Genomic DNA, 576,716 nt, shown 5'->3' with positions numbered 1-576,716 from the left:
TATTTTACATTGTATAGATTAAAAAATATGTGGACAGGATCCCTCGCTGAAGAAACCTAACAAAAAATCTCGTCTGCTATTTTACCCATCTGTCACCTTCTTCTTCACTGCAATTTAAAAATTTCATTCATATGATAAATCGCCACCACAAAGGGTCATGGAGCAGTGACTCTGGCAGGGAACTTTTTAAAGGGTTTTCATGTTTTTCTATTTTAAAAGCGTAAAGGATTTTGCAGCCATGATACAGTATATTTCTGTGTTTTGTCCTACACTGATACAGGAGTGTACTTTTGGCCTGAAGGTGCTTATCATGGTCTGGGCTCTGCTCCTTAGATCTATAAAAGGAAATCTTAATCTGTTAATCTGAGTTTGTTGTTGAAGCATTTCTCTGACCGTCTGGCAATTTCAGTATGAGTTGTAGCACCAACTGCGAGTCAGGTCTTATCTCCCGACATCCATGCCTGACCTCACTGATACTTCAGTACCTGGCTGTGAGAAAATCCCCTGCTGCGGTCAGGTTATAAAATCCTGTGGCAGGCCTTCCTAGAAGAATGGCTGCAATTTCAGCATTATGGGAGATTTCACCTAAATTTTAATAACCACTTGAATTTACTGGTCATGCTCAGTGCTACAAGCTTGTGAAAGCAGATGTTTAATGGCCTCTGTAGCTTTAGAGAAGCAAATGATGCTTAAATAATCATAGTCATCAGGGCTAAGCTGACTTTAGTCAGGGAATTACCCAAGTAGATGCTATAATATTGCTACAGTGGTTTGGGTTTATTGGAGGCAAACGGGGACTACAAATCGGGATTTCTCCCCAAAGATGTCACGGATCGATCATCAAATAAAGCAGCTTTAGAAACCATCTGATCTTGACTGATTGTATGTTGGACATGGACAAATGTTCAAAAAAGTCTTTCTGTTAATTAACTTCAATATTACCAGGCTAAGGGGTCTTATCCCACCTTCCCTTTATTTCTTGTAAGAAATAAGTCAACTCTCATTTGAAAAGTGAGGTTTTTTGAGAGTATAGGTCATGATATTGAGATCATCATACCACAAAAAGAGTTTAGTGAATGCTACTAATGATCTGGACCATGAACTTGTGTCTGTGCTTGTCTGAGTGCAGCATCCAGCATTACCAACATTTTACATCAGAGGAAAAACAGCAGTGCTGGTTGGAGTCATGATTATCTGATGATGAATTGTTTTATTCACGTAAATGACACACAAAAGATAGTCTTAGAGTTTTACAGGGTTCTATTCTTGGGCCAGTGTGTATGACATCATCCATGCCTTGCTCAAGTAACATTCATTGAAAATGTTGCATACATTTCCACTGCTCTGCAAGTAATATTTAAATCTGCATTGCAGATTAACTACTATCAAGTCCCAATTAAATTAAAGCCTAGATGACTTGAAATGTTCTAATTCTAAATTCACACTAAACTGAAGTTACTGTATTTTTAAAAACCCATTCTGGATGGCATTACCTTGGCCTCCGGTATTACTTTGAAGAACCTTGGAGACATTTTTGAAAAGGATACATCTTTATACTCACACATAAAACTGACTGTGCAAACACAATTTTTGGAGAAAAAAGGGTTTGTTGCACTCAAACGCTACCCGAACATTTACGTTCCAGAGGCCCACTCTCTCAAAAGACTCAGACATCCTTTGAAAATATTGTTATCTGCAGCTTAAGGGATCACAAGTTGTATCAGACTGTTTTGATGTTGGGTGAGAACACCTTCAGTGTGCGATACATCAGTGCGGTACGTCGAAAGTGGGTGCCTTTTACACCAGAAACCACCCAGCAACCCTAAACTCATCTGTGAACCCTGTGGAGAGAAGTCCTGCAGTGAAGTGCCACTTCTTCCCTCATCTCCCCTCTTTCCCGTGCATCTATTTCTCTCTCTCCCTTTTTGCATTTTCTTGTTTCCTCAACCTCTCTTTCTCTCTACCTGTATTTTAAACTTTCTCTCTCCACATCTATCACTCTCCTTATCTCTGTCTCCTTGCTCTTTGTGTCTGTATTGATTTTGTGGCAGTGCACGCTCCACGCTTCTCGCCCTTTTTTGATAGAGGGAGTGAGATGGAGTCTCAGGCTGCCAAATGAAATCAAAGTCTTTTCTCTCCCCCTCCCTCTCTGGTCCCTCGCTCAAGCAACAAGCGCGAACTCCATCGGCTTTGAACTTACGTCTGTGAAATGAGCTCTCTGTGCTCTGATTGTCAACCCATCTTTGTGCACTTTCTCTTGTTCTTGCTCCCCATACGTCTTTTTTCTCACCTCCCAAATTCATTTCAATTTGATGCTTTTTGTGTTGAGAACTGACAAGTAAACATTCACATTAATCCAATATTGGCTTGCCACAGGGGCATGCTAGTTTTCTTTGTGGTGTTTCTCCTGACTTAAATAAAAATAAATATTCTCTCTTTGTGATAGCTTTCATACCACTGCACTGTCAGGCAGTTATATCAGATCAACATTTGAAGATATTGAGCTTAACAAATAATTAAAATCACAGTATTAATAATTGAGACCAAGAATACTCAGACTTAAGCAAGAGAAAGCTGTTGCTATGGCTATGATCTTTTCATCTTTCCTGTTAATTTGAGCATCTCTGGATTTGCAGCACAGTGTCGGCAGAACAGCCCAGATTCCTTTTTCTTTTCCCATCAACTTTTTCCGTACACCTGGAGGATCCTGAGGTGCGCCGAGGCCAGCTCGAAGAATGACTAAATGACACAGTTGCATTCAATGCATTCAGTTGTAATCAGGTATACCATACCTGTCTCCTCATAGTAAATTACCAGATATGCACCAATTGCCATTTTCTTAGTCGAGTCCAATTCCTCTGTCGATTTTTTACAGAACTACGATTTTCTTTCTGGGAACAATGACTTGCAGTATATGCAACCAAAAAATAAACAAATAAATACAAAATATAATTTTCATAATAAAAGAAATAATTAAAATTCACAATTTTCCCCAAACTGGAGAAGGTTACAGAAACGTCACTTAATCAACTGAAAATAAATCGCTCTGCTACTGGAACGAGGCACAGATAATTAACTGAAAACGAATTACTGGACACCCACCTTTACCTGACATATTTTTCACCTTACCAAACAAAAGCAGGTGCAACATATTTATATAACAAAACAACTGTCAGGTACTTAACAACACTTTCCAATATATGCGTAACTTCACCAGGATGTTGACCCTTTTTTCGCTCATCTCTATAATTTTCCTAGTATCTGCTTTGATTCTTTGTTCACACTGAGGCTGCAGGCTTGTGGCTGGCTCCTGAGCTCTGGATGGCTTTGTCCAGTTTTCCTTTGTAACCTCTTTCAAAAAACCAATGTTGATTTAAGTGCTGGAATAAGTTTGTGTTCATGAACCTTTTCGTGGTGGTCCCGCATAATTTACTTTCACATACTTTGTTTTTATCTTCACAGTGAAAAGCCTCCATGGTAATGGCACACCAGCATGTGGCTCTAAATATGCATGTATTTAAATATATATATTTCGGGTTTCTAAGACTTTAATTATGACAGACATTTGAGAGTAAACAGGAAAGGTGGGAGAGCGGGGCAAAGTAAATAGCAAATGGCACACGGTGGAACCGAACTAAGGCCTCTGTAATAGCCTTGAAGCATATGGATCACCTGCTTAACCCCGTGAGCTTGTGGATAAATATTTGACTGCGACAGTGTATGTGGTGCGCATACAAGAAAGGGAGCTGCTCCTAATCTATAATTTACAACAATGCAACCATTAACTGTATTTGGTAGTTATAATGATATCACTCATTAGCCTAACATTATTATTCTTTGGAGCCATATTTGGAGGAGAAAGCTTCCAGCTAATGTTAGCAAGTTGGTTAGCTAGGTTCAGTAACAAACAATGCATACAAATAAAAGGCCACAATATGACTCACCTAAACTTCTTGGGCAAGTTCTTGATACAATTAGCTGCAAAGAAAGCTAAATAATTTGTCATTAAAAATGCTTCACAAGGGCCCAAGTACACAAAAACGGTCAAGGAGTTGAATTAGCCAAATGGATGTCTAACAGCCGGCTAATGTCACTCGAAATGCCCATGCCCCTAATAATGCATAACTTTAAATGGGTAAGTTATGAAAAATTCACCCACCCTGTATGGTTGCATACAGGGTAAAAAATAGCTATAGAGACCAAAATCATTTTTCGGAACTAGCTGTAAACATGTTTACTTCCTCTCTAAAGTAATTTGGTCTGTGGGAGTGGATTTGCTTTTTTTGAGCCAGCCTTGAGTGACCATTTGTAAAAGCAAAAATATCACCCAAATTCATTTTTATGAAGATCATAGATAAACATAGTGCATTAATATTTTGTACAAATCTGCTAACCATCCACTGTCCACTTCTGCTGCTCTCTTATGTCTTGCAGGGAGATGGCCTGCAGCTGGAGTATGAGATGAAACTGACCAATGGCCAGTCTTTCTGGACGCAGCATTTCTCTGCTGACGAGTTTGGTAAGTGTGATTAGACTGAAAGTGAGAGATTATGGAATGAATCGCTGATGGCACAAGCCTACGCCACTTAGCACGGCCAATAAAGCACCTTCAACTGAACAAATTACACAAATGACAATAATGAAGGGATGGCTGAATGAATTAATGATGCTAGATAAACTGAGAGGAAGGGATGAAAAGAATAAAAGAGGGCCAACGTAGCATCTAAATTAATTATTCCTACATCACTAATGTTTCCTCCGATCTCTCACACTCTTGCTCTACTGTAACTGCCTCTCACTTTTTCTCATTTAATCCAATATATGGCTATAGGATCAAATGAGAATCCAAAGAGCAGGGTGCTTGATCCATATCAAGCACCCTGCTCTTTGGATTTATTGTCCCTTGTAAATTATCTGTCTTTCCCTCATACGTTCTACTTTCTTTTATTGATCTGAACACTTTGTACACCTTATTTACTCCTTCTTCCTTTGTATCTAAACCCACTGTGTATCTTGTACATTTGCCTTCTTTCATATTTCTATTTCGTTCTTTCTCCTCAAATGTTCTCCTTTTATCACAAGTTTTCTTGAATTTTTCTTCCTCCTTTCACAGGCATCTTGGAAACAGACATCACGTTCCTGATCATCTTCTCCATGGTGTTCCTTCTCTCCTGCTACTTTGCTTGTAAGTACTGCCTTTTATTTCACTCTTTTAATGTAATAGGAATTCAAAGCCCCCCAGAAATGCAATTTTTGTGTCAGATCTATTATAAAATCTACATGGTTTCTTGATGGGATGGGAGTAAGTTCTCGTGTTTGTTCAGATAAGTAAAGGTGGAGCCTGTGCCGTTTTCATTTTGGGCTGAGACTGAACACGAGCATCAGGGAAGCAGGAAAGAGGAGACGGTGATAGCGAGCCTTGGTTTTCAAGTAAAGGTGAACGGTTGAGTGGAGAAGGTAGCTGCAGCCTTAAGGTTACTGAAGCGAGTTTGTCACGCAAAGGTCAAAGCTGAAATAACCCTGAAGCAACTGAGAACAACAGCTCCTGGCAAAATCCCCTGCTTTCTTCACGTCGGGCGTTTCTGTGCTATCATATGCATATCTTCCTTTTTATAAACTGGCAAGGGGGCAGAATCACTTGTATTGCACCTAATCTGTAGTTTGCTTCTCTAGACGATCACAATTAAGCATCCATTTAATGATCTTTGGACCCAATGAGGCACGCTTCAGATTAAGAATGGAAGGTTGAATCGCACAATCTTTCACAGCACTGAGAGTCAGATTTATATTTTTAAGTCTGCCTACTAAATTAAGTTCTGGTGAGATTTTTCTGTTAGCGCTGTTAACTCTCACTTTTTGTCCAGCTGTGAACAAACTGATGCATGTGTTTTGTTTGGTTTTTCCCATGTGAATGCTTTTTCTGACATCTTTATTGGGGTCCTTACTGACGCTGGGTCTTGAGATTGACTTCATTCTGAAAATCTTCAGAGGATTTTAAATTAAACAGTCAAGATGTGGCTGAATTGACTTTTAGCTTTAATACAAGGATTTTAACAAAAGTAATGCATTAACTGTTTAGCAATTGCAGTCAATTCTATATGTAATTTTTAGTATAGAGACACAAAATTGTGTCATTGTCCTTATGAACATAGAAGAAAAGCCATATAACCAAACAGAACGCAAGGATTTCACCCTTTATTTGACTAAAAATGACAACAAAAAAGAACAAGAAAAAGAAAAGATCTCAAATTTTGAAATGGGTAAATATGTGTGTTTTTAAGTATGTAGTCCTATCTGAAATTTGTTGACAGAAATAAACTTCAAAAAATTGAAACAGGGTAAAAAATACTTCGAAAAGTTGTGTAATGTCTTAAAAAAAAAACCTTAGTCGAATCTACACATACACACACTGTTGTAACAGATTGGCTGTTTTACCTTTGGTCGCTGAAACTATTTTTCCTGCAGTTTTTTTTCTTCCTCTTTTGATGTTGCCTTTACTAAAGCCAAAAATGTGTCCAAACAACAGATGTAGATTTTTTTATTTGGCACAAGCTGCTCGAGTTGCACAGTGGGCTCGGTGTTTGAGTTTTTCCTCCATGATGTTACCATGGCGCAGGCTGGACGGGGCGGGCTCACGTGACGACGCTCTGAGTACTGTTTTAAAGGGGACTGTAAATACCGGCTGGAGTATTAACAGAGTTCGAAAAAAGCAACAAGAAAAACGAAACAAACTCAGAAATAACCAACGTGGGCAAGATTACGTCGATTAGAGGTTCTGACTGTCGGTTTCAGTTCTCTTTGGATTAATCCCCCTGCTCCACTTGAGTCTCTAGTGGAAATCACTGCATGCTCTCAGAAACACTTCTGAGCACTGTTTGTTGCTGCATCCATAAAATGCAAGTTGCAATACTACTACGCAGGAAAAAAGCACTTGTAAACAAGATCCAGAAATGCCTTAGCTTCTCTGGGCTCAGCTCATTAAAGGCTGACTGAGGAGAAATGGAAACTGTTTTCAAGTCTGAATAATCAAAAATGTAATATCTTTTTAGAATTCATGGACGCTTTGTCCGTTAGAGTACAGAGGAGAGGGCACTTGTTAACGGCACACAGTCCAAAAGACGATGAGGGTAAAAAGGAAACGTGGGATGGGTAACTTGCACATCTGTATGCAGCATTAATACTGAACCACACATGGAGATTTTGGAGCAGCATGTCCTGTCATTGAGATTAAGGCTTTGTTCTTTAGGGGAGGCCTTGCTTTATTATCACCACATTCTATACATACTACAGCAACGTGTCTCTGTTTTAAAAAACAGGAACAGAAAACTCGAGAGACGCGCACTCGCAGAGAGGGGGGGAAAGCGCAACAACAGTGTTTGCAAAAGCTTCAAAGGGCTGTAAATGAATATGAAATTTTTTGGAAGTTTTTGTCTCTTTAAAAAATATCATTAGAGCACCCGCAAAATTCCCAGGAGGATTCAGCAACACTTGGCTGGCTAAGCCTGCTGTAATACAGGAGAGCTAAAAGAGTGTGATCGTTTATGACCCTTCTTCTCTCTATAAATTTTCCCCCTAGGCCACTGCTGTTTGCCGGAGTGTTTTGGTAGTAAAATAGGCTGCTTAAATACGCATTAAGAATATTTCCTCTCGGATTATGTGCCGTGAACAGAGAAGATGTATAAGGCGTCATCTGGAGATGTGCATCATGAGATGGATGCATACTAATGATCGCTCCCGCCCATTTATCTGGCCCGTTCCCTTGTTCTTGCTCTTTTCTTCTGCCTCCCAGTCTCTGTACCTCTCCTGCTCTCCTTCGCCATCTGTCAGTGTATCCTCATCCTTTTTATCTTTCCCCCAGCACACACACCTCTGTCACCTTTATCTCTTGTTATTTTATTTATTTATTTATTTTTTTACCTGTAGACAATCTGAAGGGAAGACAGCTTCTTCACACAACCTACAAAATGTTTATGACGGCAGCAGGTGTGGAAGGTGAGAGCTTCTGTCCTGAACAGACACGCACACTGACAGAACACACACACTCGAGATGACTGAGCCTCTTGCACGGTTGCAGCATCTCACACCTTAATCCCCACTTCAAGAGCACAGATATTATCGCACTTATTAGCCTCTGAATAGGACCTACTGCAAACAGTCGCCCTGTGTTACAGTGTTTAGTGGAGCATGCTGTTACTGATGAACCCCCTCCCCGCTCTCCTCATCCTGTCCTCTTCTTTTTCTTCACCCCCTTATCTCACTTTCTTCTTTCTTGCCTGCTTGTCCTCTGTCTAAATCCCTTCTCGATTCTCGTGCCACCCCTGAATTCGCTTTCACCCTCTCCTCCCACTTCTCTCAAGGATTTTGCTCCTTTTATAAATTCCTTCTTTTTTTTCTGTCTTGCTTCCCTTCTCTCCTCCCTCATTATCATCTGCCTGTCACCTTTGTTCTGTGTATTTTCTTAACTCCCACATCTCTTCCTCTTAATGCCTTTTCTCCTCTTCTGTAACGCCTGCTCACCCATCTCTTTTCCCTCTTTTCTTCCTTCTGGTGTTTTTTTTTTTTTTTTTTTTTTTTTTTTTTTATTTCTCTCCTCCCTGCATCCTTTCCACTTGGCAGTGCTCAGCCTGCTGTTCCATTGTGTCTACTGGGGCCTGTATGCTAGAGAAGGAGTTGGCAATGGCAGCCTCAAAATACTTGGTGAGTTCCTCTCCTGCATCGATCACTGACTCAATGACTGACACTAACTCTGCACTGGATTGGGTGTGATTGTACGTGACTGTGTGCGCGAGCAAAAATGTGTGCGGTGACCTGATTTTATCGTTCCCCTCTGATATCTCAGATTCGGAAACCACAACCTAATTACCCCTTCTGTCTCCTCTCTCTCATTTTCTGTCTCTCCCTCCACCTCTGTGACCATCTCCAGGGAAATTACTGTTCTCCGTCAGTTTCTTGGTGTTCCTTCTGATGCTCATATTGTTGGGCAAAGGTTTCACTGTCACCAGGTGGGCGCTTTGTCTGTGTGTACATGTATTATCTCACTACACTGCAGTGTTGTGCGCGTGTGTGTCTGTTTATACAAGCCTGTCACATTTTGTAGGTATTTTTATGCTGAGAATGTCACTCACTGTCAGCACTTACCGTCACCATGATGATGGTGGTGGGTGACAGGAGTCAAAAAGTCAGTTAGGATGCTGCGTCTAATAATGTGGGCGAGCGCCTGATGTGTGTGAAGGGATGTCATGGATAAATGATGTTATGGTGTGAACTTTCTGATGCTGAAGCATTACCTTTGGCTCGCAGAGCCGGCTGACAGGTTTTTTGTTTGCTCACTAGTTTCTGGCAAGAGTTAGCAGACATTTGCTTGGGACAGGCAGTTAGACAGCACAATGGATTATTTAAGAGTGCTTTTCTTCACTGGAATGTCAGCATTTATCCATCTTCCACATGACTGGACAAATGCCCTGCTCATCCAACTGTCATTGGTCTTGCCTGTTTTCGAATGCTGGATTCAAACTCCAGTTATCAAACGGGAGAAACGTGTCAGTTTTTATTTGACATCAGTTTCCGAGTTAGCTTTATGTGCGAAGAAAAAGTCATGCAGCTATACGATCTTGCTTTTTTACAAATCACCTCTGTTTATAAGGTATTTTTTAGAATCTTGATTTTATTTTTCTGGCAAGTCATCATCTAAACATGTGTCAAAGTTTGAAGATTGGTTTTGCTTTGGCTTGGCACAAACTAAATCTCTTTTTTCATACAGAACTCACAGCAAAAACTTAGCTTGCAAAATTTTTAAGCTGGCTTTTTTGACTCTAGGATTAGATCCTCCTCTGGGTTCAGAAGATTTCTAGACGTATTAAACTCTCTTAAAACCCCAGTGAATAAAACGAACTGCTTCACGGCTAAGCATGAGGCAGAGCTATTTATCTGCAGCGTTTAACTAGTTGACAATTTGCAGATAACTACTCAACAACTTTGATTTCTTTTTTCTTTTCTTTTTTGGTTGAGCGTAATGATGAATTAGCTGTGCAAAAAGATCTTTGAAATGCTGATGAAGGCTTAACGCTGAAATGCTTATTTGTTGACAGCTACAAATAGAGAAGCATTAATTTCTGTTTTTGCTCCATCCATAAGCCTGCAGCTGTTTTAAATATATAAATAGCAGAGAGTTTAATGCTCACATATCTTTGTGCTGTGTAGTTCTGAATAGCTGTTTTTTGATTAAGCTGTCTGCTTGAGTGTAAAGAAGCAAATGCAGGATTTTGTGTCTTTCTGTGTGTGTGTGTGTGTGTGCGTGTGTGTGTGTGCGCGTCTGTGTGTGTGTGTGTGTGTTTTGTATCTTAGCTTTCCTTTGTGTCTCTTAAAGTGTGTCATTGTATTTTCTTCTTATCTTCCTCCAACTTGTGTGCAACCTCTGACCCTGTGTTTATCCTTGCATATCACAGGGCGAGGATCAGTCACAGTGGGTCTGTGAAACTGAGCATCTACATGACGGTTTACACAATCACCTACGTCATCCTCTTCATCTATGAGGCGGAGGTACTGTTTACACAATCACCAACACTGCTGGAAGGGACTGGAAGTTTATTTTTAATATCGATTTTATCTATACATATATTTCTAGCCAGCAGTATAGCATCATACTTTTAGAGCCAGTTACTGTGCCCAGAAATAATCATGCTGACTTTTTCCACTATGTAAGATTGACAGGCTTGTGATAATGTGAGTAGGTGTGCAGGGAAGTAGCTTGGCAGCTATAGTGTGGATTGTTGGCAAAATTTGAACGCCATGCAGTCGACTGGCATAACTCTGAAGTTCTTATTGTTTTAATTTGTCCAATAATTCTTTGGTAACAAAATGCCTGCGAAACTGTACTGGAGCATCAGCTGTGTTCTTGTTTTAATCGCCAATTAGTTTGAGCAGACTAGGACATTTAACTAAGATAGTAAGCGAAATCTTAATCCTGCTAAACATTAGCACATCTTCACCCCTGTGAAGCTGTAAAATGCTCAGTAATGAAAAAAATAATCTTAATTGTTAATGATGCTGATACAGTATGACCATAAACATGTGTGATTCATTTTTAGTTTTCAAAAGATTGCTATACAAATACATATTTGAGGGCTACGTGTGAGAATATTGTTGATGTTATTTACTTAAGCCTGAGCCTGTTCGGTCACGATTTGTTTATATAGGTGGGGATCTTATATTCATTTTTTTGCACAGTCTGTTTACTATGTGGTGACTGAATAGATAAATATTAATTATCAAACTTGTGGTCAGGCCCTGTGATAGACTGGGCACCTGTTGAGGCTGTACTTTGCCTCTCACTCTGACATCTGGGATAAACTTCAGGCCCCGGGAGACCCCGAATTGGAGAAAGTTGAAGGAAAATGTATGGATGGATAGAAAATTGTTCTAAATTAATTGAATATTGATTAATTTGCTAATTCAACTATAGCTCCAGAGTCAAAATGAATTAATAATTATGCTAATAATGATTTAATACCAAGCATTTTCTGGTTTCACCTTGTCAAATGTGTGGATTTCATGCTTTTTATAATGCTTTGGTTTTGAAGTCTTCAGTGGATAGAATGAAATAGTTGTCTTTTGTACGGATCAATTAATTAAAGCAAGATTGATTGCTTCAATGGGGGAATAACTGAAAGAATAATCAAGACTGAAAATATCCTTTAGTGCCAGTCCTGTGAACGGTGGCGATCAAAGCTTTCAGTTCAAATACGAAAACTTTCCGATCCCTTTGCCCTTCAGGTGTGACATGAAAACAGCGTCTGAATTATATCCGGGATGATTGGGTACAAGATTTCTCACACACCTAAACTCGACACAGCATCTGCACTTGTGTTATTGCTGTCTTTGGCTTTTTTAATAATCTCATAAATATTCATAGAAGAGTTGGGCCCATAGATCAGCGTGGGCCGTAATGGCTTTTCCTGTCAAGTTATTCATTACATTGATACATTACTAATTATGAAAATGCATCAAGTTGATTGTAAAAACAAAATGCTGAAATTCATTGATGAGTTACAAATTTTCTATCTCGACAGAAACAACCAGACAGTTCCCAAGTGCAACCACAACATTTATGGTTCCTTATGCCAGTGCATATAATGTACTCGAGCTCAGATCAAGAACCTTTAGAGTTTTCCTTGACAGGGACGTTAGACTTTGTAATCAGCCTCCACTCATTAATTCTTATGCCTCTCTAGGTTCCAGCTTCGATGAGCTTATGAATTAATAACAGACTCGTTGCATACATCTCTGCATACTGTAAAGCCTGCAGCAACGTGACATGTAAACATGGTAAATGCAGGGACGGTGGATTACAGTGTTTGAGGACAGCACGGTGGTGATACATTTGGCACAGTGTAGTGGAAGCTCACTGATAACTCTCACAATACAATATGTGGATCTGAGGCAGTATAATTTCTCTGGTGCCTGCCCTCTTATATGGTCGCTGCTATTAAAGAGCTCAAAACTCCAGGGAGCTCCTGCTAAAAATAAGCTTAACTAGGTTACAATTGGAACTGAAAGGAAAACTTGTACACTGTTTCTTGGGTTGCAGTCAGGAATCTGCCAGGCCCTCTGGAATGAAAGCAGTGCTGTGTTCTAAGTGTTATAGCTGTCTGTTACCATATCTGAATGTGTGAAAGCATTTAGTGTGACTCTTTCCAAGTGTCTGGATGAGTGAAAACAATGTTGAATTATTTCTAATCATTCCTACTGGCGATTCAGGAGGAAGTATCAAAAGTGTTTGTACTTCAAATTTTATTTGTGCTTTAAGAGCAAACTCGTGGCCGTAAAAGTGGGATTTTGTCATAGTTAAGTTCTGCCTGAATTTCCTTTTCACCCTTAAATCATAGACAGACAACTTCAAGCTGTTGTGGAAAACCTGTTCACAAAATTCATCCACAGCACAACCACACGTGTCCCTGCAGGTTCAAATCTACATCTTTGCATCTTCTTTTCTCATTCTTAAATTTATACAAAAATTGTGTACCCTTTTAGATATTGCAATACAGAATTAAAATACTTTGTGACTCTCTGGTGTGCTGGGGAGGTTTCAAGCAGGTCCACACAAACTACTCAGATCTATGCATTATGCAGTATGAGTAACCCTGGATGGCCCATGCTATCCTGTCACTGGACTGTGAAATGCAATCTAGTATCAGCAGATTCAAGCACATGCCCCAAATACACACATACAAAGCCGTGCACACAAATACCAGTGACCTAGTTGTGAAGTATCGGTGTCAAAGACTCACACTGAATGCTACAAGCAGAGCTTTGCCTCTGTCATCACAGTGGATCTGCTGAACCATGAGCTATCCATCTTAGTAATTAAAGCACCAGCTTCAGTATAAAGCTTCTTCCCTCCTTTTGTGTAAAATATTTTGTACTTGTTTTAATGTGTGCGTGGTAATTTTGGCATCATTTCCTCCTGCCAGTTCTTTGACCCAGGTGAAGTGCTGTACGCCTACGACAGCCCTGCAGGATACGGACTCATGGGCCTGCAGCTGGTTGCGTATGTGTGGTTCTGCTATGCCGTGCTGGTCTCCCTGAAGCACTACCCCGAGAAGCAGCCCTTCTACGTCCCTTTCTTCACCACATACACACTATGGTGAGACCTGCACTGCTCTCTGCGCTTAATAGCACCAGAGATGGTACTGGGGTTTTGATTGCACAAGTATAAAAAAAATACACATTTCTCTGCTTGAGGACTCTCGATTTGAATAATTTATGCTGTTCTGTGGGAAAAAAGTGCATGAGAAAGCTCATGTTTGAGCTATCTGGGAATAAAAAGGTGTTTACACATCTTCTCTGCAGTAGTGTGCGGCCAAACACTTTTACCTCACACGGTTGCAGTGTATCATTGTTTCTGACTGCATGATTGCTAAACAATACTGTGTGTTTTTCTGAGTTGGTGAGATATCTTCTATTAGAATAATTTATGCTTCTTTATATGTGTGCCAGATATTCAGTGCTTTGTACTGGATCAGCTACATACTTCTACAAAATCCTGAGAAAAAAAAATCTTGAAATTACACTGCTTAGTATCTCTAGCCGTCACCCACTTATATATAACAGCAGAGGCTTGAAATGAAGAGTAGATTACAAAGACTAATATTATCTATGTATTTCTCCCTCATTGCAACCACAATCCCCCGCCTCATTATCCACATCTCTGCTCTTTCCATCTTTATCTCTCTATATGCTTTAAATCTTTTAATCTCTCCCACCATCAGACCACATTCTTGTAGTTTTTTGGGGGTCTTTATGTCTAAATGTGTTCACTTTTCCTCCTCAGGTTTTTTGCTGTCCCTGTTATGGCTCTGATTGCCAACTTTGGGATTCCTCGTTGGGCTCGGGAGAAGATCGTCAACGGCATTCAGCTCGGGATCCATCTCTACGCTCACATCGTCTTTCTTGTTCGTATCGATCGCCCACTCGCATGCAGACGAGTTCATATTATTTAAGTCACTTTTTCCGTTGTCAGTCATACATTATTTCTTACTTAACTTCCTCATGCTGGTTGTCTTTTACACACATCATTATCTTCCTTTTTCTCACCTTCGACACGTTATTATTTAGTAATGAGCCCGGCTCAGGCAAATTTCCGTTCGCATGCCTGCTCACTACATTCCTCGCACTTTCCTCTTCTCTCTTGGATCTGGATGCGTGAAGGCTACTATATACCCTGATTTTAAACTGCGTCTATATGTATATGTGTGTTTATTTTATATGCACATCTGTGTCATTTTCTAATCTGTTTGCCTCTTAGGTTATCACACGGCCTTCAGCTGCCAATAAGAACTTCCCATATCATGTACGGACATCCCAAATCGGGATTCTGCTGTCCAGTCCGAAAGGCGGTGAGGGGGCGGAGAGTTTTCCTCATCATGCCTATGGAAATAGCTCCTTCCTGGGAGACTCGCAACCTAACTTCACCGAACTTTTCTCCATCCAATCAGTAAGTGTAAACTGCAAGTGTTTATGTATATTTGAATTTATAATTGATATTCTGGACTGGAATTAGATATAATACAAGGAAATTGAAGACCCAGAAAACAAGGTGCTTTTATCAGAGTTACTGCACATGTACTTACATACTATATAGAATATAACTGGATCAGTTGTTTCCTAATCCTTTTCAAATGTGCACATTTCTGTGAAAAGCTGAAATTACCTCATTGCCTCACCCTAAAGAATTCCATTAGCTTAATAATAAAGTAACTAAGGGAAAATGTTTACAGGGATTACTTCTTCCCAGAAACTTTCATAGCTTCCTAAATGTGACAGGCGAGTGCAGTGAACACAGACTGATATTAAAACACTTTAGCACAGTGAAATAATAATTAAATAGGAACTATAGCCCCTGACATTTAGGTGGTGCAACATATCTACAAACTTGTTTTTCTGCCCCTACGAGGTTGTGGTGTTCAGGTTTCAAGTTGAGTAGCAATTTTCTTGAAGCCCTTGACTGTGAAAGTTGAGACCTGATAGATGAGTGCCATGAACAAACTCTAGGTTGGTATATCCACACCTTGGACTTCTCTGGCAGGCCTGATTTGTTAGTGGAAACCAGCCAAGTTTCCAGTCTTTGGCTGATATTTGATGGATGCCGCGTCACTCAGGCTGTTGTAAGCGACTCTTCTCAAGCCCTTCACTGGTTTCTTGTGATGGATGGTATCTGAAAGTTTCAGCTTCAATTAGAGCATGGAGACTTTTCTTTCCTTCAGCACCAGCAATCTAAACCAACTAGATAATCTGGCATTGCAGTCAAGACACATTTTGAGTGTGGTCCCACTTGCATTTCATCCACTGGACCACTATTTCTCCTGTGCTTTCCAGTTTTATCTCCATACCTGTGTACTACAGACACCTCTATTAGGATTCATGCTTTCTGGAGTAACTGAGGAGGTATTCTGCCCCCTCAGGCACCTGTCAGGCCCACTAAGCAGGAAGATGGTTGGGTAGATCTGGGGCATTCATCACCGTGGGCTGCACTGGCCTGTGAGCCAGAGCCCAATAGCTGTAGTTACTGTGAACAATTACACTTCCATCAGAGGCCTAGAGACCTGGTAGATATTCAGAGAGCACAAGGTGTTACACATGCTTTCCAAAACACATTTTATACCTTTTTGTTTTCCACTGGTGTTCTTTCTTCTTCAAGAAGAAATACTAGGTCAGACTAAAGACTAAAGATATTTCTGTGTCTTCTGGTGTTATCATTCTGTTATTGGTAGTCATTAAAGGCCACTGTTCCAGTCAGGTAAACCTGTATATGTTTAATTTCCCTCAAAGTATCTCGGGCATTTGCTGCCATAGTTGGTTTACTGATTGGTGTCTGCAAAGTCCTAATTTATGGTCAAGACAGCCTATGTAGAGGATCAGACCATGACAAATGTGAAACTCTCTTCTTCTTTTTTCCAGGAACCGGTAAAGACGGTGGAGGAGACAGTGGCCCGTAAAGGGCCAGATGTGCAGAGAAATAGCGAACAGAAGATCGTCACCACTGCTGCAGACTTAACGTCGATATTGCCCTCACCTCCGCCTCCAATACCCCCGCGCCCGGCCACACGATCACCCCCACTCCCACCCCGGCTTCCGTCCTTTACAGAGTATTTCACCATGCAGAGTGGAGGAGGAGCAGGATTTGGAACAAAGGCATGAGATGGAGAGAAAGGCAGGACAGAGGAAGTTGGGCAGTAGGGCGGGGGGGAGCATGAAAGCAAGGACAGAATGACAATAAAAATAGAAATAGTGACAATAACTTAAGAAATATAGTGGAATTCAAAGTATTACACTTATGACAGAAAAGGTCAGCCGAAAAAAAAAAGAAATGAAAATGTTTGGAAGGACGAAGAAGAGATCATCAGAAAAGTGAATCCCTAAACGGTCGCTTTTCACCTTTGAATGGAAACGATCAGAATGGAGGAGTGAGGAGAAATGGCTGAGGCACAAGTGCAGAGCTTGTTAAAGAATAAAGAAGCAATAAATATTTGATGTTGACCAGTAAAAGGCACACAGGGAGAAAGATGACAAAGTGGATGTAGCCAGAGCAAAAAATGATAGCTGTGCACAAAGCGGAAATGAACAAAATTCTTGAAATAGTTTTCATTCAAAAATTCATGAGGCATTGATGGTGTGCCTGAAAGAGTTTGTAAATAGCTAAACCCGGTGAGTGCTACCAATCTACATAGTTTTTTGTTTTTTTTTAAAGAAGGAAAGATTTATTTTTGTTTTTTCCACATCATTAAATTGTAGTTGGTGCTGTGACCATAGAGAAACATCATGCCATTACATGTTCTGGGTTAATCTAAAAAAGGATTTTTTTTTTATTTTTGACACTGTTTGATAAAGCTTAGATACATTTACTCTATACGAAATCTGTTCGGTTTATTTATATTCTTATATGCCTTCATTGCAGCTGGCTATACTGGATTGATATGCTGATGTGTAACTGTAAATGTCACGTTTACTGTGGGCACTCCTAGGTACAGTGCTTGTAAAAACACGCATGTTTGTATTGTATTTCCTGTCTGATTATATGTACTCAACATGACCACACAATATTTGCATATTGTGTGTATTGAACTCTTTCATTTTGTAAATGCATACAATAAGCTTCAGTATATTTCGACTGGATAAACTCTGTTGTTACTCCAGTCAAAAGCGTCTTGCGCTGTTTGAGACACAATATAAAACAAATGTTATATTGTTTTTTTGTTTTTTTTCTTTGGTTGAATTTTCACTAGAGTACAGAATATGCCTGTTTAAAAAAAAAAAAGTCATTTCTGTGTATGTAGACGTTGGTGAATGTACTGATGCAATACAGCACAAGGACAGGGGTGATTTTCAAGTTACTGGAATTACTCTAGTATACCTTTTGTCAATTTTTCTTTTTGCCTCTCTTTGGCTTCCTTACATCTGACACATCCATGACTTAAAAGCTGGAGGCTGCCTTTTTTTATAGAATACAAGTAACTTCATTCTCACCTCTGTCTCAATCCTGAAACACGAATATTATATTTGTCGGGTTCTCGCGCCTGAATAATTTACCCAGTGTGAGAAGCTGAACAAATATTACTAGTTTTGTATCCCCTAATATTGAGCTATAACAAGAAAAAACAACAAAAAAAACTTGTAGATGAACTGTGAAACAGATACCGTGTACATTTCGTCTGTCCTGCATGGAGCACTTTAATGTTCCTGGTCTTAGTCTGTTTATTCGTGATGATGTCACCTTATAAGACTGCTTTGAAACCTGTATTCCTACAACATCGAGTACTATTCCAGATGCATACACCTGTAAATACAGTCCAAAAACGCCATCAACTGTCCAAACGTTTGAAGTTAACGTTTCATGCTTAGTCAGTGTAACACAACACTGAGTCTCACATGCTGGTAAGATTTATGTAAGGGTGTCATTGAGACTGAGTACACTTGACAAATTCAGTGTTTTTTTTGATCTCGACCTTTCATTCATTTCTGGCTTATAAAATCTGTGGCTCTGCTAATTATCCACAGATGTGTCACTGGCAATCTTTCTGTAATGGAGTTTAGGCAACGTTAGGACTGTGGTGTGTACCTTGTAATGTAATCAGAGGTGTAACTTAGTCTGTGCAGCTGAATGATACTTGAATTGGAGTATTAGCTGTTATTTCTGATTATGTTTCTGATTTGTATTTGGCATGTCTGCCATTTCGTCATCTGTTGACCATTGTTATGGTTGCCATGACTTGACAGATTAGAAACTGGGTGACTCGATATACCTACTGAATTGTGTATCCCTGCTTCAACCTTGTTTATAATGACTTTTAATTACAGAAATGACACAAAGAACTGGGGACAGAGCGCAAAGAAAAGAGATTGTGTATGCATGACAGAAAACAGCACAGCTTTTAGGCTACTCAGAGTGATCTGGTTAAGAGCACATCATTAAAGCACCGTCAAATGCATTTTAATGGTGTCAAATAATAATTCTAAAGAAGCTGTACATATACACTTTTTGCCAAAATAATAAAAAAAATCTTTGGTTTTATTAGAGGCTTTGCCTGGCTTTGTGTTATATGGCTCCTGTGTTACGATCCAGTTAGGACAAGGGCACGTGTCCAAAGGAGTAAATCTAATATTTGTAAATCAAATTTAGAATCTGTTCTCATTACAAGTCCATTAAAGTAAAACACCACAGGGACAGACTCCAGCCTGCTCACAATCTGATGTAGGCTAGCCTAATTGTTTCGCAGTCACTGCCAATATCCTGTTTGGTGACCCCTGAAGTACAGAGCCACAACAAAATGCCAGTGTTTGAGTTTCAGGTAGAGACACAAGCTTTCATTATGACTAATGTAACAGTCTTCAGAGAAAAAAATGAAAAAATATAATGCTTGGTAATGAGCAGTGTGATATAAAGCAATGTTGCTTCCCAGCAAGAAGGTGCCTGGTTTAAAGCCAGGCTGGGGCCTTTTTTCTGTGGAGTTTGCATGTTAGAGTAACCGGTGAATCTAAACCGAGAATGAGTGGTTATCTGTCTCTATGTGTTAGCTCTGCAATAGACTGGCAGCCTGTCCAGCCCAGCTGTGATCCTGAATTGGATAAGAGGATGGATGAATTTGTTTTTTTCTTTAGTTTAAAAATACACAGCTATTGCTGGAGCCATGGCTAATGTTATTAGTTACACGTGTGCTTCCACACTGAGTCATTCACTGCTCCCTAGATGATAAACACTGTATACCAAAAGGTGCACTTTTATAGTCTAGTAAGCAATAAACTGACAATTTGAGCACATGAATCACCGCTGTTATTGTTCCCAGAAAAAGTGACATGTGACACATTGTATTAGGGATTTGTCAGTATGAAGTAGTGTATATGCAAAGGCACTAATAACAGGATGGTGGAGGGAAGATGTAGGCCATTATTTTGTAAATTTAGGTCTTAGATGTGAGATTGGCTGCCACTTTATTAGGTACATTTTACTAGTTATCATTTTGGACCCTGTTTTGTCTTCAGAACTCCATTAATTTATTGTGACATGGATCTAACAAGGTGCTTGACACAATCCTGAGAGATTTGGTCCTTATTGACATAATATCACAGAGTTCCTGAAGAACCCAAAGATGCTCTGTTGGATTGAGGTCTGGTGACTGTTCAGGCAATTTGAGTGCAGTGAACTAATTTCTATTTTCAAGAAACCAGTTTGAGGAAATGCACTGTGATGCTAAACTGCTGGAAGCTTCCACCAGCAGACGGGTACATCGTGCTCATAAAGGGTGAGCAACAATACTCAGATTGTGACGTAAATTACACTGTTTGTGCCAAATTCTGACGTTCCCATCAAAATGTTGCAACAGAAATCAAGACCAGGAAATCTTTTGTTACTCATTTTTTTGTGAGTCTGTGCAAATTGTAGCCTTGGCTTCCTGTTTCTGACAGCAGTGCACCTAGTGTGAACTTCTGCTGCTATAGTCCATCTGCTTCAAGGTTCAACATGTTGTGCATTCAGAGTTGTTCTGATCATGGTGGTCCAGGAAAATCAGAGTAGATCAGCAGTTTCTGAAATACTGACCAGCCCATCTGCCATGAATGAATTGAGCTTCTGCCACAGATTATCTGATTAGATATTTGCAGCAGTGAGTCGCTGAACAGGTGTACCTAACAAGATGGGTAGTGATTGTACAGTTGTGCTTTATATAAATGAAATTTGAACATGTCCATAATTCCTTGTGTTAGTTCCGCTGTCGACTAATTTTATATATGACGTGTCTACCATTGTCTGTGCTGTTGCATGTCAATAGACGTGACTCAGGTGGCTGAATCACTACTTCAACCTTGTCTATACTGACATTAACTACAAGACTGGAAAACGATTAGTGAAGAGAACTTAGAGACAACGTACTGTCCAGAAGTCCTCCTTTAAACTGGAATTACACCAATTTGCACATGAAAGCAACCCTGTATAACCCTGCCACGTGTATTATATTTGAAGTTTAGAGACTTTTACATCATCACTGCAATCCTTATCCTGAAAAACATAAACTGCGCAAAAATAACAGATGTAGCAAAAAGTATATATATTAAAACTCATATATGTAAATTGCTAGTTTTAATTTGTTTTTTGTTAACACTCAACAGTCAACACTCTGAATTTTCTGGCAATTATTTAATTGTTCAGGCTTTACAGGGTTAAAACCAGTCATATGTAAATTACATTACTCACCTGGTTACAGTGCACTGTACTACTGGTAAACTGATTGCTGCTGTTCATGGGGTTACTTTAACATGCATCGCACACCTAAACAGTACTGCAGGACAAGCATACCCTAACGCTGCAGTGCCCATACCAAGCAGGACAATGAGCTCTGGCACACCGCAAAAAGTGCAACAGCTCAGGGGACTTGACAAAGAGTTCAAGGGGTTGACCCAGCCTCCAAACTCCCCAGATCCCAGTCCAATCGAACATCCGTGGAATGTGCCATTACAAATCCCATTCCACGGAGGCTCCACTGTGCAACCCACAGGACTCACAATCATCTACTGCCATTCACCACAGAACTCTCCCAGAGGTCCCATGCCCCAGCAGGTCAGAGCTATTTCGCCAGCTTGAGGAGAGCTGTGTAATGTAATTCAGGAGGTTTTAATGTTGTGGTTGATTGGTGTATATGTCACAAGGAGCGCTATGCATCCTGTAACGCCTTCAGAAAATTGATGACATGTCCAAAAATAATAGTAACATTGCTTGTGCTTGAAAAACAACAAATTTATAAGAGTCATGCTCTGTTATAAACAGGAGATATGGAATATGCAGTTGTAGAGTAGCACAATTTTGATCATTACTTTGACTCTTTTAAAATTATAACCACAATCACCACACAGGAAAAGCAGTTTATTTGTGAACCTATTTATGAATGCTCAACAGCATGAATCTGGATTCATTAACAATCAAAGGAAAACCAAACATTTCTTGCTTATCTTAAGAAAGAATATTTATTAATACACAATCAGAAATACTTTACAGAGCTGCGGCTTCTTTTGGTAAAGAACTGCATCAGTGTCTTTAAGCCACAGTCTGCAGAATATGCAAGTGGCTCTTCAGGAGCATTTCAGTACAGCACCATCACCCTTCAGCAATCTTTGATCCATCTCCATGGTGGCAACTACGGCTTTGTGTCTAACTGTTGTGCCCTGTCCTCTCTGTAGCCTTTGAGGAGCTGGTTGATAAGAGTCAGTTCATTTTCCTTTTTTGCAGGATAAAGGGGTGGGAAAGGGTTGCCTTTGTACTCCAGAACAGCCATCTTAGCTCTGTCCAGGTTCTGTCTGTTGGGGATGCGTGCCAGCCGTGTGTAGCTGTTTGAGTGGTTCTCAAACCGTGGAGCCAGGACCTTGAAGAGCTTTGGGACCAGATCCTTCTCCTGAAGAGAAGAAGCATACTTAAAATAAGCTTCACATCAACTGTTTTATATTCAGAGCTACACGGTTATTATCTTTACAAAGTGAAGAAGAGCTGCAGACACATACCGTCAGCCAAAAACTGGCCATTTTCATCGCCTTCTCATCAGTGTCTCCCTTTTTGGCATAGTCTACCAGCTAGAGGGAAAAAAGAAAAGATAAAAGAAAACATCGAAAGTCAGACGCATGTTAAAGAAAATGAATTAAAGACCTCTTTCAAAAAATATAAGGCTTTCAAACCTTGTTAAGAAGTTTGAACCATGTTTTTTTAATATGCTAGAAGACAAGTCATGAACAAATAAAACAAATTTAAAAAAACAAAACAAAAACAGCTACTATTGCAGCATGCTAATTAAAATGAAAATCACAAATTCAGGCAGTCAGGATTTCACACATATACCGAATATTAGGGCAGGGCTCATGTTATCTGCATGTCCTCGTTTTGTTTCAGTTAAGTGTGAGAATCTGCTGCTTTTTCTGTCATTTACAGTTGCGTGAGTTTCGTCATCTCATCCGTGTCTTACACTGATCCACGTGAAAACAGAGCAAAGAAGTGATGATTAATTTGACTTGACAACTTGTGATGTTGCCCTGAGAGAGGGGAAAAAACAAACCTTTCTTACAAGTGTTAATCTATTTAATTGTTATATTTGTATTAACATGTTTTGTTGATTCACTTTAATAGCTGAAACTTGCTAATTCTCAGTGTGGTACAGGCTCTGTATATTTTGTCAGGATCCTCTAAAACACTCAGTTTTACGTAGCGAGCAATTTTGTGAGTGCGGAGCCAAGGCGTGTGGCGAAGACCAATTTACATATTCACAGATGTCTGCATACTGAATAAGGCAAAGTTTTAGAGTTAGAACAATTTTAATGCAATAAAGGGTTATTTTTATATAAAAAACAACTTCTAAACAGGGATGAGCAAAACTATTTCAACTTCCTTCTAATAACACTCAGTAGGAGTCTACACAGTGCAGACATGCACACATATTAATATGCATAACCAGTTCCTATCAACTGAATAATGAAAAACTTTTAAGCAGCAAACTGCTCAGTGACATACTATATGCACAAATTTCCCACACAGGGGTTCTCCACCGCAATATGATGAAACTTGAGTGTGCTTCACACACACCTAAACCCAATTTAAACTACACACCAGGACTCAATATTCCAGTCAATATTCCACAGCACCAGTGATCCGCTACCTGCTCTTGCTGTGGAAGTATTTTTTATACTCTTTTTGTTATTCTGGGGGGTGGGTGGGGTATTCTCACAAATCACATCAAGACATTTGGAGCCAGAAAGAAGTGGAAAGGTAAAAGCTACAATCAGTTTTGGCAAAATGGCCAAGAAAGCTGCAGAAATTGCAGTCAAAACATAACATAGCAGTAAATATTTTAAGTAGCCAAGAAGTACTGTTTTGATAGTAGGTACAATAGTACAGAAATTACTTTTTTGCTTACAAAAAAGGTAACTTATTTAATATATAAATTACTTATAAAACTCCTTTAATATTGTCTATATACAGCCTATACGGCTCAGATCTCAGTCAGACGGTGCAGGCTTATGAATGAATGAATGTGTATTTTCACAATCTGCAGTGGAAACAATGAGCTGTGAAAACCAGCAAGCGTTCAATTCATTGATTGGTTGGAAGAACGTGTCTGTTTCAGCTGACCGGAGGGTGACCCGAGTGTTGCACTGGCCAATATGAACTGATTGATTAAAACGTTGTTTATATTAATTGCTATGTTAGTAACATTAGTGAGCTGCTGTGGGTGTAACAATCCTCTTAAGATGCGAGTCCACGTGTTTCTACCTAATAACTGTACTGGCCTTATTAGAAAGGCATCCCCGCAGATTAAACAATAATGTTATTAATAATTACTCATATTGAATTTGGCTAGTTAGAACTACTCAGATACTGTTAGATTTCACCGTTTCTAAGCATACTGGTTCCTCACATGGTCACCTTTTCGGCGTAGAAGCGGACTTCATCTGCTCGGGCCAGCGTGGTTTCTATCCTCTCGTGTCGGACCAGTCCTGTCAAAATGTTGCGCAGCATGTCGATCCTGGACCGCGGGCCCAAACCCATCCTCCGGGCCATCCGGCCGTGGGAGATCAACATTTGCAACGTGAGGCGCATTTTGTCGGATAGCTTCGCCTACGAGAGCCCGCGTCAGACAAAATAAAACTCAAAAAGCAAAGAAACGTTTAGAATATAATCTACCTAAACCACTGTTTATACACAAAATAGAGCAGGTTACCTAAATGTTAGAAATATTCCGGAGGTCACATATATCAACGATATATGTGCAAGAGTTGACATTGGTGGTACGTCGGCTAATACGTCCGACTGGGTTGCGAAATTGCGAGAAGATAGTTCCGCTTAACACCGCCGCTACCTCACCTACAACTGGGGTCCTTTTTAAAAAACACCTTCTCTATATGTTTTTGTTTGCTTGGTTAAAAAGCATTGTTATACTGTTGTTCCGTGTGTGCATGTAAACTGTGTAAACTGATGAATGTTACGAAACTATTCATATCTAGATAACTTTTAGGCATTGTTGTGCCTCCCACGACTCAAAAGGTTATGACCCAGTCTCAAAATTTCGACTTATTCCTGTTTCAAAATTGCTGAACTTTTTTCAGATGCCACCCCAAAAAGGTTGTTTCAGCGGTAAAAAGTTTTTTTTAAATGATAAACTATCAGAGCATTATTAACCCAAGAGTTTGCAGGCTGATTTTAAAAGGGTTAGCTGGACTGAACTAGACCCATTCACCACTGAGTCAAGACAGAAGTACAGATACACCTGAAAGGGCTGTATCTGAGTGTTGTGTGGTATAGATGTATAATAGAAGGTTTTGACAATGACAACTACTTAATAATAGTAGTTTGCTTTAAAGAGGAACAAATATTGTTCTTTGTATAGAAGAATTATTTTGAAATGTACAGGTTTTTGTATCACATATTTTCCTGTTTGAAAGGCATAAGAACCAATAAATGATGTGACTGATTGACACGAGAAGGAGTTACTGACCAGTCTATGCTTTCAACAGATGCTAATATGAAAGCTTTGACATAGTAATGAATAAACCTCCCAAAACATGACTCGTGGATTTAATAGGACCGATGGGAATTTGGAGAATTTCTGTCACAAAAATACAGATTGAATCCATGCATCCATTTTCTTTTGCTTATCCTTTTAAGGGTCAGGGAGCAAAGTTTGCTGGTATGCATAACCAGCAGCATACATTAAATAGGTGATAGTGGTTTATGTTAAAGAAATGGTCCTGGTCTCTGTGCATTACTTTGATATAAATGACAGGGGTTTTTTTGTCAGTACATCCATAACCCCCAAAGGCACAACACTCTGAGAGCAAGGTAAGCAACCGATATTTGAATGAGTTTCAAATCTATCTAGCTATGAAACTATATGTATGAAACTTTTACAGCCATACCTTCTATATAGGATGCAAGCACAGCAAAATGTACTTTGTAATCACTAACCTTGACTTGGCTGTAGCCTGTTGCACTCCAGATGGCCATGTTCACAACAGCAGTTGCAGAATGTTTCCTAACATATATATATATATATATATATATATATATATATATATATACACAGATAATTGGAACTATGGCACGAAACCGCTTCCAAGACATCATGCAACACCTACGCTTTGATGACAAGTCCACCCGCAGTGATCGAGCAAAGACTGATAAGTTCGCTGCAATTTCCAGTGTGTGGGGATCATTTGTCACCAACTGCATCACGTGCTACAACCCTGGTCTACATATCACCGTTGATGAACAGCTTTTCCCATCAAAGACTCGGTGCTGTTTCCTGCAGTATATTGCAAGTAAACCGGACAAGTTTGGGATCAAGTTTTGGGTGGCTTGCAACCTAAAATCCAAGTACATTTGCAATGTCTTCCCATATCTTGGCAAGGACCCCAATCGTCCCACTGGGGAGAGACTTTCTGAAAATGTAGTAATGAGGCTGATGGAACCATTCCTAGACAAGGGCAGAAATGTTACCACGGACAATTTCTTCACATCGCTTTCACTTGCGCAAAAACTTCTTGGACGGAAAACCACCATCCTCGGCACAGTCAACAAGATTCGCAGGGAAATTCCTCAATCCACTAGACAGACAGATCGCAATGAATTCACCACTCAGGTATGTTGCAGGTCTTTTGTGGTTCTATGTTTATGTGTTTCATTGTGTGTAAAAGGGCTATGGAAATAACAATTTATCTTATTTCTTAGGTGTTTTCAACCTCTGCTGCCACGCTGACGGCGTATGCGGCCAAACGGAAGAAGACAGTCTATATTCTTAGCAGCATGCACAGCGTGGTTCAGACTGATAACACCACCAAAAGGAAGCCAAACACTGTCTCCCTTTACAACAAAACAAAGTGTGGCGTGGATGTGATGGACCAGATGGTTCGGGAGTACACTGTCCGCAAAGGAACACGGCGCTGGCCAGTCGCCGTGTTTTATAACGTGATTGACATGGCAGCACTGAATGCACATGTGCTGTATCAAGCATGCACCGGGACGAAGGAAAGACGGGTGGACTTCCTGGTGGAGCTTGCAAGGGAGTTGGCTCGCTCTCATGTAGCTGCGAAGAAGGCAAGAAAAGATCAGTTGCTTTGGACACAACCCTCCACACCGAGCCCTGGAAAAAGGGCCACGTGTCAGGTCAAACACAGATGCAAAAAAAAATCAGGCCACTGTGCGATGTGTTCACTGCTACAGGTACACATGTGGTAAATGCAGACGACAGATACCGTGGCAGTGCCAGGATTGTGAGTGATTGCTGAAAATGTTGAAATGTACTCACTCACTTTTTATCATTATTTGTAAATATGTGTACAAATGGTTGGTTTTTTGTACTGTTTTCATCAATAAATGTCAGCAACAAAGGACATACAAAGGACATGTGTTGATTTCTCCCTAAGATGGCAAACTGAAACACTCCACTCCCCCACCCCCTCAATCACTCACCCCCACTCCCCTCCCTCCAGAATTCCTAGGTAACGACCTAATATACATATGAATGACTAGCCAATTTAGCTTCCACTTCCAGCATTTGACTGCTCTCCGGCTTTTAAAGGTAGAACGGTAGAAGCCTGGAAATCCCAGTGTTATGTAATTGCAAGGCAGAGCAATATTCAGTTAATTAACTTTCTTCTTGACTAAAGATGATTATCAAAATTATTGCTTAGAATTAAATATTATAAATGAGCTATTTATTTGACAGCATAAATGTAAATATTAAAATGAAAAAAGATATTAATAAGATGTGAAAATAAAGAACTGCATCCTGCTTTATGTGGAATTCCCAAAGTTACTCTGGTATAGGTTAAAATACATTAAAGTATCCCTACTTTTAAAAAAATGTAACAGCTGGAATTAGTCATGATAAATATTAATGACTTTTTTTTAGTAGCTTTTACATTGACACAGAAAAAAATGTAAGAATTCTAATAAACAGTCTGAGGATTAGACATACATTTAGCATTTAGTATGCGGGACTCTTTAAAATCTAACAATAATTGAAATGTAGATAATTGCAGGACTGCAGGATTGTTAATTGTCACACAGCAGTTGGAAATCAGCAGCAAACCTCTGTATTACTGATACATTGATTATTCAAATCTAAATTTCTGAATTTCTGAATGGGTCTGATTAATTTGAGTCATCCATTATGCTGCAATCATTTTTACTATAAGAATAGTTACATGTTGTCCTATTTGATTTCTCACTGCTGCATATTTCTTTTATGGTTGAGTTCTGAACTCGGCCTTGGTGTTATGTGAACAATCCATATGTTGCAGCCATACGGGGTTAGATTTAGAAGCCTTACAAGTCTGGAATGGACCACCTGCGTCTGGTTTTCACCTCACTATCAATTTGTGTGTTTTAGTTGACTGGCTATCACAGGATAAAGACTGAAGTGAAGTAAAAGGATACAATTTCAGCCATGAAATCTCTGGTTTTCATTTTGCTAATTGAAGTTGCTTGCAAGTGCAGACAGTGTCTTGTGCACTGTGCATGTTTCTATAGTGCAACAAATGAATTATTATTTCTGTGTCAACAGATGATGATGATGGGTATGAGTGTGAGCCCTACTCCCAGCCCCAATCAAGCGTCTTCTGTGGTTGCTCCTTGGTCAATGAGAACTGATGCAACTGATGGGAAAAATGAACAGAAAATCAAAATCTCTTTTTATCAGCTTCTTTGTCTGTCTTTTGCATGGAGTTGTGTATGGGAGATCATCATACTGGAGCCACTGAGGGTAATGAGGAGTTTGTTAGTGTTTTCCATATAATCCAACAAGCCTTCTGTGACAGTTTGGCACTTGTGAATGACATCAGGCTGCTCAAGCTCAGCTGCCATAGTCAACCAGTATGTGAAGCCTGTGGCTCTGCCCGCTGGCTGTGCCTCTTCTGGGACCACTTGCAAAGTCTCTATTATCCCCAATGTTCTTTTGTATTTGCTGCAGCTGCTGACAGGCTGCGGTGTGCAGAAATTCCCTTCCTGTCTGAAGATTACTGTCACATTACATACCCCAATGTAGTTGACTACACCGTATTCTGTAAAGGATACCTGGATGAAGGCAGGCTCCTGCCAGATATGTTTCTACTTTTCTGACAACATACGTTCAAACTGGACCAACCACTTTTTTAAAATTACTTTAAAGTGCTGAGGGCTGAGCATTGCATTGCAAAAGTTCAGAGTTCAAGTATCAATATTCACTGCATGTAAGTCCAAGTTTTTCTCTCAAGGTCACTCTGGAGGTGCTGATTTCTGCAAAGTTGTGCTGCAAGATGTATATTGGGGATATAGAAAAGCTGAGAAAAGCTATCCTACACCAAGGCATCATGTTAGTGCTTCCAAACACCCCATCCCCTGTGCCAAACATGACCCTGTTCACTGTAATGATCCTACAACATCCTGACTGATGCTGTTCAGTTTCTATGTCTGTGTTATGATTGAGTGGCTGCACAACACAAAGGCCATGCATTAACTGTGTATAAATTGGACTGGTTCTTATATAGCACTTTTCTACTCTATTTGAGCACAACTTGCCTCATTCACCTATTCACACAAGCATGCATCAGAGAGATATTTAGTGGGGATTGAACCCCAACCTTCCGGTTAGTAGGTGACCTGCTCTGCTGCCTATATTTTTCAGCAATTATATCTCACATATAATTCTCCCTTTTCAAATAAAATAAAATCACAGCACTTGCTCTATCACAACTTTATATGCATGTCCTATGTTTTATGAATAAAACAAAGCACATCATTTCTTTCTTGGGGCAGAGGCAAACCTTTCATATCTGAATTTAGTTTCCAGATTACAAGGCTGACGTGTAACTGGAGACGTGGTATGTACCTTTACAGTGTGACCAGAAAAACAAACCAAACTCCCATTTCCGTCAGCTAACAGTTAAATTAATCAAATTTATACCAAAATAAAATTTGCGTAATTTAATTTGGTCTTAAGAGTTGCTTTATAGAATATTGCACAGGATTAATGTCAGAACATTACACATAAATGAAATGATTTGTTTTGCTGTGACTGTTTTAACGATGCATTAGGGAAAGAGTTTCTAACAAGTTGTTTGGTTTATATTAACAATTTGTATACATATATTACAGATATGAAACATAAGTCAGTACAGATAATAGAGAAGCAAAAACTGTCTACATCACACATTGCATTATGACTTTCCTTGTTTGCTAAAAATTAAGCCATCTCTATGCAAATAGCGAGGCCAGTTTCAAAGACAGAGATTGGTTCCTCAATGACCAATAGGAACTCCCCAGCTCCCTCCCTGTGTATATAAATCAGAGCTCCAGGTGAAGTTCTCTCATCTGTAGGATCACTCAGCAACCATGAGGTCTCTGGTCTTTGTTCTGCTCATTGGAGCTGCTTGTGAGTGTTTGTGAGAAGTTTTAAGGCTTCTTCTCTGCTAACAGTTGGTTGGCTTTCTTCCCAGATCGCACCATTAATCATCATAGCTTTATTATCTCAAAGTGGAAAATTAATTATGTTTCTGTATGCACTCAAATAGGTTTGATTTATGCATTTGACTGGAAATCAAACAGCATAGATGTTTCACTCCTGATGTAAAAGTGTAGGAGTAAACAGTTTGTTTACACTTGTGTTTTCAGTTGCCCTGGATGACGACAAGATCGTCGGAGGGTTTGAGTGCACACCTTACTCTGAGCCCCATCAGGTGTCTCTGAACTCTGGCTACCACTTCTGTGGTGGCTCCCTGATCAATCAGAACTGGATTGTGTCTGCTGCTCACTGCTACGAGTCGTAAGTATATTTCTATAAGATCTATAAGATTACAGGTCTGATTTTCAGACCAAAGTTGTGCAAAATAAATTTTTATTGGAAGTTTTATACTAATTTCCTGTTTTTCAAATGTTTTCAGTCGTATCCAGGTGCGTCTGGGAGAGCACGACATTTCGGTCAATGAGGGAACTGAGCAGTTCATCGACTCCTCCCGTGTCATCCGCCATCCACAGTATGATTCCTGGAATATTGACAATGACATCATGCTGATCCAGCTGAGCCAGCCTGCCTCCCTCAACAGTTATGTGCAGCCTGTGGCTCTGCCCAGGAGCTGTGCTCCTGCTGGCACCATGTGCAGGGTCTCTGGATGGGGCAACACCATGAGCTCTAGTGAGTAACTTCTGCACGTTAGCAGTTTAAAGTTAAAAATGTTTCATGACATTTGGTTCCATCAGCATGAATCGTTGTTCATCCATACGCTGTTTCAAACATTGCAGCTGCTGATCGGGACAGGCTGCAGTGCCTGAACATCCCCATCCTGTCCTACAGTGACTGTAATAACTCCTACCCTGGCATGATCACTGACTCCATGTTCTGCGCTGGATACCTGGAGGGAGGCAAGGACTCTTGCCAGGTATGTAATAAGTCAAACCTGCAACTGTCCCCTTCTCGAATAGTAAAGCTTTCTTAAAATGCCACAAGAGTGGACGTATCCCACAATGACAACAACACATTTAATTTATATTTAATTAGATTAAAATAATTATTTCTTGACATCCATCTTTGTTTTCTTTACTTTTATTTTCAGGGTGACTCTGGTGGTCCTGTTGTGTGCAACGGTGAGCTGCAGGGTATTGTGTCCTGGGGCTATGGATGTGCTGAGAGGGACCACCCCGGTGTTTATACCAAGGTAAAACTATATGCTTTCTTTAATTTAAACAGATATGTCATATTCAATTCACATTGTGTGGCTTCAGTTAAACTTCATCATCCTGTCTACATTAACAAATCTCAATCTGTCTCCATTCACAGGTCTGCATCTTCAACGACTGGATTCAGCAAACCATGGCCAGCTATTAAGTCTGATCCTTCGATCACCACTCTGCTTGGCTGCATTTTTTTTAACCAGTTTAACTCTGCTCTTCTGTAGAGTTCTGAATAACATGCAGTCAACTAAATCAATAAAATCACACAAACTGAGTACTGTTTTTTCATTTGTTTTACAATATATACATTTGATCAATAAAGAACTAACATAGACATGATAGCCAACAGCTATTTAAGATGTAGCAGACAGTCATTCACAGTATTGTACATATAAATGTAAGGCACACACAGAACGTTATACACCTTGACCTTCATTAGTTTTACCTGATTATCTGCAAATTGTTTGACAAAAAAAGAAAGAAGATAAATCAGTGCCAGAGATGCCAGCAGGATCAACAAACTAATCCGCAAGGCTGGAAGCATCATTGGTCAGAATTTGGAGGTCTTTGAGTCAGTGAGGGACAGGCGGACACTGAACAAACTGGCCTCCATCATGGAAAACCCATTCCACTCACTCCATTTCACACTTCTGAGGTGGCAGATCTCCTTCTCCATCAGACTGATTCAACCTCACTGCCATAAAGAACACTTTGGGAAATTATTCCTACCGTTCTCTGTAAAGCTGTATAACAACTCTTTACTCTGTGACAGGTGAACACACCTGCCAGGCATAAGATCCCAAACATATTTTGTATGTTTTGTTGTATTTTAATCTGATTACTTCTAAGTAATCAGAATAAAATTAATCTGATTACTTAGAAGCTTTTTAATTTATTAGTCTCGATGAATCGCATTTAATTGCTCAAGAAAATTTGCCCCAGAGTCTGAAGACAATGAAGAGAGGTGGAGGCTCTTTGCCTTTGCTGGCTCCTTTGTGCTGGCATCTTTACACTGTTCCTGCAGCAGGACCTCAAGGCTGGTCCAAACCTCTTCTCGCTCTCCCCTTGCAAGACACTTTAAATCCTTAAAGCCTGGGTCAAGCACAGTAGCTATCTTGAGCCACTGATGGTTGAGTGTAGTTACACGTTGGGATAGGTCCTTTGTGAAGGCAGTCTTAAATTTCACCAAGTAGTTTGAGTCATCATCAGAGGCCTCCATGGTGTGATGCAGATGGCAGAAAGCAGTTAAAACTACTAAACCTAAGACATATGTCTCACCTCCAAGAAGCTCAGTCACAAACCTGTAGTAGACAGTTCAAGAAAGTAATTATTCATCTACACAGTAACTGTCAACTATAGAGCTTTTTGAAGAAACACTAACAAAGTTAAAAAATAGCTTTATTTGGCTGCAAGGACAGTCACCAGCTTTTGGAGTTTTACCAGCTCTGATGGAGTTAAAATGACTAACTTGTGCTTTTTTTTGTCTAAAGCAGCGAGACAGCCTCTTGATTCTTTAGTAGACAAGAAACCATATCCAGCGTTGAATTCCATCATGTGGAAACATCCTGTATGAGTGGCTCTTTGTGTTGCCCCAGTCTTGTTTGCTGCTGGTGCAGTTCCTCCATATTAGCAGGGCTGTCTGTAATGCATCTAATTTTGCTTGCTTTTCAAGCTGTTGAATTTTACTTGAAATAGTCGTTCAGCACAGCAGTTGAAAAGTTGGATCACCTGACACTAACTGTAGCACATTGTCTAACCCCCTATCTTCTACCACCAATAGTGGTCTACAGTCCAGAGCAATCCATTTTGCAAGAGTAAGTTTGTCTGATGTTGACTTACTAATTTTGCCCTGAAGTCAGTCTTGATGCATTCTCAATCATCCAGGAAAGTAAATTGCCATCTTACAATGCTGTGATTGCAGCCATTCCCCAACTCTCTGTGAATGGTACTCATGGCCATTGATCAGTGGGTTTTGGTCAGTGGTTGTTGACCAATGGTCATGAGAATTTGCATAATTATGATGAAGGAACTGACCTCCCAGCTCATTGTTCCCTCAGTGGGCTGGTTTCAGTCATTATGCAAATGTAGTGTTTATAAGATTGGGGAAACCTGCAGTCAGCTGAGACGGAAGAAGTCACTCGGATGAGTGACGAAACGTTTCTCCCACAAAACGCTACGTCCAGATGAAAAGAATCAACTTTTGGAGATCAGAAGTCAGTCATTTCATCAAGTTTGGGCTGCCGACACCTTTTTTGGTACTCGGACTGAGACTCATAGTGCTAACAGCTCCAACAGTTTCGGTCCTTGCTGTTTTGTATTTAGATGGTACCCTAAGGTTGAAGTGCTTCGGTGGTATGCAAACTCCTTTTTACACAGTTTGCACAAACCCACGCTTTTATCAAGGCTTCTGTCAGGTAGTCCTTTCAAAATGAACTTTGCCTTTGATCAGTCCTAGCAACAGGCTTTCTTCTGATTGTTGCTCTGATGTGAGCATCAGTTTAATCTATACCAGGAAATTGTGCATTAACAAAAGTTCCCCTTTGCTTGGAATGCAAAAGCTGTGTCCAAATTCAGAGGCTGCATCCTCCTGAGGCCGATTACGTCACACAGCGACATGACAAAGGCTGCCCAAATTCGAAGACTCCTCCAAATGCGGCTGACAAATGCGTCCTTTATTTCCCCAGATTTGAAGGATGGATTGGGTGTATCCTTCGTGGCTCAGCCTATCCCAGAATTCATAGCACGGCACAGCTAATTCCAATTTTCAACAATGGCAGCAGCAACTTAGATTTAATACTACTCTTATTACTCTTATAAACTTTTAAGATATTATCAGGCGAGGATGTAGCTGTGTAAACTTCAAATATCTGTGGGATTTATCAAGATATCACACATTTGCAAAAGTGCTCCAACGTTTTCAGAGACGTCTGTTACCCACCAACTTGAGGCAATCAGGGAAAGAGACACAGGTGGGTAAAACAAGCAGCAGGGTCAACAGAATCAATTTAGGCGCACGAGGGACGCAAAACTGAACACAACACACACAGGACAAGAAACTATCAAAATAAAACAGGAACCTAAGACTGAGACTGACACTGAGACACATCGACGTAACAGGCAAAAGACAAAACTGACAAAACACAAGAGATATCACATAAATGTAAACACAGGAGGGCCAGAAAAACTCTAGAACAACAAAAAAATATGATGAATACAAAATCAGAATGAAAACCGCCACAGGACAACCACTTCCTCCACTCCTAAATGGCCTGTATTTGTATAGCGCTTTACTTAGTCCCTATAGACCCCAAAGCACTTTACACTACATTCAGTCATCCACACACACAGGTGATGGCAAGCTACATTGTAGCCACAGCTGCCCTGGGACGCACTGACAGAGGGGAGGCTGCTGGACACTGGCGCCACCGGGGCCTCTGACCACCACCAGGCAACGGGTGAAGTGTCTTGCCCAGCGACCGAGACTGTCGGAGCCGGGGCTCGAACCAGCAACCTTCTGATAACAAGACGAACTGCCAACTCTTGAGCCACGATCGCCCCCTTCACAGATTTACTGTAAGAAATCCTACTTTAGGTAAGAAGGTTTTTAATTTGCTGCTCACAGCACTTCAATGTCCAGTGTAAATTTAGTTTTCAAGTGCTGTGAAACACACAGATGTGAGATAGTGCGTTCCAGATATCTAAATATAGAGATTATATTTACCTTTGTCGAAGTCTGACCAGAGACACACTAATTTCAAACAATAGGGGCTGACTTATTAGTCTATTGTTTTATGAAAATATACATTTAAATTTGTATTTTATGAGAGCTTATGCATGAAAATGGTTGCATATACTGTCAGGTTTCAGTTAACGGACTCAGGCGCAGACCGGGACTCCTTACAGGATTTACAGATTTATTTCACACAACGACACCAGGTGATGCTATTTACAAAGTGCTGGAGGGAGGGGAGGGGGGTCCAGGGTTCCGGGGTATGTGAGGGAAAAGACGGGGATCTGACGTCCTCCAAAGGCTCTCTCTCTTCACTCCCTACACTGGGGAAACACCAACCACACACTCGTCCACGGGATGACAGGCAGGCAGGGAAAGGTCCGGGATAGATCTGTACACAGAGATAATAGTTAGAGGCGAACAGACGGAACGAACTCATAGATCCTTATTTGCAATCTACTGAGCGACTGACGCTGATAACTCAACGATCCAGCGACGAGTGACACAGTGCTGCTGTCTTAAATCGGCCTTGTGATTATCCCGATCGGCAGCAGGTGCGTGGGCCAGGGGCGGGAGCCCGTAATGAGCATCGCCCCGGCAGGAGAGAGAGCAAGAGAGAGAGAGAGAGAGAGAGAGAGAGAGAGAGAGAAACATGTTGCCTAATACAGAATCAGCTGGTGAGGCACAGGGACCATGACAGTACCCCCCCCTCAACGGGAGCCCCCCCGGCGACCCACCAGGCTTATCCGGATGCAGACGATGGAACGCCCGCAGCATGCGCCGGTCCAGGATGGCCGCCCGAGGGACCCAGGACCGCTCCTCCAAGCCATAGCCCTCCCAATCCACCAGGTACTGGAAGCCACGCCCCCGCCGCCGAGAATCCATGATACGGGTGATCGAGTAAGCCGGCAGACCGTCCACGAGCCGGGGGGGAGGAGGGGGCCTGGAAGGCGGGCACAGAGGACTGGACCGGAGAGGTTTAACCTGAGACACATGGAAAACATCGTGTATCTTCATGTTGCGAGGCAGCTTGAGCTTAACGGACACAGGGTTAACCAAAGCCGAGATCTCGAACGGGCCGATATAGGCAGGAGAGAGCTTCCTGGATTCCGCCCGGATGGGAACGAAGCGTGTGGAAAGCCATACCTTCTGCCCAACAGTATAGGCGGGAGCGGAGGACCGGCGGCGGTCAGCGAAGCGTTTGTTGCGGTCCTTGGTGCGTAACAACGCAGCCCGGGTGGCCTTCCACACCCGACGACACCTACGCAGATGCGCCCGGACGGATGGCACAGAGTGTTCGCCTTCGATGGAGGGAAAAAGAGGTGGCTGGAACCCCAGAGAAGCCTCGAAAGGGGACCGGCCCGTGGCGGAGGAGGTCATGCTGTTGTGGGCGTACTCGATCCAGGGCAGTTCCTCGCTCCAGACGGCCTGGTTGGAAGAGACGACGCAGCGCAGGGCCGCCTCCAACTCCTGGTTCGCCCGTTCGGACTGGCCATTGCTCTGCGGATGATAACCAGAGGAGAGACTGACCTTAGATCCCAATGAGGTGCAGAACTCCCTCCACACACGGGACGTGAATTGAGGACCCCGGTCAGACACGATGTCATCTGGAATGCCGTGCAGGCGAAAGACATGGGTGGTGAGCAGGCGAGCAGTCTCCAATGCTGTAGGCAGCTTGGGCAGAGCAACAAAGTGAGCCGCCTTAGAAAAGCGGTCAACGATCGTGAGTATGGCCGTATTACCTGCAGATGGCGGGAGGCCGGTCACAAAATCCAGAGAAATATGGGACCATGGTCTGGTAGGCGTGGGTAAGGGATGAAGCGGACCCGAGGGTGGCTGGTTTGGGGTCTTGTTTCGAGCGCAGGTTGCACACGCGGAGACGTATTCCTTGGCGTCCCGGCTCAGGGTGGGCCACCAAAAGTAGCGCTGCAGGAAAGCAATTGTGCGGTGTATTCCTGGGTGACAGGAGAAACGGGCTGTGTGTGCCCACTGTAACACCTGAGACCTGACAGGTTGGGGAACGAACAGGCGCCCCGCAGGACCGCCTCCTGGATCCGGTTCGGCTCTCTGAGCCTCGCGAATGGCCGACTCGATCTCCCAGGAGACAGCCCCCACCACACAGGTGGCCGGGAGGATGGGAGCAGGGTCCGCCGGGTCTTCGGAGGTGGAGAACTGTCGAGACAGGGCGTCCGGCTTGACGTTGCGGGATCCTGGCCTGTAAGTGATTGAAAAGTGGAACCGCGTAAAAAACAGAGCCCACCTTGCTTGTCTGGCGTTAAGCCTCTTTGCGGTTTGCAGATATGCCAGATTCCTATGGTCTGTCCAAACGATGAACGGTTGGGCAGTGCCCTCCAGCCAGTGCCTCCATTCCTCCAAGGCGAGCTTGATGGCAAGAAGTTCCCGATCGCCAATGTCGTAGTTGCGTTCTGCGGGGGTGAGACGACGGGAGAAAAAGGCACACGGGTGGAGCTTACCATCCCTCTGTTGTGAGAGGACCGCTCCTACTCCCGTGTCGGATGCGTCCACCTCCACCACAAACTGCAGGGTCAGGTCGGGCTGGACCAGAATGGGTGCTGAGGCGAATCGCTCTTTCAGCTCCAGGAAGGCTGATTGGGCAGCATCGTTCCACTGAAAAGGAACCTTGGGAGAGGTCAATTGCGTTAAAGGCAGAGCTACCTTGCTATAGTCCCGGATGAACCTCCTATAGAAGTTGGCGAAGCCGAGGAACCGCTGCAGCTGCCGTCGGTTGGGGGGTTCAGGCCACTCCACCACGGCTTCCACCTTAGCTGGGTCAGGACGTAGGTCTCCCTGCTCGATGACGTAGCCTAAGAAGGCAACTGTGGACACGTGGAAGACACATTTCTCACCTTTTACGAACAACCGATTTTCCAGCAGGCGTTGCAGGACCTGTCTGACGTGGGTCTCATGCTCTGACAGTGATTTGGAGAAGATCAGGATGTCGTCGAGGTAGACGAAGACGAACCTGTCAATGAAATCCCTCAAGACATCATTAACGAGTGCTTGAAAAACTGCAGGGGCATTAGAGAGGCCGAATGGCATAACCAAGTATTCAAAGTGTCCAAGGTGAGTATTGAAGGCGGTCTTCCACTCGTCGCCCTCTCGGATCCGAACTAAGTGATATGCGCTCCTCAAGTCCAATTTGCTGAAAACTGTCGCCCCCTGGAGCAGCTCAAAAGCAGAGGTCAGAAGTGGGAGTGGATATTTGTTTTTGATGGTTATGTTATTTAATCCACGGTAGTCGATGCACGGGCGGAGAGACTTGTCTTTCTTCTCGACGAAGAAAAACCCTGCTGCTACGGGCGATGAGGATGCGCGGATCAAGCCGGCGGCGAGGGACTCTGAGATGTACGACTCCATAACCTCTCGCTCCGGTAGAGAGATGCTGTAGAGACGGCTAGTAGGCAATGGCGCGCCAGGGAGTAAGTCGATAGCGCAATCGTACGGTCGGTGAGGAGGTAACGACTGGGCCCGGTCCTTGCGAAACACTTCGGCGAGATCATGATAAACAGGGGGTACTCCGGACAAATCGGAGGGCGCGGTCGACTTGGCGAGGGAGGCTGGTGTGTGAGGCGGTGAGGCGGATTTAAGGCAGGTCATATGGCATTCCTCTCCCCACCCCGTAATGCGTCCCGTAAGCCAATTAATGCACGGGTTGTGTTGACGAAGCCAGGGGTGCCCGAGAACGAGCGGCGTCCGAGTGGCCTTAAACACAAAAAAACATATTTCCTCAGTATGGTTGCCAGACAGAGTAAGAATAACGGGCTCAGTGACGTGAGTAATGTCAGGTAGGCGCTGGCCGGACAAAGCAGTGACACGCAAAGTGTGGGGAAGAGGTTCCTGCCCTAGCTGAAGGCGGTCTGCTAGCTCAGAGTCGATAAAATTCTGTTCCGCCCCTGAATCTATCAAAACGGAGAGAACATGACCTTTGGTGTTGACCGTGAGCTGGGCAGACAGCATTAACCGTGGAGGAGATTTGTCTTGGCTGAGACCGCCCACCAGCACTCCTACCGTCACTGGTGGGCGCGACCTTTTGCTCGAGATGGGCAAGAGGCGACCACATGTCCCTTGTGGCCGCAATAGAGGCACTCACCGGCAGAGATACGGCGCTGGCGTTCCGCGGCGGAGAGATGCGAGCCTCCAATCTGCATGGGTTGCTCTCCTCCGTCTGCGCTCTCTGCCTGCCGGGAAGAGCTGGGCTCCGAGGTGGAGCCAGCCCTCCACTGCCCCGTGGCCTCCTGGGAATTGTAGTGCCGTGGCAGACGACGAGCTCGCAGCCGGTCATCCACCTTAATACATAAAGCCATTAACTCGGTAAGAGAGTCGGGGAGATCTCGCATAATGAGTTCATCTTTCACCTCCTCACGAACATTATTGAGCAGTGCACTCCGTAAGGCCTCCGGGCCCCAGCCTGTCTCTTCAGCCAAAATCCAAAAATCAATAGAATAGTCAGACATGCTCCGCTTCCCTTGTTTGTAGTTCAGCAGACGAAGCGCGGCGACTTCAGCGCCTGAGCCCTTATTGAACACAGTCTGGAATTTAGACAGGAAATCAGCATAGGCAATCCCAGGATCCGAGCTAAGCACGACCTGAGCCCACTTTAAAGCCCGGTCCCGCAGCAACTGGACAAAAAAGGTTATTTTGGCACCGTCGTTGTTATGGAAGCGCCGCTGCTCACGGAACACAAGAGTACATTGAGCCAGAAAACCAGCACACTTGTCCGACTCACCCGTAAAAGGTTCCGGCGTGGGCAGGGGTCCGTCCGAGGGTGGCAGAGGTGCCGGAGGTGTGCTCGCAGCGGCAGGCGCAGGCTCCTGGGGGGCGGGAGCCGCCGGCCGGGGATCACTCTCCAGAGGTGTTAAGCGAGCGACCGCCTGCGTAAGCGCCGCCATTTCGTGGTGGAGCCGCTCGAGCATTTGCTCGTGTCGAGCCAGAGCAGCTCCCTGAGCGATGAGTGCCTGAGCGACAGGGTCCTGAGCGGCTGGGTCCCGACCTGCTGAGTCCATGATGGCTGGATCGTTCTGTCAGGTTTCAGTTAACGGACTCAGGCGCAGACCGGGACTCCTTACAGGATTTACAGATTTATTTCACACAACGACACCAGGTGATGCTATTTACAAAGTGCTGGAGGGAGGGGAGGGGGGTCCAGGGTTCCGGGGTATGTGAGGGAAAAGACGGGGATCTGACGTCCTCCAAAGGCTCTCTCTCTTCACTCCCTACACTGGGGAAACACCAACCACACACTCGTCCACGGGATGACAGGCAGGCAGGGAAAGGTCCGGGATAGATCTGTACACAGAGATAATAGTTAGAGGCGAACAGACGGAACGAACTCATAGATCCTTATTTGCAATCTACTGAGCGACTGACGCTGATAACTCAACGATCCAGCGACGAGTGACACAGTGCTGCTGTCTTAAATCGGCCTTGTGATTATCCCGATCGGCAGCAGGTGCGTGGGCCAGGGGCGGGAGCCCGTAATGAGCATCGCCCCGGCAGGAGAGAGAGCAAGAGAGAGAGAGAGAGAGAGAGAGAGAAAGAGAGAAACATGTTGCCTAATACAGAATCAGCTGGTGAGGCACAGGGACCATGACATATACAAAGGAATCCTTTGAAAGAGTTCTGTTGGAGATATTAAAACCAGTAGGATTTGTTATTATATCATGCTCCACTGTCAGTGCATAAAAGTCTGGGCATAGGGAAAAAGTGACCCTTAAGTGCTTATTGAAGTGAAACAGTTCAGGTCTGCGAGGCTACAGAAACAACCACAAAAAACTATTTAAGAAATAAAATAATCCTATTTTCAAACATTCCTATGAAATTTTCCTCATTTGCTAAAAAGAAAGCCATCCCTTTTCACTATTCTGCTCATTACTGTCATCAAATATTGGCAGGATTGAAATTAACTTTTCCCAGTATTACAAAAAAAATTGTAATAAGTTACTAGCAATTAAAATATAGATTAATACAATGATACAAAAGAGTAATCTATTTATGTGCATGATTTATATCAAGATATTTCTAAAAAAATAAGCCATCTCTATTCAAACAAATCACCAACCCCAACGAGCCACACAAGAGATTGGCTCTTTGCTGACCAATAGGAGTGCTCAGAGAGCTGGGCAGCTCTCCTGTGGATATAAATGAGAGCTCCAGGTGAAGTCCTCTCATCTCCAGAATCACTCAGCAACCATGAGGTCTCTGATCTTTGTTCTGCTCATTGGAGCTGCTTGTGAGTGTGAAGTTTTATCTGAGCAGATTGTCTTCCTCTCTGACTGGCAGATGTTTTTCTTATTAGACTAAAACTTCATCCAACATAACTTTAGCTGCTCATGGCTGCAGCTTCACAATGATTCTAATCAAATACAATGTACTTTGGGCTGGAAATCAAACAGCATAGATGTTTCACTCCTGATGTAAAAGTGTAGGAGTAAACAGTTTGTTTACACTTGTGTTTTCAGTTGCCCTGGATGACGACAAGATCGTCGGAGGGTTTGAGTGCACACCTTACTCTGAACCCCATCAGGTGTCTCTGAACTCTGGCTATCACTTCTGTGGTGGCTCCCTGATCAATCAGAACTGGATTGTGTCTGCTGCTCACTGCTACGAGTCGTAAGTATATTTCAGTAAGATTTTAAATCTTATTTAAGGGAGTGATCCACAATTAATATTTGTTGGTAGTTTCTGAGTGTTTGAATCTATTCTTTCTGTTTTTCAAATGTTTTCAGTCGTATTCAGGTGCGTCTGGGAGAGCACGACATTTCGGTCAATGAGGGAACTGAGCAGTTCATCGACTCCTCCCGTGTCATCCGCCATCCACAGTATGATTCCTGGAATCTTGACAATGACATCATGCTGATCCAGCTGAGCCAGCCTGCCTCCCTCAACAGTTATGTGCAGCCTGTGGCTCTGCCCAGGAGCTGTGCTCCTGCTGGCACCATGTGCACAGTCTCTGGATGGGGCAACACCATGAGCTCTAGTGAGTAACTTCTGCACGTTAGCAGTTTAAAGTTAAAAATGTTTCATGACATTTGGTTCCATCAGCATGAATCGTTGTTCATCCATACTCTGTTTCAAACATTGCAGCTGCTGATCAGGACAGGCTGCAGTGCCTGAACATCCCCATCCTGTCCTACAGTGACTGTAATAACTCCTACCCTGGCATGATCACTGACTCCATGTTCTGTGCTGGATACCTGGAGGGAGGCAAGGACTCTTGCCAGGTATGTAATAAGTCAAACCTGCAACTGTCCCCTTCTCGAATAGTAAAGCTTTCTTAAAATGCCACAAGAGTGGATGTATCCCACAATGACAACAACACATTTAATTTATATTTAATTAGATTAAAATAATTATTTCTTGACATCCATCTTTGTTTTCTTTACTTTTATTTTCAGGGTGACTCTGGTGGTCCTGTTGTGTGCAACGGTGAGCTGCAGGGTATTGTGTCCTGGGGCTATGGATGTGCTGAGAGGGACCACCCCGGTGTCTATACCAAGGTAAAGCTAGATAAGTTCTTGAATGTAAATAGTTATCTTAAACTAAGTTCTCATTGTAGAACGTTCATCATCCCATCATCCTCTTTTCAATAACAAACCTTGATCTGTTTCCATTCACAGGTCTGCATCTTCAATGACTGGATTCAGCAAACCATGGCCAGCTATTAAGTCTGATCCTTCAACTTCTTTCCGACTCTGCTGCAATTCTTCTATCATTTTAACTCCATTGTTGTTGTCGAGTTCTAAACAACTTGCAGTCAGAAGCCACCTAAATCAATAAAGTTATTCACCTTGACTTCCATTTTTTGCCTTCTGTTTTCCTACAAAACTGTTTTTTGATATTTAAAATAGTAAAACAAACATTTTACAATCATATCCTGGAATTTAGGAAGTAGGAGAAAGGCAGTTACTTTGTACATAAATCATCTGAACTGCTGAAATCTTCTCTCTACTTCAATTTGCCACTGCTGCTGCTGTTTAGAAAGGGATTGATACATGCCCAATAATCTGGGACTGGTAATAACAAATTACATATTTATATATTGTTTGCTATACAACAGTCTATGTATCCTTAAATAGAATTTTGAGCTAATTTTGATCAGTGACTGTCTCTGAGTTTTTTTATTTGGTAAGTTCATGTAATCTGCTTCAAACCTTTTCTGTGGACATAAGTACGACTGAATCTGAGGCCATCTGGATATAGGGTGGGCTCCTTTTAAGGGTCTTTTTACTCCTTTCTAACATGCAATGGCAATTGATTGGCAGAGCCTGTTACCACTGTCGCAAGACATCATCATCAGTCACTCTTATGGTGTAACTTTACACGTGGCCAGAGTTCAGAATTAAGACAGAAACCAGCTGTAGTGCATGTACATTCTAGCGAGCACTGCACAGTAATTTATAACAATAGCATCTTATTTAAAACAGTAAACCTACTATTAAACATATTCCTAATACCTAAACAGCACCTTTTCAAAGCTAGGTTAAGAAACTTTATGCAAAAGTATCCCTGCATTAATTCAATTGTTATTTTTATCATTGTGTATATTTCCAGTTTTTATCTGTTGTACAGTGTCCTTGGGTGCTTTGAAAGGCGCTATTTAAATAAAATGTATTATTATTATTATTATTATTATCTGCTGAAGTAATTATCCATGTGAGGGATAAATCAATATAATCCCTAACCCTATGGTGTCAGAATGTGTGATTTCTGGCTTTTAAAAAATGTTTCCACTGTACTTTTTTTTTGGACATCACACAGTACACGACATGATTATAAGTCAAAAAGAAATATATATAGTCATACTGCCTCTGTTTTCTAGATAACTTTGATGGATTTCTTTTCAGGATATATTTTCATCTTTAAAATGATAACGAATTATTTTAGTAAGAACCTTTTAAAAAAACGAAATTAAACTTGCAAACAGTCTGTCAGCTTCATAAAAGAACCTCAGTTCAGTTTTTTCATGGGGCAAAAAACACATTCCCAGAAAAGTCACAAAGACAAAATGTATAATGAAAGCTGTCATGGCGTTTTTATCTTTGAAAGAAAAAAACAACAAAAGCCAACAAAAAATCAAAACAAAACAAAACAAAAGTAATTAAAGTAATCTAAAACCAAACAGGCCTAATATATAAAAAAAAATAAGTCCCTAAAGTCTGTATGTTAACATAAGATGTTCTATAAATCTAACAAGAAAAAACAGCACACAATTAAAAATAATATGATGTTCTTTCTTTAAAATTTAAAAATATATATAAATATAAACCTACTGTACAGCAAGTCACTACTTCTGTATCAATTTCTTTATCAGCTCACCTGGAGTTGCCGATTGTCTGGATATTTTTCACACTGTGGTATTTCATTATTTACTTTAAAGTGAGGTATTTCACACCCACAAAGAATAATTTATACATATAATATTAACTATCAACTTATTTTTTGCTCATGGCAGCCTCAATGTCCATTTGTGACTTTAGTTTCTAGGTCATAGGTGCTGAGAAGTACACAGCTGTGAGATACCGTGTTCCATTCATCCATTTCTCCTCCTTATCCAGCCACAAATATCTAAATATAGAGGTTATATTTACCTCTATAACCTGACCAAACACATGCACACAAATTTCTGAGAACACAAGATAACTTTTTATTTCATGTTTTTTTTCTAAACCAAAATCTAAGTGTATAAGTGTGTTTTGGTACATTGGAAAGCCACACGAGTACAATATACATATTATTAGGATTTTTTCTATTTAGGTGCATGATTTATATCAAGATTTTAAAAAGAAAGCTATTCCTATGTTAATCTGGTCTCCAACCCAACGACCCACCAAAGAGATTGGCTCCTCGCTAACCAATAGGATTGCCCAGAGAGCTGGGCAGCTCTCTCTGTGGATATAAATTAGAGCTCCAGGTGAAGTCCTCTCATCTAAAGGATCACTCAGCAATCATGAGGTCTCTGGTCTTTGTTCTGCTCATTGGAGCTGCTTGTGAGTGTGAAGTTTTAAGGCTTTTCTCAGATCACACCTTTATTCACCATAGCTTTATTATCTCAAATTTCATATGTTTCTGTGTCCAATCAAATAGGTTTGATTTATGCATTTGACTGGAAATCAAACAGCATAGATGTTTCACTCCTGATGTAAAAGTGTAGGAGTAAACAGTTTGTTTACACTTGTGTTTTCAGTTGCCCTGGATGACGACAAGATCGTCGGAGGGTTTGAGTGCACACCTTACTCTGAGCCCCATCAGGTGTCTCTGAACTCTGGCTACCACTTCTGTGGTGGCTCCCTGATCAATCAGAACTGGATTGTGTCTGCTGCTCACTGCTACAAATCGTAAGTATATTTCAGTAAGATTTTAAATCTTATTTAAGTGAGTGATCCACAATTAATATTTGTTGGTAGTTTCTGAGTGTTTGAATCTATTCTTTCTGTTTTTCAAATGTTTTCAGTCGTATCCAGGTGCGTCTGGGAGAGCACGACATTTCGGTCAATGAGGGAACTGAGCAGTTCATCGACTCCTCCCGTGTCATCCGCCATCCACAGTATGATTCCTGGAATATTGACAATGACATCATGCTGATCCAGCTGAGCCAGCCTGCCTCCCTCAACAGTTATGTGCAGCCTGTGGCTCTGCCCAGGAGCTGTGCTCCCGCTGGCACCATGTGCACAGTCTCTGGATGGGGCAACACCATGAGCTCTAGTGAGTAACTTCTGCACGTTAGCAGTTTAAAGTTAAAAATGTTTCATGACATTTGGTTCCATCAGCATGAATCGTTGTTCATCCATACTCTGTTTCAAACATTGCAGCTGCTGATCGGGACAGGCTGCAGTGCCTGAACATCCCCATCCTGTCCTACAGTGACTGTAATAACTCCTACCCTGGCATGATCACTGACTCCATGTTCTGCGCTGGATACCTGGAGGGAGGCAAGGACTCTTGCCAGGTATGTAATAAGTCAAACCTGCAACTGTCCCCTTCTCGAATAGTAAAGCTTTCTTAAAATGCCACAAGAGTGGACGTATCCCACAATGACAACAACACATTTAATTTATATTTAATTAGATTTAAATAATAATTTCTTGACATCCATCTTTGTTTTCTTTACTTTTATTTTCAGGGTGACTCTGGTGGTCCTGTTGTGTGCAAGGGTGAGCTGCAGGGTATTGTGTCCTGGGGCTATGGATGTGCTGAGAGGGACCACCCCGGTGTTTATACCAAGGTAAAGCTAAATAAGTTCTTGATTGTCAACAGCTATGTGAAAAAAAGTTCTCATTGTGGAACTTTCATCATTCCACCATCCTCTTTTTATTGGAGATTATGTACTGGAATTTCAGGAGCAGGAGTCCTCCAAATATGCTCCTTCCAGCTGTCATTTATATAGCTTCCCCCAGTTCTGCAAGCTGATCATTCTCGTTTACGTGCCCCACCGTCCCTCCCTCCTTGTTTTCCATTCTTTAACTTCTTTACTTTTATTTAGTGCATGGGGATCTGCTAGGCCCGGGAGCCATTGCCAGTCCACTTCGAGGCCTTCCCCAAACCGCAGCTCAATTCATGTCAAAGCATTCACTTTTACCCACTAAAACACTCTCAAACCTAAAATGAGGACTTGGGCCCAGCTAGTGAAATAACAAACATTGATCTGTTTCCTTTCACAGGTCTGCATCTTCAATGACTGGATCGAGCAAACCATGGCGAGCTATTAAGTCTGATCCTTCAATCATCACCTTACTCCACTGAATTTAGTTTTTTACCAGTTTAACTCTACTCTGTTGTAGAGTTCTGGTGCAGTCAGTTTTCATGTAAATCAATAAAAACATACAGACTGAGTTTTGTTTGTTTTGCCATTTCTTTGCCATTTATATATTTGGCAACAAATATTTTAAAAAGGACTTTATGATCATCATCATATTTACAGTGTAGCAGGCAGTTCTTTACAGTACTGACCTTTAGAGAGTCAGTTTAGAGAGATACTAATGTTTACTATTGAGTTTCCTTTGATGCATTTTAGTTGTTTATTTAGTTAGTTTGATATTTAAAAGAAATTGGTCAAATTTGAATCCAAATTATTATTATTACATTATAATTACAACACCAAATCCACACTGGCATGTTGTGTAGTTTTGGACCCAAATTCATTTGAGGTAGACAGAAAAACAAAAAGCCGACCTTTTATTTGGTGATTTAAAAAGTCTAAAAGGACAGATACTGTTAGAGGCATAGAACAGAAATCCAATAGCTTGCAGAAAAATTTAGAGGAAGAATAAATGGAAGAAAGGACCATGTAGTACAGGGAATGAGGCACAGTAGAAAACAATGACAAGACAAGCAGACAAACAGGAAGTCATAACACCCCCCCCCCCAAGGCAATACAAACAAAAAAACAATACACAAGACACTTACAGATACAAAAAACTGAGGAAGCAAGAATAATTCATTTCATTTCTTTCACACATGGTTCAACAGTGTTTCGAATCATTAACGTTACGACAAAAACCAAAATGAAAACGGTAACAGTAACTCAACTTGAAGCAGATAGGCTACAGCAGCAGGACAAAAAATACTAGGTGTCACACCGGGCAGCTATTATCAGGAACCCGAGGCTACAGTGCACTCTGGCTCACCATAACTGAACACAAGACTGTAAAAATGTTGCCTGTTCTGATGAGTCGATTTCTGCAGCAAAATTGAGATTTTGAAGTCAAAATTTGGCACAAACTACATGAAAGCATGGATCCATGCTGTCTTGTATTAGAGGTTTAACCTGGTGGTGGTGTAATGGTGTGGCACACTTTGAGCCCTTTAGTGCATTTGTTACCATTAAAATCAATCTAGTCTTAGCAAGATGTAACTAATGAAGTGGCTCGAATTTTAAACTTAGGAGTCCAGAGTCAAAAACATAACCAGTCAAATGGACCATGACAGTTGAAAGGTTTCTCCCTCTTCTTCGTAAACACACAGACGCATCTAAATGCTGATTTCACACTTTTTTCACACTTTTTTTTCACATTTTTAAAATTTGTTCTAAAACCCTCTCAGTATTTTAGTAAATATGCCAAGAACTTCATCTGCAATATAGAGTCAGATTCTCACACATCATTAAAGGATGGATGTTTGCTTTGGTTGTTGCACATTAATGATTCCATTTCATTTTCCTGCATTTGAATTGTGAATAAGTTAATTATAAATGAATATGCAAAATGATTTTTAAAAAGGACTTTGAATTTTACATTCTGCCATTAATTTACTAATCAGTCTTCGTCTCATATTCCATTTAATCTTCTCATGTCTGTCACACCACAATCCTGGAAAGAGCACTAATTTCTGTGAAGAGCGCATTAGAAATATTCCTGTACAACTGTCCACTGGTTTTGGAGTGATGGTTTGTCTGATCTGACACAATCATCAACTCAGGACAAGTGAATGATGGCTGTCTATTCTCTGCTTCTGCTGACCTTTCATAGACAAATTCTGTGTGTGTGTGTGGATGAATTGTGTCAAACAAGCCAGTTTAAAAAGTAGAGTTAACTACAGTGCTTGTTTTTTTAACCTTCAGGTCCTTTTCTTTTGATGCTTTTAGACCATCAATAAAAACCCTTTAATAGCAGCACACGTTGCCTCAGTTCTTTAAAAATTACAAATAATTTAAAAAAAAAAGAAAACACTATATAGCTCTAAAATTTAGAGCTATATAGAGCAAATGCTCTAAAAGGAGTCGGGAACAACTCTGAACGTTCTGCTTTTGACCGAAACGATCTGTCAGGGGTCTGTGACCCAGAATTTATTGAGTTTATTTTGTATTTTTGATTTCTTATGTTATATATATATATATATATATATATATATATATATAGGAAATATGTTAAGTTGTTGTGTTATTAGTTAGGATTTATCCATCCATTCCCGCTTATCCTTTTTCAGGGTCGTGGAGGGTGCTGGAGCCTATCCCAGCTGTCATAGGGGGAGAGGCAGGGTACACCCTGGACAGGTCGCCAGTCTGTCGCAGGGCCAACACTCGCACTCACATTCACACCTATGGGCAATTTGGATTATCCAATTAACCTATCCCCACAAGACGCATGTCTTTGGACGGTGGGAGGAAGCCGGAGTACCCGGAGAGAACCCACGCAAACACGGGGAGAACATGCAAACTCCACACAGAAAGACCCTGGCCTGATGGTGGAATTGAACTCTTGAACCTTCGTGCTGTGCAGCTACAGTGCTAACCACCGTGCCACCGTGCTGTCCTTAGGATTAGTTAGGACGTAGTTGAGTTTTATTCTACTTTTTAATCTATGTTTCTTGATTTAAACGTTTTTTCCTGTCGTCTATGCAGTTTGTCTTGACGTCAGTGTTTTTCTTTCAGTTATGCCGGTGTGTTGGTGTCTCCCAGTGTTCCATGTTCTAATTGTCAAGCTTGTGTTGTCATGTCTACATCTCTCTTTGTTTCCTGTTTTTTGTTTTGTTTTTTGGTGGTGTTTCGATGTTCAAGGTGTTTCATTTTAATTTCACCTGTGGTGCCATGTTCATTTGTGTCAACTGTGCTTCCCCAGGTATTTCCACTTCCATAGCTGGACTGGCCATCGGGCATACCGGGCATTTTGTTTTTATGGACCGATCGTTTTATTTTTTTTTTATTTTTGGAAGGGTATAAATAATGAAAGGTGTTGGATTGGCCAATTGGTCATGATCGACTCTGGGCTGGACCAATTACAGCCGAGGAGGTCGGATGCACCCTCCCCCTTGTTTAGCAATCTTATAGACGAACTAAAGAAAATGGAGAACAAAAAAAGGAAAGGAGGTGCAGAAAAAATTAGGGCCAAAAAGAAACAAGCCCTTCAGGCAGACGCTGCCAAAGGTGTAAAAAATAACTGAATTGTTTGGCGGTAGCTATGGCATAGCTTCCACAGATTTAGCAACATCAGCAAGTGGTGGAGGCCAGCAGGTGGATAAGGGAAAGGGGAGGCAAGAGGAGGAGAGACCCGAGGCGGCCGCCGGTCATAGTGGCAGACGAACTGAACTTAAGGTAAGAAGTTATGACCTGCTGTCTATCTGTGTCAGATATAAACCAAGTTTAGTTGTAGTTTGTTTTCGTTGTGCTGACTTTTTACAGTCGCTTAGAATAACTGGTACTGCGTACTAGCTAGCATGACGGAGTTTATATACTGCTGGGCGGGTGCTATGAAGTTACTGATAGTAAATTTTATTTTATGCTTAAGGTTAGTTTCTCAAACTCCTCAAAATCTTAACAGATTGTGCCAATCCTTACATGTTGCACCAGGCTGATTTATCATCAAAAGTGGAGAAGTCTGTGACAGAGGAGACAGAAGAGCAGCAGAGAGAGATGGAGCGAGAGAGAGAAATAAAAGACCAGGAGAGAGAGATGGAGAGATGACTTTATGTCATCCATGAGGGATGCATTTGACATATGTTTCACATATTATAGCCCAACAAGTTACTTATAGCAATTTAAATACGAGCAATCAGTTTTTGGTAAATACCAGAAATCAGTTTTTGGCAGACAATCACTTTTTGGCACAACACCGGCTATTGCAGTTAATAATACAACAGCTTCTTGCCATTTTTTGTGTTTCTTTTTATCGCTGTGTAACTGAGTTCAATTGAAGGCCTGCATGCGCTAGTACCTCTTGCCACAAGTTCCCAGAATCCTTTGCGGTTTTACCCCTGAATGACGTCACATTTTTGGTGGGCCGGTCTCTAGTCAAAATGCCCGGGCCGATTTTTTGTCCCAGTCCAGCCCTGTCCACTTCCCTCATTTTCGCTCTGTGTTTTTAAGTCCTCTGTCTTCCTCTGTTCTTTGTCGGGTCGTTTGTTTGTCTTATTGTCAGGTCATGTCATGTCAGGTCACGTCACAGAGTTTTTGCTCGTACTCATGCTCATGTTTAAATTTTTTCACTTTTATGTTTTGCATGTTCCTGTTCAGGTTCATGTTCTTGTCTCTTGCTGTTGTTTTATAGCTGGTTTAGTTCTTTCCTAGTTTAGGTTTTAGTTTAGTTTCGCCCTTGTTTCGCTTTGCCTTGTTTCTTTTGTTTTTGGACATCAGTCTTCTGTGTCTGCTTTTCGGTCCGTAAACACACCGGCGTACCCCGCCATGACAGGATCTAGTGATGTACTGATGTACTCATGGCTTTTCTGCACCTTATATCTATGATCATTAATTGCTTTTTTTCTTTCTTCTTTTTTTTTAATATAGTATATAACAATTATGTAAATAAGTTTGTTTTTTATGCTGTTTAGGCAACAAATATTTGGGAGAAAAAAATGCATCCCCAAAATAAGCGGCCAGGAGGTAAAGCTTGTCCAAGCATCTGCACACTTTAACATTAACTATGACTTTTTTCAAAGGTCCATGTTTTGAAAAGACACTTTGGAAAAATGCCTTATATCTTCAACTACAGGTCTTCATGAAATCTCCTTGTGTGTTTCTGCCACCAGATCTTCTGTTGAAGTAAACACTTCTTATAAAACTTTCGATCTTACGTGCTGCACAATAATTTTCAATATTTAGTATTTACTGTTATATTCACATAGGGGGTGGGGGAGTACAACTTCTGACAAAACCGCATCAAAAGCATGCATAAATAAGTTGAATATAAAAACTGTTTCCATTGTTGAATGAAGCAACTTTATGTGTTGAGTTTTGCATCAGTCACTCATGATTGTAAAAGGGTAGCCACACTTTGACACAATAATTACATTTTTTTAATATGAGACATTACAGAAATGTCTTATAGTAAGACATTTGCCAAAGTGGCAGAAACATTACAAATAAATACAAACATATTGATGCAGAATAGCTGATTTTATTTATTGTGCCCTCAGATTGGTTTTTCCTTGTGACTCTGTCTTAGCCTGCTGCTTTTCTTTCTGACACTACCCACAACCACCTCCGTTCTCTGTCTCCTTCAATTTCAATCTCTCTGTTTTCCCTTCTCTCGTGAAGTTCTAGAGATGACAGTCTAGCTGTATCGAGAAATAGTGTCATTGATCCAGGAAACCAGAGAGCAGACTTTGGTGTAGACACCTGGAAGGTTGGGCTCAGCACAGCCCACGCCCCAAGAGATGATTCCCTGCAGCTCCCCATTACACACCAGAGGGCCACCAGAGTCCCCCTGAGCAGGGGAGAGGAAGCGTATGAAGAGAGCAGGGTTTGTTCATCATCTCATCTCATTAAGGTTTACTAATGAGTATACTATTCAATGGTATACTATTCAAGTAACTGGGTAAAAATACCTGACAAGCATCCTTGCCCCCTTCCAGGTATCCAGCACACATCATGCTCTCAGTAATCCTTCCAGGGTAGGAGTTCTCACAGTCGTTGTCAGACAGAATTGGGACTTCTACACAATGTAGCTCATATGAAAATTCTGCAGTTGAGAGAAAGGAGAGGGGATTGTTATCTTTACTAAAGTATTCAGAGCATCTGTGTGCATCACAACCACATCATGCTTGCATGCCAACAATAACTGGCTTCTGAAACTGGTGTAAAATAAGTGCTCTGCATTCATTTTTTATTGTTTAGAGTCATCACATTAAGCCAAAAACAAGATTTCTACAGAAAAGATTTCTTAATTATTGAAGGCTTTAGTTCAAATGTCTTCATATCTATGAAACGTTTTAACTATATTTTTTAAATTTACCAAGGTTTGTGAGAAAATTCTTAATATGTTGCCAAAAGCAAGTCAATTTTTCAAAACCTTTTTTGTCAAAATCAGGTGGGCCTTACCTTGACCAGGGAATGTCTGCCCCCATCCAGATGCTGTGCACATATCCCCAGGTGTGGGGCAGGCTTTGGGTAAAGCAATAGGCTTGACGTACTCGTCCACAGTAACAGGGTATTTCAGTTTCATCAGCATGATGTCATAGTCTAGGGTAAAGTAATCAAAACTCTCATGTGTGTAGATGTCGTCAATTGGCATATACTGCTCTGTGCCCTCAGTATACCAGATTGTATGTTCACCCACAATGGCAACATGGGTAGAGGGTCTGAAAAGCAAGCAACAATTAAATTATTACAGTTCTCTTAGACACACATAGCAAGAATTTTAAGATACAAGAAGTCGGTACAAACATTTTCCAGCAGTGGGCAGCAGAAATGACCCACTGGTTGTTAATGAGAGCACCGCCGCAAAAGTGGTAGCCCTCATTGAGGGATACTTGCCAGGGTTGAGAATGAGCTGGACACTCGTAACCCCCCACAATCTTGTCATCCAAAGGGACTGCAGCTGTAATATAAAGGAAATACAACAAAGTTCTACTCATCAAAGTTAAAAATCTGTGTTACTCTAAAATCTTTGAGCATGATGCAAATAGTCTTTACCTGCAGTGCCCAGGATCATGAAAACAATCAGACCAATCATCTTTTAGCTTGCTCAAGAGCAGACTGGATGCGACTGACCTGTTATTCACTGTATTTATACATCAGCTTCTCTGTGACCTTCCATCCACCCCTCGCCCTGGACACCTTCATTTTTCCATCCACCTACAAACCTGCCCACTAAAGTCAACAACATATCCCTTTTTAAAAAAACACAACTTTGTCTTATTTTTGACAGTCTTATTTGCATACCTTCTATTTATGTTGGTGACAGGTGCAGAAATGATTCCCCCCCCCCCTTTTTTAAGCAACTATCAACTACTGTGTTTGTACATACTGCCATAATTCAGGAAAAACAAACAAACAAAACAAACAATGTAGGACTGCTTTTATTTTCTTGCTCCTGAGAGCACAGATGGTTTCTTTCTCACTTCATTTGGCTTTTATACAAACATGACCAAAAGCAGACCCAAACATTGACACGTTTGAGCATTTTCTATATTTTTTAAACAGAACTATCATTCATAAAATGTTTTGACAGCAATCATGTCTGTAATAAAAGCCATTTCTCCAGCACAACTTTATATGTATTGTATTTTCTGCACAAAATAATGTTTAGAATTTTTTTTTCTTGAAGAAAGGACAAATCTTTCATATCTGACTTTAGTATCCAGGTAACAGATGTCGACATGTACGTACAGACTAGTTTTAGCAATTAGGGGGTTAATTCATTGAAATTTATACGATAATTAAAATGCCAGCATATAATTTTTGATTTGGGGTTCCGGAGTCTTACGATTTGCTTTATAAAATATTGCACATCATTACTGTCAGTAAGAATTTACAGGAAAGCTTCCATACGAGAGTTCAGGCTGTGAATGAAATACAGACTTTCAAGCTCAAGAAGTCTAAAGGACATTGCACACGCACGCACGCACGCACGCACGCACGCACGCACACACGCACGCATGCACACATCAAGGCCATTCACTCAATCACGCACACACACATACCCACCTGCAAACGACACACAAAGACCCCCACCCCCCTTCCCAAATGAAGCCAAGCAGATGCCCCACGGAATCAGCAGCAAAACTGGGATGCAGCCAGATGGGCCCGCGATCCACCAGTGGACCCCCATCCCAGGCTGTAGCTTGCCAACAATGAGTGACCTATGTGAGAAGCTTAAACAGGTGTTAAATGTGGGGAGATAAGCGATTTGGATGAACACTTAGCACCAAGCGGTAAGAACAGAATGCAGAGATACAGACGGGGTCAACATAACCAGGCAAGAGAGGAGGAGCAGGAATAGTTGGAGCACACAGACTATTGCAATATGAGTCAGAGTGTGCCTAGGTGTCTTCTGGGCATTTGCCAGACACCATGAGACTGCTGACTCTGCTGAAGGTTGGATTTGCTGGTAAAAATACAGAGATACACACATACATACAATGTACATATCTCTGTTGTAATGACACAGATTTGAAATGAAATTCACTTCAACTGTTGTGCAACAGTGGCAGTTACTCGTAAAGATGGCAGGAGTGTGAACATCACCATACATGGCCTCACTGAACAGACTACCACATCAGTGATGGTGTGCTCATCAGCAAGCAGCGGGTGCTCTCTGTTGCCCACTGTTGGTACAAGTAAGTACTCAGTGTTGGAAACATGAGTTTGTGCATTACTTTCTTTATTAAAAAAATAGATAAACTAAATAACTACATTAAAAAGATCATGTTGGTGCATGACAAATTTTTGGATCTTAGATAATCTGTTTTAAGGATTTTGTTTTTCTTGTTTAATCTGCCTATACAGAGAAGCTGAAGAATGACATCATCATCTGGCTCCCTCAGTGAGTGAAAGAAAGGATCGGCCCTGTCTGCGATTTACTTTTACACGACACAGTTTAATATTTCCATTCACTGATGAAATACTTCAGACAAACAGCTGAGGCTTATTTTATATTTCTGTGTGTGCAGGTACGACTATCAGACTCTAGATTACGACATCACACTGGCCAAAATCTACCAGCCCTCAGAGGTGATTGAGGCTGTTATACTGATCCCATCGCCCACGTGCTGGACAAAAAAAACTAATAAATGAAACTTCTTAGTATACACACATTTTTTGATTGGTCTGTTTGTATTTAATGGAAAAAAAACATCAAATAAAACTTGAAGACCAAAAATGCATCAGTTACAGGTTACTGTATTTATAATCAGTTACAGATGTAAATAAAGCGCCTTCACATTATTCTGACCGCCTTTTAATGTATCACTTTATGTCTGGATCAATTCAGCATTTATCATTTCCTGTACAGTTTTGATGGTAATCCTTCTACGTCAGATATAGTAACACTTACATATAATTTTTAATATAGCTCACGTCTGAACTGCCTGAAGTCACACAAACTGTGCATGTTTCTCATGCATCTTTCCAAGTTACTCTGTTCCCTAGAGAATGACCTAAACAGCAATAACCTGTACATAATAACGCTCTCTCTCATTCTTAGACTGAAATGTTCCTCTGTGATGCATCTTTGCTTTTGCCCTTCCAGAGAAAGGGTCTTTCTGTGACTCTGTCTTGGAGGTACTTGATACAGCTTGCTTAGCAATATCCTGCAGCACCTTAACACTCACACATACTCAAAGACCCTTATTTGGAGTGACGGGGAGAGAGAAATAAATGTTCAACAAGTCTGGTTAAAGTACACATGCAGCATGTCTTCTGCATGTAGGTCAAATATCATATCTGAAGAAATTGTGAAACACTTTTATGTAAAACTGAATGACTGTAATGTTATTTATCTGCTGTTTTCAAAGGGTTACAACTGCTTTATCAATATAGAGGCCCTTCTCTACTCTTATAACATTTACAAGAACAAACTTATGTTATAGATTAAAGAAAGAGGTAGGGTTTTTCTATTATTTAATAAAAATCACATTGTCAATTATTAAGCCTCTCCTTAATTTCTGTTTCAGAGTGTCAGTAAATACTTTAACTCCAAAGAAGATCTAATGTGACACTATATTTAGGAATTAGTACTGAACCTACCGTGTTGCTAATGGCAGTGCAATTATCAAACAGTAGGAGGCCACAGTGGGCAATTTTTCTGTTAGTCCCAAACACTCCACTCATTTTCAGCAGTGCAGCATGCACATGGTAGTTTGCAGCATTAAATATTATTTTTTTACATTCAACAAAGGCTGATTTCTTGGATGAAATTAAGTCTATTGACTCTACATGTTGTTTGTCACTCAGGATGACATTGTTCTCTTCATCTCTCCCTGAGCGTACTTGTCTTTTCTGAGCCCTGGTCTGCTCATCTCCTTTTCCTTATGTCTTCTCTCCATTACAGGGATGTTGGGTCCGAGCCAGGGTACTCCACCTATACACAATCAAACAGAGATTTCACGTGAAATGCACAATATTCACAAGAAGTCTAGCGGGTTAAGGTGACTTACGTTATTCATGTAAGTGTATAGAATCTCATCTCCAACTTCTGATAAAATACTAAAACAATAGTACCTAAACCTAATAAATAAGAGCACCTAAGGGGAATTCAAAACAAATCAATTTCACAGTTTTGACCTGAGAAAAATGATCTCGGTGCTACCATTATTATGCTAATGTACTGCAATGCGTCAAATATGAAACTATTTTTAACAGTATGAGTTCAATTTTCTAATTTCCTGTCATGACAAGGTGAACATGTCTGAGATGTAGAATAAAAATCATAAAGAAAAGCAAGTAAAGCTTATTAAGCAAACAAATATATCCCATTCAAGACCTGAAGAGGCCTATTTTTCTCTGCAGTGCAGCTGTGTGTCTTTAATGTGTTTTTCATTTTTTTTAGAGAAACACCCGTAAAAAACATGTGGTTCAAAGCGTTGAATGATTTCAGTATGTTTCTAACTGTTTTCCAGTCTTGTGCATCAGGTGAAATTTCTTTAGTTCGTTTTAAGATGGAAGGTCCTCTGCATGTTTGCTCACATTACTGTATGTAAATGGCCTGTATTTATATAGCGATTTTCTAGTCCCTAAGGACCCCAAAGCACTTTACACATCCAGTCACACACACATTCACACATGATGGCAAGCTACATTGTAGCCACAGCCACCCAGACGGTATCTGAAAGAAATTTAAGAAGCACGCATACAGCATAACAACATATGTAATTCACACTTCTGTATTAACTTGTTGCACATTATACTTTTTAAAACATGTTTAAGGAAGCATTATTCTTATTTCACCAATCATGCAGCAAGTATTCAGACAAGTCAAATTAGCAATACCACGCTGCACTGACAATGTTATTGAAATAGTCAGTTATAAGTATTATCAGCTCCTCACGTATGGTAAATGGCCTGTATTTATATAGCGCTTTTCTAGTCCCTAAGGACCCCAAAGCGCTTTACATATCCAGTCATCCACCTATTCACACACTGGTGATGGCAAGCTACATTGTAGCCACAGCCACCCTGGGGCGCACTGACAGAAGCGAGGCTGCCGGACACTGGCGCCACCGGGCCCTCTGACCACCACCAGTAGGCAACGGGTGAAGGGTCTTGCCCAAGGACACAACGACCGAGAATGTCCAAGCCGTGGATTGAACCGGCAACCTTCCGATTACAAGGCGAACTCCAAACTCTTGAGCCAAACTCTCATCGCCCAGCAAAAGAAGACGAAAGAAGGTTGTAACAACTATGACTTACTGTCGTCAGCTCTCTGAGAGGAGGAAGGAAAGTTTGCTTCTCTCAGGTGTTCCACGCTGTTTTACAAACACATAAACATACCAGTAAATTAACTGCTTCACATGAACCATCCTGTCATTATGACTACTAACTGCACTACATGCATAAAATTGAATAAAAACAAAAAAAACTTGTTTATTGCTGTGAAATTTAAGTGGAGACAGGAGTCAATCACCTGTGAGAGAAAGGGCGTGGTCTCAGCTCACCAGCGTATTCCTCTTCACTGCCGCGTAAACCCTCCGTTCGACAACTAAATAAAGACAGAAAAATATATTTTATCACCTGAGTTGTTTTTTTTAAATTTGATAAATCATTGTGTAAATAATGTATTTTCCATTAACCTAAGCTAGTGATCCTAGATAGAACAACCATCAAGAATAACCTAACAAGCAAAAACAGAAACATTTGGATTTTTAAAAATTACCTCTCGGCTTTAATGCGTAGTTACAAAGCATAGAAACATTTTAATTATTTTAATAGTCTCAATATCTGTATAGATTCAGTAACTTGGCTTGCAGGTCGCCTAACCATTTTTAATCATTTTATGATTCCTCTAATTAAATATTGTTTGCCAAATAACAATTAAATCTTCCTTTCCAAAACAAAATGAGAAAATAACATTAAAACCGGTGTAGTTTGTAAAATTAGTTCATCAAAGCCATCAGTTGTCACAGAAGCAGCTTTTTACTTCTCTGAAAGAAGACTACCAGGTGACTATAAATAAAGCTAGAATGTCATGGATCTTAATTGAGTAGCAGGAAAATGCTCTTTCTAGCATACAAGCAGAGAACCTTGATGTAATACTACTGCGATCTCACCTGCAAGGTTATTGAAGTAAACTAAAATCAAACTAAGAACTAAAACAAGGTGTGAAAAAACATTGTAAAACATTGTAACATTGAAAAAAAGAAAAGAAAATTAAGGTAGAAATATAAAGGTAATATCTTTAGTTTTAGTATCTCTTAGGTTGGTAAAAATGTTATTAAAACTTGCTGGTGAGGCAATTTGCAATAAAGGATTGGACATGGTTTGTAAGACTACTACTTTCCACTACTTAAAAAAAGGTTTTTATTGTAATACGTATAATGATTTTCCTAAATCTTGATTTAGGATCATGATTTAGGATCATAATTTAATAATTATGAGACTAAAGACATAAAGAGACTAAAAAAAACCTAAATTAAAACTTTTAAATTAAAACATTTTTTTGTTTTCAAACAATAAAAACTCAACTAAAACTTGACGATCCACTCTGGACAGAGATAGAAACTAACCTGAACTAAAAAAGAAGTGGAATGAAAATAAAAACTAATTACAAAATACAAAACTATAACAACTCTGCTCACCTGTTTGTCTGTTTTCTGTACCTTTGCGTTTCACTGCTACTTTGAGGCTGCAGGAGAGAACAAACACAGTGACTGTACGGGCGTCGGCTATTGCGCATATGCACACGGCAGTTGGTAAATCTTTTCATTACTTTTTAAAAAGTTTAGTCTCTTGGAGAACTGGACAAATGCAACATCTCACATTTTCAAGCTGCCATAACCAAGAAGAATATGCAACTAACCTGAATGCCAGCAAGAACTTACCGAATAAGAGTTGGAGTGTTTGGGCAGTGTCTTAATTTCAGACGTCTGAGACTGGACGGAGGGAGAGGGACAGCGTGGCATTGTATTATTTTTAGGGGGTAAAGGTGGAGCGCTAATGTGAGAGCTGGGATACTGGAAGTCCAAACTGGAAAACTGGAAAATAAATAAATAAAAATGATAATAAAAAAAATATCACTCAATAGAGAGAACTTCTTTTAAAATCGCAGAAATGCGAATGAGGATGCATGGTGCACACAAGGTGCCTGGATTTTACTGTATAACAACTATTTAAACACAGAACTACAAATGTCTATTTGTATAGTCAAAAAGATGTGCAGGTGGTTTTATGAATCTATACTTGGGCGATGTTGCTTTCAAGTGACTATATATAGCATCCTATAACTAGTATTGACATTAAGCAGAAGGTACATTGCAGTCTAATGAGTTTGCATGTGCTTATTTTATTAACCAAAGATTAATGACTAATTTAATTTTGTCCAAACAATGACGTCGAATGAAAACTACATGACAAAGTTGACCTGCTAGAGGCTATACATGCAAACAATTATTTTCTCTTAACCTGATGGCGGGCCATACTATGGCTGTTGATGGCAGACCAAAAACTCAATTTGCTAGCACAGCACAGCTAAAATTAAACAACATGGAACACGGAAATGTATTTACACACCTTCCTCAGGGCAGCTATTTCCTTTACCATTTCTTCAATATCCACATGATCCTCTTCGTCGTCGTCATCATCGCCCTCCTCCACCAGCACCTGATCGCTGACTGGCACGTACGGCTCCAGGAGGATGGACTCTGTTCCTCTGATGTCGCAGCGGCAGTATGGGCAGGTTTGGCCAGCTGACTTCTGCTAGATGAATATCAACAACCCATCATCGGAAGAGGAAAAGAGAACGTTCACGTGAATGTGAAGAAACACCCATTCTCTTCAGCAGATCAATATCTTTTAAATTGTACAGTATGTAGTGGAATATGTTGAACATGTCTTCAAAGACAAAGGCCTCTGGCTGTTTGAAAGATAAAGGTAGTGGAAAATACCACGTTCAACAGACCCTGTAGATTGTGGTTTTCCACCTCAACATAAAAGGGAATCGTTGTAACATTCTGCTTTTGCTTCCGCTACTATAGCACAGAGCCTTTGTGTTTTTCCAGGTTTTGATGTGACCTCGATTTGTTAATATGATTACACAGACTGCTCGCCATACTATGTTATCTATTTTTGTACGCTGGTACGTCTCTAGTTTTAACAGGGATTAATGTTTATAGGGAACCTCACTACAAAATAGTTCTTTTCATTACATTAGTTCAAACATACGTTAAATCTAACTGCCCGGAAGTCTTTTGTTGTGTCAGATGATCGTCATTAAAATCCCTACTTACAAATTTTTCACAAAAGAAACAAGACATAGATTTCACTATAGCTGTGTTTATGACTAACAGAAACACCTTTAACCTCTCATGAACAGTATGCCAAGATAATGGTTTATGCATCTTGCACACAGTTGTACAGAAGGAGCAATGCATACTCAGCAGGAGTTTTTTTTCTAGATGTTTATCAGCAGCTAAATTATTGGGCCGTACTCCAGATATGACAGAATGAATGAGTTAGCAACATGCAACAGGACAGAAATGAGAGGATATGTAGGACATTTCCTTGAAACAGTGATGCTGTTTGCCATCTTGGAGATGACATAATCGATATGATGAGACCAAGATAAAGAGACGTCTGACTTAAAAACTTCATGTTTACGTTTCCAAACAACAAATCAATCGAGATCCTATCAATAAAAAAATTCAGGGCCACTGTAAAAGCATCCCTACTACAGAAATATGATGCATGTAGTCTATAAATGTTCTATTTCAAACTCTTACTGAATTTAACATACACGTTCTGATATTTGGTATGCTGCTGCAATGCTGATTTTGTTTTTGGGTTATGTTCCTTACACCTTACATGTCTATGTAAAGTAAACTTACAGTTAAAAAGAAAGTTTGCTTAACCTTAATCTCATAAAACTTACAACTTTTCCGTTGTGGTGTGGCATCCATGAAGCTCTTTGAACTTTCTTTTCAAGTTAGTCTCTTTTTCTCTCTCTCCCTTTCTCCCTCTCTCTGCCTTTCTCCTTCTCACATTACATGCGCACACTTTTTCTCATAGTGAATGTCACCGATGCAGCTTAAGGAGGATGTGAGGCTAAGCTCACACAGGAAGTCCTGAGCCAAATGTCAGGACATGTTGCTCTGCACCTTCAAAAAAACAAACAAAACACCTACTGAATAGGTGGAGGGCTTCTAGCTGGGATTGTCTGAGTAAAAGAACTAGCCAGAACCATGAAGCTATACTTTGACAGCTCCAGCTTTAATTCTGATTGGACGTCTTCTTTGTCACTCTGTAACTCGAAAGAGGAAGCAGGAAGTTGGGGAAGCCCCCCTGGAAGAGAACAAACGAAGTGCACACAGGACATGCTGTACACATGATGACTGAATTTTCTTTGGCTGAGAAATTTCTGTCATCTAAAGAGGTCAAATGTAAAGTGTATTGAAACATCAATATCACATGATATTCTGTACATTGTCCTCAGATTTTCACGTTTATATTATAGTGAATAGGCTATGAGCTACTTTGTATTATCTCTATTATATACAAATAAATAATGGTGACATTATGAGAGGATGATTCTTGAGTGTCATGCCTTGGCTATCAAGCTATAAAATCTAATAGGTCATCTAAAAATAGCTCAACAGAGCACATATTACAGGTGCTTTATAAGCATTGGTGCACTCGATATTGCCTGAGCTCGACTATAATTTTTCATGTAAACAAAAAAAAAAGGAAAAAAAGAAAAGTGGAAGAGGAAAATCACAGCCATGTAGAAGTGTGATAATTCCATATTATTTTTTGAAGATAATATGTGAATACTGGGGGAAAAAATAAATCAAGGTAGTTTTTCAGAGTTAAAATAACTTCTTGCCAATCCTACATTTTAATAAAGTGTTTGCATGAGAAATCTTTTTTTGCACCAACCCCAAACCACATTCAAATAACCCGCATTGTTACAGTACAGCAGGACTGCAACCAATGACCAACCCGTGGCCTAAAAAACTATATCTAGTTCAGCCAGCCCAGACTGTTTCACCCCAATGAACACACAACAACGGTTACAGTAACTGTCTGTCTCCCTTCAACGTCTCTGTATGAGCGGGATATATTTGAACATGCGTCTGTGAATTTGAATGGATTTAAATAGGTTACAGATTTGAAAACTTTGAGTCCGTGGATGAAGATTCATACCTGCCAGCCTGTGAGGCAGGTTTGGCACAGGAGATGGCCACAGGGCTGAATCCGGGTGTCTTTATCCCTCTCTGTGCATATCTTACATAGCTGGTAGGTGCTGCCGATCTCACAGTAAAGCTCATACTGTTCCTGTTTGGTGGTTGTATTTAGTCAGAGAGACAAGACAACATCTCAGGATATTATCTGTTTTGTCTTGGCAAAGGTTCAAGATGCTGCAGTTAAATAGATAATGATGTATAAATTGCAGCCACTCACTTCTGTAACTTTAACTTTTCCTCTGCTGGCTGGTTCACACAAGCTTTTCAAGTCAGGGTTCACATCCCGGCCATCTGGGTACAAGTAGCTGCAGGCACAGAAAAGCACGGAGCTTAGAGAAAAAACACATAAACAAAAGAAGCAATTCAGAGAAATGTACATGTTTGTCCTAACCAGCCCTGATTGAAGCCTTGAATCAGAGCTTGGTAGAGAGGTATGTCCTCCGGGATAGTCTGGATGATGGCACCATCAAATGTCACGTGGCCAATAGCCCACTCTCCCATTTTTGTACAGCTCAGACGAAAGATATAGCTGCAAGGAAAAGGAAAACATGTAGCTCACACAGAAAATGGAAAAATAACCACATTAAGAGACATTGAGGTTTTCCAGAAATATCAGCAGAAGATTTTACACAATTTTCAAATGGGGCTAATCAAATTAAATTCCTCTCATTCTCAGCTATAATAACAATAAAAAATTTGCACTGCATGATACTTTTGGCCATGGCTAATGTTTGTTTGCAGAAACATTTCTTGAATAAACCCCCAGAAAACTAAAGGTATAATATTGGAGCAATAAATGAAAAGATTCTCTTATTTATATATATATTTAGAATCTTGAGACCTTTTTCATATTTTCATACTTTTTGAATATTTTCTGAGTGATGCATGAATCCTCACCTCCCAGGTCTGTGCAGGTAGTGTTCCAGACGAGCTATAACCTGGTCATAGGTGAGGAAGGCCATGTAGCCTGGATGAGTCACGGCCAGCTGGTTCCAGTTCATTAAAAGAGTCCTCCACGGCTAAAAGAGATGAGGGAAGAGGATTTGATCTTGGATACTGCATGCCTTAATCTTTTGCACGCCCTTGTTAGTGACACTGTCCGGTCATCTCCTCTAAAAGGGCAACTGATCTGTTTAGTGTTTGGATTTGTTCTCTTTGAACAAACATGAGCTTTAGCGGTGCTGTACAGTTTTCTTATTTCATCTATCGTGCGAAGCTACAGTAACTAGCTACTGGTAACAAACCATTCTCCGACAAGCAAAAATGCAAATAGACATATTTCCTATACCATCTGGTTCTTAATGTAACAAAACTTTCACCTTACCTGAAACAGTCGCGTGAAAACATCAAACTCAAACACAGAGATGTGATCGTTGCAAGTTAAGTCAATGGTTGACTTCAGAGCCATAGATTCCATCCCTTCCTCAAATGGATGTACATTTCTCAGCTGTTCTTTAAAGGTATTCCACTGCACTATACACCTGTCAGAACACATGCTTAATGTTTGGTAGATGTAAACATACACATAAGACGATGTCAAGAAATGTTTCAATACTAACTTGTCGCCAAATGACTCCCTCCAAAAGTCCTCAGCTGCAGATAACGCCACCCTGTATTTGTCACCCTGAAAACATCCTCCTGGATAAAAGGCCTTCAGCTCCCACAGCATGTGACTGAACAACAAAGTCAGCTTGGTCAAATTCCTCCTGAGAATGAAAGACGTCACAGACTTTAAGCTCTGGCTGCAGAAACTTTTATAGAAACATTATAGTTTTGCTCCACAGTGTCTGAGTAATCATGCAATACAATCTTTTTCTAGGCAGAAACCCTTGTGTTTGTGAATCTCAAGTATACACAGTGTTCCTATTTAAAATGAGTTTTCCTAAAGCTTTATGTAATTGCATTAAGTACAAATAGATATCTGAACTTTTAGCACTGGTGCACAAATATAGGCACTGTTATATACTACCTTTCTGTTTCAGTTGCAAGAAATACAGACACTTTCCATAGATGCAAACACACAAACAGAATCAAACACACTCAACAGGTAGTCCACCTTGCAAACAGGATGCTGCCTGCTGCATGCTTGTCTGTAAATACCACAAAATGTTCCATTGGCCAGTGTGTCACTTTAGGCCAGTCTCAATAGTCTTCTCAGGCACTTCAAAGGCTTTCTATAAATATAATTGATATTTTTGATAGTTTTATTTTGATGCTACACATATTTATAACTTTTAGTTTAGTTAACAAAAAACTTTCTCTTTTTGCTAGAAGCAACTTGGTGCAACTCTCAAATGGGAGTATATTAAAAAAAAATAACAACAACAACAACAACAACAACAACAGCAATAACACCTCCCCACCACATACACACACATACACATGTTACATTCAAGCATGCCATAATGTGTAGTGTTAACAAGTAAGGGTCTGTCCTCCTCCATGTGTTTTATGCAGCACAACATGTATAAAAATGTGTTAAAAAGCTAGTGCATGTACTACTACTGAACTTTGAAAACACAGAAGCTACGGACATTTAGATATGCTTTCACTTTTTACATGTGGGCATTACTTTACAATAAATACAATGAACAAGTAGAGGAGGGCTTTAATTTATGTTTCCATATTTATTGTCTATATTGACTAAAAAACACTACTGTCTGTTTCAGCTCTCTGTGCACTAATCCCAATCAATAATTCGAGTATTTAAACTTACTAAGGAAACTAAATTTCGTAACACAAAGTATTTCCTCTTTTCTAACACTTTTATGATGCAACTCTGGAGGCAATCATAACTGTTGAAATATTTAAAATTCTTTAGAAATCTGCTATTGTGGAAAGTGGTTATAGACTTTCCACCTCAATGAGAAAAAGAAAACCCTCTATGGTGTTAAATAGAGTACTCAAGAGTAATAGTAGAGGAGGAGGCGGGAGGAAATGTGTAAGCCACATCTCTCACTCTGGCTGGGCCTTTGTACTTAAAAATATCATTCAAAAGACAGAAACACTGCACTGAATAGAACCATAAACACATCAGCTAACATTAGGGGAAGTGCTTGAATTCCTTTTATTATGAGATATAATAATTTGCATTATAGTAATTTGGTGTCATTTGTAGCTGAACATTGTTGGCATGTTCCTCACCAGCTTGTGCGTGACCTCAAACAGTTTGATGTGAAGTTCCTTGTTACTGTTGCTTTCTTTCTTTTTTTTGCATCACGCAGCAAAACAGAATTACTTCAAGTAATCTCTGGGTCAGTAACCACCTTTGAACTCTGCCAGCACCAAACAAGATGTTCCATGGTGCAAGATTTCAGATTTAATTGACAGGTATGTAAGTGAAAGAGAGCCGCTTGCATCGAACACTATGGGAATATTTCTCCAATTTGAAACAATTCTGCATGTTAATATTTAGAATCATAATCATATAGCTATTATCAGTGTTTCTTGTTTTTTCAAAGAATACAGATTCGTGTTTAAAACCATTTGCAACACCCAAACTATGTGGTAACCACTACTTGTTTTATAATATAAATTCTGCCACAATTCAGAGCAAGACTATTATAAATCTACTCCACTTCAGAAATTTGATAGTTGTGTGTAGTTCTACAAAACACTATGTGAGGCCCCTTCCTCAGTCAAAATGACAGTGCACAAATATAAAAAAAAAAAATAGATAAATAACTGACAGACTTAAATGCATCATAAGTAAGTAGCTAGAGCTCTTTAGATATAACGTGGCTTGAGGGCGATCGTGGTTCAAGAGTTGGGAGTTCGCCTTGTAATCGGAAGGTTGCCGGTTTGAGTCTCGGTCCTTGGGCGAGACAGTCAATGCGCCCCAGGGTGGCTGTGGCTACAATGTAGCTTGCCATCACCAGTGTGTGAATGGATGGATGACTGGTTGTGTAAAGCACTTTGGGGAACTAGTAAAGCGTTATATAAATACAGACCATTTACCATACGTGAGGAGCTGATAATACTTATAATTGACTATTTCAATAACATTGTCGGTATTGCTAATTTGACTTGTCTGAATACTTACTGCATGATTGGTGAAATAAGAATAATGCTTCCTTAAACATGTTTAAAAAAGTATAATGTGCAACAAGTTAATACAGAAGTGTGAACTACCTATGTTGTTATGCTAATGCTGCAGCTGTATGCGTGCTTCTTAAATTTCTTTCAGATACCCTCAAAGTTGTCAGTGTTTCGCTTATGATAATCTTCCAACCGCTAAAGCTTCCACTGTTGGTTTCTGTCGTCTCAAATAATAATTAGATCTCACTTCTGTTTTTAATTTTTAACAGGCAGAACTTTCATGTAAAGAACTGCTATTTCAGCTTCCAACAGTCAAATACTTTAAAAGCAGACTGAAAATTTGCTTATTTGTATGAGCTGTAGCAGTACAATCCAAAAAAAAAACGATGAGAATATAAAAGAGATTTGTTCTGATGTCTAAACCACAATATGTATAACAATTTGTGAACTTGCCACATGACTGACCATGCAGGATTTGTGGTATGAGGGCCATCTGTTGTACATGCTTGAGATTCTTGAAGATGACGACATAAAACTGTAAATATGGGTTATGTGATTTTCATATTCTACGGGAAAATCATCTTTGAAAACAGCTGCTGGCTGTGAAATTTTAGCAGAACTGAGCGTACATTGTGCAGCATGCAGTGGACTCTATAGAGTTACAGCCAGCTCCCCAAATGAACCAGCAGAAGGGATAAGAATGATATTTAAACTGTAATTTTGATGTTGATATAATTATTTGTTTATTAACTTTGTCTTTTAACATGCTAAACAAAGATTTTTTCAATGTATAATATAACCGAGCTACTTCAGTTAGTAGATCACTGTCACCTCAAGCAGTTTTGTGGTTTGAACTGACTATGGTCAGGTGGAACCTTTCTGTGTCTATTTTTACTGTGCGCCCCAGTTACTTTTCACCGGTTAAAGGTTTACATGCAAGCTTAACTAATGGTGCTAAGTTGGTTGCAGGAGTGGGGGCTGCTCTCTATATTAACCCTGTGATGGAGTAGTGACCCGTCCAGGACAAAACTCCACTTATTTCGCAGTTGCTGCACAAATTTTGAGCGCTGCTTTTCAACAGCAAACCGGCCAGCGCCTTGGAATAAAGCTAAAACATTAAAATGTAATATCAAAGCACATGAAGGTTAATGCAACTACATCCAGTCAGAACAAAAAAAAAAATCATCATCAATCATCATCACCAGCTAGTTGATAAAAGATTGGACTATATTTTAGTTGGTGCTCACCGAGAACACTGCAAATCAGCTTTTCTTTATTCAGCATTCACGCTAGCTAATAAATTTGGCAGGGCGCTAAACTTGTGACAACAGAATAGTTATTTGCTCACTCAGTTCTGAACTAACACCGGTTGCAGGTTGGTATATTCGTAGGCAAATGCGGGCAAAAAATCGTGCTCAAGGTTAGACAGTCTCTTTCTCACACTGCTCAAATTCAAAGGATGTTGTTGTTGTTTTTTCTAGTTTCCCCATATTAGCATCACAAAAGTGCAAGGTTGGCTCTTTTCCACCTTAATTATTAGTATTCCAAACAGGTGCAGGAAAATGCAGCCAACACTCCACATATAAGTAAGTCTATTAAGCTGTTCCAGAATATCCACTTGAATGAAACAGCAGACAGAAAGTTATAGTACAAACAGAAAATATAAGTACAGAGAGTAAAGTCTTATTTTATTTTGCCTCAGCTTCTATAGGTGGTTTAAAATAGTTTTTTCTTCAGTGCATTTAATTTGTTTAAGGATGAGCTTAAACCTCTATCACTGCTTTCAAGTAAGACTTTTAAATCAGGCAATTATAATGGGCTATATTTAATTTGAACTTTTTTTCCTTTAGTAATGCACAAGTGGTATAAAACCCTTGGTCACAGGATACTGGAAGAAGAAATGGGGGAAGGTTTTGCTTTTTTCTTTTATAGTCTATTTAATATTCCTGCAGAAGTTGAGTTTAGAGAGACAAAACTCTTATGGTTTCTGTTACTTAAATTCATTCCCACAAAATTGACTAGCCACAGCACCTACATTAGATACTCTACACAAGATTTGACACTAGATCAAATGACGTAAATTGAGAGTCTTCGTATTTTACAGTTCCTTTGGTATATCAGAAAAAAAAATTGGCTTGAGAACATGATCTGGTTGAGAGTGAAGGAATCGTAGTGTAATCTGGCAATAATAATATCAGATGGATGTTCACTCATTTTGCTTTTTATAATTTTCTGTCCAGCTTCTTTTATTAGCATCTGGTTAAAAACACATTGTATTTGCTTCGATTAGGAAAGCTCGGGTATTTGCGTTACTTGGATCGGCATGGCCGATTTCATTTGTGGCACCAAAAGAAATGGAAAGTCTGGAAAATTCAAATCTAAGATCTTACAGTGACTTGCAAGACAATTGGTATGAAGCGGAGATGTCAAACTCATGGTCAGTGGCCACATACAGACTGTTTTAATCTCATTTTGGTCAACTGTTGCACAATACCAGATTAAATAAGACCTCAGACCTCTTTTAGTCTTAAAGAAATAGAGGTACATTTTAACAGTATTTAAACTTCAAGCTTAAAAGTCGTTTATGACTCCATTATATTTCATACAGGAATATGCCACATAAAATGTCTTGTTTCCCTAATCTGACAGAAGTTCTAAAACCTTCTTAGATAATTAAATAATTTCATTTTTCAACAATTTTACGCAAAGAAAAGTTAACCCAATTCATCTCCGTCAGCTGAATGGCTTTCATCATCACTTTTGGCATTAAGTATCTGCCTACAGTAAAGCTTGATATTCCAGGTCTGACAGCCATGGATTACTGCAAAACACTACAAAGCAGTGATTAGAAGTGGTAAATTAAAATAACACAAGTCCATAATGATGACAAGCACGTATATTTACATAGCAATAAATTATCCAACAGAACTTTCTATTGTCCCTGCCACACGAACAGACTGGTTCCTGCAAGAAACTATGAAAAATTGCAAACAAAGTGGACAAATTCATGGGTGAGAAGCATTTTGATAATTAAAAACATCACATAGGTACATATAAAGGTATGACTGGCATCATAAATGACCACTACCTGAAGATTATTTAAATAATAAAACAAATATCCGAGCTGTATTGTGAAAAATAAGTGCTGTTGGTCAGTTTTTCCATATTCAGTCAGGCTGCCATCGTTACAGTTAGTAATGCATAGGCACGGCTCCTTAGCTTAACCATCCCTATAATCGAGGCGTCGTGGTAGGCCGTGCTTTTGAGAAGTCTGACAATGCTTCACACCTCGTTCGGACAAAGGCCAACATTTCAGACAATCACCTTTATGACATGTTCAGTTCTTAACAACTTGATACACAACGCTTCCAAAATTCGGTCAGAAACTGATTTCCTACTTCCGTACATATGCTGCTGTTAAGGAAATTTGACATGTGAGACTTCTGGAAAGTTTAGTGAGGATTTTCTTAATTACTCTCTGAAAATCTAAAAACATATTTTTGGGGCCAAAGAAACAGAAATTTGGCAGATTAACCTGTTAATCTGTCGCCCCCCCCCCAAAAAAAACAAAAACAAAAAACGAAAGAAAATTTATTATTATTTGCGATGACTTCACATGTCTTGTCACTTGTCTGAACAAGGCCAAAATACTGAAAAAAAGTGCACGCTTTCACATATAAGAGACTGGAGCTAGGATGAGTTTGCATTTTTGGTTAAACTGATGAAAAACATAAATGTAATCTAAACAAATGCTAATTTTACAAATGTCACAATGTTCTGTTATAGTAAAAATGTAATAATGAGTATGTTACACAGAGTTTTCTTTTTCTTAAAAAAAAAAGTTGTTCTTTGTTTTCTAAACAATTTCTTGGTCTTGAAACATTTTGGTGTTTCAAGACCAAACTTTCCCTCTTCCCCTGCATGTGTATGTAGATGCCAGCCAGGGGCCCTCTCACCTGTAAGTTGAAGTCTCTTCATATATCTTCCTCCGTCCTTCTTTAAACAGCAGTAGAGCCCGCTCTGTCTTATCAAAGAGGTTTTTGATATGGATCCTCAGGTACTCTGCCTCGTCTCCGTGTGGCACCTGTCCACCTGCCTGCCTGAAGCCTTGGAAAGGCTCCCAGACCTGGATGAGCAGCACTGAGGTCTCTGACAGCAGCTGTGGTAGGTATGGCGGACTATTTCTCAGTCCAAGCCGAGGGGTACTGCACAGCTGTTGGAGTTTATCCAGTCTTCTGAGGGTCTTGCCCACGAGCCGAAGATCACCACGAGTGGGGGGCCCGGAGCTCAAATTCGGGCTCCTGGACGCGCCCAAATCTGCTGCCGCCATTGTTCTGCTAATGTGAGGTTTCAGGTGAAGTCAACCAAAAACTCAGTCTGTGAGTCTGTGAGTGTGTGTGTGTGGGGGGGGGGGTCAATAAATATCTACAGTTCTTCTGTGTCAAGAGATGTGTAATCGCAATTTTTGAATGTGTGAATATTCATAAGCAATGAAGCTAGTGGTTGGTTCAAGTTTTTGAGCGTTCACTCTGATATTTGTCTTTAGAACGATATTTGCATGCCATCATGTTAATCTCAGAAGCATGCATCTTGTCCTCCTTAAACTGCATCCATTGTTGAGCCATAACAATCCAGTAGTATTACATTATCCAGCAACAGACAATAGGAGCAGTTACAATTACGTTTCATTTAAAAAGGAAAAGAAAAGTGTGCTCTTCCAGCCAATACAGCCACTTCTACTGATTTTTCGCTCACTCCTGTGTTCGTCTTTCAGAAATACGAAAATACAAGTGCTACAAAACAAATTCTACATTGTAAGTTTAACTTAATACGGGCCTTACAACACTCGAGGCCAAGAAAAGCACTAAAAATAAAACACAAAGAGGCACTGAGGCTAACACCAAGCCCTCAAAACATTTGAAACTTCTGCCATCACGCTCCCTTCTCCTCTCTCTCTCTCTCTCTCCACCCCTACACATTTATAGCAGATTTTAAGCACTGTACTCTTGCTTACCAACATCTCAGCAGCAATGCAGTCCTAGAGCTAGTGCATCTACTGTCAGCGCAGCGGAAACATGTTTTCTGTCATGGCCTGAAACATTACTGTTTCTCCTTTGTCTTGCTTGATGTCACTCTGCCCCTCGTCTTGATTGTCTTGCTGCAACCAGGAAACCAAATAGGTTTGTTTCTTTGGTCTATTGCTCAGGCAGACAAGCGGAGGGAGAGAGAGAGAGAGAAACAGAGGGAGGGAGAGAGGTGGGTGGCAGGGAGGGAGGAAGACAGAGAGGTGTGGACTCAAAACTAAACTTTTACTAAGAATGAAAGCAGAGTGCAGCTAAACTAGTCACTATCCAGACAGGTATAGTAACTAATGAGCTGGACGCCTGTGAAATGAATACAAAGGTCAAAGAACCGTAATCTTCACCTCACTGTTTTGTCTGTATAACGTTTAAATTAAATTTAAAAATTAAATTAATTTAAATTAATTTAAATTTAAATTTTTATTTTTTATTTTTTATTTTTTTTAAAAACTGTATGATATTTTCTTGAACAATGTATATGTAAACTTCATAATCTTAACACCTCATCTGCTGTGCTTTTCAAAACATTTTGAAGACTTCTGGGCACTGAGTTTAGAAATTTCTTGAGTTTTGGTCTCAGAATTTAGTCCAATTCTTTTTTCTTTAAAAAAAAATTAGTCCTATTGTTGCCTGATATAGGTTTTCAGCTGCTGAAGAGTTTGTGGTCACACTTGATGTATTTTTTTATTTAACCATTGAGCAAACATTCTCAAGGTGAAAGATCTGGACTGCAGTCCAATTCAGCACTCGGACTCTTCTCCGATGAAGCCATGCTGTTGTAATAGCTGCAGTATGTGGTTTTGCATTGTCCTGCTCAAAAATACAAGGCCTTCCTTGAAACAGACATCATCTTTAGGGGAGCATATGTTCCTCTAAAACCTTTATATGACTTTTAGGATTCACAGTTCCTTAAAAATCATGCAAGCTGCCCATACTGTGTACACTTACACTGCATCCCTATACCATCAAAGAAGATGCTGGAAGGTCTCCCTCTTCTTTAGCCTGGAGGCCACGGCGTCTGTGATTAACAACAAGAATATAAAATTTGGACTCATATGACCATGGATCAAATTCCGACTTTTAAAATGAGTCTTGGCCCACAGGACACAACGGCGTTTCTGGAGTATGTTTAACTATAGCTTCCATTTCATTTGATAGAGCTTTAGTTGCTCTCTGAATCTTTTGATGATGTTATGCATGTTATGTTATGTTATGTAGATCATGAGAGTTGCAAAGTATTTGCAATTTGATGTTGGAAACACATCAAACTGGATGTTGGGAAACACTGTTTTTAAATATTCCATTATCTTTTTATGCATTACTTCACCGATTTGACAGCATCTCCCAATCTTTAATTCTGAAAGACTCTCCCTCTCTAAGACGTCTCTAGCTAATCATGTAACAGATCACTTTGCTTAATTACTTTCTAGATTAATTGCTGGATGTTCTCCCTTTTTGACATTTCCCACTTTTTCAGCTGTTTGTTGCCCTGTGGCAGAATTCTTTTGACCTGTAGAGACATCAAATTTGAAATGAACACATTTAGTGGATGAAGGTGTCCAGTTTCCCAGTTTGAACATTTGTTCTATTGTGCATAAAATATTGTCTTCTAGTTTTCATTACGTTCAAATTTAAAGAATGTCACAACTTTTCTGGAATTTGTGTTGTACTTGGGGACCAAGACAGAACACATTTTTAAGGTAATTATATATAGCTATGGGAGCCAATGAAGTGTCTTCAATCCTGAGGCAATGTTATCACATTTTCATGTATCTGTGAGGATTCTGGCTACTGCATTTTTAAAGTTTGTCTTTTTTTTAATCATCTTATATCAGCACAACTCAAAACACCTCCCCGGTATTTAGTAAAACTCAACATATACATTGTTCAAGAAAATATCATACAGTTTTTAAAAAGCAAAATTTGCTGTTTTTGTCAGTTTCTGTGGTCAGGTATTTCTTTCATACTTTGCTATCCACCTAACCACTTCATAGCAAAGAGCACTGATCTGCTAATGGCTTTTCAGGAGGCTGATAGCACAAATAATAACCATGTCAAATATACGATGTTCACAAAATGCTAAAGTTAAAAGAAAACAAACTAAACATTAGTCTGGAAAACCTCCAAATTTTTCATTTGGATTCATCACTTCTTAAAATCTGTTGCTACTAATTTTTAGTCCAGTTCATGTGCAGCCTTTTCTCCATTTTCCCCTTCATTAAGAATAAGATCTCGACAGGCACCTTTCCACCGAGAGCATTTCTGATGAGGCTTCAGTGAACAGTACTGAAAGGCCAGATGCATCTTTTAGGCTCTGTGTCAGATCCTTGTTGGATTTGTTCCTTTTTCTTAAGGACACGACTTTCATCTACTGTATATATTTTTTTCTAGGCCTGACACTTCAATCAATACATAAAAGGTGAAAATAGTCAGGTATGAAGACTGAACTGAAAATGAGTGAAAAGGCAGCCCAAGAAAAACTTTAAAAGACCAACTACAGATCAAGTCCTTCTAAAAATAATTACAACAAAGTCTGGTTCCTTGGAAGGGAAAAAAATGAAGCAAGGAGAGGTGGCTTGAGATTTTGGCACAGTATGTAAACTGTACTGGGACTCAATCCAGAATGGACAGGAGCAGATACAAATCCCCAGGTGTGAAATGTAAATGAAAAGATTTTCATTTTACATTTACTGACATATTTTCATTCTTGCTCTTTTTTGATACCGAGTCAGTATCTTGTTTAAATTACATTTCAAACAGGTATTACATATACAGTAGATACATCTAATCATGCATCGTCTAAATGAAGCCTGGCTTGAAGTATCCACAAGGGGGAGACACTAACTCAGCCTATCAGACTAAGCACATCCAGTTTTCAGCTGCCAGTGCAGTCTTTTCATTTTATTTTTATTTTTACTTTACTTACATTACTTTTCACTTAAATTCCAGTTGACTCTGCGTTAAGTGAAGAACATACATATCACATTTCAAAAATGCTTTGGTCTTTTGACTCACTAAAAGTCACATTTTCTGTAGCTGTAAATGCTGCAGTAGGTTAGTGCTCCTCCATCTGCTAGTAATAACAGCTATCAAACCCACTAATCAGGGGAACACATCAGAAGTTTGTTTAGGCCCAAATTATTTATTTATGTTTTTGCAAGATTCAATTCCTGTCTGCATTTTTTTTTAAAGATTCAAGATGCACCTGTGCTCTCAGAGCACAAGAGGGCCCCATTTCAGTGTTTTGCAGCTTGTGTCCATATTTTACTTTCTATCATCTATGATTATTACTTCACCTGAAGCCTGAATTAAGTCCCTAAAATGTTAAATGAGTGTGAGAAGATGTTCTGTTGACATATATTTGCATCTTCTTAAATGTCACCAAACTTCAGTAACTTCACCAAACTTTCATCCTGCTGTAATCGATATGAAGTGCGTGTTCAGGATCAGGCCGGGTGTAAAAGAAGTAAGCATGTAATTTTCATAAAGGCTGACACTTAAATCCAGACCATAATGCTTGAATAACCCAACAGCTGCAGATCTTGTTTGTATAGTGTCAGGGCTTTTTAGGGACTTTAGACACTATACTTAACTTTCCGTTGCCCACTCCACACTTCAGTGGAAAGAGGAAAGTCCCAAATTGACCAAGGTAATCTGAACATGGCAGAGGGTGGGGTGGGATAAGATTAAAGATAAGAAGATGAGATGTGATTTTTGCATGTGTTTGCATTTTCAGGATTGCATGCAGAATTTGATATCAGGAAAGGTGGGTACCTGTAAGCGTAGCAGTAACATGAATTAACTGATGAGTCAATCTTCCTTTATCCCTAATCCCTTTGGAGATTGCTTGAATTCAGCTCTGATCTGCAGCCTGGTGATATCACCAACTCAAGGCAAGGGATAAACTAATCAAATATTTGAGACAAATGCTGACAATGTCACATTAAGCCTTATTTGAACTAAGGCAGCATTGTGGTGAAGGTGTTAGCACTCAACTCCACCATCTGGCTGGGACCCCGTGCTTGCACAGTTTCTCCCAGACATGCAGTTAGTGGGGTTAGGTTAACTGGTAATTTTTAAATTGCCCCCTAGGTGTGAGTGTGAATGGTTGTCTATATCTCTGTGTTTGCTCTGCGACAGGCTGTTGAGCTGTCCAGGATGTATGCAACCTCTCATCATTAGAGGATCCTTGAAAATTTCAAAAGGGAAGTTTACCTTTCAAAATCTTTTGTCTTTTGTCACCTCTTCCTCATGAAATGTGTTTGCTTGCTATATGGCAGAAACAGCTTAAATTACTCTAAATACAAGGTAGAAGCCATGGTCCAAGCATGTGGCTATGCTTGCACAGTGAACATATTTACAGTAACAGAAAGGAAAACACTAAATGCATTGTTGGAGTAGCTTGTTTCAGTAACCTGCTGGTTTCAGTAACTTTCTGGTAGCTGCACTACTTCTTTGCATAATGAGTTGAGTAGTTCAACTATTCCTTTGCTAGTCTTTGCTTACTGAAAACACAGAGAACTCTGGGGCATGACCTTGATATAGATCATGACATTGAACTATAAAGGTATGGCCAGCGCGTTTGTCAGGCAGGGCATCACCACAGATAGCATACAAAACGATGTCACACATTAATTTGTGGTCTGCTTTATAACTGTCACAATGTTGTTTTATTAGATGTCACAAAATTTAGAAGAGTCAAAAAGCTTGCAAGCTTGATTTTCAAACTATATAGATGCCTGGCACAGACATAGAGACCTACTTATTAGTGCTAACAAGAGGATGGATGGATAGATGGATGGATAGGACTACCCAAATTACTAGTCAGATAATTGCATTAAAAACGCTCCAAAAGCTATAGTAGGACCACAATTATGGACTTTAATTAAAATAAATTGTGCAGTTAAACTGGTTACTTTAATACTGGAGTCCATGTGGACGGACTTTCTTTAGGAGTCAGCCTGAAGTGGTCATTTGAGGAACTGCAGTTCCAATATTGCTTAATTTTCTTTAGCCCTGAAAGGTCTCATTTGGCCACCACCACATGGCTGTGCAGAGCATGCGCAGAAGAGCCCATAACTCACAGCATCAAGTAATCAATGATAGGCCTTCCAAATACACAGGTAAGTAACAAAATCTTAGGGAAGTTCATGCTTCTTTTAGAAGTTACTGCACGACTGGATGAACCTGCGTGAGCCTTCACCTGTTCTGTTCTCTGAGAGGTTGGTGTCTGACTGATTGCTATGGTTTAAGGCTCCTTGGGGCAGTATTTGTTGTGATTTGAGGATATATAGCTGAACCTGAATTGAATTATAAAAAAACAAACAAAAAAGACAGAAAGCAAAGCAATATTCATGTAGTTCCCAGTTAATAGTGTGGCTATTCGTTTATTTACTCATGACCAGTCACTAGCAAAATAAAATATTTTGCTCTAAACTCGGCTGAGACAGCCTTAAAAAATTATTATGTTTGAATCTAGCATCAAGTCATCTTTTCCTTGACTTCGTCTTTGTAACAGAAAGGGTTGTTTTTTCATGTTTTGATAGTAGTTAGTAGTAATAGTTTCTGCAAGGTAATTTAATGAATACTTTGATTACCTTGCTAAACTGAAAGTTGCTCACAAATCAAAATTTGTATTGAATCCAAATTTAATGTTGAAACATTAAATGTGAAACAATGTTGAACTATTTTAAAAGAAAAAAGTTGTCACCTATTGATCATGTGCTGGACAGTCGATCGACAGTCGACTAGTGCCTCCGTGTTTGTTCTGTACATTGCTATTGCACAGAGTCTCTGAACAAGCAACGAGCCATGAACTTCTTGCGAAATTCGGTGTTAAATGTTTTTAACTTGCATGCAAAACAGACAGATGTCAGAAGTCGGAAATGCAAGAATGCTATGAATTCGTCGCTGTTTTCCTGCCTTTCTTAGTATAAAGTTAAGTGGTAGAATCGTTTTGTTTCGGTTTAAAGGGAAAGCACCGTGTCGCTCTGACACTTCATTAAAAGCAGATGAAAGTCGCGCAGCTGCACTCTACCTTGTCATAGGTGCACTAGGACACACATAAGTACCTTATCTCTTAGCGTTTCTTCACATGTAGACTATTTTATTTTAAATTTTTGTGTTTTTCCCCCCACAGGTCATTGAATTCGAACGCTTATCTAAACCCCACTAGTGACTCAAAAGGAAACAGGGTGATGGTCTGATCGCTGTCCAGTTGATTTCATGGATATGGGAATTGCGCACGGTCGGTTCACTTTGCTTTGACTGATTCCAATAAACTTCTTCAGATCTCGAAGAATCTCTCCCAGTTGATGCCAAGGATCATGACCATGAACGGTACCCACAAGTCGGTTGCCCCAGTGCCGCTGGATTTGCGCACCAATGTCCGAGTGCGTGGGAACGCCGGGGGGACTCCAGCCTGTGGCTCCAGGGACGCTCGGGTAACAGGCGGTTCACCTGCACCTCCGGCGTTCACAGGGGCGGACAGTTTAGATGAAAACTGCCCCACGGTCAGAGGCGTATCGGTCTCACCAACCAGTACTTCTCGCAAGCGTCCAGCGGATAGATCTGCCTCACAGCTTCCTTTTAGGAAACGCCCGATTCCTGTCGAACCGGAGACCAAGAGACTGTCACCGTCTAAAGCAGAAAGAGAAGACCGATTTTCTCCTCCGGAAGATAAGACTTTAGCCGATCCCGTGGAAAGAGTCGGCATAGCACCAGTGACTCCCAGGCAGCTGGAAGGACAGATTCCAAATGGATACCCCATATGCTTTTTCCCTTACGGTAAGCCCTGCTGGCCAACATTAAGTCTAATACTGCAGTATGTTGTGCAACAGCTTTATTATTTTGTTTTGTTTTTAAATATTGTAAGTGTTTAAACCCCAAAGTAAGAATTGGACCATGAGACTATGAGACCATGAGATGTCTGTAAAATTACCATCTGAAGTTTTGATTTCACTGTTCTCCAAAGAAAAACGCATTGAATATTTGTTTGGTTTAACCAATAATACGTGAAATAGCAGCCTGTGGGTAAAATGATCAGACTAGCTGACAAAATGTAGGTTTGGAGGACAGAGCAAGGCACTACATGTTGGGGCATATCATTTTTGTGGTATTACAGGGCATTACCTGCTAATGCTGTTTTGATTTTTAAAACTGTGGCAACAGACAGCTCCTCCTCCCCTTTCTTTAGTGGTTTTCTCTGCCAGTGTGACATTGTGGCAGAAAAGACAGTGAAGTCAGAGACCATAGAGAAGCTACTGCTGCTGAAAATGCCCACTAAGCTATTTTACACCTACTGTACCCCTCATTAGTGTGTTCACTGCATGAATCAAAGTAGCTCATAATTTATAATTGAATACAGCACACTCATATTTACAGTATATGACTTGTAACTTATCCACTTCCTTATTACAGAAATCACTTGCTTGCCAGGAGCTTTTCTAATTATTCATTTATATCTTCATCATTTCTCTTTTCTTTCTCTCTCCCTGCAAACTTCTTTTTATTTCTCTTTCTCATTGTTTCTATTTCTCATTCTGTGTCATCCCTGCTTAGGTCATTACCCAGTGTTCTGCCTGCCTCATCTCTCAGAGCCAAATAATGTTGTGGCCCACCAAACTGAAAACGTCCTGGCTGGTATCGCTCAAGCAACAAGACAAGATGAAGATGGAGATACGTATGTTGATTCTTTTCTTTTTCATTCTGATATTTGGGTGTCACTTTATGATATACAATCAATCCATCCATCCAGGTAACTGGTGTATATAGTAAACTTAAAAGATGATTCATCCACCTTGTGCATGATTGTGTCATTTGTCATTTTGAAAGTCATAACTTGGCACATTTTATGGATTTGAAAATTCAGCACAATCATTTCACTTCAAGAAATTTTCATTAGAGGGACTTCTAAGAGGATAATGGTTTGAAAATTGAGGTCTACTGTACAGTATGAGTCTGAGATTCAAGTCAATCCCAACTTCTCAGAAGTGGTGACTCATCAATTGCCAGATATGAAAGTTGCACTCAGCTTAAACTTTGTCAGAAAAAAGTTTATTGTTACAAAAAAATGTAAAGTTTAAATCTGACTCATATTGTCATTTTTAAACCGTATAACATGGCCAGTGACAGTAAATAGAAGGACATATGCAACAAGTTCAGACTCATCCTCAACACCATGAACATTAAAATCACAAACTGTATGTAAAAGATGGCCATGGTATAATGATTGCAACTTTAGCTTCATGATGGTGGTCATTTGGGAGCAAAAAGTTTCTATAGATATAAAAAGGACATGGAGAGTTAACTTTACAGTGCCACTTAGCTAGCTTGGTTAGGAAAGCGTGTGGGTATATCACATACATATGGGAGTCAATATGAGTTGATTTAACTTAAAATAGCTAAGTCAACTAACATGCATGTACATGTTGGCTTCATTTTTCAGCTCCTGACCACGCCTCTTTATTCAAACATGCAAATGATAGCAAGTGATTATATTTAAGCTATAGGTTTCACACATATCCCATTATCTCAATGTGTTTTCCAGTGTATAGGTGTATGAGTACGCATCCTAATCCAGTTTCACAACAGACGTTTTGAGTTTCACCGTAGGAAAACCATATGCAGTTAATGATGCTTTTGTTTGATTCAACTTTCCCAGTCACCCTTCGTAATGCGACGATACCCCTGAAACTAAAGCAGCTGCATGGAATTGTGCAGTCATATTATTCCTACTGTATTATATATCAAAGTGTTTTTATTAGAAAGCTTTCTAACATTAATCATGTATCACAACTTCTTACCAAAAATCGAAAGGCCCTTGTGATGAAAACGTGCAGTCTGATCATTACTATTGCTTTCACTTTTTTAAGTCTAAACTAAGTTCTCAAGGAAAACTGTTCACTTCAATAAGATGTCAGTGCAATTGATTTACGAGGAACAACCCAAACAACATTAATGTCAATGTCCTGCTGTCGAAGACAAAACTTCTGCTGTTGCACAATCTGGACGTGAGATATCAGTAGCGTTCTTTGTTTATTTGATCTCCATGACTCACCTGACTGTGCATACTGAGTAGGTACAGTCAGTCAGTGTGCCCTCCCATTATTGACTGCATTTTCACTGCTGATAAGGACTTATTGAGATTTAACATACCTAACATATTAACCTGGAAGCTACAGGTATACTATAGATCTAGGCTGAGAGTGATTTGTTGGTATTCACATGTTGAACAATCCAGAGTCAGCTGACTGGTCCCTCGAGGCGTGAGGTGGTGGTAGTGAGAATACACAGGGCACCAGAGGAGTTTTCGAGACCACATGAATGCAAATATTAAACTTTAACGCATGGTTACTTTACTTTGTCAAAATCTACCACCCACACACTAATAAACTACAGAAATTCATACAAAGACACAAAGAATCATGTGACCGAAAGCAAAGCATGTCCAAGAATTTATTGGCACTTTGATCATGCAGTTTCAAAAAGTATCATCATCATTTGCATTCACTCAAAAAAAACCAAACCTCATGATGACCAATATTTAGCCGAGCCACAAGTTAAGTCCCGTGGTCTTACAGCTGCTTATTATCTCATATTTGCTTTGTAACTGCAATGACATATCCATCTTTAACAGATGGTTCCACGGAAGTAGATGAATGCATGTCTCAGATCAAAAAAAGCTTTAAAAACAACAGTTTTTATTTTATATTCTATTAAAGTAAGTTTTTTTTTTTTAAACCACCTTTGACATCTTAGCTGTGCTCTGATTTTATTTTTTTTATCTCCACTTGTGCACCTCACAGTTGTACACTAAACTTGCTGTGTAGGCATAATGCAAATCAAAAGTCTGTCTCATTAGCAGAAACTCGGTGCAAGACAGATTAAGTGCAGAAACCTTACACAACACCTAGTCCCTTTGCTTTCGCAGGCATCGGTTACCTTCTTGCTGCTTTGTGGTTGTTTAAAATTTTGTGTGAATTCTTCAGAAAGAAACATTTACAGCACCCTCTCGTTTTTCACACTGTATGCATATGAGTGTGAGTGTGTGTTTGTGTGTGTGTGTATGTATGTGCGTGTATACATAATGTGTTTGATGGTGAGCATGCGCCTGCTTTTACGTCAATGGGATTTGTTCTCAGCGCCTCTGAGCCCCTTAGTTTCGGGAAAACCAGTGAGTGCTCAGTTTTAAAAAGCTGTTGTGGTTTTTCTCAGGTGTCTCTGTCTCTCTCTTTTCTTCTCTGTGTTTTTTAAATGAATGGGCTCAAAAAACCCAAACATCCGCTCTTGACTTCCTCATTTACCGCTTTCTTTCTATCAGGTTCATCTCTCTCTCTCTCTCTCTCTCTCTCTCTCTCTCTCTCTCTCTCTCTCTCTCACTCCTCTTTTCTGTTCTGTTACACTGTCATTTCAATGGAAGATGTGCAAAACTGTTGATTTACTTACAGCTCCTACATGTATGCTTCCAGTCAGTCAGTTACATAGTTACATACCATGACATACATAGTTTAGCAATGCTCTTATTCAAACTGCATTTATTCAGCTTTATCAGCTTGCATCCATTCAGTGCATAGGTTTAAACTGACACATTTAAGTTTGATTAGATGAAAACTAAAAAATTATTAGGTTTGTCCTCTGGGAGCATGGATATTTGAGTTGTGTTTAGATGTAAGTTTATCAGTTGAAAAACTCTAAACTGGAATTTCTGTTTTCTTTCTCTTTTTGTGTAATGGTGAGATGGTCTTGAGAACACTAACTTGCACTTAATCTTGAAAGTCCACAAAAATGATAAGACTGAATCACTTATCACTTGCATGTGAAGGATCACTTTTGTTAATGTAACCAGTCCATCCATCCAAGGCCTTTTCTGGTTGAGGACATATAGAAACATATAAAAACTTTGAAAGACCTTCAGAAAATCTGGAGAACTATTATTGAAGACCACTGGCTCTGGTGGCTCAAGACTTTTGGATAGTCCTGTAAAGCCGTTTTACATTAGTTGGCACTGATGGTGCCTCCACAGATATGAAAGTTCAAGATCTTATAGAATTATGAGTGCTTTTGATTGAACTCTAACAGCTAGTATTTCTCCTCTTTAACTTGCATCCATCCACGATTAAAGGATTTAAAATGTGAGTCAGGCCAGAACTGCTTTTTCTTTGCATAGTAAAGTTTTTAACTTGCTCTAGTGGATGCAATGACAAACAGTATATTTATATAATAAACTACTTGCTCATCAAAGTTCCCACGTAAATATATTTGCACCATCATAGACTGAAAGTAGTATAATTGTTAATGACGAGCACAGTAGGATGTGAAGTAAGTTGTCATTTCTTGTTAACTGGACTGTGGTGTGACTCTGCTTCTCTTTTGTTTACTACACGTTCAAACTGACACATCATCTCATTGCTCAGCTGGTCCACAGACCACAGGAAATGTTAGGCTTCAGTCTGATCATTCAGTCTGGCTGCACTCTCACCCTCCATACCAAACAGGATACCACATGCTCTCTCGCTCTCTCTCTCTCTCTCTCTCTCTCTCTCTCTCTCTCTCTCTCTCTCTCTCTCTCTCTCTCTCTCTCTCTCTCACACACACACACACACATACACACAGTTACCATCTGTGTTAAGCTTGGGACTCCTGTGTGCGTCAGGGCTGCTGGGCCTGGGGTTATCTGGGGCTGTGGTCTGCCCCACTTCCAGGAACAAGAAACAGTGCAGTTTCATCTTAAGAGAAAAGAGACACATAGATGATGATATAAAAGGGCTGAGCAAGATAAACAGAATGATAATAGGCATACATGGAGGCAAAGGATCTGAATATTAAGTTTGTTAAGGGTTATTGATGAATGATCCAAAGATAAATCTATTTTTCACACTTTTCTCAGGGCTCAGAATCACAAAACTCTGCTAAAGTCATATATGAATTGCCTGTCACTATGTTTGAGACCAGGTATACTGTGCCATGAATGATTATCTCCTTTACTGTAGTGTTTATTGTGGAGACACTGCAGGTGCTTTTTAAAGCTAGTTATGGGTAGCCAATAACATGTACAGTAAATATAACCAAACCTTTGTTGATGCAGATTTCTTCACTTTGCTGAGCTTAGTTACAGGAACAGGGATCTGCTGAGGGAAGAACCGCCCTGCACACTAGACATACAAAATTGTTTATTCCAGTCACACTTGAAAACTACTCTTGCACAGAGAACATTTGTTTTGCCTTGCTTAAGCGTGGCTTTTAGAATTAAGCATGCATATACATATGCACAGATGGTTTATCTACTTTTTGCATTTATTTTGCATTCTTTTAGTACACACACACACACACACACACACACACACACACACACACACACACACACACACACACACACACACACACACACACACACATTTCCTGCAACTGCCAAGTGAATGTTGGTTACAGAACACACTTTGAAGGAATATTTATGATCATTAAATGCCAGGACACAGATAAAAAAAATAATACTGGGGAAATCTTAATATGTAGTATGTAATGTTGAAAATTGTAATCAGTTTAAGCTATTTCTTTTCAAGCGCGACTCTTCTTTAACTTAACTTTGTGTCACTGGGACACATCTCACTTAACTGAGAGTGTTGCAAAGTGTTGCAAGTGCTTTTGTCATTATATGAACTTATGTTTTTGACCTCATATTGCCTTCAAAGGTACTTTTAACTTATTCTAAAGAACTGTCTCTGTTTCCTGTTGCATAATTGCACTGTATGTCTGATTATGACTTATCTGTTGAAGCTGACTGAGCAAAACTAAAGAAAGCCCCTGTCAGAAACCATACGGCTTAATAACTAGATTTCAGTGCACATAGACCAAGATAGAGGAAAAAGAATGCTGTCTTTGTTAGTGACAACAGGAAGTGACATAAAACTTGTCTGGGTCTTACTGGAAGCTGCTTCTTCTGATAGAGCAAAAAAAGAAAAATGTGAAAACTGATAAACTGTTTTCTACAACATGCCTCTGCACCACCAATCAGTTTCCTGCCCTTCCCTGCCCCAAACCCCGCCCTGTGTTTGTTCATTTGCTTCATGTATAGATCACAGACAGTGGTTTCTTGATAAGGTTGTGTGATAAAGGAACTGTGAGTCAGTGCTGTACATCTACTGAACTTGTCAGTGCAACTTTCAGTGTTATAACTTATATCAAGTGATCAAGCAGAATTGGCTGATTTTGATCAAAAAACAAACTTTAGTCCTCCACATGTTAAGTTTAAAGGCCACAAAATAATCGCCCCCTTCTTTGGTTATCGCAGGTTAGCTTAGTTTAGCATACATGCTAACGACAGGGAGAAAACAATTAAAAAGTACAATTATGAAGATGCTATGTCTCAGTCATTTAATCTATATATAAATGTGATGTACATGTTAAAATAAAACAAACAAAAAGTTTGTTGCCACAGTAAAGTTGCCGGGCAACCATCTAAGACGTTTTTCCAGGCACTGACTTAGTCTGGCTCATCGCTTTAGCAAAACCACAGCTGTTGTTTTTCGTTTTTACATGCTACGTGTTAATTAAGGTGTTTTTACACTTGCACGGAAGTTATGAACTTTTACCTGAGGACGATGCATGGAGAATTCAGTTGTCATTTATAAGTGGATTGGACTTTAAAACTGCCAGCTTCCTGTCTAAAGTTCATGTGATATATACTTGTGACAGTCTGACAATAGCACAAGTAATAGTCTGGTGACCTGGTTCTCCTACTTCTTCAATAGGCCATGTGTGAACAAAGCTTCATTGTGCTTTAGTGTGTAAGTGCTACTAGGTGGCTTCTAATAAAGACTCAGCCAGGCTCGCTATTGTTCCATTTCCACTTGTTGTTTTAAGTTGTTTATGATGGGGATGCATTAATTTTAAAGGTTAATTCTGTATATGATGTAAAGAACTGCCATTACTCATGCAAGCACATAATCACACAGTAGTTTTGCAGTTTAATCTTGTTAACCTATCCAAAAGGTATTGTTTTATATACTAGAGGACATACAATGTTATAAACAAAGCAAGCATTCATGAACGTGGCTGAGCATTTTTGCTTTGGAGTCAATACTGAGAGCCCAGGTTTCACAGTAAGAAAATGAAATAAAAGAAAACAGTTCTGTCAGCTTGCAGAGCGAGACTAACTTGTCAGGCTTGGTAATTTGGAACAAGTCTTTGCTCATGTGTGTGTCTGTGTATGTCTATGCTCCATCTCTGGAAATGCTTCTGGAGTTGACTATAACTCATTACTTTACACATGTTGCATTATGCCCAACAGTATGTTTCCTAACAAGTAAATAGCTTTGGTTTGACGAGAACTTTATCGTCTGCAACAACTTGTTATACGCTATCCAATACACTTCCTGCAATTCAAAAAAAATTAAATGATTTTCTTCTCCTGACTAATATTGTGGGTTGTGCGCATGTGCTGCCTTCTTTTATTTAGCACAATAATTAGTGAGTGAGTGAGTGAGACTCACAGATGCAGAGAGAGAGTGGTTGCAGGTTTCTGACAAGAGGTCAGGAATGAGGCACACACTAATTTCCATATATGTACATATATTGATTCATATTGGGGAAATAGTGAAGAGTTACATGTACCACTTTTTCAGCCATGAAGGGGTTTTGGGATTGGGATTGGGATTTGGTTGAAAAGAGATTAGCTTTTAAAGGTTTGATCAATGATAATCAGGTTGAAAATGAGAAATAGGTTATGTTAAATCCAATTTGAAAATGCAACACTTGTTGACTGTGTCATTTTTTTGTGTGCATGTGTCCTTCACAGAGCTCTCCACATAGCCGTGGTCCAGGGAGCATTGGCCATAGTCTACAAACTCATCCAGCTCTTGGTGTTGGGTCATAAAGACGTTGATATCTACAACAATCTCCGCCAGGTAAAACAGATGCATTGATAAAGCTACTGACAAATATACACATGCACACAGTTCTGACCATTAAATGCCAGGAGACAGAGCTTTTATAGTCATAGGGATTTGCAAAGAAATTTAAATAGTTTAAAGCAAAGAATCTTTGCTGATTATGGAGCTGTTGGCATGTGTGGACATGTGCACGCTTGCAGAAAAAGCTTAGCATGTAAAACAGCCTCAGCATGCACAATATATTTCCCCGTCTCACCCTTCTGATAACACTTACATGGAAAAGAAAGAAAGAGGAAGTGAATTGGTTTCCTCCTTGCTTTGCAGTGCATTATCACACACTTACGGTCATGGCAGCTGAGGGTTGTGCAGTGGAATTCACCCTTCCCGGTTTCTCCACCTGTACTTGCCACAAGCCAAAGCCATGCACATTCTGGGAAGGACTATGTGTGATTTCCAGTGTTCTGTATTTTGCACATGGTTTTCTAGTGGTCACTTTCTGTATATGTAGCAAGGGATTTTTCAGTGTTTACATGTAGGATTTACCATGTTGTGAAATTCAGAAAGAAGAAAGCCAATATGATTAATTGGCACAAAAATGACTCACACTAACTCCCAGAAACCTTACACTGATACACAGCAAAATCTCCAGTGTTAAATTAACACTGGAGAGTGTCTATATGGGTCCACTCCTCTGAGTGTTAAATACAACACTGTTGAGTGTTAAATTAACACCTTTGACAGTGTTATATGTTTAAAAGTAACCTAGTCAGTTTTGAAGATTAACAAAGACTAACACTGAGCAGTGCTGATTTTCTAACACTGGAAAATAACTCAAAATGTTAGAAATATTCCAGTGTTAGAAAATCAGCACTGCTCAGTGTTAGTCTTTGTTAATCTTCAAAACTGACTAGGTTACTTTTAAACATATAACACTGTCAAAAGTGTTAATTTAACACTCAACAGTGTTGTATTTAACACTCAGAGGAGTGGACCCATATAGACACTCTCCAGTGTTAATTTAACACTGGAGATTTTGCTGTGTACCTAGTGTGTTTACCTTAAGTAAAAAAAATTTCATATGCAAAATTACACAGTAAAATTTTCAAAAGCGCCTTTTAAACTTGTATTTTGCACATGTTTTAATTTGTGTTGGGCAATTTTGGATTTTTAATGTGAAAAACTGACAAATAGATCCAATGCAGTTTCACTAGGGTGACTTTTCCCAAAAAAAATGATGGAGCAGTGCAACTCCCTACTTACTCTATCAACATGTTTTATTGGGATTGTGTATATGGAGTTGCTTTTAAGTGTTTCCCAATCCAGGGCTGTCCCAGGCACTGGTGCCAAGCCAACAGTTCAACATTCTTTTCTCCTTTGTTGTCTCCTGATTTCTGCTGGCTTTCTCTTTTCCATTCCTCAATAGAAAAGCAACCAAGCTTTTTCAGAGCTTCAGTTCTCAAGTCTGGAGTTTGTTCTCAAGTGTGGGGTTTCACACCACATTGAACGCCACAGGCAAGCTTACCAGAAATAATGCTTGTGCTATCATCAGTTGTTGTCTCTCCTCATCGCTGAGGCTTGACAGCATAGGTTTTATGATATCCTGTGTTTGCCCTATGTATGAAAATGCATGCACGCAATACACACACTCACACACACATACATGCACATACACACTCACATTTGAAGTCATACACAGTTATAACCAAAAAGGGAGATTTACAGGCATAGGTCCCGCCACAGTCATTTGCCTACCAGATTGTGTGGTTTTGACTGAAAACCAGGCACAATGAATAAACTTATCAACATGAAGGTAGGGAACTTTTTAAATTTTAAAAACACTGAGTTCACTTCGTAGTCCAGAAGACACAGGCCATTTTCTAATACAAAAAAAAAACCAGGCACAATTAAAATACAACTTATCCAATGATGACAAATCCTGAGTTTCTGTGGTTTTGCATATGGAACATTTTGACAGAGTGTTACTATCAGTATTGTAACTGAAGAGCAGTGCAAGTGTCACGGCATGATTTGCCTTCCACTCCCAGAACTACAACAATAGTATAGAGACAGCTGTTTGATACTCCCACATGCTATCAGCTACACAAACACATACTACAATGGTAAACTTTTGCTTCTCTTACGACAGCGGATAATGTAGCGTGATGCTGACACTGTGGGGTTTGGGGACTAAATCCTTTGGGGCCACCCACACTAAAACGTGCACTGACTGCCATGTGGATTAGAACAGAGACTACCATGTGGACGTGTTACCGTTACAGTGCAGTATGCGGTTGGCAGTTTAACAATTGAATAATTGTTTTCTTTTTGTTTATGGTACGTTGGTGGTATGCCATTTTATTTTTCAGTGTGAGCGTGTGTGCATGTGTGTGCACAAACAAGGCATCCGTATGCGTTTGTGTGTACTTTAGTGTCCTCGTTCCGAGAAGTCACATGACCCCTCCCTCCCCCCCGCCTTGCTTTGGGCTGTTTCTCAACATACCTTGCAGTGAGGTTCAGAGGGTAGTTTACAGGGACTTTCCCTTCATGCGCGTGCCTCTCTCTCTCTGTCTCACTTGTGTTGTTTCTCTATCTCCCTCAGTCTCTCGCTCTCTTTTTTTATATCTCTCACTGCATATATCTTTGGTTATAGAATTTGGTTTCTAACCATAGTTGATGAACTGACTGATCCTATCAGTGTAACTGTCAACAACACTGACGTAAGCATGTGATGTTTATTTGTGCAATACGCCTGGCTTTACCCTCTTGTGCTCACAGCAGAAGACAAGTCTTTGGCGCTTTGTGCTGCCTTCCCCTTGTTTGGAACTGCCTGGGGTTGTTTTTCATGCCTCCAAACCTCTACTGCTGTCATCTTTTTACCTCATCCATGATGATCCACTCATCTTTCGGGAATGTAAGCCTATGAGGACAGACCCAAGGGAAAGAGAAGGGATTTTCCCTTGTTCTCCTGTCTTTCCCTTGGACTCCCCTCTGCCACTTCCGTTTTTTTCCCCTTGTTCTCCACCCCTTCATTCCCTTCCTACCTTTCCTCTTATCTTGGCTGAAATTTAGTTTAGTCACTGTGAAATCTATTACAGGAAACCAAAGCCAGAGCCTGCCAGCTCTAAGGGGGTCTATATTAAAGGCCATAAAAGGCCTTAGTGGTAAAGTAATATCGAAAGGGATTTAAGACATGTCCTTAATGGCGTTTGGGAAAAGTTAATAGTATGGTAGCATTTCATAATATTGTTCTATAGTAAATGTTTATAGCAGAAAGTTCAAATACTGGAAATCTTTCAGGGAACATGATTGTGTATATGACTGTGTACTTATGCATGTTTGTGAGTCATAGGATTCAGGGAAGTTGCATTGACACATTGGAGGAATTCCACAAAGATGTTCTCCCACTGCTACCCTACCTACTTTAATAGTCTTTACTGGAACGAACTCTCTGTGCACAGACACACACACACGTTAGTAGTAACACAGCAAAAGTGAAACTTGGAGAAGCAGTCCGTTCCTACTTGCTGCATTTATTGTGTAACTAGAATAGCAGCTAAAAAAGTCCAGGTTTAAATACTTCCCTTTTATGACTGAACTATGAACTAAGGATTGCTTAATGAACCCCAGGTTGCCTGCGCCCTCCCAAGCCTTAATTGACATAATATAAACAGGATGATACATGGTGACCTCACCCACAGGAACATCCTAGATTGCTAAAGGGATTTTTGTCAGTGCTTACAATATTCATCCAGGCAAACACCTGGTGAACAGTGACTTTTGCTTTTCCCGGCATTGTCGACTGCGGTTCAGAACAGGTTCTTCCTCATTTTCAGTTAATCACAAAGTCTGATGCTTCTACTCTTGTTGACAGTGTTTGTTCTGTAAGATATATTAATTTAAGTGCTGAAAACTTTGCACTTAGTGAGTGTATTTGTGTAAATCTAGGAATACACATGCATAGGTGAAGCCAGCTCATGGTCATTGTGTGTTTCTTCTAGGTGTTGATGTGTTCTTGCTTCTTTTTTTTTGTTGTTGTTTTTTTGTCTCATTGACCTTTAACCTGTTGAACAGGTTATAGGTAAACAGAGGCCTTTACAAGAAAACACCGCGTTCTTAACTTCACTGAGAAGAATAGTTATCGTAAATTAGCCAAAGTAAACACTGTGCTTTTTTATGTCAAGTATGTATTTCCCTTGTTTGTGGGCTTTGTGAAAAAACCAAAAGCTTGAGAAACACTGCACTGCATCTTTATGGTTATCAGCTGTGATATATCTGGCTTGTTTAAACTATAATTTTTGTTGTTATTCCCCCTCAGACTCCCCTTCATCTGGCAGTGATAACTAAGCAGGCAAACATGGTGGAAGCATTGTTGAAAGCAGGGGCTGACCCTGCAGCCTTGGACCGTAATGGGCAAACAGCGCTCCACCTCTGCTGTGAATATGACCAGCGGGATTGCCTGTCTGTAGTGCTTTCTATGCCATCATCTGCCACCTGCCTTGAGATCCGAAATTTTGATGGTGAGTTACTAAAGATACTTCTTGGCATGTATTACACTAAAAGGGTTGCTTACACCTCTTTAGCTCTCACTAAGTGTGATAAAGCCTGTAATTATTTGCAAGCATCTTTTTATCTCAGATTATTATAATTTTTGATTTAGTTTAACTGATTCATAAAATATCAAATTAAACATGGTTGGCTAGCAATCAAATTATACTTCCTGATATATTTTCTGTTTATTTTTGTTGTTTTTGTCACATGCCCCCTGTATTTGTGACCCAGTTTACGTTTACATCTATCAGTTGAAACATGTGCACAACCAGGTGAAGTGAATTAAAAACCGCTGACACAGTTTCCAGACTGAAAGCGCTATGAAAAGAAAAATGCATTACTACATTACTACAGTGAATACACCTATTCTTATAATCTCCTTAACTGCCTTAACAGTCTGTTGGTGGGTATGAAAAATGTAAAGCCACCCTCAGGTATGGGTTGGGTTGGTTGTTTTGGGTGTGTGGGTGGGAAGAGGACATTTCCTTCCTTTGTGGTCTGGTGTCAGTGTAGTGTCGCATTGCCAAATCTCCAAGCAGCTTTGAAGACATTTATTTGTACCTCTGTAACTGATATCTGTTTTTTCAATGCGTATAAAATCTGAACATGAATATAAAATGCAGGCTTTTCCTTTTTTTATTATTCTTAGGTTTGAGCCCTCTCCATCTGGCTGTTCTGCAGGGCCGTAAGGATTTGGCAAGAATGTTACTGGATGCTGGAGCTGACATCAATGCCATGGTCAGTCCCTGTTGTACCGACTCAGCACTGTGGGTTTCACAGCATCACGGCTTTTTTGCATTTCCGCTCTGCATTCTCTGACTTTTCCCATGGTGCTTTTTTTTTCTCTCTAATCAGGACATCAAAAGTGGCCAGAGTCCTCTCATGCATGCTGTGGAGAGCAATAACGCAGACATGGTCTACTTCCTCATTGAGGTAATGAATTTGTGTGGGTAGAAGAGGGGAGAGAAGGGTTGTGACTCAGCAGAGTTAAATAATTCTGCTTTTCTCTTTCCACCTCATTATCAGTGCATAATTTTGTATTCTTTTTTCTTCTTAGGGTCCTTTTTAAAGTATTGCAATATAATTGTAGTTTTTCTTTATTTTTAGAGTTTAGCAGCTATGCTGTATATGTGAATCTTTTCTCCTTTCTTCATCACAGACTGCACTCAACCTCTTTGGGACATTATCTCTTGTTTCATTTTCTAAGTTACCGACATCTACTCTGGCTTCCTTTATGAATCATTTTCTGGTGATTTTCTATTTTGCAGAATAGATGTGATGTCAACAGCCAGTCATATAGTGGGAACACGGCCCTACACAGCGCATGTGGCCGAGGTCAGGTGGAGACAGTGCGGCTGCTGCTGAAGAGTGGAGCTGACAGTAGCCTCAAGAACTACCACAATGACACCCCAGTGATGGTGGCCAAGAACAAAAAAGTGAGTGAGGCGATGACAAAGAGGAAAAACAATAAATATAATGGACATTGCTGTAATTCCATTGATACAGTGTTGTTCCTTTTATTCTGTTTTATGGTTGTATGTTCCTGCTTCTTGTGCTGGAAAACAATAAACCTCCTAAAGGTTACTGATCTAACAGTAAATCAGTTCCTTATATTTGTACAAATTTTCAGTCTCTCTCTATGATTTTACTATGGGAATTCACAGCTATGTGTTACATAATTTATGTCAGAACAGATACAAACAGTTGCAAAACCTACTTGGCCTAGCTCTTATTAGTGGGAAGAAAGAGTTGAAGCCAAAATGGGAAGTAAATGTGTGTATCGTTCCCTCTAGAGGCCAAACCTGAATAGTGCACCATTTCCCTCTAGTTATTTTAGTATATCACTATGAGACTTATTTTAAGTCACGTACAAAGTTTTTAATGAACAATAAATTGTTTTACAGATAGCAGATGTGTTACGAGGAAGAGGCTCCAGGCAAATAAGAGTCCAAGATCAGCACTGTATGTCAGTCTCACCAGTTGAGAGCAACCTAACAGAAAACGGTGAGGAGCATTCAAGCGTCTTTTTGTCTCACACACAGAAACAACAAAAGTTGCAGTATTTAATTTATACTCTGTGCTTCTCCTTTAGGGTCTCCATCTCCCAGCCATAGTCGTGGGTGCTCACCTTCAACTACGCCACACATTGTTCATCAGAATGCTTCCCACTCTCCAGAGACTTCCATTTTACGATCTCAGACTTATTTTCCAGTAAGACTTGCATCTATGTCCACACAGTCGAGCATCAAGGAAGCAATCAGACAACATCATGCTGGAGAGGGCTTCACCCAATGGGATGGCGGGGCAGGAATGGACTGCACCTGAAATCAGGCCAAACCTCCCATTTTTCTTCCCTGGACAATCATAGTTTGTGTCCTTTCTCAGGCTTTCATGCCTTGACAGACTTGCCTGCAACCTCCCTGCTTAGCTTGCTGCTTCTAAGGAGACTCCGGTCCTGTACTGACTCTTTGAAAACTGGGGAGTGAAACACTGCTGGAAAACTATGCATCAGTAGAAATATTCCACTGCATGCATTCAAGACTGAACATAAAAAAACATTTTTTAAAACTATGTACAGACATGAGTAAATGACTGCTACGGACCAAAGCTCAGTGAACTCAGAGTCCCATCGTAAAAGTATTTCTAGGCACTTTGTCTTAATTTCTGATTAGCAGATTAGAGGGGATGATGGTATGCAACAAATGTACCTGGCCTTACTTGAACTGTGGATATTGCATTAAGAGTGTCTTCATCATTATGCCACCAAGACTTCTTAAGTTTGCAGTATCCTTGTAAGACTTATATATTGCACAGTCAAATACCTGGTTTCCTTTCTTTTGATAATCTGTGCACAGGCATTGTACCTCTTATGTCTGTTAGTGTGCGTGTTGATGTGTTTTTTTAATGTTAAAAAAATGTAGATATTTTTATAAATAAAAACAATAAAACATAAAAATATAATAAATCAATATAATAAAAAAATGTGATGTCTTGCTTTAGCTTTATTATTCACCTTAAACCTTTTTGTGATCAAGTATTTATGTAACAAGAAGAAAAGATTAAAAAGGGGTATGATGACAGGCACACAGGTGACAGAACAGGATGTGAGACAAAACAGTTTCCATCCCCTCTTCACTTTCCTTTTTTAACCAAGCCGCTCTACGCCCACCCACAAACCCCTAACACAATAAGCAAGGGTAGCACGAGGGAAATGAAACACCTCACTGCTGCCAAAGCATCATCTGAACATTACAGATAAATCACCAATGTTTAAACACAAAGCAAAATAGATGATTATACAAATCTCTTCAAAATAACTCAAGATAGCCAAGAACACAAAAAACAAATTGCCAACAGCATCTATAATAACACAGATTTTCTCTGTCAGCTTTGACAAAAACATAACACCTTTTTTGTTTGGACATAATATAACTGTGGTGCGGAAAGCTCCACCTGTGCAATATCCCAGTAATAATAGAGCCATTCCCATACTAACAGCATTTGTGAAACTCATGAGACCAGCTAACAACGGGTGCCTGTTATCTATAGTTGGCTCCAAAGAGGATGCGATATTGATTAATAGTAAAAATTATATTCTCTGTTTTAACAACCACAATAAGAATTCACACTGGTATTTGTTATATGAGATGTACGACTTGTGCATAAATTTAAGGCTATCAGATACTGGTTTGGATTTCTGGATGACATGAATATATTTGACCATATTAACGGGAAAAACTCATATTCTTCTTTACTTGGCTGCTCCCTTTAAAGGTTTCCACAGTGGCCACCTCCAGCTCTCATGTCTTTTTGTCAGAGCCCGTGTTTGCAAGGTGTTACTGTCATCAGGCACACCTTCCCTGTCACTCTTGCTGCTATCCTTTTTTTACACAAATCACCCCTGACACTCATTTCCACCCACTCTAACCTGCCAGACCTCTCTTCTTCACCTCTCTGGTGCACTGTCATTACTTCACAGGGCTGACTGCATGTATTTAAGCTCACCCACCTTCACTACCTCAATAAGCAACATTCATATGAGATCATAATAATAAAAGTATTAAGGTTAATGTCAGCGTCATTATATTTACATATTGCCAGTATTTTGGGCTTCAGAGTCGGTGCCTCAGTGATGGCCTGAGCTGAGTAGCTAAAACTTTTGAGGCGTTTGAAAACAGGCCCGTGATTGGCCAATTGGCAGTTCCATTGGTTCAAACAGCCAACCCCAAAACGAGCGCGGCCATGTTGAATTGTCAGTTCTCTCAAAGAAGAGACAAAAGGTTAAAAAAAAACTTCTGTGCCTTTGTCAAAAGTAGTGCCTACCAAGCTTAAACGAAAAGCCGATATACAGTTGAATCACGACACAGGCGGTAAGTTTGTAAGGGAAAGGTAGCATCTTTCTCTGACTGGTAGAGTTAAGCGTCACCGTTAGCGTATACTGCCTAGGCTAGAATCAGCGTGCTCGGATGGTTGAATGAAAGTGCTGAAGGGTGAGATGTAAACGGATGCAGATGCGGTTTCTTTGTAAACGACAGATATTTTGAAACAGTTTCTCACAAACCGGAAAAAAAAGACGCAATCTTAGCTTGTTAGCTCGATGGCAAAGCCCACGTAGCTGTACGTGAAGTTTTAACGGCGCGTACACTCGTGTAAGTTAAAGTATTCTAGCTAACTTTGTTATCGATAGCGGTAACTTTATGGATAAACTAAACACATGTCGGTCACTGTTGGCTTTACTTTGTTGTTTAACATGGCTAACAATTGCACTGGCTAGCTAAGTGACCATAACACTGGCTGCTAAAATTCAAAACTGCTTGCAGCTGTTATTAAGTTTACACTGGTTGTTAGCCTCGGCATCAAAACAAAGGCAAAGTTGTCCGAATTAAAATGTTAACTCCACGTTTTTCAACCTCCTCATTTTACTTATATTTCCATAAATACTTGATAGACTTTCTTGCCATCTACCACCAGTCTTGTGGTGGCAGCATTATTTGTCACAATATAACAAAGGTGAGCTTTGCCTTTGGTACAGATCTGAAATGTATTTCGTTGATCTGGTCAGGTGCCTTTGAGTAATACCACTTTGAAGCGCTTGTTATTTTTGTGCTCTTCTCTTTTGACTAGCCTGTTAATGCTTAAAAAAACAACAACAACCGCCATTGTTTATTTCTTGCAGGAAACCTGGACTACTTTTCTTGTGTATTGTTCATCATTTCCTTTAACATTTTGTAGGCTTCCATCTTGGCGTTTTGCTACAGGAGAATTGAAAACCGAAAAAAATGACCCCCCAAAATTAAATGTAGCCTGCCAGTGCTTTAAAAAAATTGCAGGGATTGTAATTTTTTTCAGACCACTATTAAGAACAATCCAGTATTAAACCCCAGCAGTACGAGTTATATACTTGAACATGAGAGCAGTTAGATATGTGATCAAGTTGTCCATATTTTAATACTACCCATTTTCAGTCAATGTAACAGTCAAACTCATACTCACAAGTGCACACTAAAAACACACACAAGTTTATTCTTTGGTCATATTAGTCACGCTATTTATATTGATTTCTCCTTTTTGGAGAGTTGTATTGTAAATAGGCAGAATTTACACACAAACTTCTTTTTATGAAGAGATCTGAATGTTAGATTGTGAACACATGGTTTAAAAAGGATAGATAAGAGAAAAGGGTTTTATTTTTCTCACGTTTTAGTTTTGCAATACATGTGCACATTAAAGTAGAGCAGTGAAAAGGAACTGAGCTGAAATATTACAATACTGCGAGGAAAATCCAGTTAAGGTGTTGGACACATGGCGACAGCAAGAACCGCAAACCCAGCACCAATGGCTGGATTGAACAAACCAGCAAATGGGCAGCTCAGGGGACAGACCAAGACAGGTGGACAACAGTCTGAACTCCTGTCAAATGTCCAACATCCCAGTGCCCATAAAAGGACCAGCATACCTCAGAGCAGTGGAGGCATCAAGTAAGATACTTGCTTTAGTAATGTTTCTCTTCTACTTTGAAAACAGAAAAGTGTCGTTTTTTCCTCACGTAATCATTTTTTGCAGCTTGACAGCTTGTGCTTTAGAGAAAACCTGCATGAGAACCCCATGGGAAAGTTCAGGACTTCTCACCAAATCTTCTAAACAGTCAAAGCCTTTTTTAAATCCCTGCTATCAGCTCTAATTACCATTACACCTGTCCTGACATGACTTAATAATTTAAGGTTTAACAGTAAGATGTTTTTGCTGTTGTCAGCACTTAGTACTTTGTTTGGAAGTTCATGAATTACAGAATTGTTAATTTTGTGAAGATCATGTACTTCACATTTGGTTTGTGTGCATATGTGACAATTTTAGAACATCATCAGCATTCACACCAGGGCTAGCTTGGGTGTTAAAAGCAAGATCCAAAATAAATTAACCAAAAGAAGTAGATTTGCATTTAACACTTATTTAGATGTTTGCCCACTTACCAAACAGGGACATGCATACAGGTCGAGGGCAAGTATCTGCCTACCCAAAGGAATATAATTTGAAATTGTTTTTAGTTCTTCTTAACCAGTGGGCATCAAAAATAACCCTGGTTTCCAGAGTGCAGTTTTAAAGGCGTCAGCATGCTCTCTGTGCTCTTCAATATTATGGCCAGCAGCAGAACTGCTTTAGAATACAATAGGTTATTGTCATTGTACATGTAAATTTTAAAAAACAAAACAAACTAGACTAGTAATACACATATGGACAAGTGAAAGTTATTCTTTATATCTGGCTAATTTCTGCCATCTAGTTGAAACAATGAGTACTTCTAATAATTGGTTAGTCCATTGTGTGGGTCTTAGAAGTTATAATATTAGCCTTGCATACATTAGTTTTAGTATTGCTGTGCTGCTTTGAAGTTGCTTTCACCAATGCTCGCCATAGAAATTACTACATTAAGCTGTTGTGTATTTTTAGTATATTAGGTCTTCATCTTTCCAAGTTGAGCCAAATCACACTGCTTAAAGCCCTTTTCCCTCTCTGAAGATTATGAAATAAAGAACTAAATGTTGCAGTGCTTATTTTAACATTTTGTTTTCTTTTTTCACTTGATATGGTCTGGGTCTTCCCTACAAAAATTGTACTCCTGATTACGACTAGGTTTGGTGATGACTGGAAGAAATGCCTGGAGCTTCCTCCAAAAGATACCAGGGTGAAAACTTCGGTAGGTGACTGCCATTAGACGCAAGTATAGTTATACATGCTTACTTAGACTCAGTCCATGCTGCCATCTAGTGCTGTAATCCTCAACCTCTGGATCGTTTTAAACAGTAAACTAAAATGATTGAGTTGTGTTCTCCAGGATGTGACATCCACCAAGGGAAATGAATTTGAAGACTACTGCTTAAAGCGAGAACTGCTTATGGGAATCTTTGAAATGGGATGGGAGAAACCTTCCCCTGTCCAGGTAAATAAAGTAGCCAGAACTCTGGTTCCTGTTTCTGGTGTTAATTTAGATGTATAAATAGTTGCACCCTTTAACAGAATCCCATTACCCCCACTTTGCCTTGATACAGCCCCATGCCTCAGCCATATGCTTTGCAGGGAAGTTGTCCACAAATGGAAAAAACAGCAGGAGAAACACTAATATGCATCTACCAAACAGAAGAGAAGCATTTTTGATTAATTTACTCTGGAACAAGTTTTAATTTCAGTGAGTAGGAGGCTAAATGAGTCCAATCTCTAGTCCTCCTGATTACATATAAGTATGAAGTGTTAAACATTGGTGCCACTTTGCGCGTTTTTGACTGTTAGAAGAAACAGTAGGGGTGATCCTTTAGTCCTGTCTATTTACATTGCTTCATGCCTAATGAACCATGCCCATTTTTCTGAATCGACTTGTTTGTCCGCCAACAGGAGGAGAGCATCCCTATTGCCTTATCAGGACGAGATATTTTGGCAAGGGCTAAAAATGGAACGGGAAAAAGTGGTGCCTACCTCATTCCTCTCCTGGAGAGGATAGACCTTAAGAAGGATCATATCCAGGGTGAGTTTCTTCTAGGTCTGGGCTGATGGCTTACAGTCAGTGTTGAGACAACCAACTACAGTTTAAGATGATGCCTGGTGGCTAGACAACAGTGGAAGAAAGTAGCGACAGACTGTACATGATTAGTGGCTTCACAGCGTATGAGTAGTGCATGAAAGTACCGTGCAGAATCAGTGGTCTGTAGCACTGCAGACTACTGAAAACTAAGTGAAGTGCAATAAAATAAACTGAGACATGAGCATGAATATATGACAGCCATGACTGAAAAGTAGAGATAATTTCATGAACTGTAGGGATGTTGTGCTCAAGCTGCACACATGCACACTTTGATCAGTGGTTCTTTTGTTGCTCTAAAACTAAAAATATTGATAATATTGATAATATACTGATTATGATCGCTGCACTGCACTACTCCATCAATAGTTTTTCTGCTGCTGGAAACCTTAATTTTTTCTGCATTAATATCAGCCCTTATTGTATCCGTTTCCTTCCAGCCATGGTAATGGTGCCAACAAGAGAGCTGGCCCTGCAGATGAGCCAGATCAGCATTCAACTCAGCAAGCACCTGGGAGGAGTCAAGATCATGGCTACAACGGGTGGGACAAACTTGAGGGATGACATCATGCGTCTTGATGAGACTGGTATTTAACATTTTAAGACAATTTTAAAAAAGTTATTTTTATGGCTGCAACTGAATCTTTTTTTTTTTTTTTAAATATTGTTAAAGATATTTACTATTTTTCCCCCAACATATAGTTAAATTTAAATTGCTTATCTGACTAATTAACTAAGTAGCAAATATGTTCATATTTGAGGTTCAAATTGTTCCTTTATCTTGACTCTTGTTTGTTGGCTCTTAAGTCTCCAATGAATGGGGCCAGGAAGAGAGAAAGTTTGTAAGCTGGACTTAAAGGGCAGAGAACACAATGGCCATATAGCGCTTTACACTGAACCCATTGACACACACATTCAAACACTGGTGATGGCAAGCTACATTGTAGCCACAGCCACCCTGGGGCGCACTGACAGAGGCGAGGCTGCTGAACACTGGCGGGTGAAGTGTAGTGTGAAGTGTCTTGCCCAAGGACACAATGACCGAAACTGTCCAAGCCGGGACTCAAACTGGCAACCTTCCGATTACAAGGCGAACTCCCAACTCTTGAGCCATGATGGCTCCCAGTAACCATGGCAGTAATACTTTTCTTGGTTAAAAAAAATTTTTTTTCATGCTTGCTTCTCCTGCAGTGCATGTAGTGATTGCCACACCAGGGAGGATACTGGACCTAATTAAGAAGGGTGTGGCAAAAGTGGACAAGACTCAAATGATGGTGATGGATGAAGTACGATTTGCTCTCTTTTTTTCTATATTGTTTATTGTTTTTAAGTTTGTGGACATACTATTCCTTTTGATGTTTTACCTCCCCCTCCCTTTATTCAGGCAGATAAGTTGCTCTCCCAGGACTTTGTGGTTCTGATCGAAAATATCATCAGTTTCATGCCAAAGGATCGTCAGGTTTTGCTTTACTCTGCCACTTTTCCCATCAGTGTGCAAAAATTCATGGTAAGATGTCAAACATTAAATCTTCTGCATGAGTAAGAATTCACTTTGTTTGTACTCTCGTTTAACAGTTTAAGTTGTTGTAAACTGTTTTGTGTAGAGTAAGCACATGCAGAAGCCTTATGAAATCAACCTGATGGAGGAACTCACACTGAAGGGCATCACTCAGTACTATGCCTATGTGACTGAAAGACAGAAGGTACACTGTCTTAACACACTCTTCTCCAGGGTAAGTAATCAAAATTTCGATTAGTTTTGACTACGGGTGCAACAATATACAAAAATCACGGTTCAGTTCGGTACTTTGGTGTCACGGTTTGATATTTTTTTTCAATACAAAAAAAATGTTCATGTCTTTTTTTTAATCTGTAATGTATTAAAATTATGAATATTTCTTTTAACTCAAAAGTACAGTTTTCAAATTAGATGTTGCTGAAACAACAAAATAATAAAAGAAATCTATCTTATCAAGAAATCACTCATCTGTGGGAAAAAAAAGTTTATTACAGAGAAATGTCTCTTTCCAAAATCAAAACTATAATATACCCTTCTTGTGGGGTATATTCTTACCCCCAGCCCAGCATTAACTATGTTCTTAGCATTGTCAGTAGTTACAGGTATTATAGCATTTGGTCGCACTAACTTACAATCTTTCACAGCTTCTGACAGATCTTTGGCTAAGTCGTCAGTGGTGTGACTTTCGATGATGTGTGTCTGCAAAACACTGCTTTTCATCTGCCATTCCAGATCAATGTAATGTGCAATGACGGTTAAGTAGCTCTGTGTAGCTCTTGAAGTCCAGCCGTCTGAGGTCAGAGCAACACTGGGTGCTGCTGACACTGCCGTCTCTAATTTGGCTTTTGTCTCCTTGCACAAAGCAGGAACTGCAGTATCGGTGAAATAGGTTCGTGAAGGAATATTGTATCGGGGCTCAAGTACTCTCAGCATTTGCTGAAACCCGGTGTTTTTCTACAACAGAAAAGGGTCGCATGTCGACAGCATAAAAAATAGCAATTGTCCTGTCTAGTTCTTTTGCCCTCTTAGAATCATGTACTAACGGCTGTCTAAATGACTCGGGTAAAGTTTGTAGCATGTGTGCTTGTTGTTGTTTTTATCTGCTTCCACTTATCTTTGCACTAGGGTTCTGTCTCGCTAGCTTGAGTGAATGCATGTAGGCGGCGTTCTGTGGATCTGCACTCGACAATGCATCCTAGGCGGAGTAGTCGAACGCAGATCCACTGAGCTCTCAACACAGACAGCATCATCAGAAGAAAAGTTGATAAAATAAATTTAAAAAATTTGTATTGTTCAATACATATGTGTACCGAACCAAAAGCACTGTATCGAATGGTTCAATACAGATACATGTATTGTTGCACCCCTAGTTTTGACCAACCAGTTGTGCTATCCAGTCTTTAAGTCTGACGTCATTAACCATTTCTGGGTCCAAAGTCAAACAAACACTGGGGCGTCACTAAGAGTTACAAACTGTCTAAATTTCCTCTTTCATCTTTAATAAAATGATCAGTGTGGCTGCTCTAATAGGTGTAACAATTAAGTTTAACATCCAGGCATCCATAAAAACAGAATTTATGAAATGTAAGAGTTAGAAGTTGGCAGGGAGTTAGCTCACTAGTTTCCATCTAAACATGACATACCGTGTTCTGCATTAGGGATTTCTGAAAAAAACAAAACGTTTTTTCACTTCTGAGATAAATGAAGACAGGAAACTAAACAGCAGCAGTGACGTTTGCAGGGTTATTGAAGTTGGGCTAGCTGATATATAATGGTGTGCTACATGGTGGCTAGCTACGCAGCTATGGTTGGCATAATATAAACACAGTAAGCTGATGAACGCTAACTTTTTCCCTACTCGATAAAAGTTAATGCAAGGGTTCCCCATGGTTGGGGACAAATTCAGTTCCATAGCAGGATCCTTTAAATGGACCAAACTTCAGTCAGGAGAACAACTGAGACAATCCAGCCACAATACGAGGTTGGTCATTAATTTACCGCATGGGCTCGGCTGTAGTTACATCGTAAGGTTTTAAAAATTGAGCTTTAAAATGAATAGTTGTAATAAAAACCGAGAGGGGCCGACAGTGATCACTGCTTTTTTTTTTTTTTCTTTTTTTTTAGTGCTTGTTCAGATTAAATAGAACAAGATACAAAGTATTAAAACATGTAAAAAAAAAAAAAATCACAACAGCCTCAATAAATGAAGAGCAGTTTGGACCCAGAAGCACAATTAATGCATCATCACTTAAAGACTGGATTGCTGCACCATTAAGAAGAGAAACTCTGCCCCCTTGGGGTGATAGTGGTTTTTTTTGTGTTGTATGACATGTGTTGTAGTCGAAGATATTAGTAGGAAAATATGCAAAAATAAATTGAAAATCTAAGAAGACAGGTTTGGGCATCCCTTGTCAGAATACTGTGACCGTCCAGGTGAGATGAAATTACAAATGAGGCATTTCATAAAAAATGAAAAGACACATTTTCATGTCTTTTATGAAAGTATTCATGAAATCAGTCTTTCACTGCCATCCAAAATATTGCTAGCTTGCCCAGTAACCAACATATTCATCATTCATATTCATGTTTTACACCTGGAGGCTGACTGAAAAGTCGGCAGTGGCATACAATGATTTAGCCTGTGGACCATTATGAGGTATAGAGTAAATATAATTGGCTCCTACATTGTGTTCACGCAGTACTGACCCTAGTAAAAAGACAATGGTTTGTTTGTTTGTTTTTTTTAGTTGAAATTACACCAATGTTGCTTCACATATGATCATGTAATGCATTTACCTTTTGATTTTCTGTTGCTCTTTGTTTTCTCTGACCTGAGGACCACTGAACAAATCCTTCCTTTTTTTGGGGGGGGTGTCTGTCCTCCTTTCTTCCTTCCTTAACTATTCACAGTAATGGAAATTTTGACCCAGCCTTTGCGTGCCACTGTGCCTGTAACGTGTATTTGAATTCACTTTTTTTTTGTTAGATTAAGTAAAAAGGAAAATGTATTTATGATAAACATAAAATTTGCACTTAAAGCTAATAAAACAAAAATACAACGCAATGTAAACACAGCTTCCAACAAAACAGTTTTGTTCACATTTTGTGAAATAACCCTTCATTTTGTATTTTTCTCTTCCAGCTCCAGATCAATCAGTCTATCATCTTCTGTAACTCCACTCAGAGAGTTGAACTTCTTGCAAAGAAAATCACTCAACTTGGTTATTCATGCTTCTACATTCATGCAAAGATGATGCAGGAGTACAGAAACCGTGTGTTCCATGACTTCAGAAATGGATTGTGCAGAAACCTAGTCTGCACAGGTAGGTGAAGAGTTTTTGCATTGGAAAAATGTGAAGTGGAAGAACAAATGTTCACTGGGTTGAGTAAGCACATGTTTTCTTGTAGACCTCTTCACTCGGGGAATTGACATCCAGGCTGTAAACGTGGTTATTAATTTTGACTTCCCCAAAAATGCAGAGACCTACCTCCACCGCATTGGCAGATCAGGTAACCTGTCGTTTTGTCAATAAGTTAGGTTTACAGCTACTGTTTGTAATACCACTACTAATACAAGCTTGACACCATGTTGATTTTCCACAGGGCGTTTTGGTCACTTGGGTCTGGCTATCAACCTCATAACTTCAGATGATCGCTACAATTTGAAGAATATTGAGGACCAGCTGGTTACTGACATTAAGCCCATACCCAGCAGCATTGACAAGAGCCTGTATGTTGCAGAGTTTCACTCTGTTGACGCAGAAGATGGTGAAGAGAAGGCATAAACTAAGGACTGGGAGCTGCACAAATCAATGGTCAGTTCCTTGAATGGCTCAAACTGAAGCATTACTGAAAAATAAATCTCTAAGAGTCAAAAGTTTGGTTTATAAATAAAACAAGATGGGATGTTTGCTGCCCTTTGGTTGCTCAGGACTAGGTTGTTGCAACCGTGTAAACACAGATTTTAATTGCATTTGTCAGTTAATCTACATCAAAATGTTATTCAGGGTTCATGCTTGGCCTTGAACGCGCCTGCTGAAAAGCTGTTTGATCTGTGGCCAGTGAGTATTCACTGCCCTATTCTGTGTTTCCAGTATTATGATTGTGAGGTGAATTCATCAGCAAGGAATAGCTTAAAAAGTATATCATGTACAGGTGAAACCAGAGAGAATATTCTTGCTCGCTGTGTTCTGAACCATAAGAAGAGTACATATATAGGGGTATTTTAGGATGTAGTGCATCTGAACACTCTTCCTGAAGCAACCTTTTTAATTGATTAGTTAATCTTCATGAAAGAGGATATAAAGCTTTACAAGATTTAAAGGTGAAGGGGTTACAGAACAGTCAGCATAGATTTGGACAGAGCTGATCTGCACACAGGGCCAGCTATCTGCTCTGTGGGTTTACTACAGTAGTGACACATTGACATGGTTGGAACTGGAGATTATAATTTTATTCCTGGCTTTTTTCTTTTGTTTTGCAGAACAAACATGGTGCCTGGCATTTGTCACACAATACTGGCTACACATCAGACAAGATTCAAAGTGAAGATTTTCTTTCTGCTCCTTCCTCCCTCAAAATAATATTTTTGTACATTTTTCATTTCCTGTTTGAGTTTACTAGTAAACTGGTGTCCCACAGAAAATTCCCACTTGAGCATGGACAGTGATTTCTATCAGTGTGGCAGACTACACTGCTAGAAATCATGCCTATGTGATTTGAGCTAAGGTTGAAGGACCTCACCAAATTCAGCCACTATTGAAATGATCTGCTTTTGGTGCTTTGTTGTAAGAATAAAACCGTAACCAAAGGTGAACTCGGTGGATAGTGCCAACTGTGAACTACAATGTTTGTGTCCACATCCTGCTGAAATGCATTTGAGCCAGTGACATAAAGAAAAACTGCAACTTTGGTCACGTACGTTTGGTCATTTCTTATACTGTCTGTGATAATTATGACATGCTCAGTATTATGATGTATTTTATCAGTTTAAAAAACGTTTTGAAGATCACCAACCCCAAATTAATTTGATGCATGGTCTGCAGTATTGAATTAAGTAATCTGGTATTTTATTACATTACTGCATTACTTTCACAGGCCTTGTGTGAAATCTGACCCTTCTTCTGTGGAGGTTTTTAAAATCTTAGCAGAAACTAAGGATTGAAAGACCATTCAATATAAAATTTGCATATACTGCATTAGGGTAAAGCCACAGTTTTTGTCTGGACACATTTGCTACAACATGACACACATGGAAAAAAAATTTCCCTCTCCCCAACTTCCTTATTTCTGTCAGCTAGAACAGATGTGGCCATTCTTACTTGACCCTTCTCATTAGCATTTTTACCCTCACAAGCAGTCTCCCGGGGTTTATTTTTGTAACACTGAGACAAACTGTGTGGAAAATACAATGGAATCAGCACCAGTAATCCTTTCATTCTTGTCATCACCATTTCATTAACATTCAGATGATTGGGCAGAAAATCTGAATGGTGTGACCACTTCTTGCCTTTACAGGTGAAGTTTCTGCCCCTTGATTTACTAAAGATATTTGCATTAATTGTGAGACGCACCTAATATTTTGGAATATAGTACACAAAGAGACCAAAGAAGAGCACGAGTTGGAACAAACCTTCATAAACCAAAATGGCAAAAAATTCTTTCCTCTGACGAACCTTTAAAAAGGGCTGCTGTGCTGCTGCAGTGCACAAAGCTTGACACCCGTTTCTTATGATAAACATTACACTTTTTCTTTTCTTCACCAATAGTACAAACAGTTGTGAGTTCTAATAGCAAAGTTTCAATAATGTTGCACTTACTAATAAATGCATTTCATGTAGCACATGTCACATATCAGTAGTCGTAACTACACTAATGACTTTGAACTATTTGACATCAGGGATTGGTTTGTATATAGAACTTTTTTATTCTAGTGGCGCATTCTAAGTGTTTTAAACAGCATGCCTCATTCACCCATTCACACCGCAACTTTGTTTCTATGGCAAACTGCTTTGTAGCATTCACACACATTTACACTCCAATGAATGTGTCATTGGGTCATCATCTATTTAAAATATGTATTTATGTTTGTTTCTCTGGCTGACTTTCACATTAGTGCTAAGCACCCAGGGAGGGGACTCGTTTTTGTCATGCGCATCTGTATTTTTCTTCCAGTGTGTCTGAACTAGTAATTGGACTCGTGGATTTGGTTACTGGATTAGAACAGCAATCCTTTGTTTTATTCTTAGAAGAAAATTATCTCTATGGCTTGATGAACCATGTTTTTCTTGACTATATTTATTTTTTAAAATCAGGTGTTGCAATGCTAATTCCAAGCAGATAAAAAGTTCAAGTGACTGCACTCCACAGCTGCACTTTCTGTTTTTTTTTTAATTTCATGAATGATTGCATTTTGGTGTAAGCCAGATCCATGTAACCTAATATTTCTTGCTAAGACAGAATCCAAGTCAAACCATAAATCTGTCTTTTATTTGCCTAAAATGCAGTATAACATTTCATTATTTACATTTTAGTTAGAACCTGTTTGAATAACCCTGTCCACTGGGAGATGATCCCATTCTTTTTGAAAAATACACAAAACCCGTATTCTCATATTAGTATAATTAATATATTTTTGTTCCTCGCATATAATTGTGTAAACACTCCTGTTCGCTCCATACCCTTGGAATGTCTTTCAGTGAAAGGCCGAATTATGCGAATGTTCAGTAAATGAATCTAATGATACGTCACTACAAAAGGGTTGTCCTAGCTTCAGCCAATTGTTGCCGGCATGAGATGCACATGAGCCAATGCACAGACGAGTCTGGTAATGGGCGGATCCTTGTCAACTACGGTCACTGACGTTGTCGTGAACTTTACCGGTATTGAACTACCCCTGGACCCAAACCGTCACCGTAAGTAGGTAAACCGCAGAAAGGAAGGGGGTGTTTTGTCATTTGGGGGCAGGGGGGGTATTTCATGGCGTTACTCTGTCTTGCGTCGTAAATCTAGTTACCGCTCTATTCACATATGGGCGAATAGATCTCGTGGTCAATTCCACATGGCTACCTAGCCAGCCAGTTAGCTAACCAACCTCTGCTAGCTCGCTTTAGCATTCATAGGTTAAATGCTGCTAGTGAATAGTTTTGTCAGCTGGTGGCTTAAATCCATATGTGGCTTAACTAACAAATAACCAACTGCAGTACAACATGTCTTACTATCAGGTTATACTGTTTTTATTGTATTTAAAATCTCGAGAGTCTAACTAAATTGGGCCTTAGCTGAAACCAACATGCTGCACCAATGCTTCAATGAGGGTAGCGGTGTTGATGGTCGCTGAAGTCTTGTGAGCAAATGCTTTAAGAGCTCCGTGTTACTAAAGGGCTTACAGATATACTGTATGAAGCATGAGTAACAGATCTCTGAGCAGAATATGCGCGTGTATGTATTTGTGTATTTACCTCACAGGATATGCAGTTCATGTTCAAATTTACTTTTTGACCATTTCTACAAGATCAGTTTAACAGTTTGTAATCTGAATGCAAATATGCAGCTTTTATTGCTGTTTTGAAACAATAATGTATTTATACACTGCCTGTCTCTCTCAATAGGCTGTTACCATCTAAAACTATGGGCAGTGTGTTGGCTGCCGCCTCCCCCAGTCCAGCCCCAGCTGTAGCTGGAAGTGGACAAGGGATGCCAGGCTTGGTGTCGGTCCCTCCTGGGTTCACTATGCCCTCAGTGTCTTCCGTCCCTCCAGCAGCTGGATCTGACCAGCCGACGGCAGATGCACAAGCCTCTCTCCCAAATCCAGGATCATATGACGAATGCCACCGCAAATGTAAAGGTCTGGAAATGAGGCGCTCTCTCTGCATTTCTTCATTTGTTTTTCAACTTTTGCATCATAATTATGCTGTTGTATCATTGCATCAAGTGTCATTGTTAAGCCGTGTTGTTCTCCCTGCTTTGTTTCAGAGGTGTTTCCACTTCAGATGGAAGGGGTGCGGTTAGTGGTCAACAAAGGCTTGAGTAACCACTTCCAGGTCAGCCATACTGTTACCCTCAGCACCCTGGGTGATTCTGGTTATCGATTTGGTGCTACCTATGTAGGCAGTAAACAGACTGGGCCAGCAGAGGTAATGCTCTCTTTTTTTCTTTGCCTTTGCCTTAACATACTACTGATGTGATTCTGACCGTTGTGTGTAAATCTTTGTAATGTTTACAGAATTGAATGTTAATTCCATAAATACATCAACATTTCATTTAAAATGCATGAATATTATTGAGGTCGCGGTTATTTGTCACGAATAATCATTAGAACAAAATTGTCCTTTTTTTCTTTTTTTTGCACTGTCATGTAAATGTAGCATAGCTTTTATATTCATGTTGCCTTACATTCCTTATGTACAATGCTTTGCAAAAAATAAGTCACCTAGATTCAGTGCATCTTTTAGAAGAAAAATAGAAAACTTACCAAAGTGTAAGATAAAATCAAAACAAACAGGACACTCTTTGTATTTGTATATTGTGCTAAATTCCTGTTAATTAAATCTTTTTAAAGTGTTTATTCACCTCTTTGAGGTGAAATATATTGTCTTGTGTCATTCAAACATTTGAATTTGAACTAAATAAAGTTGTGTCCAAACTACAGGATAAAAAACAAACACAAAAAAACAAACTAAAGTGGCCATCCCTGAGTGTAGCCAAATGAAAATAAAAGGTAGGATTATGCAGGAAACGACCTACTGTTTTAGTATTATTTTAGTATTGCTTAATGCTTAAGGGTTAACACATCTTTGTCCAGTATTTTGACTATTTTCCTAAAGCCTTCATTAATCACTGTGTTTACTGGATGAATATATCTTTGGTAAAACGTGTTGGCAATTTCACTATGTCTTCATGAGCTGGGTGGATAAACTGTACATGCTTGATTTTCTGGACACCTGACCTGCTATTGGAGGATTTCAATAAGAAACAATTGCATTGTTTACGTTGCCTTTATGCAATCATCTTACTACAGTTAGCTGTGTGACTTTGCCACACAGACGTGAGTCTGCTATACTTTTTGCACATTGTTTGTTCTTGGTTTACGTCACTTGTTTTAAATGCACAGTATTTTATAAACCAACGGATGATAATCTGCTTTGAGAAACAAGTTCCACACCTTCTGTTGTACCAGATGTTTGACTTTTTAATCTAGTGATACTTGTTCAGATGACATCCAATACATTTTATGGTGCAGGTAACAGCTGTTATTTGGCATATGCAGGGGACTTCATCAGGGGGTAATTTTAGAGAGCGATTTATTTGATTTTGTTTTGTGTTTGATTGGCAGAACACATTTTTAATATCACTTGATCATGTTCATTTATTTGGTCGAAGTCAAACTCGTGATCACCATTAATAGTGTATCTCTACTTCAGTGTGAATCTTCACATAAATGTCTAATAAGCCATAATGGATGATTAGTGATATTTTATATCCATCTTCTTCTTTCTATCCGGGGGCTGGTTTACGGGGACAGCAGCTCCCACAGGGAAGCCCAGAAATCAATCTCTCCAGCTACCTCGTCCTGCTTGTCCAGGGGAACACCAAGGCGTTCCCAGGCCAGCTGACAGATATAATCACTCCAGTGTGTCCTGGGTCTGCCCAGGGGCCTCCTCCCGGTGGGACATGCCCAGAACACCTTGCCCAGGAGGCATCCTTGTCAGATGCTCGAACCACCTCTACGGGCTCCTATCAATGCGGAGGAGCAGCGGCTCTACTCTGAGCCCCTCCTGGATGGCTGAGCTTCTCACCCTATCTGTAAGGGAGAAGCTAGCCACGCTTAAGAGGAAGCTCATTTCTGCCGCTTGTATCCGCGATCTTGTTCTTTCGGTCACTTCTTTCGGTCACTACCCAGAGCTTATGACCATAGGTAAAGGTAGGGACGTAGATCGACTTTGCTTTTATCCTCGCCTCGCTCTTTACCACGTCTTACCGGTACAGTGTCCGCATCACTGCAGCCGTAGCACCAATCTGTCTGTCGATCTCCTGCTTTCTTCTCCTGTCACTCGTGAACAAGACCCTGAGATACTTAAAGTCCTCCACTTGAGGCAGGAAGTCGTCCCTGACTCAGAGTGGTCACTCCATCCTTTTCCGGCTGAGGACCATTGCGTCAGATTTGGCAGTGCTGATTCTTATTCCCACCGCTTCACACTAGGCTGCAAACCGTTCCAGTGTGAGCTGGAGGCCATCACCCAATGAAGCAAACAGAACCACATCATCCATGAAAAGCAGAGATAAGATTCTGAGATCACCCAAGTGAAGGCTTTCTGCTACTTGGCTATGCCTAAAAATTCTATCCATAAAATATTCTATTCTACTCATAGGGGTCTTGTGAATTGCTCTTTGTCCGGTGTCTCACCCAGGACCAATTTTCCATGGGAGACCCTACCAGGGGGCAAAAGCCCCTGGACAACACAGCTCCTGGGATCCCTGGGATTGCATTTTATATGCAAACAGTAAAAGATCTTGTCTGTCACTGTGACTTGAGTGATCTGTGCATAATCATTTTTTTTTTTTATCAATTTCTTTTGAAAAAATTACAATATATGTTGAATGCATGTGGAAACTAACTGTAGACGTTCACATACAGTAGAGCAATAGCAATATTATATGCATCAGAAATTCATCTAGAGCACCAAAATGTGGCCACCTAACCTAAAAACTAACTTGTTGATTTGGATTATTGAGCCAAAGTAGTAGAGGTGGGAATCACCATACATCCCACGATACGATATTATCACAATACTTAACGCACGATACGATATTATTGCAATTTTTAAAATATTTTGCGATATTCAGATTCTGTACATAAAGGTAAACTTTATCAATATTCATTTTATCTAATATCAAAGTCTCACACTCAGTCTTTCTCTCATTTCAGTCAGTTTTATTGTTGACAAACTGAATGGTTTGTATTACAGTCTAGTCCAACTTAACTGAATGCAACTATCTGGTACAATTATAGCTATTCTGAACTATGCAATTTATGAAAACTATGCAGCCCATTCAGCAACTGAAGAATTTGAAAGTAAATTAAAATAAAATAATATTTTATTTTAACATTAAATAAAAAAGTTTTAAACTTAATTAAAATAAAACATGTCTTAAATTAAAATAAGTAAACTGTCATGTTTATTGCTGCCAAAAAACAAGTTAAACACATTTGGACAGTGAAGGAATGTCAGGATCCTTGCTCAGAAAAAGGATCAGCATGCTCTGAAGTCAGAGTTCCAGTCCACAAAAACTTTTTTTGTAACAAAATATCGATTTCTGCTGTCCCTGTATCGATACATTATTAGCAAACAAAATATCACGATACTACACAGTATCGATTTTCCCCCCCACCCCTACAAAGTAGTGTCACCTTAAATGCCTGTCTCAAAAATTTAGGGGACCTCATGATAGTTCACTAATTTAGTGGGATGCTGAGATACGCTACAATGAGGCTTACAGTGACATTCATAAATATCTTGAGTATAGTTGTGGATATTGACATCAAAAACAACCGGCTATAATACACTGAATGTTTCAAGACCATTAGGAAATGTTGGTCTGTGAACGTGATAGGTCTTTTTATGGAATTTAGGGTCCTGTGTAATTGTAAAGCATCAGCCACTTATGTGAAATCTGTATTTTTGTCGTGCAAAACAATTGGACAAAACAAAACTGAAAAACATAATTTTGGAGCATTATGGAAGCTGTTTAAACATCAGATGTATTCCAGACCATTAAAGTCTGACCTGTGGTTGACAAAAACAATTGAATATAGTGATGACAAAAATCATTATTGTGTGTGCTATATTATATTATTAATAACCAATGCCACTCCTGAAACATACAAAGTGTGCCTAAATTAAAGATAACTCAACTTTATTATGGTGTTAATTGTGTGCATTTCCCCCCATTTAGAGTTTGTCTCTAAAGCCTCTTTTCCATTAGTACCTACCTGGCTCGACTAACTTCAACTTGGATCGACTGTTTTTTCATTACAATTCAGTACTACCTAACATGCGTGGTTGTCGTCATAGCAACACGTCCAAGCGTCCCGCAGAGTAATTAACATGACACGAACGCTACGAAAAAGGTGGACGTTGTGGCAAGAATATACCTTTTGCTCAGTCTGTGCCTTTTCTTCGGTCTCAGGGATCACCGTATTGTTTTTTGTAGCCATTTTTCTTATTGGTGGATTTCAAAAATGGTGTTAATGATATGCCTTCATGACTCATCGAGTGACGCTACTGACCAGCCAATCAGTGGCATGCAGGCTGACGACGTCACATTTTAGTACTTGATCGAAAAGTACCTGATACCAAGTACTTTTACTAAATGGAAAAACCAATTGAAGTTGATCCCAGTAGGTACTAATGGAAAAGGGGCTTAAATGACATATTATTAGTGTGTTTGACATTTAGTGTATTATTAGAGTTCAAAACTTCAAAAACACCTGGTTGGATTGTTTTTCTTCACATTTTCACAGCCCCAGATTCTGTATTACCGGTATTGATGCTGACTGCCATTTTATACAGCTGTTGACATAGTTTTGAAAAGCTGACAGTGAAGTGGTATTCTCTCTAGTCATTCCCAGTGATGGTTGGAGATATGGACAACACCGGCAGTCTGAATGCGCAGGTCATCCACCATCTTACAACAGCTGTACGCTCCAAAATAGCCATACAGGTATGTAGACATGCAATAGCATGTAGATGTGATCCTTTAGAATTTTTATTAAGCGTTTCAGTGAATGTTTTGTTGTCCTTTCAGTATTTTATATTTTCTTTTTATTTATTTATTTTCAGACTCAGCAGCATAAGTTTGTGAACTGGCAGTGTGACATGGAGTATCGAGGAGAGGACTTCACATCTGCTGTGACGCTCGGAAATCCAGATGTACTTGTTGGATCTGGTATGATAAAGATTAGTTTGATCAGTTATCCTTTATTTATTGAAGAAAAAGTCACATTGAAATTAAAATCTCTTTTCCAAGAGAGACCTAGACAAAACTGTAGCAGAAGTTGCAACAAAAAAAGTAAAAAATGTGCTGCAAAATGAAATATAAAAATATTATTCTTAATAATGAATATGAAACCTGATGCATTTAGTTCAATAAACAAAGGTCCAAAAGGAAGATTTTTTTTTTTTTTAATAGCAAAATAATAAATTGAGCGTCATTGGGCCTTTCATGCTTTCGTGTGTCAATAAAACACTTTCCAGATGTTCTTTCAGAACCACAGCTGATGTGACTGAATTTCAGCTTGCTGCTGAGTTGAATTGTGTGATGTCTGAGAAGCAAAGCATCAACCTAATAATCTAATAAACATTAATGGAAACCAGGGGGCGCCTGACGTCCATGAATGAGTGCTGCCTCACCTACAGAAAGTAATACATTGCTAGTTCAGTCTATGTGTCCAAACTGTGACTCCTGGAAGAAGTTCTCATTTCTTAGAATACTACTACTATACTCTGTCACGTATTCACAACCATTGATAATAAAACCCAACTCGACAGCAACAACAACAAAAAAAAAACTAGTGAACTACACAGGAGGGATTATAACAGCTGTTAATGAAAAACTAGGAGTGCTTATAGACTACAAACATCCTCTGTGGGCGCCAGTTTAGCTCAGTGCGTTGAGCAGGCAATCGCATGACATACGGCTTAGAAAATATAAAAAAGTGTACAACGGGAATGTGTCTCAAAAGAAAATATAATCTGTATTTGTAATAGATGCTTTTTACTGCTGCAGGTATTTTGGTGGCCCACTATCTTCAGTCTATTACTCCAGCACTGACTCTCGGTGGAGAGCTTGTGTATCACAGGAGACCAGGGGAGGAAGGAGCGGTCACCTCTCTCTTGGGCAGGTACACAGGTAAAATCGCTCTTTAAGATTCACATTCTGCACTGCAAGACTACGTTGTGCTAAAATTTATATATTTTATCATGAAGCTTTAAGGGTATGGTAAAATGTGAGCTATCTAAGAGATGGATTAGTAATTCTCCCCACCTTTTTTAAAAACTCCACAGGTGAAAACTATGTTGCTACATTGACTTTGGGAGGAGCAGGAGCTCATGCTACATACTATCACAAAGCCAATGATCAGGTATCTAACTTCAGTTAAATTGTGTTGCTATACTACTCAGGTCACACTACACTTGCATAAATCCTCACAGTGGATCTGAGGATTTCATCTTGGGCATGTGGAAGTTTGGCCTCCTGAGGCCATCACTGACACAATGCCAAACCTGTCATAATTTTGCGGGCAACATAACCACCTGTAACTGTCTTTAACAGTAATGGTTAAAATGTTTTGTAGCTCAAATGAAAAAAACACAACAAAAAGATTCTCTTCTTTCATCCAGTGCATAGCCAAAGTCTAGAGAATCATGAGGGACGTTTACAAGAAAATCCCTGTAACTTGCAAATGTACTTTAGATAAGCAATGGCTTCTTTCTCCTGTGCACATAATACATTTTTACAATAAAAACAATAAGTCAAAAACACATGCAGCCAGAGAGATTGAGCAATTCACAACCATATATTAACATCAGAGACAATTTTGCTTCTGATGGTCAAAGATTATGAATGTTGGTAAAATTTTGCAGAGTGTTGATGAGACTCGATTGTGGGTTCGACTGCTGCACATTGGAGTCTGGATAAAGGAACAAATATACTGAGGGGGTTTTTTTTTGTTTTTTTTTTTGCAAAAATCACAGGTGAAGTAAATCCTGTGTTGTTCTGTGTTGTCCTTAAAGTGACACATTTGGCGTGAACAGTTTGCAGTGTTGGGAATCCTAGCAAAACAGTGTTTTGGGGTTGTTTTGATTTTCTACTCCACATTCAGTGAAAACTGGCCTTAACTCTGATGTGAGTAACAACATCTAAATTCTGGAATATATTTTTTGCAAGTCTGCTGATTTTGGCTTTGAAAATACTTTGCACACGTGCAATGTGCATATGGGTACTTTAATATTGAATTAACAGACTTAATGTTACATGTACTTTAAATTTCTTCTTTCACAGTTGCAGGTAGGAGTTGAATTTGAAGCCAACACGAGGATGCAAGACACAACAACATCCTTTGGTTACCAGTTGGACCTCCCCAAAGCAAATTTGCTCTTTAAAGGTAAATACCGTACACAAGTTGTAACAATCAGTAAGAACTAGAGATGGACCGATCCGATATTACGTATCGGTATCGGTCCGATACTGACGTAAATTACTGGATTGGATATCGGACAGAAATAAAAAATGTAATTCGATCCATTAAATATCAAAAAAGCACCTCACAAAACTTGCGACATGGCGTAACTCGGCTCATAACCGTTGCACTTCGCAGCAGTATGCCTCACGTGATAGAGCAGCTGTGTGTATTTGGAGCCTCGCTACCAAACCGGCATTTCATCTCGAGGAAGTTATCCCTAAGAGAAGTAAAGCAAGTGTGTAAGTTCATCTCTTAATGTTTGTAAAGCATTCCTGCGTTAAGCTTAACAACCGATATATGGAGCGACTGCCTCTTCTCTCTCCTTCCCTCTCCTGCTGCTACTTCAATCGTGAAACTGCTTAATCATCAGCTGATCGGCTTTTCTGTCGCGAGTCCGTCTCTCTTCTTTGTTTTTGGCCCACTTTGCACGAGAAAGAGGAAACCAGCGGCTGAACAACAGTAGCACGTTTAAGCTTGATAAGCTGTTGTTAGAATTTATTTAATATTACTTTCTAGACCAGGATCTTTTTCTACAGCTGACGGCTGGTAACTGTGTAGGGGCGGATCTAGCAAAGTTTAGCCAGGGGGGCCGATAGGGCATGAAAAGGGGGCACAAAGACATACTTTTCTTTCTTATTCTCACTTAAAATGTCTAGCTTTTAATAAATAATTATCTGAATCTTACACCCAAAGTTTTAATCTGATGTAAAATGTATAGAAGTCCATTACTGTATATAGTAACTGTTAAGTCTAATATACCCTAGTAAGCTATAGTACTTTTTCCTTTGGGAAAGTATCATCTGTGAATTCTGGAATTGTGTTGAAGAAAGATGTTGAATCTATTTAATTATTCTTGAAAAATAATTTATTTCTGTGCATTTTTTTTTTCACCCTACATCGAAATTAAAGTTGATTACGTCGATTAAGCATCATGAGGTGGAGGGGGGGGTGGTTCCCTATTTTTATTTTTTGCTGGGAGTTGGCAACCCTGTTAGTTAGGTTGCTTAATATTTCTGCTAAGTACTCTTTAAAATACCAGAATAGGGAGGATGGAGTAGGTTTAAGTTTATTAGATTGATCAGTATTGCTGAACTATGAAATATTTTGGGTGCAGTGTATTTTTTACATACAGGTATAACAGAATAGCTTTAGTGTTGTTGTTTATTTAAACTTGAGTATGAACTTATACAAAATGCAGCAAGATATTAAAAAAACAGTTTTATTGATTAAAAAACACTATTGGATTCATATCGGTATCGGCAGATATCCAAATGTATCGGACATAAAAAAGTGGTATCGTGCCATCTCTAGTAAGAACATTACCAAAAAAGGGGAAGCAAACATTTCCATTTCAAAATTCATCACTTCTATGTTCTCTTCTGCAGGATCAGTTGACAGTAACTGGGTGGTTGGAGCAACTCTTGAGAAAAAGCTCTTGCCGCTGCCTCTCACACTGGCCCTCGGGGCTTTCCTCAACCACCGTAAGAACAAATTCCAGTGTGGCTTTGGTGTCACGATTGGCTAGAGGTTCGGGGGCTGCTTGGAACCAGCCCACAGGCCACCGTTTGGACCGGCACAGAGACACACAGGAAACCTGGACTAAGTTTTAAAAATTGGATTGAGAGACTCTCTTATAACTGATTTTCTGAGGCAGACAGAGAGACAAAAATGACTCAAGGAGCCAGGACTGGCCAAGCCATGCCTACATACTGTAGCACAAATGTCTTTCCTTTATGGTGTGTTGGATGTACCCAGAGTCTAGAGAGATGTATATCAGAGGGGATCATGTGACGCATGACAACATGTGATGTGAAAATCAAAGTAAGTGGTGAGACATAATATATGGTGGTTATGTATAAATTGAAATAAATGTGATTACTTTTTGTACATTTGCCTGTGTCATTGTTTATAAAATACAACATGTATACCTGGATTATGTGTATCACATGAGCTGCAATACATTCATGAAAGGGATTCTTTGAGTCTGTGAGTGATATGCTGGGTTTACTTTAGTGAGTTGTTTCCATCCAGCTTAAAATAAATTTAGCAAAGCTATGGTTACATTTTTAGGCTGAAATCATATTTTTGTTGTTAACTTTAGACTTTAATGTTGGAATAATTGTTATGGAAAGAAGAATATTCAGTGATGAAACTACAGAGGATCCTACAGTTTTGTGAAAAAACAAAATGTTACTATTTGTGTATATTGCTGTATGATAAACTAGGCAAGAATTTCGAGTAGATTCACCATAAGCATATAACTGATTTTACATCATTGCTTTATGAAGTAATGCATGTTTTTTTTTTTAATACTTGAAAAAAAAACAGTCTTCGAATCTACAACTAATATTATAAGTTGTTTTCTAGAGTTCTTCACTTACACTAAAAAAAATTGCTATTTCCTGTATTCTTTAGTCATAGTTGGATTAGTACTGTTTAGAAAGGTACAAGGTTTACTTATGTTCACAAGTTTCTGAAATATACAGTACCTGCCCAGTTACATCTGTCAGAAATGTTCAAATTGATTAAGAAGTTGCGCAATTACCAAACTAAAACTTGACCTGGAACTTCTTTAATGCCGTATAGTGGAATATGGTGAAGCATGCAGTGAGATGTTATTGTAGCTGGAGAGAAAACTATTAGATGTATGTGTTCATTAATAACAGACACATTAAAACAGAAAATGTACTTTAAGTAACAGAAGTAAAATGTCAAATATTAACAGTTCATGTATGTAAGTATTAAACACGTCGCCAATTTTATAAGTAAATGTATTTCTATAGGTGGTATTGATATGCAGACTCATCTATCTTGCTGATGAGACCCACCATAGTCACATGGGACAGAAAGAGAATTAGGGTCTTGTTTTCTGCTTAGCCGTCACCTAAGGATTTACATCCTTTATAAGCAGAAGGAGTCTCACTATCTGTTTTAACGTCTCCCATTACAATGGCCTCACTGTGTTTGTAGAGCAAAAGGCCCCTCTGTAGTGAACATGCATACTATAGGTAAATGAATACCACAAACATAAACTAAATTCAATGTTAGCGTTTCTCAAAGTCTGGGGTAAAACCCAGAAGTAGCCATGAATTTCCACATAGCCAACATATATCAAACATTTCTGAGCTAAATTTACAACAGAGTGATAGATCTTTCCTCTCTATCTATGCAGTGTACTGTACTCTTTACTATTGTAGGGCCATCAGCCCATTTAAACAGTATAAACCCTCTCAAAGCCATTTACAGTTATCTTTACTGACCCCACATCAGCATGTTTGAGGCCAATCAAAATCCCTCAGTGAAATGTGATAAACTGAAAATCTTACCTTTAGCGTGTCAAATAATACGTTAAAGTTCCGTACACATGTCAAAGGAACTCACAACTGTTGTTACAATAAGGGTCTAATGCACTTACGCATCAGGAACTGACATGCTAGAAAATCAGTCTAGCTACCCTACAAAATGTGCACAAGTTGCTGTAAAACTTGCATGCTATAATTACTCCAATCACTTTTACTCATGTTCAGGACTCTAACAGAGTTTGTGATGTTCAGAGAGTCATATAAATGCATATCATTTATAAAATGATTATTAACTTCACACCAACGACCACCTTAACTCAAAAACACACTAAGCTTTCCAGGGAAACTGCCTGTCTGTTTAATCAGGTGCCATCTGCATTCATTCGCTGATCCCTCTTGGGTGGCAAAATCATAAAAAACTGATGGGAAACATAGAAAGCATTGTTTCATGTTAACCGTAGAATCCCCCATTTTGACACATGGTCTCTCCCATGAGTCAACTCATCAGAACTAGGAGAATAACAAAAAGTAAAAGGTTAGTTAGAAAATTTCTCAGACAACATCAGCTGCTTCTCCTCCAGAGTAACTTCGCTCCAGCCCAGGGTTACACCCTGTGTTAGAGAATAAAATCAGCATTATTGTCATGTTAAGTGGGTCTAACTCTTGGCTCTGCCTGGAGCCTGCATCTACACCACAGTTACCTAGAAACCAAAATCAGTGAGTAAATGCAAACTTCACGCTTGCAAACAACTGTAGGTTATAAGAGTATTAAGGCATCCCACACCACAGACACAAGTGTGCCATGTGCAGTTTATTTCCCCAAATCATTAAAAACACTACTGTTGACATAATTTGCCCAAACCATGGATCATCCCATGTGTTTAATTAAAACTACTGTAACCAATAACTTTTCTTAAGTAATGTCACCCACTTGTTTTAAACACTATGGGCTCAACACCTTAAAATGAATAATGATATGATAATGAGCCCCGCACTAAGATGTTCTGTAATCACTGCACAACCTGCTTCATTTCACTCATGTCTGCCTGTGTGATGCCAAAACCCTTAGAGAGGAAACAAAAAAACAGAGAGAGAATTATGACCTTGTTTTCTGCTCAGCCGTCACCTAAGGATTTACATCCCTGATAAGCAGGAGTCTCACATCTGTTTAACGTCTCCCATTACAATGGCCTCACTATGTGTGTAGAGCAGAAGGCCCCTCTGTAGTGAACATGCAAACAACTAAGTGAGAAAGTGAAATTACTATTACTAATGTGATATGATTAAATATGCGATTAATAAGTGAGAAAAGAAATCTGCCACCACACCCCCTATGAGCAAGCACTTTGGCGACAGTGGGAAGGAAAAACTGCCTTTTAACAGGAAGAAACCTCCTGCTGACCCAGGCTCAGGGAGGGGCGGCCATCTGATGCGACCGGTTGGGGTGAGAGAAGGAAAACAGGATGAAGAGAGACGGAGATTAATAACAGGTATGATTCAATGCAGAGAGGTCTATTAACACATAGACCTGGACACGTGTACCAGTACTTTTAGCCACTTTTGGCTGGAATTTCTCTGCCTTCACTCTTAGCTGGTTTGTGACCTGGCTTGAGATTCAAACTAGTTGGTTATATTTCTTCTTTGCCTGCTTTTTCTCTAGCCTCTTTTCTTCCATGGGCAGAGACTAACAGGATAGTACAGGTACCTGTGTAGAACTCAGATCTGACCTGGGCCTCTCTCTGACTGTTACGACAAGAAGTCCTCATCTTCCTGGCTCCACCTTTGTAACAGAAACTTTAAAGAGTGTTCTATGCCTACACATTTTTGACTAAGAAACTTTTCCAGTTCAACTTGGCTCTCTCTGTTTTCAAGCATGAAGAGTAGTGTTCAGTTAACTCTTTCAGCTTTGACTGTTTCCAGCTGCATAACGAGGCTCTGTCAGACTTGGATGCTGCAATATTGTTCTATCATGGCAAACTCCTTTCCCTGATTATTATAGTTGAATACAAAGTCTACAAAGATCTTTTCATGACACTGTGGATTTTATGTGATTGTGTTCTACATTTGCAAATAGCAAATACCAGTATGACCCCATGTGGAATTTACTAGGGCTGTGGGAGTTCCAAGTGGGCAGACCCACTGAGGACCCACATGAGCCAGCCCAGATGGGCTATGTTCTATGGGTACCATATGGATAAGATATAGGAAGTAGGTTGAACAGGCAACTGAGTTTAACTACCTCAGCTGAGTATAAGTATTACTGTGTTATCTTGTTGTTTTATAAGATTAGCATTAATAAATGTCTGTACAAGACCAATTTTACTGGGTTCTAGATTTTTTTAGAGGAATATAGCTGCATGTAACCTTCTTACGTTTTTCTTTTAATGCCATCTCACAGTGCAATGAGGGTAGGGGTATATAAAAACGGCCTTGAGCAAGAAGTAGTTCCCCTGTGTTGGGAGCACGCACAACAGTCAGAAAGGCAGATCAATGAGCACACTTTCTCTGCAGAACACAGAAGATCATCATCATTTTTATTGTCACTGTTTTTATTCTCCTAGAAAAGCAAATAAAATATACAATTTTTTTTACACACAGTGTTTTTTTGCAGAGAGAATTTTGATCAGAAATAGTGTACTGACTGTAGAATCCATCTCTGGCTGCTGTGCCTGCTCCCAAAACAAAGGAAACTGATTATTTAAGGGGAACTGAACGGTCTTGTAGGGCCACAGTCCCAACTGCTTTTACTGTGATTGCTGTGGCCCTCTGTTTTTAACCTGTGTTAATGTTACTTTGTTAGAATTCCTTTTTCCTGCATTTACAGCTTGTGTGATTATTGGCCAGGAGGGTTTGCAGTTTCCTCAAAACACGAGTTATTTGCTGTTTTGATTATGACTTTAACTAATGGCTGCTTATAAATTGCATTGTCACACTATTACATAAATATATTATTAATATGTGTATATTGGTTTAATTTTGCTGGTGTCACTCCCTGGAGTAATCAAAGTGCAGTTTGACTTGGCCTACAAAGAGCACTAGGCTGGGGTGTCACATCTGAATAAGCTGGTTGTAGGGTTAGTCTCAGGTTTTGTGCTAGACTATATGCACCTTGTGTGCCTGGGGGTAATCGCTCTGAGTCCCAATTTGTGTATTGATAACTGTGGTCATGCAGGGGATGTTTTGAAGCAGCTTGTAAAAACACATATGGTTTTATTTATGGTCTTGAATTTGGTAGCTATAATGTATATTCTTTAATACACCTTGCACAAGATACAGAACATTTTGGCCTTTTGGATAGCATTTCTTGATTCCCATTTGAAACCTTCCTGGGAAAACTGAAGAACACTGTGCAGAGGCCACAGAAAACTGTGGAACAAATTCTCAAGTACGTCTATGAGACGCAAAGTATTCAGAAAAAAAGAAAAGAGATTATCCCTGTTTCCTCTCCATTTAAAAAGCCTCTTAACTCTGGACCAATAAGAAGTGAACTTGTAAGCAGTTCAGAAAATACGCTGATGGACAGACACATGTTTCTTGCTCCATGGGAGATAACCGTTTCAGGGTAGTGGGAAAGATTCCTATTGTGACAAACATTTTACATGGTTGCCATGTTGTCAAAGCACTGTGTGTTAGGTCTCTGAAAACCGTAATGCCTTTTTCAGCTACCCATTGGACTCAACATGCCTTGGAAATGGCTTTGCTGCAAATCTGTCCAAACAAATGCATGTTGATGAATTAAAAAAGAAAAGGGTGCTTTTGCCACTGAAGTCTGGATATTTGGCATTGGCACTGCTGTACTAGTTGGCTTCTTTTTGATTTCCCCTCTGCATGCTATGATTTGCAGTTGTTGGTTTCCTGGATGGTGAAGGTGTATCCATAATTCTTTACAAGTGGTTTACAGGACTAGTGGAAAATTCTTGTTTCTGCCTACCACGGGTAGTCAGTATCAATCACTCATGGTGCCGTGATTTTAGCTGAATCACATTTTGTAAAAACAAATTATATTCTCCTTTGATGGCTGCTGAGAGAAGTAGTTTTTTCAGATAGAGATGACTGATTCATGATAACAAGAAATTATTCCTCTTTCAATTATGTTTTACATATCACACAGTGCCCTCATACATTAAACCGTAGGACTGAAAGAAAGTTTACTTTCTTTTTCACAAAACTATGGTGCAACATGCTGGCAGTTACGTGCAAGAATGTACAGTATGTTGTGCATACAGGAAGATAAGAGAATATGATAAAGGGGATGAGGCACAGACATAGCTAAAGGTCATGCATAGAGGACAAGACAGACTTGGCAGGAAACAGAAAAGGACACCTAAACAAGGAAACATGGGTGATAACTACCTGAGACATACTAATAATAAACACTAGAACGTAACATTTCTCCAATACATCATAAGAAATCAAAAATACAAAAAACAAGCGCAAAATCCTGGGTCACAGATGAAGCGTCCTGACACAGTTCTCCTTATAGATACACATCACTGGTGACCGTATTACATGGCTTGTGCATTTAACGTGCTTTGTTAAAAAAAAGAAAGAAAGAAAGAAAACAAGGGCAAAATTAGGACCTCTACCATAGTTTCCTAACCTTATATCTTGATATAATAATCTAAATAGTAATCATTCAGGAGGAACTTTACTATCTTTTCCATTTGTACAACGTATTTTACATTCTTCCGCATAACTATACTGCCAGTATGTTCCACCAATGAAAGTAAAACTTCTTTCAGTTCTAAGTTTTGAGACCATATTAAAAAGCATAATTATGTGGGGTCTTTACCAGGTTCTAATATGATTTAAATGCAGCCTCAGATGAAAAAAACGAAAACATGACATAATATGCAGAGTCATTAAAGTGAACTGCAGACGATTAAACACAATACTAACATCACTACACAAATCCAGTAATCTACTTTCTTCCTTTTTTGAGGTAATCAACTCTGTCAGTTCAATTAAGTTCAGAGCAGGTCAGCCACTAATCAGAGGGTCAGTGGTTTGATCCCAGGCTGTCTCCTGGCTGCATGCCAAATATCCTTGGGCAAGATACTAACCCCATGTTTGCCTACTGGCGGTGGTCAGAGGGCCCGGTGGCGCCTGTGTCCGGCAGCCTCGCCTCTGTCAGTGCGCTCCAGGGTGGGTAGCTTGCCATCGCCAGTGTGTGAATGTGTGTGTGAATGGGTGAATGACTGAATGTAGTGTGAAGCGCTTTGGGGTCCTTAGGGACTAGAAAAGCGCTATACAAATGCAGGCCATTTACCATTTGTTTATACAATATCAAGTCACAACAACAGTCAACTCAATGTGCTTTTTATTGTAAATGGACTGATTCTTATATAGCCCTTTTCTATTCTCCTGGATTACTCTATACAGCACGCTGCATTCACCCATACACACCCATTCACACGAGCACTCTATGCTTTTTGTCAGTGCTTTAACTCAGCGGTCCCCAACCCCGGGCCTCGGACCGGTACCGGTCCGTGAGTCGTTTGGTACCGGGCCGTGAGAGTTGAGGCTCAGGTGCGAAATGTATGGTTTTCAGGGTTTTTATCGGTTTTGAGCGTTATTTTGTTATCATTTTTATTGTTAACTCGGTTTTCCTGGGTCTTTTCACATGTGTTATGAATAAATCTTCTTTTTTTTGGTACCGGTACTAGTTTTATTTTGTTGTATTTATCCGCGACACCTTAAAGGCCGGTCCGTGAAAATATTGTCGGGCATAAACCGATCCGTGGCGCAAAAAAGGTTGGGGACCGCTGCTTTAACTAACTTACACTCATACATATTTATACTCTAATGGATGCATCGAAGAGCAAATCGGGGTTAGTATCTGGCCCAATGATATTTGGCCTGATTATTCATGACTTTGTATTTGATTAGGACTTTAAATTCAATTCTGGATTTACAGGGACCCAGTGAAGTGAAGCCAATATAGGAGACATATGCTCTTTCTCTAGTAATAACGACCTATTATTTAGTAGGTCATTTATTTATATTATAAGTCGTGATTTTATATTATTTTTATTTTTACATTTATTTATGTATTTTTTAATTAATTTTATTCTACTTTTTAGGTCATTACTTATTTTAACGATTATTAGCACTGAGATTCGAGTAACAACATCTTGCTCTGTCAAGCTTCTTTGTGAAGAATGATAATTAAGAATCATTGAACCTTTAACATAAGAAAACCAGTGTGTTGTTGTCATCCACACACCGTTTTCAAATAGGTTAGGCATGTGACTGCATGTGTAGCTACCAGTGTTTTAAAGATGATATATTGCACATGTGGTCTTGCTTACTTTGGCAAAACTATTGGAAAATTGAACTACTGTACAATTATTAAAACTGAAGGGCAATTGCGCACTGATGGCACGGTCTCTGCGCAGCAAAAATCTGCGTTCAATTCAATTCAATTCAATTCAATTTTATTTATATAGCGCCAAATCACAACAAAAGTTGCCTCAAGGCGCTTCATAGATACAGAGAAAAACAATTATATGACCCCCTATGAGCAAGCACTTTGGCGACAGTGGGAAGGAAAAACTCCCTTTTAACAGGAAGAAACCTCCGGCAGAACCAGGCTCAGGGAGGGGCGGCCATCTGCTGCGACCGGTTGGGGTGAGAGAAGGAAGACAGGATAAAAGACATGCTGTGGAAGAGAGACAGAGGTTAATAACAGATATGATTCAATGCAGAGAGGTCTATTAACACATAGTGAGTGAGAAAGGTGACTGGAAAGGAAAAACTCAATGCATCATGGGAATCCCCTGGCAGCCTACGTCTATTGCAGCATAACTAAGGGAGGATTCAGGGTCACTTGGTCCAGCCCTAACTATATGCTTTAGCAAAAAGGAAAGTTTTAAGCCTAATCTTAAAAGTAGAGATAGTGTCTGTCTCCCGAATCCAAACTGGAAGCTGGTTCCACAGAAGAGGGGCCTGAAAACTGAAGGCTCTCCCTCCCATTCTACTTTTAAATACTCCAGGAACAACAAGTAGGCCTGCAGAGCGAGAGCGAAGTGCTCTAATAGGGTGATATGGTACTACAAGGTCATTAAGATAAGATGGGGCCTGATTATTTAAGACCTTGTATGTGAGGGGCAGGATTTTGAATTCAATTCTGGACTTAACAGGAAGCCAATGAAGGGAAGCCAAAACAGGAGAAATCTGCTCTCTCTTTCTAGTCCCTGTCAGTACTCTTGCTGCAGCATTTTGGATTAGCTGAAGGATTTTCAGTGAGTTTTTTGGACATCCTGATAATAATGAATTACAGTAGTCCAGCCTGGAAGTAATAAATGCATGAACTAGTTTTTCAGCGTCACTCTGAGACAGGATATTTCTAATTTTAGAGATGTTGCGCAAATGGAAGAACGCAGTCTTACATATTTGTTTAATATGTGCATTGAAGGACATGTCCTGGTCAAAAATGACTCCAAGGTTCCTCACAGTGTTACTGGAGGCCAAGGTAATGCCATCCAGAGTAAGAATCTGGTTAGATACCATATTTCTAAGCTTTTCAGGGCCGAGTACAATAACCTCAGTTTTATCTGAATTAAGAAGCAGAAAGTTAGCGGCCATCCAGGTCTTTATGTCTTTAAGACATTCCTGCAGTTTAACTAATTGGTGTGTGTTATCTGGCTTCATGGACAGATAGAGCTGGGTGTCATCTGCATAGCAGTGAAAATGTATGCTATGTCTTCTAATGATGCTGCCTAAGGGAAGCATGTATAATGTAAACAGAATTGGTCCAAGCACTGAACCCTGTGGAACTCTATAATTAACCTCAGTGTGTGAAGAGGACTCTCCATTTACATGAACAAATTGGAGTCTATTAGATAGATATGATACAAACCACTGCAGTGCAGTACCTGTAATACCTACAGCATGTTCTAATCGCTCTAATAGCGATTAGAACATCTAAAAACTAGGATATTATGGTCAATAGTATCGAACGCTGCACTAAGGTCAAGCAGGACAAGCACAGAGATGAGTTCACTGTCAGAGGCCATAAGAAGATCATTTGTAACCTTCACTAAAGCTGTTTCTGTGCTGTGATGAGCTCTGAAACCTGACTGAAACTCTTCAAATAAACCATTCCTCTGCAGATGATCTGTTAGCTGTTTGACAACTACTCTTTCAAGGATTTTTGATATGAAAGGAAGGTTGGAGATTGGCCTATAATTAGCTAAGACTGCTGCGCACAAAAAAAAATTTCTAACCTGAATTGAAATTAAAGTAAATACATTAACAATTCTGTTTTGCAGTGTTAGTCAGTAAGTGACTGGCTGCTCCAGTATGGGATTAATACAATTCAATTAAATTTTATTTATATAGCGCCAAATCACAACAAAAGTTGCCTCAAGGCGCTTTATATTGTACACTAGATCCAGAGAAAAACCCAACAATCATATGACCCCCTAAGAGCAAGCACTTTGGCTAAGGTGGGAAGGAAAAACTCCCTTTTAACAGGAAGAAACCTCTGGCAGAACCAGGCTCAGGGAGGGGCGGCCATCTGCTGCGACAGGTTGGGGTGAGAGATTAGATTAGAACGATGCCACCTTATCCCATAGTCCAACCAATCACGCGATTCACATTCACGTATGTACACAGCGTCCTTATGTGCAAGACCAGTGTTTTATCTAGCAAAGCAGCGTGGCTGATGTGAAGTGAAGCCACGTTAATAACAATGTGTACAACCATTGGAGATGTGAGCAGGACAGACGGAACAATTGAAGGAAAAAATGTGGACTTTATACCAGTTTTTAAATTGTGTTGACAGGCCACGTAAAACCAGAGTTATGATAAAAATATATGCAACGTTTGGTTTTCTTCTTGAATACTATCGTTGTTTATATTTACTGCGGGAAGAAAAGATAAAAACTACTTTTATAAGGAAAAAGCTGGAAAGCGCTCTCCGCCTGTGAGCAAAGATGAAACCAAAACACCCCCACCCTTTCCCATTGGTCGAAAAATGTACCATGTCGACCAATCAAAACATGGCATTTAGTTGTTAAGAAACGGGAAGAAGTTTTAGGAGTGACGGCGGTTTTGGGAGGTGAGAGATTTGCGACGTTTAACGCAAATCTTGTGTAGTTAGTGTGTAGTGTATTCTATAGTTTTGTTGTGTGCGTCAGAACAACGAGGCGACTGCTGAATGTTACAGGTGTTACAGGAGTGAAACATCTCCTGTTGTCAGGCCTGCAGGTATCAGGGTGTTGTTCTCTGCTGTGTTCTCCTTTATTTCATAGTGGACAGAAATTATTTTTTGGAGTAGCACAAATAATTTGTGTGGCATCAGATTTGATGCAGAACAGCTGATTTTTCTTTAAATATTTTGAAATGTTTGTTTAAAAAACGCCTCTGCAGCATTTTTAGGTAAGCAGCTGCAACAAACTTTGTTGTTTGCCAAACTCAGTAATTAAATGAGATAATTGATTAAAGAAAAATTTCTTAGTACAAAGACTACGCTTACAAAATTATGAACATGGTAATAAATACGGTCAATTTCTAGGAAACCAGCGAAAAATAAATAAAGAAAAAACAACTATATGTGCTGTTCAAGATTTATCTGGGAACACAATATATGACCTGAAACAAATAAACATTTTCAGGGATTTCTATAAAACGTATTCACCACAAACAAACCCACGGCTTTCCTGCAGAATTCTACATTCTAGCACCAGTTTTTTACAGAACGTTGTTGGAAATCAAAGAAAAGGGCAGACTTCCATCAAATATGAATTCTGCAAACATTAATCTCCTGCTAAAACCAGGCAAAGGCAGGAATGCCCACTCTCTTATACAGAATACAGTAATTAAGGGCATAAAATGCAAGAACGTGGAAGATAAAATCAGCCTTTATGTGGATGATGTGTTACTTTTTCTCCAAAACTGACAAATCAATATATCTGGGGTGACTGAATTGATAAACTCTTTTGCAAGAATATCAGATTACTCAATTAACTGGTCAAAATCTACAGTCCTTCTGATTAATTGCTCCTTCCATAATTCTTCACACCACTGCAATTGGGAAATATAAAATATTTAGGTATTAATGTTTCTTCCAAGCTTGCAGATCTAACTAAATTAAACCATATCCCACTTTTAAAGAAAGTAGAAGGCGATCTGGCTAGATGGAAATGTCTAACCATATCACTCATGGGAAGGGTTGCCGCTATAAATTATGGTCTTACCAAAAATAAATTATTTATTCTCAATGATCCCAACTAAACTGCCACAAGATTGGTTCAGATCTCTAGATTCATATATGTCCAAATTCCATCCATCTTCATCCGCTTTATCCGGGGCTGGGTCGCGGGGGCAGCAGCCTAAGCAGAGAAGCCCAGACCTCCCTCTCCCCAGCCACCTCCTCCAGCTTATCCAGGCCAGTCGAGAGATATCGGCTGTATCCCAATTCAGGGTCTGCAGCCTTAAAGTACGCATTTCAAGGCCGATTACGTCACAGCGGCGCGCCGAAGGCTGTCCCAATTCAAAGGCTGCTCGAAATGCGGCCCTGAAGTGCGTCCTTCATTTCCCTGAATTTTAAGGCTGTGGCAGTGTAGACTTCGTGGCCCAACATATCCCAGAATGCATAGCGCGGCGGTGGGTGTGGATAATTTTGCCGAAAAAAAAATGGCGGATGAGGGGCAGCCGAAGAGTAAACTTTAAGTAAGTACTGAATATTATGTCACTTATTTATGTGCAAATGTTTAATAACAAAGAACATTAAACATTACTGTTGGCCACATGTCGGCAAAGTTATGTGACATTAGTGACGTTTGTACTAACTTGGTTTTAAAGCCTTTACTTTAAAATATACGCCGTTCAATAGCTGAGCTTAATCTTACAGAGAATGATCAAAGCTCATGTAGAAAGAAACAAACAAATGAAAAAAAGATTTTCTCCTTCATTTCTGTTAAACAAAGCTGTATGACACGTTTCCAGCTGTTAGTATCATGGTTGCTAGGCAACCTGGGCAGCGCAACGGAGGCTAGACCGTCCCATTTCACAAGCCTCGCACTTCTGGCCTTAGCGGTCTTTGAGTACGCGGCCCTTGAGGATCATTGAGGCTGCGTACTTTAAGGCTGCAGACCCTGAATTGGGATACAGCCATAGTCTCTCCAGCGTGTCCTGGGTCTGCCCTGGGGCCTCCTCCCGGTGGGACATGCCCAGAACACCTCGCCCAGGAGGCGCCCAGGATGCATCCGTGTCAGATGCCCGAACCACCTCAGCTGGCTCCTTTCAATGTGGAGGAGCAGTGGCTCTACTCTGAGCCCCTCCTGGATGGCCGAACTTCTTACCCTATCTCTAAGGGTGAGGCCAGCCACCCAAAGAATTCAATGTCTGTTTGATCTGCACTGAAGCTGTGGTAGTTATGAAAGAGTATAATGTAAGACGTCATTATGAAACCAAACATCAGGCTTATGCATCCTACACTGGTGCTGAGCGAGAGCAGAAATGAAAGCAAATGACCTGCAGGGTCAGCAACAGTATTTCTTTTGTGCTCAACAAGTCCAGGAAAAGGCTAAAATAGCCAGCTATGAGGTCGCCCAACTCATCGCAAGACAAGGCAAGCTTTTTTCAGATGGAGACCTCATAAAACACGGCCTCGTTAAAGTCACCGAAATAATGTGCCCGAAAAAAGTGCAGGACTTCAACAATGTCAGCATGTCCAGAAATCCAGTTATGCGACACACTGAAGACTTGTCAGCCAACATTAAACTGCAACTGTCTGATAAAGCTTGTGCTTTTGATTTTTACTCCATGCGATGAGAGCACCGATGCCACAGACACCACACAGCTGCTTTCTTTTTTTTTGCGGGGAGTGGACGAGAGCACGAGCGCTTTAGGTGAGTAAAAAATATATTCCACAGTATGCAGTAAGCATGCATGTGCAGGTACACATGCTTCAAATATCAATAATGCGCATCAATTCTGTCACTACGCTGCTTTTGCGCACCACTTTCTGCGTTTTTCCTTTTTGCGTTTTTCTTTTTAACACACGGAGTACACACCGCTGTGCACAGCACACGCACGATTTTTGGCACGAGTGGCGATCAGCACCACAGCTGGATGGCCCGATTTACATAATAATTTACTAATATTATATGCACTCCTGTTATTAAGTCCAGTTCAGTCTGTTAATGTTGATAACAGATTCAAATGAAAGTTAATAGATATGTTGCTAAGCCTAATAACTTAAATAACAAGCTTGAAATTTACCCGTCCCATTTTCCCCTTTATTGTTTTTCTCTGTGCTGTAAATCTTCTGTCTAAAGAAGAAATCTGAGGCTGCTGTTCTGAGAATGAGCTACCAAAGCTTTTTCTGAATAAATCAATAAAGATCAATTTATGGAAAGCTGTGATGAAGGCAGTTTTGTCTTTAATTATATTTAACAATATAACATATTTGACCACATTTAAGTGATTTTTCTAACTTTAATATACTAAAGTTAAGGTTATTTACCTAATTTCTAGTAAGTGGCCCAGCCCCTCCTATATTGCTATGTTTGTGGCCCTCAGTGGAAAAACGTTTAGACACCCCTGCCATAGATCATCGTGATGTTTATTATATTGCTCTTTTTTTCTTCTGCTTGTTTTCTCTTTTTTCTTTCTCAACAGGTGATCCAGGTGATTGATACATGTATTTTTTGTCTGCTTATTTTGTTGGTTTTTGTTGTTTGCCCCTTATCATCTTTCCTCTTCCCTGCTGTTTTTCTTTCCCTCTTTCTTTCTCCCCTTTCTTTTCCCCAGTCAAGTCTGTCCCGTGTTTAGCAAAGTGAAAATAAAATAAAATAAACAATAAAAGGTGAATCAAATAGACCATTACCGCAAGGCTGGGAGGGTCCATTTGGTAAAGTAAATCCGTTGGGCAACTTTCTTCGCCTTTAGACAATAATTCTGATGGCAAAAGAGCCAAACGGGACAGGCGAAAAAAAAAGAAGAAAAAAAACAGAAAGAAGAAGAAGAAGAAGAATTAACTATATAATTAATTGCCCAAAATTGGTCTTTATATACTGTATTTTGCAGACAGAGAGTTACAGGACTCTCTCCCAGACCACATACTCATACTCATACTACAAGTCAGAGCTTTATAAAAAACAAAAAAGAAAAAAAAAGAAGTTGTGTTTTTAAAATTGTTATTTTTATTTCCAATAGTGTTAACATACTACACAGGGAGTTTGTGCGTTTGCTCAGACACAGAGGGAACATTAGTTGTAAATTATATATGATTTTTATGTTTTACAAGCATGTTTGTTAATTCACATTTTTGGAGAGAACAGAAACTTTCCAGATCTTTCCTGGCCAGACAGGTATCCAAGTACTGCTGAAAAACATAGAGGACCAATGATGTACTCTAAAATGTTTATTTTTTAAATTAAATGTTATTATTAAAGGTTTAAAAAGTTGTTATTAACATTATTTTTGATATAGCAAATCACCAAGACCCATGAACGTACAGTGTTTCTAAACATAATAGTGCTTTCTTTATATTTGAATAGGTTCAAACTCCTAACTATTTAGATTTGTCACAGTTCAGAATTGCAGTTAACCAAAGTAACGTTTACGTATTGTTTAACAGGTGTCAAAAATTTAAATAATAAAATATACATATGTGTTAACACAAGATTTCATAATTTAGTTTACCACTTGGATGAAGTAAGACTTCTCTAAAAATGTTTGGGTGGAGGTAAATCTGCTCTTTGTTTATCTGTTGTGAACTGAGTGTTGAAATGTGCATTTCAAGTGGGATGCCAGTAGGGATGGCTACCGGTTCTGACATAAACGGTAGTAACCAGACCGAAAAGCAACGCACATTTCGGTGCTTTATTTCGGTGCTTTTTTTCCCTGAGATGTCATACACTTTGGATTCTAGCCAATCATTTTACCTTTCTGAGGATAGTAGGTGGGCCCAGGTACGTACGTTCTTTTAGAGGAGAGCTACAGATTAAAAATGCCCAAAGCGAAGCGGTCAAATTCTGGCTGTACTTCACAGCAAAAGATGCAAACTCAGCAGCCTGCAACAAGTGCTTTAAGGTGATACTGTGCAAACTCGAATCTGATGAATCAACGGGCAACGTAAAGCATTTTGTTAAAAGCCGAGAAATGCGCCGTATTTGGTAGCTTGCTGCGAGACCTCACACCGTGCACATCTACTGTGGGTGGGTTGCCTGTTATCGGACCCAGAGTTAGCAACATCCCCCAAAAACCCGAAGAGTAGAGTCCTGGCCCCTAGCCCTGCCAGTGTAGCAGAAATGATGACGGATGATGATGCAGCAGCAGCCGTTCTTCTCTGCATGAGTAGCTTAATGTTGTTCGTGTGTAAGCTAACCACGTTATTAAATTAATGCATGTAAGGTGATCTATCAAACACTGTCATAGTTACATGCGGCTGTCTTCTTGTTTGATGGCAGATACTCCCTTCACCCTGGCCAAAAAGGCTAAAATGACCAAAGAAAAAGTGGAAAACAGCTAAACATGAGAGGTTTTTGGACAAAGTTTGTGTTTTTTCCATTGATTAAGCACTGCTTCCAACAAAGAGTGATGCCATAAATTCCCTATAGCTGCAGAAAAGGCTAACATTGTTATCATTTTACAAAAAAACAGCTGAACATGAGAGGTTTTTGGACCAATTTTGTGTTCTCCATTCTTTAAGCACCGGTTCGAGCACTGTTTAAGCACCGGCACCGTTTCAAAAGTACCGGTTTGGTACTGGTTCGGATAAAACCTAAACGATACCCATCCCTAGCTGCCAGAGGTTCAGCTGATGTTACTAAGGTTGGTCACACGGTGGCAGCATTGTGTAAGACAGTCTTTAGATTTCATTAATAATCCAAACAGGTAGTCACTGTTGCAGTTAAGGAAGTTTCATATCTCTTCCCAAATGTACAACATAGTGTACATTCTTCCATGTACAGTAACTGACTGCCAGTATGTTCCACCCCTACAGTTATGTGAAAAAGAAAGTAAACCAATGTCAAGTTGTGCCACAGCACCATGGGCCATCTCTATGTTTTACATTTGTAGGTGCAGGTGTAGGTGACAACCATCTTGTCCATGGTAGAATGAGAATGTGATCAGTTGTGTTCTTCCCCTTACATCGTGCTCAGGAGTTCAACAGCCATTCTTTTCTTTCTGACATAGCTAACCATGATAAGACTGCCACTGAAAACCAATGTTCTGTAAACCTCCCTGAATTTGGAAGACTTCATCAGAGGAGGGATGCCGACCTTGTCCTATTGTAGAGTCCCCACAATAGTCGTGCTTTTCGACTCTCCTTTTTCTCCCACCTCACGCTCAAAGACACACAACGAGTCCATTCTCCCTGCAGCACGGACTACACTGCCCATGAAGCTACATTCTGCATTCTGCCTATTAGCTTAGCACAACAACAAAGGCGCTCTCTCACCCAGGAAGCACGCAGAGCGAGAGCGTCACCCTGTAACCATGGCAACCGTAACGCTGCCGCCTGGAACTACAGAACGTAGCTGTCAAACAAAACCCAAACAGTCCTGACCCGCCACAATATGAAACAAGAAAGTACCGCCGTGTAATCCACTTATTTCAACAAAGTAACTGTATTCTAAATACCACCTTTTACCTGTAACGTTCCGTTACCTGTAACAGAATACAGTTACTCATATTTTGTATTTTAAATACACTCAACAAAAATATAAACGCAACACCTTTGTTACTGCTCCCATTCCCCATTGGATGGACGTAGAGACCTAAAATTCATTCCAGATACACAATATAACCATCCCTCCCAAACAGTGGTCACAAATCAGTCCAAATGTGTGGTAGTGGGCACATCTGCTATATTGAGATAATCCATCCCACCTCACAGGTGTGCCACATCAGGATGCTGATCTGACATCATGAGTAGTGCACAGGTGTACCTCAGACTGCCCACAACAAAAGGCCACCCTGGAATGTGCAGTTTTGTCTCACAGCAAAATGCCACAGATGCCACAAGCAATGAGGACGCGTGCAATTGGCATGCTGACAGCAGGAATGTCAACCAGATCTGTCGCCCGTGCATTGAATGTTCATTTCTCAACCATAAGCCGTCTCCACAGGCGTTTCAGAGAATATGGCAGCACATCCAACCGGCCTCACAACCGCAGACCTCGTGTAACCACACCAGCCCAGGATCTCCACATCCAGCAGGTTCACCTCCAAGATCGTCTGAGACCAGCCACCCAGACAGCTGCTGGAACAATTGGTTTGCACAACCAAACAATTTCTGCACAAACTGTCAGAAACCGTCTCAGGGACGCTCAACTGCATGCCCGTCGTCCTCATCGGGGTCTTGACCTGACTCCAGCTCGTCGCCGTAACAGACTTGTGTGGGCAAATGCTCACATTCGATGGCGTCTGGCACGTTGGAGAGGTGTGCGCTTCACGGATGAATCATGGTTCACATTGTTCAGGGCAGATGGCAGCTGAGAATGTCCCAGTTCTTGCATGGCCAGCATACTCACCGGACATGTCACCCATTGAACATGTTCGGGATGTGCTTGACCGGCGTATACGACAGCGTGTACCAGTTCCCACGAATATCCAACAACCTCGCACAGCCATTGAAGTGGAGTGGACCAACATTCCACAGGCCACAATTGACAATCTGATAGACTCCATGCGACGATGTATTGCACTGCATGAGGCAAATGGTGGTCACACCAGATACTGACAGGTTCTGGGTCCCCAGACCCCCAATAGCGCAAAAAACTGCACATTCCAGGGTGGCCTTTTGTTGTGGGCAGTCTGAGGTACACCTGTGCACTACTCATGATGTCAGATCAGCATCCTGATGTGGCACACCTGTGAGGTGGGATGGATTATCTCAATATAGCAGATGTGCCCACTACCACACATTTGGACTGATTTGTGACCACTGTTTGGGAGGGATGGTTATATTGTGTATCTGGAATGAATTTTAGGTCTCTACGTCCATCCCATGGGGAATGGGAGCAGTAACAAAGGTGTTGCGTTTATATTTTTGTTGAGTGTACGTAACGGCGGTACATGGTAAATGGCCTGTATTTATATAGCGCTTTACTAGTCCCCAAGGACCCCAAAGCGCTTTACATATCCAGTCATCCACCCATTCACGCACACATTCACATGTATTCCGTTACTCCCCAACACTGGTTATTGCTGTGTAAAATATTATTCTTAAGCAGTGACACTCTTTATGGTCCATTTGGTATATATTCCTGACAGTTGATAAGAATCAAAGGTTCACATGAAATTCCATAGGAAATGAATGGGGGTCATTTTTGACTCACTTATGGAAGTTTGTAGTAGTAAAACAAAAACAAAAATGTTGTAAAATGTACAAAAGGTAATTTAAATATTTAAATATTTAGCTAGAATATGAAATAATTACAACTTTTCATTACAAAAGTATTGCAAGCAAAAACAACCCGACAGGGTCATTTTTGACTCACTTATACATCCAAGGGTTAAGTTAAAATCGCTGCATTATGAGTGATCCTGAGTGGAGTTGCATGATGTCATGGTTTAGTCACACATATCTCCTGCATCACTTGAAAGCCAAAAGGTATCTTATGTATGAAAATAATGTCACAGCTTAAGCTTTTTTAGGAAGTGACTAGTAATCAACAAAGGCATACTAACTTTGCAGATATTTGTTATACAAGAAAGATGTGATTATTAATCTTTTATTATGAAACGTCATTGCAATGAAGTATTACCATATGGGAATACTTCAGTGCAATCTGCATTTTGGCGTAGTTGTGTGCCTGTGTGTGTTTGATAGACATAATACCTTATATTGCCAAGTGACATCAGCCCCACCTTTTGGTGGTTTGGTCTGGATCATTCAATCATTTTACTGAGGTAGAGAAGCATCCTGTTAATACTTATGTAAAAAGCTCATTACAAACGTCAGTCTCAGTACAGACATTACTCTAATCCAATCATCTTCTTGTCCCTTTTTTAGCTAATCAACCTGCACTCAGTGTGGTTTCAGTGCCCTCCATTTTGCCTTTCAGATTCTCGTTTATGCAACCCACTTCCTCAGCATATCCACCATATCCAAGTCATTCAGAGCTCCAGTCCTCATCTTCGTCTTCACCACTACCAGTGTCTAGACTCTAGACCCTTGGGGATCCTGCCCTAATCCTATCACCACTGGGATTCCATGCTGCCATGATGAGTCAAAATAATTAATTTCTCTATCTTAGTAAATTATGTTCACCACTGCCAAATGATTAAAATCCAAGTAACGCTGAAAAAAACCATGAACCAAGAATGTTTGTGTGTGGTGGAGCTGTGGTCCCTGGGTCAGCTGCAGGGGAAGGGTGGTGCAAGGGAGGCTGTAGGTGGAGGTGATTGGACTAATGAGATTTTCCTTTTTTATAGTGAGATGGGAGAACAGAAGGGGGGAGTGTGTGAAAAGCTGTCGTTCATGGGTGCCAAACCAAAGAAATTATATGTGTGTAAAATCAATGAAACTAAATTGATCACAAGAAGAGTTCATTTACATTTTGTTTTAAAGGTTATTTATTTATTTATTTTTGTTGAGCATCGGTACGCCAACATCCAAGAAGGCACACTGTTGCTAATCATAGTAGTATAGTCCCCCCCCCACACACACACTATATTATAGTAACTTCAAACTATGTGGACTGCACATGATTGAAAACTGCAGTAAACAAAACTGTCATATGATTATAAATTGATATTGGTCAAAAGCAGTTTAAAAGCTACACATATTTTACATATTTTTTGCTTGCTTTATTTTAGTCGCTATATTGTATACACAAAATGAAAACATTGTTGCAAATGATTATTATTAAACCAACAACCACAATGAAAGGTTTCACCACCAAAAAAACAAATCATTATATTAGAAACATCTATAATAAATCAAAAAGGAACAGATAGTTATCAGGTCATACAGAAGCAAAATCCAAAAATAACAAAAAGTAATCTGGCAGCGTCAATTGTGCTGCTCATGTAAAGATTCCAGATGTGGATGAAATACACATCAGGGTATCAAAAGCAGCAGCGCTAGCAGGAGTGTGAGGAAAGGAGAGGCCATCATACCAGGAGAGAATCCAAAAAGGCTAAAACACAAAGAAACGAATTAAGGAATTAAATGAGTTATACATTTCAGAAGAAGGTGTACATCGCCATCAGCACTGTTGTGTTTTACTGGGCATAATCTATGTGTGCTGTAAGCTGCAACAAATAATACACTCAGTTGTCTTGTAATTTTACACATTGGTACTGAAAACAATTCATTATTATGGCAAATGTGAATTACAGACATTCTGATTGGCTGGTGACTATATTCTTGTGGGTCACTGCATAAATCATTATTACCCATGCAAGAAATACATGGGCAGAGACAAAAGACTTTAATATTAGCATTACTAGTGTCATCATCATCACTGGGCAAGGTCATGTGTAAATCAAAGCATTATACGGTATGTATGTGAAAATAACATGTTGATTTCAAATCCTGCATCAAATATTGAAATGATTACAGCTTCCAAAATGAGCTTTTTCTTTTGTCTACTCCATTAAGTGTTCACCACTGCAGATCAGCTTTCACCATCTCACCCTATTCCTCCATTGGTACACCAAGCCTCTGCATGTGCTGCTTCACTATAAGTTTTGCTGATGACTATCCTTAAATAAAGCTTTTTGTGTTGAGCACAAAATTATACTGTGTTCAGCAGTAGAATGTCTAAAATTTCAGGTCCAGCAGAGTTTACAGCTTGTGACAACAACACGATCTTACAAACAGATGATTGTTGTACCTGTCATCTGTTGTCTCTGGAATTGGAATTGTGGTAGGTGAGATCCTGTAAACAACAAAGTATTTTTAACAGGTAGGTCAAAATTCTTATGTGTGTAAGAGTTTTAGTGTTTCTGGCTGCAAGAAACACATTCTATTTATTAAAAAAAAATGTGGAGTACCTGCCATCTGTTGTGTCTGGAATTGGAATTGTGGTGGTTGAGATCCTGTAAAAGCATTTTCGAGAGGTCTATTAAAACTTTCATGGGTGCAGAAGTCAGTGCTAGAGTTTCTAGCACTAGTGTGCACTAGCTTTCAGATCTAGTAACAACAGACATACAAACTGCTTACTGCTATTTTCTTATGAATTTGTATGTTGTTTCATATGATATGTTTTCTCTTCATATGAATCCTAATTTAATAAATTTTGTACCGTGATGAGCAAGGTCCTTTATCCTGGTCTCCAGGAGGATGTGTAATATTAACTGTTCTCACTTGAAGACATGGCAGTGAACTTCCATTAACTAGAGGAGTGAGATCTATTGAAAGAAGAAATTTAAAATATGTATACAGAAACTTGCATCACTTCATGCATTTCTGTTGTAAAAGTTTCAAGTACAATATTTAAATTTAACAATGAAAATATTTAAATTTGCCTTGTGCACTGAAGATGAAAATGGCACTCCCTCCCTTGAGATAATCTCTGGATTTGATGTCTTCCAAAGATGCAAAATAATATCTACCATACAGGTTATTAGCATAGATGAGCTCATTGTTCTCATCAACAATTTGAGTTCCAACATCACGAGGTTTGCCCCAAAAGGGAACACCTATTTATAGAAAGCATATGTAACATAGTGGTCAATAATTTAGTTAGTAGATTTTTTAAGCATTACTTCATTTTTCTGCAAACGTACCAGTGGTGGTGAGCAGATTTGGGTCAGTGGTGAGACTCATTTGCCTTGACATCTGTAGCTGGATGTTGGGGTTCTGATCCACCATTTGAACAGTAAATTGCCTTTGTGGGCAAGGCCATTTCAGTTGGTCATCATAGACACCAGAGACAAGATGCACATATACTCCAAAATCTGTCTGCCTTAGATATAACGCTACCCGGTAAGCATAGCCCTCACTGGAATACTGCCTTGGGCTATATATCAGGGCCGGAGTATGAGTACTGTTCCAAAATCTCTCAAAATCATTAATCTGCCAGGTTCCATCTGGACACTCGAGCTCTGACAGATTGATGTCATCAATAGAGAAGCCACCTGTAGAGTTTCCTGCTCCTTTACGAACCTCAAACTCCACCTGGAACTGCTTGGTGGCATTTAGAGGAACATGGTGGAGAGTCCAGTGAGATGTTGGTGGACCTGAAGTTAGAATTTTTAGATTAATAGGTGAATGTGACGTATGTCTTCATGACAAAATGTGAAATATGAAACATTTATACTTTCTCTGGAGAAAATCATCATAAATAATCACGCAAATGATTCATTACCACTGATCTGTCCCATGAGGTAGCGAGTTCCTGTGGAGTCCCATTCATCTTGAAACTCTCTGATCCAGATGTTAAGTTCGTCTGTCTGGCTCCCATTGTGGTAATAGTAGAACTGCAGACACTGGACATGACACTCCCTCTGGGGACTCATCCTCTTTGTCTCCAGCCAGGCTGAGTCTCCCTCCTGACCTGGTCCTGTGCTAGCATACATGAAGTAACCCGCATCCTGACCTACAATACAGTTCAAAATTATCTTTAAATTTTAAGTATCAAAAGTATTTATTATTATCTCTGGCAGCTTACTTTTGATGTTAGTAATGCTGAGGTGGAAAACTACATTTTCCATTTAAAACTGTATATTAAACACTGCAATAAAAAAAATGCAATATTTGAAACCTTACCTTGATTACCATTTCCACTGGGCAGATTGGTGTGGTCAGAGCTGGGACCACCATAAACACCAGTTACCATTTCCCAGCCATTGCCACTCTTTGAACAGCGGTTCATTTGACACATGGTCCCATTAGTAAAGCCACAGTACATCTTAAAGGCAATGGATGAGCCTGTAGAGATCAATTAAAAGCGCAAGTTTTTTTTTTCAAGGAAGGTTGGAGGGAAAAGGCAAAATTGTCAACTCACAAAACTGTCATCTCAAGGGAGTGAACTGTTTTCACGTGAGCAATTTTCTACACACATTCAGCACTTTTAGGCTTAGTTAATTACTGACAATGAGCAACAGAAAGTTGATTATTGGAGTACTCATGATATTGCTGAAATCGCAGCCTGACAATCCCGGTATGTTGTTTTTTGTATGAATTAAACAAATAGAGTGGGATTATTTGCTGATTATAAATTGGCCATAGGTGCAAATATGAGCATGGTTGTCTGTTTGTTTAAACCATTTTCAAATCATAATTGTGACTTGTTGAACTTTTCTTAAAACAAATAGACTTGATCATTGTGCCAGTTCAAAAAGTGATCATAATAGATATTTTGGAATTCAATAATATATAAATTTATGGCCTCGTGAATATAAGTAAAAACCCCTAGTAAAGAGCCCTACTAAGTTTAAATGCGCGTAGTAACTCTAAAAACAATGTAAAAACTATTTACAAATGTGAGTGTGAGAAAGAAAATGGTTACTTTCTATTGGTTAAGAGCACAATATTCTCACGGTGTCCTTAGTAATTTTAACCAGTAATCCCAGAGTATTCCTAAAACTGGATGCTGGTCCCCATAATCTTTGAGCACTTACTGCATTTGTAGAGTAGATTCAGCTCCTGAACATCACTAGCACTCATTTCCAGTCGTTGACCAATAAGATTCTGGAATTTGGGGTCTTTGGTGATAATTGTAGATCCATTGCCATTGGTGAAATCATCTTTGCCATAGTGCATCACGGACAAATAGTCATATGGGACTCCATGGGTGGTGCTTTCATCACTGCCGACTATTCTAAAATTGTGCTTGTAAGCTATAAAAATCATATATAAAAGTCAAACATCAGATACAGTACACTTAACTGAAAATATTTTGATAATATGAGAGAAGGTCAAATCATAAAAGGAAATATTTTGTATACTCACTATAGTGATTTCATTGATTTTATGACTCAATCTCAGATTATTAAATAGTTATGATTTTATGTTAACAATTTCAGAGTGGTTATTACATTTATGCAGACTGCTTTATACAGCTTTAAGATAAGTATTTGAATAGAAATATTGAACAAAGACATTAACATTGTTATAATTAGTATAAGTGTTAACCAAACCCTCTAGGATGTTTTCAAAGTTAATCGTCACATAATCATCTCTGTCATATCTGGACTGTTCATGGTAGAAGCCAAGAGCATGAAGGAACTCATGTTCAACAATTGCAATGTAACCACAGCCTATTCCAATGGAGAGTTCCTGTCCATTGGAAAATATTCGTCCAATGTATGACCAACATCTGAAATTAAAGGCAGAACACTGATGAATATTTGTCCTATAACTAGTTATGTATTCTGTAATTTATTTAGTTTAATCTATAAAATCACAATTAAATAAATCAGAAAAGAAATAACAAAAACATAACCATTCTTAAAAATTTCACTGTATTCATCTTGTTCTTTTGCTAGAACTATATATTTTGATTTGATATACCTTTATTAGTCCCATAAGGGGGAATTTCATAAGGCTGCCGACCTATTGCGCGCAATGGCGGCGCCATCTTACCCTCCAGCCATACATACATTACACAAAACATCACATGGGGAAGACAGGTCAGAGAGGTATAACAATGGAAAATGCACCACATGAGGAAAGATAAGGAGAAAAAATAACTCCCCCCCCCAGACTGAGCTCCAACAGGGAGATCAGTTTGAGAACAGAAAAAAACACCTCTGCACAAAGCACATGAAAAAACTCTTAATACACCAAAGAAACACATGACAAGCAACAGGGGTGGGTAAAGGGTGAGAGACAGCTGATTTAGACAGTATCCGGTCCTGCAGCCTGTGCGCTGGTCTCCTTGATCCACCGTCAGCATCGGAAGGGAATAAGCGTCGAAGGCATTTGGAAAGGAAGGGGGGATGAGTGTGTGCATATCAGTGTATATGTATGTGTGTGTGTGTCCAGAGTTCAGCTGAGACAGTGTCCTTCGCCCTGCTAGGCTAAGTAAACAGTCTTCCAGCCAACCCAGGTGGCCTTGCATGGAATGGGAAGGAACAGTCTAAACAGTCGTTATCAGGGTGTTTTTGTTCGGCTGCAACCTTACGACCGCAGCTGGCGCCGAGAGGGTATCAACATGAAGTGATGGTGTTTCTTACTTTAGTGCGAACAGCTCATATGAATTTCAAAGCAGTTCTACAGTCTAACACTGGTCTCTCAATCTCCCATTGGAGAGCCGCGAGCTTCGCCATACTTGCGTTCTGTGATGTTGTCATTTCTTGTGCTCAAGGAGCCGATTCTGAGAACTCACGACAGTGTGCCTCCCCGAGATGTCATCCAATTTGCGTTCAGAGATGTTTTTCCGAGCTAGCCCTCTGAGATGTAATCCAGTCTGCAGTCAGAGATCTTATTCTGAGTATTCACAGCAGCCGTAGCCTTTCCAAGATCTTATCCGTGCTGCACTCAATGAGCCCATTGAGTGCAGCAATCGTTTCAATCACATCGTTTCAATCCCAGTGGGCAGCCTTGTGGGGGTTTGAACAGCCGGTTCCGCTTTCTTAATTCTTCAATAAGTCAGGGCCAAGCCAGCTCCGATCAGCCAGAACCCTGTTACCATGGTTCCAAATAGGTAGATATCTTCAGCACTCAGGCTCACCCAAGCCCAAACTTCTCGTTGAGAAAGGGGTGTCAATTGCATTTAGGGACCAGTTGATCCAATCCATAATTCCTCTTTTAGGTTTTAGAGAACAGACTGTGAGTGAGTGTTCCTGGGAAAAGTAATACAAAAAAACACGAGACTAGACAAGGACACAAGAGGCTAAGCAGGGAAGCTAAGGGAGAGGAGGAGGAGGAGAGGAGAAAAGTGCAACCGCCTTCGTCAAGAGCAAGAGCAGAAGTATATCACACACACATATATATATATCACAAATTAAACTAAGCTAAACGAACAAAAAGTCTAATTGAAAAATCAGCATAGTCATTTTTAGAATATTTATGCTAATTACAGCTAAGTAGAAAATTTTATTTTTAAAAACAACAACAACAAAGAGCAGAAAAACATACCCATTTAACTGTTTGACAGAAATGTAATAGTCCTCAGAGTCCCTTGGTTTGAAGTCAGTGCATGATTTCAATCTGAACTGGTCAAAGGCTCTCAGAATGACTCCTTTAGAATTAATGTCTACCGTTGTTGTGTTATAGAGATTAAAAGAAAAGAAGAAGATATTTTAGACAACCAATAAAGGTCCTTAGCCTTGCCCATGCATTTTACTGTAAGGCTATAAAGCATGGAGCTATAAAAATTTTAGCAAAGGCGTGGGTGGTTGCTTTGCAAAACTATTCCATTAAAGTAGCTCTGTTCACTCGCACATGCTGCTGTATTTTTTTTCAATATGTGGCTTCTATGTGTCAAAAGCGTCCAGCTGACATGGAAAAAATGCATTTTCAGGTATGACATCACAAAGATGTGTTCCCATAGGAATAAAGAAATAAAGACTTCTTTCAGGTGTATTTATAAGAAAATACATATTTACCAAGGTCATTATTTAAGAGGTAGGGGACTGGAGATGTCCACAGGATGTTTTCATTAATAATGGTACTCCTCTGCTTGCCTATAGGCTAAAGTGTAAGAAACATGTATATTGTGACATAATGCAAAGTTACTATGCACACAGATGTTTTTAGAACAAATACATTTTTATCTTCATACAAAAAAACTCACCTCCAAAATATCATCATGTAAAAATTCTAAGATAAAATTTAAAAAATTAGAAACAAGTCACTAATATTCAAGTACAGTTGCATGAAGAACAAAAATATCCTTATAAAAAGGTTTAGTTATAAGTAGATGTTGAACTTTACCCTTGTTTATTTCAGGAATGTCCTTCACTTCACCAACATCTACAAAAACAGATGAGGTATTTTTGTATACAGTTTTTTTTTAATATTAAAAAAAAATTGAATTTCATCAAATGATGTGGAAAATTAAAAAAATAGAACTTACCCACTATTTCTAGCCCATTCTGTAAAAATATCAATATAATATTAAAATAAATGTTCCATCATTTAACATACTGTATGTAGTACTGTGAATAAATGTTTTTTTTTTTTTTTTTTCATTTTAAGCTTTGATAGAAAACACACTCCATACTTGTTGGTCAACATGCAAAATTACAATTTTTGTTTTTCTTTTTGAAAAACCAAAATCATTGTTTGTAGCTGATATTTAATATTCAGTATTATTGTTCAACAAACTTGATTACAAAACAAACCAGACAAATAATAAAAAAAAAATCTCTTTAAGTTCTCTTTGCATATTGATATTTACGATTTCTGAAATATCACTATGCAACTAATCACTTACTGGGTTTAAGGAGAATGCTTCAGAAATTGCCATGATCACAAAAATAAAAACACATTCTTTCATCCTCATGGTGCGTCTTTGATGAAACCTAAATCAATAGAGATTCTACCAAGAATGAGGAAAAACAATCACAAAATTAAAAAATATGTAAATATTAAAGATATATCAAACTTTATGTTTGTTCTTATAGAAATATGAAACTTGTCTTTACCTTGTCCCACGCTTGTCTCTTCCTCATCTGCATGAGAAGTTGTACCTGTGACAGGAGTGTTAGAACCAGTTTTATACAACTAAAGCTACGTGCTTGACACATCAGGGAGTCATGCATCTAGATTTGTTCCTGCTTTAGCCCACGTCATCATTTCCTGTTATCTGATGTCTGTGACATTAACAAATCCCGAGTATTTGCATTACTTAAAGACATTCCACTTCACACCTAATTTTTACCAGGAAAACATGAACAACAGTTGATAACAATGATAAACTCAACATTTGACTATGAACTTTTGTCTTTTACTCTTAGTGGAGAACTTTTTTTTTTCTGTGTGTAATCGATAGATGACCTAAGGTACTATATTATCTTTCCTCTGTCTCTGATGTGAAACAAATATTTTGTTGTGGGAGTTGGCTGTGGATATGGATCTCAGTCATCTACTTCATCAAATCTTCTGTTTTCTTTTATTTGTAAAAATGTTTGAAAAGAGGACTGATCAATGAAATCTCTCACCTTTGACTGTTTTCAGTTGTATAACAAGGCTTTGTCTGTCAGGCTTGGATGCTGCGATATTGTTCCATAATGGCCAACTCATTTCCCTGATGATGATACTTGAGTACAAAGTCTAAAAAGATCTTTTCAGCTCCAGTTGTTGCTGACTTGTTGGGTGAAATGATCCATAGCAACTACAATGTACTTATATAGACCCTGGAGCGGTTGGTCCTGGCTCAGCTTCGGCGCCTAACAAGCTCATCACTGGACCCACTTCAGTTTGCCTACCAGCCTGGCATTGGAGCGGATGATGCCGTCATTCACCTCCTACATCGTTCCCTCGCTCACCTGGAGACCGCTGGAAGCACTGTGAGAATCATGTTCTTTGATTTCTCCAGTGCCTTCAACACTATTCTTCCCTCGGTTCTGAAGGACAAGCTGGAGAACTCTGGAGTGGACCATCACCTCACTACCTGGATTTTGGACTACCTCACCGACCGACCACAGTATGTGAGGACTCAGGGCTGTGTGTCGGACAGGGTCATCTGCAGTACGGGGGCCCCACAGGGAACGGTTCTGGCTCCGTTCCTCTTCGCCATCTACACTGCAGACTTCTCCCACAATTCCACCCAGTGCTTCCTGCAGAAGTTCTCTGATGACTCTGCAATAGTCGGCCTCATCACTGATGGGGACGACAAGGAGTACAGAGGACTGACTCAAGACTTTGTGGACTGGTGCCAGCTGAACTACCTCCAGATCAATGCCAGTAAAACCAAGGAGCTGGTGGTAGACTTCCGCAGGCACAAGCATTCTCCACTGCAACCACTGAACATCCAGGGTATGGACATTGAGGCTGTGGACAGCTACAGGTACCTTGGTGTTCATCTGAACAACAGACTGGACTGGACTCATAACTCAGACGCCCTCTACAGGAAAGGGCAGAGCAGGCTGTACCTGCTGCGGAGACTCAGGTCGTTTGGGGTGGAGGGCCCACTCCTGAAGACCTTCTATGACTCTGTGGTGGCTTCTGCTATCTTTTATGGTGTGGTCTGCTGGGGCGGCAGCATCTCTGCTGGGGACAGGAAGAGACTGAACAGGGTGATCCGAAGGGCCAGCTCTGTTCTAGGATGCTCTCTGGACCCAGTGGAGGTGGTGAGTGACAGGAGAATGGCGGCTAAGCTGTCATCCCTGTTGGACAACATCTCCCACCCCATGCAGCAGACTGTGACAGCACTGAGCAGCTCCTTCAGTGGGAGACTGCGGCACCCACGGTGTGGGACGGAGAGATTTCGCAGGTCTTTCCTCCCCACTGCTGTCAGACTCCACAACAAAGACTTTAACTGAACAAGCACACACATCCACACATGTGCAATAACACTAAGTGCAATAATCTTTTCTGGCATCGTTGTATTTTTACTCAGTTGTATATAGCATTCGTATTCTATTTTTATCTTATTGTATATTTTTATTCTATTTTATTCTACTGTATATAGTATATTATTTTATTCTATTCTGTACAGTTGTGTACTGTATTTATTCTTATTGTATTCAAATTTTTGCGTCATAACTTTTGCACTGTCCACTTCCTGCTGTGACAAAACAAATTTCCCACGTGTGGGACTAATAAAGGTTATCTTATCTTATCTTATCTTATATCCTCCATTACAAACTTCCAGATACAGATACAGTGATTCTCTGTTCGACTTGTTTGGAGATTTCTGTTCCAGGCAGCTAATGATCACCTAATAATCCATATCTCTTTGCATATGTGTTATTGATCACGCTGAGTGTCTGTTCTACTCTAAGATAAGATGACACTGTGGATTTTATGCGCTTGTGTTCTACATCCAGGGCTTCCAGAATATTACATCTCCTGGAAGTCACAATATACCAGTCACAATATTCAAAAATGGTAGTAAATGAAATTAATTATCAATATAATCCATAGTTACTTGTTGTATTTAAAAGTTAAACTTTAAAGTGTTGATTTTAATTGTGATCATGACTTACTGCAAAGACTATTTAACTTAGACAGTAGGACGTTATTTCAAGGATTTTCCAGGATTGCTTACTATCATAATGTCACCCTCCATTAAATCCAGGCTTGAAGGAAGATGGAGTATTACACTTGTTATGGAAGCTACAACAACAACAACAACAACAACAACAACAACACACTCTTGCTCCCAACTCTCAGTCTGATGCTTGGTCAGGAATCCCTTATCAATTTTCACCAACTAATTTTTCTGATTTGTACTTCTTCAAGCATGGAAAATTAACAGGGTGTAAACAAGTAAACAGTAAAAGTTAGAGCAATCAGCACACAAAGTAACTTGTTAATTACAGTCTGACAGATAATACAAGATAATACAAGACGTTTCCTTCAAAAAACAACATAGCAGTACAAACTAGGTATAAAGAGCATCAGGAGAATATGTATTGTGATAAAAGGATAAAACCGTTTGCCACACACTGAGTAAGGACATGTTCAGCCTGGACAGTTGTTCTGTGAGGAAGCATTCAGAAATCGGCTGCTTTATCACAGTTCTGCTTTGTAAAATTGAAATGTGTCTAAAAGACAATCAAACAATATTTTTTTACTGCCAGATTCTGACTAATCTAAACTGTTGGCAAAAACAGGAAAAAAAGAAAAATTCAAGCAGTATTCTAACACTTTTCAGATTTAACCAAGGCACATTAATAACAGGGTTTTTTTTTCCAAGAAGTTGTAAAACAGATAAAGGACTGTGCCTACAAATGCCCTGCTGACTAATGTACTGTGACATGATCTCCGTGCAGAAATGCAATGATAAACCAGAAATACTGGAAACCTCAACCTAAGGGGTACTTTTCTATTCTGTATGCATCAAGGCTTTTGCTTTGCTACATTATTGAGGACCGAAATGTGGTTCTAAACATTTGGAATCAGGACTCAAACATGTGCTTAGAAGTAAAGTATACATAGCTCATAAAAAAATGAACTTATATGTGACTGTGAATTTTCCCAAATCCAAATAAAAATCCTTTGATTGTTTTTAATCAGATCTTTTGTTCAGTCTTCACAAGTGTTTCCTGCTGGATTAAGAAGACCAACATAATGTCAATGTCTAAAGTGTGAAACTTCCAGCTTTAATAACTGTGTGTAAAACTATACATCAAGTGAAAGTACACACTTGTGCAGACTACCAAAAAAATAAAAATAAATGAAAACCCATGTTTCCCCTTGGCAGCACACACTACTTTCTTAATGCCACGAAGCAAACACAGGGCTGTAAGGACTGAACTGCACATAAAAATAAAATCCAAAATCTCAAATACAATAATAATTGTGTGTATATATATATATATATATATATATATATATATATATGTATAGAACCTGCATACAAAGGCAAAACCTTGTTTATATTAACATTTATTTTCAGTCATATTTTACTTGTGAACCACTTCATTTGATGTTTTTACATTTCTAAACTTTATCACACCACCCTTTCGACAGTTAACACTAATGCACTCAGAATTCACAGTATCAGCTGCCATGACACCGTATAATAACAAAAACCAATGATGTGCGACAGTGGCCTGTTCACCTTTCTGACACCTAAATGAAAGAATTTTATCTTGTTTTGAAACCAAGCTGTTCCACATTCTTTGAAGCAATATCGTCATTTGCACTTGTTTTGTTTTTTGTTTTTCTTCCCCTTTAGCTAAGGCATTGTATGTCTGTCTGCTTTAGAGCCACGTGATTTAGACTAGCTCACACGTGAGGAAGGTATCACTCAGATTTAGTAAAAAACACAGTAAAAGTAAAACAAAGATGTATGAATATTCATCATGTTAATAGAGTTTAACATAGGTGCAAGTGCCCCCCCGAAAACAAACAGAATACAAGGACAGACCACTGGCTGTAAAAATGTGAAAGGAATGAGAGATGTGCATCAGAGATAAATAAAGGCTCATGTCCATATGTGGGTTCCTGGAAAGGGGGATAATGGTAAGTGTTAATGCTGGTAATTTGCACAAACATCTCTGATGTGGTGGATGATTGTCATTACCCAGAAAAACACTGTTGAAACACCCAGATAAAATTATTTCCCTTTGTTAGAGCAAAGATAGGCATTGTTCTAGAACAGAAAGAACCCATCTGCAAACATACTGTCACGGCTGGCGGAGCGAGCCGTGTGGAGTGGAGGAAAAGGAGGACCCAAAATGCAGCAAACTGATGATACGAGTGAAGTTTATTTACACGGTGGCAGTGGCAAAAACAGGCAATGAAGCATGAGTAATGACAAACCTAAACTGGGAGAAACTAAAGAGCAAACCTGAAATCTTACAAAACGGAGAGCGGAGCAGAGAGACGCAGACCAAGGACCAGGATACCAAGAAACACAGACGAGCTGACAACGAACACAGACCGACACCCACTATATATACACACACACACACACACACAAGGTAATCGGGTAATCGCACACAGGAGGGAAGAACAGCTGATCTGAATACACATGACTGGAGGACACAAGCTGAACACAATGACAACAGACACAGACTTTCAGAACAAAACAGGAAATCTAGAACCCGAACCGGACACAAGGGGGGAGGACACAGAATAACTAGAACAGAGGGAAATAATCACAAAACACAAAACGCTGGGTCAACGACCCAGGACCATGACACATACAAAGAGGCGACCGACTTTATTGCTTAACAGAATAGATCTAATAGGCAAGGCCTTATTCTGGCTTTTGGTATAATTTTGAATAATAGAAATTAGAGGTAATGTTGATATGGTGAACTACCATCATTGCAAGCATTGAAATAAGTTTTCTTTTTATTTGCTGCCATTTTATTTTGTCCGCACACATTCAGTTCCAATAATCTCTGCCTATTTCTGTGCATTCAAAATGATGTTCAAAAGAAATTATTATTATCCACTGACAAAATGTTTTACTTTTTACTTTTTAATTAACATTACAGCTTTATTCTTTGTAAATTTGACAAGTTTAACTTGTTGTACTTGTTATCATCTAACTTAGTACAGCAACATGTGTGTGCATCTTAACCTGACCTAACTGCAGTCCAGAAATTTGAACCACTAAAAACATTATTTTATTTACATTTTACAATAACAACAAATTTGTATAACATTTAGTAAATAATGGTTTATTTGCTCAATAAAATTATTAAAAGGATAAAATAAGCTTTTATTAATAATTATTAATGATCCAATAAAATAATGCTTCATATCAACATCATGTGCACTTATGGTGATGCGGCTTAACCTAGTTTTATACTGAGAATTCTCAGTAGGAGCTGTCATGACATGCAACAATGACAAAAGGCATGGCAAGACAATGACGTGCTTGACTCGGGCCTATTTTCCACTCTGAAGAATAAGGAAAAGATTTTTTTGCAGTCAAACTACCAGCATTTACGCATTCTTTTGTTCAGCACAGTCCCCAAGAGTATTACCAGCAAAGCACCCCCACAAATCATCACACCTCCTCCTCGATGCTTCACTGTGGGAGCCATGCATGTAGACCATCCATTCACCTTTTCTGCATCCCACAAAGACATGGCGGGTGGAACTAAAGATCTCAAATTTGGACTGATCAGACCAAAGTGCACATTTCCACTGGTCTAATGTCCATTTCTTGAGTTTTTTGGCTCAAACAAATATCTTCTGCTTGTTGCTTTTCCTTAGTAGTGGTTTCCTAGCAGCTGACCATAAAGGCCTGATTCACACAGTCTCCTCTGATCAGTTGATATAGAGATGTGTCTGCTACTAGAACTCTGTGTGGCATTTATCTGGGCACTGCTAACTTGTGATATCTGACGCTGGTGACTCTGATGAATTTATCCTCAGCAGCAGAGGTGATTCCTGGTGTTCCTTTCCTCGGGTGGTCCTCATTGTGAGCCAGTTTCGTCGTAGTGCTGAATGAATCTTAGGACTGCACTTGGGGACACATTCAAAGTTTTAGCAATTTTCTGGACTGACTGACCTTCAGTTCTTAAAGTAATGATGGACTGTTGTTTCTCGTTACTTAGCTGATTGGTTCTTACCATAATATGAATTCTAACAGTTGTCAAATAGGGCTGTCAGCTGTGTACCAACCTGACTTCTGCAAAACACAATTGATGGTCCCAAACCCATTAAGAAGACAAGAAATTCCACAAATGAACCCTGACAAGGCTGAGCTGTAAAGTTGAAACCATTTCAGGTGACTACATCATAAAGCTCATTGAGAGAAAGCCAAGAGTTTGCAGCAATGCCAAAAAAGCAAAGGGTATCTACTTTGAGGAATCTAAAATATAAAACATATTTATATTTATTTATCAATTTTTTCTTTGGTACAATTCATATAATTGATGTCATCAGTATGTATCTACAGTGTAGAAAGCAGTGAAAATAAAGAAAAAACATTATATGAGAACGTGTGTCCAAACCTTACCACTCGATGGCAGTGTAACCTTGTTTTAGGACAGAAAACCTTCATGTTTACAGTGTCACGTGGGGCATTGTAGTTGCTTGGAAAAGCTGTTGTTGTTGTTTTTTTCTTTTAGAATTCACAAATTAACATGACCTAAAAAAGTAATATGTAACAATGTAACAAAAGTATTAGACTTCAAAGTTTTTTAAGGAAAATGACCAAGTATGAGGTACATCTGTATGTATTTGAGTATTATATCTGTAGGCTAAGCATTTAAGCCTGTAGGAGTAATTTTAACAAATAGAATGACAGTCATGTAGAAAAGTTGTACTATTGATATTCATACATATTCTGATTTTAATAGCAGAAAATGAATTATGAACAAACCATGAACAAATAAGATTTATTACCATACCATAACAGCTTTATTTATAAAGCACTTTAACATAAAACCAGGGTTCACAAACTGCTGTACATATACAAATAGCATAAACACAATAAAAGAAAAATAAGATAAAATACAATAAATAACTAAATGAATAAAATGAAATAAAACATGTTAAAACAAATTGAGCCACCCCCTTAAAGATAGCCAAAGGCTTCAGCTAATTAATATGTTTTAAGAAGATTTTTAAAGTCAGAAAGATAAGTTTTCACAAATTACCTGAGGGGAGTCAACACCAACAGTCTGTACAGCATGAAGGACCATGTCAATAGTTTTAAATAAGGCTTGAGGCTTACAGGAATTAGCCTGCATAATAGCAACAAAATGTTTTCTCTTAACAGTTTTCTGATATGAATTCCAGTAATACTGTAATATTTGGTATGAAAGCTGAAGTTTATCCTTCTTCCATTTACGTTCAGCTCTCCTACACTTTCTTCTGACAGCACGGGTGGCTTCATTCAGACCTGAACCCTTCAGCTTAAAGGGGGCCACCGACTGAGTAAAACCATGAGCTGAGCTCTTCTGGATCATTACATATAGAATCAGGAAGGCTGCTGTTCTGATGAAAAACAACAGAGAACTGACCAGCAGTGGATGGGTTAAAAATACCACCGCTCTGACCGCTCTAACCCTAACCCTAACCCAGGAGGATTAACTTTAGTACAAGGAAGGGAAACCTCAAACAAGACAGGCTTATGGTCCAGCCATACAGCATCACAGACCTCTAAGTTAAAGACCGGTAAACCGCGAGTTAAAACAAGATCCCATATTTTTGTGTAGGCACAGACACAGGTTTTGCGAGTGTACACTAAAAGAGAGTAAACTCTAGCACACAAAAAATAGCCTAAATAGCACAAACAAACACAACAGGATCAGGGCTAGATGGCAAGCCAAACACACTGGTGCCATCTTGGGCACAGGACCAAGATACTTGATAGCCATCACGTGGGAACGGCAAAGCTAGACTGTGTACAAAGGGAGGAAATTCAAGATAGAAAGTGGGCCATACAATAAGACAACATCCTCTTGGAGCAAAGAAAACTAAAAGTCAGTGCTTTGAAATGTTCTGGTCAAAACCATGACCTGAAGGGTTCTGGACGAGCTGCCCATGTCAGGAAAACACCAGCATGGCAGAATCGAATGTGTTCCTCTAGGCTGGTGACTAGGACTGGTCAATATAAATGTTTAGTTGCATTTACTGCTGCACAAAGTGGTAAATCAAATATTTAAATAATTGATCATTGCCTCAATTATTTAAAAAAAAAAATCCACATTTAGTTAGTTTTCCTTAATATACTCTGAAAACTTGCAGAAAATGAAAAAGAAAACCCACAAAAACATATGAGGTTGTTTTATGATGTATTTATAGGGGACTCTGAAAACTTCCAGAGCTGTAACAAAACATTTCCAGCAGAGGTACAGTTGGAGGTTTAAACACTGGCATGGAAAATGTGAACATGATGATATGCTGCATACAACAGTTTTCTCATGGCAATTTCAAATGATTCTAAATTCCAAGTACTAGGTGAAATTGTTGTGTTACATTTTTCTTTCTTGTCAAGAACGTCTCTTCATAACAACCCTGCTCTGAAGCATGGCCATATTCATATGATTGAGAAACAAACGCCATGACCTGAGATCATTTCTAATGATCCAATGACATGCGATACTTATCTTATCACTGCTTGTCAAGCAGAGAAGAAAAGGTGGCCTTCCTTTCCACTTCCTCCATGTAAAGGTTTTCTACAATAGGTGACACGGGGGAGCCCATGGCACAGCCATGTTTTTGTCTGTAGAAGCCTTCGTTGTATTTGAAGTATGTTGTGTTAAGGCAGAGGTCTAACAGTGTGCAAATCTGATCGGGTGTGAAGTTGGTCCCGTCTTCCAAGGAGCTGTCTTCTTGTAGTCGTTTTCTGACAGTCTCCACGGCCTCCGTGGTGGGTCTGCAAGTGAAGAGAGAGACTACAAAGGACACCATGGTTTCATTTGGATCCAGGGTAAGTTTCTGGACCTTGTCAGTGAAGTTCTTGATGTGGTGTGGGGTGTTCCCCACGAGAGGAGCAAGGATGGTGGCAAGGTGTTTTGCAATGTTATAAGTGGCTGAGTTTATGCTACTGAATATGGGTCTGAGTGGGACAGCTTCCTTGTGGATTTTAGGAAGTCCGTAAATGCAGGGTATGGAATCCCCTGGGTAAAGGCGGTGATATGTAAGGCGGTCAATGGTTTTGTCCTTTTCAAAGTCTTGAAGGCAAGCTATAACTTTCTTTTTGTAGCTGCTTGTGGGGTCTCGCTTTAAGGCTTCGTAGGTATTGTTGTCACTGAGGAGAGTAGTGATCTTTGTATGGTAATCTGTAGTGTTTAGGACTAGGGAGACCGAATAGCAGCGCACATTTCGGTGCTTTATCTCGGTGCTTTTTTTTCCTGAGCTGTGATACACTTCTAGCCAATCATTTTACGTTTCCGAGGATAGTAGGCGGGTCCAGGTACGTACGTTCTTTTAGAGCAGAGCTACAGATTAAAAATGCCCAAGGCGAAGCGGTCAAAAGTCTGGCTGTACTTCACAGCAAAATATGCAAACTCAGCAGCTTGCAACAAGTGCTTTAAGCTGATACTGTGATACTGTCAAAGGAGGTAACACCTCGAATCCGATGAAACACCTGGCGACGCATAGCGTTTTTTTTTTAAAGCCAAGGAATGCACTGTATTTGATAGCTTGCTGCGAGACCTCACACCCAGCGCATCTACTGCGGGTGTGGTGCCTGTTATCAGACCCGGAGTTAGCAACATCCCCAAAAACACAAAGAGGAGAGTCCTGGCCCCTAGCCCTGCCAGTGTAGCAGAAATGATGACGGCAGCAGCAGCCGTTCTTCTCTGTGTGAGTAGCTTAATGTTGTTCGTGTGTAATTTACGTTGAGTAGGCTAACCACGTTATTACATTAATGCAGGTAAGGTGAACTAGCAAACATCATCATAGCTACATGCGGCTGTCTTCTTGTTTGATGGCAGATACTCCCTTCACCCTGGCCAAAAAGGCTAAAATGACCAAAGAAAAAGAGGGAAACGGCTAAACATGAGAGGTTTTTGGATAAAGTTTGTGTTTTTTCCATTGTTTAAGCACTGCTTCCAGCCAAGAGTGATGCCATATATGCCCCATAGCTGCAGAAAAGGCTAACATTGTTATCTTTTTACAAAAACCAGCTGAACATGAGAGGTTTTTGGACCAATTTTGTGTTCTCCATTCTTTAAGCACCGGTTTGAGCACTGTTTGAGCACCGGCACCGTTTCAAAAGTACCGATTTGGCACCGGTATCGGATAAAACCTAAACGATACCCATCCCTATTTAGGACCACGGTGCATCTTCCCTTATCAGCTGGTAAAACAGTGATGTTGTGGTCTTTGCTCAGGGAAGCGACGGCCTTCTTTTCTTGTATTGTGAGGTTGGACGGAAGGACTTTGGCACTGGAGAGGGTGGCTGAGACTTTCATCCTGATTTGCTCTGCTTCTGTCTGTGATAATTTATTAATCCGTATGGCGGATTCTGTGGCTGTGATGAGGTCCACTATGGGCAACTGTTGTGGAGAAATGGCAAAATTGAGTCCTTTGGCTATTACTCTCTTTTCAGTTTCAGTGAGATTCCGGTCTGAAAAGTTCTTTACCCATTTCTCCTGACTGTCTTCAGGTGTGTTTTCTTCTCTGGGTTGTGTAGGTGTAGGTTCAGAATGAGGAGTGTGTGTTTTTGAAAGCAAGGTGTGAAATTTCCTGCGTTGTCTTTCTTTTCCTTTAGAATGTTGGGCCCGCTGAGCCTTGTCCACAAACTTGTAAACCTCTTCTAAGATTGGAGAGGGTAGAAGGGTTTCCAGTTCCTGCAGAGTCTGGCTGATCTTGATCTGGAGGGCATCTATAGTGAAATGGACCTGTCTTATCCTTTCACTTAAAAGGTGATTTTGTGCTCTCTGTAGAATCAAGTCTGTTCTGTATCCCCTGACAGTGGATCCAAGGCGCAGGCGCAGGGGGAATACTCCCACTAGGTTTAAATCTGGGACTCCCCACCATTTGACCTTAGAACTGAAGAAGCTTCTCGGATGAGAGGTGAAACGTCTTCAAGCAACTTAAAGAAGTCCAGACGCTTTTCTTTGCAAGCTCCTTTGACCATAGAACCATTAAAATACATCTGCAGCTTATCATTTCAGACTGGAGAACTGAAAATAGCTAAAGTTGTTAATTATTAAATTAATTATGTTAAACAACAGAACAGGAACCAAAATAGGAGTTATCTATTCCTTGAAGTTTTATCTATGAGGACATAATAAAAAATCATGTTATCCTTCCCACCAGTTGCACGTAACTTACTGCTAGTTGCGGTGACACTGGTGGTCCTGTGCTGGCCCATGTGTGGATTACCTCTGGCAAACCTGATCTGGGCCACCAAAGGGCCATCATTCTTTGCGGTATGTGAGCCATGTGTAAGTTGTGTTCAGCCACGGGCCAGTTGTAGACACACTGCTGACCCTGTGCTGGCCCAGATGTCAGCCTGATGTGTACCTTAATCAAGCCATGTAATAACAAAATGTGCTGGAACATAATAGTGCAAAAGTAACTGTGACAGTGACATGAACTATGTCATATTTTGAATTATGACATAATTTCATAGTTCAAGCTTCTTTAGGAAGTGACTATGATCAGCAAAGATATCCTAAATGTGGCAGGTGTAGGTTGAACAAGAAACGTGATTATTAATTTTTTATAAAGAAACTTCTTTTCAAATGTAGCAGACCATATGGGAATAGTGTAATCTATATCATGGTTTAATTGTGTGCCTTTGTGGGTCTGATAGACTTAATCCCTTATACTTCCCAAGTGACATCAGCCTAGCACTCACTCATTTTTAACGAGGCAGAGAAACTTCCTGTTAAAACTTATCTACAATTTCTACACTTATTGTGAGCTCAGTGGTTATATGCATGATATCTTCTTAAAAAAACATTGTTGCGTTTGAGGAAGTTCCTTATGTCTTCCCATATGTACAACATACTGTACATTCTTGCATGTAACAGTATGTTGCACCCCTATAGTTATGCGAAAAAGAAAGTAAACCACCTTTCCATTCTAAGGTTTAATCTTTAAAAAGCAAGGAAAATGCAGAAGCAGTGTATGATATGTAAAACTTTGGAATTGAAAGAGGAGTCAGCTTTATCTGAACAAACTACTTCTCTCAGCAGCCGGTTGAGTTGTGGCTTTTTTCTACACGTACCTTCTAATTGCTTCAATGATCAGGGTTTGGAGTTTGAGGCAAACTTCCATTCAACTTCTAATATTTACTGTGGCAAGCTCCTTTGAGCGCTCAGTAAGGAAGACCCATCATGGATTGATGATACCATTCTTGAGTTTAGGGTTCTGAGCTGTGAAAAAGGTTTAGGCATTCAGGGTAGCAATGTCAAGTTGTACCACAGCTGCTTCTATGTTTTACACTTGTAGGTGCCAACCATCTAGTCCAGGGGTGTGAACTCCAGGCCTCGAGGACCGGTGTCCCGCAGGTTTTAGATATCACCCTGTTTCAACACACCTGAATCAAATGATTAGTTCGTTACCAGGCTTCCGGAGAACTTCAAGACATGTTGAGGTGATAATAGTAAAATGAGAATGTGATCAGTTATGTTTTCCCAATATGTTGTTAGACATATGGGAATGCTTCACTGCAACATGTATTTTGGTGTGGCTGTGTGCCTTCGTTACAAACATCAAACTCAATACTGACATTACAATAATCCAATCATCTTCTTGACCCCATTTGAGCTAATCAACCTCCACTCTGTGTGATTTAAATCTCAGAGTGCTCTCCTCATTTATGCAAACCACTTTCTCCCCATCGTCACCTTGCCTGAGGTCCATCCAAGCCTCAATCTTCTTCTTCACCACTTCCACTGTCTAGACCCTGGGGGATTCTTTCCTAAATCGTATTGCCACTGGGATTCCATTCTGCCATCATTGGACTCTAAAACGCCAAATTAATTAATATCTCTAGTAAATTATTTTCAGTTCTTCCAAGTGATCTCTTTTTACATTCAAGCAACACACACACAAAAAACAGAGGACCAAGAATGTTTTTGATTTAAAGGTTTTATTTTATGTTTTCTTAAACATCAATACACCAACAACCAAGAAAGCACACTGTGGCTAATCATTGTAGTATATTTTTGTTCACTACATTTTAATAACGTCAAACTCATGTAGATTTCTTGTGATTGAAAATTGCAGTAAACAAAACTATCATATGATTAAAGACTAATATTAGTTAAATGGAGTTTTAAACTTAGATATAGATAGATATTTTACATACTTTTCATTTCACTTTTTGCTTGCTTTATTTAGTTTTATTCTCTATATTGTGGAGAAAAAAAACAAACAAACAAAAATATTGTTGCAAATGATTATTTTAAAAACAAAAACTACAATGAAAAGTTCCTGCACCAAAAAAACAAATCGCTATATTAGGAAAATCTATAATAAATGAAAAATGAATCAATACACTAAAATAATAAAAAATATCTAAAATGAATCTGGCAGAGTCCTTGGTGCTGTCCATGTAACGAGTCCAGATGTGGATGATCAAGATCACATCAAGGCATCAAAAGCATCAGTGCTAGCAGGAGGGTGAGGACAGGAGAGGCCATCATACCAGGAGAGAAAGTGCTACTGCAGAAAGACAGGAATTAATTAAATAAGTCATGTATAGATAAGCTCATGATAAGTACAGAAATTCTGAATTGATATCACTGCTTTTGTGTTTGTGCAAAATCTATGTGGGCTTCAAACTGCAACAAATGATGACTATTCTTAAACAGAGCTTTTTGTGATGAACACTATCATTGGTATAACATCTACATTTTTCATGTCCACACACATTGTTATAAACAGAACATGTTTGAGAAGATTGTTGTGTCTGGAATTGGAATTGTGGTGGGTGAGATCCTGTAAACATCAAAGCATTTCTTAACAGGTATGTTAAAACTTTTTAGTGTTAATTTTAGTGTTTCTGTTTGAAAGAAACACTTTCTATTTATTAAAAATCAGGAAATGTTTGAGAACATTGCAGTACCTGCCATCTGTTGTGTATGAGGTAGGAATTGAGGTGGGTGAGATCCTGTAAAAGTTAAAGCATTTTTAGAGGGGTATTAAAACTTGTTAGAGTTTCACCTGCATTAACTTTTACATCTAGCAACCACACTTATTCTTGCAAGGTGCTCAAAAATGCATGAGAAAATTGCAGTATCTCTCATCATATATATTGTTTCATATGACATGTTGTATCTTCACATGAGTTGTAATTTAATAATATGTCCTACTGTGATGAGCAGTTTCCTTTATCCTGGTCTCCAGGGGGATGTGTAATTTTTACTGTTCTTACTTGAGGACAAGGCAGTGAACTTCCATTAACTAGAGGTGTGAGATCTATTGGAATAAAGAAATTAAAATAATCATAGAAAACTTGGTTTTGATGATGTGTAAAATGATTGAAATGTTTCATACATTTCTGTTGTAAAAGTTTCAAGTACAATATATAAGTTTAGGAATGAAATTAGTTTAATTTGCCTTGTGCACTGAAGATGAAAATGGCACTCCCTCCCTTGAGATAATCTCTGGATTTGATGTCTTCCAAAGATGCAAAATAATATCTACCATACAGGTTATTAGCATAGATGAGCTCATTGTTCTCATCAACAATTTGAGTTCCAACATCACGAGGTTTGCCCCAAGCAGGTACACCTGTTTATAGAAAGCATATGTAACATAGTGGTTAATAATTTAGTGAGTACATTTTTAAGCATTACTTCATGTTTCTGCAAACGTACCAGTGGTGGTGAGCAGATTTGGGTCAGTGGTGAGACTCATTTGCCTTGACATCTGTAGCTGGATGTTGGGGTTCTGATCCACCATTTGGACAGTAAATTGCCTTTGTGGGCAAGGCCATTTCAGTTGGTCATCATAGACACCAGAGACAAGATGCACATATACTCCAAAATCTGTCTGCCTTAGATATAATGCTACCCGGTAAGCATAGCCCTCACTGGAATACTGCCTTGGGCTATATATCAGGGCCGGAGTATGAGTACTGTTCCAAAATCTCTCAAAATCATTAATCTGCCAGGTTCCATCTGGACACTCGAGCTCTGATAGATTGATGTCATCAATAGAGAAGCCACCTGTAGAGTTTCCTGCTCCTTTACGAACCTCAAACTCCACCTGGAACTGCTTGGTGGCATTCAGAGGAACATGGTGGAGAGTCCAGTGAGATGTCGGTGGACCTGGAGGGAGAATTTTTAGATTAATAGGTGAATGTGACGTATGTCTTCATGACAAAATGTGAAATGTGAAACATTTATACTTCATCTGGAGAAAATCATCATAAATAATCACGCAAATGATTCATTACCACTGATCTGTCCCATGAGGTAGCGAGTTCCTGTGGAGTCCCATTCATCTTGAAACTCTCTGATCCAGATGTTAAGTTTGTCTGTCTGGCTCCCATTGTGGTAATAGTAGAACTGCAGACACTGAACATGACACTCCCTCTGGGGACTCATCCTCTTTGTCTCCAGCCAGGCTGAGTCTCCCTCCTGACCTGATTCTGTGCTAGCATACATGAAGTAACCCGCATCCTGACCTACAATACAGTTCAAAATTATCTTACATCAGATCATTAAATCTTAAGTATCAAAAGTATTTATTATTATTGCTGGCAGCTTACTTTTGATGTTAATAATGCTGAGTTGGAAAACTAGATTTTCCATTTCAAACTGTAATAAAAACTGCAATAAAAAATGGAATATTTGAGACCTTACCTTGATTACCATTTCCACTGGGCAGATTGGTGTGGTCAGAGCTGGGACCACCATAAACACCAGTTACCATTTCCCAGCCATTGCCACTCTTTGAACAGCGGTTCATTTGACACATGGTCCCATTAGTAAAGCCACAGTACATCTTAAAGGCAATGGATGAGCCTGTAGAGATCAATTAAAAGTGCAAGGTTTTTTTTTCCAAGGAAGATTGGAGGGAAAAGGCAAAAATTTCAACTCACAAAACTGTAGTCATCTCAAGTCAGTGAATTGTGTCGGTGTGAGCAATTTTCTACACACATTCAGCACTTTAGGCTTAGTTAATTACTGACAATGAGCAACAGAAAGTTGATTATTGGAGTACCCGTGATATTGCTGAAATTGCAGCCTGACACATAGCAATCCTGGCATGTTGATTTTTGTATGAATTAAACAAATAGAGTGGGATTATTTGCTGATTATAAATTGACCATAGGTGCGAATATGAGCATGGTTGTGTTTAAATTATTTTCAAATCATAATTGTGACTTGTTGAACTTTTCTTAAAACAAATAGACTTGATCATTGTGCCAGTTCAAAAAGTGATCATAATAGATATTTTGGAATTCAATAATATATAAATTTATGGCCTCATGAATATAAGTAAAAACCCCTAGTAAAGAGCCCTACTAAGTTTAAATGCGCGTAGTAACTCTAAAAACAATATAAAACTATTTACCAATGTAAGTGTGACAAAGAAAACGGCTACTTTCTATTGGTTAAGGGCACAATATTCTCACGGTGTCCTTAGTAACTTTAACCAGTAATCCCAGAGTATTCCTAAAACTGGATGCTGGTCCCCATAATCTTTGAGCACTTACTGCATTTGTAGAGTAGATTCAGCTCCTGAACATCACTAGTGCTCATTTCCACTCGTTGACCAATAAGATTCTGGAATTTGGGGTCTTTGGTGATAATTGTAGATCCATTGCCATTGGTGAAATCATCTTTGCCATAGTGCATCACGGACAAATAGTCATATGGGACTCCATGGGTGGTGCTCTCATCACTGCTGACTATTCTAAAATTGTGCTTGTAAGCTATAAAAATCATATATAAAAGCCAAACATCAGATACAGTACACTTAACTGAAAAAATTTTGATAATATGAGAGAAGGTCAAATCATAAAAGGAAATATTTTGTATACTCACTATAGTGATTTCATTGATTTTATGACTCTATCTCAAATTATTAAATAGTTATGATTTTATTTTAACCATTTCAGAGTGGTTATTATATTTTTGCAGACTGCTTTATACAGCTTTAAGATAAGTATTTGAATAGAAATATCAAACAAAGACATTAACATTGTTATAATTAGTATAAGTGTTAACCAAACCCTCTAGGATGTTTTCAGAGTTAATCGTCACATAATCATCTCTGTCATATCTGGACTGTTCATGGTAGAAGCCAAGAGCATGAAGGAACTCATGTTCAACAATTGCAATGTAACCACAGCCTATTCCAATGGAGAGTTCCTGTCCACGGGATGCTTTCCCAATGTATGACCAACATCTGAAATTAAAGGCAGAACACTGATGAATATTTGTCCCATAACTGGTTATGTATTCTGTAATTTATTTAGTGTAATCTATAAAATCACAATTAAATAAATCAGAGAAGGAATAACAAAAACATAACCATCCCACGGAGCACTGTTCAAGCAATCATTCAGAAATGGAAGAAGTCTGGCACAACTGTAAACCTACCAAGACAAGGCCGTCCACCTAAACTCACAGGCCGAACAAGGAGAGCGCTGATCAGAAATGCAGCCAAGAGGCCCATGGTGACTCTGGACGAGCTGCAGACATCTACAGTTCAGGTGGGGGAATCTGTCCATAGGACAACTATTAGTCGTGCACTGCACAAAGTTGGCCTTTATGGAAGAGTGGCAAGAAGAAAGCCATTGTTAACAGAAAACCATAAGAAGTCCTGTTTGCAGTTTGCCACAAGCCATGTGGGGGACACAGCAAACATGTGGAAGAAGGTGCTCTGGTCAGATGAGACCAAAATGGAACTTTTTGGCCAAAATGCAAAACGCTATGTGTGGCGGAAAACTAACACTGCACATCACTCTGAACACACCATCCCCACTGTCAAATATGGCGGTAGCAGCATCAAGCTCTGGGGGTGCTTCTCTTCAGCAGGGACAGGGAAGTTGGTCAGAGTTGATGGGAAGATGGATGGAGCCAAATACAGCGCAATCTTGGAAGAAAACCTCTTGGAGTCTGCAAAAGACTTGAGACTGGGGCGGAGGTTCACCTTCCAGCAGGACAACGACCCTAAACATAAAGCCAGGGCAACAATGGAATGGTTCAAAACAAAACATATCCATGTGTTCGAATGGCCCAGTCAAAGTCCAGATCTAAATCCAATCGAGAATCTGTGGCAAGATCTGAAAACTGCTGTTCACAAATGCTGTCCATCTAATCTGACTGAGTTGGAGCTGTTTTGCAAAGAAGAATGGGCAAAGGTTTCAGTCTGTAGATGTGCAAAGCTGGTAGAGACATACCCTAAAAGACTGGCAGCTGTAATTGCAGCAAAAGGTGGTTCTACAAAGTATTGACTCAGGAGGCTGAATAATTACATACACCCCACTTTTCAGTTATTTATTTGTAGAAAATTTTTGGAATCATGTATGATTTTCGTTCCACTTCTCACGTGTGCACCACTTTGTATTGGTCTGTCACGTGGAATTCCATTAAAATTAATTCATGTTTGTGGCTTTAATGTGACAAAATGTGGAAAAAGTGGTTGCAGAAGGTGAGATGGCTTCAAACAAATGATGAATGCACAGAGATGTGGTGCAGAATATCCCATGAAAAACAGGTCCTTTTATATTATATAAAAGGCCCTGTTTTTGTCCGCTAGAGTGGAATCTACCGGCACCACTTTTCCGAGAATACACGCTTCTTTTGCGGTTCGGACTCTGTCTGATATTTCTTTGGAGGTGGAGGAACACCAAAGTAATTGCTTAGAGGAGCTTGCTTCGTCGACATCTTTAAGAGTTCTAAACAAATGTCTGTCCTCCTCCAGAAAATCTTATGCACGCAAACGTGCGTTGCACCTTCTTATCTGGTGCGCGTCTTTGATATTGACAGTGTATGCGCACCTGCGGACTTATGTGCACCCCTGTATATATCACAAATTAAACTAAAGGAACAAAAAGTCTAATTGAAAAATCAGCATAGTCATTTTTAGAATATTTATGCTAATTGCAGCTAAGTAGGAAATTTTATTTTTAAAAACAACAACAACAACAACAACAACAACAAAGAGCAGAAAAAACATACCCATTTAACTGTTTGACAGAAATGTAATAGTCCTCAGAGTCCCTTGGTTTGAAGTCAATGCATGATTTCAATCTGAACTGGTCAAAGGCTCTCAGAATGATTCCTTTAGAATTAATGTCTACCGTTGTTGTGTTATAGAGATTAAAAAAAGAAGAAGATATTTTAGACAACCAATAAAGGTCCTTTGCCTTGCCCATGCATTTTGCTCTAAGGTGCTAAAGCATACAGTTATAAACATTTTTTCCGGTTTTAGCAAAGGCGCGGGTGGTTACTTTGCATAACTGGATGGTACAAAACTATTCCATTAAATTAGCTCTGTGCACTCGCACATGCTGCTGTTTTCTTTTTCATTATGTGGCTTCTATGTGTCAAAAGAGTCCAGCTGACATGGGGGAAAAAATGCATTTTCCGGTATGACATCACAAAGATGCGTTCCCATAGAAATAAAGAAATAAAGATTTATTTCAGGTGTATTTGTAAGAAAACACATATTTACCAAGGTCATTATTTAAGAGGTAGGGGACTGGAGATGTCCACAGGATGTTTTCATTAATAATGGTACTCCTCTGCTTGCCTATAGGCTAAAGTATAAGAAACATGTATATTGTGACATAATGCAGTAAGTTACTATGCACACAGATGTTTTTAGAATAAATAGATTTTTTATCTTCATAACAAAGACTCACCTCCAAAATATCATCATGTAAAAATTCTAAAATACAATTTAAAAAATTAGAAACAAGTCACTAATATTCAAGTACAGTTGCATGAAGCTAAAAGAACAAAAATATCCTTATAAAAAGGTTTAGTTATAAGTAGATGTTGAACTTTACCCTTGTTTATTTCAGGAATGTCCTTCACTTCACCAACATCTACAAAAACAGATGAGGCACTTTTGTATACTGTTTTTTTTAATATTTAAAAAAAAATGAATTTCATCAAAAAAAAAGTGGAAAATTAAAAAAATAGAACTTACCCACTATTTCTAGTCCATTCTGTAAAAATATCAAAGTAGTATTAAACTAAATGTTCCATCATTTAACATACTTTATGTAGTACTATGAATAAATGTTTTTTATTTTTTATTTTATTTTATTTTTTTACATTTTAAGCTTTGATAGAAAACACACTCCATACTTGTTGGTCAACATGCAAAATTAAAACTTTTCTTTTTGAAAAAACAAAATCATTGTCAGTAGCTGATATTTAATATTCAATATTATTGTCAAACATCTTCATCACAAAACAAACCAGACAAATAATTTAAAAAATCTCTAAGTTCTCTTTGCATATTGATATTCACAATTTCTGAAATATCACTATGCAACTAATCACTTACTGGGTTTAAGGAGAATGCTTCAGAAATTGCCATGATCACAAAAATAAAAACACATTCTTTCATCCTCATGGTGCGTCTTTGATGAAACCTAAATCAGAGATTCTACCAAGAATGAGGAAAAACAATCACAAAATAAAAAATATATAAATATTAAAGATTTATATATATCAAACTTTATGTTTGTTCTTATAGAAATATGAAACTTGTCTTTACCTTGTCCCACGCTTGTCTCTTCCTCATCTGCATGAGAAGTTGTACCTGTGACAGGAGTGTTAGAACCAGTTTTATACAACTAAAGCTACGTGCTTGACACATTAGGGAGTCACGCATATTCTATCTAGATTTGTTCCTGCTTTAGCCCACGTCATCATTTCCTGTTATCTGATGTCTGTGACATTAACAAATCCCGAGTGTTTGCATTACTTAAAGACATTCCACTTCACACCTAATTTTTACCAGGAAAACATGAACAACAGTTGATAACAATGATAAACTCAACATTTGACTATGAACTTTTGTCTTTTACTCTTAGTGGAGAACTTTTTTTTTTCTGTGTAATCGATAGATGACCTAAGGTACTATATTATCTTTCCTCTGTCTCTGATGTGAAACAAATATTTTGTTGTGGGAGTTGGCTGTGGATATGGATCTCAGTCGTCTACTTCATCAAATCTTCTGTTTTCTTTTATTTGTAAAAATGTTTGAAAAGAGGACTGATCAATGAAATCTCTCACCTTTGACTGTTTTCAGTTGTATAACAAGGCTTTGTCTGTCAGGCTTGGATGCTGCGATATTGTTCCATAATGGCCAACTCATTTCCCTGATGATGATACTTGAGTACAAAGTCTAAAAAGATCTTTTCAGCTCCAGTTTTTGCTGACTTGTTGGGTGAAATGATCCATAGCAACTACAATGTACTTATATCCTCCATTACAAACTTCCAGATACAGATCCAGTGATTCTCTGTTCGACTTGTTTGGAGGTTTCTGTTCCAGGCAGCTAATGATCACCTAATAATCCATATCTCTTTGCAAATGTGTTATTGATCACGCTGAGTGTCTGTTCTACTCTAAGATGACACTGTGGATTTTATGCGCTTGTGTTCTACATCCAGGGCTTCCAGAATATTACATCTCCTGGAAGTCAAATATTCAAAAATGGAAGTTAACGAAATTAATTATCAATATAATCCACAGTTGCTTATTGTATTTAAAAGTTAAACTTTAAAGAGTTGATTGTGATCATGACTTACTGCTATGATAAAGACTATTTAACTTAGACTCTAGGACGTTATTTCAAGGATTGCTTACTATCATAATGTCACCCTCCATTAAATCCAGGCCTGAAGGAAGATGCAGTATTACAATTGTACAACAACAACAACAACAACAACAACAACAACAAACTCTTGCTCCCAACTCTCAGTCTGATGCTTGGTCAGGAATCCCCCCCCCCCCCCCCCCAAAACAAAAAACAAAAAACAACAAAACAACAAAACAACAAAACCTGATCACTTTTTGGTTTAAAATACACAGTATATGATGATAAAAATGTTTAAGCAGTAACAGACAAAACCAGCTCATTTTTCTGATTTGTAATCTACTTCAAGCATGGCAAATTAACAGGGTGTAAAAAGTAAACAGTAAACGTTAGAGCAATCAGCACACAAAATAACTTGTTAATTATAGTCTGACAAATATGAATAATACGAGAAGTTTCCTTGTATATTGTGATAAAAGGATAAAACCATTTGCCACACACTGAGTAAGGACATGTTCAGCCTGGACAGTTGTTCTGTGAGGAAGCATTCAGAAATCGGCTGCTTTATCACATTTATAAAATTGAAATGTGTCTAAAAGACAATCAAACACAAATTTTTTACTGCCAGATTCTGACTAATCTATTACTGGCAAGAATCTAAACCACAACCGGCTGTTGGCAAAAACAGAAAAACAGAAAAATTCAAGCAGTATTCTAACACTTTTTAGATTCAACAAATAACACGGCTAATAACAAGGCTTTTTTTTCTTCGAGAAGTTGTAAAAAAGATACAAGTCTGTGCCTATAAATGCCCTGCTGACTAATGTACTGTGACACAATCTCTGTGCAGAAATGCAATGATAAACCAGAAATATTGGAAACTACAACGTAAAGGGTGCTTTTCTATTCTGTATGCATCAAGGCTTTTGCTTTGTTAAATTATTGAGGACCCAAATGTGGTTCTAAACATTTGGAATCAGGACTCAAACATGTACTTAGAAGTAAAGTATACATAGCTCATAAAAAATGAACTTATATGTGACTGTGAATTTTCCCAAATCCAAATAAAAATCCTTTGATTGTTTTTAATCAGATCTTTTGTTCAGTCTTCACAAGTGTTTCCTGCTGGATTAAGAAGACCAACATAATAAGATAAGATAAGATAAGATAAGATAAGATAAGATAGAACTTTATTAATCCCTCGGGTGGGTTCCTCTGGGAAATTCGATTTCCAAAAAAAGCACAGCAACGACCGAAGTTACAGTTACAGAATTGTTATATATATATATATATATACACACACACACACACACACACACACACACACACACACACACACACACACACACACACACACACATATAAATACAGAAACAAATATAAATAAAATATACAAAGGGGATAAATAGAATAAATAGGAATAAAAAAATAAAAATACAAGTGAATTGCACATTTCAAGTATTGAGTCTATTGCACTGTTGACTATTTACAAAAAGTATTGCACAAGGTATTGTACAGTGAGGTGAAGAGGCACTACAGCTTAGTTGTTCCCCCCTCCTTTGTCCTCCTGTTTCCCCTCCCTCTCCCCTCCAGAGAGGAGTTAAACAGTCTGATGGCGTGTGGGACAAAGGAGTTTTTAAGTCTGTTAGTTCTTGTCTTGGGGAGAAGCAACCTGTCACTGAACAGACTCTTCTGGTTGTTTATGGCCGTGTGCAGAGGATGCCCAGCATTGTTCATAATGTCCAGCAGTTTCTTTAATGTCCTTTTCTCTGCCACTGTCACCAGAGTGTCCAGCTTCATGCCGACCACAGAGCTAGCCTTCCTGATCAGTTTCTCCAGCCTGGATGAGTCCCTCTTTGCTGTGCTGCTCCCCCAGCACACCACAGCATAGAAAAGTACTCCAGCAACCACCGACTGGTAAAACATCCTCAGGAGCTTCCTGCAGATGTTAAAAGACCTCAGCCTCCTGAGGAAGTACAGTCGGCTTTGGGCTTTTTTATACAGGTGCTCTGTGTTGCATGACCAGTCCAGTTTATTGTCCACCCACAGCCCGAGGTACTTGTACTTGTTGACCACCTCCACCTCCTCCCCCTCTATCTGAACCAGCAGTGGACCTTCTCTGGACCTCCCGAAGTCCACAACCAGTTCCTTAGTCTTTGAGGTGTTGAGTTGCAGGTGGTTTGTGTGACTCCATGCGACAAAGTTCCTCACCAGACTTCTGTACTCCTCTTCCTGATCATCCCAGATACACCCCATGATGGCCGTGTCATCTGCAAACTTCTGAATATGGCATAATTCAGAGTTGTAGCAGAAGTCAGAGGTGTACAGGGTGAAGAGAAGAGGGGACAGCACAGTTCCCTGTGGTGCTCCTGTGCTGCTGACCACTGTGTCAGACGTGATGTCCTTCAGCCTGACGTACTGTGGTCTGTCGGTGAGGTAGTCGGAGATCCAAGCGACCAGGCAGGGGTCCACCTCCATCCTGTTCAGTTTTTCCTAAAGCATACAGGGCCGGATGGTATTAAAGGCACTGGAAAAGTCAAGAAACAGGATCCTGACCGTGCCTTTTCCCCCATCCAGGTGTGAGTGGGCTCTGTGTAGGAGGTACAGGATGGCATCCTCCACTCCGACACCCGCCTTGTATGCAAACTGTAGTGGGTCCTGGGCATGTTGTACCTGTGGTCGGAGGAGGTTGAGGAAGAGCCGCTCTAGAGTCTTCATAATGTCAATGTCTAAAGTGTGAAACTTGCAGCTTTACTAACTGTGTGTAAAATTATACATCAAGTGAAAGTATACACTTGTGCAGACTACCAAAAATAAGAAATAAAATGAAAACCCACACACGGCCGTAAGGGGTGAACTGCACATAAAAATAAAATCCAAAATCTTAAATACAATAATAATTGTGTGTGTGTGTATATATATATATATATATATTATGGAATGCCCTTTAGGAAAATATTATATATATATATATATTCCAACCAAAGTCTGAATATATAGAATGAAACTTGAATATATAGAATGATCTTTTGAATATATAGAATGAAGCTTGAATATATAGAATGATCTTTTGAATATATAGAATGAAACTTGAATATATAGAATGAAACTTGAATTGATAGAATGATCTTTTGAATATATAGAATGAAACTTGAATATATAGAATGAAACTTGAATATATAGAATGATCTTTTGAATATATAGAATGAAACTTGAATATATAGAATGAAACTTGAATATATAGAATGAAACTTGAATATATAGAATGATCTTTTGAATATATAGAATGAAACTTGAATATATAGAATGAAACTTGAATATATAGAATGATCTTTTGAATATATAGAATGAAACTTGAATATATAGAATGATCTTTTGAATATATAGAATGAAACTTGAATATATAGAATGAAACTTGAATTGATAGAATGATCTTTTGAATATATAGAATGAAACTTGAATATATAGAATGAAACTTGAATATATAGAATGATCTTTTGAATATATAGAATGAAACTTGAATATATAGAATGAAACTTGAATATATAGAATGAAACTTGAATATATAGAATGAAACTTGAATATATAGAATGATCTTTTGAATATATAGAATGAAACTTGAATATATAGAATGAAACTTGAATATATAGAATGAAACTTGAATATATAGAATGATCTTCTGAATATATAGAATGAAACTTGAATATATAGAATGAAACTTGAATATATAGAATGATCTTTTGAATATATAGAATGAAGCTTGAATATATAGAATGAAACTTGAATATATAGAATGTATGAACCTCTTTTTTAGAGATGATGTGTTTCTGAATTCTCTGCCTTTACAAAATGGCATCAGCTGAACTATTTCAGTACTTTTTAGAGCTTGACAACTGTTTTGCGACAACTGTTCAAATTGCAAATTTCCATAGTCCACTAGTTGTATCCTGTGGTTGTACAGTGTTCCAACATTTACTGACAACATTTGAGATATGGCCATCCAACTAAACCCCAAGTCTCGCATGTCAGTCAGCTGAGTAGCTGGTATGTTGTACCTAAAAGAGTTAGAAACAAAAGAAGAAATATGTTAACTTCTTTCTTATTTCTTGCATTCATTATCTTGTTTGCCATCTCTTGACTCTTTCAAGTGCCATACACATTATGAATGAATTTGTTTCCATTTTTATCACTTACCTTGACCTTCCTCTTTGAGATGTAGAATGATATAATGAGCCCATAACATGTGCTTCAGCTTCTGCTCGAAGTGTTAGCTCAGTTGACATCTCCATCAGTGATTGATAAATTCCCTCAAGAAGTGTGCATAATCTTCTCCCAGAAACATTTTGTTGAACATTATTCATGAGCACTAGAAATGTTGCAATAATGAAAACGTGTTCTTCAAGGTGACGTAGTATAAATTCAAATTATTTCTACCATTTGCAGTTTGAACAGCTGTCGCAAAACAGTTGTCAAGCTCTAAAAAGTACTGAAATAGTTCAGCTGATGCCATTTTGTAAAGGCAGAGAATTCAGAAACACATCATCTCTAAAAATGAGGTTCATACATTCTATATATTCAAGTTTCATTCTATATATTCAAGAGATCATTCTATATATTCAGAAGATCATTCTATATATTCAAGTTTCATTCTATATATTCAAGTTTCATTCTATATATTCAGAAGATCATTCTATATATTCAAGTTTCATTCTATATATTCAAGTTTCATTCTATATATTCAAGTTTCATTCTATATTTTCAAAAGATCATTCTATATATTCAAGTTTCATTCTATATATTCAAGAGATCATTCTATATATTCAAGTTTCATTCTATATATTCAAGAGATCATTCTATATATTCAAGTTTCATTCTATATATTCAAGTTTCATTCTATATATTCAAAAGATCATTCTATATATTCAAGTTTCATTCTATATATTCAAGCTTCATTCTATGTATTCAAGTTTCATTCTATATATTCAAGTTTCATTCTATATATTCAAGCTTCATTCTATATATTCAAGCTTCATTCTATATATTCAAGTTTCATTCTATATATTCAAGTTTCATTCTATATTTTCAAAAGATCATTCTATATATTCAAGTTTCATTCTATATATTCAAAAGATCATTCTATATATTCAAGTTTCATTCTATATATTCAAAAGATCATTCTATATATTCAAGCTTCATTCTATATATTCAAGAGATCATTCTATATATTCAAGTTTCATTCTATATATTCAAGAGATCATTCTATATATTCAAGTTTCATTCTATATATTCAAGTTTCATTCTATATATTCAAAAGATCATTCTATATATTCAAGTTTCATTCTATATATTCAAGCTTCATTCTATGTATTCAAGTTTCATTCTATATATTCAAGTTTCATTCTATATATTCAAGCTTCATTCTATATATTCAAGCTTCATTCTATATATTCAAGCTTCATTCTATATATTCAAAAGATCATTCTATATATTCAAGTTTCATTCTATATATTCAAGCTTCATTCTATATATTCAAAAGATCATTCTATATATTCAAGTTTCATTCTATATATTCAAGCTTCATTCTATATATTCAAAAGATCATTCTATATATTCAGACTTTGGTTGGAATATATATATAATATTTTCCTAAAGGGCATTCCATAATATGTATATATATATATATATATATATATATATATATATATATATATATATATATATATATATATATATATATATATATATATAATTTATAGAACCTGCATACAAAGGCAAAACCTTGTTTATATTAACATTTATTTTCAGTCATATTTCACTTGTGAAACACTTCATTTGATGTTTTTACATTTCTAAACTTTATCACACCACCCTTTCGACAGTTAACACTAATGCACTCAGAATTCACAGTAGCAGCTGCCATGACACCGTATAATAACAAAAACCAATGATGCGTGTGACAGTGGTCTGTTCACCTTTCTGACATCTAAAGGAAATAATTTTATCTTGTTTTGAAACCAAGCTGTTCCACATTCTTTGAAGCAACATCCTCATTTTCACTTGTTTTGTTTTTTGCTTTTTTTGTTGTTTTTCTTCCCCTTTAGTTAAGGCATTGTATGTCTGTCTGCTTTAGAGCCATATGGTTTAGACTAGCTCAGACGTGAGGAAGGTCTCACTCAGATTTAGTAAAAATAAACAGTAAAAGTAAAATAAGGATCTATAAATATTCATCATGTTAACAGAGTTTAACATAGGTGCAAGTGCCCCCCATCCCCCCAAACAACAAAACCTGATCACTTTTTGGTTTAAAATACACAGTATCTGATGATAAAAATGTTTAGGCAGTAACAGACAAAACCAGCTCATTTTTCTGATTTGTAATCTACTTCAAGCATGGCCAATTAACAGGGTGTAAAAAGTAAACAGTAAAAGTTTACTGGGTAATCAGCATACAAAATAACTTGTTAATTATAGTCAAAGATAATACAAGAAGTTTCCTTCAAAAAACAACATAGCAATACAAACTAGGTATAAAGAGCATAAGGAGAATGTTTATTATGATAAAAGGATAAAACCGTTTGCCACACACTGAGTAAGGACATGTTCAGCCTGGACAGTTGTTCTGTGAGGAAGCATTCAGAAATCGGCTGCTTTATCACAGTTCTGCTTTGTAAAATTGAAATGTGTCTAAAAGACAATCAAACACATTTTTTTACTTCCAGATTCTGACTAATCTATTACTGGCAAGAATCTAAACCACAACCGGCTGTTGGCAAAAACAGAAATATTCAAGCATTCTAACACTTTTCAGATTCAACAAATAACACGGGTTAATAACAGGGTTTTTTTTTTCAAGAAGTTGTAAAACAGATACAAGTCTGTGCCTACAAATGCCCTGCTGACTAATGTACTGTGACATGTTCTCTGTGCAGAAATGCAATGATAAACCAGAAATACTGGAAACCTCAACCTAAGGGGTACTTTTTTATTCTGCACTGAAAAAAAGGCCATGTTGGATTTACTTGATTCAATAGTGCACATTGGTTGCACACAAATGTTTTGCTTTGGCAGAAACTTAGACAAATGAGTTAATTCAACACAACTTATTCCTATTCAATAAACCTGTACATTTTGTGTTCAGAAAATGCGATTGAAACATGTTTAGATGAATTAAGTTGAGCTCTTGGAATATTTTAATCCTTCACAATTTTGTCATTTTATTTCAACACTATTCAATAACTTTTACCCCGGTACTACATGGTCACTTAAATACTACATGTTGTCTTCACATTACATAATGTTCAACAAAGTCTAGAGTCTGGTTACCATAAAAAGTGAATGGATCTGCAACAACTACAATCCTCCTATCTTTACCCTGGTTTCCAGGGCATAACCCTGAAGTGATAGGTCACCAGGGTACAGCCTGGCCAGCTCACCAGTCTATCAAGGGAGACAAACAACCATTCACACCAAATTGTGGATTTCAACCCAGGACCTTCTTACTGTAAGGAAACAGCACTAACCACCATGCCACCAATATAGGATCACCAAAAGTAGGAAAGCTATTATTTCAAGGTGTGATGCAGAATTTTCTTTACATTTTCAACCTTGACAGGTTAAACCACAATAAAAAGCAATAGCATACACGTGGTGTGTGTGTAGTTGTCTGCCTCTTATAACTTCAGTGTTTTGCTGTAGTTTGAAATCTCATGTGATCTTGTTAATTTCATGAGTTCAGCAACTAACCACTCTTACTAGATTGTGTCAGATCATCTCAACAAGAACAAATTAAGTTGTTAATTTTCATATAGATCCTACTTGATTTAATTATGTTCTACAATATAGAGTTACACTTAACTTTAATGCATGAGGCACTTGTATGAAATACACGCAAGATGCTTACATAAATCCAAGAGCTGGCCAATCCCTTTTTTTCAGTCTGTATGCCTCAAGCCTTTTGCTTTGTTAAATTATCGAGGACCCAAATGTGGTTCTAAACATTTGGAATCAGGACTCAAACATGTACTTAGAAGTAAAGTATACATAGCTCATAAAAAATGAACTTATATGTGACTGTGAATTTTCCCAAATACAAATAAAAATCCTTTGATTGTTTTTAATGAGATCTTTTGTTTAGTCTTTACAAGTGTTTCCTGCTGGATTAAGAAGACTAACATAATGGTATAGCTTGAAGACGTTTCACCTCTCATCCGAGAAGCTTCTTCAGTTCTAAGGTCAAATACCATTTGACCTTAGAACTGAAGAAGCTTCTCGGATGAGAGGTGAAACATCTTCAAGTAACTTAAAGAAGTCCAGACGCTTTTCTTTGCAAGCTTCTTTGACTACGATGACCTGGATGACTGAGAACCTTCACAGACATAATGCACTCAGAATTCACAGTAGCAGCTGCCATGACACCGTATAATAACAAAAACCAATGATGCGTGTGACAGTGGTCTGTTCACCTTTCTGACACCTAAAGGAAATAATTTTATCTTGCTTTGAAACCAAGCTGTTCCACATTCTTTGAAGCAACATCCTCATTTTCACTTGTTTTGTTTTTTGCTTTTTTTGTTGTTTTTCTTCCCTTTTAGTTAAGGCGTTGTATGGTAAATGGCCTGCATTTGTATAGTGCTTTTCTAGTCCCTAAGGACCCCAAAGCGCTTCACACTACATTCAGTCATTCACCCATTCACACACACATTCACACACTGGCGATGGCAGCTACATTGTAGGCACAGCTGCCCTGGGGCGCACTGACAGAGGCGAGGCTGTATGTCTGTCTGCTTTAGAGCCACATGATTTAGACTATCCCACATGTTAATAGAGTTTAACATAGGTGCAAGTGCCTATGCTTGCCCCCACTCCCCGAAAACAAACAGAATACAAGGACAGACCACTGGCTGTAAAAATGTGAAAGGAATGAGAGATGTGCATCAGAGATAAATAAAGGCTCATGTCCATATGTGGGTTCCTGGAAAGGGGGATAATGGTAAGTGTTAATGCTGGTAATTTGCACAAACATCTCTGATGTGGTGGATGATTGTCATTACCCAGAAAAACACTGTTGAAACACCCAGATAAAATTATTTCCCTTTGTTAGAGCAAAGATAGGCATTGTTCTAGAACAGAAAGAACCCATCTGCAAACATACAAAGAGGCGACCGACTTTATTGTTTAACACAGAATAGATCTAATAGGCAAGGCCTTATTCTGGCTTTTGGTATAATTTTGAATAATAGAAATTAGAGGTAATGTTGATATGGTGAACTACCATCATTGCAAGCATTGAAATAAGTTTTCTTTTTATTTGCTGCCATTTTATTTTGTCCGCACACATTCAGTTCCAATAAACTCTGCCTATTTTCTGTGCATTCAAAATGATGTTCAAAAGAAATTATTATTATCCACTGACAAAATGTTTTACTTTTTACTTTTTAATTAACATTACAGCTTTATTCTTTGTAAATTTGATAAATTTAACTGGTTGTACTTGTTATCATCTAACTTAGTACAGCAACATTTGTGTGCATCTTAACCTGACCTAACTGCAGTCCAGAAATTTGAACCACTAAAAACATTATTTTATTTACATTTTACAATAACAACAAATTTGTATAACATTTAGTAAATAATGGTTTATTTGCTAAATAAAATTATTAAAAGGATAAAATAAGCTTTTATTAATAATTATTAATGATCCAATAAAATAATGCTTCATATCAACATCATGTGCACTTATGGTGATGCAGCTTGACTCGGGCCTATTTTCCACTCTGAAGAATAAGGAAAAGATTTTTTTTGCAGTCAAACTACCAGCATTTACGCATTCTTTTGTTCAGCACAGTCCCCAACAGTGTTGCCAGCAAAGCACCCCCACAAATCATCACACCTCCTCCTCGATGCTTCACTGTGGGAGCCATGCATGTAGACCATCCATTCACCTTTTCTGCATCCCACAAAGACATGGCGGGTGGAACTAAAGATCTCAAATTTGGACTGATCAGACCAAAGTGCACATTTCCACTGGTCTAATGTCCATTTCTTGAGTTTTTTGGCTCAAACAAATATCTTCTGCTTGTTGCTTTTCCTTAGTAGTGGTTTCCTATCAGCTGACCATAAATGCCTGATTCACACAGTCTCCTCTGATCAGTTGATATAGAGATGTGTCTGCTACTAGAACTCTGTGTGGCATTTATCTGGGCACTGCTAACTTGTGATATCTGACGCTGGTGACTCTGATGAATTTATCCTCAGCAGCAGAGGTGATTCCTGGTGTTCCTTTCCTCGGGTGGTCCTCATTGTGAGCCAGTTTCGTCGTAGTGCTGAATGAATCTTAGGACTGCACTTGGGGACACATTCAAAGTTTTAGCAATTTTCTGGACTGACTGACCTTCAGTTCTTAAAGTAATGATGGACTGTTGTTTCTCGTTACTTAGCTGATTGGTTCTTACCATAATATGAATTCTAACAGTTGTCAAATAGGGCTGTCAGCTGTGTACCAACCTGACTTCTGCAAAACACAATTGATGGTCCCAAACCCATTAAGAAGACAAGAAATTCCACAAATGAACCCTGACAAGGCTGAGCTGTAAAGTTGAAACCATTTCAGGTGACTACATCATAAAGCTCATTGAGAGAAAGCCAAGGGTTTGCAGCAATGCCAAAAAAGCAAAGGGTATCTACTTTGAGGAATCTAAAATATAAAACATATTTATATTTATTTATCAATTTTTTCTTTGGTACAATTCATATAATTGATGTCATCAGTATGTATCTACAGTGTAGAAAGCAGTGAAAATAAAGAAAAAACATTATATGAGAACGTGTGTCCAAACCTTACCACTCGATGGCAGTGTAACCTTGTTTTAGGACAGAAAACCTTCATGTTTACAGTGTCACGTGGGGCATTGTAGTTGCTTGGAAAAGCTGTTGTTGTTGTTTTTTTCTTTTAGAATTCACAAATTAACATGACCTAAAAAAGTAATATGTAACAATGTAACAAAAGTATTAGACTTCAAAGTTTTTTAAGGAAAATGACCAAGTATGAGGTACATCTGTATGTATTTGAGTATTATATCTGTAGGCTAAGCATTTAAGCCTGTAGGAGTAATTTTAACAAATAGAATGACAGTCATGTAGAAAAGTTGTACTATTGTACTATTCTGATTTTAATAGCAGAAAATGAATTATGAACAAACCATGAACAAATAAGATTTATTACCATACCATAACAGCTTTATTTATAAAGCACTTTAACATAAAACCAGGGTTCACAAACTGCTGTACATATACAAATAGCATAAACACAATAAAAGAAAAATAAGATAAAATACAATAAATAACTAAATGAATAAAATGAAATAAAACATGTTAAAACAAATTGAGCCACCCCCTTAAAGATAGCCAAAGGCTTCAGCAAATTAATATGTTTTAAGAAGATTTTTAAAGTCAGAAAGATAAGTTTTCACAAATTACCTGAGGGGAGTCAACACCAACAGTCTGTACAGCATGAAGGACCATGTCAATAGTTTTAAATAAGGCTTGAGGCTTACAGGAATTAGCCTGCATAATAGCAGCAAAATGTTTTCTCTTAACAGTTTTCTGATATGAATTCCAGTAATACTGTAATATTTGGTATGAAAGCTGAAGTTTATCCTTCTTCCATTTACGTTCAGCTCTCCTACACTTTCTTCTGACAGCACAGGTGGCTTCATTCAGACCTGAACCCTTCAGCTTAAAGGGGGCCACCGACTGAGTAAAACCATGAGCTGAGCTCTTCTGGATCATTACATATAGAATCAGGAAGGCTGCTGTTCTGATGAAAAACAACAGAGAACTGACCAGCAGTGGATGGGTTAAAAATACCACCGCTCTGAGCAACAGCAGGAGGATTAACTTGAGTACAAGGAAGGGAAACCTCAAACAAGACAGGCTTATGGTCCAGCCATACAGCATCACAGACCTCTAAGTTAAAGACCGGTAAACCGCGAGTTAAAACAAAATCCCATATTTTTGTGTAGGCACAGACACAGGTTTTGCGAGTGTACACTAAAAGAGAGTAAACTCTAGCACACAAAAAATAGCCTAAATAGCACAAACAAACACAACAGGAACAGGGCTAGATGGCAAGCCAAACACACTGGTGCCATCTTGGGCACAGGACCAAGATACTTGATAGCCATCACGTGGGAACGGCAAAGCTAGACTGTGTACAAAGGGAGGAAATTCAAGATAGAAAGTGGGCCATACAATAAGACAACATCCTCTTGGAGCAAAGAAAACTAAAAGTCAGTGCTTTGAAATGTTCTGGTCAAAACCATGACCTGAAGGGTTCTGGACGAGCTGCCCATGTCAGGAAAACACCAGCATGGCAGAATCGAATGTGTTCCTCTAGGCTGGTGACTAGGACTGGTCAATATAAATGTTTAGTTGCATTTACTGCTGCACAAAGTGGTAAATCAAATATTTAAATAATTGATCATTGCCTCAATTATTTTAAAAAAAATCCACATTTAGTTAGTTTTGCTTAATATACTCTGAAAACTTGCAGAAAATGAAAAAGAAAACCCACAAAAACATACGAGGTTGTTTTATGATGTATTTATAGGGGACTCTGAAAACTTCCAGAGCTGTAACAAAACATTTCCAGTAGAGGTACAGTTGGAGGTTTAAACACTGGCATGGAAAATGTGAACATGATGATATGCTGCATACAACAGTTTTCTCATGGCAATTTCAAATTATTCTAAATTCCAAGTACTAGGTGAAATTGTTGTGTTACATTTTTCTTTCTTGTCAAGAACGTCTCTTCATAACAACCCTGCTCTAAAGCATGGCCATATTCATATGATTGAGAAACAAACGCCATGACCTGAGATCATTTCTAATGATCCAATGACATGCGATACTTATCTTATCACTGCTTGTCAAGCAGAGAAGAAAAGGTCTAGTAACAACCTGTTATCTACATCAAAACAAAATCAGATCGCCGTTTGCTTTCGTGGTGTGCAAGGCAAGATGTGTCTTGTTCGGGGGAAAAAAAGAAAAAAAGAACCTAGTGGACTGTGTTGTAGAGTTTAATGGGAGCAGATACCAGCAAAGGCTCCTTAACAATACCTTTTGGCCATTTGACTGATAAGAGAATCTGAATAGTCCTTTTTGCTTCCCACACAAGTGCTAATGAGGTATAAAGACAGGCTGAAACACAAACATTTGTAATCAGATTTGCATTTCAAAAGTCTCACAGAGCTTTTAGAGCAATTTGAGGAGCGTGTCTCTCATTGAATGCAATCCTTATCACTAACTGCATTTAGGGAAGAATGGATGCTAAGGATTTAGATTTATTTATGTAGGACAGACCTTTAGACATACAAGTAAATTACCCATTGAATCAGTCAAAAAAAAAAGCAGAGCAGTAGTAAATAATCAGGAAACAGATGTTTTGTGTGTGTTGTGTGTGCATGTGAATGCGTTGTTATTGTTATTGGACTCTAACCCTCCACGTTGGATGCTGGCACTGTCAGTAGGGGCAAGATAAGAGGGATAAGACCAGGCGTTATACAGTTACAACAACAGGGGTGGGGGGTTCAATAAATGCAAAATATGTCAAATTTCATGACAATGTAAAATCCTAAATTCTTTGAATCGAAGGGATTAACTTCTTAGTCTCTTGGATTACATTGGTCAGCTTTTTTTTTCAGTTTTGCTGTTGATATATGTAATGTGTAGTTTTAATGGCAAGCACTGAGAAGAACAAAAGTGCCTCTGGAAAAACTAGAAGCCGAAACTCTTGCAGAAGCCAGGACATGTTAAGACATTGGAGTCAAAATACTTTTTGCCTCCTGGGGGAAAAAAAGAAAGAAAGAAAAAGCAAACACATGCATGAACAGACACACACACACACACACACACACTACTGTTTCTTGTGACCCCGTGTGGTCCCTCCATCTATCTGTGCATCACTCAAACACATGGAAGAATTCACTCTTGTGTGCTTTCAGAACCACTTCTCATCATACTTTGTCATAGTTTGTGTTGAAACAAGATGTTTCGCGATGAGATTTCTTTCTAGAGTTTCACTTTATGTAAAAGAGAGAAGTCGATTCAAAAGTTAGCCAGATGAATAATTTCCAGATTTTTGTATTTATTTCAGATAACTTAGTGAAATTACAAAAGGGTCACAGTTTCAAACTTCACAACACAATAAAAATGGAATATTTACATTTTTGATAAGTGCAGGGATTTGTTTTAATATGTTTGCACTTATCCATAAATAATGCGGTGGAGGGTGGGGTGCAAACACAATATTGTTTACAGTACAAGACAGATATTCAATTATTGTATTTCTTCAAAACAGAGGTAGACCAGCAAGTCCGGTATCTTTGAAAATGATATAGTAGATGGAGGGTGACTTAGTTTGTGTTGACAAAGGACTGGTAGAGGGACATGAGTTGGGCCTGGAGGTCTTGGGCATAGGGGTCAAGCTTTTCCTTAAGGTCTTCTGCATAAGGGGCAACCATTTGTTTCACCAGGTGCGCTCTGTGAGTGAGCTCTACATGGACTTTTTCAGTCATAGGGGCAACACGTTTTTGGAAGTCCCGCAGGTGCTGGTCCACCTTCTGCTTCAGGTCATCTGTGTAGGGACCCAGTTGAGACTGCAGATCCTTTACACTCTGCTCCAAGCTGGTCTTTAGCTCCTCACTCTTCTGCATCAGGGTGGTCCTTAGGGCTTCAGAGTCCAGGGAATCTGCATAAGTAACCAACTCTTGCTTGAGCTGCTCCACTCTCTGATGAACCTGGGTCTGCATGTTCTCAGTGTAGGGCTGGAGCTTCTCCTTGACTGTGTTTAGTTCCTGCGTGACACGTTCTCTCAACACATCAGCCTCTGTGGTAACTTTGGTGATCAGGTCCTGGGCTGCAGGCTGAAGCTGTTCCTGGAGGGTGACTGCATACTTGCTGGCTAAGTCAGCGCTTTCTGTCAGCCGGGCACTAGAGGACAGATAGTGATTGCCAGATCATCAGTGGCTTGAATGACCCCATAACAGTCATGAGGCATATGCCCATCATAGGGCCAGTCATGCTAGTGCAGTGTGTCAAAGAACTTACTTGACTTCTTGTCCAATTGGAGAGTTTCTTATCATCTGGAGTGTATCATCAGCTGTCTGTGTGGCCTTGGCAATGTAATCCCAGAAAACATCGGTCAGCACTTCCAACTGTGGCTTGGGAGCATCAGCATAGAAAAGGTTGGCATGGCAGCCTGTTGGATGGAAACACGCGTGGTGTGAGAACAGTACAGATGTTCAGTTAATTATTGCCATTGCCATTAACGTTGAACTATTATCAGAAAGTCTTGATGCATGCTCAATCATCCAGGTAAGGAAATCACAAAAAGTTGATTCTGTTCATCTGGACGTAGCGTTTTCAGTGAGAAAAAGGTTTTGTCATTCATCCAAGTGACTTCTTTAGTCTCTGTGAGAGACTCATCCAACTGACTGACACTTGGATTCTTTCAGTGAAAATGCTACGTCCAGATCAACAGAATCACATTTTTGGGATATAATTAAGAAGCTTGGAAATTACCAGAGAGCGCTGCGACGACTAGTACCATAAACACCTTCATGACTGCAACTAGCTGAAAAACAATAACAGTCTGATTAAGTTTTAAGTAGTCTTAAAAAGGTCATAACTTTTAGATTTGCCTCTTAAAATATTGTTTAAAATGTAGTGAGATTCTCACCTGCTTTGGGCTTGTGTATCTCTTGAGGTTTAGTGTATGTGTGTTGGAACAGTGCTTCCGTGTATATATACTGATGTCAGATGACAGTAATAGTTAAGAGCACAAAGTCCAGAAGTCCTTGCCGTGTTGTAACACCACTCCCCCCCCCCCCCCCCCGCTTCTACTGTTTCTTCTGGTTACTATTGTGGTAGCACTTCTGGATTTTAGTATTCTCCTAATGTGAATACATTTATCACTCAACAATAAATCTTGTATTAGTTCTTCTCTCACCCCTCTCTATAAAGTCTTTAGGGTATCATCGGCTTATTAACTGCCCACATTGCTGTTCAGCAGTACCAGCCTCTAGATAACTTCAGATAACTTTGGTATGCTAAGATTAGTGGACTTTGTATGAGGGTCAGTGTGACTTAAGTAGTATGAGATGCTTAAATGGTTTCTTAAATTGAAAACTGTGGTTTAAAAAGACCTCAAAATAATCATGTATAATAAGATTTTCTTTCACTTCTACTGAACACTTCATAGGTACATTATTTTTTAGCTACTGACATAGTGGTACCTTATTCCTTTGATTGGCATAGATACTAGGGCATGTTAAGTTATTAAAAGAAACTGTTAGAAGAAAGAGTAAGTAAATGTTATTTCCAACTCTCTGGAATGACTTAAAATTTTCATCATAACGACAAGCAATCATTAAGGGTGGAAGCATATCTGACATATTTACATGAAGCACGCAAAAAGCAATTTTCTGTAAATAAGACCTGTCTATGAGATGTATGCATAATGTTGTACATCATGAATTGTGCAAAATGAATTGACCTGCAGGAGTATTGAAAAACAATAAGGTTTAAAAAGAGAAATGTACTACTTTTAGTGTCAAAAACAGGTAGAAACAGTTTGATATTTGAATTCCCTAATGGAATATTAAGGTAGAGGTTAATAATCTACATTCAGTTACAATACAATATGCCAAATGTCACTATCCATAGTAAAAATGTTTTATTTTCTATAGCTTAGAAAAGTAAGTGACACCTGTGAAAGTAACTATTCTCCCACAGGTAGTTTCAGTTGATGCTGATATTGTTTATATTGTTGGTAAGACCTGAGCCCTTTATATCAGGCAGGGACAGCTCAGTAGGTAGCGTGGTGGCCCCATGATCAGAAGGTCAGTGGTTTGAATCCACTGAATGGCTAACCTGAGGTACCCCTGAGCAAGGTACCGTCCCTACACACTGCTCCCCGGGCGCCCAATGGCTGCCCACTGCTTCACAGCGTGAATGGGTTAAATGCAGAGAGGAATTTCTCCATTGGGATCAATAAAGTATACTTTCTTTCTATTATTATTATATGACTTCTCTGTGCAGACTTCTAGGTCTGCACAGATAAGACCTAGAAGACAATGACATAGGTATCACCAACAAATCACAATATACTGTTTAAGTAGCTGTTATACGTTCACCAGTAGTTTTATTGGTTACCCAATTTCTAGTACTAGATTGGATTCTATTGTACCTACAGAACTGTCTTAATTCCTCATGGCATATATTCAACTGCTGGAAACATTCCTCTGAGATTCTGGTCCATACTGACATGAAAGCATCACACAGTTTCTCCAGATTTGTTGGTTGTGCTTCCATGATGCAAATCTCATGTTTGACCATTTTCAAAAATTGATCTATTGGATTTTTGGACGGAAACGTTAATTTGTACTTTTGTCGGACAATTTTTTCAGCTTTATAAATAGTCAAACTGCACTCACAGTACTTTATAGAGGTACCATTTTCAAAAAAAAAATTCTGGTAAAATTGAGATTCAAGTTTCATACACATACACTTGAGAAAAAGAGAAGAACAACAGGGAAAAATGAAATAATTAATACTCGGGACTCCAAAGTGGTTTCTGGCAATTGGACTATGGCATGTCTGACGTGAAACAGCAGTTACTTTGGCCTTCACAAGCTGACAGTGCTCAAGTCTGCTAACCTTTGGTCAGACTTACACATAGGCCTGCTGAACACTGCCCTGACACAGAAGCAGTGTTGCTGGCAAAATGTAAAACTAAGAGAGACAATAAAATACCTACTGTACACGTAATCAAGTAGGACAACAAAGACATTAAAGCAATAGACTCTATCTGTCTTGGCAGAGAGTTATCACTGACTTGGAAAAAACCTATCAGCTAAGTGATTACAGACTAGCCTGTGTGGGTCGGTTGAGGTTAGACTTATGGATTTTGTATCACTCTAACAGTGGTCAATCATCAAAATACAGCATTCGAGTAGTTTTTAAATTTAAGACAATAGGTGTTCTTGGTTTTTTCTTGTTTTTTAATGGACAACTCACAAATGATGACTAATGTGTACTTGTGTATATTGGGGTATACGCTCAGTGTGTATTCATGTCAAAGAGGCGTGCTGCATGGATTATCTGGCACAAGATGTCAGCAAAGATAGCTGAGTGAGGCAAGGTGACAGCAAAGCACTAATGTTTGGACTTTGTGATCATTGCTGTCTGCCTTGCTATATAAGCCTCAGTTCCTCACCAGTTTAATACAAGCACTACCAAGTGGACTTACAGATACACTAACAAACTCAGGTAAGATGGAGAGCTAAAAGAATCTTTCTTTGACTGTTAACTGTGTTGTTAACATGCTGTGGTAACTAACTGGTCTTTTCTTGTTACAGTGTCTAAGAACCATGAAGGTCCTTGCTGTGCTCGTCCTAGCTGTTTTCACTGGTGAGTATAAGAAAAATCATTATTCTACTATAAATTTTGGCTCATGAGAACATATATACATAATTAGCAACTATTCCGCTCAAGATAAAGAAAAACGTTGGTGATCAGTGAATATGACCTGTATAAATGTCAAATCCCAGTGAATATACAAAGCTGAAATATCTGCACTACTCTGAATTTATTCATGTCTCCATTAAACAGGCTGCAATGCCAACCTTTTTTATGCTGATGCACCCAAGCCACAGCTGGAGGTGGTGACTGATGCCTTCTGGGATTATGTTGCCAAAGCTACACAGACAGCTGAAGAAACCGTGAAGATGATTAGATCATCTCAGTTCGGACAGGATGTCAGGTAGATCATACAAAACTTGCTAATTATGTTAACAGACAACAAATTATAGTATTGCCTAAAATATTCAGGATAAGCTAGAAATATAACTGCGCTGCCTTGTATTCACTAGCTTTTTTTTTCTTCTTATTTTAATCTAGTGCCCGCCTGACAGAAAGTGTTGATGCTGCCAACAAGTATGCCGTCACCCTCCAGGAGCAGCTTCCACCTACAGCCCAGGACCTGATCACCAAAGTCACAACAGAGGCTGATGTGTTGAGAGATCGTGTGATCCAAGAGCTGAGCACAGTCAGAGAGAGGCTCGAGCCTTACACTGACAACATTCAGACACAGGTCCAGCAGAAGGTTGAGCAGCTCAAACAGGAGGTGGCCACCTACACAGATTCCCTGGACACTGAGGCCCTGAGGACCACCCTGACGCAGAAGAGCGAAGAGCTAAAGACCAGCCTGGAGCAGAGCATGAAAGACCTGCAGACTCAGCTTGGTCCCTACACTGATGACCTGAAGCAGAAGGTGGACCAGCATCTGCAAGACTTCAAGGAAAAAGTGGCCCCCTTGACTGAGCGGGTGCAGAGTCAGATTGCACAGAGAGCCCAGCAGGTGAAAGAAATGGCCACCCCCTACGTTGATGAGCTGAGGGAAAGGCTGGACCCATATGCTCAGGACCTCCAGTCTCGTCTCACCTCCCTTTATAAATCCTTTGTTAAAGCCAATTAAGTTAACATCCACCTCACATGAAACAGAAAAAAGTGCATCTAAAGTGCATCTAAAGAATTCCAAATACCAAGGACATGTTCCTGGTATCTGGAATTTAAAAAAAAATCAGATGTTGTTTGATATATTTACAGTTTTAAAAAAACAGTTGATACATACAAAAAATATGTGTTGGTCTGTGACCACAAACAGTTTTCATATGTTATAGAAAATAAAGTGAAAGCAAAACTATAATTTCTGAGCCTGTTGTCTTATTTGAGTCAAGGTGATGTTAGATAAGTGTGGGTACCTGGAAAATATATTTCTTTAAACTTTAACACAAGAAGTAACTAGACAAAATTTAAAAAAAAAAGATTTGTATCATGACCTAAGAGATTTGCGGTTTGTTCATGTTAGTTGGCTTTAAAAGCACTTTTTTCAGGACTGGTGATTTGATGACTCGTTAGTAGCTATTATAGAAAAGTTTTCATGCTGTAAAGTACATAGATCTGTATGAGGTTTTACTTGTAGATTTGGGCAACTTGGACAGCTGGAAGGAAGCTTGTACATTGTCATTTAGCAAAAATCACTGGTTAAGCTTTCTTGTTTGTTCAGTAGCTGCTTGCAAAGGTTTGGCCCACCGGCACACCCCTGTTAGATAAAATTGTGGGTATTGGACAGGGCATGTTCAGGTTTGTTTCTGCAAGTCTGGAAGTTCATAAACATCTCCAGCTCCCACTTTGTTTTCGCTTTTGTGCCTCCATCCCCGCTGCCAGATTGCTCCCACGCTGCCTTACCCAGTGGCAAACAACATTCCTCTGCTCTGCCCCAAGCTGTCACAGACTCTCCACAATGTTACTCTCCAAGATCAGCTAAAGTTTACAATATTATTCTTACTATTATTAAAACATAATATCTTGGTTTAAGAAAAACTGTATGACAGTGGAAGAAAAAAATAGGAGAAAACAAAAAAATGTTTTGAGCTCCTGGCTCACTTTTAATTTTGTTCACTTTGACACAGAATTCGGTTGAAAAAAAAATACAACATAGACAAAAAAAAGGCTGTGTCATTCTGAAAAGCACATGCTGGTACATTTCACATGAAGTGCTTTCAGAATTAAATATGAGGGGGGGGTTAACCCCTCTCTGAAGAACTGCACTGGCAAATTGTTCAAAAGTGCAAGAATGACTTTTCTCAGTGTAAAGCTCCAAGAATTACTTCAATAACTCATTTATTTAATCAGTAGAGGTAATTAGTGATTGGCAGCATGAAAGTATGAAAATGTAATTATCTTTCTAGTGATAAATAAACAAATAAATAAATAAACCTATTTCCCAATAATATCAACTGACTTTGTTGGTGACCAAGGATGAACATGTTGCTGTATGATCTCTGTTGCTGGATCCACATATGAGGCTTTATTAATTTAACCTGAAACACTGAATGCAATGTTGGCTTACACTTTCACTCTCAGAAGTCTGCAGTGTAACTTTTGGTTATGGAAATTCTGCTGTTGCAAGCATTTGATTCGAGTCAGCATGCTACAGTCATGCCACTCCCCCTATCAGGGATTCAAACCACAGATGTTGAGGTTGTGTGGGTTGTGTGGTTTTATAGCTTTTAACGTGAAAACAGGCATTAACTGCAGTAACCTCACTGACTCATCTAAACAGATGACTGCCTATTTAATGGAGTGAGATCATCCCAACCAAAAAGTCAAATTCCTTAAACTTTATTCAAGTGAACAACATCAGGGTTACTTTTGTTCAAACTGTCTGTTGCTGTGAAACAAAAAAGGAGAAGCCGTTACAGTAGGGATGAATGTGCCAGATGTTTTATTGTATTACCTCATAGTTCCTCTTGTTTCTCTCTCTTTCACTTCTCCGTCTGTCTTGTTGATCTTTGTCCTGATGGCATGGCAAAGTTAGGATGAGACTGAGTTCCTGCAGTCTGGCCACTTGTTACACGCATAGTCAAGATGGTCTATTTTTTTCTGCAAGAATAGTCACAAAGCCTCTTGTCTGTATTTGTAATCACCAAGATGAAAATAAGTCTTAGTAGCTAATGTTGGAGACTGTTGCATACAAACTGTTGAACATGCTCCTCATGGAAATAAGATCCCAAATGTTGCATGACAATGTTTTTGGTAGTAAGTTGTAATTACTTTGTGTTTGAACAAATGAACTGTAGTTGAACATACAGTATTTTAGCTTGTGACTCCTGCAGTGACATACACTATACCCGTTTTTGTCTTGGAATAAGGATCAAAAGGTCTTTACTTTAGCACAGCTGTACCTAAACCTTGACTTCATGACTTCTTTCTTCTCATTGTTCTCCCCTTTTAAGGAGAACAAAGGATTTTTCAAATACCTCTATACAGACTGACCTCTTTGGGTTATCATGTTGTAATGTTATCACATAAACATGTTAATTACCTGACCAAACCCATTTGAACTTTGGCCCTAATTACAAAAGAGAAAAACCAAATGGGCTGACAACAAAAAAGACAAGGCCCGAAGGGCAAATGTCATTATACGTGGGCAAGAGTGAACTCATCCTGCAACTTGTTCGGCAGAAATATGTGAATTTTATCAAATGTAACAATAATAATTCACAGCCAATGCAACAACAAACCTTTAAAGCTTTTAAAGCAATGTAAATGCAGGAAAAATATGCACAATGTCCCATGACTGTTCTGTCCCGCTGCTAAACAAATATTTGGTGTTTAACAAGCAGGGGTAAGTAACTTCTTTCTACACCAAACTTCCTCTGACTTACACCAGTTTCAAAATCCTGGAAATTTTCAGAATACAATTGGTTGTGAAAGCCTTCAACATAAAACCCATGTTTTATTTTTTTCCTCTGTCACATCTGTATAATTTAGATCTTTTGCTCAATATGTTCACTTTGTTCATTGGGTTTATTACCTGTAATCCTTCTTTTGTACAGCGGGCATGTTGAGGGTTACCTAATGTGTCCCCGAGTCTGAACATGCTCATCATGTTGGGGTAACGCCTTCTGGCACTTACTGGATATTTGTTTTATTTTATGTCTGCACGAAAAAAAAAAAAAAAGATTTAGAAACTAGAAAGTGGAAAATACATGGAGGTGCATATGATATGCAAACAGTAAAACCACTCATACTATATTCAGTTGAATGTGAGAGCAGGATTGTCATGCAAATGTGCCATGTGTTTGGGGGTTGCATGTCTATATGGGGTGAAAAGGTGAGGTGTCAATACTGTCTGTGTATTTAGATTGAAATGCATCTGTGAAAGGCTGCTTTACATCCTGGAGCCGAAACATGAGGATTTGTATTCAGGGAGCACATGGTGATAACATCAAAGAAAACATGCAAAGTTGTGAACAGCCTCCTAAGTTATTCAAGCATCTGTAACAAACCTACAATGAGCACTAGAGGGGGGGGGGGGACTATTTGCCAAATGGCAATACTGCAATAAAAAGGTTAGAAAAAGGAAAAACGTACAAGTGATTTGCGAAATAAACTCCGATGACGCTATCTAAAACTTGTGTTTCTGCATGCTCACAAACGGTTTAATTGTTTTGGCAACTGTTCAAAACAATTAAAAACGTATGAGTAGGCTACTTTAATAGATTGTGTAGGTTATGGCTTTATTTCTATTTCATTTTGCACTAATAATCTATACGTCAATAAGGGCATTAAATCTCTGACGGAGAAACTTTTACTCTAAAGTTTTTATTTTTTATTTCTTCAGATACTGCTTTTGCTAATAAATCTAAGAATAAAAACGTGAAAACTGAATAATGTGACGAATATTTGTCGTTGCGTTGAACGTGGAACTTTTACCCCGTTTGTTCTCGTGACAACCAGATTGCTCAATTCCCCCTCCAACAAAGCACACCGTTTAGGTTTCGGTGGCACGTTAGGCAGAAGAAAACATGATTATCTGCAGACAAATCAACATCATCATCACCATCGCGCGAGCGTGCCCGCGCGATCGCCGTGTTGCGCAGAGACAGCCTCCCAGGGCTATAAAAACCCCCAGTCACCAACTAAAGAGCACGGAGGAATCTCAACCTCACAGGTGAGTGAAAGACGATAGAAAGAACGGAGAAACACGCTGTCCTCTTTTGTTTGATGCCAAGTCTTAGAAATTATGAAGTTTCACTTTAGTTATTGGCTGAGTTTACTTTTGCACATATGTGTTAAACGTAAAACTCGCGTTGTTTTTTTTTTTGTTTTTTTTTATTTTTTTAATTTCCAGTCCATATCGTAGTTTATAAAAACACAGTAAATAGTGTGGAAGATGCAAATGTAAATGTTATTGTATTGCTGATTTTCTGAGCGTTCCTTATGCTTTTCATAGGTGTATCTGACTGTCTAACAACCATGAAGGCTGTAGCCCTGATCCTTGCTCTGGCAGTCATCACTGGTAGGTGGATTTACTTGCTGGTTTAGTATTTATCAGTCACACTTTATTATATTTGAGTTACTTTATTTATCCATGCTTTCTATGTGTGCCCATTATAGGCTGCAATGGCCGTGCTGTTCGCCAGGCTGAAGCCACTAAAAATCCATGGGAGGAAAGTGTGGATCGCTTCTGGGAGTACATTGCCAAGCTGGGCCAAAATGCTGATGGAGTTGTGGAGAACCTCAAGGCCTCTCAGCTCAGCAGGGAGTTAGAGTAAGTGAAGCTGAGCAATTAATCAGTACTTTCCTTTGTTTTTTCTTGCACTGAACTTACATTGATTAGTGTTTCTTGTTCTTCTGCTTCTAGCACTCTGATCACTGACACCATGGCAGAGCTTGAAACATACAAAAATAACATTCAGACCAAGCTGGTTCCCTACACTGAGACCTCCACTGCCCAGCTTTCTCAAGACGTTCAGCTTCTGATCAACAGACTGCAGAAGGACATGCTGGATGCCAAAGAGCGCGGCACTGAGTATCACAGTGAGCTCCAGGCTGTGGTGGACCATAACACTGGTGATCTCGAAAGCCGCATGAACAACTTCATCCATAAACTGCAGAAGCGCCTCAATAAGGACATTGAGGAGATTCGCAAGTAAGTTGGGCAGAAACTTTTAGAATTCTCTCTTGCGTTTAGAAATATAAACTTTAATCGAACCATTCCTTTCTTATTTTAGCACTGTGGCCACCTACATAGGTGAGATCCAGTCCCGTGCCTCCCAGAACCTGGATACAGTGAAGGAGCATGTTGAGCCCTATGTCCAGCAGGCCAATGACAACACCAATAAGAAGCTGAGTGACATCACTGCTATGTTGCAGACACAGGCTGAGGGCCTGGGTCAGCAGCTGGAGACCCAGGCTGAGGGCATCAGGACCCAGCTGGAGGCCACTGCAGAGGAACTGCGCACCTCAGTTCAGGGGAAGATTGAAGAGATGACAGAATTGTTCTCCCCCTATGCCACCAAGATCCGTGAGCAGTTTGAGGAGATTGTAGACAAGATCAAGGAGTCAACCACTGCCTAAAGAGAGACTCTGAAAGTGGTAGATGGTTGGTGAAATGGCTACACTGCTGATTTCTTTACACCCAGGTAAAATGAGAAAAGGAGAAAGTTGCTGATGATCTTTACACTGAGTGTTCTAGTGTTCAGGATATGGGGGTTGAATAGAGAGACAAGGGAGGATAAGGTGCAGAACAGTCAGCAGGTGTGTTCTTCCTTCTGCACAGTCACCCTTTCTTATTTTCTCATTGACTCCCTTAATCAGTGAACACAAGCACCACAGTCAATAACAACCTTTCTTATGCAAAAAGACAACAATTATTTGTAATATCCTTTGCTTTTCTACTTTGAATTAACTGTTATATCGGTCTATTCCCACAAGTTTTTGTATTCAATTTCTACATTTTGTTTGGTTATTACCGCAGAGTTTCAGCTTGAGCTTGAGATTTCATCCCGTTATCCTCCGATGCACATAACAACAATGTCTTTCATTTCAATAAATGCAGTGAACAACGATCTCGTTTCTTCTAGAAGTGATACCGAACCAACAAAAATGAGTCCTGTTTATTGTTGTTTCTGTGTTGCACTTCACAGAGAAATGGATCGTAAAATTACTTGATGCAAATAATCAGTGAGTAAAATGTAACACCTGTCTGTACTTCACAAATGTGGTTAACATGTTGTATGCCCACCATGCTGCTCTCTGTAAGTGCACTTTCTTTAACTGCAGTGTGCTGAACAGTGCTGAGTAAATAAAGAACCTAGAAAAAATAGTTCCTTTCACTGTTTTTCTTATCAAACATTAATGAGCAATCTATTATTTAACTTTGGGTTCAGTTACACCTGATGAGTGGAAACAGCTGATGCTGTTGGTGACTATTTTAAATAATTACATTACTGCTTTATAATGTAGATGAGATGCAATTAATGCTTGGAAACTGGATTATTTTGCATAATGATGCTATGGCATTATAAAGTATAACATGTCTAAAATCATCTATAAAAGAATAGCGGTCTTGATGGCTTTTACTAGTAAGATTATCAAGCCATTTAAAAAACGTAGCGCCCCTGTGCTGCTGTCACATTGTTACATTTGGCAGTGGTTACATAAGACCATGTGAGTATTTATATAATGGCTTATATAAAGCAGGGGTTAGCACTGTTGCCTCATGTTAAAAAGGTTCTGGGTTCAAAGACCAGCTGGGTCATACTGTGTTGCTTTTCCTTGTAGTTAAGTTTCTTCTGGGTGCTTCAGTTTCCTCCCACAGTGGAAAAACATGCTTATTAGGTTACTTGACTAATCTAAATTGCTCATTGGTGGAACGCATAAAACATGATGACTTATATGTCTCTACTTGTCCATTTTGTGATTGACAGGTGACTTCTTCCTGGTGTAAAAGTGTTAAAAGGGATGGGTTCAGTTCCAAATCCCCCCACCTACATCCTCCATAGCAATCATAATGGATAAGTGCAATAACAAGAACATTTGAAATTAAAGCCAGGCTCCCTGTCTGTTCCTCTACTCCACCATAAGCATCAGGATTCTTTTGGTTTGCCTTCCTTGTTCAGCCACCCCCTTACATCCCTTAGTTTACCCTTTTCTAGTCCAAACTTGTTAAAATCTCCCTTGAGATTCCTTTCTCTTGATCCCAGCAGGCATTTGGGAACATTCTGTGCCACAGATTAAATTACCATTGAGGTGATGGTTATCTTGCCTAAAATTTATTTTATAAGTAAACCACCACCAATATAGAATAAGAGACTTTGACATATATAGAAAACTGCTTATTTTTTCCCATCTTTCCCCGTATTTTGTCCAAAACCTTTTTCAACTAGCGGTTTTAGTAGTGTAAGAGGATTTTAAGAACAAAATTATGTTTTTTAACTTCAGTTCAAAGGCACCATTCACAGGAAAAAAGGTGGCTTTGGCTGTCATACGCTGGAAATGGTCCTTTAAATGAAAAAGGGTAAAAATGGCTGTTTAAACACAGCATGATTTTCTCTTTGAAGTTTGAGCCCGAGGCCAGTAGGGGACACCATTTGTCCCCTGTTCAGATTTTCTTCTCCACTTGAATCCAGGAAACACAAAGATGCAGCTGTGTTTTCTTTATTGGGAGAATAAGTAAACTATACGTGCCACATAAAGAAACATAAACGGTGCTTCGAGAGCACACATTTTTGAGGATTAAGTTTCTGCAGTCGCGACACAAAATGACTTTAGAAATTTCACATTATTTGATAAAAATACAAATTATTGTGAATACAACCTGAAATTAAAAGCAATACAAGAATAGTGAAACACAATAAAAGGATTCTTGATGAGAAGTATAAGACTTGTCCATGTTCCTGCCACACCAAACGTTGGATTCTAATGGAAAAACTTTGATAACACTCTACTTACTTTCCCTGACTTTCTACTTTACTTTTTTTTTTTTCAAAATAATCATCAGGTCTCTCTGATACAGAAAGTTATATCTATTTTATTCTGTGTTTTTTTCCCTGAATTGACTAGATTTAATCAGTTTCTTTTCTCTTCAAAACATGTTTACCCTTTCTACCAGTGCTAAAGGGCATTGAAGAGTGATTAATGATATGACTACGTGTTTATCCTCGGTGAAATCACTTCTTTCAGGAACCAGGGTTTATTTGGAACAGACAAGTGAAACTCCTACAGTACACAGTCAACTGTGTTAAAGGATCAGTCATGGATGGTAAAAACAGGAAAACCACAAGCATCCTGCTACCTCAGCAATTCGGCTCTGTCTGCACTCTAAGTGCTAAGAATTAAAGGAAAAGAAGAAGGGAAAAAAAGCAGGTGCTATCTAGCCCATGACTGCTAGTAACCCCAAAAACATCCCTGCAGAGATTTTACCTCCTTTTAAAACCCCCACTCTTCTCACCATCCTTTTCACCTTCTTCAGAGCTGGCACACAACATCAGTCACCACAGGGGCCTTGGCCAAACACAAAAACAGCCCTCCTGTAAGCTTGTTATTCCAAATTGTGAGCACACAAGACATGCACTTTCACGCCCTATGCCTCCTACAATTATTCAAGAGGAGTTTCTGTGCACGCAAGCTCAAGCTCATAAATAAGCCCACCAGCCACTCCATTACAAAAGAGATGGAGATGCTGAGGCATGTTAAGTCGTATTTAAGTCAATTAGACCAGTCATCATAGCAGTAACACCTTATAGGCCAAATCATCAGCAACAAATGGACATTGGCCTTTTGCATCAGACTGCTTGCTGTGAAAACAAAATGTTAAGCAATGAGGTCTTTGAATTGGTAGATGCAGACTTCCTGGCTCTAACTCGGCTCATAATAGGGATTACTGCAGTTCATTCAACTGTACTGTTTTTCCGGTGCAAACTGACAAATTGGAGCATGTATAGTTTTGTCCACTTACTCCTCTTATAAGCAAGGGGAGGTTTGTATAAGACAGATATGAAAAGAAGAACTTTATCTGCTGCTTTTGACTTTCTAAAACCAAACAAATAACAAATGATGTCATGTTACATCAATGTTAATGTTCATTAGGGTTGAGCTATTATGACACTATCCGTAGGAGTAGAGGTGGAAAAAAAGTTGCTGAACAGTTATTTAATGATAGCAGTTAAGGTTTGCTCCAACCTCTAAAATATTATGTAATATGCAAGAAAAGAAAGAAAAAAGGACATTTCAGAGAAAGTTTGTGTTAAAAAACGTGCACCATGTATCAAAAGCAGGCAGATTTAACCAGTATTCATTGCAGTCTAGTCACCCCACATTAAAAAGTATTAAAGGCAAAGTGTTTGATACAATTAAACATTTAGCCAGAGCTTCAGGTCCAAAGGAGGTTCCAAATGGTCAGTTGGTGATGATTATATCACTATTGAACTATTGTTCTTCTACATCATATCTCACCTTATCTACTAAGCTGCTGTTTCTGCCATGAATGCACATATCTTCATATCCTTGTGATTTGATTTTTTCAAAAGTATATATACACATACTTATATTGTCTTTATGCTTTTCAATGTCTCTCATGCTTTTTTTCTGAGTACTACCTGTAAATAATAATTACACATAATACATCACTTCATGACTGTAATCTAGAGTCTCTCTCTCTCTCTCTCTTTCTCTCTCTCTTCCTCGCTCTCTCTCTTTTATCACCGTGGTGGATATCACACAATCTTGCTGCATAATAAATTTGAGCACGTCTCTATTACAATCAACATATCTTCATGTAACTCATGTGCTGGTCAATAAAAGGGGCAGAGACGACTCAAGGTCACCACTCGTACGTGTTGTCTGGTGTTTGCGTCACTCTCCTAAAACCAAGCGCTTATAAAGAGGGACGCACATAGGCTTTTAAAGGCACTTGATTTTTTTCTCTTCTGAGACAAAAAACAGGTATGTATATTTTTTTAATTTATATATATATATATATATATATATATATATATATATATATATATATATATATATATATATATAGTATTTTATAGGACTAAAAAAGAATCTTTTGAAAGTTTATTAAAGATTGCAGAGACATGCACTTTAGTAGACAAAGAGCATGAAATAATTCAAAACCTTTGTTTGTTTGTTTGTGTTTTGCGTGTGTGTGTCTGTGGTTCTTTTTGTTTTGTTTTGTTTTCTTTAATAAAAATATCATGACCAAATGTGCTTTATCGGTAAAATGGTCAGTTTTTTAAACTCAAAGTAGAGAAATAACGGACGAAAAGTAAAAGGAGCTGTCCAGTCACCTTGGTGCTGACATGCAGAGGCGCAATTTTTAAAGAAAGATAAACGTTAACTGTTTTCCACTTTCATTAGTGATCCTCAGCAAATGTGTGAAAAAAGACAAAAATCTGTCCCTTTTATATTCTCAGTCATTTACAGCAAAAATGAGACTGTACCTTGCAGTTGCCGTGCTGATGCTGGCTTTTGTGGCATACACAGGTAGGCTACTTGGCCTTAAACATATCCTGTTCCAGTCATACTGTTCTTATTTCACATGATGCAAATTTCCCTCTCTTTGAATATGCCTCCATCTACAGAGGCCCAAGACGATACCAGCTTTACGGACAAATTTGACAGGTTTGGTCAGAAATTGACTGAAATTGGCCAGTCCATCGCTGAAAAAACTAAGACTGCCTTCGATGATATACACAACAGCGAATTTGGAACCAGCACCAGGTACTCTAACATACAGGGAATAAGAAGATTTATTCATATAGGCACACACACAATTCAACGTCATCTAACTCGTGTTTATTTTGCCCAGGAACTGGTTCTCAGATGCCTTTGAGAAGATGAAAGCCAAATTCGGGGAAATGAGTCAGTAGAAAAGCGGACAGGAACCTGTCGCTAGCCAGCAACCAGCCTAAGATACTCACTCTGCTCGTGGGTGGCCGATATTTCACGTCATGTTGCTCTACACAGACTAAATAATTATGTTACCTGTAAAGAGTGTAATCTTTTATTTTATTTTTTTTGAAAAGTGCAATAAATAAATTGCAAATATTTTAAAACATAAATTGTGGGTGATCCTCAATTTGTGGCCATGCAAAGCAAGAAAACATGACATGACGTGTGTGTGTGAGTGTGTGTGTGTGTATGTATTGTTGTATTCACTGATTAAAAGAGTTCTTGATTGTACTGTGGCATGATAGCAGTAGCATCTTGTAGGTCAAGTCAACAGCAACAAATGGACATTGGCCTTTTGCATCAGACGGCTTGCTGTGAAAACAAAATGTTGAGAAATTAGGTCTTTGACTTCCTGGCTCTAACTCAGGTCACAGTTACTATAGGTTATTGTTGTAGTTCATTCTCCTTTTTTCATTGCAACTATCTGACAAAATGGACCACATAAAGTTTTGCCCACTTACTCCTCTTTTAAATGAGGACAGGAATGTCTAAAAAAAAGTCTAAAGAAGGTAGGATGTGAAAAAAAGGAAAACAAGACAAAAAGGACAGTTTGAGCAAAGGAAACAAAAAAACATTCACGTCTGTTAGATAAACTGCTCAGCATTGTAGTAAGCACTCAGTTAATTTAAAAGCAATCATCTAACATGTAAGTAATGGCGATTGCATATTTCAGCAGAATGTTTTTTTTCCCATTAAAGTTTTACTGTTGCTGATGCATAAAAATAAAACTTACTTTCCCCTTTTATTAAGTATGTGTGTGGTACAATGAGACTTTTAAGTTAAAAAAAAAAAAATTTATACAATTGCAAATGTTTTTAAGTCAGACTTCTCAATTCTTGAATCAATGAACAACAGAAGTTACAATAATGCAAACAAACAAACAAAAAAATATCTTCAGATACAGTCTGATCTTAACAATTTACATAATCTTTACAAAGACAAATTTTTATTCAGTATTCAGTGCAGTCTAGTCATTAATTATTAAAAAGCAGTAAATCACTTTTTCTTTTTACACAGTTTGAAATCTTGGCCACCACTCCAGATTTTAAGGAGCTCCCAAATAGCTTGCGTCAATTGTTAATAATTATATCACTACTGAAATATGTTATTTTACGTAATGAACTGATCCCTTAGGAAAGTACATATCTAAATATATTCAATATACAATTTAAATTTGATAAATATTTCTGTTTTTTTAATCAATGCATACATTAGAATACATTTCATTACAATTAATGTCGTTCAGAAAGTGCTGTAACTAAGTTCATAGATTTAATTCCTCCACTGTTGCCATGTGCCAACACAAGCTACGTAAACACTATTCCCAAAGACATTGATTATTTTATTAGTACAGTTACATCCTTGCTGCATATGACCCTGGATACTCTGGATACTCCTCTGAAAAAGAAAACCTAAAATCAGAAGTAAAATCAGAAGTAAAATCAGAAGTACTTGTCAGCCTTAAATGAGAACCCAAAGCTGAAGATGAAATTCTGTCTCATTAATGTAGAAGATCCTCACTTATCCTGGAAAAAGAGTTTGTTGCTCTATAAGTAAGCACCTGTAAAGCTAGACCATCTTTCTGCTTGTCACTGATTGAAGACAATAAGGACAACCTTGGGTTTTTTGTTGTTAGGCTGACAAAAAGTCATAGCTCTGTTTAGCTAATGATCAATAAAGCCAGTAGTTAATTCCTCTAATGACTTCACGAATTCCCACACAAATACAATCCTAAAACTATTAGAAACACGGATTTAAGATCTTAGTTTTGTTTGGCTTTTCTCTTTATTATTGTTGTCTTTACCTCACAAGATAAAATATCTACAGCCAACAACTGTTGAGATTTTTTGACATACTTGTGACTATCACTTGTAAATGATAATTAAACAAGTAGTGGTTTTTGAATTCTCATCTAAGAGTTATTTTTCAGCACACAGTCTTGCTGAATAAAATTGAACTCGTCTCTATCCAGCATTCTGCATTTTGCATTCTTTGTCTAACATTTAGATTTGTGTGATGATCTGAAACATCTAAATGTGACAAACATAGAAAGAAATAGGACATCGGGAAGGGGCAAACACTTTTTCCACACTACTGTAACTACATCAGTGCTGACCACTAAAGTGGGCAGAGACGCCTCAAGGTCACCACTTGTCCATGTTGCATGGTGTTTGGGCCACCCTCCTGAAACGCAGCGTGCTTACAAAGTGAGATGCACATAGATTTTTTTAAAGACACTTCTAAGATTGAAAACAGGTATGTTTTTCATTTTTATGACTAATACTGATTTATTTTTATTAAAACTGATTTTGATTGATGATTGATTGGTTATTTATTTCAACATGTGAACAATTTACAGGTACATTTAGAAAATAAAATAAGAGAGAAAAAAAATACTATACAAAATACATACAAAAAAATGTTCTGATTAATTTACATGTTGAAAGGGAGTGGGAAGAAGTAAACACTTATTTAATCCCACCCCTTTGACATAAATTATAAAGCTGATTTTATTATTAAAGCTGAAAGCTTTTTAATTTATGTATTAGTTTATTAAAACTTTATATACTGGCATGGAGACTTGCAGGTCAATGATGAAGAGAATGAGCTTTTCTCAGGAAACTAATGTACTCAAAACATCAACTTTTGGTTTGTTTGTTTGTTTGCTTTACAATTATTCATATAGTAAACTTTGATATTTTAAAACTCAAAGTAAACATACACAGGTAGGCCACTCTTGGCTTTAAACATATCCTGTCTCAGGCGTTCCTTTCTTTGCACTCCTTGTAAATTTTCCTCTCTGTGATTATCAGATTATCACCTCCATCTGCAGAGGCTTTTCCAGTTAAAAGTTAAGAAATATCAATTTGGTTTGATTGAAAGTAGAAAAGATGACAAGATCCTATCACTAGCCTGCAGCTAGCCCTTCACCAACAAGATGCTCACTCTCACGCATGAAGGCTGATATTTCAGATAACATGTTGCTCTGCACACATAAGTCTGTAATCTTTGAAGATTTTTTTTTCAAGTTTTATTTTTTTAAGTTATCCTCAGTTTTTAACCATACAATAATAATAACAATGTATATTTTATTGATCCATGTGGGGAAATTCCTCTATGCATTTAACCCATTCACTCAGTGAAGCAGTGGGCAGCCATTGGGCACCCGGGGAGCAGTGTGTAGGACGGTACCTCAGGGTAGCCGATTAGTGCATTTGATCCACCGATCTTCCGATTATGGGACCACCACTCAACTGAGCTATCCTTGCCCTAGGAAATTCTGTAATAAATTTAAGCACTAATTAAATGCTTCCTGTCTATTACAGAAGACCATCCATATGCTTTGCACACCTTTGGATCCTAACTGGATTGAAGTTTTTAAACTCTCACTTGTTGCTTAAACTCCATGGAAAATCAATAACAACCTGAGAGGTGTGATTCATTTTAACAGATGAAATTATTATTTATTATTATTATTATTATTATTACATTTTTAAAAATTTATTAGCAATTAAAACTTAAATCAAATAGCAATTTGTACGTATGATTTACAAATTAAATTGATTTCAGAGTTGTGATTTATTGCTCAGATTTACATACAAGCGGCAGAAATGAGCTTTTTCCCAAGGTTGGCTGTCCCCTCCATTAGTGATTGGGTAAGGATCTCTACTTCATTAGGGAGTGGATTCCGAGCTGCTACTCCTCCACATTAAAAGGAGTTGGTTGGGGTGTTTCAGGCATCTGACAAGAATTCCCCTTGGGTGCCTCCTGGGTGAGGTGTTCTGGGCATGTCCCACCGGCAGGAGGCCCCGGAGCCGACCCAGGACACGCTGGAGATTGTATCTTTTGGCTGGTCTGGGAACTGAGAACATTGTTCCTTGGTACTCCCCTGGACAAGCAAGGGAAGAGGGAGGTCTGGGCTTCTCTGCTTAGGCTGCTGCCCCCGGATAAGGAGAAGAAAATGGATGGATGGATGGATGGATACATAGATGGATTATTGCTCACACTCTATTTATTTTCCATCCATCTATCCATTAACTTCCGCTTATCCTTTTCAGGGTCGCGGGGGGCGCTGGAACCTATCCCAGCTGTCATAGGGCGAGAGGCGGGGTACACCCTGGACAGTTCGCCAGTCTTTCACAGGGTAACACAGAGACAGACAACCAGCCACGCTCACATTCACTCCCGCATTCACACCTATGGGCAATTTGGATTAATCAATTAACCGAACCCCACAAACTGCATGTCTTTGGACGGTGGGAGGATGCCGGAGTACCCGGAGGGAACCCAAGCAAACACAGGGAGAACATGCAAACTCCACACAGAAAGACCCCGGCCTGAGGGTGGAATTGAACTCAGGACCTTCTTGCTGTGCAGCAACAGTGCTAACCACCGTGCCCTGTTTATCTAAAATATATCTCAATCAAGTGCCAGAGACTGTCAACTTGATTAAAATAAATAAATAGATAAATGGAAAAAAAAACTGGTTGGAGTATCAAGTGACTAAAGGCAATATTGTTTTGATACATCATTTCAAAGTGTCTGCTCAGATTATTTTTGTTTTTTATAGAAACACATAACTACGCTATTCCAATTTTGTCCATTCTAAAAACAACAAAAGGTCTGTGAACCACCTTTGAAGTACTTCCAGAATCCAGGCCTAAACACTGTTATATGAACTTCTTTAATTACCTACTATTAACATATGTGGAATGTCTAAGTAAATTTGGAGAATTATGTATTTGTCTACCAATGGCCACTAAAAATCTGACTAGTTTTTTCAAAGGCTACCAAGTAACATCTAATAGATATTAATCCATTTGTGTCAGTAATTTGAAGCAAAGGTCAAGTGCCAACATGGCTTTGTGCATTTCACAACACCTGGGATAAAGCCACTGTTTATGATGAGTTAATAATCAGCAAGTTGTTCCAGTTCATTGATTTCTGTTTCCCTGAAGAGAACAACCTGACAGAGGTCAGCTGCTGGTGCAGACATGGGCACGCAATTGATATCACCTGTTTGAAATTGTTGTGAAATTAGTTTCACTTTAAGGTAATGTCAGGTAAAGTTTCAAAGCTTTGATGTTCTTGAAGGTGAGATCTTTTGCAACGCTGTTTATACATCACTTTTATCTTGGTGTACCTTATGAACAGGCATTTTCTGCATTGTAATAGTTTTTCTTCTGTTTTTTTGCTAAGTTGCAGCCTTTTCAGGGACACACATACACAATGTTTTCTTTGTACTGTCCAGATGTTTAACATAAAGCAGTTTAAAGACAAGGGCAACAGAATTTTGATCCAGCATATTTAGACAGCTGCAAGACCAGGTTTGTGAGTACAGTGCTCTTATGAAACATAATCTGAACATTAGTGCTGAGCTGTTTCCATATGGAAGAGCAGACTCTGAGGACTGCAACACAAAATCAATTTTATGGTGGACTCTGCCCACAGAAATGCTTCGCTTAGCTGAAAATGTTTGTCTATCGGAACCTTTTGCTCCAGATTTTTACTTAAAATCTGTGGTGCTGTAAGACAGACTTTGACTTCTCTGTAAATACAGCGCATATCAACGTCTGCCAAAAATAGAGATACCTAAACCAAAGTGTATTTGCTCAGTGGTGGAACTCAGCTTTGGTTGATTAGTAAAAGATCCCAAGAGTTTGGGACTTTATTTTAAAAAATTAGATTTTACTAACATTCATATTGTAACACAGTGATACTTAACATGAAAGACAAATCATAACACATTGTAAATGGTAGATCTGTGTTAAATGGATTAAACCAATTTTTCCTAAACAAGTAAAAGTTCCATCTTTCAAAAAGGTATAAAACTAACTACCTCAACTAAAACTTAACTCAAATGTCTTTGAATGCCCTGTCAGATGTGAGTGGTTTTTTTTTTAGCTAAGACAACAAAACTTTTCAAAGTCAAATTAGGGAGAAAATAAAACCATAATAAGACTTGTTGATTTGCTACCGGTGAATCAAAGAAAAAGAAAAAACCTGATGAATGATCATCCGATCAGGACCAATGTTCACATTGCCAAGGTTACCAAATACAAATAAAGTGGCTAGATAACATTTGGTTCATTTAACTCCTGCTGACCAGAGCCAGAGGAAATGGTAAAATATATTCTTTTGATCATGGTAGTTTTAATGACAATGCACAAACTGACAAATTTTATTTTGAAATCTGTGTTTTTCTTGTAGCTGTCAAAGACAAAGAACCAGTATGTTTTGATATAATCTGCTGAGAACTTTGTTGTTTTTGCATCCAATGTGAACTGCATATGGACTGTGCGGACAAAGAGTTCTGTTATATTAATAACAATATCATGAAGTGTTATGATGTATGTTTTTTTTTTAATTCTCCATGACAGCCCCATACGAAAGCACTTCTTTTCAGTCTTTTCTTACTAATGCAAGGTATGACTTTATACTATCTTCAGTATTGATTCTGTCATTTCTGATCACGTTTTGTTTTGTTCTAATTGACTGACAAGCATCTTTCTTTGCAGCATGTGGGCCACTTCTGGCCCAAATAGAGCCCACAAAAGAACCTGACTCACCAGGACTGCTGCAGAAGCTGGCAGAGAGGGTCAGGTATTTCAGAAAAAAAAACCCCTGTTGACCACTGAATGCAGTTCATTCATAAGTTCAGACTAGAACTCTTTGTAAATGATCAGTAAATTATCAGAATTGTTAAAATATTTAGTTTGATTTCACTTATTGTGTCAAAATGTTTGCACAATAACATATTTATTTGTGTATTATATGTACTTTGCTGCTTTTATCTCACAGGGCAGCCAAAAATAAAATCCTGGCGCTTGGGGCACTAACACAAGGCTTTGCTGGTGCTTATTATGAAGACCACATTCAACCGGTGACTGACAGCTATGTTGAATGGGCCTCTGGTGTCAAAAGCTCAGTGTGGGAGAGGATTCAGACTACCATCGGCCACTACACACCGTTTAACACAACTCAAGTTGATTAACTCACTCAACTGAGTAAATCAGTATTCTTACTAAACGTCATGGCTTTACTGCTGAAGTGATCATAATTTAATGTTTATCATTAGGCTTGTACTAATGTATGATGCATAAAAAAATCAAATGAGTTGTTAATAAATATCCGTACAACATATCTGTTTGCCTCTGCTGCAGGTTTTAGAGTTTTTGTATTTGTTTGGTTGTTATTAAACAAAGAGCACACCAACTGAATCCGATTAACCAACATTTTGGTTTTGGTTTTAATCGAAGCTGAAAAGCTTGTCTTCTTGATTACGTGAGTACAAGTCACACACAGGTGCATTAATCGACAAGTAAAACAAATCTCAAGCATTAAATGGATGCATGTGGATATGTGAAAAATAAGGTTAAAAAGAAAAAGAAAACAGTGAGATGAAGATATACAGAGGAGAAACCTTTTTAAAACACTATTGAAAAGAGAACTGATCACATTGCTGGCAGGGTATTAGGGTGAAAGGTGAGGGCAGAATGCCCAGCAGCCATTGCTCAGTACAATGCGTTGGGGCAGGTTCTGAATGTTTGACCTGTTGACCATTTGACACCAATATCTGAGTACACACTATAAAATCTGCTGTTAAAAAAGTGCTGATTATCAAGAGCCGATACAGTTAACATTATCTTTTGTCATAACAGATACAGACACACGAGCTGCTTTAGTTTTTTCTATAAAATGAGGTGTAATTGTTATGACATTCTGCAAACATGCAACTTCCACAGTGCCACAGTGCATCCTGCCATATGGATAAGGATAAACGTACATTTCAGAAAGATTACATAACAACTAAGCCATATTTCCACATTCTGTATTTAAAGAATGTCACATACACTGGACTTTGTGTAGGTGTATGTGTGTGTGTGTTTGCGTGCATGTGCATGCAAGCATGTGTGTGTATGCTCATCAGATGACGTTTGTTTGCAGTCCCCCCCTATATCTTCCTGTCCAGATGTGCGCTCTGAGTTACAGACAACTCGGTTTGAGAGAAGACTGTCACTTCTCGGATCTGTGCATCCAACGCAACAGCAGGTAATCCCTTTTTCTTCCTGCAGCTGCCCTTGCAGCTTCTCTTCTGCAACTACAGAGTAGATTTCACTAAAACAGCTTTTCGTGAAATATTTAGGAAATGCAGTTTTGCTTTAAATGTTAGCAATTTAATCACCTTGTTCATGATCTTAAGTTGATAAAATATGAAAACAATTCAATAAGTTGAAATGTGAATTTCATTTGCTTTTTCTTCTTTTGTCTTTCAGAAATGAATGCAAAATATGTTTTTGCACTGATCTTGGTGCTGCAGGGTAAGTCACCCTGTAAACCTTAAATGTTCTGTAACAGTTAAGTTAAATTGAGTTTGATGTGACTGTTTTTAATGATGTTTGATTGGCCCAGTCTAACATGCTTTTATTGCACTCAGGGATTTAATGAACACTGCGCCATGGATGAATATTGCATGTATTTATATGTAGCTGACATGCAACACAAGTGCTTAATTTTATAATATAGTGAGCTGCTGTAGCAGAAAAATTTCAAATGTAAATACTGACCAAGGAACTCTGATACTGAGAGTGAGGTGCCAAGATATGTGGGACAGTTTTTATTTGGCTTTTAAATAAAAATTTACACACTAACCCCCAAACAGTTTAGTGAAATTTCCCAGTGCAACAATTAATCTTTTTTGTTGTCTCTTTTTAACATGTGTATACACCAGTAATTATTGAATTTACTTGCAACTGTTTTAATAGTACTAGTTCTCATCTCTCTCTCTAAAAATCTCAACTCTGTTGCCTTCCAGTCTCTATGAGCCTGTGTGCACTTCCCGAACCATCGCCAGAAATGGTTGAGTTATATAACACCCACAAAGCCACATTCATGAAGAGACTGATGAATTTTTACAACAAGGTGCACGCTGCTGCCACTCCCGTTGTGGAGGGCTTACGTGACAATGAGCGTTCACAGGATGTCAGGGAATTTGCTGAAAATCTGCAGAGCAAGCCTGAGTACCAAGCCTTTGTGAAAGTTGCCTCGTAAGTTTTCACCTATAACTATCCTAGTAACGCTTAATGTTTCACAGGCGGCTCCAAAAGAAAATAAACCTTTGTAAGCTGCTAATGTCATTACTTGAAACATAATTTGCTATTAGATGCTACTTAATTAACGTTTAGATTTCACAATTTCAGCACAAACACATACAGACAGTTTTTATGGTTTTGTTGATTTATTTGGTAAATTCTTTAATCATGGATACTTTTAAAATCATCCATTTTTCCTCTTTTCATCAGTGCTATCGGTCAGGAAGCAATTCCCTTAGTGGACAAGGCTCGTACAGCAGCACTGGGTGTCTATGAACACTACCTGCGCCCCCACATTGGCATCACCCTGGGCAGGGGCATTGACCACGCTAAATCAGTCCTGGACGAAGTCCTGCCCGCTGAGTAAAGAAGACCAACTGGAGCAAACTGCCTCTCAGCAGCCCTTGTTAGATGATAGGTCATAGTAACTACACCGGAGAAGAAGAATACAAATACTATTCTTTGCCTCTTTTAAATCAAAATACTTGTCCAAACATGCAGAGTTAAAACCATGAAAAACATGTCAACACCACATATGCAAATTGTGCATGTACAGTATTTTATGTTTGAAACACTAACCAGAGTTTGTGTGTGACTGTGTATGTAATGTGGGCGTGTTCAATAAAATGAAGTGAAAACTCTGTGAAATATGTTTCTTCATATACACTCAGATCCTCTCCTGTTATGATACGAGGAAAAAGTTCTAGGCTTTGATAATTCTGTTATTTCATAATCTTCTAATGTATCTTTTAAAGTATGTATAGAGTTTTTTCATACATTTCATACTTTTAATTATGAAGAAAACACATTATTTATTACAACATAAATTTAAAAAGAAAACTCAATTAAACACCATGGGTTTATTTTTTACTCACTGTGGTTTTGCAGTGAGCTGTCCCCTTGATAAAACTGGAAATATAATGAAAAGCTGGTGCTTTAAACACAAGCTAATAATATCATTAATACCCTGAAATAAGTCAAACTCTGTCCCCTGAGTAGTGAATTTGTATAATCCCATATGAAAACTTTTTTTAGTGCCAGAAATACTGAAAACACATTATTAATGTGTCTTTTGTATCTTTACATAAATTGATTGTTAACCTAAAATTACTAAAGAGAACTGTACAATAATCTCAGACGTTTTTATTTGAATTAACTTTCCATAATTTGAATATTGATACAGGTTTCCTGTTGAATAGCACTTTGCAAGAACATGTGGAATATCTGCCTTATTCTACTCATATGAGCAGCAAACAAATACTCTTCCTGCGTTCACGGCATGATAGCAGAAATCACTGATTGAATTTATAATGCAATGATACACCAACGTTATTTTCAGCTACAGCAATAACCATGCCGAGATGAGCCATCACAGCGTTTATTCAGTTGGATTGAATCAAAAGTGCAAATTCTCAAACAGTTTGAACCCCACTGCTGCCCACAGCTGCACTCAACTGACCTGAGTTCTTGGGGTCGCACACAACATGACATGTGAGACTGGAACACATGATTGGATTGAATGTTTACTTAGGCCTCCATCAACATGTAGACATCGCAGGAGAAAGCTCTTAACTCAGTTTTTTTTTGTCACATTAACAATTATTCCCAGCACAAACTGAAATGTTTTTAAACCTGTCCCCTCGTGAATTCTGGCAAATTCTGTCTTCTCCAAAAAGAGATCTAAACATCTCACAAATATTTCCGTAGGTCAGAATTTTATTTGAAATTGTTTCCTCATAAAATTGTTTTTACTCTGGCTAAAAAACAAACAAAAAAAAAAAAGAAGCATGTGACTGATATTGACAAAGCTGTCTGGACTCTGAATTCTGTTCACCAAATGTTCACCGATGGCAAGCAAGAAACTGTCACTTATTACCCAGAGCCACAATATTTACTTTAATATATAACCACAGCCTCAAGGCTAAAAAGACAGATTTTGTCTCAAGAATGAATATTATAATTATGTTATAATTATTAGGGAAAATAGGAAATAAAGAGCACATGAGAACAAAACAACATAACATGAACAGCCGGCTTTAGACTTGTATTTTCATTTCAAATTGAGAAGAATCAAGACGGGGATTCAATGTTTTCCGCATGTAACTGTGACCAAACTTCTCCTTTCCTGAAGGTTTTTGAAGAGACGAGTGGAAAGAGATTGTTTTTTGTTCTAAAAAAACCCTAAAATAAATAAATTCTTAAGAGTTTTCAATGCAACACCATATATTCATTAATGCGGCCTAACTGTTTCATAACCAGAATCAGTGTGGGTGACGTGTTCAGCACACTTTAGACTTTGGACCATTTTAAAAGGACTTGGGACTGTTGCAGTGTGTCATGAATGACTGAGTCTTGTTATACAAATCTAAAGTGCCTCCTTATGTAGACTGTGAACAGCGCAAGGAGTAACAGTCTGCTGATACTGACCTTATCAATGGAAAAGAATTGACTGGGCCACATTTATTTGTCAGTATTCTTCTACAATGCTGTTTTCAGTCTATACTATGAAAGTCACTCCTAACCACAGCTGTGCTACCACTGTTATAAGTACCTTGTCATGCTTTATTCACTATCCTTGTATTTGCATTATCCCAATATCTGCTTTATCAAGACACAATGATGAACCACTCCAAAAAAACGCACAGCTGACAGCAGTCCAGGTTTATCTCCCACAGAGTGCACTTTGGCTCTGAGAGCAACAAGTCACCACTTTTACACTCCTATATAAACAAGCTGGGCCGGCACTACCTCTTACTTTTTTTCTTTTCACAGTCACTTCTGAAGAGGAATAGAGTGAGTACCAACACTTTTGATTCATTTACTGAGCAGTTTTAAAATAGACGCATGCTGTTTCACTGTATATGAGAAAAAGCCAAAAGATGACCTAACCGTTTGGGAGATTTGGGGAGATCTTCTGTGTTTTAATGTTAGAAGTGGACTAAAACAACATATATGCACAGTTAATGTAACAAACACATCGGCTGGATGAGTGGGTAAATCTTGGACAATGTCTCACCCTAGTGGATGGAAAGAAGGAAGCTTCAAATGTTTTTTTTCCTCACAGATCCAAGGACCATGAATAAGCTGCTGGTCATCACTGTGCTTGTTGCACTTTTTGCACTCAGTAAGTTTGTCCTCAGAGAGTAAAACCAACAACACAAATATATAATATACCAGGAGGTTTTTATGAATCAGTGATAATAAAACTTTAAGCTTTTCAATCCTAACCTGTTTGTAACATAAGCGAGATCTCTACAGAGTAATAATGAGCACATTCAGTTCAAGAAAATGGATACAAACCAGATGACTAAATGATATGTTTTTGTTTTTCATTTTGGTTAAAACTGAAATTCACATCACATATTCTGATATAGAAAAGCTATTGAATGCATTGACATACCATCTTTAGCAGGAAATGAAGTTTTGTTTTAAGTGAAGACATTAGGGTGAAAGACTTTTCTTCTTCTCTGTCTTTTTTGCCTCTCGTGTCTTTAACCCTCTAACTAATGTGGCCTGTTTTTGCATAGGTGCTGAAAGCTTCCGTGTGCCGAGGCAGGTTGATGAGGAAGAGCAAGGGACCATCACAAAAATAACAGATACTGTCAAGTCCTATTATGCAGGTGCGGTCAACACTGCCAGTGATTACCTGGAACAGATCAAAGGCCTGAAGCTGGAGGAGAAGGCAAAGTAAGACATTTTGATATTAAGATGAATTCAAAAAAACTTTCATTTTAATCTATAACTGCTCTCATTCTGTGTTTTTACCACAGGAATCTTTACACTGAAACTTCCAACATTATGAGCACCTATCTTGGCATTGCACAGGACCAGCTTTACTATATTTTTCACCATTAATAGTGAAAAAAAAGTTATCCAATGACCTCCACAACGTTACATGGTTGTGTAAGGACTTTCAACCTACACAAGAAAGGTTCAGAATTCATTTTACATTCTGTCCTTGGCGATACTCTCCCCACACGCAAGTGTCAAACTCTCTAACACAATGGACGAGGTGCATTTTGTAGCACTTTCTCAATCCACTGCATTGGAGGTAAATAATGATAACCACCCAATGGGGACTTTAGCCCTTTGAAAAACAACTAAGAGCTTGGAATGAGAAAATGGACATGAGAATTTGGCAAGCACAAGAAAGGGAGCATTTTAAGATCTGCTACCACCTGCTGATATGCTGATATTTCCTCACAGTACCATGGCATCTCTGAATAAATTTCAGTTTGTTATATCTTGAAATAAAATATTTATACTGAAAAAAACATAAACAGGTGTCTGTGGTTGGTACATGATATTTTTGTGAAGTGTTTGATGTAGTAAATTCAGCCCATTTTGCCCCCGTCTGTTTGTGTAAGATCGGTGTCATCTTTCAACTCAGTGATGCAAAAGGTCGTGATTTTGTCTGAACGAATCTGCAGTGAGACACGAGACTTTTATCGGCTCAGGCAGCACAAGAACAGAGGCTTCTGTTGTAATTAATAATGGATGAAAAGAAACAACATGCAAAATGTGAGCGGCGGGAAATTGACAGAGATGAATAAACAACAAAGACTCTGAAGTTTGTTTTATAGATACTGACAATCAGTGATGCAAGAGCAAGTGATTTTTAATTAATGCACAAATCTACAACATGCGGCTTCTTCTGAAGCTATTACCAACAGAAACAAACCAAGCAAAAAAAAATCTGCTTTAAAGAATCTTGTCTTGTGTAGTCGTTGCAAAGGATCTAAACTGCATCAGAGAAGCACAGAACAAATTACACATTTGTGTGGGTTTTAAGGACTACAGTGATCCAACACTACCACTCCTGGTTCATCTACAATGACTATAATCACTGGAACAAAAAGAATAGACAAATATTAATATTAAAATAATGGTTTCAGATCCTTGAGTTGCAACTGAACATGCATACAGATCTGTCCAGAGTGGATGAGCTTGAAAGGAGCTGCATTCTGCAGTGTTTTCTCCTCTATCCATTAGTTTTCTTAACCTTCTTGTCCAATTGAGGCTCACATAATGGGAGCAGCCTATCATAGGTGACATAAGGTGAAGGCAGGTGACAGTCTGGACAGGTTGCCAGTCAATTGCAGGGTTATTAACACATAGAAACGAGCAGTGATTCCCAGCAGAATTTACAATCTCCAATTAGCCTAACACACATGTCTCTGGACTGTGCAAGGAAGCTGAAGTACTCAATGAGAATTCATGCAGGCACAGGCAGAACATGCAAACTCCTCACAGAAAGGCCCCGGCTGGCTGGTGGCTTCAAATGCAGGAACTTCAATTCCAGCTTTTATTTGGAAAAAATCTGTTTCCACTTGCTTTAAACATGTATTGATAATTAAAATGCATATCAAATGTTTGTATGTCAAACAAAAAAAAAAGTCAACTGTACCTATTAATTAAACATCAGACAGCTGAATAACACTGACCATATTGAATACCTCTAAAGCTGTTTTATAATGTCTGCAAAACATACATTCACATTTCATCAGTCAGTGATTTGCTTGCCTGGAATGTTGATTTTTTTCCACAAAACAAAGTTCATGAAACATTAACAAGCTGTGTGAGATCTCCATCTTTTAGATTTTTATAAATATCTACACATGATCATGTTATTAACTGATAAAACAAATCTGATATCTTTTTATAGACTTAAAGGACAAAATAAAATTATAAACACATTTTGTTTTCCCAAGAGGCCATGCAGTATTTTAAGGGTTTTGAAATGATATGATAAATATTCCATTTATAAACAGAAGCGGGAATCCAGTCGTATTGTCTTTTTTTTTTTTTTTACTTTTTCTTTTTTTATTACTTCTTGTACTATTGCAAAAGCTTTTCCCATTTATCTATGACACCACTGACCGCTATAGAGTCCACTTAGCATGGCCTAACCTTAAAAAATGGCTTTAATATTGCCCACTGAGCCAAAAGAGCCTGTCCTGCAGGTCTTGTATGTTATAAAAGATATTAACTTGACCAAAGAACACAAAAACTGTAACTAGAATCTGTTACATCTGAATAAAAAATGTGATAAACCACAGGCAAGAGTCTTTTTATGGTTTTCAGGAAAGCAACAAATTGGCACAGGAAGGAAAGTATATCACCCTAAATGAACTGATAACATTGTTACAAAGGTTACAGCTGAGCAGGAAGTGGTGCTGGAAAGTGATAAAGCAGTCTGTTCCTCCAACTGAACCCTAAAAAGCTTGCAGATATATAAAAAAATAAAATAAGGACTGATCAAAGTGCCTTTACAGACTATACAGGAGAAAACTGCAAAGAATATGTATAGCATGAATCTTCCCTTGTGGTCATTATATCCATATATTCAGGCTCACGGGTAGATATTTCCAATTTTGTGTCTATAATAAAGGGAATAAATATTATAAAGGACATTTCTATTTTCTCTTTGATCTTTTTGACGGGTTACAGAAGCTCCCCTGAGGGACAGCAAGATGTCCCAGCCTCTGTCTAGACCCTGCCATGTCTATTGATCTGACAAATATCCTGCATAGTAACCTTGGGTGATTGTGAAGCCACATATTTATTAGTGAATGATTTTGCCAAATAAAACCTTAAAATTAAAAAGATAATTTTTGGTTTATTGGTCGGATTTGTTAAGAAATTATCGTCACTAATCGAAGTCATTCAAAACCAATGTGGAAATGGCAGTGAATGAATTCAGCGGCATTTCACCAAACAATTATATTTGATGAAATGGGAAAGTAATTTTAAGAGGACGTGTAATCTGTCTGTGTCAGATGAGTCAATCAGTCATTGTATTCAGCTTTGTCATTTTGGTTTTACGTAGTCAGTGTTAGAAAGCCTCAATAATGCTGACAGAACTGCTGCAAATCCCAATTGGGATTTTGCTTAATTAAATCACATTCATCAGCCTGCTGTTCATGTCTGATTAAAGCTCACTGTTCTTCAGTCACAGGCCTATTCCTGCCAGTGGCCTAAGAAGTCTGCCTGAGCATAATAAATTGGATTTTCTCTTCTGTCCTTTGCACATCCTACCAAACCGCTGCATGTCTTGGGGAACATGACAAAGGCACAGAGCAGAACATTTATGTTACTTTGGGATCATTCACAGTCCCTACCATTCAACTCTCCAGAGTCTAAGTTGTTGTACATCTGGCTGAACCTGCCTATTTGCAGCCTATTTCTCTGACCTGTTGCTTGCCTGGGGAGACTTGCCATGGCAGTGGTTAGGGCTCCACTATCGCAAATCAGTGTAAGTGGATTTAAAAGTGATACTGTTGCTTTTATCCCTCATTAAGAATTTAGCATAGCTGCAGATAAGCTGTTTTTTCCCCTTTTAATCTGGTCCTCAAATATGCTTTTTAGCTAAATGTCCCAGGAGTTTCCTTTTTTTAAACAATTTGGGAAATGAGCTTCTATATACTTTTTTACTGAGAGTGAGATAAGAACTCTTGATTAGGTAAACAAGACATATTAACTAATTGGTGTTTCTTTCTGTAATCAGACTATGAAGGGAAGCCAGCTGCTAGACCCCACTGGTCTATTCAGTGTCCAAATCTGACTCATATATATGGAACATGATCCTGATCTGTGAATGAATTAACAGTGTCAGTACTTTGTTTCAATCCAGCCTCCTCATACAATCGATGTGCAACAGTTTAATCCTCTCTGTAGCTGTATATTATGTTACATAGGGTTTCAGTTGGTTCAAAAGTAAACAGTACTCATTTTAGGCCCATGGCTTGTTACCATAAACTGTAGTGAAGAAAAACTGCCATAAACAGACACAGCAAGATATGAGACTGAGGAGCTCTCAGCCGCTGGTGTCTTTGATTTCAGACAAACAGGAAAATATTTGGGGAAATGTATTTTTTACCTTCTTGAAAAGATATACATTAAAAGACTCTTAAGCTCCTAAGCGTGTCCACTTAGTATAAAGCAACAGCCAGCTTACATCAGCTTAGCATCAAATAAAGAAATAGCTTCTGTCTGAAGGTCACAAAAACCACCTACTGACACACTTAAAGCTTCCTAATCATCATGTGATTTCTTATCTGTCTATTTCATGCAAAAAGCTGAATTTTTAAAAAATGACGTATGCTTTTACAAGTGTAGAGCAAGTGATGTCCCTGTAACTTGTAACTCAGTGATTCTCTGAACTCTTTACTTTCTATTCTACTTGAGCTTTGTAAACCTGTCTTCAAAATAAGTACACCAGAGAACAAGCAGTACCTTCAGAGCAGAAAGCACAAAATTTGGGCTAAATCTGGAGAGATACACAATTCAGTGGGTATATTTTGGGGGAATGTTGGGTTCATCAGCAGGTGGGAATGTATGTGTTATGAAGCTCATTATTATTCTGGTCATCGCTGCTTTAACAAGGCATGAACATTCTATTTTAATCATGGCTTTCTTTAATCAGGGGAGTTTATAATTGCCTGCCAAAATGCCCAGTCAGTGATCAGGACTAATTAAAAGAGGTAGACCTTGAAAATAGTATTTACTCAAGGTTTAGACCTCATGCTTTTGTGAGAGAAGTGGCAATGCATAAAAATAGGAAGCAATCCGTAGACGTTCTGAATAAAATGAAGGAAGTTTTTGTCAAAAAATAGGTTGTTTGATAAGAGATGGCATAGATTATACCACAAATACTGCATTGTTATTGTTCACCCTGGTAGAAATCCAGGGTGTCCCTCTGAAACAGATGAGCCCACTCACCACATGAGGAGCATAACTGTACCTGTTGTGGATGATCAGACTTGCATGGACACTTTGCCTGAGTTTGTATACTGGGGCCCATTCATGGTCACAGATAACTGCTGGGTGAGCATGGCCAGAACCTCAGGAAGCTGCCACTCACACAGCTATGTTCATTCCCTTGACTTCTGTTGCACCACTTACTCTAATTTGTCATTTGTCTCTTGCAGTATCAGATAATTTGGATTTCATTTTAATTAAATTATTTGCATCTGTTTCCTGTAAAAAGCTGGGGCTTTTTACAACTCTCTATTGGGATAGAGAGTTGTGTTCTCTCCCCAGAAGAAAATGGGCAGTGTGATGGTGTGTGACCACCAGCTGCAGAGTGTGCAATGGTACAACCAAAGCTGCAGCAACCCGGTTGACCCCACTGTCAACTGGGTTGACACCAAGCTGTGCATGTACACTGTTTGGAACAAGCGTGTGATGGATGGCTACACATCACCTCTGCCAACTGAAACCACTCCAGGGATGATGGCATGAATGGGGAAGCAGAGCGACACATTTATCTGCAGATAAAAGCACTATTATAAATACAACTCCTGATCTTAGGGATTGGATCAGTGACTGATCCAGTCCAGAAGCTCCCATTCCAGTCATTTCATATATATGTATTTGGTACAAATGATCACATATATTTCCTCAGCAACTTTTCCACAGCTAAGTGTTGTTCACCAGCATAAATCCACCTCTGTTGTTATGTAATAGCAGCAGTAAACTGGACCTGTGAGTTATACAAATGACAGTGCGAGTTTGTTTTGGTCCATGAGGAGAACATTACCCTAAAATGAAAGTTATGTTGATGCTGTGAAAAACAAAAAACAGATTCAATATCATAAACTTAAAGCTGTGCTCGTCAATACTTATATCAATAATAGATCAAAGTAAATGACAGTTCTAATTCTGTAATGTGTAATATGAAAGATGGTGCCCATAGTGAAGCATCCAAAGAGAATTATAACCCAGTTCCGCTCCCTCGGATCAACATTTTTTTTTATTTATGTTTTTTACAGTCCATAGCATTTGATTCACTTTCCCATTGCTGTAGTTTTAAACTGAAGCACACAGCTTTTTTGATCTGATAAATTCACACTGCACTACCTTTCTTGTGCTAAACTGCAGGCAGACAAACCGACTGGTGATTATAGTGGAACATTTAGCAGCTAAAGAGCCATATATTTTTCTTACGGAGTTAAAAGAGGAGCAAATGTTAAAATTACATTTGTCAGGTGGTTGGGGACATGATTATACATGCATTATAATGTTCTTCCATTTGCTGGCTCTGTAACTGTACATATTGCACTGTTAGTCATAATAATGATACTCCATCCCACTGTTATATCTCACTGCTGGAGCTGTGGTGCCACAACTGACCAACAAACGTAATTTCATGCAATTGTACCAATTTAACACTTAATAATTTCCAACTATTAAGTAAACATAATGTCATTAAGAGCAAGCAGACATTTATGTTTTTGACTGAAATGTACTTTGTACTTTGAAAACAAACTGTACAGTTACATGTTAAAAACTCTGCAATTATATTTATGACACTAAAATCCAATTAAGTGAACCTTACTTTGCCTGATAATGAGGTGTGCAGCACATTATGCAACTGATCCAAAGGCAGTAACATGAAGCACCACTAGATGGGGGTAAAGCCCAGTAATAAAGAAGCACACACAGCAAGAGAGAGAGAGAGAGAGAGAGAGAGAGAGAGAGAGAGAGAGCTTGTCAAAGTGTGGACAGGTGACCTGAATCTTACATTCCTTGCAATGTTTTGCCTGAACTCTGATCTGGCATTTGAGCTCTGTCAAGACACCAATATCTCAGAAATATGTACAGCCATAAACACGCAGCTGCAATGCAACATTACCAAGACACACTGAGAACAAAGAAACTGGAGAACACATGGGGGAGTTACAGGCACACACACATACACACAAAATACACTCACAAAGACACAAGTACTGACACAAAATCAAACCCACACACGCACGCACACTTACATGTGAAGTGACTGACAGCTGTGTCCATAATCACCCAGGCAGTTGAACATAGGGGCCACTCTGCCATCTGTTCTTAAAATTTCCCTCCCGTTGCTCATCCCCCCCTTCCTTCTCTTTTCCCACCTCAGTGGGACACAGAAAGCAAACTGGGGGGCTGACTTTGGTAGCTGAGATGTCACTTTAGAAAGCAGTGTGATATTAATTGCATGGGGATTTGAAGCCGCTGTTTGTGTTTGCTTCTTTCTTTCAATTTGGATAGCCATTGTTCGTAATGTTGGGGGATTTGACTGAAACCAAATTGATGTAATAGCTGCTATGTCACTAATTGCCTTTGTAATTGATACAATAGAAACTTCACTTATTCCCTCAGGCTGGATACTCAATATAGCAAACCTCAAGCCCCATGGGATTTCACACCAAATATATTTTAGGTGGTTTTCTACACAGAATGCTAAATAACATGCAGTCTGTAGGCTTGGAGTCTACCTACCCCCAAACAAGGCGTGGTTTCTGGTGTGTTTTGAAGATCTGAAGCACCAAGCATCAATAATGATGCTACCTGAACTCTCTGTCAACTGAAACAGATTATCATATGTGCTTTTGCAAACACCCTGCGCCTTCTTTGTAAACTCCAGTTTCAACCTTCAATTTTCTCTTCAAATAAAGAGAATCAAGGTCTTTCAGTAAGATTTAACGGGCATATATACAGAGGGTTTACGTCATTAAAAGCAAACATTAGGCTTGGCTCGGTAAACTCATGCAACAGAAAAGATAATACAACATTTTTCATGAGCGTCTACTAACAAAACCTTTTGCATTAGAATATTTTCAGCTAATGACTACTTCACTGCACCCTAAATGTGGCAGGTCAAAATTTAAAAAGTTAAAAGTGTGTTTTTTAAAAAAAAAAAAAACATGTTGAGATATTACAAGGTCCATCCATCCATCCATTCGCTTCCGCTTATCCTTTTCAGGGTCGCGGGGGGCGCTGGAGCCTATCCCAGCTGTCATAGGGCGAGAGGCGGGGTACACCCTGGACAGGTCGCCAGTCTGTCGCAGGGCCAACACACAGGGACAGACAACCATTCGCACTCACATTCACTCGCACATTCACACAATGGCAATTTGGATTTTCCAATTAACCTATCCCCTCAAGCTGCATGTCTTTGGACGGTGGGAGGAAGCCGGAGTACCCGGAGGGAACCCACGCAAACACGGGGAGAACATGCAAACTCCACACAGAAAGACCCCGGCCTGATGTTGGAATTGAACTCAGGACCTTCTTGCTGTGCGGCAACAGTGCTAACCACCGTGCCACCGTGCTGCCATATATATATGGCATATATTACAAGGTCAACCAGCTAAAAACAACATCAACCTTAACGTGACACAGATTTACTGTTAATGGGTCAAATAGCCTCAGGAAATGTACTTCCTTTAAACCACTTGCATATAAATCTCTAGTAGAGCAGGAATGCCTGAAATATTATGCTGGATAAGAGCCAAATGCATCTTTTAAGGTACAAATATCCATATTCTATCCAGAATTTAACAGTGCAGAGAATCCACAGCAATTCTAGCGACTATGGTAAGGGACAGGGACTATGGTAATTTATGCTAACTGCTAATGTAATTATGCTAACATCTTCACAGTCACAAAGCTAATGTTGTGATGTTTAGCATCCATCTATTCATTTTCTTCCGCTTATCCAGTTCAAGGACCATATTTACCATTTATGTTTAGGTTTAGCATTATTTTCATTAGTGAGTCGATGTGAATGCAGGTACCTGGTCAGAAACTAAAGGAAAAATTCAAATTTGGATCCAGCGAGGCAAAATAAAAAGTTGATGAATATCTGTAATTATGACATCGTTTCATTCCAGAGAGAATGCCTGTAAACTAAGCAGCCACTTGTCATCTATGTAGCTCTCAGTTTTGTTTGTATCACAATCACTGGGATTTGCAAAATCACACAAACAAACACACATACATAAATAAAACTGCATAACCAATTCCTACCATGGCATAATGCAACTAACTTTAAAAGTAGCAAAGTTGTTTGCTGTACAGAAACATACTTGAGATCTTGGAGTTTCCTGGCCTGAAGAGGTCAAATGCACCTTCCTGTTCTCCCACTTAGAATTTAATAGGCCAACACAATCAGAAGTTGTGCAGGTAACATAAATATCACTGACTGATTAACAGACTGTGGAACTGTTTCTCTAAGCCCAGTTAGCTCTAATATGCATACCTTTATTAATAGTTAACCATTACACTTGTCTTTCCTGCTATACTCCCTGCTACATTCTATAAATTATTTCCCAATTTCAAAAGGTCCTCCTTACCTCCTACTCTCTCTCGGGGCTTTCATAACTCATGCATGCAAGGCTGGCCCACATTGAAAACAAATATCATCTTCAACTGCCCAAACACTGTGGTATAAACTGATTAATGAGGGAATTAAAATGAACAATGATTCATATGGGGGAATCTTTTTCCTGGGGTGTGACAGAGTTTATCAGTGGTGGGTACAATATCTGTAGAGTAAAGGAAGACTTCTCTCTCCCTTGCACTGTTTCTCTGGCAAACTGTCACCATCACTCATCGCCAGCTTACATTCTCTGCATTCCCCTGTGGCACCTGGCTCCTGAGAAGCAAAAAGTGGCAAACATGCACTGAACTGCACATTCACAAACTGAGAGAAAGTGCACACTGCACACACACCTTCACACTCACATCCCTCCATCATGTAATTACGCTTCCTTACAACTGACAGGTCTTTTTCCCAGAGATGTAAATGAATATGGTAAGCTGACATGGAGTGCATTAGCACAAGCCTGTGTGTGTACATGTGTGTGTGTGTGTGTTTGTTTCCTTGCACTAGACTAATGGCTCATTGAGAAAAGCATAGGCCAAGTCAATCATGCTGGATCTCTCCCTGTCGCCCCATTGAGACCTTCGGCTCATCGGGGGAGATAATTAGTCTGAAGAGCTTTAATGATGCAGGCCTAATAGCTACAACGGCACACTAAGCGGCAGCAGTGTGTCTGTGTGTTCACATCCATGTGTGGGCTGTGGTGTGGGCAAAGGTGTGGGACGTGTCTCCAAGAGTGGATGAGTAAGCGAATAAGTGATTAAAATCATGTTTTGTTAATGCATATGTTTGTGTGTGTGAATGGTGCTACTAAGGGAGCTGATGGGATAATGAATGTTGTGGCTATCAGTCTCCAACCTGCTACACACACGCATACACAACATCCCTCACTCAGCTTTTCTCCCACTCCCTGCATCATTGTTAGCATGACAGTGAAGCAGGGAGTTCGCTTATAGCCTCTGAAAAACACAACCCTTACACACAAAACCACCACCCTGGTGTGTGTGTGCGTGTGTGTGTGTGTGTGTGTGTGTGTGTGTGTGTGTGTGTGTGTGTGTGTGTGTCCATGTGAGAGAGGCAGACAGACAGAAAGATACATAAACATTTATACTGGAATTTATTGTGAATTTAAATGAGCATGTGCACATGAGCAGTTTAGTAAATGCTGCTGCAAAGTGCTCTGCAAATAAATGAATGAATACATAAAAGCAGAGACTCAATATTCAGGCTAGAGTGCTAAAAGAATACTACTAAACACAAGACCTGACAATCTGAGTGTTCCTAATAATCATTTTTTAAATCTGTGTGCACCCTAATAACTTTAATCATTGTTTTTAAACAGTTTTATAGAAGGTAAAACCAATGCAGTAGGACCCAAAAACAGCAAATACACAACTCCTGACTAAACCCAGTTTAATGCTAAGTTTTAAGAATTCAGTAAAAGCTACAACATAGACAAACAAAAACAGTAAAATATACTTCCATCTCAAAGCCACTGTTTCTCTAAAATGATAGACAATGATATTTATTATTCACACTGTTATCGATTTGTTTTCCCCTAGAAAAGCAATAAAGTGCGACCAAATCTTGCCTCAAATAATCCAATTTAAGCTGCAGGGAAAACCTATTTAAAATTCTAAGATGGAGGGTATGACAAATCATTTAGCCAATGCTCCAGTGAAGAGGTTTCAGATGTATTCAAATAATAAAGTTTCTTTGCAAGCCGATATAAAACTGTTTCTAAGGAAAAACAATATCTCCATGTGTTGGATATGCTCAGCATGGGTTCAAGTTGCAATATTACATCACTGCTTTGGCAAAAAATTCAAAAACAATTCCTGCACTAAAAATTTACTTATTATTTTCACATTTGTTTATCAGAGCACAAGAGCACAAACAAAAGCCTCAATGTGGTTTTGTGTTATAAAAACCAACTTTTCTTCAGATGAAAAGAATAAAGCGAGCAATAACTGATCATATTTGTTTTTGTGCATGAGGCTGCAACTGCACATATGAAGTAATGGAAGTGCATCTAGTGATCACGTATTGTCTTAAACTGGGACGTGGAAGAAAGAGATCAAACAGTGATCACTCTGCTAATGCATTAGTACACCTATATAGGCCCACACATTCAGTGATATGACAGACATGGATTTCAGTAATTGCTTTTCTCAAAAAAGGAAGCACTGCATACAAAAAGGCAAACCCCGCAGGGACTGCATTTGAGTTCACTTGTAATCATCACACACTTCTGTAAAAAAAAACACAAAAAAACACATTGCACTAGACTGGTGCCGTTGCCATGGATACACAGCAATGCATTCAGCCTTTTTACGATCTTATACAGTGGGGCAAAAAAGTATTTAGTCAGCCACCGATTGTGCAAGTTCCCCCACCTAAAATGATGACAGAGGTCAGTAATTTGCACCAGAGGTACACTTCAACTGTGAGAGACAGAATGTGAAAAAAAAATCCATGAATCCACATGGTAGGATTTGTAAAGAATTTATTCGTAAATCAGGGTGGAAAATAAGTATTTGGTCAATAACAAAAATACAACTCAATACTTTGTAACATAACCTTTGTTGGCAATAACAGAGGTCAAACGTTTACTATAGGTCTTTACCAGGTTTGCACACACAGTAGCTGGTATTTTGGCCCATTCCTCCATGCAGATCTTCTCGAGAGCAGTGATGTTTTGGGGCTGTCGCCGAGCAACACGGACTTTCAACTCCCGCCACAGATTTTCTATGGGGTTGAGGTCTGGAGACTGGCTAGGCCACTCCAGGACTTTCAAATGCTTCTTACGGAGCCACTCCTTTGTTGCCCGGGCGGTGTGTTTTGGATCATTGTCATGTTGGAAGACCCAGCCTCGTTTCATCTTCAAAGTTCTCACTGATGGAAGGAGGTTTTGGCTCAAAATCTCACGATACATGGCCCCATTCATTCTGTCCTTAACACGGATCAGTCGTCCTGTCCCCTTGGCAGAAAAACAGCCCCATAGCATGATGTTTCTACCCCCATGCTTCACAGTAGGTATGGTGTTCTTGGGATGCAACTCAGTATTCTTCTTCCTCCAAACACGACGAGTTGAGTTTATACCAAAAAGTTCTACTTTGGTTTCATCTGACCACATGACATTCTCCCAATCCTCTGCTGTATCATCCATGTGCTCTCTGGGAAACTTCAGACGGGCCTGGACATGCACTGGCTTCAGCAGCTGAACACGTCTGGCACTGCGGGATTTGATTCCCTGCCGTTGTAGTGTGTTACTGATGGTGACCTTTGTTACTTTGGTCCCAGCTCTCTGCAGGTCATTCACCAGGTCCCCCCGTGTGGTTCTGGGATCTTTGCTCACCGTTCTCATGATCATTTTGACCCCACGGGATGAGATCTTGTGTGGAGCCCCAGATCGAGGGAGATTATCAGTGGTCTTGTATGTCTTCCATTTTCTGATGATTGCTCCCACAGTTGATTTTTTCACACCAAGCTGCTTGCCTATTGTAGATTCACTCTTCCCAGTCTGGTGCAGGTCTACAATACTTTTCCTGGTGTCCTTCGAAAGCTCTTTGGTCTTGGCCATGGCGGAGTTTGGAGTCTGACTGTTTGAGGCTGTGGACAGGTGTCTTTTATACAGATGATGAGTTCAAACAGGTGCCATTCATACAGGTAACGAATGGGGGACAGAAAAGCTTCTTACAGAGGACGTTACAGGTCTGTGAGAGCCAGAGATTTTCCTTGTTTGAGGTGACCAAATACTTATTTTCCACCCTGATTTACGAATAAATTCTTTACAAATCCTACCATGTGGATTCATGGATTTTTTTTTCACATTCTGTCTCTCACAGTTGAAGTGTACCTCTGGTGCAAATTACTGACCTCTGTCATCATTTGTCATAGCTCTGTGGTCGGCATGAAGCTGGACACTCTGGTGACAGTGGCAGAGAAAAGGACATTAAAGAAACTGCTGGACATTATGAACAATGCTGGGCATCCTCTGCACACGGCCATAAACAATCAGAAGAGTCTGTTCAGTGACAGGTTGCTTCTCCCCAAGACAAGAACTAACAGACTTAAAAACTCCTTTGTCCCACACGCCATCAGGCTGTTTAACTCCTCTCTGGAGGGGAGAGGGAGGGGAAACAGGAGGACAAAGGAGGGGGGAACAACTAAGCTGTAGTGCCTCTTCACCTCACTGTACAATACTTTTGTAAATAGTCAACAGTGCAATAGACTCAATACTTGAAATGTGCAATTCACTTGTATTTTTATTTTTTATTCCTATTTATTCTATTTATCCCCTTTGTATATTTTATTTATATTTGTCTCTGTATTTATATGTGTGTGTGTGTGTGTGTGTGTGTGTGTGTGTGTGTGTGTGTGTGTGTGTGTGTGTGTGTGTGTATATATATATATAACAATTCTGTAACTGTAACTTCGGTCGTTGCTGTGCTTTTTTTGGAAGTCGAATTTCCCAGAGGAACCCACCCGAGGGATTAATAAAGTTCTATCTTATCTTATCTTATTTTAAGTGGGGGAACTTGCACAATCGGTGGCTGACTAAATACTTTTTTGCCCCACTGTATTTCTAATGCAACATTCTTTCTCTGGTAGGTTTGTTAACACTTCTGTAGAAAACCAGAACGTGTTGTTTCATGTTTGTAAGTGTGTCCCGAAGGGAAGAAAATGTACATGTGCCTTTGAAATACAGGGAAAAAAGCTTTACCTGAAGGCACGCTTTACATCAACAAGGCAGAAAATACATCCATCAACAAATATGCAACATGTTATTGTATGAGCTGCTGAATACCACAGCAATTAGGTAATTTCATACCTTCCACATACACAGACACACAAACTGTGTCACACGCACAGCACCACATACATAATGGTCCGATGGTTAACACCAGGTAAGCCCGACAAACTCCCCTGAGCTATGCTGCGGCTCTCTGAAAGGTCTGTCACAAAGAAGTCGACTCATATATCACCGCAAATCTGGAAAGTCCCGACCTGCAGAAAAAAAGACATCCACGGAGGACTGGAACTGCCACAAATTGTGTTCATTTTTGAAAGTTAACAAAAGACATGTTCGACAAATGATTGTTACTCGTGATTTCAGGAGTTTTTGAGGGGGGTGGTCCTGCTGTAAACAACATTAAGTTGACAGTTTGTTGGAGAAAGACACAGTTTCTGTAGTAAAATCCACAATGGGTTTTAAATCAAACACTCAATATGTAATTGAACACTTTGAGTTTTTATCCAATGGGTTTTTACAAAAAACCTCTAACTACTTAGGAATTATAACCACTGTTAAAAATAGTCTGCCATTCTCAGAGACTCATAAAAATGGATCTATTAACTGACAAGTTCCATGGCTTGGTGAGGCCTTTTCCCCAGTTATATGTGCTATATATTACTATTCATTCAGATGTCTTAATGTGCCATAATCCAGTCTGTAGCAGTTGATTTAAACAAATAACCAATAGGTGTAGACTATAAAAAGAATAAGAAAAGATGCCAATGTAAGAATAAATATAGTAAATCCTTTCCCAAATTATACAAGTTTACCAACTGCAAAACATCTCTCACAAAATGTAAAACAGCACGTTCCACAACATTTAAAATGAATTATCTGAGTGTGCATTCGGATTACATTTTTGCTGTTTTGATTTCTGATTAAAAAACAACAACAACAACAACAACAACAAAACAGGCATCTTGTGACAGCCAGATAAAAGATGAACATGCTGAATGAGATATTGTTGATTTGGGTTCTTTTTGCTGATAGGAAAAGATAGAAATTTACTCAGTTGGGCTGTTATTGTAGGCCAGTTCAAGCAAATTTCCTGTCACAGAATAACAATCACATCAGCATTATTTGTGTTTCACATCTATAATGCAGCATATTTGCAGCAGACTGCGTTTTCCTGTGATTTTATTGTACAACTGTGCCGCCATGTTATCACCGATAACAGCCGACTTCTATTTATTTTATATAAACTGCTACTGCTGTTGCCACAAGGGTAAATTGCACCCTTTCCTGTGCAACAATAGCTTTCCATTTGGAAAAGTCTGTTCCCCTGGGGGCTAAAACAGCAAATATAAAATCTTTCATGAGCTGGGCATAGATTGAATCAATAATGTGCCACATCTTTTGCCAGCAGAGCAAATGTTGCAAAGAATATACAGATTTATAGACACAGTGCCACATTCATGATGGGACAAACATCCAGGGATATGACCCTGACCTTTTTCATTACCGCAGCCAAAGGTCGGATGCTTTGTTGGCAATTTTCTAAATTATTTTGCACAATGAAGCATAAAGAAAAAACACGCATGCACACTCTGAGAGGAGGGTGGGGTGTTGGGCAAACACAATTAGCAAGGAATGTTAGACCCCACCCGGCAAGTGGTTAGAAAAATAGCTGACACTCATACAGTTTACAAAATTTAAGAAGAGACAGCTTCACAGAGCACAAAGGCTGTGACTAATATGTGTAGGAAGAAATATATACAGTGCATTTATATTCTGTGGCATGAGAAATGAGATGGCAAAGCAGTGCAAGGAGCAGGTAGGAGAAACTGTGGAATGCAAAGTTAAATAAATGACTCTAACTCACGCTTCTTATAATATTTGAGAATCTGCAAAATATCTCCCAAATCAAAAAAGAAGAAAAAACCCTCAGTCTTGCATTTATATACATTGCCCTTTCCCCCCTCTATATGTGAGCTTATGCAGAGCTGTGCCCTGTGATCCAGCATCAAATAAAGTAGAACGGTCTAGTAAGCTGATAAGGATGTAGCTGGGAGAAATACCAGTGACCTCACAGTGCACTTACATACAAACTGGAGATGGCGAGAAAAGAAACCTTAACAGTGGTAACACACTGACACAGGAGCTGCAAGTGATAAACACTCCTGTCTTTTCCATTGCTGGCAGAGACCCTCTGGCTCTGTAATAATAAGGGCTCTCTCTTCACTAGGAAGTGAGTATTTTTTTTTCTTTTCCATTGAGGTAAAGGTAGTGGGAAGGGTCACAGCTGTGAAAGAACATAAAACAGGCTGAGACTGAAAATGGAAAATAGGGTATAAATAATCCTATCCTCGTCTCGCTCAACACCGTTGCCCTTGCTTAAAAAAAAGTGACACACACACTAAATCCTTTTTTTGAATATGGTAGCAAGATACACAAGACAGAATACACAAGTGTAAGAAAAGGAGAACATGCTTGGATACGATTGCAAAGCTTCATCGGTAAGTCAGCAGAGCATATAGTAATTATAAGGTGTAAGTTACTCTGATTGTCACTGCTATTATTGTTTTACACACAAGAGCAGCAAGCAGTTTTCAGTGTGAGTGTGTGCATGTACATGTGTAATGGAAATGGAAAGAGGAGATATAGGAGAGTGATGGAGTGATATAAGCTGGCATTCTGCTGCTGGGTGATGCAAAAGCAATCACTTTTACTGCGTGTTTGGCCTCAGGAAAGTGTGTGTTTGTGTGTGTTCTATATGTATCTGCAGTGAGTGTTGAGCAACAAGGTCAAATGGGAGTCTTTCATTATGCTATACAGGTCCACCTCCCTCCAGGTGTATATGCCATATCAGAAGCTCTGGTTTAGCACACACAAGTACAGTTTCTGTGTGCACTGATGTGTTTTTAAGTGCAGACGATCACTGAAAACACAAGTGTGCAAGCGCGCGCGCGTGTGTGTGCGTTACTCTCCAGACAGCTGCCATGCTGTAATGTTAGCCGATGGGAGGAGCCTGTAGAATGTAAAGAAGTTCTCAGAGGAGAAACTCTCAACAGCTGCTCTTCAGTTCCTTCGGGCTGTTCTCCCTCTTTTGAACAGCAACTTTCTTCTCTGATCCTCTCTCTCGCTTTCTTTCTCTCACTCCCTCCTACTTTCTCTCTTTCTCTTGACTCTTTCCCAGGGGATTTTTTTTTTTGCTCTCAGCAGTTCTTTAACCCCAGCAAGTATGTGTAAGAATATACTAACAGAGCTGCCTTTTAAGTATTTTAAAACATTACTCAGTATTTCAGTGTGTTGGAAAACTAGTCTTAGTGCAGTTTATTATGAGTTTTTATTCTAAAGATAATCTGTTTTATAGGTTTTAAAATGGAGGCTAACTGTGGGTTATTGGTGTGATGATAAAGATGTAATTATTAGGTCAACGAATATATACATATGCCAAAAAGATTAACCAAGTAATAGCCTTGTTTTAACAAAAAGTAAGTCTGGATGATTCATTCATGTTCTGCTTATCCAAATCCAAGACAGGACATGGTGGTAGGTGGGTAAGCAGGGTACTCCTGACATCCCTCTCCCCAGGTACATGTTTGCAGTTCATTCTGATGCATCCCAGGGTGCTTGCAAGCCAAGTGAAATATATCACCTCTCCATTGACTTGTAGGCCTAGCCTGAGATCTCCTTCCAGTTGGATGTGCCCAGAGATCCTCTGAAGCAGAGCTATCAAACAGAAGGCTCCCGGGCCAGAAACAGCCCAGCAAAGACTCCAATCTGGTCCATTGGATGGAAAATGTGAATGAAGGCATACATTATGGACTTTTAACTTTATTTTTATACATTTAACAACTTTTCCTGCTGATAAAGGCCTCCTCCTTGTGCATTTTGACAAGCTTTTGCTTCTTTGTTTGTTAATCAATCAGCTACAACTTTTATTTCTTACAATTTAAGCCCAAAGAGTCATGCTAACAGATTTTTCGTTTATTACAGCAGCATTTTTAATCATGGAGGAAAAACTGAGACACAAAGTTGAAATTGTACTTTTTCTTATATTAAGATGTCTTAAACATTAAATATACAGTTCAGCTTCTTTACGCTGACAGCGATGGAAGTTTCGCTGGTGTGGCCCAATAAGATCAGAGTGGGATGTATGTGGCCCTGATGTAAAATGAATTTGACTTCCATGCTCTAAAGGGGGGATGATGCCCAAACGACCCCACCTGCTTCTTTTGACACAAACAAGCAGTGGCCCTTTTATGAGCTCACTTCCAGATACCAAGCTCCTAAGGCTGGGCCCAAGCACTCAACAGAGGAAACTCCTTTTGCCATCTTGTTTTTGTGTCCTTATTCTTTGGGTCACTACCAAAATCTCATGAATGTAGGGTGGGAACTAAGATTGACTGATAAATCGCCTTCCGGCTCAGCTCTCCCTTCACTACAAAGGTCTGGCCTACATTACTGTTAACACTGCGTCAATGCAGCACTCCACCCCACACTCCATCCTACCATCAGATCCTGAGATATCTGAACTTCTTTGCTTTTGGAATCCTCCCTCCTCCAACAGAGAGGGAGCAATACACCAGGTTAATCATTCATCTCACTAGTTGGCTAATACTAAGCCAAAATATGTGTAATAACAATAATAAGCAAGAATAGCAATAACACTAAGCTAAATACTAATACACCAAGTACTTAAATATGAGGTGACAACCAAAGTGATCAGAGAAAAAAAACAGTGCAGTATGTATGATTTAAAAAGTAATATCATATTAATGGGGTCAGAACCTTATAATAATGAGATAACATGAGCACATGATTTTTCCTATTATGTGCAGCCTAATACCTCTATAAAGCACATACAAATTATCTGAGGTAAAAATGGGTTATTATCATATCATAGTAATGAGTTGTGTGCTCCTAACATTTGCTTTTATTTAAAGGTAATAATATAAAATTATGCTTAATGGTTCAAGTTGTTAAACTGAAAAATTGAGTGAAAAATGTGAATTGGGGCTGCAAAATGCATCCCAGACCCCAGGCTTTTAGACTCTAATGCTTATAGATTCAAAATATTTTTTTCCGAAGGAGGAAGAGTACATGACTATCTATCGCAGACCACCATTAGTTATTTCACATGAGGGATTTGTGTTGTCTCAGGGCGCTCCCTCTCGCTCCATTTTGGACCAATAGTTTAAGCAGTTCTGCTTAAAAATAGTCCTGACCTTCTGTCTAAATACTTGCACTAAATCGTGAAGTTGACTTAGGCTGTCATGGAAAAATGTAAGTGAACTTTGACCCTTATGGATTGATTCATGGAGCACAACATTCCATTAAAATAGATAAACATAGAGAAAGTTAAATTTTCAAAATAGACCTTTGTTTAAACACATCGATTCTACATATTTATTGTTTTCAGCTCATAAACTCAGCTGGAAATTCATCTCCGTCTATTGTACTTGTCCTTCATTCCCTCACACTAAACACAAAATTGCCAAACCAATTAAAATTAAAATACAACCAGCTGTGCCTTAATAACTAAACATCCCACAGGTGGTCCGGCTCTGCTGAGTGACACGTACTCACACGCTTGCTGAAACTCAAGCAGCGGGGGATCTGCCGCTATTTGGCTTAATAGCACGCTCGCTGATACAATCAATGAAACAAATCTTTCTCTTGGTGAGATGCGTATCAGAAATACAACAAATAAATGCAAACTCACACAAGTATATGCACACACACGCACTTAATACACAGGTACCAGCTCTACGTTCTGTGACTCATCATTGCGTCGAGACAGTAAACAGAGTCAGGCCACACAGGATATTAAACCTTAGGACTGTGAGAGATAAACATTTAACACAAGCGCTTTCATTTTTATCATGCTTTTTCTCCTTTCCTCCTCCTATCCCCCTTATTCCTTTAAAGCCCATATTTGTTTAAAGCCTGGAGCCAATGTAGATTTATGACCTCTTTACAAGGCATCCTGTTTTGTCCTTCATCACCAATCACTACTTTCATTTCCTCTCATCCTAGCAGTAACTGCCTACTACACCATCTCCTCCCTTCAATTCACTCTCCACCCCATCCTGCCTTTAAATCTATTTTCAGCTCACTACATCTACCTTTCTCCCCCCCTTTGTCCTCTTTGCTTTTTGAAGTCTCGCTATCAATTATCTTCTTCCCTTGGTGCAAGCAGTCCCCTATTAATCTCTACATACATGCTGATCTTATTCTTGTTTCATTGCTCTGGGGGGGTCATGTGTGCTGCTGATTATGCAGGATGATGGAGCACATATCGCCGGTGAGGTTGCCACTGGAGTCTTGTTCATCCTGGATTCATCTCAACAGTGCTGAATAACGCAGTGTATGTCTGTTTATGTCTTTGTATACCGTAACGGTATGGAGGACCAAACCTGCCAAAAAAAAGAAAGATTATGGCTATGCTGGTTCCATCTAGAACTGTCCAGTTTCTCAGCTGAACTATGACATATTTTGAATGGGTTACTGGTTATACAATAAATCAGAAAAGGGACTTTGTGGGGAAAGAAATGGGGGAAATAATGCAGGAGTTTTGCATAGATAAATAAAAATGAACATTAAACTGTAAATTTTACGGGAAGGTAAATAAATAAGGGAATTAATACAAAGGTAAATACAGGTAAAAAGAAAACACTGCAAGTTTACACTGTGTCTTTTTATGTCAATTTATATTAAAAAATGAAGCCAATATGTAGAAAAATAGTACAATCTTACTGGACCCATAGGAATTAACAAAATAAATACCAGCAAATCAACTATACTTAATGAACTGATGATCAGCAAGTGTGAGCACCTCAGGAAATGCAGACGTTTTGGATGGAGGACTGCAGTATTTAGATGGGTCTTATCATAATACCAAGCAGGAAAGATGTCAGCAAGCACTCTAGAGAAGCTGCTGTTGTTGCCCATTAATCTGGGAAGGGTTATTTGGCCATTTATAGATAATCTGAAGTCCACCATTCTACAGTGAGAAAGATCATTCATAAGTTGAAAACATTCAAGACAGTCACCAATCTTCCCAGGACTGAACACCACAGCAAATACACTTCAAGATCAGGCTGTGCAAGGCTCAGAGAAACTGCAGAAATAAGTCAATAAATAAATAAAAATGAAACATAAAAAAGACCCAAAAATTATGGCTTGTTTGGAAAGGTTGTCAGGAGAAATTATTTCTTCTTTAAAAAGCACATAGCAGCACTGAGGCTAGGGTTTGCAAATATGCATCTGAACAAACCACAAGATAAGCCAAAGTGGAGATGTTTGACCACATTTGCACAAACACGATTTACCAACTTGATTTATGTGTTGTTGCTTTTTTTTTTTTTTTTTTTTTTTTACATCAGCCACAGGAACTGGGAAACTTGTGTCGACCATAAACCCCTATGTATACCAAAGTACTGGAGAGTCAAATCTAGGCCATTTGTTTGGCAGCTAAAGTTTGGCCCAAATGACACCATGCAACAGGACAATGATCACAAGGACAATGATCACAATGATCACAAGCACAGCATCAAATCTACAACAGAATGGCTGTTGTAGACCGAGTGCTCAACAGAAGTCCAGACCTCAACCCAAGTTTTTCCTGTTTACACACACATACACATATATATATATATATATTAGGGGTGCAACGATATTCGTATCGATATTGAACCGTTCGATACAGTGCTTTCGGTTCGGTACGCATATGTATCGAACAATACAACATTTGTAATTTATTTTATCAACTTTCCTTCTGATGATGCTGTCTGTGTTGAGCGCTCAGTGAATCTGCGTTCGACTACTCCGCCTAGGCTGCACTGTCGAGCGCAGATCCACTGAGCGCTCAACACAGACAGCATCGTTAGAAGGAAGAGCGCAGGGCAAGCTAGCAAGACAGAAGTTAAGCTCTCCTTGCAACATGGACCTCCCCCACCCTCATTCAGATCTGGCGTTTGGAATTATTTTGGTTTTCATGTGACGTATGACCCTGAAGGTAAGCGAGTCATGGACTAAAGTAAAACAGTATGTTGGATGTGCCATGCAATGCTCAATTACATGGGTGGGAACTAGTGTGTTAGCGCAGTTAGCTCGTTAACGTGTTGGCCGTCTAGCCCCATGCACGGGGCGATCGGCGGAAGCTCGTTAACGGAGATTTGCCGTGTTGTGGCGTTAAGGTCATTTCAACGAGATTAACCTGAAAGCACTAGTGGGAACACAACGAATATGACTGCACATTTACGCCGACATCATCCTAGTGCAAAGACAAAAACAACAAGCATGCTACTAACTTTAGCCGAGTCATTTAGACAGCTGTTAGCACATGATTCTCCTTATGCTGCTGAGAATATAGCCCAGAAGAAGCGGATAGTATAGCTTTTATTTTGGAAAGAGACATTTCTCTGTAATAAACTCTCTTTTCCAAAGATGAGTGATTCCTCAATCAGATACAGGGCTCGCAAAATCGCTAGCCCGACGTCCCGGGGCTAGCGATTTTTCCAGTTGGGGTACCAAAATCTATCTCTGCCCTGTCCGTCGGGCTATTGTAGGAAGGAAAAATATATGTCAATGCTTTTGCATTCTTTCAGAAATGTAGCTGGGTAATTATGTCATTGGCATCAGTGAGCCACTGTCAATATGTGACATATTGAAATCGCGTTTGAATTTGCGCTTGTTTTTTTGCTTTCACTTTGCAATCGTGCAAACTGTGTATAGAGAGCGACAGCACTGATCTGTGAGTGATGATAATTTGTGCACCAATTCCTCTGACATCGTCTTATTCATCGTTAGCTTACTATGCAAACATGACAAGTGAAATCTCCCGCAGCAAGCTTAAACATGTGAGAGGTTGATCGCGCAGAGAATCGCTGAGCTTATGTGAGTGCGTGTGTAAAACCAGCAGCATATATATTTTAGTTCTGCTGAGCCAAATAAGACAGGTCAGGGAGAAGAAGTGACAGCCAAAGAAAAGCTTACCACAAAACGGAGAAGTTATGACAAATGAGACTATAAGGCAAAAAGAAAGTGCAGCTTTATGGTTTCATGGACAAAATAATTTCTGTGGCTGCAATATGACGAGCTAAATAACCAGGGCTGCACATAAGTGGTCCGCAGGTGCGCATTCGCTGTCAAAATAAAAAACGCGCACAAGGGTTAGGGTTAGGGTTAAATTTAAAAACTGTACTTTTGAGTTAAAATATATATTTATAATTTTAATAAATGACAAATTAAAAAGGCATGAACATTTTTTTGTATCGAAAAAATATCGAACCGTGACACCAAAGTATCGAACCGAACCGAACCGTGAATTTTGTGTATCGTTGCACCCCTAATATATATATATATTAGGGGTGCAACGATACACAAAATCGTTGCACGGTTCGATATTTTTTCGATACAAAAAAAATGTTCATGCCTTTTTAATTTGTCATTTATTAAAATTATAAATATATATTTTAACTCAAAAGTACAGTTTTTAAATTTAACCCTAACCCTTGTGCGTGTTTTTTATTTTGACAGCGAATGCGCACCTGCGGACCACTTATGTGCAGCCCTGGTTATTTAGCTCGTCATATTGCAGCCACAGAAATTCTTTTGTCCATGAAACCATAGAGCTGCACTTTCTTTTTGCCTTATAGTCTGATTTGTCATAACTTCTCAGTTTTGTGGTAAGCTTTTCTTTGGCTGTCACTTCTTCACCCTGAATGTCTTATTTGGCTCAGCAGAACTAAAATATATATCTGTCTGTGAAGGTCATCGTAGTCAAATATAAATCCTGCTGCTTTTACACACGCACTCACATAAGCTCAGCGATTCTCTGCGCGATCAACCTCTCACATGTTTAAGCTTGCTGCGGGAGATTTCACTTGTCATGTTTGCATAGTAAGCTAACGATTAATAAGACTATGTCAGAGGAATTGGTGCACAAATTATCATCACTCACAGATCAGTGCTGTCATTGCAAAGTGAAAGCAAAAAAACAAGCACAAATTCAAACGCGATTTCAATATGTCACATATTGACAGTGGCTCACCGATGCCAATGACATAATTACCCAGCTACATTTCTGAAAGAATGCAAAAGCATTGACATATATTTTTCCTTCCTACAATAGCCCGACGGGCAGGGCAGAGATAGATTTTGGTAGCCCGACTGAAAAGATCGCTAGCCCCGGGACGTCGGGCTAGCGATATTGCGAGCCCTGTATCTGATTGAGGAATCACTCATCTTTGGAAAAAGAGAGTTTATTACAGAGAAATGTCTCTTTCCAAAATAAAAGCTATACTATCCGCTTCTTCTGGGCTATATTCTCAGCAGCATATTAAACATATAAGGAGATTCATGTGCTAACAGCTGTCTAAATGACTCGGCTAAAGTTAGTAGCATGCTTGCTTGTTTTTTTTCTGCTTCCACTTGTCTTTGCACTAGGATGATGTCGGCGTAAATGTGCAGTCATATTCGTTGTGTTCCCACTAGTGCTTTCAGGTTAATCTCGTTGAAATGACCTGTTGAATTTTCCCAATTCTTTGAATCTTTGGGCTGAAGGAAGGACAATACTCGGTGTATAAATGCTCAATCAACAATCATTTATTTCCATACAATTCACAATAAGAGCATTACAACGTCCGGACGGGAGAGATGCTACCAGAGGGTCAGGCACATGTCTCAAAATGGTGACGGGTTACTCAGCTTTTTATACTCTCTAGTGGCCCCCACCTAGTCGTAAAAGTCTAAACATTCTTTCTCTCTTACGGCGCCTAAATTATGACCTCGGCTCCTTGCTCCTTCTGCTCTCTGCAAAGGTGGGGGTATGGAATGTTGTCTATCTCCCTAGACACCAAGTCTCCTGCTTACAACCTTCTTTTGATGATTCAGCAGTAAAGCATGTCAAGAAAACAGTATAAGACATTCACAGCCGATCAAGGATACAGAATGATGCACATTTATCTAATGAACTAATATGTGAATATGTTCTGTTAACTCAAAAGTATAATGAGAACTAAACTACATACAGCTCACACACTCTATATTAAAGGGTATAATGTGATCTACAGCAGTATTCTAATTCAACTACTTTGATTACATATATAAGGTAACATATAATAACAGAATAATCTAATAACTCCCCCTTTTGATCTCTGAAAGAGATCACTTACAACATGCACTCCAGGGTCGCAAGGTCCAGGTTTTCTTGATCCTGAGGCCCTCTGTCCCCCTTTAACGGGTGGACCATATGTGGGATGACCTCTGTGTTCACGCAGTTCAGATGCAAGCAAAGTTAGATTTACAACCATAACAGCAGTTACAGATGACTCTCCCATCACTCCCCAATTCTCCCACAGCTTTATTTTGGTGCTCCAGTTTTCCACTCCCATTTTAATGCCCCCTTATACCTTTCAAATGTACTTAGACTAGAACCTCTGTCTAAGGAGCTTTTAACCTTTATTTTTATTGCTGCAGCTACCAGTGTCTTCCAGTTGGGTGATTCTCAGCTTCTTTCTTCGACCTCCGGGGTTAGACCACCCTTTAGTCATTGCACAGTTCTGGGGATTATTCTGCCCCGATTTCAAACAAGGATCTGTGTGTTATGGGTTCACCGGCGTGTCCCCCTTTTTGCCAAGAGCCTCTCGAACCTCGTTGGTCTGGTGTTCCTGGTTTTCGCCAACCCCTTCATGGTTATTGCTGTGTTTGTGGGATCCATCTTCTCCAGGAGCCCAAACGTCATGACACTTGACCCCAGTTGCTGTCTCGGCAGTCCCTACATCTGTCCCTGCTGTGAAGGGTCCTCACATCTCCGGGTCCCCGTCTGGTGTCTGTTCCTTTCTCTGCAAGAGACAGAAAACCAAAACACCTCTCTCCCTAGCCTTGATAATCTAATATTGTTATCCATTGTTCTTCTAATGATTCAAATTTGGTTTAAAATATTATGTTCAGGACTTATTCTAATCATAATCTATGTGTGTGTAAAAGAAATAAAAAATTAGTGAACCCTTTCTAAGTCTAACACATTATAAGCTTAAGTTTTACCATAGCTAATTTATTAAACACACAAATAAAGTCATAAAATGTTCATAACACCATTGTTTGATGTTCGGACTCAACTCCCCCTTTTGACACACTCCCATGTGTCAATTCATTGGAGCTAGACACTTAAAAGAGAAGGTTAGTGACATCATATCTGGTAACTGGTCCATCCAGAGCTGTAACATTTTGAAATGTACATACAACAAGCCAAACCACACCTTGGTCACACCAACCCTTTTCTGCCCCGAAGATGTCCAATGCCATCCTAGTATGGACTGTCAAAAGTGGCTTTAACGCTGACTATCCTGACAATCCATTTTATAACGTTTCCTGGTCAGATTTGCCAATCTCTGCACCAGGGTTTTAAACTTTTCGCCATTTCCATTAGTTGTTATTTTTATTTAGTTTCGACTCCAGATTTTCAATTTTTACCAGTTGTAATTAGTTTTTACCAATTGTTTGCTAGTTTAGTGTAGTTTTTATTTTCTGAAAATCCTTAGTTTCAATTTAGTTTTATTTGTGTTTTGCAAAAATTAAGTGTAACAAAATCCCAGTTCCATCATATCAGTCATGCTCTTCTGGTTATCCTTGGGTGTTGAGACTAATAACTATTAACTCTTGCCGCACCGTGTGGTCCTAATTTTGGTTGAAGTGAATTGATAATCTTTTGAAGGCGATTGTTTCACACCTTTATTTAGATGTCCCAGTCCTGTTGTCTCGGGATACATCACGCTGCCTTATCTGGGGTTAGCTGTTTTCTGGGGATGCGGGTTGAGTGGGTGAGCTCTTCAAGGAGGGGGAGTGTGCTCCCCCTGATGAGGTCTTCTAGGTAAGCTAGGTTAACCTTCTTGTGTGAGCTTTTCAAGTGCACTTTAAGGTTAGTGGGACTTTTAGTTTTATAAATGTCCCTCATGACCCCCTGATGACCCAGTATTTCATTTTTGCACACTGTAGTACACATTTTAGTTTTTGCTTGTAGCTCGCATACTCTACTTGCCACTCCTCTAATTCCTGATGTTTCTTAGAGAGGGCAACAGTACCTTTAAAATTATATCACATGTGTGGGGGTGTGGCCTTGCCAATTGCTTTGCCCACCTTTTCAAAATGGCTGGCGTGCCCACAAGCACATTTCATGGAAAAAGAAAGGTAAGCTTGATATTTACATTTAAAATGTTTTGTTAAACTCAGATTTTTATTTTATTCTTTTTGCAAGTACCCCTCCTCGGTGGCGAGAAACTGTTGGTGTGGTCAAGTGGGTGCTCTAGAAACAAACGCTCAGGACAGAACAGTTATCCGTCATGTACTTCCTACAAATTTTGCATATGTTTTATTTCATATTGATCCTCTGAGTGTAATGGTACATTTTAATTTGAATTTATCCAAACTAAACACAATATTTTCTTTATTTACTTTGCTCTTGTTCTTTTGCAGTACCACATCCTATCAAATGTCCCTGTCGATTATATTCTACATTTAATAACTTACTATTTCAAGTGAGAACCTAAATCACGTGGACCAATGTTTATTCTTGCATATCTCTATTCTGAATGTGGCCAGTCATTCATAGGTATTGTTCAATTTTGGCGATTTTCCTCTATAAAATTTAATTGACTTTTTTACAGTGGCCTGCTGTGGTTAATAGTAACATATTCCAGTCATGAGTGGTATCAAAAGTCTTCTCCACTGTAGCATTTGGCATTCCCAATAATATAACCTGATACCTTACTCAAAACACAGCTAATATAGCACAGTTTTCTTAATGCAAACATCGGTAACTCAAAATCAGCAACCACAGTGTTAAGTCTGCAGTTCATACTTATGTGAAGCTAGAGTCTCCTCCTCCAGTCTCTCTTATCCTCCTGCTCCTGAAAAAACAAAACAAAACAAAGCGAAGCGAAGCATCCACCCTTCTCTTGTCGGCTGGGTGAATTGTTTATGAATTGTTTATTGGCATTTACTAATCCTAAAGTTGGTGCAATCATTGTCTCAGTATCAAGTCAGTCAAAGCTTCCAGTCCGTCCATCACAGTCCATTCACATGCATACCTCCACACACATTCATACCAGATGTTGCTGATAATGGAGTCTCACGCGCAACCTATTCGAGCATCCATCACCAGCAAGATGACGTCATCATTTTAAAGGAAAACAATTCCTTGTTGTTTTTTGGGCCGGATTGACTCGGTGCAATCCTTTTAGACTCAGAACTTCTCAGTGTTCCCTATAAGTGAATTTCTCCCAAGCCAATTACAATCATGGAGAAGCACACTTTGCAACTGTTTTTGTAAGAATATTTCATAGCGCTTTAAATTTCAATCTTTCAGGCCTGGTTTAAAGAGCTGATTGTTAAATCATAAACTCACAAAATATCAACATATCACCACCGGTGGATCACACCTCTCAGATGTTTTTTCTCCAGTGCACTGTAACAAAAACGAAAACAGACATAACCAACAAAATACTACTAAAGTAACACAAACTAGGGCCCGTTGCAGACATGTCCAAGCATAAACCTATCCCTCTCTCGCTTACGAGAAAGAACACAAGCCAAAGCTCACTGATAAAATCAAGCTAGCGCTAAACAAAACCAAACAATCAACCAGAAATTCACAGGAACATTTTGCTTCCTGCCGGGACAATATTGTGTGGGAATGAGAACCTCAGGTGCCGTAACACCTTTTGTTCCTCCTTGAATTAAAACTCAATCACAGAAAATGCCGTACTCCAACCTAAACTTACACTATTAATTCATCATTTTCACTCTGTGCCACTGTTCCTCATCAGGGCTGTGTGAAGCACAGCAAAGAATTCAGTCAAGGCCTTGAGCCATAAACAGACATCACGCACAGACATTGTTTTCATAACCAAACCGTTTTAGAGCTTATTCCTAAAATCTACATAAATGCCTTCTAGGTGACATATAACACATTCTAAGTAATCAATGGCTCCTCATAAAAATTATGCATTGGGATGTTTGTGTGCAGCATTTTGCATATCAGCATAAGCAAAGCATTCTTCATTGCATCAGCGTGTATGTGTGTGTGCGTGTGGATCACTCTTCATTGCACAAGCGTGTGCATGTGTGTGCATCACTTCTCAGTGAATCAACATTCCCGTGTGTGTGTGTGTGTGTGTGTGTGTGTGTGTGTGTGTGTGTGTGTGTGTGTCATTTCTCACTCACTCAACGAGTGCACGTGTTCATGTGTGTATTTCACTTCATTCTGAATCTGTGTGTTTGGAGACGTGTGTGTGTGTGTGTGTGTGTTCATCACTTTCCTGTTCTGGTGTTCTGGGTAAACCACGGCCTGAAGCGTGCCCTGGGGTCCTGCCCCCCTCCTTTTTCAGTTTGTTTGCGACCATTGCTGTTGCTGCTGCTCAAAATTCAGTCCGTCCTGGTTCTGACCCCAATTGGGGCAGTCCTTTCTCCAGTGTCGATGTTCACCGCAGGTGAAACCTGCATCTTCTTCTGTGTTTTTGTCCATTCTGAGGTGCCTTCTGTCCTCAGTTACTCCTCTTGTCTCGGTCACGCCCTTTTTCGCCACCCGATCATCCGTGTTGGTCCATCACTGTCCTGCACAGTGTGAATGCAAAGTTATCAAGGTCAGCATTCTTTCGCTCGGCCTTACTTTTCATTCGGGCTTGGCGGGCGTCTCGTCACAGCTCTGTCAGCTGACGCAGTCTGGGAATTTTCCCCCGTGTAGTGAAACGGGCCTTAGGTTTAGTGCTCTCCGTCTTGGCTGCATGAGATCACATTCCTGCAGGTCTGTTGACATTCTCAGGTCGTTGTTGTGGGTCCAGCTGTTGCAGCATTTGGTCAGTGTCACGTATGGGGGAGAGCAGGAGTCCAGTCAGCCTCGGCTTTCAGGGCCGGCAAAGCAGCCTGTAATTAAACATGTATAGAAAAAACAAAAACAAAACAAAACAAAAACAAACAAAAAACAAAAACAAACGAACAGGAAAATGTTGTTGTGTTGGCTGTGTTATTCAGAGGGGAGGCAATGGGGCCAGGCCCTGTGTCAGCCTTCTCTCCCCCTTTTTTTTGTTTTTTTTTTGTCTCCCGATATAATCAACTCCTAACCCACCAAGTTGACAGGACAACACCGGTATATGTTAAAATTCTTAAGATCATGTTTAAAAGCCCAAAAAGGAACTTTCTTTCATTCAGTAATCACTTTTATTAATCAATCAACAGAAAACATGTCACAATTTGAATCTTTTAACCACTAAATTTGTTGCGTCTTGCCTGGTTGGTTAGACCAGTGTTCCTTTTTTTTTTTTTTTTTTTTAGTTAAATTGTTGTCCTGCAACCCAGAGGGTTTCTTTGTCAGTAATGTATAGACTTCATCATTTAAGTATGTTAATTTTTCTTTAACCTTGCTGGAAAATCTTCACGTGTTCATGAGTGTAAGCTGTTTCTTCATTGCGTGTATGTGCATTTGTATAAAAGCAGGTTAATTTTATCTTTTCTCAAACTAGGCGTTACCTTAAAAGGAGCCTTTCTCTCAGATTTCTCTGCTTGTGTGTGTTTTTGTTTCACCTTTTTGTTGTGATGCTCCGGACGCCTTCCCAACCTCCACAAGTCCGTTGGCCCCAATTTTATGTGTTAAAACTTCTCTTAATTTCTCCTCTAATTCTCTCCTCGCTGCTGTCTTTTTCACAGCTGCTGATTCGTGCTGGGTGTGGTTCCCATTACCTATAATTTTGCTTCGACCGCTGTGCTTGTGGGGGCAGTTGGTCCAGGTCCGCAGCTTCCTGTATTAACACACTAAGAGATTTATTTAATTTCATTTTCATCACATGTTAAACAGATAAGCAGGCAACCCGCCTACCTTGACAGCGTAAACTGTACGCCAGTCTCCCAACACATTCCTCTCTGTACTCCTCCATAATTCTCCACTGCACACCTCTTACTATCTCTCCTTTTTATTTTTATTACACCACAGAGTAATACACCCAATTATGCCCGTCTATCTCTATGTGGCTCCAAATTCCCTCTTTATTCTAATTTCACACTCGTCAGGGGACAGGCACACAACAATTTCAACCACTGAAACGAGGAATTCAACCTTTTTATATTTCTTTACTAATCTAGACTCAACGTTTGTTCGCAAAATGTGTCTTGTTCTAGTCCGGAATAAATGTGAACCCGTGATTACACGGCCGTTCCAGTGTTATTTCCGTAGCTATGCGGGGGCCCTCACCTCCCCAAGTCACCACCTCGGCACCCGGACGACGCCGGTCCTGGCCACGCGTCCACGGACAGGAGGGTCGCCACTCCTAGGGCAAATGTTCCACAGGTACACTAGGCATCAACCTTTGATCCTAAAATGTGTATTTGCTCTAATGTCCTCCTAATCAAACACATCAACCGTCACTGTCACTGTGTTCACGCTTCACACTCCACACAAAAAACACACTCAGAGCGCACCTCACTCACACTCTCACTCAGTGCGCGCTTTACCCACAAAACAGCACCCAGAGCGCGCTTCGCAGCTTCACACACACACTCTCACCCAGAGCGCGCCTTCACACTCACACACAACACTTTTCCTCAGCGGGAATTTTACACAGAAACCTCTGAGCTCAACTATTAGATCTTCTTAAAGCACACTGCACCATAGACCAAAATACCCCTTTCTCTGCGCTTATGACCGCCACCACGGGGCAAAGTCGCATCATAAAAGTGATGCTTGCATCCCCGAAGTTATACCCGACATCATAAACCAGGTTTTGCTCTATGTACTTCTTGGCAAGTAAAATTTTACTTTGTTTTATGACCGCAGCCCTTAAAAAAAAAAAACTCGACTGACGCCACAAACCACCGTCAAACCTCTGTTCAATGTACTAAAACTAGCACCAACCACTACTGCACTTCACGGCCGCACCACCGGAACACGGCCGTATCATAAACCAAACCTACGGACGTGTTTCGCTCTCGCGTTGCCAGCGTTCAACCGCACCGTGAAGCCAGCATCTGCTTTTCCTTAAATCAACTTCTATTTCATAGCCGGCAAGAGCCAGGACGTAACCGACACCATAAACAAACTTCAAACCTCGACTTCAATGTACTGAACTAATGGCCGCGTCTTCAGAAGAAATTCTAACGTATTATTGCTACAGAAGCCAGTATTAGACAAAATTAAATGTGGAAGGTAAAGTGGCTGCAACTAGTCCAACGTAGTATGTTATTAGTATCTCGGTAGAAGCAGTTTATTTAACACACTGGAATTCAGCCTCAACTTATGTTGTTAGTATCTTGCGCCAAAAACCAGACACCGACAAATTTACTGTGAAAATACATGTGACTCAGCGAACAGATTAATTTGGAAAGCCCAATATGCACATTTGGTATTTATAATACAACAGGCTGTGCTTACCTTTTTATTTTTGGACCGGTCCTCTGTTCACCTCGCCTCACGATCTCACCAAAGGTCAAATCTGCACCTCCTCAGCACACCAAAGATCCGGGTCACACGGCACCAAGTTGTTGAATTTTCCCAATTCTTTGAATCTTTGGGCTGAAGGAAGGACAATACTCGGTGTATAAATGCTCAATCAACAATCATTTATTTCCATACAATTCACAATAAGAGCATTACAACGTCCGGACGGGAGAGATGCTACCAGAGGGTCAGGCACATGTCTCAAAATGGTGACGGGTTACTCAGCTTTTTATACTCTCTAGTGGCCCCCACCTAGTCGTAAAAGTCTAAACATTCACATTCTTTCTCTCTTACGGCGCCTAAATTATGACCTCGGCTCCTTGCTCCTTCTGCTCTCTGCAAAGGTGGGGGTATGGAATGTTGTCTATCTCCCTAGACACCAAGTCTCCTGCTTACAACCTTCTTTTGATGATTCAGCAGTAAAGCATGTCAAGAAAACAGTATAAGACATTCATAGCCGATCAAGGATACAGAATGATGCACATTTATCTAATGAACTAATATGTGAATATGTTCTGTTAACTCAAAAGTATAATGAGAACTAAACTACATACAGCTCACACACTCTATATTAAAGGGTATAATGTGATCTACAGCAGTATTCTAATTCAACTACTTTGATTACATATATAAGGTAACATATAATAACAGAATAATCTAATAGACCTTAACGCCACAACACGGCAAATCTCCGTTAACGAGCTACCGCCGATCGCCCCGTGCATGGGGCTAGACGGCCAACACGTTAACGAGCTAACTGCGCTAACACACTAGCTCCCACCCATGTAATTGAGCATTGCATGGCACATCCAACATACTGTTTTACTTTAGTGCATGACTCGCTTACCTTCAGGGTCATACGTCACATGAAAACCAAAATAATTCCAAACGCCAGATCTGAATGAGGGTGCGGGAGGTCCATGTTGTAAGGAGAGCTTAACTTCTGTCTCGCTAGCTTGCCCTGCGCTCTTCCTTCTGATGATGCTGTCTGTGTTGAGCGCTCAGTGAATCTGCGTTCGACTACTCCGCCTAGGCTGCACTGTCGAGCCTAGGCGGAGTAGTCGAACGCAGATTCACTGAGCGCTCAACACAGACAGCATCGTCAGAAGGAAAGTTGATAAAATAAATTAAAAATTTTGTATTGTTCGATACATATGCGTACCGAACCGAAAGCACTGTATCGAACGGTTCAATATCGATACGAATATCGTTGCACCCCTAATATATATATATATGTATGTGTGTGTATATATATATATATATATATACAATATATATCAACACGTACGCCCTGCCCGTGATCAGGTACCCTGCTGGGGTAATAGGCTGGCCAAAGGAGGAGATATAAGCCACTGACATAAAGACAAGAAAGCTCCTTACCATGCATGGAGGGTTTCACCCCAAGTCCAGCACCCTGAGGCTGTACGCTAAGCGGAAGGAAGGGGGCCGGGGACTGGTGAGTGTCAGCACCACAGTCCAGGATGAGACAAGGAACATGGCCCCAACTGACCGAGTGCTCAGTGAATACCTCAGGCAGCAGAAACCCAAGAAAGAGGAGGGAGACGAGGAACCATCATGGAAGGACAGGCCCCTGCACGGTATGTACCACCGGCAGATAGAGGAGGTGGCTGATATCCAGAAATCCTACCAGTGGCTGGACAAAGCTGGACTGAAAGACAGCACAGAGGCACTAATCATGGCAGCACAAGAACAAGCTCTGAGTACAAGATCCATAGAGGCTGGGGTCTATCACACCAGGCAAGACCCCAGTTGCAGGCTGTGTAAAGATGCCCCAGAGACAATCCAGCACATAACAGCAGGGTGCAAGATGCTAGCAGGCAAGGCATACATGGAACGCCATAACCAAGTGGCCGGCATAGTGTACAGGAACATCTGTGCCGAGTATAACCTGGAATTCCCGAGGTCAAAATGGGAGATGCCCCCAAGGGTGGTGGAGAATGACCGAGCTAAGATCCTGTGGGACTTCCAGATACAGACGGACAAAATGGTGGTGGCTAACCAACCGGACATAGTGGTGGTAGACAAACAGAAGAAGACGGCCGTAGTGATCGATGTAGCGGTTCCGAATGACAGCAATATCAGGAAGAAGGAACACGAGAAGCTGGAGAAATACCAAGGGCTCAGAGAAGAGCTCGAGAGGATGTGGAGGGTGAAGGTAATGGTGGTCCCCGTGGTAATCGGAGCACTAGGTGCGGTGACTCCCAAGCTAGGCGAGTGGCTCCAGCAGATCCCGGGAATAACATCGGAGATCTCTGTCCAGAAGAGCGCAGTCCTGGGAACAGCTAAGATACTGCGCAGGACCCTCAAGCTCCCAGGCCTCTGGTAGAGGACCCGAGCTTGAAGGATAAACCGCCCGCAGGGGCGTGCTGGGTTTTTTTTTTTTTTTTATATGTATATATATATATACATATACATGTATATGTCATTAAAAGTGAAAGTAGATATACGTTTTTGACTGAAAATACAGAAGCAACTTATAAAACAAAATATTTATGGAAGTAATGTAACAGCAGTGAATTATTTCCATAGTTTAAGTCCTCCAAAGTGCTAAGACCAACCCAATGCTACCGAGTGGCCATCAGATCCAGGCTGAGCAAGCAGAAGGGACAGACAGTGACTGTCATCCCTCAATAGGCCAACACTAAATTACTAAATCAGTTTAAAGCTACTGTAACCAAACCCAGTGAAGGGAGCATGAAGACTCTCAGCAGGCAGAGCAAGAGATAAGGGAAAAGGGAAAGGACACTGGGTGGAGTGACCGTAATCCCCCCTCATTGTTAGCAAGACTGAAAAGCACTGATCCACTTGTTCTTTGTAAAATAAAGCACAAGAAGATCTCAAAGTGCACACACAAACAGCACGGTAGAAAAATGTGCATTATGTCAATACTGTCAATCCATATCGGACCTTTAGAGCTTGTGATTACATCAGCACAAACTGACACTGACATCTTTACTTGCATTTTCTAATTCTCTCCTGTCGACCTGTGCTCTTATCCTGCTGGTCTCCATCTTCGCTACTTTGTATTCAAAGCACAGATGGATTTCAGCGGGTCACATTGATGGGAGACTTTTAATTTCCTAATGGAACACGAGTGGTGTAGTGGGTGCGTGTCAGAACAATGGCGCTAATAGGCCCACAAGCACAGAGGCTGTGTAGATGCACGGTGTTGGGCTAAACTGTCAAAAGGTAATACAAGGTTAGCATACACTATTACAAAAGCTAAGAGATGAGATTTTTAATGAAGAGAATGAACCAGCATTTTTTTTCCCCTCCTCACTCTTGATTAATGGTTGGTTTTGATATATCATTATAGCCGCTATTGATAAGAATCATCCTACTAAGTGCTACTGATCTATAAACAAAGCTGCACCGCAATTGGTTGATGATTGATGGATTCATTTAAACTGGTTCCCAAGTATAAAAGTGAGTCGACAGAATGCTGCATCGTGAAGTCGGCAGCAAGCTCATCCATAAAGCAGTTATTGATGCAAAACATGGGCTTCCTCGATTTGTCTGCTCTGTCACAACAAATCATGGAATCAATCAATGTGGGGGAAATTTACATAATGCCGGTTATATCAAAGAGATTAAAATTGGGTGCAAGCTAGGAATCAATTTAGATGTCATCTTCTAGGAAGTGCAAGAAAAAACACACGGATGAATTACATCAAGAGCAATTAGATTTCTGGTGTGTGAATATTTTAGAGATGGTGTTCAATGCTGTGCAAGGATTTTAGCTGGCACGTTATATGGCCAGACCTGCGTCCTTCAAACATTTTCTTAGTTATTAGAACATATATACGTTTTTTTTTAAAAAAAAAACAATTTTTATCTACTTTTGTCATAAAAGGTGATGAATCCAAATTCCAAAAATACCAGTGACCACCAGTGCTAGCCCTTAGCCTCCGTATAGACCAGGGGTGCACAATCCCGGTCCTCGAGAGCTACCGTCCTGCAGCTTTTAGATGCATCCTTTTTCCCACACACCCGAATCAAATGAATGGCTTGTTATCAGGCCTTTGCCAAACACGATGGCATGCTGAAGAGGTAATCAAACCATTTGATTCAGCTGTGTTGGAGTAGGGATGCATCTAAAAGCTGCAGGATAGTAGCTCTCAAGGACTGGGATTGGGCAGCCCTGGTATAGACACTACTGTATCAATTTCAAACTCCTATAGTTATTCCATCCCAGTTTTTCAGAAAACCTTTTTCAGACTTTTGAACCGATGATGCACCTCGCATTCACACACTTAGGTATTCACACTGCCCACCTGTCCAGCTGATGGCATACCCCATCAGCCTTTTACAGCTGAGGGGTAACAGGGACTGGAAGACCTGGAAACATGTTGCAATGACAGGAATAACAACACAGGGAGGAGCCGTGCTGCTCTCTGGCAGGAAGCACCATGCCCTCCTGTGTTTTAAATGCACTGTAAAACAGCATGCAGCAACACTACATATGAGCGTGTGGAGGAAGGTTTGGGGTCTTCATTCACCCTGTTCTGTTAACCGTCAGGGGTGGGATGTGGGGCCTCCTTGCTACTGCAGATAAGGAGGCGGACTGCTTTCCTCCACCCCAGAGAGAAGGGTTACATCTCCTGGATCCGGGTATGGTTTGCCCCTCTGGGGGCGGGGGTACCCAGACCTGGGATATAGAGTATGTTTGGGGAGTGTGAATGTGTGTACAGTGCCTATCTGTGTTTGTCTCCATGTCAGATGAGTGCCGAGTATTTGTTTGTGTATATGGGGGTGGGAATGCACATTTGTGTCTCCGTGCGCCTGTTCGTCTGTGTCAGCTTGGGTCTTAGACTCCACCTCTCTGGGAACATCTCAGGCTCTCCAAGGTATGGAGGCCTTTCTCCCCTCACCACACTCCCTGCCAGTGGCTGATGCCGTCAGACGTTGGTGTGTTGGTGGTTCTTGGTGTCTGGGGCTGGGCGCTCATGTATGTCCCAACTCACCCCTGGTGGCCGATTGGCGGGGCCTGGCGCCTGTGGCCTGGCTGGGCCCCTTCCGGGGGGTGGGGTGCCCTCAGGCCTCTGGGCCTGAGGCCCGGTCCTCTCTGGCACAGCTGGCTGCTGGCAGATCCCTCGGGCACGTCACTGCAACCCCCTCTGGCCTCTGCTCCGTGGCTGCTGGGTGACCTCTCGTTTGGGGCTCTCCTCAGCTCTTCCTAGGAAGGTGGCACGGTTGCCCCTGTGGTGGTCCACCTTGGGCCCTCGTACGCTGGGGCCTTTGGATGTCTGGGGCCTGGATCTCCTCCATACCTGCTTCATGCCCTGGGGGACGGGGCTATAGCGTCCACACTCCCTAGCAGATCGTTACATGGAGAAACCTTTTGAATACAAGCGTGCTGATCCACACAGGTGTGCAAACGGGTGTACACACGGGTGTTCACTGACACAAACTACACCCTTCCTGCCTGCTACCACGAAGCACATTGTGCGCTGTCGATCTTGCGTGCTGCACAATAACATGTAATATTTAGTATCTACTGTTATCTACTTTTGGCTAGTTTATTGTGATGGTGTTGTATTTATTATGTTGCTTTTTTATGTTTGTTTTCTCTTCTGTTTTTTTTTTTTTTATCTCCATACAGGTGATCCACGTGTTTTGTTTGTTTTTCTTTTTTTTCTTCACCCTTTCTCACCATCTCTTCTCCCCTCTATTTTTCTTTCTCTCCCTCTCTTTTTTCATTCTCTCTCCCAGTCCTATCCCCCAGTCATGTCTGTCCCGTCTGTAACAACCGAAAATCAAATAAATACATAATTATAATAAAGGTCAATCAAATGGACCAATATGGCAAGGCCATGATGATCCACTTGGTAAAGTAAATCCTCTGGGCATCTTTCTTGGCCTTCAGACAACAATTCTGATGGCTAAAGATCCAAACAGGACAGGCAAAAAAAAAAGAAAAAGAAAAAGGAATAACAACACAGAGAATATTTGGGTGAATGGGGTAATTTTTCTTTTTTTTTCTTTTTTTTCATTATAAACTCTACATGGCTGGAGCAAAATAAAAAGATACATCAACACGTCACAACAATGTACCACAAAATATACAGTATACAGTAAAGAGAGAAGAGTAAACCATTTAAATGGAATCTAAAAAAAAAAAAAATTCTCTTCTCTCAGCGAGTGGAAACACATTGGAAAAAAACATCAGTAGTTCAAATATTGACAATCCCCTTTCTAAACAACTTTTATACTGTACCATATTATTTTGATATAAAACAAGTGGGAAAAAAAGAAATCAACTATCTATCTTCACCTGCCCCCACAGGGTTGCTAACACTCAACATGTTTTGGTAAGATCAGCAGACAGACAGTGAAAACACAATGAGCTTTGTGGGCACAGAGAGTGGTTTGAGGTGACCTTTTTAAAAAAAATATAAATCAAGGCCAATACTTCCAGTGTAAAACAAAGTAAAAGGGCATGTACCCCTTTATCAAAGCTTTTGTTTTCCTTTTTTTGCCTGCCGACAGTGTAGGGGATAAACAAAAACATCGTACCTAAACACAGACACACCTGCTGTGACACTGAAAAGCTTTCATTTGGTAAAAAATAAAAGGTAGATACCCCAAGAACATCCCCAGTCTCTCCCACACCTCCCTCCCCTGCCTGTTTCAAACTAGAGTGAGCCTGTGCAAGTGATTACTCCCAACAGGTGAATCTGCGACTAGTGCACCGCAGCTGCTCAAAGTCCCAGTTTGTTGTCATGGGAAAACAACAGCACAGCGGGCTACTGTTTGAGATTGTCAACCATTTCACCAAATTACACCAATTTCTGGTGAAAACTGGGCTTTCTGAGCAAAACCACTGTGTGCTGTGCTGTTCCTCAGTTTTCACTTCACTGGCCCCAGCTTTCATCCTGAAGTAGGGGACCAAAACGCTGTGAAACACTGAGAAATAAATAGTAGCCATTACTGCTGGCAACTCAGTAACCACAAACACCTTGGACTCCACATCATGCACAGTACTCCTCCTGCTTGATAGGCAGAGTGAGCATTATTTGAATTTACAGAGGAAAACACAAGCACATAGGAAAACAAGTGAACAGTTGGTATACTGACATAATATACAAGTGCGCTGCAAATGGCAGGAACAAATTTGTACAACCTAATAGCTTGCTTGTTTGGTTGCTTTTCAGCTAGATTAAAAAAGGCAAGCAATTTTAGAGACAGAATTGGTGTTATTAAAAGCCTGGATTGTTTCTACTGAAAGCTAATTAGAGATACTGAAAGACATACATATATAAATATGTATAAACAGTCACAGGTGGCAAAACTGCAATTAAACAACACTAATGCAAACACAGAGATTCTTTGAACAAAAACTCGACAGTTACGAGTGCCAAACAGTGTGCTCGGGGATTAAATGTGAGCGTACATCATAGCTTGTTAGGGAGGTGAATCAAACAGAGTAACAGCCGGGTGTATTTTTGCCTAATGTTACCAGCAGAAAGGAAAGATATTTTAACTGCAGACTCCAAAACAGAAAAGCTGTTCAGTGTTATGCTTAAATGCAGACTAACACTAGAAGAAAATGAATTTGAGGTTTCCTTTGGGGCGAATAAGAAGATTCTGTCACTGTGTTTAAGCATGTGCCAATCATACTTCTTAGTACAGCTCTTCTCTGCAGAGGAGTGAAAGACATGATTGGTAAATTAATGAATTATCCAGTGTTGTCAGAATATGATTTCGCACATGTATCGTTTTAAACCTGCGGCAGCACAAGTTGGATAGAGGTCTAAGAACTCTATCTTTAAAAAAAAGGCAAAGTAAAAAAAAAAAAAACTCCACACAACTTGGCTATTGCAGGTTGTAAAACAAGAATAGCCAATGCTGAACATGCTGAGCAGCCACACCGCTCAACCTACACCCATGTCCCTGCTCCACCTCTCATTGCCCCCACAACTTTAATATCACCAGTCTAGTAAAAAAAAAAAAATTAGCCCTGTTGTCTTCATATCCTGTTGTCCTCTTCGCTTCATCCTTCTGGGAGCCTTTTTCATCATCTGGTTTTATCACTGTCAGAGAGAAATGACAAAACTTAATAAATATGACCAATATGCAAAAACAACAAGAAACAAACACGCCTATTTTTTTTGACAACTTCCAGAAAATATGCATTTATTGTCCACATCAAATGCAATTAAATGGAAAAATAATCCATATTTTCCTAAATTCTTCATACATATTCTTTTTTTCTTCTTATTCAACAGTTAATTGCTGGTAAATTAATTCATTTAGATCACGGCACAACAACGACAATAGCGTAAAATCATTTGAATGTCGAATAAACGTTGTATCAGAAATATCTACAGCTAGGTGCCCAAAAGATCCAGCAGCTTTCCTGGTTTGTGGATGAAATCTAAATCTAAAGCATAAACCAAACCCATGGTTTTACAACACTCATTAAATTTGCTTCTGCATGGCATTGAATAGTGCTGTTCTGTCAGCAGAGATGCACACAAAGTATTCAATAGGAGGTTGGAGGGTTTGAAAGGATACTTCAGATTTCACCTGCTTTTACTTTTTGATTAAGTTTAGGTTAAAGATTGGGACTTGGGCTGAGGTCTGCAAATTAACAAGTTATTCTTACAAAGTGTACATGTGAGGCACTGGGAGTGAAACCTCTGGTGCCACTGCCAAAACCACAGTCACAGCACTGGTGCCAAATAGACACCTTATGTTGTAATGTTTTCTTTTCATATCTTGCAGTATTTTCAGAGAACTTTATTACTTGGAGTTGACAGATAAATATAAGATACACAACATTTTATCACAAAATACCACTTTTTATGGACGAGATATCACTGCTGTGTTATTAAACTTTTACAGACTTGTGTTACTTTACTTGGCATTGTAAGAAAATCCTTTGTCAAATGTAGAAGTCGAGATTTACTTTCAGAATCCAGTGAAGTGCATCTGTGGCACGAAGGCTCTTTTCATATTTTAATAGCATCTCAGTAAAGAAATATTAACTTGATTATGTATGGAGAGACAGACTTTTACATCTTTCTTCTCTTCTTGTTATATCCATTTCAAAAGCAAAGGTAAATGTCCCTGATATCTCCTTGCAGTTATGAAATGTCATCCAGTTTGCTGTCAGCAGTTTCAAAAGTGACATAAAACAAGACTTTGAAATTCAAGTCACACATGCCACTACAGTAAATTTAAAGATGAAATGTTCTACATTTGTGATGACATTTCTAGATGACTCCCCGCAGCTTTCACACCACATCACGATGGAGGAACCACTTTTCCAAGCCAGCTTCCCTTGAACTAAAACTGACTTTAGACACTCAATCAGAATGACGGAGCTGTGTGAAGAGATTTCTGGTGACTGTATCGCTCATGGTCATGTCAACCAGGTATCAAGGATTCTTTTAGGTTAGTAAATGTCTGCAGGACTGTGCTCATCCTTGGTGATGCTAAAAATACAAAGAGGAATACTGGCACTACCCCGTTTAAATTACTATAAGAGGCTTTTACATCACTAACATTTCTTGATGTTTCCAGCAAAAAGTGAGGCCTGACCACAGACACTGGCTGAAAATAACCTTTATTTCTATGCAAACAGTCTCTCAAAATATGCAAAGGCTTTGTTTTTATCCACTGTGCTGAATTGTCCTTGACTTGCTCCTGCCCACTATTGTTCTGTTGTGTGACTCACACTCATGAATGCAGAATCAGACAAAGTCACCTAAATTCTTAGAAAAGATAAAATGTAGAGGTCAAGTGTTTACTTGCTCAGCCATTATAACTGTCAGCTGTACCATTCTCAATTCACATTCATGGCTCTATAGGCCTAACCTGTGCTGTTGCATTTTTTTTGTTTAAGAGACCATCCTCTTCATTGAGCTTGTCTGTCTTCAGCTCCACCACAACGCTACTGTTCGTCATTCCAGAGTTCCTAGAAATAGAAATGGCATAGAGAAAAAACAGTGAAAACAAAAGAAAAAATCGGGGAGTTAAGTGTTTGTTGGGGCGACTATTTGCTTAGTTTTACAAATGCATGTAGACAAGAACGATTCAGTCTGACAACTTGTTTGCAAAATAAACCTGTGCAGTATTAATGCAGTTCTCCCAGTGGACCTGAAATGTATGTATCCTGTAACTCTATTCTGCAAACTTAACATTTACAAATCGTACTTTATTGTGTCAAATCTCCAAGCAAATAAAGAAAAAGAAACCCTGCTCTTGCTGCTAATCAGGATATTCTGATTATTTAAAAGAAAATTTATTCTTGCAGGACAGATGGCACATTTGCAATTAAAAAGGATTATGAAAACAAGCTTGGGAAAGTTGGTATTCTATATTGTAAAAACTTCAGATGTATTTTGCAATCAGCAACATCGTCAGTGCATACAAATAGATATCTATAGTCTTTTTAACAAATATTCTGGCATGAGCAAACCAAACACTTTTGTTTTTTTGTTACAGATTTTCCAACTTGTTAAGCACTTTGACTTTTAGTGTTTTTTGATTCATGTGATTATTAATCCCCCCTCCCATCCCTTTTGTCCCTGATCTCTACTCACACTTCCTTCGGGTCCTTCTTGCTGCAAGACAGCTTGTTGTTCTTGCTTAGGCAGTAGAGGAGGCCAACCAGCAACAGGAGGAGCAGAACACACACCACCACAGCTATCACCACCGCACTGGAGCCTCCCTGTCCAGCTACAGTGCCGCAATGGAAGTACATATGGGAGGAGGGATGGGGGGAGGGTCGGGGGGCAGGTGGGAGGTTTGCGAGGTGGAGGGTTGGTGGGAAAGTTTGGGGAAATTTGATTGGAGGGCAGATGTTTAGGGGAATCATGGAAGGATTGATCATGGTGGAGGAGGTGTGAGGATGGAATGGAGAGTTTTCGATTTTCAAAAAATCAGTGGTAGGGAGAGAGGCATCGTTAGGGGTGGTTGATTGGTGAGAGAAAGAGGAAGGAAATTGATTTGATTTGGTGTTATCATGGGAGGGAGAGAATGGGAAGATAGAGAGCGAGAGAATGAGATTTGATGGAGTCCAGGTGAAGACAGTTGATGGATGGGTAGTTGGAAAGGTGGAGGGCAGAGGATAAGGGGCGGGGATTGGGATGTGGGGTTAGTCTATCTTTTGAATGCAATGACTGAAATGTGATGCGACCCAAAAACAGGGCCTATGTCTACGCAGATAATACTAGACAGCTAATGAGAGCAATGAAACAACACTGAACATACTCACCCAACCACCTACACTTGTATTACTGTACTTGTGAAGACATGATGCTATAATAAGTTTTCTCAAGCTAACATTACTAACCCTACAAAGATTACTGAAGCCTATTAAGATCCAGTCATAATCGAAAACTATATTTGTTTCTGCTCCTGTCACTGTCCAAGGGATAAAAAAATCTGCCCACCTGCAACACATCATTAGCAAGTAAAATGTGAATTATTCATTGGTTTTACAGAGGGGCATTTGAAATGTTATTGTGTATTGGTTCTGAGTATTGATTTTCTGATATCCCCAGGAAAATGTTGGCAGGAGTACTTTTAGTACTTTTCTAACTTAAACTGCAGTGCTACAGTGTGAGCCTGATATTACAGTCTGTGGTGTCCTTACAGACAAGGTCAAAGATGCTTCCTTTCCTGTGTATGCTAAAAAAGGAAACCTGGAACATTTCCACCAAAATGTTGAAAATGAGTAGGATGCATGAAGTCTTCTCTGAATCCCGAAGTTATAAAATTCAATTGATGTTCCCAAAGAATACATTTTTTAACTAATTTGAATATTTTCATGACTATTTTGTTAAATTATCACTTTTTTAATTATTATTTTTACTCGCTTTTTCATAATGTGGGGGTTTGGGGCCTGTTTATTAGACAATGGCATTTGGATATGCTCGATAACATTTTGGCAGGCAGCTTTTTTAGTTTTTAACATTAAATTATTTAGGAAATAAGCAGGCTGATCAAAAAGGAAAATATTCATGATTGGTCTTTGAATTGTGTGATACTTCATACAGGACCTATCCATTCTCACTTCTCTAGAAGCATATCTTCTCAGCTACAGTAATACAAGTACAGATACACAAAAACTCTTGTAAACACAGATACATAAAACCTTTGTGTGTGTAAACAGCCATCAATACACACACAGCAACTTACATTTGTAGACGAACACCATACACATGTCAATAGGGTTAGCGATACAGACCTGACGTTAGCACAGGGTTTCCAGAAAGCAGCACTTTAAGAGAAAAAGAGTTTCTCAGTCCCATAGCATAGCAAAGCAACAACCACAACACACACAATGCACACCACTAAAAAGATACTTAGCTAAAGTTACTTAATCTACACACAGCACCGGATGAGCGGAGAAAAGCAGAAAAAGCAAGGAATAAGAAGGCAGCTGGAAAGAAGAGGTGACCAAATAGACACAGTAAAGAGACGAAGAGAAGAGTGGAAGGAACAGAATAGAATAGAATCCTTTATTGTCCCCAAGGGGCCACAAAAGCTTTTGGTACCATCCACAAAATATAGGACAGACATTATACAAAGGTGACAAGAGAAGAAGAATAACAATGTACAATATCCACAGTGTTCGGTAGTTAAGAGGGCAAATATACAAGGTTACAGTACAGCAGAGGAGAGTGTGTGTGTGCGTGTGTGTGTGTGTGTGTGCGTGTGTGTGTGCGTGTGCGTGTGTGTGTGTGTGTGTGTGTGTGTGTGTGTGTGTGTGTGTGTGACATGGAAGGGCTGGGGCAATAGGAAGCGGATGGAGGGGAGTTTCTAAATTACAGGGTCTGTACAACAAAGAGTCCTGAGAGAAGAAGGGAGGAGAGGAAGAGGAGGAGGGAGAAGGTTCTACCTTCAGCTGAGCTGCCAACTGCAAAAAGAGAGGAGGAGAAAAAAAAACAAGAAAAGCGAGATCACGAAGATGTAAAACAGCAATTCAGGCACCAGCTACAGCTTTATTATCAATAACTTTAGTGAGAGCCCATTTTAAAAAGCAAACCATGAAAGAAGCAAGCTATAAAGGTGTAGATGCAGTTTACAAAAGGTGAAAGAAGATCAGACTGTAGTTGATGTTATTAGCAGGCTAAGAAGTTACTGGCATGGCATTAAGACACACTGTGTTACCTTAGAGACTTGTAATCATGAAATTATAAAAAAAGAAATTTGTCAGTTTAGATCATTATGTGTTATAATGTATTTTACAAGTTTTTCTTCACTCATAACTACTTGTGTTAGATCTTAAATGTTACTCCTAGACACTTCTATAGCAATGAAGATGACATACAAATGAGTTTTAGTGTTGTGGCTGCACGGATCGTTGCAATTTCTGGGCGTTATTCTGTGTGTTCCCTTTGTGTACACACACAATAAGACTAACCATTTGGTCACGTACACAAAATATATGTCATATCCACAACTGGCTAACTGTAAAAACATTTGTTTTTTTTGCCATAACTTTCATTTCAATAGTGAACAGCTTTTACAGAATTGAAGATGATATCCAGTTTTCCTCACTGCATCCATGTAAGTATTTATAAGAAGAACTAATGAGCAGTGCATTCCATTTTAATTTGGTAATATGCCAATCTCCAAACACTTATTTTTTAATTACTGAATATGTGATTATGCTATGCAACTTTTTTTTTTGTTGGTAAGTTTTAAAATATAATTTGACTAAAAACAGCGAACGCTGGTTTCATCTGTTCTGCATGTCCAACGCAACTTTTTAACTGAATCACATTTTCAGGTTAATGAGGAAAACCCAGTGGAGAAAGAGAGCTTGTTACACTGACCTTGTTCGAGAGAAAGTGGGAAGACCGTGATATCTTTTCCATGCTCATTTTCGACCTCGCAGGTCACCCCGCCATTTATCATATCAGCAGTGGTTTTCAGGGTCAAAGTGCTCACCCACTTGTTACCTTTCACTGTTATCGACTGGAGGGGAAGATAAAAAGGAAGGAAGAGAGATAAAGGAAAAAGGCCAAAGTAAATTAGTGTCGTTTGTCAAAATCCTTCTTTGCCTTTTGCCTATATGAGTTTGCAGTATAATTCTTCTTTTATTATTACTATCCACTTGTCTTATGAGTCCCATTCCTATTATTTTAAACAAACTTCTCATATGTGATATTTCTCTCTACCTCTCACTTACAAACAAAAAATCTGCTCGTGAAAATTATTAGTTGTGCTCTCATTTTTAATCTTCCAAACATCCCTACTAGTTTCTGACATTATCACATTTTTCAAAAAGATGATTAACGTTTTATCTTATTTTATCAGTTTATGTAATATTTAATAATGAAGGCGTACTCCCTCTACAAGTTTCTTAAAAGCTGTTTTCGCTTTTTTTTCCCCTTTAGTAGAGCTTTTGAAGTTTTACACAGTACTCTACCAAGAGTGATCTTAATACGTTATGAAACATAACACTTTAATCTTCTCATATTGACTCTAATGGAAACACAAATAGTAGCAGGGCGCTTTTCATTTGAAATAAGCCTTACTATTATTTCCAAATGAGTTCCAATACATTCATTTTACTGATTCCTGTAAACTGTAAAGACTCATTTTTCTCTCAGCTTGACTCAGATGTCTACCTGTTCTCCTCCTGAGGGCTGCCAGGTGAAGTTAGGGGTAGGCACACCGTATGCTACGCACATAAGGGTCACCTTGTCTCCTTCCTTTCCCACCTTCACAGGAGCAGGAGGGTCAATCACTGGCTTTCCTGGACAGGGAATGAGAATGTCATGGGTAAACAAAGTGAACAATGCTGCATAACCTTAAACACATACAGTTATACCTCAGTTCTCCTTTCAACTTCTACTTCCAAGCTGCTCCCAATTCCTACCTCTAACCAAAACAATACGCTGCACACTCTGGCACTGACCACTGTTATTATACTTTGTGTATTGGTATAGCGGTAGCAGTTCAGTGTGTAGTACATAGCAAGAGTTCATGAGTTAGTGAGCTATATCAAGCATAAAGTCAGAGTTTTCTGTCATTCTAAAGGCTCTATTTTCACCTCACTGAATCATCGTGGCAACTTTTGCTGAAGACATAACGTGGTTAGTACCAGAGTGTTCACAAATGTTTTTATTTACAGCATGCTTTACATACAATTCCCTGCTGGGGGAATGCGCTTAATATGTGCAAGCTGTTAAGCTGTACCTTAGATCAAGAAAGATGCCCAGTTGTAAAGTTACAGCAGTGAAAACATCTGTGTCACACTGTCACTAGAATGTAGATGTACTCAGAAAAGCCATACATGTATTTTTTGCCTACTGCTATGTCTCTTTTACACTGTTCAATTAACAAACTTTATTTCACTTTGATCTTCTGACAGACTGGTCTCCTTTTATGAGCTGTGAGACTCTAATCGGCACATCTAATTTGGCTGTTACATTAGCAATAAACATCAGCACCAAGAGCACACTTGGCATAAAATAATTAACTTGAATTAAAATGTTTGTTTTACTGCAGTGTGCAATAAATTCCAAGATTTAGCATTAATTTCTTGTCTTATGTGCGGAAGTATTACATTTTATTGTAATATTTTTTGCATTATTTATAGATTTTTATCACCGTTTTATCGTCATCATCTGATATTGGCTCTGACTTGAGTAGGTGGCACACATGCAGATCATTTTTTTAGGGAAAAAGAGTCACCTGACATGTGAAACACCCCGTTTCTCTGAGTGTGCAGAGAGAAGGAAACAGAGAAAGTTGATATATGACCATCTCGATACTACTCATTTTACCTGGAGTTTTTGGTTTTGTCAAGCCAAAGAGCTCAAAGAATGCCTGGCCTTGCTGAACATCCTTTATAGTATATAAACTCTTCTTACAATGAAGTTGGAATTCCACTTTTGTTTCCAAATAGTAGGCTCTAGAATGCTTACAGTTACCTTAACGGATTTAGCAGTGGAGAAACATGACAGCCTCTACAGCATGGCTTAAATTCTTCTATTTACTCTGAGATAAAGTTTTATAGTGTTCCTGTGAGTGTGGGTGTACTTGTTTCGTGCATGCACTTTTACCTTTGACTGTGAGGTTGACGCTAGCCTGGGACATCAGTCCTGGCACAGACGGAACAGCTCCAACACAAACATATTCTCCAGCATTTTGATAGGAAACATTTTGTATTGACAGAGTCCCGTTCTGAGACAGCACCTCAGAGCCCTGCAGAAACACAAGCACACTGAAGAAGAACTGGACTCATAATATTATGCTTCTGCTCTTTTTTTTTGTGAGTAGAACAGCGCTGTCAATATCTAATTTGATGGCACACCACTGTGATGGGAAAGCAGAAAAGGAATCTTCGCACACACTGTTTGAAAGCGCAGTGATAACAAATCAAAGTCAGTCCTCCATGATGAACCTGTCTCTTGCAATTCTTCTCAACTTCTTCTCATAGGAATTCATCTTTCTAAGAACAAACACATTCTCTGCCCAGAAAACCAGCTGCCTGCGAGTTTCCATCACACCCAAGAGACACAACAATAGATACATAGGTTACAACAACAGACCTAACACTGGAGGAGCACTCTGCACATCACAAGTGGAGAAACAGGAATGAAGACTAAACACACCAAAGGTATATTTATGTGCAGTTTTACAGTATTAAATGTACCCAGATCCTTGAAATAGACAATCGAGAACAAATAATCTGTAAATAAAAAAATGTTTTTAAACATATTAAAGACAGAAAAGACGCTGTGCATGCTGTAGCTATCACTATGAATTTCTGTGTCAAGGAAGACAAGGTTTTTTTGCTACCGTAAAACTGAAAATATCCACAACAGAGTGAAACTGCATATGTAGTAGCAGTGTACTGCAGGCATAAGATTATGACCACTCAGATGTGACGCAGATAACACTGATTATCTCTCTGTCATAGCACCAGTGGGATATATTAGGGAGCATGTGAACATTTGGCACTCCTCTGACATCAACAAGGCATTTTCAGCCAAAGGACTGCCGCTGACTGGATATTTTTGTGAAAAAATCAGTATATCACCAGTTTCTGAAACACTTGAACCACCTTCCTTCCTTGTTCAGATGCTCAGTTTAAACTTCAGAAGGTAGTCTTAACCATGTCTACCTGTCTACATGCACTAATTTAAAGGAGTGCGATGGGCTAATTGGACACTTGCATTAACTGGTGTGTCTAATACAGTGGTCGGTGCATTGAGCCAAAATAAGGAATGAATTCTTGTTGACTTGGTGAATGTTGTTACTGTATGACACTGACAAGTTTTCATTTTAAAAACTGAGCATGCTTAGAAAGAACTTATTGGAAATGTGAGGATTTTATTTATTTATTGATTTCTTTTGTCCTAATGTTGACTCTGTACCTGTATCAAGCTTCAAGTCAGCTAAACAATCAATCATAGTGCCAGGCTGGTTGGTGTTTCTGATTTTATGTGAAAAACAGAAAGAATGCACACAAATACCACAACTCTTTTAAAGGGGGGGGGGGCACACTTATTTACAACAAAAAAGAAAGAAAAATTGAGAAAATGATGAAACACACCTTTTTCCACTGAACTGTATGATTACGAGAAGCCTTGATCCTACACTGCCATGCTGCTTTGTCTCCAAGCATGACAACTTTAGATACAGCTGGTGTCACTTTTACTGGGTCAATGTCTGACAGAGAGAAAACAGAGAGAAATTAAAGATAAGATGGGGGGGGGGGGAGTCGACTGAAAACTATAGACCTTCTACACATTCTGAGGTGTTAAATAAGTGCCAATTCAAATTAAACAACAGTACAAAGCTAATGCACTTATTCTGAAGTCAAGCCCATTTTGAGCCCAAGTTAAGCCTATTCCATACACTTTCGAGGTTATCACTGCTTAATGTGTGTGATAAGATCAGATTAAACAGTGTGCTTGGGATAACATTAAAGTAACAGATGAAGTGTGAAAAATTGAATTGGATATCAGCCGGCTGACTGAACTTCATTAGAGCCTATTCCATGGAAACCTTTTAATTCTATGATTTACTGATGAAAAGAAAGGCTTCCTACATGGGAAGAACCACACAAACCGGAGATGCATTGTTCTTTCTGTGTGTTAACCCTCTTTAATTCAGCAATGTGTGTGTCTTTATGTGTATTTGGCTTACTCACAGTCGACAGTGAGGGCAATCGTCTTTTCCAAGGTAAAGTCAATCTCGAAATCTAATGCTGTGCACTTGTACTGTGCAGCATCAGAGCGCTTGACAGATTTCAGTATGAGAAGACCATCTTTACCTTGGGCCTCTTCTCCCTGAATATTAAAAAACAGGAATTACGAGTAAAAACCAAGCAAGAGGGTGACAGAGGTTGCAGTAGAGAAACAAATTTGCAACTAAATGTTGCCTTTTCTTTATCAAATGTGTGCATGAAATGATCTCATACATTTTTAGTGAACTCAAATGGAGGCTGGGGGTTCCCATCAGTCTCACATTTCATGGTTACAGTATCACCCTCTTTGACTGGTTGACTTGTGTTAAACAGCGAAAAGTAGATTTTGTCAGAAGGATCTAGACAGAGAAGAACAGACATGGAACAGATGAAAATTCCTTCAGTGGTTACATTTCACTGTTACACTATACATCATCAATCATAAATGAGTAATGCATTCCAGAAGAAATGCTTTCCCAGTGCCTCCTCCTGAGCCAACTGAGTCTTTTTCCTAAATGGGGTTTCTATCATATAATTCTCATCACCTTGATGTAGGTATAAGGACAGAAGTGAATATTTCTATATCTTTTGACTTTCTAACAGGGCATGTGGTGGATCGATTGATGCACAATAAAGATATATACAGAATCTAACATAATTAAATAAGAAATTGCAGAAACAATGTACTATTGACCTTCCTACACAAGAAGAATTATGAATTAATTTGTGTGTGAAGCAAATAAAAATTTATATGTGGTTAAAATATCTGATTTAAAATGTTCTTGCTAACTGGAATAAATTAATATGTCACCAAAGTTCATAAACCAAATGCAATTCCTCCCAACTACAAGAGGGAAGGGAAAGACCTCTGACTGGATACCCTCCCAAACGGCCTGCGCCCACCACTCACAGTTTAGGTTGATCTTGATGCGGTTAGAATCCATCGTTTCGATCTTGTTCCCCGGCATGCTGTACTCTACAGTACAGTAAAACTCTGAATCCTTGTCCTCTTTCATGGGCTGCATGTACAGGCTGCTCGTTACAGTGATGAGACCCGAAGTCTCCTTCACTTGTTTGGCAACCATGTATGTTTCTGACGGACAGGAAGGAAGGAAAAAGGGAAAACAGTTCTAAAATTAAAGGAATGCAGCAGATCAGGTTACAAATGAACGCAAACGGTGAAGATATATACATATCTATATATATCTATATATATATAAAGAACACATACTCTCTTGTTTGTCTTTGACCTCAGGAAGGGGTTTGGCATCTCTGAACCAGACAATTCTTGGAAGAGGAAACCCATTCTTCGTTTCACAGGTGCCGACCTGAAAAAACGACAATGGAAAAGCTATCAGAGAGTATGTATTTTTGGTCAGAATCGATAAATGTGCAAACAACGCATACAGACCTCTGAGCTAGAAGGAATTCCTGCAGTGATGGCCTGAGATGTTGTCAGTTTTGGGTGTTCGGGCGCAGCTGAGACAGAAAAAAGGACAACACAAGTTACAATTACAACACTATGATTCCCTTAATGAAAATCATTTTACAAACAGTATGTGCGCATAAACGCTCAACTTCCATATTTGTAATCCATCTCTCCTGACTTTCTGTAATTAAATTACACAGCAAACAGCCTTCTTCACATGATTTCATTTTGGCTTTCTTTGTGTTGGTTGAAGCGGGGTCAAATCACACATAAACACACACACATATACAGTAGGTTATGCTACACTATTTTGTCTGAGATAATATCGATATAACATTTTCCATTATATAATATAAGCGGAGATATATGCGGGGGCAAGTTTGGGCATGTCTAAGAGCAAGAGCTGTGTGTCAGCCTCCAGTGACGATGTAGTACCTGAAAAGGGAGCTGCTTTAACAGACTCCTGTGACGCATGATCCCTTGCAAAATACAAGAAAACTGTTCCCTCTGAAGGAGTGAACTACAAACTAGTTGCATCCCTACAGGCAAACACACACTGTCACATACAAGTAACTGAGTTACTTCAGTTAAATAAAGTAAGAAGGCATTGTTTTGTAGTTTTACTTAAAAATAAAAAAGACTATCTCTGTTACTTCTATGCTTACATTTGACTCCTGCTCCGTCACTACTCTTGCAATATAACGCTGCTGCTAATGGTTCTTGTTTTAGTACATTCACACTACAAATTAAGCAGTTTGTGGCTAACACTTGCTGATGTAAGCGTCAAACATCAACCAAACATCAACCAAATGTTGATGTTGGACACACACTGGTGCACACACGCAACCACAGGTGTGAGTATTCACTTACGTCAAGGTCAGCTTATCACTGCTTGCAACTGTTATCCACTTATATTAATAAACAGTAGATTTCTTTCTGTGTCTAAGTCATTACTCAGTATTTTTAAACTCTGGTCATTCCCACATGCCAGATGCACAGAAATGAATTTAGATCCACATTGACGACTTGATTCATTGTGTGGGAGCAACTCTGCCAATAAAAAATGTTTAGCTTGTAAGTTTCCTGAGAGAAAGACCCCAGGCTATTGCAGCTTAACCCACTGGAGACCTCATAACTCAGTCCCATTAAGTTAAGCCAGGGCAGCCACACTATAACTCAACCCCAATGAGTCAAATGGTCAAATGGGAACAAAGAATAATTGCTATTCTATAAGACAGCCTGTTTTCTTAGTACTGTGGGCCTTAAGTACACCTCAAAGTCCTTTGTCAAATAACACTCTATTGAGGTATTGTTGAACACTGGTGTTCTCACAATTAATAGCTTATTTTATGAGATTTTTTTAAACTTTGGTGCCTCTGAGTGCATAAATGTTAATGGATAACCTGAAAGCTTCAAGTGGACTGATCACTAAACAAAAGGCTATTCTGTCACTCTCACAATGCATATTCTCCCCTTTTCTCCCTTTAATCCAGATACCAGTGAATCCTACTCATTTTGGTGCTTTGGAGGGGCAAAGACAGAGTAGTCTGCACCATGATTAGCTGGCGGCATGTTAGTGATAAATCTGGACTCTTAAAAAGGAGAGATATATTAGAAATGACACGTGTGATTGAACTATTCATCAGTAGTGTCAAGAGTGATTAGGTTGTGGTTAATTGAACTCTGGAGATCTTATCAAAAGGAAATGGTAATCTCAAGTATTGGAGAAAGCTCCAAAGAACTACATGCAGTGAAAGAAATAAGATATTCTTCAAGGACAATTTTGGTAAATTATACTATATGATAAAACTTTTCTAAAGATATATAGAATGGGCGTAATGTAAATATTTACAAATTCAAATCAGCAACATGCATGAGATACAATTAAGCTACCTCGTAATCAAAGTATGCATTAATGCAGATCTCATATATTAAAGTCATAAACATTAGTGGCAATGACAATTAAATGAAAACTTAACTTCAGGGAGTAACCTTGAGGTCAAGTAAAGGGCTAAAGGGCACTGGCAAACTTACAAAAGACCTTCAGAGAAGTGGTACCATCTGGAGACCCAGCAGGGTCAGTGACTTGACAGGTGAAGTTTAGCTCATCAGAGGGTTTAACAGAGGAAATGGTCAAAGTGAAGTCTTCTCCAATCTTGATCCGATCTGTCAGAGGGGTGCCAGGGTCAACCTTTTTCTCCTTACCCTGACAGAAAGCTATACGTGTTCTAGTTCCCAAATCCTGAATGGATGGTTCCAAGGAAGAACATAAGAAGATAGAAGTCAGATGAAACAAGAACAAGAAAATTGTATTTTTTCACAGAGCATTACTTTTAAACTTTGGGTGCAAAATAGCTCTAATGTCACTTTTTTTTCTTTTTGTTTTGTTTTTTGCTATTTAGAAATGTTAAAACTGTGGAAGAAAATGAACATCTAGAAATTACTTACAATGTACCATTCAACAATTGTGCCAGTTGTTAATGGGGTGACTGTGCAGGGCAGTGAGGCATTCTCTTCCTTTAACACCTCCACTTTAGGCTTCACAACCACATTCACGTTTCCACTGCTTACGACTGAAAAGAACACACAAAAAAGAAAAAAGAACAAGGATCACTGCAAAATGCAACATGTAGCAGAATTTTACAAAATATATGGAGAGACACAATGTGATATTACGGCAATAATATTGTTGTATGATTGAAGAAAAAAATCTTTTTTTTGCATATAAATATTTCTTGTAATTTCTGCTGCCCTCTTGGTGAGGTCTGGTAATCCTCAAATACATATCAGTTACAGTAATTATTTATCCCTTGGACTGCTACACTACTGCACAGCAGTCATCTCAAAGATAGGCAACTATAAAACCACTATATGTTATTAGATTGAAGGCTTCTGTGTTTGTTTAAAACCCTCAGGGCTTCTGATTGTTCAAATTCTGTGTTACAAGAAACAGGCTCAGACGTGTAATGTCCGTGAGGGACACAGCACTAGAACAGACCTTTTCATGAAGCACCTTGGGCTTTTTGCACTCGTCAGCACTCACATAAACATCAGCAACAAAAAGCTGTAGTCTATGATTACCACATGCCTAGTGGAAACACATAATGTAGCCACGAACAATTCCCTCATGCATTGATCCCCCTCTGCAGACAATATTATAAAGAGTTACACATAGTTGAATCCCTTCAGAGATGACAACTGACACCAAGAATTACACAATCTGCTACAGCAAAATATTATTATCTTAAGCGTATACGCTATGTAAAACTGACATTAAAAGAAGTATTTAACTGATATCTCTTAACCACTTCCAATGTGTAAGCTTTAGGTGTATATCTCAACATCATTAAATCCGGACTACAGTAGCTAATGAATGCAGGACTTGCAAGCTACAAGTATCAGTCCTCCCATATAGGTGTATCAGCAGGAGTGGAAGCTGTTAAGGGACCAAGGGGGAAGCTATAAATCCCTGGTGACTGGCACTGTCAGTGTTCTACATTCAGTAGAGACATTAGGATACACACAGTGTCCCAGATTTTTATGCGAGAATATGCAGCTGGGAACAGAAGGACCCTGACTGGTTCCTGTGGGGATAAGGAATAGTACAGCTCTTTAAACTCTCTTTACATCCAGCTATGGACAAACAATGTGACAACTAGAACACATTCCTCAGAGGAGAGGCTAGAAAAAAGCACGGATATTAATGGAGAGCTGGAGAGGAAAGGAAAGGAAAGGAAAGGTAAGGGAAGGAAAGGAAAGAACGAGAAAGGAAAGGAAAGGAGCTCAATTTCTGCTAATGAAGTCAGTGCAGCAAATACTTTATTATAAATCATATAGCGGTCGTCATACACATGCCAGCAGACTGCTGTGATTGTGAAGCTTTAATGCATTGAAACAAATGACAATGTCACTTGGGTGACACTCGGTGATTCATATCATATAAAAATATTTTGCCAAGAATAGTTATACGGATGACATTCCAAAAATCTAAATGTCTAGACTTTATCTGTTTAGCTACACTTCCTAAGAAACATTCCCATTTTTTTCTCACAGTACTGATGCTACAGATCTAGAGTCAAATTAATATTAAAATTGGAGGAATATATATGGCTAATGAACAACCAACCCCAATATTTTTTATGATATCATAAATTAATTATTGCATCCATTTCTGGACCAAAAAATCTACAGCTGAATAATTCATTTGTTGTGAGAAAGCACCAAGAGTGCAGAGTATGGACTGCTGGGGGATCAGAGCTGTTTGACAGCCTAGTTTTAATAACAGCGTGGAGAAATGCAGATGGAGAAGATGAAAGAGTGTTTGCTCAAAATGTCTGAAGAGAGATGAGAGCAGCTGAGCGATGGTCACCTTGTTAGGAGTCTACTGTGAGGAGAGAGGGGAAAGGATGCAAGGAAAGACGGAGAGCACATATAGATAAACATAGTGGTGGAGTAAGTACTCAGACACAGAGTGTTTGCTCTTTGTTTTGCATGTCTGTTAGTGGGACACATTCCACTGGGGTCAAATACCGTGATTCACCACATGGGTCAAAGGTCAGTTACGTGCTGACATTTTGATGAAATGACTCACTTCCTCTGCATTTCCTTTCACTTGCCTTAGATCTATTTTTATCCCCATGCTTGTTTTCATGTATATTTATCCTTTTTTTTCCTCTACAGTCCCATACAGCATCCCTCTCTCTCACTAAATATTTTGGTTGGTCAACTCAGCAGCTCTCAGATGAACCAACATTAGTTTTACAAACCAAGTCTCATGTTCTGAGCTTGTAAGAGGGATGTGGCCCAGAGAAATCCACTGTTTCTGCGCCAACACAAACAGCGAGGCAGACTAGCAAATGTACGAGAATGCGTGAGTAAATGAAGTGCAGCACTTTCAGACAGCACTCAGGATTTAAGAGTCCCGTCGAGTGGCGCATGGGAAAAACACACACTCAAACACACCACATTAAATCAAGTGACTTTCTGGCAGATCCACAGAGAGCCCAGGTCTTTAGCTGGTTGGACGATTTGGTTGGCTAATATCCACGTTAGTCTCATGGCTCAAAGGATGGTAACACTCATTGGCCTGGCCACCACTTTGGCGCAGACTGCAGTATCCCCGAAAATGTTTAAGTAAATTGTGATCTGGTGTGACCTGGTGTAAGGCAGCCTGTCCCTGTTGTCCAGCTTGGACTGACTAACTGCAACTAACTGCCATCTAATTTATAAATGCAGACTTGCCAACACTCTGCAAACAAGCTGAGTTCGTTTGTGTCAGCGAGCACAACTCATGTGTGACGTGCCTTCTCACAACAAGAGACTCAACTCAACTGTTTGCCATTTGGTTGTATTCTGGTTGTAATGACAACTAACTGTCATCTTAGCAGTTATAGACTTAGTCCCAGTCTCTAATGTAACCATTTTAAAGGCAGAGAAACTGCAAGTTTATTGCCCACAGTTTCAATAATTTTGGTTGTGTCATGGTCTCAAACTGCTGTTTTCCTTAATGTGATTGTAACATTACTGTGGACAATTTTATAGCACTATCATAAATTTGCTAGGCACAATGAAATAACCACTACTGAAGTCTTACTTCAAGTACTGTTAAAAGCCCTATTTGTTTATTTTATGCGACTATAATAGTCAGCTACTATCTGTCGAAACAGCCTGTGTAAAAGCGTTAGCATAAAGCCCAGAACAAAAAAGTCCAGCCAGGATTACTGGAAGAGAAGAAGGAATATTATAGCTTAAAAGAGCTCATCGGTACCCTGCCCCTCTCCCTATGCCAACCTCTTTTTTTGCCTCCAACTATTTGTCACTTTACTCTCGGTCATGCTCTCTTTCAAATGCATCCTTTGGTGTCATTCACAGTATGTTTGAGTCCAGAGGGAGGTCTCCTGCTCTGTGTTTTACACATGAGGCAGCTGGACAGACAGAGATAGGCAATTAAAGCATAATTAGAGAGTCCTCTGTCCAATCTGAGCCTAGAGCAGCATCTGTGTGCGCGCAAGAGTGTTTGTGTTTTTAGAAACATAGGCAGTTGGCTGTCACTGTATGTGTGAGTGAGTGTGAGAGAGAGAAAGAGAGTGGTGGGGGCTGTCTGAGGGAGTACTAGCTGCATGGGGGTCTCGTTAACTGATGCGGGCTAGATAATCGGATTTAGCCAAAGAGAAGGAAAGTGTGTGTGTGAGGTGGTGTGCGATGGGGTGCATGACCGGATAGAAAGACAGATGGGAACAAGACGGTCAGACTGTGACCTGTACACACACTCTCACATGCACACACACACACAGTTACTCTTACAGTATATCTATAATGCATGTGATATGTATGAGCAACTGAACCGCCCCAAAAGCTACAGTTGAGCACATTGTGTGTAGAAAAAAAAAGAAATCAAGTCTGCAGTCAAAGTATCATGGTGGAGTGCAGCATATCCAGAGAGTCCCACATCTACTGAAAAGTTAATGTGAAACGCTATGTGTCTGCCTCGTTTTGCCCTTTTCTTCAACTTGTTTTTCTGCCTACTTCTTGTCTATACACTTGTTATTAACACACTGGCACACACACAAACACACACAAGTGGGTGCCCCTCATTATGAAAAGAACCAGCTGGATCCTCTTTCTCCTGTCCTCGTTTTCTCTGTTGTTTTTGCTTCACCTACTGCCGCATTCTGGACATCAAACCAGGAGCCTCTTTCTCTATTCGACACTCCTCTGCTTATCCCTCATTCTCAAAGAGCATTCTTTAATACCCAATGCACAATCTTGCCTATGTGTCTTTTCTGTGCATGAGAGCAAAAAGAATAGAAGAAAGAAAATAACGACAGGAGAAGAAAGGGAGAGTGGAGAAAAAGAAAGTGGAAGAAGAGACAGTATATGCTCAAAACTAGCCTAATCTACAGGGGAATCACTGGAATTTACTAACTAGCCTTACTATTTGATGACACTATACCCCTGTTGTTACTAGTAGCACCTGCTTGCCTACCTTTCTACTTGGGTAAGGACTGATGGATGATGCCAGTATTACATTTCACTTAACATGTGTCAGAGACATTAACTCTGGTGCCAACACTGTGATAAAATGTGCAGGAAGATCATCAGGAATCAAGTATAAAGTTGGAACAGGGGGAAAAAGGTGTGTGTGTTTGTGAAAATGTGTGTGGTCCAAAACATCCTTGGCCTCTAACAGGATTAGTGTGTTTGACTGTTGGCAAAGCAAACAGCATGCAGCAGGAGACACTGCCATCAATGTCATAAGAACAGAGTCACCTACAGCACAAGGTTACTAAAAAAACCCACATCTATAATTCTTCACTTTCCACTGAACAGCAGCTTTTACAATAGAAAGCAATATTTCTCCATCTCTTTACACTTTTCTTCTATTTTTTGTACAAACTGCAGCTGATTCTCTTCTTGTTCATATTCATGTACATAGAATGTACAGTACTGTAGCTACCAAGGAGACATGCATTTTTCATTAGCTAAGCTGTAGGCTACACAGTGGCTTGTGTTGTTGGGTCTTTGTGTATTTAGAGACTATTAATGTTCAACTGAACCTTCAGTCAAGAGTCTCATTTTCTATCACAAAGCGAAATAAGGAATGAAAGCAAAAAAATTACAACTTAAGACTGCACTTCTTTGTATCAGTGATGGAAATTAATTGTATTAAAAGAGGTAAAAAAAAATTGCTGCCAACACATAGTAGAATTGGACACTATCACCAGAAATACTGTGTGAGCAGCACACAGGCCAGAGTGTGTGGCAGGGTTCCCTCAGCTCAGTGATACTGATATTGGCTGTTAATGTTGCAGACTGGATCGTACTCAAATTGTGTGTTTACAGCGCCCTTCATGTTCGCTCACTTCTCACATTCATCTGCTACCAGGGAACAGTCGGCCCTGCTCTGGAAATTCACTTTGTTCGGTGAGTTTCATTTTGGCGGACAAATTCAATCCATGTCAGAAACTTACCCATGAGGGCCAGATATAAAAAAGCTAAAGTGAATACAAAGAGTTTAAATGTATTGTGACATGGGTACACAATATATATGTGTGTGGTAAGTGTTGGTGTGCGTGTCTGTTAGGGGTCTGGCTGGGTCACGCTGCCAGAGTCGGGGTGGGTCCTTGTATGGCCTGGAGTCGTCAACGCCTGACTGATGAGAGAAGAACAGGTGCAGCACGGGAGCAGCAGCTGCTGCAAAACACACACAGCAGACACACATCCCACACAGACGTCCCACACACCAACCATAAATGCCCCATAGACAGGGCAGGGAGAGAAAGGGGAAGTCTGCCAATCAAAAAAAAAGAAAAAAGCAACCCAAGGTTTGTGGAAGTAAAACTTTTAGCTACCAAGGTGATGAAAAATAGAAACTATTTTTTGTCAAACAGACAGAAACACAGCACAGATTCTCAGTCTGTCTCCTTGGTAACTGCTACTGATAAGTGTATCTATACTAGATCTGACTGAGTGCTGCAATGTATGTGGGATTTCTGTTAAGTGTTGACCTTTGAGAAAGACTTTCAGATATGAATCTGATGGTGATTAGATTCCCACTGTGGTTTACTTTATTAATGAGGGAGAAGAAAAGAATGAATACAATAGAGTGAAGAAAAAATGTGAAGTCAGAGTCAATACTGGGGTCAAAGGACAGTTATTATATGAGCGATATGGCCATAAATGTTGCTGGTGTTTTTTTTCTCTCTCCAAGTGCTTTACATCCTATAACGCTAAAAAGTAAACATGTCTTGTTACTTTCCCTGCTCTCACCACAATATATGTAAATCAGTTTGGCAAAACATCTCATACTCTGATGTACTAACACAGATATTTTGCAGTGCATGCAGAGCAAGTAGCTCTTTTTGTGCTACTTGTGTTCGCCACTGTGTTGATACATACCACGAGAAAGACGTTTCCCCAAGTGGGAATGAAAGCATTTCAAGTGTCTTAACAGAAGATTCATGAGAGTCCCAGAAGAACTTGATGTTCTAAACAAATTCCTTTATGCCTGATTAATTTGCAACTGCAATTTGTAACTGTGCTTCGAAATTAAAATAGATGGTCTGTTAGTGAATATGCACCAAAGAATTGATAGAAATTCTTCAGCAGCTCCTAATAAAAAAGGAAGAAGAAAGAAAGAAAACACAAAAAGCCAGGGATTGACTGTAATGAACTTCACAAGAATTCCCAGGCAAAAAACTCTTCTTTGAGGATTGTTTCAAGCCAATGTTACACAGACAGCAGCACTCAAGTACCAATTACAGCAACCAGAGATTTACCTTCAGTCTTGTAAATCTCATCTCACCGTTCACAACCCAGTTTAAAGCCTCCTTAGTCATAACTCTGGGTCGATAGCAGAGGTCTATTGTACCTCGAAGATGATATCTGATCTAATTGGTGTCAAACACAATAATATGTTTAGTGCTCATATTTCATTGCTTGGTGCATCTGGGTGCTCGTGTTTTTTATCGATTGTTGTATCTGTACGGGTTTTCAAGTGGGTCTTGATTAAAAGGAAGATAGATGGATCCAGGATATTCAGATGCCATATATTAACATCCGGACATGCGGGATAGGAAGATGCCTTGCTGTCTTCCTGTCTGGGCTTGTACTGATGTACCACCTAAGAAGAAGTACAATTCACACCTGGGACCCTGCAGCAAAACATAACCCCCACACCCTCCCACACCCCAAGCACACACACACACACACACACACACACACACACACACACACACACACACACACACACATACATTCAGGTTGCTACAACTTTTTTATGAGAGGGGAGGCAAAGGAGAGCCTGTAAAGGGAAGACAGATTTTAGATGTCAAATAAGATTTCTGTGACCTGTTATTAACTTTTTTCTTGCATTAGCTTAATTTGTTTCCTCTCTTGGGCTGCAGCATCAGCCTTCTTGCTTAAAATCTGTTTTATCTTTGGCGTCTGAAGTCCAAGGCATGCTCTCAATGACGCTGAAGTGATTAGCACTTAAAACACGTTTCACTTGATGTGGATTCAGAGGTCGAGCTTCATTTGAAATGAGTAAGGGAGACAGAGGACAGAGTAAGGAGGGAACATGGAAATTAGTTTAGGTCTGATCTTCCCGGGGACTTGATGTTGACGTAATGCAGCTGAGCCAAATACAAGGCTTATAGCAGTTAGCCTTGTTTGCATCATGGGTGCATCCAACTTAGTGCTGCAACATGCAGAGCCCCCAGTCATCACAAAGTCTGATTACTCTACATTCCAAGCTGCCTGTGTGTAGGAGAGGGTTGGAGTGGAGGGCAAAAAGGTAGCATCACAGTGGGTGCCGTTACGACAGATAAATCAAAGCTTTACTAGTGTGTGCGTCGTGTCATCTTGCGGCAGTTTAGGGGTTCAATACAAACAGTGTGAAGAGGGCTACAAGGTCGGCCCCTCACTCTCTCTTTTGTGTGCTGGAAGATTCCCTTTTGTCGGTCTTGCTGCTCCGGCAACGGGGTGAGAAGTCAGCCCCTTTCAAACACAGGAGTTTGGAGCTATGTGGTCAATAAGAGCATGTTTGTATGTGTGTGAGGTGGTGTGATTGTCCTCTTCGACATGAGCCTGTGAGTCAGAAGGAGAAAATCAGGATGAGGATAGAAGGTACAAGCCATGTTAGATATATATAAAAAAAATTACAAAAGACAGGGCATGAGCAGAATATGAATGTGCCGAGCTGACACTGCGGTCCTACGGCTCTTTCTGCAGAGGCAATTGTAAAAAAAAATATAAGAAAAAAATTAGAACAAAGCCAGTAAATCTTACAAAGAAATTATAAATAGAGCTATTATGCATGAGTCTTGTGAGTTTAAGTGCTGTGTAAGGGCTTCTGCAAAAGTAGGTTTGATACATCACCTCACTGATAAACCAAAGGATTCTCTGAGTGTCCTTCCCCATTAGAGTTAGCTGGGTAAAACCAAACTCATCTCTCATACAGACTAATTCTTTTATAAGGCTAATGTCTTTTAGCTGACACAATCTTGTACCATTATATCTGACTCCATTAAGAGTGAGTTAGCACAACAATGGCCAGTGTCTTGCTCCTAGCAGAATTCGCATTAGGGGTTTAATATCGGGGAAAAAAGCAATACGTGCAAGATTGGATAAAAATATCAAGTAGATTTCATTACTTTTTGAATCAAAGGGCACAAAACAGAGAGGGTCGCCAATTACAGCAGTATGTCTCCTCCTTGCTGCCTTTCATTTTCAGTGGGAACTCAATTTGGTGAAAGGGGTAAGGCAAGAGAGGGTGGGTGTGTATGTGTGTCCCGATCGACTCTGAGAGAACCCAATCAGTGGATGTCACTAAAAGGGCAAAGATGAGAAAAGGTGTTAATATTTAATGTTTCAGGGGCCTCCGAATCTGGGCATCCTTTCCATCTTCTCCCTCTTCCATCCATCCTGCCTCAGGCGTTCCAATTAACATACCCTGTCCCCCACCCACCACCCCCATCCCAACACCGTCTCCCAGTCTTTCCCGCTATTCCTGTCCTTTCTTGAAACACAGCCCGTGGCAAAAATAAAATGTATAAATAGGATGAGAGAGGAGGCAGGAATGGTGAGATATGCAGAAAAAAATGCATATCTCAGCCCATTCTCTGCGGCCTGCTGGAGCGGGAGGGCTAGTAGGAGGAGTTGGCCGTCCGACTGCGATCTGGGGTGTGGGGCCTCCCTGCTGCTGCGGAGTCGGGGTGGTCTGCCTCTCCCCACCGCAGGGAAAAGGGTAACACCACCTGGGTCTGGGTGCAATTCCCCCCTCCAGGGGCAAGGGTACCTAGACCCGGTTTGTAGAGTACGCTTGGGGAGTGTGATTGTGTGTACAGCGTCTCTTTATGTCTGTCTCCACGTTGGTTGAGTGTGGAGTGAGTGCATATGAGAGCATGAGGGTGGGAATGGATGTTTGTATATGTGTGTGCCCGTATGTCTGTGTCTATGTGTCAGGTTGGGTATCAGACGCCACCTCTCTGGGGACACCTCAGGCCCTCCAAGGTTTGGAGGCCTATCTCCACCCACCACCACTTCCCCTGCCGGTGGCGGACTCCCTCAGGTGTCGGTGTGTTGGTGGTTCTTTGTATCTGGGGGTGGGCGTCCGGGTACACACCGGCTCACTCCTTGGCGGCCGCTTGTCGGGGCCTGGGGCCTGGAGCTCGCTCGGGCCCCTTTGGAGGTGGGGTGCCCCCGGCCTCTCGGCCTGGGGCTCGGTCACTCAGGCACAGCTGGGGGCCGGCGGAGCTCACGGGCGCGTCACTGCAACTCCCCCTGACTTCTGCTCCGCGGCTGCTGGGCGAGCCCTCATCTGGGACTCTCCTCAGCTCTTTCTGGGACAGTGGCGCGGCTGCCCCTCTGTTGGTCTTCCATGGTCTCTTGTATTCTGGGGGCCTCTGGATGTCTGGAGTTTTGATCTCCTCCATACCCACTTCACACCCTGGAGGACGGGGCTGTGGCCCCCCCACACTCCCTAGCAGATCATTACATGGAGAAACCTTTGGAATGCAAGCATGCTGATCCACACAGGTATGCACACATGGGTATTCACAGACGCGGACTAAAGCTTTCTTGGCTGCTGCCTCAAAGCACACTGTGCGCTGTCTATCTTGCGTGCTGCACAATATCGTTTATTATTTAGTAAATATTGATATCTATGACTAGCTAGTTTATTGTGATGGTGCTTTGTTTTCTCTATTATTATGTTGCTCTTTGTTGTTTGCTGTCTCCTCTGTTTGTTTTTTTTGTTTGTTTGTTTTTTTTTTCTCCATACAGGTGACCCAGGAGTTCTTTTTTTTTTTTCTCTCTCTTCCCCCCCCTTCTCACCGTCTCTTCTCCCCTTTGGTTTTCTTTCTTTCTCTCCCCCTCTTTCTCTCATTCATTCCCCCTGTCCTATTTATTAAAAAAAAAAAAAAAAAAAAAAAGACAAAGGATGAACTGAAGCTCTGCCATCACGTAATGTCGCATACTGCTGTTTCTGATGTCATTTAAAAAAAAAAAAAAAAAAAAAAAAAAAAAATGAGAAGAGGAGCTTGACTGCAGTGTGGTGCAAAGTTTGAATGAGAAGTTGAGAAAGCTAGAGGGTCTCGAGGAAGAGGGAAAGCAGGAGACGCAGGAGAAAAAGGAGGAGTTAAAAATGAAGTGCAGGAGAGGGAGAAAGACAAAGTGAGGGAAGGAGAAGCTCTCTTGTGTGTTTCCAATTCCACTCTGCCTCTACCTATTTATTAAGGTAAATGACTTGCTTTAATGGGCCAAAATGATATGCAGTGTTTGGCAGAAGCAATCTGCTTGCATATGTTGTCAGTAATGTCGCTGGCGTCCATAATAGGCTATCCTAATGAGGTGCATTCAGTGATGAGAGAGGCAGTAAAGATTATAAATTGCTCACAGGATCCCATAAAGGATGGGGCAGCCCTGGAAAGATGATGGATGAATGACAAGCGACTGACAATCATGAGGGGCAAACTGGAGTATTATAAATGTTCTGTTTGTGTATGTGCTTTTACAGATTTCAGCAAAAGCAGAGTGATGTACGGCTCTTATAGTGATTTAAGTGGGTGACTCACAGCAGGCTGAGTTTATCCTGTGTCCTGAGTTTTAGTCTCTAGCAAGAGTCAAGCTCCAGCCCACATTTCCTCTGATGTAACCACTAGAATCTTTTATTAAATCTCAGTGCCTAATGCCTGCTTTGCCTCAGTTCCATAACAGAGAGCAGAGCTTTATCCGGAGCAAAAACATAACTGTTTGTACAAACTATGACTGGCCAACTATATATTTTTTTGTACAGTCACATGGCCATGAGTTGCAATGTGGTCTAAAATGATAAGTTCACATCTAAATGTGACACATTTACATATTTCAGAGAAAAGCCTCAACAAAAGGGGAGGTGCCACAACATTGTGTGCAGAACTACAGTTTAATACCATACTCTTAGAAGTAAGCTTTGTTTAAAACTACTCATGGTTTATCAGGTTTCCATTGTTCAGCATTTTGCAAATGTATTTTACAATTTATTCCTCCGTTTTCGTGAACAGTGCTGCCTTGGTAATCAAGGCTTTAAGTGAAAACCAAGGCTTCATTTTGTTCTTAAAGGGGACTTGTGGCCCATCATTTTCAGTGTTCCACTGAAAAAAATAATAAAATAACAGGTTAAAGGAAAACTCCTCCCAGGATTCGCCGTCCGTCCTTTTTTCTTTATTAAAGCCAAAACACACATGGATCCACACTGTTTGGAGCTAGCAGAAACAAAATGGTTGGATTATGTTAAGTTAAGCTACATCCTACATATGAACTATACCAATGGCACTAGGGGGAGCAATGGCTGAGGTTAACGACTGTGACACAGAGACATCGAGACTTCTGTCTGCAGCCCAGAAATGCACTTTAAGTTATAAGGTAGAGCTTTAAATATTGAATATGCTTTTCTAGGCCAACCTGAAGGGGCTAAGTGGTTAGGTTCCATACCACAAGCAGGTGCAACCCCCTACCTACCCACCCACCCAAAGTAGCTGAGACCCCAGCCAGGTAAGCTCTTACAGCATGTAGCTTCCCTCTTTCCCCACATTTTCTGTCCATATCTATGTCTAATAATATCTGTTTCTTCTAAACCTGGTTTCTTCATTACTTGTGTATAAATGTAGGATACACAAAGTAGAATAAGAACACACTCATGTCACACAACATGTCATACTCCAGATAAAGAAGCTGTTTCTCCAAAATGAAAACTTGCTGGCACCTCTGCCTTTTGCACTCAGGCCACATTGTGAGACAGAGGAGAGACGGAGGGCGGAGAGGCTGACTCAGTATAAATAAGGGGAGAGACATTAAGACTACAGTTAATCTCACTAAAAGGGTTAGGACAAAGTGCTGCTGCTTCTGCTGTCTCTCCCGTTTCCCCTCTCTCTCAATCCTTTAATCAATTCATTCTGCAAGTCATTTCCTAACATACTCTGCAGATAAATACTCTGCATAAAGTGGCTCTTATGCTCATTTACTGTAAGAAAAACCCCACCTGAACATTGCCATTACAGTGTTTATATATATGTGTGGGTCCTTGAAAATACAATGGCTTACAGTTTGACTAAGGTTAAAAAAACAAGAAAAAAGATACCAGAAGCCTGTGGTCGAGAGGGGAAGCAAGATAAGCTGTACGGTGAGGAAAAGGTGAAAGCCAACATGTCTCTTTGTGGGTCTTTCTCTTGTTGACCCTATTAACCAACACACACACACACACGCACACGCACACACACACACACACACACACACACACACACACACACACACACAGTAAAGACTAAAACAGGTTGTCCTGAAAACCCATGTGTATATAATTACTTCTGAGCGCGGAGACGAATGTCTCACGGTCTATTTACAGAAGCCTATTTACGGTATCATACTGTAACATTCACAAACAGCGAAACAGACCCACATAAACACACCTGCCTGCCCTTCACATCTCAACAACTGACTTCCACAAACACTGCCTCCCTCCGTCACCTTTTTTTTCCACCTATCATTTCTTTCTGAATTGTAGTACCCAGGTGTTTTGTTGGTCTGACAAAGGCTCTGTTCCTGGGTGGATGGGTTATGCACACACTGCACAAGCTGAAGTCAACAAATAACACGGTGGGTATATAACAGCAAGACGCTAGAGCTCGCGTAGCAATCTTCTTTGTGAGCTTTCCTAACCTGAAAGCTGTTTTGGCAGTAATGTGAAGATGACAACACTCCTCTCTGATAATAAATTTTAACATCAGTTGAGGCTCCAGTGATTAATAAATATGTGCAACGTAATACGAGACAAACTAACGCTGCAAACAATGTGTTACTGCACAATGGGAACAACCATATTGTCTAAACGTAAACTCCAAATGACCTCACCAGTGGATAACAGAGGTTTTAAAATCATAGACTTAAACTGTCAGATTAAATGTCCAACTTGCTTACTAGGAGGAGTTTGCATGTTCTCCAGGTGTTTGCTTGGGTTCTCCCCAGGTACCCCTTAGATTCATTGGTAATTCTAAATTGCCCATAAGCATGAATGTGAGTTCTCTGTGAATTGTTGTCTGTCTCTCTGTGTTGGATTAGCGACTTGTCCAGTCTGTACCCCTCACACCCTATGGTAGTTGGGATATGCTTGAGCCCCCCTGTGACCCTGGATTGGATAAGCAGGAGAGGATGGATGATGGATGGATGGATGGATGGATGGATGGATGATGGATGGATGGATGGATGGATGGATGGATGGATGGATGATGGATGATGGATGGATGGATGGATGGATGGATGGATGGATGGATGGATGGATGTGTGAACAGAAAACACCAGAGAGGAGTTTTCATTTTCACATGAAACTGGCATCTTGCAGTTAGCCTGTTTAGCACGATTTCTCCACATTTGCTTTTACTGATTAAATTCAGGGGGTGTTCATTTACCTTTTCTGCTCCACTTTAGGAGAACTGTCTAAGTCTTTCACATCTTTCACAGTCTTCTTCCCCAATCTCGCTCTGTCTGTCTGTAGGAGTGCTGAATAGCACTATATCCATTTCATTTTAGACACAGCCCTCCCTTCACTTCTAATGAGCCTTCATTTTGGCAGAAGAGATAGAAAAGCAAGAGAGAGGCACACCATTTCCACTACTTTAGCTGACAGCAGTTCCCTCTTGAATTCCTCTCCTAATACCCACATGGGACCAGACGAGAGGGCTGGAATAGGGAAATGGTGGAACAAATGGATATCCACTCTCTCTATTAGCTTCCATTATCTGCAAGCATGATTTCATAACTGCCGACTAAAAGGCTGCTCTATGTGCCTGTGTTGTACGTTTGAATGTGTTCCTTGGCTAAGTCAGGATGCACAAATCTGGTGTGGACGGCTCAAAAACCAGAGAGAATTGCCCGTCTTTGTGTCCAAGCTGAAATACGAGTGCGCTTGCTGAATAAAGAGGGTCTTATAAGGGGGGTGAGAGTCTTCCTTAGGGGGTCAGTCAGTCGGGCATGACAAGAAAGGTACCGCTGTAATGAGATAACAGGCCGCTGGAGTACGCCTCGATTCATTCCTCTTTTCTTTTCTTTCTCTGCGTCCCTTATCCTTTTGCTGTTTTCTTATCCAGTCATTGCTCCGTGTTTTAAAAACAGGCCATCGTGCTCAGCAGGCTGGTTAAGTCTGCGTGTAAGGAGCAGATAGAGGGATAGAGAGGAATGGGTAAACCCACTGGAAGGCAGATAGGGTGAAGGTGAAAGAAAAGAGCCAAAAGTGTGGTAATGACAGCTTTAAAAGGCACATGCCTCTTTGTGCCTGGAAGCTGACTAAAGTGCACGATAACAGCTTGGAAATCTTAATTTCTAGAAGAACCACAAAAAAAATGAAAATGAGGAAATGCAGAAAGGCAGTGGTCAAGAGATAGTGAGAAACAGTATATAGAGAATGGACCACTGCTCAGAGACAGGCTGGGTAAAGCTTAACTCCACTCCTCAGCCATCACAAAATTACCCTTCACCTGCCCTTCAGCTCTTCCCTCTTCTTAGGTCTTCATGGTCTGGACAAACAGACTAATACAATGTTGACAGTGAAAACACTCGGTGTTTAAGAGGTACTGCGAGTCTCGGCTAAAGGTGAGCTCATTCAATTCGTGCTCGGAATATATGACTCTCGACTCGGCACACTATATGTTTTGTTGTTTCCTTAAGAACGGCAAAATTCACTGCCACTGCTGACCTCCATGCAGTATATCAGCAAAACCACTAGACTCTAACTTGTCTTCCTCACCTCTACTTACTAGATCAATTAGTCACTTGAGAAAAAAAAACAATTTTTTTTAGCATGTTTGGAGGGATTTATAGCTTTGATTTAGGGCAGCCAAAGTCATGATTTTATCTGAATGACGTGCTGTTTTCCTGACTGGCTTATCAACACTTGCTGTCCCAACAGCACATAAACCTGGGATTTAAAACGATGTGTCTAGCCCTGAATCTGCACTCTCCTGACTGACATACCTCACACATAGCAGACTGTTATGCATACACAGAGACAAAGAAACACACATTCACTATGTTTTAATGCCCTGCACCCACCCTCAACCCTACCTACCATGACCCCCACTTTCTGTTTTTTTGCCTATTATGGCGGATTAACTTATAATGCTTGGATGAACTTCAGTAAGTGTGGGGTACAAAGTCACACATCAATACACACACCAGCACTGGCTGGCTGGGTGGCTGGTAGATATGGTCACAAGCCCACTGGCACAGACACATGAAGCCTTCTGGACTACACCATGACACATGCGGGCATGCACACAGAAAATGTGTGCACACACAAACACGCATTTGCATACAGGAACCAGACTCCCATGGTGCAACAGAGGGAAAGGTGCAGAATCCAAACCAAAGCCTCGATTAATCCCCCTGATCCCTCAAAGATAGAATAATTCAGAGTTAATTACTATTCTCCATCATTTTCCTCCTCCTTCTTCTCCCTGATTTCTAAATCCACTAAATTCCCTCTTTTCCTTCATAAGGCAATCATTTGAATGTGCTGTCTACTGTAGATCCTTCTTTGTTTCTACTCCCACATTTCCATTTGTTCTTCCACTGGTCCTCCTGTGCCTTGGCACATTCTTCTACTACATCTTGACTAAGTAAAAAGAGAAGCAAATGTGCTTATAACACCACTCTTCCCTCTCCATTTTTCTCATTCTGACACACCCGTACATGCACGGGTTTTGGCAGCAGCTGACACAAAGTTTGGCATAGAGGTTGTGTCTTTGGAACCACGGTGAGTTTAATTAGAGTGGAGAGGGACCACATGGCTGACTGACTGGCTAGTGTTAGGCTGGCTGAGAGGCTGGGAACTGGAAAAACCCACTAACAACCACACTGTAAGACGTTAGGTGGTAGGAGAAAATATACACGGCCATGTGCACACATAGCTAACTGCAACATATTTATGGATGGAGACACAGTAGCTGCACACTCATTCGTATGCAGGCTGCTTTTCCAAATAGAATTCTGAGTCAAACTGATGCCAACAGTTTTCTCATGCAGATAACTCATTATAAAAATGAAAAAAGGCCTTACTGATAGTTAAAAGCATTCCACATCACTGTTCACATCCCACTGCATTACTTTTTTTTTCTTGCACGGTATTTTGCTGCATGTGAAGGACATATTTCAAACAAGGAAAGGAAAAAAGAATGAATTCCCACTAAGTAGTTTCTATTTTCTGCACCAACACTCCAAGACAGGCAAGCAGATAAGCTGGAGACTAGAAGATAGCGAGGTCCTAGCACTCAGCCACACATGGGTAGGGCAAGGAGACGGAAGAAAGATGTGGTATGCACACGCACACACATACATTTACACACCCAGTGAGCATATTTCAAATATCATTCAGCATATGGACAGGGCAAGCATACATATCATGACAAGCATTCAGATCATGTATTATACACACACACACACTGATTTTAATGCAATTCCAGAGGAATATGAGCTCGCACACAAATGCACATCTGAGTTAGGCAGACTGTTTTAACCTTCTAGCATTCTTTGCTAATCTGCAGTATAATGGCACACCTGTCTTCTCCCACTCTCTATTAGCTCTTCAGAAATACAGTGGGGGTTCAACAGAGGGAGAAAGAGTTGGGGTGGGTGGGGGTGGGAATATGGTGGGCTCGGCAAATATATTCATGAACAAGCAGCTGTTCATCTCTTGATTAGATTTTTTTCACTTTCTTTATGCTTCCCCGTGTCCATTCTTACTCTTCCAGACTTGATCTGTTTTCATTAGGAACAGACTATTTTTTAAACAAGAGAAGCAGGGGGTCGCTTTTGCTTTACAGGGCTGTATGTTACCACAGTAACAGACACATAGGTTATTGTCATAGCTAGACAGGCATTATTGGTAAAAGCAGTATTGGGAATATGGGGTTTCTTCAGGGGCAGGGGCAGGTCAGAGATTGGAACCGTGCAGCCAGTGGGGTGAATAACTTGAGCAGTGGGTAGTCAAGAGTAGATAGGTAGGTCACATTATTATTGATTGCCTGACATTATGTGGACAACAGGGGAATCCACAGAGACAGACAAATAAATTGTGGCTTGACATCAAAGTCGAGCTGCTGACACTGAGCCTATAGGGGACAGAAACTGCCCAAGGCTGGATTAGAGGTGGATATATACACGGTGGCACGCACAGGGACAGAAATAAACACACAATGAGAACACTGTCGGCCAGTTACCTGATAAAACCAAGGTTGTAACGACAGAGCCTGAAAATTAAAATGGCAGAATGAAACACGAGGAAATGTCAACCATGAATAATTTCAATTTCAAGCTCTGATTTTTTTATGAAGCCACTTCTCATAAATTGGACATTTTTCTGACTTAGGCACCACTGATGTCTTACTCATTTACACATCAAGGCTCGCCAGAGACTTTCAGAAGGTGCATTATTCCGGTCCTCATAAAATTCCAATCTGCTACCCCGTACATTTTTCACTTTCATTAATGCTTCATTAAATTATTATTCATAGCTTGGATGATGATGTGATTAGAAAAGAAATGGGAGACAACAGATGAAATAATTAGGCAAATGAAGCAAAGATTTAAATAATAATCATTCATTTTAATTTGAACGGATCTCGGGGACACTTTTCTGGTGAGTCTGCGAGATAAATCGGAAAGTAACCACAACAGGAGAGCAAAGTTATTTGAAATGATAACTAGACGACTGTCCAACATGACAAGGCCACCCCTTCGGCAGGCCTTTCATCTGGAGTCATCAGGCTTGACTCAGAGGGCGCAATCTATCATTGTCTGTCAAATGATTGACCGCCTTTCCTTAGATAAGCTAACTGGAGCCTGGAGATAATATCTGGAATGTGTGAAACCCGAGAGAGACAAAACAACACGTGTCTCAACGTGCGCAGACCTGCAGGTCCAGGAGATGGAAAACAAAGATACTGCGGGGCTAATGTGTGGACAGGGGGAGGGGGAGGTACAGGTGAGGGCTCTCGAGTTTGCTGGAAGAGTCAAAGAAAGAACAAATCAGCGGGGTGTTGTCATGGAAAGAGAATGCGACAGATGAATGTTGGTTGGTCAATGGGAAGTGAGTAGAGGCTGAGAGGGGAGAAGGTTAGACGGAATAATGTCAATGAAAAATGTCTAACCCAAACTCTGCTCCCCTACCATGCTTTTGAACCACAAAGCATTCGCAGTCCCTTTTTATAACCCAGACAACACAAAAACAGATTGGACCTATTCTATGCCAGTTCTCCGTGATAACACGGTGCCTGTGGCCTGCTTTTCGCAGAATAAAACACAGGACCATTAATCCTTTTCGTCTTTTTAATGGTGTACATATTCAAGGTCAAATGCTGATGTGTGATGTGTTTGGCTTCCCATGAGATCTTCACACCAGATGGATCTCTGACCCTTTGAGTTGTGCTTCTTTTCACAAAAACACAGCAAACACACACTACAAATCATCCTAACATGAATACACAATACATATAAATGTACAATTATGCAAGGCCTTTGTTTGCCACAGACATTTCATCAGTATAGTGGTCTTTAGTATGCTTTCTCTTTTGATAGAAAATGGCGTGCATGAGAGCAACATTAGCACATGAGTCATCATCTAAAATTAGGCTCATTTTTGAAAGGTTGAAACTAACTGGGGGGGAGGGGATTCGTTTAATGTTAAAAGCTTAAGTGTGTTTGACTATTTTCAGATAATTAAAAATAAATCATTAGATTTTTGATCATTTTGATCATTTTTAGCTTTTTATCATGTCAGGATTTGTTACTTTTCTGTAATTTGTAGCAGTACAGACAACACGTATCTTTGGGTCACGAAGCACAGGAAATAAAGACGTGCAAACATGCGACAGCCATGCGACACTGTGTGACAGTAAATGATCGTTACCAACTATTCTTTCTTTCCATTTTGTTATCAGATGCAAACAAACATCCCATCTCTTCTTGCAACATCCACGTTTGTCTCAAATTCTCATGCAAGATACCATATCAAGGAAAACAAAACATTTATGAAGTTAGAATGACTCGAGTGATTTCATGAAGAGATTACAGAGATTACAGAGATGACAGACGCTGACAGGAAGGAAAAAAACACTAAAGTAAATACACCAGACTGGCCTGGAGATGTGAAGCTAATTTTCAGAGATACAAAGATCAAAGGAAAAATGAAGCATATGAAAGGAGTGTGTCAGGGTGTCCTTGTATCACTTTAATCATGGCTGCAGCATACCACAGAGGCTGACTGTGTGGAGAGTGATTTGTTCCTCTTCTTTAATTAAAGTGTGGAGAAAAGTCATATTAATGAACACTAACTTTCAGTGATTAAATATTGGTCTGAGAATCCTCAACAACACCAGAAAATATATTCTTGACTATCGTTGTTTTCCTTGAAAACACATTCTCTGTTAAATTACAATATAAAGCTCTTAGCCTGAAAGAAAATCCTGCTTTCTGACCCAGTAGGCTTGCTTTGGGTTTTTTACAGAAGCACATGGTCCGTGTGGGCATCGTAAGTGCTGGTTGTTTAGCATAATGGAGGAAATAAAACATCATATGTTTGTAAGCCAAGGATTGCTGTGCACATCCAAGAGAAGGAGGTTTCTGTAAGTTTTCAGGGGTGTTGAAGAACAACTATCGACACCTCTACAACCCTGGCACCATCCATCCCCTCTAAGAATCAGGTGATGTAGTGACATGAACACATGTGATGCTAGAAGAAGGAAGATAGCATTGATGAATGGTTAAAGAACAAGGAGAAGAAAAGGGAGTCAAACAAAGGGTAAAGGACTGGAGATAACAACCACGATCAAGATGGAAAAAGATAAAAGTGCTTTTATGTTTTGCTAATTTTGAAAGCAACATATGGGAAATGAAAATCAGCGCAATGTATCACCCATTGCTAAACTGAAGTGAAAATTAAGAGAAGGGGGTGAAATGAAATACATCCTGAATATTACCAGACATCTGCGACCTTCTGGCTATATCCATAGCTGTTAGCTATTCCTTTCATTACGGGAATGGGGGTGGGGGAGGTGGAGAGCAGAGGGGAAAGCAGACGTAACGCAACTGAACTCATTTTAATAAAACAAACTCAAAGGTGATGACGCTGCCTTACCGGATCTCGACTCGTCATCATCCATACTTTACTGATAAAACTGCTTTCAAGATCACGAGGGAGCTATTCAATTTACATTTTCAGAATTGTTTTCATGATTATATTTTGAGTTAACAGTGTTGGGAGGTTTTCTGAAAGAATGTATCTTGAGTCCGTATGTCAGAAAAAAACACAGAACTGCATGCTGTTGTAAAACCTATAATTAGATACATTCTGCAGTTATGTTGGGGGCTCTTGGGCAAATCTTGACATTTATGATGGGGTGTTTGAGAGAGGTTTTCACTGGCAAGTAAAAGCTTGTCCATACAGGTATAAGGCAGGGGTAGAATGAGGAGGAAAGAGGGGGGTATCTGTCAAATCCTTGAAGAAGCAAGTAATACTAACCAGGTGTGACCTAAGGAATGTGAAAGAGAGGTGAGCTAAGTTGATGGACAGGAGACGTGGAAGCTGTCTGTCATTAGACCTCCAGAATTTTCCATGACTTCAGCGATCCATCTCTAAGCAGAAATGCAGCTGGAAGGGAAGCGGGGCCAACCATGTGTCTCAATAATGAGCTGTGAGATACAGGCTGAGGTAGCAGGGAGACACATGGAGGTAACACTTTAGTTTAAGTTTTAGCCATGCACAAGTGAAGGCAGATGGCTCGAAAGATTGGGGACAGTGTGTTCCTAAGATTAAAGAGGTTTTATACTCAGAGTATACATTCAGCATACTAGCACCCAGATGCTCACCACCCTTTCCTGTCATGAATCACACCAACTGGTTGCTTCACCTCTAACATTTCACAAATACCAGGAAACATATGGAAGCTGAACAGAATATAGTTTATATACACGAATTAGAGCTGCAACGAATAGTCAATTAACAGAAAATTAAGGGACAGCTACTTGAAAAAGAGTTTATAGCAATTTGGGGAAACCTTTCTATTTAGTAAAGATGGAGGAGGTAAACATTTGCTGGACTCATTGGTGGCTAAATATGCCCTTATTAACTACTGAAAAAAAACCAGACTTCTTTCAGCTGCTCTCTTTAGGGGTCACCACAGCAGATCATCTTCCTCCATCTCACGCTTTCCCTACCATCCATCCCCTCATGTCACACAAGCCCACTGCATGTCCTCCTTCACTACATCCACAAAATCTCTTCTGTGTTCTCTGTCTTCCTCTTTCTTCCTTCCTGGCCATTACTGTAATTACTTTACATGAATTTCGCATAGTAAACTCTACCTCTCAGTAATACGCATTATAACTGCATGTAAAAGCAATCGATCACAGTTTCTATATTCATCTGATAATTTATTCCATTTTGGATTGTGCTACACCAGAAGCCAGTTGCAGCAAACAAAGAAAAACACTACAGTGTATCAGTGTTACAGCATAATGTGGTCTATGGGCAGACCTGTGGACCAAGCCTGGCTCAGCCTGATATGGCAGCTTGTTTCCATGGTCCAGAGCCAAGCAGCCAATCATTTGGATATTGTCTCATGTTTGTACTGGAGGCTTTAGCTGCCCTTTGTGAGTCAACTGACTGATAATCCACTGCAGGGGCTCTGACCACATAGTCGAGTGGGAATAGATGACGAGAAACAGCAGAAGAAGGCCCTGACACTGGGATGTGGTGTAAAAAGTCAAATGAGCGAAACAAAATTGAAGGACTACCAATGATGATAGCAGTAGCAAGAAAAGATATGAGGACATAAAAGTAGCTGAATGAAGGTGAAACAGGCAAAAAGGCCTGGGTGGCTAATAGGAGAGATAAAAAAAAAGAGATAATGTGAAAGCGTAAGATACAGCCGGTGCAATTAAAATCTTAAGTCTATGACTGTACGGTTCTTTCTGCTTCACCTGTACCCACTGCCAGTTTCCTCCTTCCTGCTAAACTAGCTAGCTGTGCATTGGGAGAAAGCCAAGAAAGAGTGGAAAACAGGAAGAAGTGGGTAGAAGGGGAGGATTATTCAGTGAAGGACAGTCAGTACTGCTTTGATACTTGGATATAACCAAGGCGGGAGAAGAGAGAGCAGGCTGATAGCAGCAGGAAGACAAGCATGACATTGTTTGGCTGGTAGCATCATAACCATAAGGTCTGGATCTCCTCAAACTGCTCCTAGCATGAAGCACCTCCAAGTGTATATAAGCAGAGAGTTAGCATGCCAAATAGGCACACATACACACAAACACAAACAGATGGGGCGAGGTGGAGAGTTTGTATGTGGGTGAGGGGCTACAGAAAAGGGTGTATGTGATAGATGGTAGATTTTTGGCTAGCTTTAACCTGCTAACTTCCTTGCCAAGGAGAACAGGCTTTTTCTCTGACAGGCTGGATCATATACCACCAGCTGGTAAACTAGGAGCCACAACCATTGCAGCGTCGTATGATACACTGTAAATCAAAAAAAGACAGAGTCTAATAAAAGAAACTATCACTGATCAAAAAGAGAGAAGTTAAGCTAGCATCCTTAAGAGAGAAAAAAAGATTAAAGAAATTTTTTCCTTATGTTGAAGCAAATGGGGGGAAAGCCAGTAAGAGTTAAGAATGAAAATGAAAGAGAAAAGAAAAAGTGGGATTGTTCAAGCCGTTGAGGACCCTTTCTGCATTCTCGTGTGGGCTTCCCTACAAACTCACCACTGTCCCATCACAAGCTGGTACTGCCATTGACATGGGATTGAACACACACACACACCTATTTATAACTTCTGTTAAGTCCGGATTCTAAGTTATGTTGGGGTTGCAGTAATGTTCACATGCTTCTAACAGCTTTAGCTGCTTCAAGTGACGAGTGCCCACACACAGAGCAACGTCTGGCCCCACACCCAGCGCGAACTCTCCCCTTTGTGACATGTACACACATCTACTAGTTCTGTTAATGTGGTTTGCATTCTAGACATGAACTCCCACATAGTTACAACTATAATTCAGTAAGTACCATACTTCACTGGGCAACCCTGCTGCCTTCCTCTGCTCCCTTTACTCGGCACCTCCTCTCTTCGACATGCCTCCTTTCTTTCCTTGACTCTCTCCCTGTCTTTCTTTCTCTCTCTGCTATGTGTGTAATCTGCCCAGTATTAATACCTGCATTCCAACAGCCTACAGGAATGCCTTAACAATGTAGCACTGTTCAGGTGCAGAGAGTCCTTGTAAAATACATAACACAGTGAAGCTCTGAGGAGTCCCAAAGCTACAGCATGTGTGAACGGTTGAGTGGAATACACTTGTATCTTACCCTGCCTCATAGCTTCTGTCTCTGCTATTACTCTACTACTATCTACTACTACTGCCTAAAAACCTCTCATGTCACATAACCTCTAATCAGGACAATGTATGAAAAAAAGATGATTAAGTACACTTGTTCACATACAGAGGTCTACAAATCCAGGGTGTAGGAGAGATCACATAAAAAGCTGAGATATGCAGCTTCATTTGTATTCACTAGTATAATTATCATTCAAGTGATGATAAATTATGTCATCTTTTATGCACAGATCCAAATTAGAGATGCAATCATAACTTTTTTTTGTCTTTCTTCAATATTGCTATAGTTAAAATAGCAATTAAATGATTACAGCATCAATTCGTAGTTGCACTCCTAGTTTAAATCAATAATTCCAAGCAAAATAAGCCCTTATATGCTTAGCTCTGTGTATGCAGTCTGCTTTTGTTACGTGATTGATCATATTGTGATGAAGTTCAATGTGGGAGCATATTTTAGTTATCATAATATTGATTTCTAGCTGTAAGAAGAAGGGAGCGATGAAAATGAAAAGCACTGACATACCGAATGCTCCATCATCCTCCCATCCTCCCTCTATCCCTCCCTCTGCCTGTCCCTCTTTGTCAGGCCTTATTATTGAACATGTGTCCTCTCTGCCCCTGCCATTAACCAATCCCACCCTCACACACAGCTTTCAATGCACAGGCACACGCATACACACAAAGAGCAGTGCACACGCCTAGACTGCTAATCAACATGAAGAGTTGGCATATCTTTCATCATTCTCCGCAGAGACAAATCTCAAAGAGTATGAGTGTGTGAGGATGGTGTGAGTGGGAAATGGGATCAAAGCAGGTCCACCAAACTCCTATCCTAGACCTCTCAGCCTCTCTCAAAGACCAAATACCCAGTCTCATGATTCACAAGTGCTCCATCAAATTACTGCATCAGTGCATAGAACGCTTAGGTCCCAACCGCTTGATAATAATTCAGTAAGAATAATGGTTAAGTAAATGTAGTCTTAATGCTGCACTATGCCTGCTGGGGCAGAATGCGAGATGCTTTTGCGGCAAACTACTAGGAATATAATTACTTTAGTCCTTAATAACAAGAGACTAAATCAATTAGGCACTATGTTAGTCTGCCATTATACCCACAATAACTATCCATCATATCATGATTGTTGTTCCGAAGAATTCACAGACATGCAATTGGGGAGTCATTTAGCCGATGGAGTCATAACCCAATTGAACGCTATTGATTTTGGATGTAATATTCATATGGGCCAGGAACACATTTGGACATTTTTCTGTTAGACTAAATAAAAAATGAAAACATGAAAGTTGACTCCTCTTGTATTACCCAAATATGGAGGCAACCGGGGAACAAACCCACACGGTTCAGTTTCGGCGCTGCCAACAAAGACGGGCATGAATGCTCTCTGCTACTGCACCAAACTGATGCAACTTTACAAATACTGTTACAAAATCAGAAAGTTGCTGCTCAGCGAGTCAAACCCCTTCTGGTTTGAATATTGTCATTAGCTGAAATGTCAGTTATAGAAAAAATGACTCCTTTTCCTCACTGCACCGAAAACCCACGGATTTGAGAGATGCTGCTTCTATTGGCGCATTCTGCTTGAGCTGTGGTGATGTTTCGACAACACATGCTCAGGAGGATAAAGGATGCATGTATTAGGTCCTGATGGGGTTGATAGACAGATAATGGATGAAATATTAAAAAAAGAGGTTACTGGATCAGAAACACTAATGAGTTTGAGAGACGTAGAGAAGTTAAAGTCGAGAGCAGCAAAGAGACTGACAACCAAATTCCAGAGAGAAATGCAACAGAGCAAAAGAGACTTCCACAAGATGGGACTTGCGGAGAACATTAACAGTCAGGACATTGAAACGTTACTCCTCCACTCTTCTCTTTCAAACTCAAGTTCACACAGGCAGAGAGGAGCAAAGAAAACTTAAGTGTTATGGTCGATGCTTCAGCTTCGCTCTAGTAAAGTAAAGCCTCCATAAAACAAAGGCCAACTATGTCCTCAGGTGAATTCTTTAACTCAAAGCCTCTGAAACTGACACTGGAGCTGTTCAGTGACTATATTATGGACTCTCAGGTAACATGCTCTCACACATAAAGGCATGAAGTCATAGAAAACATCCAATTCAAAGAACCAAACACCCACAAAGGTGTTTGCTAGAGGTGTAACACAAACACCGCCTCTGAGCCTAACCCACAGATGCCTCCACAAGCCCCCTCCCCCTCCTCCGCATTCTGCTTTACCTCTTCCTTCCCATTGCAAAGGATTAATGTTCACTACTCCAGTCTCCCAGGTCCCCATGGCCTAGTTAAAGCAATAAGATCTCATTGTCAAACAGTGACCAATCATACTGGAGAGGTTAACCACTGGTGTTTAACCATTAACTAGATTAAACTCAAGGGGCACAAGAATGTTCTGACAGATGCAACAGGGTGATAGGGCATGAAATGTGGCTTAAAAGACAGATTACTCATTGAGGTTTGGGAAAACCACCGGAGAAGTTTGAGTAAATAGAAAAAACTCAGTTACCTACTGAACTTCAAGTCACCCTCATCTCCTTCTTATCATTATGTGATACAGATAAAAGAAGTAAAAATCCCTCGAGGCTCCACTATAGTGCAGCCCCACCCTCGAAACAATTCCTGGGAGAGGGGTCCATTCAGGTCTCTGTCCACATTTAGAAAACTATACTTTAGTGGCACATGAAGTGTGTAAAATTTCACCCTCATTTTTCAGTAGCCTTTATTAAAATGTTTGATAAATACACAATGAACCACAGACCAACCAAGTTTAGTTCCGAGTGCATTCACAGCACCAGTTCTACAATTTTACTCTCGCCTTTCGCCATACCAGACAAAGCCAGTGGTATGGAAAGACACAAGGTGGTAATGGACCCCAAGTGTTAGTGTGTGAAGGAAGGGGGGTGACAGGGCTTTTTTGGAGGGGTTGCATTCAACAACTGCTGCTGAGGCAACTGTTGATGTCTGAAAAGCAACAGCTTGCGGGGCTCCCTGAGGACCTTCTGCCAGCCAACAGTCAGATGGAGGCTTTAAGGTTGGAGGGGCACAGGGGTTAGGATTTCTTCTCCACTGCCAAGAAAATGATCTTCTTGGCCACAGATGCAGGCTTTCTCCGTGACATTCCCCGTTCCTAATTGGCATTCGTCAATCCAGACACACTCAGCCTGACTGATCTTACTCCCGCTATCTCTGCCTTTATCACTTTTGTCAGTTTTATCTGTCTCTTGGCTGCTATTTGATTGCCGAAAACTACTGCACAGGACAGGATTTGCGAATCCATGTTGTGTGGCAGAAACAAATGACTGTAGCTCGTTTTTGTTTTATGGCACAGATTAAAACACTGGATATATAAAAGAGCTCAAGCCATTGCTCCTATTTTGTACCTTCCTCCCCCAAACACAGTGAGACATAACGGTTTTTATCTGCATGTTGCTCCGGCACTCTCGTGCTAAATGGACTGGTAGCACTTAACCTCGTCTCTTGAAAAAGCTTTGTGTGAATTTTCAATTTTGCTGCAACCCTGAATTGCAACCGCCAGCCCCAATTTGCCACCACATATACACATTTTGAGGCAAGGACGCACAATTAAGGAAGTGCTTCTTTTCAAGGTTGTATTTGAAATTACCCACTGCTGTCAACTTCCTCCCCTGGGGTAAGAAGAACAAGACTACACAGTGGCAAGACAATAGTGAGCTGTAATCATCTCTCATCCCATCCCTTGATCTGTCTCCATCCTACCCTTCCTCTCCGCTTCCTTCCTTCGTTCTTTACACATCCACTAATGGCAAGCCTTAAAACAAACAGGCCAAACCATATGATTACATTGGTTACTGCTTAATATTTGTGGCATTATTATAAAGTAGTAGCTTTAATATTTTTCTACTAAAACAAATCGAAATAAATATTCAAATGCAAACTGTGACAGAGACAGACATGATTACTGAAATGAGTGCACTGGAAAGTGCAAAACAAGGACGTGTCTAGTGGCCAAAAATCTGTCATATAACAGCTCTAGAGATGGGTGTAAAAGCAACCAGAAGCCTCACCAACAAAATAAAGAAAAAAGAAACATTAAATCTTTATAAGTCATAATGCAGGGACTTAGATATATAAAGATCAAGATATAAAGACCAACCAGACCAAGACAGCATGTAAAGCAGACAGAGGAATACAAAGATGAGACAAGTAATAAGAAACATGATTATAGAGTGAGAGAGATGGGAACATAGACAAAGCAAATCTGGAGAAACAGACCTTTTGTTTGTTTGTTTGCGTGTGTGTGTGTGTGTGTGTGTGTGTGTGTGTGTGTGTGTGTGTGTGTGTGTGTGTGTGTGTGTGTGTGTGTGTGTGTGTGTGTAATCACAGTTTTGCCTTGCCATTCTGACACTCTTGTTATATATGAGAGTGACAAAAAACTTTTCCATTACATTTGCGAGCCACATCCTTCTCTCGTTCTTACTGACTGATTTTTCCAAGATTAACCACACAGTCTACCATCTGTAGATTCCCAGTAGACTATCAGGGCTGAGTGCCAGCTCACGAGCTAACATTAGCGCCCTATCGAACTGCTGCAAAGGGCTTTAACGTTTTACTCACTGCGAATTATAAACACTAGCGGGCATGCTAAAATTCCCTTCTCTAAACCCAGTGATTACTAAATGGACTTCCAACCACAAGTCAAACCTGAATGTGCCCTTTACTTTTACTGAATAATGTTCAATTTGTGGCCAGAGGTTGTTCGACTGAGTCAAATCCATTTAAAGCACAAGAATGCAACCTGGCAGTGAAGAGTCTCCAGCTTTTCACCTATAAAACTGTCTCGAGATGGTGAGGTGAAAAGCGCATTTTAACTGTTTGTTTATATGTGGATTACTGCCTGTGAATTGTGGTCAGAGGGGGCTTTAAAGTGAGAAAGGAAGTCCTCCATAGAATTTGAGGTGAAGACAAACAAACACACACATCGCAGGGCAAGCTATGACGCGTCCACAGGTATGCCTCTCATTCCATCAGTGATTTATTTCGTTACTGTTACACAGACACATATATTCCCAAACATCATAATTACAGCCTTCCAACTCCAAACCCACCACCCCTAGAGGCTTAAATAACACTGAGATACGTATGTTGCTTCTTCCCAGTATTGAACATCAGACTCCAGTGCAGTGCACATTAACTAGGTATCTATGTTTTTGGGTTCTTTCAGTGCAAACATATCCATTGTAGGATTCACAAATTTAAGAATGGATACAAGCGTGTGGTTCCTCAAAATTCAAACCAAGTGACCCAGGACAGCCGTGAAAAAGGTCTTCTAGATTCTACCTCCTTGCGGCTAAATGGCTCTTTTTCTGACCTAATACCATAATAATTACACATCACTGCAGGGGGTGCACTTTTGAAGCTGGTCTGGCAGGGGGCACAGAAATTAAACGTGAGGAAATGACTGTGGGAATTAGGGCGGTGTTAGACAAAGAGGCTGACCGTACATGTTAAGGGATAACACCTTGAACTCAGCTGATGCTTGTCACAATGATTCTCTTCACTTGTTCGTAACCATCTTGACTATCTTTAGTAGTTTTTACCATAATCCCACAGTACTTTTCATTAGGATAAAAAAAAAACCTTTACAGTCACTTTAATGTGTGTGTTTTACAACACAAACAACACAAAAACACTGACAACAGAACTTTAAGAAACTTTTTCTCCAAAAAAGGAAGCACAGCATGAGAAAGGATGAAAAGAGTATGGGCACCACGACCACATGTTCCTTTAAATTACCACTGGCTGATCATAGCTATGGTGTTAACACAACTTATGCAAATACCCACTAACAAATTTTGATAAACTTATTTTTGACATATACAAAACAACTAAGAAGCCACTGTTGACTATAAATATACTGTATTACAGGGCACTTTTTGAGGCGTGAAGGGTCCAATTGGAAATAAAATATCCATTAAAGTAAGTGAACTTAAGAAAACACAAGGTAAAAAGCTTAATGTTTGGTTAAAAATGACAGATTCTGATATTTTTTTTTTGAGCCAGAGAAAGACATTGCAGGAAGCATAGTGTGAGAAAGTCAACCACCATCTTTCTAACACCAACACCACAGGCTCTTTCTAACACCACAGGTTGGTCACAGATAAAAAGTTGAGACAAACATTTACAGTAAATTCCCACAAAAAATACTCTTATCATTTTTGTCATACACACAACCACAAAGAACGCACTGTTGACTTAAACTCTGCTTTTCTTTACTCTGCATCACAGAGTGTGTCTTCTAGAGGTATTGGGGGGTGTGGGAGGCTATAACCTGTAAGTATACTTAAAACAGCCTTAAACTTCAGCAACTTTACTGTTTATATTTTTACAAAAGCAATAACACAAAACACTAACTTCACCAATTAAATTTTTTCTAATTGCTTTTTTTTGTCTCAGCTGTAAATATTGTGTTGCTAATTTCCAACAGACTTACAAATTTTTTCAATGCTGATTCCTACGGGAGGAATGTGTGAGTGAACGGGTCAGTGGGTCAGTATGACTCAGGGCGTCAGCATGCTGAGCACCTAAGGGTGATCCAGGCTGCCATAGTACACATACACATGTGTCACTTAAATAATTACTGGCATGCCCATACATACGGCCTTTTTCCTTTTGAGTAAACTAAGAGCATGTGCATCCAACACATCCAATGCAGAGGTGCCCGTTGGCTCCAGTACACATAGATGGTAAGACCTAAAATAAATAAATAAATAAATCCTAAGCCTCTATAAACTGTATCCGTCTTTAGCACTCAGACTGTGATAGAAAAAAAGTAGAAATAAATATCATTACCAAAAGAATAATTTTACTGTCCTTTTACATTTTAACCTCAGAAATAATTATGATATCTTTTAATAGTCCAACTTTTCCAGTGACTGTAATCCTCTCTGACCTTCTTCGTTGCACACTTTGAAGTTCTGTAACTCCTCACTTCCTTCACTGTTCCTGTCAAAATGTTTACAGTCAGTAGAGGGTGCTGTCATGGTATCTGTGGCTATCATGAGTGGTTGTACCATTTGTAGATAACTTTTTTCCCATGCCCGAACAGTCTCAAACAAACTATAAAATATGACTACCGGGTGGTTTATATTTGTGCATCTGTTCTATTTAGCTCAGGTCCATGTTCACCACTGACACAGTTGGAGCTTGCACTGCTTGCATGTAGAAAATGGAAATGCAAGTGGAAGTGAAATGCCCTGACTGGCATTAAAGTTTAACTTCTCCTATGTGCACAATCTCTACTTAAGAGACAGCAGACTTGAGAATGTAGGTCTGTATGAAACAATCCCAAGATAACAAGATGGTATTATTAGACAAAGCCAAGCCAAAAGAAAGACAAAGAAAAAGAGAACTTCGACAAACTTTACCTCCAAGGAAAAAAGGAAAGGAAAGATTTATCCTCAGACTTAAGCAGACCTTCCAGCAGCAACTCTAGGGCGTGGCACAGAGGGAACGGGGCAGGCGGGTAGGGGGGAGCACAGCACCTGGAGCCAAGCCTTTAAATCAATGCGGCACAGCTGCCTGATGCGTGATGCACTACTTACTTCATTAATTACAGGGCACTTTTTTTGTAGGTACCTGTTTGAAGCTCAATAAAGGGCAAACAGACAGCAAAGCACAACTGTTGTGATGTGATGCAGGAAACAGAGTGTAAGAAAAGACAAAAAGATAACCATCATCCTTCAGGTCATCTTAAGTGCTGAACCCACAATGTCTATTATTGCCATAGACAACCAAAAAGCTACCACTCTTGACTACACCTCTACCTTTCTCATGCATGTGGTAAATGCCAAAAAAAAATCATGATGTAGTCGATGTTTTAAGGAAATTAAGCAATGAAATATTACAGTGATATTATGAGGAGAGATCGCCTCAGCCACACTTAGAACAGCTATAAACCTGATGCAGCTCCACATCATCTCTCTGAAATATGGGCTTTGATCACAATCCTAAACTTTTCTCTGACAAAGAACATGCAAGGCTAAAATCAAGTTGCATTTAAACTGGCTTAGTTTCCCAGGCAGCACCTAGGGGTGCTTAGGGTAAGGCTCACTGCCAACACAGGAGACAGAAAATCCCGCAGATCAGACATCAAAGCGCTGGAAACTGCACCGCAGCAGCCAGACGTGAATGAGACAGAATAAGAGAGGAGCAACATGGTCTTCACAATAAAAGCTTATGACTTTCACTCCAGGGTAAGAGATTCACTGAAGTGATCAGAGGATTTAAAGCTTTTTGTAGATTCTCTTCCAGCTACAGGCTACTTTATCTGAACTTGGACATCTTTTTTTCTTGTTGGGGGGCGTTTTGTTTGTTTGTTTGTGTGTTGTTGTTGCTGTTGTCGGGTTTCGGGGTTTTTTTTGGGGGGGGGGGGGGGGGGTAGCACATCAAACTAACGTACCGCAGTCAAAAAGTGCATTTAGCTGCAGAAATGCAACTCCCGCACATCCACACAAAGCCAAAGGTGCAACACGCAACATCCCGTTAGTGAACAACTCATCGAGACTGCGCGACCTGTGTCTGGTGCAAAGCTGAACCGGGAATAAATCCGGTTTCCACTAGATTCGGTTTGTCCTGCTTCACTCATTTGTAAATAAGTCGGTTACGGTTTCTCAGGAAAAAACAATAAATTACAGACACGGCAAACTTAATGAAATAGCTCAGAACTTAATAAGCCGCTGCGGCACGCAGCCGACAGACAGGTTTGTGGCTTAAGCGGCGGACATCTCAAAGTCGGACTCCCCTACTAAAAAAAAAGAAAGTATACATTTTCAGCCCGAAGGCATAGAAATCCTGTCAGCACGCTGTCATCAGCATGGGAAAGTTAATCAGGAGTGAGTCCGTTTAAAATATAACGGAAAGTACTAAAGACACTTACCTTGAAATACCCAGAGGAGCAAGGTGCACAAGAGCAGCGTGCGTCCGTATGTTATCCCGTCCATGGCCGCGTTTCCAACTTTTTCGGGAAAATGTATTTACGGTGTCTTTTAAGGGTGAACAGAGTGGAAATGTTGCACAGCAGCAAGTCGTTTCTTCTTTAAACGCTCCAAAGCTTTCTGAACCTCTCTCACTCTCTGTCGCTCGCTCACTCTGGAAAATGAGTCCAGCGCACTCTTCGTGTCTCTCTCTCTCACACACACACGGAAATTTGATGCTGGTGGCAGTCTACTTGGCTGATATATTTGCACAAAAGGTGACCCACTCTCCGCTCAAAACAACCCCCTCCTTCCTCTCTCTCTCTCTCTCTCTCTCTCTCTCTCTCCCTCTCTCTCTCTCTCTCTCTCCCTTGAAATGAAAAGACTTGCCTGACTAATCGTGGGCCTATATGTCCATGGGGGCCCGCAGGATCTCTTAAAGGGAAGTTAAAAGTGATTTTATCATGAGCCTCACTGACTCTCAGCTCAAAAAGAGTACCCCTTACGTAAAAATCTAAGCTTATAAGGAACACGCTATGAAATGCATAAGGTTGAATCACAGTCATAATTAATAGTTTGGTTTGTCTAGGAACCTTTGAATTCAATCTAGACATGGGCCAAAGCTCAAAGTATGTGTTTGACCAGGACATTGAGAAGGTAATGACTTAGCTAAATAAATAAATAAATGGCCTTAATAAAATAGGCTTTAGAACAACCCATGCCCATCCATAATATTCTTCTTAAATTTCCTGCCCTGCTTAGACCCTTAACGTGGAACATCCCCAACTTGCATATATTGCAAATAATGTTTTTCATTTTCAAAGCAACTGGAGGCCATTTCTTGGAGCAAGATAAGCTGTCTGTCATTGACAGACATACCATTCATTCTTAGACATGAAATCTCTTCAGAATCTCTTTGGGTTTTTAAAGGGTGTGCCACAGCCTATTTTGGTATTTACTGCTCACATAAACAATTATCATGAGGATCTAAGTGGCTTATCCACAGTATAGTCATACAAGTCTTTGTGCTGGGAGTGGATCTTGCCTGACCGATGAAACCGATTGATGTCAAATCCCATAAGCTTGGAACTGAAAAACAAAAACCACCATGGGTTTACGATCTGAAGACAACATAAACATCTACCCAGCTGCAGTTTCTTTCTAGCGGGGGACTTGATGACCATGAGCAGCTCTAAACAATCGACACTCCCTGCAGGTAATAATAGCCCCCTTGTGGAGCAGTTGCACTCAAAGACACGCATTCCAAACATAGTTGGCTCAAAAGTGCTCGTTAATATTTTTTCAGTCCTGTTCAAAGAGGAAAGGCGATAGGATCCTTGCAAACTTGCTCTACTTTAACATAGACTTATTTATAGATCTACACTAGCCATGGATGTGATTTGTTGATGGGGTTGGCTGGATCCCAAACAGCTCTCTCTACACTTGACAGGGTTCCTGGGAAGTAGCTAAGACTAAGGCAGCTTGTGCACACTTAGACACTTTGATTCTTCTAAACTCTCTTTTCTTCACTGTGTTTCTGGCTATGAAGGAGGGAGGGAAGAAATTCTTCCCATCAGCTATCTAACATCAATACAGCCACTCGTCCCTGATATCGACCCAGCCATAATCATCTCTCCATGCTGTAGAGATTTACTAACAAGACGTCTGTCATATGGTGGAAGAAGTAATCAGTCTTGCACCAACTTAAATACGACTTATCATCCTGCATAGCTGTGGATTACGTTGACTTATCCAAGAATAGGGCATTTTTACAAAAGGCTTTTAGTCATAGATACAGTAGCTGTATTGACTCATTACCTAATGGAGCTGCAGCTGAAGGGAGAAGTGATTTGGATGAAAGAGGACAAAGTATGAGACTGAAGTGGATTATACAAGTCCGTGCAATTGAGGAATGAAGGAAACAAAGTAATAAGCAGGTGGCAACGAGAGAGATAAGTACTGTAGAGGTGAGGAATATGCAGGAAGAAAATAGTGGAAGTGGATGTACCCAGTCCATTAATACATAAAGTGATTAGTGTGGTTACTATTTGCTGAAGCCAGCAGAATGGTCGATTTGTTCCAGGTGACACAAAAGTGAAACATATTAAAAATGAAACCAGTTTTTGTTAAAACCGCGTAAGATGAGTGGTTCAATGAAATGAATGTACTTGTGCTTGTTTAAACAATTACTATTTCATCCACTGTAAGCCAACTAATTACAGAATTGTATATTCAAATGTTACTCAAGAATTACAGCTGTGAAAATAGCCCCGTGAAAATATAAATGATCGTGCTGGTGCTGGTCTCAGCATAGCATTGAAATGACCCAATATAACACCAACAGCCCACACTTTTTGAGAAGGCCATTGCTTCATTTGCAGCCTTTAATCAAGACAGATTTCTGCTTGCCTCTAAATATTGCCATTATGCTGATTTGTTTCTTAATAGCTGACTTAAAAAAATTAAATGCACTCCATTAACCCATTTATTGCAGCTCCCTGGGACCTATTTCATAACTAGCGCAGAGCAAGAAAGGTAACCCATATGCCTGCTGTCTTCCAGCTTCATACAAGATCCTTGGTATGTTTCCAATCTAGGTGGGATTAAACATCCACAGAATCCCTCCAAAAGGACATCCATTAATAAATTAATAATGCCACAATGCAACTCGGTCCATCTAAAGAGTCTTACTCCAAGCACTGGATGTCCAGGCACCTTGCTCTGCAAAGGAAACGTATGCTAGCTGCATGAGTCAGCTAACTGTTTTGGTCACTATCCAAAGTTCATACACTTAGACTAGGACTGGAATGCAGTTTGGCCAATAATTTAAAAGCACTGTTTTCAGACTCAAGTGTCTCTTTAACATCACATCCTGGGTAGATTTTATCTCTCCTGATTCCATCACTAACAAATATCAGAGAGTGCTGAATAGGACACTTCCTAATCCTAGTCTGCACTGAGATTCATTTCATAAACAAAAGAACAGGTGCCCAGGTACAAGTTTTCAGTGACGACAGACAGTAGATGGGGATGCTGGATGGTGCTCTTTGGTTATACAACCAGTTTTCTTGTATCAACAGCCTTGTCGCACATCTCGTACTCCCACCCCCAGCTCGTGACAAGAAACAGACACATCAGCCATCTTCGAGTTCAGGGAACAAAGACTGGTTGAAGTAGCCTCCGGTGTCTTTGCAAGAAAACAAAGACGGTCGACCAAGATGACTGGAAAAGTGGAAAGTATGTTTACTGACCCATTGTTCACCATATTCAGATCATATGATAACATTTGCCAAGCGCAAAACGTTCATTCTCTTAACTGCACCAGTAAAGTGGCCAGTTTTTAATTTTGATTTTCCTTTTGTATTTTTTTCATTAGCATGCAAAAGGATTTTTAAACAAGTATCTTTAAAACAACTTGCAAAATTTGTATTATTGTCACAACTTGTAGGAATTCTGCAAGCACCAACACTTGTCAGCATTTTTAGACACTCATTGAACTTCCGTATAAGACACTGACACACCTTCAAAAACTAAATCCGACAGACTACTTTATAGTCCCTTGTTTTATGTGATTTCCCACCCTTACCCCATGTCAAAAATTAAGCTACCTGACAGAGAGAATATTTGACACATCAGCCTAAAGCAAAGGGATAAAGAGGAACTGAGACACAGAGACACTACAAAGGAAACAGAGATGTGTAATGAAAGAATAATGAAGGGAACAGATTAGAAGTGGAAGAGGAGGGAAGAACTGTAATTCCAAAGTCAAGGGATGGGTAACATATAGCCCTGGGGAATTATAGCAAAGTATAGGCAGAGAAAAAAAGAGGGGAAAAGATAAAAAGTGAAGGTAGCTGTAATCTTGCATTAATTCTCATGCCTCCACAATGCAGGAAAGAAAGAATGATGTGCTGTAGCGCCATCTTTCACATCCCACCATGATTCTTTGATCTATCCTTTTGTCTCACTCTTGGCCTCTCTTTCCATATGTGCCTTCCATCTCTGTCCACTCCAGTGTCTCTATGTGTCTCTATTACCCCCTTTCAACCGTTCTTCTTTTGGCCTCTTTCTTCTTGGCTGAGCAATAGATGATCACATAGCTATTTTCCAAGCAATCATACATAGTGGCGTGTGAGTCACAGTGCAGGATTTGCACAGTGATGAAGCATTTCTGAGTGAAATGGAAACTCGGGATGCTGCAGTCTCATATCACTCACATTTCTTCCAAGTGGCTCTGTTGATCAATAGAGCACCATCACCATGATTCACCTGGCATCATTTCTGTTTTCTGTTCCAGTCATTTACCTAAATGAGCCCAACAAAAGTACTTTGTTACAAAACATCTCCGGGTGGTGTGAATACAGTGTTGGTTAAAACCAGACAAAGTGAAATCCAGCACTTTGTTAATTTTCCCTAATGGGTGTCATTGGGACAACCCCTTTCAGTATATGTTTCTGGCTTTCACAGTGGATTCTGCCTGACTTGGAGCCAGGCACCATACATTATACTAAACACTCTAACAGTAACTCTGTGGAAGGGAAATCTGTTATGCTCACTTTAAACAGGGCCAAGTTCCAGGAAATGATGCCGAAGAATATAGTGGTCACATACCCGCCTCTGTGCCTACTGAGCAGGAAACTGCATCATAAAGTTCATCTCTGTGGTCAACTGCTGGCAGCGTCTTTGACAATAAATTGGTCACACAAGAACAAGGAGCAAGGGACAAGGAACAAATGTCCTTTATGATAGCATTCTACAGTACCGTTTTAATGCACAAGGTTGGAATTATACCGCCTACTGCAGCAGCAGAGAGTGATGACGTAATGTACAGTCAAATGTTGGAGCCACTCCATATACAGTCCATCAATTTTCTTCCACTTTTCCCAAGTTGGGCCTGGCGGTATCAGGCTAAAAACTGTAATCCAAGCAGCTTTCTGCCCAGCAATGTTTTCCACTCCTCCCCCTTTCCTTGTCATGGCATGGATTAAACAAGGTGCAGGAAAAATCTCTCAGAGATTTTGGTACATATAGCATCACAGTTATTGCAGCTTTGTCAGCCGCACAATCATGAGCCAAATCTCCAGTTCTACCACATCCCAAATGTGCTCTATTAGAGGTTGTGGAGGCTATTTTCACTGTAATGTTTAAGAAATCAGTTTGAGATGATCTGAGCTTTGTCACGTCAGAAGATGTCTACACTGTGGTTATAAATGGATGAGCAACAATAGTCAAGTATTCTGTGGTGTTTGAATACTGCTCAGTTGCTACTTAGGGGGCTAAAGTATCCCAATAAAAATATCCCCCACTCCATTACACCAACACCACCAACAACAACCTGAGCCATTGATACAAAGCAGGATGCATGCTGTCATATTGTTTACACCAAATTGTCAAAACAACAACTAAAAAAAACTATAATTAAGACACAAACATCTGTTTTTCAGCTTTCACAGTTATTTTCAACAGAACAATGATAAACATAATGCAATGTATTTAATTCTATACATAATATCATATGAAATTAAACCAATACCATTTGATCTCCCTGTTATAGCACACTAATTAATGCACTGTATTTCTGCTCATCACAAAAAGGTTATAAAGCAATAAATAGAAGCTCATGGTTTTGAAAAGAAATTAAGTCTGGGTGCAGAAAGGATGAACAACAGAATGAACCGAAAGGGTTTTACAAGCAAGACCATATAAATGTGGCTCTGCAAAATAATATATTTTTAGGCTTTTCATGCAGCTTAATCTTTTATACTCTTGAACGCCGTCTTTTTCTGCAATGCATGTAAATGTAGCTTTCAGAGGGAAATTAATTAGGAATCAGCTCTTATGCCTTCAAAGTCTCTGCATTGCACTTTAAGTTGCTTACAAATACACACTCATAATCCTCCATGCCTGCTGGGCAGCGTGGACTTTATCATGCCTATCCAACTCTACGTTGGCGTTGTCTCTGCATTCAAACCCTGAAGCTTTGAACATGAATACATAAACCATTTTGAAGAATATTAATCATCCACTCAATGAATTGTGGGCAATTGCAATTTCTCTGTGTCCTCCCCGGGGTTACAACAGCAGTATGAAAGCCTTAGCATCCCTGTCAAGCCTAAATGGTGTATTTATGAAGACACTTTATTTGCATCTTTAGCTGTTTTGGTGGTTTTTCCTGATAGGACCCAAAGCATTGTTATCTTGCAATTTAAATGCTATTTTGCTGTGTACATTCCCAAATGAACACACAAGTGTTTGTGCAAACATGCTGTGCTTTGAGCTCAATTCTAGGAGGTATCGCTATCCGAAGTAAGATGCTCAACACTGGAAAAATTCCACCCTGACAGAAGTTGATGTTCTATCCATTATGTTATAACTGCCTCTACAGATAATATAAATTATATATATTTCAGCTGTGTTCTATAATTCAGCTGCTTATAAATTCTAAATCACCAAAAGAAGATGTTTGATCAGGGCAAGTTTTCTGATTTAGTATTTGGGGGTTTAGTAGGAAGTAGGTGGAATATTGATGCTTTTAACTCCAGAACTTTTGTGTTTACATGGCCTTTTAATTGCAATCTGATGACGAGCTTATGATTTGAGATAAACTATATCTGACTCCATGTTTCTCTTGTGCTCCTTGATTTTTTTTCTTCCACCTACATGTCCATGTGTTTGTTTTCTGTGTTTAAAGGGAGTGGCCCATCCATGTGTGTCCAACGAAGCTTAAGATATTGCATCTCTACTAATGTCACTCTTCACAACAGGGGTGGGACTGTCCCCTGAGACACACCAGCTCCAAGACTGTGTCCATTGTGATTTATCTATTGACCACCATATTAATCCCCAAACGTCTTTCACTGTTTTTCTCACTATTTCTGACACACTCCAGCATTTTCACCCTCACTCATCCCTCCGTTCAGCCGATCTGTACCCCCACCTCCATCTCTCATCACATCGAACCCCCCGTCTCTCCCTGTATCTTTCGCTTTGAACATACCTCTCTCTCAATCTCTGTTGCCCGTAATGGGGGGTAATTATGGCATTACTGCCACAAAGACTGTGCAGTGGGGTTGGAGAACCATGACACACGCTCACAGACTGTGGCCAAGTGTTGTCTTCAATACAGACTTCTGTGGCTCCACAGGAGGGCATTAAGGGAGAGGAGAGGTAGGCTAGAAAGGAAAGGAAGGGAAATGATGGTTTGTGGAGAGGTGTTGTAAAGAATTAAGTAGTGCAAGGGAACAGAAAGATGAAGGCAAAAAGAAGTGCGGGAGCAGGTTAGTTAGATCTTTTTAAGGGCAGAGATAGTGTGAAAAAAGAGAGAAGATTCAAGACAGCCTGGATCATAAGATATCGACTGAATGAAGGGAAACAGTAGGGGAGAGTTATGTGCTTCAGACTGCATTAAATCAACTTGGGGCAGAAGATGTAGAGAGTGGAAAAGAACAAGAATAGCTGAAAGAGGCTTCTGTCAATAAAAGAAACAGTGAGTGCTTTGCAGGCTGGTAGGTCCCCACTGATCAGCAGTGCAGTTTGTCTAACCTGACTTGCTGTGCTGGGCAGACTGTTTGGCATGATGAGATTTAATGCAACTCTGTTGCGGGTTGCCAACAGGAATGAGGCTAGTAGCAAGGCTGTATATTACACTGCTGTGACAGAACAAGAGGAAGCAGAATGTATGTATGTGTGTGTCTGTGTGTGTCAGGGTGTGGGGGTTACTTTCCATTCCATTAATTTCTATTTGAATGATGTGCACAGAGAAACAGCATGTCTTTTACATTTTTATGAATTTAGGAAGTTTTTTTTTTCAGAGATCTTGTAATTCAAGAATATTCAATATGACAATAAAGATTTAATAGCTATATTAAGTGGTCAGTATGTTTTGTCATACCTCATTGCCTTCTTATAACAAAATTACTTCTGCTGCTGAGGCTGCCTGTTCAAATCAATATTTGTTATTTTAATCAACTGACAGCAGATGGTTTTTTACCATAAGTGGGATTCAACTGACATCTGAGTGGCCCTCTGTAAAGCAATTGAGCAGAGTGCATTAGGGGCCCTGTTCCTCAACAATAAGATCTATGAGTGTTTATGTGTTTGTATCTGAGCCCTCTACAGTGGGCGATGATGGAAGATCATATGACAGCCAAAAAGTTCTCTGTGTGCAGTCAGCCAAAAACAATACTGCACATTCATCATTAATAACTTCACCAACATGACTCGTGTTGTTCTTCTGTTAATTAACCAAAGTCTGATGTCATGGACATGGTCCCGCTTGTTAAGACTCATTCTTAGCGGTGACCTAGTGGTCTTGTGTCATCATTGCCAGGATGTGAGGGATGGTGACACAGCACTCAACTATGCATAGAGATGAGCAAAATTCTCTGATCATGAGGTGTCTATGGTCATAAGGCAGGGGGCATGAAAGTGTATCTTTGTGTTTGGTTTATTGAGTTTTGTGATGTAGTGTGTGAATCAGCTTTGTGTAAATTCTGTAAGAAATCAATTATTCAAAAGAAATCAGTTTGAAGGTTTCTATTCTTGCAGTCTTTCCAGTTACAAAGAACACAGGGAATAATTTAGATTTTCTAAGTCTTAGCTGAAGTAGCAGATCCATAATTAACACAAGGCCATATGGAAACTGTTTTGTTTTTTTTCCAATAAAACACAAGCCCAGAGACCAACATCTTATTCAAATTTCAAGGTGCACTTTTCTCTTACCTTAAAATATACACCTCTGAATGGTGAATCCTCATTGCTGTTCTCAAAGTAAAAAGACAATCACCTTTTTTTTTTGTTTTGTTTTTTGATGGGCTTCACTATTTTGCTTTTTACATTTGATTTTATTCTAACCTAGAGTTTGATGGATGGACTTGATTTTCCTGTCACTTTGTTGTGTTGTTCTTATTTGGAGATGCTGTGACCTGCAAAAACATGTCATCTTCCTCTGTGCATTTCTCTAAGGCTGAATGACAATGAGTTTGAATTGAACGATTTCCCCCCCCATCAGTAACTGTTGCTTTTCTTTATGACTGAATCTTCTAACTTCAGTTGTCCCTCTCTCTCTCTTTATCCACCCCTCCTCCCCCTCATCTCCTGCCCATCTTGTGTCTGAATATACTTTCTGGAAAAAGTCAACTCTTACTCATCTGCATGCAGAGTGCCTTGGTTCCAGCTGTGAACGGAGGATTGAAATGGAAATGGGAATGAGAGAAAAAGCAGATTACGCTCCTCAAATGCATGCACAGCCTCCTGGCTGGCCCACCAGCTGAGTAGAGGGAGTGGGTGGGTGGATAATGGGGGTAAAGGAAACAGAGTTAAACAGCAACAAAGTGAAGGGTGAGGAAATGTCGGGAGAAAGGTGAAAGAGCAAATAAAGATGTTTTGGGGAAATGTAGAAAATTGAAATGGCAGATCTAAAATTGTGTAAAACTCAATCAAGACTATCTCAAAGACACCAAATGTTCCCACACAGACAGGAAAGTGCCCCCACACACAAACTCTAATAGGCGAGACAAGGTTCATGTGAATAAACTCAGACTGGCCTCAGAGATGACCAGACCTTGAACCTTAGAAGCTGATTTGAAAAATGCAGACAGAGGCAGAAAGGGATGATCAGCTGTGTGTGTGAATGCATGTAAAACGATACACTGTGTTGCAAAGAGAAAAGACGCACGTCTTTCTCTTCTGATAAATATGCAACAACCAGGTTTGTCTAAATGACACACAAAATAAAAAGATGATTTAACTTTCATTTCCCAGATTGGAAAAGGCCAAAAATAAAAGAGAAGCATTCATTGGCAGACACTTTAACTTGCAATCAAAATCTTGAAATGATCTTTAGTTTAACACACACTTTTTAAATGTCAGGGTGCCTGTCAGTTTGATACATTGCTATTCATGAGATTTCCATGTGCCCTGTGTTACAGGACCTTCAGCTGGAACAGTCAGATGGGGGAAAGGGAGAGCAGCAGAGACCAGGAGGGTGAGAAAAACTGCATAATGGAGAGTGAAAAAATATGAAATAATGAGAAGAGAAATTGAGACAGAGAGAAACCAGGAGAACAGTTTCTCTATCAGGGCCCAGAGAAGCGTGACCCTGCCTGCCCATTTTGGGCAGGCCCAGAGGCTAGTGCACGATGTTAACTGAATGTTCTAGCAAACGTCTGCCACAGCAGGACCCGGCTGTCAAATTAAATTCTCTCTCAGAAGATGGGTCCCCGTGGTGTGCCTGAATTTCCACGGAGGAAGAGTACTATTTCGATGATTGTTGTGAGTAGTCTAATGCAGCTTTTGGTATCCGCTTCTTTCTCACCCCGTAGTCATGAATCCAACGGGTCCCAAACGGCACCCAATCTCGTCTCACAAACTAGCAGCTGCAAAAGACCAGAGTCATTATGTGCTTTTGGAGAAGAATTCAATTTTGTGGAAATGTGCAGAAATATGCCCAATCTGCATCCGCAGCTAGTTTCAAAAGAGTAAATGAAGTGCAGAGCCGAGGAGTTTCTCAGGAACTGTTTTAAAGAATTAACGAGAGGGGCAGCTCGGTAGTTAATAAGATTTCTGCTAACACAATCGCATGTCTGTCTGTCAGTTTTTGCATGCACACATTTACGCAGGCAGTGTCCACAGATTTTCACTCACACGGGACCTGCCTAGCCTCTCTTTGACATGCACTTGCACGCGCACAAGAGTCGGCAACACAATCACAACACATATTTTACATATTTGTTTGTCTGGCCTGAGTTGCAAAAGCAGCCAGAATCAGGTAAGAAAAACCAACACAAAAAAATATGACTGCAAACTCTATATTAGGGCACAAGTGCTTGATGGAAAACAATAATATTCGCAGAAAACAGTTTGGAACAGATACAGGTATGAGGGGAAAAATGTGGGCATGTTGGGATTTGCACAAAGGGAGGCAGAGGACACTGAGACAAGGAGGTCACTGTGTGAAATAGACACACTGGGCATGCAGCAGTGTAACAAAAGTCTGAAACTACAGTTCTCTAACCTCTGCAACCCTCCCTGCACAATATATATTCTCCACTCACATGTGCCCACATAAAGCACACACACAGCACACTGTGTTGGGCGTTGTGAATACATCTGGCAAATGTGTCCATGGACAGTAAGTAAAGTCAGTCCTGGTTAAGGTATTGGAAAACTGGTAAAAATTTTAGAACTGTAGATCTACTTCCCTCACTAACATCACTGCATCATTATTTTCACATTTGAAAATAATGTAAAAGTAAAAGTGTTTCTTAAACAATAGTTTATAGATCTATATACTTGATAAACCACAAGTTTCATAGTAGGAAACACAGTTTTGATGTCCAATAATGTATGTTATTACCACATTTCATTGAACTTTAAACCATATAAAGTGATTTTTTAAAACATATATATAAATGAATATTATACAACTAAACAAGGCAGTGGTGGAGGAATTATTTAAAACTTAGCTCTAACTAAAAATACTCTGTTACAAGTCAAACTCTTACAGTATTATGAGAAAAAACGACTTGAAAATAGGAGAAGTAGAACCATGCAACTGGCACCACTAAAAATAAAAACAAAAAACATAGCAACAACATAAAACAATGAAAGTACATTTAACAGCTAAAGCAATTTCATTCGCCACTTTCATGAATTCCCTTCTGAGAAACTGCAATTCAGTTTCAAGTTATGTACTGAAAATTATTTTTCATGATTATTTATTCATTTCTTTTGAAGAGGTGAAGAGACTTTTAGCAAACCTTTTTTTTAAGAAGAGGTAAAGCACGGCACAATGTCAAATCATAAAGCTGGTGAGCTTTCAGTCCTGATAGGGAAGGGGGAACACCGGGGGAAGGGCTAATGGGGTGCTAATGGCACTGAGGGATAAAAGGGAGAAGAGGAAAGAGGATAGCAGAAGGGGAAAACAGCCAAACAATATAAAAAAAAAAGTGGAAGATCATTAGAGCAATGAAGAGGTAGCTGGAAGGATTTGTTAAGACTTTAGAGGGAGTAGGAGAAAGGGTGATGATTAAGAGAGAAAAAAGGAAGGAATGAAGGCGAGAAGCCAGAAATGGACTTTGATAAAGTCTCAACTCTTAAATTATTTTAAGAGCTGTGTTTACAACTGATAATTTTTATTTCTTTTATATAATTTGGATATTTAATACCCATTTATAATCTTTAACAGTTTGCCACAGCTGGGATGTTTCTCCCCATAATTTTCATTGGAAAACTCAGACTGTTTTTCAGTCTAGTGTTCATGTTCACAGTAAACCAGCATGAAGTAAGATGTGGCAAAAAAAAAAAAAAAGTACAGTGGGAGCTCAGCCAATCAGGAGGATCTCAGATATCATCTTATGCATGTCAAAATTCTAATAAACATTTCCACACAGACATATTTTTCAAAAGATATTAATAAATATGTTACAGAGCTGTGTGTGAGAGAGCTGTGGAGTTTTAGATACTGGCCCTGAGAAGCTAGTGGAAGCCGCAGTGTTGGTTGGGTTCTTACATGGTTTGGTCACTTTTGACACCTCTGCTTGGCATTTCTTTGGAGATTTTTCCCTCCCTGCTACACTTAGAAAGATAGTGAGGGAGATAGAGGGATGATGAAGCACAGGACTCCAAACACACACACACACTTCGTCCTATCTCAGTCTGTCACTGTGTCAACTATCTCCACAGCCGTTCAGTGTCACACTGGTGTCTAGCTGTCTCCCTCTGTCAGTCTTTTGTTCTGTGCTGAAGAAAGCGCAGGGCCGCAGCATCAAAGTATGAATGACTTGAAAGCTCTGATCTCAATGTGAGCACACACAAGCATGGGCACAGCTTAGAAAATAATATGGTCTACATACACACATGTACAGAGAGCACACTGTGCAATTCAGTCGGTTCGGCTGGCTTTGTAGACAGCATCTGTTCTGCACCCCGTCATCTTCCCTTTGCACCCCACCCTCTGTGACAGGTGGAAGGGATTCAGACTCAAAAGCTGAGGAGACACACACTAAACCATGAGTTTAGTGTGTGTCATGGTTAGTGTTTCGCCTACACACACACACTCATATATACACACCTGCTGTGGTGCAGAGCTACAGTGCCCCATGGTGCCAGGCAGGCTGAGCAGTGCGTCGCGTGTTTATACCACCTGCTCTTAGGCCAAACAGAGGATGAGGGATTAGACCTGACAGCCCACAGAAGAACAGCAACATACAGTAGACAGATGTAGGTCTATATACCACCCTTAAACTACCCAGGAAGTCAACCAGGTCAAACTAATTCTTTCTTCCATACGCACACACAACAAAACAGCAGGGCCATCCATCAATCAGCCGCTCATGCCCACTGGGAGATAAGTTTGTAAACCAGTCTTCTTATAGCTCAGGAGTTTTCTTACTCACGGATTTGTAACACACAGGGCAGCAGCTCATCTCTTCACCAAAACAACACTGACCTTTTGGCCTCAGACTAATTTCTATAAACAAGCTCTTGCAGACGAGGCCTGACCCTCACCACAGCACATGAACACACTCTGCACCCAACCTGCTGTGCTTCTTTAACCAGTGGAATTTATAGTAAGATATAAATAAATCAATAACACAGCATTAAAACATCAAGATGTAAGCAACGAGAATGAAAGAATATCTCAGCTCCCAGAAAATAAATAAATGAAAGTGAAACAACCTCAAACACGCATATAAAGCCTGCATGACACTGTGAATTTTAACTCCATAACAACTAATAAATCTGTGTGGTTTATGAGATAAATGGAAAAAAGTTGTTATCTTAACCAATCCAGTAGCATCTGGGTCAACTTTCCCAAGAAAACTATTATGGAGGAGATAGGAATGCTGGGAAAAATTCAGAGGAATGTCTTGTCTTCTGGGGAAAACATGCCACAGGGCATAGAGCTGTGCACTGACAATGTGTGTGTACATGTGTATGTGCAGGAGCTCTCCTGATAGCTGTTCTATTTTGGAAAGACTTGTGCAGAGGATTCATTTCTTAGTTATCGGCTGTTTCCAACCCCGCAGAGGTGAGAGGCAGGTCTGCATCCATTCTCAGTGTGATCAAGCCGAGCTGCCAAAGAATTGGGAGCGCAAGTAGGTGCAGCCACCTCCACACAAACACACACACAAGGCTCAAAAATCCACTTGGTTGTGCATTTGTTAAAGTGGTAATTGTTCCACAGCAGTAATTGCCATAGTGAAGCCTGCTTATAATGACACTGCACACAATGAAAAATTGTTGCACAAACAAGTTGACTGACGGCAGCTGAAATTGTTTGGGGAGAGAGGCACACATCACCAAATGTGGTTGCAGGAACTACACATACATGAACAAGCACGCACACACAGGAACAGTAACAAGTGAACAAACATAAGATGTCCTCGGATAGATTCCATACATTTCTCTCTACCACTCAAGGACATGTTGAGCCTCTCCCATCTTCTAAATTGCAGGGTAGAACAAAAAGCAGGATCATGAAAAGGGGAGGAAGGGATGATGGGTTCAGGTGTTCAGGAACAGCTGGTCGTCAAATAAAAACAGGAAGGAGGGGGCGGACAGGGGACAGGGAGATGGAGGGGATGGCAGAGACAGTGGGATAGGTGTATGAAATGATTAATATTTCTCAAGAAAAGCACTGAGTAATTGATGGAGACTGCTTATTATGAATGGCATTATGAAAAGATGAGAAAAACACACAGTCAGTTGGATGGAGCGACACACAATGCTTTGTGTGTGCTGCACAGTGTGGACAGTACACACAGATACAGTGGATGATAGACTGGCAAACACAGCAGGCTTACTGTCCATGGATCAACAACATGCTATCTTTCAAACACAGGGCCATCTATAAGCTCACTCAAACACACACAGCAGGCTGTGTACATGAGCTCGGCTGTGCGAGCACACAAAGCCTGCAGTATTTTTTTCCTCCTTTAAATACAGACATAATTGACATGAAATAAATCTATATTCTCAAAAAGAGGACATAGATGTGTACTGCGCTGCACCGTGACTAACGACCCACGCACTCTTCATTTGGTTGTGCTTGTAATTTTTTGTTGCCCCAAGCCTTGTGGAGACATGAAATGAGATTAAAGCATGAAAATTAAAATGCAGATGCGATGATTTTCAGTTACTTGCCTGAATATTACATCCTGAAGCTGTTGTAATAAACATTTGAGAAGTTTTGTATAATGTTCTAGTTTAATTACTTTGGGGAAATTCGTGGCTGCAGAAAATAACGAACACTAAAAACTAATAAACCAATTTCACATTTAATAGGATACTGAAATGTAACTATATTACTGCACCTCTGGATGTGAATGAGGCTGTTTTTGTATTTATTTGAAAATAACTAATGCTTAACACTTAATACTTATAAAAATCACCTCATGGCCTATTAATTCAAACTATATGTATAGACAGATTCTATTGACTTTGGCACCCTCTGCAGGATTTTAGTGTCACTGACAAATTACGCATGTGACCCAGGATGCTGCTGGTCTGCCTTCATTTTTATGCAACGGAACATTCAACTGCAGATGTATTTTGAATACCACATTTTTCATATATACACACACTTACATAACTGCTTTAGATGGGGATTGAGACAATATGCCTTTTAAAACATCAAGTTAAGCATACATGAATTTGTTTACTTAAAATACAGATCACGTATCCTTCATGGAAATACTTCATGGTTAGTTTTCCCAAGTTTTGCGTCTGGGGTGGAAGTCATATGAAAAACATGTCCGATATTTTCCCCATTCTGCTGAAATTGTCAAGCATTCCTATTAAATTTGGTTTTAATCTGTAGATGGCACTGTGGCCCTGAATGAGGCTGTTAAACCATGACATCATTCTTTACAACTGAAATGTTAACTAGGTTCCTTATGGAAATGTAATCATCTGCCTTTGTTAAGTGAACCATTTCCAGCGGTTGTCATGGTATCAGCGATCAATTTGTACAAAGCACATCTGATAGATGAACAAAGTGGCAAAAACAAAAGATTAATATGGATGGGAAAAGGGGCAATGTGACAGCAGTGTCTGGCCAGTGATGAGAAGCTGCATTGGCTTAGTGATGGATCAGCTCCCCGGAAGCCTTTTCAAACTGCCCGATGAAACAGTTCCCAGTCATCAAGCTTTTAGTAGCAAGAGGATATGAGGATGTGAACAGAGCCCACGACCAATGGTCATTCACTGCCCTTTAGACAAAATGACATTTAGACCAGAGTGCCAGACATCAGCTAGGGATGAATTACTACAAAGACTTCCCTTCTTTTAGAAAGCGTGGTTCATAATATTCAGGGAAACGGGCTTATCAGCAGTTCATCTATAAAACTCATTCCAGTTCATTAGCTTGAAGACACTGATTGAATGGGTTCAAACTAATTGTTCATGCAAGTCAAAAATCACAAGACACAATTTGACTTTTCCAAAAAAGATTTATTAAACAGATTTCTTGTTTGCAGCTGCAACCTGTGGAGAAAAGAGAGAGAAAACATTATGAGATATAGCCAGTGAGTGACATCCTGCATCAAATGAAAATCTCACACCTTTGAAAACATCCCTTCAATTCAGAATAAAATTACCAGCAGTGTTAGTGGGGGGGGTATTTAATCAATTCATTAGGCTGCCATGGATGAAGAAGATGATCTCAACTATTTAAACTAATTTTATTCTAAAGCAATCAAATGAAAACACACATTTAATTCATTTATTTTTAAATGTCACTCCACTGCGTTAATAGTCAGTCCACAACTTGAGGGAGCAAGATGCTATCAAAAATGTAATTTCACAGGGACTTGAGAGCAAACACAGTCTGGAAGAGAAACTGTTACTGCTGCTGCCAAAACCCACCATGAATAGTCTGATAATACATGGCAGAAACCTCACTTGCCAGGGAAAAGCCTCTCACATAAAAAGTCATCAGAAAGTACAACACACACAAGAGATTCTAGAGGTGGTAAGGGAGCCACACCAACAAGCTTCCTGCCAGTTTTTGTGCAGCAGGCAGGGCCCAGCCCAGGTCTGCTCATCTGCATACTGCTCATTAGCATGGATAAACAAGGAGAAAACTGGTGCCATACGGCGGACTTGCCAAGCATGAAATTCCCTCCTCATGTTTACCCCTTTTACCCTTGGATTATCACAACATTGCTGACTCTCTCTTGATTTTTGATAAGGCCCAAGTGTGATTTGTTTTTTAGCGAAGGCTAACAAACAATTCCAGGAGTGTGCCACACAAGAAACATAACTCAACTGGCTGGCAGAGGGAAAAAATTTGCCCAAGGACAAGTGCTTTAAAAAAAAACAAAAAACCTTGCATGCCAAAGTGATGGGGGCAATGTACTCCCACAACAGACAAGGTGTCGCATCAAAGCAGAGGATGATATTTCTGTGGTGATCACACAAGGCACCACCCTGAGTCTGTCAGAACGTCACATAAAATGACAGAGAGCATCATACAAAATCAGTCACAGGAAACAACCTTTGCCTGGCCAGCATGAGGTCGTATGACATTTAACAGCTGGGGAGCCTGATAGTGGTCCGCTTCTTTTCTACCAATTCCATCAGGCTGGAACTAGAGCTGGCTGACATATAGCGTAGCATGTTAGATTCCATGTGATTTTAAGCATAGGCTTAATATTGAAGCTTGGTACATAACACAGGTTACTATCAAAATGTGTTTTGTGACAAACATTTTACATCCGATTTCAGTACCTACAGATCACTTTCAGATTATACTTCAGTGGCTGCAGCTTTTTACATTTGCAGCTGAGACTCATTCCCTACAAGAGACACCAAAGTTGTCTCAAAGGGGTATGCTCACTAGGAACGCCATTTTCAGACTTGCACGCGGTTGACATCTTTCATTATAAAATACACGGTTAAGTGAAATTCTTCTCAACAGTGCAGAATCTTACTTCTATAAATAGCTGCACCTTTGTTTACAAGTGGTCACCCATAGGTACCTTCGCATAGTCGATTTGGATTTCCTTCCTGAATCAACTCCCAAAGGGATGCGTCTCCCCTCGTCTCACACTGGGGATTCTTTTGCATGTTACACAAATGTCTCTACAAATAATCAAAACCTACCCATCTCAATTTAGATGGTTTTCTTTGGTTTACTATGTGTAAACATTCTCAACCATTAATGATACTTACTTTCATTGTGTTAAGCCTATTTTACAGTACTACATTTATGTCTATTTGCACAGGTATTTGAAAAATACCTGCCATACTGCTAAAGCCCAATAGCATGGGCCTCAAAATGGATAATCCTCTGAGTAAGGCAAGTGCTGACTGGTTGAGAGTTGGACCAGAAAACGGAAAAGCCATACCACAAATATATATATGTGAAAAATCAAAAAAGGAGGATAACAGCAGAAGGTGACTATGAAAGTGGACACTGGTTCTTGACTCAGTTTCATTTTAACTCTTTATACGTTACAACTGCCCTTCTCTACGGTTTGCTGCCGAACCAACAGCAGCACAAGAGAGTTGCCCAAAGACCCATGGGTTGTGACACTGCCCCCAGGTGACAGAAAACAGCTACAACAAAACAGCCTGCAAAGCTGTAGCTTCTGCACAAAAGTGTGGACATACAAAAAACAAAAAGCCATCAGGAGTTCAGCAGGATCTTCTTAAACTGAAAACATCAAGTCGAATACCTATAATAACTGCAGCATTTTAGCAATACTCTCACTAGCTGCTGCCACTTAATGTTGCAGAGCACCTGAATATATTTAGTAAATGATTTCATCCAGCTGGAAGATGACAATTTGATACACATTCAAGCCAAAAAACACTACATGTATCGTAAAAAAAAAAATTAAATAAATAAAAACAATTGAATGCCTGATACAACGCATACAACTGAGTTGAACAGTTTAACAAAACAGCAAAAAGGTAGCAGAGAAAGGGAGACATGGTCATGGTGTTTAACAGCAGACAGGTTGTCATGTTAAAACATCAAACACAATAATTGGTGTACTGACTAGTGACAGATACAGTGCAAATTATATCATCTGAGATCATTAGTCCATCTCCCAATCTATGTGTATGGTCTTAATTTATTGAGGGGAAATGCTGCACTGGACATTGTAACCAAGAGCATTAATATTACTTAACATTAGCAAATTAATTTGTCCATTTTAGATACTTAATTGTCCTCAGAATATTTAGCTACAACCCATTTATGCCCCTCTCTAGGTTTTGTGCAGACCTAATGATTTTCAGTTTGCATAGGTTTTAGACCCCTTGAATATGTCAAGCCTCCACTGTACCGTATAAGAAGGTAAAGACCACGACGCCATCTCTGAATAAAGTTTTATTAGGATCATTTAATCAGTTGAGTTATTGTTAAGTGTATGCAAACTTCTTAGCATTTAGACAGTTTGGTGTGTTTTTAAAAAATAAAAAAAAATAAAAAAAAAAAATCACCAAATGAGTTTCTCACCTGGCCAGCAATTCTGTCCAGATCTCTGGTTCCCTGGGAAGTCAGTCTGCGACCACTGATTTTAAAAAAGCAAGAAAAAGCAGAAATTAGCTGATACAACAGAATACCATTCACCGCTAGAAAAATGCTTAACACTACAATAATGAGTTTATGCCACACTAACCACAGCATTACAGTGAAGAAGCCACTGAACAATTTTTCTCCACAGAACTTAATTTTCTTGCTCACTTCTATCCCAAGCCAATCAATTAGCCCTGTTGTTACAGAGTGATTAAATCTTTACTGCAGTCTCAAAAAAATGATTTCTACCTTATGCATTTACAGATTTCAGTTATCCACATCACATAAGCTGGCCCATTTCACATCAGCAAATGCAATAAACAGAAAGCTGAGACACTGTTACTAAGTTCTGCAAGAATGAGTAACAGCATGCGTAGAGGCATTGGCGTAGGTGTGTACCACTGTGCCCATGTTTCCCATAAAATAAAACAAGAAAAAAAATCAATTCAAAACAATATTGTGGCATTTTCTTGAGCTCACCAAGTATCAAAATATCAACTGTCAGTTAGCTGGCATCTCCATGTTTTATCAGCAATAGAAAGCTGTGCAAAAGTATGCTACTTGGGGGATTTAAGCTTCATACTCCAATGCTGCATCCAATTGCTTACTGTGTGTGCACTGAGGTTTTGTGTGGAGAGCCATGACTCATCTGGTAGCGTTGGTCATCTGACTCCTCTAGCCATGTGCCAAAGTATACTTAGGCAAACTACTGAGCCCCGAGTTATCCTCAAAGGCATCCATCGCAGTGTGCAAGTATCCGCGATGGTTACAAAGCAAATAAATAAAAAGTCTGTATGATTGTGTGAATGAGTGCTACGAATAATCAATTAAAGGTGGCGTACAGCTTTGTAAGTCCATTTACCATGATGTCCACTAATATTGGTATGCAGAGTTACAAATTAATATCTTTTTAATATCCCCAACTAAAGACCAAGTTTTTAGTGGAAATACACATTATGAAACTGTACTGTGGAGTTCAAGTAATGTACTGTGACTAAAAACAAGAAACAATTGTAGAGAATTTAAAAATGTTTAATGACCAAATTAGCCGGAAAAGGGTGGAGTGCCCACTCCGGGTCGGGGATGAGTTCCTGCCCCAAGTGGAGGAGTTCAAGTATCTCGGGGTCTTGTTCGCGAGTGATGGGAGAAGGGAGCCGGAGATCGACAGACGGATTGGGGCTGCAGCTGCAGTAATGCGGACGCTGCACCGGTCCGTCGTGGTGAAGAGGGAGCTGAGTGTAAAAGCAAAGCTCTCAATTTACCGGTCGATCTACGTCCCTACCCTCACCTATGGCCACGAGCTGTGGGTAGTGACCGAAAGAACGAGATCGCGGATACAAGCGGCAGAAATGAGCTTCCTCCGAAGGGTGGCTGGCCTCTCCCTTAGAGATAGGGTGAGAAGTTCGGCCATCCGGGAGGGGCTCAGAGTAGAGCAGCTGCTGCTCCACATCGAAAGGAGCCAGCTGAGGTGGTTCGGGCATCCGACAAGGATGCCTCCTGGGCGAGCTGTTCCAGGCATGTCCCACCGGGAGGAGGCCCCGGGGCAGACCCAGGACACACTGGAGAGATTATATCTCTCGGCTGGCCTGGGAACGCCTTGGTGTTCCCCCGGATAAGCTGGAGGAGGAGGTGGCTGGGGAGAGGGAGGTCTGGGCCTCTTTGCTTAGGCTGCTGCCCCAGCGACGCGGTCTCGGATAAAGCGGATGAAGATGGATGGATGGATGGACCAAATTAAGTTAATACCGAGTCAACATTTTCAATATTTGAACAGATGTAGTGTAATACTGGATAATGGTGCTGGGGTGGGAGTTATCAACTAAAGCAGTTCACTCAAGGTTGGTCAGCATGCTCCATTCCAACCAAACCTTACTGCACAGCATTAAGGGGACACGCTTCATCAATAGCATTGCAGAACTTAACACTTAGGCTACCAAGCAACTCCAAGTAAACATACGTATAATGGACAACTAGAGACGCATGCATTTTAAAGCTTTGACAGTTCAAGCTACACTTACACTCACTCTAACTGAATGTGAGTGCTCTTGAAACCCCTTCTGGACACAACAGAAAAAAGATGACTGACACGGGCACTGTTAGCCTTACGACTCGATATCTATAGCTGATTACAATTTGCAAATAAAATCAGATGTATAAAATATAAAAACTATTCCTCAGTGAGTCAATTATTTCACCCATCTCTAAGCATCATGCACATGCCAACTTATACATGCAATCAGCTTTCTTGACTGGCTCTAAACGTTAGGTGATTTCCACACATGAAGGAAGAGATGCCCCATACCATGCTTTCTTGGTAGGGCAACCAGGAGGCAGGCCATATTATGGTGACTTGCTCACCAAAGGATTCCTTGTGTCACATATATTCAGACATCACACGTACGGGTAAGTCTATCAGACAGCGTTTTTGCATTCACAGCTTTCTGTGTCTAATATTTAAAAAGGTCTGGGGCTGAAGTGTATGAAGAAAAAAAAAAAAAAACGCTTTTAAGTTCCAACCAATAAAAACAGTAAGAACCGGCACTTACCCATTGGGATCCTTCTCAATCATCTTGAGCAACTCAAGAGCCTGCAGCACCTTGCGAGCCACATTCTTTGATCCAACACTGTAGTGGGCAGGGCACACGCCGTTCCTCTTGCGACTGCCATAGATCTTGGTCATGGAGCCAACACCTGCACCACCACGGAGGTAAAGGTGGCGAACAGTGGATGCTGCGGAAGCATGAGAGATGACAGTGTTGTCATATAATATTTAGAACCTGAAACACTAAGCATTGTACAATGTGAATATTAAGTTTTTGATAAAGTGGGCTTACTGTGTCAATGGTTATAAATTTGGAAAGAATTTAAAATGATCAGTATGTGTAGTCTGTTGCATTCAAAAACCTTTTACTAATTAAAAGCACATTTGCATGTAAAATTGTCCCATCTCAAAGCACCATTTAAACATGTAAATGGAAATGTCTTGTGGTAATACAAGCCTGAAGCTGTAATAAGTCTCAGGAGAACTTCTGAAAACCTTAGTAATTAAAAACAAAAAAAAAAAACAAAAAACTTGCAAGACTTACCAGCTCTGATGTAGAACCAGTTCTCATCACTGGGGGCCAGCTCCTTGTGCTTACCCAGCTTGACAAGGTCCACCCAGTCAGGCACCTTCAGTTTTCCTGACCTGGTAACAGAAAAGGTACATCAGTATGAAGTACATCAGAGGACTATATCAATAATTTATTCGAGTGGGCCATTAGCATCTGTTAAGTTAAACAGAGTCACAAAATTTGATTAAAAATATGTTCAATGAAAAGTAAAGCTGCTCAGTGGAGCATACTATATAAAATATATTAACAAGCTTTGAATATGTAGAGGAGAAAATAAAACTCACTTCTTCAGGAAGGCCGCCAGGGCACGGACAAACTCCTGCTGGTTAACGTCTTTCACTGTGACACCTGGCATCTGAATGCGATTAAAATATGAATAAATACACACAAACTAACGTTTATCTACCAAAAAAAGCAACACACCAGACAAGCATCTCTCATAATTGCTCTAAGATTTCGCTGCTCACCGCCTCAAACCAGGAGAACTCTTAAACATCAATCCCAATTAGCTTCAAAGAATACGGAGCTTAGGTTAATTATTAAAATGCATCAAGAAAACAAATACTAAATAATGCTATGCAGCAAGACAAATTGGACAGGATACATGTGTACGACTCTTGGCGAAATTGCACGTTTCACCCGGTGTTTTAGCTTCATGTGCGCTAACTGACCATACACTCAACCACACTTCGTTTTCAATTGTTATCCTTACGACCTAAAAATCGACAAATAAAGAAATATCTGCCCAACCGATACACGATATCACTTCTCGTAATATGAATATTCATATATTATAGCACAGAACACAAAATGAAATCAGTACAACTAGCCAGTTGAGCAGGCCTCAACGAGGTAGCATGGGGGCAGCCATTACTAGCAGATATGATATGAGCGCAACATTCAAACAAAATTCTCGCAAAAACTTATTAATACGTCAAAATACCTCGTGTAAAGCCTAACCACTGTAATTATCTGTACTTTATACTTTAACAGACCACGTTTGAAGAACAATTGTTTGAATTTTGAATACATTTATTGCTAAATAAGCGAGGAGTGAAAAATGCGGCGTTACCTTGCTTATGGACAGCCAAGGGAAGAGGGTGGAACGGGGTTTCCAACCCATGATAGAACGGGCACATCTCGTTTTTTAACGCGAGACCAGCGCGTTGTTTTTTCCAGCGATGCCGCTCATCACAAGTGTCGACCGTCCCAATCTAATCTATCTATCCGTTTTCGACTCTCTTTTGTTCGTCATTTGGGCTATTTTATTATCATCTACATAAATAGATTAGGGTTAGGGAAATTGCATACTAGTGCTACAAGTTGTACTTTACATAGTATTTAATCGGTTTTTGGTCATTTATTTTCATCTGTTTCTATCAAAAAAAAAATCCGCTTGTTTTCATTCTTCTCTCATGGAGATCTCCACTTTCACATTTAACTATGGCTGCATTTAAAATGGCAGCAGCCAATAGTTAGTACGTTTACATCAGTTATTGATTTGTCAGTAACTGTGCTCTTCCCGTAATGCTTGGCCCTTTTGAGGCAGACAGTTGGAGGATAAGGACCTAAATGTCAATCTTACAGTTTGATTTCTTGTATTTTGCTTGTTTGTTTGTTTCTAATTATATATATATAGGGGCAAGAGAGACTTTCTTAAAGGTGTATATAGACATCAATACACTTCTGCCTGCATATTTGTTTTCGTGTCTATAGATAGTGTAAACTGCTACATCAGAACAGCAAGCTGTTAAGAATTGCATAGTGTTTTACTCTTTATTTGAAAAAAATCTAGAGAAAACTACATATATAACATAATAAATGTATATATGTGTGTGTGGGGGGTGTACCTTATTTACATAGTTCCCTGGCTGGAAGAGAATGTGTTGCCCTTTGCACAAATCAGATGGAAAGGGCAGCCATGCTCCAACATTGACACAATTGATATGTTTGCAGAGACAAGGGAGAGATAGAAGGCAGGTTGATAAGCAGAGGTTTATGAATCAGATTTATGCTGTCAGTGGGGGCAGACAGTTAGACTGAGAGGTGAGAGGGAGAGATAGAGATCCTTGAGCGGAATAAAAAAGCAAGCCAAGTCATAACCAACGATAGGTTAGAGCTCATCATCGCAGGGGCTTCACAACAGGTAACTGTACCCTTTTAATCGAATTCACCTCTTTGGCACCCACTGATTTCTCAACTCTGTCAAATTGACTGTTGCCATGATGAAAAGTTTGGCCCTATGTACTTTCAAAGAGCTTAATTGATTAATTAAGGCAATTCATTACGCTGGGAGTGTCCAGCTACCAATTTGAATTGAAAACTCACACAAGGTGGATTTGAACTACATTAATTACTTCAGTAAATCAATTTTGCTGAGCCCCTTCAAGTAGTAAGACAGGAGACAACTGTGTAAAGTGATTATGAAGTGTTATAAAGAGGTTATTTTAGCCAGTCATGATTATTATGGAAGTGAGGACTAACACCAAATGTTTCAGAAAGGTCAAACTAATTACATGGAATGGACAGGTGGCACATTGAGGCAGCAAATCTGCTATTTCAATATTCATTTACTCTGCTTTCTGGGAGACTATTGTTTGAAAACGCACTAAAATTAGCTGTCAATCATGTCTGAATACATTTGCTGAAAATTACTCATCAGGCACTGGCACTGCACACTTGTGTAACTGAGTGTTGCTGTCCATTTATTTACGCATAAATGTCTAGCACTGTTTGTGCTTCAAGAAGTATGTGTCTGTGAATGAAATATGGTGGGCCAGAGGGAGAAAAGAGGTGCATTAAACATTGGAACAAGGTATGAGAAAACATAGCGTGTAACTCTATGTTGCCACCCAGCTTGGTGCTTGTTGTCATGTGTTTGCATGGTGCTCACATCCTACATGGAGAAGTTCTGTCAAGTCTGGTCTGGTCTGACCTTTTCACTCTCCAGACACGTTTACAGCTCTCCAATACCTATCAAAATATCTACTCCCTTTCTGCCTGCTTCTCTGCCCCTAGCACAAATTTGCATCACATTCTAAATCCTTCTACAACTGTACTTTTCTCCCTCTGCTGAGTGTTTTTTGTATTCTGACCCACAATCCACTGCTTAACCTTACAATTTCCTCCATCCGTTGTCACTCCTTTCTCATTTATTTTCCCTCTATTCTTTGTCTTTCTCTGTGTGTTTGACCATCGCTTTTACAATTCAAGTCAAAGCGATGCTCCAGGAGCCGTCTTGGCTCCAATAACCACATGGGAACACAGGGCAGAGGTGACAGGTAGAGTAGGAGGTTTTATTTGCATAGAAAGCATCAATATGTATTTTCTTGAATTTATGTTTGCCCACATCATTATCATCAGTGTTTTGTTTTGTTTTGTTTTCAAAATTGTAAAAACACAAATTTTTGTTTCTTTGTCTTCTTAAAACTTGTCCTCAGACATGGAGTTCACGTGGCTGTATTCCCTATGCCAGTGCATGTTATCTTTATCTATAATTGTGGTGAGCGTGCGGCTTTGCATGGCAGTCACCAGCAAGGGCACGATGGCTGATGTCCAAGACGGATCCCAGATTGCCAGGCCCCAGCCTGGGAGTGTTTCATGCTGTCTTCGACTGTGTCTGGGTTGCGTCGGAGCCATAGGAGGTGCAGCAGGACTCCCTCTGAACGTGTTACTCAACCTGCGAAGCTCCCAGTGTTTGTACACCTGCATAACCCTTGTGTGTTGCCCTATGATGGTCAGGCAGTTTACAATGTTCCTGTTGGTACTGCTTACCCTGGACACCCACCTATACCATCGTTTGGCAGACAGGTGAGCGTAACAGTTTGATCAGTAGAGGAAAAAGGACACAAGTTTTCAATTTCAGTTTCAAAGTTTAAGCAGACACACACACACACACACACACACACACGCACACACACACACAACAAAAAATACACAAAAGCAGACATTTCTTATATAAGACTCATTTTCAAAGTAAAATAAAACTTCAAAAATGAAAAGAGTGGTTTAATACATTTTTGTATATGTGTGGGAAAGGGTGAATATGTGGGTGGCAAGAGTCAACCAAGATTTGTAAGCATGCTTTTAGCAAAAATGAGAGAAAGAAATCAATATAAGTGCAAAAGGGGGAAAAAAAAGTCAAGGCACACCTTTGTATGTAGTAAAACAACCTGTTTGTTCAGTGCTCATAAAGATGTTCTTATTGCGAACTGCTTGTGATGCGATGTGAGTGATGGTGAGTAAATATCAATTGGCTCCAAGGCTCTTAGATGTTTGATTGACAGTGACCCACAAATTCGGACTTGAATGGAAAATCAGAAATTCATTTTAGACTGAAAATACTTTCTTCAAAGATGTACGGCGTGCCATTTTGTATTTTTGGAGTTGGTGGTAGACAGGAGTCAGTTAGGAACAATCATCTTGGTGATGTCCTAATTTCTTATCAAGTACTATTGAGTCTCAGTATTAACTCCACGCTAATATGTTGTTGTTGTTTTTCATGTCTTTGGATGCCAGATACTCCACAGTGGTCACTCGTCAGCGAACTCTGGGTGTAGTTCTGTTGTGCTGGGTGGCCTCTGTTCTCTCCTCCTTTGCTCAGTTCATCGGCACAGATGTCCTCAACGCCAGCACGAGCAGTACGGACCCAGGCACAGTGGGTCTTGAGTTGGATGGTAACTGGACAACTTCTTCACCCCATCTTACCTCTTCCCCACCCCCTAAGTATGACGTCAAAGTCATTGGGAAGTACCTTCCATACGGAGGCTTCTTGTCAAAATTTTATGTGGAGGACATGAGCAACTTTACCTATGCTGAGATTCACAGCAGCCACTGGACACTCTGTGCTCCTGACACTATTCTCAGTCCCCAATTCTTGGTCTATGTTCACGGGATGACGGCATTTATCCTCCCCTTGCTTTGGCTCCTGGCCATTTACATTGACCTGCTATGCATGAAGCAGAGGAAGACTCCTTTTAGTCATGCAGATCCCCCAAAACATGACTCCTGCTTGGCCCGCTCCCTGGCCCTCTCCCTCTCCCTTTTAGTTCTGCTGTGCCTGCCACTCCACATTATCCACGCTCTCCTGCTTTTTACCCCGAGTACTTATGTTCCTCACTGGGTTCGTATATTTGCCTTGTTCCTCTTCCAGCTCTACAGTCTTGTGCCCCAGATCCTTTTCACTCCTCCTAGGAAACACATGGGGGGAGAACAGGCATCATTCCCTCTAACTGTTACCAACCTTCCACCTGCAGTAGCCCAGTCCAGAGGGAAATCTGTACGTATAGCACTGTGTGAGGCGATGCAGGCAGCTCCATGGTCTTCAGCCAAACACTCCCTTAAAGCCAAAGTGTGCCCAGAGGTCTAAATTCTTGGAAGATCTGGGCTATTGTTCACAGCAGATAGAGCAACATTCCCTCCATGTTTCGTGTGCGTAAAAAATAGTTAGTATTGGAAACAAATGACCTGTGGACTGAAGAAATGTGGCATATTTCTGTTTGTTGCTGGCTTTTAAGCAATCTGCAACCTTGTATACACACATAATGCATAACTAGCAAATGATCAGGCCAGTTAATTATCAGGTCCCACACCAAATGTCAGTGAGAAAATTAAGTCTCTAGGTGATAACTACTATCCTGATCACAGATGTCTGTTTTCTTTGACTGCTCTTCCTATGGGTCTTATTCTAAGCCTGCTTTAAATCTCTACTAAGCCAACCACCAGTAATGTAGATATATGAGTGACAGCATTTAATTAAACCTTCAGTAGTGGTCTAGAGAGAAGGTGGGATTGTAAGGAAAACATAATTAACCTGGTTATGACACAATTTTCATGGCTGCTTTGATTAAACTTGTAAATACAATACGATTCTCTCTTGTAATAAAAAGGTCCTTATTCACACTAATTGGATTGTTCATCTTGAAGCATGTTAGTATTAAGAAATCAGTGATGGAGAAAACAGTAGCAATCCATCTCCCTCTGCATAGGACATATGTATGACAGTGAACATGCCATTTACATTAGGGTGACCAACTGTCCTCTTTTTTGCACTTGTTGACTTGTAAAAACCTATATGACATTTTTTATTTCACCATTCATTATTGAAGTTCTTCTTGGCTGGGCCAAGTGTTCTCTTTTTTGGAAATCAAAATATGGTCACCCTAATTTACATTTCCCCCCTGTTTCTCATGATCATAGACCTGCTCTGTCTCTCCAGCTTTCTATAGACCTTGTGCCTATTTTTTATTCATTTTCTCACTTTTCAAATCCTTCAGCACTTTCAGTTTTATCTTAATGTATTCAGAAAATACACAGACTGGTATGCTTCATGTCATTGCAAAAAAAAAAAAAAAAACCTTTCCCTGGAACACATTATTGACAAAGAAATGTAGTAAAGTCTGGGGTAAAAAAATATCACTCAGTAAAGAATTAAATTTCTCCAGCTTCCCTGGCACAGGTGCATATTCAATTGTTTTGCCTGCTTGGAAGCTCCCTACTTCCTGATTATACGCAGCTTGGCAGTAAAATAAAATTACTTTTTTTCCTTTTGAACTGAAGTCAAATATTAGCTGCAAATTGTAAAAATGAAATATGACTCTCACAAATGGGAAATTCTCTGATGTGAACCCGTTCCAGGGGATTAATTTGTGAAACCAACGTCAGAGAAAAGCTATATGAGTTATTCATACTTTTTCCTGTCATATTATTAGCCATATTTTGGTACATTCACTGCGTGCCATAAATAGAAGTGGATTAAGAACTGATGGCTTGTTACTTTCCACTTTTTCGATTTTTATGTTTTTCGATTTGATAATCACCCTCCACGATCACAGTGGTGGTCGTATTGCTTTCAGAAATACCATATGAATTGTGTTATAAGTATGTCCAGCCTAGTTTCCCAGAAAGCCTACCCAGCCAACAGTCAATGCTGTGAATTTCCGTGTGATTATGAGGACTCTATAGGGGAACACAAACACAACTGTGAACTAAAAAGTTTACTTTTTGTAGAGTTTTATTTTTTCTTTCTCCCCTCTGTGAGGACGAGCAGAAATATCAGCATCAAACAACCAACAAAGACAACCAGACTGAGTGCTGTGTATCCCACAGGAAAACAAACAGATGAAACCTTTGTTTGAAGGACACACACTTCTGTTTTTTAAGACATAAAAAAGGGGCAATATTCTCAGTTTTATTACTCATCGACCACAGTGAGTTTGATAGCAAGCGCTTCCAGTGGTACTGTTGCGTCATCATAAACTCAAGATATGTCTAGTTTCGACTGAATTGTTTGCTGGCCAGAGTGTCAACTCATGCTGGTAGCGCCTGGCAAGTCCATTACTTTGATTGCCGTTTGACAATCTGTCTTTATGACAGGCGACCAAGGAGCTTTGCCATCGATAGAAGAAAACACATCGATCTATCACCCTGCGACCTCCAGCAGCTTTCAAATCTAGCCCTGCACACAGATGGACATGTTGAGTGCTTCCCGACAGAATCGGGTATTGATTGCGTGAAAGTTAATGGCAGAGTCATATTTTTCTGCGTGCGTCTGAATCAACCCTCCTGTCACCTTTTCTTGCCTGCTATCTGCTCTCATGATTCATTAGCACTGCCACACAAGCATCTGTTTTGTTTATTCTGAAAGAGCTGCCAGTTTTAACCGGCTCCGCTGCCTTCATCTTTATCTTCCCACCTATAACGCCACTATTCCCCATTGATCTAATCATATGCTACATCTCCTGTTCTGCATTCACAGGATTTCAAAATCAGTACCAGCTAATTATGCAGTAAACACCCTTCGCCCCCAGCCTCTCCCAAAAAGAAAAAAAAAAAACAGTCTGATACCCGAAGTTATTTTTGGATTCTTTTTTTATTTTGTCGTGCTTTGTATCTTTCCCCTATAAAGAAATAGTTAGCTATATATCAACAATGACACATGGACGGTAAAATCAACAAGAGTGAAAGATAGGAGAAGAGACAACTAGGCACAGGAGACAAAGAGAGAGAAAGACTGGGAAAGAGAGGAAAGATAAGAGGAAAAGAGTGAAAAATGACAGCAATTTCTCTACAGTAGAACCAAAACAAACCATGGGAAGTGTACATTTCTTTAACATTTACAAGTATAATAATAACAACGGCAATAATAATAACAGTAACAACAATCATAATTGTTCAAATAATAATAATAATTAATAGAAAATCAATAAGACCTCTGGTTTCTCATAAAGACAAATGTTTTTTTTTTTATTCTTTTCTTCATTTTCTTTAAAGATCACTGGACAGTAGTTTGTTCGGCTTTGCACCTCTATAGGCTAGTATTCTGTGTTAGTATAGTTGCTCATAATGCGTTTCAGTAGTAAACTGTTTTCTTATTTCTTAAAAGTTTAATTTAATTTATGTCGAAGTTCTTTTTTATACAAACAAGGAATTCAGAGATATGTATACTGTCAACGTGTTTTACTGTACGTATGAATGTGTGCATGTATCTGCATATGTGTTTGAGCATTCAGGGAAAAAAGCCTTCTATTTTACTCTCTCGTTCAGTCCTTTCACTCTGATTCTTCTTGGCCCTCTTATTAAGAGTTTTAAACCTTTTTATCCTCTTAATGACATTCTAAAATAATTATACTTTTCTTTAATGCCTTAGCAAGTCATATTCCTTTCTTCTTTCTCAGGAACGCAGCCCAATACTAATCCTTTCATTATTAGGAGCCAACAAAGAAGAAGTGATAGAGGGAGAGACATACAGAGACAACGAGAGATATACGAGTAAGGGGAGAGGATTGTAACAGGTGAACGCAAAGCAAATTAAAAGAGGACCACATTTCCTCCACTGTCGCAGTGAGAGGGGAAAAATAACACTAAAAGATGCTTCTTTTTTTTTTCTTTTTACAAATTGGCAGGCCACCCAACAAGGATAGCAAAACAGGACAGTTAGTTTGTTCATAAAGTATGGATACTTCCTGGGACTCAGTTTAGTTTTGTTAGGGAATTATATATTAGCTAAGCTGTGTAGCCAAGATGGTTTGGCAATTAAAAAAAAAAAAATCCATTTTCAAGCATCAAGCACTCAGAAGCTCCTGGTCAACTCTCTCTCTCTCCCCTTTGTCCTCTCTCCCTTCTCACACAGTGCTCCCACTGTCTCCGTCAGTTAAAAAATTGAGCTTTGTGAAATGGATTCTTCTATTCTCCAGGCGGGGATTTATAGCAGTCATCTGCCTCTAATTCCCTTTCCACTTTGGCGGCTGCACAGGCAGAGTGCCGGTTTTCTTTGTGCTCCCCGTTTCCCTCTCAATCAAAATAATTATGGCATCATTTCGCTTTTGTCTACATTCACCTAACTCTGTGGCCTCACCCTCTCTCCCTTTCTCACTCCCTATATTTTCCCCAGTTTCTCCAGCTTACAGTATATGGCACAGTCGTTAATGGCTGGTGGGTCTAGAGGCTCTCTTTTCTCAGTCTGTCTCCTAGTTTATGTCTGTTTACAGGATGTATATGGAGTGGACTGGAACAGGATGGATTGGCTGTGTGCGGTATCTGTATACAGTCGTTTTCAGAAGGCTGCCTCTTATGGCGCATTGTATTTTGTGTTTGTGTGTGTGTGCGTGCGTGTGTGTGTATACTGTATATAAGGTGGGACACAAGGACAGGAAGGGGGAAAGGGTATGAGGTCAGAAGAAAAGGGAATAGGGAAGGAGAAGGGCTACAGTAGGTACTCCTTCTTGCCCTGGCTGGCGTCGTTCCCATTGAGGAAGGCCTCTTGCACTTCACCATGTTCATCCAACCCACTGGCCTCATGGGTAAGATAGGAACCTGAGTGAACAGAAAGAGAGCAGGGGACAGAGAGAGAGAGGACAAGAGGGAGATTGTAGGGGGAAGGTTAGGCGGCAAAGCGTCATGATCATTGTAGTGCCATGCAGCAAAATCAAACCAGTCAGTGCTAATATTACTCCGTAGCATACCTTTGACTGATTAATTCATTAGTTAACTGATTGTTAGGTCAATACCAGGCAAGAATTGGCTCTCGTGTACGGTATGAGCCTACCAGCAGAAATCAGAGTTGGCGAATGGATGCGTGAATAGAAGAGTCACAAGGAGAGGAGGTAATAGAGGGAGGATAATAGAAGATAATAGAGAATAAAAGACAGGGAGGGAAGAGAGATTGGCAGAAAAGGGTGGAGGGAAAGTTAGGTGCAAGAGAACAATGGCACGTTTGCGTCACTCAGAAAACCCATTAAACTCATTTTACCACCCCTCAGGTCTGTATGATTAATGAATCTGTGTAGTACAACTTGTAGAGAGCAAGAACCACTCAAGTCATCTTCATGCTGGAGTGTCCCTTCACTCCACGGGTGACTGACATCCTTATTCGTTGCACCACAGAGGTTGACTGGCATGTTGACAGTCACAAGGGACCAAGACAAAGCCCTAATACCCTGTCTCAACACTGATTGGTTGTAATGGTCCTGTCTTCATGCTGATTGGCGGTCAAGCCATACTGACTGTTGACTGACGGTGTGTCTAGCCATAGGGTAAGTTACCCTGGTCGCAGCCTGCTGCACTATTCCTAGATCATTTCTTGGCAGCTTTAGTGCATAGTACGTGGCTGCCAACAGAGGGCACTTAAAAAGATAGGGAACGCGGCGACTCTGCTTTAATAGATGAGCCTTGATACACTAACATGTAGTCATAAAACACTGGGGACCACACCTACATTTCCCACCCAACCTTTTCTCTTCCAAGGTTGTTTATCACAGACAGTGCCTGGCTGGAGAGGAGCATCCTGTCCTGCATGCTTTCTGCTGACAATTTTACACAGAGTTTCACAGACTCTGAGTGTAACTAGAATCCAATAATATTTTCACAGCGCGTTAAGTCAGAAAGTTGAGAAATGAGAAAACATGCCTGTGGAAATTTGATAAAATACCCCGATTCCCAAAAATGTGAGGTATGCTTGTGAGAGTAACTTTTGTGTCACCTGATATGTGAATTTGAGTGTGTCTGTGGATTACCTTTCTGTCGGACAGAGCACCAGATGGTGACAATGAGGACACAGATGACAGTGAAAACCAGCAGCGCCAGAACACCACCTATCACTGCATAGGGTACTGCACTGTGAGTCTCCACCACTGCACCAGGATCTGAGGAAGAGCAAGAAAGACAAATAGTGTGTGTGGGTAGACTGCATAAAGGGAAATGTTGAGAAAAAGGAAAAGAAAAGTGCTGGCAAAGAAACTGAGGGGAAAAAAAGAGAGAAATGGATCAAAAATGAAAGCAGGCGAGATAAAAGAGAAAGAAAGGCAGCACATTCCATCAGCTTGGAAGAGGGAGCAAGACACGAGAAAAGCGAAGTCGATATCTTCAGCCGAACTTGCATTATCACCTTTCATAACCCCCCCACTCACTCCACAGAATGCCAGACAGTCAAAATGAGTGAGAAAAGGGTGAAGAAATGAGGAGACTGAATAAAGGAATAAGTAGCCTATGTCAGCCACTGCAAAACCACTCCATTCAGGAACCTGTCAAGAGTACAATGCATTTTGAATGAGGGAAACTGTGTTTACACCTCAAGCAGTGCAGTCGTCAGAAATGAAACCAAACATTTCACCGCAAAATGAGTTAAGTGAGCTCAAAACCTGGAAAAAGACAAATTATGTGAAAATTTGCAGTATAAAGTTGCAGTTGTGGTAAGAAATAATGACGGCTAAAATGAGAAATGATGAAAGAAGTGCATGTTAGTATTGAAAAGATTTGTCATTTGATATCTGATCGGTCAATCAATCAAACAGTCAAATGACAGAAAATGAAAATAGAAGAATTTGTTAAGTCACACACACTCTCTCTCTCTCTCTCACACACACACACACGATTAGTGCTCTGAGATGTCATGCTCCCCTTTAAGCATCCATCCATCCATCCCATCCATTCGCTTCCGCTTATCCTTTTCAGGGTCGCGGGGGGCACTGGAGCCTATCCCAGCTGTCATAGGGCGAGAGGCGGGGTACACCCTGGACAGGTCGCCAGTCTGTCGCAAGGCTAACACACAGGGACAAACAACCATTCGCACTCACATTCATTTGCACATTCACACCTAGTGACAATTTGGGTTATCCAATTAACCTATCCCCACAAGCTGCATGTCTTTGGACGGTGGGAGGAAGCCGGAGTACCCGGAGGGAACCCACGCAGACACGGGGAGAACATGCAAACTCCACACAGAAAGACCCCGGCCTGATGTTGGAATTGAACTCAGGACCTTCTTGCTGTGCGGCAACAGTGCTAACCACCGTGCCACCGTGCTGCCCTTTAAGCAGTTTGTCAAAATTAAGATTACTCAAAAGTCAAAAGCTTTATTGTTAGTTGCACCTGTTGCAGATCATTTAGCTAAACCCAAAGGAAATGATTGTGTTTATGTGTGTCTTTATACAATTTCAGTAGTACATCCTGGCAAAACAACAACAAAAAAAGACACTCAGGTATTTACATGCACAGATGCAGAGATAGAGAGAATTAAGATAATTGGAATCAGCCTTGTTTCTCCTGAATTTACAGGACAGCTCTAATTATCCACCAGAGACCTAACTTTAAATGTGTGCTTCTTGCAAGGATGTGAATTGTTCTTCACTGGATGGAGAAAAGGCCCCCTGACTCCCACATTGGCACAAAGAAACATTTTTTAGTTTTGAGCACTAATGAACCTATGTGCTGTTGCATTTTTACAGAACATAATAAAGCAAAATAAGCTAGGAGTGTGTTAGGTTTTGTATTGTTGATTGTCATTTATGCTTAGAAATATTTAACCATATATGCTTAGAGGTGTATAATCAATTGTGTAGTGATAGGATGTGTGATCTTTAGCAGGCTGCAAAGGCTTGGTGTGCATTGGAATGCACACCTACATCCTGGGAGCATGGGAAGAGGTCGTACCTTGTTTTATTGTTTTATGGTAGGATAAACGTGGCTATATCTGTTTTAGGCTAAGTGCCTTTTGTTTAGATGAACTGTTGGACTTCCAGACCAGCAGGTTTAGGGAAGTCATTAATGGGGTCACACTCTGACCCCCCCCCACACACACACACACACACAGGCAAGGTACTTTTTGTTTGTATGTAGATGTCATATGTTAAGGAACCTATGCATATTCATGTCAAAGTTAATAACCACTTACTCTTTCATTTTTCCATTTTTAGTACATACATTAATACACCCAACACTTTGTTAGGTACACCTTGCTAGTACTTGGTTGAATTGGTTTTCTTTAAGAACTGTCTTTAATTCTTATGGCATAGATTCAACTGGGTGCTAAAAACGTTCCATAGATATTTTGGGTTATGATCTATTGGATTAAGATCCCGTGACTGGGCAGGCCGTTTGAGTACAGTGGACTTAGGGAGATGATTTGAGCTTTGTGACATGGTATGGTGTACTGCTGGATGCATCAGAAACATCAGAAGGTGGTGACACAGTGGTCATAAAGGGATGGAGTTGGTCAGCAACAATACTCAGATAGGCTTTGGTGTTTAAACATGTTCATTTGGTACTACTGGGCCCAAGTTGTTTTAAAGAAATATTCCACACTCCATTAAACCACTACACCAGGAGACTGAGCCACTGATACGAGACAGGTTGGATCCATGCTTACACCACATTCTGTCGCAGCAGAAATCGAGACTCATCAGACATGCCAAATTGTAGCTGGTAGGAATTACACCCAGTGGGAACCACTTCTTCTGCTTTAGCCCATCTGCTTAAAGGTTGTATGTGTTGTGCATTCAGAGACGCTCTTCTGCACACCTTCGTTGTAACAGGTAGTTATTTGGGTTACTATTGAGTTCCTGTCCTCTTGATGCACTCTGGCCATTCTCCTTTGACCTCTGGCACCAATAAGGCATTTTCTCAGAAAGATATTTTCTCTTTTTTGGATGATTCTCTGTGAACCCTAGAGATGATTGTGTGTGAAAATCCCAGTCGGTGGTTTCTGAAATACTCAGACCAGCCTATTTGGCACCACCAACCATGATCAAAGTCACTCAAATCACCTTTCTTCTCCATTTTCATGCTCTCTTTCATTCAGCAGGTTGTCTAGATCATGTCTAGAATGCCTAAATTAATTGTGCTACTGCTGTGTGATTGTCTGATTAGATGCTAAAACAAGGAGTTGGACAGGTGTACCTAACAAAATCACCAGTGAATGTATGGATTTATGTCTATGATGAATATCCTCTCATGGGTATACTCTATTTAGTGGTATAAGACTTTTTTAGTTCATAAATATGTACTTGTGTCATATTACCACAACATACCATTACACCATCCACTGGACTCCAAATGCAACTTCTTTTAATCCTGCTGATGCTTTTAGTGGCATATTGCAAATGAATCACAGAAATAGTTTTTGTCTGCTCTTTGACATGGTATTACTAGCATGTATAAAATATAACTCATAAGTGTTGCAGATGAAGCCCATGCATCTCTGTCTTGCTTTGTCTGTGTTGTCTCGTTCTTTGTTGTTGTGAAAAAATTAATAAAACATATGTCTTTGAGTCTGGACTTGTGTCTGAGTTGCGGGCGATAACAAAAGCCTTTTGATGGGCTGAGTCAGTGTAAGAGCTGGTAAAGCCAATAGAATGCAAGGACACAGAGTTATTGATGCAGCTCTTGAACCTTGATAGAGCGGAATTAAAACATGAATCATTAATACAGTGCTAACAGATAGATATCAGCAGAAGAAGAGAGACTTGTGGGAGAGGTGAAAGAAAAGAAGAGAAAGGAGAAAACTGAGGATCAATGACTTAAAAAAAATCCTTTCTCTACATGCATCTCTTGGACAAATGTCTTACTGAGCAACTTGCATCACTTTTCTGGTTTTGTGGATGACAAAAGACTTGCATCTATATTTATTACTTAAATGAATATTAGTTATTTGAGGACACACAGTGAGAATAAGGAATATTTCTTAGGAGCCAAAGAAAAGCAAAACAAAAGAAAAAACAGGTATACTCAAGAGATCTGTCTTTATCTCCAAAAATATGTTGTTAATCCTCAGTGGCCCAAAGCACCACAGGAAATGACTGACTAAAAAAAATAGTTGTTTCCCTAAGGAGTCCTTATGATACACCACATTGAATAAACATCCACAAAACTGTCCAAATAGAAACTTTCTTAAGACCCTTTATGACATCTCCACACATGCCCAGCAGGTGAACAACCTCTACCTGTCACGGATAGTGACAGAGGCAACAGCAGAACAAGAAGAATGCTCCTGTTCTCTTTGCTTCATCTTTCCTTTTAAAAAAAAACAGAGAGCAGACAGAGAGGAGCTGAAGGTGTGGAAAGCAGGACGAAAACAGTGAGCATGTGCTTTTGTGAGTGAATGAGATAATTAGATTCTGTAGACGAAAAAAGATACGGCGTACTGAATGAGAGTGTGCAGTTATAAATATGCACACAGCAACCATGCTTATAGCTGCAGCGTAACACTCATCTGAGCAAATATGATTACAAACACCTGGATCCCTGATCTTTTCTACTTTCATGCTCTCCTTCTCTCTTTTGATGTACATTTGTGAGTCTGTGTGTGTATAAGCAGATAAAGGTTTGTGTAGCACCTTCTGATCCTGCCATAGGCTAACATTAGTCAGCTTAAAACTAGGTGTGTTGCTAACTGTTAATGCAGATTCATTAACGGTAAAAAAAACAGCACCATGGAATCCTGCTTAGGCCACACACACACACACACACACACACACACACACACACACACACACACACACACACACACACACACACACACGTGTAAAAATGCTGACTGGGCAATGAGCGCGTGTCGGGGGGAGCATCAAAGAGCTAGTGATGAGAGAAGAGAGAATAGATGGTTGCGCATGGTGCATACCCAAGCGTCTGCAGGCGGGTCGCTCATGTGGATGCAGGGCAAAGGAAGGTTGCAGCAGTACAGTGTGTGCGACTGCATGTGTGAGTGGAGGGAGGTGGAGTATAGGTAGGGCGGTGGAGGACACCATTGGAGAGAAGGAAATGACAGGGCGAGAGATGCAGCGACTATGACCTGCAAGAGCTGGGTCACAAGAACGACTAGGGAGAAACCCAAGAGAGATTAGGCACTCTGTCTTCTATCTACATTTGTGAATACATTTTATATATATTTATAATGTGTGTGTGTGTGTGTGTATATATATATATATATATTTTTTTTTTTTTTTTTTTTTTTTTTTGGCAGTTTAGCTTAAATTATGGGACAAAAAGAATGGTAACCCGTAACTGTGAAAAGTCTTCAGTGTAATCCATGTAGCACTGCATCACAGTGCTATGGGAAATGTGGAGGGACAATGAATAGGGCTGAAATCCTGCAATTAAATGACAATCCACTTGAACACCTTAGTAATGGCCACAATGAAAGAGATAGAATGTATAGAAAGCATGAGGCTTTCAGTGGCAACAACAAGTACTGCTACTTTGATGTGGACAACTGCTCAAAGGGATTATAGTCTACTAATTATACTGTTCTTTGGCTCCATGTTTAAAAATACAAAAAATTTTCTGTAGTAAATCCATAATAAATTTTAAAAGGTAAGCTAGAAAAAAAAAACCCCTAAACTTAAGTATAGTCATTTTGGAGAAAAGAATTAGGCTAACCCAGATGTGATCTCTTCCTTGCAGGTCATAGTTATCTGTTTTCCCATTGGGGTGCAGCAAAGCCAGAAAAGAAAGATATGCATGTGTGTTACCTTCTGGATCCAGGGCCAAGGTGGGTGGTAGGAGGGTTGGGGTGGTAGAATGGGAGGTGATTGGTGGGGTGGTAGGAGTAGGAGTGGAAGGGACCATGGTAGTGACAGACACATTATCTACAGGCAGACAGGGAATGGGATAAACACAGACATACAAATACAACACAGAGGGACATTTTAAAAGGTGTTTTGTAGTAAAGTTAGTACTGGATGTAAAACATGACACATGCTTCTTTCGTTTCTGTGGCTGCAGTTGTTTCAAACACTAAAATATCAACATTAGTAATCATTTTCCCCCAAAATGTATGCAGATTTCAAGAAGAAATATATTCTGACCCATGAAAAGTGATAAACAAACACATTACCAATGTTCTTTGGCAGGTTATATACCAGCTAAGGAGGTTAAAGATGCTCACGATGTGAAAAACATGCTTTAAAGTGGCAGCTGATGAGAATTACACCTGGCAGACTGGCATTCATCTGTGAAGCAATTGGAATATATAGGAACACATTCTCTATCACTGACACATTTTCTATGGTACAATGGCAGGAGAGACAGAGACATTGTCTGTGACAGATGCATTCCCAATAGAACAGTGCCATGCAGGGACTGTCTCATTCAATGCTGAACAATAGCTTGGATCTTGACACATTCTCCAAATCAATGGCTAAGACACAATGGTAGGTAGAGAGGTAGAAAAAGACAAGTTCAGTGCTGTTAAAGATAAAAATAATGGCTGACAAGAACTAAAAGGGAGATGGTGGCGTGAGTGTGTGTGCATCAGCACTTTCAGAATGAATAATACGCCACTTCATCAGACAATTTATATAAAACTGCAACATGCAAGGAAGTCTATGTGCTCAGTGTAGGGCACACACACACACACACACACACACACACACACACACACACACACACACACTGAAGTTATTTTGTAATAGAGGAAAATGCACTTGTGCATGAAAACATGCATACTCAGTGTACATGTCCTTATACACAAATGCCTAATTGCACACACACATGCACACACGCTGCCCTTTCTGTTCAGGAGTAATTTATTGGTAAGTATTCCTCTGTCTCTTCTCTCTTTCTCCCACCGGCCCTGAGATCATCAATCTCTTTTTGCACTCCTCTTATGTCAGCACAATACCTCCCCCACTACTGCCTTTTTTCCCTTTCTTCAAGACTAGCCTTGGTGTTCTCTTGTGTTCGTGACTTACATGATGCATAATGTATTTTGTGCAAAAGATAAAGAGTTATCTGCGGGAAAAATAAAGTAAAATGGAGAGTGGAACAAATCGAATTTGATAGAAAATAGAATTTACTTAAATCTCTCTTTAGTGTATGAGTTGCTGTATGTTATATGCTTTTGTATGTGTGTGTGTGGATGCATGTAGATTTCATTTGAGCCTAAGAGCGGAAGATTAATTGCTGAGGTCACTGCACCAATTAACTGGTCGCTGATTAATTTCTTTTGACTATCATGAAAAAATAAATGTTCCCCGCTCACTATTTTAAACTTTTTTCTTATTTTTTTCAGTCTCACTCATCTTTTCTTCTTTCTTTATCAACAAAACTCTTTTTTTCCCTCACCCTCGCTCCCCAACCCATTTTGTCCACTTCTCCACTTCCCTTCATTTGGCTGCCTCAGCTGGCTCTCTGGTTTCATTCCTCTGTGACTGCGTTCCCTCACTGCCTCTCTTCAACTTAATTAAGGAGAATGCCATACAGCTGTCGTTCTCTTGGCCGATAGCGTCCTTTTTTCCCCACATCATATTGTTATTCATTAACACTATACGCCTGCCAATCAGGCACACAGCCCATGTTATTTCGAGGGATGGATGAGGCGGCACTGGCGATAATGACGTTTCTCCTCGTATCTCATTCTCACAGTAGTGCGCCTGAGGATACGGTACCACCATTTTGGATGAGCCCTGTTATTCTTTCATGTTCAGTGTTCTTTATTTTAAGGGCTTAGCCCAAAGCACTGCTTGTCTAGCCAGTTATCTTTTAGCGCACTGAGTGCTTAGACATTGGTCAAAGGTCCACTACTGTGACCATAAAGGTCGACACTGATTACCTGAAAACTCATAGAAAATTTACTTGGATGTCAGGTGCATTGTCACAAGTGAAAGAAAATAGCACTGAAGCTTTTCTTTTTTAAAACTAAAACGACTCGGCTTTATCTCAGTCTAGCTTCTTCGGCCCCCTGCCTCTAACCTTTTTACACTTTCCTTCTCATTCTATTTTTTTTGAAAGTCTCTCTTCATTAAGTGGAGGTCTGTTTTTTTTTTCATTCCAATTACCCTGACGGCTCATTACAACAGTCGAGGAGACAGACTAATCCCTGGTCACCTAATATCCTTCTCTATCTCACCGTGTACCCACCCTTTCATCTTTTTGTCCCTTGCTTTGCTTTCCATGCAACTTTCTGTAAATCAGTTTCCAGTTTGCATTCTTCCCACTGTTCGCTTCTTTCTGTATTTCACAGAAACGAGCACCCTCACATGCATACACGTGCATGCACATGTGTTAAGTATATGAAAACTATAATACTTATTTCCCCAAGATGGAGAGAGACATTTCTCTCTCTCTCTCCATCTTGCACACTCTCTCATGCAATTCAATTCTAATAGGTTTTATTGGCTTGGCGATTCATCTGAGTGCAGCAACTAAGTTCAATTACATAAGGAAGCCCTTTGGGCTTTCACCAGACAATCAACAACATTCTCCTCCCCGTCACAGGCACTCGCATGCTCATGCATCTTTGCGCATACACATAAAAAAAAAAAAAATCCAATTTCTACTTAACAATGGTGGCACAGAGATGAAACACCCAACAGAGGCCACATCCTTTTAGGATTTTACAGATACTCGCTCCGAGACTGTGTGTTTGTGTGCGTGTGCCTTTGCTTTCTCATTCTTTCGAAATTTCTCACATTTACATCAATAGTGGCCTCCTGAATGCTGCAGAAAGTTAATTTCCTTCCCTCCCCATCTCCAGCTGCCTCCCTCTTCCCGCTCCTCCACAACCACCCACACATGCAGGGCCTTGGAGTGGGGGTATGTCACCAGGGTGCAGAGGAGGCTACCCCCCCCCCCTGTCCCCTTCTGGCTGCCTCTGCCTCAATTTTATCCCACAACTTAGACATTCACATTATTCACACTCTCATTACACATACATATAGGATCTTGGGGGTGGGCACAATCACGGAGTCCAAATTACCATCAGGGTGTATACCTCACCCCTGACGTCGTTGCCCACCTCTCAATTTTAAATACACTTAGTCATTGAGGGCTAGCAGGAGGGACTATGCGCTTACCTGCTGCTCCTTGGCAGGTAGCTCCATGCCCTCCTGGGTTTTAATTGCACCTTAGAACACATATGCATCAACACTACAATGAGCGGGTGGAGGGAGGTTTGGAGTCTTCTCCCACCCCCATTCTCTGCGGCCTGCTGGAGCGGGAGGGCTAGTAGGAGGAGTTGGCCGTCCGACTGCGGTCTGGGGTGTGGGGCCTCCCTGCTGCTGCGGAGTCGGGGTGGTCTGCCTCTCCCCACCGCAGGGAAAAGGGTAACACCACCTGGGTCTGGGTGCAATTCCCCCCTCCAGGGGCAAGGGTACCTAGACCCGGTTTGTAGAGTACGCTTGGGGAGTGTGATTGTGTGTACAGCGTCTCTTTATGTCTGTCTCCACGTTGGTTGAGTGTGGAGTGAGTGCATATGAGAGCATGAGGGTGGGAATGGATGTTTGTGTCTGTGTGTGCCTGTATGTCTGTGTCTATATGTCAGGTTGGGTATCAGACGCCACCTCTCTGGGGACACCTCAGGCCCTCCAAGGTTTGGAGGCCTATCTCCACCCACCACCACTTCCCCTGCCGGTGGCGGACTCCCTCAGGTGTCGGTGTGTTGGTGGTTCTTTGTGTCTGGGGGTGGGCGTCCGGGTACACACCGGCTCACTCCTTGGCGGCCGCTTGTCGGGGCCTGGGGCCTGGGGCTCGCTCGGGCCCCTTTGGAGGTGGGGTGCCCCCGGCCTCTCGGCCTGGGGCTCGGTCACTCAGGCGCAGCTGGGGGCCGGCGGAGCTCACGGGCGCGTCACTGCAACTCCCCCTGACTTCTGCTCCGCGGCTGCTGGGCGAGCCCTCATCTGGGACTCTCCTCAGCTCTTACTGGAATAGTGGCGCGGCTGCCCCTCTGTTGGTCTTCCATGGTCTCTTGTGCTCTGGGGGCCTCTGGATGTCTGGAGTTTTGATCTCCTCCATACCCGCTTCACACCCTGGAGGACGGGGCTGTGGCCCCCCCACACTCCCTAGCAGATCATTACATGGAGAAACCTTTGGAATGCAAGCATGCTGATCCACACAGGTATGCACACATGGGTATTCACAGACGCGGACTAAAGCTTTCTTGGCTGCTGCCTCAAAGCACACTGTGCGCTGTCTATCTTGCGTGCTGCACAATATCGTTTATTATTTAGTAAATATTGATATCTATGACTAGCTAGTTTATTGTGATGGTGCTTTGTTTTCTCTATTATTATGTTGCTCTTTGTTGTTTGCTGTCTCCTCTGTTTGTTTTTTTTGTTTGTTTTTTTTTTTTCTCCATACAGGTGACCCAGGAGTTCTTTTTTTTTTTCTCTCTCTTCCCCCCCCTTCTCACCGTCTCTTCTCCCCTTTGGTTTTCTTTCTTTCTCTCCCCCTCTTTCTCTCATTCATTCCCCCTGTCCTATTTATTAAAAAAAAAAAAAGAAAAAAAAAGAAAGTTAATTTCATTGTTTTAATTTGTTCACACACCTACATGCACAGCAACAGGAAATATCTCACTCTCTCTAAATCAAGGCTTCTTAAAGTGTGTCAATTAAGGAAATCAGCATGAATTAAGAGCCATAACAGAAAAATGCAGACATCACACACGGGTAGTTAACGTTTTAATGTGTCTGTTTAGAGGATAGTGGTTTATGTTGGTGATTAATTTCTTCATTTAATTTCAGTAAATCGTTTTTGTGCTGGTTTCTAGCTTTCAAACCAGCACCCTCTGTCCTATTAGGAAGACAGAAACGTGTTTGTGTGTTATGAACACTAGAATAAAAGAGTTAAAAGCACCCACAAGCAACATTAGCTCTAATACTTGAAATACTCAGTTTGTCTTGGGTAAGGTGCTTCCTTGATCACTGTGGACTCACATGAACTGTGATTTAGTACATCTGTGCTCACACCTATTTTGGGTAATATCTATATAAGGTCAGAGATGAAGACCATGTGTGAAAATAGCCATAAACTGTGGAGGAATGAATGTGCAGCCCATATAATGCTACCTAGCCCTCTGATTGGTCCCCGGGCACTCTGAGAAACCTCGCTCTTAAATCATAAACATGCATGTATACAGGAATAAAAATTCAATAACACACACAGAGTAATATGCGGTAGGAATGTGTGACTCGTCCAATAAAGCTCAGCTTCAATGCATCATGTCTTTGCACAACCAAGGCCCTTGGAGAGTTTCCCACCTCTCACTCACGATTCTCCTTGGCTAGCATTAAACCTGCCTCTCTTTGTAAAGTGACAGCACTTAAAGCACCTGCGACAAATCTGAAGCCCCTTTTGCCTGAGTTTGAGCTCAGGCTGCAGACCCTGATGGCAGGTAATTCTCGCAGAGGGACGGTTGACACAAAATGAGACATAGAGATGAACAAGTTTCTTTGCACCTGTAACAGAATGGTTTCATTTCTGCTGACTCATACCTTATAACACACATCTTCCATCATCCCCTCTTTGCCTGCACTTCCTCCTCCAGTGCACCCAGGGATTCCCTGTGGGAAGGCTGGGAGCCAGCTAAACTGACATTTCGTGTATTTGACAAGCCGTGGTACTGAATGTTAACCTGCATTCAACCTCCATCGTCCTTCATCTCCCCCTATTCATTTCTCCATCACACCCCCCTACCCCCGTTCCCCCAATCCAACTTCTCACTACTTTACACCCAGTTTGCTCCGTGTCGCCTTCTCAGAGAGCAAGGCCTTCTTCGGTAAAGAGACTGAACTGCAGCTGAACCTAGAATAAGGGGCAGACCGGTGGCCAAGTGAGAAATAGTGATGGTGTTTGAAGAGCAGGGACAGGAAAAGGAAGTGGACAGGAGGTGCTAAAAAGGTGAGAACAGTTGAAAGCACAAGGAAAAAATGACATTGAGGAACAGAATACAGCAAGTTATAATGGGAAAAGGTGAATAACAAGAGTGTTTCAAACAGAAAAAAGAAAATAACCTCAGAGAGATTGAAAAGGTAAAGCATGCGACTACATCAATACACCAGTAAAACTGCATTTCTTTTGATCTGCATAATGCTTTGGGAAGAAGTGAAGATCCTCGCTACAAAATAAGTTAATCATTATTTGAATGAAAGAAACAGATGATGACACCTACTTAAACAATGTGGGTGCTGGAATGAAAGAAAGCACATGCTGTGTAAAATGTTGGAGTTATGATTCATCTTGTGTTTTATAGCATTAAATCCCATCATTTTTATTATTGATTGGCGACTTTCATTTAGTTTTCAGAAGCTAGCATGTCACCAGCACTATGTTAAATCATCCTTGGTGGTTTATTTACATCAATTGTCGCGCTGACCTAGTAGGTGTGGCTGTTATTCCTCTTTTCCTCCTCCTGCCCTCTACCTGTTCGGTGCTGCTGCTTACCCATGGCCGCTGATTAGACCTTGGGTGCAATCAACAACTAAGCACGGCCTGGTGTGCGCCGCCCTGCCAGGTGAGCCACATTAGAGCAATCAAGGGTGGGCGTGCCGAGTAAACCTTTAAATGCATGCAGCAGTCATTTGACCCGGGTGCAACATACTGAGAGGACGGCAAACAAAGCACTTTTCCACTGTGAGGAAGACTTTGAACAAGACAGGCTATCGGTAAGCTCTTGAGTTCACATTTTGCTTTTGCAGATGTATCTGGGACTATGGAAGCTCAGTTGTGCAAATGTTTTACGCTTAGGGAAATAGTTGCTGCATTTAAGTTTAATTATATTGACAAAAATGAATGTTTAAGTTTGAATAAATTGTTTGTGCCGTTAGTGTTCCCACATATTTATGTTAATTAATATTAAAAATAGTTACCCCAAATCCTTGGGTGGATTGTAAAACTAGTGAATAAATGTTTGGTTTTGATTTAAAGAAAATTCTTTGTAAAGAAAATCCTTAGTTAAAGTCTATTAAAATGTTTGTGAACTCTAAAATGTATACTTTAAAATACAATTGTTTATAAAAAAGTGTTAAATGCAAAGAAGACACATTGTGTATATTTATTTAAGAACCACAGTTAACCACATGGTAAATGGCTTTACTGAAGTGTATTTTGTTATTTCATCTGTCTTCTGTGTAATTTATCTGAATGGTTAATGAAATGTTCTTTATTTTTGTGTTGAAAGGTTTTTTTACCTGCTGCTACCTACCAGCTATCAAACTAGTTGGTCTAAATAAAGTTGAGTGAAATTCAAAGTCTGGTCTTTTTCAAGTGTGGACACCTCACAGTCAGAGGAACACTTGACATCAATACAAATGTATAGTAAAGCGTGCATTTAAGTTCTGCGGCATTTACAAAGACACACATATTACCGAAAACATTAGAGCTTGAATTCAATGGATACGTTTGACATTTCTCAAGAAATAATTTTCACCATATTAGCTGGATTATTAGTTGTGACATTCGGGAAAATCAAGTGCGACTTTCAGTTGCCTACAGATTAATATGATGGTTGCATCAACAACTCTGAGCTCTTTGAGATAAGGTTTAAAACAATCTGCCCAGTGGGTGACTACCTTTTTTTTTTTTTTTTTTGAAGTACAGCAACCTACCACTGATACGGGGCACACCGAGAGGACTTAAGAAGCTGATTGCTGAAAATCTATGGTGCAGCACAAAGGAGCTGAAGCTAGGCTTATGTTGTTTATGAGAATTTCCTGTCTTTTATGGATTTTTATTGAGGCCAGATTCCTTGATCTGAAAGTATCATTTTATTCACAAAACGAAAGGATAAGAAAAAAGAGCGATATGTCAAATTAACAAGCAGCACAGAGCAACGACATTAAAGAAGATAAATGATGAAATTTGAGGAAAAAATGCCACAGAGGAAAATAAATGGAGACGACTGCTAAGGAAATGGTGAAGTGGAAAAAGACAATTTTCTACAGTGGTGGCAACACACATCAAAGCTCGACATGTCTAACCTTTTTGAATAGAGAAACAGAGAATGAAAGAATAAGTGCGAGAGAAAGGAGAGCTGGTGGTGATGTCATCTTTCATCTTGCCAGTGTTGCCACCCGTGATGTCTGTGGAAAGCTGCCATTACGTGTGTCATCTGATTATTGTACAAAAGTGCACTCGGTGTGGAAAAGAAAGCGATGGCTAGTGCAACAGTGAGAAAGATAGACGAGGGTGCGCTAACTAAAAGCAACCTAAGAATGTTACATAAGATATGTCTCAGCTCCCTTCATTCTTCCCACTGCTTCTGATCTTCAAACCAGGTGCTAGAATGACATGACAGGAGCTGCCAGTAGGGGAGTGGGGGGTTAGATCAAAAGGGCAAACCTACTGAGTGACAGTGGTGTGCACGTAATTAGGTCAAACCACAAATGCATTGGATATGAATCCATATAAGCCGCTAATGACGAGCTTGCTTTACAATTCAGCCCTACTGCTGCTGTCTTGTTAAAATTTCACAAATCTTGTTTTGTCCTTATTTGATTGCAAGTTTTACAGAGTTCTTACTCTCTTGGATCACACAACTTTAAACATTCTTTTCAAATGTACTTCTAAGCCAGAGAGAAAGTTTAGCCAATTTGTCATATTTCCTGAAAAGAAGTGGTGCGAGATATTCATGTGATGTTGCAAGCGGCATCGCTAGCATCGCCTTTTATTAATAAGGGATAACTGCTGTGTTCATTTCCACAGTTGTGATTGAACTCTGCTAGCAACATTTACACATGTAAAAAAAATATGCTTATTTATTTTGAGCCTTGGTGAAGCTGTTTTAATTCCTCTTCGCCACCCTCCCTTCAAGTCACCCTTTCATTTGATCAGCTGCCCCTCACAAACAGAGGTAGGAAAGTGATGTGCTTACGCTCAGAGCTGTGGTTACAAATGACCCTAATAAGGATATCAGCTCTCACTGATATGATACAGAGCCACAAGTAGCTGAAACCAAACATTTAGAGCAATCTGATGCCTGAGGTTTCAGCTCAAAGGGATTAATTGGACTTATGCTTACCTCATTATCTGGAAATTTGGCCGTGCTGAACATCTAACAGTGTAATGTGATATATGTATGTGTATATATATATATATATATACATACACACATACATACACACACACACACGCACAGTCCTTATTACTGAAAATAAGGACTAGCATAGCAAGTAAGTGGATTAGTAACAAATATGTTTTTTATAAATTACTTTTCAGAGACAGAGTTACAAAGTGCTGTAAAACAAAATAGAATTACATAAAAACTAGAAATAATCACAAAAAATAACAGAAGTTTTAAATATAGTAAAGAGCAACAAAAACACAGAATAAAACAGAAGAAACAAAAGCTGATAATTAAAGCAGGCATTATCAATAAGATCGAATAAAACAGAAACGCTACATAAACAAATAAGTCTTTAGCTGATTTTTTAAAAGAGTTCCAGTTTAAAAAAAATATAACATCTTAATTTCATGGTTTTAGTATGTAGTATGTAGGCTTATCAAAGTCAAAGTCTCTTCATTTGTCTCACTTGGGAGACATTTGCTTTGGACACAGGGGTCACATCGCACTCCACAGTCTTCAATCTTGTGTGCAATAGCTAAGAAACTCTGAACCTGCAATCACAGAATGCTAACAGCGCTAACTGGTAAGTGAGCTGTGTTGAGTTTAAAATCAGAGTTTGGGTTTAAAATCTGTGAAAAGAGACGTTTTCACACTGATTCTTATATATACAGCATGTTTTAAGTGCAACATAGATTCTCCCTTTTTTTCATATGTGCAAGTTCTTAAGCCACGCCTTACTAACATCATACATGAAGCCCTGCTGTAAAGTTACAGCAACCCAGGTGCCGCATCGCTTTGTCGCTCGAATGTGCATATATTCAGTTGGTATGAATAAATGTATAAATGTTTGTATACTTGATTCTAATGTACTGTTAAGTCTGTTTTACACTGATGAAACTGCAGCTACCAGAACACAGAAAACACATCAATAGAATGAATTCCACTTTGATCTGTCGATAAACCAAAGCAATTTCCACATCTCCATTATTAGGCTGTGGAATGGTAACCTTTAATATTTTATTGCATCCAGTTTATATTTTCTTGAGCTCTAAAGCGTGGCTGTCACGTTAGAAACAGACAGCAACATTGAAAGCACACGTGGCGATAAAATAATTAACTTGCTCTTTGTTTTTTCACTCTGCGCACTTAATTCCAAGCTTATTAATTTTTCTGCAGTATTAATCTCTTGTTTTATTTGTGACAGTGTTGCGATTGACTGTTAGATTTTTTTTATATTGTTTATAGATTTATATCACGGTTTTATCATCATCACCTTATAATATCTCAACTGGAGTAGGAGGCATTCTCAAAGATCACGTTGTGTGGAAGTGGACTCTTGTGACGCGTGAAATGCCCATCGCGCTGTTGTGATACCAGCTCCAACTGCGATTTGGGGTTTTGTTAAGCCAGCCTGGCTTTGTTGAACTTCCTAGTAGTATACATCTCAGCAGTGTGTTAGAGAAGCAGCTGAGATAAACAATCTGGATCTTCTCCATTTAGTGCTTAAAACAAAGTCTAAAATCTACTGGGGGCCATTGTAAGACTATAGACGGGTATTGTGAGCTTGCTTACTAGAACAGGTTACTACATACACTTTGGGAATGTAGCACCAGTGAATTTATTTGCAGATCGTGATAACAAAGCCATTTTACCAGCATCTTCCTCCCCTCTAAAACCTCTGTTCATGCAACAAGAAAAGAATTCCAACAGGTTTTTCACTGCACACTGTGTTTCAACTTCTGTCCTTGTCTTGTCCGTGTCATTACGCACTGTGAAATTCATTAGTTGTCAAAATATCTTGTATCTTTAGCTATTGCACTTGAAGATAAGTTATTTTGAATTCCTTGAGGAGAAGATTGGGTCACAGTGGAGATAATAAGCTGCTTCTTTACAAGCGATAGCCAGAATAATAATGTTGGTGACTAGTATCTGTGCATGCTAGTCTCCTCGTGGAATCAATAGCACTGTGAAATCAATTGCACAGCAGGCTTAGTAAAGGTTTCCTGATGTGTCCGAATCAAAAAAACAAATAAAGCTGAAAGAAAAATGAGACAAGCATCATGCTGTAGTGGGTTTGTTACCCACTGACAGTATAGCCAGACTCCAAATACTCAGGGAAGATAAAAGAATCAATACAATTTAAAAGACTTCTCTAAAATATTATCAAAGAATAAGAAAAGAAATAAGAAGCTTAACAAAGCAACCACTGAACATAAAATTATTCAGGACCGTTAACTACAGCCTCAGGTACTAAAACTTAAGGGACATAAAAAGAACCACTGGAGCAAACTTTGCAAGCACTTGTCTTAAAACTAAGAAAATGGACAGCAAATTCACTGTTAGTGATCTTTACTCACCATATACCAACAGCGTGTAATGATCAGCAGCACGACCATAGTCGTTCTGGGCCTGGCACAGGTATGTCCCGTTGTGTGATTGGCTAAGACGGGAAATCTGAAGAGTAGTGCCAGAAATCTCTGCCCTCTCAGGTAAGGTGTCATTAATCTTGGACCACTGAGTGTTTCTGGGCCTGTAAGAAATATGAAACCTTCAATCAGTTATCAAAAGTCAACCGCGATAGCAATGGTAGGAGATGACCCAGGGCTAACATATATAAAGAAAACAGAATTGGACCAAGCACTGAGCCCCGGGGGACCCACATGAGTGGTCCTGTTGAGGACATGCAGTTCTGAAGTGCTAGTTAGATACGTTTGATGAGAACCATTTGAGAGCCGTGCTACAGGTACCACCCAGTTCCATAATCTGTCAGTAAAATGACATAATCAGTGCTGTCAAAGACTGTTGATAGTTTAAGGAGAGGGCGGAACCCTGATTCCTTAGCATCTTCACATATATGGACATTTAAGAGTCACCAATTAACCTGACATACATGTCTCTGGCCCAGGAAACTGGACTGCCCAAAGGAAATTCATACATGTACTACAAATGCCCTAATTGACCAGAATGCTGGAATCTTCTAACTTAAATATTATAGGTTTTAGCTTTAGATGTCTAATTTTTGCAGTTTGTTATTATACCTACAACAAGCAGTGGTATTTGCTATCATGATTGGAGTTTGGTGGAGACCTGAGTGCTAAAGTGAAGCTCTCAATCTACCCTCACCTATGGCCACAAGCTCTGTATTGTGACCAAAAGCATGATATTGCAGATATGTGTGGAAGAAATGAGCTTCCATTGAATGAGGTTTGGGTTCTGCCTTAGAGATGTCATGAGGAGGTTAGTCATTTGAGGGGGGCTGAGGGTAGACCTCTCTCCTCCACATTGAAAGGAACCAGCTGAGGTGGTTCAGTGATCTTACTAGGATGCCTCCTGGGGCCTCCTAGGTGGGGTGTTTCAAGACCCTAGGGTAGACCCAGGACACTCTAGCCTGTGAATGCCCCTGTGTTTCCCCTGATGAACTGGACGAGGTGGCTGGGGAGAACGAGACCTCGGCTTGTCTACTTGCTGTCCCCGTGACATACACGTTTTGAGTAGCTGCATGTCTTTTATCAGTTCAGAAACGTTCTACCTGCATTCCCTGATCATTGCTCTGCATCTCTGCTGGTATGTGGTTTCAAAATGACAAAGCAAGCTGTATTGTTTGAAAAAAGAGATGTCTTGTGGAAAAAAGATATCTCAAGATAAGCTTACATGCAGTAATCACACACTTTAGTTCATGTTTTCTGAAGAGACGACTAACCCTTAGGTTTTACCTTGATAGTAGAAGAACGAGGTAAAAGACTGGCCTTAGTTAGCTGTTAGTGGCCACTGTATCTCTAACATGTAACTTGTTGTTTGTCCAAATAAAAATAACTTTATTGTATAATTACTTTATGCTTCTATGCTTGTCAAATAAAGAAGACAGGATATAAGGCTGCTCAAGATTTAGATCAGCTCAGAGGCACTTTTGACAGAAATGGTAGTTAGTTAATAAGTAATGTAATTTATAACTTCTTTAATAATCATTGTAGTCATGCTGTTATTAAATTCACGGGATAAAAATATGGGTTATTGAATCAAATATTTCCAAGGACATTGCTTAACACTGTCAGCAAGTACCTCGCATAACAATGCAATGGATACAATACGGATAGTCTGAAAGATATTTAATAAAGCCTGAAGAGCTAAATCATTTTAGAAGCAAAGGAAGTCAGTATCAGATTGACTTTGGCACTACCAGAAGTGGTGGCATGATAAAAAAAAGAGGTGAAGACGGAGGGTAAAGAAGCCCATAGGGTGAGGTTGACAAGAGAATGAAAGAAGGGTCTTGGAGGAGAAATCGTGGCAAGCGAGGGATGCATCCCGATAAATAATCATGAGATATGTGGTTAGAGGGCAGCGAGTGCTTGAAAGAACTGGGTAAGAGTGACAAGGGGGCAGATGACAGAGTAAAGGGTTGTCAGGTGTTAAGAGTAGGAAAGAAAACAAGAAGAATGTATTACAGGTAGAGTGAGGGAAAAAATGTGTAGTAGGAGTTGAAGTGCAGAAGCAGGCAGACAAAATGCATTGGTCACGAGGCTGGGAAGGCAGAGCAGATGGGAGGTACAAGGATTACAGACCCCCAAATCTTTGTGTGTGTGTGTGTCTGGCAGGGTTTCATGGCTCTTGCCACCCTGGCCAGATTACAATCCTGACTCATCTGGGATCTAATCCCTCAGGAAGTCTAATTAAACCACCTTCTTGGTTCAGCATAGATGCATATACACAGTTTCTCCCTTTCCACACTGATGTTTTAAAACAAAATCTCCAGTTTTTCCTCTCTTGCAACAGCAAACTTGCACTCTTACTCTGAGTAATCCCTTACAAAGATAACACACAAATAATCAGGCTATCAAGCTAAATGAAAAGACATTGTCTGCCTTAATCTCCCCGCCTAGTAACAGACAGACAGTGAGTGTACCCTTCGCCACAAGGAAGTGACATATAATTAGTAATTAATGCTTAACAGGCAGTTAACAGGGCCAGGGAGCAAGCGCGAGGGTGACAAGGGTACTGTAATGTGTGTGTGACTGTGTGTGTGTCTATGGGTGTGCAGTCCAGCATGAGATGAGGGTCATAGTCCAGTGCTGCCTGAAGTCCCATCCCTCACTGTCACATACACACACGCATACACAGTGTCCCCAACCAGCCGTTACAAAGCTTTAGTGGGGCTATAGCCAATACACTTCACAAAAACACACATGCACACACTTTAGCTGCAATGGGCTTTACTAGGGAGCTTTAGCGGACCCAATGCCCACAGACAGACAGACAATCTAGGGGAGGGTTTAAGAGCTTAGGCCCCAATACCCTTCTAGAAAGTGCCCAAAGGGCTGCCAACACTCTAGAAAAAGGCTTCATTTCAAGGTCGGATCTTAAAATTGTTGACTGCTGATTGGGTTTGGGTAACCTCACACACAGTGCATACCATGTCCACATTTAGACAGAATTTTTTTGTATCCCCTTACACACTTCCAATATCCTATCAGACACAGTCTAAAGCGCCTCTTCTCTTTGTCCTTCATGCAATAAAATATGGATCAGGTTTTTATCCATCTGTCAAACGGTAAATGTCGGGTGAAACCACTCTTCTGCTTTTCATCAAAGTCAGAAGAACACTGCTACGTTCACGTGTCCTTACATAACAAGAAATATATTACGTGGTTTAATATTGTACATTTACACGTGTAATAGAAGATAAATATGGCTTACAGCTCATATTTCAAGTCCATTTCCCAATATTTTCAATAATAAGTATTGATATTTAGATTTCTGAGCACAGTACCAAGAACGTACAACAAATACAAAGATAAGTCTATGCAATATAGTAATTTCACAGACACAAAAAAGATGGCTGAAATTAAAAGTACTTGATAATTGCACTCAGTTTCTGAAGTAGAATCCTGGAAATGAAGGATCACAGTGAGAAATTATATAGAAAGAGACGAATGTGAAAAAAGTATTAGACAAAAACAATGAATCTGTTGTAGCTTTCTGGTTAAGAGTGCCCAAGGTCTCGCTGATTTTCTTCTTCCTTTAGAACCAGTAATGTTGGTTAAGCACACATGTTCTCCCTTCTGTGATAATTGCTTTATACTCACACATTTAGGAGCTGCCCAGGAAAACCTGTTTTCTGTTGTGAAAAGCTCCACTGGAGCAGGTAGAAGTTATTCAAGGATGTTTCCACAATAGCAATTAAGAAGGAGATTTTTCTTTAAACGAAAGTGGATAGTAATTACTTGGAAAATAAACAGTAATATATTTCAGAGACGCTCTCTGTTGGATAGTCACAGATCACCTACTGCACCCAATTTACCTCTATAGCCCATAAATGGCAAAAAGGTTTTGGTAGCACCCCTTATCACTTCATTGTTGACATTGTTGACAGCTAACACTTTCTCTGAACCTTCAACAAATCAAAATTTAAGTTTACTCTGATAGATTTTTTCACATATTTTTGTTCTTTGAAACATATTAAAAGAAAACCAGTAAACAAACAAATACATTTAACTCTAGTGTTACTGGGTCGCAGTAACTTCAGCTCTTTTGCAGTTCTTTAGGGTTGCTTGTTATTCAATTCCAGCTCGTTCTATATTTAGCTGGTGGGATTTAATTATGATCTATAATTAATGGTCTGGGTAAATGTGTAAAACAGAGTTCTGCTAACAGATTGGCAGAGATAAAGTCAAGCCTTACAAATCTTTAGCAATATTAGAAATGAAATGTCATTCTTGTAGCAGCAGCTCAAAACAATTCCACAAAACTGTGTTAGACACGATTCAATTTTGCTAAATTTTCTATTTGTAAGGATTGATACTGAACTCTGCAAACTCCTGCACGCCCTTGTCAGTCAAACGATGTTTGCGTACCCTTAAACTAATTTGTCAAAACCCTTTGCTTTGTCGAGGCAAACAATTTATAATTTATGATTACTTCATCTGGAATTCATTTTAAAAATTATGGAAAAATCTCTCTCTTATGACAGCCTGCAACACTTTCACAAGTAGCGCCTGAAACCAGATGGCAAACAGAACTTTTACATATCTTGTGAAAAGTAAAGCTAAATTCATTTGTCATGAATGTGTTATCTTCGTAATGTGTCCTGGTAAATAATGTGGAAAGCAAGACAAAAGCAGCACATTCTTAATGTAAAGCGCACCAATGCCAAGCTGTTTACCACACATACATATACAAATAGACTTACAGAGGATTCCCAGTGACAGAGCAGGTGAGGGTGAGCGAGTCGCCCTCTCGCAAAATGCCAGCAGGAGGAACAATTCGAACTGTAGGTGCAACTGTAGAAAAGCAGAAAGGAGGAGGGTGACATGAGTAAGCATTTCAGAGAAAAAAACAGAAAAAACATTTCTCGATCCGAATGATGCAAGAATCAGACAGGAACAGGAAAAAAAATCAAGAAAGAAAAAAAGAATCCGAAACAAAAGACAGGTAACAGAAAGGGAAAAGTTAGAACATGGAAGGAAAATTGTCTTTGACATCTGTTTCCAAGGCAACCGTGCGACAATCCTATGGTTTAGACACCTGTTATCATAAGCAGCCCACCGCTCCAGCAGCTGCTGTAGTGCACTTGCTTCAGTAACAGAACAATCAGGAGCCAAATCCACACCCGCGGTTGGTCATTATTGCCAGTTTTCTGGCTGGAGGAGCATCCAGGCAGAGATGTTAATGTTTGTTGATAGCTCACCAGTCTGATCTATCAACAAACATTAATATAGAAGTGGCAAATTAATTGAACTCACAAGGCCGATGTAAACATATTCGCCAAATATGAATCATCCACATCTATAAATATTTACATATGCCTGGGAAATGTTTGACTATTCAAAATGATATATTGTTGGATCAAGCAATCACATCAAGCTGTCAGGAACAGTGAAGATAGAACTAATGGAGTTACTGAATATGGTTGACTGCTGAAATTCATCAGATTAATATTGGGGGAGAAGAGAGACCACACTGTATGCACTTTTATCTTGTATTCTCATCACAGTTTATCTGCTATAATAATGCCTTTTATCAATTGCTGCCCACAAGACAATTCCAGTATGGAAGGAAATAGGGATCCACATGAAAAAACTAAACAAAATGAACTTTGCACAATCTTTGTTTTTCTAAAAAAAATAATAAAAAAAAATAAAATAAAAATGTGCCACGATTTCTGTGCTGGAACATGTTTTTTGTTTTGTTCTGTCCCTGTGTAGTATTTTCTGTGTCTTGTCACCTGTCTTATTAGCCTTTTCCCTGGTGTGTATAGCTTGTGCGTTTTCCCCACAGACTTTGTTATGTTGTTGTTCCCTTTTCCTGACCCCTGAAATACATGTGGTACATGTCTTTGATGTCTTGCCTCTGACACACTTTTGCTCCATTATCACAAGACTTCAAGGCGCACCAGTAGCATTTCAGAAATGGAGCGTTTAGTCTGCATGGGTTCTTATATTCTGAAAACTGACCAGATTCTCTATGCCGTCCCCATGTCTAACTTCCTGCCCTCCTCATCTGCTCTGCGCTGCTTGACGTGACTTCCATGAAAAAGTAGAAATTCTGAGGGGAGAGTAATTTTGGGAATTTTTCCAAAGTGTACTCTGGTGGGATCAGAAGCATTGTCTTTTGCCTGAGTGGCTGCAATCAGCTCCGGTGGTTAGGTTAACAGAACCACATCCTGTATATTTGAGTGTCCCTTGTTTCGGTCCTGCTAGCACGCTGCTTTTGATTAGTCTCTGTCACTTCTGGATTTTGTTACTGAGACGCATTTCCCTGTATTTTCCAAAAAGTGCCTTCTTTTTTTCTAAATTTTAATCTTCCAGTCCATTTCAGTTTTTGGCTTCACTTAGGCAGCATGCAAACACAGTAGTACAAATTAATATCTTCAAATCAAAACACTGAGCTGAAAGCAAATATTTGTTCCTCCTCACATCAAAAACAAACATCAAAAACTTGACAAGCTTACATCTGATTTTCTCATTTTATACACTGATTCTACTGAAACAGACTTCAAAAAGAACCAAAAAAAACCCCCCAAACAAATGCTGACAATTTAGTGTGGCATAAAATATATAATACAAAAACCCAGGGAGTTATCTCTTTCAGTAGTTTTCCCGCTTTGCCTCCTCTAAGAGGACATTACAATTTAGTGCACACAAACTTGTGCAAAGACACCAGCAACAAAAAGACAAAGTCAACGTAGGGCAGGGATTGTTTCACATACTAATATACTCCACATTTCTTTCACTTGATGTTGTTTAGCTGTTTAAACAACAGGCCAGGAGCCTAACCTGGCCGTGTTCCTATCTCTGGCAGCTCCCTGCATGACAAGATTTGTATAGAATAGAATAGAATAGAATTCAACTTTATTGTCATTGCACATGCACAGGTACAGGGCAACGAAATGCAGTTTGCATCCATCCAGAAGTGCTTTAGTGATATAGATATATTACAATATATATTAGCAATAATATAGATATGTGAGTATATTACAGAAATGGGTCTATTATGGTATGTTATAATGTACACGGTATGAAGTATGTTGTGAATATTCTATAACTATAAGTATGTACAGGCTGTAGTGAGTACAAGCTATGTACAGGCTATGAACAGGATATAAATATGAAAAACTATACAGAATATGAAATAAATAACTTTACAGAAATCTGAGATATACAGCTATACAGAAATGGGAACTATGCAAGTTGTAAACAGTTGTAGGATTAAAGATTATCGAATGTACAGAATGATTATTTACACAGAGCTATACATTAGTGCAGTTAAGATAAGTGAGGGTGTAGATAGTTTCTACAGAGGCTATATAAAGTGCTAGTGGTTGTGAGTGGTGGTTCAGTCCATGTTATTATTGTGTTTGAGGGTACAGTTGTCCATTGTGGGTGTGTGTATGTTCAGTCCATGAGTTTAACGTGGGTCAGATGTCAGGAGGCAGAGTTCAGGAGTCTGACAGCTGTGGGGAAGAAGCTGTTCCGGTACCTGGTGGTCTTAATGAGTGCAGGTCTCATACAGGGCAGTTCTGAATATCACTGTTAAAATCCTGGACGGTGTATAAAAGAGGATCATTCTAAAATGAGATATCACCGTTTGAAAAATGAGGCTGCTAACCTGACAAAATTATTGCTGGCATTAAAGTAAAACACTATAATGAAGAGGCCTGAAGTAGCAATTTCAGTGACAGCAATACAGATGAAATAATGTTTGTTTTGAAATATTTGGCAATGAACATTATGTTACTTAATTTGTCTGAAAGATGGATAGAAATTGTTTGGAGGCACACACACACACACACACACACACAAAAGAAGAGAAGGGACTTACAATAGACATCCAGGCGATAATGCCGAATCCTCTTCTGCCCATTAAGTGCAGGGTGGAATGCCTCACAACTCAGAGCTGCCCCATCGTCTTTCCTTTCTACCGGGATGCGGATGGTGCTGGACACACTGAATGTCTTCCCATTGTCCTGCAGGGATACCACACCTGGAGACAGGCAGGGGAAGCAGGGGGGATTGAAATAATGGAAGTAAATAATACCGGTGAGGTGGCCAAGAAACATTTTAGCAGCCAAAATATGCCTGTTCTTACTTTCTCCCTGCTGAGACATCACACCTATGTTAGGGGACTGTGAGCTGCAGGGAGAAGGCGAGATGGAGGAGAAGAAGGGATTTCGCTTTCTTTTTTTTGATGAGAAACCAAAGGGGATAGAAAAACTGAGCAGAAAGAGAGTAAGAAGTGAGGGATTGATGAATGAGCTTTTTAGAGCATCACCAGGTACCTGTAAAGGGGAGGATGAGTGGTGAGGGAGCAAAGAAGAGATAGAGAGAATAGAAAGCAATTTGCATCTATATTTCATGGCAATTATGAGCAGCAGCACAGTTTGTTTTCCGATAGTAAATCAACTGAATGTTTTGTCTGTGTGCGAGCGAAAGAAAGAGAGAGAGAGATAGAGGAGAGAGAAGGATAAAAGAAAATATGCATAACCCAATTGAGATTTTAACTGAGCCAGACATGGAGAGAGAGAAGGACGTCAAAGGAACAGGGTGAGAGAATAAAAGGAAAGGAGAGAGGGACGCACAGAGAGAGAACGAGGGCAGCAAAACAAGCATGATTGATGTGTGTGTGTGTGTCTGTGTGTGTGTGAGAGGGGTGGGGTGGGGGCAGACATGAAAGAGGATGATAACAGCGCGAGGCAGATGCAGAGTGGAAGAAAGATGCAAGAAGAGAGGAGGAGGAGAGACAGACGGAGGGAGGAGGAATAGTGGCAGCAAACTAACGGGACTTGACATGGTCACGTATTGGGAGTTTGTGCTTGTTTAGGCAGAATACAATATACTTATATTGCACTGAATTTTCAATTATTGCTGGCAAGAAAATGAAAGTGAGCTTAATCGAGGCCTGAGAGGATGCTAGCGTGTGCAGATGAGCAAGAATAAGGGTGCGGCGGGAAGATAGCGTCTTAATTAAAGAGTACTTCTGATATCTGTTGGGATCTGCTTCTAACCTTTGGTGTCACAGTTTGTTTAACTCAGGGCCAAAAGAGGTGGGTGGAAGAGAAGAGGCGAGAGAAAAGAAGGGAAGAGAAGAGAGGAGAGAGAAGCATTAGGAAACAAGATAAGACAACTGAGGTAAAAGGACAGTCCCTGTCTGTCTCTTGGACTCTTAAAGTGTTGTGTAGCCAACAACTACGCCGAGGAGCCTCACGTCTTTGTCAGCAGTGAAACTTAAAGGAAAAAAGAGACTGCTTTAAAAGAAGGTGAAGAAGTTAAGCATAAGGACATGGAAAAAAAACACAGAATGACGGTGACAGGTGCGTTCTGACAGAGAAAAAGAGAAGAGACTGGATGAAAGAGACACCCGGTGTCAGACAAAAATAGAAGGTAAAAGAGATGACAGCTGACATGAAGTTTAAAAGGGCAAAACGCTGCTCGGTGCATGTCCAATAAGCTGCTGACAACAGATTATCGCGCTTTATTTAATCTGGTCCGTGCAGAGCTATCTGAAGTTACAGATAAATGAATGAATTAATAACAATACAAAACACATCTGACACCAGTTTGTACTTTTGAACAATACCGTCTGCATTTATTAAAAACTGGAGATAAAACCGAATAAAAATAATAACAATGAGCCTCAGTCAGAAATGCTTTGCATGACTTAGTCCCCAAGAGCTGTTTTGTTGTTGCTCAGTCAACTAATAAAGTTTTTGAGCAATTTAAATCAAACACAAATGCTGATTTAACAGAAAATTAATAAAAAAAAATGGGTGGGTGTAAAAACAAACAAAAATGATTTCTCAGGGGTTAAATAGGTTGAAGGGCCATGGAAAGATATTTCCCAGATGTATTATTGAGCAAAGTGCTCCTTTAACTGAGGGAACCCAAAGGAGACAGAGAGTTAGAGACGAAGGATAGATCAGGGTATCTGACTGATGGATGGCTCATAGATTTATCAGCAGCAAAGAAGTAGGGAAAGTCAGAAGATGTTGAATTAAAAACTGTCTTCACGAAGCTGTAAAAGAGATAGCATGGGAAAAGAAGAAAATCAGGAGTGCGCGAGGCTTCTGGCAGTTTAATATAATAGTGTGCTTGTCAGATTACGTGCAAATAAATTCAACTGAAATTAATTTTCATGAGAGATTAGCTTGAGAGAACGGACAAAGTCTATGTATATGTTTTCAGAATGAAAAGATGTTCACTGTAGTGGACACGGAGAGGCAAAAGTGTTACATTATTTAGCTGATGTTGATTTAATGAACACAGATTTACTTCTTCAATTAACTTGAAATAGAAGGAATACTACTGTTCCAGTCTCAAAAGAAGTGCTGTTAATCAGTTGGAACTTTAGTGTTGCCTATAAATATTGCACAAAAAAAGTGGATCAAAATGTAGAAAGTGGTTTGGAGAGAAAAAAACATGGCAGCCCCACAGCCCAGATGCACATTTCCCTGCTCACTTATCATTCACCTATTTTTTTACCTGCTTCTATCAACACATCCATCTGCTAGTCCCCAATCAACCGATCAATCACTCATTCTTTTATTCAGCACTCAATCTGCAACCTGCAACTCAACACCTCAAAGACTAAGGAACTGGTTGTGGACTTCGGAAGGTCCAGAGAAGGTCCACTGCCAGTTCAGATAGAGGGGGAGGAGGTGGAGGTGGTCAACAAGTACAAGTACCTCGGGCTGTGGGTGGACAATAAACTGGACTGGTCATGCAACACAGAGCACCTGTATAAAAAAGCCCAAAGCCGACTGTACTTCCTCAGGAGGCTGAGGTCTTTTAACATCTGCAGGAAGCTCCTGAGGATGTTTTACCAGTCAGTGGTTGCTGGAGTACTTTTCTATGCTGTGGTGTGCTGGGGGAGCAGCACAGCAAAGAGGGACTCATCCAGGCTGGAGAAACTGATCAGGAGGGCTAGCTCTGTGGTCGGCATGAAGCTGGACACTCTGGTGACAGTGGCAGAGAAAAGGACATTAAAGAAACTGATGGACATTATGGACAATGCTGGGCATCCTCTGCACACGGCCATAAACAATCAGAAGAGTCTGTTCAGTGACAGGTTGCTTCTCCCCAAGACAAGAACTAACAGACTTAAAAACTCCTTTGTCCCACACGCCATCAGACTGTTTAACTCCTCTCTGGAGGGGAGAGGGAGGGGAAACAGGAGGACAAAGGAGGGGGGAACAACTAAGCTGTAGTGCCTCTGCACCTCACTGTACAATACCTTGTGCAATACTTTTTGTAAATAGTCAACAGTGCAATAGACTCAATACTTGAAATGTGCAATTCACTTGTATTTTTATTTTTTATTCCTATTTATTCTATTTATCCCCTTTGTATATTTTATTTATATTTGTCTCTGTATTTATATATATGTGTGTGTGTGTGTGTGTGTGTGTGTGTGTGTGTGTGTGTGTGTGTGTGTGTGTGTGTGTGTGTGTGTATATATATATATATATATATATATATATATATATATATATATATATATATATATATATATATATATATATATATATAACAGTTCTGTAACTGTAACTTTGGTCGTTGCTGTGCTTTTTTTGGAAGTCGAATTTCCCAGAGGAACCCACCCGAGGGATTAATAAAGTTCTATCTTATCTTATCTTATCTTATCTGTGATATCACCCAACCATTCTACTTCACCTGCCCTTTATTACCCAATTAACTCCCTCATTTATCTCAAACAATCATTTGAGCATTCATCAGTCCATCTGTCAGCCATGTACCTGCTATCTCCCGTCCTTTACGCATCCATCGCAGGGTGGCGGCCGGCTTGCTGCGTGGTGACACACAGGTGAGTTCCGCCTCGCCGCCCTCCACAGCCTCCTGCTTCACCTCCACTGTGGGTGTCTCTGGGGGAACCAAGACCGAGAGTGTCGCCACCTGGTGGTGCGTGGAATCCGTGTAGAGCTGGCAGAAGTATCCGCCCTCATCGGACACGCTAACGTTGGTCAGTGTGATGCGAACCAGCCGTTGCGTGAAGAGCACCATCTGGAAACGGTCGTCCTTCAAGGCTGGAATTGGGCAAAGACAAAGAAGAGAGTAGGAGAGGGAAGAGGGTGGCGCGGAAGTGAAACCGCATGAGTTGGCATTGTTGAGGATACGGAGAAGAGGACCGTGAAAAGGTGGGAAAGAAAGGGAGGGGTGATGAAAATGACATGGAACAAAAATATGGAATTGGTGAGGAACTCAAGAACAAGATGATGGGTGGTGAGTTCAATAGTCAGCAAACAAATATAAAAAAAAGACAGTTACAATTTATAATGAAATAAGAAACAAAGCTACTTTTGGCTGCTCCCTTAGTCATGTGGGATCACCACAACAGGAAGCACTGCAGGTTTTCTTTGGCAGGTTTTCTTCTTGACACAAAGGGATTTGTGTCTCCTCCCAAGTCAGGCAGAATCAGGCAATCTTACGCTTGTTAAGCAAATGTGCAATCCACTACACTAATATGGAGCCACTGCTAGTTATAATGTAAAGCATTTATTTGAAATCTACCCACTGTGTCATTATTAATTAAACCCAAAAAACGTATGTAGATCTTTTTACATTCACGCAGACACACAAGCTATGACTGCTAAGGATGCCATATTTTACAAATTTTCTGTTTTCATACATTTTACTTGGCAGGCTTTCATCTTGGTAAATCTATCAATTTTACATTTTTAAAAGCATATCAGAAAGCTGACATCTAGTCCCCACAAAAGGTAATTTATTCTGCAGGATGCAAATTCTCCACAAGAGGGAGCTAATCAGTTGGTGACAAGGTAGTCCCAACTGGTCAGTTATTAGGATCCTGTATTCTACTTTGATTGGCTACTTTGTTGTGATCAGGACAGCTGATAAAACCTGAAAAGACATTTGACTTCTGAAAGGTTGCGCAACAGGTAAAAGAGCTCGGTGTAGACTTGGCTAAATCAATAAACGGGTCTGGTGATGGGTAGCTTAAATGGCCACAATCTGGCCACAATCAACCTTCCAAAGCTATTAAATATCTAAATTAAAGAGATTTAGATAATTGGCTGCTTGAAAGGAAACACTAGATCAATGAAAAGCTCCATACTTTCTTCATTCAGTGTGTATAAACAATTTTGCCTAATATCTTGAAAAACACAAAAAACCTCTTCATACACTAAATATGGTAAAATCGTAACTTGAAAAATAAGCAACCAAAGGTGTCAGGGAGATGTGGTGAAGCAAAAAGCACTGTGATTGTCTGTGAAATATACTGGGTAGAGTATAAAAACAAGTTAAATAGAAAACTCACTAAAAGACTACAGACAAACTTGGAGTCGGCTGGACTTTTATTCAGCAAAATGCAGGTTTTTGCAATGAGAACCAGACTGAATGAAATTGCAACATAAACTGCGCTTAAAGCGAAAGAATTCTTTTGACAGGACTTTTGTGCAGTGACAGTGCTTTTGAGGATCTTCGCCTCGTCTGCTTCTGTACGCCTCAGGTGGTCAGGCAAGTGTTCAGTCAGACATGGCGAACAACATAACAACCTGCTTATTTGCGTCAGTCTTATCTAACCTTGATGCAAGTTTTGGGGTAACTTTCTGTTATTTTTTGAAGTGAGGGGTCAGCACAGATAAAGGACATTACTTTTGCTCAAGAAATAACCATCAGTTCAGGAACTCTACACGTATCTTCTATGTGGGCAGAGATTCAGAGGTCTTGAGACAGGCTAGGATGAACCTGTACAGCAATGCAAAATAAAAGCAATTAGGACGAGTAGTTGGAGGGCCATTGAGGCAGCCTGTTACTAACCAAGCAAGAACAGGTTGCTGGAACTGCATGTATTTTTATTACAGCTAAGATTAAAATTATAGGTCCAAAGTTACAGGTTGGGGTGGACTTCTGATATGACTCTAGTTGAATCAAATTGGCCAAGTCTGGTTGAAAGTACTTTGCAAATAACAGGATTTGCTTTTTTTTTGTGCATCTTTGAAAATTCAGTGCATTTACATTTTGTTTGCAGTATTTTGAAAGTATCTGTCAAACAGCACAAGAGAACTAAAGGCTGCTTCAATAGAGGTACATGACATTTTGATCATTGGAATCAGTTGCTTCGTGGCCTCATGATAGTTTGCGCTGTAACAGCAAACAGTCAGTTATATCTCACCAACTCTGAAACAAGAGTCTTCCCCCTCTGTTTGCGATGTCACTCCCATGAACAGCTTTGTAGAGGAAAAAAAATGACAAAACATGGGAGAAACTGTGGCTGCGACAGCACCCCTGTTGATTTGCCGCTCGGGAATTGATAGTGCTGTTAAATCCAAAGCTTGGTTTGATATAGAAAAGTTCATAAACAGTTTTGCAAAGTCAGTCTCGGTGGAGCAGCTCCAGGCTGCACATTGATACAACATAACAGATGTCTTGGTTCACTCATTTCCAGCTTAGAGGGAGAGTGTCGTTCATTTCCCCAAGCAATGATTGGACTTTGGTTAACTAGAATGCATTCATTCGCTCTCTTTGTAAGTGCATGCTTTTTCCTCTCTAAGCCCATGCTTAATTAGCCTCTGGCATTTTTATTGTTTGTCTTATTAGATTTTAATCATTATTGTTTTTACTTTCTCTGAAGAACTGAAACACGCCATTTATTTCATTTTTGGAAAGATATTAAATTCAGAGGCACAAACTTTTGAGTCAGAGATACGTGCTGAATACTACAGTTGTGTATAACATACTGTGTAGGTCAAACAATAGAAAATAACAAAAGGCATCAAAGGCAACAATTTTAAAGCCAATCCCGAATCTCAGACCAATAAGCTACAATTACTAACCATATAATCCAAAAAGGAGAAAAATAAGAAAGGACAGTGACATGAGGGATGAGGAGTAATGAAGATGTAACAACTTTTCCTTTGTTAGCAAAGAAAGAGTACAATCAATAGGGAGAAAAATGCTGATAATGACAAATAACACCAATAACAGTCTGTGGTTGACAGTAGTTTCATGTCCATAGATTCTCATAAATACCTTTGAGACTCACTTTGTATTGACTTGGCTGTGAAACCTCCCTCATGCTCCATCTCTATTTTATTCTGTCCCTCTCTTCTTTCCTTTGTGTTGGATTTGGCCTGGCCATCTCGCAGGACAATTTACAACACAGAACAGACACTACGGTATAGATATTAGCTTTGCGGGAGTGTGTGCATGCTTGTGTGTGTGTGAGCGAGAGTGAGCAAATAGGGATGTAGAAAAACGAGAAAAATAGACTACATAATGCAGCAGGCAGGGAAAAATAATATAAAGACAGAAATCCACAGGAGACTAAGAGAGCAGCCTGGGGCAATGGAGTTAGTCCACTTTTCTTGGAGGTACACCACACTAATCTGTCCACCCCACCCCTAAAATTTCCCCTCCATCGGATGGCAATGAGAGCATTGTTAGAGAGCCATTCCCTGCAGACAGGTAAATCTTTTTCCCCCTCTCTGCACTAAATGGCAACTAAATGTCAGACTTCTGTTCAAGTCCAAGTTCACCATGATTGTCCTATCTCATTTGCATGCTGAGGAGAGTTGGCAATAAGATGAGAAAGAGAGATATGGACAACTACGGAGAAAGGGTCCATTTAGTTAGTTCTACTGCTCTATTATAGCTCTCTGTCCCCACAATCTCATAAAAAACACCCCTGACTACTTGCTCACTAGCAAAACAGGCAGTCTAATTCACTGCACTTAGTGCAGCAGCTCTGTTTGGGCAGCTAGTGTGGAATACATCAGCAGAGAAAGGTCTTAGTTTCTTAGCCTGTAATCTAGGTGGCAGATGGGCAATAGAGTGGAAGTGATGGAAGAAATGGTGGAGGTGGCGAGAGCCAGAGTGAGGTGCAATTTACACTCCCAGAAAATGTCCACAATGAGGCTTTTTTTGTTCTTACAGGAGCCAAATTAGTTATGGGAAGCCATCAATGCTTTATAGCTTTGCTAGACTTTGGAGCACTTCCTAATGCGGTGTCTTTCTTCAGCAACTGATCCTCCCTTTCCTTATTCTCTCTGTGGCTGTGTTTTTCTTAACCCTCAGCACCTTTTCTCATTTCCCTCACTCTTTTCTTTCTTTCTCATTTTCTCTTTCATTTGAGCCTTCAAACCGCTTCTTCTTCCTCGTTTTGATTAGGCCTCATCATGCTTTCCAAAGGGTGCAAGTCCAAGCCTCGTGGGAGAGCAGACGGAGCGACTCTGTTTAAATACTTAATGGAACTTACCGGCAGCGTGCTGATCTGATAGAATTGGGGGGAGAAGGTTTCCCAAAGCAGCAACCTCAACTACCCAATTACGTCCGCTCCGTGATCGAGGTGACTAACAAGTGAAGGCTAAGTGTATGGAACAAAAGCACTGGAGTGCTGCACCTGTGAACAGTGAAACTACGCCTGCAACTGATTTTTGTTTTTACTGATTTTTCTCTCATCTTTGAGTGCTATTTTGCAGACTGTTCCTGTGGGGAGTGTGGGAGTGTTGATTGTCGGATCAATGTAATTACAAGAACTGCAGGTTTTAATGATTAGAAAGTTGAAAATGTGTTCAAGTGCAAATTTTCACATATATAAATATCACACTAGATGACTGCAATTACAACTTTGAGGTATAAGAGTCTCCTTTTTACTGTGGTCAAAAGCAAAGGGTTTTAAAAAGTCTGAGCATTGCACCTTGTACCACCTCACCAAGAAAATCAGCTCTTGATCTATTGGCCGTTCATTATTTTGACATTAAGCTCCTTTTAGCATTTTACAATTTCTACCTACTTACTGCACACTGAAAAACAAACTATTAAACCTTTAAAGCTGCGTGAAACTGCCAGTGGCATTAAAATAACTATTAGGACCTTAGACTGTCTAATGCACAAACACAATGTTTTGTAAAAGTCAAATTTTAAGATGCTCAGATAAGAATTCAGAATTATTGACTTAGCAAGAGTTGCAGATTGGAATTAAAATGCTAATGTGTACGATACTCAGGCGCTCAGAAACAGTCATCAAGAGCAGCTTGAATGAAGTTAGCTCAGCAAACAGATTATCTGTCTTATCACCTGTCACGCAATTACAGCAGCGAAAAAATCCTTTTCCAAATAACAAGTAATCAAAACATATTTCTTGGAGTAGCTAGGCACTATAGAGACGAGTGTTCTGCCACTTGAAGGAAAGAATTGGATCTTGGTATGTAGATCTTCAATAAAGTAGACACTGTTGAGAAGTTTTCACAATAGAAAGCTCCTTGGATGAAAGATGAGCAAGTGATTTTGCTGGGGGATTTGGGGTTTTCTAGTTGGCTGCTCTTCCAAACAGATAGAGATGATTTTTACGCTTGTTGCAGACTGTGCTTTTGATGTGATTTTGGCGGGGGCGGCGGTGGTGGCAGTGTGGAGACTCCTGTGCATAATAATATCATGTATGCTCAAAACCAAGCAACTGTGAACACAATTGTGCTGGCACTTCGTTACAGAGAGATTGCAGCAGCTAGCTGATTAGCTGGTTAATAGGATTTTGTTTTCAAAGTTTGTTTGGTTTTAATATTAAATCCAGCTCACTAAATAAGGGAGTTAAACAGATATTTTCCCCTTTACTGATCAGTGTCTATGTTTTTTGTGCTTGTTTTTTTTCTCCTTGAGAACTTGTTCGCGTTTGACTTGAAGGAAAGGGGCTCAGCTCGGAGGAGACCAGGCTACTGGTGTCTTATATGCCTGAACTAAACACATACACCATCCTCCCCTTTACTGTGAACATTTACAAGCCACAGTATGAAACTGTAGCCTTAAGCCCAAACTAATGTCTTATCACATAGATTATGTAGTGCATAAATAACACATTTTTTGGTTCAATTAAGCTGCTACACACAAAATTCAAAGCAATGTTTAATATCCTTGATCGCTGTTCTTTTGCTCAGAGGTTTCCTAGCAGCATTTCTGCTGCAAATCTGGCTAAGGTAGCAACTTCTGCCCTTAATTAGTAAGAAAAAAAAACAGGTAGAGTTTGCCTGCCCCGAGGCCCTCAGTGAATTCTGCTTTCATTAAAATATTGGTTACAATGATAATTTGCCATAAAGTTGTATTTAAAAAAACATGTGATTGTCAAGGCCATGCTCTAATGAGGACTTTAATAAGTTCTGATCTCATCACTGGGGTTAACAGCAGATTATGCAGAAAGCTTCGAACTGTGCTTTTAAAACAGATAAGTAGTCACACTGTTAGGGCACACAGTAAACCCATCTCCTAATTTCACGTGGTGGTTAGCTGACTTTTTAATGTGAAATCACTTCAAAGGGAAAATGAGGACATTTGCGAGAAGAAAAATGTAAAATGAAAGTGTTGGTGAGTCACTGCTAATGTGTCTAAAAGGCTCGCTTTAAATGTCACCAAAGGCAAATACATAGACAAGGATAAATTAGGTTTGTCTGCAGAGACCAGCGTGCACGCAGATACACACCTCGCGTGCCGTTGAAGAAGAGAGTCTGGCGGCGGGGATTCTGGATGACCACGATTGATCCATCGTAGTTCTGCAGGCGGCAGGAGATCTGAGCCGTACCCCCCTCCAAGACTGTTACATTCTCTGCTTGCACTGCCTGACAATGGGCTGAGGGAGAGAAAGAGAGACGTAAACATAGTGATACAGAGGTTGGACAATCCAGAAGAAAGAAGGGGAAAAGAAAAGAAAACAGATTGAGGGAATAGAGAGTTGTTCAATTCTCTTGAGGTTGAATCTTTTAAAATATAGTACTTAAAGGATGATTCATTTGCTTGCTATTCATCACACAGACACAATAATGAAATAAATGTTGAAGAGGAGGGAAAAAAGAGAAAGAGATAAAGTGATAAAGCGATTGAGAGCAAAAGAGAAGCCACCGAAGGACTCAACAGGTAAAAGAAGGTTCTCGAGCACTGCATTCATACGATAATAAGATGGATGATTATAATTACTGCTATTCGTTTCTTTACATGCACAAACACACATACAACATCCACATTGCTTTGGGCTAGTCTAACAGAATGCATCAACAAACACATTTGAACAGATAACGCTTACATCTTTAAGTGGCTGTTTGTCTCTTGGGCTTTAGATACATGCTTGAATGGCCATGCATAAGCACAAACCTGGTGGCATACAGCCAAACACATGTGCACACAACTTAAATTCATTCAAACAGATGACCACACTGCTACCCTGTCACTACTTGTGTGTATATGAACAGTTTAAGTTGCAGCAGCATTATTGTACAAGTCTGTAATTGGCCAAAGTGCCGAGCTATGAAACCAGGATGGGAGCTTTAATTGGACTTCACACATTCTTAATGCCATTTCTCTACCAGGTGCATTCTAAACCCACTGATTACACTCCATTATCCAAATGAAATGGTTCTCATAGGGACACTTTCATGTACACGTGGTTGGAAAAGTACGCAATAACAAATGAGCACAGACACACAAGCACGTGTGCACGGAAAGTGACTTTCACAGTCCCAAAAACTGTCTTACATAGTCTTTCAAACAAACTTGTCTGGCTCCTCCAACTCAATATTTTTAGACAAGGGGGCTGAGAAATAGCAGGGAGCCTCTTTGATGTTGCTGACAGCTCAAGAGGTTGATTATGCTCTGATTGTTGCACCCTCCATGTTTGTGGGTCAGGCTGTTGACACGACTCGGCTGAGTCACACCTCCCGCTGAGCACAATGGACACTGAGAGCCGTCGTTTGAATTCAAATGATTTGCGGAGCAATTAGTCATATGGTTCCAGCCAGGAGTGGAATGTGATTGCCTTGAAGAGAGTACCAGCTTGCTGGGCCTCCAAAACTAGTATTTACCAATTTGCATCTCCATTTGCATTCCCTCTCTCCCTGGCAATGTGTTGGCTGCGGGGAGGATTTAGAGGAAGAACGACACCAATATTGAAACACAGTGATGAAGCAGGCAATGAGAAGAACTGATAAAGACGGCAATGTTATATATATTTCACCGCTGTGTCTAGCAGTGTCTCTGAGCGTTGTAAAACACCTTCAGAAAGCAAGAAATGTTGTGAGACAAACAGACGGCAGCTGCTGTAGTAGGAGTTGCTGACTTGACTGCTTTGGGCCAAAATAAATGTCTATATCTGCAACAGAGTGTGTGTCCTGAGCACGTTTTGCATGCATGTCTGTGTGTGCACTGGCTGTGCATATGCAGGTGTTAACATATTGCAATTAAGCTACTTTGACATCATCTGATCCCTGGAACTTCATCCAAATCTAATCCCCCTTTGATTATAATCTTTTTTAATGAAATACTCAAAGCCTACACATTCATCACGTCAGGGGAAACACAGAGACACAATGGATATTGAACTGAAGTCAGAAAGAAACCAAGGGGGAATAACGACAAAGGAGACTCTAATACTTTATGGAATGGAGAAAAAAATCTTGACAATTACCACTAATTGTAGTCATTATTGCTCTCATTCTCTGCATCAATATTGTGATTCATATCGGGGGCCATCAGGGCCTGCCACTGCCATCCCAATTATTTTTCTAATGGCTGTTATTACTCATCACCATAGAAACTGGGCTTGGCCACCATTGTCTTAAACAGATGTAATTGCAAAAGCGCTGCTGCGCATCCTGACAAAAACAGTGCCGGGTCTGCGCGTGACTAGTGACCCATCGGAACCAACAGAAAGCGTGCCCTTAAGAGCAAGACAGAAAGTGGTCAAAAGTTTGCTTCTGGGCTGAGGCCAGAGAAACTAATTAGCTGTCCATTTGTACACCCACTTCTCCTGACAGCTGTCACCTCTTCAAAGAAAATTAGCTGTGGTGGGATGGCGGTAAAGCACAAAGAAAAGCGGGAAAGAAAAATAAAAATTAAAACTCATTAGTGGCTTATGCATCAGTGATGACTGACATCCGCAGTTGCTTTCTGAGAGATGCCACCCAGAAACACCTGCTGCATGCTGGTGTATGATCAATCTCAGCAAAGAGAACGAAAGAGCAGAGGGATATAGAGATGGCGGGGAATGAGGGCTCTAACCAGGAAATGATAGCAGGGAGTTAGGAAGTGATGGTTCGGGTATAATAATGCAGCTGGTGGGGGCTGGACGAAATATGCGAGAGATGACGCATATTCTTCAACTCCCGCTCGTAACGCAGCTGGGTACAGCACTTTAGTTTGACTGTAGGTTTTATAGGCTGCCATTCACATCAAGGCCATGAGCCTGTGCCTCTGATCACCAGCATGGTACAATCCACAGAGGGAATGAGAAGGAGGGGGAGGGAATCAACCTCTGTGACAGAGGTATTAATCTCGGCCCCATTAAAATCTGTGCCCATAATAAAATACTCCACAAGCGTCGACTCGTATTAAGAGAGAATGGCGAGTGCAATCGATATCATGGTAGTGCACTGACGGTTATGGCAGTGGATAAATAAAACTGGATGGGGAGCAAAAACAATCACTTCTCTCTCCAACCAAGCGGGGGCAGTATTTTATAGCAGTGAAATTCCTATCATTTCCCATGCCACTGCCCCCGCTGTCACAGCCCTGGAAAAGAAAATAGAAGCCCTTATTTACTATGGCAGGAGACATCCAAGAAGGGCCATCATTTCAAAATACATAAACAAATAAATAAATAATAGGCAGGCAAATTCATAAGACAAGGGACCCGTCCTAATGGTCCCACAATAGGGTGAGTTATTAGCCAAGGGAGCCGGTGGGTAGTGGGACAGAGTGAGGGGATGAAAGGAGGTGTAGAGAGCTAAAAGAAGGGGATTTGGGAGGCAGCCAGGTGGACTGCTGGCTCACCCTTGGTCACGGTAAATTCTAGAAACTGTTTCACTGGTGCAGGGTTAGCAGGCTGAATTACGGCCTTGCTGCGTCTCTCTCACTTGGTATCACTCTCCCCTTAACTCACTCTCTCCATGTCTTTGAAGGTGGAGAAAGGTGAAGATTGAACAGAAAGACAAGCCACATAAGAGATGAACTGTCTCCATTTGCCCCAAACAAGCCCTCATGTATCCTTGAAGAAGTGCAGTCACTGTCTCCCTATTCATTATCTGTCATTATCTTTCAACTGGACGAGGGCCAAGAGCTTGTGTTTTCTTTGCATGCTGGTCACGGATTTACAAGGGAACTGGTGCTGTAGACTACAATGCATAACCCCTGATGTTGTTACTGCTTTAATTAAAACAATAACAGCAGCTCATAGTTTCCACTCATAAGGGCTCGTCCTTTGGCAACTTCTCCATCACTTCCCATCTGGATGTACATATTTTTTATCTTGCGTTATCCCGTGAGTCTGCGAGGCAAGTCGGTTTCTACGGTATGTATGCAAATGAAGTGTGCAGTGTTTATATGCGTGAGTGTATATTTATGAGCATGTGTGTATGAACACTTGCTCTAGGTTAATCACAGAGTTTTGCAGCGTTCCGACTCTATGAAAAAGCTGACTTTGACGTTCTTCCACTCCAAACCTCCCACTGCAGACCCGCAACTCTCTCCCGTTCCCTCTCCCCTCTTTCTCTTCCCTGTCTAAAATTATCGCTTTATCTCACAGGGAGGCAGAACTCTGCCAATCAAATCCAGTTCCAAGAAAAAAAATTCTCCCTGTACATAAATAATACATAATCCTTTACAAATCTCGCTGTCGTCTCTCTCATTACCTTTGTTCAGTCCCTTTCTGAAGTCCTCTTTTCCCCTCCTAAGCTCACACTTTCTTCTCAGTTTTTGAGTGTACTACCCTGTCCCCGATTTTTTACTTCATCCACAGCTCATAATTCTCTCCTCCCGCTGTCTTCTTGTCTAATCTCATTCTCACATCTCCCTCTTTCCTCTTTTTATTTAAACCCAGAGTCTCTCCATCCATCTCCTCCCCACCTTTTGCCTTATCTAATCCCTGATTCTTCGTCATTCAGCGTTCCTTCTCCTTTCGGCCCATCTTCTTTCTCCTTCTCATCTCCCTTATCTTTTATTGCATCGTTCATCATGCATCTTCTTCATTAATGCTGTCCTAAAGGTCCCCTTTCCGCTTCTCTCCTGGGCCTCAGGAGAATTTTTGCAACTTTTTTCTCTTTAAATCTTCCCTGTTATCTCTGGTCTCTAAACTCTTTCTCCCTCTCTCTTTTTCTTTCTTCATGTAGTTTTTTTCCTGGCTTTGCAGTTTCATTCTGAACTCCAATATGCTTTCATTCCCCTTGCAATCTCTCTCATTCTTTCTCTTTTTGTGACTCAGTGGGAATCTTTTCCTGCCTCTCTGCTGGTTCCATCTCCACACTCTCCTTCCCTAAATGTGATTTGTTCTGCAGCTCAAGTCTGCAGCATAATCATGCTGTTTTTATAGTGTGCGGGGAGAGGGGAAGAGAAGGAGCAAGGGGAAGACAGAAAAAAGTGAGAGGAATGAATGGGACAAGAGGGCAAAACAAAAATAAGTGGAGCAAGAGACCGAATGTTTCAGTTTCCCCTCTTTCATCTTCTCTACGTTCTCTTCTCTTAATTACTTGTCATATAGCTCAGCCCTGTCCCTCTATCCTACCCTCTTTTTTCTCTGTGTTTTTCTTAATCTCTCTCTCTTTCTCTCTCTCCAGCAGAAACTTTAGACCTCATTTCATCCATCAACCAATGTTGTGCTATTAGAACTGCACTGCTAATCAGCAAATCAGCATAAAATTGTCTCTTTTCACTCTTGACCTCTCATTAGAAACATTTACTTTCATTTATTTACATATTTCAAATCCCGTTTTTAGCATTCTGATTTTGCTCCCTAGTCACACTGCCTCCATCCTCCATTGCACTGAAATCTTATTATTTTACTGCTCTCATCCCCCTTTTTTTCCTCACACCTCCTCTCCTCCTTTCAACACATTTCTCATTTTGACTTTTGCATCTTTAGGTCTCTCTAGCCCTTTAGCGTATTTCAATCACCTCATCCCTGCCTTGTCCCATACCTTCTTCATTCCTCCCCCACTGAATTGTATCTGTCTGAGCCCTCTCTGCTCCCCTTGTCCACCCATCCCATTACTCTTTTTGCTCCCTTATTCACCTCCTCTTATGCTTCACAAATTACCATCTCTTTCTCTCTTTTCTTTCCCCTCCTTTTCCCCACATTTTCTGACAGCCAAAGCTGGTTAGCTCCATCTACTCTGCAGCATTTTACGGCCTGAGTCTGTCACAGTCCCAACAACCCTGCAACAATGGCCACCACACATACCCCAACAGCAGCTTAAAGGAAATTTACAAGGCTGTTACAACCACGGCAACTACACTGGAGATTCAACACAGCCAAAAGCACTGGTTTTAACACCCCTTCAAAATTTTCCTTTGGTGTGTGTATATTGGGAATATCATATGTGTGAAACTCATGGATGTGTATGTGTGGGAAATAGAATGCACTGATATGTGCATGTATTTAAAATCATGTGTGCGTACTCCTTTGAAATGGCGCATGCGAGAGAGTGTATGTGAATGCTCATTGAAGGTGAAGGAAAAAAATGTCCATCCCGGTTTTCCCTCCAAGGCACGAGCGATAAGCAGAGTTCTGTCCTTTCCTTCTAAGATTCCTAATTATTTAAAGTAACACTCAGGTATGCCATTCAGCGTGTTAGTACGAGCTCGGGAGCAGCTTGGGAGAACAAGAAAACAGAGACTGCTTTAGGTTGCCTTCCCAATCGACTCAAAGGTTTATTTAGTACATAACAGCTTATATAGAGAAAAAAAGGTTCGTGTGTCAGCAAGTTCTCAGTTCAAACCGGTACAGACCAAATAAGGAAACGTCTTCCTGCCTTGTGAGCAAAGAAGTATCCTGTGTGTAGTTTATCAGTTCAGCTACAATTTATGATCATCCCAGCAAAATACACTCCTAGACATAGAATACAGAGTTCTTTCATTAGTGAATTCTGAAACAAACCACCTGGCCTTTAACGAGCCTTTTTCTAAGAGATAAAGAAGGGAGGATGGGAGTAAGGAAGTGGTCTCGTCTCTGTGGTATTTTCGACCTTGGGGTACCAGCCTGTGATTCTTACACATCAATTCTTGGGTCAGAGAGAAAGAGAAAAACAACTAGTAAATGGGCCTTATTGAGTAACAGTTTCATGTATGATATCAACTATAAAACAATATCCTGTAAATGCTACCATGGTATCAAAATATCACAACAGTTGGCACAACTCGAAACTGCTTTGCTGGCTTGAAATTTAAACCCCGACTGCCAAAAGCTGACTGCCAACACAAAAACTCCTTCTCCATATAGATTATTCCCCACTTGTTACCCCAACCCAAGACCCCCTCTACATTCCATCATAGTACCATCACTATTAATGTCACTTCAAAAGTAATAGAATTTTTAAATGAAGGGAAAAGGATATTGTTTACTAGTGAGTAGCAGGGAAACAACATCTCCTCTGCTTTAAATTCATAATAATAATGACAGGAGGTATTAATAGCACAGCAGCAACTCTACTGCTGATCTCACTCCACTTCATCTACTGCTCTGGTTTGTGTTCAATCAATCATCTCTTGGCTTCAAATCTCAATCTCATGCAACTCTTTTTGAGGTCTTTTAGTGTCTTGTTTCATCTCTGTACCATCCGCTCCATCTCTGTCTTTCTTCCATACACACACAGAGTGCACTGTTCTCCATCTCTGTCTTTCCATTTCACTTTTTCTGCCTCTGCGGCTCCCTGCCTCCCTCACATACAGTACAAGTGTCTGTCTGGCCAAATCGTGTTTTCCTTGTGTCAGTCTGGCTCTCTCTCAATATTTGTCTCTTGCACTTCACTCTTGCACCATTCTCTCATACTCTGTGGGTCTAACGTTCTCACATTAGGTTCTTGAACCACACTCTTGCTTTCTCTATGTTTCATTTGCTTTCCTTAAGTCCTCAAGTTATTCCCTAGTCTCTTCATCTCATGGGGATACATGCTTGTCTTCATTTTGTCTCTCTTTAACCTTAGATGCAATTACCAAACTTAAATTAGGCTGAGCAGCAACATAATCAAAAGTACTGAGAAACCCCGACCCACAAGACCCAAAGGATCCAATGCTAACACCTACACGACACCTTCTCCATGTCCCAGTGGGTCAGAGTTGTTCTGGAAGCACAATGGGGTCGTACACAATATAGCTGCAATGTTGCATCTGATCAGTATAATTACCAGTACACTGAAAAATGATTTCATTGTGTGTTACTGTCCCTTGGTCAAATCTTGGAATTTTTAGTTTTTTGCACATTTGGACACCAAATACTTATGACTTATTCTTTTTATACAACATTTGGATGAATATCTGCAGGGAGTTAAAATGTAAATTACGCTGATGTATACTGTCTATACTAAGAGTGTTTACAAGTGAAAATGAAATGCTTGCTTCCTTGACTTACTTAGTGAGTAGCAGTAGAAACAACTGTGCGCATTTCATTTAACCAGTATGTGGGTGTGAGTTCATGTGAATAAGTGCAGGACTTACGAGTGATGCAGAGCAGGACCAGAACTAGGCTGCGCAGAGCAAGAGAGTAAGGAGCAGGAAGGAGGCGGCAGAGGACAGAGCTTCGGACAGGCCTCATTGTGTATTGAGAACTTGTGTTTGTATGTATAAATGCGCGCGTGTGTGTGTGTGTGTGTGTGTGTGTGGCTGTGACTGTTTGATCAATGGCTCCTTTGTGACCCTGCCTGCACTGCTACTGACAAACCAGTCCACACACACACATATATGCAATTGGATTTGTTCTCAAAAACAATGCCAACAAATGCACATGCTAACTGTTGTTGTATGAGGACAAACTGCTATACAGCATCCAAGCACATGCAAAGAAACTACCTTAGCAACAAAGCCACACAAGACTGACTTCTAGCCAGCGTTTGCACGCAACACACAAATGTTTTGCCAGAGCTCAGAGCAATTATAGAGCAAGCGATTTAGACACTATATCACAATGCACACAGAGAAAAGCTTACAGCAACAAAGTTCATTTGTTGACTATAGCTCCTTGTGTTCCTTAGACAGAATTTAGAATATGCATTGTTTTAATTCCATGTAATGCAGGAGATTTGCCACTGCAAAGTCCTACAGAGGCTCAGTTCAATTTAAAGAAAATGTAATTTTTTATTGTAGCGCTTTAAGTCTCCTGAGACCAAAGTCTGAGATTCTCAAAATCAATAAACTGAGAAAAACAATGCCAAACAGACCGTATACTAACAAGAGTATTCAGTAATGGCAGCTATGCAATTAACTGAATGAGGTACAGGTTAATTAATTCTTCAGCTGTATACTACAGCGTCACACTTGGAGCTTATAGCAGGGTCTGAGCAATAATGAGCCACACAGTTAACCACAACAACAAATAGGCAACCTGTCTCCATTGGGTCAAACCACACTTATTTAAGGGAAATAAACCATCAGTATTACAATATTTCAGTCAAATAAAGCACAAGAAACTGACATCCAAAGCAGGTCTGATTTTCTCTGCTGGTGTTGACAATATTACAACTTTCAAAATAGAACCATCTCCATTGCTATGCCCTTAAGGACAGAAGAATCTAGGGCAACAACGTTCATCCTCAAACAGATTGTATTTTAATGAGTTAGACAAGGTTTTCAGCACTTCTCACCCAACAAATCAGTAGGCAGAGAAGTCAATGTTCCTTAGAGCTAATACCAAACCATCCAGACCTCTTGAGAGACTGAGACACTATCTTACTGCAACTCATCTAGAGATAGCCAAGGTTAAATAAAATCCATTGAGCTCGAGTGCAGCGCTGAAAAGACAGAGTGAAAGTGCTTGCCCTGTGTAGAAGAACGAACTTGCAAAGCACTAAACAAAACTGTTGTAAGATGCTTTACATTCAGATGCTACATATTTTGGTATGCTATATTACCCCGGAGACTTGCACGTGATCCTCACAAGAATTCTACCATTATTCGCTTGGATGCTAGAACTTTGCAGATGAGCTATCATGTACACACTGCAGCGCAAATGGACAGAGATTTTACACGGTAATTTTAGACTTCTCTGAATAATCACAGGTTATCGGACAGTTTAATCATGCAGCATCGGCGTTCCTAACGCTTCCTTTCTAACGTGTTCCACTGGCTGCAGTCGGCGCCTGGGTGCACTCCAGTTACACTCTCGCTCAAACACACTGATCTCAAACCCTGCTGTGTTCAAGGTCCAGACACAGTTTCGCTGATTGTCAGGACCTGATGCCTTGTTGGTCTGTGTAAGTGTGTGGCTCTGGTGTGTTTGTGTGTGTGTAGTTGTGAGTGCTTAATGTGTGTGTGTTTGTAGTGTAGAGACAAAGCGCAGCGAGCTGCACCGCACACCTCACTGAGCACTATCTGATGGAATAAAGTGCGGGTGTCATCCTTAGATTACTACACACTGTCTGCTTTCTCTCTCACTCTCTGTGCTACTGCAAACACAATGAGCTCTAATGGCGATTGCTCTGACACTCCTGGCAAAGCTGAAAGCGGATCATCGCCAATCTTCCCTACAGCGCTGACTTCATTGGTCAACTGGCTGATGCTGAGAAAATTACTCTGTGTTGGTGTACACCAGCAGCTCGGGTCTGGCAGGTCTAAGGCCTTGCAGCACTCAGATGGAAACAAAGTCTATCCACTTGTTAAAACTGATCTCAAATCGTGCTTAGTTTATCCATTCTAGCGCCCGTTCTCTGTCCTCTTCTTTTAATCCTCTGGTCCGCAGAAGCTAGTTAGTTCCCACAACTTGTCCTCGTTTTGCTTCTTTCCTGTTGATCTATGAAAACTGTCATAATCCCAGCGTGCTATCACTGCTGATCAAATCCATCTGTCTGTTTTCTGTCGTTCACTTGCTTATATAAGCCTGGCCTCCCTCTCCTTGCTTAGACTCTGTGTGCGTGTGTCAGTGTGGGATCAGTGTCTGCATATTTGGCATACTATTTTGTGAAGGTTAGAGATGTCTGTGTGTGGATGGAAGCAGTGACAATGGATGCCTTTCAGGTCAACAAACAGTGGCAGTGTGTGTGCGTGTGTGAACTGTGCTTGACTGTTCTGTGTTGACTGAAGAAGAGTGTACATTTGGTTGACTGTTTAGCCCTTTCACTATCTACTAGCCATTAATTTATCCATGCAGCCACGAACAGAGGCATCATAGTGCCTCTTTATGTTAAATGGGCGTTTTTTATGGCTGCAGCGATGCACATGGCTGTCTGCTGACAAGAAGTGGGTACGTGTTTTTTGTCTTTGTAATTCAAACTGGATGCGGAGAAAGGAAAAATGAACATGACTATGAGTATATATGAGTTACGCTGATGCGAGTTTGGCCCATCAAAAAGTATCGGCTCCATATTTTTATACTGATGAAACAGAAATCATTGCTAACAGCTAGACCAACCTGACAGTAAATTTTGTTTCACCACATTGTGTATAATGAAATTCCTTTGTTCAAGCTCATGTACTATCATTACTGCTATTGGCAATAAAACCTGCAATACAAAGCCAATAGTGAAAGCTAACTGCAGCAGACTCTGCGTCTTTGACATTCATTGTCCTGTAAAAAGCGAAAAGCAACACAGCTTTGCTTTTATAATAGCACCTCTACTTGTTCTTGATCAACTAATCATAAACTATCGGTCCTAATGTGCCACAAGCTGTATTTACAAACATCTTAATGCATTTAATTTGAAACACGCTGTTCCCTATCATCAAGTCAAATAAAGTCAAATTTATTTATCAAGAGCTTTTATCAAAATAGGGTCATGGCAATGTACTTTATAGATTAACTAAGGACATAATTACAGACAAAAAGAACACATTGCAAATCATACCCACAACTGGTGAGTATGTGCGTATTTGTTTGTCTGCAAAGTCCCTGTGTGGGCAACCCCCTGATGGGTGTATTTGTTTTTGTCGCAGTGTGTGCGGAAGGAATGGAAGTAATGGCAAATTGTGTCCCCTATCCCCCTTCCTCTTTTTTTTTCCCTTTTTCCCCCTCTCTCTCATCCAAATCAAATTTTTAATGGGCTTCATTGGTGCCACCGTGGAATAAGTGTTGCCAAAGCACTTAAGGGGCTTAAGTCAGCAGCGTGCTGAAAATATTAAGCACTCAAACAGCCTTACAACTGCCTGCTTAAGTATGCCGAGGAGGTCGTGCCAGCATTTAATACCAATGGTATTAAAGCTCTCCGACAAGGGAGAGGAACAGAAATATAGATATATACAGTATGTACCACACCTGGGAACAGATGCAGCCTCACCGGAAGAATGGGAAGAGACTGTGAAGGCATGAGATGGACAAGTCATGAGGAGACAAGAGGGACGTAAAAGAGGAAAGATTAGCAGTGAGGTGAAGAAAACTGAATTTAATGACAAAGCAGGAAGCAGGTGAGTGAAAAGAAGTGGTGAGAAAAGGGAGGGAGAGAAGGAGAGGAAATAAAAAAAAATCAGTGTTGAGGAGGAGGGATGCAGGGGAATTGTGCCAAGGTATGGGAGGTAAGGGTTGATGGGATAGCTGTGAACCAGCAGCAGAGGGCTAATGCAGAGATTCTATCGGGAGGCTTATCCGAGATTAAATTTCTCTTTGTCCTTAAGGCGCTTCTTGGGTAAGCGGAAGTGTCGAATTTATTTCTTATGTCTCCCTTGAGGTTGAGGCGAGTGGGTTTGGAACATATGAGTGTATGTGTGCGCCTAAGCACGAGGTGGTGATGTCTTCATAGAGGTGGAGCATATGTATATGTGTCTATGTAAGCATGAAATTTGTAGGTTTATTAACTGTCAAAGTGAGGAGGAGGAGGAGGGGGTGTATTCCTGAAAGGTAAAATAAGTCAAATTAAGATTCAAGTAGGCTGTTAGTGTGGCAACAACACAGGCACGTGAATTTGTACGTTAAATTTGCATATTCAGAAACGTGTGAGTTTTCTTGCTTTATAGATTTTGTTTTATGAGCTGCTACAAAGCCCTACACTACGAGAAAGTCACAAAAACCAAATGTTATCTGAACTGTCCTGATTGAGTAATATCCTCTGGGTTTTATTCAGTGTACGCAAAAAAATGAAAAAGAAATAAAAAAAATCTATTTGCAGCTGCTGTTTGAGATACTACAAAATGAATAGGAATTTACAAGGAGAACATCAGAAATTCTAAATTGCAGGTCATGTATCTGTTTTAAAAAAAAAAAAAAAAGGGAAAAAAAACTATTTTGACCGAGCTCTGAGTACTTTCATATCGGGCCTGACAAGCTCAATCAGCCTCTCCCTGGCCCTCTGCTCTCTTTCTCCTCTCATCTTTCTGATTTCTTGTTTGGTTGACTTGGTGTTAATAGCTACCCTAGAGCCATGCACTAGCTAATCCAGCTGGGTTTGCTCTGAACTCTAATTAGAAAAGTCACAGCTCCTCAATCTATTTGACACTATCAGTGACTGCATTTTCTGGAGGCACAGCTCAGGTTACTTCCAGCTCACCTCACACTCCTGAGCAAAGGGATCAATATGGCCCGATCATTGGGGTGGCTTTCGAATGACACCAACAGCCTTTCTTTACACAATTTAGGATTAGAAAGTTTTGATTTTCTTTATTTTCACTGTTTGTTGACATTGGGGGCTGGCGAATAAATAAAAGTCAATGCTGCTCACAACACGACAGGCTCATAAGAATGCAAAACCGATACTGGGGCTTGAATCACTGGCTGTCTGAAATGACGTAGTTTGCATGGAAATAGGTTATGTGTAAAGACTGCGCATTTTAGTTGATATTTTCTACCTAAAATGGTAAACCTCTCTACTTTTAAAAGCATTTATAGAGGCAGTATTCCTTCGGAGCCAATTTCACTGATGTTTCTGAGCACATTTATAGAGGAAGTAGCCTATTCAGATACTTCCTACTTGACACATTTGTCTATTCCGAGTAAATAAATAAAACACTGCTTTGTCATAGCTTTCTGCTTTGTGTATGTATAGTTAACCCTGAGATTAAACTCACTTTATGGTCGATAACAGTACTGGCAGTTTCTTTTCACTGATTTTATGAGTTGAGGGAAAGACATAACAGGGCTGAGGTAGACATATATAGACATCCTATTGTTATTTCTAGTCCCATTAAGCATTTACAATGCATCAACCGCGCATAAAATTGGCAATTTTAGCATACTTTTTTTCCACCATGGCAAATTTTAAGCCACAACACTCTCAAGTGTCACACTGCAAGAAACGAAGATAAAGAATTGTGTTGATGGCCCGGTGCTATTGTAGTGGAACAAGCCAGCTGAATGTTTTATTAGAAATATGCAGTCTTTGGTTAATTCACTGCAATTTATCTCCACAAAAAACTCTGGGGAATCTTGCATTTTAATTCATATTGTGAAGCTTTGCTTTATCATGATCGCTGAAAAAATGCATCTTTCCAAGCTTCAAGTTGCACTTGTATCCCAAGGACTGTCCAATCACCATCAGCATGTGGAACTACTGGTCAATAATACAGCTGCTGGTGTGATTTTGTTACCACAACAAGTAGAATGTTTTCTTAAGCACGTACCAAATATTTTTGTGAATTCCTGTGAGCACTTTTTGTATACCAAAAACACCACAAGAAATGCTAAATACCTAGCGACACAGACAAAAACGATGTCTTGATTTTCCTCTTCTGCTTTTCCACAGTCCTGTGTTTGTTGACTTGAATAGTTTGTCAATGTGTTTTTTTAAGTGACAATTCTTTTTCGAACATTTTTCAAGGAAGCATTCCAAGATGACTCTGTGAAACAAATGATGTGGCACATTGGGATACTCTTAAATGATTTGGATATAAGCTAGAAAACACCTCTCACATCAAGCACTCACACAAATGCTAAAAACTCACTTCTGTTATGACTCACTTCTCAAGGGGTGTCTATACAATAATAATAATAAAAAATGTGTGAAGAAGTGAATGAATTTGCTCTTCCAATTCAAGCACAGGATCAAGTTGAACATCTTAACATCCCCAGAGTCATCAAATGTCTCAGTACAAACAGTATAGTTCTTTCAAGTACTTTTCACATTTTGCAAAGTTACATAGCCTACATGGAAAATTATGTTGCAATAATTAAGTCAATTTATAAAAAGAAGTAAAGAAAATGCACATTTTGAACAAAGCTAAATTGCAAATGCAAAATATTTATATGGCATCATTCAGACCTATACTGTAGGTATAAAAATGTCCAGTATCACTCTGTTCCTTCTCCTTATGCCCTATTCATTTTTACATAACAAAATGCTATTTAAAAACTATTTTATGTTTGTTTTAGACACAAAAAGCACACGAGTAAAGGCAGCGTAAAGGCCTTGTTGAAAAGGAATACAAACCTGCTTCAGATCTATTCTCATTCCTGAAAATATTCAGTTAGTAGTATTCAGTTTAGCAAGCGTGCAGCATAGTTAGAGTTTGCAGGTTTGCTGAAGTGAATTTGGCAAAAATCGTGAATACTGGTGTCCAAGTCCCGTGCTTTGGATAAGAAAAACTTTCTTACACTGAGCTGTAAAAGAAAGTTGGATTTCATCAACTTGAAAGACTGCCAGTAAGCATAATTTCAGCTTCAGTTACTTCTCCTATTAAACATAGCTGGCAAACCAATAATCAGTCCAAATGGTATATTTTAGAAGACCTTTTTAGAAGATCCTGGTATTTGACAAGAGTTACAGTGCCTGTAAGTAATGTCTGCAAACCCAATGACATTTAGTAAAGATTAGCTTTAGTTGCATACTTGCAAGTTGTTAACCTGGAATCATGCAGGTCATGTAAGAAGACCCCATAGACCTTGTTAGTGCAGATAAAATATGTAACACTAGCAGTCACAAAAAAAAGCATGAGGAATCAAGGTAGCTGCGGGGTTTCTCATTTGCGCAGATAAAGAGAAGGTGTAGAGCAAAGTGTAAAGCATGTTGACCAGCAAGGTTGGGATCTTTTTAATACAAGCCTGGCACTTTCTGTAAATCTCCTCCAGACCCTTGCCATTGTCATGCATGTAAAAAGATACACAGTTTAAGTTTAACAAGTCATTACACGCACATTTTATGCATGACCATAGGAGCCCTACTGTGGCGCTACAGAATGCTAAGCTCAGTTATCTCTCATTGAGTAAGATAAATGCAAACATTGTTACCTGCCAACTCTAAAACGTACTCTCTGAGCTGTTCTCTGAACAAGTGTCGCTATGAGTCACATGCTACGCTGCTACCTGCTGGGAGTAACACTCATTATCCATGTGGCATTGTACCTCCCAGTGACAGGGTACAACTCCCCGCTCACTGTTTTCTCTGCTGCATTGCATGTGTCAGTCTCTTTTCTTTGTGTCCCCACTGCATGTGCTAACATTTGTGCGTTATGTATTTGGAACCCTCCTTTGTTCCCTGATATGTACATGTGTGACAAATGGCTGTCAGTGACTGCATGTGTATGCACCAGCTCACTATCTTGCCCTTTACTTTGCAGGTATGTTCATATGATGTGATACTGATGTTGATATCAGCCTGTCAAGGCTGCAGCTTATGATGTTTCATTTTTATTCACTCTGCAGAGGCTTTGTATATTTCAGTGTGAATGTGTAGCTGTAAACAGGGTCTGGTACAGGTTAGCTGTGTGCTGTCGTGGCATAGTGTATGTGATTAGAATTGAGCAGCGATGGGCCAGCTCGCTGGGGAGTGCCCTGCCAACAGCTTTGCCCCCATTCCGCCAATTCACTAACGCCTAACAAAGGGATAATTTCTCCCTTGCATGATATAATCTTTCCTTTCACCCGCTGCCTCAGTGGAACCATTTGTGGCTTTTTATCACATTTCTCTTTCTATCCCTTCATTTTCTCTGTCTCTCTTACTGTTGTGTCTGTTGCTTTTTCCACCCGCTCCTCACTCGTATGTCTCTCGCTCCCGCCTTGCTTGCCCTCTCTTCCTCTGTTACGTTTTTCCAATCCTTTTCTTGCTCGACTCTTCTCTCACTATGACCTTACAGCAGGTCTTTGCACTGGAGTCACTCTTACTCTTTCCCCCTTTCGCTCTCTCTCCCTCTTTCTCTTCGTCTCTCTGGAGGAAAATCACAAACTCATCAGTTTGCCGGCTCTGTTCCTGACGAGCAGGCTCGCAAGGAGAATATTAACGAAGCTCCGCAGCCAATTAACACCTAAAGCACATAACAACCTTTTATGCCAGCAGATGCACATGTACGCAGATGCACATGCACACAAACACATATATTCACGATGCAAGAAGCACACAGTGCTGCATGCAAACAGTAGCAGGAAAATGCATACCCTGGATGCCACACACACAATTCTGCCTAAATACAATCATTGCTCCCTAAGAGGTGCACACAAACACAAAATCAAACCAAGACTTCAAGTCAAAGATACACATGCTCATGCACGCAAACATGCAAGACACTAATAGATTGCGCTGATGAGCGTGGATGTAGACGGAGAAAGACATTTATAGCAGCAAGGGTGAGTAATACAGTCAGAAAGGATATACAAAAACAAAAACAGAGGGGAAAGAAAGCAGAGTGTGTGAGGGAGGAGAAAGACAGAACTGTGGAGTGTGAAAAGAAGGCATAAAAACAGAGGGAAAAATCAGTCATAGAAGGTTAACGTGGCTTGGCTGCTCCTGACATAGTTCATTTGAAGGGTTTAATATTGGGTTGGTGCACAACGCGATGCATAAAACATGGTAGTAGAAGGGGCATTAGCAGTGAACCTTTGCACACACACACAGACTTTCGGACACATGTGGGGCAGTATCCTCGTATGCATAAAACATGGTGAGAGACAGTGGGAGCAGGGGGCGTGAGGGAGATAGGAAGAACAAGTGTGAATGGACAAAAAGCGTATGTTAATGACCCGGATAACGAAAGGCGGCCGCGAGGGGTGGAGAGTCAGAGGGAGAGAGGGCTGAGAGTGAGTTTGATAAAAGTAATGGTGAAGGGAATGGGAGAGCGAGAGAGAGACTTTCCTCACGGCCTGCTGCTTTTGGATCGAACAGCGTGCAAATGAAAAATGGAGATGAAATAATTAGACAGGCTGACTAGAAGCGCTCATCTAAATATGTAAATGCACTTAATTTTACTTTGATTTGCTCTAGTGCTTCCCTATCACTCTCCCACTTTCTTCTTTCCATTCTTTCCCCGTCATGCATTTTCATTCCACTCCTTCATGATTTTGCATCTTCTTTCCCAGCCTCTCTCTGTCTTTCTGTAACGTTTCCTCTTCTTCCTGGTTTTTCCTTCTTCTCTGTTTTATCTCCCTGCATTAAAGTTATAATATATACAAGTACATACACTGAATCATTCACAGTTTTAGGAACTTTCGGCGTTGTATTTGTCAGCAAAATTGTTTTTAATTAGTTAATTTATGCCTCTATGCTTCTTTGATGGGGTGTGGATGTGTGTGCATGCTTGTACTTGCAGCATGTTTAATTGTGTCCAAGCATCACTCCTCCAGGGCCATGCTGATACTCCAGATTTTAAGTTTAAAATTTTTCAGTTTGCCTCTGTCTGGGTTCCCTGTGTGAACTCGGATTTCATCCAGTCCCAGTGTATAATTGTGCTACCTCCAAAATTGAAGTTCTGTCTGACTACAACTTCAGCCAGGAGTGTACTGTTTCACAGTTGCTCAGGAGAGAAGGGATGATTACAGAGATTAACTCCTTCAGCTTACAATATGGGTGAGTATCATGTTAAGTCAACCTGAGTGTCTGTATTACAGGAGATTTAAGTCACAATATGGGAGTCAAACAAGCAGCCTAAGAGGCAGATTGCAGTTCATTATATCTATTGTATGTTGTTTTGAACCTTCTTTTAAAGCTAGCTATGCAGTTCACATCTGTGTTTCTTGAAGTCCAATAAATACAGCAAGATTTCACAGATGCTGTTATAATTAAATACATTGTGCATAATTTCCAATTTGCTTGTAAACAAAAACTTGATAAAAAAAACACAGTAGAATAAAAAAAACGTCTTTCCTTTTGTATTTGCCAAGAAGTTTAATAATTGCCTTTTTATGTGTATTTTGACTGAGCGCGTTATTAAATTAGCATACACTGCTTTTGTGCTGTCACTTGTATTTGCTGAAGTTTGTCTTGAAACAATGATCTCAAATTAAATGAGACCATGGTACCTGAAAGAAGAAAGGAAAAATTAGAATGTGAGCGAGTTTGTATGTGTGTGTATCTAATGTGTGGATTAAAGATGATAAGAGTCACTACGGAAAAAGCCAGCTGTCCTTCTTAATGACAATCTGTCAGAGCTCTGTCCCAAGTACTCCTCCTCCTTCATCACTCTGTAGTGTATTCCTCCAACCCCTTTCCTCTCCTCTTTGAGCAGGCTTGTACCAAACATCCCTCACTGGGACACTCACTTACTGCTCCTACAAGGTGACTCTGACAGCAGTCCTTCTGGTTTCACTTCTAAGAGTTTCCTTTCCTTCACATTTCTCTCCCTCATACTAATTTTCTTCACACACACTTTTCAAAGTTAGAAAAATAGCATTTGTCATGTTGTGAGATTTGATTTCTGCAAATCAGAATATCTGGTTTGATCTATTATACATAGTGTACGTGTTATAAACAATTAAGAACTGGTGTTTTATACTGTTGTTTTATAAAGACTTTTTATGTTTTTGAGAGCCTAAAAGTATGTTTAAATGCAGAAAATTGAATTGAATTGACTGACTCTTTCACGAAAATCACCAAATGACGATTAATGACTCAGTCACACACAAGCAAGAATAGGATGGCAACCTCCTTCTGAATGGGGAAAATTGATGGCTGCCTAGTCATTGCACTGAATTCTTTTGCAATTAGTAAATGATTGCAACTAGTTAGCAGCCTCAACTTTTGGGGCCCCCAGAAGTGCAACACTCTGAGCCTCTGGGTGATTACAAGGTGACTGCACAGGTCACCTGCTGGGAATCAATAGTCTCCAAACAGGTCCGACTCAGACAGACTGGCAGAAGTTTTATTCTAATTTATAAATACAGACAGATTGCCCACACATTGCAATCAGTCTGAGTTAGTCTGCGCCAATAAACGTAACTCATCCACAACCCATCCTTCTGCAACAGGGGGACTCAACTCATCTCATTGCCAACTGGCTGTATTTTGGTTATATTCGTATGTAAAAGCAAGTTTTCCCAGCACCTTTGTCATTTTGCAGTTAAATTGCGCCCCTGCAGTAACTATGTCACTATTTGTGGAGAGATTTCTGAATTTCTGTTTGAAATCTATGAGGTTCGGGCTGGACTCTGAATGTGAGTAGTTAATGTGAACTTCTGACTATGTAGATGGCAGCAGATGGCAACAGAATTGTAATTTTCACCAATTTATTACAGTTAATCGCTATATTATCACAAACAGATTAGATTTAATTGCCAACTTGAACCCATTCAATCACAAACTGATAGCAGACTGATAGCAGACTGACTCCATCTTAATGCAGTTTTATTGCCGTCTTGATGCACCAAAGTCACTTTGAAGATGGCAGCCCACTGCGAGTAGTCACCACTTGGAAACAGCGATTTCAAAGGCATTGTAACTGCTGTTTTCCCTAGAGTGACAGTGACATAATAGATTTCAACCTGTTTATATGCATTTCATAACTTTTTTTCTGCTTCTTTATTACCTTGAACAGCACTTTGGATTGCTTTTGTATAAGGTTTTACATCCTCCCACATTAAACTACCCACAGTTAAATGACTGTGTCAGACAAATGAAGATCAATGCAGACAAATTACTATCTCTCTAATTGTGACACATGACAAGGCTACTAATTGTGTTTTAAGAGCCAATGGTTGATAAATGGATTATAGTAATGATTACTGATGTAAAAATAAAGTATGATTTATTGGAACAGAAATTTATGATGTTTCGACAGACTATAACTTCTTTTCCATTTGCCCATCCACTGTCTGTCTATCTGTCACAGCTGACTCCAGTATAAAACTTGAACGGCCTTATGGGTTTGGGTGTTTTTTTGCTTGCTAATATGTGAGCAAGCATGTTTTTGTTTTCTTTTGATGAGAAAATATGGCTGACATTCTTGGTGGTTTCTTTTCTTTTCTTTTTTTGCTGACATCAGATATCTAAAAGCATCAAATTCATTTTTCTCTTCTCTGTCCCTCCCTCACTAACACTTCACACACTGCCCACGTGCATCTGCGCTGCGTTAAACAGCTAGTTGGCAAGTTCAACAGTACCTATCACTGCCTCCACACAAGTGACCCTGACACACCACTGTTTTTATTCATCACGCCCTATTCTTCTATTCTGCTCTCTTCTTCACGTCCTTCAGCTCTAACTGCCCTCAGGCTCTGTTTATTCATTTATCACTCGCCACTGCTGTTTTTACCTACATAATAAGCTTTAATGCTGTCTTGCAGCCAACTGAGCAGTGAACATACATCTGCAAAAATCTGCACACACCACACACAGATCAACGTCACTGTGCGAGAACTATTAAGTAGACATATTTAAAGTTTATTAATCATACTTTTAATATGCAGAGAGGGCCATAGTAACACCCACACACATACTCACACACTTGCAAAACTTAAAAAGCCTCTCCAATATGCTAATTGTTTTCAAGCTGGACTGCTGACTGATTATTATCAGTTTCAGTTAAAAAAGGGTAATTAATGGAAAGAAATCTGTTAAATTTCCACTTCACCCTCTCTTTCATAAGGGCTGTCAATCACAGACGATGCTTAGTGACTCGCAGCTGGGGCTAAGAAGAGCAAAAGCTAGCTCATCTTCTATCTTTCTTACACCGAGTGGAACAAGAAAACATATCAGTTCATCTTAAGTTCTTTCCCTCATTTATTGTGCAGAGGGCTGCGAGATGCTGTTTGTCTTCAGCAATCAAATACCTGTTCACGGTCTTTCAGTGAGACGATAGCACCTGTCAGAATACAGGGCACAGTGAATTCAGGACACAAACGTGCACTTCCTTCATTTACTCCTGGACTCCTCAAAGTGGAGGGAAAATCTGCCAAGGCTCAGCAGAGGGATCCATTAAATCGGCAGCTCGCAGCAATTAAGCAGACTAAATTTTATATACCTCTCGCCTCGTTTAAAAAAATTCAAGATTTCACTTTTAATTCAGCTTGATCAACATCATGCTTGGTTACCTAGCTCAAGGGGACTTGGGGGATTTGAGGCTATTAAAGACTAACCACAGCAGCAGAACAAGAATTAGAGCCCGACTAGTATTACCAACACTTGTAGAACCGCCACTATCAGGCTGGGTTTTATTTGTAAGGCCCCAGTACACCTGTTGATAATTCAAATGAAGAGAATAACACCCCCAGCAGGGGACTAAATTAAGCTGCAGCAGTCACAAACAGGCCTAATAAGGCTCTATGTGGGGCCTGCGCAACAATACATACATTCTAAGCTGTGTGTTTGTGTGTGAAAGCATAACAGATGGAAGCCTTAGAGTTATGCCAAATGACCCTTCATAACTGAAAGCATGTCTGTATATTTATTCTATGTGCGTCCTTTCTAGCCAGCACACATTAAGGCTCACACGCACGCACAGTTTTATGATTGCTATGGCTCTGGCAGCAGCTCTCCTTTAAATTCTTTTTAGACTTTAAATGAGGACTTAAGCCCATGGTTTGGTAATGACAGTTATTACACTCCTCTGCCTGCAGGAGGCTATCACACACACATAACCACACACACATACACTCACACACATACACCATTTAATTGATACATGTGCTGTTCAGTGTGAGTTATTTTGGAAAGACACCAACATAGTAAATGATGCAAATGCACAAAAACAGACACAATCCCCACAGAAACTCTGTCTCCCGTACACACACGCACACACACACTGAGGCATAGTTACACACAATCATCCATTACAGCTGGTCTGTTCTCCATACCCAACATCCATTGCCTAGCAACCACCTATCAGGAAACAAGCTCACCTCCGGACCAGAGTAGCCTGCCCCTGAAAGGCAGCCAATCAGGTGAGTTGATCCCCTGGGACAAACTAGTGTGATCAAGAAAAAAGGGTTGGGAGTTAGTCAATATGGTTTCAATGTCGCCTGCAGAAATCTCCTTTCCTTTTCCACTCTCAAGCTTTTCACTTTGTTTTAATGTTCCTTTGACACAATTATCAATGTCAAAGCACTCGAACCTCATTCTCATCAGCCCTGCTCCTCTCTTTCGCCCGCTCACTGTGTGTAGGTGGCACTTTTTGACTTTAAAACTCAAACCTATTTTGCAAATATACTGCCTGAGACAAAGTCATTCTAGACTCCAGTGCATTTATGTTTTTGTATCAGTATCCTGAAAGACAGATCAGGAATAGAGAAACATGGAGTACCACTCACTCATCCAAACAGCACGAATAATGGTTGGACGACATTTGTGCCTCATATCTATTTTGAAATCTACAACCATCCTGGCCAAGAAAGATGCCTCAAATACAAAAATATAGCTGTGAGAATATTTAGACTGAGACAGTGTAATGCAACATGTTTGGAGATGGATGATGTCGAAGCAGAGAATTTTTTTTCTGGAAGCTGTGAGGTGACTGACAGTAAGCAGAGCACACTGTAGCACAGTGATATGAAAACACTCATCCTGGGGACTCTGGCACAATGAGATAATGATAAACTAGAACTCTAACAGGACCAAATCACAGTTTCAGGTTTTTTATTTTTTTGTTGTTGGATGGATTTTCTGTCTTAGGTAATTTTCCCAAGTGTGTGCTACTTGTTTTTCAAGTTGAATAAAAAAAAAAAAAAACCCAGAACAACAGAATATTGGCTTGTAGAGCTGGTGTGAAAATGAACGATTTTGTCTCCAACGCTGTTAAAACAACATTAGGAAAATAATGAAGACTATGAAGAAACATAATATTTGTTTAAGTTTATAGGCAAACTTAACTAAACCACAATATTATTTTGTTATTATAAAACCAAAACAATCCTACTTATGCAGACTTACCACTTACAAAATAATCACAATGAACACAACAATGGAGGCAAAACATCGGCCTCAGTATGCTCTTCCTCACACCACGCTTTAATAAACTCCGCTTGCCTGACTGGTAACGCACAGTCGTCGGATCAGCCATAACGATCTCTGTGCAGCACAGGATTTTGCCTGGATCTTTGCAAATGTTCAGCGATAATTATTGGACATGTTTGACATTATTGGAGTAGTTCAAATCAATCTACAAGTTCACGGGGTTGCCTGAAATTGAATCTTAAAACCTCTCACTCTACCAGATATATTTAGGTTGACCACTAGTCCTGATCAAGCCTTTGATCCAATTGTCCGTGTGGGCAAATCTGCAGCAAATCAGCCCGATAATCCTCGGGCATACTATCAGCCTCAGTCTTTCTCTGTCTGTGTCTTACACCTTTCTGACTCTCTCTCATTTCACGCTGGTCTCCTTTTTCTTTTATTCTTGCACAGTTTTTGGATCCAAAAGTCCTTTTTATTCTTTTAATATATATATGCAACCAACATTTTTAGCACTTTAAAAATTAGAGCATTACACTATGTAGGGAAATTCCTCAGAAAGCAGCCATAAAATATAGCTATACCCACTTTTTAAATACTTTTTAAAAATTCTACAGTTACCTGTAATATATGCAGTGAATTTCAGTGAACTCTGTTCAGGAACATTACGGATGCCATTAAAGTATTAAGAGCTTGAATTACTTTAAGGGCTCCATTATCACTCTGGCCACCTCATACTAATAAAAATGTACATGCATAATTCTGGCTGCAACTCTGTCATACTGTTGGTAAAGTACTGTGCCATCATTTCAGGCAGCAGGAAACACTGAAAACCTCCTGTTTTTTGTCTCACTCCATCCCTCCCCGTGCCTTTCTCTGTCACTGTGTCTCTATCCGTCTGTCCCTGTGCCTCAGCTGCGATCCTTCCATCATTTCTATCTCTCCCTGGTGTGCTGTACTTTTTCGCCTCATCGCTTCACCAGCCCCCGTTTTCCTCTCGCCTTCTCTCCCTCTCTCCCTCTCTCCATGTTGTTGTTCTCTTGTACCTTACACCCCGTTCCTTCCCCACTACCTCCATCCTGCTACCTCTCCTTGACTCCATCCTTTTTCTTCCACTGCCACTCCCTCCATCACTCCGTCTGTCCTTCTTCCTGTCACCATGCATCATGCTGTTTCTTATCTACTTGTCACATTCTGTGTTTTGCTGGGTACTCAAAATTCGTTACTCTCTCTCACTCTTTCTTTATGTCCTGTGTTTCTGGGTGTGCACATAGACACAGACCTCCAATGGAGCTCTAACACCTCTGCGGTCTTAAAGAAGGCCCAACAGCGTCTCCACTTTCTGAGAATCCTCAGAAAAATGGACCTGAAGAAGGAGCTGCTGACCGTCTTCTACCGCTGCTCCATTGAAAGTGTGCTGACATATTGCATCGGTGTGTGGTTCTCCAGCTGCACCACAGCACACAGAAAGGCACTCCAGAGGGTCATCAACATGGCCCAAAAAATCATTGGACATCCTCTTCCCTCCCTGAAGGACCTGTACAGCACTCGCTGTCTCAAGAGGGCACGCAGCATCCTACGGGACTGCACACACCCAGGACACCGGGTGTTTAAGCTGCTGCCGTCTGGCAGGAGGTTCAGGCTGCTGAGGTCCCGAACAAATAGACTCAAGGACAGCTTTTACAACAGGGCAATAGCCCTGATCAATGTAAATAGCTGACCTGACTGGATACCTCCCTGGACTTTTTAGGGGGAGGTAACAATGTTTAAAACGATAACAATAATATTTATATTTATAACAAGGTGCAATAATAATTAATGTGCAATAATAACAGTGTGCAATACACATACACTTATTCTTCTTTTTTATACTAAGTTAATATACTGTGTTGTGTTGTTTGTTACGTTGTGATGTGTCATATCGTGTTGTGTTGTGTTATATGTAGTGCCGACGTAGGACAGTTTTTCCAATTTCATTGTACTACTGTACTATGTATGACTGTGCAATGACAATAAAGAGTTATCTATCTATCTATCTATCTATCTTCATCTCTTCTACATGATGCCATTATCTAGCTTTCATCGCTGTCCCCGTCTTTCTCTCCATGTGCTGATGCTACAATGTGCATTCGCCTTCAAAGCAATTTCCACATTTAACACATTGGCGTGTCCTACTTGTTGACCCACTCGTTTCCATTTTTAATTTTTGATGAAAATATTTTTTCCAAAAAATGCAAAATAGTATCTTTCAAAAACAAACAAAAAAAGATTTTTAGCACCAATAGTGTTTATTTTCTTATTGTGTTACTGTTAATTACTTCTAAGGCCTCTACGAGGAGTGATCTCGAGTATAATCAGCAGCATAATTTGCATCTCTGTTTCATTTTGTGTCCATCTATTAGCAGAGACATATTTAGCATTATCTTTGCGACAGAAGGAGCACGGTTTTCTCTAAACTGTGGCAAACTCAACAACTTTCTTGTGCACGTGAGCATGAAATTTAAGAGAAAACTGGCTTTTGTTGATGAACCATCAGTCTCTTTCTCTTTTTCTTGGTCCATTTTCTTTTTTTTTTTAAGTGAAAATCGTTAAGAAATGAAATGGATTAACCATATGTGTGTGTCCCTAGAATCTGATTGGAATGGTCTTTTTGTCCGGCAGTTATTGCGGTGAATGTTGGGGCAGAGTTCACAGAGAGGACGGGAGTGGGGTGGAGCTAGATGGGTTGCACACACATGCACACACAAGTTATGGCTCTCGCACAATACTGGAGAACAGGGGACACACATATTGCAGCCACACAGATTAAATGTGACGTATTGGGGAACATATTCCAGTACGGGGATGTACGGTCACACACGCGCAGGAAACAGTGATATAAATGAAGAGTTATGGCACAGTCACACACATACCCAAGGGTACTGGATTCAGGAGAGCACTTTGATAATGTCACAGCCCTTAGGCCAAACTTGTCCCTTAAGGTTTAACCCCTAGTTGCTCCCAAGGCAGTATCTTGCAATTTGTGCGCATACATGTGAATATGTGTGTTTGTCTATGCATGTGTGTGCTCCTTTTAGGTCGATGGTGATAAAAGCTGCCTGCGGCGACAAGACAAGCCTCACCGTGACATCGAACACACCCTAGAGGACTCTAGACACCCTGCTAGGAATAGAGGGACAGATGCAGGGAAGAAGAAGAAAAACAAAAAGAGTAAGCTGATGGGAGATGGCGACCAACGAGGGAGACATACAAATGGAGAGGATGCTGTGCTGAGAAGGAGAAACTGAGAGGAGAGGTAATTTGTGATGACAGAATGAGAAAGGGAAAACAAAGAGGTAGCAAAAGAGAGAGACAGAGAAGAAGGAAGCAACTGAGATATGACCAGTGATAGATAGATAGATGGAAAACACAGAAACAAGAAAGCTCGAAAGACTTCAGAGAGAGAGATGGGGGGGGGGGGGGATCTTCATCAGAGAAGGGGAAGAGGTAAAAAGAGTATTTATCTAAGCCCTGAGGGGAGGAGGGGAGACAGAGTATAAAAGAAAGCAAGCAAAAAGGGGAGCGAGGGATGAACATGAGCAATAGCAAAAGCTGAAAAGAAGCTGCCTTTTGAAAGCTATTTGGTCCTGAGCCCCCATTAATTCAGCCCGCATTTAGCTCTCTCTGTGAAGTGCTTTGGTAACAATGGATTCATCAAGCAGACTGCACAATTTGAATTTAACTCCAGGAAGGGAGATGGGGATGGAAAAGGGCTTGAGGGGGGGTGGGGAGTATGAGAAGTGGCAACGAAACAGTAAGGAGAAGCAGAGGTGGGACAGGCTGAGTGTGTGATGTTCCTTCACTGTGCTGAGAGCCATTCATTGTGAAGAGATGCTCATGGGAAGGGTGGAATGTCAACTTTTATTGTCACAAAGATGACTTATTGTTTATTCATCAGGGCAGACAAAGGGAGGCAGAGAGGATAGGGGTGGCTTTGTGTGTATGTGCGCACAAGTACATGAGTTTAGATGGTGAGCGTGCGCAAGTGTCAGCATCTATTCCCGCATGTATGCCTACGTGGGCTGAATGAAAGGAGATAAAGTCAAATTCGGTGTGATTACCAGACACGGAAAATCCAAATAATTGCTTGGAATTCATTTGCGAAAGAATCATGCTTAAATGTCATCCCCTGACTTATCTCTGTGTTCACATGGAGACCAGGCTACCATGGTGCATTTTCAGGAGGCCACACATTTCTGACTTTCCCTATTCCCCGCATAATTATCTGTCCTCCACTCTTCTCCCCATGTCTTCCCGTTATTCCCAACTCCCTTGCTTCACTTGTCTCCCTCTGCTGGGATTGTTTATCATTTACAGAAATCTCTGGCATCATCTGCCACTTCAGTCGCTAGCTCATCTCTCTCACTCTTCCTCCCATCTTGTCTGTCAAACACTGAGGTCATTGTGAGCCGTAAAATAAAAGCAAAGAAAGAAACTTTTCCTTCCTCTGTCGAATTTGTTTTTTCCAGATACCACATTGTATCCCCTAAAATTCAAAAATTGGTTCCTTTGCAATGAAGAGCAAACACTATGGGCCATACTGAGCCCCCAAAGGGTGAGAAAATAGCACTCAGCTAATATGGTGACCAGTAAACAATGAAGTAAACACTCTGCTGAGGAGTTTGTCCGTATTTACACACAGCGTGTCTATAAACTCACACAGTTTATAGACACGCATTCACTCTGCATTCACACCAAGATGAGAAAGCTGACAAGTCTCATTTTCTTTTGCTTCTACCAGTTTTGCAAGACAAATTTCTACAATTTCTCAAAGAAACAGATACTTTTCCAGCTTACTTCACCTGTTTTTTATCCTCGCTCATTCAGAAGCATTTTTGTGATCAGTGCTGTTTACAGCCATTTAGACACGTTTGCAAAGAGAAAGCTCAGATAATGATTTAGAGACATAATGACATGAGCTAAATGGGGACAAAATTCAAATGAGCTGCTAATTAAACCCCTTTAAGCTGTAGATGGATTTCGATGATCCCCTGTGTGTTTAAAGATGAAGCTGTCTCTTTCCTCTTTCTAACTCTGCTGGTCAAGCGGCCACACAGGTAGAAACATTTTTTTCTTCTTCTTTCTGTAGCTCATGTTGTGAACCTGCAGAGCAAAAGACCTAACCGTCCTACAGGAAACCTGAGGGGACAAATGCATACTAACCCTTTGAAGGTTTCACAATGGTTTCACTCTTTCTCAGACTTCAAAGAGAATATTTGGGGTACTTTTTTCACTTTGTCAAAAGTACTTTCTTGGCATTTCATTTTGCAATTTAAAATCTTGATATCACTTCTCACAGAAGCTTATATGGTTCCCCTGCTCCAACAAGTCTAAAACCGGTCAGCCACAGTCACCCATGCTTCGTCTAAAAAACTTAAAAGAGCAGCTGAGAACAAGAGCAGCAGATTTTATTCTTTCATTTTTAATTTTTTTATTAGCAATTTTTAATTAGTTTTCACTGTTTCTTAATCATCTAAATTGCAGACTCAAAGACACACTAATTCAGAGTCGGTTTTTAATGAACCGAGCGGTAGTGACACATAAAATAAAGGATTTGAAAGGAAAAGTAAAGCAGTGAAAATTACTTAAAATGAAACTGAGGTGAGTGCAGAAAATGACACAAAGCAAAACCAGGTGAGTACGCATGCCTATGCAAAAGAATCAGTAGAGCTTTTATCTATTAATTTTACAGTCAGGACACCCTACTGTTATTCCTTCTTACGTCAGGATGTCATCAGTCTTTGTTGACCCTTACAAACACCAGCAGTGCATGTCTCTGTGACAAACAGAATTCAGAAGACCCAAGAGACAGTGCATGAAAAGGCTCTTCTGCAAATGGCTCTTGTATTCAGTCCATTCCCCCAGTGGATCTGCCCTATATTGACAGAGCAGAATGGTGAAGGCCTTTGTAAAAGTATGAGACAGAACAGTGTGACACAGTTCTCACACTACCTGAATGGCACACCAAATAACGCTACACCATAACCTCCTCTTTAAGGCACAATTTTACTCGGTGGTGGAAATGATCTCATTGCATACGGGCACAATATGATGCTACATTTGAAACTCTCTGAAGGTGAATATATGGTAGGAAAGAAAGAAACGTCTAGAATATGGATGGAATTTAAAAATAAAATCAATACAGATAACACGGCAAAGCAGAAGAAGCAGTGAGGTGTTATTCTTACCTAAACCTTTTATCTAACTTGTCAGCCTTGAGAGGTAGGTATGTAAAATGTGTGTGTGTGTGCATTCTTGTGTGTATTCTCAAATAAATAAAAGTTTGTTTTGTTTGCCTTAGCTATTGGTAAAACCATAATTCAGCAAAATATATTTCATAAAGATGTTTTACATTTACTGTTCTAAGAACAACATAAGGTAAAATGTATTTGTGGAGACTTTTATATAGCTAGAGTCACAAAGTGCCTCAAACCACCTCTCGAGTCAATAAAGTGAAACAAATTACAGACACAGGCATTCTCATACAATAAAACACAGACATCAATAAAGGACTCTTTGTACAACCAGGTACTCAGACATACTTGAAAACAGTATAACCCAACCTACAGGCAATATGACAGGTCTGAAACTCCAAGTACAGCATAAGCAACGATTCACTCTCACCTTGTTCTCCCTGTTCCAGACTAACAAAGAGCCAGAAAACAAACAAACAAACAAAAAACTATTTTCTTATGTGTGAGACGAGGGCTAAAAAGTACCAAAATATATGCAGGTGTTCGATCGCAAAGAGACATACAGGTTTTCCAGAAAGAATATTGAAATTGCATTTTACTTGCACTCGGTGACACAAAATCAAAAAAACGAGGTGATACGCACCCTGTGGCTGATTCTTCACAAAAAAACTTTGGCTCTGTGAACCAGCTCTAAATTCTCCGGCACTAACAGCCTGAAGCCTATAGTTCTAGCAGTTATTTGAAGCACAATAGGCAATCATTTGGAAATATTTCTAGGATAGAAAAAGCAAAAGCAGGACAAAAAAGTAAGTTAGGTTAACTTGTGTGTGTGTTTTTTGTCCCCAGAATCATTTCTTTATTATCAGCTACACTGTTCTCACTGAATATTATAAATAGTACAGCGTATAGTCTGATCTGAATATTATTTGTGTGAAAACACTAGCAGTTGGTGCCACTTACAAAAACAAAACAATAATAGAATTTTTAGGTGGCTGCGTGAACCATGAAGTTATTATAGTGCATAAGACTCAAAATAAAGAAACACATGCCGCTTTTCATTTATTAAGATATGTTGTTACAGAACTGCTAATGTTTTAATTAAAAATAACAAAAATAAACAAATAAAAGTCAGATTAGATTACATCAAATAGAGTATTTGTTAAGTGTCTTATTATTTCTGTAACGCTAACTTAATCACACTGGGATCTATCTATAAACTCTATGAAGTGAAAATATGGGATTTGAATACAAGCACATATATTTAGCTACCATCAAAGGATCCATCCATCCATCCATCCATCCATCCATCCATCCATCCAATATATACAGAGGACATCAGGAGAGAGGAAAAATAGTGAGTGGCCACAGCTCCTTCGTGTTTTGGGGGCTGGATTTCAGCCAGTGGTGTTGGAATTATGAGTGTAAAAAAGTACAGTCAGATTTTGGTCCACCTTGCTATATCATCTAGAAAGTGTCCGATTTGCAGTGGCTTCATTTGTCAGCTTGACAGTGATCCCAAACAAACTGCCAATGCAGTAAAAGCATACCCTGAGAGAAAAACATTTAAAAATGAACATTATCAGTCATGGATTGGCTTCCCCAAAGCTGGACCTCAACATTATTGAAGCAGTGAGGGATCTTTTTGACTAAGATTGAAACAAAAGGCAGCCAACAGCCAAAGAAGAGCTCTGAATGTCCTTCAAGAAGGCTGGAGAATGATTCCAGAAGACTACTTAAAGAAATTACAAGAAATCTTGCCTAAGACAATTCAAGTTTTATTGAAGTAAATGTGCTCCTACCAATTAGAGTTGCACAAACTCTGTTTTTGCCTCATATACTGCATTTGCATACAGTATATGAGGCAATGCATATTTGCAGTGACTGAGTTTAATAAATCACTGCTTCTACTTCCCATTTTCCTGTATCAAAATTATTATTTTTTTCTTTTGGGTGTTTACAGACCACTGTGTCTACACTGTTTATGTCAATAAACACATCCCAGTTTTCGGTTCTGAGTGTTTATTTCTGTGATTTCTCTCTTCGCTATGCCTCTTCATGTCTTAGAACCTCCTACATGGGAGGTAGGCAGGGAAGACAAGGAAGTAAAATGCGAAGAGAGGAGTCGAGGCAACATGCATGTAACAAAACGAGACAGCCTCGCTTCACAGTGGTCACTTTAAAGAGATTAATTAAATCGGACGCATGGCACAGCTGCATCATCTCCCCACTGTTTTGTTATAGCCTGGATTTTGTGATCTCTGTCAATTGAGCCTAACAGTGTTCATGACAATTGTTAGATTTATATATTTAAATAGCGTGGCTATATTTCATACTGTGGCATAATGTGACAACCATGATGTGGCAGTGTTTGATGAACTTTAATAAAGTATACAAACTTATTTTCATGACTATTTGTTGTTTTTATAGTCCATCTTTATGTCATTCCTATATAATATTAAGCAAGTGCTGAAAAGACTCCTCCTCCTATCCACTCGCATGCATTCTTTCTCATAGCTTCTACAAATAGCCTCCTTTTTTCTCGCTCCTCTATCCATGCAATGTGTTTTAGGAATTGAGACATCCTTCAAGATGCCACACAGATATTGACCTTTGGATCACAAACAGGAGAAAGGAGAACAGAGTAGGTGGCACAAAACTGAGAAGGGAGACAATCAGTTGCCAATCAAACAGTTGCCTAAAATGATCGGCTCTGGTAATATATTACATAAGGAGGCAAATGTTAATGTAGAGATGTATGAGTGAATATAAAGAGGGAGGCCAAAAAATGTTAAAAAATACCAATAAAAGCTGCCTGGGAGGGGGATATTTCTCTCATTTTCGGTCTCCTTCCTCGTTTGCTGTTGATGGTCAGAGTGCACAAGAGGAGGGCAGTCAGTCTGCGATATGGGAGGCTGGAAGGACAGTTGTTGGGTATGAAAGGTGGTGCTGTGCTGATGGGACTTTTATGACATCCTGTGTCATTGGAGCGTAGAGTTGGAGGAGACGGGATAACGGCCAATAGAGAAGAATGTCAGCAGGGCCTCTGGAAAGACATGCTCCAGAGAGAGCGCCTGATGGTTATGGAGGGCTTAGAGTGGGGAAGAGACAGAGGCTCTGCCACTTTGTGTGTCGGTTGCTTTCCTACACTCTGCTGTTATTTCTACATACAGAGTGAAAAACTCTGAATTATGTCTTTAAAAGTTTCACTAGTGTTTTGTTTTTGGGTTAAAGTCAAACAAGAACACATAAAGAATTCAGTAAAGTTCTACCTTGAACAGAAGCTGAATATAAGGCAGAATTTTTTTTTGATTGTTATGTATATTTCTCCTTTAAGAGTCTGGAGATTGGATTTTTTTCAGTAAAACTGTTTACAGACAGAAAAACCATTTTTATGTAAACTCCTTTACACTTAAGTAATGACAGTTTCTCATGTCTTTCTCCTTTAAGGAAGCGGCCATTATTACAATGGTGATAAATTATCTAATCGCACCATGCAGCAGTCCCTGACACTGCAGCACATTATAAAATTCTGCAAAAGAAGCGCCATCACATATTGGCAAGACATTTCTAGAAAGCGACATCATATTGTTACTATATTTCTTCTCTTGTCTGGTTTAAAAATGATGATGTTTCACTTCAAATGATGTAGTAGACAGTTTAAAAAAAGGTAAGGCATATATCTGATTTACTACAGTACAGTTTCAGGGGATTGGTTTAGATATAATTTGATTTTGAGGTTATGTTTTGGTTAAAATAAGGAGAAAAAATATTTCCATGTGACTTAAAACTAGGCTTACGGTTATAGGCGCGCTAAGAATTGGAGCTATAAAATAAATGTCTCTCAGTCACAGCAGTCTGGTGTACGAGAGCTTAGATAGTATGTTTAAGGGGTCACTGAATAAGGGTAATAAATGAGAAGTGCGGATGAGTTCACAGCTACAAAGACGAGCATCTTCTCCAATTTTCCATCAAATCATGTAATCATGTATCTGCGATTTCTGTCTACCTGTATCTGAATCATTGTGTTTGAGTGTGTGTTTGTGTGTGCGTGTGTGTTCATCTGTGCATGCATGATGAAGTGTTTGGAGGTGCCTGAGTACATCTCTCGCTGTGTGCAATCTGCAGCCGCTCTACAGTTGTTGTATCCCCCCCTCCGCTGGCTCATCTCAAATGGCAATTTGTTAAACATGGCCCTCCGTTAGCCCTCTTCCTCTCCTCAAAGCCATTCCCTGCACGACTGCTCCCCTCCCTCATCTGTCCATCCGCTCTCCCCTTCGCATCACTCGTTTTACTTCCTTTCCTCCCTTTCCCTTCTTTCTCCCTCTCTCTTCTCTCGTTTCCATCATTTTCATACCTCCTGTGCACCCTGCATCTTTTGCTATCTCCACCTCTCTGCCTGTTTATTTCTCCCTCCCTTTCCTCCCCCTCTCTGTTTTTCTCTCATTTAGTCTCACTAGTCCACGTCAGATTTCTTCTTCATTATATCTTTTTTTCCCCTTCTGTCCTTCCCCTTCTGTCCGCCATCTCACCATCCTGTACTTAATTTAGGATTTTTTTTTATTTTTTGGGGGGATCTCAATCAGCGTCCTACACGTACAGTAATGAAGAGTTTGTTTCACTGCATGTATCACGTATCACATTGATTTGCACATAAAGATGCAGTCACTCTTGAAACCCAATTTTAAACGGCATACTTTATGTACTGCTGCTCACTCTGGCTTCATTCCCATGAGCAAGTGCCTGAGAATGATAAAAGTTTTTGAGGGAGCAAGAGTAACGAAGGACAGAAGGGGAAAAAAAGTTTTTGCTGTTACTCGGAGTTAGAGCAACAACCTGCAGGCTGGCTGGTTGACTTATTGTGGTTATAATAGCTTGTCCTCGTTTAAAGAGAACACTTGAAGGAAAAATACTGCTTGTAGGACAGCTGTGAAAGTAACCTGGGACCAAAAAATATCTACGATCTGAGCTGAAAATGAACATCAGCAGGCAGGTGTGTGTTTTACCTAATAGTTACATTAAACAACTGCTATCAAAGAGAATAAGCCTTGAAAATTCAGAGGAAAGGTTGATGGGTAACTATGAAAGCAAAAAGATGTAGTATAATGACTGATGCATAAATTTAGAAGAGGATGAAAAACCTGAAGGAAAGAGAAGAAGGAAGTGATGAATAGACGACACAGACAGGCTTTCTTATCTCTGCCTTCCCTCCTCTCCACTTGCCTTGTTCCATTTACCACCAATAACATCAATTGTTTACCTTAGCCTATTATTTATTCCCTCTATTAAGTTTGTTCTTGGATTCTCCAGTATTTTGCATTAATGGCCAGATCCAGTTTACTGTCCTCTTCTCCAAACTCTCCCCTTTTTAGCTCTGAGGTAAACAGCCTCTCTTTCATCTTCATTACCCGTCAGCCTCCTCCTCTTTTATATCCACCTCTCATCCTTCGATCAATCCATCTATCCAGCCACGTTCCAGCATACAAACACACGCACACACACGTGCTCTTGTGCGTTTGTTTGTGCGTGTGTGTCAGTGTGCATTTCCATGGAAACATCAACATGAAAACTACCCCTCCTCCAGAGGTTCCGCTCATTTACATTTCATTTGTATGTTTCCTCAGAGACCCACGGCATTTGACTTTGACAATGGCAAGGAAACTGGCATGACCCTGTCCGTTTCTCTCTCTCGCTCTTTCTCTCTTTTAGCATGCATGCTTCTCTCGAGTTTTACCCTCTCACCCAGTGTTTCATCAACTCAACTACTGCTCAACCCTCCTTTTCCCTTTCCTCCATCCCTCCATTCCCATATTAGTCACTTAGAATGGCATTGCCCCCTTTTTTCTGTCCTGCTTATTTAGCGGCTGTTTTGGAAACAGATCACTTTCATTCTGCCATAATGTGCTTTTTACCTCCTCCTTTTTGTTTCTCTCATTTGTAAACACTTTTCTTCTATCGTTTTCCATCCGTCTCTATTCCTAACAGCCATTTGAAAGAAGCTGCAACTGTAAGTCTTTCACTCCTTCTCTGAATAAGAGTCACACATTACAGCCTATTTGTAATTGGACAAAGAGCTTTCCACCCATTTCCTTTGCAGACAAACACAGCTGCTGGTAAACACGTGTGCACACGCACGCGTTGCTGCTGCGTTACACGACACACGCATACACTTTTATTGACAATCTATAACAAGAAACATACTGTACTAGTCCAAGTGTGGACAAACAGAAACATACATGGACGCACACCCAATAACAATCCACATACAAACACAGACATATACTGTGCATCGGGCACTGTAAACAGACAAAGAAAAACAGTGAAACACACAACTTGTTCTGTTTGCACTTTTGCACAAACACACACACAAATTCAGAAACACGTTTCCAAGTAGCTGTGAAATTAAACTTCTTTTTTATATCTGACTTGTTGAAAAATCTTTCAAATGGTTAACCAGACACAAAAGCACATGTTTTTTTCCACATTTTCTTTTCTTTCCCCCATCATGAGGATTTCCAATTAAACAAATTCTCTTTTACTGAGATTATCATCATCAATTTGTTTTTCACACTCCACAACATACTACTTGCCAGCATATGACAGAGTCACGTCCTATTCCCTATGCTCCATTGGAGAAATGGTAAAGTTATAATGATGTGAGAGTGTGACAGAACATGGCAGTTGCACCACACTGTTCACATCCTTCACAGTAGAGGATTTAAAAGCCTTGCTCGGGATGCCTGCTGTAATTGGCTGTACCGCTGAAGAGTAGAACTCTTCACAGGCTTCATTACTGGCAAGCCTACATGTGGCAGGGTAAAATTAGACAGAACCAGCAGACACTACACCGTGTATATGTGTATATATTGTTTGAGAGTGTTGCTCGGTTTTTGTGACAGCCAAATGTGTGCATGTGTGCACAAAAAAAGATAGCGCTACCTATTAGTGTGAGTCATCAAATGTATGTGTGCGGAGGATGTGACAAAGTGCATGCACGTAACTGTGTGTCTGTATGCGGAGAAGTGGAGGAAGCATTCATTAATGTTTGAGTGTGGGTGCGTGTCATTACTTGCTTGCATTTGTGTGTTTGTGAAAGACACTGTGTATGTCAAAGGAAAAAAAAAACACTGCTCTTTGGCTCTCATCTGACATTTTAAAAGCCAGCAAGCCGAGGACAGAGAAAGTTTTATGAAAACAGACTAAATGTCCAACAGGGATGACAGACAGAGAGACAGCTAGAGAAAGAGTGACAGGGAGATGAAGAAGAAAGTATTGAAAGAGTGAAAGCGAGAGGGAGAAGACACAGCAGGAAGGAAAAGTATTCAGAGGACGGGCGAGAACAGTATTCATCGAGCCAGGGGGAGAGGAAGGGCCTGTGCAGTTTCATTGATTTGAAGCTGTAGGAGGGGACAGAACGGGTACAGAGGGGAGGCAAGGAGACAGAGTGGCTACTGTAAGAAAATGGCTTTATAATACAGTTAAAAAGCTGCACAGAAGACAGTCGGACAGAAAGGGGGGTAAAAGAGGAAAGCATGGAAGACACAGTGTAGAAGAAACAGGCTAAACAGATGGAGAACTTTTTTTTTAAACTTGTACAAATACTGAACTTGCACTTGTAACTGTAGTTTTCATCATACTTTACACCTCCCACTCACAACATATATTTAATGTTGTGATTTTCAAGAGCATAATTATTTTATATGCTTGGAATAATCCAATAAATCATCACCTCACTGAAGCTCAGTGAACTTAGCTACAAAATTGGGTAAACATATGAAAATAATACAGCTCTATAAATACATTTTTTAGATGTGTGTATAAATATTCATATATTTAATATAAAATGCATTGATATTGTTTTTGTACTTTAGCAGTGTGTAGATGATATATCACACCATTGAAGGTCTTAAATTGCTTTGAAACAAGGTGTGATGCATAGGACAGAGTAACAAGAGAGAAATGAGATACGAGAATGTTTTTATAGAGATAAACAAAGTGTTGATTATTTACAGTAATTACTTTCTGCACATGTGTGTGAATGTGGGAGAGAGAGAGCGGCAAGGAACAGAGGTAGTGAAGGTAGATGTTTACAATGCCTGGGCTCAGCCATCCAAAGCAATGGACAGTGTTCAAGAAGAGGGTGCAGGCAGGGTGGAGCGGGTGGAGATGAGTGTCAGGGGTGATTTGTGACAGAAGGAAACCAGCAAGAGCAAAAGACAAGGTTTACAAGGTGGCAGTGAGACCAGCTTTGATAAATAGTTTGGAGACGCCGACACTAATGAAAAGACAGGAGGCCAAGCTGGAGGTTGGAGAGTTGCAGATGTTAAGATTTTCATTGCGAGCGACCAGTGATGGACAAGATCAGAAATGGGTATATCAGAGGGACAGCTTGAGCGGTTTGGAGACAAAGTCAGAGAGGTAAGGTTGAAATGGTTTGAACATGTGCAGAGGAGGGATGGTGTATATACTGAACAAATAATGTTGAAAATGGAGTCGTCGGGCAGGAGGAAAAGAGGAAGACCTCAGAAGAGGTTAATCGATGTAGTGAAGAAAGACACGCAGGAGGTTTGTATTACAGGGGACGACGCTAAGGACATGGTGACATGAAAGAAGAAGACGACATTCACTTAACTGCAATGAAAAGCACACCAATAGTTATTTCATTCCACTTATTCTTATTCCCTAAGGCAAATAATGCTTTCTCCTGTGTGTGTTGCCTATTTTGAATCAAAACTACATTTTCTGCTACAGGAATAATCAGTAAAGCTTTTTTTTTAGATTCCTTTCCAAATTTTTAAATCCCTTACTGTCCACTGTAAACCATGTGCCTAACCTCAGTAATGACTTTTCATCCCCATCAGTGGCTCCACCTTTAACTCAAGAATATGGAACAAATTAGATGGAAAATTTGAAATATAACTTTAAAACTAAGAAGCATAAACACACATTTGGATTACAAAATAAAGTGACCTTAACTTTCAGTGAATACAAGTACTGGCCAGTGGATTGACTTGATTTTCCTAATTTAACTGGCCAGTCAATGAATGACGTGCAGTAAAGATGCTGTCTATGACCTAATGCTTTTGTTTCCAATGAAAGAAAGTGTTTCTCCTCATGCTCCTTTATGGGTTAAAAAAATGTTCATACTCATACTCTCAAAATTACTTTTGTTAGGTGGAAAAACGAAATTAAACTACTCAAGAGTAAAATATTTAAAAAATGACCTAATTGGAAAAATGGACAAATTAACTTTTTTTTAATTAGAGCTTCCTTATTTTTAAAGTGAAGGACTTAAAGTACAGTGTTAGACTTTTACTGGTAGAAGAATATTTGAATGGTGTTGTCACTTTTAATTATGTAAAGGATCTGAATATATCTAGCAGCACTGAATGGAGTAATACAGTCAGAGTGCACAGCTGTTTAAGTTTTCCAAAAAATAAACAATACATGTCCAACATATTTATACTCAGTAGTAAAGTGGTATAGTAACTATGTGGGAGTGCAAATGAATGTTCTTTGGAAATGTTTAATCACTGATTAGTTTAATCTAAACTGAGATGCACTTTTCATCTCATTTCCATTTGCATTTTGCTACAGTGTAAAATGTCATCATGGCAATTAATCAGGTGATTGATAAACATTTTGCTGACTGCCTTACTTTGTTGATTTACATGATTTGCATGTACATATTCACCAATGGATGGATGGATAGATGGATTGATATGTAGAGTGTAGAAGAAGGTCATCACACATCCAAATAGAAAGACAGAGCTATAAATGAATGAGACAGAAAAGTAGAGGGAGAAACAGAAAGACAGAAAGATGAACAGATGAGCCCAGAGAACCAAGGCGTAAACAAGCCCAAGCTGCACTCTGTCATGACCTATGGACCTTGTGACAATGTGACTAATGGCCTTGAAACATACAAGGACCAGAAGAGTAACCACTGATGGAAACAAACCTTTAGAAAAAAATGTCACACTGTACGTAAAACCAGTGCAATTTGAAAAGAAAACCGAGACAGCCATGGAAGGAGTCGGGGAGAGATGGGGCAGACAGAAGCACTGCAGTGCTAGAAGTTAGATCTACTGCTGAAATCCTGCTGAAGACAAATGACCAGAAACCTGCCTTTTAATCCATGTTTAGTGTAGTTACATTTACAACAGACACAAATAACAGGAAAATTAACAGAAAGAAAATACGGTAAATCGTTAAGCTTTATATGTATCACATGACTCACATGTCTAATACAATAGTATGATTCACTAATGTGAGTGTTCTCTGCAGAAAATGAGAAAGAGGCAACTTTCATGAGTAAATTACAGAATGAGGCATACATTAAGTCCGAGTCCTCTTCTACAGGAGTCTTCCATCACCTTAAATCAGTTATACTCAGAGCCATCAGCCATGATTTTGAAAATCTGCTGCATTTAAGAACATTAGAGAGAACGTGCTTTATAGCACAAAGAGGCATTTGTTGATCCTGAGCAAACTGAGATAAAGCTTTCTGTAATTTTTTACTGTGGCAGGTGGCGGATCACTGCGGTGTACTGAAGAACATAATCCACTTGTATTTTGTTAAATCATATCTAAACATGACAGGTACACCGTATACTTTTATTGTCATTACAAGATATTGTGTAGGAGAGAAGTGGGAGGACGAGAGAGCACGACAACATCTGCAGTCCAAGATTGAACAGAATACAATCAAATACAATAGAACCATTTTTGACCAGCTGCCTTTACCTTTTGCTGGCACTGTGACTTCTTCTAAGGTGTGGTTTTTTTTCGAGTAAAGTGAAGTATGCTAAGCTACAAACTAAGTAAACTACTAGTCTACTATTAAGTAAACTGAACTGACAGGTACACTGATCAGTTATTTAGTCTTTTCATCCTGTAATAATTGAGAAATCTGTCAGGGAGGTATTCATTTATGGTTTAAGATCCCGTGGTAGCTTCTGCATGCTAAAAGAGGCAGAATAAGCTTTCCTGCAAGCTGTCTTGTTACCTGTACATGTTTAATCATAGTATGTTTGCCATGAGGACTTGACTTCTAAAGTGTAATGTGGAGTTGCAGGGGCAGGACTAGCTGTCGGTAGATGCCACCAACCTTGCATCCACACTCATATATATATAATGCATTTGTTAGCAGAGATAATCAGAGGATAATGTGTATCAATCTTTTTAGCTAAATTTTACAACATTATGCAAACTCAGATGACTAAGAAAAATCAACTTTAATAACTTTGCAGTTCTGTAGTGAGCAGGTTCGTTGGTCTAAGAAATCTCTCTAGCCCTTTGAGCACTTTGAGGTCAGGGTGGGTTATGCTCCCTTTACAGGGTTGGCAATTTGATCCCTCACTTGATTTGTGATGTGGAAAGTTGTCCGTGACCAAGGCAAGACACATAGTTAACCAGATGCACTTATACATCAACTATGGTATTACCCTGCAGTAAAAAACAAAACAAAACAAAACAATAGCTGGGGCTAAGTGAATATGCCTTTTCGAGTAATTTGTATTCTATAAATATCCCATTATGCCCTATGTGTCTTTTGGGCTTCAAGGCAGACTGAATCACATCACGGTAAAGAGCACCCTACTCACTCAGTGGAATCTAAGAAAACAGAACTCTTTCGACATGGAGAGCTGCCTGTAATGGGGTTGATATCAAAGGCACAAACAACAACAGCTGGAGTGCAGTAGCAGTTTTACAGACACTTGGTTTCATTTTTGGCTTTTATTTTTGTGGCTGATCTTTGTTTCCACTTGTTCCTTTTTGTTTGTTTTGTTTACTTATCTGCAGAACGGTATGAAGTTGATATCTTGGATGCATTACATCAAACTAATGTGTCTTGTTGATTTGCCGGCTGTTGCGTTATTATAAATAAGTAATTATCCTATTATGTTGTTGTTAAGGTCAAGCCAATGTATTCTTCCAATAACACGCTATTATGTTTTTTTAAACAGTGCGGGAACTAGGAGAGACATCAAACAAAAATGTTGTGTGTTGGGGAGCAGAAGGCAGTGAGTCAAGATTAAATTCATAGAAAGTTGGGTTAAGGTCTGAGATGAACAAAATGACCGATTGCTTTGGTTCAAACGGGGAAAAAAATCCCTCTGACATGCCCTTCTTTTCATCATTTTTATTTTTCTCTTGCAATAAATTTCAGGCCTTGTTCTTCTAACCTATATTTCAATCCCTCCATCATTTTGCCACTGGGTCTTCTTGTGTCTTTCTTTGTTTTCTAACTTTGTCACTGTGTCTTTCTGCCTCTCTTCCTGTCTTACTGTAAATCCCTCTTAGTCTTTAAACAGCTTTTCCTCTCTGCACCTCTCTTGGCATCTCTGCCTCTGCCTGTCTTTGTCACGTTGCTCACTCTCTTTGTCACTCAAATTATACAGTATTGCCACTGTCAGTTAGGGATGTTGTGCTTACCGCCCACGCTTGCAAACACACCATTAGCGGATGCAAACCTGTGCGTGCACACACACGCACAAAGGTGATGTCTCGGAGAAGACACTGTGTCAATCACCATCAATACTGATCTGTCACGCTGTCTTGATACACTCTCAAAGACACCTGCATATGCAGAGGGGCACACTGCAAAATAGTCATGTCAAAACATGCCTTTTGAACATGCTCAAGCTGCCAGTAATGCTCCACCCAGTCCACAACTTTTTCCTCTCTGTCTTTCTCACTTTTCTTTCTTTCCCTCCTCCCCCTTTCCCTTTGTCATCCACCTTTACTCCTGGGAGGCAATTAATGTTTTCCCCTGGACTCAAACTAATTAGCTTAAAAACTCCCACAAATAAATAAAGCATTTGGGGTGTGTGTGTTTGTTTGTGTGTGTGCAGACTGTGCACCTATGTGCTTGCACTTGCGTGTAAATGAGTGGAAAATGAAGCTGAATATATAAATACTAATATGGCACAGATTTAGCCGAGGCTAAAGCCTGTTAGAGTGTGCATCCAAAAAGATGTGGCACTGAAGTAAAAGCTGAAGCACACATGACCTCAAATGTCAACACACACTTGCAGTGAATCTTGATATTGATCAAGAGTGCACACAAGGCACACGTGTAAATCTCTGACAGCCTAATTTTGATCGAATAAGAAATATGAAAACAGAGACAAATGTATGCACAGAGAAGTCTGTCTGGCAGCTTATTTTGCTCCAGTTACACGGATGGTAAAATACCAAACCTGTAATGGGAGCCAGCTGTGTTGCAAAGATATTTCTTCTTCCTTCCTTTCAATCTACACTTGAGAAAAAATAATAGAATAAACGGGTATGTAATAGCATTTGCAAATAGCCACACACAAGCACAGGTGCAGGTTGGTCTCTCCAGTAGCAAGCTTAACTTATCATTCAGGAGGCTTTTGTACAAGCTGGTAAATCAAACGCATGTAAGCAGGTAATCAGCGTACTTATCTGGGCTGAGGTATGAAAAATTCACAAGAAAAAAATGCAATAAAAAAAGAGTGAATTTCAGACCTGACATACACCAATGAGAGAAAACAAGATTTTCATGGGTTATAATTCTCCTGCAGTTTGAGCTTTTTTCAGAATTCAGCCCACGCATAGGAATAACACATACCACACATTTACACAGACACGCACACACACACACTGAGAGCAATGCATGTGTGAATAAGCACACCTACAGTTTTAAAGACCCACTTACACACAGGTATACACGTACACACAAAGCGATAGACAAATAATCCCTGATTCATTGATTCCTCCAGAGGAATATGGGGTTACTCTTAGTAATAGCACTGCCAAAATGAACATCAACACAAGCGCTTGCACACAAAAATACATGGCACCCTGGTTTAGAGGAGAGCGTGTCCCAATTTTTAATAACAAAAAAAGCTCTAGGGAGCCATGTGTGTTGATAGCTAAATGACACTTACAGGTTGATGTGCTGCGGATATGGCAGGAAAAAATAACAGGCTGCCAGGCACAAGGGGAGGGAGGCCAGGCCTACACTGGGAATTCATGCAGCAATGAGGAGCTGATTAAAGTGCCTGGCAGAAAAACTGGCAGAGCTGCAACTAGACACAGTAGATCAGAGCTAGCCAGGGAGCCTCAGTTCACAGAGTAACAATACTAATCCCTGCAGGCACAAATATTGGGTCCTAACAGCCTGCACTTCCCCTGAGGAACAAAAATAACATTTTAACTTCAACAGTTATGCCGCAGTTTGAAATATTAACCCATTTTAACATGTGGAAAAGACTTGTTTAACTACCTGATCGTCCTCATCAAAGGTTCCACACCTGCTGTAAAAACTACAGTCACTTGCCCACTTCAGGCAATTCCGACTCTAACTGCATATTACTTTTTCAGGAAACATTTACAGGTAAAACCATTATTAGCGGCTGGAAAGGAAAAGTTTTGTGAAGCATAAGAATACATGACTTTAAGAGAATTACCTAATTTTAACTATATCATATCATATTATATTATATTATATTATATTATATTATATTCATACTTCACTGAATTATCAACAATCATGACTGAGAACCTTCACAAACATATTATATTATATTATATTATATTATATTATATTCATACTTCACTGAATTATCAACAAGCATAGTTATCTAGTTCGAGTTTATTTTAACCCTGGGCAAGTTCCCACAACATACCCAGCATATTTAATGAGTGATACTATTGTTTAGAGCTCTTACTGTATCTAAATTGATCACCGCAACATGATTCCATCAGATTTCACTCAGCAGATGACAAAGACTGATGACGTTTGAACATGATACACATGCCTTCACATAAGTATTAATAGCAAACAGAAAAGAACAGAACACTGGATTTTTCCTCAGCTAGGAAATGTTGAAGCAGAAACTGTTGAATTCGGTGCACTTGCAAAAGAACACATGCAACCCCTAAGTACCACACTGATGTTAGTACAGAGCTGAAAGACATTGAGTTTATAACTGCTGGAAATTCATGAGTGGGGTGATCATTTCTTCAGCCTTACTTTATAATAGGACTACATTTCTGCAGGGTAAAAGGCACTTATTTGACTATATTAGCTATAAGTATAAGTGACTATAAGTGTATGTGCACATCCATTATATTCAGTTTCAGTTCATATTTTTGTATTGTGCAGTAGAACACTTGACAAAAGACCAGTGCAGGATAATCTGCACAATGCTGGTTAAATACTTTTTATTGGTGCAGAGAGCAGGATGTGTTACCTGTAGAAATGTAGACAGTGTGTACATGTAGACTTTGCCCATGTGTGCAAACACAGTGTATGTGTTATGACTGTAAAAAGGAAAAAAGGGGGGTGGAGTGTCTTTGCTCAGCAGCGACAATATGTATTACTCACGTCTGATTACAAGATGCTGAGGTGGAAGTTAGAGAGAAGGGGGGTGAAATGAAGCAGGAAAGAGGGAATACAATGAAAGAATACAGTAAAAAAAAAAAAACACAAGTCAGTGAGTGAGTGAGTGAGTGAGTGAGTGAGTGAGTGAGTGAGTGTGTGTGTGTGTGTGTGTGAAGCCTCTTAGCTCCCTTTTCATTTTCTCCCTTTCCCTCTCCCACTTTCACCCTCACCCCACCATATACATCTCCATGGAGACTGCCGCCTGGCAACAGCTGGAGGAGAGCCAGTTGCCGCGGCGACACTAACGCCCAACAGTAAGGAGCAGTGATGTCACCAGGTGGCCAGAATGGGTAGCCTGATACAGGCAGACAAGGGAATGAGCATTGTGAGAGTTAAACCCTCGTCTTCTTCTTTATCGCTGCCATCTATCAACCATCACTCCTCTTCAGTGACAGTTTCTCTCTGTTGTTCGTCTTCATTAGAGGTGTTTCTGTGCTGTCTTTGTTCATCTCTCTTTCTCTGCTTCACATTCAGTATCTCTAACTTTGTTTTGCTCGCTTCATTTTTTTTTATCATGCTATTCTTCTCTCTACTTTTGTGCAATCCTTCTTTTTTCAGCTAATGGTCTTTTAACATAGATAAAAATGCAAATGCACTGCCAGTGTATATATCTATTTACATTAAAACAGACAGGACTACATAAGCCACAGTCAGCATTATGCTAACACATGCAAGTATGATCATCTTTCCTTAACTCTCCCTCTTCATGATGTACTAGCAGATCAGAGCTTAACTACTTTGTGCATACTTGCAGCATCCTATGTACTATGCCTAATACTTATATAAGTCAGTAACAATATTTCTGTATGTAATACAGCACTAAAAAACAGTCAAGCCAATTTTCCCTTTTTCAATTTCAAATTCAGTTCAGCTCAATTAACTCAATTCAGTTGTATTTATATGGCATCAAATCACAAGAAGCAGGTTTTATGGAATGATGAAGCCAAATCTGAAATTTTGGGTTCATATCATCATCAGTCTGTACAGAGTAAGTCTGGAGAAAGGTTCAACAGTGAGTGTCTATGGTCATTTGCAAAACATGATGGAGGCTGTGTCTTGGTTTGCAGCTGCATTTCAGCCAATAGTTCTGGGTTCTTTCAAAAACTGATGGACTCATGAATGCAAAAAGATGCTGTTCCACCAATTCAATTAAATTCAACTTTATTTATAAAGCTCCAAATCACACCAGTTGCCTCAAGATGCTTTATATTGTAAGGTAGACCCTACAATAATACATGCAGAGAAACACCCAACAATGATATGACCCCATGTGCGCAAGCACTTTGACGACAGTAGGAAGGAAAAACTGCTCTAATGGGATGATGATATGGTACTATTTTGTCACCAGACAAAACCATCTGGAAAGCAACTGATTGGTGGTGGCTTTATAGCTGAGGATGGCAAGGATCATTAACACACTGCTAATGCAGTATAAACATACCTACATAGAAAACACTTGATGGAACACTATCAGCCATGGATTGCTCCCCCCCCAGAGCTGGAACATTATTGAAGTAGTATAGAAAAACAAGAGGCAAAGAAAGCTTGCCTAGAAGAGTCACAACAAATATTGATTTAAAGCTCATTAGAACTGTATAAACTGATTTTGCCAAATATACTGTATTTCCATGTATTTTTTTACATTTCAGTAAATCACAACACCTGTTTACCATTTTCTTAGAATATAATCATATTTTTGAAAACATTTTTAAAAAGTATACACAGCACCCTAACACATCTGGAAACAAGGCTTTATATGTATTTAAAAAACTAGCTATTTTTTTATTTTTATTTTTTAAAGGTAATGGTACTATTTCCCTCTGTAATGTTGTGGTAGTTTGTCTTGCCACTTGTGAATTTTGCATTCAGGAGTGTATTTATCCTGGCAGCTTCCTGGAGCTGTGTGCCACTCTTGTATGTGAAAAGTTGCAGTGACTGTGTCTGTGTGCATTTCATTTCTGAAATGCTCATTTAAATTCAATAATCTGCCACTCTACTTGTTGCAAAGTGGCACTTTATCATGCCACAGAACTTCACTCTAATGCAGTTGTAAATAAAGAGGCACAAGCTTAAAGGAGTTTTCAAGTTATGTAAGATTTTTTTCCTTGAGTCACAAGTGACACTAAATCAACTACATGGACTCTGTTGTCTTGTATTTCTGACCAATTACAATCACCACTAACAGCTCTTGTTTACACCTGTAGAAGACAGTCCTCACACTGCTGTCATCACTGAGGAATACTGAATCCAGTAAGCATTATTTGGAAGTTGTTTCCTTCTTTTTACTGTCTATTCACTTGTTTTTTTTCTTACCACCATCACCTCCAATCTCCTTCCTAAGTTGGACGGGTGTCCTACACTTCTGCCTCAATTTCCCAGCTTCTGCTTTATCATGTTATTCACTCCTCATCTCCTTTCCTCCATTTATCCTCTGCTCTTCCGTAACTTCAATCTAAATTGTGCCATCAGCCAAACAAGATACTTTTCCATTCACATAAGACTACACACACACACACACACATACACACAAAAGAGTAGATAGATAAACCCAACTTGCAGAGGTAAACTGCAGATAATGGAAGAACCACTATGTGAGCTGTATCCTTACTATTTAACCTTCACTGTTACATGTCTAATCCTAACCAAAAAACTAAACAAAACAAAGAATAAGAGAATAAAGAACAAAATTTGTAACAAAATTGTAAAATCTCAGTTCTCACAAGGATTAAAAAATTGCATACATTCAAGATAAAAACACACAGATTTTATTATTATTTATTTCCATTTGGTGTTATGGTTGGTCAGTGACCCCAGGAGAAAATGAAGGCAGAGAAGGCAAGGCTTCAAAAACAGAAAGCTCCAGAAGAGAAACAGGCGTGTGATGAGGGAGGTAACAAGGCAAGACAGAGTGGTCCTGCTTCAGTTAGCATGTTAACGTGATCTGAAATGCTCCACACTCAAAACAGACTTAATTAATAGGGCAGTGCATTGCCTATAGCTAAGCTAATGCTAAACACAATGAGGAAAGGAACATGAAGGCTAATGCTAGTGGAAGCATGCAGACAGTGGAATCTGGTTACTGGGGTGGAAGAGATCAGTGCTAAATGGCTTGTGAATTAAGTAATTTGCTCTGGAGTAACTAATACCCTTGTCATGGTGCAGCAGTGAAGCTGCTGGGGGGATATATCAAGAGATACATTAGTACTACAGAGTAAATAGAAACCAACTCAAATCAACTTGAAAAATGTTTTCCAAGCAAAAATATTCAAATTAAATAAAGGAATATTCTTTGTTGCATGAACTGGATGGTTAGATTATTCCTATGGTGTAGAATTGGTATGCGTAGACATACATAGGCTTATTTTCTGACCTTTACATAAAAGTTAAAAGTAAGTCTTTCATGGATGGACAGAAAATTGGTGCATAGGCATTCTTGCAAAATATTTTAATGTCAAAAATTCCTACCTTCATGCCTTAGGGTTACATTGTTGCATTCACAGGTAATCTGTATTTCTGTTCAATTTTGGCCATTGGTATAACAGCAAGCTCCTCCAAAACCCTACAGCATTGCCTACATCTCAACATACCCAGCAACTGTTGTGATTGGTCTGTTCAGTAATGTCAATTCTTCCTGTGGTCAAAGGAGCTTGCAAAGAAAAGCGTCTGGACTTCTTTAAGTTGCTTGAAGACGTTTCACCTCTCATCCGAGAAGCTTCTTCAGTTCTAAGGTCAAATGGTGGAGAGTCCCAGATATAAACCTAGTGGGAGAGACCCCCCACAGAGGGACAAAAGGACCCCCTGATGATCCTCTAATCGCCTGAGCCAAGGTGTGAAACTGGGTGTGGGTCCCAATCAGCCAGAGTTTCGGGTGTGTTCATTGTGAAACCTGGCCCCACCTTATCATGTGAATTCCTGAGGTCAGATGGCCCAGGATGTGAGTGGGCGTTAAGGCGTCTGTAAAGGAAGCACTCAAAACGTGCGGCTATCCTAAATGGGCGTTCTTAAAGTCAGCAAAGAGGCACAGAAAAGAAGACCAGACACCAGCGAGGGAGGATAAGAAGGACAGATGCAACAACATTGTCATCCCCTATGCAGTGTTGGGAAGGTTACTTTTAAAATGTATTCCATTACAGATTACAGAATACATGCCCCAAAATGTATTCTGTAACGTATTCCGTTACGTTACTCAATGACAGTAACGTATTCTGAATACTTTGGATTACTTAATATATTATCATGCTTTTTACAACAACGTGAATGTACTATTGCTGTGTGATTTACTACTATTACTGAAGGTCCGCGACTCCGAACTGTAGTAAAGGGACCTCTGACTAATACGGCGGGGTCCCTGTCGGCTCGTAGCCGAAAAATAGCTTTACTTTGTTGTGTGGGTCAACTTTTCTTGTGAGAGACAGAGAGAGGCATTGAAAGGCTGCTCCAACGGAACTTATTGTTTTCGGAGGAAAACACGAACACAGCGTACAGTCGAGTCTTAATAGCTTACTTACAACTGGGCTCGTCAGGCACTCTTCTTGGCTGAAGTGGTTATTATTATATTTACATGCTTCCAGCTCCCGTTTTTCCTCGATGACAACTCGTACCTTTCCACTCCCCTTTTTCTCCCTCCTCGCGCTCACAGACCCATAACGTGTATGGCAGTCCATTCTCCCTGCAACACGGACTACACTGCCCATGATGCTACATTCTTTAGAGCTATGCTTGTAGCATTCTGCCTGTTAGCTTAGCACAACAACAACAACAACGGAAAGGCGCTCTCTCACCCAGGAAACACACAGTCGCAGAGAGAGAGAGAGAGCGTCGCCCTGTAACCATGGCAACCGTAACGCTGCCGCCTGGAACAACAGAACGTAGCTGTCAAACAAAACCCAAACAGTCCTGACCCGCGACGAAATGAAACAAGTACCGCAGTGTAATCCATTTATTTCAACAAAGTAACTGTATTCTGAATACCACCTTTTTAAACGGTAACTGTAACGGAATACAGTTACTCATATTTTGTATTTTAAATACGTAACGGCGGTACATGTATTCCGTTACTCCCCAACACTGCCCCTATGTAGCCGGTGTATCAGAGAAACTCAGGAGAGTTTTCTCCAAGCATGACATCCTGGTGCATTTCAGACCCAGCAACACGCTCAGACAGAAACTGGTTCACCCGAAAGACAAAACGCCAAAACACAAACTTAACAATGTGGTGTATGCTGTACAGTGCAGCGAGGAATGCTCAGACCTCTACATTGGAGAGACCAAACAGCCACTTCACAAGCGCATGGCACAACACAGAAGAGCCACCTCCACAGGACAAGACTCAGCAGTCCATCTGCATCTTAAGGATAAAGGACACTCTTTCGAGGATGCCAATGTTCACATTTTGGACAGAGAGGACAGATGGTTTGAAAGAGGAGTGAAAGAAGCCATCTATGTCCACTGTGAGCGACCATCTTTGAACAGAGGCGGGGGTTTACGACACCAACTCTCTGCCATCTATAATCCAGTTTTGAGATCCCTTCCCAGACGCCTTAACGCCCACTCACATCCTGGGCCATCTGACCTCAGGAATTCGCATGATAAGGTGGGGCCAGGTTTCACAATGAACACTAGGGCTGCCACGATTTGTCGACTAGTCACGATTACGTCGACTATCAAAATCGTCGACGACTGATTTAATAGTCGACGCGTCGTTTGAAGCTTTGTAAGATCCCAAAAGACGCAGGAATAAGTAGCAGGATTTAAGAGTGTAATAACGGACTGAAACAGAAGATGGCAGCACTGCATGTACAAGGATGCCAGCTGCCGTTAAACCCCGAAGAAGAAGAAGAAGAAGCAGCTGTGTCCCAGAAATCATAGCGCGGCCCAGCTTAGTTTCCAACAATGGCGGCAGCTAGTTAGTTTTAATATTACTCTTATTATTCTTTCTGGGTCAGAAAATAAACGTTTAACGTATTTTCAGGCGAGAATGTAGCTGTGTAAACCTCAAATATCGGCTCAGTTTATCAGGACACCACATATTTTCAAAAGCACTCCGACGTTTTCGGAGACGTCTGTTACCCACCGCTCGATAGCTAGCCGGGGGCTAGGTCACTAGCGCGGTGAGAACACCGGACTCCCGGCAAATTGTTTTCTAACCCACCGCCGTCTTTCGCTACTCAGGTTAAATATATATGAGTCACTTAGATAAATTAAAAATGTTGTTGTTTGGCTTTTTTTTTTTGTATTTTATTTGTTCCTGAGTAAATCGGTTTGTCTGAGATTAAAGTTATAGTTTTTACACAGCTGAATAAACGTCAAGCAGACAGCTGATTATCAAAAGTGTGAGATGCTGGAGAATATACTCCGTTGTCCTGTTATATTTTAGATAGCAAGGAGTTCATTAAACTTCACCGAAACAATCTGCAAATTTCATTAAAATTGAATAAACTATCATCTTGTCTTTATTTTTAGTTAGCACCTTAAACACTTAAAGCTGTAAGCTAATGATAGTTATATAAGAGCAGATGCTGCTGGTGCAATAAGCTGTAGTTTTACGTCCAGTGGATGATGATCTGATTAGTCGACTAATCGCATAAATAATCGGTGACTAGTCGACTATCAAAATAATCGTTTGTGGCAGCCCTAATGAACACACCCGAAACTTTGGCTGATTGGGACCCACACCCAGTTTCACACCTTGGCTCAGGCGATTAGAGGATCATCAGGGGGTCCTTTTGTCCCTCTGTGGGGGGTCACTCCCACTAGGTTTATATCTGGGACTCTCCACCATTTGACCTTAGAACTAAAGAAGCTTCTCGGATGAGAGGTGAAACGTCTTCAAGCAACTTAAAGAAGTCCAGACGCTTTTCTTTGCAAGCTCCTTTGACTACGATGACCTGGATGACTGAGAACCTTCACAGACAATTCTTCCTGTGCATTTCCATCTATTTTGTCAACTGTTTTCAGTTTTTAAAATATGGGAGAAGAATCTTTGCCTTCAAAACGAAACAAAGCAAAAATAAATAAATAAATAAATAAATAACAACAAATGGTAAAGATCTTGAAAAAGTCAGAAAAATGTATTTGTGTCTGTATGGTTGACACCACATATGACACACTGGGACATGACAACAAGGTAATTATCACGTAAAACCCCAGGCACAAGAATGAATCTGGTGACGACGTCAGCCACTTACGTAGGTTATGTCGTAGGGCTCTACACAGAAGTCTAAATTAGCTGTTAGCGTTACACAACAGCCAGTTGGCTTTAACATTTGTTGCAGTTCAAAAACGGAATAACTATTGGTGACCCTCTTGTTGCCCGGTGAGGAATATTATTTTTAATTGGTCAGTAGGCAGTGGTTTGTACATGCTGACCTCTCATCTCAAAAATGAGAGATGTCAATGTCTCAGAGATGAATCCGTCATTCTTCTTCACTCACATTTTTCACATTAATGCATTTAATCATTAGTTATTATTAGCCTCCCCTCCCTCGCCCCCAACCAGGCGCAGCAGATGGCCACTTCTCAATGTGCCTGGTTCTGCCAGAGGTTTCTTCCAGTTAAAAGGGAGTTTTTCTTTCCCACCGTCTCCAGTCTCCAGTCATAGTCATATAATTGTTGGGGTTTTCTCTGATGTCTCTGTATTATTCTAGGGTCTCTACCTTACAGTGTAAAGTGCCTGGAGGCAACTGTTGTTGTAATTTGTTGCTATATAAATAAAATGGAATTGAATGGAATTGAATTGTAGAAACACTACTTGTACTGTATGTGATGGGTAACTTCTAGTGAAGTCAATTTCTGCCTTATTCACCTGTAAGCAGCCTAAGGGTTTAAACACTGACTCATTTTCTTAGGCCTTCTCTGACACTTTCCTCATTTTGTCTTGTCCTCTACCATCTAATCTGTCCCTCTTTCTCTCTGCCACGGGTCTTGTTTTTCCTTCCACTCCATTTGTTTCCTGTCCCTTTCAGTCGGTTCTCCTGTTCGTCTCTCTCTCTCTCTCTCTCTCCTTCTGTCCTCTTCTAGCTGTGTTGTGAATGCAAATAGCCTGACACAAATTAACAGAGAGGACCGCCTACACCCACACCATCACCACCAACACACACATATCCTTTCTCGAGCTTCTGCTCCTAATGGGATAGTTGGACGATTGATTGCTTCCCATCACCAACGTTGTTATATGTAGATAAGAGCACCCGCATTCAGGTGCAAATACACACCTAGAAAAGGACACAAACAGGCCTCCCACAGGCACAAATATATCCTATTTGTTATAATGCAGAAGACACAAACAGAGAAATCCCACAAATGGCATAAATTTCTGCTTTCTCCTTCTTGTCTTTTCTTCCTGCACTGCCCTTAAACTACATCAACACTAAGCCCACTAAAAAATGAAAATGCATTTTAAATGCGAGCAACAGAACAAAAACTAAATGTTTTCTTCCTCTGCAAATAAAACAGTTGCACTCATTCACCCTGTTTCTTCTGGGCGGTGGCCACCTTAGACACTGTTCTCTGCAGACAAAGTTACAATTTAGCCATTTTTATTCATATATTTATCAATTTCTGCTGTCAAATATCTGACAAGCAAAAAAGCAGGCCCACTCTGTGCCGCTCAGAATTATCAATCAGATCACTATTGTGTGAAGGAGATGGCTTTCAAATAAATACAGTATGTACTTTGTGAGATAGACTTGACATTTAAAGTGAGTGATCACAGAGTGGGATCGGGGGTGACAGAAAGTTTCCTTCCTTACTTTACTGCCACAGAACAAGAGAAAAACTGTCGATTTGATTTTCGCTGTCCAAACCAAAACTTGATGCCAGCAGTGTTTCATTTATCCACTGAAAAACTTTTATTAAAACTTATTTTTGGGTTTTAAACTGCCAGCTTATGATGGAACAAGGCCATAATTTAAGCTGCATGAGGAAGATTTCCCCCAGAGAACGATACTGAGGACCTGAGAGATCAGGGCCAAAGCATCCATCGAGGGTGGCCAAATACAGCGACAGCTAACAGAGGACGAACATAGAGCTCAGCATAAAAAACACATACGCACACAGACTTGGTTATAAAATCGTACATGCAGCTATCAGATTCAAGCCCAATTAAAGTGTAGTTGACACTTCATTGGAGATACAGGGGCATGCTTATCAGACCTGTTGTTAATGTGTGTGTGTGTGTTTGTCTGTGTGGGTGAGAGAAGGAGAAAGCGAGAGTCGGGAGGTTTATGTGTGTCGTGTAAGTGTGTGCGTGTCTGCACTTAATCTTTTACCCTGTTAATGTTTGAGTTGGGTGAATACACATGGGAGAGCCAGCCTGTGTGTAGGCAAAGCTTGAAGAGCTCATTACTGCATTTGTGTGAATCCAACTATCTCTAAAAAGGATGTTTGACTCCTGTCTGGCTGGGATTTCTGTGTTTGCGTCAGTGTCTTTGTGTGTCTGCGTTTCATTATTAATAAAGTAATGAATTCTTGTGCCCTCGCACAAGCCCTTGTCTCTCTTTAGGTGTGGATGCGTATCCCATAATTGGGAAATTGATCATGAGTTGGGTTTTTTTTTCTCTATCATTGTAAGGACTCCATCTCATTCCATAAGTGTAGATTGTGTTCATTGTCATGTGGAACAGCGCGGGACTAAACATAACGTGTAGCGCCTGAAACAATTCTTTAATTCTCTCCCGGCAACTGCCTTGCTGTCTCTCATTCTCTCTTGTTCTCATCCGTCCTCCTCTCCAGCGCTTTTCACACTCCTCCCTCCTTGGCTTTGCTCTCTGATGGTCTTGACAGGAAGACTGACAGACGAACAATGACAACCCCCTCTGCACATTTCAAAGGACACACGCAGACAGCCTCACACAGACATGACATGTGCATTGACATATATAGACATGTAAATGCAATATACACACAGGACATTATAAACAAACGAAAGACCAGTTTATGCACTTAAAGGGCACACAGAGGCACACAAGCAGAAAATATAGACGCATGCATCAGCTCTCACAGACACCATGCATAGACACATACCGTGTGGACAGACTGAACAAGAGAAATAAATCTTAGTATTCAGTGTGTGGGCTGGTTGGAGCATCAGAATGTAACAGATTGTAACACATTTATAAACTGACCAACACTTGCTAAAAGCAACCAAATGCTGACCGTCTGTGTGGTTTCACAAGCCCTCTCCTCGCCTGCGTGTCAGACCGCTAAAGGCAAAGACGAAACATAAGAAGGCCCGCTGCAATTATTCATGCTACATTTGTAAAGGTTTTAAGCTTTTACACACATTCCCATAGCTCCACCAATTCTGAAAGCTCAACATCAGCAGTACCAGAGTTAAATGATTAGACATTACAGGTTGCACAAAAGTAGCATGTTACATGGCCATTGCACCGGGTTGCTTATTTTTCAGAGTTTCCATTATAGTTTTTTTTTTCTTTTCACTTGCAGCTCACTTTCCCTGACTTCTCAACACCTCAGCAATCTGTGGTGCATAATATTGCTTTGTATATCACTACTGGCCACCCATCACTCAAATTGTCACATGTAGGGTCCTATTGTTTTCTGTTCTGCTTGGTGCGTTTGCTGTAGTAAGCGAATGCTACTTTTGGTTCAAATTCAACCCTTGTATTGTGCGTTACACAGTAAACTTTCAGTGCAATTCGGTGTGCTAACATCAGTATAAAGTTTTGCCATGAAGTAACGTCCAGGTAAAATGGAAAACTGGAGTGAAGTAGGGAAGCTGCTTCCAGTTAATTCTCAAAACTTTCAACACATATAGATCTGTCTCGTGGACATGTTGCAGAGAGGGCAGAGTTGATCCGGAATCGACTTGTATCATGGGTTCTCACAACAACTCGGCGCTGTTTTTAAGGTCTCTGCATAATACCTGTATGATAGCAAAAGGAAGTCTATATGTTACATTGATTACCTAACTTGGACATCTCTGCCCTTAGCTCAGTAAAAATTTATGTGGTAATTTATCTGTTGCCTGTTTCTGCAAACACCAACAATGAAATCTGTGGTGGAAGTATTGTTTTACAGGTGTTTATGTGGCTGTGTATAACCACGCGAGTGCTACCTCACCATATTTCACCCATTATTTCAACTGCACTGTCTCCTGAAAAAGCATAGGTTGTGCTCAAAATATTTCAAGCACTGGCAACATGTTTATTATTCACGTCCCTGACTCTTATATTCATATCAGTGAGACAAAAACTGAGACATACGTTACAAAAAACACAGAACATCTTTTGTGAGTTTTAATTTAATTTAACTGCACTACATGGCCTCCAAACTTAATGCATGCAGTGAGCTCACAGTGTCATTATTGGTCCATGTTGTATTATGTAAGAATCTCATTTACTGTTGTACTTGAGTCTACCAGTAGTTATTGAGTAGCAAGGTAATTAATGAGGCAGTGCCAGGAGAATCCTTGAGGACACTGACAGCTTCAAGCTATGGCTAATGTTAAGCAGTATGCAAAGTGAAACTGCATATATTTTAATGCCATTGCCATTACCGCAACCATTACCGGCCCTATATTTTATTGAAACGATTCAAAGTGCAGGTGGGGGAAAAAAAGGAAGGCTTTCGTAAAAATAATCTAAAGCTACTCATGCAGAATCACTGCAAACACAGAGTAATCTCCAAACTATTAACACGAGTGATCTAATCAAATTTAGTGTAAAGCTGGGTTTACATAAGTAAACACGACGCTAAATTAGAAAAAAAAAAATCTTGTCAGGAAATGGAAAATGCCCTATTTTCATTTGAGAGCACGATAAGATCAAGGTAGGAGCAATGAGGGCTTAGTCTCCATAATGAGTGGTACATCAGGTGCTCACACACTCACGCTGTCCATGCTGGGATTGTCAGTGTGTGCCTACATCGAGCTTTATTTGTGAGCTACTCAGTGCTACCTCCCCTCAGAGAAGCACAACGATACTGCAGTCTCTTATTCCCACCAGGACACACGCTGACATGAAAGAAGTGCATGGAAGCAATTGCACACGGGGGCCCACAAACTTATCACAAAAAAGCATATAGCCTCTCTCTCACACACAACAGTGTTGAATCCACCTATATCCTTAGTTTCCCATCGAGATAGAGTAACGCTACAGTAGCCTCAAATTCCATTTACTCTGCTGGCTCTCACTCAACCCCTCCCTCGCTACCTTCCTCCCTGTCCCCGTCTCGCACTCGTTGCCACTTTCTCTCCTCTCCCTCTCTGCGTCTTTTCCTCCACCTTTATATTCCCCTCTCTCTCTCATCTCATATACGCTACCTCTTATTTTCTTTCTTCGCTCTCAATCTCAGTCTGTTAACAGCTCCCTCGTTGCATTTACTCCCTTTCTCACTCTCTCCTTTTGTCTTTTTTTCTTTTCCCGTATGGTCCAGTGGGGCCTCTGACAGTAACCACAGTACAGTAGGTTGCAATTAATCTTTTAAATAATTGTCTCTCACCACAGATAGTGGACACGCTTGCGGAGGGGGAGAGAATGAGAGAGCTAAATGAGAGACGGTGGAAAGCACAGCAGAGATGGAGTGAGACAGAGAGGAAAACAAAAAGAGACACAAGAGACTATTTTATTTTTATGTTACAAATATGATGGAAAAATAAACTTGATTCTCATGTGTAACTGCAAGCTCATTCATCTCATTCTCCTTCTGTAATACTCAGACCCCTCCTCACCGAGGAGGGGTAGAGGTGGTGCAGTCCCCGGCTGCCAAATCAGTTTCAACACGTCACACTCTCAGAAAGGATAATTAATCAGATTGATGCATAAAACATGAAGTCCACATCTTTAATATACACTACGCCTTCATTTTGACATTCATTGTTTAATACAGTGGCAGCCAATATATTTTGTTGAGCTGTTGGTGAAATAAGACATTCAAAAATACTTAAGTCTGAAAAGCGATTTCCTGCAGTTGAGACAGGAGTGGCTGATTGACACTGACTCAAGATTTAAAGGAACAAAAGTTCTTCCCTGCCGTAGCTCTTTTTTCAGCACTTTGTATTTTTGAGAGGGAAGTGATCAAAGGTTATTCTACTGTTACATACAATCTACGTTTCTGTGACAGATGTCTAAAGTCGTCTACTTGTACAGCGAGTGAGGCATTTATGCGACACTGCACTTTGCGTGTCAGCTCATAACATTACAGTTTGGAAATATCTATGCAGTGTTACGGAGTAAGACGAGTTCACGCGGGTTACATTTGCATCCCAACTCATTTAAAATAACATGATCCTAAAAGTATGAAATCTGTAATGTTCAAAGTCATTATCGCTCACTCATCACTCACCACAAAGTTCATCTAATTGCTGTTCTGGAGAATACAATCATTTAATGTCAGTGTCAGCAGAAGAATCTATATGGGTAATAACGAAATTCAAACCATCATTTTAATGTCTGCAGGGGAGAAAAAAAGTGAATAGCTGCAAATTCATGACAATTTATCAGAGTCATCTGCTATTGAAGACCGAGCTTTAGTGATCTAATGGAGAAGTTGTTGTTCACCCAAGGCTTTTTTGATAACAAGAAAATGAAAAACACAACACACACTATCACAAACTATACCTGCTTGTAAAATAGACGTTTTTAGATATGCTACTCGCTAGGAAATTCTATCGATTTTTGTCTTATACTGAACTTGAACCATCAACTAAAATTTGTCAGTGTTGGAAAAAATAAAAAGCTACGTATCAACGTCAATCATACAAACTTCAAACGAACCTGTCAAATGGGTTTTGTGGCGTAGCAGGCTGTGCTAAATTGTGCATGACCTTCTTTCCGTCTTTGCACTGTCTTTTAATTACACTATTTAATTAGTGTTTATCCAGTTAGACATATCGCCCGAGTGTCTTGCAGTTTTGTTATACAAGTGAAGTATGCCCTTGTAACATTAAGTCATTTTCCATGCTTGCCAGTATAGGAAGAGTAATTAGGGCTAATTTTGATTCATTTAAATTTAATTCAAATGGAGAGGTAAACAGACAGCCCAAAATAGATTTGGCAAAGGACAGCATGAGATGAAAGGAAATGAAAGGATCGTGGGACAGCGCCAGGGTCAATAGTGATCAAGCTAACAGGTCAAGATAATCGGATGGTGGGATGAGAGCTCAGAGCTTAGTTTGCTGAAAGGAAAACCAGAGATAAAACAACATTGGTTTTTTTGTATTTTTAAGAGGAGAGATCAAATTGAAACTTAAGGGGATGCAGAATGCAGGAAGAAAGAAAAATATTAGCAAAGACAAGGGTGTGAACAAAGAAAACAACTGTAAGGAATGAGCAGCGTGAGGAGGACTGTGAAGAGAAGCAGGTGTAGATGAGGACAGGGACAGATGAGGGATTACAGAGTGATAGTGTAAGACACAGGGATGCTGCAAGAGGTCACACTTGGCGCTCATTGTCTGTAGAAGACAATCATGGCTCACAGTGAGTCTGTATGTGTGATGGTGTAATGTGCACACATCTGTGTGAATGTGTATGTGTTTGTTGACAGCTCTGTTCTCACCACAAGGAACAGTAGGCATGAAGGGAAAGGCTAAGAAAGCATGACAACAGCCAAGGAAAGGAACAATATGGTGTTGTGCAGCAGCTATAAATCAGAGAAAGAGACATTGTACAGAAGCTGACATTTACATTTTAGGCATCTGATCAAGGCTCTCGTACAGCGTAACTTAGAGTGAATATGCCTAGACTGCTAAAAAAGACACATATACTCTGATGGAAGGAAGCCAGCAGCGCGAGGCAGGCACATTGTTTGCTCTTGGCGCAACAACTTTTGAAAAAAACAAAGGGCAAATTTTTTTCACATCAAGTAGGATTTTTGTATGGTGCAATAAAGTGAAAGGGAAGGCAGTGAGTGCCAAGCAGAAAACTTTCCAAGCATCCATAAATTCATCCCTCCAGTTTTTAATACAAAGCAGTAGTTTTCAAACTAGCTTGGCTCGCCAGCAGGGAAGGGGAGAACTGAGGTGGTAGAGGGAGAGCTGAGATGGAGAGACGTGAGGAAAAGATGCTACATACGAGTAAGCGGACAGGTGCATGCGGACAGTCGGTGTTCAAAGAACAACAGGAAGTTAGCTCTGAGTTGGTCTGCTTATCAATACTGTCAGCAGTTGGGGCTGCAACTGTAGCTGCGACATAGAGGCAGCTCTATGCTCCAGCTCTTTCAGGAGCAGGACCATATCTCCGAACACGCCCCTTCCTGGTCTTATCTATATATGACCTCCCAGTTCTACAAGCTGTTCATTCTCATTTTCGTGTCCCACACTTCGTCCCCTTTTTTCAATTCTTTCACTTCTTCACTACTACTACTACTACTCTCATTAGTACATGGGGATCTGCCAGGCCCGGGAGTCACCACCAGTCCCCTTTGAGGCATTTCCCAAACCGCAGCTCAATTCTTGATTAAGCCATTTGCCTTTATCTACCAAAAAATGTTGCCAAAAATAAAATGAGGATGTTGGCCCATCTAGCGAAAAGATCCTCGGAGTGAACTGCAATTTCCATCAAAATTGCTTTCATTCTAGGTGTCATAAGTCAGACAAATCAGAATACACAGATGCATATGATCAGATTCAGTACACATCAAAGGTTAATATAAGGGCGTTTCACACTGCAGTGCATGAGATGGAAAAAAGCACATCCATACCAAAAAAGGTCAGGCGTTCGACCCAAAAACATTTAAAAAGCACATTTACAAAAATCGCTTCCATACTGCAAAAATCCAGTTTTACCTCTTTATTGCAGCTTGGTAGCTGTAACATTTCTAGCCCACCTGCTCTTCATCAAAACTTTTCCATTGTCTGACTTTAAGAACCTGGTATACACCAGTTGCCAGCTTGGGGCTAATTACTGATTAGGCTTGCAGGACAAAGGCACCAAGAATGAACGAAATAAAGGGGCCCTTACAATACAATTTTACTTAGCCACGAGGACCCATTCATTTTGACACTGAGTGAATTTTACCGAGTTGAATTTCCTGGAAAAAGAAGAGTTTTAATGGTTGCTTCTCAAACTGACATGAAAAAAAAGAAATGCGCAACAGACCAAAAATACTAAAACTGAATTTGAAGTACTTGTACTTAAACTGTCATACAAAAAAGACATCATAAAAAAGACATCAACTATTTTCTTATACTTCAGGTTAAAAATTAAGGAAAACTTTCATCATAATTCCTGTGCAGAATCTCATCCAGGTGCGAAAGGGTCAGACCTCGGAACGTATCAGGAAAAAAAAAAAAATACTGCTGTATTCTTAGAGGAAAGATGAATTATAGAAAAGGTTAAAAAAGGGCATTTTTTTTTACAGCGGCAGAGCCACAGACATAGGACTGCGAGACACTGTCGGCAACAGTATGTGGATTGATTAATTAAAGATCTTTATCTTTCATTCTACTGACAAAAAGAGAAAGAGCAGGCTGCGCCTCAGAAAAAAGGAAGGGAGAGTGAGAGATGAGGGAAGCTAGAAGGTAAAACCAACAGCGTAATAGAGAGGAAAAGAGATGGCGAGATGGCTATTCTGGAGGGGTAGATAGATGGAAAGATAGAGGCAAAAAAAAGGAATGTGACAATAACGTCGGAGCGAGGAAGGCAGATGTAAGTGGAGGGAGGGGGTAATGTGGCAAGATGAAAGAATGAGGGTGACTGTTTAAAGATGGGATGAAGGTGTTGGTGGGGAGTGGGGTGGGGGGGACGTTGGTAAGGAGATCTTATGGTGTGATATTTTTACCCCTTTCCAATGATGGAGTGATGAGAGGTGGGAGGTGGAGAGGAGAACGGAAGCTGTAATTAATGGAGGAGACATGGAGGCAGGAGGTGGTTTGACGGCTTGCATTGCTAAAAAAAGAAAGGCAAGTGTACAAATGTTCAGCTCCTCTTAATGGATTTGTACGGCTCTCTACTTTATTTGAATCTTAAAAAAATAATACCGCTTTTTTAAAGCACCCTACATGTTTGCTTGCGTTTACATCATCGTGTAGCAAGGGGTTACAAATTATCCTTAATTTGCACGGCACTTTAATGCAAACAGAATTACAGTGAACACTTAAAGTAAGCCGGTGTTCAGTATGCAGTCAGGTAAACAGCTTCATGGACACAAACACACCGTATCATTACTACAATTATCCCCTTCATTACACTGTGATATTATTTTATTCTTTTGCTTTGTAGTGTGTACATCTCTCTCACCTTATTCATAGAAACACATTTTAACTGATGGCTTCTTGTTTTGGCTCACGATCCACAGAGCTTTTATCAGCACTTTACATTTTTGTGTAATAGTAGCATTCTGCTAATTAGTGTATATGAGCTGTAATTTGGCCTAACACCTCCTAATGTCATTATCTAATCCAAGCGATCTGATGACAAAAGTTGAACCATGCTGGCTTTTGTGCTGCCATCCCTCATTACAGATTTTTCTTCACAAATTCTGAACAAACAATTCACAGAGGAATTAGACTGTGAATATGCTTTACCCAGTCTCAGTCAGCATATTTACACGTATATGCATCTCGAGCCCACTGGATTGCCAGACATTTCTAAGCATGAACTTCTTGGATCTCTACAACCACTGGCTGATTGTGCTGGCTCAGGAACGCTCACTCAGCAAATGAAAAAGCACAATTGTACCAACAATCAATGTCTAAACTGATGTTTGACCCCGCTTGCTTGAAAGCGCTCATTCATCAACTCTGTGATTTACAGTAACTCTGCAAACTATAACATCTTTCAACAACTGCTTTGAGTTTTCAGAACGACTTAGCACTGCAATTCTGTATGCTCTACACTAAAGCTCAAAAAATAGAGCTCAGGAAATCAACCGACTCGCCATCACCCCTGAGCTCTCGTCGTGGTTGTTAATGAATGACTTAGAGAGATGGGTCTGAGGTGCTACAAGGTACTTAGGATTCAGGTCAACATCACTTGACCCATGTGGGCAGGCCGGCTGATTGGCACCGATAATAAGACTGGAGGTTGAATGAGAAAAGTCATTATAAAGAAATATAGTGGCAGGCGGAGGGAAATGTTTTGATACTAAGACTCTGAACTTGTTCTCCTCTCACTTTCCCATCTTCCAGCTCCTCCTTCCTTTTTTCCAAAGTCCCGTTCTCTGCCACTTCAGGCATCGCTCAAATCTCTTTCGTTATTTAATCCTTCCTTTCCTTCCCAGCTTCCTTTCCTTCTTGTGTCTTTGCTCCAGATCTGTTTAAGCCTTGAAGACAATACTTGTTTACATGCCTCTTCAGCTGTATTTTTTCTCTCTCTTCATTTAATTTTTTTCTCATCTGTCTCAATCAGCGTCTTGCCTTTAGCCATTTTTTCCTTCATCTCCCTCATCTGCAACTAGCCTACTGACTTCTTCTCTCCTTTTCTTCTTCCCACCCTTGCTACTCGTTCCCTGTGATTATAACAGATGAGGATGTTCACACACACAACTGAAAATCAATTTATTTTCATGCCATCACACAGAAAATTAATGCAAAAAAGAGAGAATAATATAACAAAGGTGATTATGGAAAATAACCTTCTTCACATCTCCCTCTGTAATTAACCCCTTTTCCCCACCATCCTACCTCATTTCTATGCCTGCCAAGCTCCTTGCTACAGGGCAGGTTCCAAGTCTCATTAGAAAGTGCTGGCCAGCATAGCTTTCTAACTGACCTCACCTGCTGTTTCTCTCTCTCTTCTTTGTTGTTCTGTGCTATCCAGACCTCTCACCAGTCACAGCAAGAGAAAACACTGCACACATGACACACGGTACATTGCCCACAAGATAGAACACACGACGTCCCCATACCCATGTGTAAAAATCTACACGGTGGTCCCCAAACTTACCAAAACTGCTCATTATTCATCTAAAAATGCTGCTTGAACCTTCAGTTTCACATAACACGCCACATAACCCCGCAGCAGCACCTGCACACACACAAACAATAAACTGCACATCAACTCACCACTCACCCAAAATCGCATGAACACATGTGCAATCTGCTTTGGCACAAACACACACAAAATCTCTCAATAAAACCCCATGAACGCAGGTAATGGTCGACCCCGCAGGCTCAGACAGTGCACCACCAGCAAGCTCATTCTGACATAGACTCTAGTTCTGTTGCTGCTTCGCTCCTAATACACCTTCACTGTAGGCCACCAACTCAAATTGGAAGCATGCCATTAGCAAGGTCAAGCCGAGTGTAATATACTGTAGCTGTTTTCACACATGCACTGCAACCCTGAACTTTTCTAGACATTACCCTGCGGCGCTGTATATAAGAACGCAAATGTCTGAATCAGCCATGCTGGTAATTTTAACCTGCTGTTTCCCTGGTTGAAATCAATATAATTGAGCCCATGTGAGAGCAGAACAGATAATCATCCAAAATATTCAGTGAGGTGTCGTGCTTCCTGCTTCCTCCATGCTCCACCTAGGCACCATCCTTCAGTGAAAATATGAAGGTTAAACAGTGGTGGGAATGCATCTGACATAGATGAGACTCTGCTGACAGCTTCAGGTTTATCTTCACTTTAGGTCTTACTTGTCTTACTTGACAGAGCAGAATTTGTGTTGACACACCAGCAGTTTGAAGCCCTTAGGTTGTTTCATTTATGGAGAGAAAGCTGTTGACTTAATTCCCCACATAGACATAGCCCTATTGATATTTGTATGAGCTAAAACCAATTGGAAAGAAAAAAATCACCTTCTATTCACTGCAAATGCTGATTTTATTTTCACAGTCAACACTGACTTCAATACAATGGAAAAATAAACATTTAGATGCTGATATAGTTTCCACAGACTGGAGTGGCCCAGTCAGACCATCCATCCATCCGTCCGTCCACCCTCTTCCACTTGTCTGTTCAGTGTTGCGATATAGGAAGACATAAATGTATATATGATATGATTGGCTCACTATTGCATTGTGAACTTACTTGTCTCGACTCCAATCAGCACCATCTTCTCACATCAGCATTGTGGCTCTGCACCTTATCTCAGTAATCTCAGTAGGATAAAAAAAAAGGCCTCCGGAGTGAGAGGTCACAAGTTTTCCTGATGGTGTATTTGAACTCTTTGTGAGTTTTTTACTATTTTCACCAGCAAGATTGTTTCTTTCATTTTGCCTAACTGATAAAAGGGTAATATGAAACAGCTATTTGAACGACGTCTTGTTAAACCTCATCTCTAACCAAAACAAGATTTACAAAGTTAGTGTAAAGTTTTGCAGGTACAATTTGTGAACGCCGACCCCACCTGCTCGTTTCAGTAATGACAAGCACAATCTAACAAGCGCAGCACAAATCAGAGCTCTGTCGTAAAGAACCAGACATGATGATTATGAGGCCAATCAACTAACACATAGGCACAGATTGTTACTTGTACTGTGACAAACATATTACAGTGCAGCATATGTTTTATGCAGTGGAGTGTAGACTAAGGACGGGCAAGGGAGAAAAGCAACTTTCCAATAAGTGATGAGGAGACATGTAACAAATACAGTAAAATGAATGTTCAATCTATATGAATCTGGAGCAACATTGTGAGAAAAATTAATGCGTGGGGTGGGGAGATTCGTGTTGAACAGATGGAAACGATGACATAATTTGATGACATGTCCAAAAGAAAATGTTTCATTTAATAAAGCCTTGGAGAAGATGCGTCGGGACCCTGCTGAGCAAATATCCTTGTGACGCAGCAGCCTTTCAGTGCAAAGCTCAATGACGCCAGCGTTTCAGGAGAGTTCTGCACAAGGTAAATGATAATGTTGTGCGTAATGGGAAGTGTAGCATAAATTGAAGTACACAACAATGCACCTGTTAAGCCGTTAAAGACTCAGATTATTGTTTTAACAACCTCAACAGCTGTCTATTCTCAGAACCAGAGTTTATGCCAGTGATTAACTGGGTCTTGTTGTTTTTCGTGGTTCAAGACTGGAACACACTCTCTCATCCCAGCAACTACTTGTCTGTGACATAGACTTGCAGTGACTTGAAGAACACAATATGCAAACTGTTACAATCACAGCAGCACTGACAAGCCTAGTGTGTGAGCTTGGGCTGATATCAGAATCTGGCAACGTTTTATTTTTTTATTTTCGAAGGTTGTATTTTCATAATCTTGTGCACAATTTGGATTGATTGTTTCTAAGCTGATACTTGGGTTTCATTTGTCTAAATGACACCAGCATGTGCAACTGCACACCAAAAACACTCTGATTTCTGCGTCACCTCCTTTTATAAATCATTAATCTGTTATATTTGGTTAGTAAAAAAAAGTTTCAGTTGATTCTTTCTTGCAGAAAGCTTCACATCAGGCAGTAACCCGACTCACCCGTGTTCATTTCATTACCACTGCAAGGACTTTTTTTTCTCCCACGCTAACTTGCCTAACTTCCCGGAAGCAGTTTGGCAGAAAACAGAGGCTAATTTACCCCACTGACATCTCTGTGGGAAATATAACTTCGCTGTCCATGGAACTGAAGCATTCAACATTATCTGAAAACTGAATGTCATTAAGTTAAAGATCACATGTAGCTTTCTGTATGCTCGACAGAAACAGCAATATGAAAATTTTACCAAAAAAATAAATAATAATCATCATTAATATTCAGTTCCCATGTCTTTTATCCATCTACAGCCTGCATGAGATCAGAAGTGGTTCAAGGGCTAAATCCATCATTGGGCTCTTCCACCATCATAACAGGCATCCCATTGCACAGTGCAATGTGGCAGGCCTTATTGAGGCTGTGGAGGCGTGCCCATCCGGTTCGATTTAGAACAGGGAAACAGACTGAATACATTGATTATGGACTTAATTTCAGTTTGAGGACTGATGTCAGCCTATCATAGCACTCCTCTGATGGTGACCTCGGAGGAGTGACCTCTGGACTGATGTGACTATCAAACCTTAGAAGGGGCTGGCATGGTCACTTCTAAAATAGAGACAGTGAGGCGGTTATCGATGCATTAAAGTTTACCAGCTGTAAGAAAACAAATCGTGAAAATATAAACTTAATCTTTATTCTTTACTTTTTTGAAAAAGGCAGCTATTACAGACAGTAAATGAATCATCGATGGATCATGGGTGTTTAGCCACGACACTGGCAATAAGTGTGGTGGGGTTACACACTACCCGGATATTTATGCAGTGTGTGTTTGCCTTCTCATGCAGAACACATGCTTGGCTTCAAATGGGCAAATCAACTAAACATGAGTTTCCTAATTGCTCATAGGACATTTGGGAAATCTTCTGTGGCTGAAACTGCTTCACGTTTTGAAGAGCCTCTTGGCAGTTTGGAAATATTATATGTGCTCTTGACATCAGCAACCTGAGGGCCAGGGACAAAAATGTGCACTACACAAACCACAGCAGATAGAAAAGCTTGTCTGGTTGTGGCTTATTTTGTGATTTCGTCTAGTTGAGGTTTCAAGATGATCTTTGATTTTCTCCATAAAATTAAGAATAACCTGACTGACCAACTGATACCTTGCAATGGCCTTCTGGCCTTCCAAATAGATTAACACAAATGGAGAAAACTCTCTCTTTTCTACTTCACACAGTGTTCTCCTCCTAGCTGCTATTATCACAGGCAGGTAAAGTGCAAAACAAGAGATGCTTTTTTTTTCCTGTGTTAAATAATGACAGGATTTGAAGCAAATTTCCTTCTGCAAACTTTAGTAAATCACACTGTATGAGTATATTTAAATACCTTCCTCCCCAAATTCAGCACTCTACAAAGGAAATGCCTGCAAATACTCCTCCAAATATGCAATACACACACCAAAAATAAATGTCTAAGCATTTCATTCCCAAACTTATCACTTCACCTCCCCAGCAAATCATTTTTTAATGCCAAAAGAGGGTTTTGCGCTGGCCCAAACCAGAGTAAATGTGACCAGGTGTGTACAACACAGACAGCGTTATAGAATAGGATTTTCATCTAGGGGTGCCGCAGTGGTTAGCACTGGTCACCTCACAGCAGGAAGGTCCTGGGTTCAGAGCCAACACCCATTTGGGACTCGTGTGTGTGTGTGTGTGTGTGTGTGTGTGTGTGTGTGTGTGTGTGTGTGTGTGTGTGTGTGTGTGTGTGTGTGTGTGTGTGTGTGTGTTTCACTCTATATTTCTCCCACAATTCAAAAACAGGCATGTTATGTAAATTAGTCAAATTGTAAGTGTGAGTGTGAATGGTCGCCTGCCTCCCAGTGTTAGCCCCTGTGACAGGCTAGTAACCTGTCCTGGGTGCACCCTGCCTGGGATGGGATCCAGCCACTCCCTGTGAACCATAATTGGATAAGTAGAGGGAAATATATGGATATAATTTAATTTTCAAATCCTACAGCTTTTCTATTTTTTATTTCACTTAATTGAATTTATATAGCTTCCAGCATATTTCATTTTATTTAATCTTTATGTAGCAAAGCTTCTGAATCTATATTCTGTGTACATATCAAAAAAATGGTTTAGATTTCTTTGAAAGATTTATCGCAAAGACCAATAACTCAACAAATGTCAGTGTTTTAGAACAGCTCTAAAAAAAATGCATGTGGGACTGGGGTATGAAATCAATAAAAAAGTCCTGCTATCAAACAAATGGTGTGACATCATGTGAGATTTTTAGTAATGATAAATACAATTACTTCACAGGATAAATGTTTCCAAAACTACATATTTTTAAATGTTTTCACTGCTTCTCTTTAGGTTCAACCCAGACTGGAATCAAGTGTGTGTGTTTTGTATGTGAACTGTAATGAAATAAAATGAAAAATGTATACATTTATTTCATATGTAAGTGTATTTAATCTAAATGAAATATGAATACCTCAGTCATAAGACAGCCATCAACACAATTAGGATTTATGCTTTAGCCTGCTGACAAGGTCAGTGAAAGAAATTATGAGTGCAATACGTGTTTTTAACCTCCTAACATTTTTTCCTTTCCTTCGTTTTAAGAGGCTTTTGTCATGGACCAAAAAATTCTACATATATATTTTTTTTTTAATATTTTAGTTTGTTTTTAACTTTAGGTTTTTCAGTTTTCCGTTGTTTTTTTTTTCCTTACTGAGATAACCTTGGTTTGATGATAACATCAGAACTTTTTTTTCCATTTCTAATTACCACCTTTCATGCATTCTTGGTTTTTGACTATGCATAACTTCTCCATTCCAGAAAACAGATTACAGTCCCTGAGCTTTGTGAATGTCGAAAAGAAAAATAAATGAATATTTTTTTCAAAGTAGCAGCGTTGGAGCAGGAGTGATTTCTAGTGTTAATGATAATTACATCTGAAGAAGGAGAAAAAAAGGCCCGAGGCATCAGTGTTAGGCTTTTGGGACTTGGTTATAATGTGATCCGGTGCTGGTTAAGCAGATAGGCTGGGTTTGGGTATATGAGCTTGTCTCAGTTCGAGGACTGGGTGGCAGTTCTTTCATGCCGTCCTCTAGCTGTCATCGTTATGCACCCACTCACGCGGAATCCAAATTATAACAGCATGAAGCCATGTGAATGCATGGATTTGTGCTGTGTGTGTTAAAGAGAGAGAGAAACACAGGGTAGGAGAGAGAGAGAGAGAGAGAGAGCCTTTTCAACGAGTGTTTCTATGTACGAGAGAGAGAAAAGTGAGAGAGATGACGAAAGGTTAGGGCTAAACCACATCTCTAAATTTGGCATGAGCTCAGACCAAAGGACTGCAATGTTGGGGGAAAGAAAAGGGAGAAGGCTCTAGAGTCCTCTTCTCCCCTATCTATCTTTACTATCATTTTCTCTCCTTTAAAATTACTTGCCTCCCTCTTTTAGAGTAACCGCTCACTAGACCAAATTTATAAATGCACATTTTCTTTGTTTTGGCCCTGGATCCACAAAAGATTACGTTTTTTGAAGAAAGAAAAAGCTAAAAAAAAATGGACAATCTGACTTTCTTTTTCGAATGGTTCTCTGTGTTCCACATAAGGTAATATACACAAGTCATTTTGCATCCCTGACTTTTGGTCTAGGTTATAAATTTATGAAGAAGAAGAATTTGTGCTTCACTGTGTGTAAGCGGGATTTTTGAGTGGATGAGGATTTTTGTCACAATGACCTAATACATCATTCAAATTTAGCTGGCTCACTTGTTACAGATTATTATTTTTCCTCTTTTTCTCCCCCAAATGGTTATGTAATCCATCCCGCTTCCTCTATCTCTCCGTACCCCTTTTTTCTCTCCCTTGCTCTCTCTCCCTGCCTCTCTCTACAAGAGTGGAACAAATGGAGATCAGTCGGACTAATGCTGAGTTAGGCCCCGTGTTGCTCTCACAAAGCTACCCCTCTCATTTAACCAGCACTCTGAACTACACACACACACACACACACACACACACACACAAACTTGACAGGCTACACTTTATCAAAATTTCTTTCTTTCTCAACACAAAGCGTAGACATCCGCACAATGTTCATGTGCACACATGTCCAGAGCTTTTCATGCATTCTTTTCAAGCATAAGCGACATTTCAGCTTCAGAATAACATCGCCCACAGAGAATCCAGCGCTCGGGTCAGCTTAGGTACTCTTTAACAAATGGCCCTCAGAGTAATTGTGTTAAAAGTCTGTCTGCTGTTTGTCAGCTTTCAGTAAGTCTTGGATCATGTTTTTACAAAACACAAAAACTTGCTCCTTATTTTATATGTTTATTATGGTGTCTGGTAGTATCTTGGTTTGAAAAGCTCAGGAAATAAATATTTTAAGTTCTCACGAACAAAAAAAAAAGATCCAGATATTAAATATAATCTCACGCCAGGCATTGGTTTGTGTACAGGATTTGCTAAAGAGATCAGTTTTCTGCTGCCTTTTGTAGGTTTTTTTTAAATATGAAGTGACTATACTTCAGGCGAGAGCTCTTATGTAAGCATCAAGTAACACTTGTACTGACTGCCTAGCTTCATAAGGCACCAGTCTAATTGTAAGATGTGCTAATATTGGCTACCAAACAGCAGGCTTAAAACTACATTTCTATCATCCTTAGGATCCATTTTTGTGCAACTTAGAACAAGATAAATTTGCACCAACCTGTAGCTCAAAGCGCCCAACTGTGCATAACTTAAATCTCGAATACAATTTAAACGAATGAGTTATATAAAATTTCATCACTGTGTGTGTGTGTCAGAAAGAGGTACATTAGCTTTAGAGACCACAGCCATGTTTTGTACTAGGCTGTCAAAATAGTATATTTCTGCTTCAAACGTGTGTATTTTAAGATGAGGTCTCTGTGGACTGAATCACTTTTCGAGCTACTAAATAAAACTGAGTTTTGGGCATTTCCATTTTGGCTTCATTTTTTCTGTCTTTAAGGTTGCTGCTTGTTACAGAGCTATTTCCCAGTCCTTTTTTCTCTCTCGGACATGGTTTACTCCTCAGCTGGCACACTTGTTTCACATCAACTACAACACCAACCTACAGTATATAAACACCGTAGCTTTTACGCCCATTCTTTGCCAGATTGTCCATCAACTATTGTGGTAGACAAACCAGGCTCCCCGAGCATTTTCTCTAGCTCTTGTATTTTTGACCTGCCTCTGTTTACCACATTTTCCTCTCTCTGTGCTTCAGACCTCCTTCGTGTGCCAGCTAGACTTTGTGAGACCCTGCCTGCCTGCTTTTTTTTGCCTACCAGCCCACTCACCAATTCCAGCGTCTCACTCTGACCTGACACACCATCTAGTCCACGTCTCCAGATTCTCTTTGTGTTTTGTTTTCCATGCTGCATTAGAGTGCACTAATTCTTTATTAAACCATAACATTACACCACTTTAGTTATTTGCAGCACCACACCTAATTTTTGCATAGACCCGGATCTCAGATGGTAATTTTGTTGAGAATAATGTCAACATAACCAGCAGAAACTATGACAATAACAGGATTTATCCTTATCATCGCCTCCTGCACTGCTTGTCTTGGTTTAAGCATAAAAACTTGTTCTTTTCTAATAAACACAGGGGGAGGCACCGTCACACGGATAAAAACGTACATTCTCTCACACAGATTACAGCACAAGAAAGCATTAGTGGGAGTCTTGTACTTCAATCAGCCAATTAACCTGGAGCAGAGCAGAACAAAACATTTGGCATTTGCCAATAGGGCAGCAACCTTCCAGTGATAATTTCTCTTTGAGGGAGCAAACATACACACACATACACACACACACACAAACAACAACACACACACACACACACATGCAATGCCCCCCACACACACATGCCACTATCGCCACTAGTGACGATAGTGGCTGCACTTTCAGCGTAATCAATTATTAATCCTTGTCCACGTATGAACAATCCCAAATTCATGTAAACACACACAAATATAGAAATGGAGACATTCACGCGACAACAGAATGACTGTTGTTAAAAGTTGACAACAGAGCGCAGACGATATGAATGGTGTGCGTCTGAGCGACGCCTCAGGGCACCAGAATACTTCATGAAATAGATGGCCTACACACATTCTTCAATAAAGGCAGGGTAACAAACACACACACACACACAGTCGAGCACATGAATGAGCCCAACATCATGTGTACAATTGAGACATTTTTCCTGGAGAGAGAGAGCGCCTTGGTTTTGAAATGTCAAGATAAAATGCTGTGACAGTGGTGGAAGAAAACATCAGAGAATGTTTGAAAGAGAGAGAAAAGAGAGAAAGACAGGGCGTCCTGCAAAAGCCCATGTATATTTGATTGAGAAAGGAAATGCAGGGAGATGAAAAAGGAAAATGAGGAAAAGGGAAAAAAGATGATGGAGAGTTACAGTAAATTGGCAAGGCCGCTTCTGAAAGCACGCTCTAGGGGAGAGAGAGGGAGAAAAATAGGGTGAAAGACAGAATAACACACAAAAGGACTCAGAGAAGTGCAGTAGCAAGAATGGATTGTTAGCTGGTAAACGACTGTCACTTTCTTTAGGGAGATAAACAGATCTGACACCTCCGCATTCTTCCTCTCTCTTCATGTCCCTTCTTTTCTCTCACTCGACATGGCCTGACAACCCTTCAAAAAAAAAATCCCTTCCTGACTCTCTCTCTCCTGTTTTTGTTCCCTGCTGTTCTGTACCATCTCTCACTCCTCCACTGAGCTTTTTTCCCCGACTCTTTTTTTCTCAGATATGTGCGACAAACTCACCCTTCCGGCAAAAGAGGCGGCATATACGAAGAAGAAAGGGTGGAACAACATGAATAAAGACCCCATTTTTCACACGCGCCTTTTCTTTTCCTCACTTGCCAGCGCCTTGTGACGAGATTAGATGAGGAAGGAAGGGGGAAATAAAAATCAAATGAAAGAGATTTCTTTCCCGACATGTAGAAGAGGTACAAAGGGAAAGAGAATAGAGGGGAGAAGAGGAGAGGAGATGGAGAGTGTAAACGACACAAAGAGGAGGATCAGAGAGAAGGTACGCATGGAGACTCAGAAAAGAGAGATAAAGAACAGAAGACTTAAAGGACGACATGCGTTGATGGATCAGTTGTCACTTGGAATTTGTGGGGTGAACATGCATGTGCACCTTGGTACATACATGCTGTTCACAAAAAATATAGACCATAAACATAAAGCTTTGACAGTTTTCACAACTAATCAGCATCAGCACCTTTAGCGCAAAGGATCAGTGTTATGACTGTCGATGACTGGGACAAGCATATGAACATCAATAAGAGGAATAAAGAGGCACTTGTTCTACCAGGAGAAATGAAAGGCAACATGGGACAACAGGGAAGGATAGGCGATATAGAAACAGCTGGGTGAAAAGATGGAACAGCACCAATCATTCGAATAAATGAGAAGGCAAGGGAAGATGGAACAAAGAGGTCTGAATTAGAGATGGCACGATACCACTTTTTTATGTCCGATACCGATACCGATATCATAAATTTGGATATCTGCCGATACCGATATGAATCCGATATAGTGTTTTTTAATCAACAAAACTGTTTTTTAAAATATCTTGCTGCATTTTGCAAGTCTGCAAGTTCATACTCAAGTTTAAAACAACAACTACACTAAAGCTATTCTGTTATACCTGTATACAAAAAAAATATTTCATAGTTCAGCAATACTGATCAATCTAATAAACTTAGACCTACACCATCCTCCCTATTCTGGTATTTTAAAGAGTACTTAGCGTAAATATTAAGCAACCTAACTAATAGGGTTCCAACTCCCAGCAACAACAAAAATAAATAAATAAAAAATAGGGAACCACCCCTCACGCTCCACCTCATGATGCTTAATCGACGTAATCAACCTTAATTTGATGCAGTGTAAAAAAAAAATGCACAGAAATCAATTATTTTTCAAGAAATATTAAATAGATTCAACATCTTTCTTCAACAAAATTGCAGACTGCACAGATGGTACCTTCCCAAAGTAAAAAGTACTATAGCTTACTAGGGTATATATATTAGACTTAATAGTCACTATATACAGTAATTGACTTCTATTCATTTTACATCAAATTAAAACTTTGGGTGTCAGATAATTATTTATTAAAAGCTCAACATTTTAAATGAGAATAAGAAAGAAAAGTATGTCTTTGTGCCCCCTTTTCCCAGTTAATGCCCTATCGGCCCCCTGGCTAAACTTTGCTAGATCTGCCCCTGCACAGTTACCAGCCGTCAGCTACATAGAAAAAGATCCTGGTGTAGAAAGTAATATTAAATAAATTCTAACAACAGCTGATCAAGCTTAAACGTGCTGCTGTTGTTCAGCCGCTGGTTTCCTCTGTCTGGTGCAAAGTGGACCAAAAACAAACAAGAGAGACGGACTCGCCACAGAAAAGCCGATCAGCTGATCATTAGCAGTTTCACGATTGAAGTAGCAGCCGGAGAGCGAGAGGCAGTCGCTCGTTAAGCTTAACGTGGGAATGCTTTACAAACATTCAGAGATGGACTTACACACTTGCTTTACTTCTCTCGGGGATAACTTTGTCGGAGATGAAATGCCAGGTTGCTAGCGAAGCTCCACATGCTATCCAGACCACTGACAGGTCCTGCATGCCACAGCTGCTCTATCACGTGATGCATACTGCTCCGACGTGCTAACGTCGTTCTGAGGCGAGTTACGGCGTGTTGCAAGTTTTGTGAGGTGCTTTCGTGATATTTAATGGATCGGATTACATTTTTTATTTTTCTCCGATATCCGATCCAGTAATTTAGGTCAGTATCGGACCGATACCGATACGTAATATCGGATCGGTCCATCTCTAGTCTGAATGCATTAGAGCGGTTCGGTTTCTGTGTTTTTTCTCTGTGATGAAGGAAGTTGTTCTGCTGTGATAGTGAGGCCTCTGGAGGAAAGATGGAAAAATCTAAACAATGTGAAAATTAGGCCATGCAAACACTCACACACAGACGCACGAGTACAAGCACATGCACATGTGCTCTTTCACTCTGCGCAACACATGTTACCCACTCAAAAGGGTATTGCAAGAAGCACAAAGTAAGCCTCCACTTGTCTCCATGTGTCTGCACTCCCCACAAATAGCCTCACAAACATATGCACATACGCACACACACATTCTCATTCTGGCTGTTTATGTACGCAGTGGCAGGAATAAATAAAAGGCAAGCATCTAACAAATAAAATGAATTTTTAATCATTGGAGGCATTTGAATTAGCTGTGTCATTAAATAAACAGAAACAAGGCACTGTTTGAAATATTCATGTTGGGTCCTGAATATATTAGACTGCTGGGAGGTGTGCTCCCCACGGGCCCCATTTAGATTTGGGACAAGCCCTAGGGCACAATGATATATTTTTTATATATACACACACAGTATACATACAGTTATAATGGGGAAAGGGTTAGGGTAGAAGTCAGGCAAGAATGAGAAAATAAAAAAAAGAAGCAAAAACTAGTTCTGATAAACTCAGAGGCCTTTTTATGGATTTTTGGGAGAGTGGGTGGTTAACAGGAAGATGAAGGGAAAGCGTAGAAGAAGCCTGAAGAAACTAGAAGAATGACAGAGTGGATAGTGAGGAATTTAAACAGGAAAAGAAACCAGGGGAGGGAAAAAGGGGATTCAAAGATGACAAGAAACAAAGTTAGTTGAAAGGGAGGGGGATGCACAGATGAGGGACAGAGTAAAGCAGAACATGACGATGAGCGGCAAAAAAAAATAATCAAAGTAACAGGTATAAGGGGTAAAAATGAGAAGACAGACAGCCCGAGAAAGAGGGAATTCATAGTGAGATCAAAGGAAGTATGGAAAACAGATAGAAAACAGAGGTGGGAATGCTGCGTTGCAGATTAATCTGTGGAGAATAGTAAAGGATTTACATGTAGCATCCCATGTTATGAAGGCAAGCTGTGTGTCAGCAGGAAAAGGTAGATAACAGAGAAAATAGAGAGATTATAATGTGAGGAGAGGAGCAAAAGAGAGAGAGACAGAAGTATCAGTGAAATAAAAAGTGAAGGTAGACAGAGAGTGAGTGATAGATGCTAGTGAGATCAACCAGATACACCATGGCAATAACAGAGAAGGAGCAAAATATATTAATCTCCTGTATTTCTTACAGCATGTGACAGACAGTAGTGAGGAAGAGTATAGAGAGAAGGAAGGAGGGAGAAGCCACTGGAAAGGAAAAATAAAATGATTCGGAAAAAGGGGGAGCATGGGCGATTGCATAATGACTTTAATGAAAGCGCTCTATCCCCAGCGGACACTTTAGATATGACTACTGGGAACAGACGACGAAAAGAAGAAAAAAAGATGGCGACATCAGGAAGGGTAGGAAGAGGACATGAGGATGATTACAGTTGTGGTAATTCTACTAAATGAACTGTTTTTATATATTTGGTTAACAGTATAAACCATAATCACCTATTTACGGTCACTTTTATGACATCAGATTCATTTCATCTCTAATCTACGTTCATCAGTTTTCATCATCAGTGGGATACCATCGCAGACTTTGCTGGGGAGTGGATGACCTGCTCTACCTGCCCGCAAAGTAAGGAAGAAGAAAGAAAGAAAGTGTTGTGAAAATCAGAGAAAAATCGGATTCTTTTATGGAATGCAAAACGGAGTGTGTCCTTGTGTGTGTGTGTGTGTGTGTGTGTGTGTGTGTGTGTGTGTGTGTGTGTGACTGGTGAATACAACAATTTTAATACGATGAAAGCTCCAGGGGGTTTGGCACTGCGTCTTACAAATAAATCTTCCATCGCTTCAGGCATTTATGGGAGCGTATAGAGTATTTTATTTTGCCTCTGCTTTCATATCCAAAAAGAAAAAAAAACCTTTGTGTTCCTGTATGTATTTCTATGAGTGCATTTTAGTGTTGGAGTGGTGCACAAAAACATCTTGTCATCTTATTTTTAAATATACGACAGCCTGTCCGCTGATTGTTCCCTCACCCACAACTCATTCATAACCATTTTTAGCATCACTTGGCTTCAGCTAAAGCCATGCTAGACACATACTAAGCACTTAATGCAACTTTGTTGAGCTAATAACGACCTCTTACATAAAATTTCATTGTAAAACTAAAGTTAGTATTTTCTGTATTCTTTGTCAAATCTTGGTATCGATATTACTCACAAAGCAAAATAACCAGTGAGCCTGCTGAGCCACTAATCTTGAGCAAAAGGTAAGAGCGGGCTATAGAAATCTGGAAAGATGACTGGTTTCTGGCACTGCAATGCAAGGTTTTTTGATATTTCTTTGCAGCATTCAGCCTCAATCGCCATCAGCTTCTCTTTGCACACGCAGTACTACTTCTCAAGACTTGTTAACAGGCTCTGATTAGTAACTCTGTAGAGTTGCCCTCTGACAGAGCAACTCACCAAAATTAGAAAGACATATTTTCTCTCTTCTCCTGGTGGCAGACATCCTCGGGTTTACTGGGTTTATGTTGTGAAATGTCCATCTGTAAAATTTCTGCCTCAAACCCTTTATGGTGGAGGAGAATTGGATTTCATATGATGTTCACGTCATTGAAAAATGACATTTAAAAAATTCAGAAGGTAGAGCCATCTATTGATCAGTGGATCGGTGCTCCTCTTGGCCATGTTTTGACACTGTAGCTCAGTTGCTTCCAGTCGATGAGTTTCAGGCATTGCACGAATGCTCCGCCAATCGCGCCGTACATGGGTGGAAAAAAAACAAGAAATATCACAGGGTTCACCTGAGTGTAGAAAAAACACTTTATAATATCTAATTGTATCGATTCATTATTCACAGAACACTCTTTTTTTTTAAACGTAACTTTTACATTTTCAGTACTTCATCACAAAGCGTCCCTGTATTGAAGTGGAGAGCTGAAAATTCACTTTGTATGAAACCATTTTCACTTGCCAGAGACGTCCTTGCTTCCAAGGTTTCGAGCTCAGACTGGTTCACACAAGGATAGCAGCACTGGAACACATACACATTCACACTTGTGCTCAAACCCTTCTGCAACACAATAACTTTGTTTGAAATGGAGTGTCTGTCCCCCTCTCTGTCTCTTCTCCCTCCCTTTCCAGCACTGCTTGAGGGAATAAGACAGACCGAGGAAGACAGAAGAAGACTGGGGGTAAGACGGGGGTTAATTTAGTCCTTTAAACAGGGCAACCTATTGGATTACCGGTCCTACAGACCAGGCAGCCACTCTAAGAATTAAAAAGGACACACCTTAAAACAACATGAATTAGAGTCCCACCGTCTTACGAGCCAATCACTATGCAGATCATGGAGCCAAGTGTTCAGAGGGGCGCACAGAGAGGCCAAACTGGGTTTGCTTTGTTTTATCAGCCCCCTCCACCTTAAGCAAATACCAAGTGATTTGTTTTTTAAATGGATGGGATTGAGCCTCCCAAAAAGAACAAGGGAAGCACAAAAGAAGGTTGAAAGAACCCCCCACACCACCCCCAAAACACACACACATCACGACAAGATGAAAGGGGGGTGGACGGGACACTGGGAGTGATTGATTTTCATGCAGCTCTAAAGTGGATCCCTCTGGAGGCCTGGATAACGTGAGAGAGAGAGGGAGAGAGACAGAGAGAATAGAGGTAACTGAGAAAGAAAGAGTAAAAGAATGGCAGCGAACACGAACAAGACAGTTTGCCCTACTCAAGTTTCCAACAAGCCTTTTTTTTCCCTCTTTCACTCATTCAGCCTGCTTGCTTTTCATTTTTCTATTATTCCACTTTTGAATTACACACGGATATCTTCATTTTGACAGGAATCCAAATGGAATCTGAGCACATGCTGAGAGAAAGTAGAGAGCGCAAGAGGAGATAACAGACACAGACAGGGATTTAAAAGTGGAGGCCATGGATGAAGAGTAAGAGAAGGGGTGCAGAAAAAAATTAAAGGTGAGTTGAGAGCCAAAAGAAAAGTTGGTTCTTTAGTATCTGAATTAGAGGTATTACAGGTGCTTGGCTTTACCCCTTTGTCAATGCAATATGTGTGGTGAAGTTTTGAGAGGGTGTGCATACAGAGGAGAGACTGGATGCAAGCAAGAGGTAGGAGTAGATGTGGTGCTGTGATAAAAGCCTTTGACGCCATGAATGTCATACTAAAAAAAAATAAATCCAATAGGATATTGAGGTTCACCCTCTGAGGCAAAGAATTACAAGGAAGAAATAATAAAAGAAAGATAAATAAGAGATAGGGTGAAATCAAAGGGACGCAGAAAGATGGAGGGAGAAAGGAAAAGGCCATCGCTCAGGCTGACACATTCGTGCAGTCACTAAAACTTAGGGCTATTACAGAGGACATGGGATGGAGGGCTGCAGAGCAACAAGAAAGGTGTGAGGAATGAATAGAGGAGAAAGGTAAGAAAGAGAAAGCACATGTGGGTGGCCAAGGGGTACAGCGGAGGATAGATGTGGGAAGGGGGGTGGTGAAGGAAGCAAAAGAGAAATGAGAGCAAGGCAGAATGTTTGCTGATATCCCATTTTCCACAGAGGAGATGAAAGAGGGAAAGAGGGGATTAGAAAAGAGTGGGCAGAGAAGAGGAATGAGCTGGTGATATGGAAAAAGAGTGGGGGAGAACACCAAAAAGAAAAAGGTGACCAAACGCGAGAACAAGTGAAGGTTAGGGTTGACTCTGAAAGCTACCGTGCGGGAAATGTTTGTGACGTGACAGAGTTATCACTACTGCCATCTAAAAATAACATTGGCAATACCACTGGGATTGGGCGGCTGTGGTCTGAGAAATGGGAAGAAAGGAGAGGGAGACGTAATTACAGCAGCCCTATTAGCATGCAGGCTGCTCTTATTAAACATTCACATAGGAAACTGGGACTGAGAAGTAATGTTTCTGGGCAAATGCCAGACAGACAGCCTGCCAGCAAGCCCTGAAAACTATTTGGACATGCAGACGGCCACAAAGACCGGAAGAGGCTATCTTTTCATCTGTCCATCCATCTATTCATCCCCTCAGACCAAACATATACAGAGAGGGAAACGGAGACATGCAATCAAGGTTGCATGAATTTGTTCCTTCCCATCTATCTGCGAATGTATTTAATGCCACTCTTTTTTACATTATTCCAATCAAAGATAACAAAAAACTGCCTATTTTCTTATAGCACAGCTAAATTATAATTTGGAAATGCACATTAGCAATATAAACAAAAGGGCACCAGGGAATTGTTAGGGAACATTAAGTGCAATCAGCTTTAGTAATGCCGTTACAATTATAAAGATGTTGACTGCACTACTGGTCTTTTTCTCTTTTACTCTTTCTGCATTAAGGAACTCCATAGGGAAAATGGAGTCTCTTAACTGTATTGAGGACATTTTCACTTAGACAATTTAAAGCATTCTCAGGCTTTCAAGCACCCACAGATAGTGTGATCCAAGCAAGCATAAAGCCTATTAGCCAAGCAGGGAGACACACAGCCAGACGGAGAGACAGTCTTATGAACAGCAGGGAGACGCATGGCTCTGAGCCTGCTAAAGAAGCCTCATGTCCTACTCTACAGTGTGCATACATGCAACAAGTGAATGACTTAACTTCATGAAAAAAGCCATAAGGCTTAATATAACATTGTTGCCTTACGTACGCACTATAAAATATACTATAAAGGCATTAATCCAAGCAGACATTTGATAAAGCATATCTCTGACACTCAAGACCTAACTTAGTCACCCCAGACATTTGCAAACTTAGTGACATTAATCCTGTTTGACACTTTGATACAAATGTAGAGCAATATAAATAAACACATGTCCACAAGAAATCTCACACGAAAGACATCACCTCTGGCACTGATACAAGTAGACAGTCTGATATAGAAACCCAAATTTCCCTCTTTCATTCACTCCACATGGAGCACACTTACACACACACACACACACACACTGAGCAAGCATGCATACAGCACTGCAAATAAACAGCACTGTCAGGTGTCATGATGTGTTTTCACACTTTCTGTGTAAAAACATACAGACAATTGGGATTTTATTATTCCAGTGTCCACAGCAAGTCTACTGCTCATTATTATTTAGCCTAGATTTACAATTAACCTCAAATCATCCTTTAAATAATCAGTGAATACATCATTTTGAATCAATGACATGGCAGAAAGATAATAAAATAAGCAAGAAAAATGAATTCCAGCCACAACTGAGTATGTAATTTCTTTTAAATGGTTTACACCGCTCTGGGTCATTTTCCACCTATTTAAAACAATAATTCAATATATTGTTTGTTAAGCACTATGAACAGAGTTGCAGTGGTTCGCTCCAACACTTTCATGTAAATAAAAACAATAATTTTATAGTTTTATATTAATCATGGAAAAATGGATCATGCTTAATCTATGAAGGGTTGCTCATAGGTGCAATTACACAATATAAGTACCGAGCGTTTTTGAGCAGTTTAGCATTTTAGCTCAAAGCATTTCAGTGTTAAGGTCTGCAGGATTATTGTTTTGGTGCAGTCTTACAGCTAATCATTGTCATTTTCAGACACAACAGGCAAACGCTGGCATTAAGTGGAAGCATTTTAGCATTGGTGAGAGCCAATATTTCCTTTGTAAGTTGGTGGAGACTAAAAGCTAAAAAAAAGATCTAAAAATTATGACTATTAAAAGCTTTTTCTCAGATGACCAGTTATATCATGTTGAATATGTGCCACAGCACCAGATTACTAAAGAGGTTTTTCAACTTGTTTCTCTGCACACATCCCCTTTGGGTTAGACTCTGTGGGAGGTATTACCTGCGTGACCTGAGTTCTGCTTCCACTAAACCCGCTTTTTCTTCACCTGACATAGAAGTAGCTCATGGGGCATGCGGCTTGGTGGAGTCATACAAATGCTCAGCTTTTTTACCCTGAAGGAAAATGTTTTGTGTCTTGGAAGAATTCAGCAAGAATAATTTTTTTTTTTTTTTTTTAAAAAGAGAAAAAACTGATAAGGAAAAATTACCCCAGCTGTAAACAGTGTTAGTTCAACCTCTAAGATGTTCAAAAAATATTAAGCTTTATTAAAGAAACTTTCAAAAAGAAAAAAAACCTCTAAAACCAAAAGGCTTAAATAAAAAAAAAATTAAATTACTAAGACTGAGTCAACAGCTGTGTGACAACTTGGAGTGGGCGACTGCAGTGCTGCTGAGAGACAGAGGACACCAACAGCCAAGAGAACAGAGGTAACATGAAGCCAGTAACGTCTCTAGTGATCAGTTTGGGGAGTTAATCAGTTATTTGAAATAAGTTTTACTTCATTTATTTATTTGTTTATTTATTGAATATTTATGCATTTATTGGATAGGGATAGTCACAGAGAGACAGGAAGATGGGGAGATGGGGGGAGGGGGGGGGGGTCTGACAGGCAGCAGTTGAGCACTAACAGATGGAATTCATTAAAGAAGTGTGTCAAAAAGAAAACAAGAAAATTCATGTTAAAACTTACAGAAACTTAGTGGTATGAGAAGCACATTCCAATTACTGCATCACCCGCTTTACTTTATCTCGCTGAAACTCTGAGACTTCAATTTCCAACAGCAATTTTCTTTCTAAACGTTTTAGAAAATGGTATTGTTTGTTAAGCACTGTGAACAGAGTTGCAGTGGTTCCCTTCAACACTGAAGTGCAGGACACGTGACTCACAATAACTGACATCCTTTCTTCTGTTCTTTGCCTATTGTCATCTACTCAAAGACGGGGTCGCTAACACAGATAAACACTGGATTTCAGAGCCCATCTAAAATTTTTGTTGATGTGATTTGCTGGTAGCTTCCTTGCAGTCTGCATCACTAAACCCTGGCTCACCGGGACAATACCTAAACCAATACCACAAAGTAAAGCTGTTTTTTCCCCCTTTTATTAACTAATATCAATAAATCAGTCACTAGAGGCACTATTGGCCTGTGTGGATCTTGGCCTCTATCTCTCCGTCTCTTTCTCTTTATTACAGTTGCACTCCATCCACTGCTTCATAAATGACAGCCACCTTATAACTTCAGCACCATCCTGGTAGTGTATTTAAGCTTTTCATTCGGCCCTCCTCCCTGATCCCTTTAAACGGAACGGTGCAATTATTAATTACTCAACAATAACACGTTAAAAATCCTCCTGTGAAAAAGGCCTACAAAGTATACGGCAATGAGTTACAACATGCTCATTTACCACGTCAGTTAGTGTGCGGCAAAAAACAGAGTGAAAATTAGACCCACAGCTAACCTGTCGTACCAGGCGAGTGAGGTGTTACATCTTATGATTCTCATTAACCCATGATGAGATTTCAAGCATGTGCATAAAAGTGCCAGATCTGACAATAAATCATAGACTGTCTTGAATTGTTAAAACTGGGTTAGTCTCCAAAGACTCAGACAGATTGCAAAGACAAGAAAGAATAAAAGGGCACAGTGAGGCCCATGATGTGCAATTCTGCCAATGCCTCCTTTGAGGAGGCCTGTGGTTGAGATTAAGGCTAAGGCACCTCCATCCTGCAGAGGCTCTACTCCCACAGTCCTGAAGGCGTGTGTGATAGGATCATCTAGCCAGTGAGTACAATGCTGTTTTGACAGGAGCAAACCTTGTGAATATCTTCTGTAGTGTGCGGACATTTGCTGTATGTGGCTGATATTTAGCCACATACAGCAAAGCATGATGAAACAGAACATACAGTGTGATGATTCCTCCTACTTCACCGTTATGAAACAAGGGGAAAGGGGTGCTGATCTTACTCTTAGATGTAAAAGAGCAATTTGCCTGTAAAGTAGAAAAAGTCCTGTCTCCCTTGACAGAAAAACAAGATAACGAAAGTGATAACACACAAAAGTCACTCACTCCCTGAAATCGGTTCTAAAAGGAGCACTGTTTTTTAAAGACAGCATCTTGGGAAAGATTTCTGCTATCAGCTTGAACAATTGTTTTACCACAGTGTGCAGCATCAGGACTGAATCCCACTGAGGCGCCAAAGAGCACACAACAGGTCTTATTCATCTGACTACTTAAAAAAAAAGCACTTAAACAAGGGATACGCAAAAAAGGATATCTTGCCGAAAAACTTGATAACAGATTAGATGGTAGTGACATTCAACATAATGCTAGGCAGAGCTAGTTTCTTATCTACCAATATCAGGAAAAAAGGTCGAAGACACAGTGTGGTATATCCACGCCCATTTGAAAAGACTTGAAAATGCCGTCTATATTAGAAAAATAATCTTGCTCTTTGGATAGTGCATACCAGCCAGGAGAGCAGGCTTAACCTTTTTGGAGCCAGACCCAAAGCCACTGGCCTATCACCAAAGGATGGACAATAGCACCTTCCAGATGTGACAGTGCATATTTGCACCAAGAAGAGCTGCCAGTGCTTCCCTCCCTTTAGCTCCATAATGGTTGAGAATCATGATGTGCTTGTGTCTTCTCCAGAACTGCTAGATTCTCCTTCTTAATGCGCATGAGCATACATCAGGGGATGTCCAGATGCATATTCACTCCCACTGGAGGGTCATCTCATCTGTTAATGTAACGTGAGTGGAACAGATTCACTTCTCCGTTCCCAAATTATTCTCACTACATCTACAATTTCCACTTGTTGTGGACAGAAAATGAAAGTCCCTAGGTATGCCAGGATGATCGTTCTGGTCTGGATGTCTAGCAACTACTTGGGAACACATTTATTGTAATTTTTAGTTTTTACTTGATTGAATGCATATAATACTTCATCTTACACAGTGGGTACTGAGTCAGAAAAACATCAGTTATTGCAGATTTGAATACATGCCAGAGCGACCTACAATATGAGCCCATAAGGCTGTTTGTCAGACACCGAAGGACTGATTGGACTCCTCTGTTGACAGTGTTGCACCTCGTTTAAATCAATCTTTTACACCGTTTCAGCTCAGCGTCTAAACGAAATATATGTGCATCTCTAAGCTTTTTCATCAAGTCAGATACTGCAATTTCACTCCTTAACATTCAGCAGTGGCATACGGAACAATCAAAAGCGTTACACTGCTGCCAAAAGCACACAAGACGTGTTGAAATATATAATTAGGAACAACAGGAATTTATTTGGTAGCCTATGACTGATCACGTCATGATCAGTGATGGCGGATGATTTAAATTTCACCCATATTTATAAAACCGTTTTCAAATACAACCAGCTGTGGCATAAACGGAGACAAACATACAGTGCGTAATGACAGAGAAACAGAAACAGGTTGTCAATAACAGAGACAGGCTCACATGCTAAATTACCCAGAGTCACACCTTGGCACACACTCACAGCCTGCTACCCGAAACTAACAAGTACAAACATGACCTAGCCTTGTCCCCGGGAAAAATCACAGTGGCGAGCTGGCATATAGAGAAAGAGCTCTGTGCCAAACATAGACACCCACACACAGTGTACCTGCAGCACAGTGTCACGGACATGCAAATACGTGATTCTGGGAAATGGTGAATCGTCGATGTGAATTAGGAAACGCTGACAGCAGTTCAGAGTTGAGATAGTAGGTGTGCCTTATCCCATAAAAACATTAAGGCCTCTCAAATACACCCATATGCGGCAGTCATTAGGTGACTGTCTTTTATTGTCATCTCTGTTACAACATCCTTTTGATTTCTTTTTCAACCTCGAGCACTATCCCTGACTTCTAAATGCTTCAGCCAAGCCCTTTCTATTACACTATGTGCACATGCAAGTGGTTTATTCATACGGCTTTATTTGCTTTGATCTGTTTGTGTAGGTTACAGGCAAGCTATACAACTTCAGTCTGACTGAATAACTGCTGTCAGTGCTGTTGAATCTACTGTTACAGAGTGTGTTTTAGTGATACATTTTTATCATTCATTACAAGTGCTCAAATTAAACATATATCATTTCACACATTTGTGGCTTTCACAGCAAGACTTTTAAATGTCATGGTCAGTCATAATATGTGAAGGACTTGGGTAACTCAACACTATGTCAGTTATTGTCATTATCAAAAGATCCTTTTTTTTCTTGTAGTATTTATGTGACTTTTTCTGTTGTCACATACTGAAGGTGAGGCGTAGAGGACCACAGAAATATATAGACTGAGAAAAAAGTTTAATAAATAGGATTTTTGTATGGAAAAGACTTTTATTTTACTAAAATTATGCTAGTTTTGTTTTGGGGTTTTTTTTTAGCTCGGGGAGCTAGGGGATTTCTGGCTTCTAAAACAGGATATGCCAGGAAATGTCTGGCACTGATTTAAAAAAAACAACAACAAAAAAACATGAAAGGACATGAAACCTATAAACGACTTTTTCACTCTGCATGGTCCAAAGAAAACAAAAGTGAAAACTTAACCTCAAGTACAAAAGGGGACTTTTTCTGATAGAAGCTCAGGAAAAGACAATGGCACATGATATCACTTATGCTCACACTTTCAACCAAGATCAGTGCAATTAGGCTAAAGGAGGTCAGGTCCCACTTCTCACTGCCTTTTCAAAGCTACAATGCAGCTGCAATTCCCAGCGCTGTCGATCCACAGACCGGACAAAGACGGACAGTAGAGCCACAGTCTCAGACTTTGATTACGTAAATCTCCTTACATAAGAATTCTACAAGGATAAGTGTTTATTTGTGTGCCGCTTGAAACTGCAAATGTGTGTTCGCTTGCATGAGGGTCACATTGTGTGAGTTTGTGAGTGTACATTTGGCCACATGTGTTTATGAGTCCATGTGTGGGCATGCATTACAATGTCTTTACAATGTACGGGTCTTGTGGTGCACGTCTGCAGTCTATAAATTCCCACCGATAGACGACATCACTGCCTCGTAACAGAATGACACAAGTATTAAACTGAAGGAATGGGAAAGATCCCTCGGACGTATTTGGAAAATGTTGAAAACAAACAACAAAAGAAGCTCTAAATGAATTTTCATTCTTTGTAGTTCATGAAACCCCATTAAGGGGAAAAAATGCAGTATGTTCTTTCAGTCTACAGAACAACACTCTGGTTTGTTCCCCCAGTTTGTGCAGATGCACGCAATCCCTGACTGATGGTTTGGAAGGACAATGTAATTGGGTTTTGGAATCGTTGCTCTCCTGAGGAATGGCTCCATGTTTGCCTCTTTGATATTTGTGACACAGAAAGAGCATCCTGTTGCAAAACCGCTGACATTTAAGATGAGACAAACTACACATACAGCAGATATTCCTAATCAGTGCTGTAGGGTCTTTGTTGACATCTGTAAAGCTAGAGGCGTATTATACAAAAGAAATTCACAATTTGTTTTTAGGCTTATCTGTGTTTATATTGGCTTTAATTAAAGCCAGTAGAAAACCACAACATAAAATCAGTTATTTTAGGAAAAGGCATACTGGCAAGTGCAGCAGATATGTAACAGGAAAACTAGCTGCATGTGTTTCTAAACATAACTTGTAAAAACTATGGAGCCATGGATTTTCTTTCTCAGTGAAACTCATATTCATTCACATTCACTGTTACACTCAGCCACAGCAGGAAGCTCCCCAGTGAAAACGCGGTCTTCTGGTATTGAACTGCAAGTAGCTGCACTGGTGCGGTTGACACACTGTAACCTTGGAGATGATTTCAGCAGGTCGGGGCAGAATTGTATTGTTTCCCACCTACATTCTCCCTAAAGGTCAGAGTAAAGTACGCCACATTGTAAGAAAAGCTGTCAAATGAGCTCAGATTAATGCATAATGTCCCATTAGAGGAAAAATGAATTCGAAATTTGTGGTAACTATTGAAGCAGTACTGCAAATCCTCAACTGCTTGCTCATTTTTCCTCTTTGTATACATGAAATATGCCATTTTACAGCCTTAGGTTGAAGAAATCAAAAACTCAAAGCCGCAGGGCTTTTTTAATGGCACAAGAAAGTTCATAAAGCCAGCTACCTGCTGCTCATTAGATAAAGGTTGAACTGCTCTCTATACTAGTGTAATGACAAAATGCTAAAGTTATCATATCTAGTCATACAAAACGCATGGTTGTCGCTTTTAACATTATTTCGATAAAGCTGTGGGGCGTTGCAATGGCCAGAGGTGTGGGCGGAAAGAGAGAACCACGCAAGAGGGGGAAAGAAAAAAAAAGCAGGCAAAGAAAGAGAGAGAAGCCTCCAGATACAGTGAGAAGTGGTTGTGTTTGCACGAGATAAGGCCAAGGAGCTAAATCACATAGTGAGCGAGGTGGTATGCTATTAAGCAGGACAAATATGCCTATTCAAACAGCAACTTTCACAGCCCAAATGAAAATAGTTTAGGGCAAGAGACAGAGGAAAGGAAGAGGGAAGGAGGAAGTGACTAGGAAGGAGGGGGAGAGAAACAAGGGGGAGAAGACAGGGAAGGGTAAAAGGGGCGACGAAAGAAGGAGCCAGAGATGGATTATGCCCACCAGAGGGAGAGCAAAGGGAGATAAAACAGGGAAGACGCTATTTCATTTGTCTAATTATATTTATCTATCTCTAGCTCACAAACAAACAAAAGAGACAAATGGTGCTGACTGAATAAACTAAAGCTGAATGGGTACAAACAGGCGCCCAGACACACGAGCACAAACGCACATTAACCAAAGGCATGCGGCAAAAACAAGAAAACAAATCCGGAGGAACAAAATACTGAGTGGCTGTAGCTCAGGTGGCAGAGCAGGTCAGCCACTAATCAGAAGGTCGGTGGTTCGATCCCAGGCTGCACCCTGGCTGCATGCCAAATATCCTTGGGCAAGATACTAACCCCGTGTTTGCCTACTGGTGGTGGTCAGAGGGCCCGGTGGCGCCTGTGTCCGGCAGCCTCGCCTCTGTCAGTGCGCCCCAGGGCAGCTGTGGCTACAATGTAGCTTGCTATCGCCAGTGTGTGAATGTGTGTGTGAATGGGTGGATGACTGAATGTAGTGTAAAGCGCTTTGGGGTCCTATGGACTAGAAAAGCGCTATACAAATGCAGGCCATTTACCATTTACTGAGGCAGAGAAGGCAAAAATATGGGAACTGAGAACAAAATGGCAAAGAAATGAGAAAAGCTGAGAGTGAGAAAGATAGTACAGAGCTAAGGGCACAAGCCAGATTGACACTGAAAAATTAATGCGCAATTGCAAAGAGGGATGCGTGCAAGCCTGAGATGGAAAGGGAATGTGTGAGTGACACAAGGACAGAGGAAGAGAATATTGGTCTCAGCGCTGACAGATTTAAGGTTATGGTATATACGCGCCTTCTCAGCCACACACCTTCGCTTCTTGCTCTGCTCTCATTTCCTTTTTCAGCTATGACTGCTGTCTGTCTTTTCCTACTTTTCTATTCCCATTTCTCACATCATCTTCTCCTGTCTGCCCAGCGCCCACTTTCTTTATCTGTCCATGTGTGTGGTGATTCGGCTATTTGTCTGCTATATGTCCCACACACATACATGCACATGCTCGCGCACACGGACACACACACATACTCTCCAATGACTGTTCATCTTCGTAGATCTGATTGTGTCAATTTGTCTCAGTGTCACGCCACTCTCCAATTTGCCATCTTTCTGACAGGATCTTATTGATTGGCCCACACACTTGTCATTCTTCCGGTCTCTCACCCTCCTGTCCAATCTCCACATCTCCATTTGAGAATAGTTTTCAGATACCCCTTCCTTCCACCTCCATATATCCATGCTTCCATTCTTTCATTATCACACCTACTCTAACACTTATATCTCTCTGTCTTTCCACCCTTCTCAATACCATTCCCACATCCCACTTCACTTTCTCTTTCATTTCACTCCCCGAGTTTTATAGTATGCACAAATCAGAGCTATGGGCTTTTATGCTGTGATCAGTAACTCAAATGGAAACGCGCGAGTAATAGTGATTACCTGTCATAGCCCGGCTTTGCTTATAAGCAGTGCAGGAGCATCTATCGCCAACTTGAAACAGGAGACTAACAGTCTTAACAGCCTCTGTAATTCAGCTAAGGTTCACGGCAGTCAGAAACTGTGTTGTGTGTGTGTGCGCGCGTGTGTCTCTTGTGTGGCTTCGAATGCCCGCAGACAACTTTGGAGTCATTGAAAAGTTTTAAATTCGAAAGATGAACACGAGAGGAAAATGCAACCTGAAGGAAAACAGAGGGGTTATTGAGTTTTCGTTTTCTGTTTATCGCCACTATTTTTCTCGCTGTTGTTTGACCCAACAACGCTGTAATTTGATGCGGTGCAGTTTTAAACTATTCTTTATGTTTTGAAGCATGTTTGTGCGAATCTGTGTGTGTGATTCACAGTCTCCTGGGAATACAGAGGAGCTGGAACGCCATCAAACATCCTGCTGACAGACAATCTTGTCAATCTGCAGCTGCAATCCATCAATGGAAATGCGGTGTATTCATTTTATCCAGAGGGATAAAGCTTCCTTTTTCAAATGTTCATTTTGGGCAATAACTTTGATAACTGACAGCACTGAGCTTCCAGATAAGTACAGATGTGAAGAACCATACAGTTTCTGTTCTTTAAGTCAGACTATCACACATTATCAATTTAAAAAAACAAAACAAATAAACAAATTTTTAGAATCCATTTAATATTGACGCAATGTTTATCGATGGTGATGATCTATTGATTAGAGAGACTATGTCCTTTAGCAATAATGTACTCTTTCGGTTCAGGCAGCTTTATAGGTGTCGATCAACTGCTGTGTGTATTATTGGTGAATTTTTCCAGTGAGAATCTGAATCAATTATTCAAAAGGGTGTTTTGTAAACATAACGTAGAAATGTGAGGTTTCCTGAAGGTCTGTAAAAAACTGTATAGTGTAAATGTAACTCCATTTGTTCTCGGTCAGATTTTGTTGTTATTTAGTTTCTCTCTCCCACATTGATAGTGGCTTTGTCTTTTGGCTCTTTTGGTCCATTACTTTTGAAGTTTGTTGTTTTATAAGCCCCTTAACTTTTATTACTTTCTTTTCTTAGTAATGTTACAGCCACAGCTCTGTTACTGCTTTATACAGTGTGCTTTTTATTTGCTGAAATAAAGCATATCTCACTTAAGGTATTTCAAAGAATACTTGGTTTTTAGAACAAAAATCTCCTGACACTTTTGACTCAGAAAGCACAATGCAGCCACACAGAGGAGACACGGAGTAGGAAATGTGTCTTCACGATCAGTCAGAGCTGAATAAAGCATGCAGGAGGGAAAAAATGATGTAGGGCCACATAAGTCTGTGAGTATGGTGTCAGATGCTCTGTTTGCAGTCAGCTCTGAAGCTGTCTCGGGACTTGCACTGACTCATTAACCAACATTTTTTTTTGCCTTCATTTTGACGAGTAATAACTGCTACTGATGAAATCTCTGATATTTGATAATTACATGCTGACATCATGTTTATAATTAAAAAAAGATATTATCTAAAATAATTATATATTTGTTCGTTTTGTAAACTTTCTGCAGTTCTGTTTACAGAGTCTGTCTTCTCTAAATCTGTATTTTGAGAGTAATTCACTTGCAGGAAAACAAAGTGTAAGATTACAGTTACTGACATTAACATTAAAATGCATCATGAAAACAGTGTATTGAAAGTCTGACATTATGAAAACACTAATTCTAATTCTGACAAACTATGTTCTCTCAATTTTCTGTATAAGGAGAAATTCTTTGAATGGATACAAAAGAATATCGAATTATAGGTATTGAAACTGAACGGTTTCAATGAAATAACTAGTTCCTGTTACTTCTACGTACCCTTTGCAAAAAAAAAAAATCCTTCCTACATAATGCATTATTTGCTGGTGGATATTACAAGATTGCACCACAGATAGGTTGTCTTTGAACACAGGCTAGACCACCAACTTATACACAGAGTGAATATATAATTTTCTGTCAGTTGGAGCTCCATCTGTAGAACCTGCACTTCGTATGTCAAGTGTGAACTGCATTATGCTGTCTATAATATGCCATCCCCTGGTTGTAAATCGTCTTCGCTCAATAGCCGGAGTTTAAAGGCTGAAAAAATTCAGTAAGTCTTTAGATAATAAGTATAATAAAATCATAACATATATTTCTGCAGGGCTTCATAATGGGGTTATTGATCAATACTAAATTTTCAATATTTACCTGACCATTTAGTGAGATGTTTCATTCTCAGAACTCATTTTCTCTGTTTTTAATAATAAATCTCAGCTTTTAATTCCAAAGAAACTACACCAGTAGTTTCTCCTTTCAGTTAAGCAGTTTTTCTGAAAATGTGCTTTTCACTTATGCTTGCTTTTTGGGGTATAACGGGAGCAACGCTGATTTGGGGCTAAAAGGAAAAGATACAGCTGTGCATCTCTGTGCCGATCAGCTGCACATGTTGAACTGCACTTGATTTGAAGTGCAGCGATTGGAGATAATCACACATCCTTCTGTGAAATTAGTGTTAAAAAAAAAAGAAAGAAAGAAGCTTCAAACATTTGTGTGGGTGTTGAGGTCAGCAAAGGGGGGCACTTATTTGAAAATGGGAGGGGTGGGGGAGAGTGGGAGGGAAATAAAGATTAACTTCATCATATAATCAATCACACTTGTTCCCTACCATTAATCAGCTCTTCTCCACTCCTCAAGTGCCTCATTTTCCTCTTTCTAAATTCATTTCACAGGCTTTGTTGTGCATGAGCTACTCTGCTTTTTGGTTCGCACAGATCAAACCTTTTCATTATATTTCATGATCTGCTATATTTCATCACATCCCATAAAAGTAAAAGCTGAAACTAAGAATAGCTAGAAATATAATGAATTGTTTTCTCACAACTGCTGCCAGGATGGATCGGCTGCTTCAATATAGGAATATAGTGAATACACCTGGCAATAATCAAAGCCACTTAACTCAAATGCAGCTCACTGCAGTAACTGCACCTGAAATGCCAGTTTTTGAACTGGATGTCACCCTTTTTGCTAAAAGCACTATATTTACATGAATGTCCAGCAGCACTGTGATAGCCTTTCACACGATTCCACCTGAAAAAAGTAAGGCTACAATCTAGACCTGCAATTTAAGTACAATAAAGAGTGTGAAGAAGTCTTAGGTAACACCAAAATATAACATCCACATCAGATATTCAACTTAACTAAACTTTTCTTTTTTCCAGCCTTAGTTATCAATATTAAAATCAAGAAATCTGTAAAACCACCTCTCCTATGAGACCCCTAAAGGTACCTGTTGTCAGATCTGCTGCTTCTTGTTTCTCACAAGACAAACAGGACTTGGCTTGGATAAAATTGGCTTTGAGCTGTTTGCGGCAGATTTCATTTTTTTTTTTTTTTTTTTTTTTTTTTTTTTTTTTTTTTTTGGCCTGTCCCGTTTGGCTCTTTTGCCATCAGAATTGTTGTCTAAAGGCAAAGAAAGATGCCCAACGGATTTACTTTACCAAACTGACCATCCCAGCCTTGCCGTAATGGTCCATTTGATTCAGTTCAGTTCAGTTCAGTTCAGTTCAGTTCAGTTCATTTTTATTTCAAACATTTCAAACATGTGCCTTCACAATCATTACAAAATATCATTCCATTATTTGTTTGAAAAGGAGTAGGCTGAAGTATTTACTTATTTGTCCCTACCCCCTCAAGTTTTACCTCTCATTCATTTAATTTTTTTTTTGTCTTAAATTAAAAAAACAACATATGAAACATATAAACATATGAAGTAAAACAAAACATAACATACATAAATCAAAAACAAGAAATTAGCAAGCCCCACCACAGTATAGTTTCTTTCATATGAAAAATACAGAATGTGTATATTTGCAGATACACAAGTTCACCTTTTATTGTTTATTTTATTTTCACTTACTGAATACGGGACAGACTTGACTGGGGGAAAGAAGGGGAGAAAGAAAGAGGGAAAGAGAAACAGCTGAGAAGAGGGACGGGGGAGAAGGGCAAAAGACAAAAACCAACAGAACGGGCAGAGAAAAAAAATGCATATATCAATCACCTGGATCACCTGCTGAGAAAGAAAAAAGAAAACAAGCAGAAGAGAACAAGAGTAATAGAATAAACAACATCACAATGATATATGAGAATATGACAGTAAATACTAAATGTTAAACATTATTGTGCAGGACATAAGATCAACAGAACACAGTGTGCTTTGAGGTAGGAGCCAAAAAGGGTGTAGTTTGTGGGTGTGATCACCTGTGTGTACACCTGTGAGCATGGACGCGCTTGTTTTTTGTTTTTTTAAAAGGTTCCTTCATGTAATAATCTGCTAGAGGGTGTGGGGGGGCCACAGCCCCGTCCTCCAGGGCGTGAAGCAGGTGTGGAGAAGATCAAAACTCCAGACATCCAGAGGCCCCCAGAACACAAGAGACCAAGGAAGACCAACAGAGGGGCAGCTGCGCCACTGTCCCGGAAAGAGCTGAGGAGAGTCCCAGATGAGGGCTCACTCAGCAGCCGCGGAGCAGAAGCCAGGGGGAGTTGCAGTGACGCGCCCGTGAGCTCCGCCGGCAGCCAGCTGCGCCTGAGTGACCGAGCCCCAGGCCGAGAGGCCGGGGGCACCCCACCTCCGAAGTGGCCCAAGCGAGCCCCAGGCTCCAGGCCCCGATAAGCGGCCGCCAAGGAGTGAGCCGGTGTGTACCTGGACGCCCATCCCCGGACACAAAGAACCACCAACGCACCGATGTCTGAGGGGGTCCGCCACTGGCAGGGGAAGTGGTGGTAGGGGGAGATAGGCCTCCAAACCTTGGAGGGCCTGAGATGTCCCCAGAGAGGTGGCGCCTGACACCCAACCTGACATATAGACACAGACATACAGGCACACACAGATACAAACATCCATTCCCACCCTCATGCTCTCATATGCACTTACTCCACACTCAACCAACGTGGAGACATACATAAAGAGACGTTGTACACACGATCACACTCCCCAAGCGTACTCTACAAACCGGGTCTAGGTGCCCCCGCCCCTGGAGGGGGGAACTGCACCCAGACCCAGGTGGTGTTTCCCTTTTCCCTGCGGTGGGGGGAGGCAGACCGCCCCGACTCCGCAGCAGCAGGAAGGCTCCACACTCCAGACCGCAGTCGGACGGCCAACTCCTCCTCCTAGTCCTAGCCCCCCTGCTCCAGCAGGTCGCAGAGAACGGGGGTGAGAGAAGACTCCGAACCTCCCTCCACCCGCTCATTGTAATGTTGATGCATGTGTGTTCTAAGGTGCATTTAAAACCCAGGAGGGCTTGGAGCTACCTGCCAGAGAGCAGCAGGTAAGCGCATGGTCCCTCCTGCTAGCCCTCAATGTCTACGTGTATTTAAAATTGAGAGGTGGGCAACGATGCCAGGGGTGGGGTGTACACCCTGATGGTACTTTGGACTCCGTGTATCGTGCCCACCCCCAAGATCCTATATGTATGTGTAATGAGAGTGTGAGTAATGTGAATGTCTAAGTTGTGGGATAAAATTGAGGCAGAGGCAGCCAGAAGGGGACAGAGGGGGGGGGGGGGGGGGGGGGGTAGCCTCCTCTGCACCCTGGTGACATACCCCTACTCCAAGGCCCTGCATGTGTGGGTGGTTGTGGTGGAGCGGGAAGAGGGAGGCAGCTGGAGATGGGGAGGGAAGGAAGGGAGGGGCAGGTGACCCCTCCCTGGGGCCAGCTCCCCCGCTGACCCCAGTAGGCACCCCCATACTCCGCGACCCGCCAGGGAAAGGGGGCCCAGGCCCATCCAGACCGGGCCCAGTGCAGCAGCGCCGCCCGGCCCCACAGAGCCCGGGACAGTCCACCCAACCCCACCACAGAGAAAACTGCACCCACCCCACCATCCACTCATCTTCCAGACTACATAAGACAATAAACACCCAGGCTGAGATCTTCCTCCACCTCTCCTGTATCTCCCCCTCCTGCAGAGGCAGCTCCTGAGGAGAGGAAAGCTCCTGCAAGATGTGACAATCTCCCCCACCAGTTGAAGAGCCCCCCAGGTGGCTCGACGCACCGGCGGCACCCTGCTCCAGGGCTGGGCCCCCATGCACCCACCCGCCCACAACCCCGGCAACACACCAACCAGGACCCAAGCCCCCGAGGCCCGGTCCGGGTCCCAGCCCAGAGACGGAGCGCCCCCAGAACCTCACGCCCATCCCGGACCCACCCAGGGGCAGCCAGGCTACCAGGTCAGTAACCCACGTCCGTCAGCACAGACCCTCCCCTAGCCCCGCTGCACGCAGCCGCGAGGAAACAGTCACCGGAGAGCCAACAGAGCCCCTAACCGGACATGACCGCTACCCCGGGTTGAGCCCCCCAAGGAAGATGCCTCCGGAGGCAGATTTCATCTTACCGTTAGTGGAGGGGTTGTTGCCCAAGGCAGGGCAAGTGATCAATATTATCAAGGTGTATCTTCCAATGGAATCAATCACATCTGACGGCTTTCCAATAGAAAGGAAAAAATGAAATGTGCCCTTCTCCTGTGAGGAAGTGATGAGAATCGCAGCGGTCACCACTGAGGCTATGTCTGTTGTTTTTTTCCAACTGAACCATGGTTGTGTTTGACATTATTCACAAAAATAATGCTATATGTCAAAAACTGAAGGTATCACATTGTTTTAGCTGCAGCTGGGTGACGAGGGACAATTAAATACAATCAGACACTCAAGCGAGGAGAAAGGAAAACAAAACACCAGACACAAAAGACAACTCACTACTAAAGCAAAACAGGTAATGAAAGAAACAAATATGAGAACTTAACAGAGAGAAAACACTAAAAATATGCATAATAAGAACCAATCCAAAAGATGACCTGACGTGCAGAACTCTGACATATCCGGAGGACATAAGGGGAGGAGCAATAAATAAAAAGGAACCAAATAATAACTGGAAATCAAAAGTAACAAGAACAAAACTCTATAAAACTTAAAACAAGACAAAGTCTTTAAAAAAAAATGTGACCAAAAGCTTTATGTGTTTATACACCACGTTGCAGTGTCTTTATTCCCCTGCCTTCCTGCCCTCACCTCCATCGTCTACGAGCCTGGTGTCACCAGAGTTTTTCCATCCCACTGTCGCCATGTACTTGCTCATGTGGGGTTGTCTGTTTGTTGGGGTTTTCTCTGTTATTGGGGTTTTGACTACAATACAAAGTACCTTAAGGCGGCACTATCTAAATAAAATTCAATTAAAATCTAGAACTCTTCATTTGTATGTTGTGCAACACAAAAAGTCATCATTTAGCTTTTAATATTTACAAGTAAAAATTGTGATTATACTCAACTCACAGTTATTTAAAGCTAATATTATTCTCTCTGTCGTTTTCTAAACTGCTTTTTGAGTCTTTCAGCACAAAATGTAGATGGAGATCTTTCATTTCATTTATTTATTTGGCCACACAAATATGTTTTGAAAATGAAGCTTCACTGAATGTAATTCACAATTTATTTTTAAATCTGTGTAAAATGTAAAATGAATGGTGGTTCTATAGAAATAAGGACACAACAGGAGATCTAGCCCACGATCAATCAAATCACTGCTGCATCTGTCTCCTTCAAGATATAACCATAGCAACCGTAAACTAAATAAAATGTAGCTTAGAAGAAAAACACACTGGTATTTTTTTAAAGAAACAGAAAATAATGATAGTCAGTGGTTATCAACAAACTGACAATGCAAAGAAAGTTGGAATAATAGAGTAAAGTGCTTGTTAGACAGAACCTCAGCGATCTGCAGGTATGTCAAACTAACCATGCAATTCATCTACAGCTTTACTCTGTAGGAATATTTCAGACAAGAAACATAAATTATCATTTAAGATTGTCATGCCTCTTTAACACCCTGAAAAGAATCACCTAAGGGCTTTGATTTTTGTCTGTAATCAGGCCCAATTTTTCTTCATTACTGAACAAACGTCACACTTGCAGGCTTCTGATGAAACAACAGGCCTTCTAATTTGGCATTTAATGTGCCAGCAGGTGGCAAATGAGTCTTAAAGCCCGGGATGGCAGCTCCACCAGCATGACCACCCACTCTGAAAGAATGACCATCTTTGATTTAGGCTGCCATAGCCATTGCTATTGACCTGTGCTGTGTGTGGGGTTGCCAAGACTGGCTGGCTCTTGATGGGAGCCTTTTTGATGACAGCAGCGCCACTAAAAAGGTGCGGCTCCAAATTATGCCTTAACTACCTCTTTTATCATTACCCAACCATCTTTATCCCACTCTTCTCACTTCCCACAGGGTTCTGCAGTGATGAGAAAAGAGCTTGCCCATCTGGGAGACTCAAGCCTGTCTGAACTGCATGTTTTGTTGTGTGTGCACGTGTGTGTGTTTGAATGAATGCAGGTGTGCATTTGCACTGAGGATGTTTCCGTTCATCACTGAGCTCTGCTCTCAGGGTACTGCTGTAGACACAAGTTGTCTCAGAGGACACTGATTAGGCTCAGCAGGGCACGATGAGCTTGAGGTAGATGAGGTGGAAATGTACGGTGGCCCCTAGAGACAAAGCACGTACAAACTCCAAAACACATGCAAATTCCAAAACACATGCAAACTCCAAAACACTTGCAAACTAAAGAACACATGCAAACTCCAAAACACGTACAAACTCCAAAACACGTACAAACTCCAAAACACTTGCAAAATCCAAAACACTTGCAAAACCCAAAACACGTACAAACTCCAAAACACTTGCAAAACCCAAAACACTTGCAAACTAAAAAACACTTGCAAATTCCAAAACACGTACAAACTCCAAAACACTTGCAAACTAAAAAACACATGCAAATTCCAAAACACTTGCAAAATCCAAAACACTTGCAAACTAAAAAACACATGCAAATTCCAAAACACGTACAAAATCCAAAACACTTGCAAACTAAAAAACACATGCAAATTCCAAAACACGTACAAACTCCAAAACACTTGCAAAATCCAAAACACTTGCAAAATCCAAAACACGTACAAATTCCAAAACACGTACAAATTCCAAAACACGTACAAATTCCAAAACACTTGCAAACTCAAAAACACATGCAAATTCCAAAACACAACGGAAGTGCTCCAGGACGCTAGGGGCAGTGTTGAGCTCGATTTGCAAAATAAACAGCAAGTTTGTCTGTATGGGACGGTCTAGTCTCCGTCGCGCTTCCCAGGTTGCCTAGCAACCGTGATACTAACCGCTGGAAACGTGTCATACAACTTGGTTTGACAGAAATGAGGGAGAACATATTTTGTTCATTTGTTTGTTTGTTTCTACATGAGCTTTGTGTGATTTGATAAGTATCTGAGGCTGAGACCACAGGACAGTAAAACATGATTTTTGGGCTTCATTTCTGTACTGAACAGTCATTTCAAGATTAATTAGTAAATAAGAATTAGCTGATGTTGTTCATGAGACTAAAGTCATATCACTTTGGTAATGTAAATATAATATGGCCAATATTCTAGTTATTATATTAATCATTATTAGCTATTACAGCAGTGAACATGAACTCTGTGTCAAATACTGAGCTTCAGTACAGATTCAAGTTGCAGTTATTTATATGTCTTATCACCTTAAATCTTCACTCAAAGACAAGTATCTTTGACAGTGCATATATAGGTGTATCATATATAAGAGACAAATGTTGTTCCTTCATGCTGGCATTACTAAATTTGGCTCATTGCTTACATATATTTATAAAAAGAAAATGTACAAGCTGTGATAACTGTTTCTGATAAAATGAAGAGTAGACTGATATATGAAATATTCCTTTATTGGGTGAGAAAATCAGACCATGTCATAACTGCTTTAAGTCATACAGAATAGATATCAGAGCCTTAAACAGGCTGGCTTCTGCTTAATGTTTCAAACTGGGCAGAAAGTCTACAAACACATAACATCCTTACAGAATATGATGTAACACTATAGATCAACTTACCTCAGAATATATAAAGCATATAAACAATTACAGCAATATGATGCAACAAACACAGCAGTGCTACTGATCCAAAATACTCAAAGCTTCATAGAACTGAAACAAACATTTGTTTTTAGCTCCATTCTGCTGCTGATACATACTTTAGGTTTCTGAATATTACACTTGTTGCTGCCTTTCATGGTGTGTAACTTGAAGGCCCTGAGTACTTTCTCCCACACTGAAAACACTGGAATGATAAAATTATTTGAACATTACCTAATAAGACTGATTCAGGACAGACAATTAGTTATTTTAAACTTTTCTAGCAGTCCTTCACAAACAGGGAACAGTCTGTCTATTCTCTCCATCTGTCAGCTGCTGCTGGCTCTTCCTCCTCCTCTTCCTCACACACTGTTGAGTTTGTCCTGGTGGAGGGGTGCAAAGCCTCACAGATGATGTGCAGCAGTGTGTCCCTCAGTCTGTCCTCACTCTGGACACTTGCAGTTGTCACACATGGAAATCAAATGTGTGATAAGCTGCAGGATTCAAACACAAGTGTAACTTATTAACACATGTTCATATTTTTATTACACAATCAGAGAGAAAGAAACAGAGAGAGAGTGCAGGACAGACAGACAGGTGACAGTCTCAGGTGTATACACTGCTACAAAACAGCACAAAAGAAGGAGGATTTAGTGTTTGTGTTATTACGAAACAAGAGGAGTTCCCAGATGGTACAGTGAACACATGTGTGACTCCTGTGATTAAAGCATCTTTCTTTCAGCTTAACGAGTGAACCGTCAGCTCGTTCAAACACACGTTAAAGTCCGTTTGGCTCGACACCACCGAACAGAGGCAGCAATATAACATAGCTAACATTAACAGTGCAGTGAATCTTCCTTGTGCTGTGATATTCAGGACTGCAAACCGAGCAGCATCACTGACTTTCAGCTTGTTGTGTTTGTGGATATATGACTGACTTTAATTATCCACAAAATCATCACAATCTCTGTAAGATTAAGATCGACTATATATTTTTTTTTAAAGTAAAGGCTTTAAAACCAAGTTAATTCTGAAAGTACAGACATGACTAATGTCACATAACTTTCCCGACATGTGGCCAACAATAATGGTTTAATGTTCTTCATTAAAAAAATATTTGCGCATAAATAAGTGACATAATATTCAGTACTTACTTCTGAAAGTTTACACTTCCTCCGCTCCGCTTCCACCGTTTTTTTTCGGCAAAATTATCCACACCACCACCGCACTATGAAATCTGGGATATGTTGGGCCATGAAGGCTACACCGACCCATCCTTAAAATTCAGGGAAATTATGGACGCATTTGAGGGCCGCATTTCGAGCAGCCTTTGAATTGGGAAAGCCTTCTCTTGTCGCTGTGACGTAATCGGCCTTAAAATGCGGCCTTTAAGGCTGCAAACCCCAAATCCGGTCATTGGTACTTCCTGGCTTGTGTAGTTACTAGGTAACAAAAGCTCAACACTGCCCCTAGCGTCCTGGAGCACTTCCGTTGTGTTTTGGAATTTGCATGTGTTTTTGAGTTTGCAAGTGTTTTGGAATTTGTACGTGTTTTGGATTTTGCAAGAGTTTTGGAATTTGTACGTGTTTTGGATTTTGCAAGTGTTTTGGAATTTGTACGTGTTTTGGATTTTGCAAGTGTTTTGGAATTTGTACGTGTTTTGGAATTTGCATGTGTTTTTTAGTTTGCAAGTGTTTTGGATTTTGCAAGTGTTTTGGAATTTGTACGTGTTTTGGAATTTGCATGTGTTTTTTAGTTTGCAAGTGTTTTGGATTTTGCAAGTGTTTTGGAGTCTGTACGTGTTTTGGAGTTTGCATGTGTTTTTTAGTTTGCAAGTGTTTTGGATTTTGCATCTGTTTTGGAGTTTGTACGTGTTTTGGAGTTTGCATGTGTTTTTTAGTTTGCAAGTGTTTTGGAGTTTGCATGTGTTTTGGAATTTGCAAGTGTTTTGGAGTTTGCAAGTGTTTTGGAGTTTGTACGTGCTTTGTCTCTAGGGGCCACCGTAGAAATGAACTTAAACTGACCTGCCAAGCAAGTATAGACAGCGCTCATGTAGTTTCACAAGCACACTTACACATAAATATTTGTGTAGATAAAAAGCTTCTTGTATGATATGTTTTGAAATGGCATTTTATTTCAGACACATTAAACGCACAGACATGCTTCATGAGTACATAAATGTAGCTCCGTTTGAAAGCACCATATGATTGCTCATCGTGCTCCTGTTTGCGTTCCCTCTGGCCGTATCTGTACGTTTGCCTGTGATGTTCTTACATTCTTTTCTTAATTTTATGCATCCCACTGTGTACATACACATCATCTTCAAAATTTTCTGTGAATTTTCTACTACAGTGGTTTCATGTATATTTGTGCTCAGGAAGTGTTTTATCTTTACATGTCCCACTGTGTGTGCTACCTATTTTAATGCATCAGTGTTTGGGTTGCAGACAGCAGAAACCTTTGATGTAAATATATGCACGGACAATATCCATGCAAAAAATAATCCCAACTATGCTTCAGTGTGTTGTACTGTTGTTTTTGTTTTGGTTTGTCTGTTTTTCCTTTTGTATTTATTACTTTCTGAACACCTGAAAAATACTTGCAACTTATTTATATTAATTAAATCACCAGGACTAATTATCTGTATGCACAGAATAAATTTGGAAACCTCACAATCACCTCAGAAATGCATAAAAGTCTTATGGCATCAATTTGCTGTGAAACACATATAAACTACATGACAGTTGTAAGTATTTGGAAGTTAAAGCTTGATCATCTGTAGCAGTTACTAAGAGGAGTGGGGGTGAGGGTGAACAGCAAACCACACATTCAAGTCTGAAATCCCTCAGCTTCATATTTCTCATATTTTTGGAAAGCCACTCTTTTCCTGGGAATATAGTTGACAAACGTATTGCATGACATTGGCAAATCCAAACTGACTAAACATTTTGTCATACTGACAACTGTACAGTTTAATAGTTTACTTTTAGGATTGGTAAACTGTGACACTGTCTTACTGTTTTAACTTGCCTTTGTTGCAGAACTTGAATGCAAACCCATCCTTCTTGTTTGGGAAGTACAAATGATACTTCATGTTGACCCCTGCATGACACAGTGAACTCATCCCATGCTTTATGCTGCTACTGCTTAATGTCAGTTATTACAGTCACCCTGCCATCCAGCAACATCAATTATGTCAATAAGACGCCCGTCTGCCAAGAATTCACATGCATTATGAAGTGTTGACACATCAGTTTACACCCTATTGTGACTGTAGCAGGAAAACTGTAGCACTGCTCATTGCACAATGAAGAAATAAAGCAACAAAATGAAGTGAGCACAAGAAGCAGTGATGACAGCTTCATTATTAGTTTTTTTATGATCTGTAATTTGGCATTTTAAAAATAACAATGTGCTTTCTTATTTTTTTCTCCTTTTTGGTAAAACAGTAAATTCTCAGTATCACCAATACACCATAAAACTGTTAATTTAGGGCAGCTGTGGCATAAACTTCACACTGGGTGGTTGTCTAAAAATTTTAGACCACAGAACAGGAAAAAATACATCCATCCTGCCCTGCAACAACAGTTCAGGCTGGCGGTGGTGTAATGGCGTGAACGATATTTCATACCAACTGAACATTGTTGCTGACCATGTCCATTCCGTTATGACCACAGCATTCACTCTACTCAGATAGCCTCCATAGCCATTCAATCTGGTACCAGCAAGATGTACCTATCAAAATGGCCATTTCTCAGTCTGTGACCACAAGTGTGCAGCACTGTAAAAACAGTTTCAAGATAGACAAAGAACTGGACTGTGCAAGTTGAAAAACCAACAACCATGTGTCACTATCAACAACAATGGCCCCCATTGCCTCACACCAATGGCTGTACTGAAGTGCAGAGAAGAAGAGAAGTGCAGTCTAGGTGAAGGTTAAGAGTCAGCTTAAGTACAAACAGTTAGGAGACAGGTGAAAGAAAAGGTACAGTCATTGAAAAGAAAAAGGCAGGGATGGCATGGAAGAAGCAGGTAGTTAACCAACAGAAAGATCTATTTTAATCATTTTAAAGACCAAGAAACCACAAGAGGAATGGCGCCACTGTATGAAGGAAGGGTTGAAAAATGATGGGTTGAGACAATGTTCCTCATACCGCAGGCTTAGAAAGGCAGAGAAGAGAGACGCCGTCAGGCACTGAAGGAGAGAGCAATTAGATTTATCTGCTCATTAACAGAAGGGATAATTGACTACAAGAGTCTGCAGCGATACACTAAGAGACAGGGGGAGAAGGAGAAAATGAGCCAGGGAGAGAAATGAGAGCAGGTGGAAGGAGAAAAGACAGGAGGCAGGCAGGGAGGGATTGAGAAGAAAAGGGAACAAGTCAGGAGAAATAAACAGGGGAAAAGTGAAAAATGAAAAGAATGGGGAGAAAGGAGAAAATGCGATGGAAGTAGAGGGAAAATCAGCCCACAGAGAATGCTGAAAAAAGGATTAGTGACTGGAGAGGCAGTAGGAGGGAAGGCAGGAGGAGTAAATGAGGATAAATCTACGGTGTTTGTGCGGGTGTGTGCTTCACACACATTTTACGCTTCTGTTTTTAGTCACCTGGGAGAGTTCTCACATTTCCTCGTTTATGTCTTATGAGAGTTTGTGATGACACAGAACTGGTTTTAAAGAACTTTTAAGATTGTGGAAAGCCAGACTGACCTTAACATGTGCAAAGGCTTTAAAAAAAACCCACTGCAAATCAGAGCCAGCTAAAGCCACCTTATTATCCACCTGCTGATACCATTTTAACAACAGTTGCAATCAAACCCTTGCACACTGCTCAGAAAAGGGGTAGTAGGCTGTGAGTGACATGTGTGTCATTAACGCTTTGTATTTGCCAATCAGTGTCTCACACAGGCATGTATTAGTCACTGAGGTTGGAAGCAAAACTTTGATGATGAATAACACCTCCATTACTTTGTCCAGAAGAACCTTAAACCTTTTTCTTACACACTAAAATATTGACAGATTAAAATGCCATAGCTTTTATTTGCATTTGATTAACTGGACATACTTCGAGCAGTTCAATCACGCAACCTTGAAGAACTCATTTTCTTTGCCGAATGCTTTTTCAAAGTCTGCAAAATTGCTGCGTGGATTACATTCACTGATATTCTAATTTTGTAGGTATGATGGAGGTCGGGACAGGATTCGGGGTACTGGGTATGCAAAGTACAAGCCTTTCATGTTGGGAACCAGACATTACATTGAATTTTTCACCAAGACACAAGACCTTACATTAATTTTCTTGAGCAAATTCTTTGAGTTGCAATCACCGGTAACACTTGGTTTTCACTCGCTTGTTTCCAGGAACAGAACACGAACAGATGCAACAATAAATAATCTGATCCCCTTTGATCTAAAACCATACATGCTAATTACTCACAAATATAGTGAATTCTTTAAAGCACAGTTTAATCTTCAATCCTTCTGTGTTTGTCTCTACATTACAACACACCCTTCAAATTCTACTCCAGCATAAAGCCACCCATGTTCTACTCAAAGCTCAGAAGGATTTAGGATTTAAGAGGCAAAAGCTTCGAACATTTGACTCCGTGAGGCAGCAGCCTGACTCTGAGCCAAACACGCAAGTGTTTCTCGGATCGCAAGACATGAGATAACCTGTGACGTTCCACTAATGCAACATCATGCTTTGATCCTACAGAAGTGGACTCAATCTGTAAAAAAAATTGTGAGTGGGAGCCAAAGCCACCCTTCGTCACCTCCTTCATCAGACCTTTTTTTTTTCTGTTGATGATTCAATGAATCTCCAAGCAGCTATTGCCCTCAGTTGCATCACAGATACATTAAAGATGAGAAAGAAATAAAACACATGGGAGAAGGTAAAAGCAAGTGGAAGAAAACTCTTCACCACTCCTCAACTTGCACAGCTTAACCCTCCACTTCCACACCCACCTGTTGTTTTCACCTCCTTCTTCTGCCTCCTCTCATCCCTCCGGCATTAAAACTACATTGCACTGCTCTCTATTGTTCGTATGTTCACTCTGAATTTGAAATTTCAATGGTGCATTGTTCCACGGCAGAATAAATGTGCTGGGATATCAGTGTTACATGACATTGATTTATTGATGTTACCAATGCAGTTATGCACAATGGTAATCAAGCGTCATGGATGGGGGAATATATCTAGAATTTAATGAAATACATATGGTATTACATTTATGTGTGACCCACATTTGTACAGATAAATAAACTCCAAAAATCAAATTCAAACCACCTTCTGTGTTTGGGGCTTTTAAAGCTCACTTGCTGGAAAATAGTGTCTGCATTTTCTTTTCTTTTCTTATTATTGTTATTAAGTTTGTTGAGTATGGTTTTGTAATTCACTCCCATCCATAATAAACAACAAGTCTGGATATTATATTATTCAGTCTATGTAGACAGTCCATTACTTGGCAAGAGACCAGCAATCATGTTTTGCAGAGTTGTATAAAGTATGAGGTTTTAACCTTTTAGAATTTAAACAAATTACAGCCCACAGATTTGTATTAAAGTGAGCAGTCATGCAGTGTTTAAAAATTGCAAACATTTTCAACTTCCATTTTTCATTTCTCTTTTTGATCCCCCCCTCCCCCTTTGATGGGACATTTCTGCATTTCCCCAGTTCTTCCAGCAATTTGTGGGTTTTATGGGAAGTGCGATTTTAAAAGTGTAAGTAAGGTCGAGCTTCCAACACTTGGTCTGCTCTCAGCCAATAACATTGTGAAACTGCTTGACAACGTTGCTTTTCATCCAAACACAAGTGCACATCTTAGACGTGCATGCACAAACACATACTAGCACAAACTAGTCTACCTCCATGCTTGACAGGAAAAGGAAATGGCTTTTCTCCATTTGGAGAGCCACAAACAAGAGGTGCTGCCGGCCCATTTCAGATAGCGGTCGTCTTAAAGAGCCCCTCTGTCTGTGAATATGGAGATGAGGATTTAGGAAGGAGGGAGAGAAGGAAAAAGAGAAAAATTGAGGGAGGGAGAGATCAGAGGGTGAAAAAAGAGGGAGGAAGAGAGAAATTCTGTGTCTCTGAGGTGCTTTTCCTGCCTGTCCTGTGGCCCTTGGCTGGATTTATGCACTGGATTTAGAAGACTTGTGTGTGTGTATGTGTGTGTTTGTGCATGTGTGCGGTGTAAATGACAGGGTCTATGTAAAAAAACAAAGCCAGAGGCGACAGGTCAGAAAGTAATCACTCACAAACATGCCTACAGTTAATAGGACAAGGAAACACAAACACTCCTAATCAGGTTCTTCCTCCTCATCTAGTTTCTCTCCATTCAATCCCCTAGTCTTCTACTCACAGTTAAACAGATCATACACTCACATGCACCGCGTACTGTACACGCATGCATTAGATGAGCGCACAATGCAACACTTCTCCAACTTTTTATCCTTGTGTTCATCGTTCCCTCCATTCACTGCACAGCCACTATCCATTGCACATTAGATAAGCCTATATGGTTTTCCTTTCTGCCTGCATTCATTTATATGCAGCTCTCCAGCAAAACAAACACTCGTCTGTGTGCGGCAGATAGCATCGCAGTATCACCATCCAGCAGCCACTACACACCACATGAATTATGGATTGTTGTAAGTGTGAGAAGGAGGTCACACGAGAACAACAGAGGGCAATTCCTGAGGTCCTGTTAAATTATTGACGACAGCAAATGTAACAGTTCATTGTCACCATTATTACTGTAAACACTGTGGATCTTAACAAAAAAAAACAAACACCCACCACTACCAATATTTTAGAAACCTTTGTATATAGGTACTGACCCAAAATGCATTACAACACAAGTCATTACAACTGCCCACACGAGTGTAATTCACAAAACTGTGACTGCTCATTACTACAACTATACTGTGGCTTTAAAGAGACTCTGTTTGTTGTTTACATCAAGGCTATAACTGTAATTTAGCCAATTAGCACATGCATATGTTGTCATATGTGATAATTAATGCTTAAAAATATTTATATGCTGATGGTTAGGTTGTATTAAATAGATTAATATTATTTTCTATACATATACAACTGGCTGTGAAAATCTTCCATCATTAAAGAATAAGTGACATCGTAAAAGAAACATTACTGAACAGAAGTTTGAGTTACACAAATCATGTGGTCATCTTTCACAGTTACAGCCTCTTTACTGTAAAGTTCCTTCTGGAGGACCCTGGAGGCTTATGGGGTTTAAGGCACTGACCATGAAGTGCAACATCCTTGATTTGAATCTCTCACTCTTCCAGGATCAGCTGCCTAATAAAGAAAAAAAACACGTAAAAATAGCTTCTTTGTCTTGCTATCGCTACACGGGAGAAGGAATGAAACACTGTCCAGTAAAACCCAACTAGCAAATGTACTAAAAAGACTGCAACTTGATTAGTCACTTGATTTGCTCAACTCCAACTGCTGAAGTCTCAGATTTATCTAAGATTCAGCATCCATTTTAGACAGAAATAGATTTTGTCCCCGTTTTCTTACACTTTAATCACATTATGAAGGGGTCCATTCATTCACAGCATGATAAGGACAAAGAGTGATCCCAACAAATAAGTCTTCCAACCCCCATAATAAAATTAAATTGAGAACAAACGCAACCCTAACCTTTAAAGTACGAGATATTTTTAAAAAATCAACATCCGATATAAAACCACTAAAATCATTTGTTAAATATTTGTTTGTCCCGGCATTTCATATGTGAACAAAATAAAATCAATAGCCCATTTAAATACTCTATAAAACTGCATAAATTGCTGCATCTCGGAGTAATGCACAGTTTGCAGCGAACATAAAGAGCAGGCTGAATTCTCAGACACGTTATAATGTGGAACAGCTATTTTAAATGTAGCTTTTAGCAGATCTAATTATCAGAGCACAGCAGCTCCATCTCTCTCCAGAAATCCAGAGACGCGCAGTTCAGATGAAGTTAGCACTCTTAACGATCTTAATGTGAGTGTTTCTCTGTACTGTTAGTGTTTACACTGTGATATACCTCTCATCTCTAACTTAATGCATGCTTGGAGTAGCTCCAGCCCTTTTGTGCCCCTACACAGGATACGTGGGTATAGAAATTGGATGGATGGATAATTAGACAAACTGACAGCACTGGCAGCCATGCTACTGTCATCACATTTATCTTAAACCCCAATAATGTAATCACAGTTCCAACCACCATAATCATCATTATACGTGTATCTTATTCACCATCCGCCCAGAAATATGCCATCTTACAGTATCGGCATCATCGTCAGCATCTCAGCACAAGCTGACGTCACTACTGTACCACGTCTGCCCGCAGCTTCATCATCCTCTAGTTTCACAGACCTTGTCAGGTCTCATTTCTTAACAGCGGCACCATATAATGAGAGCCATAACCATTATTGTCCAAAGGTCTCCTGTTCCAATCCTTTACTTTACCAAATGACTTTCCCTTGCCCCAACTCTCTCGCCTTCTCTATTTCCCATTCGCCTGCTCTAATTACACACTGTTTGTTTGGCCTTCTGGCTGCCCCCTAATGCAGAGGAGAGGAGTCATTAAAATGATTTACAGAAGTAAACCCCACACCCACCCTTACCTCTCTTTCCTCACCTCACCTCACTCCACTGCATCCCTGCCCCCCTCTCTCCCTAAATTCCCGACCCCTTGCACCCCTAACATATAACTCAGTCAAATATCGCCGGTGGGATTCAAATCAGATTCGATTAATCCTTTTTGCTCGCTGCCTCTCTCTTTTAGTCCTTTCTCGCTTGCTGCCCTTTCCACCTCTTCCACTTTCTCCAGCACTCCCCAATCACATAACTGCAAACTTCTTAGGTTAAAACTGTTTTTATGAGGTGGCACTTTGTCTCCTTCCTTTCTCCTCACCCTTAGCCTTCTCTCTCCTTCCCTTTTAGACACACAGACAAACATTATTCCCCTCTTGAATTATGTGACGGTAAGAGACCGTAATCATTTCGGATGCCTGACTCAAATGTTATCTCCTTCCATTTACTCTGCTCCAGACATGAAAAAGCAGGGAATAGACTTTACTTCCTCTTCTTAATATGCCATCATAGGCCTGATGCATTTCACTTTTTCAACTTTTCTTTTTCACCTTACTTGACCTCCTGGAAAAAAGCACAAGGTAAACACCAGCCCGTCTTTTAAAATTAAGTATAAAACGTATACAACAGGCGAACACAAACAACAGGATTAAAATCGCATTCAATTAATCCCTTATTCCCATTGCCACCTACTCAGCAATGCTCCCTTTCTTGCACTTTCCACATCACTAACTTGCTCATTTTATTCCTCAACCTCCATCTTCTTGGGTTAAAATGGGTTTGTGCGCGAGTGTGTGCATGTGTATGTGTGGGCAGGTAAATAATTTTTTATTCAACTCTTTGACTCCATGTTATCTCCAGTACCTGACTTTCCCACACCCTCACTCCGCTTTTAATTAACACTCTTTATTTCACAGCTCTCCCTGCTAATCTCTCCATCAGAGGCCTATAGCGCTAAAGGCTGAGCTTTCACTCCCGCTGTGGGCTCTTTGTACTCTTTCAAAACAGAAAGAGCAACAAACACAAGTCTAGCCATGCACACACAGATAATAAGCCACATACACACCCACACACGGGCCTCTTGAAATACATTAATACGCTCAAATGAAAAAGCAAAAGTAAAGATGCACTGGCAGAAATATCTCATCTGATTTATTGCAAAAATCACATAATCTTCCTCCCTTTGTGCTGTGAACTTCAGGTGTCGCATAATGATGGTGTATTAACAGCTCTGTGTGATAACTGATGCATTTTAACTTCTAATAAAATGGGTAATTGGTGAGTTGAATCGTCAAAGTTTGAGATCCACACTGATAAGGACTAGTCTACCAAGATAAAGGAAGTGGTTATTGTGTCTTCATTGCGTCACTGCGTCTCCATGTAAAATAAACTCTCAGATAGTCCAGTGAATTTAGATTCTTTTATACACATAAATGACAGCATGCTTTTCACAGACAGCAGCCTGTGGAACCACGTGCATAAGGGCTTGTGGGACTATGGAGAAACTTAGAAGTCTTAGAAAATTACTCCAGGTGATGCCATAGTGATGCCATCAGAGTTACTGCAGCAAACAGACAGCCTCTGTTACAAACTTGAGTAATTGTCCGTTCATTTCTGCCTCTGTTGCTTTGATTTTTCTTTTATCAGTCTCTTGGGAGTCTTCCAACTTTACAGGAATGAACACCTATAAAAGTTTAATCAATATCTAAAATGAATGTTGATACATTTTCTATCCATTTCATTTCAACTGACTGTCTCAGTATCCCCCCCCCCCACACACACACACACACGCATGCTTAACATCATGCTTGCAAAGACCTTCATGAGTGCATTGAGCTGAGTGTGAAAATGCAATCTAGCAAGAGAAAGATAACATCAAAGAGAGAATCTGGGCTTTAGGCGACAATTTATTTGGAGCTCTAATCGTTCCAGCAGTCGACTCAGATTCTCAACAAATCTCTAAGTACCATTAATAGGCGGTTGCACTAACCTGATGTTTTTAATCACTGGCTTACTGGATAGGTTAACTTGCATTATGTCCATGCAAATTATTCAGTATAGTCACAATAGTATGCGTAAGAACATACAGGATATCATATGAAAGATTAAAATGTCTTTATCGCATTCTCTAGATTTTCCGAAACCCCGACCTCTGACCTTGACGTTGAGGTTGAGGTCACTGATATTCTGAACCATCCAAGATTTCTAGCAGCTACACCTATGGTGTCAGTTTGAAACACCTACATCAACTCATTCTCAAGTTATTGCATTCACAAACTTGAGTGTCCACCTGACAGGGTGGTGTCCACAGCACCCTATCAGCTTTTATGGCTGAGGGTTAAAAATGGCTGCTGTAGATCCGTCATCAGATTGAGTATCAAAATGTTCTGGTTTGAGTCCAAAAAGGAATTTGTTAACTAACATAATCGATAGACAGACATTACAGGTTTGTTTTTGCACCAAACCCCACACTCACTCAGGTTTTGCTTTTATTCAAAGACTTCTGGATTCGACATATCTAGGAAATTAACACTGTGCTCACCTACACCTGTAAACACCTAGAGGCTAATCTATCAGTTCTGACAGGGCTTGTGAGCTTTCTCTAGAAAAGAATACGTGTTTTTATATGGCCTGAGCTGACACTTACATGGGAACAAAAACTATCAAGATATGCTTGATAAAATACTTTTACAACTAAGATTAGACAGTTGTTTTTTATTATTACACACTTTTACATGTCATATGAGATGCTTCTGTTACGAGTGTACCACGAAACCTTATATTTCGGAACTTTAAATAATAACTCATTGAAATGAAAGTTGGAGAACAAAGATTTGTTTCATTATTTTAATAAAACTAAAGTCCAAAAATCTGTCTTACAGAATAGCACCATTTCCCTAGTGTAATCTATCTCCAGCTTGAATGCGAATGTGCAGTGCAGGGTTTCTATTGTTTCAGTTAGCGAAATGGTTTTTAATCAAATGCGACTGAGCTTTTATGCGAAAGTAATGAACGTGTCTGCTGGCTAAAATCTTTTACAAATCATTCTAAAAACGACTGAGTGATAATTTCAAAACATTTGTGACCTTTTATGTCGCAAAGCAGCAAATAGTACGTATGTAATTAATCAAGAAGAATCACGCAAACAACAAAAGGAACAATCAATGAAAGTGTTTATTTTGTGTTTCTAATTAAAAATTGGACAATAGAAGATTGGGAAAGCATTGCCTAGTCTGATGAGTCTCGATATCTCCATGCAATATTCTCATGCTAAGTTTTGAATTTGGCATAAACAACATAAAAGCATGGATCCATCCTGCCTTATATCAGTGTTTCAGTCTGGTGGGGCTGGTGTTATGGTCGGCTGGATCGTAGATATGCAGCTGGCAAATCTGCAACATCTGTGTGAAGCTATCATGTCAATATGGGCCAAAATCTCTGAGAAATGTTTATAGCACCTTGTTGAATCTATGTCAAATGGGAGTCTAACCTTGTACTAGCAAGGTGTAAATACTGAAATAGCTGTTTTTGTATGTGCCATCTCTATATTTTCCTGTCTGAGGAAACATTCACGGTTGTGAATATATCTGCAATAAGCTGTAGGCATATGTAATACCCTGGTCATTTTGCTGGTTTATAGAACAAACGTGCTTCTGTTAAGTCGTATATAAACATTGTAAACATCTTTGAGGAGGATCACCCAGAGTTACAGAGTATATTTTTCTCTGTGTGTAGGTATATAGCTGTGAAGTGAGAGCAGAGGAGAAAAAATGAAAGAAAAGTTGGTAAGGATAAATGGGCTGAACACCATGCAAGTGATGTTCTTCGTCTGCTTTGCTCCATCAATCTCCTTCATCCACCTTTGTCTTTAGATGTCTTTATTACAGTGAATCGCATTATACCGCTGAGCCATGTTTACACATGGGAGGCAAATCACATAATTGAAGAGTGTCAGACACTGATCCAGACAATATTTAAATGTAAATATGACATTGCCAAAGTGTCTCTGAAATCCATGCTCTATATTTGCACTGCAGGCTGAGTGCAGCAGTTAAGCAAAGATGATTTCCTAGAACTCTCCTCAACTCCAGTAGCGTAAAAAACAATGTTCTATCACGGCAGCTCTGAGACGGTGTTGAGGGGTAAGCAACGGTGCGAAGAAAATCAGTGCTACCTTTGAGTGAAGACATCGGGTGTGTAATGCCATCACACGCTCGCTCTCTGCCTCCTGTTGAGCTTTTCCACACACTGTTCTGAACAATCGTCCACTCTCTCCAATCAGCCCTTTATTGTCCAATAATGAATACTTTTCCTGTAAGAGGCCGCCGCCCATTTCCTTCTCACAAGTTTACTGTGAGAAGTGATGGGGTGGGTCTGGCCAAGAGGAATGATTTGGGTTTTTTCCCAGTACCTTCATTGTTCACAGTCTTAAATAAAGACGTTTTGGCAGACTTTGGTTTGTATATGGAGCTGCAAATAAGGCTTCAGCGTGCTGGTTGCTGTGCGTGCCTGCTTTCTGGCCCGTTAAATAACTCTCATTAAAGGGCAGCAGCAACTAATAACAATGTCTGATCTGAACCAAGCTTGTCCCTGTGCCCCATCCCCTTCTCTCCTTCTTTAATTTCCCTTTAAGGCTGCTTATTGATTCTACCCCTTCCATTCTGTAAGTCTTTTTATTTATAACACAAAGCAATAACAAGAGTGTCACAACCTCAAGTTTCGTGCAAGCTATTAATAAGATGAATCTAAAAGCGGCAGATGCATGTTTACGATATACAGTATGGGTCTCTCCTTGACATCAATCTATTCATACTTTTTTCACCCTGTCTTCTAGACTTTACCTCCAACTCAAACTTTTGAAAGAAAGGGCAAAGTGAGTGAAAGAAAGAAGATATCAGGACCAAGGACAAGAGCTGACGAAACAGACTATGATGGAAAGAAAGGGAAGCCAGAAGGAGCAAGAGGAAAAAGGCAGAATGGGAGAGATGAGCAGGGCAACCGAAATGGCAGAAGAACTGCCAAAAGGCAGGCCTTGGTGGTAAATCCAGAGACAGACAAGGTGGAGAGAGACTGAGACTGAGGATGAGGCAGGGAGAAATACGGATGTGCTGAGGGGAACAGAAATGAATAAAAGATGGAGGGAGACAGATAGGATCGAAAGGTATCGGAGGTAAGTGAGAAAACTGCTGGAACTGTTAGGATTCTCAGTAGGCAGTTGCTCCCTCTTTCCATCTCAGCTGTAGTTATCAAGTCTAGCTTTGTGCAGTGCTGTTAAAATAACTACGGAGCTGTCACAGTGTGAAGTGCGCACGAGTTCAAAACAGTGCTTATTTATCAGTTTGCATTTGTGTAAGGTACATGTAAGTAGCACAAATACATAAGCCCATCTGTTGCCTTGAATCTCTATATGTGCGTGGGAATGCAGAGGAGCTGTTTCAGAATTGTGCATGCACAGTACATGTATGTGTGGGAGGGGGTATGGCAGAACATCACTATTTACAAGTATGTGAAAAGTCTGTTGGATTCTCTGAGAGCCGCAGTGTGCTTTGTTGGATCATACAGCCACGTAGTCTAACTGTTTAGCCAGACTGCACTGCAAGAAAATCACAATACCTGCAGGATTTCAATATTTAAAGAGCTTTTCTACATTCTTTGACACTCAGGTGAAAAAAAAGAGTCAACTGTGCCAGACAGGGTCCCTGTTACAGCTGAGATGGAGTAGAATTTTGTCATTTGTCTAGCTCTTTCTATGTTATTTTTCAGCTAGCCTGCCAGGTGTAACCCACTAACTGTCACTTTGTAAACATGCCCAAGGCTGAAAAAATGATCAGAAATACTAACCCACCAGTCTACCTAACATATATCTGAAACCAGGGGCTCATATTCAGAGGATAAATCCAAAGTGAATCTTTTTTTTTTTTTCTGGCCAAATTCTTTTTGGTAATGATAATTTGGTACTTACCAAGGAGAAACAAACACATGTTGCTGGAACATAGAAGCACACAAGCCAACAAGTCAAGCCAAGCTTCAATATTTAGGGAGGAAGTCTAACGTGAGTGCACCTGAAACAATCTATCAATAAATAGCTGCACACTACAGCTCAACTACATTGGTTGTAGTTATAGATGATGTACGCATGTACTACCACAGTAAGTGCCGTAGGCTGAAGTTGTTCTGCACAAAATTATAGCATAGTAGTTATATATATTTATTATTAATCCTTTATTTATCCAGGTAAAAATCTCATTGAGATTAAAAATCTCATTTACAAGAGAGACCTGGCATCATAGCAACAAAAGTCACATACCACATATATATATATATATATATATATATATATATATATATATATATATATATACACAGTATAGTATATAGAGTTATATCATATTTATATCATATTTTGGGGGGTTCCAATCTGTTTTCCATCTTGCTTTGGTAAAACTGAAGGTTACTTTTTCAAAGCTCTCTTCAACTAAATTATTAAACATGATATTAAAAATGAGGTAAGAGTATGATCAAGTTGTAAAAGAATTATCTATTGTTCAATATATCAGAAAAAACTTAGTTCACAGCAAGGTCAAAAGCACAGCAGATCTTGAAAATTAAACCCTTTCTTCTGGCTGTCAGTTAGAAAACAATATGAATGAATGTTTGGCTGCTGTTTTGAAGACTCGTCTTGTTGTAATTATGGTAGGTCATATGTGCAAATTATATTAAACCTCAGCTGTCATTATAGTGGCGGTAAGGGCAGTTATAGAATACCATGAAAGGTGTTTGTTATATCATCCTCACACAAAACCCCCCCACACACACAAAGGGAAACGAGAACAGATGCAATCTGTGCAAATGATGCATTATTTTGTGTGAATGCGCTGTTAGTCCTCTAGTGTGGGAGGGTGACAAAATCGTGTAGCTAAGCTACAGTACGGGTGATGCTAGGGACTCTGTTTGTTTGTGTGCTTGTGGTAGTGTACATAAACAAGAATATGTGTGTGCATGAGGGCTGAAATGAAGGTAGGATGTTGTTATCATCTCCCACTGCCTCCCACCCTCCATCCATCCCAGCTCTCTGTCGTCTCAGCGGCAGGGGCATGTAAGTCGGTTACAGCAACATAATTTTCAGGTGGGTCAGATGGCAGCATTTTGCACCCCCACACCACCTCCCTCTCTCTGACTCCCTCTATCCATCCACCACCTCTGGCCAATGCTAGAACTTTACAACTGGATGAGCAAAGTGGCAGCGGCTACCTACCTGGCTCTGTGATTGACTGCAGTGCCGCTGAGCGAGCTTCACTGTATCTGTGCCATGTTTATAGCTTCTTTCACCTTCGCAGTAATTGAATCCCTCCCCATGCGAAATATGCACTGCCAGACAGGCAGATGTGTGCGTGGATGAAACCCATCGTGTGTGTATGTTACGTGTGGGAGCTGGGAGTTGACTGACAGGCTACATAACTCAATTCCGAAATTCTGAGGGAACCTGACTGCTGTTTTCCTGTGTGTCTGTGTGCGAGCATCTACTTATGTGTGTCTGTGACTGGACGCAAATATGTGTGCAGCGATTTGAGGGTGAGTGGTATATGTATGTGGCTCCTATATAATTCTGTGGAGCTTTCCACAGATATCTGAAAGGAAAGTGTGCAGTGGATTAGAAAAAAAAAACGTACACAAAATAGATTTCTAGGTGCACACACTTTTTATGCTCATTTTTTCACGTGCCAGGCTCAACCAGTCGGAGGTGTGTTTGGCATGACAAGATTGCTAGGACAATGATGCATGTGTATGTGCCTGCATGTGTGAGCAGAATACCACTTAGCCTCTTTCAGGCAAATACATGCATAAGAGCACACAAAACTGTAAAACGACCACTATGTTAAGAACAGGTCAGGTAGGAGAGGTGAATATGTAATGGATAAGGGCCACATAGGTCAGATAAGACAGATGGACAAAGCAGGGGAGGAAAGACAAAAGTAATGAGGCCTGCATAAAAGTCTACCTGTGAAAGATGGAAATTGGTAGGATGTATATGAGGGAATTAAATATGAAGGTGCTCGACTCTCTTCTGGTGTTTATGCTTTGGGAGAAATAAAAGAAAGGCCAGAGACAGAGACAGAGAGAAAGAGAGAAGGGGGTTAGTTGAAAACTGTCTTGGGAGGAAGGGAAGATGGGTGGGAGATGAATGGATATGGTTGGAGGGACTGCACGGTCTCTGAAGGGCATGTACAAAAATGAGCTTCCACCTTCAGAATACTGCTGTGCAGCGTATAAGCAAAATGCACACTTCAGCAAGCCCAGAGCAAAAGAGATGGCAAGAGAAGGTAAATCTGGAGATAAGGGGAAAAAGAAAAAAAAACTCCAATTGAGCATAAAAAGAAAATATAAAGTTAAAAAAGAAAGGAAGCTGGAATTGAACTTATCAAGAGAAATTGGAACTGAGGGTGAGAAGAGGTGCGGAGAAGTCAAAAGTAATATTGGAAATGAATTGATGTGGCGTGTGTAAATGGAAGGCGGGTGAGGAAAAACAAAGAGTCAGATGGAAGGAAAAAACATTTTGTACATGCAAATGAGAATGAGAAAGCAAAAACACAGGCATTTGTGGTGACCACCTGGGCCCTGTCAATCGTGTCTCTCTCTCTCTCTCTCTCTCTCTCTCTCTCTCTCCTTTTCCCTTTCACTGTCTATCCCTCCACACCTGGGTTCGCCTGCCCGCGGCTACAGTACAAGAGGTAGATAGCAAGAGGAGGCAGGAATGGGGTGGAAGCAGCAGGGAGGCAGGAGAAACTGCCAAAGTATCCATCAGCAAGCAGTCCTGGCAACAAAAAGTCCCCTTTCCCCTTCACCAAGTCTGTCTTTCCAACTATCATTGAGTCTCCCTCTCACTGCAAACTCTAAGTAACAGTTGGAGCAGATGCATGCGGACACATGCACCTGGATCACAGAACTGGCGGGTGTGTGTGGGCATAGGCATGGGCATTTAAGCATCAACGAGGTTAGGCACAGAACGATCGGAGCACAAGGAGGGATAAAAGAGGTTTTTAGCGATCATGGTGAGTACAAACAAAAAGACAGCAAGTCAGTGTTGAGGCCCTTAAACCAGCTTCACACTGTGGGAGAATTGGGAATGAAGGATAAAAGAAAGGCAGCCAGAAAAAGAAGAACACGGCATGAAAAGGTGGAGAGAGAATAAGTATAGCAATCAAGTGGGGAAAAAACTGGTTTAGCTTGAGAACAAAAGGCAGACAAAGAGTGCTACATGCATAACAACAAAGCTAAAAAGTGATTGTGCATTTAAAACACAATCACCAGGTGTGTCCCTCTATTTGTCTGCAATACTCTAGAAGCTTAGAAAAAGGAAGACAGGAATGGCATTTAAAAAGCACAGCACAAAAATCCCCACTGCAGTAAGGAAGTATGAAAACTCCAAAGGCTCTCTGGAGTGCTTGCAATGTTTGTATTTGTGCATATGCAAATTTAGGTGTGTAAATTAGCGCAAGTGCATGAGTCAACTTGCCAACCTGTCTCTCTGCTTTGATTCAAATTTGTGCACATTTCTGTAACTTAACCACTGATTTACAAGTCAGTCATCATTTGGGATCAACCTGCTTTTTAATTACGAGTTGTTTATGTTTGTTTTTCATTTCCCCCATAAGCTCATAAATTGCTTTCCTCACCTCAACTTAAAATCGATCTCCATGATAAATAAGCATCGTTATAATTGCATATACAAGTAGTGCTGTCGCAAACTAAAATTTGTGATTGCATGCACACACACACACCTTTTGGTGTTTAATTGCTCAGTGGCAAATATTTGATAATGGCTGACTTATTATAATGTAACAATACAAATCTAATTAATGTTATAGTCTGTGCCTTAAAGCTAGGGCTTTATGATTGTTTTAAGGGCATAATTTGCTTTTGTGTAACTTCTCTGACTAGCACATAGAATCAGATGGCTGAAATTCATGGCTATTTTTAATTGTTAAAAGATTTAATTAATCTTTAAAGATCAGGATATTGTTGAAATAGGTAGGGTAGTTACGATGTTAGGATTTCAAACTGGATACTGATACCCAGGAAAATACAAAATAACATTTTAAAACCACTAGGGAAAAAATTACAAAGCAGTGATAGTGAAATTTCGCTGGACAAATTTGCAGCATTCTATATTTATTTTTTCTAACAAAGTTTCAAACTTAATAGACCTGACCAATCAGACTTCTGCATTTGGCGAAATATAAGCTGATAGTGTAACACGTACACCAGTACTGAATGTACGAATAGTAAAAAAAAAAAATGTAAAAACCCACTAGTTTATCTCAGACACACAGCTAGATGCTGCTCCAGGTTAATCAGCTCTCTAAAATTATTTCTATGCCTTCTCAGATGTGATTCCAAATCTGCCAACAAAAGCTCAAATTTCCCCACTGACATCCTTTAATATGTACAAAAGTGGTCGCAATACAACTTCAACTCCTGGATCAAACTAGGAAATTCTCCCTGCTACGTTCCTGTGAGAATTGTAATATTTTCCACAAAAACACAACACATTGGTACATACATTACATGACAAGTTTAGAAGAAAAAAAAACAGGCAACTAGGCATAATAGGCATGATAGGCACGACTAGGCATTTTGACTAGGCAAAAATAACTATAAAGGCAACAATATTTTAAGGTTTTCTGAGTTAGTACTGTGCTTCTGGTGAAGTTGTACCATATTTTTGTTGCTGATCAAACAGAGTTGATAAGATAGGCCATCCACGTTTCTGTCTAGTTGATCCAATACTTTTTCCTGCTTCAATCTCAGACTTTAAGAGAAAAATAACACTTTTCTGTCATCAATTATTGTGTTATCCTGTGAAATTAATAAAGTCTATTAATGTTACAGACAGGCAGCAATAACATTCTTTTTATTTTTAGCCACAGCCACTAGCTACTACCTTAACAATAACAAAGGCTAATGTGGCTATTAGGTAACTGCTAATAGTTAAAGAGCTAACATTAACATATGTGACAGCCTGTTAACATTTATGATAGCTATTAAATACTTTAACGTGGCTGAAACTGGAGTTTTAATGATCTTACGAAGTTCCTCATATACTGTTGCTCAGTGTTGGTAATGAAAGAAGGGCTGTGTGAAGCTGCGTGCCACCTTTAGCAGGTGAACACAACAATGTGGGTATCTAAACAAATCAGACAGTCATTTTTTACACACACACACATATATATATATATATATATATATATATATATATATATATACATATACGTCGGGCTATATATACATATACATATATATATATATATATATATATATATGTATATGTATATATAGCCCGACGTCCCGGAGCTAGCGATTTTTTTCAGTCCGGCTACCAAAATCTATCTCTGCCCTGCCCGTCGGGCTATTGTAGGAAAAATATATGTCAATGCTTTTGCATTCTTTCAGAAATGTAGCTGGGTAATTATGTCATTGGCATCGGTGAGCCACTGTCAATATGTGACATATTGAAGTCTTGTTTGAATTTGCGCTTGTTTTTTTGCTTTCACTTTGCAATCGTGCAAACTGTGTATAGAGAGCGACAGCACTGATCTGTGAGTGATGATAATTTGTGCACCAATTCCTCTGACATCGTCTTATTAATCGTTAGCTTACTATGCAAACATGACAAGTGAAATCTCCCGCAGCAAGCTTAAACATGTGAGAGGTTGATCGCGCAGAGAATCGCTGAGCTTATGTGAGTGCGCGTGTAAAAGCATTTCAGTTCTGCTGAGCCAAATAAGACAGGTCAGGGTGAAGAAGTGACAGCCAAAGAAAAGCTTACCACAAAACGGAGAAGTTATGACAAATCAGACTATAAGGCAAAAAGAAAGTGCAGCTTTATGGTTTCATGGACAAAAGAATTTCTGTGGCTGCAATATGACGAGCTAAATAACCAGGGCTGCACATAAGTGGTCCGCAGGTGCGCATTCGCTGTCAAAATAAAAAACACGCACAAGGGTTAGGGTTAAATTTAAAAACTGTACTTTTGAGTTAAAATATATATTTATAATTTTAATAAATGACAAATTAAAAATGCATGAACATTTTTTTGTATCGAAAAAATATCGAACCGTGACACCAAAGTATCGAACCGAACCGAACCGTAAATTTTGTGTATCGTTGCACCCCTAATATATATATATATATATATATATATATATATATATATATATATATATATATATATATATATATATATATATATATATATATATATATATATATATGTGTGTGTGTGTGTGTGTGTGTGTGTGTGTGTGTGTGTGTGTGTGTGTGTGTGTCTGTCCATAAAGGTCATTTTGTACTATGTACTGCATAGCAACTGGAATCTTGGACACTAAAGCAGATAAAGCTGCTCTGATAAACGGAGGAGAGATGGTAGACCTCATGGCCTTTGGGAAGAGAAAAAATAATCAAGAATGAAAGCACATTCCTCCCTACAGCTTCCTTTTATTAGTTTCTCAAGCAATAAAGTAAGTTACTGTATATGCAGTCAGGAGGCGACAGTGTCGTACTGTGTGTTCTGTGGTGCCTTCCAGACTGTAGGATCTACGGCATATTGCAGACACAAAAACCTCTTGCTGTTCACGGCTACATGGAAAGAGCTAAAAATGACTTTGGTACCATCCACAGAACCCCACTGGCCCCTGCAAGCTGCTTCACAGCTCAATTCACCAGTACTGCCCAGTGGGTGGCAGTTGCTATGAACCACTGTTTCCCTGCAACTGCGCCCAGTGCCCTAGGCCTGTGTCAAGCTCATTCAGTATCATTGCCTGTAAGCCTGTTTCTCTCTTCCACTTCTGCAATGGCCAGAAAGGAGAGCCATGGTTCATGTGTGTTCAATGATAAAACTATTCATCAAACAGAAAGAACATGTCTGTGTCAAGTCAAGCACCACCTCAATCTACTGGTGATGCTTAATGGGAGATGAGGGGAGAGGGGTTGTACCTGTTAACAAGCATAAGGTGAATCAGCAGTCATGCACTTAAACGCCCCTTCAGCCGCTCGAGAGGAAATGAATCCTGGGAGAGAATCAACCAGAGCTTTCCTCAAGGTCATTGGTGCCTGGCTACTTTTTAAGTGGCCTTGCCAGCTCTAACAGTCTTTGCAGAAACAATCGTAGCACCAATCCAATTTGGCTCAGTTTCTTTTCTTTTTACTTCAGTGCAGACGGCTGCATTGCCTCACTATTGTTTTGCCCTGCTGAAAGCAGAGCATGAATTGATGACCTTATGAATCTCAAAGAGCCTGGCAAATCATTGCAGTAAATCAAGCACCAGCACATTAAGCATGACTGCAGGCTCTTTCCCCCTAAGTTTCTTTCTTTTTCTTTCTTCTTTGTGTCCATCTCTTTCACACTCTTTCCTTCCTACGAGCACTTGGGGATATTGAGAGCAGCCAACTTTTTGAGGATTGTTTTCATGTGCTGCTAATTAATTGCCTCTAATTAATGGTTGTTTACGGGTTGCTAATGAAGTGGATCAAAGCCTACTACTCCTGATGTGGAGGCTCTTGTCTTAGGCTGTAGAAGGAGATGAAGAGAAGAGCAGACAGACAGAGACAAGCAGCGCAGAGAATTGAGGGGTGATTCTGACAGTATAGCGCTAACTACGGTTGAGGCTCTTTTTTTCTTCAGTACCTTTATCAACTATCATTTGGCTTCTGTGCAGAACAGAGCTGAGCAGTCTGACTTTGATATATCGGCAGCTGCTGTTATCTCTGGTGTTATCTTGAATGATAGCATTTGGTTTTTAAAGTGGATACAGTAAACTGCAATGTGTACTTTTGCAACATTTAGAAAAATACTCTATGAAAACAGTTTCTTCCTAAATACATTTTTAAAGCAAACACCCCTCTTTCCATACAACTTTTAATGTTTTCAGAAAGCATTAAACATTCATTAACATGATGAAGCTTTGATGATGTTTGAAATAAAGGAACAGAAATGCCACTCCTGAGGTTTCTGTAACCACTGTATCTGACTCTATCACTTTATCTCTGTCAGACATGGTCTTAGCGCGAATGAATTTGCCACTCATGGGAAAGACATTTTGCGAGCTTTCTAAGATAGAAAACTCATCCGAGACCTCTCCAGCATTGTTGTGACCGTCTTCTGAAAATCTCCATCTGATTTCCCAGTAGATAGTGCGCTGCTTGGCAATTTTCAGCATCCGACAATCTCATCAAAGCAAACCTATTAATGGCAATGATATGAAGAAGGATTCTAAATGGCAGACAGATGAATAGCCCTGTGCGTGTGTGGGTGTTTAATTCTCCAAGCCGAAGCGCCATGTAGCTTTGCTGAAAGTGGGAGGACTGTCCACGAGCTGCTGGTAAACAATTTCAATACTTGTTTGCCTGCGTTTTTGTGTGCATGTGGGTGTGACAGTGCATGTGCATGCTGTGACCTCATCGATCATGACACTTTGCCTCTCAGGTGTGGTCACCTACACAGTGCCTGCCCGCGCTCGCTTTTCTCGGTATATTGCCATCCATCTCTCTGTTTCGCCTCTTCCCCCTCCTCCTTCTCCTTCCCCACATCCTCTTCTCATATCAGCACCCTCTACTTTTCTGCTTTGGCCCCACCTACCTAATCTCTCTCTTCCCTCCTTCCTCACTTTTTTGGCCCCATAGATCAGTCATACTGCACCGCAGGGATTGCTTTCTCTCTCTCTCTCTCTCTCTCTCTTGTTCTTTTTTTTTAAACACGCCCTTCCATTTTAGAGCTGAAATCCTGCAATCATTCACTCGTTTGTTGGACTTCTCTCTGCCTGACTTTCTCCTCTGCTCTGTTCCTCCCTGCTCCAGTGGTCTGTGACGCAAGCCCCTGGCGCTTTCCCTCCCCCTCCTTGCGGTCTTCCTTCGTTCTTTTATACACTGTGCAGCCAGCCATCTCTCCCTCTCTCCCCGTAACCCTTTCACTCTCCCTCTGTGACCCCATCAGTCCCTCAGTGCCCCAGCTAAGGCTGGTCACTCTTCATCAGCTAGCCTCCACTGGACACACAGACCTCCCAAAAGCAAAGGGAAATGGGGTCTTGTTGGCAACATTTGTGCCCAGCCTGACAGTTTCACCTAAGTTTAAGTTCATTTCTGACCCTCCTTACCCCGACGCGAGCACCTAATTACCAGTCATCCTCTCCTCGTCTTGTCTCTACATCAAGTCTTCCAGGCGGGATGTGTATTAGCCTCAGCACTGCCAGAGTACACAGTTTCCAACTCTTCAATTTTAGGCACTTGCCCTCTTCAGCTAAATAAGGCTCTCTCATCCAATCACAGCTAGTGAGGGCTCTGTTGCAGTGCCTGAGTGGGGATAATCACCTTGGTTACTGGCATTACCAGAGGCTGCTGTCTGGCCACGTTAGCGCTGCGCCCTGTGGGAGCTGCCGAAACAGGTGTCACAGCAGCAAGGAAGGGTGTTAAACAAGCCCAGGGCCAGGCAGGAGGCATAAACGTTTACTCTTAGTCATGGAAACCATGTCACCAATAGCAAGGAATGTTCCCCAGAATGGCATTAGTGGTTCAAAGTTGGGGGTTTTTTAACGTCAGAGGACTGCCTCTTTCAACTTTGTCTCTTTTACCTGCCTGCAATTCAGGGTTAGCTTCCGTTGACATAATCACACCTTGTGCTCAGCAGCTGCCTTTGTCAGTATTCCCTAAAAAGCTACACAAAGACAATCACTTTTTGTGACACAGTCACAGCTTCATGGCAAAGACAAATACACATCGAGAGGGTTCAGCATCTGGAGAAAAGCTGCTGGCTCAGGGGACACGAGGTCGCAGCATGGGCAGCTGGACCCAAAGAGGCGATCTACTTTTGCACTGGGCCAGTCAGTTCAGAGAGAGTTAAGAGTATCAGATTGATTGGCAGGCTTCGAATGCCAGCAAATGGAGGAGACGTCCTTGGCATCCGAGTCAGCATTAAAAACTTCAGCTGCGAAGTTGGTGAAACGCCAGTTGTTCTCAAAGAGCGACACGTAAGGACGACATAGATCACCATTATGATAATCACAAGCTGCACTGTCTGGGGAATAGTAATGGGAAGGAGATGAGGTGGCAGCCATAAAGAGTGTTTCTACATTAGTGCTGGCCTGATTAGATTGACAGAAAGTTTCACTAATGGACGATTAAACAAATGGTCAAATGAGATATAAGGATCCAATTACCAATTGGCGTCTTTGTGTGCCCCTTTCAATCATTGTGCTTCATGTGTTCTGTTTGCATGAACTTGTTCGTGAGGACGCAGCAGAGTGAAAACAAGAGCTGAAAAAAGGCTGAAAAGGGGAACGCTTAGTCATATGATGTGTCCCTGCAGGGATATAGAGGAACTTGCTCCTTCCTAGGTCCTTTTATTTCTATTCAAGTGAAAACAAAATCCTTTTTGAACCTGGTATATAATACTGGAAGAAGTTACGGAAATGTATTTATTGTGTGAAGCAACCGCAGATCAAAACAAATGAATTATGGATTGCACAGAAGACTGGAGGGCAGATTAGGAGATAATTACTGTAAAATACATCACCTGTACTAAATGGTGAACCTCGAAACCTCTGCTTCTGAGTAATGGACCCATGAAAGCCCAAGGGAGAATAAAAGCAGCCCACACTGAGCTCTGTAACTCTTTCAGTTGTGACTATCCCAAAAGGTGATACAGTCCAATTTGTTTATGGAGCTTATGTTGAGCCAGTTGTTCAGCCGAGATAGTGGGCCACCCTGTCAGGACCCTTTAAGAATGCCCTGGGTGATCAAACATGGCCACGCGCAGCAGCAACAGGCAGCATATTTTTCCTTAAAGAAAAGCTCCTTTCAGCTTCTTCTTTGTTGACAGGCATAGTCTGCCAAGTTCAGGTTGTCCAATTATTTCGACCTACAAAAAGCAGGGAATCTGAGGGGGAAAAGAATTCAACGCTGAAATCTGATTGTGCACTGGGCTTTAGATATTCACCTTGAACCAGCAGATGGCAGGGCAGAGAGCAAAGAAGGGAGGTCTAGGTCTTCATAATTAAATTGCCAAGAAGTTTATCTTATTTACGGGGAAAATTAAGCTCCAAGGTTTGGATCAAAGGATAAACCTTGGCTCACGGTGAAGACATTTTCAGCACATTAAAAAACAAAGATGCTGAAATAGCAAGCCCAATGTAACGTGGAAGAAAGTAAAAAGGCAATGTTAACTCTGGAATGATGCAAACTGTGCCTGACAAGCATCAAAATCTGCACTTGAGTTCAGACAAACTCTTGCATAAGCAGTAATATAACTATGTTCAAAACAGGTAAGCTGTCTATAGGCAAGATGTGTGTGGATGTTCATATGCGTTCCTGCATTTATTTGAGTGATCATATAGTATGTGTCCATATTTTTATTTTTTGTGGGTACTGCATTTCCCTTGATGCTTGTGTTTACACACCAAACCTCCCTTCTGTGACTCACAGCGACATTGATTTATGCATGGCTTCACTGAGTGTTTGTGTGTATGTGCATATGCACACGCGCACTTGCACACACCAGCTATAATTGGTATTCAAATCTCCTCCCACAAGTACGTCCAACTGCTGCCGTTTTTCAGCCACCAGAGTCCCAGCCAAGGTCCAAACAGGATGATGGGGAACAAGCTCAAACGGATGGCTCTCATTGCACACATTCAAATAAACAAATGGAGGTGATTTAATGCACACTGCGATAAGGGAGGTGGTAATGGCGGCATAGGAGAGAAATGGGGATGAGTTGTTAGAATGGAAGTGATGGAGGGTAGCGATTAAGGGTGGGCACGAAGCAGAGGTGGAGTTAACAGCATTTGTTACTGTACGTGCTTTGCAAGTTTGGCCTGCAGCTGCTGTTGATCAGACACCTCCACAAAGCCAGGCAATCTGCGCACAAACATACAGCACTGACTGTGTGTGCATGTCCCTCAGGCCTGCCCGTCAGACACACTGTGAAGTCTTTCTGCCTTTCTTCTCTCACTTTTCCTCGCTCCCTCGTTCTTTTCTGCCTTTCTTCCTCTATCCATCTTTCCATCCCTCTGTCTCTCCCTCATCCTTCACAGAAGCGCCAAGTCACAGCAACCTCTCAATCTATCTGTCCACTCATCCATCTATCCACCCAGTTTGTCCATATCTATTCTAGCATAATAACAACTGCCAACCCTCTATAGCCTCCCACCTTTCCCTTCTTTCAGATTGGTGGAAGAAAAATAACTGAGACAAGATCTTTATTAAATCTCTTTTTTCCTAATGCAGACACAGCATCGGTGCACATCTGCAAGGTTTTTAGAAACAGACCATCTTTACTCTACCTCATCTCCCTCCTTTCTCCACCGACCTTATGCCTGTAACACCCCTAAACTCCCCAGCCTCCTGTCTCTCTCAGCCCCTGTCAGAGGCTAGATTAATGACAGTGATCAGTGAGCAGCCCCCAGCTGAGGTTGCCTGCAGCTTAGGCAAAACCCTGCACTGTACGCAGCACGCACGCCCATGCACACACACTAATGTAAAGCACATACTTGCAACACACACACATATTCATAGATGGGTGCCCAAACCCACAAACACAAACCCCATACACAGTGAGAACAACATACAAATACCTATAGCTCATGCATACCTTAACCACCCAGTGTTCATTAAACACATACATACACACAAACACACACACTTTCTCCAAAGGAAAAAATCAATATCTATCAATATACTGGCTCTGGTGAGGTCGGTATTAGTGCAGCCACAAAAATGGCTTTGGTAAGGTAGTTCTTGTATACAAGAGACATCAACATAACAGCACCGTCCAGGTTTGAGTGTGTCCATGCCTCACCAAGCACTTAACTATTTCACTGCCTCAGGACAACATAAACAAGGGGTCACAGAGTGCAACAGCCACAGGACACAAACCAGCAGAGCAACATTTATGTGCACATTGTCATCATCAATCCTCCTTAGTCAAAATCACAGAGGCTTCAGATGGACTTTTCTTTTTGAAAGTTTTATTTCAAATTGCATCCAAACAAATCCCACAAAGATATCCAGCTGAAGTTCTTCAGAGGCTAATCCAAATCCCCATATTTTGCAAATGTGGCACTTAAGAAGCTACTGAGTGACCATAACTAGCCAACTACTGTGTAAAAGAAGTAAAGCAGGACTATCCCAACCTGAAGTGTTCCAGTGACGGTGATAAAAGCAATACAAAACACTACAGGTACTGTTACAAGTTGCTGTAAAGCATTGTTAGATGTTATTTTAGCTGATAAGGGGGAGGCTCAAAGGTCTTTACAGTCCCTCACCCTTCTCCAGAATATAAAAGCAGTAACAAACAGCACTGCCGCTGCTGGTGTGTCTGAGACATGTCTGGTCCACTGCGGGCATTTGTTATGAGCTCTCGTGTGTTCTATGAGAATATTTAATCGGAGCTCTGTGTGTGTCGCTGCATTCACAGGCTGCATAAGTCACAGGCTCCCATTTCCCATTCCGAAACAGACAACAGCTGTAATAAAATGAATCCCAACATCAGGAGAAAATGTAAATTCTGTGACGCACAAGGGTTGAGAGAGCATTGGCTTCTTTCATTAAATATTCATGCATGGTCAAAAAAAAGTGGCCACCTTTCACTTTTCTTTTCAACGACTTGACATTTTAGGGGTCTTCCCAGCGTAGCAGTTCCGACATGTGATTAAGACAATGACTCATATCCATGTAACAATACAGCCCCGGCTTCCGCAAAGGGCATTGACTCTAATTACCCACTGAGAAATATTAACACCAGTCCACAAAACAACAGTAAACTGGCACATCTGCACGTGTTTTGCTCCGTGGTGCGCTCCTCCTCCTTCCCGTCCAAGTGCACAGTAAGTCAGAGTGGACCCGGTGCATTTTAAGCGTTATTCAGCTTCTACTTAGAGGACTTAGATAAACTTGCACAGAAAAGCCCAAACACATCGAGACGGCGTGACACTCTTCCCATTCACATCACATTCGTTCACTTTCATTTGAGCCTTACCAGTGTTGAGCAGCCAAGCCACTGTTACGATGGTTAGAGGGACGCAGTAGTTCCACACGGTCGCGAAAGCCATCGCGGGTATTCCCCTCTGATATCTTTCTTAATATTCCTCTTCCTTTGAGAAATCAGAGTGACATGAACCCGCAGGTTCACCCTCCGACAGCGCCTTTAGCGTCTATGTGTGTGTGCGCGCGTGTGTGTGTGTGACAGGGCGCGCGCGTGCGACTGTGCGTGAACGAATGTGTGCTTTGTTAGGCTTTCCGAGCGTAATAGCAGGTCTTTACATAGTAATGCTCCCCTCTCATACACACCCACTTTCTCTCCCTCTGAATCCCCGAATATGACGGCTTGGCCGGTTTTTCTTGGTTACTTTACATTGTAAATATATTGTAAAGCTTGCCAATTGGGCGGTCCTGGATGTCTTTCTAGCCAATTGCAGAGAGCAGGAGCAGGTGGAGGGGTGTGCGGATGTGAGCAAGGGGCTGGGTTTAAAAAAAAGAAATGGGCTATCCAGGAGGAGAGCCGGGGAGGCAAGAGGGGCTGCGTCTTCCAGTTAATTGAAATCAATTCGCTCTAAATGTGATTGATAACCAGCATTAATTTTCCGACTCAAATAACCAATTTATTTCAAATTCCACCCCAAGGACTTAAAAGATGCAAGGCACGCTGATTAAGATGACGGAAATGAATGGTTGTTATTGTTCAAATTTAGGGACAAGTGGTGCAAAAAATGTAAAGTTGACTGTAGGGAGGGAAACGCAGCTTAAGAAACGCGATCATTTGAAAGATGGCACTTCGTTTGAAATTACTGTTTGGCTATTTGGTGGTAGAAACTCCGTGAAACTCAGTGCCAAATCAGTCCAAGCAGTAGCCTCTGGGTAGTTTGAGATTCAATTCTGTTGCAGAGGCTGCTTTGAATCCAATTAATGTGCATAGGACTCATCAAGAAGAACAAGAAACAGACCTGAGTGTAAGCTGTTAAATCACCGTTTACAATGACGGTAATAGCTCGGAACAAAAACTTGGGCTAAGGATGAGCCGGTGTTTCTGATCATCTGTAGTCAGGGCTTATTAGGTCGTGCTAAAGGGGCTCTTTAACTTTACCCTCATGCTGCGGCCACAGTTTGCCCATAATTGTGTTTTCCAGTCAGAGAGCGCTGGTCCATTATGAAAATTGTTTCTCTCTCCACATCTCTTTTTGTCCCCCCTCTAATCTAGTGTTTACTATGGACTTATAGCATCCACGGCTTGAAGGCATCTTTTTGAAACTGTGTCTTTGGCGCCCCTCTCAGGTAACTGCAGGGATGGCACGTCACACGTCTTAAATCTGCTTCCGCCTCTTCTGACAAGTCCTCCAGACACTTTGGTCAGTTTAGTTTGAACAGTCAGGAAAGTTCAAGCAGCCAGAGCACCTGGGCAGTCTGTATTAATATTAATATTTCTACTCTTGACTCCCATAAAGTTGCTTTGAACTCTTACCCCTTAGCTAACCTGTACTAATGGATCTGTGTTAGATCTTAAGGTCCCCGCTTTGGGGTCTCTCCACTGAGAGATCTTATTACTCGACACAAGTTTTAACCTTGTTGTTTGGCGAGGATAATATCTGCCCTACTCATTTCCCAATTCCCATCCCATCCCATTTTTCCCTGTCAGCCTCTCTGCGAGTGTTTGTTCCCGGGTTGGCAGGGAGTCTGTGGCAGCAGCTCCCCCGCACCAGATGGGGCATTGTCAGGAAGTAATGAGGGGAAAACACCTGCTTCTCTTGCGAACTCCACTCCTTCATTTTCAGCCATTTGACACAACATATGCAGAATGCACATACAAACTCAAGTGACCGTGACGGGAACAGCAGTAGTCAATGACACAGTGTTACAAATGCCTGGCACTGTAAGGCATTAGTCAGTGCGGTGTCACGTTTGGTATAAGTCACCTTTAGATATTGGTTTGCGTGCACTAAGGGCAGCTAGGGTACTTGACAAACTGCGGACATAAGTGAGGAGCTATTTAGCTTTAATGCCACAGTACAGATCTGCATCCTTATCCGGACAGGACCTTGCGTGCACCAGACAAAACACTTTTAGGAAATCTGTATGCACTGCACAGCACCTAAGCTGTTGTCCGGTGCTTTATCCATCGAGACACTGTCAAGGTCAAAATGTCACTGTAAACTTCACTTCCCTCTCTCCCGACCAGAGCATTGTACCTCAGGGAAAGCTCCAGTGTGTGAAATTCCTGATACATAATTTTGTGTCTCTTTTTTTTTTTTGGCCACACATCAGAAGCCCCCAGACCAAAATCCACAAGGGAGCACAGAATGATTTACTCATGACTGACTCAAAGGCCAAAACGAAATGGTGCTCACTGGCATTTAACATGCCAGGAGAGCATTTTAAATTCACAACATTGTATTTTTTCTTTCCCCCACTATGAAGCATGTTTCTTTCCCCCCTAAGTCTTTCTGTTGTGGTTATAGTCTCCCTGTCTGATGCTTCCACATTCCTTGGGTTGACCTCAGACATAAAGCAAGCAGAAGTTTGTAGAGTTGGAGAAGAAATACAAGGAGTCTGTAAAATGCTAAACAAAGGAAGGCTGCTGCTGCAGAGCTGAGCTGTACAGGGGGCTTGAATAATCAGTTTAATAACATTATCCTGGCTGTGCTCTGTGGCGCATGCACCCGTTAATGGAGTGTCAGTGTTAAACTGCCGCTTTGCCCATTATTAACAACGGCCTACGGTCAACCACACACGATAATAAAAACCGCATAAAACCCAACATAACTTCAACAGACAAGCGTAATGAAATTCTCAGCATTATGAGCACGGTTATGGTAATAAGCAGTGGTGGTGGTGGTGAGGCACAGCGTTAAGGGTTACAAGGCAACAGAGGAGAAAATTAAAAAGATGAAGTTGTAGTCTGTGATGCTTTTTTTGGGGAGGGGTTGGGTGGGAGACAGAGAAGACTAATCTAGTCTAGTTAAAATAGAACTTACTTGTAATGGCCAACACTGTCTGCCCTTACAACTGACGGGAAAGCTTTCAAGGTTACTTGCCAATGCGATTATTCACATTATGAGAGTTTCTAGTTTGTGAATGCAAGTCCATACACGTGTATACAAACTGACTGAGGGCTGAGTTCTCTGCTTACGGGCAGATGGGAATAGAGGCAAGAATGCACATGCACAGTACTCTGAGTAAAGGTCATCGCTTCAAAGTAAGGTCTTTCAGACCGAAGAGGAAGGTTGGTAAACAAGCTGATGCGAGCTTGAGATGGCATTGGATGGAGAGGATGTGCGGCCAAGCAAGCATGCATGTCCGGCTCTTACCATGTTGTCAATACTCCTCACCCCCTTTAGTGTCTCTTAAATGGAACAAAATCAATGGCACACTGGAGGATGGTAAATAATATTTTCTGAAAGCCATTTAATACCACAGAAAATCCCAACTACATTAAATTAAATATCCGAGTGCAATGTGCTTGAGAGCTGTCACAGTAAAGAGATTACAATAACCTTCTCGAAGACGCTTTGAGCTGGTTCTGCTTTGGAAAACATGAAGGTTGAAAGAGAAACAAATCAACAACATAAAACCTTGTCCTATCACCCAAACGATTCATTCACAATACACAGCTGAGCAATTATGTGTGCAACTAAAAGAAGAAAACTGAATGGAGCATCTTTATAGCGCTGCGAGTAGAATCCTCATCATCATTTTCTAAGAACGTAGCCCGCCATTTTTCACACTGCAGTATACATGAAAGGAAAATTGCCCACCTTTCTGTCCAAGATGCAGAATTGCAGCGTGCGCTCACAAGCCAAGCTGCTCAGGCATCTCTAAAGCAATCACTTGCCCTTCAGTTGATTTTTTTTGTTTTGTTTTTTTAAATACCCCGCTTGTTGCTGATTTTTATTGTACTCTGCCCTATAATGTCTCCCAATATATACCCATTTACTGCTTTATGACATTCTTTATTTTTTTTATGGACAACAACTCCATCTCTCGCTCCATCCTTTCATCCGTTCTCCTTCCACCTGCCTCTGCAGTTACACCAGAGGTTGATTGTCTCCGCAAGTGGAGGGTAGGGACTCCGAGCTTGCTTTGTAGATCGGCTTTTTCTGAGACCGGTCATCACTGGAGAGAGGAAGAAAGGAGAAGAAAGACGAGCATGATTATCAGTATATCGATCTCTCAGTAGGTGCTCGAAAGGTATAAGTGAGGAAATTATAGACTAGAACCAAGCACTGGAAGCGCACCTGGCTGCTGATATGAAAGTACATTATCCTCTCCCTCTCTTATCTGTATCTATTTGTACACACATGCTTGTATACTCAGCACAGGTTTGTAAAGTTTAGTAGTTGTTTTTAGGCCACTACAAACATGCAGAACTTCTGATTGCTGCAGAATCTTGTGAAAATTCTGCCTTTTGTAACTGTTTTTTTTTTTTTTTTAATCTACATGGAAAAGAAGTTAATGGGTAAAGCTACATTGGGTCACGGTGCACATTAAGGCACTGTCAGCTTTCACGATTAATGGGAGTTCCACTAATTTCCTTATAATTGCTGTAGCCTTCTTTATACTTTTACACTAGACAGAGAATTTAACCTACTGTCATAAGCCCGAGCCTTTGGCGAGTAGGAAGTGCGTGGAAACGCATGGGAGCAAAGGGAGGACGAAAAAGATCAAGGATGAGGTCAAGTGGATCAGGGCTTCTGAGATTGAATTTAATATTCATGATGGTAAATGCCTTTTCAAATAGGTGGAAGTCGGCACATATGTAAAGTTTTTTTTTTTCCCCATCCTCTCTTTTTCTTTTGAGAGAACAGTCAGAGAGTGAAGCATACACCAAGGTGCACACTGCCGCACACACCTACACTTACACGGTGACTGAAATGACTTTGGTTCACATGATATCACACTAGACAGAGTGAAATTTTGTGGAAATTGCTGTAATCATTTAAAAAGCTATCCTCTGGGTAACAGGAGGGGGAGGGTGACTAGATAAACAAGCACAAACATTCTCTTGCACTGAAGACACACAATCCATCAAATTGTAAACACGCTTTAAAAAGATCACATCTAAAAAGTGAAGACTTAAGATGACAAGACACAAACACGCAGTTGTTTCTTACATGGGTCCCTTGCTGGTCTTGGTCTCTTTGGCTCTGCGGCACAGGAATACAATCATCGAGAGGATGAACACCACAAGAGCTACAGCTACTGCCGAGATCATCAGCATGAGACGGCCATCACTTGTCTCATACCAGTGGGCATCCTCTGTGGGACAGACATGAAGGAAAACATGTATCACACGGAATGCGAAATCAGTAAAAGTATTCACATTCTGCCTCCAGGCGAAGCTTCTAAAGGCAACCTTATGCTTGTTTGTGATAGAAAAGACTGTATTCCTCACAGTTCAAACTGTTACAGCCTTATACGCAGCGCTGATCTTCAAGAAGCCTGCTTGTTACAATTTGCAAGAACTGGCTGATCGGCCCTGTTATGTGCACAATTTCCCAATTTAATGGTAATGTTTGGGGGAAAAAAAAAAAAAAAGAGGGATTTTTCTGAATCCAGCCTTTAGAGCTGCGGATAAAGTAAACACTGAAAAATTAAGATTACGAGTATTGGAGGCAACAACAAATACATGTTGGAGGCAACACGGTTTGATCCCGGTTTGATCCCCGGGCTCTCTGTCCTGGTTGTTGTGTCCTACTGCCTACTGGTTCTGGCCAGAGGGGCCGATGGCGCGATATGGCAGCCTCGCTTCTGTCAGTCTCTGGCTGTGGCTACAACTGTAGCTTGCCTCCACTAGTGTGTGAATGCGAGAGTGAATGAATAGTGGCATTGTAAAGCGCTCTGGGTGCCTTGCTATATAAATCCAATCCATTATTATTATTGGCTTAATTGCATTTTTACAGATTGCATAATTTCAACTATTGGAACTATAAAGCTCCTACTGGGTGAGAGAATAGCATTTAAACACTGCAGTGTGTTAACAGTTTGTAATCATTCACAGATCAGCAATGAAGACGATGAAGACTGATGAGTTTCTGTTAATTGGATTAGCTATAATGTTGTAATGGAATTACTTTTGTACTTGAAAGCAACCATCATGTTTCATAAGATTTAAAAAAAAAAAAAAAATCACTTATCAATCATGCAGATTTTAGACAAAGGCAAAGTGAGACTGTGCAAGCGCCTAAATACCTAAAGCTGAGTACAATGTGAATGCATGCAAGAATGCACTGATTTGCAAATGAAACTAAAGTAAACTGATTTTTTTGATTGTTTTTATATTTGGAAAAATATAAAAGATTTATATCACTTTATTGCTAACAACAACTTCATGTTTATATTAGGGCTGCCACGATTTGTCGACTAGTCACGATTACGTCGACTATCAAAATCGTCGACGACTGATTTAATAGTCGACGCGTCGTTTGAAGCTTTGTAAGATCGCAAAAGACGCAGGAATAATAGCAGGATTTAAGAGTGTAATAACGGACTGAAACAGAAGATGGCAGCACTGCATGTACAAGGATGCCAGCTGCCGTTAAACCCCGAAGAAGAAGAAGCAGCTGTGTCCCAGAATTCATAGCGCGGCCCAGCTTAGTTTACAACAATGGCGGTAGCTAGTTAGTTTTAATGTTACTCTTATTATTCTTTCTGGGTCACAAAATAAACGTTTAACATATTTTCAGGCGAGAATGTAGCTGTGTAAACCTCAAATATCGGCTCAGTTTATCAGGACACCACATATTTTCAAAAGCGCTCCGACGTTTTCGGAGACGTCTGTTACCCACTAGCTCGATAGCTAGCCGGGGGCTAGGTCACTAGCGCCGTGAGAACACTGGACTCCCGGCAAATTGTTTTCAAACCCACCGCCGTCTTTCGCGACTCAGGTTAAATATATATGAGTCACTTAGATAAATTAAAAATGTTGTTGTTTGGCTTTTTTTTTTAGTATTTTATTTGTTCCTGAGTAAATCGGTTTGGCTGAGATTAAAGTTATAGTTTTTACACAGCTGAATAAACGTCAAGCAGACAGCTGATTATCAGAAGTGTGAGATGCTGGAGAATATACTCCGGTGTCCTGTTATATTTTAGATAGCAAGGAGTTTATTAAACTTTACCAAAACAATCTGCAAATTTCATTAAAATTGAATAAACTATCATCTTGTCTTTATTTTTAGTTAGCACCTTAAAAGCTTAAAGCTGTAAGCTAATGATAGTTATATAAGAGCAGATGCTGCTGGTGCAATAAGCTGTAGTTTTACGTCCAGTGGATGATGATCTGATTAGTCGACTAATCGCATAAATAATCGGTGACTAGTCGACTATCAAAATAATCGTTTGTGGCAGCCCTAGTTTATATGCATGGTGTTGGATTACCTGTCTCTTAACAACACTCTAAAGAGACCAAGTGTTGTTTTTAAAGCAAATGTTTTTTACTTTTTTTCTGGTTATGGGATTTCGGCTGCACAGGGTCTCCCTGAACTGTTGGGCTTTTAATTTAACAATGTTCTAAATGTTTGTTTGTTTTTGTAATGAATAGCAGGTCTGAGATGCAGGCAGGCCAGCTTAACACCTGGGTACTTTTACTACATAGTCATGCTGTTGTAATGTGCAGAATGTGGTTTAGCAGCGTCTTTGTTTCCTGAAAAAGTCATCTGGTTGCCACCATGTGTTGCTCTAAAACCATTATACACGGTCAGGCTTCAAGGATCTTTACAGACTTTAATGTTACCCATGCGATGGGAACTAATGCTCCACTGTGCACTGATAAAAAGCTGTGGGGAGATAGATCTACCTTTAAGATTAGGCTTAAAACTTTACTTTTTCATAAAGCTTATAGAGTTAGATCTGGATCAGGTGAGGCTGAACCATCCCTTAGTTGTGCTTCTGTAGGTTCAGGCTGCTGGGGGAGTTTCTGAGCAATTTTTCCTTTCACTCTTGATATATTTATACACCCCTTCTGTATGTCATTGCATTTTGTCTACTCTTTTACATGGTTTGTTTTGTCCTCATCTCTCTATACTCTCCCTTTTCCTCCCTCACTTTTCAACCGGTCACAACCTGTTTCTGCCAGAAGTTTATCCTTCCCACTGTCACCAAGTGCTTGCTGATAACAAATACAACTGAATTGAACAAAAGCGAATTTAGTGCTTCCTTCCCATTTGATGTGGTGACCACAATTGTCAAAAATAATTTTTCATTTTGATTCAGTGAACCAGATTTTGGCATCATTTATGTGCCTCATTTGTAAATTCATTTCTTTGCATGGTAGAGTTTTAACTTGCAAACTATGTTTACTGATGATGGTTTTTAAAACTCTTCCTGAGCGTATGCAATGATTTCTACTACAGAATCATGTCTGGTTTTAGTGCAGCGTGTCTGAGTAGGACCCTAACTTAATTCAGTATTGGATTTCAGATGATAAACGTCCAAATTATTTGCAATTTTATGTTGACTGCTGAGTTTTATGAATGATGAACCCCTCCCGCATCTCTACTCATGAAAGATTTGGCATCTGTGATGCTCTTCTTATACTGAATCATTTCATTTTTTAACTAAACCCAAACTTGAAGCAATTTTCAAACCATTGCCTTAATGTCCTAACTTTTTTGCATACAGAGCTGACAAAATCTTACACTTTCTGATTCGTCAGTTATTGTCGTCATATATTATACCGTCATTTGTACATTATGTATATGTATGATGTCTAAGGGACTATAGGACTTTAGATGTAACAGTGGGAAAATGGCTCATAATGTCTAAATTTCACAACTCTTCAGTAGAGCTCTTCATTTACACACCATCACTTGATATTTCAGTCAAAAGAAAAAAAGGAATCAAAGGTCAGGTAAAACCACAGCTTCTTATAATTACCCTCTTATCCTTTAAAGTCGAGGCAGTTGTACTATTACCATTTGTTTATGATATTTAAAATGTATTATATCCTCAGGTATGACCTTCTTACATGTTTGACATTTTAGAGGTAATTTCTTTTGGGACTTTGTTTCCCCCCCCCTTTTTTTTTTTTTTAACGTGAGGTGTTTTAATAAATGTCTTTGTTGGGGCGATGTGGCCTTTTTCATATTTCTTTGTAATTTCTCCTTCAGATACATTAAACCTCAAGCCTGTACTGTACTTCCCATAAATTTAAAGCATCAAAGGTTGGCGTCTCGTATCTGACAACTTCTGCATACGCTCCTGCTGACGTAAAAGTATCCTAATACCTGACCTTTCTGGTGATATTTGACTGCGAAAAGGAAATGGAACATAATATTTAGTTTTGTTTTTGCTCAGGGGATGTTTAATATTGATGGATGAAATTTCCCCTCAGTTACAAGGAAACCTTAGCTAGTTTTCAGAAAGAGGAAATGTAGAAAAATCAGTACAAAGGACAAAAGGCCTCACCCAGGTAAATCTTTTCTTACCCGGCAGTACAGTAATGCTGATAGTGCGTCTCTTGTTGAGGGACTCCACAGATGGATGCCTAGCAGAGCAAGTGTACTGTCCTTCATCCATCGCATTCAATTTTGACAGTTTCAGTGAAGAAGAGGGCAGAACCCAGTCACTTCCCTGAGAGAGAAAGACATACGGTGGAGAAAAACAGAATGAAAAAAGGAGGAAAATATGTCCATTTACCAGACTGTTCGCAGCCTTAGGACAAACAGCTAAACACATACAAATTAAAACTGCACTTAGCTGAGCGCAAAAGATGAAACAGAGAACATATACTGCCATGTGACAAAAAAAAAAGAGAAGAGAAAAAGGGGAATCGTTTTTAGGCAGACTTGTGCAAGGATGGAAAATGAGAGCAAGTGAAATCTAGACTGGAAGAAACAGATGGACTGGTAATGGGACAGAAAGACAGAAATATCAGCGGGTGTTTGATCCTCAGAGAGCAGCCCCCAAAAGTCCCAAATCAAACGTATTTACCTGAGCAATAATCCCAATGAATGAACACACATCACCACAAGTCAATAACCCAGATAACACCATCATCCGCAAAGAATGATGCTGCAACAACACACTGTTAACACAACACATAATGAGATGGCAAGGGAGAAGGATGAATTGTTGACACAGAAATAGCAGCACTATTATGAGATAGAGCCCAACATGGGAGGAAACAAATAATAGGCCAAACACAAGGATTGAAAAACAAATGAGCGTGGAGGAGAGTTTAAAAAACAAAACAAAAACATTACACCATGCAAATGATTTGGCTCCTGGGAGCTACAGTTCCTGCCAAGAAAGTCCATTTCAATTTGAATGGATCTGAATTAAGAGGATTTCCCATAAAGGCCAGGTCTGGCCAAAGCAGCATTTTGTATGCAAATCCACTGGCTCCCAAAGCAGTGGCCTGTTTCTGCCTCTGTCCTGCTGTCATTACCGGGGGCCAATGTGCCCACGGCGGCTGTCTGTCAAACTGTACGCCACTTTCTACCCCACATCCATTTCTGTCAAACACACAGTGGGCTTGCAGACACAGACAGAAAAACTCACACACACGCGCTCACATAAACTGTGACATGAACATATTGTTTGGTCGTATTATTTCCCTGAATGCGTAATTCCTTTTTTTCTAATGGTCCCAAGTGATTTGTGAGCACATACAATACACTGTCACTTCTACTGGTTATAATTATTAGTCTTCATCAAAGTGACAGTGTTGTACATTAAATAACCACAAAAAAACTTGAAGTATTACATATGATCATGTGGAGGACAAACAGTATTAACAGCATAAAATGTCCACTGAATTGGATTTGGACTTGTAAGCTCATTTAAAACCCGGATTAGCAGTGACCCTTTAACAAGCATATTAACCCTAAGCCAACTTATCAAGAGGAATAACAAAACGGGAAACTTGGCAAGTGTGTCTGCATGTCCCTAGATGTCTTAATAGTTGCATAGCTTCATTACACTTCTTACACAAGTTGCGATTTTGACACCTTGAAAGCATAATATAATTTTCTCACTGTGAAGACTCGGTGTATTTCCTGACTCATCAACTTATTCTTGGACGCCATGCCAGTTGTCAGTTTGGCATTTTACACTGCGATGTCTTAATTTCCCTTGGGCAAGAGTTTCTTCGCTCAGCAAAGAGCCCAGTTGAATAATTCAATGCCGGTTAACCAAACACTGGAAAAAAAAATCATTAGAAATCTATCCGCATAATTGTTTTCAGGTTGACTGGCTCTTGTCTAGACCTCATTAAACTATTAATCCTCTGTAAGTGGGCAAGCTGCAATCCCCAGCGAGTGGTGTGCCCAAGCCAACCGGTCACTTAAATACAGAGCACTTCTTCTGTGAAGGGGATGGAAAGACGGCGGGCAAGGGGAAACAAGTGGCTTGACAAAGTCAGAAAGGGAAACAGAAAAGGAGGAGAGAAAACTAAGAGAGTGCTTGAACAAAGGCAAGAAGCCAGCAGAGACTGGGTGAGAATGGAAGAAGACAGGACAGTAAAAAAAAAAAAGGTCAAACTGAGCGGGAGGGAGAGAGTGGTGAGAGAGAGAATGACAAGTTTCCAAAAGCATAATGAGGGCACAGCCACTGTGCACGCTCCCGAGGCTTTCTCACCTCTTTGTACCAGAAGTAGCTCGGCTCCTCTGATGAGCTGGCAGAGCATTTCACCACCACGTCGTCTCCGAGTCGCACCTTCAGCTCATGTGGGGTACCCAGGTATCCGGTGTAGCCTTCCCTGGACAGTGACAGCTCCCCCATATCTAAGACGCAGTCGGGAATGAGAACGTGTGATCGGGCATTAATGAAGCAGGAAATTTAATATAAGCTGAAACAACTTTGTCAACCGTTCAGGCCGTAACTGAACATATGTTTGCAGTGGCAGCAGCTGGTAAACACTCAGATATTTTAAGTATATTTGAGCATAAATGCTCAAGTTTGATTGCCTCCCTGTGGTACAGACTGTACCAAGCGGTCAATAATAATGATAATAGGCTTCATCTTATTGAAGTCTTTAGAGAGGCAATGTTGTGAATAATGGCTCATTTTCTCTTCTATCTCAATAGATGGCCCACATCCATCCAGCTCTTGGCTTCTTTCCTCCTCTCTCTCCTTCGGTCCTACAGTCCATTCTAATCTTTTCCTCATATTGATCACCCCTGTGAGGCTGAGGAGCCTATCAAACAACATTATGGTCGATTCGATGGCCACTGAGAAGTTAGAGGGCACTGAAAATCTGACTAGCTATGCCATGAATGACATTTCTTGAAGCTTTGCATTGATAACGGATACCTTAAAGCTGGAGCCGCCCCGCTGGGGACACGGCTCTGTTTATCTGAAGCGAATGGAAAAAAAAATAAAACAACTGCGGTCAATCTTTCGTAGGTAAGAGTACATATTTGCATCGGAGCTCTACTTCCTGTTGTTTTTGTTGTGCAACCTCTGCAGTGCCATTGTATAGATATGTCTATTAATATTTAATATGTTTTTCTATCCCTCACTGTGAAGAGAGCTGTGTCCACAGTGTCTGAAAGATTGTCTTTACCTCCTGCTGGGTGGGAAATATGACGGAAATTGGTTTCGCAGTTTATCTGTTCAATTGTTTTAGACTGTTTACCGGTGTATATTTAGGTGTTTTATCCTCGTCCCTTTGTTAGCAATACTAGTAATCTCAAATTGTCCTGTGTTTTCCTTACTGAAAGTGAAATTCAGCAATACCATGCATTATTTTCTACTCACATATTTATCTAGATTTTTGCAGATGCCTATTTGACATGTACAACACACACACACACACACACACACACACACACAGACGCTATAACGATCTAAGGTTAATTATTTGTCAAAAGGAAAACACAGCGTCACAGAGTCATTGTTCCTCACAGCTCCCACCCACGCCACCCGACACACTCACAATGCACTTTGAAGGACAGGGGCTGCGAGGAGTTGTCTGGCTCGGTCACGTTTTCGTCATTGGACACACAGCGGTAGGGCCCCTCGTAGTACCTTCCTGCATGGGGAATAGACAGCACTAGCGTGTCTGCGAGCTGCTGGATCTTCAGTGAGTAGAAGCACCAATATCTCTCCATAACGGGACGCCAGCCATGCATGTACTGTTAAAGAGAAAGAGGGGAATAAAAAGAAAAAGAGAGGTCTTCTTTTACATTTACTTTTCAGTAATGAAAATTCTCTGCTGCATAATACTTCTTTGAGCTTACATAAGCTCAGAGAAAATAAATTAATATGATAGTTATACACATTAGCAGTCTAAGGTTATACAATAGTAATCACATCCCTAGTGATTTAAAAATGATTTAATTAAACATAAAAAAAATAAAAGTCACGTGTCTTGAATTATTACTTTGCAGCCATCTGATTACATTTGAAATATCATATTCAGGAGGAAAAGTTACATAATCATTGTCATTACTGGGAATTACTGTGGTGGATCATTTTTAGGAGTTACATGTTATGAAGTGATAATGTTTACTGAACTTTTGATAGTTATAAGAAAGTTTAATCTTTATTTTGAAAAACGAAATTTAGGAACAGTAATGAATCATAGCAGTGAGCTCCTTCTCAGGTATACAAAATCTCCAACGTTACAAACAGAGCTGTGACATGCACATCGTGATATTTTTCAAGTGCACTCTTTTCCTTTTTCACCCATCTTCCTCCAGCTCACCTTGGAGTAGACCTCAAAGTGGACCTGGCTGATGTTCAGGTCGGAGTCTGTGTATAGACACTCCAGCGTGACCGTGTCTCCCTCCAAAACTGGCTCAGTTGGCCCTTTGATGACCAAAGACGCTGCATGTGGACAGACATAACAGATGATTAAGTGAGAGGTTGCGGAGGTGGGTGTACCTCCTGAGCACTGCTTTCAAAACAGCTTTCCTCCCGGAGAACCTTGGAGTACTCATAAAAACACCACAAGCACATGACCAACAGGTTTTTCAACTTGACGGATACTGTTGATAACAGAGACTGATTCTCTTTCACTTCAGGCAAGAAGTGCTGCATAACATGGTTTACATATTTTTTTCACAAGAACTGAATGCGAGGCTGGCCTCCGCACACTCTACATAAAACATTTAGCTGCTCTTATGCGTTAGTCTCTCGATAATTCTAACAATATTTCCTGTTTCACTCTGTGTGTCGCAAGGGAAAACCTATCAGTGTGACAGAAGAGGAAAACAAAGCCTTTCCTCAAGAGAACAGATCAACTAAGAGACACACAGACAAGGAGACAAACAGGCGAGCAGACGCCACACGAAGCCCAGGGGCTTCAGCTGTATGAATATATTTATGAAAAAAGGAAGACCAGAACCCCGCTGAAAGATTAAACCAATATCTCATTACAGACGAGCAAATAATATTCAGCTCTTTGAGAGAACCGCATAAAAGTCCATGAGTAATATGAAAAATATTTACCATAACTGCCATGAATCAGGGAGACCACTGCAGCAAGAAGAAGCGCTTTCATGGCTGTGGAAAACAATATCAACACAAATATCTGAGAACACGTCGTGGGCTCCTGCGCACTTTCTCGAAATGAAAGTTTGCTCAGTATTTATGTATAGGAGGGTGTAGGTGTGGCTTTCTTCTTCGTGTGATTTTCAGGAAGCGCGTTCGAAGAAAAGTTGAAAATCCAGCCAGCATTTAAAAAAGTAAACAACCAGTCAACACCAAACCATAAATACACGACTTACTGAGTCTAGTTACGAATATGTTGTGACTCATTTGTCACATACACAAGAAACACTGTAAAGTGAACGCAGTGTAAACTCAGTGAACAAAACAAGGACCGCTGCTGCTGCTCCAATAATGAAATTCACTTCGCGGTGCGTCACTTGTCTCTTAGGGCGGTGGAGTCTGTCACGTCTGAACTCGTTGAGGTCGGTGTTTTGCTGCTCAAGTTCATCGGAATGTGAAAGCACTTGTGACACGTTACCGCAGAGCGTGCTATCTAAAACCGGGGAAGCACAGCGTTTTACGCTTCATTTTCTCTGACCTTTGATTGATTAGCTGTTAACCGGAGCTGAACCGCAGACTCTGTGGGCCTCAGATGCGCTGACCTACACATGTTCGAGTTATCTGAATACGCGCAGACAGCTCGTTAAAAACAATGCAAGACAGCCGAGCAAAGAGACTACCTGTCAAAATCCTATAAAATGTTATTTGCTCTCGTGTGCTGTTATGTCTCCATTTAGTAGAATGAACTGGATAAACATAAAAATCCATTTTCCCTAAAAAGCGCCCTGAGGGAGTGATTGGTAATTCATTATCATTGCCGTTTCACTGCATATGTTGTCAAACACTTCATGGTTTAATGTTTTTATTGCATGTTTTTTATTGTTATTATTAGCGATGGTGGCCGTGGTGTAAATGGGCAGTGGACATTCATGGGGTTTGGGGATATTGTACGCAATATTTTGAGATTACTGTGTATTTGTTCACTGCGGATGAATAAAAACACCAATAAAGTAAAAAGCAACAACAAAGAAATGTTTTGTTAGATTTTTGGCCTTGAAACAACATATTACTTAAAAAAAAGAGAGACTACAGTGTCTTATAAAATTATTGAGCCACTTCTCATTACTTTATATTTTGCTGGGAAAATGGGAAAAAGGTGCAGTTGATTTATTGAAACGTACAAACATACATTAAAATAAAGCAAACGTTTTTAAAATTAAATACATTCCTTCTTTATTCTTCAACACAACCTGAACTCTGTTCTTTGTGTTTCTATTATGGTGGGCTTTTCACTGCATTTGGTAGTGTGATTGAGATCAATTGCTAACACTTTCCAGATGGTATTGCATGGTGGATCAAAATCTGTGTTCTACTTTTCTGTGTTCATAATTCCACCAGTTTTCATACAATCCCCAAACGAACTGGCTGAAATGCAGCCCCAAACCGTGACAGAGCATCCACTATGTTTTACAGATGGCTGAGACACTCACTGTTGTATCGCTCTCCTGACCTCCACTGTACATATTGACGAGGAATGAAATTTTTCAGATTCTGATTCATCACTTTATAAGACGTGTTGTCGTTGATTTTCTGTATAAATTTTGTGTAATTTGTCATACCTCAGCCTTTTCTCCCTGTTTCACTGAGACCATTTCTGACGAGGCTTCAGTGAACAGTAGATGGTTCAACTGAAGGTCCAGATACATCTTTCCAAACACATCTCTCTTGCTGGACTTCTGTTTCTTGAGGACATGACTTTCAGATACTGTTCATATGCTGGATGAAACTTTTTGGACCCACCACCTCTTCTTTTGTCTTCTGCTTGTCCAGTTTCATCTGATATTTTACTTCAATTCAGTTTTATTTCTGCAGGGCCAAATCAAAACAAAAGTTGCCTCAAGGCGCTTTGTTTTGTGAGGTAAAGACCCTACAATAATACAGAGAAAACAGAGAAAAGCCCAACAATCAGATGGCCCTTTATGAACAACCGTGCTGGCCTGGGACAATGGAAAGGAAAAACTCCTTTTTTCTTTCTTTTTTTTTTTTTGCTTCAATGATAATATCCGTGTTAATAGTATAAAAGAAAACAAATAAAAACCAAAACAAACACACAATCACACAATAATCATTTGAAAATGTTCAGGTGCAATGATTGAAGTGAAAACGAACGAGAAAGAACTAAAAAAATGAAAATGAGAGAACTATTGCTCGATTAAATTTTAAAGAATTACAAGAAAGCAACTCCTTGAGAACAGAATATAAAATATATAAACATAATGTAATAATGAATAATAAATAGAATAAAATATGTATTTAAAAATATGGGTGACTCAAGACTTTTGCACTGTATTGTGCAGAAGGGAAAGGAATAAGTATATAAGTTATGTGATGAAAATATTATTATTATATTATTATATATATTATAACTAAGAATTATAACTATTGTTCGAAGCATGTAAACTTTTATTTTTTAGTAAAATTAGTTCGTGTAGATACTAAAGAAAGCAACGCTTCTTTATTAAAAGATCAATTTTTTGTTGTTGTAATTCCACGAAACATCCAGCAGGTGGCAAAGTAGAGGACCCAGGACTGCGGCGCCCACAGGAAACGGAGATCAACAAAGCGGAAGTATTGAAAGGAAACCTCGGTTATTTTTCCAGCTACCCAAAGGGGAAAGTGAGAGACGATTTTTGTGTCAAACAACAAATTTGGCATCACAGCAACGCCGAAGGATGGACAGATAGTGCTTGTTTAACTGAGTAAGTTGACAATTTAACGCACAGTTTTAAGATTTAGCCTCCATATAGATTCTCCACCGGATTCGGTGCTAACGTTAGCCGCTATTGTTTTTAGCACCAATGTTAGCGCAAACTTCGGTGTGTTTTTTATTGTTTGTTTTATTCGGTGAAACTCCACGGCCATGATTAATCTATGATCTGTTGTTTTTATATTTTGAGTGTCGTATTTTTCACTAACTCGATTAATGTTTTCAGTAAACCCATGCCATTGTTTGTCGGCTAAGTTGCATGGCTTGGGTCTATGCATACTTTCGGTATTGTAAAGGTAGTAGAGTTATTAATAAATGTTGTAAACAATAAGTAAAGTCAACTATCGCTAAAAGGCCCTTTATTGTAAATATAAAGCACCGGGTTTTATGGTAAAACTTCGTGTTATTTTTTACTTTAAAACCAGGAAAGTCTTGAGAGCTTTAATAAAGAAAGCAACTGGACTTCTTTAGGTTTCTGAAGACGTTTAATCCAAGAGTCTTATTCAATTTTAAAAAGAAAAGGTGGGACATCCCAGGAATTTTCCCCTTTACGTGGTCCTGAGAGTCGTTAACCCACTATTAATAATGTGACTCATCACATGAACCAAGGTGTGAGTAAAGGAGTGGGCCATTATCATCATCATGAGTTTGTTGATACCTGACATTCTAATTATATCAATAATGGTCGTTCACAGTGGGTGTAGATGGTCATAACCTCAATAGGTCACATGATGGAGTGGGCAAGAGTAGTTTTGCCCTTATCCCCCAGTGATGGAAATGACCCGCACTTTTTTTTGACACTTTGGCTCATGATCAGTAGTCTGTCAACGACTCTAAGGACCACCTCCAAAGGGGATGATCGATAGTACGGGTTAAATACCTGGACATCCCACCATTTGTCTTTGCAAGCTCCTTTGACTTAGAACTGAAGAAGCCTCTTAAATGGAAGGTCTGGCTTCACAAACCCAAAGACAGTTGGCCCCTTTTTCAAGCTCTGAGAATTGAGAGGCTTCAAAGACATAAACTCTGCATTTTTGCCAAAGAAGACGATGATACAAGGATTTTTTATGAATGTCCTGACATTCAGCCTAAACAGCTTGATCAACCTGTGATTAATTTCTGTAGTAACTCTAATTTGTGACTTTTAATTTCAGATTCACGGCTGCGGTCCTGGTAAAGAGGTAATTCATCACATCTGAGTTCAACTTGCTGCTGAGGGTTCGAGAGAGACCTACCACAACTGTTTTGCCCCGCAGTGACGCTTCAGAGTCTCTCTGCTTTTCCTTTAGCCACCAGCATGGCTAACAGCACTGTGACAGTGGTTAAGGGTCTGCCACCAGGCCCTGCGGGTAGAAGTAGTCCAGAAGGCTCTCAGGTTAGTTAATTTTTTGCTTAGTAGAACCAAAGCCAGGATCTGTGTAATAACTTACTGACTTCACCTCTTAAAATGCAAAAGATTGAGAGTGTATTTTGTTTTACATGAAGATTCTTTCTTTTTCTTTGTTTTGTTTTTTTGGGGGGTTTTTTGTTGTTGTTTTTTACATGAAATATCATGAAAATATCAGTGCAAAACTTATGGCTCCTTGCTTTAAATGTGAGAAAACTGTGTTGTATTGTGTTTTTTCATTTTATTTTTTATCTCTTACTAGAGATGGACCGATCCGATATTACGTATCGGTATCGGTCCGATACTGACCTAAATTACTGGATCGGATATCGGAGAAAAATAAAAAATGTAATCCGATCCATTAAATATCACGAAAGCACCTCACAAAACTTGCAACACGCCGTAACTCACCTCAGAACGTTAGCACGTCGGAGCAGTAGGCATCACGTGATAGAGCGGCTGTGGCATGCGGGACCTGTCGGTGGTCTGGATAGCATTTGGAGCTTCGCTAGCAACCCGGCATTTCATCTCCGACAAAGTTATCCCCGAGAGAAGTAAAGCACGTGTGTAAGTCCATCTCTGAATGTTTGTAAAGCATTCCTGCGTTAAGCTTAACGAGCGACTGCCTCTCGCTCTCCGGCTGCTACTTCAATCATGAAACTGCTTAATGATCAGCTGATCGGCTTTTCTGTCGCGAGTCCGTGTCTCTTGTTTGCTTTTGGCCCACTTTGCACCAGACAGAGGAAACCAGCGGCTGAACAACAGCAGCACGTTTAAGCTTGATCAGCTGTTGTTAGAATTTATTTATTATTACTTTCTACACCAGGATCTTTTTCTACGTAGCTGACGGCTGGTAACTGTGCAGGGGCGGATCTAGCAAAGTTTAGCCAGGGGGGCCGATAGGGCATTAACAGGGAAAAGGGGGCACAAAGACATACTTTTCTTTCTTATTCTCATTTAAAATGTCGAGCTTTTAATTATTTAATATTTATCTGAATCTTACACCCAAAGTTTTAATCTGATGTAAAATGTATAGAAGTCCATTATTGTATATAGTAACTGTTAAGTCTAATATACCCTAGTAAGCTATAGTACTTTTTCCTTTGGGAAGGTACCATCTGTGCAGTCTGCAATTTTGTTGAAGAAAGATGTTGAATCTATTTAATATTTCTTGAAAAATAATTGATTTCTGTGCATTTTTTTTTCACACTGCATCAAATTAAGGTTGATTACGTCGATTAAGCATCATGAGGTGGCGCGTGAGGGGTGGTTCCCTATTTTTTATTTATTTATTTTTGTTGTTGCTGGGAGTTGGAACCCTATTAGTTAGGTTGCTTAATATTTATGCTAAGTACTCTTTAAAATACCAGAATAGGGAGGATGGTGTAGGTCTAAGTTTATTAGATTGATCAGTATTGCTGAACTATGAAATATTTTTTTTGCATACAGGTATAACAGAATAGCTTTAGTGTAGTTGTTGTTTTAAACTTGAGTATGAACTTATACAAAATGCAGCAAGATATTTAAAAAACAGTTTTGTTGATTAAAACACACTATATCGGATTCATATCGGTATCGGCAGATATCCAAATTTATGATATCGGTATCGGTATCGGACATAAAAAAGTGGTATCGTGCCATCTCTATCTCTTACTATCACTAAGGTATTATGCAGACCACACAACTGCACCCATTAGCTTTTGTTAAAGGATGATGGATGCATCTTCTTTTTTTCCCAGGTGCTAAGTAAGAAAAAGCTGCAGGACCTGGTGAGAGAGATTGACCCAAATGAGCAGCTGGATGAGGACGTTGAGGAGGTTTGTCAGTAGTTTAAATAAATTGTGCAAGATTTTTTTGATCTTCTCTGTATTGAATAACATTTACATATTTTTTCATCATCTGCAATTAAAACTTGCCTAATGCTGTTAACATGATGGTATCCAAGCTATAGTGAAACGGATGGTTTCTTCAGTTCGCTGTCTGGTTTTCAAAATCCCTGTTTTCTTCTCAGATGCTGCTACAAATTGCGGATGATTTTATAGAGAGTGTAGTGACGGCAGCCTGTCAGCTGGCACGCCACCGCAAGTCCAACACCTTGGAGGTGAAAGATGTTCAGTTACATCTAGGTAAGTTGCTTGTGACGTTTTTGAATGATTGGGTCATTCTTTATTTTGTCAGGTTGTACTGTGTGCCTTGAGCTCTCACAAAAAACTTAAGAATGTTTATTCTGCAGTTATTGGTTGGCAGCTGTTTACAGAAATATTATCAAGGCTTATATTTAATTCAGTGCTACATGCCTTATGAGAATTTGATTTGAATTATTTATTTGCTGCTATCATTTGTTGGCTATTTATATTCAAATTTTGTTGTTACTTTGAGAGCACAAGGTGATTTAGCAGACTTTATATGCATAAAAAACGTCTGGTATGAATTGATTTTTTTATCACTTAAATTATATTAATGATAAGAACTTAATTTAATATTTGTAGATGGTTTCAGATAAATGTTAGGTAAACTATGTGCTTTCTGTGATAAGTTTGAATATCACAGAGGGAGTTTAAATTATTTACTGTAAAAGCCTTGAAAGAAAAAAAAAATAACATGTATATATCAATTTTTGAAAATGAGATGGAAATTAGATCTTTCCTTATAGACTGGGTTATTTGCCAGATATGATCACTTCGATATCAATATCTATTGTAAATCCCGATGAGCCTTTTAAAGTCTGTGGCCTGCTGCCATTGTGCATTGCTTTTCTCAGAGCGCCAGTGGAACATGTGGATTCCTGGTTATGGCTCAGATGAGATCCGGCCGTTCAAGAAGGCTTGTACCACAGAGGCCCACAAACAGGTGAGCGATTGCCTCTGCTGCACATGTTAGATTACTGTAAATGGTAGAATAACTGCTGATGTTATATTTGTCAGTATGGTTAATTTGGTTTGTATTATGATGAACACTGGGCCTAATTGTTTTCATTTATTCTCATTTCAGAGAATGGCGCTGATCCGCAAGACAACCAAAAAGTAGCACGACTAAGATGTACCTATTGTGGGTTTTTTTTTTTTTTTTCCCCCCATTCTCTTTTATTTTCCTGTCAACTGGGATGTTTTTTTTTTGTTTGTTTGTTTATTTTTTTTGACTAAAATAGAGAGGTGGTATTGGTGGATGTATTTTTCTTGACATTAATGTTTCATTGTCATAGCTCTGTAAGTTTTATGTGTTTTGCCAGAGTCATTGCACAATAGTGGTCTTTGTATGTTTGATTCTGTATTGTTGCCATTAAGCTAAACCTGGCAGAACTCCATTGCATCTTTGTCAATAAAAATACTTTCTTGGTATCGTTCATTACTTGGATGTCAGTGTTACCTGACTCACGTGCCTTCCTAAAATACTTGGTTTTACCTTTCTCATTAGAGATTTATCATTAGATTAGATATATTGCAAGTAAAGTAAATGACTGATTGGGACTCCTCTGTTTTTATTGAATCAATTTGTGCAATGATTATCATTATACTTCTTTATAGGTTTTTGTAGTTAATTCAGGTGTAAACTACTACACCAACCTTAACACATTTTTTAGCATATTGTTTTGGTTTTTAATTTTTCTTTTGTTTACTTTGTCTTATTTGGATGCAATTTTCCAAACTTCAGATGGAAGAAATTGTCATTGTAAGAAATTAATGACTGAAATTACCAATCGGAAGGTTGGAGTATGGTGTATGTATTGCCAGACTTAAGTTGGTCAAATTACATGGATATGTTAATTATCTGAGATGCTGTTTCACATTTATTAGTCAGCTACCTAGTAGATGTGAAATTGCCACACTATGTATTACATTAATACACCACAAAGGCTCAGATGTGATTAAATGGACTTCTTGCATACTTGCAGCCAACCAAGGATAAAGAAAGATATTCAGAAACAGCAGATGGCTACCAGCCATCATTTAATGACCTTGTTTTAGTTGCAGAGACACTGGGGGAAAACCCCAATTTAATGTATGCACCTGAGAGTTTAATGAATTTCCACAGAAACACCTACAGACAACCAGTTCCTCGCAGGATGTTTACTAGTCATGTTACAAGACAACTGTTCAGGCTCATAAGAATAACTGAAGAGACAAATGAAGGCTCAAGACAATATTTGTAATCTGAACCAAGGGACCAAGTACCTTAATAGCTGCCAGTTACTGGCAGAACAAACAATATAGGAATATAGAAATTGAAAAGAAAATACAGAATACCTTTGTGGAGCAGTGGCTCCAATCCTATCACTTTTGACCCCTCAAAGTCATAAACCTGCTTGCAAACCGCTATTTGTAATGTCTTTGTGTGGGCATGAGCTGTGCAGACTACCTCGCCTCCTCAACCTTCAAGCCGGTGGAACCACTTTACCAGTGTACGGGTTTCGAGGTAGAGAAATCAATAATTTAGATTTGTTCATTTCTTCTCTCACTTTTGAATAATTGTGACTGTGACACAATTACATCTTTAGCACCCATTAGACAAATTAGAGAAAAGAACAAACAACTTGTCATATTACAGCCTCTGCCCCAGCTGAACTGAGGTTAGCCATGACCTCATAAGTCCATTAGCGTAATATGCTGTGGAGCTGGCATCTCACTAAAGAGAGAATTACCATATTTCTCTTATAAATACAGAATATAGATTTTTCTATTAAAAGTCCACAGCTTCACTAGCAGCTTTGAGTACTTTGTAAGGCATATTTTGAGCTCAGTGTTACAAGTGACATTGAGCAAACTTAAATTTTAACCTAATGGTGAAGCTATATCAAGATCGGAAAGGTTATTGGGCTTTACAGTGAAAAGTTCGGTCTCATTAAATGATAATCAATACAACAGGAGTCGAGCGCATGACCTGCTGATGGCAAAAAAGCAAAAAGTGTAAAAATATCTGTTACAGAAAAAAATGAAACACTAAACTGACCTATTTCCCCATTTTATTTCACAGAGCCAACACAAAATAAAATACTAGCATCTTATAGTTCTAAAAGATTCATCTTCACAAAAAATGTGCAAAAATACTTTTCATACCAGCGTGTTTTATGATTTTTGTGCCTTACAGTAATGCCACCACCGATCCAACCTGCTCACAGTTATTTATTGCTTTTACAGTCACGTGAGTTCACATAGATAGGCACCACATGTCCACAGTTTAACCGCAACACTTTTTCTTGTCCTTAGTTGCTGTTCTTGGCTGAGGCATGTTGGCTCGCTGTAACTGTAGCGCCTGTGGGACAGTGCACTTGACTCCATCCCAGCCCTCTTGCAGCTCTATCTCTCCACTCAATAGTCCCTGGTAGATTCGTCGAGTGAGGAGCTCGAAGCACTCCTTTACATGTTGCCCAGACTTTGCAGATGCCTCCACGTAGGGCGTTCCTAGCTGCTGGGCCAGCTTCTCTGCCTCTTCTCGGCTCACCGCCCTTTCCCTGTGAGCATCTCGATCATTCTTTTGACCCACCAGGACGAACAGAACCTTATGTGGCTGTACTCGCTCGCACACCTCAGCATGCCAGTCTTTAATATGGTCAAAGGAGGCTCGATGGGTGATGTCAAACACTAGCATGCCTCCAACTGAGTTGCGGTAATAGGAGCGGGTCACTGATCTGAGGAAAGAAGTGAGACAAAGGGGTAAAAAATCTTGAGAGATAGAAAAACCCACACTGGCAAACAGAATCAACATTTATGTCCTGTTCTAATGAGCAGTTAACAGCTGCTGTGTATAACTTCAGCTCTTTTGGACAAGCATTCATACAAACAGTTCCCCCTGATTTATTGAACCAAAGGTCATCTAAACTGTCAGGTGGTGAAAACTTCATCTAAACAGGTATTTCTGAAAACAGGACAAGCCTTTGGTTCACTTAATGGGATTATAGATCCCATCCAGAGTGAAGTTAAATGCAAACAGGCGTAGTTTGCAATTTGTTTCAGTTCATTCAGCTGGAGAACTGGAAAATAAAGGATTTGGAGACAGAATGAAGCATGCTTCTCCTAGTTCTTTCATTAAATACGCTGAGCCTGGAAAATATTACATTTAAAAGAGCTCAATCTTCCATTTAGAAGTATTGCACAAACTGCACTTCTGTACACAGTACACACCTATCTTGTGGCACTGACAGGGTGGATACACAATCATAGCTGAAAGTAAACAAAGCAAAACAACTTCATTGTGAACGGAATAGGCCCTAGTTCAGTTGTCGCACACAACTAAAGTGTCTCTAATTTTCATTTTTTGAACAGGGTCCTTGTAATGTGGCCTAATGCATTAAAAACGACATAAATGTTACCTGGATTCCAACATAAAGCTCATATCATTGTAGACTGCATATATCTTATTCAAAGATCATCCATACCTGAACCTTTCCTGTCCTGCTGTGTCCCAGAACTGCAGCTTTACACGGATCCCCGGTTCCACCTCCAGGAAGTGAACGTAGAAGTCAACACCTACTGTCTCGTTGATGGACTCCATAAACAAGTCCTCTGTGTAGCGTTTCAGTAGGGAGGACTTTCCCACAGCTGAATCGCCCAGCATGATGATCCTGAACTGGTACTGCCACAAAGTCAGGTCCATTGTTGCTGGCAGTTACAAGAGATTAAGACAGGAATGACAGCTTTTGGAGATATGAAGGTGTGCACAAGCGCTGGGAAAGAGAAAAACAGATTGTCATAAAGATTAGAAAAGGTTAAAAGCAAATATAGTGAGAGATTACTGAGACTGAAGAGAAAGAAAGAGACATAACTTCATGGAGACTATCTACCACACAAACTCAACACCAGTTGCTTTCTTACCTCTGACAATCCAAATGTTGAGAAACAGGCATTAAGCCACTCCTTATTAATCTCACTACCAATGCAGCAGCAGTGTTCACAGCCATCCCAAGCTTCTTTCCTTTTGTGACTGCAGTACAGCTCTCATTCTCATGGTGGCTCTTCAAATCCTCTACGAGGGCAGGTATGTAGAAAAATCTTCCCCACAAAGTGGATCCATTTGAGCTGCTGATCTTAACTAGTACAGTAAGCTTGTACACAAGTGTGGCTTTGCAGGGGCGTGTACTTCTAAAGGTTGCTTGTTGATACTTGACTAAAGGAGGGGCACAAGGACAAAGGGAGGGCCAGATGTGGGAAAGGGGGAAGTTTAAGGAAGTAGTGGCTGCATAAAAAAAACTTATCAGGGGAAACTGTGCAGTTTCCTGTAGTTGAGAGCCAGTAGGGACGTCATCATCACCAAACATACAAAATGAGGGTGACTGTTGGCAACTCTAACAGTTGCCACACTATTTGCAACAGTTTTTATCACTTTATGATCTCATATGTGCAGCGAAGATCTGAAAAGGGAAGTTGATAACCATGTCGGTTTTTATCCTCTGGGAAAGCCAAACTGGTCTCACAGCTATATGTAAAGTGACTGTGACCTCTTAACATTATGCAGTGATGGAACGGGTTCAAGTTACATGAAGGGACCATGGAGAGCAACAAGCTTCCTCTCCACTGTCCTGGTTAGTAGGATAAAAAGTCCATCCTTAGGCAGTTGTGACACCAGCATATTTATGAAAAGTCATTCACAGATACTTACAGCTTGTAGGTGTAGTATTCTCCAGGACCTCCCCCCCCCCCCCAAAAAAAATACAAATAAACAGATGTGCTGCATAACACATGCATCTAAATTTAATAAATAAAAGGCATTTCAGTACATTTGGGTCACACAATGGTAACAAAATGGGATCTCATGTTACTTAGTAGACTGAAAGTGCAAGAGGGACATTTGATAGTTATAACCTACTAGATGCTTTTACTGATGCTTCAAGATCCATTTGAGATCGTAGTTTTAGTTTTATTCTGTTGTTGTCGCAAAGGTTGCTTAAATTTCCCCAGCTGTCAGATGATTGTGCATCAGCATATTTCAATTTAAACAGTTCTTAGTCAGAAATAGCAGTAAAGGGCAATCATGTTTCCTGGTCATAGGCAAAAGTTGTGCAACATGAACTGGTCAGTTCAGTTTTAGGGCTTCACAAACTAATGGCGTTCCAAAGTGAGCGAGTCTTCAAATGACAGCTTACGTGCAGAAATTAAAAGCCTGCATCCATGTGATTGATTCATGCCTAAATCTTTAACATTATCAGAGCAGAATATTTCACATTTTCACCCAAGAGTCACAGCTTCATGTCCAAACAGATCTGGATGTAATACAGAGAAAGATTGCTTAAAACCAAACCAGTATTAAACTATGGGGGAAATACAGATGAAAAAACTGACAATTACAACAATTTAAAAAGGTAAATATATCAGTAATTCCCAATATATATATAATCCCACCTAACCCTTTCTCAATTCCAAAAACAGAGAAAGTCTCTGAAAAATATTTCTCTGAAAAACTCCAAAATACACATCTTCTCATTATTTTACCAGAACATCATTATGATAACGGCAGTACACTTTATACCGATGGGCTGATGTCTTCCCTTTAATCATGTACCTTAGTGTATTCTTTTTTAACAAGTTCCATTACAGCAACAATTTTTTAAGTTCCCTCATAAAACCTTTATTAATACTTGATTTTTGCAGCAACTTTAAAACACTAAAATAAACAGAATTCACTACCTTTAATATTTTGCTGTAGGCAAAATATTTGAAGAACATAAATTATAAATTGTTATGACAATAAAGTATTAACAATTCAAAAATACAGAGTAATACAAAGATTGTTTGTGCAGAGTCAGTCAGGGTATTTCCTGGGTGATCTCCATGAGCGGCACATACACAAAAATTACTTCTACAAAGGCAGAAACTTCAGCTCACGCATGTCCATGTCGGGAGAGCTGCTACCACTGTGATCACTGTAGGTGTCCCTGAAATGAAAGGTAAATTCATAAGATTATTACATCAGCAAGACATTATAGGGGCAATTTTTTCTGTAACTGCGGGAATTGTTGTGACATAGCATCAGTTTTAAATGCAGATATAATATGTGTGGGCAAAATGCTTAATGACTGATGTTAAATATTGATCAAGTTGTAGGTTCTTTGTAAGAGGTTTTTTCACATGTTTACCACTCAGATTACTTATTAAAAGTGTCATCAAAGCATAAATGTCAGCTAAATATGATAAAAAATGAGAGAAAGGTGAAATAACATTCAACTGTTTGGAGGTTGGAGAAACACCGTGATGGAATAAGCGAACTGGGAAGTTATAGCTGCAGTTACAGCTAAACTTCAAAACTGTTGGACTGTCACCATTGCAGTTTCATTTCCTTTAAATAACTTTTGGATTGGCAAGTGATTGATGTGCTGGTGTTTACCGTGGAGAAAGGCGACAGCCCTTGGCCAGGTAGCTCTGGAGTTTTCCTGCAGAGGCCAGCAGGAGACCAAAGTATGGAGGAGAAGGTTTGATAGGTCTGGAGGTGAACTCTGGATGATACTGCACTCCAACAAAGTAACAGTGGTCTGAAACCAAAAAATTGCATATTACTGCACGTTTCTGCTCCCTCAGGCTTCATTTAAACAACAAAGATTAAATGTTTGATATCATAACGAAGGACAGTTTGGGGTTAAACATGATTTCTCTACATCGTGTTCAAGAATTGTATGTATTAGAAGAAGCCGGTGGGTGCTGGATTTCAAACACACTTTCCCCATACCCTCTAATTCAATGACTTCCATCCGCTCTCCTTCCACATCCTGACCAACAAACTGAAGTCCTTTTTGTTCAAAGTGATGCTTCAGCTCTGGATTCACCTGAAATAAGATAAGATTCTGTGATCCAAGGTTTTATTTTTTGTTTTGTTCTTGCAGTACTTCTAGAAGAAAAGCCATGGGCCCAACAAAACAAAATAATGTTCAAATCAAATCTCAAAGTTAGATAAGATACTGCACACAATACTTTTGCTTAATAAATTTTGTAATTACAAAATAATTTCCACACTTTTCGCTGTATAATAAAAAAAAATTTAACCCTTGTTTGGATCACTACCTCAAATCTGTGTCTGTGCCGTTCGTCAACATATTCCACATCTCCATATAGCTTTCCTGGAAGAATAAAAAATATTTTATCAACAGTAATTAGGTAGAAGAAGTCCAGGTATCATTTGATCCAGGGAGATACATACTCAGCACACTGGTGCTGGATGAGAAAATGGTCCGCCTCTTTCCCAACCTCATAGTCCCACCCATCTGGCCTGGGTTGTGTTCTGGCATGTCAATTACCTGTAGGGATCAAATCAAGATTATATAACTAATAATGGATGGTAAACATGCATGGTAAAAAAACAAAACAAAGAAGATAACATACCACAGGGTGTTTGGATTCTGGATTAAATTCTGTGGAGTTGGCATCTGAAAAACACAAGATGAACTGATCTGAGCACAAATCAGCTTTCCAATAGGTGGAAGCCTTAATCATCATTAAATTAGAAACCACTGGAAGCAAATGTTTCTTAGCAGAACTAAACAATCACATACCTTCCCATCCAAGAACACTGCGGGCAAATTCACACACTGCCAGCTGCATGCCCAAACAAACGCCTGCAAAGAACAAGGCCAGTGGAATTCTAAATATTAAACAACATCTTTTTACATAATATATAAATCACTGACTACATGTAATGAATTTGGATATTAAATGCTACCTCATATGATTAATTGTCAGTAAAGAAAGGTGTGCAGTAAATACAGATTACCCTTTCAATATGCACCAGAGAGAATTTCAGCAGCCAAAACAAATACAAGACCTTGAAACAAAACCCCAGTAGGGGGTTTGTCTTTTCATTGGTGTAAGCGGTATTTGAAAAATTCATATCATACATAAAATATATGAACAGCATCCCAGCACATCCTCTACACCACCCAGCACTAAGGTGTGTAGGACAGAGTCTCTGCTTAGACTGAGTCTATATCTATAATCAACTCAATGTGTTTCCCCCTATTTGTCTTTCAATAACTGCTCAAACTACGTCCAACTGCAATATAATATGATACACAACATACAGCATAGCCTGACATCTCCCTTACCCAGGAATGGCTTATTCTGTTTCCGTGCCCAAGAAATAGCCTCCATCTTGCCTTCTGTCCCTCTTGCACCAAAACCTCCTGGCACCAAGACACCACTGTGGAAAAGAAAGAAAAGACCATCAATGCTCAATTCACTGAGATTTCACAGACACATGTAGAACCACTTAAATCTATTTAAACCTTGTGTCACTCTCTCTGGAAAACTTAAAAAAGCAAAATGCCAGGCTGGTATTGTACAGCCAATGTAAGATAATTCAGTATCGTATGGTTAGTGAACTAAGTAACATAATTAGAAAAGCTTTCGTTTGTGATAGTATCTGATTAAGACACACTAGTGACATTTTTCTTCAAAAAGATGAAGAAGAAAGAAGAAAAACAACAACAACACTATCCTAAATTGTGTTTCCTTTATCAAAACAACCCCCTGCGGTAATACAATAATCTTTTTCGCTGTCCCCAACTTGTAGCATAACCTGTTACTGCTTCTTTTGAAACAGCCACAGACAAGCAGGACTTTTCTTTTAACCCATTTGCAATATTGCTACTACCATAGCTGCACGAACTATAATACTCTATATATATATAATAGAGTGTACATTTTAATATCAACAGCTGCTGATTATCCAAGATTATCCACACTTATTAGCGTGTTTTCGCCTTGTTTTGTCTACTCACTGAGCACTGCAGAGTTTCTGCCAGGCCTCGTGATATTTCACTGGATCATCTTGCAGGGTTGTAGTCTCCAAATCTGCAGAGTCTATGTACTGCAATAACAACAAACAGTGTAATCTGGATAGAGATCAGTCAACAACAGGCTGTACAAATACAGGAATATGTGAGGTTTTATTTAAGTATAGCAAGTTTATCTAAAAACAGTCCAAACTGAAAACAGCGATGCAAAATTCAGAAATTAGAAGAGAGTTGTCTCCTTACCTTGACCTCTAGTTTGTGATTAATGGCAAGGGCTGAGTGCTCTAGGGCCTTAATAACAGATGTGTAGGAGTCAGCTAACTTTGTATATTTTCCCACCAGGGCTATGGAAACATGCTCCAAGAGACGGTCGGATCTGAAAAGAGAGGGAGATGATTTATAGTACAGAATCTGGTGCATTCTTTGAATGATTACTTCCTCAGCTACCCGTTTTACCCGATCCCCTCAACGCTCAGTATGTTGTACTCACTAGGGAAAGAATAAATAAATAAATAAAATAATAAATCGTGGATATTCAAGGCTTCGAAATACACAGTCCAAAACACATAGCAGCCAAGTCCACCTTTTTGTACCTTAAATGAATGTATCTAGTTTTCTCTGTTCAAGACAAAATTCAAAATAGTTAAAGGCTGAGATACTCTTTCCTACCGGTCAGCCATCTCCTTCCACTTTGTTAACATCTTTCTGGGTCTCATCTCAATGGGCAAGTTCAACCGCTCGCACAAGTACCTCACAACACCCTGATCCTCCAGCAGCAGAGGAACTCTATAAATTGAGGAGACATCGTGGACACAGATCACCTGAAAGGAATTAGAAGACGTGTTATTTGTTGTCATCTGCTACCTTTTTTTTTAAAAACCATTTTAATACACTGACCTGTCACTTTATTAGGTATGCCTTAGCTATCAAAAGGACCACAGTGTCTCTTGGTATAAAATGTTACAAATCCCCCACATCTTTGCAACATCACCGCTGGTCTGAATTGTTGATACAAAGTAGGATGGATCCACGCTTTCAATTTCTCTACACCACATTCTGACCCCTTCTGAATACCCTGGTTGTAACGAGTGGTTATTTGAGGTACAGCTGCCTTCCTATCAGCTCAAAGCAGTCTGTCTATTCTTCTCCGAACTCTGGAATTAACCTGGAGATGAAAAATCCCAGTAGATCAGCTTTCAAAGTCACATCAACTTTCTTTCCCATTCTGATGCTTGGCTCAAACAAGCACCTGAGCAGGTGTACCTAACAAAGTGGCTGATGAGAGGATATGCTTTCCACATCTGAGGTCAGCATCTATCTAAATCTAATGATATCATAGCAACAAAAAGTAATTACTTAATAATAATAAATTATTATATAATGTTATATCTATTTATAAAATATGACAACATTATCTGAAAGAGTAGATGTGAGTAGTGATGAGAACTGCACTAGCTCATAACTAACATAAGTAGCCTACCCTACCTACAGTTTTACAGGAAATCACCTGTGTGGGCTCCACATGACAAAACATGGAGATCTTTTCCTTGACAGATGTTTCTAGAGGAGTTGTGCAGCGACAAACAATCTGCCAAAAGAAGGACATATATATCAGGATAATGTATACAAACAAAATAATGCCAGAGCGCACACTTGAGTGTTTACGATTTAATACACTCCAAATTTTATTTGATTGTGTACATAATGAAATTAACATGTGATTCAAAAGGATGGCTTTATCAGAAGAATGAGGACAAGATCTGAGAGGTACACTCTTAAGCGAGTTTAAACCAGCTTCTTTGTGCTAACTGACTTGAGAAAACCTAAAACCGGGCATTTCACATCTCATATGACTCTTCGTCCTCACAAAATGATCCCTGTGAGTTCCCCCCAATCCAGTGACAGACATTATTAGATGATACTGATATAATAGTGGTAAAAAAAAAATCTGCCAAATCAATCCTACAGAAAACAGTTCATCTATTGATTTAGCACGCAGTTGTAAAATTAATTCAAGTTAGCCATTTTAATGCTTAGTGCATTTGATATCCATTTGACTTGCAGATATAAGAATCAGTTTAATCTGACTACCCACCAAATCTGCAGACAATCCCAGCCCTCTGAGTTCTCGGACGCTGTTCTGGGTTGGTTTGGTTTTCTGCTCCCCTGTGGTATTGGGCTTTAGAGAAAAGATACAGCCACACAAAACAAAGCATAAATGGCCGTGCAATATAAGTCCAAAGTGATTATCCCCCCCTGTTCAATACCACGTTCCTTCAATTACCAAAAGAATGAATTTAAGACTAATGAAACAAAAATATTTCAAATTACTCATTAGATCTGGTGATCTTACAGGTAATCAATTTTTCTACAATATCTGCTAACACTACTTGGTTGTGCATGGTCACTAGCAAACCATACCTGTGGTATCAAGCTGACATGGATGTTGCAGAAGTTCTCCCTTTTCACCTTAAACTGGAACTGTCTGAAAGCTTCAATAAAAGGCATGCTCTCGATGTCCCCCACTGTGCCTCCTAGCTGTGGACACAAAACACCAACTTAAAGCACAGAATTACATGCAAGAATACACAGGCTGAGCCTCAGCACTTTGGAAAGACTTGGGAAATACAGCACACTGTCAGCAGTACCAAGCCCATAATACTGTCAGCGCTGGTTTGAAGTATGCTGTATAGAAAGAACTGCTAGAGGCAGGATAATAATTTAACTTGGTTTATGAGAACTTGACTCTTTTAAGCTGCAAATATATTAAAGACGAAATAATTCTGCAGCACATACTGTAAAATAAACACTTGATTTATAACACAATGATTTAACACTGTTTTTTAAAAATACATAAAACATTTATTTCCCAAGGCTAGAAACAGCGCCAGTGTTTTTACAACCTTTCAACAGCAAATCATTTTTTAAATCCCTCTATTTACCAGTTTTTACTGTTTTTTTTTTTTTTTTTGGTGCATCACAGTGACACTCATTTGTTCGGGTTCAGCTATTTCTCAGACCTGCTGCTGAATGGTGCCAATATTTGCTATCGCTTCAGGCAACAAGCTTTTTTTTTTTTTTTTTTTTTTCAATCCTTTTGGAAAATGTCATCTACTTCTCAAAATCACTAGAAAAACAGAATTGCACAAATGATTAAAGCGGTGGTACTCAGACTGTGAGGTGTGGAGCTACCGCAAGTGGGGCATGGACGACCAGTTGAAAAATGTTAAATGAAACTAAGTTGAATGAAAATTATCCATTTTTATGTGAAAAATACATTTGTTGTAGATATTATAATTACTTTATTTCAGAAAAATTCAACAAGTATTCCACTTCTGAAGTGGAGCATTATTTTTTTAAAAGTCTGAGAACTACTAGACTAAAGAATGACCCATGGTAATGTAAATAAGATACTTCCCACTGCAGCATATTTATTTACACTACAGGTCACCTTGGCCAACAACATAAATCCCAGCTTACCTCTATGACACAAACTTGAGGCTCCACACCGTCCTCATCCACTGAAATGGTTGCCTGCTTCATTACCCATTCCTGAATAGCATCTGTGATGTGTGGCACCACTGACAAAGAAAAGAAACATTTTAGCTATAGTTATCTGTGCATTTGCATTGTATAACTCAACCCTGAGAAATGCATGCACACATGTCAAATCCGCTTTCCTAAGGCCCGTTTTGGCAATAAAAGCAGTTATGTAAACAGTAATATCCAACCTTGTACAGTCTTGCCCAGGTAGTCTCCTTTTCTCTCCTTGTTGATTACTGATTGATAGATCTTTCCAGTTGTGATGTTGTTATCTCTGATAAGGCGGATGTCCAGGAAACGCTCATAGTTACCCAAATCTAGATCCACTTCCCCACCATCATCGAGAACAAACACTTCACCTGGAAAAGACAAACAGTACATCAGTGTTTTCACACAGTTTGTTTCATAGTAGCTTTTCACCTGGTAAAAATCCTTCCTGAGCCCCACTTGAGCCCCGCTTACTAACATAACAAATAAATATATACTTGACACTTTATTACGTACACCTTGCTCATACTGTGTCGGAACCCCCTTTGCCTTCAGGACTGCCGTAATTCTTAGTGGCACAGATTCATCAATGTGTTGGAAACAGTCCAGAGGTTTTGGTCCATGCTGACATAAAAGTATGACTTACTTTGGTGCAGATTTGTTGACTGCACGTCCAAGATGCAACTTCCCTATTCCACCAAATCCCAAAGGTTCTCTATTGGAATGAGATCTGTGATTTTGGCACAGTGAACTAATGTTGTGTTCCATTTGCCTCCAAAGTCAGAGCTATGAATGATGCCATTCCTAAATTTAGTTTGTTCAACAAAAACTTGGAAAAGCAAGCAATGCCATTAATGCATCACTAGCAGTACAACCCAATGCTTGCTTTTGCTTAAAAATGCTGCTGCAAGACATTCACAACTGTCGGTGGTCTGTATATGAGGTGTTTGTGGTTACAAACACACGAATATGCAGGATATCTTCTCTTTTTTGGGACCACTGTATAAAAAAATCTCAAGAGATCAACAGTTTTTGAAATCCCAACCCAGATGGCAAAAACAACCATGTCATGTACAAAGTCACTTAATCTACCTTTCCTTCACATTCAGCTGCTTAGTTTGAACTTCTTCAGCTCATCTTGACCCTATCTAAATGCCTAAATGCACTCAGTTGCTGCCATGTGATTGGTTGATTTTACACTTCCATTGGCAATCAGTTAAACAGGTGCACCTCAAAAAATGGTCAGGGACTGTACACTGCATGGAAACAACCTGTGCCCACACCACTCTACCTTAAAGGCTCTAACACTCCCACAGCGCTTCTTGTCAAATGTTAACCACAGAACTCCATCAAACAATTGAATCAAACTGCTGATGGCAATTGACTGAGGACAAGGACATTGTTAGAAGCAGTAAATTATAAATTACTTACCGTGCTCATAGGGTGAAAAGGTTCCAGCATCAATATTGATATATGGGTCGATTTTGATGGCTGTGACATGAAGACCGCAGGACTTAAGGATTGTTCCCACACTGCTGGCAATGATGCCCTTACCAATACCAGATATAACGCCACCAGTAACCAGGATGTACTTCATAGTGGCATCTAAGACTAAACACAGAAAACAGGAATCCAGTAAATGACTTACAAATGTACTTTACATTTCTAGGACAAGTTCTTAGCAATACTGGCATTTACAAGCTTTATTTACTCAAGTAGACAAATAGTATTAAAAGTCCCAAGGGTCCTTCTGCAAGTGGAAAAAAAGACATTTTATTTTATAATTTTCTAGTGTTTTTGGGGAAAATAAATAAACACATGTCCCGCTATCCAGCGAGATATTTTAGTTGCTGTATGCTATGCTTGACACGACCCTGTCACCAATACTCCAGAACTTAAATAAGTAGAATTGAATAATGTTGTTTAATACATTTTTGGCCTTCTTTTAAGGTAAGGATAATCAAACTCATACTGAGCATTTAATTTCAGATAAGACTTAATTTACATGGCTGAATCAATACATTATTTTTATTTGTAGATGACGACATAAACATAACAGGGTATCAAACCAGTGCTAGTATTTGTGTTTCCTCAGAAAAAGACCCAAGCTGTGGAATGTATTGGACTATAAAAGTCGAAAATGTAGTTATAAAAATAAAGGAAGTAAACAGAATTGAAAGGAATTTCTTTCTTGGTAATATGTAACAGGCTTCCATCTGTCAGAATGACCGACTTGATCACCCAGTCAAGTCAAACAAGATCGGAAGAAAACAAAACATCTCAAACAGGTTTCAAGGGCTGCACATAAGTTGTGGGACTTACCACCCTTACTGTCCTTTAAATATATTGACGTTAAGTAAATGGGTTTAACAGTTAAAAGACATTTCTGTAGCAACAAAAAACAACAACTTATTTTAATTGTTATATTTGTTAAATAATATGTTATATTTATTAATTTAGTTATCTAGAAGTTAGGACAAGAGAAAGATCATTTTGTTTGTGCGTATGTGTGTGTGTTCGTTGGGGGCGGGGTCAGATTCAAGGAAAACCCTGCACAGAATGACTCCTAAACTGTCTATTTTAACAAGGTACTTGCCCTGCACCAACATTTAAATGGAGAATTTCACTATGTGCTCAGTAAATTTATAGCTATAACACTTAACAGCACAGCCTGTCTGTTTCATGGTTTGATTAAACTGACAGCATGATGGTGTTTTTCCTTATAGAGGTGTGGCTAACCCTTTGTTTACATCCATTTGTTTACATTGTTCGGACCTATGCATTACAGTGAGACTGTACGAACACAAGTGGGTAAATCCAAATTGTAAAACCTAAGAATGTGTTAACATGTGATCGAATTACACCGGTGTGAAACACGCAGTGAATCATTAACTTTTGTTATTGTTTTTATTGACAATGTATGAAGTTAAATTGGCGGGAAAAAAGAGCGCAAGAGTAACTTCTCCAGAGGGGCTCCTGAGAGCTTTCACGGGTTACTGAGTTTAGCCGCAGGTAATTTGTCGTTAAAGGATTGCTACATACATATTTCACAGAGGAAAACTGGTCGGTTGATTAGTTTTCACCTGTCGTAACCCAGCTAACATTATCCATACTGTCTTGTGTGAAGTCCTGGCTTACGGATTTTACTTACAGAGACAAAAAAAATGATTCATTCATTAGCATCCAACAAGAAAAATGTCATATTTATCGTGTTATTATATCAGTTAACTGGTTATAACCAATTTTGGGACATCAATAACCAAGTTAGCGGCATTTTCTTCACCTATTAAACGACTTTCCGAGATACAGCGTCAATAAAAAAAATCCATACAAACTCACCAAACGGCTATAGCAAAGTGTCCAGAAATACCTTGATGTAGTGTTTATCTAACGAATTTCTTTCTGTTCGTAAAGAAAGCCCACGTTGTTGCAGTACAGCAAACACGTGTACGACAGGCTGCGCTGACTGGTTGAGCCACTTCTCCAACAGACAGTTTGCGTCCTTCCGTTTCGTAATGTAAGTAAATTTTCCTTTCTTTTGTTTGCTCAGGCAAACCTTGGGCGCCGCTCACACAGGATTAACCAATGGGAGAGCTGAACTGCGGAGAAACTCTGCCTTACAGATTAAACTACGGTCGAATTTTTATGCCCGAGTCTACACACTGGGGCGAATGTAAAGCATTTCAAGGTCAGTGCAGCTTTTTTGAAACTAGAAATTAAAAATCATCAGGAAAATGATTTTGGATTATTAAAGCCTTCTTAATCTTTTTTTTCTTTGTATAAATTGACAGATTTTCTCCACTACTGTGATGAGATATTATCATGCTTAGTAGTGATTACTAATTAAAATAAAGCAAAATATATATATATAGCTATTATTCTAATTTGAAAGTCAAAATATGTGGAGAAGAACTTTATTCTAATTATCATATTTGTCCGACTCACCACTAGATGTCCTCAGTTTTCTATGTTGCATTATTCATCCCCTAAGCAGGCTAAAGCTTGACCTTTCACAAGTATAATAATACTATTAATAAATAATGATCTGGAAGGAAATAAGCCTTACATTTACTAACACAGAAATTCAATGTCCTCATGTATTATTGTTTGGCAAGTGTGGCACAATGAGACAAAGCACTAGTCCCACTTAAAACCCAGTTTACACCCTAACACAGCCTCGAAGATATTAAAGTTTTTTGTATTCACTGTTGTGCTGCTCCAGTTTTGCTGTGGGTAATGAGAGTGGTGATTCTAATTCATTTCTGTCCATGATCTAATTAAAGACCTCGTCCCTGCCACCTCATTTTCATAAGCTGTTCCCTTCAATTACATCTGACAAGTGAGCAGAGACACACATTAACCTCCTGCAGGAAGAACTACTGTGCTTTCCTCGTGTCTTTGAAACATTAAAATACAAGAGAGCCATTCAAAGCTAATTCCACCTCTCTCAATCTACCTATTTGCAAAACATATCTGAGGATAAGGCCGCACCCACCACCCCCACAGTCTGATGTAGACTTTCTTTGATGCAAATGACAAGAGAGTGCCATGCAATGTTGTATTTTGCAATGCTTAGTGGTCATGTGTATCACAACATCCAAAGTCACTCTCTATAAATGCAACACTATCAGTGTGTATACCTTTTTCAAACAGCGAGAGAAGCCAAAAGGAAGAAGCTTAAGTTAGAGCGAAACTTGTTGACCTAACTCCCAATAAAATAGACGTATTGAAACATATAGCACTGTTTTTGACACTCAAGGTTATTTGCGCACAGACAGATGAGATATGTTTATTTATGAGAACTGAACTTTAGGTGTAAAATAGGATAAGATTTTCATTGGGAGTGACCAGGATGGGAGAGGATTAGAAATAAGTATATCAGACGAACATGCTCAAACTAAGCAGCTTGGAGACAAACTTAGAGAGGCAAGACTGAGATGGTTTGGACGTGTGCAGAGGAGGGATGGTGGATATATTGGATAAAGGATGTTGAAAATGGAACTGGCAGGCAGGAAGAAAAAAGTAGGATCTCAAAGGAGGTTCATAGGTGTAGCGAAGGAGGACATGCAGAGGGTTGGTGTGACAGAGGAGGAGGCTATAGGGATAGGGTCAGTTGGAGACAGATTATCTGCTGTGGCAACCCCTAAAGGTAGCAACCAAAAGAAGAAGAAGAAGAAGAAGAAGTGATGTAGTTTATTTTAAACTTCATCGGGACAGCTGTTGTCTCCTATTATGTGGTTATGTTGTCTTGTTAGAGCATGAGGTTAGTAGCTATGGTTTGAATTACGCTAACAACAAACACAACAAAGGCAACTTATTGCCAAAACATTTTGTTGGCTAAATATATTCAGGTCTTAAGGAATCATTATGAAGGAAATGTTAGACTTCCTTAGGATCATTTATGCTAACTGTTGGACTATGATCTTGTAATGAGAATTTTACAATTTTCTGATGTTTAAAAACCAGATGATTAACCAGGCAGCTGGGAAAATTCAGCAGTTAAATCCAGGATGAAAGTATGTGTTAATTTCTGCCTTAATTGTATAATTATCTGTAATTGATTACATTAGTTATAAAAAGCACAATTATCTGATTCCATGAAATCATAAATAAAAGACTGCTTGCTTTTTTTGCTGAAGATTATTTGTGTTTCAATTAAGTGACTCAAAAAAATGACTAATATCATCATAATGAAAACAACCATTTCCCTGTTGTGCAAATAAAGTGAATTATCCACGAGAAAAGAATGATGAGAAATATTCCACCAAAGTCAAACATCAGTTTGTTTTGGCAGGTTTCCCCACCACTCCTCTCTGTAAACTGCATAGCAGCAGGGTCAGATGTCACAAGCTGCTCTACTCTCCCAGACCTCCAGTGGGCAAGAGAGGGCCAACTCCCAGCTCAAGCAGACACAGAAACAGTAGCCCACACCCCTCATGCCAAACACACATTATTTATGAATAAGAGTGGTGCCTTTCCCTGTCCTCTTGTAGTTTTGGAATTTTAAAGACAAATCGATTTAGGATGGGAACACAGATGGCTCTTAAGGCACAATGCAGTTCAAAACCACTCAGAGGAAGAGTGAGCTCTTGGGCAATTAGTGTCATTATGGCTGCTCATGTGCTTGGTGGGCTGGATAAACAGTGGCTGTGGCTTCTAGGGGTTAGGCATGTGGGTAGCATGGATAATAATGATCGGTGCTGTACTGCAGCAGAGCAGCGCATGCACAAAAACACACATAAACACACACAAAACAGCTTTAAATAGATACTGGTCAGAAAGCAAAGGTAAAGAGGAAAAAAGAATGTAAAGGAACTAGAAAAATCAAACCACTTATGATCATAAAACCAAACCAAAACCAAATGTATTCTATTTAAAACAACAATATAAAAACTAAGAAAAGCAGGCACTGTGTGCAGTTCAGATCCTGTTTACTCTTTAAAGAATCACGGGGGACTCAAATCTAGTCCAGAATACAGTGAATACAAAGCAATAAAAAGCAAAGTTTTGAATCATTAAAATGTATTTTTTATCACAGTTGTTGACTTCTAATTTCCTGTAAGTCAGCAATTCAGGTAACCACTGATAATGTTACAAATGTATTATTTATTTTTATATATACATATATCATATTTGTGTAATATTGTATTTTCGTGTGAACTGGTGTTGTTGTCAGTTTGAGATCTGAGAGGTTAGCACATATATGCGCACACACACACACACACACACACACACACACACACACACACACACACACACACACACACACACACACACACACACACACACACACACACACACAATCATCTACAGTTATAGTGACAACCACATGTGACAAAAAGGATGTGTGGTTGTAAACACACCGAAAGTGACCTGTAATTTCTCTGAGAAATGCAGCTCGTAGACCTTGAGGGGAAACTCACGCTGAGTTTGTTGTCATTATCTTAAACCTATTTAATACACATGTGTGCGGATGCATCTCTATGGGAGTGTAACACCTACCATTCTCTTTGCCAAAACCACAAGTTATTGAGAAAATAAATGTCAGTTAAAGGGCGTTGTCTGTGGCGTCTCTACTGGTCTCTCCTCCTGCTACTTGGAGCACATCTAATTTGATTATGAGCACCAGTGAGGAAAAGCATTGAGAGTGAGAGTTTATTGGATAACATGGGACCAACGATGACAATAGAGAGATGAGAGGGAGTGAAATGGAGAGAAAGAGAAATAGGAATTAAGTGATTTGTGAGAGAGAAAGGGAGAGAGACACTCCAACAGAGGGAACGAGAGACTCTTCCCATGGGGGGATGAGACTGGATCAGTGCCCGGTATGCCACTGCACTGTCGTCTGTGAGCTGCCTTTGTACATGTATGGAGACCAGCATATCTCATGATCCTCGGCTATTATCCCGACCCAACTCCTAGTATGGGGCCTAGTATTCTCTCCTGCCTATTGCTTCTCTTCCTGCTTACTTTCACCACCTGCCTCTCACCCTTTTTCCTTTTTTCTACTCTATCCTTCCTCTCTTCTCAATCCTTATGACCCCCTACTCCTCCTTATTACACTCTTCCTGTCCATCTCTTCACTCTCCTGGCCAATGCACAGCTAAAGCTGGGCCTCTGCCACCTGAAAACAGATGACAGTTTTGTGCTTTTCCCCCCCTGTTACTGCTACAGACCCCCCTCCAGGAGAGGTCCGTCTGCTTAAGACGAGAGGGGGAAATGAGGATTGATTAATTTAAAAAGCACACTCTCCTCTTTTTTCTTCTCTGAGCCCCCCTTTAGCAGAACATGCCTGCCCAACAGAGAGAGATTGAGAGCAAAATCATGGAGGCTCATTCATCAAGTTCTGTATCCCATTATAAATAATGTGTGTAAAGTGCAAACAAGCCTGGGAACTAAGGATTGTGGCCTTTGACCAGCACTGCTATTATGTATGTGCAGTTAAGACTTTTTCAGCGAGGGAACGGTGACAAGATCAATGTGTCAAAGCCAACATGATCCACGGGAGATTCTTGTCTTTAATTTTTCTGTCTTAATTTGAAATGATGTTCAGTATTTCGTATTTTAAGAAAGGGCAAATGTGTATACATCATTAACAATACACCATATAAATGACCAAACAATCATGAATTGTCATTATGTAACATATGTCATTATGTAACAACAATTCAGTTGTGTAACGTTTTTCTCAAAATACAAAATAATTGATTTTACTTTAATCTCTAACTGTCAAATGGAATTTTGCTTCCTAAAATAATCAATGTGGCAGTCAAATCACCAGTAACATTAAAAAAGTCAGTCTGATAACAGATCATACTCTAGAAGGAGATACGCCCTGATGCCTTGTGACCCTGCACATTAGCACTCCTAGACCACATGTCATGTCAAGTCAGATGCTAGACTGAACCGAACAAGCAGTCCTTTTATCACTAACTCAGTTATTCAGTTATTTCAACCTCTTCACGCACTGAAGACTGCTCGACTTGCTTACACCACTTAGCTGTGAATATCCGTCACAGTAAAGAGAGGTGCAACTCGCTGCTGATACTTCTGATGCTATCAAGTTCAAAGTTTGACACCATTTGCCATTTAAACATGACTTACCTGAGATATGTCCTTGCTAATTCCTATATTAATGAAACATCTTAATATTGTTGTTTTCAGAGGAAGGCATTTTCTAACTGACCAAAGCAAATTTTAAAGTTCTTTGTGTGACCAGTTTATGTCTTTCTGAAGCTACTCATTAGTGCAGCTTTCAGATTTGATGTACAAATATTTGTATGGTGTGTAACTCATAGGGTTAACACTTGAACACCTCTTTCAACATGTTTAGATTTTTTCAGAGTATTTCATAACCGTGCAACGCTCCCAATTCCACATACATTTTAGTTTGCCAACAATAACCCAGTATCAGTCAAATGTCTCTCTCTATTCCTGTCCCATACCTCATGTGGGCATGCCAGTGCCCACAAAGAAGCTACAGTGTTATACAATGAAGTGTTCTATTTCGGTGTCCTTATCAATAGAGGATCTGTCTCTGTCATTATCTAAGCCCCCTGCTTAGTCTGTGAGAAGTCTTCGTGAAGGAGTGCAAGGACAATGAACGACTTGATAGGAGGACATATCACTTTGGATCACATGTTTAAAAGAATGAAGGAACATGACCCAACCAGAACCAAAGTGGCTGGGTCTATGTGAATTATGACCTGTTTGATAACAAGTTTGGATTCAGCGCTGATGTGCACAGAGCAAAGGTTCATCAATTCTCACCGAGAGACTGTTTTAGATTTAATACTGTAGAAAAGACATGAGCCACATCTTGTTTCTTTATATTTTGGTTCCAAGGAATGAGACTTTCTTCTAATTTTTATAATGGTTTACAACAGTAGTTCTCTGGGCTTTCTTTCAGGATTTCTCTCTGGACATTGGCTGTTTTTTCAAAACATTCCTTTTTCAGATGAATGCTTTGTTTGTTTGTTTGTTTGTTAAGCAAGTTAACACTCACCATTTAATTTTTCAAGTATAAAAAGGCACCAAAACAAGGAATGAACCGGGGATGTGTCTACAGATACCAGAAAAATTTGAAAAGAACCAATTTGAAAAATTGATAGTAAGATTTTGTTACTATCAGCCTATCGGAAAAAGACATTTTCAATTTCAAGAAACAACAAATGCCAAAGATGACACAGTTTGCAAACTGATTCCCATACCTATTAGCTGGACACATGGTATAGCTTACCATGGTTTTCAGTGTGACATTGGAAATATGGGGAAACAGGACAAGTGGAGGACAAAGGAAGGAATGATGGGTCCAAACAGTTATCCACAAGTAATGTTCTTAAGAAATTGGGAAAAAAATCAAGAAAGATCTGACACAAGACTAGAACATTATTACAAATATGAATTATTGGGTTCAATTTGTTAACAACATGTATGAAGGAAGTAAAAAGAGAGGTACAACAATGAATGTCTTCAACCATCTGTAAAACACGGTGGAGGCTGTGTCATGGTTTGGGGCGGCATTTCAGACAGCTGATTTGTGGATTTTGTTAAACTGAATCATGAACACAGAAAAAATACTATCAGATTTTGAGCCACAAAACAATGATATCTGGAAAGTGTTTTCAACACAAAACACTCTACCAATGCTGTAAAAACATGCCCGGTTGGAAAAGAAACATACAATGGAACACTATCAGTCATGTACTGGCCTCTCTGATGTCTGAACCTTTACATTATTGAAGCAGTGTGGGATCATCCTGACAGAGAAAAGAATAAAAGACAGCCAACATATAAAGCAGAGCTTTGAACGTCCTTCAAGAAGCCCAGAGATCCATTTCTGAAGTCTACCTAAAGAAATGACAATAAAGCTTGACTAAGAGATCTAACGCTGTGCTGAAGAGCAAAGGTGACCATACCAAATATTGACTTTCAAACTCAAAGGTATTTCTGTACTGTATTTCTATATATTTTCCATTTTCCTAGCAGCAAAAAAAAAAAAAAAAAATTAGGAGAGATTCAAAACTTTTGCACAGTACTGTACATGAAGAAAAATCTGAAACAAAAACCCCCAGAACTTATATTACTGACTCTCAGATCCCTCTCTTAGCACATGTGATTCTTTAAAGAGCAAACAGGATCTGAACTGCACACAGTGCCTGCTTATCTTTTGGTCAGTGTTTATCAAAACTCCTCAGTACTCATGCTAAAGTAAGGGTTAAATCTGCAAAGAAGTAATCCACTTAACATTGTTGACTCTAGGGGGTTGTGGTAGCTCAGCAGGTGCTTGTGAGTTTAATTTTGACTCATGGCTTTTGCAGGATACCTCTATCCCTCCAGTTTCCCTCCCTTATCTTCATTGTAGACCACTGAGTGCAGCAGGGCTGCAATGAAGATAATCATTAAGGAAAAATTATTTCTCTCTCACCTCTCTCTCAATCTCCTTCCATCACTCATTGAGTTTGGAATGCACCAGTGCAATCACCCCCACTGAGAATAACACTCATGTTGGGTAATTTTGTCTTACATAAGGGAGAGTATTGCACACAACAAGACATGTAAAAACAACATCAGGCAAAGCTAGAGGGAGAGAATGCAATCCTCAGCTATTTGTAATGGAGAACAGGGGAGGGGCAGCGGGGTGGAAGATGGATGTGATTTCACATTAATTGTGTGGGTTCACACAAGTGCGTGCATGCGTGTTCAAATGTGTATGTGTGCATGGGGTAGGAGGTGTTAGAGGAATTTCTGAGAGCTATGCTGACTTTACAGGCACAGCAGGATCTGAATGTGTGTGTGTTCATGTAGTGAGCAAGGAGGCACGTGTGAGTAGGTGCCTATGATGTGTGTACTAGGGAACATGTGATTTTGTGTGTGTGTGTGTGTGTGTGTGTGTGTGTGTGTGTGTGTGCGTGTGCGTGTGTGTGTGTTTTGTGGGCTGCCACACATGGCTGGGGGAAGAGGGTGGAATCTTCTTAGTGTGATGTTGAATTTGAAGACTGTAGTGCAAGAAACAGGATAGCAAGAGTTCCAGAAGTCAGCTGTAGAGTAACAATGTTTTTGTTTCTATGAAAAAACAAATACAAGCCAAACAAGTGTAAGCACTACTGTAAAAATTTCTATTTAGTTCTATTGGTTTTTTTGTAGTTTTTCTCTTTATTCTCTTTATTTTCTTGTCATGCAGGCTTCACATAATATTAGCAAGGTCCCCTGGTTGGCACTATCAGCACCCTTGATCTAAACAAAACTCGTGCCAAATGGGGCATAAATTGTTTGAGGTTGAAATAAAGTTCATTTCTGAAGTTGAAGTAATTAAAATGTAACCAATTAATAGTGGGAGCCACAATCCAGTGTACTTCTCGTGCCCCTGCTGGGTGCTGGACACTAAGGTACTGTTTGATGAAGACAAAAAAAGAGTAGAGGGGGAAGGCATATTCACAGTCAGTGAGAGGGAAGGACAGCTAGAAGCCTGAAGGTGAGAGTAGAGACTTTGAATGTAGGGACTATGAATGGTAAAGGACCAGAGAGAAGGTTTAAGGATATAGTGAAGGAAGACATGCAGAGTTTGTGTGACAGCAGGGGTAGTGTGAGACTGAGGCAGACAATCTGCTATAGGGAGACGTAAACGGAGTAGCCAGAAGAAGAAGAGGTATTTATAAAAGGATCTTTTTTCATCTCTTCAAAAGTCACATGAAGTAACATTCAAGATATAATTTGAAGATCATACTGAAATTTTGTAATAGGAACAAAGAGTGTAGACGAACACTAACCAGTGGATCAATTTAGAATACCATGGATCGCTTTTATGCAGCTGAAAAGGTTTAGTTCATCCGTTGTGCAAGTTCACTGGCCTCTGGTAACTGAAGCTAATGTATGGAAGTGACATTTTACATGGCTAATCAAAAACCAGATAGTGTTTCATCATGAGGTCAGGTCAGCTAATCTTCAAGACTTGAAAGCATTAGCTGTTTCTTTCAGCCGAATAAAGAGTTTGAGTTCCATTGCCACATCGTGGTTAAAGAAAAGCTAAAAAGAGAATGGCACAGAAAAATATGAAAAAAGGTGAACTAATGACCGTTTCAAATTAAAATGAGTTATTTAAAAAGGTTGCAATAGGATATGTTTGATTAATGTTATTAGATATGGGCAAAGTCATGTTACAGGTGGGCTTATAAAAACAAATTATCTGAACTGTAGGCTGGACATGCCTGCCTGCTGAGACGCCAGATCTAATGGCAATGAGACAAGGAGCACAATGTGAGAATATAAAACTCTAACTTGAATTTTAATAGGACACACTTATCCACCCACATTAAATTAACATGATTCAGCTTGAAAACAGAGGTGATAGCCCTTTAAATGTCAGATGGGTAAGATGTGATTTTTAGAGTTAGGTTTGTAACTTTTTGGACAATGACACATTTTTATATTTCAGAGAGACAAGCAGAGTTTAGTGGATTGGACACAAAGTTGGTTGAGATGATTAAACAATGGAAGTGCCAGGCAGAAGGAAAAGAAAAAGATCACAGAGAAGTAGGGAAGGAGGACATGCAGAGGGTTGGTGTGACAGAAGGGGATCCTCGGGATAGGGTGAGATGTAGGCAAATGATCCGCTGTGGGGAATCCTTTAGTGAGCAGCCAAAAGAAGTCAGGAAGGAGTGCAGAAAGGTGAAGATGTCCATGTAGGTACAGTCAGAAAACACAAGTAGATCTAAGTCACTAGTGTTTACTGACGATATTATGACTGCAGATATGAGTAAGAGGAAGAACTCTGAAGTGTATGGGACTGAAAAGCAAATGTTGAAAAAAAGTTCAGAGAAGGTTAATAATGACCCAAAGAATACTGCTAAAGCAACCCACTACTTTCTTAAACCAAAGAAATAGGTGTCATGGTCCTGGGTCGTTGACCCAGCGTTTTGTGTTTTGTGACTATTTCCCTCTGTTCTAGTTATTCTGTGTCCTCCCCCCTTGTGTCCGGTTCGGGTTCTAGATTTCCTGTTTTACTTTGTAGGTCTGTGTCTCGTTATGCCCATTAAGTTCCAGCTGTGTCCCCTCCTGTGTGCCATTTCCTCATTACCTGGTGTGTGTATTTATAGTTGGTGTCTGCCTGTGCTCCTCGTCGGCTCGTCTGCACTCATCCGTGTATTTCTGCGTATCTCTGCATTCATCTGCGTTCCATGGTGTCCTGTCTCTGCGTCCCTCTGCCCCGCACCCCCTTTGTACGGTCTCAGGTTTGCTATTTAGTTTCTCCCAGTTTAGGTTTCCGTTTGTAAAGTACTCATACCTCGTTGCCTGTTTTTGTCACCGCCACCTTTGTAAATAAAACATCACTCGTATCATCAGTTTGCTGCATCTTGGGTCCTCCTTTTCCTCCACACCACACGGCTCCCTCCGCCAGCCGTGACAATAGGATATTCTTCAGTAGCCAAGTCTGCCACTTGATCTCAGCCCAGTAGAGCATGCTTTAGAGTTATTCTGGACAAAACTCACTTCAGAAACACTCACAAACAGGCAGCAGCTGAAGGTGGCTTCAGTAAAGGCCTGGTAGAGCATCTCAAGGAAAAACGGTATTTTCTAACATCTATGGATATTCACTGAAAACAATCTTCATATTTAAAATTAAGATAGTTTGTTCAATTATTTTGGGCTGTAGCTTGTTTATTTACTAGACTCAGATATTTCTGTGGTCAACTTAGGGTCATCAAGCAGGATCACAGAAAAACAAACATCTGTGTCCAGGATGACCTAGATTCTTCTTGACCCAGTAAACAAACTGTTGACACACTTTCACATTTGGATACCTCTGACTCTGGTCTGACAGATATTTTATTTTTCTGCCAACCAAAAAAATGGCTTTTATTGATTCTAAATAGCTCTGTTTAACCCAACTACAGTACACATTCAGTCATCCCTGCAAGTCAACCCAGTGAAATTAGCCTGTTTCTGCTAACGCTTGGTGCTCTTCTGCATCTAAGGCTGAGTTTACTTTTTCAACTTCTGATTCTCAAAAATACCCCTTTCAGCTTAACCTCCTTGATTTCAAAGAGCAGTTTCATTTGGGATCACATTTATCTATCTGGGAATTGAGTAATATTTCAAGCCAAGCATAACCTGTCAGCTCCCCCTTTAAATCTAACTGGCTGTCTCATGAGATGATTGCGACAAAGTTTCAGTCCTGCTCCCTGAGAAATTATGAAAGCCAATTACAATTGATCATGTCACTTTGCAGCTCCTCTCTCGTGCTCTCACTCTCCCGCTTTTTCTTTTTTATCCATCTATCACTCAACTGGCCTTTCTCACCCAGTGTTTCATTCTCTCTACAAACCAGAGATAGATCAAAATGTCCAGCCCAGCATGTATAATCCACAACACTGACCTGAATTCCCCTTTTTTTCCCTTTGCTTTCTCTGCTCCACTGTTCCCCTGTCACTGCCGCCCCACCCCTTAATCCCCCCACCCCCCAGCTCTCTCTCCCTCTCTTCTCGCTCTCTTCAGCTGTCCTTCTCCTCAAAGTGAACTCAGCACATAAGGTGGTTTTGTTACTTTTTCCCCGACTGCTTTGTATGTAATCACCATATTCACAGCTCGTCACCTGTTTATCAGGATCTCACTTTGTGAAAACACTTGTACGCAGGATGGGTGTTTCCAAGGTTACCGCAGAGGCACTAAATAACTGTGACAGCTGTAGCTGGGGACTCTAGTCAAGCGAAACGATATTGCCATAGATACATAGTACTAGTAAACAAAGACATTTAATCCCCATACTCTTAAAAACAAACAGAGTCATGATTTCAAACAGGCATAAACACTATGCTGATTTCATAAAACAGTAGAAGCTTATGTCATGTGTGAGCAGTGTAACAGGAGGTTGGATATTAGATAGCCAAAATAAACGGCACTGAGGCAGGGTTTTTGGAAGAGACCCAAAACATAGTCACAGCTAACAGTGGTACAAATCTGTGATTATTTTACATCCACTTTACTGAGAGGTTAGAGGCAGTGGAGAATGCCTGGATTGTAATCTCCACAGTAGTGTGTCTGTGGCCATCTGTGCCGCAGTGTTAGTGTGCGCGTCTAGAGGTCCGTGTGACGTCTGTTCTGTGCCCATGCGGTTGGTACTGCATTCATCTTTCAGTCACCCAAAAGCAGATGTCACTGGGACGATGGGGAGCGGCAGATTGCCGTGGCGACCGACCGATGGCAGGTTGAAGGTGTCTCCGCCCTGCGGTGCCCAGCAGATGGAAGCTGAGGTCATTATCTGCTGTTCTGTTCATCTCCTTACCCCCCATACTCCCGTGCCCCCCCCCCCCCCCCCCCCCCCCCCCTCTCTCTCTCTCTTACTGCGTCAGCGTACTGCAAAGATGCATCGGATCAGATACTGTTTGATAGGTATTAAATGTAAACATATTATCAAGTGCTTTACAGCTCTAAAACACATTCTGCAACTTAAGCTGTTTGGACTGCTGATAATTCAAGCTCATTATCACAGTCTTCTCTAAGGACTGTGAAAAACATTTCTTTATACACACAGTCCTGACCTCACAACTGTGATGACGCTGAGGGAAAATATTAATTGCAGATCCACTGCAATAGGAATAAGTATTCTTTGCTCCAATTGCCAAGCTACCATATTTCTTCATTAACAGAAAACTAAAGAAAAAAACTATGCTACGTGGCCATTCAGAACAAATAATCCAAGTCAACAGCCACAGGCGGAAAGTAGGGCAGCCTGGAAAGAAGCACTGCCACAGCAGGCAGGAATTCCTAGTTTATTATGCTGCTAGATTCCTTCTATAATAAGCTGTGCAAGCATAGAGGACAAGGATAAATCCACGTTTACATGCATCGTGTCATGTCCTTTTTGTGTGTCGTGCATCAGGCAGCTGTCAATAACAGAAGGGTTTCCCTGACCACAGCAGCACAGAATGGCCCAAGCTAGGAGTGTCAGCAATTATGCCTCGAACTGCCCCAGGCTACAGTATATTGAGCAAATTTCACTTCCTGTATGTCTGCTGCTTTTGCCACTCAGCAGCTCTGTGCTGTTGGTTTTCGCTCTTTCTAATACGAGACAGACGTGCTCCAGATGTGTGATGTGCATTATTCAGGCCACGGTGTATTTTGTTTGTGTAAATGCAATATGTTTGAAGCTCTGGCGCATGTTCAAAAGTACCAAGTTGTTTTTATTTGCTCTTTCGGTTAAAGCAGTGTTGCAAATCTATTTAAACGCATGCACAGCTTCTTCTGCAAGTGAGTGAGTTGGAAGTGTTGGGCACTTTGCAGCCTGTGCACATGCACACATGTGGCACACAGACGTAATAACCACCTAACTGGGGCGTTGCTGTTCGGCTGTCAGCTTCATTTTATAGAGTTGCTGAAATGATTAAAGTTTAGGCTTCTGTTAGATGGTTTTCATGCACTTTTTTATTGTACAGTGTCATGAAAAAGTCCTTGCCGCTTTCCAGATTTCTTTTTGTTTTTTGTTTTTTCAGATTTCTCACGCTTCAGTGGTTCAGATCATCAAATATATCCTAATACTAGATAACCCAATTAACCGGATATAACACAACTAAATACAAAATTTGTTTTCAAATGATGATTCCGTTTATTGAGGGAGAAAAAGTAATTGCCCCTCATACTTACTCATGAGTTAACAGAGATTAACAACATTTCATTAGCCACACCTAGGCAACATTAATGCCAGAGCTGTTGAATCACTTAAATAGAACCTGTCTGACAAAGTGAAGTAGGCTAAAAGATCTCAAAAAGCAACACATAATGCCACAATGTAAAGAAACTCAAAAACACATTCATCAAAATCACTGACATCAATCAGTCTGGAAAGGGGTACAAGCCATTTCTAAGGCTTTGGGCAATACATGAGCCACAATGAGAGCGAATATTCACAAATGGAGAACACTTAGGACAGTGTTGAACCTTCCCAGGAGTGGACCGCCTACTCAAATTACTTCATCAGTGCACTGACGACTCAAGCCTCAGTTAAGGTCAGAGTTTATAATTCAACAATAAGAAAGAACTACCAAAACAAAATACCAACAAGAAGAGAATTTCAAGGTGAAAACCACTGCTGACCAAAATGTGTGATGGTCAGGATCTGGACGACTTGCCATAATTGACAGGAACATGAATTCTGCTCCTTACCTGTTGGTCTGACCATCAGTTTGTGCCCTGAAGCAAACTGGGTTATGCAGGAATGATCTGAACCACACCAGCAAGTCCACCTGTGAATGGCTCAAAAAGCGAACAAATAAGAAAAAAAGAATGTTGTGGAGTAGCCTAGTCAAAGTCAGGACAAATCGCAGTGAGATTCGCTTGCATGATTTTAAATAAGCTGTCCGTGCTGGAATACTCTACCGTGTGGCTAAATTAAAACAATTTTGCAAAGAAGAGTGGTCCAAATCTCCTCCACAGCGTTGTGAAAGACTCACTGCCAGTTATCGCAAATGGTTGATTGCAGTTCTTGCTGCCAAGGGTGACACAACCAGTTATTAGATTTAAGCAGAAATTGTTTTTTCACATAAGGAAAGATTTGGTTTGGGTTGCTTTTTTCTCTTAATAAGTGAAATCAGCATTTAAAAACTATATTTTGTATTTGCTCAGGTTATCTTTGTCTAATGTTAAAATTTATTTAGAGGATCTGAAACATTTAACTCTGACAAATATCCAAAAAGTATATTTTCTCTTTATTTTTTATTTAAATTCATTGTTTACAAACTAATTAAATATATGGTGATTTGTTAATTTTAGCTTTTTGGAAGCTTACTAATATCCATCCATCCATCCATCTTCATCCGCTTTATCCGGGGCCAGGTCGCGGGGGCAGCAGCCTAAGCAAAGAGGCCCAGACCTCCCTCTCCCCAGCCACCTCCTCCAGCTTATCCTTACTAATATTTTTTACTTCTTTGGTTTACATTTGTTGTAATTTTGATGTTAAGAAGGACATTTATTGATTTTTATATCCACCCATTTTTAGCCTCTCAGTTTACAAAATACGACAATACCAAACAATTTCAGTCCTATGGTCATAAAAATATTACTTGGTCCTCTTGCATATAAAGCAATAATAATAATAATAATAATAATAATAATAATAATAATAATAATAATAATAGTAATTAAAATGCAAGTAAAATATATAAAATCAAAGTTTTTTTATTCAAATAATTCAAAATATGCTTGGTATAAACTGAATGCATACAAATCAAGTACATTTTATTTGACTAGACTCCATTAAAATGAACGTTTCACCTTGCACTTATCTAACGAAATCTGGTGGAAACTGTAATTGCTTAAAGTCAGCACTTTGAGAATAAATATTTTTTGATTGTACACTTTGTTTCTCAGAAAAAGCTGAAGCGTTTGGATCTTGTGTAATATTTAGCGTGATTGCTGCAGGGCATTTCTTCACCTTTCTTCTAGGAAATTGATGGGTGGAGCTAAACTGGTTAGGGATGGACCACACCTGAGCAGGTTAAGCACAAAAGACTATAAAGTGGATAGATCCAATGACATGCAATAAAATGCTGCCAACAGTGAACTGTCCACATATGTGTTACATACAAACTCCAGAACCTCAGCTTAAATCAAGTTCTCTATTGTTGTTGTGGTTGTTGTGCATACTTTTAGCTAAATATAAAAACCAACAGCAATCTCATGTTGCAAACTGGCTTTAATGTGACTGGAAACGTTTCTTTTCTCCATTACTACTACTTGTCAGTCTTCTCAGGGGATAAACAAAGTGTCATAGTCAGGTTTATTCATTGCACCAACTATATTGTCCCACTGGGTTTTTACAGAGTTTACATGTTGCATGCTCACACAGTGTATCCCTGTATCAGGGGTGAATAACTCTCTTAAGGGTGTTTGGTGTCCAGATCATTACCATAATTCCTGACTCTGAGGCACGCTTCAGTCTGTGGTAAGAACACAGACTGAAGATAGAACATCTCCCCCTCTACCCCTCCAGTGGCACATCTCAGGGAACCATTTTTGGCCCCTGTAGCATTTTAGTGAGTAATCATGGGGCTTTGGAGCTCTCAGTCCTCCATTTACATGTCAAAACCTCCCCAGGCCCTGGATGTAAAGGACCCAATTTAGAATGACAAAGCTCTGCCAGAGACAGCTGATCCACAAAGGAAGCCTGGTTAAGTTCTTCCTCCCAGTCACCAGCTGCTCCACTGACCCATAGTACCTCTATTCAGCAAAGAGACAGGGGAATGCTGCCACGCGCACTCACATTTAGCTATTGAATAAAAGAGAATGGTGCTTTATTGTTATAAATCACCAAGTTTGCCAAAATTGATCCAGTGTCTGTTCGGAATACTGTGATCCTATCATTCATGTCAACATAACTCTTTCTTTTGTTTTACAGCTTCATTCAAAATCCTCCCCACTATAAAACATCACAACCAGAGATTGTTAAAATCTGCCTCGCCTTTTTGTATTTTTTTAATTCAGACCTCAAACCATAATTTCATTGCAAAAAGAGGTCAGACAAATAAGCTGCATCTGAGGTGACATAACTGATTACTGGTGATTTCAGCACATACTGTCTTTTTCTGTTGACCACTGTTGACCACAATTTTAAGTGATTTTCCTACATGTAAATTTTCCATGTTATTTTGTTACAAAAGTACAATGGAAAATATAAGATTTAATAGAATGGAATGGCCAATATACATTCAGTTTATACTAAACACTTAGAAAAAGATTAATTATTTGAATAAATAAACCTTTCTTTTATATATTTCATTTCATATTTCAGCTGTTATTTACTCAAAATGATTGCTTCATGATTCTTGAGGTTTTGAGTGTGTACTATAAATTGCCATACGGGTTGTCTTTAATAATAGGAAAAGCTGTAAAACTTTTAAAAGTACAATTAAGTCTAACATTTATGCCCTCCGTCACATTTTCCGAAGTTGTCCAGTGGGCCAGATTCTGGCCCCAGGGCATTATCTTTGACACCCCTGGTTGAGAACAACAAGTGAACAGAACTGTGTGACTTGTTTATTTATTTATTTTTAACACAGTGTGCATGGCATGTGTCAGAAAGAGCTCTGCTCTGTTTGTGTTTATATCTGACACAAAGTCATCTACAGATCTGTCACCTCCCTCCCGTAACTGTGCACTGGAACGGCAGGATACTCGTAGGTCACACCCAGAGTGCTTTTCTTGGAACTGTGTCATCAACCAAATGGAAACACATTGCTCCTTTCACCCATACTCCCACTTTTACCCTCATGCACCTGACCTCCAAGGGTAAAAAAAAAAAAAAGAAAAAAGAAAAAGTAAAACACAGGGCAGGACTGAGTTGGTAAGAGAGTAATAACAGGAAGAGACAACTGCAGGATCAGGCCCAGATGGTAAGGTATGGCCAGCTCCTGTTGATTCGAGGAAGGGATTACATAAGTAGATTTAAACCAGTGAAAAGGGGGACATGTTTCATTAGCGTCACTTGTGCCAGATCTATATTTGGAGCATGAGCCCACAGAAACAGGCATGCAGGGACAAAAATAGCCTTTAATAGCCCAGTTTGGGAGCTTTATTCCATTCCCCTCTCCTGCAACAAGGATGGTGACAGAAGGAGAACACTGTGTAAGAAGTGGCTCGCTTCACCCACTCATGGTTCTCCCTCAGGCAGAGTAGGAAGGAGGCAAGTGTGGGAAAAAGGAGAGAGGTGGAGGAGTGGGGGGATGGAAGTGGACAAGATGTGCTCAATTACCTCGGTACGTTGTGCTTTGTTTGAAAAGCCATTTACGAAATACTACAAAAAAGCTGATTACCTCCATATAGTCACATGAATTACCTTTCCACTAAATGCTAATGGATGATACTGAAACAAATGAAGACTTTTTTCTATTTAAATTTCCTCCTTTATCAAAGCTACGCCCAGCTCTGTTTATACCTAAGGAACAACAAAAACAACTAACTTCTTCAGTCTAATATTATTTTACAGAGTCCTGTACAATACAGGTTCTTTACTATTATATTCCAAAAATAAAGTTTCTTGCTACATGTTAGTGCATGTCCAGACTTAAATACAACAAAAGGTTTTGTCATACCTGAGAGTCTGTAAGTACTGTTGGAAAGAAGGATAGACAGTCAGTGTAGCTACAGATGTGAGGAGAGCAGCGAGGGAGTTGCTAGAAACCCTATCTCCTCATATTGGGTGCCTGTTGCCCCCAGAGAGTAACCAAGAAACAAGAAGCCCAGCTGTCCTTAACAATAGACCTACCCCTCACCACCCACATCTCAAAAGGCCTCATTCAGTCCCTGGGCTCTCCAGACGCTGTTTCCAGGTACACTAGCCACAACATGCTTGCTTTCAAAGCAGATGTCTGTCTCCGTCTGCGGTACTTTTGTGTGTTTATGGCATATGTGCAGGACTTCATGTTGTAGCCATCTGTATAGGTTTTTTTGTTTGTTTTTTTAAATTTACAGAGTCAAATCAGAAATATTCAAAAGTGAACGTGATGTGTCAGCAAGTATTTTTCCTACAGGTGGTGAGTTCTTCATACCCAAAAGATTTTCTCTGGTGGAAAATCACTTGAGCTGGCTTTTAGATGGATCCCCTTGACTATTAGACGCTTCCCAGGGACTTGGGCTTCATATTAGCTTCAGGCAGACTACCTAAAGAAATAAATGCATTTGTTTTTGTATTCACTCTTACTTAACCTGCCTCACCTACCACATCTGCACCACCCAAAATTTCCATAATGTGTTTATCTTAAGACTCCATGGAATCCCAGAATCATATTCCAAATAAAATATATGTCCACTCGGTTGTAAAACCCTACGTTTATTTCCCAGTGGTGTGTTGGCCATGTCTCCTGATACATTTATAGAGAGCTGCTGAGGGTTCATGCCTTTGTCATTGCACTGGCAAATAATTCTAAGGGCAATTGGTGTAATTGCGAGGTGTGGCCAGACACATGTGATATCACTGCTTTGCTGGACTGAACAACCAGCCATTTTTTGTTTACTTGCCAAGATGCTCAATGGACTGAGCAGCTGATCAGGCTAGTCACTAAAATGTAGTGCAAAAAGTCAGAGCCAGGTGAATTTTTTGTTACAATGATTCAGAGATGTTTTCTTTTTTTTTAAAAATGTGGTTGATGATTGAATCTTGAAAGTAAGCATTGTTTTTAGACATGGAATAAGTTAAGATTCACAAAAGATGAATCTTAACTCCACATGGCCTTATGCTGCCTGCTAGCTCCTTTCTCAGCTAGAAGGGAGTTTAGCTCTGTGTTACTGGTGTTGCGCTACGTTTCAGTCATTGCTGGGAAAAATTGTCATTGTACGTCAAAAGTGTCAAAAGGGCTGACATAGTTTGCAGTTAAATCTGCCACTTAATAATGAATGGCTGTGATTGGGTCGCAGCTTTCAAACCATCACTCCTTAGACTGCTGTGATTGATAGGTGTGCTGACTGCATTCATTCTGATTTGGATTGTTAAACATTAACAAAAATGTTACTAGCACCAATCGAGAAAGATTGCTGTTGGAATGAGATTAGCACGTCATTTTGTGTATTTAAAAAAGGAAATAGGTGCTATGTGAGGTATGATAAATAAACCAGCAACAGCTTTGTATTTATTCTCCTCTCAAGCATTTTTAATACACAGGAAGTACTGAAGCGTGTTTGAGGCCATTTAAGCAAAATCATCTGCATTATCTCCAGTACAGACTTCAGCCTTTTTCTCAAATGGGGGAAGGGAACAGTTACTAAATCCACTTATTCAGAGCCCTGCTCCACCCATCCCAATCCAGAAAAACTTAATGTTTTCTATCAAGTCACACTTGTGTCTGTTTTGTAGGTGCAATCATCGCCTGCTTTAAACCAAATTACATCTTACACAGGCGTGTCTAAAAGTTAATTCAGTGACAAGTACGTGTGACAAATTACCTGACACTGTTTATATTGGGAGGATGTCAACTCCACTTCATGGTGTGAAAAATGCTAATAATTCTGCAAATTCTTCACGATCGCATCTGCTCTCTATATTCAAGAAGAGTGTCTCTCACGATCACCCCTTCAGCTGTCACTTTATATTGAGTCCCAGCTCTTCACTGCTGACGTGAATGATGTGTTACTGAGAAGTGTGCTCACGAGTGCGTGGCGTTTGCGGAAATGCATTTGGGAGACATGCGTGAGTCTAAAAGAGGACAACGCTGTGTGTGTGATGGTGTTTTGCGTAGGTGACAGTCTCATGGGTATTCCCAGAGAGCAAAGTCTCTATTCCATGCAGCACAAACACAAACAGCTCTTTAGAGAGGAGAGCACCAGTCAGTCAGTCCCAGGGCTTAAAAGAGAAGGCTTCCCCTCCCCCATCACTAAGATGAGCCTTACACACACACACATGGACAACACGTACACTTAAAGGCGTACAGGAGAAGGCTTTCTCACAGACATGCACAAGGCAGGCGTATTTCTTCTTCACACACTTTGCTGTCCTCAGTGCCCTCCCTGTGTTTATTTATGACGACCCCAGCACTGATACCATCTCATTCTCTCTCAATTACATCAGCCAACTCCCTATCCTCCTTAGCAGAAACTGTTTTCTTCTTTCCCTACGTTTCTGTTTTTCCCTGTCTCCTTCAGCTGGTTTTTAAGGTACCTTTTCTTTAGAAAATCATTAAATAAATAAACAAACAAGAGTGAAAATGTTGTTTCTAGCCAATTGATAGTTTACAACCCAACAGCATTTGTTAATTTATGCCAAATACACAAGAGGCACAAAAACATGTTCCATGGGGAATGAGTGGCTGTTGCATTGAGTTGCATCACTACTCCTGGTAAAAATAAATAAATAAATAAATAAATAAGCCATACTGGTCACACATTAAGCATAGCATGATGTAATTTGACACATCAGACAAATGCAACAGTGCTTGTAAGATTTAATTTATCACTTGTACTCTTTTGTTCATGGTTATGTGCAGCTCCTGTAATTACCCCTTTCCTCTTTCCCAGTTTCACAAATGATTTCTAAAGGCAGGGAAAATCCCAATTATTCCTTACCTGCTCAGGTATATCATTCTCTGTGGCAGGAGAGCCATAACATAGGCGATTAGGATCCTACTGTAGCATAGAACACTTTTACAGAATAGATTTTTCTTTCCCCATAGCAGCAAATATTTTTTTTTTCATCCTAACATTGCCCTTTTAAGTCAGATTTACAAGTCACAGGTGTCTCTGTGTTTCAAACAATATCAAACCTTGCAAAGTGTTCTATTATCAACCCTTCTGTGTAGTGTTTCATCACAATTCCAGGGTGAAATATCAGAGAAATAAAGCTTGATGATCCAGATTGTTACATCCCTGCAGCCTTTTATCATAATTCTCTTGATATTTTCCTTGCTCTCTGGTCAAGTCCCTGTATTGTGCACCACTGCACAGCACCATACTTAATCAACTGCCTTTTGAAACTAACCTCTGAAGCATCATCTGTAAATGCATCATACTAAAATTAACTGTGATGATTAAAGCTGCTGTGGGTTGTGCTCAAAAGTGCTTTACTGATTTGCAGTGTTTCTGATGCATAAATGATTAGTCCACTGCTTGCTGAGTGGGGTATTTTGGCAAATTGGCTCAGACTGCACATAATAACTAAGCTGGAGTTACTATGTACAAAGAAAGTGTGCATGTTTTGTGTGTGTGTGTGTGTGTGTGTGTGTGTGGGGGGGGGGGGGGGGGGGGGGTTTGGCCTTTTTCCTCTGAGTTTTTTTTTTTCTATTTCCTGAATTTGTTGCAATCTGTGTTTATCTGTTACAAATTATGAACACAAGCACAGCAGAGAAAAATTGAAAGTATGCTATCGAACTTCTGTAGTGTAGTGACCATCCACTTCCTGTGACACACAATAACAGGAAGTGGTTAACAAGGTCCCAGACAGCCATCCCCATTACTGAAAACGCACACAGTTCCTTCCACAACAGCATATCGTTTTCAGCCTCGGTGTCACAGAGCAAAGGGCCACAAATACAGGATTTTTTTTTTTTACTCAAAAAAAAAGAAAAAAAAAGCAGGATACAAACTGTGAACAGCAGGAAAAGGTGAGGTCTCAGTTTGAGCGTTTCGCATGTGACCGAGCTCTGTACAAACACATGTAAGGGTGTGTCTGTATGATTTAGTTCACTAGAGGGTGGTTTGCTTAAAACACATTTTCTTATTAAGCCTAGAAAGAAAGTAAACCTGAGGCAGATGGGATTGGCAATAAGGTTTAGGGAAGGGCAGGCATCTTTAAAAATACTTAATAAGTGACTAAATAAACTGCCTGTCTATCCCTGTGAATCATGGCTAGATTTAAACAATTAGATGAATGAACCAGTATCAGTAGAGCCAGCTGGGAAATCAAACCTTTGCTGAATTTATTATCATTTTGGCAGAAGAGCAAAAGACATCTTATCCATTAAAAACATAAAAACTCAGTGCCATGCTTTTCTTTCTTTAAATGAAAAATACTCACCAGTTCAGACAATAATTGTTAATAATCTTACTATAGTGATTGTAACATATGTATGCATACATGCCTATATGTAACATATGTATGCATACATGTCTATATGTAACATATGTATGCATACATGCCTATATGTAACATATGTATGCATACATGCCTATATGTAACATATGTATGCATACATGTCTATATGTAACATATGTATGCATACATGTCTATATGTGCCCTATCTCCTCCTTGATGGCTTGGGCCAATCTCTACAAAACCTTGAATGAACATCATCACACATACAGCGATTATTAACATCTTTATCATAAAAAAATCTTGTAAATAAATTTTTTTTGGATACTTTTTTTTATATTATATCATCTTGTCCCATTTGAATGCAATGTAATGTTTACAGCCGATCGGAGCGGGCACACTCTGTTTTGCGTAACTATTTTTAAATCCCGGTAGCTCTGCAACCAAGTAAGCTAGCGCAATAATTTTTTTTGCATATGAAACTGGAGGAGTTGTACTTACATCTAATGTAATTGTAATGTTTTCCACTTTCACAGACTATGTAATGTAACATCTTGATTTAAATCAATTCTGAAAAGTTTGTTAAGTTAACATGTTATTTATTTCAACTGTTAAGTTGTCTAGTTTGAACTCACATTACCTACCTGTGTTCCAGGATCAAAAGGAGGAAATAGAGCTTCACTTCCTGTATTTATAGTTTCCTGGTTAGTCTGAGGTCACCAGGTGAAGAAGGGGGAGAATCCTTGTAATTTAATAAAGTTGATTTTAGAGTGTGTTTGTAGAGAAATGGATTTAGTGTTGTGATATGTATTGACTACACCTTAGAGTTTTTATTGCTAGGAAAGAGTAGCAGTATAGGATTGAGTAAGGAAATGTTTGTCTTACCTACGGAATGGAAAAGTCCAGTGCTGAGCTTGTTTGGTTAAGTGGACTATTTAAGTAGATGAACGCAGGTGTTTGAGGAGAAAGGACCAGGTCAGTGTAGCTGTGACCTTAATTTCTGTTGATTTAAGTTCAGTTATTTTTATTTCTACTGAGTTAACTATGGAGTTGAGTTTCTTATTTATTTTTGTAAATATTATTTGGTCATAAAAATGGTGAATAAATCACTCGCTACACTGGACAGCATCAGTCTTCTGCCATTCTTTAGCCGCTTAGGTCAAATTCTATCGCAGACAGGCATTTGGACTAGGTACAGTGTGAGCTGGGAGGCAGGTAAAGGTGGGGAAATCTTTGTGTTAACACCTAGAATCCTAAATTGGGTTTCAGTTGTCCTCACACCTAAAATATGCCCATAGCTGTCAGAATAATAGGCGTTTTAGCTATATGCCTATGTAGAACCTATGCAAATATGTATGAAACCCATGATTTTATGGAATCCTCCAAAAAACAGTGTGATGCTAATGATGCTGCACATTGGTTGAACACTGATTGGTTGAAAACTTGGCTAGAACAGGAAAGGGAGAGACAGCTGAGTCAAGCAGAAAAGGCAGAAGCATGAAAAAAATTATAATTTCACTGCCCACTGGTGAAAGTAAACAACTGCAACATGTAGACAGTCAGCAAAGCTGGGTGTGGGCAAATACCCTAGAGGCATCTTTATAGCTTCAGCCCCTGCACATGTATTAGGGTCCACTAGGGTCCCTTTGGCACTATATAAATAAAATTTAATTAATTAAATTGAAAAATTGGGTCCAAGTGACCTAAATTTCATCATCAGACAGTGAGCACCACGGTCCATGCAGATGTCCACATGCCTGCTTATTGTTTTTGACTGTACATCACAACCCATTAACCACATGTGCGCCCCAAGCTTTGGACTTCAAAGGAGTATACCAGGAATAACTGCTCAGCTGTGATGTCTCTAGCTGCCAGTGTCTATATCTGCAACAGAGTATAATCAGGGACTTACAATACAATGCACCAAATACATGTGCACCCTTCAAATGGACTTCAAAGAACTAAAACTGGAATGATTATTCAGCTGTCTTTGTTCATGTCTGCTGTTTGGGAAAACCATGTGGTTCTCTCACAAGTATTTCTTACACACTATGATCTTGCAAATCTTTTGAAAATTCTGCCTGACCAAAAAGTTAAAAAAACAAAACAAAACCCAGATCCAGTTAAAAATAATAACTAATTTTAGCGCTACAATCCAATCCACCTAGTGGATGTTGACAAAGTTCTGGACATCCTGAAAGAAAGGCATTTACATTCTTACAAATAATTTCTGCCAATTGCATTTGGAGGGGGTGCACGAAAATCTCCTGGAGCTGAATAGGGTTGATTGTGTGAATACTAACAGCAGAACTCAGCAAAGACCAGGATTAACATCCCAAGAACAATGTTTCTTTGAAATAATGTTCCCAAGTTTCTAAACATAACAGAAGACTTTGCTGCTATGAGCAAATAAAGTGGAAAAAAACTGAGCATACAGTTAATGAACATTTTGCTGTTATGATGTGTTTGCTACCATTATTTCCAAAAACAAAAAAGACGTGATCGTACAGAAGATATCACCTATCATCTGTGAAAGGTGATATGTTCAAATTTAGTTCAGAAACATTTTAGCATAAGCGAACATCCATAATTGTAAAGCTTATATAAGCCATCTGCATCTACCATCCCTTATTTAGCATTCATATGCACAACTACCAGTAAAGTGATGCTACTTCTTTCTCTCTCTCAGTCTGTAATTAATGTTCTTCGGGGGATGTGTAAATATAGTTGCTCAGTCTTTTAGCCAATTACGCAGAACAAAGACGGTGGATGTCAGCAGAATCCTCAGCGCTCTGGGAGCTCCCAGCACAACCAGGACTGACCTTCAGGCTTTCACTTCTTTGCTGCTCCTTATCAGCACACATTACTTTGTTATTGTCATCCTGGCTCACAGCAGTCTTTCAAGGACAGTTTGGGGTGTGAATCAAACCAGAAACAAACTTTAAAGTTTTTCCAGCATAATTAACTTGCCAAATAAAGTCTGCGACCAATCTTATCAACCCAATGAGAGGATGGTATGTTTTTCTGCTTGTACATGGATTTGATGTGCAGTGAGAGATGATTATTATCTGGCTTGTTACCAAGTAAAATTTACTTACTGTATGATTTCTTAATGAGAAAGATTTACAGTGGTAGTCCTTATAGACCCTTAATTTTATGGATGTTATGGTATGGATGTTTCCACATACATCATTAATAAAATATGCAATTGAAAGTTATTTCAAGCAATTACAGCATAAAAACTGAGTGTCTTTCTCTTTTTTTAATCTCTGGTGGTTAATATTTTCTGTTTTCTCTCCTTCTCTTTCCCTTTCTCTGCCTGACCATATTTTTTTTCATATTTTTTTACTAAATGAATGAAACTTGACATCAATGGCATTATACTCTCTTCAAGGTTTAGGCAGAAACCCTGAAATTAATTTACACACTAAGCCATTTGATAGATTTCACTTGATTCTGTGTTCATACTTATGATGTCCAGCTTACTCACCATTACCAAAGCCTTGCAAAGGTTCACTATAGCTGCTGGTGTTAGGGCTGCAGAAAGTTGGATAAGTTTGCATTTCTTTTGGAGATGAAAATGCGTATGAGTTAACCATTTCCTTTGAGTCCTAGAAACTCTTCGTTTTAGTTCTTTAACACCATAGCTTGGCCCTTAGTCCAAATGGCTGACTAGGAAAAGCAAACTTCCTTTTTGTTTACTTGCTCAGTCTGTCTCTCCTTGCTTCATGCTACTGTTCTGGTTTCAACTCAAGATTGTGCAAAGGAGACAGCCAATTCTCCAGTGTCCATCTGTATTTATCTTCAGTATCTTCCAAATATACAGTTCTAAACTGAGCTGCCACTGGGTTTCTATCAGTATTAGAAGTCTTGTTTTAACTAATTTCTACAGAGTGATTAGTCCTTAATAAAACCTGCAGTGCACACAAGAGTCTCCGAATTTGTTCTCAGCTGTGTGCAAACAGAATTCTGCTGCATCATCACACAGATCATCTTTCATGTTTTACTTTTAACTTCCCTTTGGTTTCAAGCTCTCTTACATAACATATTCAAATGTCTGTCAATATTAAATAATTAATCAGAAAAATCTGAAGTAACATTAACTTCATGACCATATATATGGATCAGGATTTGACTGGTTCAAGGTTCCTTTATTTGTCATTGTAAAATACAATACTCTGACTTTGCACTGTTACTTAAAAATGGGAACTGGAACTGGGTTATTCATGTTCTTCTTCATATATACACAGATTTCACACAGATTTTCACAGTGGCCACGCTCGTTACTGCAGTTGTGGTCAGCTGGATTGTTTGTTTGTTTTTCTTCAAATTTCCCATTTAATTTCATTTAATTTGCATAATAATTTGCATAATAAGGATAGCTGTACCCAAGGATGCTCTGCTGGACTGAGATCTGGTGACTGTGGAGACCATTGCAGTACAGTGCCTTCTGTCCTCTAATTTTGGTGAGTCAGTGTGAATGTAGCCTGAGGCTACGTCCACACTAATGCGTTTTCGTTTGAAAACGCATCGTTTTTGCTCCGTTTTGGCCTCCCGTCCACGCATACATTTGAAGACGGCGCTTTCCCGTCTCAGGCTACGTCCACACGTACACGGGTATTTTTGAAAACGGAGATTTTCCATTTTCGTTTTAAAAAATAATCCCGTCCACACGTAAATGCAGAAATGAAGGAAAACGCTGCTAGGAACATGCCAAAGCAACAGGTGGCGATATATTCCTAACCATGTAGAAATGTTGGCCAATCAGAAGTCTAGAAGCCTCGGTGGGAAATAGTAAACAAAGCTGGGGCATAGAAGCAGAACCGAGTCGTATGTGTGGAGGGACAGTAACTGTGTGTGTATATGTAAGCATTTAAACACTGCAGAGAGTACAATTAACAGTAACAGTATTGTAGAAATTCATTTCACCGAAACAATGACGTGGCGCACAGTGTGACATCAAAAAAGGCGCACACCTTTGACGCTGCGTTTTCTCCGTTTTTCTCGTCCACACATAAATGCAAAAACTGAGTTTTCAAAAATATCCACCCTGGCCGGTGTTTTTAAAAATCTCCGTTTTCAGTGACTGAAAACGCCGTTTACGTGTGGACGAAAGGTGCAAATGCATAGAAAAATCTGCGTTTTCAAAAATACCCGGGTACGTGTGGACGTAGCCTCCGTTTCCTAGCTGACAGGTGTGGCCCTAGTGTGGTCTTCTGTCGCTGTAATCTGCTTCAAGGTCAGATGTCTTGTGCTTTCAGAGATGCTCTTATGCATAGTAACACAGAGTTGAAGTGATTGACTATTCATATTTTGACAAATGCGCATAAGGTTTTGAGTGGTTGAGTGTCTTTTGCAGAGGTGATTCTATGTTATGAAAACTGTTTTGATTTTTTTGTTTTTGCTTTGAGAAATGCATTAACAGGGGTGATAATGACTTTTCTGCTGTGAGAATTGAGTCGAACCGATTGAGAAAAACTGTAAAAAAGAGAAACACAAATATTTAGGGAAATTCACAAATAAAAATACACAAAAGAGAAAAAAAAAACATGCAAAAAAGAATTTGCTGGGACACTACGGGTGGGGGAAGTTAGTTTATATGCTGACATAACAATAACAATAAGATATACATATGAAATCTACTTTTGTTTCTTTTCACTTGAAAAAACATTTAAATTTAGTGGATGATAATTATATCTGCTTTGAGGCAGTATTTGGTGGAACTTATTCAAATTTGGTCATTACACAGTCTAGCATGGAGTGCTTCTGTTGTAGCTTTTATTTTAGTTGCATTTTTACATAATTTCTGGGTTCAGAAAATATATATATATATATATTTGCTATCACTCTTTCATTTAATTTGCATAATAAGGATAGCTGTACCATTTTAGTAACTGCAAATGCTACAGCAGTGTGTGTGTGTGTGTGTGTGTGTGTGTGTGCGCGCGTGCGCGCGCATGTGTGCGCGTGTGTGCATTATGTATCAGCAAGGGCCTACTTGAGAACAACACACTGAAAAGCAAAAAGACACAAGGACCTTGTCTTCTTGTTGTCACTGCTTTACTTTGCTTTGATCCATTTCTAATTTATCTTCACGACTAAAGATGATTCTACCACGGTGACAAAGAGTCAATGAGCACTACAACAGCTGTACTCCACAGGATCCATTAAAAAAAGTGCTGTGACTTGTGATAAAAAAAAATCAGCCAAGGCGGCTAGAGGTGTGGCTCATTGCCTAGAGGATTTCTGAAAAGTGGGTCACACGTGGGAGGACTGATCCTTTTGTGTGAGGTAAAGAAAATAAAAGGAATCACACCTGCTACAGTATACACATTGGCCATGATGACTCCCTTACTAATGTTGACATAGCACTGGGGGTTGGTGGCCTTGTTTAATTAGATTTAGTCTTGGTTGCACCTAACACGAGGGGGGATGGATGGATGGGCTGAGCAAACAAAGTGGACATTCATCAGTGTTGCCAATCACACCGGATGTGATTAAGTTACGCACCCTGTGGCTGCAGCACTGGGGCTAGCATTACACTAGTCACCAAGGCAAACATAACCACTCTGCACTCAGGCTCAAAGGTCAGAAGGTGTTGGATTGTTTTTACATGAATACCCAAAGAGGTCACATTAACATCTAAGTATTACACTTAGGGTAAATTATCATGCCCAAGTGTCATGACCAAGTCTATATTAAATGGTGAAACCATTAGTAGAGCTTCTGAGCAGTCCTCTTTACGCAGTTAAGCATTTAAAGAAAATTCAATTCTTTGTATGTTTTGTCTTGAAATAAAACTGTCTCTCATGTAGGAAACTCATTTTCAGCATGGTTATTGAAGTGAGCAAACACTGAGCTGAAGCCTTGTATTACTCTTTACTTAAGAAATGTAATTCCATACAATGCAAATTTCTGTCTACAATTGGATTTAACTACATGCTGAATTCTAGTCAAGCAAGGTTTTATGCATATACTGACATTCAGCAAAACATATATCCTTTTGCTTTAACTTAACACTAATTCATGTAGTGGAACTAATTCATTGTCTTTTTATTATGCAGGTTGCTTTTGGCATATGAGGAAAACTGAAGAGCCAAACCCAAACCAAAAACACTGCTTTTCTTTTCCAGTTGTGTGAAGAGTAAACAGGAAGCATGTGGCATGTCAAAAGAAGGGGAGGGGAGGAAGAAGCTTAGAAAGAAAGAAAGAAGGTATAATCTACACATGCTTTTTTCCACTGAAGAGTTTAGAGAAAAACAACAATAACGATGAAGTTGAAGAAAAAATGACAGACATCAAAACTTCCATGGTCACAGAGTATTTTGACAGGCAGCATTTGGTATTCCCGGATGTTTTAAAAATAGTTCTCCAAAGAGGAAGAGAGAAACATGATGTGCAGCATTTTGTCGCTGATTGGTCTGACACATGACACTGAAACATCAGCTCACTTTGAGCAGTGCACCTAACATTAGAATACTTCAGAAGAGCAGTACTGAAGAAACAAAAGATGTTTTAATAAGCTCCATATGGTTTTTCTAACAATGATAGTTGCAGTGTCATAGATCTGCCTGGTGTCTGTATGCAACTTGTTGGCAGACGCTTAAATGACCAACACATATTTGCAAAGAAAAACCCCCCAAAAAGTGTAAGGAACCCAGGCTGCCAGTCTCTCATCGCTTGGCACAGAAACACCATGCAAATTTCATGACCACAGCATGTTGCCGCTGCCAATTCTTTTGCTTTGAGTTGGATTCACTTGTACATTGACAAAAGCCTAAGGCATTCATCTTTTATAATGCTGTTTGGGGTTTTTTTCGGCCTTTATTTGACGTAGTCAATAAAAGATTTAGGGCATTGGTTAATTCTGTGGGTCTAGTCAGGTAGACAGTGCTACAGCTGCTGTTGTGGTGATGAGACCAGCACTGGAGGGATGGAGGGAGGCAGGGTGCAGACTGACAAGCAGACAGACAACCATGGCTGCTAATATAGCAGAGAGGGAGGTGCTGATGGCCTGTTGCCAAGGTGACACGGGCCAGCCGGGTTCTGTCTCATTTGCAGATGCAAACGAGACCTCGCAGCTCCCACAGACGCTCGCTAAGCCTCCTCTGGAGACGCAAACTGAATCCCCTCCTCCCCAGAGAGCTGCTCCTGCATACACCTGAGCTGAGAAGAGAGGGGAGGCACAACTATTTATTTGCTTTTTGCGTTTGCTTGTGATGTGCCGCCTTTGTACCCTGTCTTGCCTCCTTTGGGAAAGAAGAATTGCTCAGAGTTTCTAAGTGTCCAACAACCCCCACAGTGACATCTTCCCTCCTTGTCTCCTCACCCATTCCATTGATTGTCTGTGTTGAATTGGCCTTTTCAGCGAGGGGGATGGATGGCAGCATGCACTGTTGAATAACAGCCCTCAGCCGACGCAGCACTCCACCCCAGCGACAACAAAAAGGCAGACTTCTTTGTTTGGCTGGAGGTAAACAGCTGGGAACAGATGATGCTGGCCCGACTGATTTATGTGGCCACAGCTACTGTGGTGACAAGGTTTTGTTGTGATAGGGACAAATACATGAAGGGAGACAGAGGAGGGATAGGATCCAAGAGAAGTCAAAAAGTCCCTAAATAAATATGTTTTAGAGTATTTTAGACGCTTATTTGTGTGGGATTATTTGGCTGTCTGAGGATGTATTTTAGTATTAGAACATGTAAAATCTCCTGAATTTATGCCTGGCATCCAAATTACTATCCTATTTTAGGACCCATACAATGGAGACTTTTGGAAATGTTGCTGACCCAGACCTTGTTTGAGAACTCTGTGATTGTGTTTTGTGCTAGGATTTATACAGGGAGTGCAGAATTATTAGGCAAGTTGTATTTTTGAGGAATAATTTTATTATTGAACAACAACCATGTTCTCAATGAACCCAAAAAACCCATTAATATCAAAGCTGAATGTTTTTGGAAGTAGTTTTTAGTTTGTTTTTAGTTTTAGCTATTTTAGGGGGATATCTGTGTGTGCAGGTGACTATTACTGTGCATAATTATTAGGCTACTTAACAAAAAACAAATATATACCCATTTCAATTATTTATTTTTACCAGTGAAACCAATATAACATCTCCACATTCACAAATATACATTTCTGACATTCAAAAACAAAACAAAAACAAATCAGCGACCAATATAGCCACCTTTCTTTGCAAGGACACTCAAAAGCCTGCCATCCATGGATTCTGTCAGTGTTTTGATCTGTTCACCATCAACATTGCGTGCAGCAGCAACCACAGCCTCCCAGACACTGTTCAGAGAGGTGTACTGTTTTCCCTCCTTGTAAATCTCACATTTGATGATGGACCACAGGTTCTCAATGGGGTTCAGATCAGGTGAACAAGGAGGCCATGTCATTAGTTTTTCTTCTTTTATACCCTTTCTTGCCAGCCACGCTGTGGAGTACTTGGACGCGTGTGATGGAGCATTGTCCTGCATGAAAATCATGTTTTTCTTGAAGGATGCAGACTTCTTCCTGTACCACTGCTTGAAGAAGGTGTCTTCCAGGAACTGGCAGTAGGACTGGGAGTTGAGCTTGACTCCATCCTCAACCCGAAAAGGCCCCACAAGCTCATCTTTGATGATACCAGCCCAAACCAGTACTCCACCTCCACCTTGCTGGCGTCTGAGTCGGACTGGAGCTCTCTGCCCTTTACCAATCCAGCCACGGGTCCATCCATCTGGCCCATCAAGACTCACTCTCATTTCATCAGTCCATAAAACCTTAGAAAAATCAGTCTTGAGATATTTCTTGGCCCAGTCTTGACGTTTCAGCTTGTGTGTCTTGTTCGGTGGTGGTCGTCTTTCAGCCTTTCTTACCTTGGCCATGTCTCTGAGTATTGCACACCTTGTGCTTTTGGGCACTCCAGTGATGTTGCAGCTCTGAAATATGGCCAAACTGGTGGCAAGTGGCATCTTGGCAGCTGCACGCTTGACTTTTCTCAGTTCATGGGCAGTTATTTTGCGCCTTGGTTTTTCCACACGCTTCTTGCGACCCTGTTGACTATTTTGAATGAAACGCTTGATTGTTCGATGATCACGCTTCAGAAGCTTTGCAATTTTGAGACTGCTGCATCCCTCTGCAAGATATCTCACTATTTTTGACTTTTCTGAGCCTGTCAAGTCCTTCTTTTGACCCATTTTGCCAAAGGAAAGGAAGACCTGGATGGCCGCTAACTTTCTGCTTCTTAATTCAGATAAAACTGAGGTTATTGTACTCGGCCCTGAAAATCTTAGATATATGATATCTAACCAGATTCTTACTCTGGATGGCATTACCTTGGCCTCCAGTAACGCTGTGAGGAACCTTGGAGTCATTTTTGACCAGGACATGTCCTTCAACGCACATATTAAACAAATATGTAAGACTGCGTTCTTCCAAATGCGCAACATCTCTGAAGTTAGAAATATCCTGTCTCAGAGAGACGCTGAAAAACTAGTTCATGCATTTATTACTTCCAGGCTGGACTACTGTAATTCATTATTATCAGGATGTCCAAAAAACTCACTGAAAAGCCTTCAGCTAATCCAAAATGCTGCAGCAAGAGTACTGACAGGGACTAGAAAGAGAGAGCATATTTCTCCTGTTTTGGCTTCCCTTCATTGGCTTCCTGTTAAATCCAGAATTGAATTCAAAATCCTGCTCCTCACATACAAGGTCTTAAATAATCAGGCCCCATCTTATCTTAATGACCTTGTAGTACCATATCACCCTATTAGAGCACTTCGCTCTCGCTCTGCAGGCCTACTTGTTGTTCCTAGAGTATTTAAAAGTAGAATGGGAGGCAGAGCCTTCAGTTTTCAGGCCCCTCTTCTGTGGAACCAGCTTCCAGTTTGGATTCAGGAGACAGACACTATCTCTACTTTTAAGATTAAGCTTAAAACTTTCCTTTTTGCTAAAGCATATAGTTAGGGCTGGACCAGGTGACCCTGAATCCTCCCTTAGTTATGCTGCAATAGACATAGGCTGCCGGGGGATTCCCATGATGCATTGAGTTTTTCCTTTCCAGTCACCTTTCTCACTCACTATGTATTAACAGACCTCTCTGCATTGAATCATATCTGTTATTTACCTCTGTCTCTCTTCCACGGCATGTCTTTATCCTGTTTTCCTTCTCCCACCCCAACCGGTTGCAGCAGATGGCCGCCCCTCCCTGAGCCTGGTTCTGCTGGAGGTCTCTTCCTGTTAAAAGGGAGTTTTTCCTTCCCACTGTCGCCAAAGTTCTTGCTCATAGGGGGTCATATGATTGTTGGGTTTTTCTCTGTACCTATGAAGCGCCTTGAGGCGACTTTTGTTGTGATTTGGCGCTATATAAATAAAATTGAATTGAATTGAATTGAATTGAAAAGTTGCCTAATAATTATGCACACCTGATATAGGGTGTTGATGTCATTAGACCACACCCCTTCTCATTACAAAGATGCACATCACCTAATATGCTTAATTGGTAGTAGGCTTTCGAGCCTATACAGCTTGGAGTAAGACAACATGCATGAAGAGGATGATGTGGGCAAAATACTCATTTGCCTAATAATTCTGCACTCCCTGTAGTCCTGCATTGGTGTCCAGTCGTGTAGCTCTTTGGTTACCCAGAGATAGGGATTGTGGGAGTTCAAGCAGTTCTAGAGAGATGTACTTCCGTGCAGTCCTCTAAAAAGCCTGACTACAATGAAGCTATTTGTAGCTAGAATGCTGACCGATTAAAAAATTTTGCTTAACAAAGAAAGCAAACAGTTCACCATGAAGAGGAAGACAACCCCAGAAAACATCAAAGATCAAAAAAGCACACTGAAAGAACAGACAATGGTTGGAGCAGACAGTTTTCATTGTTTGTCACACTCAGTTTCACTTAACGCCGAAGATGTTTTTTGCATAATATGACCTCCATCTTCTCCAATGAGCTAAGTCAAAAAACGAACAACATCACTTACATGAACACAGCTCATTGGTTAGCTTTCCCCATAGACTGTATAGAAAAGATTGGCTCAGTCACCGAGATGCCACTTTTTGGTCTCTGAAGTAATTTTTGTTGCTGTTTGTTTTTGGATGAGAGAAGTGATCACATTTGGATGAGAGGGCAGAGAGCAACTAGTATTGGCAAGCTTTGTTAGGAAGCTCTATCCATAAAGTGTCCAATTGCAATACAGATAGATCTGCATCTGCTAATTAGTGCTAAATAAAAGACTAATAAAATGCTAGATTTTTACACATCAAAACTTAAAGGAAGAGCTTGTCGGACTGCATTTTGGAAACACATTCATGTGGACATAGCACAGCTTGTAACACTGGGTCCTCAACATAACTGACTGGTGTTTCAGACTTGAAAAAGGGTCATTCAAACATATGAACTGTAGCAATTTAAAAAATGAATTAAAAATAAAGTAGCAACAAAATATAAATACTACATTCAAGCTTATTATATCAACTAACAATCAATCGCCAAAACTGCATTATTATGTGCTGCGATTTGATCATTTGGAGGTACAGCATACAAGGCAACCGTAATGAAACTGCCACTACAAGTGTGGCTGACACACACTTATGAGAAACACCACATATGCCACGCAGACCAAATCCTGAATGGTTAAATGGTCATGAATAATTAGGGCATTCTCTCACTGAGCAGATGTCTCTTTTTGCAGAGTGCTCCTTACAAGAATGAATGGCAGTGTGAGATAAGCCTGGTGGAGAAACAGAGTGGGGGTCTTATTTGATAGAAGAGGACAAGAGAAGAAGATTGGATCGTGTGGCCTGAAATACAGTATAACACGTGTGCACAATCACACACGTGCATATATAATACCAACTCTCACAATACCCTGTAAGTGCTGATCAATGCCTCAGTCCCACTGACCCTCCCTTAAAATACACAACACCAACAATGACATTATTTGTGAGTGTACTTAAGTGTGGAGGGACTGCACTGACGAAGGCTTACTTCAGCTACATAGTCAGCATGTCAGTCAACCTAAAATTACCCACGTTGCCCTTCAAATATTGATAGAATAATCACCATCTCTCCAATACACAGGGGCATATCTTCAAAAAATGTTCTTTTTTTTTTTAAAGATTGCATCTCTTTCTGCAATGCTTGTTCTTTAGTACAAAGATACCTTAGTCTATTCATTGGCTTTGCTTGTTTCCTCACATGTTAAGTTGTTGCATCACACCCTGATCACGCTGTAAAAGTTGTGTGGTCGTCTCTCAAAGAGAGGGGACTATCACAGAACGTGGATAAACCCGTAATTGACAAGGATATTAAGTGAAGTGGATAGAGAGGATATAACAAAAGGGCTGTGTGAAAGCTAAGCCAGGGAATACAGTTTTCATGATGCATTTTTTCCACTTTTTTCCGCTTTTGCTCCTACAATAATCACTCACAATGTTATCAGTGTCTACTTTCCCCCTGTAACCTGGCATCTGGTCGTTTGGCTATTTTAGTGCTCAGCTGATTCTGCTCAAGTCCAGTCCTCCATATTTAGTTTACCCTGAGCTGATTTCACTGATGAATTTTCTCCAGTTTGGAAAAATCTGCTCTGGACATTTAGGACATGTAGCTCACAGCAGGAAATAGGGAGCAACACACATGATATCGCGTCACTACTGGTACAGTAACTACACAGGACAGCTACCTAAAAGATTCCCATACTAGTGCAATCTGTCATCATGCAGACTTTTTACTAGGGTGTTGGCAGTTTAAACCTGGCTAATGTATGAGATGACTACACTGGACTGTTGCTGTCTCACCTGTTCCTCTCTCATGTCATGTCTAGAAAAATCCAGAGCTGAAGCAGGCGACTCCCTTGTAGCTAGTCTTACAGTCTAGTCCTGGACACAGAGTGTCTCGGGATCAAGTAAAAATAGAACCATGTATTTCACATTCTTAATCATGGTTGGAAAACTTACAGAACTCTGAAAAAGAGGTGTTGTGAATGCAGTTGCAAAAGCTTAGCTTTGCAGGACTTGTTTTGGATGTGGTCAGAGCAGAAACAGAAATAATCTCTTTATTTCCAAATAGAGCAGGGAAGTCTGATCACATGTGGCTGCCTGGTTATATTGGCCCAGTGTAAATCCAGTGTGAGAGGTATTATAAAATGCCAAAGCAGAACAATATGGAACAATGACCCAGGCGATTGGGGTCCATGCCCATGCAAAGACAAATTTTAACACTCATTTACTGTTTTTAGATATACTTGGATTAGTTTTTTCTTCTTCTTCTATTTTAACACTTTCACAAGTGGTATGTAGGTATGTTTATATGAATGGATTAACCTTCACAACCTAGCCACTCTTGATGAAATCTAAGATGACAAGCTTTGTAACTCTTTATATGTGGAGTGTTTCTTAAGCTTACCTGCTTAACATCACAATAGTCTGATTGGTTTGTGAAGTAACATAAATTAAGGGCTTGCAGGAATAACGCCAATGAGGTAAATTAAGAATGGCAGATTGGTCAACACCTCTTAAATTGATGCTCAATGACCATATGTATTTTTAAAGTCATAGACCAATGGTTTCATAATGGTAAATGCACTACCAACAACTAAAGGTCATGCAATGAAGGGAGTATATTCAGCAGTCTGGCACACTGATTCAGCTCAACTGACTATGCACATAGTCAGTCGTTATAGCTGTCAACAGCCTGAAAAATGACTGTGATGGCCTGAGTACAGGCTCAAGTGATCGCCACCATTCCATCGTAGTTACAGTGTATATTCAGGCTCACACCTATACATGTCTGCTAAGGAAAGCAAGTGAGACATCAATAAATAGATTAGTCTCTGTGGAATCAATTAAAAGCTGGGGGGGGGGGGGGGGGGGGGGGGGGCTGTGTGACTTAAGAAATGGAAACAATACCTGGTTGTTTTGAGGGAGGTGAGGTGAAATTACAGAGATGGAGATTTTACATGATCAATGGTTAACAAACAATTTAGCACTTGAAGTTTATTGATTTCAACAACTTCCTGTGCATGCTGCAGAGATTGTGAAAAGCCTTGAAGGGTCTAGGTATGCCTGTATTATGAACAGAACAAAGAAATGAGTCAGAAGTAGACACTAACAAAGACTCATCAGCTATGCTGTGAGGAGTTTTTTCCCCCTGTGCTTAACTCAGTTGAACCAAGAAAGCTGCTTCCCCATTGCTGCAAAAACCCCTATAGAAAGTGAATCATGTGCCTATTTTGGAGATGAAATTGTTTGACAGTGAAACAGCTTAATGTCAAAAACATTTGGGTTTGTCATAGTAAAGTTGCTGTCTAGATAAAAGAAAAGTATTTTGTGGCTACAGACTTCATTTTGATTTCTGTCAAATGCTGCTTTCCTGTCATCTCAGTAGTCTATAGAAACTGTCACTCTATCAGTCACATAAAGCCTGATGTCTGAACAAGGGAATAACTCAGACACTCTCTCAAAGCTTCAGCCACATAACAAATAACAGGTAGCCTGTAAATCCAGACAACTATGACTGATTCTGCACTACCTTTCTCGTGTTCATGACTCATATATATCACAAGTCAAACAGTCTTGTGGTCACGCCTTGATAACTGGTGGCAGGGGAGTTATGTTTGTCAGCCTGGTGAAAGCAGAATCCATCAAGCACCACCAAATAGGCAGTCGTATTTGTACATGTGTTGTGTGTGAGGAAATGTGTGTTCTGATCGCCACATTGCCAGGAAATCCCAACAGGAGGCAGCCTGTGGCATCTCATCCTATTTCCGAGATACTATCACTGGCTTTTTGGTCAGGTATGAAAATGAGCTACGCTCCTATGGTAGTCAAATGAGGACATCTCTGTCAAATCTGGATCATTAAACCTATTGTTATATTTTCTCATGTAGGCTAAATATGCAGTGCTGTTGGCATAGTTCCGTGTTTATCAAAATTTAGAAGACAACAGCACTATTGTAGTGGAGCTTTTTTTTTTTTTACCGCTTATCAACAGTGTTGTTTAGTTAGTGTAGGTGTTTCAGTACCTCGTGGCAAAATGGCACATCGCAGCAGCAGAGTGATCACAGGTTTGTATTCATTTATTTATTTATTTCATATATATAAGAGGCGTTACTAAGGCTGTCTTGGGAATGGCTTCTACTTAGTCTTCCCCTTGGCAGAAATGGCAAACTGACCTCATGTCACTATTTTTGAATAAACCTCACACCTCCCAAAATGCACAGGGAGGTGTGAAGTCATTTCATCTTCTGCTCAGTATTTTTCTTATTTCTCTGAAAGCTGGAACAAACAGTAAAAATGGGAAACTATGAAGTAGAAAGCATTTGTTCTTGCATAACCACTTACTGACTGCTGCCCATTCTGGTTTAGTAAAGATTTTGCTTTCACTTAGGGGTGCTGAGATTTGTAGAATGAGATCTGTTGTCCAGCAATCATTCACCTCCAGCAACTAGACTTCAAAGTCTGTTTACAGTTTTTGAAATAGGTTTCAGAAAGTCTTTAAAGTCAGAGTTAGTTGGGGCTCAAGTGTACAAGTGCAAAGGTCTTTTTAAAGAAAAGTGCACTTACCAGACCTTTATCCTCATCTCTGTTTGATGCTAGATGCTCAAGGCTATTGGTCATTACTACAATAAAACAGCCATACCTCTGGCAAAACTGCTGGAATTCTGTTACAGTGGGTATTTTTTAATCTGTCCACTGGGATCAAATAGTCTAGTAGTGCTGTGTACTGCTTAAAGTTGTCACTATGATTCAATTGATTTGATTTCAGCAACCACAACCAAAACAAGCTTTCACACTTCTCACAGCTACTGGCTGGCTGTGCAGTTTTAAATACTGTAACTATATTTTAATTTCCCTCCTTTGTTAGCTTACTTTTCTTAAAGGGCAACATAACAAATGCCCTTAAGGACTCTCAGAAATTTGGCTTCCCAAGGTGTGCCTTTTTCTGTCCCGGTCCCTTTTCCCAGAAGAAAAAGAGCTTTCATACTGAAGTGTTTGAAGCATCACATTGGATGTTCACTGGAAGTTACCGTATTCTTTCAGTTGATGCACTTGCAGATTGCATGGGAGTCTTCTAGCCTTCCTTCTCTCACCCGCAACCGGTCGCAGCAGTTGGCCGCTCCTCCCTGAGCCTGGTTCTGCCAGAAGTTTTTTCCGGTTAAACAGGGGTTTTTCCTTCCCACTGTCGCCAAAGTGCTTGCTCATAGGGGGTCATATGATTGTTGGGTTTTTTTTCTCTGTATGTAATATTGTAGGGCCTATCTTACAATATAAAGCACCTTGAGGCGACTGTTGTGATTTGGCGCTATAGAAATGAAATTGAATTGAACTGAACTGAATTGAGAACACTGGGAGTACAAGTCAGAATGTTACATTTCAAAATACAGACAAACCTCACTTGCAAACAAAGCACCGAATGCTCATGACTGAGACATCAATTTTAATAACAAATACAGTACACAAAAGGCTTTAGAATTAACAGCACTTTTTTCATGTTAAACAGTTGTTCATTGT

General features: G+C 40.0%; 26 protein-coding genes and 1 pseudogene across 31 annotated transcripts in view; 15 read left to right on the top strand and 12 right to left on the bottom strand.

Moving 5' to 3' along the window:
- The window catches only part of tmem145 (transmembrane protein 145), a 38,720-nt gene extending 22,006 nt beyond the window's left edge, over positions 1 to 16,714 (top strand). The window contains exons 7-16 of the mRNA XM_085364910.1: positions 4,435 to 4,519; positions 5,114 to 5,185; positions 7,924 to 7,992; positions 8,617 to 8,697; positions 8,924 to 9,002; positions 10,446 to 10,539; positions 13,470 to 13,642; positions 14,330 to 14,450; positions 14,804 to 14,992; positions 16,456 to 16,714. Coding sequence (XP_085221036.1) covers positions 4,435 to 4,519; positions 5,114 to 5,185; positions 7,924 to 7,992; positions 8,617 to 8,697; positions 8,924 to 9,002; positions 10,446 to 10,539; positions 13,470 to 13,642; positions 14,330 to 14,450; positions 14,804 to 14,992; positions 16,456 to 16,695 — 1,203 coding nt within the window. The 3' untranslated portion in view covers positions 16,696 to 16,714. The remainder of the gene's footprint in view (positions 1 to 4,434; positions 4,520 to 5,113; positions 5,186 to 7,923; positions 7,993 to 8,616; positions 8,698 to 8,923; positions 9,003 to 10,445; positions 10,540 to 13,469; positions 13,643 to 14,329; positions 14,451 to 14,803; positions 14,993 to 16,455) is intronic.
- Positions 16,715 to 22,042: 5,328 nt separating this feature from the next.
- On the bottom strand, positions 22,043 to 24,804 carry mrpl17 (mitochondrial ribosomal protein L17). The gene is made up of 3 exons (XM_085365413.1): positions 24,449 to 24,804; positions 22,540 to 22,608; positions 22,043 to 22,433 (listed from the first exon to the last, which is right to left on the bottom strand). The coding sequence occupies exons 1-3, from the start codon at positions 24,620 to 24,622 to the stop codon at positions 22,179 to 22,181; spliced, it is 498 nt and encodes a 165-aa protein (XP_085221539.1). The 5' UTR covers positions 24,623 to 24,804; the 3' UTR covers positions 22,043 to 22,178.
- Positions 24,805 to 30,352: 5,548 nt separating this feature from the next.
- LOC146622796 (trypsin-2-like) lies at positions 30,353 to 31,890 on the top strand. The gene is made up of 6 exons (XM_085366409.1): positions 30,353 to 30,431; positions 30,671 to 30,821; positions 30,940 to 31,190; positions 31,298 to 31,434; positions 31,609 to 31,710; positions 31,833 to 31,890. Exons 1-6 carry the CDS (start codon positions 30,392 to 30,394, stop codon positions 31,878 to 31,880), a joined length of 729 nt encoding a protein of 242 aa, XP_085222535.1. The 5' UTR covers positions 30,353 to 30,391; the 3' UTR covers positions 31,881 to 31,890.
- A 9,737-nt stretch (positions 31,891 to 41,627) lies between these two features.
- LOC146622795 (trypsin-2) lies at positions 41,628 to 43,268 on the top strand. The gene is made up of 6 exons (XM_085366408.1): positions 41,628 to 41,706; positions 41,936 to 42,086; positions 42,203 to 42,453; positions 42,561 to 42,697; positions 42,872 to 42,973; positions 43,094 to 43,268. Exons 1-6 carry the CDS (start codon positions 41,667 to 41,669, stop codon positions 43,139 to 43,141), a joined length of 729 nt encoding a protein of 242 aa, XP_085222534.1. The 5' UTR covers positions 41,628 to 41,666; the 3' UTR covers positions 43,142 to 43,268.
- Positions 43,269 to 45,384: 2,116 nt separating this feature from the next.
- Positions 45,385 to 47,300, top strand: LOC146622794 (trypsin-1). Its single transcript, XM_085366407.1, has 6 exons — positions 45,385 to 45,463; positions 45,661 to 45,811; positions 45,928 to 46,178; positions 46,286 to 46,422; positions 46,597 to 46,698; positions 47,135 to 47,300. The coding sequence occupies exons 1-6, from the start codon at positions 45,424 to 45,426 to the stop codon at positions 47,180 to 47,182; spliced, it is 729 nt and encodes a 242-aa protein (XP_085222533.1). The 5' UTR covers positions 45,385 to 45,423; the 3' UTR covers positions 47,183 to 47,300.
- Positions 47,301 to 52,262: 4,962 nt separating this feature from the next.
- LOC146622793 (trypsin-2-like) lies at positions 52,263 to 53,880 on the bottom strand. Its single transcript, XM_085366406.1, has 5 exons — positions 53,818 to 53,880; positions 53,569 to 53,722; positions 53,224 to 53,483; positions 52,731 to 52,864; positions 52,263 to 52,609 (listed from the first exon to the last, which is right to left on the bottom strand). The coding sequence occupies exons 1-5, from the start codon at positions 53,855 to 53,857 to the stop codon at positions 52,457 to 52,459; spliced, it is 741 nt and encodes a 246-aa protein (XP_085222532.1). The 5' UTR covers positions 53,858 to 53,880; the 3' UTR covers positions 52,263 to 52,456.
- Positions 53,881 to 57,074: 3,194 nt separating this feature from the next.
- Positions 57,075 to 71,886, bottom strand: cblc (Cbl proto-oncogene C). Of its 2 annotated transcripts, none has more exons than XM_085366405.1 (13): positions 71,513 to 71,886; positions 65,078 to 65,224; positions 64,843 to 64,999; positions 64,416 to 64,537; positions 63,910 to 64,047; positions 63,736 to 63,823; positions 63,478 to 63,609; positions 60,850 to 61,035; positions 60,162 to 60,314; positions 59,919 to 59,965; positions 58,748 to 58,822; positions 58,528 to 58,589; positions 57,075 to 57,175 (listed from the first exon to the last, which is right to left on the bottom strand). In XM_085366405.1, the coding sequence occupies exons 1-13, from the start codon at positions 71,884 to 71,886 to the stop codon at positions 57,075 to 57,077; spliced, it is 1,782 nt and encodes a 593-aa protein (XP_085222531.1). The 2 variants fall into 2 exon arrangements, with proteins under 2 accessions (XP_085222531.1, XP_085222530.1); XM_085366404.1 differs by having other exon boundaries at positions 57,075 to 57,205; positions 58,534 to 58,589.
- A 6,982-nt stretch (positions 71,887 to 78,868) lies between these two features.
- Positions 78,869 to 94,562, top strand: bcl3 (BCL3 transcription coactivator). Its single transcript, XM_085365412.1, has 9 exons — positions 78,869 to 79,423; positions 80,198 to 80,318; positions 87,432 to 87,540; positions 91,841 to 92,042; positions 92,723 to 92,811; positions 92,929 to 93,006; positions 93,342 to 93,509; positions 93,978 to 94,077; positions 94,166 to 94,562. The coding sequence occupies exons 1-9, from the start codon at positions 78,952 to 78,954 to the stop codon at positions 94,396 to 94,398; spliced, it is 1,572 nt and encodes a 523-aa protein (XP_085221538.1). The 5' UTR covers positions 78,869 to 78,951; the 3' UTR covers positions 94,399 to 94,562.
- A 3,292-nt stretch (positions 94,563 to 97,854) lies between these two features.
- Positions 97,855 to 106,210, top strand: ddx61 (DEAD (Asp-Glu-Ala-Asp) box helicase 61). Its single transcript, XM_085365411.1, has 12 exons — positions 97,855 to 98,051; positions 99,205 to 99,268; positions 99,407 to 99,511; positions 99,961 to 100,090; positions 100,585 to 100,731; positions 101,336 to 101,430; positions 101,529 to 101,651; positions 101,749 to 101,877; positions 104,806 to 104,986; positions 105,072 to 105,173; positions 105,267 to 105,478; positions 106,147 to 106,210. Exons 1-11 carry the CDS (start codon positions 97,876 to 97,878, stop codon positions 105,446 to 105,448), a joined length of 1,434 nt encoding a protein of 477 aa, XP_085221537.1. The 5' UTR covers positions 97,855 to 97,875; the 3' UTR covers positions 105,449 to 105,478; positions 106,147 to 106,210.
- Positions 106,211 to 108,492: 2,282 nt separating this feature from the next.
- On the top strand, positions 108,493 to 118,750 carry tomm40 (translocase of outer mitochondrial membrane 40 homolog (yeast)). Of its 3 annotated transcripts, none has more exons than XM_085365408.1 (9): positions 108,493 to 108,581; positions 109,274 to 109,509; positions 109,638 to 109,798; positions 114,285 to 114,386; positions 114,506 to 114,611; positions 115,452 to 115,574; positions 115,730 to 115,806; positions 116,727 to 116,829; positions 118,293 to 118,750. In XM_085365408.1, the coding sequence occupies exons 1-9, from the start codon at positions 108,493 to 108,495 to the stop codon at positions 118,430 to 118,432; spliced, it is 1,137 nt and encodes a 378-aa protein (XP_085221534.1). In that variant the 3' UTR covers positions 118,433 to 118,750. The 3 variants fall into 3 exon arrangements, with proteins under 3 accessions (XP_085221534.1, XP_085221535.1, XP_085221536.1); XM_085365409.1 differs by having other exon boundaries at positions 108,521 to 108,577; XM_085365410.1 differs by having other exon boundaries at positions 108,521 to 108,585.
- A 20,486-nt stretch (positions 118,751 to 139,236) lies between these two features.
- On the bottom strand, positions 139,237 to 145,878 carry LOC146622788 (meprin A subunit beta-like). The gene is made up of 10 exons (XM_085365407.1): positions 145,865 to 145,878; positions 143,265 to 143,443; positions 142,746 to 142,964; positions 141,892 to 142,053; positions 141,491 to 141,721; positions 140,910 to 141,362; positions 140,649 to 140,822; positions 140,426 to 140,531; positions 140,015 to 140,059; positions 139,237 to 139,315 (listed from the first exon to the last, which is right to left on the bottom strand). Exons 1-10 carry the CDS (start codon positions 145,876 to 145,878, stop codon positions 139,237 to 139,239), a joined length of 1,662 nt encoding a protein of 553 aa, XP_085221533.1.
- A 14,828-nt stretch (positions 145,879 to 160,706) lies between these two features.
- Positions 160,707 to 167,667, bottom strand: LOC146622787 (meprin A subunit beta-like; annotated as a pseudogene).
- A 15,431-nt stretch (positions 167,668 to 183,098) lies between these two features.
- Positions 183,099 to 184,648, bottom strand: LOC146622786 (uncharacterized). The gene is made up of 4 exons (XM_085365406.1): positions 184,595 to 184,648; positions 184,438 to 184,489; positions 183,964 to 184,114; positions 183,099 to 183,846 (listed from the first exon to the last, which is right to left on the bottom strand). Exons 2-4 carry the CDS (start codon positions 184,475 to 184,477, stop codon positions 183,270 to 183,272), a joined length of 768 nt encoding a protein of 255 aa, XP_085221532.1. The 5' UTR covers positions 184,478 to 184,489; positions 184,595 to 184,648; the 3' UTR covers positions 183,099 to 183,269.
- Positions 184,649 to 187,123: 2,475 nt separating this feature from the next.
- Positions 187,124 to 188,609, top strand: apoa4b.2 (apolipoprotein A-IV b, tandem duplicate 2). The gene is made up of 4 exons (XM_085365405.1): positions 187,124 to 187,185; positions 187,275 to 187,326; positions 187,528 to 187,678; positions 187,816 to 188,609. The coding sequence occupies exons 2-4, from the start codon at positions 187,287 to 187,289 to the stop codon at positions 188,390 to 188,392; spliced, it is 768 nt and encodes a 255-aa protein (XP_085221531.1). The 5' UTR covers positions 187,124 to 187,185; positions 187,275 to 187,286; the 3' UTR covers positions 188,393 to 188,609.
- A 3,746-nt stretch (positions 188,610 to 192,355) lies between these two features.
- Positions 192,356 to 194,581, top strand: apoeb (apolipoprotein Eb). Its single transcript, XM_085365404.1, has 5 exons — positions 192,356 to 192,436; positions 192,719 to 192,784; positions 192,883 to 193,036; positions 193,130 to 193,417; positions 193,500 to 194,581. Exons 2-5 carry the CDS (start codon positions 192,742 to 192,744, stop codon positions 193,843 to 193,845), a joined length of 831 nt encoding a protein of 276 aa, XP_085221530.1. The 5' UTR covers positions 192,356 to 192,436; positions 192,719 to 192,741; the 3' UTR covers positions 193,846 to 194,581.
- A 3,549-nt stretch (positions 194,582 to 198,130) lies between these two features.
- Positions 198,131 to 199,340, top strand: apoc1 (apolipoprotein C-I). Its single transcript, XM_085365403.1, has 4 exons — positions 198,131 to 198,213; positions 198,693 to 198,762; positions 198,861 to 198,999; positions 199,088 to 199,340. The coding sequence occupies exons 2-4, from the start codon at positions 198,708 to 198,710 to the stop codon at positions 199,146 to 199,148; spliced, it is 255 nt and encodes an 84-aa protein (XP_085221529.1). The 5' UTR covers positions 198,131 to 198,213; positions 198,693 to 198,707; the 3' UTR covers positions 199,149 to 199,340.
- A 6,100-nt stretch (positions 199,341 to 205,440) lies between these two features.
- On the top strand, positions 205,441 to 206,454 carry apoc4 (apolipoprotein C-IV). The gene is made up of 4 exons (XM_085366403.1): positions 205,441 to 205,460; positions 205,611 to 205,656; positions 205,749 to 205,833; positions 206,032 to 206,454. The coding sequence occupies exons 2-4, from the start codon at positions 205,650 to 205,652 to the stop codon at positions 206,222 to 206,224; spliced, it is 285 nt and encodes a 94-aa protein (XP_085222529.1). The 5' UTR covers positions 205,441 to 205,460; positions 205,611 to 205,649; the 3' UTR covers positions 206,225 to 206,454.
- Positions 206,455 to 207,217: 763 nt separating this feature from the next.
- Positions 207,218 to 208,970, top strand: apoa2 (apolipoprotein A-II). Its single transcript, XM_085366402.1, has 4 exons — positions 207,218 to 207,282; positions 207,507 to 207,551; positions 208,046 to 208,277; positions 208,533 to 208,970. Exons 2-4 carry the CDS (start codon positions 207,509 to 207,511, stop codon positions 208,687 to 208,689), a joined length of 432 nt encoding a protein of 143 aa, XP_085222528.1. The 5' UTR covers positions 207,218 to 207,282; positions 207,507 to 207,508; the 3' UTR covers positions 208,690 to 208,970.
- A 2,080-nt stretch (positions 208,971 to 211,050) lies between these two features.
- apoc2 (apolipoprotein C-II) lies at positions 211,051 to 212,602 on the top strand. The gene is made up of 4 exons (XM_085365402.1): positions 211,051 to 211,115; positions 211,387 to 211,446; positions 211,850 to 212,009; positions 212,093 to 212,602. The coding sequence occupies exons 2-4, from the start codon at positions 211,398 to 211,400 to the stop codon at positions 212,175 to 212,177; spliced, it is 294 nt and encodes a 97-aa protein (XP_085221528.1). The 5' UTR covers positions 211,051 to 211,115; positions 211,387 to 211,397; the 3' UTR covers positions 212,178 to 212,602.
- A 39,982-nt stretch (positions 212,603 to 252,584) lies between these two features.
- On the bottom strand, positions 252,585 to 299,917 carry bcam (basal cell adhesion molecule (Lutheran blood group)). The gene is made up of 17 exons (XM_085365399.1): positions 299,666 to 299,917; positions 266,759 to 266,883; positions 266,345 to 266,552; positions 264,293 to 264,360; positions 264,113 to 264,209; positions 263,792 to 263,974; positions 263,116 to 263,240; positions 262,846 to 262,984; positions 262,246 to 262,361; positions 260,750 to 260,891; positions 259,310 to 259,437; positions 258,512 to 258,653; positions 257,572 to 257,589; positions 256,918 to 256,950; positions 255,269 to 255,404; positions 254,541 to 254,640; positions 252,585 to 252,751 (listed from the first exon to the last, which is right to left on the bottom strand). Exons 1-17 carry the CDS (start codon positions 299,727 to 299,729, stop codon positions 252,749 to 252,751), a joined length of 1,827 nt encoding a protein of 608 aa, XP_085221525.1. The 5' UTR covers positions 299,730 to 299,917; the 3' UTR covers positions 252,585 to 252,748.
- A 16,219-nt stretch (positions 299,918 to 316,136) lies between these two features.
- Positions 316,137 to 323,466, bottom strand: rps19 (ribosomal protein S19). The gene is made up of 6 exons (XM_085365398.1): positions 323,416 to 323,466; positions 322,628 to 322,698; positions 322,317 to 322,417; positions 321,777 to 321,960; positions 319,174 to 319,228; positions 316,137 to 316,190 (listed from the first exon to the last, which is right to left on the bottom strand). The coding sequence occupies exons 1-6, from the start codon at positions 323,464 to 323,466 to the stop codon at positions 316,161 to 316,163; spliced, it is 492 nt and encodes a 163-aa protein (XP_085221524.1). The 3' UTR covers positions 316,137 to 316,160.
- Positions 323,467 to 325,785: 2,319 nt separating this feature from the next.
- Positions 325,786 to 327,711, top strand: LOC146622777 (adenosine receptor A1). The gene is made up of 2 exons (XM_085366070.1): positions 325,786 to 326,153; positions 326,862 to 327,711. The coding sequence occupies exons 1-2, from the start codon at positions 325,786 to 325,788 to the stop codon at positions 327,709 to 327,711; spliced, it is 1,218 nt and encodes a 405-aa protein (XP_085222196.1).
- A 2,885-nt stretch (positions 327,712 to 330,596) lies between these two features.
- Positions 330,597 to 499,460, bottom strand: cadm4 (cell adhesion molecule 4). Of its 3 annotated transcripts, none has more exons than XM_085365396.1 (9): positions 499,361 to 499,460; positions 369,334 to 369,480; positions 362,639 to 362,926; positions 358,708 to 358,869; positions 355,577 to 355,667; positions 350,751 to 350,923; positions 339,086 to 339,202; positions 333,356 to 333,484; positions 330,597 to 332,156 (listed from the first exon to the last, which is right to left on the bottom strand). In XM_085365396.1, the coding sequence occupies exons 1-9, from the start codon at positions 499,431 to 499,433 to the stop codon at positions 332,047 to 332,049; spliced, it is 1,290 nt and encodes a 429-aa protein (XP_085221522.1). In that variant the 5' UTR covers positions 499,434 to 499,460; the 3' UTR covers positions 330,597 to 332,046. The 3 variants fall into 3 exon arrangements, with proteins under 3 accessions (XP_085221522.1, XP_085221523.1, XP_085221521.1); XM_085365397.1 differs by lacking the exon at positions 499,361 to 499,460 and adding an exon at positions 377,325 to 377,669; XM_085365395.1 differs by lacking the exons at positions 339,086 to 339,202; positions 499,361 to 499,460 and adding an exon at positions 377,325 to 377,669.
- Positions 499,461 to 502,743: 3,283 nt separating this feature from the next.
- LOC146622775 (CD166 antigen) lies at positions 502,744 to 514,141 on the bottom strand. The gene is made up of 7 exons (XM_085365394.1): positions 513,766 to 514,141; positions 513,020 to 513,141; positions 512,249 to 512,447; positions 510,949 to 511,094; positions 508,797 to 508,941; positions 504,486 to 504,630; positions 502,744 to 503,487 (listed from the first exon to the last, which is right to left on the bottom strand). Exons 1-7 carry the CDS (start codon positions 513,815 to 513,817, stop codon positions 503,400 to 503,402), a joined length of 897 nt encoding a protein of 298 aa, XP_085221520.1. The 5' UTR covers positions 513,818 to 514,141; the 3' UTR covers positions 502,744 to 503,399.
- Positions 514,142 to 516,438: 2,297 nt separating this feature from the next.
- taf12 (TAF12 RNA polymerase II, TATA box binding protein (TBP)-associated factor) lies at positions 516,439 to 521,122 on the top strand. Its single transcript, XM_085365393.1, has 6 exons — positions 516,439 to 516,566; positions 517,729 to 517,949; positions 519,701 to 519,778; positions 519,973 to 520,087; positions 520,723 to 520,811; positions 520,953 to 521,122. The coding sequence occupies exons 2-6, from the start codon at positions 517,872 to 517,874 to the stop codon at positions 520,986 to 520,988; spliced, it is 396 nt and encodes a 131-aa protein (XP_085221519.1). The 5' UTR covers positions 516,439 to 516,566; positions 517,729 to 517,871; the 3' UTR covers positions 520,989 to 521,122.
- Positions 521,123 to 523,136: 2,014 nt separating this feature from the next.
- Positions 523,137 to 524,552, bottom strand: rab42b (RAB42, member RAS oncogene family). Its single transcript, XM_085365392.1, has 2 exons — positions 524,335 to 524,552; positions 523,137 to 523,587 (listed from the first exon to the last, which is right to left on the bottom strand). The coding sequence occupies exons 1-2, from the start codon at positions 524,550 to 524,552 to the stop codon at positions 523,137 to 523,139; spliced, it is 669 nt and encodes a 222-aa protein (XP_085221518.1).
- Positions 524,553 to 526,654: 2,102 nt separating this feature from the next.
- LOC146622772 (CTP synthase 1-like) lies at positions 526,655 to 536,653 on the bottom strand. Its single transcript, XM_085365391.1, has 18 exons — positions 536,545 to 536,653; positions 534,637 to 534,816; positions 533,406 to 533,576; positions 533,155 to 533,255; positions 532,096 to 532,212; positions 531,770 to 531,853; positions 531,182 to 531,262; positions 530,344 to 530,495; positions 529,918 to 530,050; positions 529,660 to 529,748; positions 528,985 to 529,079; positions 528,436 to 528,498; positions 528,266 to 528,309; positions 528,084 to 528,180; positions 527,948 to 528,003; positions 527,616 to 527,712; positions 527,277 to 527,421; positions 526,655 to 526,827 (listed from the first exon to the last, which is right to left on the bottom strand). The coding sequence occupies exons 2-18, from the start codon at positions 534,800 to 534,802 to the stop codon at positions 526,752 to 526,754; spliced, it is 1,767 nt and encodes a 588-aa protein (XP_085221517.1). The 5' UTR covers positions 534,803 to 534,816; positions 536,545 to 536,653; the 3' UTR covers positions 526,655 to 526,751.
- Positions 536,654 to 576,716: the final 40,063 nt, after the last annotated feature.

The sequence above is a fragment of the Diplotaxodon limnothrissa genome, linkage group LG11, assembly GCF_057381915.1.
Source record: "Diplotaxodon limnothrissa isolate DT_005_m linkage group LG11, D_limnothrissa_male_GT1.1, whole genome shotgun sequence".
Taxonomy (NCBI): domain Eukaryota; kingdom Metazoa; phylum Chordata; class Actinopteri; order Cichliformes; family Cichlidae; genus Diplotaxodon; species Diplotaxodon limnothrissa.
Note: the sequence above shows the minus strand (reverse complement) of the source record. Positions and strands in the feature narration are given on the sequence as shown.

What these genes read in the sequence shown, in the direction of transcription:
- mrpl17 (XM_085365413.1), bottom strand. Translation starts at nt 24,622, where the DNA reads ATGCGCCTCACGTTGCAAATGTTGATCTCCCACGGCCGGATGGCCCGG. An exon ending in TCCGCTTCTACGCCGAAAAG is followed by an intron (nt 22,609 to 24,448) that starts GTGACCATGTGA and finishes TTTTCCCTCTAG; the next exon opens with CTGGTAGACTATGCCAAAAA. An exon ending in TGGCCAGTTTTTGGCTGACG is followed by an intron (nt 22,434 to 22,539) that starts GTATGTGTCTGC and finishes TCTTCTCTTCAG; the next exon opens with GAGAAGGATCTGGTCCCAAA.
- LOC146622796 (XM_085366409.1), top strand. Translation starts at nt 30,392, where the DNA reads ATGAGGTCTCTGGTCTTTGTTCTGCTCATTGGAGCTGCTT. An exon ending in TCTGCTCATTGGAGCTGCTT is followed by an intron (nt 30,432 to 30,670) that starts GTGAGTGTTTGT and finishes TTGTGTTTTCAG; the next exon opens with TTGCCCTGGATGACGACAAG. An exon ending in GCTGCTCACTGCTACGAGTC is followed by an intron (nt 30,822 to 30,939) that starts GTAAGTATATTT and finishes AAATGTTTTCAG; the next exon opens with TCGTATCCAGGTGCGTCTGG.
- LOC146622795 (XM_085366408.1), top strand. Translation starts at nt 41,667, where the DNA reads ATGAGGTCTCTGATCTTTGTTCTGCTCATTGGAGCTGCTT. An exon ending in GCTGCTCACTGCTACGAGTC is followed by an intron (nt 42,087 to 42,202) that starts GTAAGTATATTT and finishes AAATGTTTTCAG; the next exon opens with TCGTATTCAGGTGCGTCTGG. An exon ending in ACCCCGGTGTCTATACCAAG is followed by an intron (nt 42,974 to 43,093) that starts GTAAAGCTAGAT and finishes TTCCATTCACAG; the next exon opens with GTCTGCATCTTCAATGACTG.
- LOC146622794 (XM_085366407.1), top strand. Translation starts at nt 45,424, where the DNA reads ATGAGGTCTCTGGTCTTTGTTCTGCTCATTGGAGCTGCTT. An exon ending in TCTGCTCATTGGAGCTGCTT is followed by an intron (nt 45,464 to 45,660) that starts GTGAGTGTGAAG and finishes TTGTGTTTTCAG; the next exon opens with TTGCCCTGGATGACGACAAG. An exon ending in GGGCAACACCATGAGCTCTA is followed by an intron (nt 46,179 to 46,285) that starts GTGAGTAACTTC and finishes CAAACATTGCAG; the next exon opens with CTGCTGATCGGGACAGGCTG.
- LOC146622793 (XM_085366406.1), bottom strand. Translation starts at nt 53,857, where the DNA reads ATGATTGGTCTGATTGTTTTCATGATCCTGGGCACTGCAG. An exon ending in GCTGCCCACTGCTGGAAAAT is followed by an intron (nt 53,484 to 53,568) that starts GTTTGTACCGAC and finishes CTTGCTTTTCAG; the next exon opens with ACCCTCTACCCATGTTGCCA. An exon ending in GCAGACATTCCCTGGTCAAG is followed by an intron (nt 52,865 to 53,223) that starts GTAAGGCCCACC and finishes TCTCAACTGCAG; the next exon opens with AATTTTCATATGAGCTACAT.
- cblc (XM_085366404.1), bottom strand. Translation starts at nt 71,886, where the DNA reads ATGGCGGCAGCAGATTTGGGCGCGTCCAGGAGCCCGAATTTGAGCTCC. An exon ending in AACACTCCAACTCTTATTCG is followed by an intron (nt 59,966 to 60,161) that starts GTAAGTTCTTGC and finishes TCTCTCCTGCAG; the next exon opens with CCTCAAAGTAGCAGTGAAAC. An exon ending in CCACGCCCTTTCTCTCACAG is followed by an intron (nt 58,590 to 58,747) that starts GTGATTGACTCC and finishes TTTGTAAAACAG; the next exon opens with CGTGGAACACCTGAGAGAAG.
- bcl3 (XM_085365412.1), top strand. Translation starts at nt 78,952, where the DNA reads ATGCCAAGGATCATGACCATGAACGGTACCCACAAGTCGGTTGCCCCA. An exon ending in GAGCTGACATCAATGCCATG is followed by an intron (nt 92,812 to 92,928) that starts GTCAGTCCCTGT and finishes CTCTCTAATCAG; the next exon opens with GACATCAAAAGTGGCCAGAG. An exon ending in GAGCAACCTAACAGAAAACG is followed by an intron (nt 94,078 to 94,165) that starts GTGAGGAGCATT and finishes CTTCTCCTTTAG; the next exon opens with GGTCTCCATCTCCCAGCCAT.
- ddx61 (XM_085365411.1), top strand. Translation starts at nt 97,876, where the DNA reads ATGGCGACAGCAAGAACCGCAAACCCAGCACCAATGGCTGGATTGAAC. An exon ending in AGAAACCTTCCCCTGTCCAG is followed by an intron (nt 99,512 to 99,960) that starts GTAAATAAAGTA and finishes GTCCGCCAACAG; the next exon opens with GAGGAGAGCATCCCTATTGC. An exon ending in TCAGTGTGCAAAAATTCATG is followed by an intron (nt 101,652 to 101,748) that starts GTAAGATGTCAA and finishes TGTTTTGTGTAG; the next exon opens with AGTAAGCACATGCAGAAGCC.
- tomm40 (XM_085365408.1), top strand. Translation starts at nt 108,493, where the DNA reads ATGGGCGGATCCTTGTCAACTACGGTCACTGACGTTGTCGTGAACTTT. An exon ending in AGATGTACTTGTTGGATCTG is followed by an intron (nt 114,612 to 115,451) that starts GTATGATAAAGA and finishes TTACTGCTGCAG; the next exon opens with GTATTTTGGTGGCCCACTAT. An exon ending in ATCACAAAGCCAATGATCAG is followed by an intron (nt 115,807 to 116,726) that starts GTATCTAACTTC and finishes CTTCTTTCACAG; the next exon opens with TTGCAGGTAGGAGTTGAATT.
- LOC146622788 (XM_085365407.1), bottom strand. An exon ending in GAATCTACTCTACAAATGCA is followed by an intron (nt 142,054 to 142,745) that starts GTAAGTGCTCAA and finishes TGATCTCTACAG; the next exon opens with GCTCATCCATTGCCTTTAAG. An exon ending in CAGTGGAAATGGTAATCAAG is followed by an intron (nt 141,722 to 141,891) that starts GTAAGGTTTCAA and finishes ACTGTATTGTAG; the next exon opens with GTCAGGATGCGGGTTACTTC.
- LOC146622786 (XM_085365406.1), bottom strand. Translation starts at nt 184,477, where the DNA reads ATGAAGGTGTTTATGGTACTAGTCGTCGCAGCGCTCTCTG. An exon ending in AGTCGTCGCAGCGCTCTCTG is followed by an intron (nt 184,115 to 184,437) that starts GTAATTTCCAAG and finishes TCCATCCAACAG; the next exon opens with GCTGCCATGCCAACCTTTTC. An exon ending in CCAATTGGACAAGAAGTCAA is followed by an intron (nt 183,847 to 183,963) that starts GTAAGTTCTTTG and finishes TCTGTCCTCTAG; the next exon opens with TGCCCGGCTGACAGAAAGCG.
- apoa4b.2 (XM_085365405.1), top strand. Translation starts at nt 187,287, where the DNA reads ATGAAGGTCCTTGCTGTGCTCGTCCTAGCTGTTTTCACTG. An exon ending in CGTCCTAGCTGTTTTCACTG is followed by an intron (nt 187,327 to 187,527) that starts GTGAGTATAAGA and finishes TCCATTAAACAG; the next exon opens with GCTGCAATGCCAACCTTTTT. An exon ending in CAGTTCGGACAGGATGTCAG is followed by an intron (nt 187,679 to 187,815) that starts GTAGATCATACA and finishes ATTTTAATCTAG; the next exon opens with TGCCCGCCTGACAGAAAGTG.
- apoeb (XM_085365404.1), top strand. Translation starts at nt 192,742, where the DNA reads ATGAAGGCTGTAGCCCTGATCCTTGCTCTGGCAGTCATCACTG. An exon ending in CAGCTCAGCAGGGAGTTAGA is followed by an intron (nt 193,037 to 193,129) that starts GTAAGTGAAGCT and finishes TTCTGCTTCTAG; the next exon opens with CACTCTGATCACTGACACCA. An exon ending in GACATTGAGGAGATTCGCAA is followed by an intron (nt 193,418 to 193,499) that starts GTAAGTTGGGCA and finishes TTCTTATTTTAG; the next exon opens with CACTGTGGCCACCTACATAG.
- apoc1 (XM_085365403.1), top strand. Translation starts at nt 198,708, where the DNA reads ATGAGACTGTACCTTGCAGTTGCCGTGCTGATGCTGGCTTTTGTGGCA. An exon ending in GGCTTTTGTGGCATACACAG is followed by an intron (nt 198,763 to 198,860) that starts GTAGGCTACTTG and finishes CTCCATCTACAG; the next exon opens with AGGCCCAAGACGATACCAGC. An exon ending in GAATTTGGAACCAGCACCAG is followed by an intron (nt 199,000 to 199,087) that starts GTACTCTAACAT and finishes TATTTTGCCCAG; the next exon opens with GAACTGGTTCTCAGATGCCT.
- apoc4 (XM_085366403.1), top strand. An exon ending in AAGCTGGCAGAGAGGGTCAG is followed by an intron (nt 205,834 to 206,031) that starts GTATTTCAGAAA and finishes TTTATCTCACAG; the next exon opens with GGCAGCCAAAAATAAAATCC.
- apoa2 (XM_085366402.1), top strand. Translation starts at nt 207,509, where the DNA reads ATGAATGCAAAATATGTTTTTGCACTGATCTTGGTGCTGCAGG. An exon ending in ACTGATCTTGGTGCTGCAGG is followed by an intron (nt 207,552 to 208,045) that starts GTAAGTCACCCT and finishes GTTGCCTTCCAG; the next exon opens with TCTCTATGAGCCTGTGTGCA. An exon ending in GCCTTTGTGAAAGTTGCCTC is followed by an intron (nt 208,278 to 208,532) that starts GTAAGTTTTCAC and finishes TCTTTTCATCAG; the next exon opens with TGCTATCGGTCAGGAAGCAA.
- apoc2 (XM_085365402.1), top strand. Translation starts at nt 211,398, where the DNA reads ATGAATAAGCTGCTGGTCATCACTGTGCTTGTTGCACTTTTTGCACTC. An exon ending in TGTTGCACTTTTTGCACTCA is followed by an intron (nt 211,447 to 211,849) that starts GTAAGTTTGTCC and finishes GTTTTTGCATAG; the next exon opens with GTGCTGAAAGCTTCCGTGTG. An exon ending in AAGCTGGAGGAGAAGGCAAA is followed by an intron (nt 212,010 to 212,092) that starts GTAAGACATTTT and finishes TTTTTACCACAG; the next exon opens with GAATCTTTACACTGAAACTT.
- bcam (XM_085365399.1), bottom strand. Translation starts at nt 299,729, where the DNA reads ATGGACGGGATAACATACGGACGCACGCTGCTCTTGTGCACCTTGCTC. An exon ending in CACTTCTCTGAAGGTCTTTT is followed by an intron (nt 264,361 to 266,344) that starts GTAAGTTTGCCA and finishes TTTCTGTCTCAG; the next exon opens with CTGCGCCCGAACACCCAAAA. An exon ending in GGTCAAAGACAAACAAGAGA is followed by an intron (nt 263,975 to 264,112) that starts GTATGTGTTCTT and finishes CCTGTCCGTCAG; the next exon opens with AAACATACATGGTTGCCAAA.
- rps19 (XM_085365398.1), bottom strand. Translation starts at nt 323,466, where the DNA reads ATGGGTTGGAAACCCCGTTCCACCCTCTTCCCTTGGCTGTCCATAAGC. An exon ending in CTGGTTCTACATCAGAGCTG is followed by an intron (nt 321,961 to 322,316) that starts GTAAGTCTTGCA and finishes ATGCTTCCGCAG; the next exon opens with CATCCACTGTTCGCCACCTT. An exon ending in TGGACAGAATTGCTGGCCAG is followed by an intron (nt 316,191 to 319,173) that starts GTGAGAAACTCA and finishes TTTTCTCCACAG; the next exon opens with GTTGCAGCTGCAAACAAGAA.
- LOC146622777 (XM_085366070.1), top strand. Translation starts at nt 325,786, where the DNA reads ATGGAGTTCACGTGGCTGTATTCCCTATGCCAGTGCATGTTATCTTTA. An exon ending in TACCATCGTTTGGCAGACAG is followed by an intron (nt 326,154 to 326,861) that starts GTGAGCGTAACA and finishes TTTGGATGCCAG; the next exon opens with ATACTCCACAGTGGTCACTC.
- cadm4 (XM_085365397.1), bottom strand. Translation starts at nt 377,421, where the DNA reads ATGAGGCCTGTCCGAAGCTCTGTCCTCTGCCGCCTCCTTCCTGCTCCT. An exon ending in TCTGTCACTGGGAATCCTCT is followed by an intron (nt 350,924 to 355,576) that starts GTAAGTCTATTT and finishes TATTTCTTACAG; the next exon opens with GCCCAGAAACACTCAGTGGT. An exon ending in CTTGGCCCTGGATCCAGAAG is followed by an intron (nt 333,485 to 339,085) that starts GTAACACACATG and finishes GCTCTTCCTCAG; the next exon opens with ATCCTGGTGCAGTGGTGGAG.
- LOC146622775 (XM_085365394.1), bottom strand. Translation starts at nt 513,817, where the DNA reads ATGAAAGCGCTTCTTCTTGCTGCAGTGGTCTCCCTGATTCATGGCAGT. An exon ending in GCTACTTCTGGTACAAAGAG is followed by an intron (nt 508,942 to 510,948) that starts GTGAGAAAGCCT and finishes TTTCTCTCTCAG; the next exon opens with GGAAGTGACTGGGTTCTGCC. An exon ending in CAGCATTACTGTACTGCCGG is followed by an intron (nt 504,631 to 508,796) that starts GTAAGAAAAGAT and finishes TCTGTCCCACAG; the next exon opens with AGGATGCCCACTGGTATGAG.
- taf12 (XM_085365393.1), top strand. Translation starts at nt 517,872, where the DNA reads ATGGCTAACAGCACTGTGACAGTGGTTAAGGGTCTGCCACCAGGCCCT. An exon ending in GTAGTCCAGAAGGCTCTCAG is followed by an intron (nt 517,950 to 519,700) that starts GTTAGTTAATTT and finishes TTTTTTTCCCAG; the next exon opens with GTGCTAAGTAAGAAAAAGCT. An exon ending in TGGATGAGGACGTTGAGGAG is followed by an intron (nt 519,779 to 519,972) that starts GTTTGTCAGTAG and finishes TTTTCTTCTCAG; the next exon opens with ATGCTGCTACAAATTGCGGA.
- rab42b (XM_085365392.1), bottom strand. Translation starts at nt 524,552, where the DNA reads ATGGACCTGACTTTGTGGCAGTACCAGTTCAGGATCATCATGCTGGGC. An exon ending in GCAGGACAGGAAAGGTTCAG is followed by an intron (nt 523,588 to 524,334) that starts GTATGGATGATC and finishes TTCTTTCCTCAG; the next exon opens with ATCAGTGACCCGCTCCTATT.
- LOC146622772 (XM_085365391.1), bottom strand. Translation starts at nt 534,802, where the DNA reads ATGAAGTACATCCTGGTTACTGGTGGCGTTATATCTGGTATTGGTAAG. An exon ending in CAGAATCCAAACACCCTGTG is followed by an intron (nt 528,181 to 528,265) that starts GTATGTTATCTT and finishes TGATCCCTACAG; the next exon opens with GTAATTGACATGCCAGAACA. An exon ending in GGCTGTCGCCTTTCTCCACG is followed by an intron (nt 526,828 to 527,276) that starts GTAAACACCAGC and finishes CTTTCATTTCAG; the next exon opens with GGACACCTACAGTGATCACA.